Source organism: Bos javanicus, chromosome 1 (assembly GCF_032452875.1).
Source record: "Bos javanicus breed banteng chromosome 1, ARS-OSU_banteng_1.0, whole genome shotgun sequence".
NCBI classification, from domain to species: Eukaryota; Metazoa; Chordata; class Mammalia; order Artiodactyla; family Bovidae; genus Bos; species Bos javanicus.
This window is the reverse complement of record NC_083868.1, coordinates 87,225,488-87,802,203: the sequence shown is the minus strand read 5'-3', so window position 1 is coordinate 87,802,203 and position 576,716 is coordinate 87,225,488. Positions and strand designations below refer to the sequence as shown.

At 39.7% G+C, this 576,716-nt stretch overlaps 5 protein-coding genes, 1 long non-coding RNA gene, 1 other non-coding gene and 1 pseudogene across 22 annotated transcripts; 4 read left to right on the top strand and 4 right to left on the bottom strand.

Annotated features, from left to right (window-relative positions):
- LOC133252755 (large ribosomal subunit protein uL5-like) overlaps positions 1-5,886 on the bottom strand; it is a 20,055-nt pseudogene extending 14,169 nt beyond the window's left edge.
- Positions 5,887-11,397: 5,511 nt separating this feature from the next.
- ACTL6A (actin like 6A) lies at positions 11,398-42,832 on the top strand. Its single transcript, XM_061415285.1, has 14 exons — positions 11,398-11,602; positions 23,517-23,593; positions 23,757-23,931; positions 28,101-28,201; positions 28,819-28,916; positions 34,046-34,140; positions 34,415-34,521; positions 34,617-34,706; positions 36,126-36,187; positions 36,560-36,674; positions 36,823-36,903; positions 38,690-38,785; positions 41,038-41,124; positions 42,363-42,832. Exons 1-14 carry the CDS (start codon positions 11,578-11,580, stop codon positions 42,441-42,443), a joined length of 1,290 nt encoding a protein of 429 aa, XP_061271269.1. The 5' UTR covers positions 11,398-11,577; the 3' UTR covers positions 42,444-42,832.
- MRPL47 (mitochondrial ribosomal protein L47) lies at positions 42,362-60,378 on the bottom strand. 2 transcript variants are annotated; one of them, XM_061415296.1, is made up of 7 exons: positions 60,235-60,377; positions 57,405-57,556; positions 56,816-56,876; positions 53,607-53,703; positions 47,605-47,735; positions 45,392-45,487; positions 42,362-43,376 (listed from the first exon to the last, which is right to left on the bottom strand). In XM_061415296.1, exons 1-7 carry the CDS (start codon positions 60,330-60,332, stop codon positions 43,253-43,255), a joined length of 759 nt encoding a protein of 252 aa, XP_061271280.1. In that variant the 5' UTR covers positions 60,333-60,377; the 3' UTR covers positions 42,362-43,252. The 2 variants fall into 2 exon arrangements, with proteins under 2 accessions (XP_061271280.1, XP_061271290.1); XM_061415306.1 differs by lacking the exons at positions 56,816-56,876; positions 57,405-57,556 and having other exon boundaries at positions 60,235-60,378.
- Positions 60,379-60,437: 59 nt separating this feature from the next.
- On the top strand, positions 60,438-75,620 carry NDUFB5 (NADH:ubiquinone oxidoreductase subunit B5). The gene is made up of 6 exons (XM_061415316.1): positions 60,438-60,652; positions 67,861-67,949; positions 69,198-69,264; positions 70,028-70,089; positions 71,119-71,225; positions 74,953-75,620. Exons 1-6 carry the CDS (start codon positions 60,529-60,531, stop codon positions 75,071-75,073), a joined length of 570 nt encoding a protein of 189 aa, XP_061271300.1. The 5' UTR covers positions 60,438-60,528; the 3' UTR covers positions 75,074-75,620.
- Positions 75,621-96,877: 21,257 nt separating this feature from the next.
- Positions 96,878-228,336, top strand: USP13 (ubiquitin specific peptidase 13). Of its 2 annotated transcripts, none has more exons than XM_061415126.1 (21): positions 96,878-97,217; positions 121,278-121,403; positions 129,055-129,115; positions 138,373-138,494; positions 143,894-144,036; positions 147,355-147,539; positions 159,451-159,545; positions 160,623-160,810; positions 166,632-166,703; positions 167,058-167,151; positions 176,761-176,886; positions 178,541-178,694; positions 180,617-180,791; positions 186,408-186,496; positions 188,897-189,019; positions 190,376-190,402; positions 193,944-194,087; positions 196,434-196,600; positions 198,595-198,748; positions 221,858-221,942; positions 223,525-228,336. In XM_061415126.1, the coding sequence occupies exons 1-21, from the start codon at positions 97,050-97,052 to the stop codon at positions 223,616-223,618; spliced, it is 2,592 nt and encodes an 863-aa protein (XP_061271110.1). In that variant the 5' UTR covers positions 96,878-97,049; the 3' UTR covers positions 223,619-228,336. The 2 variants fall into 2 exon arrangements, with proteins under 2 accessions (XP_061271110.1, XP_061271118.1); XM_061415134.1 differs by lacking the exon at positions 96,878-97,217 and adding an exon at positions 105,392-105,995.
- On the bottom strand, positions 196,872-528,461 carry PEX5L (peroxisomal biogenesis factor 5 like). 14 transcript variants are annotated; one of them, XM_061415203.1, is made up of 15 exons: positions 454,670-455,733; positions 452,758-452,829; positions 381,249-381,353; positions 371,050-371,161; positions 359,840-360,034; positions 358,228-358,354; positions 357,168-357,264; positions 343,733-343,828; positions 263,786-263,902; positions 261,436-261,579; positions 258,116-258,186; positions 253,553-253,750; positions 253,021-253,186; positions 252,436-252,593; positions 196,872-197,071 (listed from the first exon to the last, which is right to left on the bottom strand). In XM_061415203.1, exons 1-15 carry the CDS (start codon positions 454,760-454,762, stop codon positions 197,020-197,022), a joined length of 1,803 nt encoding a protein of 600 aa, XP_061271187.1. In that variant the 5' UTR covers positions 454,763-455,733; the 3' UTR covers positions 196,872-197,019. The 14 variants fall into 14 exon arrangements, with proteins under 14 accessions (XP_061271187.1, XP_061271203.1, XP_061271250.1 ...); XM_061415219.1 differs by lacking the exon at positions 196,872-197,071 and adding an exon at positions 212,532-213,553; XM_061415255.1 differs by lacking the exon at positions 196,872-197,071 and adding an exon at positions 212,540-213,553 and having other exon boundaries at positions 358,228-358,351; positions 454,670-455,732.
- TRNAC-ACA (transfer RNA cysteine (anticodon ACA)) lies at positions 285,665-285,736 on the bottom strand. Its single transcript has one exon. It is a non-coding gene; the product is annotated as a tRNA-Cys (tRNA).
- On the top strand, positions 381,347-383,972 carry LOC133246673 (uncharacterized). Its single transcript, XR_009736105.1, has 2 exons — positions 381,347-381,458; positions 383,616-383,972. It is a non-coding gene; the product is annotated as an uncharacterized LOC133246673 (long non-coding RNA).
- Positions 528,462-576,716: the final 48,255 nt, after the last annotated feature.

Sequence of the window (576,716 nt, the reverse complement as noted above, 5' to 3'; positions counted from 1 at the left end):
GAGCCTGGGAAGATTAACCCAGCCATCAGTCAGAGCACAATCAGAGTGGCTGTGTCATGGGCAGCTGCTCTCCCCTTCCTGCTCTCGTTTTGAGCCATTTTCCTGGTATAAATGGAAAAAGAATGAGCAGGGCCATCCAAGTACATATTGGAGAATTCAACAGCAGGTTAGATTTGCTGAAAAACAAGCAAAACAACGACAAAAAACCCCCAGTTCCCAGTAGCTATCCACCTTTCTATGCATGATACTAAACACAAAAATTATAAAAGAAATGACTGACGTATTAATATCAATGCAAAAAAGTTTTAAATTTGTGTATATCAGTCAATATTCACAAGTGTGCAAAGACACAGACGTCCAAAATATCTGTAATACGAGATCAAACTATCATTTAATCTATATGAATATTTATAACAGCAGAACATTAGAAATGATTGAAATGTCAATCAATAGGCAATTGCTTAATGATGCACTATCCTTACAGTGAAATTTGAAGGCTTTTTTGTAAAATGTCAAGTAATAAATATTTTGGGGTTATGGGCTATAAAATCTCTTTTGCTACTACTCAATCTGCAGTTATAGCATGAAAATGTCCTTAGAAAATATGGAAACAAAAAAGCATGGAAAACAGTTCATAATGAGGTTAACACTCAACCCTTTTCTCCTGTCAGGACTAAGAAGACCTTCATTTAGCGTTAACCTAATGTGATGGTGAACGTTTTATTATCTCAGGCAGTCTATACGTATTAACCCAACCAAGGAACTTAGTCCATTCAGTTAAAAAATAATAGCATGGAGTGTTCCAATAAAACTTTATTTACAAGACTATGTGGGTGATCCACTGGTCATAGTTTACTGACCCTTATTTTAAACAATCATTTTTTCAGATCAGATCAGTCACTCAGTCGTGTCCGACTCTTTGCGACCCCATGAATCCCAGCACGCCAGGCCTCCCTGTCCATCACCAACTCCTGGAGTTCACTGATGCTGTGAAAGTGCTGCACTCAATATGCCAGCAAATTTGGAAAACTCAGCAGTGGCCACAGGACTGGAAAAGGTCAGTTTTCATTCTAGTCCCAAATAAAGGCAATGCCAAAGAATGCTCAAACTACCACACAATTGCACTCATCTCACACATTGGTAAAGTAATGCTCAAAATTCTCCAAGCCAGGCTTCAGCAATATGTGAACCGTGAACTTCCAGATGTTCAAGCTGGTTTTAGAAAAGGCAGAGGAACCAGAGATCAAATTGCCAACATCCACTGGATCATGGAAAAAGCAAGAGAGTTCCAGAAAAACATCTATTTCTGCTTTATTGACTATGCCAAAGCCTTTGACTGTGTGGATCACAATAAACTGTGGAAAATTCTGAACGAGATGGGAATACCAGACCACCTGACCTGCCTGTTTAGAAACCTGTGTGCCGGTCACGAAGCAACAGTTAGAACTGGACATGGAACAACAGACTGGTTCCAAATAGGAAAAGAAGTACGTCAAGGATGTGTATTGTCACCCTGCTTATTTAACTTATATGCAGAGTACATCTGGAGAAGGCAATGGCACCCCACCCCAGTACTCTTGCCTGGAAAATCTCATGGATGGAGGAGCCTGGTGTGCTGCAGTCCATGGGGTCGCTAAGAGTTGGACACGAGTGAGAGACATCACTTTCATTTTTCACTTTCATGTATTGGAGAAGGAAATGGCAACCCACTCCAGTGTTCTTGCCTGGCGAATCCCAGGGACGGGGGAGCCTGGTGGGCTGCCGTCTGTGGGGTCGCATAGAGTCGGACACAACTGAAGCGACTTAGCAGCAGCAGCAACAGCAGAGTACATCATGAGAAATGCTGGGCTGGAGGAAGCATAAGCTGGAATCAAGACTGAGGGGAGAAATATCAATAACCTCAGATATGCAGATGACACCACCCTTATGGCAGAAAATGAAGAAGAACTAAAGAGCCTCTTGATGAAAGTGAAAGAGGAGAGTGAAAAAGTTGGCATAAAGCTCAACATTCACAAACTAAGATCATGGCATCCAGTCCCATCACTTCATGGCAAATAGATGGGGAAACAGTGGAAACAGTGGATGACTTTATTTGGGCGGGGGCGGTGGGGAGAACTCCAAAATCACCGCAGATGGTGATTGCAGCCATGAGGTTAAAAGATGCTTACCCTTTGGAAGGAAAGTTATGATCAACCTAGATAGCATATTGAAAAGCAGAGACATTACTTTGTCAACAAAGGTCCATCTAGTCAAGGCGATGGTTTTTCCAGTGGTCATGTATGGATGTGAGATTTGGAGTATAAGAAAGCGAGCACCGAAGAATTGATGCTTTTGAACTGTGGTGTTGGAGAAAACTCTTGAGAGTCCCTTGGACTGCAAGGAGATCCAACCAGTCCATGCTAAAGGAGATCAGTTTTGCGTGTTCATCGGATGGACTGATGTTGAAGCTGAAACTCCAATATTTTGGCCATCTGATGCAAAGAGCTGAAAAGACCCAGGGTCATTGGAAAAGATCCTGATGTTGGGAAAGATTGAGGGCAGGAGGAGAAGGGGACGACAGAGGATGAGATGATCAGATGGCATCACCGATTCAATAGACATGAGTTTGGGTGAACTTCGGGAGTTGGTGATGGACAAGGCGGCCCAGTGTGCTGTGGTTCACAGGGTCACAGAGTCAGACACGACTGAGCCACTGAACTGAACTGAACTGACATTATCAGAATCTAACAGTTGGTAACCAAAGTGAGTAATCTTAGAGTAGTGTGGTGTAGTGTGATTCTATATAAACTATCAACAGAACGTATGAAAATAATTTCCCACAAAATAAAGGCTTTCCTGTAGTCAGTTTAGGGAGAGCTGGAAGATGGCAGTTGTTAGAATCTGCTTCAAATACTGATGTTTTCACAATTAGTTTCTTCTGTTTCTCATATGTTAAAAAAAAAACAAAACCAAACTTTGATATCCTTTTCTTGCCACCCAAAAAAGGACAAAAAAAAAAAAAAAAAACCCCTTTCTCTCCACTCTCCAAGAACATAAACCCTATAGCTTGTTCCTAGGCTAGAGATACAGAGCATACTGCAATTAAAATGTGAGTACCACCTATTAGGTATACCAAATGCTTTCTATTTTGTTTGTAACTGTCTTATTCATATGACAGAGTGAAGATAAAAGGCATCAAGTGGGAGGGTTGTACACCACCACAACCCCCCGCTGCCCGGCATCTTCTAAAGCTTTGGTGGAAGTCTAAGCCTTTTTGGTAAAGACTCTGCCTGCAACGCAGGAGACCCGGGTTCCATCGCTGGGTCAGGAAGATCCTCTGGAGAAGGGATGTCTATCCACTCCAGTATTCTTGCCTGGAGAATCCCATGGACAGAGGAGCCTAGCGGGTTACAATCCATGGGGTACAAAGAGTCATACACGACTGAGTGACTAAATGAGCATATGGGATCCATTCTCCAAGTAGCAATTGAAACGTGCTTGAAGCCATTTTCACCAAAACGTGGGGACAGTTATAGTCCCTGAGTGGAACCAGGGCTCATTTATCCCTGTATTCCCATTGCCTGGCCTAGAGTAGGTACTAAATAAATTAGCTGATCAAAGGTCACCTTGCTTTTGTCGTCCAGAGTGAATGAATTTTGTCTCATGAATGTATTCCTGAGTGTGGTACACAGTGAAACAGTAGATTTAATCCATAAAATCAGAAACTCTACCTAAACAGCTAATAAAGGAATGAAACTCCATCTTGACAGAAGTTTGATAAAGTTCTGTGTTGGTGAGGTTTGGATGAAAAAGTGTACTTTCAAACATGTTAATGAGGAAATGTAAACTGTACAACCTCTGTAATTTGGCAACGACCATTGAAATAAATGCATATGCCCTATGACTCAACAATTCTACTTCTGAGAATTTATCCTGCATAAAACCTTTCTCACATATGTACACAGAAGAGGATAGTCATCAAAGAATTCTTCACACTAGCAGGAGACAAGAAATAATGTAAATGTCCATGCATAGAGAACTGGTGAAATAAATTATGGTCTACACATGTAACAGAATTCTGTCTGATGTTGAAAGTGATTAAGATAGAATTATACAAACTAACATAGAATGATCTTCAAGATATTATGGTTGAGTGAAAGAAGTCAGGTGCAGAACAATGTGTTCAGTTTGCTGTTGCTTATGTAAATAAACAAAATATACTGGAAGAAGGGATACAAATACATGTTTTTATTTGAAAAGAAGATATATGGAAGGTTCCAAAGGAAACTGGTAACAGTGGTTCAGTCTGGCAGGAGAAATTGAAGAATTTCAAGGACTGGAGGAAGAGACTTGCTTTTCACTCTGGATTGTTTCAGTTTCTAGCCATGTGTAAAGACTATCCACTAAATTTTTAAAAATAAAAATGTTCAAAAGTAAACATCTTAGTTTCCAAGGAGAATGCTTTTTAAAACTCACTGGCATAATGTGAGTTACCATTTATATCAGAAAAATTGGAGAGGGGAGTGTGTACCTACATAATTACTTGTAGAAGCATAGAACATCGCTGAAGAGGAGGTTTGGCAGCTGGGGACTCAAGTAGGAGGCAGATGTTTCTTTTTGTAATTTTTCATTAAAAAAAAATATATATATATATAATAAAAATGAACACTTTTGTTGTTTTTAAAGTATACAGAAAATGCAGTGGAAATAGAAAGGAAAATGTATCTTAGGAAGTAGGAACAGCGTGCTTGGTAGTTTAAAATCCTGACTCTCTCAATCACTGTTGTTACTGTGTGCATACTCAGTCACGTCTGACTCTTTGTGACCCCATGGACTGTAGCCCGCCAGGCTCCTCTGTCCATGGGATTCTCCAGGCAGGAATACTGCAGTGAGTTGCCATTTCCCACTCCAGGGGATCATTCTGACCCAAGGATTGAACCTGCATCTCCTGCACTGGCATTTGGATTCTTTACCACGGCACCACCTGGTAAGCCCTGACTCTTTTAATAGCTGTGTCATATTGGGCAACTTGCTGAATCTCTAGGCCTATTATGTAAAACCTTCATGGGGATGTTGTGTAGATTACATGGAAAATATATATGTAAGAGCACATTTCCTATTAGGATCTATTAGCATCTATTAGGAGGTCAGTAATTTGTAGTCATTATTATCACATGGATGAAATTCTTCTGATTCCAAAATGGTTTCAATTGTTCTAGTGAAGCAATTGAAGAGCATAAAGCTTGGACTCTGTTCGGTTCCTTGGGCTGTGTAACAGTCCCATAACATGGTGTTGGCACTGACCTATATAAGTGGGAAGCCCAAGAGTTGCTGCAAAGCAACCCAAGGCAGCATAGTACATCTTTATGTCACCAGTTGATTAAATGCTGACATCGTTTACTTGTGATTACAAAAGATGTATCAAATGAACAAAGAGATTTTTTAAATGATAATGAAACAGTAAAGACTTGTAAAATCCAGAGAGGATCCAGCACTTCATCTGTTTTCCTTTTTTGTCTTTTCAGGGTCACATTGTTAATACTATAACAAACCTATTAGTATGTTATAAAGGTACTGCTGCTGCTGCTGCTGCTAAGTCGCTTCAGTCGTGTCCGACTCTGTGTGACCCCATAGACAGCAGCCCACCAGGCTCCCCTGTCCCTGGGATTCTCTAGGGAAGAAAACTGGAGTGGGTTGCCATTTCCTTCTCCAATGCATGAAAGTGAAAAGTGAAAGTGAAGTCGCTCAGTCGTGTCCGACTCCTAGCAACCCCATGGACTGCAGCCTACGAGGCTCCTCCATCAATGGGATTTTCCAGGCAAAAGTACTGGAGTGGGGTGCCATTGTCTTCTCCGTATAGAGGTACTAACCATGATCAAATATAATTTCATTTTCTGTCTTGGTCATATTGTTTGAAACGTTTAGCAGATCTCTTAACTATTCTAAAGGCAAATAGATGTACGAACCTGACTGATGATATGTCAGTTGGTAATAAAATTCCAGACTCCAGATATTTATTCATTCATCTCAGTAGTGCTTGCATGAATGTTTTATTTTGGGAATTTCCATAAAAAGAGGAGGGTACTTATGATGACTCTTTATACATACACATATCCACATAAAAATGTTTACACTGAAAGTTTGTTTTCATAATTGCTTATGTCATGTATTTTGCAGCACGAAATAATTCTAAAATGTATGTAAGTTTTTATGTTATTCTTAATAGATGATAATCCCTTGAACTTGTTTCCTAACTTGCATGGATAACAGTTACATTTCTTCTTTTCAGCTGTAAACTTGATAAAGGCTAAGGTAGAGGACAAGAGCAGTAACATTTTGTAATGACTTCTCTAATCTGAATTCTGACAGAGCTGGTGAAAAGGAGTTAGGATACAGCATTAGATTCTTTCTGGGGCAGCGTTACAATAATAGAGGACCAGCGACCCAATGAGGCAAAACCGAGGGTTGCACCAAGTACACAGGAGATTCTTGATGTTTGGAGATTACAAAGGATTCCGGAAAGGACACTTATATTTATAGATCTGGATTCAGAGTCAACCACTGAGGATCTACTGTGGGTAGATAAATTTACATACATGTTACTTCAGTATCTTTTATTTTTAGATTGACATACAAAACATGCTGGCTTAGGTGGGGAAATACCAAGTGTTTTTTGGTATATTATGCTCTTGAGAACTGACACACAGACAATAACCTTGAGTTGTTGTTTAATCTGAGTAGCTATCAGTAACAATAATGTAGGCTGAGCCAAGACTTTAGAGAAAATATATTAGGCTATCAAGGAGAAATATTAATTAAAAAAAAAACCCTCAGATGTTTTATATTTCATAAAGTAGATTCTGCTGGGTCAGTATTTTTCTTTTAATGTATATTTTACTATTTTTCCTAATTATGGAAAAATGCAAGAAAATAAGCTGCCATGGAGTAAGTCTTGCCTTAAAGGAAACACTGTCATGACTTCTGAGAATGCACAGCTCTCTTGGGATGCTGAACAGGTTTTCTTTCTCAGCAGTCCCTTCCTCCAATACATGAGGACCAATACATTCATTGTCCTATTACATCTTTTGCTGATTAAAATTTATGAAAGTCTTACGTGTGCCCTTTTATCTGCATTAACATGTGATTAGTCTTGACATACGGTGAAGGTGATGGCACCCTACTCCAGAACTCTTGCCTGGAAAATCCATGGATGGAGGAGCCTGGTAGGCTGCAGTCCATGGGGTTGCTATGAGTCGGACGTGATTGAGCGACTTCACTTTCACTTTTCACTTTCATGCATTGGAGAAGGAAATGGCAACCCACTCCAGTGTTCTTGCCTGGAGAATCCCAGGGACGGGGGATCCTGGTGGGCTGCCGTCTATGGGGTCGCACAGAGTCGGACACGACTGAATCGACTTAGCAGCAGCAACAGTCTTGACATATCAAATATATTCTTAAGTTCATTTCATTGGAAGTGTATTCATGTATTTTATAAAACAATGTGTCTCCACTGATACATTAAGAGAATAAGCTGACCTGAAATTACAAATGATCTGGTTCTTTTAAAATGAAGTATAATTGATTTACAATATTATATTAGCTTCAGATGTTCAACACAGTGATTCAAAAAATTTTCATAGATTACAGTCCATTTAAAGTTACCATAACATGTTGGCTGGTCCCTGCTTTTATCTGTTTTCCAATAACTTTCCAAATTAACAAATGAAGCAGAACCCTCACTTTAAGTAAAAACATCTAACTGTGACTTTTCAGTATTTTCTCAAGCAATCTCTTTGTGCTGTCAGATTGAAGAGTCCCCAGCACTCCAGTGTGTTATCTGTAGGAGGAGACAGAAACTGCATCTCAAGCCTCCCTGGAGGCTAGCCATGTGGTCCTTTGTAACCCTGAAGAACTCTTGTTTTCTGATGGACTCTCAACTAGTGGGACAAATATTTCAGTCTTTTTCAACCCAGATGGTATCTTAATTCCATGGGAAATGTTAGAGACAATATTGAGGTATCAGTATAATCTATTGATATTGCGCTATATGAATTACTCTTCATTTAAATGGTAAATTGATGAAAATGGATTATTGTGCACTATAAATACAGTGGAAACAGTGTCAGACTTTATCTTTTTGGGCTCCAAAATCACTGCAGATGGTGACTGCAGCCATGAAATCAAAAGAAGCTTACTCCTTGGAAGGAAAGTTATGACCAACCTAGATAGCATATTCAAAAGCAGAGACATTACTTTGCCAACAAAGGTCCATCTAGTCAAGGCTGTGGTTTTTCCTGTGGTCATGTATGGATGTGAGAGTTGGACTGTGAAGAAAGCTGAGTGCCGAAGAATTGATGCTTTTGAACTGTGGTGTTGGAGAAGACTCTTGAGAGTCCCTTGGACTGCAAGGAGATCCAACCAGTCCATCCTAAAGGAGACCAGTCCTGGGTGTTCATTGGAAGGACTGATGCTAAAGCTGAAACTCCAATACTTTGGCCACCTCATAAGAAGAGTTGACTCATTGGAAAAGACTCTGATGCTGGGAGGGATTGGGGGCAGGAGGAGAAGGGGACGACAGAGGATGAGATGACTGGATGGCATCACCGACTCGATGGAGGTGAGTCTGAGTGAACTCCGGGAGTTGGTGATGGACAGGGAGGCCTGGCGTGCTGTGATTCATGGGGTGGAAAAGAGTCGGACACGACCGACTGAACTGAACTGATAAACACATATAGTATCTCTTCAATATTTAACTACCAAAGGAATAGTTTTTATATTTTATTCATTTTCACAACTCATTAGCTTTATTAGTCTATGCTATGCTAAGTCACTTCAGTCGTGTCCGACTCTGTGTGACCCCATAGACGGTAGCCTACCAGGCTCCCCGGTCCCTGGGATTCTCCAGGTAAGAACACTGGAGTGGGTTGCCATTTCCTTCTCCAATGCATGAAAGTGAAAAGTGAAAGTGAAGTCGCCTAGTCGTGTCCGACTCTTAGTGACCCCATGGACTGCAGCCTACCAGGCTCCTCCGTCCATGGGATTTTTCAGGCAAGAGGTACTGGAGTGGGGTGCCATTTATTAGTCTAACACAATATAAAAACATAGAGTGGAAATAGGAAGTCCCCGGTGGCTTAGATGGTAGAGTCTGCCTGCAGTGCAGGAGACCTGAGTTCGATCCAAAATGAAATTATTTGGGGGGTTTTCTATGTATCCACAGTGAGAGCTGTAGTCACAGGGACCACAGTTAACACACAGTACCTGGTGCATGTGGTATGTGTGTTTCATGCACTGTCTCAGTAAACTCTTTCTGTAAGGGATCCCATAGTAAATATACCCTCCAGCTTAGTGTGCCACACAGCCTCTGTAGTAAAACTCAATCTGCCCTTACAGAGCAAAAGCAGCCATAAATGAATAAGCTCCACTGTGTTCCGGTAAAACTTGGTTTATCATCACAGAAAGGTGAATTTCATATAATTTTCGTATGTCACAAAATGTTTTTCTTAAAAATAATTTTTTTAAATGTTAATGGAATAATTGTTCTTAACTCACTGCACTGACCATACAAAAACAAAGCAGATTGCAGGAAAGTATAGTCATTATCTTGTAATAACTTATAATGGAAGAGTATGTAAAAAGGAATATATATTTATATGTGTATGTAACTGAACCACTTTGCTGTACACCTGAAACTGACACATTATAAACCACTATATTTCAATTAAAATTTTTTTAAAATTAACATTAAAACAAACAGAGACAAGGCAGGGTAATTTGGTCCTGGGACCATACTTTGCTGACTTATGCGTTATCTCATTGGGTAAACGATGTTTCTAAATGATTGGGATACCCTGGTGCTAGGAAAGATTGAAGGCAGGAGGAGAAGGGAAGGCCAGAGAATGAGATGGTTGGATGGCATCACCATCTAGTGATGGAGAAGGAAATGGCAACCCACTCCAGTGCTCTTGCCTGGAAAATCCCATGGACGGAGGAGTCTGGTAGGGTACAGTCCATGGGGTCGCAGAGAGTCGGACACAACTCAGCAACTTCATTTCACTTCACTGACTGGATGAACAAGAGTTTGAGCAAACTCTAGGAGATGCTGAGGGACAGGGAAGCCTAGTACGAGCAGTCCATGCAGTTACAAAGAGTCAAACACAACTTAGTGAGTGAACAACAACCGAGATTATACTAACTGAATAGTAAAGGGTTTTCTCACTAGCCTTGTTCCCTATCCTATAATCACTTTCTGCCACTCTGCTGGCACTGAGATTGATAGTTATTCAATTGTTCTTAAGGTTAAAAACTACCTATATGTCTAGACTCTAGACAAACTAATTTAAGGACGGCTATTAACCTCAAGGATTTACAACCCATCTGAAGAGTTTTAGTCAGTGACATGACCGTGATTTGGGAGTTTTTATAGACTCATTGGGAAAGACTCTGATGCTGGGAGGGATTGGGGGCAGGAGGAGAAGGGGACGACAGAGGATGAGATGGCTGGATGGCATCACTGACTCGATGGACGAGAGTCTGAGTGAACTCCGGGAGTTGGTGAGGGACAGGGAGGCCTGGCGTGCTGCGATTCATGGGGTCGCAAAGAGTCGGACACGACTGAGCGACTGATCTGATCTGATAGATCAAGCTGCCTGCCAAAAGGCAAAGGGACAAATTGTTGTAGTAATCCTGGGGGAGGGACAACGGTGATCTGACTGGGTTGGTAGACGCAGGGGACTAAGAACAGGCCGTTCTGAGATGTATTTAGGATTAGGTGCTCGCTCAGGTGAGGACTGATTACATTGCATTACACCTGCCTCACAGGATAAAAGGAATTGATGACACATTTTAAAGCGCTACTAAAGTTAACTGGGATACTGTATCATCTCCTTTTAATTATTAGTAACCACTTTTAAAATTTCAGGGTCTTATCGGTTTGTCTGGTTTACTGATGCCCTCTACCCCAAAGTGGAGCATAACATTCAAGTTTTTCAGTTAGTTGAAAATACTTTTTCTGGAAAAAAACAAAAAACCACCAACCCTCATTCACTACAAGCCCAAACCATGGGTACTCCTGGTGGAGACACTTTCTCAAATTCCAGACTTTTTTTTCAGAGGCTTATCTTGCTCTACCGGATTCCCACCTCTCCTCCGCGCCCCGCTACACCCTAAGCCAGCCCGACTCTTGCCTCCAGCCTTCCTTCTCTCCTTCCAGCTCCCTCCGCCCCTCTTTCCCTCCCACTAGAGACGCCCCGCCTCCCCGGTTCCGCAACCCAACTCCTTCCCTCCTTCCGTCGCTTTCCTCTCTCCCCGCCCCTATGGCTGCCTTCGATTGGCTAAACTGGCTGTGCCGCGACAAGGATGCGGCACAGCCTTATTTTTATTGGTTGAAGTGTAGCCGGGCCTCTTGTGATTGGCCGATAGAAGGAGACAGCAAGTGTGACTGCGCTCCGGGTGTGTGTGGCCGCCGCTTTGTTGCCTGAGGGGGGTGGTGGTGGAAGTTAAGGGAGACGGGGGCTAGCGCTTCTGCAGACCCGCAGTCGCAGCCGTTGCAGTCACTTCGCCAGGTGGCCTTTACGAGTAGAAGTCTCGTCGACAGCAACCATGAGCGGCGGGGTATACGGGGGAGGTGAGTGCGGTCGATCGGGAGAGCGCGCCTTTTTAGCTTGTGGGGTTTGTAACCGCCGCCCCCAGCCCTCCCCTTGCCGGCGGCCCTTCCGGTCTCCCCCTGGGGACCCCGGCCTCCCCGCCCTATCCCCGCCCCGCGCTCTGCCCGCCTCCGGAGCCCACCCGGCTCGGCGATCGCTACCGGCGCCTGGAGTCGCCGCCCCCTACGGCCCCTTCCAGCCTCGGGCCGCGGAGGAGCCGGCTTTTGGGGCTGCGCGCGGTCCCGGGCTGGCCGGGCAGCGGGCCCGGTGAGCCGCGGCTGGAGTGACTGGCCTCAGGGTCACCTCTCTCCCAGCCGGCTCTGTCGCGGTGTGCGCGTCCGTTTAAAGTTGGGAGGTCCCAGCAGTTCGTCGGCGTGGCTGGAGGGTTTCCGCGGCGTCTCGGAGGTGGCACAGCGAGCCGCGAGGAGTGGAACTGATTGGAGGAATCGTGGCCACTCAGGACAGAGCCTCCTTCTCCGTCCGCGCTCACGCAGCCTCACGCCTTTCAATAACTTCTCCCTATTTGTTGACTGTGGATGATCCGGTGTTATTTGTGGGCCACTCTGCTCCGGCATAATTTAGGAACATATGCAATTTAAGGTTGCTTAAAGATGGGTGGGATCCGGTGTAGTGAAAGATTATCACGGGCCTGGGTTGTAATATCAGCCTCACCACTTAGTAAGCTCATTGGCCTTCGATAAGTTTCTTAACTTTTGCCAACTTCAGGTTCGTCGTTTGTAGAATAATTCCTACCCATTGGGGTGGTTGTGAAGATTAAACGGGGGTAATGCTACACTTACTACTAAAAGTATGATCCAAGGAGCAGCAGCCGCAGCAGCACCTGCAAGCTCTTTAGAAATGTAAAATCTCAAGCCCCATTCTACTGCTGCTGCTGCTGCTAAGTCGCTTCAGTCGCGTCCGACTCTGTGCGACCCCATAGATGACAGCCCACCAGGCTCCCTCGTCCCTGGGATTCTCCAGGCAAGAACACTGGAGTGCAAGCCCCACTCTAAATCTACCGAATTTGGAGCCTCCGTTTTTTCGAGATGCCTAGATGAAGCATTGATGTATATGATTCATGTTTTGTGTTTGATGAATTAGAGAAGAAAGAAACCTAAAGTCCTGCTTTTGTTATTGTGTTTAGTAAGGATACTGTTTTCTGAACGGATGGAATATTATAGGTAGGAGATGAAAATAAACTTTCCAAAGTTTTTAGTAGTTTTGAAGTGAAGCTTGAGTTTCTGCTCAGGTGACACGCTGGCCCTCACCCTCTCCTTCTCCATATATGTTTTTGGTTTTGATTTCTGAAGTGTAAGAATCAGCTTTCCGTTTTTACTTTGGAGAAAGCCTAGTGGATCTTCATGATTTACTTTTTCCCCATCTGAAGATGTAATTCTGACAAAAAAGCTGAGTATACATGCTCATGGAGGCTGCAGACTCTGTTTTTTGTTTTGTTTTTGGCCTCACCATGCAGCCTGTGAGATCTTAGTCCCCAGATCAGGGACAGAACCAAGCCCCCTGCATGGGAACCACAGAGTCCTCATTACTGGACCACTAGGGAAGTCCCTGCTGATTGTTTTGACTCTCAGGTTCACTCATCCAAGGACCTAAAGGTTGTCCACTGAGTATTCCCTTACAAGGCATTGTTTAATGTGACTAAGGTAGAAATGGATACTAATAATTCCAACAGTTAACATTTATTGAGTGCTTCCTGTGTACCAGGAACTGTTCTTCATGACAGAGACTTATAATGCATTGTATTTAATACATGCATTGTCAGTTAATCCACAACAGACATGGGAGGTGGTTCTACTTTTCCCCATATTATTAAAGAAGAAAATAAGGCATAGAAAAGATTAACCAGCTTAGAGTTACATAGATTAGATCAGATCAGTCGCTCAGTCGTGTCCAACTCTTCGAGACCCCACGAATTGCAGCACGCCAGGCCTCCCTGTCCATCACCAACTCCCGGAGACCACTGAGATTCACGTCCATCGAGTCAGTGATGCCATCCAGCCATCTCATCCTCTGTCGTCCCCTTCTCCTCCTGCTCCCAATCCCTCCCAGCATCAGAGTCTTTTCCAATGAGTCAACTCTTCGCATGAGGTGGCCAAAGTACTGGAGTTTCAGCTTTAGCATCATTCCTTCCAAAGAAATCCCAGGACTGATCTCCTTCAGAATGGACTGGTTGGATCTCCTTGCAGTCCAAGGGACTCTCAAGAGTCTTCTCCAACACCACAGTTCAAAAGCATCAATTCTTTGGTGCTCAGCCTTCTTCACAGTCCAACTCTCACATCCATACATGACCACAGGAAAAACCACAGCCTTGACTAGATGAACCTTTGTTGGCAAAGTAATGTCTCTGCTTTTGAATATGCTATCTAGGTTGGTCATAACTTTCCTTCCAAGGAGTAAGCGTCTTTTAATTTCATGGCTGCAGTCACCATCTGTAGTGATTTTGAAGCCCAGAAAAATAAAGTCTGACAGTTTCCACTGTTTCCCATCTATTTCCCATGAAGTGGTGGGACCGGATGCCATGATCTTAGTTTTCTGAATGTTGAGCTTTAAGCCAACTTTTTCACTCTCCACTTTCACTTTCATCAAGAGGCTTTTTAGTTCCTCTTCACTTTCTGCCATAAGGGTGGTGTCATCTGCATATCTGAGGTTATTGATATTTCTCCTGGCAATCTTGATTTCAGCCTATGCTTCTTCCAGCCCAGCGTTTCTCATGATGTACTCTGCATAGAAGTTAAATAAGCAGGGTGACAATATACAGCCTTGACGAACTCCTTTTCCTGTTTGGAACCAGTCTGTTGTTCCATGTCCAGTTCTAACTGTTGCTTCCTGACCTGCATACACATTTCTCAAGAGGCAGATCAGGTGGTCTGGTATTCCCATCTCTTTCAGAATTTTCCACAGTTTATTGTGATCCACACAGTCAAAGGCTTTGTCATAGTCAATAAAGCAGAAATAGATGTTTTTCTGGAACTCTCTTGCTTTTTCCATGATCCATTGGATGTTGGCAATTTGATCTCTGGTTCCTCTGCCTTTTCTAAAACCAGCTTGAGCATCTGGAAGTTCATGGTTCACATATTGCTGAAGCCTGGCTTGGAGAATTTTGAGCATTACTTTACCAATGTGTGAGATGAGTGCAATTGTGTGGTAGTTTGAGCATTCTTTGGCATTGCCTTTCTCTGGAATTGGAATGAAAACTGACCTTTTCCAGTCCTGTGGCCACTGCTGAGTTTTCCAAATTTGCAGGCATATTGACTGCAGCACTTTCACAGCATCATCTTTAACTTTCTAGCAAGTGGGCAGCAGGAACTTCTGGGATAAAGAAAAGGCATTTCAGTAAAACCTTTTCTCATTAAAATAATTTTAAGTCATTTTTCAAGTATATAACCATAGCATATTCATGTATGATTTAGATATTCAGAATAAACGCCCCTTTGTTCATGTAGAGGAGTATATCTTAAAGCCTGTTTCACATATAAAGTATTTAAAACTGACAAAAATAAGTGTATGATTTTGTGTTTGAGCTACTACTGTATGACCAGTATTTATAGTGGGTCACATTTTCCAAAAGGTTTACTGTGAAAGGCAATGAAACCTCCCACCCACATTTTGTGTGTAATTAACTTAGTAAACTGTATTTTTAACTTAAACTTGCTTATAAAATGAATGTTTGTAGTTTAATTTTTAAAATTGGTAGCTCTCTTATTCCAGTGTTTATTTCTGATCAGATCTAACACTCAGCTTTAGATATAATGCACAGTTCATCCAGATTTTCATACTTGCCATAATTGGTTTCTGGGCCTACTCGTTGCTCCTGTGTCTGTCTTACATGGTACTCCTCTGCTTCAGTCTCCTTTCCTTGACAGAAATAAACAGGTATACTACAGGTCCATCTTTGATACTTCATTGCTTTATCACTCCACCGCCCCCCTCCCCATCTCTAATCTTAAAAATTTCTCAAAATCATCTTCCCTGTGAATTGGGGCACCCTTGTCCAAACAAACAAGTAAAACAACCTTCTCACCTCCTCGCAGTCATTAGCTTCCAGTATCGTGTTGGAATGTTTTTAAGACCAGGTTAGCAAATGGCCCTCATTGCTCCATGTTTTCTCAGAAATATCACTTCACCCCTAAACTTGGAAGCCATTTACTCAGGAGTAAAATGTGTGTGTGCTCAGTCGTGTCCATTTCTTTGTGACTCCATGGACTGTAGCCCACCAGGTTTCTCTGTCCATGGGATTTTTCCAGGCAAGAGTACTGGAATGGATTGCCATTTCCTTCTCTAGGGGATCTTCCCGACCCAAGGATCAAACCCAAGTCTTCTGCATTGGCAGGCAGATTCTTTACCACTGAACCGTGAAGGAAGCCTTAGTTTTTAACAGAACAATAGACCTATACAGGATTACAGAATAGACATAACTGATAGACTTAATAGAACTACAGGAAATAGACTTACTGGAAAATGAACATATGGAAAATTTCCAAGAATCAAGAGAGTCTTCCTCAAATTAAATTTCTACTATGTCCAGTTTACCACACTAATTCATGCTCAGTCATGTCCGACTCTTTTCGATCCCATGGAATGCAGCACACCAGGCTTCCCTATCCATCACCAACTTCCGGAGCTTGCTCAAACTCATGTCCATCGAGTCAGTGATGCCATCCGATCATCTCATCCTCTGTCGTCCCCTTCTCCTCCTTCCTTCGATCTTTCCCAGCATCAGGGTCTTTTCCAATGAGTCAGTTCTTCGAATCAGGTGGTCAAAGTATTGGAGTTTCAGCTTCAGCATCAGTCCTTCCAGTGAACATTCAGGACAGATTTCCTTTAGGATGGACTGGTTGGATCGCCTTTTAGTCCAATGGACTCTCAAAAGTCTTCTCCAACACCACAGTTCAAAAGCATCAGTTCTTTGGCGCTCAGCCTTCTTTATAGTTCAGCTCTTACATCCATGGAAGTGATGTGAAAAACCATACTTTGTTGGCAAAATAATGTCTCTGCTTTTTAATATGCTGTCTAGGTTGGTCATAACTTTTCTTCCAAGGAATAGGCATCTTTTAATTTCATGGCTACAGTCACTATCTGCAGTGATTTTGGAGCCAAAAAAAATGAAGTGTGTCACTGTTTCCACTGTTTCTCCATCTATTTGCCATGAAGTGATGGGACCAGATGCCATGATCTTAGTTTTCCGAATGTTGAGTTTTAAGCCAACTTTTTCACTCTCCTCTTTCACTTTCAAGAGTCTCTTTAGTTTTTCACTTTCTGCCATAAGGGTGGTGTCATCTGCGTATCTGAGGTTATTGATATTTCTGCCTGGAATCTTGATTCTAGCTTGTGCTTCATCCAGCCCAGCATTTCTCATGATGTACTCTGCATATTAGTTAAATAAGCAGGGTGATAATATACAGCCTTGATGTACTCCTTTCCCTAAAGACAGGTATAACTGACTTGTTAGATTTTTCTTTTCACAAAAATTTTTTGAGTGCTTGTTGTATGCAGAGTATAGCTTCTGTCTTCAAGAAGCTCGAAGTCTTATAGGTAAGTCAGTCAAATAAACAGACACTGTATTTCATGTAGTTTTAGTTGTACAACCACCCCACCCCGCATACATTTAAAGAGCTGAAGTTGGAATAATATTGGTGGCATGGCAGAGTTTAATTGGCAGCATGTTTTTTTTCTTAGTGGTACGTGAAAAGTCTTTTATTGATGATAAAGGATATTGACTAATTCAGTGGAGTATGTTCAGTAATGACAGTATATAGCAGGTACAAAGATAACACAGAGTAGAAAGTTCTTAATGTGGAGGAGTCAAGGGACCTTACAAGGGAGGTTATGAGGATGATGAAAGAGGAATAGAGAGGGACAGCATATGAGGAGTAAATGGTGTGTTTAGGAGACAACATAATCTTCAGTAATGCAGGTATATAAAGTGGGAGGAGAGACTGCTGCCAGATTATGCTAGGTCTTGTATATCACTTGGGTGGAATGATTTGAATTTTATCTTGCAGATGATGATAAAGCACTGCATGATTCTCCCCTTTCTTTTCATTGAAGGATTTATGTACCAAAATGTTCAGAGTTACAGTTTTGAAAGGAAAGGTGGATCCAGAAGGTAAAGATGGAAGCACAGTACCATAGGGAATTATGGTAATTCCCAGTTGCAATAAGAACTTGACTCAGGCAGTGGCAATGGCATTAAAGAAGAAGGGATTTGAAAAATGTTTAGCAGAAATCATTGGCAGAATTGGATGCTGCTGCTGCTATGTTGCTTTAGTTGTGTCCGACTCTGTGCGACCCCATAGACGGCAGCCCACCAGGCTCCCCTGTCCCTGGATTCTCAAGGCAAGAACACTGGAGTGGGTTGCCATTTCCTTCTCCAGTGCATGAAAGTGAAAAGTGAAAGGGAAGTTGCTCAGTCGTGTCCGACTCTTAGCAACCCCATGGACTACAGCCTACCAGGCTCCTCCATCCATGGGATTTTCCAGGCAAGAGTACTGGAGTGGGGTGCCATTGCCTTCTCCGGAATTGGATGAGGGATATGAAATAAGAAGGTGTTCAGGAAAGTTGTTGCCTCTGATGACTGGGACCACTAACTGTGATAAGCACTGCTGAGATTAGATTAGGCAGGGTGGGGGAAAGGAGACAATACTTCAGGTATGTTGAATTTGAGGGACCCAAGGGACATCAGGTGGAAGTAATGTACAGTAAGAAGTTTGAGATATGGATTAGGTGAAGGTGTGAGGGCTTGAGGGGTAAATTTGAGATTGGAAGCATCACTAGGTAGAAGTTGAGGCTGTAGGAGTGGAGCAGATTACAAAGGCCGAGTTAGAGGAGGGGCTCCTGATAGGGGGTCCTTGCCCTCCCTAAGGAGTCGATGGTTATAACTATCTATATTCATCTTTTTTTTTTTTTTAATAGTCTATCTGAGAACATTCTAAGAAGACATTCATAAGTGTCCTGAGCTGTGTGTATTAGTTTGCTGCCATAACAAAGAATGAGTGACTTAAACAACAAAAATTAATTTTTTCACAGTTTTTGCGGGTACAAGTCTGAGATCAGGTGTTGCCAGGGTTATTTTCCTTGTCGACCTCTCTCCTTGGCTTACAGTGGCCATTCCTGGTGTCTTCCCATGATCTTCCCTCTGTACATATATGTGTCCAGGTTTCTTCTTCTTGTGAGGATATTAGTCATACTGGATTAGAGTCTACCCTAATGATGTCATTTTAACTTGGTCATCTCTTTAAATACCTTATCTCCAAACATTCAGTTACTTGGGGTTAAGACTCCAAAATCACTGCAGATGTTGACTGCACCCACAGCATTAAAAGATGCTTGCTTCTTCGAAGAAAAGCTGTGACAAACCTAGATAGCATATTAAAAAACAGACATCACTTGGCTGACAAAGGTCCATATAGTCAAAGCTATGGTTTTTCCAGTAGTCATGTACGGATGTGAGTTGGATCTTTGATGAAGAAGACTGAGCGCCAAAGAATTGATGCTTTCATATTGTGGAGTTGAAGACTCTTGAGAGTCCCTTGGACAGCAAGGAGATCAAATCAGTCCATCCTAGAGGAAATCTATCCTGAATGTTCATTGGAAGGACTGATGCTGAAGCTGAAACTCCAATACTTTGACCACCTGATGTGAAGAGCTGACTCATTGGGAAAGAACTTGATGCTGGGAAAGGTTGAAGGCAGGAGGAGAAGGGGGTGACAGAGGATGAGATGATTGGATGGCATCACCGACTCGAAGGACATGAGTTTGAGCAAACCTGGGAGATAGTGAAGGACAGGGAAGCCTGGCATGCTGCAGCCCATATGACTGAACAACAGCAGGACTTAAGCATATGAATTTTAGGATGAAACAGTTCAGCCTCTCTCATTGTCCAAGGGTCTATGACACAGAAGAGGTTAAAAGCCCTGGTGCAAGGTAAAAGGTTGATCCTTGAGAGCAGGAGTAGAAAGTTTTGGTTAACCAAGCGATTAATTCATTTAGTTAGGATATTTCTTTACCCAAGAGTATTCTGGTTAATTAAAGTCTTAGAGTTTACCAATTCATGTTCACTGGAATACTGCTTTACCTACTTTATACTTAAGTTTACATGCTGTGGTGAAAATAATTCCAGTGTACTGCTTTTAAGGGGCTTTTCTTTAAGACAAAATAATTTGAATCAGAGATTATGTAGAGAAAAGTTGATTACTTTGGGAAATGTAACAAATGCAGAAGATTGCTTTCAAATTAGAAATAAACATAAGTGCCTCTTCATTTTATTTCAACAAAAATGAGGTTACTGTGCTGTAAAGAAACCATCTCTCAACTGTGATCATTGCAGTGTAATAATCTTTATTTTAAAACTTATTATTTTAGTTTTTGAATACTTAATATTAAAAATAAAATTTATGTAAGTTTGTATGTGATACTTCTGTATTCACTGCTGAGATTAAATAAATGTAATATTTTGTCATATTTGCCTCAGATATTTTATGAAATAAGATGTTGTTGGTATAGATTCCTCCTCTCTGCTTCCTTAGAGGTAACCAGTGAGCTGAAGTTGGGATGTAATATTCCCCAACCCTATACATATTTTTAAACTTTGATTAAGTGTGTATGAATCCATAATGAATTAAATAGTATTAAAATATGTGTGCATAGTAACTAGGTTTTTAAAGTAATTCTTTTGAGATTTATCCATGTTGATACATGCAGATCTGGACTATTCACTTTTAACTGCTGTCTAGCAATAGTAAATATTTCACTGTATGAATAAGCTGTAGTTTACTTCCCTGCTGAGAGACCGTTTAATCTACCTTTTCCTGCGGCAAGCAGTGTGATGATAATTATTACCCCAGTACACTTATTTGCTTATTAGGTACCAGGCATTGTCCTAAGTGCTTCCATACTCGAGCATCCACTGAGATAGGAACTGTTAGCACACATTTTACATATGAGGAAACTGAGGCAGAGAGGTTAGTAAATCACCTGAGGTCACATATATAGCTAGTGAGGGTTCCTGTACATGTCTGCTCGTGATAAACATGAGAGAGTTTCTCTAGAGAAGATAATAAGTGTAATTGCTATGTATGCACATTTTCAACTTTAGTAGATATGACTAAATTCCCCAGAGTGTTTGTATCAGTTTATAACTTTTGCTGGCAAATATGTAAGAGCTTCTTTTTTTCTACTTCTTTGACAATACTTGGTCTTACCAGACTTGACCTTGTCAATTTAATCGAGCTAAGCAATATTTATTTTTAATAATTCATTGAAAAATTGCTTCTTTCAAAAATCAATACCTAGAAAACCCAAGTGCTTTCTTTTAGGAAGTGTGCTGTTTTGAGTAAAGTATTGTTAAAGTCTGGCGCTTCTCTGGTGGCTTAGTGGTATAGAACCCACCTGCAGTGCAGGAGATTGGATCCCTGGGTGGGGAAGATTCCCTGGAGAAGGAAATGGCAACCTATTCCTGTATTCTGGCCTGGAGAATCCCATAGACAGAGGAGCCTGACGGGTTCCAATCCATAGGGTTGCAGAGAATCAAACATGACTGAAGTGACTGAGCACGCATGTATGCACACACATTTTTAAAGTATACTTAGAGGCTTTTCTCTGAATTTGAATATGAAAAAAAAGACAGCTTTCTCTCTCAGCATTAAGCTTTTATCTCCTACAAATCTGTGAAATGTGTAAACTTTGGTACCTTCATTTTAATGATTTTTACCTGGCCCACGTTATACCTTATAACATTATACCTTACCTCTGGTTCCTTATTTTTCTTGGGGTTTTGCTAAATTTCTTCCCAAATTCCATGAAATATAATGTTGTTTAATGTATGAAAAAAATGGTGTACCTCTGTGTACTGGATACCTCTCCTTGGCCCTTCCAGATCCACTTTACTCCTATGTCTGCCCGCTCTGTCCCTTAAAGGTTGACCCTGGTAGACTATCTGTGGAGTATTAACCTTTGGTTTGGCCCGTGGTACAGAGAGGCCTGGTGGGCTACAGTCCATGGTGTCGCACAGAGGCGGACATGACTGAGCAGCTAAGCACACACACGGCCACGGGGCTTCCTGCTTTGTGCCTCTTGTCCTGGTTTGATTATTTACAGCGGCTTCTATCACGTTTAGAAGTAGCTCTGTTTGGATGAGAAATGATATGATCACCCTAGCCAGTGGGGAGAGGTTGGCAGATGTGTTAGGCTGACTCCATCCTCAACTGAAGATCGCAGCTCCTGTCAGGTACCCTCCCAACACAGGTCTCTCTCCCGGTACTAGTAATAGTTCTTCCCTCGTGTTTCTTCAGTTCTAAGTGTGGTAACAGATTTCTGTTATCACTCGTCCTAGGATATCATACTGTCCTTTCTGGTTTTCCTGTATTGTTCTTGTATCTTTGTAAGTAGACCCTATAATAAGTAAACTCTCCTTTAGTTCAGTTCAGTTCAGTCGCTCAGTCGTGTCCAACTCTTTGTGACCCCATGAATTGCAGCACGCCAGGCCTCCCTGTCTATCACCAACTCCCGGAGTTCACTCAGACTCACCTCCATTGAGTCGGTGATGCCATCCAGCCATCTCATCCTCTGTCATCTCCTTTTCCTCCTGCCCCCAATTCCTCCCAGCATCAGAGTCTTTTCCAATGAGTCAACTCTTCGCATGAGGTGGCCAAAGTACTGGAGTTTCAGCTTTAGCATCATTCCTTCCAAAAAACACCCAGGGGTGATCTCCTTTAGAATAGACTGGTTGGATTTCCTTGCAGTCCAAGGGACTCTCAAGAGTCTTCTCCAACACCACAGTTCAAAAGAGTCGATTCTTCGGCACTCAGCTTTCTTCACAGTCCAACTCTCACATCCATACATGACCACTGGAAAAACCATAGCCTTGACTAGACGGGCCTTAGTTGGCAAAGTAATGTCTCTGCTTTTGAATATGCTATCTAGGTTGGTCATAACTTTCCTTCCAGGGAATAAGCGTCTTTTAATATCATGGCTGCAATTACCATCTGCAGTGATTTTGGAGCCCAGAAAATAAAGTCTGACACTGTTTCCACTGTTTCCCCATCTATTTCCCATGGAGTGATGGGACTGGATGCCATGATCTTCGTTTTCTGAATGTTGAGCTTTAAGCCAACTTTTTGACTCTCCACTTTCACTTTCATCAAGAGGCTTTTTAGTTCCTCTTCACTTTCTGCCATAAGGGTGGTGTCATCTGCATATCTGAGGTTATTGATATTTCTCCTGGCAATCTTGATTTCAGCCTATGCTTCTTCCAGCCCAGCGTTTCTCATGATGTACTCTGCATAGAAGTTAAATAAGCAGGGTGACAATATACAGTCTGGACATACTCCTTTTCCTATTTGGAACCAGTCTGTTGTTCCATGTTCAGTTCTAACTCTTGTTTCCTGACCTGCATATAGTTTTCTCAAGAGGCAGGTCAGGTGGTCTGGTATTCCCATCTCTTTCCAATTGTCCACAGTTTATTGTGATCCACACAGTCAAAGGCTTTGGCATAGTCAATAAAGCAGAAATAGATGTTTTTTTGGAACTCTCTTGCTTTTTCCATGATCCAGTGGATGTTGGCAATTTGATCTCTGGTTCTTCTGCCTTTTCTAAAACCAGCTTGAACATCTGGAAGTTCACAGTTCACGTATTGCTGAAGCCTGGCTTGGAGAAAAACTCTCCTTAAATTACCTAATTTTAGCATATCGGCTCTTTGCTGATTGAACTTCTACTAATATACTATATTTGACTTGCTATATTTTAATTAAATAAGTCTTTAAGGCTATTTAAAACTAGGTTCAAAGTAGTAGTAACATGAATATAAGCACATTAAGTACTCTTTAATTTTCATATGGTACTTGTAAGTTGTTAATGTTAGATATCTTTTCATCTTTTCAGATGAAGTTGGAGCCCTTGTTTTTGACATTGGATCCTATACTGTGAGAGCTGGTTATGCTGGTGAAGACTGTCCCAAGGTCAGTGTAATGTTAGAGTTAATCAGATATACAGGAGCCATTCATGCAGAGTTAAATTCACGCAGAAAGTCTGACTCAAATATGGTAAAAGACATTAGTTGGTGGGAATGACTCCTTGATAAGAGTATGTAAAACTCGCAAATCATGTTTTTGACTCTTCCAGGTGGATTTCCCTACGGCTATTGGTATGGTGGTAGAAAGAGATGATGGAAGCACACTGATGGAAATCGATGGTGATAAAGGCAAACAAGGCGGTCCCACCTATTACATAGATACTAATGCCCTGCGGGTTCCGAGGGAGAACACAGAGGCCATTTCACCACTGAAAAATGGGATGGGTACGATAGTTTTTCCTATGGATTTGATTATAAATGTACAGTATGTATAGTATATTTCAGATATAAAGCAGTGGCTGCTTATAAGTTGAATATCAGCTATCTTCTTGTTTTTATTCCATGAACTGATGTTCCAGCACTGAGAATACAAAGATGCGTAAAACATGTTTCTTTTTCTAAGAAACTTATAGGTATAGAAGGTAGATTTGTGTATATAACTGTGTTTGATAAGCAGTGGAGTTACAGAGGAGAGATATTTAACTCTATGGGGGTCGGAGATGGTTTTCACAAAGCGGGTAACTGTGCTGAATCTTGATCACGGAATAAGAATTAGTCTGCCTGACAAGTCTGGGTAAAGCAGAGCAACCAGCATGTATGAAGAGATGGTATTGTGGGAGAAACTTACATGTTTGGAAATGTCATCAGTTAAGTATGGCTATAACAGTAGGTGCATTAGGGCCGGTTGCAGGAAAGGCAGGCAGAGAGCAATCATAAAAGGGCTTGGAATGCCAGGAGTATATCAAGCAGGTAACTGAAATATTACCCTAAAGGAATTTTTAAACAGAGACGTGAAACGCTCATATATGCCAAATGGAAAGATTATTCTAACAGTAATACATAGGCGTGATTGGAGAGAGATACAGGAAGATCAGTTAGGGAGGTGAGTCCAAATGAGAAATGAAGAGGTTTTAAATTTTAACACTGATGGCAGAGATCCTGAGGTGGCTGTCTGAGATATCCAGGACAAATGGTGCTAAGAATTTAAACTTTCAAAAGTTTAAAAATAAGTTTCCTAGATTTTTGGAGTTACTGAATAAGGGGTACCATGCACTAGGGAAGGGGCAAGCTTTATGGTCTTAAAAAGCAAATGTCCACTGTCACTCTTCAGTTCAGTTCAGTCGCTCAGTCGTGTCCGACTCTTTGCGACCCCATGCATCGCAGCACGCCAGGCCTCCCTGTCCATCACCAACTCCTGGAGTTCACTCAGACTCAACGTCCATTGAGTCGGTGATGCCATCCAGCCATCTCATCCTCTGTCGTCCCCTTTTCCTCCTGCCCCCAATCCCTCCCAGCATCAGAGTCTTTTCCAATGAGTCAACTCTTCGCATGAGGTGGCCAAAGTACTGGAGTTTCAGCTTTAGCATCATTCCTTCCAAAGAACACCCAGGGCTGATCTCCTTCAGAATGGTCTGGCTGGATCTCCTTGCAGTCCAAGGGACTCTCAAGAGTCTTCTCCAACACCACAGTTCAAAAGCGTCAATTCTTCGGCACTCAGCCTTCTTCACAGTCCAACTCTCACATCCATACATGACTACTGGAAATAGGTCCAGTTATTTACTAAAAAGGATTCACAAGATTCAGCGTGTAATGGTACCCATAGCTAAGATTTATTATGCCAAAAGGATACATAGCAGAATTGGCAAAAGGAAGAAAAGGGCATGCAATGCCCAAAGGAAAGCAGCACAAGCTTCCAAGCGCTTACAGTGTAGTCATAAAGGATGTGCTTAAACCTTCCAGCAGCGAGGAACATGTGTATGTGGTCTATTATACGTGCTCAGTTATATCCAACTCTTTGTGACCCCATGGACTGTAGCCTCCCAGGCTTCTTTGTCCATTGGATTTCCCAGGCAAGAATACTGGAGTGGGTTACCATTTCTTTCTCCAGAGGCTCTTCGCGACCCAGGCATCAAACCTGTGTCTCCTGAGTCTCCTGCATTGGCAGATGGTTTCTTTATGACTGAGCCACCTGGGAAATCCATGGTCTACTAAGGGAGCACATTAAAGACTCAGCACTCTGCTTCACACTTACAGGATAGCTGTATTATAAAGACAGACAATAGCAAGTGTGATGAGGATATAGAGAAACTGAAACCTCCATATCTATTTCTGGGAGAGAACATAAAATAGTACAGCAGCTTTGAAAAATAGTTTGACAGTTTCTTAATAGATTAAATATAAATTCACCTTATAATCCAAACAGTTCACTCCTAGGTATCAGTACAAGAGAACTGAAACCTATGTCCACACAAATACTTAAATGCAAACGTTCGTAGCAGCATTATCCATATTAACTGAAAGGTGGATATAGTCCAAAGGCGCATTGTTGGATGAATGGGTGTACACAGTGTGCTGTATCCATAAAATGAAGTCTTAATACTATTTGACAATAAAAGAAACAAAATAACTGATACAAGTCAAAATATCAGTTGGGTTTTGATGAACCCCAAAAGCCTTATGCCAAATGGAGGAAATCAGATGCAAAATTCCACATAATGTGGAATCACTTACTCTAATATGGAATGACCAGGAAAAGCTAATTTATACAGACAGAAAGTAAAGTAGTAGTTGCTTGGGGCTGTGGATATTATGAGAAGTGACTGTTAAAGAGCATACAGTTTCTTTTTGAGGTGATGGAACTATTCTAAAATTATGTTGTAAAAAGAGTCACACAACTGTGTAGCTTTACAGAAGAAAATCTCTTCATTGGACACATAAAATTCATTATATCTCTGTAGAACTGCTAAAGAACTAGAAGGATATTTTTTGTTACAAATATTTTATTTCTTATATTATCCTGATACTTGGAATAAATACCTATCTTTTGGATTCAGAAAAAAAAGGACTCAGTACCCATGGTTTTTATTGGTGACCGGTCATGTAGGTACCTTGTGCCCAACATGTTCCAAAACCCCAGACTCCCAGTATAAACCACACTGTTTGTATAAATGGTTTAGGCACAGTAATCTACTCTTATTTGGGGAAAGTTTTATATCAGTGTAGGAAACTGTTTACCAGAGAAGTTCCCAGATGCCAGCCAAGGGTCAGCCTTGCAAGCAGGCCTTTCTCAGGTTTGCTAAGTTAACTCTTTCTGCATAGCAAGTGAGTTTATTAGTTCAAAGTGTTTGAGTATAGATGCTGGTTTAATAAGCAAGTGAGAATGATTTTAAGACATGGAATTGATTTTTTTTTCCACCCAGAGTTTGGGATGTGAAAACAGGATTGAGGGTGAGATTCCTTATGGAAACTTACTCTGTATTTAACCAGTAGAGGTGCCTATGAAGGGGAGTGAGATGAACAATTAGAGAAGTAGGAGAAAATTCAGGAGAACACCAAGAAAAGAAAAAATTCGAGAAGTAAAGAAGTCCTGTGAGTCTCATTGTTCTTAACTGTGGTATTGAGATTTATGCTAAGAAGGGGAAAGAGAAGGTAAAGCTATAGAGGAAGTGCCTTGACCAAAATGTCCCATTCTGGACTTACCCTGGTCTGCCTGCCAGTGCAGGGGACGCGGGTTCAATCCCTGGTCCAGGAAGAGTGCACATGCTGCAGGGCAGCTAAGCTCACGTGATGCAGCTACCGAAGCCCGTGCACCCTAGAGCCTGTGCTCTGCAACAGGAGAAGCCACCACCACAGTGAGAGGCCTGAGCGCTGCAACTAGAGAACAGCCCCTGCTCACCAAAAGTAGAGGAAGCCCATGGGTAGCAACGAAGACCTAACACAGCCCCCAAAACAAAACAGTGAATTAAAAAACTCACCCTGATAGGCCTATAAAAATATTAATATGATGTACAAATGATGCCATTTCTTTGTTGGTCTGTGGCAGAAAAAGTCTGTAAACTCTTAAATCAATGGTATCAGTAATTTAGAGAGGTTAGATGAGATTACAGATGCAAAGGATCCACTGGATTTACCTGTTAGAAGATCATTAGTGACTTATGCGAGCAGTTTCAGTGTAATGTTTTAATGGAAAGCAAATTGAAAACATATTCTTCTTTAAATTTTTTATGATGTTTTTAGAGTCTTTTTTCATACAGATTATAGCTGTTAGTTCCAAATCATGCAATTCTGTTTCCTCTTAGAATTTGAATTGTGTTTTGGGCTTTATAGTTAGTACTTAACCGAATACTATTTATTTGGTATTTTAGGTCTGTTAGATACCTTAATTTTATCTGGGTCAGGTCTAGGGGTTATGGTACTGTTGGGGCCGGAGGAGCCATATCTAGAAGACAAAGCTAATGTTTATATGAAGTACTGTTTTATGAGGTAGAGCTGTAAAATAAGTCAATTCTGTATATTAAACTATTAGTGCTAAACCATTAGAAACAGTCTCTCGGAAGATGCTATATTCATCTTCAACTAAGTATTGTTTTCAAGGTATTTATCTTATATTCTAGTTGAAGATTGGGATAGTTTCCAGGCTATTTTGGATCATACCTACAAAATGCATGTCAAATCAGAAGCCAGTCTGCATCCTGTTCTCATGTCAGAAGCACCGGTAAGACAAACTTTTTCAAGTTTTCTAGGTTGTTTTTTTACTCATTTTATTCTTTTTCTCTAAAGAAGTATAGAAATTCATATTTTGAAAATGAGGGAAAGGGGGATTCTTTTTTAAATACTCTTACAACCTTTATTATTTCAATAATAAAAATACTCAAAGAACAACAGTAAAGCACCCTCTGGGTTCTGGCGGTTATTTATCTATTTTTTTCCAGGAATTGAATATCTAATTTCCTTTGACTGCTTCCCATTTTGGTTCATGAATTGTCCCTTATCCCTCAAGGGCAGTGTATATCTGCTTTTATACTCAATCTTAGGAGTGACTAGATTCACTCTTAAGATTTAATACTTCATGTTTATAAGAATCCTGATTACTCTATATTTTGAAAAGTCTATAGTTTCTAGAATTCATAGCAGCAATTTTACTTTTCAAATAATAAACTTTATTAAGTTTATTACAAATACATAGAGATAAATGTTGTAAAGATATTATGAAGATTTTCCATGGTAATTTAATGTTTTACATTTTTGTTAATACAGTACTGAAATGAATTTTAAGATAAATATGCATTTTAAACAATAAGTAATTTGGATTTCTTTTTCCCTCCTCTCAAGTGGAATACCAGAGCAAAGAGAGAGAAACTGACAGAGCTAATGTTTGAACACTACAACATTCCTGCATTCTTCCTTTGCAAAACTGCCGTTTTGACAGCGTATCCTTGAAAGAGTAATACTCAGCTTCTCTTCATGAGTAACTGTGGTGTTGCGAAAGGTGATGTGCTCAGCAAGAAGACAGGAGTTAGTTCTTGCTTGTCAGAAGTTGAGGTTGTCCCCATTGCTTTTTAGATACCTGTCTTTCAGTATTTCTTACTGGAACTGATGTGCACGAAAGTGTGAGAGGGAGATGGGAAAGAAACACTCAAATTCTCCTTGTTAATTTAATGAAGTTTTTAAAAAATTGTGTTTTTAGAAGGGGAATGTGAAGAGAAGGCCTAGATGAGTTCAAAGAGTGTCATTTCCTTCCTCCTCTCCAATACCTGAGAAAAGTGGAAGTTGTCTGTAAATTCATTTAAGATTTAATCACCAAATATTTTTTATGAGCATATTAAGGGACAGACGAGGAAATATTATGTCCTGACCTCAAAGAATAATGTAATATTCTTGTTGAAAACTAAATAACAGATTTAAATAATATTTCAAAATAGCACGGGCAAAAGTCATAAAGAAGTACATGATTCATTTGAAATTTTAAAATAGCAATTATAGTTCAGTGGAGGAAGATTGAAGCCTTACAGACCTTGTAAAGAAAAGAGAATTTTGAGACTTCCCTGGCAGTCAGTGGTTAAAGACTTCGCACTTCCAGTGCAGGGGACATGAGTTCAATCCTTGACTGGGGAACTAACATCCTGCACGCCATGTGGCGTGCCCGCCCCCCCGCCCCCCCCAAAAAAAAAAGTGAGGGGATTTAGTTGCAAGGTGAAGGGGAAGGAGTCCTATATTTAGAGTTCAAGTAACAGTGCTTATAAACTGATCTTGAGTTAGGTACTTAAAATCAGCCTCACCTTTTACACATTTATCCTGTGTACCTCCCTGGATTGCCATAATAGTCAAGTGGATTTTACATGTGTGAGAATCACTGTGGTAGCTGTAATCTAACATTTGTCTGTCGTGCTGTGTCTTGGAGATGACTTTAGCAAAAGTGTGGAGGTGGAAAGGGTAAGCATTCCTCACAGTGAGTTTAGAGTTGAAGATTTATATTCAGCTTTAGTGAGAGTTGTAAAAATAGGTTTAGGTCAGACTGTGGAAGCCTTGCATGTTGTATTTTAAAAATGTGAACTTTAGACTTGAGAGAACCATTGCAGGTTTTGAGTAGAGGATGGAGAGCACTAGCAGACTCTCTGTGTGCATTATCTCATTTCATTTTCATAATAACCCTGTCAAGAGTCAGAGTCAAGATAAGCAAACTGGTCCCAGTCCACAGCTTGAAAATGGCAGTTATGAATTTGAACATAAGATCTGTTTGGCTGCTTCCTTACAAGGAGTATGTAAACGGAATTGGCATTATTTTTTAACTTTTTATTATAGAAAATTTCTTATGTAAAAGAAGGTAGAACATTATATTGAACTGCCATGTGCCCGTCACCCAGGTTCAGTCATTTTCAACACAGAGCTAAGTTGCATTAGCTATATAACCATATCCACTCCCCCTCCTTCCATGGTTTTGAAATAAATCCCAGACATTAAGCATGTCTCTCTAAAAGATTTCACCATGTCTTTTTTTTTTTTTTTAAAGATACAGCCACAATTTATTTAAAAACAAACAAAAAACATATTTGAATCGGTACCCAAACAACAAGGATCATACACTGTATTTGTTTGATGTGTCCCTTGGGTCACTGGTCTAGATTGTAACCACTGCCTCACCCCCTGCTTTTTTCCATCTTGTAATTATCTGGTAAAGGAAGTAGATTGTCCTGTAGAATTCATAACATTTCTGGCTTTTGTTGACTGGTGTTTTTTACTATGTTCTTCTAGCCCAGTGGTTCTCAAACTTTTATACCTAGAGCTTTTATTTATGTGGATCATATCGGGATATATTTGCCATATTAGTAATTAAGCTTAAAAATTATATTTGCTTATTTTAAGTAAATTAATAATAAGTCAGTTGCATGTTAATGTAAATAAAATATTTTAATGTCAAATAACTGTTTTCCAAAACCAAAGGTATTAATAAGAAGAGTGGCTTCGTTTTGCAATTTTTCAAATCTCTTTAACGTTGGACTTAATAGCAGAAGTTGGATTCTCATATCTAGCCTTTAGATTCAGTCTGCTGTGTATCATATATGACATAGCCTCTGGAAAACTCTCTTGTACATTCATGAGAGAATGACAGTGAAAAGGGCAAATAACATTTTAGTATTATTCTAAAGATTGTTTTGACTTCTCAAACATGGTCTTGGGATTCTTTTACACTTTAAAAAATTACTGGGGGACTTCCCTGGTGGTCCAGTGGTTGAGACTCTGCCTGCCAATGCAGGGGACATAGGTTTGATCTCTAGTCCAGACAGATCCTACATGGCACAGAGCAGTTAAGCCTGTGTGCCACAACTACTGAGCCCATGTGCTGCAGCTACTGAAACCCGTCTGCCCTAGAGCTCGTGGTCCGCAGCAAGAGAAGCCACTGCAGTGAGAAGCCTGCACAGCACCATGAAGAATAGCCCCCGCTCACCACAAGTAGAGAAAGCCTGAGCGCAGCAACAAAGACCCAGCTCAACGAAAAATAAATATATAAATAAAATTATTAGAAAAACAAGACACTGGAAAAGTGCAAGAAAAAATACTAAGGATACCACAGAGCTTTGGTTTTTATAGGTTATAGCTATCAATATTACTGTTTAAGAATTTAAAACTAAGACTTTTAACATTTTCTTATTGTTTAAAAAAAAAAAAAGGATAGATACATTAATGTCAACACAAGTAACAGTTTTATGAAAAAAATAACTTTTTTCAACTTTTGTTTTTCCAAAACAAAAACATTAGTGAAGAGATTAATGTTTGTTTTATCTGACTTAACTGATAGCTGGCTTCTCATCTGCCAGCCTCAGGCTCTGCCCTCCTGACACCTCAGTTTGAGAGGCAGGCTTTAGCTAGCTGTCTGCTGGCGGAGCTGCATACTTGTGGAAAATTCATTTAGTTACAAAGGTAGCAAAATCATTGGTGCCCCTCATTTTTCAAGAATGCATTATTCTCCTGTTCTCTCTGCATTTTATTGGTTCCCCTGAGGTCCTGCATTTCAATAGTTCAGTTGTCAATCAAACGTTCGGGTAGATTCTACACTCAGGTTTTGTGTTTTGCCCATTCTGTGGTTCTCTTGCTTCCAGAGTTTCTACCTTTAATGTCCAGCTTTTCTTCCAGCCCTGAACTCTCTGTGTAGACTTAGGTGGTAAGGCTGTAGTTCTTTACTGTTTTCTTGAGCTGTAGCCTGGAAGCTGGGAAGCACTTTCAGGAGAGGAGGCTGCAGACTTGCAGTTCTTACTCCTTCAAGTTGCAGTTTCATGAGGATTAGTTTTGGCTGAATTTTGACTACTTTTAAATACTTTGCAGTGTTTTGAAATGGTCACTGAAAATAATTTGTCCAGATTTTAGAACTGTCATCTATAGGAGGGCTTACATACTTTTAGTCTGGTGTTACTGTATCACTTTGTACTAATAGAGATAAAATTAGTGTTTATATATATAGTCCACCAGAGATCAATGAAGTAGCAGTAATAGCAAAGATACATTATTAACCTACCTTTCTGGCCACTTATTCTCAGAGCTCTTTTCTCTGTTCATTCCTGCCCATGCCTTGGTTTTCTGCTCCTAGTCTTTCATCTCTCTTGACATGTTCTTTCTGATTTAACTATTTCCTTGACTTCAGATACCACTTATACACTGACCAATTCCAAATCATATCTGTATCCCAGATCTTTCTTGTGAGCTCCAGGCCCATGTCCAGCTGCCTACTAGAACTTTTTCTATTAGTTATTTGTTTAACCACTTTAAACTCAATATATCCAAAATTGAATTCATCTTCTCTCCCGTCAAATTTATTCCTTCTCCTTTGTGTCTTATCTTACTCCCAGTTGTCTAGACCAGAAATCTTTCTCATTAATCCTTCAGATTAAGTAGTAATCAAGCCCTGTGTAATCCAGCCTCCCCTGACTCCAATCCAAACCCACAAATCCATTTATTTCTCTGTGCACTGCCATTATATTAAGTGTAGCCGTTCCTCTTGCCCATTATTCACACTGCAGCTCTAATCATCTTTGTTGATTGCCAACCTGCTGATTTAAGCCCTAATCATTTCCCACAGTCTTGCCTTTCTTATTCTTTCAGGCTCTGCTGAACTGGCTCTGCACTTCCCAGACCTCTTCCTGTGCTCTTGCCTCCTGGCCTTCCCACATGTTTCAACTCTTCACCATGCCCCCCTCCTCAGCTTTCACTTGGGTTTCCTAGGGATGGGTTATACTCCTTTATACTCTCCCAGGGCATCCTGAACTGTTCTTTGTATAGCTTTATTGGTCTCCTCTTCACTAAACAGGATATCCTTCAGGGCACAGACAGCTTTGTTTCACCCCTTTGTTCTTCTGTGCTTAAGGAATGCTAGTAAGAGACTGCTTCCCTTCTTTATTGAGCACCAGACTCATCACTAGGCACACGATAGATGCTCAGTAAATGTTGGATGACCCAATGAATGACTGCACTCCTAAATGTCGTTTGTGATGTTCATGTCATGTAGGCCTTCTGCAGCACAGAACTGTGGAAAATGGGATAAATTCTGTCTGCTGATATTCACTGGCTGTTGAATCTACCTGGAATAGCTCTTCGTATTGAGCTGGGAGAGATGATAACTGCCACTCAGCTGCCAAACTGCTGAAATGGTTCTTTAATCCTATGTGAGAATGGTTTCAGTTTTTAGCTCAGATGGCACAGCCTCCCACTGCTCTTACCAAGTTCCTGTAGATTTTGTTAAATGCTTCTCAATTTGTTGGAAGCCCTTTTGATCTGTGCCAGAGACTTTGAATACTTGTGCTAATTTTGACCAGCTTAACAGATGTCTGTCTCTGGGATAAAGGTTTCTCTGACTTTCTCATACCACCATTCTGAAAGTCCTGCCTTTGTCATTTTTTTTTTAAACCAGAGTTATTATTTGATATCAACTTTCATCCCTGTGTTTACTTTAACACATTTTTAAGCCATGATGCATGTTTTTAAAAAGCTATAATAAAAACCTTCCCTTTACAAATAAACATTATTTTAGGAACCTTGATACTTTCTTTTCCTTAATGCTTTAAACTAGATTTGCTAATGGTCGTTCTACTGGGCTTATTTTGGACAGTGGAGCCACTCACACCACTGCAATTCCTGTTCACGATGGCTATGTTCTTCAGCAAGGTAAGTTTTTAACCAGGGTTCACTGAGGACAGAGATCATGAAATAAAGCAATGACTTGGGCTATCAAAGTCGTTTCCAAGTCATGTTTTTTTTTTTTTTAAATCTGTAGTATATAGTGTATATTTAAAACTGATGCATGGCTTCATTCATGCTTGGAGGATACTTCCGTTAGTTCTACTTGAAAGAACTTAATTGTGTAAAAACACAGGAAATTCATCCCAAGGAGCTTGGATGGAATGCTTTCTTACTGAGTCCTGTGTAATCTGTTTCATAGGCATTGTGAAGTCCCCTCTTGCTGGAGACTTTATCACTATGCAGTGCAGGGAACTCTTCCAAGAAATGAATATAGAACTGATTCCTCCATATATGATTGCATCAAAAGTAAGTGATGATTGAATCTTATTTCTGGGGCTTACCTTCAACTCCGCACCCCCATGTTGTGAACTCTTAACCTAGCACTTGTTCTTGGCACTTAGGAAGCTGTTCGTGAAGGGTCTCCAGCAAACTGGAAAAGAAAAGAGAAGCTGCCCCAGGTTACCAGGTCTTGGCACAATTACATGTGTAACGTAAGTAATCCTGTTCTCGTCACAAAAGCATTATATAGGCTGTAAGTCTTTGGACAGACTATGAGCATTTTATATTTTCAAACTTATATTTTTAATGATATTTGCAAACAAAATTAATAGCTTTTGTCGGGGGCTTGGGGAAGGGTATGCTTTTCATGCTTGTCAGATATCAACAAACTACTCTGTATTCATTTGGACTACTGTGGTGAGACCTGAAAGGAGCTTTGGGGTAAAAACAAACTAGTGTGGCTCCGTTAACATTTTCTTTCTTAAACCTGAGTCAGCTATATAAAAAAATGTATTATTGTTTATAGCAAGGAGCCAATGAAAGGTTTTCTTTACTGAAAATCCATCTCTGACCATGAATGACTTACTAATGGGGGAGAGGTTAGTAAAACAACCTCTCACACCACAATATGCATTCTTTTTTTTTTAATATTTGTTTATGGCTGTGCTGGGTCTTTCTGCTGCACACAGTTGTGGCGAGCAGGGGCTCTCTTCACTGGATGTGTGGGCTTCTCACTGCAGTGGCCTGTCCTGTTGTGGAGCACGGGCTCTAGGGCGTGGTGACTTCAGTAGTCGTGACGTGAAGGTTCTAGAGCACAGGCTTGGTAGTTGCACGGGTTTAGCTGCTTTGATGCATGTGAGATCTTCCCAGATCAGGGATCGAACCTGCGTCTTCACATTAGCAGACAGAGTCTTTACCACTGAGCCACCAGGGAAGCCTAATATGGCAGTGATATAATATATTTGAATATTTGACAAGTTTTCTACACCCAAGGATAAAGATTTTTTGTGGGTGTTCGATACAAGGATAAATTGTGAAGATGATTAATAGCTGTACCTAGACCTTAGAAGATTTTTCCTTAGCAGCTCAGAGGTCCTATGTATTTCACTGCATGTTTTGTAACTGTTTTATACTATGTCAGTCATTAAAAGTACCATAAGATACAATGTATATGCATTTTATGTATGTATATTCAGTTAATGAAGTCTTGCTTTTAAGCTTATTTTAAAGGGAAAAACAGTAAATCAACTATATTCCAATAAAAAAATTTTTTAAGTAAAAAAAAGTTTTATTATGCAGAACTGTGATACAAGGGTTTCCACTTATTTTTATCTCATCATTTTTTTTTTCCATAACAGTTGTAATTTAAATGTTATATAATTTAGTTCATAATACAGGTGTTAAGAATTAAGTTTCTTGATGCTCAGAGTCCTTGGCTGGGTAGATTTATACGCTTGAAATGAGTTAGCCATCCAGGAACGTGGTCCAGTTTCATTAAGAAAAATGTTTTGGATGGGAAAGGGAAGAAAAAGAAGAAAAATGTTTTGAAAATAATGTTATGAAAGTATAGATTATAAAGACAGATCTCAATAATCTTGTTTCTTAACCTTTTTTTTTTTTTTAATTCATAGTGTGTTATCCAGGATTTTCAAGCCTCAGTACTTCAAGTATCAGATTCAACTTACGATGAACAGTATGTTTTTTTGTTCTTTTTGTACAAGACTTAAAACTTAAACTGTATACTTCACATATATATAAAACTGAATCAATTTGCTATACACCAGAAACGAACACAACATTGTAAATCAACTATGCTTCAATTTTTTAAAAAAACTGTGTATTTCGTAAATGAGGAGAGAAATTGATTTGTTTAGTTAAAAATTTGTAGAATATGCTTAACTGGTCTAAAGATAAAAGGTTAAATACTGAATAACATTTTGAAAGAAAATAAGGTTTTACCATTCTGCTTTCTTACAAGCTGATAATTCCTCAATATTGTTTATAATAGTTTGTAATTCTGAAGAGGATGTTTGTCTCTGTTTAATATTGTCTGATACACTTTCAGAGTAGCTGCACAGATGCCAACTGTTCATTATGAATTCCCCAATGGCTACAACTGTGATTTTGGAGCAGAACGGTTAAAGATTCCTGAAGGATTATTTGACCCTTCCAATGTAAAGGTATAAAAGTTTATTTCATAATCACCCTGGTTTTTTCCTTTAAAGATCTCTTGTAATTACAAAAGCTAAATAAGACTATAAACTTTTTTCTATGTGCTTTATGGTTTGAAGGTCTTCTGTGTGACTGCTGGTTTCTGTTTTGTTGTAGGGGTTATCAGGAAATACGATGCTGGGCGTCAGTCATGTTGTCACTACAAGTGTTGGAATGTGTGATATTGATATCAGACCAGTAAGTGCCACTCTTGTTTATGGCATAAGGGTATCTTTTAGGGCAAACCAGTGGCCCCGGTATTTATGGCCATCATTTTTTTAAAGTTGGCAACTTTGGCCACTGACTCTGAAGTCCATTTTATGAAAGAATATGTAAAAAAAATGAAGTTCTACTAGAAAAGGGAAAATGCAAAACTCAAAAGCTGTCGTGTCCAGTGTAGTTAGCTTTTGGCCACGTATGGCAGTTCAACTAAAATAAATAGAAATTTACATTTCAATTCTTCAGTTGCACGAACCACATTATAAATGTAGCTAGAACATTTTCATCAGCACGGAAAGTTCTTTTGGACTGTGCTGGTCTAGAGGTTTCCTAAAATGTGACAAAACCAAACTATATTAGTGGTTTTAGTGTATGTAGTACAGATTTACTTTTTAAGAAGGTGTGGTTTAAATTATGTAACTTTTACATGGAGTTTAGATATAAACTTCGTATTTTTTTTACTTTGCCAAGGTTTTTATTTTTTTTTTCATCAGTTTGTTTCTTGCCAAGTTTTAAGGACTGACTCCATATTCTGTACCTCTTCCCTGGTGGCTCAGATGGTAAAGAATCTGCCTACCAATGCAGGAGACCCAGGTTCAGTCCCTGAGTTGGGAAGATCCCCTGGAGGAGGAAATGGCAGCCCACTCCAGTATTCTTGCCTAGGAAATCCCATGGACACAGGAGCCTGATGGGCTATAGTCTATGGGGTCACAAAGAGTTGGACACAACTCTATATTCTGGACCACACTATTAGATAGACCATATCTTATTTAAACCCTAGATTTTAATTTGTAGCCAACGTGTTACCTCAGTTTTTTAGTTTCTTCATTTGCTTAGAGCTTAGTGCTAATAGCTAAGGTTATATAGACATTTGGAATACATTTTTTTAAACATGGACTAAATTTTTAAAATATGAGCTTAGCCACTAAAAAGGCAGGCTGATATTTAACTTTCTGATGCATACATGCAAATTAGAGGTAAAATATACTCCTTATTTGGGCTTCCCGGGTGATGCTGTGGTAAAGAACCTCACCTGCCAATGCAGGAGACATTCAGTCCCTGGGCCAGAAAGAGATCATAGCAACCCACTCCATTATTCTTCCCTGGAGAATCCCATGGACAGAGGAGCCTGGTGGGCTACTGTTTCTGGGATCGCAGAGTCAGACATGCCTGAAGCAACTTAGCACACATACTCCTTACTACTAGGAATTTGTTTTTGATGGAGGAAGCCTCAGCATATGGATTTTGAAAAAGGTCATCCCTGCAGAAGAGAAAGGTAGCAGTCATTTTGGCCAGGACTATTGTCAGAGTATGTATTGTCCACCATAATCTGTCCAATTTTAAATGCCATAGCTTCTAGATTAGAACTCTGAGATGATGTAATTAGGAAATAAACTTGTTAAATACTGGCTGCTATCTGCCAAAAAATTATGGTTGGCTTTTAGAATAGTTGCCTTAAATTAGTGGTTCTTAAACTTTAATACATGAATCATTTGGAGAGTTTTAAACAAACCAACACAAAACTTTTCCTAGACTCCATCCCCAGAAATTTGTATTTAATTGCCCCCAGCACTGGTGTTTTAAATGCTCCCTAAATGAGTCAGATGTGCAGCCAGGATTGAGAACCACTGGATGAAACTACTTGGTGTGATAGAAGTAAAAAATTTAAAAAGCGAAAACTGTAGTGGAACACATGGTTTTATCTGTAGTTGTGTTTAAAATGGTTGGAAACATTTGGAGCTCATTTATTTTTGTTTCATTCCAGGGTCTCTATGGCAGCGTGATAGTGGCAGGAGGAAACACACTAATACAGAGCTTTACCGACAGGTTGAACAGAGAACTCTCTCAGAAAACACCCCCAGTAAGTTGTGTGTGTTCTTCAGTGGTATTTTTCAGTCATATATATCCTCCTACTGGTGGAAAATCTATGTAGATACAGTTTGTTTTTCAGTAGATTGATGGTATTTGTGTGTGCCTGGTATAGTATTAATACTCCTTATTAATAAAGTTTTTCTAGATGACATCTATTAGTTACTCCCATTACTGCCCATTACTATTTGAATCTTAATTTATTCATTGATTCCATACTTAAGTGCCTACAGTCTGCTAGGCACTAGGGATAGAAAATATAGTCCCTTCCCACCAAGGGCTTAGTCAGCTAGGAGGACTAAACCTGCAAAAAAGTAAACCTGTAATGTGCTAAGTGGTTCAGTATGTCGTCCGCCAGGCACTTTGGAGTGTCAGGGGAAATCCTCCTGAAGAGCTGTTTCAATGAATGAGTTCAGTTGGTTGACAGTTTATGAAACATCTAGGTGAAATATGTGCAAAAATATGAAGGGAAGAGGGTATATTCTAACATTTTGAAGTAGTTGGCTTGTAGTCTGCATAGAAGTGGGGCATGCTATATGGCTGAAAAGATGAATGCAATGGTGTATTATGTCCTAGGGCTGCTGTAACAAAGTGCCACAAAGTAGATGGTTCAAAACAACAGACATTTATTACCTCTCCGTCTGGAAGCTAGAATTCTGAAATCAACATGTTATCAGGGCCGTGCTCTCTGAAACCTACAGAAGAGAATTTTTCCTTCCCTCTTTCCGTTATCTGATGATTTGCCAACAATCCTTGGCGTTTCTTGGGTTGCAGTTATAGCACTTTAGTGTCTATCTCCATCATCATATGGCATTCTCCCTTGTGGGTCTGTCCTCTTCTTGGAGACTATTTCTAAATTAGGTTACATTCACAGGAACTGGGGAGTATCAATATACCTCTTTGGAAGATACAGTTCAACCCAGAAAGATAGGTACCAGTCATATCACTTACATAGAAAATTTACAGGGTAAAATCTGGCAGAGGACTGAAGAGCTTTTATGTTTTATTAAAAACATCCCTTGGTACACTATGATAACTTTCAAAGGGATAGAAGAATCTGGTTTAGAGAGAAGGTAGTGTACATGGTACATTAGTAACAGAGGAATTTTTAGATTTTTAAACATCCATCAAGTAGTTTTTTGTAAGGTATCCTGCAATAAATACATTTTAAAAAATTTATTAGAGGTTATATAGGCCCTAACAGAATCTATAGAATCTGTGTATTTGAATGTTTTACATATGCCACAATCTTTATATTTAAGTATTGATACAGGCACAAGATTGACACCTCCTTACATTTTTGGAGATACAGACTGATCTGGAATATACCTTGATTATAGTACTTTAGATTTCATAGAAAGTCCCAGAATAATGAATATATAGACATGGGCTGTCCAAGGTCTGTTCAAGACCAGGTAGATGCTATCCTTGTCTTTCAGGAGGCAATTAAAATGTAATGAAATCCATTGTAATAGGATTTGAGCAGTTCCTCACCTATAAAACCCGTGTTCATCCCTTCTGTTCCCAGCACCCCTCCTTCCCATCCTACATACTCCACCCCTACTGCATGCACAGACTCAAACTGAATGTTCATATATAGAGTAACTGGTAAGTATCAACAATCTGGAGTTCTCTCCATACAGAAGTGAGATAGGGGTAGTGCTGAGCCATAAAACCATGTTTATGGAGATAGTGTTCAAGCGTAACAGAAACACTAATCTGAAAAGAAAAGTGTGAATAAACTTCCCTGAGTCTGACGTCTGCATTTTGATTTGGATGGGGGCAGGAAGGAATGTGAGGAGGGGGTGAACCAAGATAGTACAAAGGCCCAAAGAATAAGTTAGAAAGTTGAGGAGGACTGCAGAAAGGGCAGCTAGTTGGGGTAGTAATTATACTCGGTGTTGATAAAATGCAATAATATATGAAGCACTTAGCACACTACTTGATATATGATAAGTGTTCAAGTACATATTTGCTGTTTTAAGATGAAATTCTGAGTACTGTACTCTAGCATGCAGTTTTCTAAGGTTTATATAATTTACTAAATTACACAAGACAAAGTACTTTAAAATCCTATACAGTAGTTCAACTTATGCCTATTATTAACCTAGCTACTACAAAATAATCATGTATAATTAGTGCTTGAACCAGAGCCACTAATAAGTCATCAAAACTGAATTTCCTAAATTGAGGCCCTTGTTCTATTTGATCACACTAATACTTATTCTTCCTTTTCTGTTTTAGAGTATGCGGTTGAAACTGATTGCAAATAATACGACAGTGGAACGGAGGTTTAGTTCATGGATCGGTGGCTCCATTCTAGCTTCTTTGGTTAGTTTATCTACTTTGCAAAATAGTTTAAGATTCTTATTTAACTTGAATGTATCACTTAAAATACTAAATTTAGTAAAAAGACTAAAATAATTGCTATGCATCATTTATCTTTGCATTTTAAATCTGTCACATTTGTAGAGGACCTGATGCTAGTCTTACCTATTCTGAAATGACAAAAATGCCTCATTGCCTTATTAGTGGGTATTGTCAGTCTGATTACAGTTTCCCTCTCCAAGGTAGGAATCTGTTAACTTATCCATGCCTCTTCTAACACTACTCACATTAGCACTGGTCAGGACTTATCTGCAGCCCACTTAAAATTAAATCATTCTTCTTAGATTCTGGTTGCTCCCTGGCCTATTGCTGAGGCAGAAGTCAGGAATTGGTGCCTGGGGCAGATGGTGAAGTCATGGTATTGAGGTTTACATGTTGCTTGGACTGGCTTCCTACCCTTGAAATCAGGAGGAAATTCTTGCACTTACCTGTATCCTAAATTTAGAAAATTTCCCCTTCACCTCAGAGCAGCCAAAGTAAATGAGTACTTACGCTAAATATTTTTAAAAGCTATTAACTATTAAATGTTTTTAACTGCCCATTTATCTATTTCTGGTCTATGTTTTATTTCTAGTCTCTTAGTTCAAAACTGAATACGTACGAATCCACTTGAATAGTCACAGGGAACGGATTTCTCCTGCTTACACGTCTGAATAGTAACGTAGTCCAGGATCCTTCCCCTTTGGTCATTTTCCTTTCACCTTCTATTTTGTATAGTGCATGTGTATTGTTGTTTGTGTACTTGCTAAACTTTATCCTAGTCTGAGTTCTAAATGTTACCGTTAATCAAATGCTAGAACATTGCATAAACACTATACCAGGATCAAGCCTTCCAACAATTTCTGTTGTTGCCGTTAACCAAGCCATCATAGCTAAACTCTTCCTTCATCTTCCTTTCCTGGCATTTTCTAAGTCCTCAAGACAGTATAGAAAGATTTAATATCCTATGTAAACTTAGGTAAGGCTAAATAGTGTCTTTGGGTATTCTAGAGGAGGGCAGAAATAAGAAGGGTGTAATCTGAGTACTATTTGGGGAGAGGTATAAGAGCTCTTAAAAGATTCAGAATTGTGAAAATGAAGATATTAAAGAAATATCTTTATTTATTTCCCAATATTTATTTGGGAAATATTTATTTCCCAATAGAAAAGTACATATATGTAATTTTTCTTTCCTTTCACAGGGCACCTTTCAGCAGATGTGGATTTCCAAACAAGAATATGAAGAAGGAGGGAAGCAGTGTGTAGAAAGGAAATGCCCTTGATAAGTTCCCAAACCTCTACCTTCTATGTCACCTTACGTTTCATAGCTTTAGTATACTCAGGAAAAGAACCACCATCTTTTGTAGAATGTTTATACATTTTTGCATATTTCAATTCCACTTAAATTTTTTAAGGCTTTAACTGGTTCTATAAATTAAAATAAGTTTGTGCTTTCCTTGAAATGCACTTATTCTTATTACAAGCATTTTATAATTTTGTATAAATGTCTATTTTCTCTAAATATTTTGCTTTCAGTAAAATGCTTTCCAACTGTTTAGTATATTACCAGTGGATTGGTAGAATTGCTTTTTATTGACTAGTAAAACTTATTGCCTATACTTTTTACATTAGGCTTTTAAAATTAAATAAAAATTACTAGCCATTCCAGAAATGTTTTTGGACTGTTGTGTTGTAACTTGCTACTTTAAATACTAAATGTGTTTATCATTGTACCCACTGTTTATTTAAACAGAATTCATAGCTCCTTCATATCTAGTAACAACAGTAGTTAAGGTTACCTGAATTCCAAAATTACCTTTTTGCCTATTTGTTACAGCAGTTGGTATCACTTTCCCACTCTAAGATGCAGGCAGTTAATTAAAAGTCTGCTTAGACACAAAATTTATAAAATGGAAATTTAATCTGAACTTTATATCTGATTTTGACCACTTCTAAAATTAGCATGCCATAATAACTCTTAAAACAATCGACAGTCCTTTGACTAAAAACACAAGTTATTTATAAACCACTTAGTATTTACTTTTGTATGTAATCCAAGAAAAACAAAATAGTAAATTATGGTTAAGATGTCTTAGGCAGCACTTGACTTCTGGGCTTCAGAAAGATGTGGAAACTTTTTCTGAAGAAACTTTTCTTTCTTTCGTGCTAAACTTATCTTCCTTGCTTTGATGCGGGCTTGCTTCTCAATTCTCAATCTAGGAAAATAAAAGCATAACAGCAATTTATACAAAATGATTTCCCTGTTACTTAGTACTGTCAACATGTCCAAATCAATTACTTAAAGACCTCAGTCATGCCAGTCTCTGTATTAGGTGTGCCATGTTTATTATTAAACTTGAATAACCACTGTAAACCTACACAAGTCAAAGATAAGCATGAGGTCTAGTGGTTAAGACTGTGCTTCCACTGCAGGTTCGATTTGGGGAACTAAGATCCCAAATGCCATTTGGTGCAGCCACAGAAATTGATTGCATCTATAACCCTGCACCAATTCTCTTTGGGAAAGTAAGAACAGATCTCGAGTCTGCAACAAACTGGGCTTTCTCCTTTATTTTAGAAATAATGTAATTTTATTGAATACATTAGATTTATGTCCTACCTCCTGAGACATTTAGAAATTTCCTAATTTCAAATAGCACCCAGTCCAGCATCATTTCCCCTACGCTGAGAGAATAAAACCATGCTAAGAGATGATGCTTAGTGCTTGTTGGACTTGCCACTGAGTTGGCCTCTACCTATCAGCATCCTGGGACATTAGGCCTTCATGCCTCAGCTAAAATGTTGACCTCTGGAGTCATTTTGAAATCATCAAAATTGCAAATAATAAATTCGTGGATGCCAGGCCTCTACTGTATTTAAACTGAAATATAACAATGCAGTTAAGGTATTGAATTTCAACTGCCATACAACAATGAAAATCAGCCACAACTATACCTATCCCTGCCCTCTTGAGACTCCTACGCAAGGTTTACTATTCTTGAGAATGTTCAATAATTCAATTTGATGAAGACAGATTGCACTAGGGCAGAAACTGAGAGTAGAAAGGACAAATTCTGGAGACACTCCTTCAGGAAGTTAAATCACTGAATATAGTGATTTCTAGGAACTAATGGAGGTAACAGAATTCCAGATAAGTGATTTAAAATCCTAAAGATTGATGCTGTTAAAGTGCTGCACTCAATATGTCAGCAAATTTGGAAAACTCAGCAGTGGCCACAGGATTGGAAAAGGTCAGTTTTCATTCTGATCTTGAAGAAGGGCAATACCAGAGAATGTTCAAACTACCGTATAATTGTGCTCATCTCACATGCAAGGTTATGCTTTTAAAGGTCCTTTTGTTTTTTAATTATGGAAACAAGCTTTGAGAGGAAAAAATTAGTCTTTAAAAGAATTAATGCTGAAAGGTGGCTGCATTATCTAAGGCAGTTGTTAAAAGCTGTGGTTCTTGTGCTGCTAGGATTTTCCCCTTAAATTCCCAGCTGCTTTTCTGCCTTGAATTCTGATCTGTAGCACCTTTAGCCAGTAACCGGGCAATTTTCCCCACCTTGTTTCTGCAGCCACAGCCCTGGATGTTAAGTGGCACCCTGACCCCAGAAAGCAGACACTGGCAATTATTTTCCTGTTCAATTGCAATTCTGGGGATTAAAGCTCTTCTCAGGCTTCTGTCTGTTTTTGGATGTGGATCCAGTGTTTCAAACAGCTGTTTCTAAAAATCTTGTTGTTATAGTTCTCAGCTTGTAACCATTTCACTCATCACCCAGGTAACCACTGCAACAGAAGTCCTATTTCTCCCTCTTCAATAACAAACCTGCTATGCAAAGTATCTAGAAATCACCATTTTGCAGGATAACATGAATTCAGATATACTACAATCGGCTCCTTTCCTCACCCAAGCACCCTCTCATTTCATCATTCCCGCAATAACATGAGCTCACATTCTATGCAGCTGAAGTGTATGGAACTTTAACATTACAAAAAGATTTAAACAACTACTTATATATATTGATGAAGAGCAAGATAGTAAAACTTCTGAAAGGATATACATTAAAATGCTAGCAGCTATTTCTGGATGGTGAAATTATGTAAGACTTTTTTTTTTTAACCTATTTTTCTAGTTTTTCCACAATAAACATGTATTAGTCATATAAAAGCTTAACACACACTGTCTGATGTGAAGACATGTTTTAGTGCTAAGGGTACTTGTGCTCACCTGACAAAACGTTCCACGTAGGGCATTGCAAAGAATCGTTTTCTATTATATCTTTTATTTAGGTACCAAGGTATAGGCCACTGCTTGAACTTGTGCCTGCCACGACAACAAAAAGGTATCACTCTACAGAAAACATGCAACAGATTTTCACTTTTTACAGATTTAGCCTTCTTTGGACTAGATATGTTTTCAATAAATTGTAATTGGCTTTTTAAAGCTTTTAAAATTTTTATACAGTTCACATTATGAAATAGTCTAAACTAAGAGGTATCAGACACTCATGAAGCCACTATAAAACATTAATATTTTGCAATGTTTGCTTCAGATCACTTTTAAAAATACATATATAAAAGTTTAAAAACACAACTTAAGTTCTCTACTTTTACAATAGCTTCCAGTCATAAACTGGAGTGTATCATTACCAGATGTATTTTGTAATTTTCCTACATACATATATGTATGTACTAACTTTATATATGTACACATATACGTGTATATACACATACAATTTGAAACACTGATACTCACATGTATATATTTTATGTTTTTAAAATGTAATAAATTTCACCAAGTGATTTAAGTATCTACCTATGTATGCCTCAACATAACAAAACCTAAAAAATAATGCTAAGTGGGAAAAAAGGAAATTGTGAATTCATACTATTAACATTGGAAAATATTTCAATTAAAAAAGTAACAGAAGGATTAATTTCAGGGCATTTAACCAAACTTTTGGAATTGTAATGTTTGATTTTAATAAGCTACATTGGTTAATAAGATGATGTAACTGCTTTGTTTACTACTCTAACTCCAGAAAAGTTAAAAAGCAAGAATTTTTAAACTTTAACAAGATTAGCACTCTTACACATTCTAAAATTGACACTTTCTCTCCTCTATCCTCACCCTTTCTATCTAACCTCAGCTTGGATTAATCTCAATAAATGTTTGTAGAAAAGAAATCAAAGTTCTTAGGCAAATGTTTTGGCAATTCCTCTTTTCTGCACTGAATCACACAGTTACAGACTACACAGCCATTCACCTAAATTTGGCTCCAAGCTACCCCATTACCACAAACTCCATTAAAAGAATTACATGGAATTAAAAGAATCTACCAGGACTTTCCAATGCAGGGCACACGGGCTTGATCCCTGGTCCAGGAGGATTCCTCGTGCTGCAGAACTAAGCCTGTGCACCACAACTACTGAGCCCCCACTCAAGAGCCTGCGAGCTTCAACTGCTGAGCCCCCGTGCTGCAACTACGGGAGCCCCGGTGCCTAGAGCCTGTGCCCTGCAACAAGAGAAGCCGCCACAAGAAGCCCAGACGCTGCAACGAAGAGTAGCCCCCACTCGTTGCAACTAGAGAAAGTCCATGTGAAGCAACAGAAGACCCAGCTCAGCCAAAAATAAAATTAATTGAAAACAAAATAATCTACCAAATGCATAAGCACTATTATGCAGTGTAATTTCAAGAGTACAGAGGTGGTCTCCAACCACCCAAAATTCCTTCCTCATCTTGACTGATGTTTAAATTTCTAATGATGCTTCCTTTCGGCAGTTCAACCCAAATGCAAATAAGCCCCTGGAAGACAGAATACACTGGGTCTTCTCAATTTCTCATAGCTCAGTGTGAATGTTTATTACCACATTCTTTCCCAAAGTCTGACAGGACTTTGGAAATGGACCCAGGAGACAAGATGTCACAGAAGTGGAAAGATGTAATGAAAATAAATTGTTTCAACATTTGGACTAGGGCCTATCCTAAGGGCAATGGGGCAAACTTGAGACTGGTCCACAGGGTCTTATTCCTCAAGAACTTCTTCAAATAGTTTCAGGTTCTCAATGGGTGAAGAGGATAGGTGTGTCCTACAATGAGCTTCATGGGATTTATAACCCTCTGAAATTACACGTGCATATATCAAGTTTTCTGGGGAAAGGATTTATAATTTTCATCAGATTCTCAAAAGGTCATATGATTCACTTAAGATTAAGAACCACTCCTATGAAGAACCTATAAATAACTGAACCATGGGAATGGGATGCCAAGGGATACCAGACAAAGCTACCTTCATTCATATCCTGAAGTTCCAAAGGGATCTGGGGACCTCTGTTTATATTAGCTACATCTCTATAATGTATCTAGATATTCTTAGAAGATACTGGACAGAGAATAAGGCATGGGGCTTCACTCTCATCTCAGAAGAGCTACTATGTACCAGATGATTCTTCCAAAGATGTCTCTTCTCCAAGCACCGGGTCTAGGCTTTTCTTGACCAGTCTGAAGAAGTCTGAGGGCATCTTCCCTTTCCTGGACAACTTTATCTAATGCATCCATGGAGTCTACTACCTGAGAAAAGAATACAGAAATACAGTTTCAACAATCATCCATGACAGCATTCCAAAGAAAGAGAACACATAAGGACTATGCTACAGAAAATCTATGATGAATCTTTTTGTCAAAGAACCATTCTGTCAAATATTTTCTAAAAATATTTTTGGCTTAGGTATGCATATACATAGGTGTCTGTAGTATCACTTTCTGTAACTTTTTTTAAAGTTTAATTAAAAATTATTGAGCTCAAATTTCCATATGTTATTTTTTTTGAATAGGATACACTTGCATAGATTCCTTTTGGAGACCCAATTTGACTCATCATTTCAAAACTCAATGAGCTATTACAAAATGATAACAATTAGTGACTTTTCAAATAGTAAAACCTATGTTCTGGCCTTAATTAGTCAGTGTGTCCCAAACACTCAGACACAGATATTTTGACCTGCTTAACTCAAAGCCACACTGAACAGCTGAAGCCACATGCTACTTCCTTTCAACCATATGAAAATTCATGAGAAATAAGACGGGTAAGAACAACAAATCCTATTTTGAGGACAAACTTAGAGGAGTGAAGGGATCACAGTGATCAGAGCCTAATACAAAGTCTCTGACTCTCAGGAACTCAGTAAACCTGGCTGCTGACTGACTACATTAAAGAGTCTGCCCAAGGTCAGAGCTAAGGCTCCTAACTGAAATCTAATGTTAGCTCACACAGACAGAAAATAAATGGTTACTAAGAACACAGAGCTAACATCCAGTTATTCATGTTACTGCTAACAGATAAGAAAGAAAATCAGAAGTATCAATGAGATACACCTCCTTCAAAAAAGTCACTCTCAAAGAGCTTTCTTTTCTAGTTTATAACTTTCCCAGAGGCAAGAGTGTCCTTGTATAGTTCCCAAAGTTTCAGCTTATATCTTAAATTGAGCATAATTCTTTTAAAATTTTTCTTGATAAATTTTCATTAGTAGTATGTCACAAAAGTGCTGAGAAAATTGCATAAATAATAACTTTCAGTTTATCTGGAGAAAACTTTTATATTTTAAATTCTAATTAAGAAAATACTGTACATATGATCTACTGGGCTGAAGTTCACCTCTAAAATATATCTTTGAAAGCAAGGAGAGGGAATCATCTACTATTGAAGTTTAATAAAAGTCTTAGAACAGCACCATTCTAGCAAGAGTTTTTTCATCAAACAAACAATGAGCTATTTATAAACAGCCAATCCACTTAAAAGAGTCTCTGAAGCACAACTTTCCTTAAAAGCAGAGTTGGCAAACATACCTAAAAATAAAATCACATTACTTTACAAATGTTTTGCAGCAATGAAAAACATTCAAAGGAAGCAGGGTTCCTCTGTAAAATGGCTGATTCCAGGGCTGAGGCAGAAAAAGTACAAGATGAATCCAGCATATCCTGCTATTCCTCATCAAAGACTGATGAGAACACCGAGGCCAGCCATAATAACCCACAATGGCCAAATCTGGAATGACAAAACTAAAGGATTTTAACTCATTGAATCAGGTTGGAATCCATGAATCAAGAAAAAAAAGAGAAAGGAAGATAGAAGAAATGGAGAAAAGGAAAAGCCCTTCCTTACAGAAGAAAGCTAACTAATAAGTAGAATGAACAATGAAATTAGACAATCACCATTTAGCAAACATCACAGTAATAACTGATTGAGGCATGAATCATCATGCCTCAATGGATGGATGCTAAAACCAATGAGTTACAAGTTTGGGGATTTACATGTTCTCAAAATAAAGAAAAGTTAGTAACTATACAGTGAAGAAACCTAACACCACAATAACCAACCTACTAATGCTAAGAACTTCAATAACAGAATGTATCAACACTGCATGCCTCCTCACCTGATGCACTGAGAAGAATACAGCATCACATCTATGACATTCCTGCCAATCATGATTATTATCATGAGAAATATCATACAAGCCCAAATTGGCCCATTCTCTTCAACAATGTCAATGTCACGAAACACAAAGAAAGACTGAGTCATCAGATTAAAGGAAAGTCAAGAGACAAAACTGAAAACACATCAGTCAGGATTTTCTTTGCTATAAAGCATATATTAGGATAACATGAAATTTCAATAAGATCTTTTTTGGGGGGCAGGGCAATATACATTTAAATACCTACAGGTAAAGGGATATCACATATAGAACTTATTCTTAAACAGTTGAGGAAAACTGTATTTTTGTAGAGAGGAGGCAGAGAAGGATAAAGCAAACGTGGTTAAGTATCCACACAGGGAATCTGGCTGAAGGAGGCCTTTTTGTATTGTTCTCATAATTTTTCTGTCAGTCTCATATTTTATTAAAATAAAAAAATCCAAATATGATGCAACTCAATTTTTATAAAGGCAGATTAAACTTCCCCATAATTAGGGTAAATAACAGATTTTATTCCACCCCTTCTTTGACCCTCTGCAGGGATACCCAGATCCTAACAGTGGTGAGCAGTGTGGGGAAAGAAACCTGAAGCAGTTGAGGTTAGGAAGCAAGACTGAAGCAATTACAAAAAGCTGGGTTCCAATCTCACTGCCTTACTATGGTATGGAAAAAACATCAATAAAGAGCTGACCTTGAAAGCGCTCTATGGATAAACAAACAAATCTAACTAAATAAAACAAAACCTCTAAATGGAAGAAATAATTGCAGATCTGCATTTACTGATGTGGGAAAATTTCTAAAATATATTAGTAGAAAATGTAAGTCTCAGAAGAGTATATACAATATAAATAAATGTATGTAAATAAAAATAATCAGGCACATTTCTATTTGCAGAGAAAAATTCTGATGGATATATAGGAAATACACAGGATTGATTACCTCAATGGAAATAAAGGAATGGAAATAACGACACCAAGTGATTTCTTGTTAATGATGAAGAAAACCTAACTAAAGTAACAGTGACCTTTTCACAGTAATGGGAAAGTACTCAAACTGCTGAATACAGGAGGGGAAACGATGGTGGAGGAGGAGGAAGAGGAGCTCATCTCCCCCCACACACACAATGTGGAACAATTCTCAAAGAAAACTAACTGGAAACTACAGATCTCCTGTACCACCAAAGCTGCATGGAAGATCTCCACGTAACCAGAGAGAAGGCCTCAGGTCCAGTATCTGTGCCCCTGGGAGGGATCTATAAGGAAGAGCAGGTCCACATGGGCAGACCCTCAACGTGGAGAGGGAGTGGATCAACCTACAATTTGGGCACTCCCATGCCAGTCAAGGGTCCTACATGAGGAGTCAAGCCCTCTAGCCTGCTGGGTAATCTGCAAAGACAGAATAATGGAAAACACCCAATCACAACAGCAGACAGACAAATGAAAAAAATGAAAGCAACATATGAGGTCTATGGGATGATCACAAAGTGTTCCAACTTGTGCATAACAGGGATTCTGAATCCTAACAGATTGGGATTCTGAAAACAGAGAGGGAGAAGGGAATCAAAAAATATTATTTGAAGAAATTACCAATGAAATTCCTAAACTCAAAGAAGGAAACAGATATCAAGGTACAGGAAGCACACAGAGAGGGTCCTAAACAAGATGAACCCAAACACACCCAAACTAAGATATACCATAATTAAAATGACAAAACTTAAAAGAATTTTAAAGGCAGCAAGAGAAAAGTCAGTTACTCAAAAATTCATGGAGCTCCCCTAACACCAGAAGGGAGTGCCACAATATACTCAAGCCCTGAAAGGTGAAAATCCTGCAACCCAGGTATTCCACCCTGCAAGATTATGATTTAGAATAGAAAGAGAAGGAATTTCTCAGAAGAGTAGCAAAAACTAAAATAACTCATACACCATATAAAAAATACACTGTATAAAAAAAAATGAACTCAAAATGGTTTAAAGGCCTAAATAAAAGACAAGCCATCATAGAACCCCTAGAAGAGATCACAGGCAAAATGTTCTCAGACATAAATTGTAGCAGTATATTCTTAGGTCAGTCTCCCAAGGCAAAGGAAATAAAAGCAAAACTAAACAAATGGAACATAATCAAATGTAAACGCTTTTACCCATCAACAAAATGAAAAGACAACATATGGAACCAGAGAAAATATTTGTAAATGATGGGACTGACAAGAGGTTAATATCCAAAATACAAAAGAGCTATACAAAAGAGCTCACACAACTCAATATTGAAAAAACAAACAACCCAATCAAAATATGGGGCAGAAAACCTAAATAGACATTTCTCCAAAGACAAACAGATGACCAACAGTCAACATGAAAAGATGATCAACATCCCTAATGACTAAAGAGAAGCAAATCTAAACCACAGTGAGGTATCACTTCAAGTTGGCCAGAATGGCTACCATCAAAATGTCTGCAAATAATAAGTGCTGGAGAGGGTGTAGAGAAAAGGGAACCCTTCAAAACTCTTGGTGGGAATGTAAACTGGTGCAGCCACTACGGAAAATACTTTTCCTTAAAAAAAACTAAAAACAGCACTACCGTATGACCCAGCAATCCCACTCCTGGGCATATTTCCGGAAAAAAGAACTGTAATTTGAAAAGATACATGCACCCCAATGTTCACAGCGGCACTATTTGCAACAGCCAGGACATGGCAGCAACTGGAGTGCCCACCAACAGACAACTGGCCTAGGAAGATGCGATATACATGTATACACACACAACGACACAATGGAGTTATTACTCAGACACAATGAAGGAAGAAATACTGTCATTTACAGCAACACAGGTGAACCTAGGAAATATACTTAGTGAAGTTAGAAAAAGACAATTATGGTATCCCTTACCTGTGGAATCTAAAAAATAATACAAATGACTCTCTAATATGAAACAGAAACACTCACAGACACAGAAAACAAGCTTATGGTTACCAAAGAGGAGAGGGCGTGGGGAGAAAAGTAAATAAGGAATATGGAATTAACAGACAAAAACTACTATACATAAAATAGATAAGCAACAAGGATTTACTGTCTTGCACAGGAAATCATGTTCAATTTCTATAATAACCTATAATGGGAAGCAATCTGGAAAAAAAAAAAAAGAAAAATATATATATAAAACTGAATCACTATGGTGTACACCTGAAACAATTTTATAAATTAACTATACTTTAATTAAAAACTTAATTAAAATGGTTAAGATGGGGCTCCCCTGGTGGTTTAGTGGTTCAGAGTCTGCCCCGCAACAATGCAATGGACACAGGTCTGACTCCTGGTCGGGGAAGATCCCACATGCTGCAGAGCAGCTAAGCCCATGCGCCACAGCTACTGAATCCCACGTGCCCAAGAGCCCGTGCTCCGCAACAAGAGAAGCTGCAGCAAAGAGAAGCCCACGTACTGCAACTAGAGAAAGTCCCTGCATAGCAACAAAGACCCAGAGCAGGCAAAAGTAAGTATTTTTTTTAATGGTTAAGATGATAACACTTCTGTTATAGGTTTTTTTATACCAATTATTAAAAAAGCATTAAACAAATTTGACCTAGTGGGTGCAGAAGTAGTTAAACCAGAATTAGAAATCTAAGATGGTGCAGGTACTTCAGAAAACAGCTGGACTGTTTCCTAAAATGTTAAACACTGATTTAGCACACAACACAGCAATTGACTCCTAGGGATCTACCTAAGATAGGTCCATGCACATTTGGGGGTTATAGGTAGAAATGGGAATGACTGAAGATGGGTCTGAGATTTCCTTTTGGGAGGATGGAAATGTTCTAAATTAGATAGTAGTAATAGTTGCTTAAGAATGTAGATCTCCTAAAAATCAAGCAGAAATTGAAAGAAACCTACTTGCCAAGAATTGTAGGAACCATACGCTCACACGTTTTAGCTTTTACCCCACACTCAGCAGTCTCCAGACTCCCACAAATCTCACCTTTTCTAAGCGCTCCGGGCTTGGCATTGGCAGACTCTGCCGCTTAGCTTCCTGCTCTAGAGTTAGGAGCATGTTTCTTTCTTTCAGGAGAACATACCTATATCAAAAACAGAACTAGTAATGCTATTCTGTAGTTATATTAATAAAATTGTGGATTTTGACATCAAAATTAATAATCTGTACTCAAAAGTCCTTTAGAATAATCCTTTAAACAGAGCTATATCTAGTCTCACTCATTTGTTCACTAAATTTTCCAAGTGCCACATACTGTATTAAGGAAGTACCAGAAGAGTTACAAACAAGCATACAATATAGTCCACACATTCCAAGCGGAAAGAGCAGATGGAAGGCAACTAACACCTGTTCAATTCCTATTTTAAGCATATTATATACATTTATTTCCGGAAAAGGCAATGGCACCCCACTCCAGTACTCTTGCTTGGAAAATCCCATGGAGGGAGGAGCCTGTTAGGCTGCAGTCCATGGGGTCGCTAAGAGTCGGACACGACTGAGCGATTTCACTTTCACTTTTCACTTTCACACATTGGAGAAGGAAATGTCAACCCACTCCAGTGTTCTTGCCTGGAGAATCCCAGGGACGGGGGAGCCTGGTGGGCACCGTCTATGGGGTCGCACAGAGTCGGACACAACTGAAGTGACTTAGTATAGCATACATTTATTTCACTGAATTCTCACAATAATTCTGAGGTTGGAATCATTTCCACTTTCTAAATGAAGAAACTAAAGCTAAGACAAGTAAGGTATTTGGCGGGCATGTAGCTAATTCAGCTAAATCAAATCATGAACTCCTTGTGTATAAATCCATTCTATTTTTAGCCCATATGCCCCCTCCACAACTGTAATGTGCTGTGGCGTATTAAGTGGTATAGACAACAAGTACCAGAGAATTAAGTGGGAGAGATGAGACATTCCTTCTGGCCAAGATGGTCAGGGAAAGCATCAAAGAGATGGGATAAGTTAGGCTGGAAAGAAAACCAAAGCAAACACAAATACTGAGATCAAAACATGAAGTGGCAAAGCTTGAATGGGAGTGAGTTTTGTGAATAAATTATGTTTGACTGAGAAGTAGAGCTGGAAGAAAGGAAATAAACATGGGGGGGCAGAGAACACGACACAAAGGAACTGGGCTACTTTTTGGTGTGGAAGAAGACAATTTGGAGGGGAAAAGTGGCAGAAGATAAATGATTTGGTTTTAGCCAGGATGAATTGAAACTGCCTTAACTATCCCTTTACCAATAAGCGGCAGTAAACAGGCTGTAAGACAACAGTTTTTTTATAATGAATCTGTGCTGTTTCATGTAACATATCTGACACCAAATGAGGGTTTGTCCTTCTTATATTGTCTTTTCTAACACAACTTTTCCAACTCCTCTGATACTAACTACCTGAAGTTAGTGCCAGATTCCACAAACGTAACGATTCAGTCCCACAAGAAAGACTGCCCCACTTTAGATGCCAATAATGATTTCTAGGCCTTACATGTATCTGACAGACCTGCTCTAAGTTAGGGGTTCCAAAAACCCTCTCCTTGGGTTTGATAATTTGATAGAACAGCTCACAGAACTGAGGAAAGCACTTTACTCTCTGGTTTATTATAAAGGATACAACTCAGAAACAGCCAGGGGGAAGAGACGCACAGGACAAGAAACAGACATGGGGTGCAAAGCTACCCTGCCTTCTCAGGGCACAACACCCTCCCAGAACTTCCATGTATTTACCAGCTTAGAAGGTCTCCAAACCTAGTTGTTTAGGGTCTTTTAATCATGCAGGCATGACTGATTAAATCACTGGCCACTGGTGACTGAACTCAATCTCTAGACCCTCCCCCCTCCCAACTCCCCCCAGAGGTGGGCATGGTTGTGAGGCTGAATTCTTCACCCTCTAATCATGCCTTGGTCTTTCCTGAAGCTGTGCAACAACGCCCTCCCTGCCCACTTCACCTCTGAGAGTTGTTTAATTGGAACAAAAGACACTTACATCACTCAGGCAATTACAAGGAATTAAGGAGCTATGTGTTAAGCCATCAGAGACAAAAGACAAAGTATATTATTTCTTATTGTATCACAAGAACAAGCTTGTAGTATTAGTGATCTTATAAGCATTTTACAGGTCTTTAATCTGCCATGAAAAATAAACCACCCTTTAAATCAAGGGATAAAACTGTAACTGCCTTCTACAGTGCCTGGACAAATAGCAGCGCTGAGTGAAGGGGGCTTGGTGAAAGAACAAGGTGGGTAAGAAGTGGTAGGCACCGCTCCATTTAGACCAGCCAAGTGTCCCCATGTTGGTGACCTACATGTAGGAATGTAGGTTCAGTGCTGCAACACCACAGGTCTGATTTTACAAGAGCCAGAAGTCCTTATTTTTGTGTTAAACTTCCCAATTTTTAAAACACAGTACAGTCCAAACAAATATATCTTTGCGCTAAATATAGTCAATAAATGCAGAGGGTGGGGGTGGGGTCAAAAGGTACAAATTTCCAGTTATAAAAGGAAAAAGTCATGGGGGTGTAAGGTACAGCATGGTGACTATAGTTAGTAATACTATATTGCATAACTGAAAGTACCTCAGAGAATGGATCCTGAAAATCCTCACCACAAAGAAAAAAAATTGCTGTATTAACTGGACTTATTGTGATCATTTTGCAATATATACCAATACTGAAGCATTACACTGCACATCCAAAACTAATATAATGTTATGTCATCATACCTCAATTTATACTCAATATATGTATATATACAAATCAACTGTCTTAAATCCTCTCAACTCTTAATTCATCAGGAGAACCTGCCAGCAAAACCTACCTACATTTCTAGTTAAGGGCATCCTCCTACACACTTTCTCAAAGCAATTAAGCTAAAGCTTCCAGGCCATGCAAAATAATTAAAAGGAAGAAGACGACATGTGGCCAATTCATCCCCATTCTGTCTCATTAGTTCCCTGGAATTGGTAGTATGACTGGTAGCAGTTACAGTAAAACTTCTGAACTCCCAACTCACTCTGACACGTCTCTCATAATGTAACTTAACCTCTGGAGTACTTATAAAAATTTCAATGATCTTATATATCACCAATGGTACTATAAATCATTTCACTTAATTTCTTACATCAGATCAAGTTTATATCTCATTATTATACTATAACTGCCTCAAACTCTTAGACGTTAATGCACTCAGTATACTTACCAAAGTTTATGTAAATCTTCATTACTTTTGTTCCTTAACTGCTGACAGGTCCACGAAGCTCCTATTAAAGTGATAAACTCATAACGTGAAATAATTTTCTAGTTACGTGTCCTTTGACAAATTACTTAATCTCTCTAAACCTGTTTCCTTATCTATAAAATACATAATAGTTTTCGATACTATAGTACAATATATAATTAGGACTTAATTGTGATTAAATTAGATATCAGTAATGTGACTGGCAATAGCATTCAAAACATGTCAGTATTAGTATAAAATATATTTCAGTCTAATCTCAAAATACTATTCTTATAAATTAATATTCAATTATCTCTAAAAGAGTGAAATCTAGAACAAACCCCAAACCTCACTTCAGTTAATATTTCAACCTGCTTCTCTTCTAAACCTTTTGTCAACCTGCCAACGAATAGTTTACTATTATACTGTCCTCCTATTTTTCTCTAACAGACATTCCCAAAGGAACTGAAAAAAGAAAATAACATAAGTAATTCCCAAACTGGATAAATAATCCAAATATGATAGAAGGTTTAATAAATATATTTAATACTGGTCAACCCAAATATCTCACCAGATTTCACCTTTTCTTCCCCCCAATTCTTTGGGTCATCAAAAAATTCTTCCAGTCCTCTCCTAGACAATGTGGTCTGAAGTAATCTACACTGGTGAAAAGATGTGACATTTGGTGTATTCTTAGTCAACAGACTCAGAGAAAACCTGCAACTGAACATATATGAACAAGTGATTAAAGTTTCATGACATCTGGATTTTATAGGCAATAAATGGAATCATTTCCTCATTTACAATGTCAAAAAACCAACTTAGGGTTTCTGCACAAGAAACAATAAACTCATAAAATGCTTTAAAAATTATTTTTAATATCCCCAGTATAGATGCTGCTATCCTGTAATTTAGAACATAATTTCAGAGATAATATATTGACTAATTATATTTTACGGTAACATTTTTAGCTCCTTCATATGCTGCTGGTGGGCATATAAGTAGATAAAAGTATTCTGAAGTTCAATTTTGCAACACATCTGAGGCCCAGTGATTCTTCCTTTAAGCCAGTAATTTCACTGGATTTAAAAATTTCAACTGAAGAAAATGATCACATATGGGAATTGATAAATCAAAATGTCTATTGTGGTGATCATTTTGAAATGTATGAAAATATTAAATCATTTGTTGTACACCTGAAACTAATATATGTCAACTACACTTTTAAAAAGTCTAGTAAAGCATTATATATAACAAAAAACTGACAATAATGTAAATGTGCAACTTGGAAATGGTTAAAATAATTATTGTGCATCTGCATGATAATTTATTATGTAGAAAAATCTAAAAGTCATACTTATAAACAATATTTAATGACCTGGAGAAATAATTTAAAATACAATAATGAAATGTATCACAAACGCTGTATTCCTACCAAAAAAAAAAAAAATCTAACCTGAATCTAATCATGAACAAACAAGCAGACAAATCCAAATGAATGAATATTCTAAAAAGGTTGACCTTCTTAAAGAGATATTAATAACATCAAAGAGAAAAAAAGAAACTGTTTTGGATTAAAGTAGACTAAAAAGATATGACAATTAACATGATAAATGACCACTGATTGGATTATGAATAAAAAAAGTAAGAAAGAAAAAATATTCCCAGTGTGATCATTGTAGTATTGTGGTTAAGACATTTCTTGTTTTCAGGAAATTCATGCTGAAATGTCTCGATGCTTGCAATTCTGACACGCCTCAAATATTTCAGAAGAATAAAAGCACGGATATAAAAAGTATAAAAAATGTGACAAAATACTGGGGAGTGATTAATATAAGTGAAGAGTATATGGTTATTCTTTGTACTACTTTTACAACTTTTCTTTTGGTTGGAAATTGAAAAAAAAAAGTTGATGAAACAAGGGTAGAATATAAAAATGCATGTAAATATGATCCTGACTTTATTTAAAAATTACATGTATGTGTATATTCTGAAAGTGAAAAAGAAGAAAACCTGTTTATCTCTGGATGGTAAAACAATAGTTGATATTTACTTTCTTTTCAAAACACTTTACCTTATTTTCCAAGTGAAAGTGAAGTCACTCAGTCGTGTCCGACTCTTTGCGACCCTATGGACTGTAGCCTATCAGGCTCCTCCGTGCATGGGATTTTCCAGGCAAGAGTGCTGGAGTGGATTGCCATTTCCTTCTCCAGGGGATCTTCCTGACCCAGGAATCGAACCCGTGTCTCCTGCATTGCAGGCAGACGCTTGACCATCTGAGCCACCAGAACATGAATGTGAAGTCGCTCAGTCGTGTCCGACTCTTTGCGACCCCAGGGACTGTAGCCTACCAGGCTCCTCCGTCCATGGGATTTTCCAGGCAATAGTACTGGAGTGGATTGCCATTTCCTTCTCCAAGGGATCTTCCCAGCCCAGGGATCGAACTAGGTCTCCCCTGTCGTAAACAGACGCTTTACCGTCTGAGCCACCAGGGAAGCCCTTATTTTCCAAAGTGTCTGTAAATGAACGTATAACTTAATAGTAATGATAAAAATCTAAACTTATTTTTAAGGAAAAAGGGTGATGAGATGGAAGAGACAATTGGTTCAAGTCTGCTACTTTTCAAGTTACAACCCCTGAATCTCTGCAAATAAAAAAAAACAAACAAACTCAAACCACTGCTTATCTCTGAGGTTAATGTAAGGTATTACATTATAGCTGAGGGATGCCCAATAACTGTGCTGGATTCAAGAGCACACACATTACTTCCTTTTGGGAAAAAAACCCCAATAATTTGTAAAATTCAACTCATTAAAAACAAAAGCTAATAACAGGGAGGTAATCGTACAGCTTAACGTCAAACATGATCTGTCTGTCCAGAAGACAAGCCGTCTTTCTAGAAATAACCACCGTGTGTAGTATATTCTTTTCTCACACCTGCAAGGCGACTTTCAGTTCACTCGGCTTTCATTTATCCACTCAAAATTTACTGAACACCTCTTTTTGACAGGCTCTGGGAGTACACATCCCGTTCCCCCCTTTTAATCTATTAGAAACCTGACACAGCGCTCAGTTCCACAGCCAAAAGCTCTTAAGTGAATTTTTTTGAAAACTCAGTCAAGCAGGATGCTTCCGTACCTCCACATTTAATTAAACAAATACTGGGTTTCTACAGACCCTGAGAACTGCCTGGTCCACAGTAAGTGGCAACAAAATGTTTGAGGAAGACACGGACATGTCGCAGGTGAGAGACTTCTCCAAGGTCACTGACTCCTCACGATGGTGGGCTCGCGTCCAGCCATCAAAGCCGCCTTCCCAGCCCAAAGCGTTTTCAGCATGTCAACAACCAAACAAGATCCAAAGTTGGGGAAGTGGACAGACCTACTCCTCAAATAACTTACCCTGTGCTAGCAAGGGCCTGAGAACTAATTAACGACGTAGAAGCCTTCAGAGCGGCTGAGACTCTTCTGCAGAAAACAGCCAAACTGGAAGCAGCCATCTTTTCGCATCAGCAAGCACACCGCATTTCCGCCAAAACGGTGTCACTTCCGGAGTCTCACGCCGACCGGAAGGCGAGAACGGGAGTTGACTTTGCCCTCAGTCAACATGGCTCCTTTCCGGCTTCGCCCTCTTGGGAAGATTGGCTCTCTCGGTCTCCGTTACTCTCCCCCGGTGTTCTCTTGCCCGTAGTAGCCATGGCGGCCATGAGTCTTTTGCATCGGGCTTCGGTTTCTGCAGTGGCCGCTCTGTCCGGCCGCCGTCTTGGCACTCGACTTGGATTCGGAGGCTTCCTCACCCGTGACTTTCCGAAGACTGTCGGTGAGTACTAACTCTGGGAGAAAGCGAGATTAGGGAACGCGGGAGGAGAGTTGGAGGGCTCTTCCCGGGTGACCTTGGTGGAATCCGGAGGGAGCCGGGAATAAATTGAGGACTTGGGGTTTGTGAGAAGGAGCATGAGGAAACTGAGGGCTTTCCTGAAGTAATCAGGTCGATCGTATTTAAGTAATTAGAATTTTTGAGACGCTTTGTCATTCACCTATCCTGTTGCTAATTTGTGGATGAAGCTGAGATTAGAAAGAGGTTAGAAAGCAAAGAACTAAGATCTCTGTTTCTCAGGCACACGATTCTTTGTATTTTGCACCTGCGCTAGATTTTACTCTCACAAGGTGGGAAGTCATGTTGCTGAGGATCCTGCCGATGCTAATTCTAATATATGGTCAGGTGGAGAGCTCGGGGCTAATTCCTTCTCTAGGCACAGTGATCCGTCTTCATGATACTTTCAGGTGTCCACGAAAATGTTTTCATTTACATTTCTTTTAAAATCAGAAGGTAAAGGACTGTAATGTTAATGCGTATGTGATGGTAAATCTAGCCTGAATTGTATTCGTTGTATATCAATGCAGTCACAAAATAATTATTCTTAATGTTTGGTTAGAGAGGAAGGGACCTATATGAAGATCGTAGGTCTTTTCCTAGGTCCTAGGAAAGTCAGGGCAGTCGTGGAAGGGTTATTTGGAGCCTCTTGGAGACTGTGGATTGAACTCAAGGGGAATGAATAATCATAATATTAATAGCAAAGCATCAAATGCTTTGCATTAATTCTGTTTGATTCCCTCTTGGTTTCTGCAAAGTGAATACAATGTTATCCCCATTTTACAGATGAGGAAACTGTAACTCAATTATTACAAAGATAATTCACTACTGTATTAAACTGAATAATAATAATGACAGCTAACACTTATTGAGCATGTATTATGTGCTGGACATCGTATAGATATTAATGATATTCATTTAATCCTCTTGATCGAAAATGTGCTGTGAGCTATTTGTCCTATACAATAGATGTAGATACAGAAGAAGTGAAATTTAAAGGCAGAAAGGTTCCTCTCCAACTTAAAAATATCTTTTTCTGTTTACTGCTCTTCTCCCAATTTAATTTGAGTTATGCCATTTCACACGAAGAGGCATTATACATAGGGACTTAATGGAAAAATGATGGAAAGGACCAATGGTATTCAACGAATTTCCAGCAGGAATTTGAACCTGCTACAAAGCCACATGTGCTCACATTCCTTGATAAAAGACCTTTGTAAGTCTTTTCTGATTACACATATCCTCTTCACATACCCCCTGCCGCCCCATAGTGTTTGATCATGCCTATCTGGATATTCAGTTCAGTTCAGTCGCTCAGTCGCCTCTGACTCTTTGCGACCCCATGAATCGCAACACACCAGGCCTCCCTGTCCATCACCAACTCCCGGAGTTCACTCAAACTCACGTCCATCGAGTCAGTGATGCCATCCAGCCATCTCATCCTCTGTCGTCCCCTTCTCCTCCTGCCCCTAGTCCCTCCCAGCATCAGAGTCTTTTCCAGTGAGTCAACTGTTCGCATGAGGTGGCCAAAGTATTGGAGTTTCAGCTTCAGCATCAGTCCTTCTGAAGAACACCCAGGACTGATCTCCTTTAGGATGGACTGGTTGGATCTCCTTGCAGTCCATGGACTCTCAAGAATCTTCTCCAACACCACAGTTCAAAAGCATCAATTCTTCGGCACTCAGCTTTCTTCACAGTCCAACTTTCATATCCGTACATGACCACTGGAAAAACCATAGCCTTGACTAGACAGACCTTTGTTGGCAAAGTAATGTCTCTGCTTTTGAATATGCTATCTAGGTTGCTCATAACTTTCCTTCCAAGGAGTAAGCATCTTTTAATTTTATGGCTGCAATCACCATCTGCAGTGATTTTGGAGCCCCCAAAATAAAGTCTGCCACTGTTTCCACTGTTTCCCCATCTATTTCCCTAAACAGAGGTAAAATTTCACTTCTAGATTCTGTTTATACACTACTCCCCGTTCTTGAAGTTCTGGAAGGATCCTTGCAGGTAATCTACACCCTTTCCACTGAGAGCAGCAAAGGATATAATAGCTGTAGCGAGTGTTACTGTGTTTTAGCTGTGTACCTGCTTTCAAAAGTATTTTGCGTGTGAAGCCTAATCTGTCACTGTGGAGTAAAAGTTCATAATCTGCTTTATATAGTTTATGCCTGCCTCTGGGCTTCCAAGGTGGCACAGTAGTAAATAATCTGCCTGCCAGTACAGGAGATGCAAGAGATGTGGGTTTGATCCCTGGGTCAGGAAGATCCCCTGGAGAAGGAAATAGCAACCCACTTCAGTGTTCCTGCCTGGGAAATCCCATGAACAGAGAAGCCTGGCGGGCTGCAGTCCATGGGGTCACAAAGAGTTAATACGACTAAGCAATTGAGTGCATGCAGGCACACCTGCACACATTCTCTGCCTCTCTGAGAACGTAAGATCCAGCAGAGTAGACAGCCTTTGCTGCTTTTGTTTCCTCTGGAGCTGGACTGCCTAGGTTTCAATTCTGGCTCCAGAATTCAATAATTCTGTGAATTTGGGTCATCACATCTGGGAAGTTAAGTAAAAGGTACTTAATTACTCAGAACCTACAGTTCTTCATCTTCAAAAATAGAGGATTTTTTTTAAGAGGATTTTTACTACAAATGTGCTTATATTCTGTTGACTTGACAGGGAAATAAAACCAGTCTCATTCTCACTGACAAGTATTTATAACCCTGAGATGTGCTTCCGCATAATTTTGCATCTTTTTAGAAATGTTATTTTGAAGTAAACATCTCTTACCATAAGAACTGTTTTAAAAAAAAGAGTGATAATTTTAACTTACCTCAAAGGTAGTGGTAAAGAGTGAGTGGGGAGGGTCTGCAGCCCCGAGCATTACCTTCTTCAAGGCCCCGTGGCCGCAACTTTCTTAAACATTTAGTGCTGCCATGTTATCATCACCCTCAGCACAGATTAAATATTCTATTTAACTAAATTATTAAATTTCTAGAAATGAGCTTAAGTCCTCTCCTCAGCTGCAGAGAGCTTTTTGTGTTGAAGACTGATGTCGGTATATTATGACTTGAAAACCTGAGAAGAGTATTAAAATGATTTTATAAACAAAGCAGTGTGGACTTAGTTCAGACATGGATGATGGAGCATGTTAATAGGTTCTAGGGACAGTTTTAAGAGGTGTAATTGTCAGAAAGATAAAGGATGTGTTTTCTGATACATCTGAAAATGGGGCTCTTGGAATTGGTAGGTGTTGAGAGAGAAGGCTGCAAAAAGGGAAGTCAGGACCACATTAGGGCAGCTGGTAAATACAAAAGGGCTTCCCAGATGGTGCTAGTGTTAAAAATAAAAAACCCGCCTGCTGATACAGGAGATGTAAGAGACGCTGGTTCGATCACTGGTTAGGAAGATCCTTGAAGGAGGTTGGAAGATCCCTGAAGGAGGGCACAGCAACCCACTCCAGTATTCTTGCCTGGAGAATCCCATGGACAGAGGAGCCTGGCAGGCTACAGTCCATGGGGTTGCAAAGATTCAGATATGAATGACTGAAGCGACTTAGCACATACACGCTGAATAAAAAGCCAAAGTATCTTAACAAGTTGGTAGGCAGCCGAGAATATTTAGCAGAAGAGCAGCATCAGTAGTATGTTTTAGGAAGATGCATCTGAATATTTGGTGGACTTATCAAGCGTGTTGATTACTTAATCCAGTGAGGTGAAATGGGCATGGAGAGAAATGTAAAGTTTGAATTTTAGAGTCAAGAGGCCTTGACAACTGATGGATGAGGTGTAGGAAGACAAATGAGATTTTTAGTTTGGGTAATTGAGTTGGTGGTACAATTAACTGGGAATAGTCAGAGAATGAGGGAAAGAAAATTAGTTTTGGGGGTTGTCTTAGAGACACACACAAAAATCTTACATTGAACTATTTGATCCTCACAGGTATCACAGTTGTCCACAACATAACTTTCCTGAAGTTATTTACATTAAAAAAAAAAGGTTATTGAAACCTTACTTCCACGTAATTAATGAATACCTAATTGAGAAATTCCAGGCTTTAGAGAGTGGTAGGAAATGCCTGTTTTTGTGGCAGAAGGATCTGAGTTCCAGAAGTCCTGCCAGCCAGCTGGTTGTAAGCAGTGTTCACGCTAATGATTTTAGACTGTAAGCAGATGGTCCTACTGTTAATACAACAACAAATCATGAAAAGAGTTTAGTACTATAAGGTATCTTTTAGAACAGTTAATAGTATAACAGTTATCTGGTACATTTAATGACATGAATATTTGTTGTTCAACAGTAGAGTAATTATATGTGATGAAAGCAAGAAGTTTACATTACTGTTTAATATTGCTAGAATGCAGCCAGTCCAAGCTTTCTTCCATAATTTTTTTTTCTGTTATAGTTTCTGTATTTGTTAATACTTGGATTCATAAACAGTTGTCCCTAAAACCCCACACAGAGTTTAATCCTTGTATGTATGTTTGTGTGTATATGTTTCTGTCTGAAAGGGAAAGTTGAGACTATACTGTCTCTTCTGAATTTACTTTCAGGGCCCAAAAAAAGGATTCCCTCCCAACTTTTTATTTACTTAAGAAACGTAAATTCAACGATAGGGAGCTCCTGCCACTTGCGGACACTAAAGAGCACTGGAGATACAGTACTGAATAATTCAGCTTAGCGCTTATTGTTCTAAAGGAAATAACCAAATGACATTAAGGAGAATAAGTAGGCGACCAGCTTTGGATAGGGTAGTCAGAGAAGACTTCTTTAAAGAGGTGACATTTGATCTTATCTCTGAAGGATGGGATGAGGAGGTGGCCATTCAAAGAGCCTAAGGAAAAGCTTTCAGGCAAAGGAGAAAGTAAGGGCAAAAACGTGAAGGCAGGAAGGAGTTCTTAATGATGGAAGGAAATCATTCAGATTGACCAGTAGGAAAGATATGTCTTTTTATTCTAAGAGGAGCCATCTGTCAGATTCTTTGAGAGAAAAGATCTTAGAAATCTTCTAGGCCAACCCCCTGTAGTATGCATTGTTATATTCCATTATTGACACTCAAATAACTTCAGAGTGGGGGTTGGAGAGGCAGTTCAGTTTTATTTTCAACTGCTAAAATTGTCAGAAACTTCTTTCTTGTATTAAGCTAAAAATACTCTTTCACACATTGATCCTAGTTCTTCCTTTCAGTTCAGCACAGCCCTTGTCAGTTGACAACCCTCAGCTATTTAAAGACACTTGTCTGGTCTCCACCCTGACTTCTTTTTTGTAGACCAGTAAGCTTCCATGTTTTCAGCAGGTCAGTTTCCAGCGTGTTTGCCGTCCTAGTTGCCTAACTTGGGGCATGCTCCAGACTGTCCCTCTAAAACAGTGTACTCGAGGATGGACATGCTTCAGCAGGTCTAGTTAAGAGGTGGGTTGAGGGCTCCTTCTGTTTTGACCCTGTATTTCTGGTACATCAGATTAAGATTGGATTACCTTTGAGTTTTTTTGATAACCACATGACACCAGTGACTTTTCTTTTCCTTTCTTTCTTTTTGCTCGCACCACAGGGCTTGCCAGATCTCAGTTCCCGGACCAGGGACTGAACCTGGGCCACAGCAGTGAAAGCCCAGAATCCTCACCACTGGGCCATCAGAGAACTTCCACCAATGACTTTTCTTAAGTTTGTGAGCAACTAAATTTCTGGATGGTTCAGGCAGGACTTCCCACTTACTATACTTAATCCTTTTAGATTCAGCCTTTTGTAAATGCGGTAGGAGGGATTTGGGGAGGATCCTATTTCGTCATTGGTGTGGTAGCCACTCTTACAGCAGTAGCTCTGTAATGTCAGGAATACCATCTCCACCTCATCTAGGCCATTCATAGAAATCGTGAGAGAACCCTTTGGCAGGTTACTGCATGAGTAATCGGTAGCTTTTGGGTATGATCAGCCAGTTACCCGTTACCAGTTTTATCTAACTTGCTACTTCTCTCGGTTTGTAATGTACCTTCCTTGTACTCCCCTAAGACCCCACCAACCTGTCTAAAGAGGAACTTTAATTGGGGCCTGTTCTTTTCTGATACTATATTCCTTTCTTTCCTTTGTTGTCCTTATACATTTGTAATTTTGTTATCTACTTTTTCTCTCCCAGCAGGATCTATATACCTTTTATGCTATATACCTAGCAAAGACCTGTACATAGTGGGCACTTAAATATTTATTGAATTAGTGAGTGGTTTGTACTATTATCCAGCCCATTTTTTTAATCTCCTCCACAGAAATTTCTGTTGTATCTTTCGAATGATTTATCGAACTACATACTTACCTTGTCAAATTCTCTTGTTATTTTAGAGGCCTTAGTAGTGTGATTTATACTTAGTAAATTCACGCTAGCTTCTAATTCTCTTGTGAATTAACCTTCTAAGTTCATTGCAAGCTGCTGCAGGTAATAGCAAATTTTAAAAGACAGTTCTTGTTTTCAAGGTACTTAGATTTCACTGGGGCAATTAAAGCAGGTTTGCACACCAGTAGAGTATACAGCAGTTCAAAGGTAGGAGAGCTCTCGTCTTAGCTGGGAAGCATTTGGTTTTTTGGAGGATAAGATGTCATCTGGGTCTAAACAGTAGATTTCAGGAGGAGGGGAGGTCGTCCCTGACATTTAAGTTTGAGCAGTGGGTACAATCTTTCCGACATCTATTATGACTGAAATTCCTTTAATAATTCAAATTCCTGCTGGATTGAATAATTATCTTTCCATTTGTTTTGCATCAAGTCCCTAATGTATATTGCCTCATCATATCAGACAATTTAAATTCTTTTGCAGCATTAGCAAATATTTATTGCAGAGATAAGTAAAGAGTTCTGAGATCCACCAAGAGTCTCTGATCTTCCTACCTGCTACTGGAACAAATTCTAATAATCATTTAGATATTTTTTCAATAAATGTCTTGAATCTTGATGAATAAAAATGACAATGTTGAATAAAAATGAGGAGAGTTAAAGTTTAGAACAGTACATCTTAAACACACACATATATATTTTGGCAGAGAAGGGATGCTTTATGATGATTCATATTAAACATTTATGCATGTACATTTTCTTATAATCTGATTTTTATCTCCAAATATAACAATATATTCCATATAAGCCTTGTATATAACAGGACAACTTAATATTTTTAGCTCCTGTGCGACACAGTGGAGACCATGGGAAAAGACTGTTTATTATCAAGCCTTCCGGATTCTATGACAAACGTTTTTTGAAATTACTGGTGAGTTAAAACTTTTGTTGAACTAAACTCTACGTATAAACAGGAATTTTTTTTTTTCTATTTAGTAAACATCTTTCTTTTACAAAAGATTCTGTTTTGTAAATGCATATTCCTTTTCTCAAAAAATATCAAGGTTTTGTAGTAAGGTCTGGTTTGTTATTGAATTTATTTTTAAATTAGTGAGACTCCTTTTTTCAAGAAAAATTCAGACATATTGGAGGTATAAATTGAGCTATTTCTTTCTTCTCAAGATTATGGGGTTTTGAAATAATCAGCTGTGTTCTCTGCCCCCCTCCCAGTCTATAAATTTTAAAACTGAAAGTGGATTCATTTGGTAATAATTATTTGTATTACTAAAATATTCTTTAAATTAGCAAAGAACTCATTGAAGGACTTCTTTAAATATATAACTCCATTATTTTGAGATGATTTTTTAATTCTTTGTTGTTTAGGAACATTGATCTCAGAGAGTGAAGCAGGGTATTAACCATATATTTGTATCTCAATAGTCTGTAAGGAAAAGTAAAGACTTAGAAGGTGGAAGATTGTCCGGACTCTGCCACTGTTCCTAAAGCTATGACCCACTGGCTGCCCCTTAGACCTTCCCCTGCCTCCTATTGTACGTAATGCCCTTCTTATTGCCGGTGGTTGACCTCCCCCTTTTTTTGTGATGACCAACTCAAACTCTAGAAATCATCTTCATCTTCTTATATTTTTATTCTTAATATAAAAATTTCTGGGACTTCCCTGGTGGTCCAGTGGTTAAGAATCCATCTTGCAATGTAGGGAATGAGCATTCCATCCCTAGTCTGGGAACTAAGATCTCTCATGTGAAGCAGAGTAGCTAAACCTGCAAGCCACAACTAGAGAGTCCATGCGCTGCAACAAGGTCCTGTATGACTCAAGAAGATCCAGTATGCCACTGCTAAGACTGGACAGACACAGCTAAATAAATAAATGTCCCTTAATACATTGCTTTAACTAGAAACTGAAAAATCACTTAAATATATATTGCATTATACTTGTGAAATCTGACTTTTTTCTTTAATTTTTGATGCTAAATGTAGGCATCTAAAAACTAGAGCAAAAGGAAATTATAGAAATATATCGCTTTATATCACATCTCCAATTTGGCAAGTTTATTTTATAAGAAATATAAGGAAATCATGTAATGAGGGTAGTTTGAGTGTGAGGAAAGATAGGAAACGGTTATGTGAAAACTTTTTTTTTCTTTTTTAATCTTAACAGAGATTCTACATTTTATTGACTGGGATTCCAGTAGCAATTGGCATAACTTTGATAAATGTATTCATTGGTGAGTATCTTCCCCACCAACTAGACTAGTAAGTTTTTAAGACCTGTGTACATTAATATAAAAAAGAAATTATGGATATTAGAAGGGAAAGTTCTTTAAATAAAAACTTAAGCATGAGAATTCATTTCAACCAAATGTTAATCTGCAGTAATGTACGGTGGTTCTTTTTCTAACTGTTTTCCCCAAAAAACCTTTAAGGTCACTGACTTTATAGACCACATTAAAGACCTGACTTCTTCCTCCTTCTCAAACCAGCTTTGTTAAGTCTGAATGAGGAAAACAGAAATACAGGTGGAAAACAAGCTGAGGGATAGAACAAATTTTTTTATCCATCCTGGAATATAGAAAGTTATAATCTTCTTAAAAGATGGATTTGTGAATGACAGTAAATACTAGGTTTTCCTGGGAAATTCTGCTCGAAGTACTTCTAAAACTTCAATCCTTGAATATTTTGCTTAGGAGGTTTAGGGAAACTCAGAGGAATAATTTGTTTTTTATTATATCTTGTTACACTAAATAAAAACAAAATGAGAACTCTTGTATAATACCTATATGCAAAGCCTTACACATAGAAGACATCTAAAAAAATATATAGTGAATGATTTTCCACCAGATTGAAGTGAATTTAAAATATTAGACATCTTCATTGCTACAAACCAAAAGGTTCTTTAAAACCACAAGAGATAGGTTTCTTATTTAAATGGTGAAAAATTAACATAAACTCCTGTTACTAAAGTTGAACATCAGTGTTTTCTCTTACTAGGTGAAGCTGAGTTAGCAGAAATTCCAGAAGGCTATGTCCCAGAACACTGGGAATATTTCAAGGTTGGTATAGGTCACTAAAAGTTATTTGCAGGGTTAGGTGCCTTGTCAGTGTACTGGTTAATAGCTTAATTTAGCAATTGTGATACAGTTTTAAATTCAGTTTTTTATATCAAATAAATGATGCATTTTGTATTCACTTTTTGTAAGCAATTTCTTTGGGTAATTATCTGCATTGTTATATTACCTTAAGCTTCATGATTTTTTAAAGACCGACTCTGTACTATGTTATTAACCTAGCATAGTAACAAAATTTATCCTATGTTCTACACCATAGGAAAAATTGTCCTGATACTAATGCTGGCTATGATTTGTTGAATACTCACTGTGTAGCAGGCATTTTGATAGTGTTTTACAAATATTATCTCATTCCATGTAAATAGTACTATTATTTTTCCCACTTTAAAGCTGAGGAAGCTGAATCTTAAAAGGAAGTAGGTGACCTGTTTCAGGGATAGGGTCAGTATTGGAACCTAGAGGGTCTTGACTCCAGCACCTGCACTATGAATTAATCATTTTACCATACTGTCATTGCTACTAAAGTCCCAGATTAATTCTGTTACTTGTCTTTATAAGTGTTGTAGTAAGATGGCCTTGATTACAGTGTGTGTTTCCATGTTTTGTTATCTGAATGAATTACATTTTAGAAAAGAAATATTTCATTATTAAATCTTAAGGTAAAGCCATACAATTAGCTTATCTTTGCTCACTGGTAAAAACAGCTCCATTTTGGGATCACCAAACCCCAGCTTTCACGCTGAAATCTGCCGCTTAAGATACTCAGAGCATAGTGTAATAAGAACGAGCACAAGTTTTGGAGTCAGACTGGCCTGAGTCCAGACACTGCAACCTAGTAACTGTACAGTCTTATAGAATTTGCTCACCTGTAAATGAAGACAAATACAGGAGCTACAGAACGGATTACATAAAAGTATTACTGATTAACCTGAGATGGTCCTTTTAGGAAAACAGTACACTGGAAAAGTGATGTACTTTTTAGACACTAATCTTAAAACAAATTTTCTCTTGTAGCATCCTATATCAAGATGGATTGCCCGAACTTTCTTTGATGGTCCTGAAAAGAATTATGAAAGAACAATGGCTATCCTTCAAATTGAAGCTGAAAAGGCTGAATTACGGTAAAAGAAGGGTGGGGGGTGGAGTGCAGGGAAGAAAATCCTTTCCTACAGTTGCAAACCACAGGAAGAAATTTAATAAAACGATTTCTTCAACACTGTAAGATGCTCTGTGTAAAAGGGTGAATATGGTGAGAGGATCTTTGCCATCTTTAAAGATGATGCATTGGAGACTAGGAGACTATTCGGGATAATATCTGTCACATTATTACAAGGAATTCAGGAAATGTCCTGACTCTTTAAGTGCAAAGCAGCCCTCTCCTTCCCCTTCTCCCTGCAATTCCCTTTTCTTCTGCACCCAATCTGATCCTTTAAGGTGACCACTATTTAATAATGATTTCTTGTATACATTCCTAGGAAAAAGTTTTTACATTAAAAATATATATTGTATATATCATTTACAAATTGTATTAACACAAATGGAATCCTGTTACCAACACTGTTCTGTGCGTTTTTTCATTTCATGTAAATACATAGTCACCCCTTGATATCTGTGAGAGATTGGTTCCAGCACCTCCAGCAGATATCAAAAATCTGAGGATGCTCCAGTCTCTGTATAAAATGGTGTAGAACAGTCAGCCCTCTGAGGATAGGGAGGGCCTACTGTATCTTGATGATCTCCTGTAATAGCATATACTCCATTCTTTCTAATAGTTGCACTGCATGGATGTGCCTTAATTTTTTTAACCAGTAGGGGACCTCTTGTTGGTTTTTAGGCTCTTTTCAAGTTTTTTGATATTGTACATTGTGCTGTGCTGAATATCCTTACGTATGTATTTTGCTTATTTATTCAGTATATCTGGAATATAAATTCCTAGCAGTGGCTCTGTTAACCACATGTTATGCTTTACATTTTTAAAAAATGTATTTGTTTATTTTTGGCTGTGCTGGGTCTTCTTTGCTGTACAGGCTTTTCTCTGGTTGGTGACAAGCAGGGCCACTCCCCAGTTGTGGTGCATGGGCTTCTCATTGTGGTAGCCTCTCTTGTAAAGCATGGGCTCTAGGGGGCGCGGGCTCCAGTGGTTGGGGCCTGCGGGCTCCAGAGCAGTGGTCCAGAAGTTGTGGTACACAGGCCTCGTTGCTCCAAGGCATGTGGGATCTTCCCAGACCAGGGATCGAACCTTTATCTCCTGCATTGGCAGGCAGATTCTCTACCACTGAGCCACCGGGGAAGCCCATGCTTTACATTTCAGATAGCTCTTGTCAGATTCCTCTTTAAAAAGTTGTACCAGTTGTCTTTTCTGTCATCAATACATAGTAGTTAATTCTGTTTCTCCATACCTTTTCCAGTAAAGGAATTTATCAAACCTAAATATTTTTGCTCATAAGATCGTTGAAAATGTTATCTCATCATTTCAATTCTGTATTTTTTGGCAGAGTTGAGCATTTTTTCATCATCTATTGCTTATTTGTATTTCTTTTTTATAAATTGCCCATTTTTCTACTAACTTGTGCATTGATTAAAATAACCCCTTTTGTTTTTGTTGCAGATTTGTTTTCTCTGGCTTGTCATTTGTCTTCTGACAGTATAGAATTTTTTTGCAACATAGTGTTTTTATGTTTCAGATAAAAAAAGTGCAGTAATACCTAATATATTTTGAACACTTACTAGATACTGACACTTTAATTACTTTATATAAATTACTTGTTTAATTATTGTTAGGTTTGTCAGTCTTTTTCTTTAGCTTCCAGAATTTTATGTCATGTATATGTCTTTGTGAGTAATAAAATAAGTAAATATACAAGTGCCAAATTATTTTTTTAATGTTTGCTCATATTTCCTTTGGCTACTTTTAAATATGATCTTATTTGAGATTTATTTTGCTATTTGGAGTGAGGTTTACATACAATCAGATGTACCCATTAAGTTCAGTGAGTTTTGACAAAAATAAACTGAAATCACCACAATCAGGTCATTTTGATCACCTAGTGAGTCCCTTTCTTGTCCCTTCAGTCAACCCCCTTCCTCAACTCTTGACCCCAGGCTACACTGATTTACTTCCCATTCGTTCTGTTTTAACTTTGTAGTTTACAAAAATTGCTATGGTATTGAAGAATATTTAAATGATTAAATGAACATATGATTAGCTTGTTTTCTGGATGTAAAATTACATGTATATGTAGTTACCATATAGAACTGTTATTAAGTATTTAAGAGTGTGTTCAGCATTATGCCTCATATTTGGTTAACTTTGGACATTTTTGAACTTCAGACATATACCTTTGGTAAAACACAAGATTCTAAAATTTCTTAGACATATGGAGATTGTGAATAATTTCAAAACAAAGTAAAAATAAAAGCAGGACTCTGACTTTTACCCCTAAAATAAAAATGCCAGTGTGAGCATGGAATGGGGAGTATCTACAGTTTTTTAAAAAATACATGTTTAGGTGTATAGCAAACTGAATCGTAAATGAAAGGCATAAAATAGGAAGGGACTGTCTTCCATAGGGAGATAACTGTTAGTTTCAACCGTCCACAATTTTTAATACTCTCTTCATGTGTATATATACACAGTCACAAATGCTTTTTTCTATTTTTTAATGAAATGGGAAGATGGTACACATATTCATTTTATACCTTGCTTTTTTAACTAACAGTATATCTGGCCCCTCCTTTCCATGTTACTATTTACGTAGATTTCCCTCATTCTTTTTAACAGGTGCATAGGCTGTCCATTATATGGGTGAACCATAATTTGTTTAACCAGTCTCTGTGATGAATATTTTAATTACTTTCATTTTGAATAATTACATTCTAAAGAGTAAAAAAGAAAAAGATTGTATTTAATCGCCCCAAAAGAGAAATATATTTTCTTAATAAATATAAATATATTATCTTATACTACCGCAAAGATATATTATCTGTCATAGATTGGGTTGGTAAGCTGGTTAAGGTTAATAAAGTTAATAAATAACTATGATAAATTTCCAGTGATGTAAAAAGTTAGTATCTATGTAGTCTATAAAAATGGAAAGTAAAAGGCCTGATGGGAAAGGGATTATTCCAGGAATGTGTGGTAGTTTACACAAAGGCTTGGCTGTGAAAAAATGAACCTATCTTTCTAGAGCAGAGATTATTCAGTTTGTAAAGAAGGCGGAGGACGGATAAGTAGATCTTAGAGTTGGAGAATGTTTTTCTTTATCCTGGTTTTCCTTTTCTTTACCAGTATTGATGGTCTGTCCAGTGTTGACCAGGCTCAGTGTGATGTTGGTGGCTAGTGAATGAGACACCGTCCCTGCTCTCGAAAGGTCTTCTGTCCTAGTAGTGATGGGCAGCCAGTGTAGACGGCATGTGCGCTCCTCAGGAAGGCCTGTTCCTCTTTTAATTCCTAGCATTTGGCACAACAGATAGTCATAATAGTAGACATTCTGTAAATGACTCTCCTAACATTTAAAAGGCAAGAAGACAGGAAATGCATTACCGTTGTTCAAGTGAAAGTGATTTGCCCAGACAAAGAACAGGGACAGGAGGAGAGAATTCATTATCATTTCAAGTGATGCTTGAGGGATTAAAAATAATATTCATTGGCTAACTACATAAGCAAGATAATAAAAGCCAAAATAAGTCCCAAATTTTGCTTATAGGTGTGTATCAATGGATCTGTGGAGGGACATTATATTTTACACAAAAGCAAGACTCTCAAGTGGTTGTTCTTTACAGAGATAATTCATTACATTTATAATTGGAAATGCTGTAATCACAACATCACTATTCTATTTCTTACAGATTAAAGGAGCTGGAAGTACGAAGATTAATGAGAGCAAGAGGTGATGGCCCCTGGTTTCACTATCCAACCATCGATAAGGAACTTATTGATCGTTCTCCAAAAGCAACCCCTGACAACTAATCTTTTGTTTCTCTAAGTACAAAGTATATTGTCTTTAGGTGAAAATAAATTACTAAATATATTCTGTATTTTTTCTGTGTGATAAATGAAAGATCATTTTCAATGCTCTGTTTCTCAATATTGGTTCAGATTAAGGCGGTTTTGTGTGCGATTTCATTTTTTTCCTCAGCTTTACTGAGGTGTGACTGATGAAGTTGTAAGATGTTTAAAGCGTATATCATGATGACTTGATATATATTGTGAAAGGCAGATTCAGGTTTCTGGTTTGGGGCTTTCAGTTTCCTCTTTTAAGAAGGTTTGAATATGATAAAAAAAAATTCAGAGAAATCGGAATTTGTGAACTTATAAAGGTGTATTGTTTTACTTGTCTGATAAATGGAAGTTAGAGAAACCTATGTTGAATATCAGGAAATATGCAATTTACATACATGTGAGTGTTGTAGATACCTAGATTACTCAAGGGCAACTCAGAATTTTAAGTTATACAAATGTTGAATCAACTATATAAAACATTAACACCTTAATAAACAATTTTTCAGTGAACACATCTCAAAGTTTAATGTTTTCATGGTTTTTAGCCATAAATTGTTCTTTTTAAATGTATACACATGTTCATTTCTTTTTAAGATGCAATATACAATATTCCTTAGGGTCTTTTTTTGTAAACACTGGAGGGGTTCCACAAGGTAAAATAATCACTGCAAAAATTGTGAAATGAGTAAAAGCTAAAATAATGCCTGTCATTTATTAAGCATTTACTGTCTGCTGAGCACTGTGCTGAATAACTGAATTTACTCACTTTATTTTCAAAATGACCTTAGGAGGTACTATTATTTTCTGCATTTTACAGATGAGAAATTGAAGCTCAGAGACTTTAGACACATACTTAATGCTTCAACTTCCAAAATGAACTTTTAGCTTCAAAAATTCATTTTCAGTGAATAGCTTTTGAATACCCTTGTGCCCTAAGGGCCGTTTACAATCCAGCCATCATCCTTTGGTGTGGTTGCATTTTCTTATTACCCCAGAAGAGGGCTGCCTCACCCAGCTACTTGCAGATTTTGATCTGAGGATTCCTGAAGCAATCGAATTACCACCTCATAGTTCTGCCAGAGTATTTGGGAGAAGGATGTCCTATCCCTGTGCCCCTGCTTGCAGGAACCATTCAGTTTTGTAGGAGAAGGGGAAGGAGCATGGAAGCAGATAAGTCTTGTCAGAGGACATTGTTCATGATGCTACACCTATGTACCTTTATGTTCAGTATTTTTAGACTTCACATGTTATTTTTCAACACTAATAACTTTTATTTTCTCCTTTCTATTATTATATACAAAAACTTCTAGAAGATATAGAAAGTGTTACAAGAAATACTGATAATCCCACCATCCATAAAGAAATCTGAGAAATTTTCTTGAATCTTTTTTTTTTTTAGCATAGCTGGGGTCATATACAGATATAATGGAGAGATTTTTTAAAAGCAGTTTGAAAGTGTTCTTGGAGGAAAGCATTAATAAAACTTTTTTTTATTATCTCCAGTGGGTCACGAAGATACCCACTGGAGATAAAGTGGTCATCACAGTAGACATTTTCCTCCAAAGAGTTTACTCTTCAGCACCGGCAATAGGCATTAAATAGGAAATTACATGCATTGGGGAGAAAGGGCACTATAGCAACCTGTGGCATCCTGAGCTAGTCTTCGGAGACAAGGGATGGTTGGAAGCTCTTTCCATAGCATCTGGAACATAGTAGACAGGGACAAAGATCTACTTAGTGAATGATTCATAGCTTTAACATGAATCTTAAATTACGTTTTTTCTTTTCCTGTGTTTCTATAGGGCCCATTGTGGTGGTATATAAAGACATGGGCTTGAACTAAACAGACTTAAGACTAAATCCTGAGCTTGCCAAACACTGACAATAATCATGACTACTTATCTATTTGCTATCTGCTGCACCAGCCAGACACCAGAAGCTTTATATTTAATCTTCCGTCTATCTCATACTGCAAAAATTCCTTCACTGCTCTAAGCCCTATCTCTAAAATGTGAATTCTTCATCCTACAATACTGTTGTGAGGATCACTGGATGATGCATGCAAAGCACCTAAGTTACAGTTCAGTTGCTCAGTTATGTCCAACTTTACAACCTGATGGACTGCAGCACACCAGCCCTCCCTGTCCATCACCAGCTCCCGGAGTTTACTCAAACTCATGTCCATTGAGTCGGTGATGCCATACCCTGCTTATTTAACTTAAATGCAGAGTACATCATGAGAAATACTAGACTGGATAAAGCACAAGCTGGAATCAAGATTGCCGAGAGAATTATCAATAAACTCAGATATGCGGATGATACCACCCTTATGGCAGAAAGTGAAGAAGAACTAAAGAACCTCTTGATGAAAGTGAAAGAGGAGAGTGAAAAAGTTGGCTAAACTCAACATTCAGAAAACTAAGATCATGGCATCTGGTCCCGTCACTTCATGACAAATAGATGGGGAAACAGTGTCAGACTTTTATTTTTTTTGGCTCCAAAATCACTGCAGATGATGACTTCAGCCATAAAATTAAAAGATGCTTGCTTCTTGGAAGAAAAGTTATGACCAACCTAGACAGCATATTAAAAAGCAGAGACATTACTTTGCCAACATAGGTCTGTCTAGTCAAAGCTATGGTTTTTCCAGTAGTCATGTATGGATGTGAGAGTTGGCCCATAAAGAAAGCTGAGTGCCAAAGAACTGATGCTTTTGAACTGTGGTGTTGGAGAAGACTCTTGAAAGTCCCTTGGACTGCAAGGAGATCAGCCAGTCCATCCTAAAGGAAATTAGTCCTGAATATTCATTGTAAGGACTGATGCTGAAGCTGAAACTCCAATACTTTGGCCACCTGGTGTGAAGAACTGACTCATTTGAAAAGACCCTGATGCTGGGAAATATTGAAGGTGGAAGGAGAAGGGGACAACAGCCTACTACACACCTTTTCAAACTTAAGTAATAGGTGATAAAGACCTTGGTCAACAAAAGATTGAGATGTTGCATTCCTTTTTCAAGAAAATTGCTGAATAACACACACTATCTCGGCTTCAGGCCTGTTGACTTTAAAGAGTAATGGGATTACAGTTAGACTACAGCCAATGAGCAATGTTTTTAAAATTATTTCCAGGTTACAGAAAAGTCAAATGTATAAAATTCTACAATGTAAATTCACCACTGTTTTTATTAGAAACAAATACTCTCTGCTGGAGGTCACAAGGAGTTAGCAGTATAGCAATAAATTCCCTGGGCTCAATCTCTTCTTTCGTAATTATTTCCAAATTGCAGTCCTCACTTTCATCTGTCTCTGTTTTTACTTTCACATATAATATATACTTAGTACCTTCTTTAATTTGACCTTTTCAAACTTACATTTTAAAAAAATGTTATATTATGACTATGAATAGAAAATAAGTCCTTTGTCATAATTAAATGGCAATCACAGGTATAACTATGGATTATATTCTACCTAGATTTTGTTGCCTAAGGCCTGGCTCTCTGTTAAGAGGGACAATTTTAAAAGGTTAGTGGTGTCAAAAACATTAGTACCAAATGGAAACTTTCCTTTATAAAATCAAATGGAGAATTAAAAAGGCAATAATTTGGTCATGATGGGATGAATTATTAATATATTCTCCAGGTACATGCCCAGATTTTGGACATTTCTTGTATATTGCATTAAGATAGGAGTGCCATTGACATCGGAGAAGGCAATGGCACCCCACTCCAGTACTCTTGCCTGGAAAATCCCATGGGCGGAGGAGCCTGATGGGCTGCAGTCCATGGGGTCGCTAAGAGTCGGACACGACTGAGCGACTTCACTTTCACTTTTCACTTTTCACTTTCATGCATTGGAGAAGGAAATGGCAACCCACTCCAGTGTTCTTGCCTGGAGAATTCCAGGGACGAGGGAACCTGTTGGGCTGCCGTCTATGGGGTCGCACAGAGTCGGACACGACTGAAGCGACTTAGCAGCAGCAGCAGCCATTGACATTGGAAATTATCCTCTAATTATCGATTATAATTAACCTTAATCACATTTTTATTTTTCAAATCACTCATCATGACATTTTTATTTATTTTTAAAAATGTATTTATTTTAATTGGAGGCTAATTACTTTACAGTATTTTAGTGGTTTTTGCCATACATTGACATGAATCAGCCTTGGGTTTACATGTGTTCCCCATCCTGAACCCCCCCTCCCACTTCCCTCCCCATCCCACCCCTTGGTCATCCCAATGCACCAGCCCTGAGCACCCTGTCTCATGCATTGAACCTGGACTGGCGATCTGTTTCACATGTGATAATATACATGTTTCAATGCTATTCTCTCAGATCATCCCACCCTGGCCTTCTCCCACAGAGTCCAAAAGACTGTTCTACGCATCTGTGTCTCTTTTGCTATCTCGCATATAGGGTTATTGTTACCATCTTTCTAAATTCCATATATATGTGTTAGTATAGTGTATTCACGGAGAAGGCAATGGCACCCCACTCCAGTACACTTGCCTGGAAAATCCCATGGACGGAGGAGCCTGGTAGGCTGCAGTCCATGGGGTCGCTAAGAGTCGGACACGACTGAGCAACTTCACTTTCACTTTTCACTTTCATGCATTGGAGAAGGAAATGTCAACCCACTCCAGTGTTCTTGCCTGGAGCATCCCAGGGACGGTGGAGCCTGATGGGCTGCGGTCTATGGGGTCGCACAGAGTCAGACACGACTGAAGCGACTTAGCAGCAGCAGCAGCATACTGCATTCATGTTTTTTTCTGACTTACTTCACTTTGTATAATAGGCTCCAGTTTCACCCACCTCATTAGAACTTATTCAAGTGTTTTTTTTAATGGCTGAGTAATATTCCATTGTGTACATGTACCACAGCTTTTTTATCCATTCGTCTGCTGATGGACATCTAGGTTGCTTCCATGTCCTGGCTATTATAAACAGTGCTGCGATGAACATTGGGGTACACGTGTCTCCTTCAATTCTGGTTTCCTTGGTATGTTCATCATGACATTCAAGGAGTGTGGTGGGCTACAGTCCATGGGGTTGCAAGAGTCAGACACGACTCAAGCAACTTAGCATGCCCTACATCTAATTAGGTTCAAATATTTGTGTGTTTATATATATATATATATATATATATACACACACACACACACACATACAAATGGGTTGAACTGTGCTCCCCACAAAAAAAAATCATATGCTGAAATCCTAACTTCCAGCCTCTCAAAATATGACTATATTTGGAAATAGGGTCTTTAAAGAAGTTAAAATGAAGTCATTTGGTTGGCCCTAATCCTATATGACTGGTCTTTTAAGAGGAGGTTAGAAGAAAGATATTTACAAAGGGATGATCATGTGAAGACACAGGGGAAAGATGGCCATCTAAAGCCAAGGAAAGAAGCCTCAGAAGAAACCAACCTGCTGACACCTCTATCTTGGGCTGGCCTCCACAGCTGTAAGAAAATAAATGTTAGTTGTTTTAGTCACCCAGTCTATGTACATCTATCTTCGTTCTCCTCCTCCTTTTCCTTTGTCTTTTACCTTCTCTGATTAGTTTCATAGGACAAATTTTTCTTGAGAAATAGGTACTTAATCTGTTCTTGCAAACTGCTTATATTTATTGGGGGTGTCACAGTGACAGTGGAAATAATACAACACAATTCAGGTGAATGACGCTGTATTTATCTGTCAGAAGTTTCATTAGAATATCATGACTTCTTTGTATACCTTGGAACTTTCTCTGTGGTCTTTTGTCATGTCATCATTTCAAGAGAATTTAGGAGATATCTGAGATTTTTAAATTATTATAGTTGATTTATAATGTGTTATTTTCTTCTGTACAGCAAAGTAATTCAAAGGTATTCATTCCTTTTTATATTTGTTTCCATTAATGTTTATCCCAGGATATTGAATATAATTCGCTGTGCTGTACAGTAGGACCTTGTTGTTTATCCATCCTGTATATATATGGGGTTTGTTAACCCCAGACTCCCAATCCATCCTTCTCCCACTCTCACCCCTCCTTGGCAAGTCTTCTCCGTGGCTGTGAGTCTTTCTGTCTCATAAGTTCGTTTGTGTCATATTTTAGATTCCACATCGGAGACGGTATCTGAGTTTTTTAAAAAATCGAATAAGAAAGAGGCAATGAGAATGAGAAGAAAGTGAGGGAAAAGTACAATTCTTATATGACTTTTTTCTTCATACACAAAGTTTTGGTGTGTGTGTGTGTGTTTTTTTTAATCTTCCTAACATTTTACCAATTTAGAGACCAAAGTATGGAACAGTTAATTAATTATCTCAGGTGGTGTAACTAGGAAGTAGAGCTGGATAGCTGTAGCTCAGAGTAACACTGGGGACTTCCCTGGTGGTCCTGACTAAGACTCCACACTCCCCATTCCCTTTTAGTTGCTTCATGAGAACTCTTCAATCCCTGACTGGGGAACCAGATCTCACATGCCACAACCAAGAATTCACATGCCATAACTGAAAGATCCTGCATTCCATCACTAAGCCCTGGCGAAGCCAAATAATAGGTAAATAAATATGCTTTAAAAAGTAACATTGGCCTTTTATCTCCCCACTTAGTGTTCTGTCGATTTTTACTTTACAAGTTCCCTCACAAAACATGATTTCCACTGCTTCTCCCTGGCTGGGTCACTTCTTGCTGCTCTTTCTGCAGCAGCCACGCTCCTTGCAGCCTGTGCTACACTGGATCACCAGACTTACCTTCCTCAAAGATCACTTTCATGTGAGTCACTTTCCTGTTCAACAGCCTTCAGTGACTCTCCACTGCCTGTGAGGAGGAAGACCAAAGTCCTTGTCCCAGTCCAGACTGCCTTCCATGTCACATTCTTTTCAGTAGTAAACTTTCTGAACTCTCAATTCTTGCAAAACCAGTCTATCCTTTAATTTTATTTTGTGCATCCCCCCCGTAGGTGAGTTTTTATCATGTAGTCAGTGACTAATCACGTGTATATTGTGGAATATTGCATCTGAAGTGGGCAAAGGGAAAATGTGTGAACTTACACATTTACCAAGTATATTCTGGGCATCTAGAGAGTCAGGCATGAGATGTTGGGAGGTAGGAGTTAAGAAGTGAAGTGAAAGCGTTACTCGTTCAGTTGTGTCTGATTCTTTGTGACCCCATGGACAGAGGAGCCTGGGGGGCTATCGTCCATATAGCCAGACCATATGGCTAGACTGTAGCCTGCTAGGCTCCTCTGTCCATGGAGTTCTCCAGCAAGAATACTAGAGTGGGTGGCCATTCCCTTCTCCAGGGGGTCTTCCTGACCCAGGAATCAAACCTGGGTCTCCTGCATTTCAGTCAGATTCTTTACCATCTGAGCCACCACAGGAACAGAAACAGAAAACAACAGGTGGTTTTTGGAAGAAAACCATTAGTTCCTCATTAGAAGAGAAGCAGAAAGGTAATTCAGGGTGCATCAGTTTCCTCTGACTGCTGTAACAAATTACCACAAACTTGGTATTAAAATGGCAGAAATTTATCCTTTCAAGGTTCTGGAAGCCAAGTCTGAAATCAGTATCACTGAGTGGAAATCATGGTGATAGCAGGTCTCTTCTCCCTCTGGAGGCTCCAGAGGAAATCCCATCCTTGCTTCTTCCATCTGCTGGTGGCTGCCAGCTTTCCTTGGCTTGTGGTCACTTCAGTCCAATCTCTGCCTATGTGGTCAATTGCTGTTTCCTCTTCTGTGTGTCAAATCTCATTCTGCCTCTCTCTCTCTTTTTAAAAAGATTTATTTATTATTTTTTGTTGTTGTTGTTTATGTTCTTTCTTCATTGATGTGTGTGGGCTTTCTCTAGTTGCAACGAGCGGGGGCTACTCTTTGCTGTGGTGCATGGGCTCCTCATTATGGCAGCTTCTCTTGTTGGGGAGCATGGGCTCTAGGCCCGAGAGCTTCAACAGTTGCTGCACTTGAGCTCTAAAGTTGCAGCTTGAGAGCTCTAGAGCACTGGCTCAGTAGTTGTGCATGGGCTTAGTTGATTCAAGGCATGTGGGATCTTTCTGAACCAGGGTTTGAGCCCATGTTCTCTGCATTGGCATGCGGATTCTTGACCAGGGAAGCCCCTGCCTCTCTTTTATAAGGACATTTGTGATTACATTTGTGGTTCACCCAGATAATCTAGATAATCTTCCTATCTTAAGATCCCGAATTTAAATCACACAAGCCACACACAGACCTTTTTTTTTTCCAGATAATATTCACAGGAATTAGGATGTGAATATGTTTGAGGGATCATTATTCAAACTACTATACATATCTGAAATAATAAAAGTAGAAGATTTTCACATGTTAAAAATAGAGTACTTAGTCCTAAGTAATAAGAATTTTTAAAAATTAATCTGTATTTTAAAATTCTCTAATGTAGTTGTATCATTTAGAAATTGTATTCAACTACTTGTAACAAAGCATTTCCCACTGTCTCTTTCAAAAATGGTAACTTAAACAGATACAAATTTAATTTTCCTTTATGAAGACCATTCAGTGGTAGGCAGCCCAGGGCTGACTAGTATGCAGCTTTAAGAAACCATCAGAGACCCAGTATATTCCCGTGTTCATGCTCTGACTCCACCTTCAGGGTCACTTAATGGTCCAAGATGGCTGCTGGAGCGCCAGGCATTACATCCAGATCAGAATGGCATCAGAAAGGTATAACACTTTCTCCTTACATCTTAATGTGTAAACTATACTAGATGCACTCAGATGCAAAGTTGGAAAATATAGTTTTCTACCTGGGCATACTATCCAATTTCTTTTTCATTAAAAAAATTTTTTTTTTATTGTCATATAGTTGATTTACAATGTTGTGTTAGTTTCAGGTGTACAGTAAAGTGAATCAGATATATATATATATACACACACATATATATATATACTCTGTTTTAATTTAATTAAATTACTATTATTTTTTTTGGCCCTGTGGTACAGCTTATGGGATCGTACTTAGTTCCCTGACCAGAGATCAAACTCAGGCCCTTAGCAGTGGAAGCATGAAACCCTAACCATTGGACAACCAGGGAACTCCCAATCCACTTTTTTAGCTTCATTTTTTCATATAAATCAGAGTATTGAGTACAGTTCCCTATGCTATGCAGTCAGTCCCCCAATTTCTTTTTCTAAGAGAGAAGGAGGGACAGATATTGAAAATAAAAAACATTTTTTTGAGCAACTTCTATATATAAAAGCTCAGCTTAGAGCAGAAGTGTGTTATGATGGTCTCTGCCCTCAAGTGACTTGAAGTCTAATCAGGGAGACAGAGTGGATAAGTAAAAGATTTTTTAAAAATACACTTAGTATCTAGTGAGTGATATAGGCAGTAAGCGTATGCTGTAGACTTTCTGAAAAATGTGAAGCAAATTGGCTTTAGAAACACCAGATGAATGAGGGAGAATATTCCAACTGGAGTTCATCATGAGCAAAAGTATAAAAGCGTGACTGGTCCTGAAGTGATTGGTAAACACTTCGAGAACCATTTGGTTAGCTACATGTATGGAGGAAAGCAGGGTCCCACAGTAACATACAGTCCCTCCCAGAGAGAGGAAGGAAGGGGTCCAGTTTTATGTAGAGTGAAAGAAATAATAAGAATAGTTAGCCTGTTCCAGGAACTCTATTAAAAGCTTTACAAACATTTCACATTCTTGTAACAATTCTGCAAGGTCAGAACAGTATTTATTTATTGAATTTTGGTCTGCTCAGCATTCCTTACCCCACTCCAGTACTCTTGCCTGGAAAATCCCATGGACAGAGGAGCCTGGAACGCTGCAGTCCATGGGGTCGCTGAGGGTCGGACACAACTAAACAACTTCACTTTCACTTTTCGCTTTCATGCATTGGAGAAGGAAATGGCAACCCACTCCAGTATTCTTGCCTGGAGAATCCCAGGGACGGGGGAGCCTGGTGGGCTGCCGTCTGTGGGGTAGCACAGAGTCGAACACGACTGAAGTGACTTAGCAGCAGCAGCAGCAGCAGCATTCGTTATTTCCAGTTATAGGCATGGACACATTCAGAGGCTCAAACAAGCAGACTTTCTCCTAGAAATCTGGATCGTGACTAGTGACACATGTGGATGGACTGAAATTATTGGTTCATTAAGTGGAGGCACCGTTTGGAAAGGTGCACAAGTGGCCGCTACTGTGACTTTGGAGCTTTGTCTTCTGATAGTTTAGCCTATTCTTCGGTACCAGGAGTCAACCAATACTTTTCCAAAACACCTCTTCTGATTGCTTTATTTTGGTCAGAGCTAGTTTCTTTTGCTTACAATAGAAGAACTCCAGCGTTTTCACTCAGAGAATGTTTTAAAAGCAACAGATGCTGGGGCATACGAGGTGGGTATTTGGAATTGCTTTTCAATTCAAAATTGGGTAGCAGGCAGTTAGATGTCCATTCAGCTTTCAAGATAGAAATGAGCAGGCTGTAGTACTCAGTGGTGAAATAGTTCAATTAGGTGAGTAATTGTGTTGTGTGGGACTATGTGCCCAGAGCCATAAAGTTCTGGGAAAGGTGACTGGGGTTCTATTTTAAAAGACATCAGATAATCTGATGGACTAAGAATGGACATGCTCAAAACTTTAAAGTCTTCAAGGAACAGGATGAATCTCAAAATATTTAAGTAATCAAGATAAAAATAATTGCTTCCTGCTTGCAGCTGTAGAGTAAGAGTCCTGAACATTAAATTCTACCACTGAAAATTCTGTCTTTTTTACTTTAATATCCAAGTAATGGCACATGTGAGGAAAGAGTAGGATTCCTGTAACTGAAATAGAGAAATCTAGGAGTATATAGGGGACTGCTGCTGCTGCTGCTGCTAAGTCACTTCAGTCGTGTCCAACTGTGCAACCCTGTAGACGGCAACCAACCAGGGTCTGCCATCCCTGGGGTTCTCCAGGCAAGAACACTGGAGTGGGTTGCCATTGCCTTCTCCAATATAGGGGACTAGGAATCCTGAATTCTGAAACCCTTCTAACTTCTCCCCACACTCTCTCTTTTTTCCCTTCCTTCTAAGAGAGCCATATTCCCTTTCAGGAGTAACTCAGCATTTTTCTCAGTGTCTGATCCTTTAGTGTTTTCTACTGATAACCATTTTCCCTGATAACTCAACATGGTCTCCAAGAGTAAACTGCAGAATCAGAGTGGAAAAGTTCAGCAATTAAACTTCAAGTTGTCACAGGGATCGATCAGCAAATTCTACCCAATCGGGCAAATGTCTGTGGGGATGTATTTTAAGGATCTCAGACCAAAGACGGCAAAACACAAATTTGGATCAGGCCAAACTGATCGATACGGATTTACTCAGCAGACGTTCCTTATGAAATGTGTTAGTGTGTGGCATTGTCCTAAAGTAAACTTTGATTGTTCAGCCCAAACCTACGCTGAATGTTTGCTCAGACTAAATGATGACAGAGGGCTAGAAATTCCTTGGCACAGTGTAGAGTAAGGGACTCAGGAGATAGAAATGCTGAATTTGATCTGTCAGGTGTGTCTCCAATAGGGCCCATAATCTTTCAAAGGCAATTTACTAATCATTCCAATAGGCTCTAATACTGCTTACAGCAGTTACCCATGAAGTGGGCTTTTTGATTCCTGTGGGGCTGGAGGAGTCTGGGGTGGATACCCCAGGTGGTAGTTATTCACTACCAGGAGTAAAGCTGGCACAGTTTTGATATGAGGCAGAGTTCAAATGTGATCAAAAGATATTAGGAAATGAAAATTAGAGGTACCAAGGAAGATTTCATGCAAAGATGGGCACAATAAAGGACAGAAATGGTATAGACCTAACAGAAGCAGAAGATATTAAGAAGAGGTGGCAAGAATACACAGAAGAACTATACAGAAAAGATCTTCATGATCCAGATAACCACAATGGTGTGATCACTCACCTAGAGCCAGACATCCTGGAATGCAAAGTCAAGAGGGCCTTAGGAAACGTCACTATGAACAAAGCTAGTGGAGGTAATGGAATTCCAGTTGAGCTATTTCAAATCCTAAAAGATGAACTGTTAAAGTGCTATACTCTAAATGCCAGCAAATTTGGAAAACCCAGCAGTGGCCACAGGACTGGAAAAGGTTAGTTTTCATTCAAACTACAGCACAATTGCACTCATTTCACATGCTAGTAAAGTAATGCTCAATATTCTCCAAGGCATGCTTCAACAGTACGTGAACTGTGAACTTCTAGATGTTCAAGCTGGATTTAGAAAAGGCAGAGGAGCCAGAGATCAAATCGCCAACATCCATGGGATCATTGAAAAAGCAAGAATTCCAGAAAAGCATCTACTTCTGCTTTATTGACTATGCCAAAGCCTTTGACTGTGTGGATCACAACAAACTGTGGAAAATTCTTAAGGAGATGGGTATATCACACCACCTGACCTGCTTCCTGAGAAATCTGTATGCAGGTCAAGAAGCAACAGTTAGAAATCGACGTGGTTCCAAATCGGTAAAGGAGTACGTCAAGGCTGTATATTGTCACCCTGCTTATTTAACTTACATGCAGAGTACATCATGCTAAATGCCAGGCTGGATTAAGCACATGCTGGAATCAAGATTGCAGGGAGAAATATCAATCATTTCAGATATGCAGATGACACCACACTTACAGCAGAAAGCGAAGAACTAAAGAGCCTCTTGATGAAAGTGAAAGAGGAGAGTTAAAAAGTTGGCTTAAAACTCAGCATTCAGAAAACTAAGATCATGGCATCTGGTCCCATCAGTTCATGGCAAACAGGTGGGGAACAATGGGAACAGTGACAGATTTTATTTTTGGGGTTCCAAAATCACTGCAGATGGTGACTGCAGCCATGAAATTAAAAGACGCTCCTTGGAAGGAAAGCTATGATCAACCTAGACAGCATATTAAAAAGCAGAGACATCACTTTGCCAACAAAGGTCCATTTAGTCAAGGCTATGGTTTTTCCAGTAGTCAGGTATGGATGTGAGAGTAGGACTATAAAGAAAGCTGAGTGCCGAAGAACTGATGCTTTTGAACTGTGGTGTTGGAGAAGACTCTTGAGAGTTTCTTGGACTGCAAGGAGGTCCAGCCAGTCCATCCTAAAGGAAATCAGTCCTGAATATTCATTGGAAGGACTGATGCTGAAGCTGAAGCTCCAATACTTTGGCTACCTGATGTGAAGAACTGACTCATTGGAAAAGACCCTGATGCTGGGAGATTGAAGGCAGGAGGAGAAGGGGCTGACAGAGGATGAGATGGTTGGATGGCATCACTGACCTGATAGACATGTGTTTGAGTAAGCTCTGGGAGTTGGTGATGGACAGGGAGGCCTGGAGTGCTGCAATCCATGGGGTCTCAAAGAGTCAGACACGACTGAGTGACTGATCTGAACTGAAATCCATAGACAACTCTGCATTTTACCACGGGGTTCCCAGGAGTGTAAGCACTAGATCTTCCACTAAGATATCATACGCACTGTCCCAAATGGCACGTTTAGCAAGCAGAGACTTCGATCAAGCCACCTGGCTAGATAGTCAGGAGGAGTTAACTGACACCCACAGAGCTCCTTGATTGGAGTGGAGGCTGGGTCCCTTAGGAAAGATGCTATAGTATTCTCAAATATGGACATTCTGAATCTACCTCCTGGGCTTCCCTGTAGCAGCTTCCCTAGTAGCAGTGCCCTGTGAGATGAGAGATATCCAGACTCTTTAAAGACCATTGCAAATTGGCTCTGATTGAAACTATAACTTCTGAAATGCCGCTCCCATCTGCCAGAGTGAAGGCTTACGGGGAGCAGATGGAATATGGACTTCTGACTTAGTTCTACTCAAGGTACCCCAAGCGGGACTCCAAGCTCATTCTGTGGCTGGAACTCCAGTTCCTGAGAGCATTAGTGGAACACATGACCTTAGCAAATTGTAGAATCTCCACACTGGCTCCCTGAACTGTGGAGTAAGAATTACCATTGGAGGAAGTTTAGCAGCAAGGGATTCGGTTGCTAGCTGCTCAAAATTCAATAAAGAGGCAAGTTGGTGGAAAGCTAAGTTTGCTCTATTTTGGATGCTGGCACCCCTGGGGTTGGGGGTGGATGGGAAGGTGAAGGTTGACTCCCCCACTGACAATCAGGGGGCTAGAATTTTTATAGACTAAGGGAGGGGGGGCTACGTGTAGAAACAGCACAGTCATCTCTGACAGTCATTTTAATTGATCATGTGGTGGCCTAATCAGCATCATCTTGACCTTTTTAAGTACAGCTAATCTTCTGTTCCAGGGTTGTTCTTTTCTCATTTCCTTGAGGCCAATTCTCAGAATTGCAGTAGCTTAAATCATGGCTTCCCTGATAACTCAGTTGGTAAAGAATCTGCCTGCAATGCAGGAGACCCTGGTTCAATTCCTGGATTGGAAAGATCCCCTGGAGAAGGGATAGGCTGCCCACTCCAGTATTGTTGGGCTTCCCTGGTGGCTCAGCTGGTAAAGAATCTGCCTGCAATGTGGGAGACCTGGGTTAGATCTCTGGGTGGGGAAGATCCCCTGGAGAAGGGAAAGGCTACCTACTCCAGTATTCTGGCCTGGAGAATTCCATGGACTGTATAGAGTTGGACATGACTGAATGACTTTCACTTTTCAAATCATAGCTTACAGTTTGGTCATCAAGTAGTTAACTTCTTCCACCTGGTGGGGGTTTCAGTCTGTATAGCAGAGCTCACAGCCTAGGGTTCAGAATATTCTCTATGGTACTTGTGGAGGAACTGGAGATCCTTGACTTTGCTTAGTGACTACATTATTATTATTTGGTTTCCTTTCACAGTTTCCCTTTGTTTCTACATTTTCTCACTTCTCTGATGAAACTTATTCTTTGGCTAAAGTTTTTCCACAGACAAAAGGCAGGAGGAGGACTTGGTGGGGGGCGGGGGCGGGGAGCAAGGACTATAGTGTCTTGCTCTGTTTCAGAAGGACCAAGAAGATGCCACTCGTGTTTCCGTTCCCTAAAAAAATTATAAATGTGAATTAAAGCTACACTTTGAGTGGAGCTGCAGAAATTTATGCCAATAGCAAAGATCAGGAAGACATGGACTTGGTGATTTCTGTCACCCTCCCCATCATTTCCTGTCATTTTTCTAGAATGAAGACTGAGAGTGGACTGTGGTAAAGTGAACAAGGTGGTGATTTCCATTTGGCTGAGGTTCCACGGATGATCTCCGTATGAAACAAATAAATACGTCTCATGGCATTCAGTTTGCAGCTACTGATGTGGTTGAAAGCATTTTCTCCATTCAGATAAACAGGTTTGCCATCACTCGAAGGATAAGTAGCACAGCATAACTCTCTTGCTTAGGGTTGTGACAATTCTGGTTCTGAATCATAACACATGGCCTGTAGGGATCTTGATCAGGGGTGGGCAAATGTTTTCTGGAAAGGGCCAGATGGTAAACACTTTTGGCATCAGTCCATGTGGTTTTGGTTGCATCCACTCCACTTTCCTGTTAGAGTGCCAAAGTGGCCACAGACAATATGTAAGTGGATGAGTATGGCTGGTTTCCAGTAGAACTTTATTTACAAAAGCAAACTGCAGGCTGGCTTTGGTCCATGTGCTTCAGTTTGCCAACTCCTGATCTTGACCATCAACATCTATAGGACATCGTGCTGGTCCTACAGTGATGACAGTGTGTAGACAGGACCCGGAGAGAGAAAGTGCCCCATGACAGAGGGTGAGGGGGAGATCCTGAGAAATACAGGGGTTTGCCATCCCACTGAAATCCAGAGGGAGGCCTAATAATAAAGAAAGGTGAAGGTCAAGTTCTTTGTCTCAGGCTCCCTCCCACTAAGAATGTGGCACTAGGTTTGCTACATGTCTTTGATTTCGGGGCCAATTTGTACCATGTTTAGGTAACTTCCTTTGTCCCTTATTAGGAAATCTGAAGAGCAGCCTGTGGCTCTATGGTTAACTTTTTTTTTTTTTTGGCCATTATTGCATGTTATGTAGGAAATCTTAGTTCCCTGACCAGGGATTGGACCTGTGCCCCTGCAGTGAAAGTGCAGAGTCTTAACCACTGGGCCACTGGGGAAAGTCCTGGTTTATATATATATATATATATTTTTTTTTTTTTAAACTCTGTTCACACCAGGTTTGTCTACACCTGAGTGGAGGCTACATCTTTCAGTGTGTGCCTGGAAATGGTGGTGGGCATGAGTAGGGATGGTGTCAGATTGGCCAGAAAGGCACCTTGCCTATCCCTGTGAGTAACTTATGAGTCAGTCTCCTGGAAGGACTGTGGTATTACACATCATGAAACCCTGAAAGATGAATAGAGATCTCAGATTTCCTCTTGACCAGAATAACAGTTTACCTTATCTTGATGTTAAGAGCTTGTCAAGGAGCTTGCTCATTCCAAACTGAACCTCCATTCTATTTAGGCAGATTGTCTATAAACTTAACGCCAGAAACTTGCTGAGTTTTATATGGAAGGTAAAGGGGATAAGAAAGTAAGAAAGAAGGCAGGTGGAAGAGAAAACTGACATAATCAATGGTAATGTAAAAAGTTAACCTCTTATTTAATGTGAAAAAAAAAACCTCTTATTTACAAAAGGAAATGGAGACTTAATTGAAAACATTTAAATAACATGGAAGAGGACAAAGAAAAAAGAAACAAAAATAATTTTTTCCGCCAGAGATAAACACCACTATCAGACAGCTTATTCCAACCTAATATTTTTTATGCTATGACTATGTATATATGTGTGTATACGTATTTAGACATAATGACAGTGTATATGCTCATTGACAGTCTCTTCTTGTTGTTTGCATTACAGGGATCATTTTTCCATGTCAATGAATATTCTTAAACCATATGAATTTTGATTGTTATATAGAATTGCTTCAAGCAGAAAATGCCTTACATTTCTTAACCAGTGACCTATTGTTCTATATTAATAACCAGCACTTCTCGCAGGGGCTCTCCACAGGACAGAAAATTTTATGGATGTCTCCACAACAAGCTGTTACCATATATGGCTTTAACAGATCACTGCACATAATTAGAGGGCATCTGAGGTCAAGAGCTTTTCCATTAATTGACATAATTAAGACATCTTTTTCTCTGTAGATTTACCCAATTCCCCTTTTTGGCATTAGTCACAGTAACTAATATTCATGTCATGTTTTAATGTAACCTCTGTCAGTTCTGGGAACATTTATGCAGCAATGAATTTTACCTAAAAGGAACAAAGCTGACTGCAAAACATATCTATTACAATGTCACAGATGTGAGTCATACATTCGGTAGGTACTTATTGAGTGTCTAAAATAAGCAGACAACTCCATTCTGGGTGGGCAATATTCCGTAAACACTGAGCTTCCACGATGTGCAAGGATGCTAAGAGATATAACTTCTCTTAAAAGATTTTTCTCTTGGGGACTGTCATTTTTAAAAGATTGATCCCTGAGGGTTGGAGCATTCAGAAAAAGTTTCATGGAAAAAGTCTTGAAAGGATTGAAAAGATAGAAATGAGAGGAGAGAGCTTTCAACCGAGGCTAGGAGACAAGTACATTTATCCTTGGGGGACAGTAAATTGTGTTCACCAGAAGTGTAGGAGTGGGAGTAAAGTCTGAAAAGAAGGAGTGCTAGTTGGGAGAGGTCCCTGAGTGCTAGGCCAGGGGAGTCTGGGCTCCACCGAACATCATGGGAGGAGGCCTGTGAGCTGTAGAGTGACTTGATGGTCTGACCACCTTAATGTGACAAAGTCAGTTCATCTTTAGTCCTCTGAAATCTCTTTGGTAAGACTTTAAATTTATGTTGGAAGTTAAAATTGTGTACCCATAACCACTTTATTCCTGCTCTTTGATCAAGATCCACATGTGGAAACTGACCCAATAGTGAAACAGTCTAGTTATAAATTCGCATGTAGAATTTGCAAAATTGGGTTTAAAAATTCCAGTAACAGAACTAGAATTTTTCCTACAATGCACAATTAAGACATTATCTCAGCTTTTTTGCCTTGATAAATTTTTTTTTCTGTTTTCTTTTTTAAATTATTTTTTATTTTATTTTATTTTTAAACTTTACATAATTGTATTAGTTTTGCCAAATATCAAAATGAATCCACCACAGGTATACATGTGTTCCCCATCCTGAACCCTCCTCCCTCCTCCCTCCCCATACCATCCCTCTGGGTTGTCCCAGTGCCTTGATAAATTTTTATAAAACAAATGTAGCATCATTGTAGACATTTTAACAATAGAAACAAAATCTTATAACCAAATCCTAAATGTAACTAATTTTACATGTCTTTCCAGTTTTGTCAAAAATGCATAATTATTTTTAATTAAAATCTTACAATAATATTGTATAATTATTGTAAATAGATTAAGCTTACTACAAATGTATTAAAACAGTCATTTTTACAAAAATCATTTTTAAGATTTATATAAATATTTTTGAATAGATATACCCAATTTAATCATTTGTCCATAGTTAGATGGTGTCATTTTCCCTTGTTTTGATTCAAACTTTCCATCCAGTGTGCCATTGACATTTTGATATACAGAGATGGCATTCAGGTTTGATAAGATCTCTTTGATCCTTGGGAGTACATGGGTGGGGCTTGGGGTCACTGGGGCCAGACTAGTAGCCCCAGGCTTCATGAATTGAAGTAATTGACCAATTACTTTAGTGGGCTGTACAAATATTATCATTTTCAAAGTGTTTTATTGCACGAAAAAATTTGGGATATATTTTTATAGTGGTGCAGTAATTGTCCTCAACCTATATTAATATTACTGGTTACTGAACTTAGATTGTTTTCACAATTGAGTTTTAATTACTTTTTAGAGCAATACTTCCACATGATAAAAATCGTTAATGGTACAGAAAGGTAAAGAGTAGTAGTAAGTGCCTCTTTAAACCTAGGCAATGTGTTTCTCTCCACAGAGCCCAGTTGTCATGAATTTCTTTTGTATTCTTCCAGAGGCTTCCAAAGGCCAAACAAGCACCTATCTATCTACAATGTTGCATAAGTTTACTAATATAATACTGACATCTAAATCTATAGCTATCTAGGGGCAACATTAAAAATATTTAGCACAGTTATCAACACTTAGAAGGAAGGCCCACGGTATATAGGATGTGCAGTAGGCATTCCGGCACATCCTTAGCCTTGAACGCATGGTCTTGCTTTTACACATTAATTCTCACTCGGCTCTTTTAATCTAGTAATATGATTTGGAGATTATTCCACATCAGCACATACAGGGTGCTTTATTCTTTCAGCGGTATTGTGTTTTAACCACTTCCTATAGATGGATTTTTAGGCTCTTCTTAAGTTTTTTGTTACTATAGCAATGCTCCAACAAATATCCTTATATAGTGTAAACTTATCTGTAGCATAAATGTCTAGATGAAGAATTGCTGGGGAAAATTGTATAGGCATATAAAATCATACTTAGTATTAAATTTCCCTTCAAAGAGATTGAACGTTTTCAGTCTATCGACAAAGTATATGAGGGCCTATTTCCCAAACCTGGGCCAACTCAGCATATCTGTATTAATGTGAAGGGTGAAAAATGGTGTCTTGATTTAATTTGCATTCAACTTAAAAATACTTAAAATATTTTGAAGGTTCCTGAATCAAGTTTTTCTCTGTAATTAGACAAGTAAGCTTCATCCTTGAACCTAAAACAGGCACAGATACTACAGAAAGTGATAAGTGGGTGAGGACAATAAAAAGCAAAAACTCCTTGAGAGTATCCTCCCAAGCAGGAGGGTAGCAATAGTGTTTACTTTTTTGCTTTTGTCTCCTCTTCTCCATTTCCATTAGATTGAGTTAGAAAGTTGTGAGTTACATAGATGTGTTGTGTGTTAGAGCCTTGCTTGAGGTATGGAAATTTAGAAGTGCAGAAAGAGCTCATCCGTCTATTCCAGGTAACGCATGTCAAATTCCAGGTACCATCATTTCTCCGTAGCAGAGCCAGCACATCTGCAGAATCAGAGAGAATGACAGAAATAATGGAAGAAAAAAGAAAAAGGAATTAAGTACCATTTGACCTGGGAAAGGCTTATAGAAATCAGCATGTTTCTTTTTTTTTTTAATTGAAGTATGGTTGATTTACTATGTTGTGCCGATTTCTGTCATATAGCAAAGTGACTCAGTTATACACATACATACATTCATTTTTTAAAAAAGATATTCTTTTCCATTATGGTTAATCACAGGAGATTGGCTATAGTTCCTGTGCTATACATTAGGACCTTGTTGTTCATCCATTCTAAATGCAATAGTTTGCATCTACCAACCCCAAATTCCCGGTCTTTTCTCTCTCCCCTGCCCTTGGCAACCGCAAGTCTGTTCTCTATATCTGTGAGTCTGTTTCTATTTTGTAGATAGGTTCATTTGTGCCGTATTTTAGATTCCACACGTAAGTGATATTATATGGTATTTGTCTTTCTCTTTCTGACTTACTTCACTTAGTTTGATCATCTGTAGTTGTATCTAAGTTGCTGCAAATGGCATTATTTTGTTCTTTTTCATGGCTGAGTAGTATTTCAATGTATATATGCACTACATCTTCTTTATCCATTCATCTGTTGACAGGTGCTTGGGTTGTTTCCATGTTTTGGCTATTGTGAATAGCGCTGCTATGAACATAGGGGTGCATGCACCTTTTTGAATTATAGTTTAATCTGAGTATCTGCCCACGGGTGGGATTGCTGGATCATATGGTAATTTCTATTTTTAGTTTTCTGAGGAACCTCCATACTGTTTTCTACAGTGGGTGTGCCAACTTATAGTCCCACCAACAGTGTAGGAGAGGTCCCTTTTCTCCACACTCTCTCCAGCATTCGTGCTTGTAGACTTTTTAATGATGGTCATTCTGACGTTCTGTAAAGTGGTACCTCATTGTAGTTTTGATTTGCATAAAAGTCAGTGTATTGAGTCACTTTTTCTGTTTCATTAACTGGTAGGTGTCACTGGTATCCTGCCCCTTAGATGTAGTTAGGGAAGCTCAGTGGAACTGAACTCATGTTCTGAGTTTCTTTTTGTTTTTTAAGGAAAATAAGGGTATGCTGTGACACATGCTCTGTTTTTGCAGATTATTATATCACTTCCCACCCCAACCTATTCCCATTTATTATTTAAGGAACTGGACATGCAAAGGCAGGGAAGAAGTATGTATGCAGTAAGATCCCAAATCAGTCAACTGAAATGGTTCATGCAGAGAAGACTTTGCAAAGATAGAGAAAAATATATCCTCCCTCAAATAATCTTGATACTCTCCCCCATTCGGAAGAAAAGTCAGTATTACTGGAAAAATATACATTTATCCTTACTCAATCTTACTCTATTCTCTTTCAAAGAGCTTTAGATCTTAAAAACGTGAGGAACAAGTCTTAGATTAACATCGAAGTGCCAAAACCAAATTTAGATTTGGGCCCCACTTTAGGTTCTAGAGTCCCACCCCTATCCAATCAGGGTACGTTCCCACTGTTATCCTGATTGTTTAAAAGCTAGCGGTTTAAAAAATCTCAAATCCTGCCCTTTGTTGGCTGCTTCGGAGTTGCCCCTTAGCAGACTAGCGATTTATGATAGAAAACACGGCGCTGGTGCTCCATCGCAGCCGGCTCCGGAGCCTGCGCCCCCAGGACTCGCCCTCCGCCCCGGCCGCCAAGCCCGGCCAGGGCCCCAGGCCCCTCTCCAGTGCCCCCTCCCCGCGCGCTGCGGCGGGTGCTCCCGAGCGCCCCGCCTGACGCTGCAGCTGGGCCGGCGATTCGCCATTGGATTAAAAATAGCAGCGTCCCCTTCACCAGCCAGCCAGCCCGCCAGCCCAGGCCCGGGGTGCCCGCTCCCGCCCCGCGGCCGGCTCTCCCCGCCCGTCCCGGCTCGGCTCCAGTCGCCCGCGCAGCCCGCCGCCGCCGCCGCCGCCGAGGTGGGCAGACCCAGCGCTCAGCTCGGCTGGAGTGCGCGCCGCGGCCATGCAGCGCCGGGGCGCCCTGTTCGGCGTGCCGGGCGGTAGCGGCAGCAGGAAGATGGCTGCAGGAGACATCGGCGAGCTGCTAGTGCCCCACATGCCCACGATCCGCGTGCCCAGGTCCGGGGACAGGGTCTACAAGAACGAGTGCGCCTTCTCCTACGACTCCCCGGTAAGTGAGACTCGGCGGCAGGACGGCGCCTCGGGGGAGGTTGCGGTGCCCGCGGCCTTCGGCGGCCGCGAGTCGCCGAACTCGGCCGCACGTGAAGCGCGGGGGGGAAGAAGATGCGCGGTGGCAGCCGGGGACCCGCTCCTCCCGGCGCCGGAGTTGGCTCAGGGGCACAGCAGTTCGGCAAACACTTAAGGAGTGCCTACTGGGTGCCCGGCGGCGCTGGATTCCCCAGGGCTGCTGCAGCCGAAGCCCGGGACGGCCGGGGTCATTTGCTCCTCCAGCCTTCTTAGGCTGCCAGGACCCCAATTCCTAGCAGCGGTTCCAGAGCCCCGCCACCGTTTGAAAGATAGATCTAGTGGAAGAGTTCCCTAATCTTAACTGTGCATTGCTGATGGTTTGCGTCCTCTTTGGGGCGAGCACGGAGGGCGGGTGGGCGGATGAGGTTGATTCACTCCGGATGCACGCAGCCCTTCTCTTTCTGGGACCGTTTGCTTTGCCCAGGGATTCCCACTCCTGGACAGTTCTGCTTTTCTCTCTGAGCTTTTCTCTCTCCACTTTAAATTACCCCCTACTCCTTTTCTTTCCGTCCGAACATCGGAAGAAACCGTCGGGTGCTTCCACTGGGGCAGCAGAAATAGAGGGTCTGTTGGATTGTTACGGTTTCCTGAATCCTTTCTCTTTCCCTCCTAAACGAGTCACTTTGACTGAAATGCACCAGTATAAATTATTAGAAGTTCAATCGCTAGTCGTGACCTCAGAGACTGGCGGGGAAAGTCGAGACGCACCACCGCCTCCCACCCGGCGCTGTTGGTGTGTTTTACACCAGGTTGTATGTGTATGTGTGAGAAGGAAAAAGGAGGGTGAATTGTCCTTTTTGGGAGTCAAAATGGGCTTCAAAGTGACTCAGCTGTCTGGCGTTTATCATGTCTTTTTGAGGACCAGGTTATTTTTATCCATCCACTTTAGAGCTCATGTGTCACTCGGCAGATCTCAATGCAAAAGGGAGGTTTCTGGATTGGAGGCACCGAGGCAGGTTTCACAACAATAGTCTAACACAGTTTATTCATATTATGTTTTGTTGGATGAAAAAAAAAAGCCAGATAAATGGCACATGTTCCAAAGTATCCTTATTATCTTGTGAGTTGCTTTCAGCTGATTTCCAAGGCCTTTTGTTTTGTACACAGTGGAGTTGCAGAATTTGTATCCTTTCTGTGATATTTTTCTTTTATGCTAATAATAGATCGTTTGGGAGATAAAAGTCTCATTTATTTGCTCATTACTTTTTTTTTCTTTTAAAAAGGTGTGTAGTGTGAAGTGAAATGGTTATATTTATTACATAGCGGCTTGTGATCACAACTTAATGTGTCTTTCAGCAGTGTCATTGTATCCACAAAGTATCTGAAAACGTCATGTTCAGATTTTGTGTCTAGTGTTGAGCAGGTTTCCACTAATAGCTTCTAAAGGTGGAGAGGGATGACCCTAATTAACTTAAGCAATCGAGGATTGTGAATGCCATGGGGAAAATAGCCCAAGTCTTTTAGGATAATACAACATGTAAAGTGGGTAAAACTGCTTTCTCTTCGTTTAAACTGAGTTACTCTTCAGATTCTTCTTACAAACTTTGTTATTGAAAGTCTTTACTGTGTTTTATAGTGTATGGTAGGAGTGAAGAAAAAAAGCTGATTATTTTACTCACTTTCACAAATAGTTATTGGAAGCTTAGTGTGTGCCAAACACTATTCTAGAAGTATCTTGTCCAGTATAAACTGATTTCATTCATACCACAGTAGTTCCTTGGGGAAGACTGGGCTTATTTACAAGGCTGATGAATCAGTATATTTCTTTATCTATGTTTCAAGGGAGAAAGAGAAAGAAGATTTTATAACAAGTTATATTAAAGTACAGTGCATGATAATTCGAGATCTTTCCCTATGGTACTTATTTAACACTTCATCATGAATCTCATAAGGGTTCTAGAGTACCTACTATGTGCCAGCTGTTACATTCATGGCTATAAGAACCATACAGAGAAAAATTCATTGGTGCCAAATAGCAGAGACGAATCCACCAGTGCAGTAGGACTGTGGTAGAGAAATGACCAAAATCATCTGAGTGGAAACAATAGCCATCCTTGCATTGGATACTTTTGAAAATGGTCATAAATAAGGATGGTTAGAAATAAATAGAGCAACATTCTAGGCCACGTAAATTATATGTGTAAACACAAAGTGTGAATATTTTCTTTTTATTTGCTAGTAATGTATTTGGAAGAAAAAGACTGATTTGATAAGCAGTGAGGTCAGAACCAAGTAGAATAGAAGATGGGGGCCTTGAATGCCAAGAACAGGATCTTGAATTTCATGTGGTCAGTTATGGAAAGCTCCTGTGAGTAATATGATTTAAAGGGGTGTTAGAGGAAGACTGAATTAATAATTTTTATTTTGCGTCTCCCATGTCTAAGGTGTGCTGTGACCACTTTTGCTATTCTTCTCCTTCGTGGGTGTGAAGTGGGACAGCGTAACAACTCATTTCAGTGTCTGTCTCCTTCCTTTCTTTCCACCTGCTAGGGATTTGCACAGAGCAGATGCCCAGTAACAGTTATTTTGGAATGAGTGAGAATTTGTCTTTTCACCTACCAGTTTGGTCCCCTGTCTCACCATGACCAGTAAGGTTCATCTCTCCAGGACTTGGTTCATCTTGCAGGATCTGTAATGGGACCTTCCTGGAAAGGGGGGCTTTGTGTTCCCAGCTGCTGGCCCAGCATCTGGTATATGTACCAGGAACTCAGTGAATGTCTAGGAAACATACAAATTATCTGTGGTTATGGATTATGAAAATGGTAAGGATACACCACATGGGAAACACTGGGAAAGAAATCTTGTAGGATTCTCATGTAGAAAGTGGGACTTTGTTGTTGGGGACAGATGTGAAATTAAGAGCTGGACTGGCAGGGTTTGAATTCCAGCTCTGTTACCCAGCTTTGTAACTTCTGTGTGTCCCAGTTTCTCCAGTCTGCAAAATGAAGACCATAATAGATTCTACCTCATGGGGCTTGTGGATTAAATAAATATGTGTGTCTGGCCAATTAGTAATTGCTATAGGAAGAAATGGGGCTTCCCTGGTGGTTCAGATGGTAAAGAATCTGCCTGCAATGCAGGGGATCTGGGTTTAATCCCTGGGTCAGGAAGATCCCCTGGCGAAGGGAATGGCAACCCACTTCAATATTCTTGCCTGGAGAATTCCATGGACAGAGGAGCCTAGTGGGCTACATACAGTCTGCTGCTGCTAAGTTGCTTCAGTCGTGCCCGACTCTGTGCGACCCCATAGACGGCAGCCCACTAGGCTCCCCCGTCCCTGGGATTCTCCAGGCAAGAACACTGGAGTGGGTTGCCATGCCCTTCTCCAATGCATGAAAATGAAAAGTGAAAGTGAAGACGCTCAGTCGTATCCAACCCTCAGCAACCCCATGGACTGCAGCCTTCCTACATCCATGGGATTGTCCAGGCAAGAGTACCGGAGTCAGGTGCCATTCATACAGTTTATAGGGTTGCAAAGAATCAGACATGACTAAAAGCTACTAACACTTTCAGTTTCATAGGAAGAAAAGAAAGAAATAAGAAGTTTTAAGCCCAAGTGTTTGGTTGTCAAGGGTTATGTAGAAAGTTTGACATAGTTAAGTGGGGGAAATCGGTTCATACTTCTGCTCGCAACCTTCATGAACTGCCATGCAAAATCTACTCTCTCCTCCTTAGTTATTGAGCCCCACCTTCATTTGAATATACCTTGTCCCATCTCTCCCCCCTTTCTGTGTTGCCAGCTCTGAGGAGTCCAGACTCTGGGTCTTCAACCTGTGGAGACTTTTTTTCCTTTTCCGGGACCACCTTCCTCTCTTGGTAATCTTTCAAAGCTCTTTCTCAGCCCTTTCCTTCTGCTTTAGACTTCATCCTTTCCTCTGAAGCCTACATTACTTAGGGTCTGTGTTGTACAACACGGCAGTTAGAGCCTGTCTTATATGGTTTGCCATCATTTTATTTCTTGTTACCCACTTAACTGGTAGTTTTAAAGCATCTGCTGCTGCTGCTTCGAAGTCGCTTCAGTCGTGTCCAACTCTGTGCGACCCCATAGACGGCAGCCCACCAGGCTCCCCGTCCCTGGGATTCTCCAGGCAAGAATACTCGAGTGGGTTGCCATTCCCTTCTCCAATGCATGAAAGTGAAAAGTGAAAGTGAAGTCGCTCAGTCGTGTCTGACTCTTAGCGACCCCATGGACTGTAGCCTACCAGGCTCCTCTGTCCATGGGATTTTCCAGGCAAGAGTATTGGAGTGGGGTGCCATTGCCTTCTCCGTTTAAAGCATCTACCAGGTACAAAGCCTTGTACCCAGGAGGTAGGAGAGGAGCAGGGCCACAGGGCTGGCTGCTAATTATGCTCCCGCCCCACCTGTGTGAGTGTGGGGAGCTGGGCTTATGTCCTGTCTCAGCTGGGGTCAATTGAAGACTGAGACAAGGGCTTTGGCCCAGGCCTTTTATTTTGGAAAGGTATCCCAGGGAACAGAAGAGGAAGAACGTCCAAAGGAATAGGGACAAAGGGAAGGAAGGAACCAACGCCAAACGAAGGTGAGTTACTGGGGCAGTGCTCCCCACCAGGACTCTGGCAAACTATCAGTGCCCCTCAGCACTGCCCCGGGACCCAGAAAAGAAAGTGTTTATCCACTGGCTCCTGTGGCCGGTCGGTCAAGGGTGCCCCAGGGCTGAAACACTTGGACTCTTCCAGGCTTGTGTTTGTGCCTGGGAGGCTAAGTGGGCTCCCTGCGGGCTTGCTGAGACCAGCAGCCTCTGAGAATCGAGAGATCCCAGTGCAGCAATGAGGTTGTCAGGCCACTTGCTACGGTGAGCAGGGGCACACACCCAAAAAATGGCTGTGAGACCAGCATAAGCCATGTCCCCCTCACCTCTTCTTCCCTTCCAATGTCAGCACTATTTTGTAAAAAGGAGCTCTTCCCCCATTCTCCTAAGCTCTGAGATCTCTTAGTGATGTTGAGAGTGATGTTGGTTCTCTGCCTTCCTTGGGAGTCTTTGCAAATCTCTGGGAGCCTCAGTTTGGTAGTTGCTGGTGTACATATCCATCAGGAAAGGCTTTGAGATCATCTCTTTGTAGGAAAATTTCATATTAGGGGCTCAGTAAATTCTTCTGTGATTTACAGTAAGAAATGTATATTTGATTTTTGTTCCTATTCCTGGCACAGAGCTCCTAAAACTCTTGGAATTTCCGAAATGATAAGAGCCATGAAGGTGTCTTTCATTATTCTTAACAATCTCCTTTCAGCCACACCTGAGTTTATATTAGAGGCTTTTGGAAAGCCCCTGATTGCCAGGGAAACCAACCTAGTGATTAGAAGGTTGGAACTTTCAGCCCCTCCTCATCTCCTGGGTTGTTGTTCAGTCACTCAGGTATGTCCAACTTTTTGCAACCCTGTGGACCGTAGTCTGCCAGGCTCCTCTGTCCGTGGGATTTTCCAGGCAGGAATACTGGAGTGGATAGCTGTTTCCATCTCCAGGGGATCTTCCCCACGCAGGGATTGAACTTGTGTCTCCTGCACTGGCAGGTGGATTCTTTATATTGAGCCACCTGGGAAGCTCTTACCTCCTGGGAGGGGAGAGGAACTGGAGATTGACGTAATCAACAGTGGCCAGTGGTTTAGTCATTCTCACCTGTCTGATGAAGTCAGCAGCAACAAAAATCCCTGAACTCTGGGGTTGGAGGGTGCTGAGGGTCACAGAACTCCACACTCTTTTCCCCCTGCCCTGCCCATCATTTCTTCTGGTTGCTCATTGATATTCTTTAACATCCTTTGTAATAAGCTGATAATCCTGTAAGTAAATTGTTTTCCTGAGTTCTGTGGGCCGCTCTAGCAAATTAATTGAAGCTGCGAAGGGCTTCCTGGGATGCTATTTATAGTCGGTTCTTCAGAAGCGCAGGTGATAACCCAGCCTTCCCACTGGTGTTTAAGGTAGGGGGCCGGGGAAGCAGCCTTGTGGGGCTGAGTCTTTAATGTGCGGACTGTGATGGTAACACCAGGTAAATAGTGTCAGTGTGTGTTAGTCACTCAGTCGTGTCTGACTTTCTGCGACCTCATGGACTGCAGCCCGTCAGGCTCCTTAATTGAGTTAAATTGTGGGGTACTTGGTGCCTATGGAGAGGTGGAGAATTGCTTCCTGTGGGAGAAATACCCTCTCCCCATGCCCCCCACACACATTTGGTGGCCAGAAGGGAAGTATTCTGTAAGTAGAGGAGAAACTATACTTCTGTCTTTCCTTCCTTCTCCCAATATGTGGGTTTGCCTGGTACTACCTCAGACATTGCTAATAATAATAATGACAGCTTAATATTTGTACAGAGCAGTGGTTCTCAATGTGTGCTTCCTGGACGGGCAGCGCCAGCAAGTCCTGGGAACCTGTAGACATGCCAATTCTTGGGTCCCTTTGCAGACCACTGAAACAGACACTTGGGATTGGGGGTCTAGCAAGCCTGATTTGAATAGTCTTTCCATGTGATTCTGAGGCATGCCAAAGTTTGAGAGTTAGTGACAGGGCGTTTACTAGGTGCCTGGGAGCATTCTAGATATGTGTTTATTCATATGTTAACTCATGCAATCCTCAAAACAACCTTATGCTGTATGTTATTATCATTTTGCAGATGAGAAAACTGAAGCACAAAAGTCACACAAAATATTAAGTGGTAGACCTGAGTTTTGAATCCAGGTTATCTGGCTCTAGAATTTCTTTTTGTTCTTTATTTGTACCACTTTAACCATGTTAATTGTACAATTCAGTGCCGTAAGTACATTCACATTGCCATGCAACCATTATCACCATCCATTTCCAGAACTTCTTTATCATCCCAAACTGAGACTCCGTACCCATGAAGCAATAACTTTCCATCCCCCACTACCTCCAGTCTCTGGTAACCACTGTTCTATTTCCTGTCTTTGTGAATTTGCACATTCTAGGTACCACATGTAACTGGGATCACAGAGTATTTGTCCTTTTGTGTCTGGTTTATTTCACTTTGTGTGTTTTCAAGGTTCATCCATGTTGCAATATGTGTCAGAATTTCCTTCCTTAGAGGGAATGATATTCTGTGTTTCTTACAGACCACATTTTGTGTATCCATTCATCTGTGGATGGACATCTGGGTGGTTTCTACCTTTTGAGGATCATGAATAAAGCTGCTGTGATCAGTGACATACAAGTATCTGTCTGAATCCCTGTAGAAACAGTGCTTTTTACTCTCATGTGCTGTATGCTGCCTTCTGGGCATTACGACTTGCCATTATGGGGCTTAGTTGTTTCCCAGGGGGAAAAATAATTTAGGACCTATGTGGAAAGATCCTCCTTTGAATGGATAAACAGATAAAAGATAGTAAAGCAAAATTTAGAAATTTACACATTTTTTTTTCCTCTTTGAAGGTGTAAATTTTAAATATAATTGGTTTCACATATCGAAAGTTCCCTTCTGGGCTTTCCTGGTGACTCAGTGGTAAAGAATCTGCCTTCTGATGTAGGATACACAGGATTGGTCCCTGGTCGAGGAACATGGCACATGCTGCGGAACAGCTAAGCCTGTGTGCCACAACTATTCAGCCAGTACTCTAGAGCCTGTGCTCCGCAACAAGAGAAGCGACGGGAGGGAGAAATCCACACGCTGCAACTAGAGAGTAGCCCTCACTTGCTGCAACTAGAGAAAAGCCTGCACGAAGACCCTGCACAGCCAAAAATAAATAAAATTATTTGAACAAACAAAAAAGTTCCCTTCCAAAAGCAACTAACTAAAAAGTTGTTTTACAGTAAGAATTCTCAAGCTTTTTGGACCCTTTATTCTTAAACATTTTTGAGGACTTCAAAGAGCTTTTGTGTGGTTTCTATCTATTGATATTTACTATGTTAGAAATTAAGACAGAAAAACTTAAAACAACTTCCATTCTATTAGCTGTTAGAGTGATGATATTATCAGATGACATATAGACTCTGAGAAATGCTCGTGAGAGAATGTGAGTGAAAAAAGACAAGTAAGTTCATTATGAAAATAGTTTTGACCTCCCAGGTTGCTTGAAGGGTCTTGCGGCATCACAGGGTCTCCAGACCATACTTTGAAAACCAAAGTTCTAGAGTTTAGGCAGGAAAAGTACAGCTGGTTACCCCAGTGACTTATCCTGCCTGCACTGTGGTTTTTGTAGATTCACTTTTTCACATTTGTGGTGATCACATAACTTGTTAATCTTAGCTCAACCATAATGTCATATTCTACAGATTCATTCTTTTTAAAGCAAATTTAAACTTACAGAATTTGACTCTTTGAAAACTGCAACTATTAATATTTGGACCTGGAGATTATTGGTTCTTTCAGAGAAGAGAATTCTTCCTTCTGTTGCCTGTAAGTTTTATTGTAGGGTCCTCTGGCTGGGCTATTTCTTTGGGGAACCTTGTGTTGTTGTATCCTGATTTTTTTTCCTTTGACCACTGGTTAGGAGACTTTTGTTATCACTTGTCTGGAAACTGAAGATCTATCTACCAGGACTCAAGGAGCTGAGCAGAAGAGGATGAGGGCGATCTCAGCATCTGGATATTGAATACCAGCTATTTCATATACTGTCTCCTGTTTCTCAACCCTATCCTTATTTTGATCCCCATCCTTGATGGCAGGATTCTGATTTTGGTTCTGCCAGAGAGATTTGGAAGGTGAAGGAGAAGAAGCTACTGTTGCTGTTGCACATGGCAGATGTGAGTGTGGGACTCATGGGGACATCAGTAATGGGGAGAGCTGGGATCATTGGTGCAGTTTCTTGTGATGTTTGTGTGTTCTGATTTCCTGAACTAGAGTGGTGGTTTCTCTGACCTTGGCTCTTACAACTCTTCCCTTGATTTTGTCCCTCTATTTCCCTGTGTTAAATCTCTTCCTGCCTGAAATACCTAGAATAGTTGGTATTTTCTAACCAATTCTGGACTGATACACGTACATGACACATACATTTCTAAGTTTCTGTGTATTGTGGCACCCCTTTGTCCTACAGACCTGCATTCTGTTTTTACCTGCTTTAGAGAATAAACCAGTAGTTCGCTAGCGCGGGAGGACACAACTGAATGACTGCAACAACAGTGTGGGGAGGGACTTCTTGGAATGGAGAAGAAATCTTGGGCCCTGAGTGTTACCTACACAGATTTTCAACTTTTCCTCTTCATTTTAACTCCTTTTCACCCCAATTTCAGAGTAAGCTGGAATTGTTCAGTCGCTAAATTGTGTCCAACTCTTTGTGATCCCATGGACCGTAGCACACCAAGCTCCTCTGTCCTTCACTATCTCCTGGAGTTTGCTCTAATTCATGTCCATTGAGTTGGTGATGTCATCTAACCAGCTCATCCTCTGTCACCCGCTTCTTCTCCTGCCTTCAATCTTTCCCAACATTAGGGTCTTTTTCAGTGAGTCAGCTCTTCACATCAGGTGGCCAAAGTATTAAAGCATTAGCATCAGTCCTTTCAATGAATATTCAGGGTTGATTTCCTTTAGGATTGACTGGTTTGATCTCCTTGCTATTCAAAGGACTCTCAAGAGTCTTCACCAGCACCACCGTTTGAAAAGCATCAATTCTTCAGCTCTCAGCCTTCTGTATGGTCCAACGCTCATATCCATGCATGATTACTGGAAAAACCATAGCTTTAACTATATGGACCTTTGTTAGCAAAGTAATGTTTCTGCTTTTTCATATGTGTCTAGGTTTCCGAGGAGCAAGTATCTTTTAATTTCATGGCTGCAGTCACCATCTGCTGTGATTTTGGAGCCCCAAAAATAAAATCTGTCACTGTTTCTACTTTTTCACCTTCTATTTACCATGAAATAATGGGACCTGGTGTCATCATCTTAGTTTTTTGAATATGCATTTCAAGCCAGCTTTTTTACTCTCCTCTTTCACCCTCATCAAGAGACTCTTTAGTTCCTTTTCACTTTCTGCCAGTAGAGTGGTATCATCTGCGTATCTGAGGTTCTTAGTATTTCTCCTGGCAATCTTGATTCCAGCTTGTGATTCATCCAGTCCAGCATTTTGCGTGATGTACTCTGCATGTAAGTTAAACAGGGTGACAATGTACAGCCTTATATTCCTTTGCCAATTTTGAACCAGTTAGTTGTTCCATGTCCAGTCCTAGTTATCTAGAGTCTTTTGGAAATTCTGGGGTGTAAATCAGATTGGATCTTGTCTTCTCTCTTGTAAGCCTAGGGTTCAGCTTTGTCAGCTCATCTTAGTCTTTAGTGCTTATCCACCTGCAGTCCAGTTTCCAGATTTTGTGGTTTATGTTTTAAAACATCACTTAAATGTTCTTTTATTTGGGTTTCAGAAAGGAGTGAAATTGACATGTGTGTGTGATCAGCCCTTTGTACCCTAGAATCCTACTTTTCTCATCTAATCATCAAGAAGTCACTTGCCATCCTGTTTTGTTAGTGGTTAATTACCTTTAAAGTTGTATCAGTTTTAGAGCTTTGAAATGTAAGAGATGATGCTGATCCTGCAGGAAACCTTTTGGGAAAGTTTGTGTTCTCAGCTCATGTTGAACCTGGTTACCTGTGCAACTCTGAATTCTCATTTCACTTCTGCTTTCTTCTTCCTGTGGATGGAGCTCGGTTCAAGTGTTGCGGTTCATTTAGTGCCCCAGGCTGGTGGATGTACCTGGTCATTCACTCTGCTCCCTCTCCCTCTCTGTCTGTTTAAACAGTTGTGTGAAATACTCAACAACATAAAATTTACCATCTTAACCATTTTAAGTGTACACTTCAGTGGTATAAAGTAGATTCCCACTGTTGTGCAGCCATCACCACTACCCATCTCTGGAATGCTTTTCATCTTATAGAACTGAAACTTTGTCTCAATTAAACAGTAATTCCGCATTCCTCCTTCTTCCCAGCCCCCGGCAAACACCATCCTATTTCCTGTCTCTATGAGTTTGACTGTTCTAGGTATCTTACATAAGTGGAATTTATACTTTTGTGACTGGCTTATTTCACTTACCTTGTTTTCAAGGTTCATGCATGTTGTAGCTTGTGTCAAAATTTCCTTCCCTTTTAAAGCTGAATAATATTCCATTGTATGTATATAGACCAGTTCAGTTCAGTCACTCAGTTGTGTTTGACTCTTTGCGACCCCATGAATCGTAGCACGCCAGGCCTCCCTGTCAATCACCAACTCCTGGAGTTCACCCAAACTCATGTCCATTGAGTCGGTGATGCCATCCAGCCATCTCATCCTCTATCATCCCCTTCTCCTCCTGCCTCAATCCCTCCCAGCATCAGGGTCTTTTCCAGTGAGTCAGCTCTTCACATGACGTAGCCAAAGTACTGGAGTTTCAGCTTCAACATCAGTCCTTCCAATGAACACCCAGAACTGATCTCCTTTAGGATGGACTGGTTGGATCTCCTTGCAGTCCATGGGACTCTCCAGAGTCTTCTCCAACACCACAGTTCAAAAGCATCAGTTCTTCGGTGCTCAGCTTTCTTTACAGTCCAACTCTCACATCCATACATGACTACTGGAAAAACCATAGTTTTGATTAGATGGACCTTTGTTGACAAAGTAATGTCTGTGCTTCTTAATATGCTGTCTATGTTGGTCATAACTTTCCTTCCAAGGAGTAAGCATCTTTTAATTTCATGTATATAGACCACATTTTGTTTATCCATTCAACTGTCAACAGACACTTCGGTGGCTTCCTCCTTTTGGCTATTTGGATAATGTTGCTGTGAATATAGTGTATTTCTTTCTCTTTTATGTCACTTCCCATTAGTGATGGGGTTCCAGCTTGGCCTCCTCTCTCCTACACTGCCACGGCTCAGGTTCTCGTTACCTCTTGCCTAGACTCCTGCAGAAACCTCTTAACTAACTTCCTTACGCCCCTTCCATCTGTCACATTGCATTCCCAGTTGTTTCTCTAAAACATGGGTCTTGTCACATCATTTCCCTGCCTAGGAATTTTCAATAGCACTAATCTAAAAATAGTAAACAAGTCAGTTTATCACATTGATCTAACTTTCCTTGCTAGTGTTGTCTCTTTGCACCTGCCTACTGCCTGCATTCCCTTTGGCCTTAAGGACTTTTTCTTCAGATGGTCCATGGTTTCATTCCTCTGAATGTTGGCCTGTATTCTTCCCTTAGCTTGGAATGCCTTCTCCCAACCCTTCACCCCCTGCACCCCCCTGATCCCTAAAACCCAGCTCAGGTATTTTCCTGGGGTGTTCTCCACACCCCCACCCCCAAGCTGGGCTAGAGATTTATTGTCCATCTCTATCATGGTTGAGGTACTGATTGTTGAAGATACAGAGTAACTGAGATCTTAGAGAATTAAAGGGAAAAGAGTAGAGGACTGAGGGAATTGACTGGTTGTCCAGTGGTTAAAACTTCGTGTTTTCACTGCCTGGGTTCAATCCCTGGTCAGTGAACTAAGATCCTGTAAGCCAAGCGACACAGCCAAAACAAAAAACAGTAGAGGGCAGAAAGCTGTGCTGTTTTGTGAACCTGTACTAGTAGATCTGTATCTTTTCTGTTTTTATATTTTTTAAAAATCATAAGCATACATTTTAGAATAAAACATGTTCTTAAAAATAACCAATGCTGTATTTTTATTTTCTCATATTGTCTGGAAAGTTATAAGCTGGAAAAGTGAGGGAAAGGTGTTGTAGCTACTTGCTGAGTGTTTTGTGTATTGTGATTCTGGATGCCCCAGGGTCTTGGTAAAAGTAGCCACACATGGTGATCTTGGGGAGATGACACGAGAGCTGGTCTCTGTGAACATCACCCAGGCCTCTGTGCTGCTGCTCCTGTTCAGTGTTACGGGTGATCAGCCCAGGACGACCCTTGTCCCCATGTGCAGAGCAGATGTGAACAAGAGCACCTATTTTTGGAGCTGGAACAGCAGGACAAGGCAGTAATGACAAGAATTTGATGAATCTGAACATGTTTCCAAACTAGAGATGTTGCTTAAGGTACACAAGAATATGTGTTTCCTGTGGTAAGATTAAAAATAAGATTTTGTTTTGTGTCAGTTAGCAAGGACTCATACTTATTTAGAGCCTCCAGTACTGCTCTCAGTGCTATAGTGGAGGTGTGAATATTAGGAGAGAAACAGAGGACCGCAGGAAAAGAGGGTATGATCGGGATCTTTCTATCATAGTGGAGTGTCTATAATGAGTCAAGTACCATATGAGGTACTTCTATACACACCACCTCATTTAATTACAATAGTAACTGACTTATAAATGACAGTTACTGTTGTCCCGTTTTACAAAAGAGGAAGCTGAGAGTCAGGGAGGTTCAGTAGACTTGTATGTGACAGAGACGGGATGTCAGCCCTGATGTGTCTTAAGGTTAGACCCTGAAGCACTGTTAGGATATTCAGGTTGTGAACAGTGTGGTCCTGAATGGAGATCTCAGGCACAGGAGGAGTAGGTAAAGACTGGAAGAGTTATTGGCCTGGACAGTCAGGTGGGACCTGAAGAGGGGGCATTTTGGAGCAGGGGAGACAAGGTGTGGAAGTGGAACCAAGCTCGGGTGTGTATGTGAGAGGCTTCACTGGCTAATGGGAGAGAGGATTATTGGGGAGACTGGAAGGCAAGGCTGACATCTCTGTGGGTGATGAAGGAGATTGTCTTGGTAAGATTAGACTAGACTAGCAGGCCAGTTAAGAGCAAGGGAAGAGCATGAGGCCATGTGACTGTGAGAAGACTTTGAATAGTAATTCCCAGGAGTTTCTTGTAATATCAGAGGGGGTTGCCTCCATGAGGGTGTTGGCAGTGGGAATAGAGATACTGGGGTGGTAGGACTAACTTGGTAGAGATTTCGATGGAGGCTGTGGTTCAACTTGGTGACAGAATATGCAGTGGGAGAAGGCATGGGAGGAGTTAAAGATGACTTCACGGCTGGTACCCTGGAAGATGGACTGAATCAAGGACATAGATGAGGGAGGTGAGGCAGTCAGATGCAGTGGGCAAGTACTGCGTGCCCTCGGGGAAAGCTGCAGACTGGCATGGTGCTCAGAGGTCAGTGTTCAGACTGCAGGGTCTGGCAGCCTCTAGTTTAGAGACTCAGGATTTGTGAGTAGCCCTTCCTTTCTAAGAGCCCCAGGGTCCCACTGCTTTGCTCCTGGGGTCTTTGCCCCCAGGGTTATTGAGGGGGCAGCAACTAGCACAGGCCTCTTGGCTTCCTGCTGATTGGCTTAAGTTCCAGAAAAACTCAGACAGGAGCCTGGGGCAGCATTTCCAGCTGGGGGTTTTGGAAGCAGCCTCAGTCCATGTGGGCTGTCTTTCCAGACCCCCAGCCAACAGAGTGTGACCGCTAATAGATCAGTTTAGTAGCTGAAGTTGTTGTTTAGTTGCTCAGTCGTGTTTGATTTCTTTGTGAAAATCAAACTGCTTGCCTGTCCTTTACTGTCTCCTAGAGTTTGCTTAAACTTGCGTCCATTGGGTCGATGATGCCATCCAACCATCTCATCTTCTGTCACCCCTTCTCTTCTTGCCCTAAGTCTTTCCCAGCATCAGGGTCTTTTCCAATGAGTTGGCTGTTTACATTAGATGGCCAAAGTATTACCGCTTCAGCATCAGTCCTTCCAATGAATATTCAGGACTGATTTCCTTGAGGATTGACTGGTTTGATCTCCTTGCAGTCCAAGGAAGTTAATATGGAGGCCGCCAAACCCTGCAGATGCTTTACTAGCATCTTGGACTACCCCCACCCCCAACAGTGGGTCTTCCCACTGCTGTTGTCAGGGAGCCGTCAGCCTGGACCGGTCAACTCCAAGAACTTAGCTGTCCTTTTCACGTTTGGGGAGGTGAGCTGGCAGGGCCTGCTCCAGCTTCTCCCGTCCCCTGCAGGATAGCCTAGGAGAGCACCCAGCCCAGGCTACTTACTCACTTGAGCGGAATGGCTCTCCTTTGTCTGCCCTTTCTGCTTTCTTGGAATGAAACAGCCTTGAAAAAAAAGAAGTATCTGCTCTTTTCTCCAAGCACCTCGCCCGCCCCCTGACAGCGTGTGCTTACCGACAGCCGCCCACCTAGCTCCTGCCACCAGAATGACATCTGCTTCTCAGTTGCACCTGGAAGCATGTGGGGACCAGACTGGCCTGGGTCCCAATCCCATCCCACGCCCCGCCGCCACCCCATACTTCTTACTACTTAATAGCAGCAGGACTTCATCGAGTGCCTTGATTTGGCTACCTTTCTCTGAGCTTTGATTTTTACCTCCCTTACAAGGTTGTACTCATGGCTGCCCGTGGAATGTTCCTTATTGCTAGCCCTATCTTTAGTGAGATGTGGTGGAGTCCCTCCGAGAAGACAGTGAAATGGGATCTAGAGGGTCTTGAGGTTACCACAGAGGGACATCCTGTACTTAGTAATTCTTCGTGAGGCTTGCTCTATAGCGAAAGCCTTGGGCATGAGTGCTTGATTGCTGGCCTCCTTGAGGGGAGCTCTGTTCAGGGCTGTTGTGTGTGTGTTAGTCGCTTAGTCGTGTCCGACTCTTTGTGACCCCATGGATGTAGCCTGGCTGTCCATGGGATTCTCCAGGTAAGAATACTGGAGTGGGTTGCCATTTTCTTCTCCAGGGGATCTTCCCAACCCAGAGATTGAACTTGGGTCTCCAGTACTGTGGGTAGATTCTTTACTGTCTGCGCCATCAGGGCTGTTATTCATACTCAAATTTAGCTCTTATTGATGGGCTTTTATGACTTAGCCTGGAAGCCTAATCTCTGTGTGTAATGTAGTTATTCAGGGGAAATGCATCCCGAAGAAAGCCATCTATTCTTAAAAATAATAAGACCCCTGACTTTAAGAGGCTTTTTACCTTTGACAAAGCAGTTTCACGTTTTTTTAAAAAGGTGTATGCTGGGAATTACTTAGATGGATTATAGCTTCAGTTCAGTGCTGCTGAAGATGTTCACCTCGTCTTCATCCTCTCACAGTTTTTATTTTGCCCGTTTGTCCTGTGAGCATCATAGTAACTACTGCTCCTCTTGTTCTGCCCAAACCCTTCCTAGCTGTTCAGGTGACAGCATCCTCATTGCTCCAAATACCCAGAGCAAGGATTTTGTTTTATGCTTAGGGGAAAAGTTAATAAATGATGCCTCTGTGGAACAGTAAATTTACAGCGTGTCAAAGCCTGGCTGCTTGGACTGTGCTTCTAGTGTCGGACCAGGCTGTGCGGCTCTAAGGTGTAGGAGTTCTCTGCAGAGAGAATGTCAAAGTTGGAGCAAACTAGAAGAAATCATGACTGCATAACATTTCTATTTTTTCTTAACACTTCATGGCCACAAGCAGGATTTATCAATGTTTAGCAGAGAGGCCGACAGTCTCTTGGGATTATATGCATTTTTTTTTTTTTTTAGCTGATATTGTTTTTCAGTTATTCAGTCGCATCCAACTCTGCGATCCCATGAAATACAGCATGCCTGGTGTCTGACAGATAGCTGATATGGACAGATTTATTTCTGTGGATTGCTGTGGAAACCGGGGTTTTGGATTTTGCAAATGTATTCTGGGAGTGTTGTTCTACTGGTGAACGGTTTGAGTCTTTCTTGCTATTCAGGCTATATATATTTTTTGATGGTACTTTTTCTCTATTTCCCCTTTCTGTGGATCGCATGCTTGCTGCACTAGATCTGGAACTTTGTTTTACTTTCTTATTGCACATTTGCTTTCCATCTGCATGCACATAATTTTTGTATTTTAAAACTGTTGTCTGTCTCTTTTGCTCTAGGAGCCAGATTGTACTGGGCAATCTGTGCTCTGGTCATTGGAATATTCATATATACCATTCAGGTATGGAAGGACTTGAGAGGCTAAATTAATAGACAGGTGGTTGCTCGATGAAAGAGTTGAGCAGAGAGAAGATGGGAAGTCTTATGAAGTAATGAGTCAAAATGTTTAGGGGTTGACCTCTAACTGCCCTTTCTCACACACTTCTACAGTTCTGTCTTCTGAGCTCTGAGCTGTATCCTAAAGTTATATCCTGAATCTGCCTCAGTTTCCCCATCTCTGCCCTCAGCCCCTTTCCCATCTTCCTCCTCTGCCTCCCTCAGGCTCAGCCATCGTCTTACCTTGTTTAGACAGGGCTGTCTAAAAGAACTTTCTGGGATGATGGAATTGTTCCATGTCGGCACTGCCCAGTGTGGTAACCCCTAGCCCCATGTGACTCCTGAGTACTTGAAATGTGGCCAGTGTGACCAAGAAACTGTTTTTTTTTTTTTTTTGTCACCTACTTTAATTTAGATTGAAGTACTCGCACGTGGCTAGTGGCCACTGAATCGGACAGCGGGAGTCTAGGCTTTACAGTAGCCTGGGAACCATGTATTCTCTGGGTCCTCTCTCCATAATTTTCTCTGCGGTAGCCAGAATGATCTTTAAAAAAGTAGATGAGATTATGGTGCTTTTCATCTGGGAACCCCCCAGTGCATCTACAGGCCTGTCTTCTCTCTCCCCCTCCTCCCTGAGTTTCTTTCTGTCCCTTTGACGACACAGCCAAGCTTTCCCTGGAGTTGTGGCCTGTGTACACACTTTCTCATCTAGAGTGTGTGCTCTTTTTTCGTTTTGCTTGTCTGATCCCTCATTCTGAGATCTTGCCCTTCTAGGAAGCCCTCCCTCCCTGCCACCCCCAGCATGTTTCTGTCACCCCCACCATGCTGTATCAAGACCCCAAGTCTCTTGTTTCCAATCTCAGGCTCCTCTGTCACTTTTATCTCTCTCAGAAATTATCTTTTATGCCTCTTTGTTATTTTCTCTCTCCTTGCTAGGATGCAGATGTTATCAGGACACCAAGCTTGCTTGTCTCTCTCTGCTGAATAAACTCTTCCTGTCCCACATCCTCCCACCCCCCTTCTCTTGCACCCCCAGAGAAGACATCACAACCATATGATCTCTCACAGCTTCTTTTCCAGATTCTGCACAGACCATCCCCTTCTGTAAACTTGGATGCCATCCAACTGGGGTACAGTGTCCTTGATTAGTTTCATTTTTTCTCAGTTGTCATCACTTTCTTGTCTGCCTCCCTAATCACCTCTCTTACTTGTGGCATATTCCCACATTTCCTTAGCTACTTGTTCCGAGATAATCTCCTAGTTATTTCGAACCATGCTTTTGCTTGGAGTAGCGAGAATAGCCAGCCCCTTCAGGTGAAGGGTGAAGTTGTGAAAGCCTAAGGAAAACTTGGTTTAAGAAAAGGAAACATTGGAACGACTGCCTGTTCTATTCTATTGTTTGATTCTAAATACATTCAGTTAAGAAAAATATTCCTGTTTTTATTATTAAAAAGTGAATCCATGTTCCTGAAGAAAAATTAGAAAATGCCAGAAGACTGTGAAGAAAAAAAAAAAAATCCCATCTCATCTCCCAATGCTGATATGATATCCTGTGTCATGGAGTGTGAATGTGTTTGTATATTGCATAGCACATCATACACACTCTTTTGTTGTTTGCTTTCTTCACTCAAAAATACCATGTACAGCTTTTCCTATTAGTAAATACTCATCTTAAGTCAGTTTTATTTTTATTTCATTTTTAAAACACATCTCTTTTATTTTTGGCCATGTCAGGGTCTTGTTGCGGCGCTCAGGCCCTCTAGTTGGGGCACATGGGTTTAGTTCCCCTGCGGCGTGTGGGCTTGAACCCACGTGCCCTTCATTGGAAGGTGTTTTCTCAACCACTGGACCACCAGGGAAGTCCCCCCAAGTCAGTTTTAAATGGCTGAAGAGTGTTACACTTCATGGATGCACCATAAATCACTAAGCAAATCTTTTCCTGAGCATGCGGGTTATTTCTTTTCTCTATTAATAGTTAATTTAGTTCATCTCTCTTTTTTTAAAAATAACATTCTAGAAAGTACCGCATTCTTGTTCTTTTTGTCTCCCTTCGCGTGAGTGTGAGTCACAGCCCTCCCCGGTGCTGGTACGTAATTTGTCCTGGACCTGGATTTGTTGTGACTCTGTCTACCTACATCATGTTTCTCTTTGGGGCAATGACCGCTTGTTTTCCACACTGTTCTGATGTTATACAAACAAGGGTTACGTGGGACTCTGTTTCCAGAGTATGTGGCCCACACAGGCTCCCTCTCCCTTCCTGACTTCCAGCGGAGGCTGGTCTCCAAGTACACACCGTTGTAAACAAAGTTCTCCGAACACCTAGTGATTGACAATGTGGTGTATTTTTATTTAAAAGGATTGTTCACTTGCTCCTCTGAAACATCTTGTAACCTTGACCTTTATATTCCCCCAGTGTTTTAATATTCTTTTAAATGGCAGGCGGGGTAAAACAAGGTGACTTTGATGTTACTTCTGAATAGTAGGCTGGGTCATCTAATGCAAAGTCATAAGTGAATGGCTCTGTATCTTTTGTATCTGTATTGAAATGTATTGAAGATGGGGCACAGACATCGCTTGGGTTTCTAATGTGGCTTCTCTCTCTTAGGGTTTGATCGTGGGGTGGGAAAAGTTGTCAGAGGGAATTCTTAGGGAGCCTTGGAGAAGCCCTGAGTGATATTTCTTGACTTCCCTGCAATTTCAGGTTTCTAAATCCAGTCTAGCCTCTTGGCCAAATTTCTGTTCAGTGCATGTAAATGGTAATTAGAATCTGCTTTAGCCAAGAAAATGCAGAGCAGCACACACTGGCCATTTTGGGCTGGCTGGCCTCTGGAAGGGATGGGGGTGTGCACTGCTACCTTGAAGAACCCTGCGAGGCCAGCTTGGTTATGGAGGCAGGGGAGCTGGGACACAGCGGGTCTGCTGTCCATGCTGCAAAGAGGGTGACTTTAGCCAAACAAACCTGAAAAGTGAGTGTCCATGCTGGTGCCTTGGGCTGTTCTTCTGTGCTCAGCTATCGGTTTTCTTTTGATGATTCTCATTCTTTATGGACAAAGGAGCCTTGCGGGCTACAGTCCATAGAGTCGAAAGAGTTAGACACTACTGAGCGGCTGAGCATGCTCTCACATTATTTAGTTATGCTGAAAGACTTGAAGAGGAGCCTGAGCTGCAATGCATTTCAAATATAGGTCAGAAGGGCACCGAGGGCTGGTTTGAGAGAGAGAGAGACTAAGCTATGTAACTGAATGACAAATAACCACACAAAACTTCCCATTCCCTCTGGAAATGTTTCTTCAGTCCTGCCCTGTGCTACTCAGGTACTGTTTTGCAATTCAGTAATGAGTGTCATACCATTTTCCTTCCCTCAAGGAGCAAATGCACGAGTGATTGAGCTTCTGAATGTGGTGGCCCCAAGTGAAGGAAGTGAGGATTCTCCCTGCTACAGATTTCAGTGAAGAAGATGCTAACAATTGTGAAAAGAAAGTGGATTTGGAATTAAGGACCACTGGCATGGGGTCGAGCAGAGGAATGTGAAAATCGGTCATGGGCAGTAGCTGGCAGGGTGGACTGCTGGATGGGTGTGGGACTGTGACTTGTGGGATCTTAGTGTCCCGACCAGGGATTTTGAACCTGTGCCCTCGACGGTGCAAGTGCAGAGGCCTAACCACTAGACTGCCAGGGAATTCCTGGTTTTGACGTGGGGTGCTCTGCAGGCTTGAGGCCTTGCCTGGTGTTCCTGGAGGTCCTTGAAGAGATGCTTTCCTGATAGTGAGACACTCAGCACTGGGCAGTTCACCTCACTCTAGACCAATGCTACTTGAAGTGTGGTCAGCTGACTGGTGCCATGAGATAAGCACGAACATTGAGAGTAAGCATTTGGAAATTTCTATAGCAGCTTGCCGTTGTGGCCACTTCCAAGTGCACCAGCAGTGGATTAGTTTGTCTGAACAGGATATAGACCCATTTGAGTTTTGTGGTGCTGAAACATTTTGGTTCATGCCTGGCTGAAGCTGAGAACTAGCCAGTGGGACCACTGGAACCTCTTAACCTTTCCTCAATGAATAGAAGCGCAACAAAACAAAATAGCCTGGCCCTTCATGACAGTAGTATGAGAAACACCTCTCTATACCAAGCACAGAAGTAATGGGAGGTAAGGATGAGGACTCCCAAGTCAAGAACTTAAATACAAAACCTTTGATCTGTTCCAGTTTCATTTCAGGTTTTTGTCAGTCTACAACCTCCCTTCCCCTCTTCCTTTTCTTCCTTGTCATCAGCATGTGTTCCATGAATATTATTTTCCTATGTACATTACATGCAATTCTACACGTTTTCTGTACACATTACACATGATTCATATATTTGTCATTTTAAAACATGTTATAGTATCTGTTGTGTTCATATGTCTCAGGTTCTTAATTCCTCTATTTGGGGGCCATTTTCCGATCCTAAATAGTTCATCTGTGAATATTTTTGTACAAATTAGTTATTTTTCCTCTCGGGTTCCTGAAGTCACAGCAAAGGAGAGGTACTATGTCAAATCAGTTTATTGCTCCCTAGGAGGGTGGAACTGATTTATATTGTGGGGGGAGATATACAGGTTTTCTTTGTGGCTTGAGGCTGTGGGATTTTAATACCATTTGTCAGTTTAGTAGGCATATAATTGCCTTGGGATTGTTTTAACATACTTCCTTTAGGAGGTAGTGGAGGTATGATTTGAATTTAATATTTTCTTACAGTTAAAACTACATGACCTTAAACAAATGACAGCAAGTTCTTACCAAGCTAAACCTGAATGTTGACATCTTGTAATTTTATCACATTTTACAGTTTGGCTATAAGCTTTTCTTCATTATACTTTACATCTTTCCCCATTCTGTTATCGTTGGTTTCCTGTTTCATTATATTTTGCAATGCACAACTTGTTCATTAGTGTTTACATTGTTACACTCAACTATTTCTTCTCTTCTGATACTGTGTATTTTCTTGGCCAGAAATTATTTTCTTCTTCATAAGTAGGATGAATATGCTAGTCTGCTCTTTTCTAGTTTTTTAGATGCTTGTGTCTTGGATCTATCTGGACCTCATTATAGTATTTGGTGTAAGATGTGGATCTAAGCTAATTGACTAAGAGTGTTCAAACCCTCAACCTCTTCCTCTCATTGACCATCCTCCCCGTCACTACGATAACTGCCCCCAAAGGACTATATAGCACTTGTCTTCATGTGGCCAGGAGTGCAGCCAAGAAATCAAGCAGGACCTTCTTGTATAAACAGACAGTAAGGAGACAAGAGATAAGAAAGTGTAGATCACTAGATGGGTTAAACTAAGGTGTTTGTTCTATATGAGTAGCTTTTAAAGTGTTTTCTGTTAGTGTGTCTTAACTTTTAGAACTACTGGCAGATTCCCGGGGCAGTGCTTCCAGCTCAGAGTCTCTAGTGAGGGCCATAGGCTGTTTCAGAGGCCAGCGTATATGTGGGATGGAAGATGTCTTTGGGTATTTAGAATAGAATCCTTCCTTACGTGGGGTTGTCTATGAGTGCCAAAGCATTTTTCTCTTTAATTATGGACTTTGTGACAGTATCAAGTGACTCCAGAGATTTAATATTGGATGTTTGGTATATTAAATTTTTATCAAATTCCTTAATAAGTAAAAAATTCTTGGCAATGAAGTTGTAAAGGCTTTATGATTATATTGGAGGTTACATAATCTTGCATTATATAGCTATTCTATATTTTTCTTAAGAAAAATGCTGTACTTGAACATTTTTCTTCTCCTGCTTGCTAATTTCTTGGTTCTCCCACTAGCTACCTAATACATTTTATGACAAATTAATATTTGTTATCCCCAGCCTGTGTGGCTATTAGACTGACCTTTTTCTTCCTTCTGCTTTTTCCCCAAGTAGAAAATAATTGTGATAATAGGAGATACATGTAGCACATAGAACTTTTAACTTGTAATAAATAATTATTAAATTATTAAATACATTATAAATGAATTATGTAAATCAATCTTTACATAATGACTTATAGCACAGTGGGTGTTTCTTCCCGTTTGAACTGCACGAAGCCCTGTGAGGTGGGAATTATTGCTAGAGATATGTTTATTGAGGAAAATACTGACTCTCAGAGACTATCTTACAAACTCTGTTGAGGTCATAGAGCTATTTAGTGGCAGTTCAGGATCTCTGGTTTCAAATCTAATATTTCCCCGATTATGTCTTCTGGTTTGAAAACTTTCTGATATCTTTGAAGCATCCTGTCCTGCTAAAAGGATATAAAACTTTATCTTCCTGGAGACTTGCACTGACCAGTGAGGGAGAACGATGATGAACTATTGAATTGATGGTCTTTGTAAAGAGAACAGACTTGTGGTTGCTAAGTGTGGGGGCTGGGGGAGGGAAGGATTGGGAGTTTGGGATTAGCAGATGCAAACTATTGTATATAGGATGAATAGACAATAGGTCCAGGGCTGGCACAGGGAACTATAATCAAGATTTTGTGATAAATTGTAATGGAAAAGAATAAGACAAAATATGTATAACTGAATCACTTTGCTGTACAGCAGAAATTAACTCAACATTGTAAATCAATTATACTTCAACAAAGGTGGCGCTGGTGGTAAAGAAGCTGACTGCCAGTGCAGGAGATAAAACAGACATGGGTTCGATCCCTGGGGTTGGGAAGATTGCCTGGAGGAGGAGACACGGCAACCCACTCTAATATTCTTGTCTGGAAAATTCCAGGGACAGAGGAGCCTGGCAGGCTACAGTCCATAGGATTGCAAAGAGTTGGACACAACTGAGCGACTAAGCACATATTTCAGTAAAATTAAAAAAAGCATTATTATATGGAATGACGGTCATGGGATCAGCTGCCAGGTTTCTTCTATTCCTGATCACCCCTTACCCCAGTTTGGAGAGTCAGGCAGGCATGTTTATTCCCCAGAGCCCCTGAGGTTCTACCTGACTGTGAGACTGCTGTCAGAGAGCACCGGGGACCCAGGCTTGAGGCAGGAGCTGTGTTAAGTGGCTGTGAGCCCTTGAGGTCACTGCAGGTGACTGTGATCGCTGGGTGACCTTTTGCCAGACTTTGTCTTCATCGTTTGTCATTGTTTGCCTTCCTTCCCCTTCTCTGTTTCTGTGTCTAGACTGCTGGACTAACGTTGTAACCTGTCTCTTCTAGAATTCTGAAGGCGGACTCTATGTCTGCATGAATACATTTTTGGCCTTTGGAAGGGAACACGTGGAAAGACACTTTCGAAAAACTGGACAGAGTGTCTACATGCATCTGAAGAGACACGTGCGCGAGGTGAGATACGCGTTTTGGGAGAACGGGGCTTGTGACGTTGTCGTAGTGGGGTTCATCACAAGGAGGTTTTACTGTGCCCATGTGACTCCTCCTTCTCTGGGATGACGGGAAATAGAGGTAGCAGTGTTAGCAGGCATTCATAGCCTTCCCAAACCTTAGCTTAACCAGTCTTATATTTTTCTTCTTGTAATGTTCTGTTCAAAGTTGTTAAAGACATGAGTTGGCCGATAGAAAAAAAAGTCAAAAAGTACAGCAAAGTACAGAAAATAATTCCAGAAACACTCATGGATACAAAAATCAGAAATAAAAGAAATTTGGATATTTTTGCTTCAATTTTTTTTTCTTAGGGAAAGAGCTTTTTTTTCCCCTACCAGTGCAAGTCTCTTTCGGTTCCCTCCCTCCACAGAAGTAAACACGGTTGTGAACTTGCTGTTTCTCGTTCCCATGCATGTCATTATATTTTATTTAAGTATGGGCATTCATGAACAATATGCAGTATGACTTTATATGTTTTAAAGATGTAGATAAATAGTATACTGTTACCTCTAATTCTGCCTAGAGTTTTTCCCTTCAGTGAAATCTCATGCATCTGGGTATACTTCATTCATTTCAGTAGTTGTTTGGTGTTCCATTTTATGAGTACCTTCTCATTTACTACTCTGTTCTCCCATTTGAAGACATTTAGATTGCTTCCATTTTTTTGTTTGTTTGTCTCTACAGACATTGTACAAATGAGCATTTTTACACGTTTCTCCTGGGGGAACATGTGCAAGATTCTTTCAGAAATAGATCTACACGTGGCAGTGTTGGCTCATGCATGTTGTTATCTTCATTTTTACTGGACATTGCTAAATCCATCCTTAGTGGTTGTACCAATGCACATTCCAGTTTGCTCTGATTATGCGTGTCTGTTTCCCCAAACCCTCACCAGTGCTTGGTCAGAATTTTGATGTTTGCTAATGGAATGGTTGTAAAGTGGCATTTAAATATTTAGCATTTTCTCCTGTGAGGGTAGAAATGTCTTTTCATTCCTTTTGTTGGCCATTCTCCTTTTCTTCTCCATGACTTGCCTATTTATATTTTCAGCCTATTTCTCTATGGATTTATCTTTTTCTTAAAAGTTTGATTAGTTCTTTTTACTTCCTGGATACCAAAATTTTGTCTGTTATAGACACACTTTTCTGATGTTCTGTGGCTTATCTTTTTACTTTATGAATTATTTTGTAGAACAGAAGGTTTTATTTTTTTAATTAGTTGTTTTTTTTTTTTTTGCTGCATAACTCAGCATGTGGGATCTTAGTTCCCTGACCAGAGATCAAACCCTTGCCCCCCTGCATTGGAAGCACAGAGTCTTAACCACTCCAGGAAAGTCCTATAGAACTGGTTTTGAATTTTGATGTAGTTAGGTTTATTAAACTTTTCTCTTATGAGTTGTGCTTTTTCTATCTTGCTTAAGAAATTGTTCCCCCCCCCCCAAAAAAGAAATTGTTTCCCAACTCAAGGTCATAAAGATATTTCTTCTAATATTTTTAAAAAGAAGTGTGTGTGTGTGTGTGTGTGTGTGAGAGAGAGAGAGAGAGAGAGAGGGTGAAAGACACAGAGAGAGAGAGATTGTGAATGTTTTAATGTTCTAACATTTTAGATCTTTAAATCATCTATAATCTATTTTTATATTTGTGTCAAGTGTGGGAATCTGCTTTTTTCCTTATATTAATGACCAATTGTCCCACTATTACTGGAGAAGTACAGCCTTTTTCAATGACTTATAGTGCCATTTTAAAAAATATTTAAACTTGCTACTCACACTTGTGTCAGCTTGGAGATGCTCAGTTCTGTATGTTGCTCTTATTTGTGTCCCTGTGTTGATGCCTCAAGTCTTGATATCCAGGAGTATGAGCACTTTTTCCATGTTCATTTTTTTCCCGAAATTTCCTGGATTTGAATGTTTATTTTTCCATATGGATTTTGGAATCAGTTAAAAAATACTGTTGAGATTTTGATCACGGCCACATTGATTTATAGATTGATCTATAGTATATATCATTGTCTAAGGGATTTGGTGATGGTCAGGGAGGCCTGGCGTGGTGCAATTCATGGGGTCGCAAAGAGTCGGACACGACTGAGCGACTGAACTGAACTGAAGCTCCATGAGGGCAGGGAGTCTGGTCTGTTTTGTTCACCTCTGGGTCCTCAGCATGTAACAGTACCCAGCACATAGTAGGTACTTCATAAATACTGACCGAATGACTATTCAACATGGCATACCTCTCTATTGATTCAGGTCTCTTTTATGTCCTTCAGTAATGTTTTATAATTTTCAATAAAGAAACTTTAATTTTATTAGACTGTTTAAAAAAACATTTGTTTATTTTTGGCTCTACTGGGTCTTTGTCGCTGCGAGGGCTTTTCTCTAGTTTCAGAGTGGGGGCTGCTGTCTAGTTTCTGTGTGTGTGCTTCAGCAGTTGCTGCATGTGGGCTCAGTAGTTGTAGCTCCCGGGTTCTAGAGTACAGGCTTAGTAGTTATGGCTCTTAATTGCCACCTGCCACGGACTTAATTGCCCTGAGGCCTGTGGGATTTTCCCAGATCAAGGATCTAACTGGTGTCCCCTGCATTGCAAGGCGGATTCTTTAACCATTGGACTGCCAGGGAAGCCCTTATTAGATTTTTTTTTAAGGTATCTATCCTATAATTTCTATGGGCTTCCCTGGTGCCTCATTGGTAAAGAATCTGCCTGCCAATGCAGCAGATGTGGGTTTGATCCCTGGGTCAGAAAGATCCCCTGGAGAAGGAAATGGCAACCCACTCTAGTATTCTTGCCTTGGGAAATCCCATGAACAGAGGAGCCTCGTAGGCTATAGTCCATGAGGTTGCAAAGAGTCAGACATGGCCTAGTGACTAAACAACAACAACATAATTTTTGTAACTGTTATTACTGTTGTCTTTTACCTTTTAATGTATTTAAATTGGTTATCCATGTTGTTTGGAGATGTTATTAATTTTCAAATATTAATTTTATGTTTGGCAATACTGTTCAATCTTCATCTTAGTCCTAATGGTTTATAAATTATCTTTGATCTTCCATAATCAATGCTGATTTGAAGTTCATTTCATCTCTCACCCTAGCCTACCTAATATGTTCTCTGTTTAAGTTTTGGACAAAGGAGAGATCCCCCAGTTGGACAGTGGGGAGAAGAGGAAGAAAAAAGACCAGGAGGTCAGACAGATCGTAAACTGAATGGTTAGCTTTAAAGTATTCTAACACTGGCCTGATACTATATGATTTCCATTCACTACTCCTGTTAGGCGGGGCATAGCGATTCTGATGAAGTTTGTGTTGTATCACCTGTCTTAACATAAAGTAATGAAGTTTTAGGAGACTGAAAAAAAAAAAAAAAAAAAAAAGGAAGAAGCTGAGGCCCAGAGACTTGAAATAACTTGCTCCAGGTCACAAAGCTAGTGGCAGAATTATAGAATGCAATTACTTCTGCCTCTGAAATTTTAAGTTTAATGTTTCACTCTCTGACCACAGTTCTCTCTCATTTTAGCTCTTTCACTCATTTATTCCTGTTTTAATCTGTTTAGCTTGCTTCTCAGCATCTGTGACTTTAAACATTCTCTTATCACCACTACCCTCAACTGACCCTCATCCTGGTGTCTTGCCTCCTTACGGTCCTCCAGAACCCCGCCTCCCCCACTGCACCCCCGGTCTGTCCATCGGTGTCATCCTCCGCTTCCGTGGATGTACTGCCCACGTGCACTGCCTTGCGGGTGGGGACCATGTCAGATTCCTGGCCTTTCCCCTTCTGCTGGGCCCTCTCACTGCCCAGAACACCTAGCATGTTCCTTCTGTGCCAGTGGATGCTTACTGCAAGACTTTACCCGTGCCTCCCTCTTCATTCTCCAAAAATGATCAGACCTGCGCTTTCCAGAGGAAACAGGGACCCTGGACAGAAACCTTGAGCTCCTGCCTCACCTCCTGGGAGCTCATTTGCAGTGGTTCTCCTTTTGTTTCCTCCCATCTCAGCAGAAAGCTGTGCCCTCTCAGTCCTCGTGGTCCCGTTTCCTCCTACTTCAGAACCTCCATTCACTCCACTCCCTCTTACATTTCCAGCATCTCCCTCTTCTTTTTTCTCACACCTTAAAAAGGAGCATGCCTCAGAACTCTAAGTTGAGTCCTGCTTCAGTCATCCCATCCTTCAATTGAAGCTTTAAAACTTCTACGCTCACCGTCTCGATACAGCCCGCTTTAAGTTCAACACTGCTGTTCAGTTAACCTTCCTGTGAAGCAGCTAAAACTGCCGAGGTTGTCAGTGACCTCTCAGTTGCCAGAGCTGGTAGATATGTTTTAGCCTTGAGTTTTTTAGTCTTTAAACTTGTTTTTCTTTTGGAACTTCTCCTCCTCTGCTTTCTTTGGCACCATTCTCTGCTGGGTTTTCTCCCCTGTCGGACTGCCCTTTCTCACTTTGACTAGCATTGTTTCGTTTCTTTGTTCCTACATCCTAGGAAATACTGGCACTTGCTCATCCTCATCAGGGCCATCCACAGCCTTGTTTGGCCACTATGTCTGAGCTGATGACTTCTCAATCAGTGTCCCTCCAGAGCTGAAGGTCTGACCATCTGACTTTGACCTGGCCTCCTCTACTCAAATGCCTCATAGGTACTTCAAGCTTGTTGCACTCAGACTGAATGAATTATCTGCTTTCTCACCGTGTTCTTTGTCTTGAATTCTAGAGGCTTAGACATCCTTTGATTCTGCTCTCATTCCATGGCAGGCTGGTTATCAAGTCCAGTTATTCGGGCATTCCAAACAGCCCCAAATTCCTTCCTGTCCTCTTCATCCCTGCTGTTCTTGTCCGAGTTCTTGTTATGCCTTAAAAGGGCTAATGCTGTAGCTTCCTGACTTGCCTTCCTTCCTTCCAATGTGCTGTCTTCAGTGCCCTGCCCACCCCCGCCCCACCCCCCTGAGTCTGCATGCTGCACTCAGAGTGACCTTTTCACCCGGTGTGCATCTGTGGCACACTGAAGCTTAAATCTTGAATGTCTTTCTCTTTGTTGTAGGATGAAGTCCAGACTCTTCTGTATATGATTATAAGGCATTCCATGATCTGACCCCTGTGACCTTTCCAACCTTCCCTTTTACTGCATCAGCTCCATTGCCCTAGATATAGCAAACCCCTTCTCTTTCCTGGAACACACCATGATTTCAGGCCTTATGCATGCTGTTTTCTGTTTTGGGGGATGCCCTCCTTTCATCCCTATTCCTTTTATATCTGTTGTACTCCCTGTGGTCAGCATATCCGTATATCTATCCATCATCCCCCCACTCATTCATGTTTCATCCATCCATCCAACCAACCAACCAACCAATCAACTAGCATAATTGCTCTATAGCTGCTATCCACCAGGCCCACTGCTCTTCTTAACTCACCAGCCCTGCCCACCCCTTGTATCCCCAGAAGAACCATCATTTCTTCCTTATGATGTCATCCTTACTTCTCTTAACACTGGAATCCGTTGTGCTGTTTGTTTGCTTTCGTGCTCCCCTCTGCTGCTGGTGAGCTCCTCAAGGGATGGACCGTGTCTTCACTCACTTTGCAGCCTGAATTCCAACACAGAGCCTGACAGTCACGTCTGTGGCTGAGGAATTCCAGTTTCTCAAGCCAAATCACCTAGTGGTGACTGATGCAGGCACAGAGGTAATGGTCTTTGGAAGGAAGGTCTTTTTTTTTTTTTTCCTGAATGGAATCAGACCTAATCTGAGTCTGAGGTGTGACTCTCACATTTGGGGAAAGCCTCACAGTCCAGGAGGTCTCCCTGAAACTCCTCCTTTCTCCCCACACTTTCATGCAGGAGTGGAGGGGACAGTGAGATTGGAACAAGCAGAAGGATGCTGTAAACGTCTGTAGAGAGATTACAAGTGACCTCCAGGACTGTTCAGTGTGGATGGTTAAATATACCTTTGGTGAAGGTTTTATCTCGTCCTTTTTTGAGGCAGGTTGGTGGAGGGAAGGGGAGCAGAGACTCTGAGACCTTGGAGGAGATAGATTCTAAGAGCCATAACATGAATGTAGCATTAGTATTTGGATAGACAAGTTTTTGAGCTAAAGTGAAGTGAAAAAGTCGCTCAGTCGTGTCCAACTCTTTTCGACCCCATACACTATATAGTCCATGGAATTCTCCAGGCCAGAATACTGGCGTGGGTAGCCTTTCACTTCTCCGGGGGATCTTCCCGACCCAGGAATTGAACCTGGATCTCCTGCATTGCAGGCGGATTCTTTACCAGCTGAGCTATCAGGGAAGCCTGGTAGTTGCCTTTTTTTTTTTCTGAATGGAATCAGACCTAATCTGAGTCTGAGGTGTGACTCTCACATTTGGGGAGAGCCTCACAGTCCAGCAGGTCTCCCTGCAGCTCCTCTCCTCCTTTCTTCCCACGCTCTTTTGAGCTAAAGAGTCCAATAATTTTACTTTCCTGTGGGAACTATAAACTTATAGTAGAAGCTATAAAAATTTATTGGGAGAATCACAAAGATGAGTCCACTTTCAATGCCAAATAATGAAATATGGGAAAGAAGAGTTAAGACTGATAGGCTGCTGCTGCCGCTCAGTCGCATCCAACTCTGTGAGACCCCAGGGACTGTGGCCCGCCAGGCTCCTCTGTCTGTGGAATTCTCCAGGCAAGAATACTGGAGTGGGTTGCCATTTCCTTCTCCAGGAGATCTTCCAACCCACGGATTGAACTCGCGTCTCCTGCATTGGCAGATGGATTCTTTACCACTGAGCCACCTGGGAAGCCTCTAATAGTGATAAGAGGGTGAACTAAAGAAGCAGCAGAGCCTTGGTGCTGCCTTAACAGGTGGCTGCTTGAAAGGATGCTGGGGTTTGATCCACACAACTGCTAAGTGTTTGAAATGTGCTCTTTGAGTAACGAGAAGAACATGCATGTGGAAATATAGTTTTGGTCATTTGAGGCAAACATTTTAATAGCCTCTTTGAGAGTCGAACATTTTGTGCGAGTATCAAAAGGGTAATGAATGACTTCTTTTGCAAAACCACTTGAGAGCAGTTTCACCGCTGCAGGGGACTTCTGCCAGAGATAGAAAATACACGGAGCTTAGGGGTAAACGGTCACCAGTGGGAGCTCCAAAAGTGTTTCGGGAGGTTAGACTGGGGCTTCTTATGACCAGAATATCAGCAGCTCTTTATTGGTATTTATGAACTCTTTCCAACAGCAGTTGTTGTGAGCACTGAAGACCAAGCACAGGGCTTAGTGAATAGCAGGGGAACAATAGCCTCCCTCCTGGAGCCACCGTCCCCCCAGGGCTCCTCTGGCCTCGGGCATGGACTCCAGCCTTTTGGAAACACTTGCCCACTTGAAGTGTCCCCTTCACCCTGACCCCTGGCTTCACTTCCCTTCCCAGAGGTACTTTCTTGATAATTTGGTGAAAGCATAATCAGGTGGACCATTACCTTTGCCTTCCCCCTCCCTTCATGGACATGGGTCAAGTTCTTGTTTATCCTGGCATCTCTAGTCCAGATTGAATATTTCCTCTTGGCCTTTTTATGAAAACTAAGAACCTCTGAGGTGCTACCCCAACTCCCAATCATCTGTCCCAGAGGCTGCATTTTAACAATCTCTTGTTTTCTTTTCAGAAGGTAAGAGGCGCATCTGGTGGCGCTTTACCCAAAAGGAGGAATTCCAAGATGTTTTTAGGTAATGTAAATAGTTGTTAACAGTTTTCTGTGTGTGGGGGTGGGTGGGTGGGTGGGTGACTGCACATGTTTGATTTGGAGGAACTGGCTGTTTACTGCTCTACAGTTTAAAGATGAGAGGAGCCAATTTCACTCGAGATGGTCTGTCTCCACTTTGTGTTTACCTGTGGTGAAGGATGCTTCCAACATACTTGCAGGGTTAGTGTTTTGAAGCAATTAGGCTGATAGTGCCTGGAGAGAAATTGTGCTTCTGCTTCTGGTCTCCTTTTTCACTGCCTTTAAGGAAGAGACAGGTTTTTTTTTTTTTTTTCTTTTCTTTTTTTTAATATTAGCCAAACTACAGACTTTATTTGTATTTCACTATTTTTTTCTACTAATATTGTTTTTATTGTTGCTCTAGTATCCCATGTTGCATTTGGTTGTCATGTTTCCCTAATCCTGTCTAATCTGTGATAGTTCTGTAGACTGTTAAAATCTTTTAATAATTGTGACACTTTTGAAGAGTACTGGCCAGTTATTTTGTGGACTGTACCTCAATTTGGATTTATCATGTGACTTCATGGTAAGCCTGAGGTCATGCATTTTTGGCCAGAATTCCTCAGAAGTGATGGGGCCCTCTTCAGGGCCTGCCATCAGGGAGCACAGGAAGCTGAACAGGTGATGTTTAACCTTGCTCACTTGTTAAGGTGGTGTCTGCTGGGTTTTTCCACTGTGAGGTTAAGGTATAGTTAATAAATATTTTGAAAGTGATACTTGGAGATGATACTAATATGTTTCTCCTCAAGTTTTTGTTCACTAATTTTATCATCCATTAGTGGATCTTGCCTGCAACAATGTGGTGTTTATCTAATAGTGATTTTCTGTCTCCCTCATTCAGAAGAGCCAGTTTTGCTCATACAAGTGAGGACTGGCTTCTACTCATGTAATCATGATCATATTTCATATTAAACTTCCTGTATGGTTTTCCCAGAAAAACAAATGGTTTGATAATTTTTGACCAGGCAAGTTTATATCTGGAAATGCCTAGGATTATTGTTTGGAAGGAATTTCAAAATTGTTTGCATGTTGTAATTTTATTTTGGTTAAAAAAATTATATATGCATACAGGTGTATGTGCATCTCTATGTGTGTACATAATGCATGTATATATGTATATACTTACATATATGTGTGTATATGTATGTATGTATATATATGTGTGTACATACATACTCATATACATATATAACTGAGAGCCTAGTAGTGTCTGGCAAAATGTGCTCCAAATTGTTAATAGTAACTCCTTCCTGATGGTGAAATTGAGGTGACATTAGTTTTCATCTTTTTGCTTATTTGTGTTTAAATTCTTTTTCTATAACAAAAAGACACATTGATTATTTGAAAAGTAAAGCCATTGAATGTCTTGGAGCTGAGTTTCCTTCATGGTTGGCTTCTCTGTTACTCTGCACTGGGTCCGCTCTTGCTGTCTTCTCTCCGTATTTTCAGCCCATGGTTTTCTTTATGAGGCTTATCTGCAGTTGGTCTTTCCACACTGGCCAATCTTTCCCACTGCTCCGCATGGCTTTGGACCACAACCCAGGTTAACCAACTAGCCTCGGAGAAGCTTAGAATAAGTCTGAAAGCTGAAATGATTGAATGCGTTTTGACGTTTTGGTTATAAGCCTTCGGCTCCCTTGCACTACTGGTGATAATGAACTTCTTCTGAATGAAATGACATCAGCATGGCATTCTTAAACATCCTGATCTGCTGTTGTTTTTCATTATTTTCTTTGGTTGAGTAAAGGAGTTAGCTGACCTCTTGTCCTTTAACCTTTGTGTTTTTTTACTCAAAAGACCTTGCAGTTTGATTTTTCTAATTATCATATTGGTGGTAGAGGATATTGTCAAGTAACTTTTAACAAAAGAATCCAAAGGTAAGCATTGAGGTTTTGTGCTTCTTACTATGTGAACCCTTCCATTGCTTCCTGGGAGCACTAGCCCACCCTTTCATTTCAGTGGGACTTTTTCTATGGGCTGCTCTCTGTGTTCTCTCAACATTTCATGTCTTAGAAAGCCAGAAACTCACAATCCAGCAAAAATGTTCTATTTGGATTGTACCAGTTTTTTAAAAACTTAAATTTGAATGTCATTGGCACGCTGGGACTTGCCCTAGGCCCCAGTTCTTTCTATGATTTTATACTCAGACACTTCACTAACTTATATTAGTAGGAATTGTTTCACAAACCCTGATTTAAAGCCTCAACTGGTGCTTCATAGCTCCCAGTAGCAACCACTATACTCTTGCCACACTGATCATAGCTCTGTTTTAAAGGTGGTGTGGCCGGTAAATTAATTTCAGTGAAGGACTGTATTAGACTTGTGCTGTGCTGTGTTCCCGTCATGTCCGACTCTTTGCAACCCCATGGACTGTAGTCCTCCAAGCTCCTCCGTTCATGAGTTTCTCAGGCAAGAATACTGGAGTGGGTTACCACTTCTTCCTCCAAGGGATCTTCCTGACTTAGGGGTCAAACCCACGTCTCCTGTGTCTCCTGCATTGACAGGTGGATTCTTTACCACTGAGCCACCTGGGTAGCACTGTATTAGACTTACCTCTGGTTTATTTAACAGGAATTATAAAATATTGGTGAATTTAAATGAGGTAGATGTTAATTTCTTTTATTTCATGTAGAGGATGTTGGGAAGCAGCAAATCCAGGCTGATGTGATGCCCTCATATTCATCAGATTCTAGGTTCTTCCCATATTTCTGTTTCACCCTCCATCCTGGTCTGTGATTTCTAACCTCATGGTCACTTCATGGTACAAAATAGCTGCTAGAATTCCAGCCATCACATCCCCATTCTGGAAAGCAGGGAAGAAAAAGGGGAAGGGACAAAAGAATCTAATCTCCCAGTTTATTCATTTTCCTTTTGTCAGCGTTCTCACAGATCCCCATGCCACACTATACTTCTCTGGTCAGGAATTGATCACATGCCTATGCTGTGTGCTGCATAGGAGGCTGGAAAGCAAAGTCTGTTAACTGGCTTCACTGAGTAAAGTCTGTTACTAAGGAAGAAGGGGAGAGTAAGGATTTCCCTGGTGGTTCAGTGGCTAAGACTGCATGGTTCCAATGCAGGGGGCTGGGATTTGATACCTGGTTAGCGAACTAGATCTTACATCCCACACCTGAGAGTTCGCATGCTGCAGCTAAAGATCCTGCATGCCACAACTAAGACCTGGCATAGCCAAAGAAATAAATAAAGACGAAAAAAGGAGGAGGAGAGAATGAATACTGGGACGCAGCATGTAGCCCCTGCCACAATTTCCTTCCCTAAAAAGGGACATTGGGCATTTCTTCAAGAAAAGGAAATGAGCTCAGAACTCTTTTGCAGCCTCTTTGTTTCTTTGACTAGAAAGTACCTTTTCACTGCTATTGAAATGCAGTTATGATGACCCATCACGAAACACAGGCAGATGACTAATGCTTTCTCCTGGATAGAGGCTTTTTATCCCGTTTCACTTAATGACTTTATGACTAATTCCTTTCCAGTTGGCTCAATACTAACATTGAAACCACTGAATCATTCAGTTGTGACCTTCATATTGATTTTAAAAGGGAAACTGAGGCCATTAGCTAGTGCTGTATGCTTATCCAAGTCTCCTGAGCCCCATTCTGCCCCTACATTCAAGTTAACTCTTTCTCCTGATTACCTCGATAGTCATCTAAATGAAATCCTAGTTAAGGATCCATCCCTCAGTTTTCACTTTTACGGGTAACTCTTTTTAGAATCAACAGTGACAGTTATTGGTGATTTTTGAATCAGAGAAATTTTGTGCTTCTCCTAGGAGAGAAACTTAAAATTAGAATTTTAAAAATATCCTTTGAAATATGTAGCACATGGACAAAGCTTAAAATTGAAAAGTTTTAAGAGCCTCTGTAACAAAAAGTAAGTTTTTCTCCCTTCCCTATGTCCCAGCCACTTAGTTACCCTGAGACAAATAGTAGTTTCTGTTTGTACATCCTTATGTATGTTGATTATTCCTCCAGTAATAGTTTAGACCTATGCCATGCTTTTAGATTTTATTTGTGTAGGTGGTGGGGAGCCATTAATACTTTGGTTCCCAAACTGTGTCCTGAGGCACTCTAGGTTGCCACAACAAACTCACAGGTAAATCACAGGATATTTTAACTCTTTAAGGGAACACAATGATGGTTGAACATTGCATGATTGAATAGCTTGGTGCAGTCTCACTATTAGAGTATCGCAAAGAAAGGCAAGGCCAAAGAATGCTCAAACTACCGCACAATTGCACTCATCTCACATGCTAGTAAAGTAATGCTCAAAACTCTTCAAGCCAGGCTTCAGCAATATGTGAACCATGAACTTCCAGATGTTCAAGCTGGTTTTAGAAAAGGCAGAGGAACCAGAGATTAAATTGCCAACATCCACTGGATCATGGAAAAAGCAAGAGAGTTCCAGAAAAACATGTATTTCTGCTTTATTGACTATGCCAAAGCCTTCGACTATGTGGAGCACAATAAACTGTGGAAAATTCTGAAGGAGATGGGAGTAGCAGACCACCTGACCTGCCTCTTGAGAAACCTGTATGCAGGTCAGGAAGCAACAGTCAGAACTGGACATGGAACAACAGACTGGTTCCAAATAGGAAAAGGAGTATGTCGAGGCTGTATATTGTCACCCTGCTTATTTAACTTGATGCAGAGTACATCATGAGAAACGCTGGGCTGGAAGCACAAACTGGAATCAAGATTGCTGGGAGAAACATCAATAACCTCAGATATGCAGAGGCCATCACCCTTATGGCAGAAAGTGAGGAAGAATTAAAGAGCCTCTTGATGAAAGTGAAAGAGGAGAGTGAAAAAGTTGGCTTAAAGCTCAACATTCAGAAAACGAAGATCATGGCATCCGGTCCCATCACTTCATGGGAAATAGATGGGGAAACAGTGGAGACAGTGGCTGACTTTATTTTTTTGGGCTCCGAAATCACTGCATATGATGACTGGAGCAATAAAATTAAAAAATACTTACTCCTTGGAAGGAAAGTTATGACCAACCTAGACAGCATATTAAAAATCAAAGACATTACTTTGCCAACAAAGGTCCATCTAGTCAAGGCTATGGTTTTTCCAGTGGTCGTGTATGGATGTGAGAGTTGGACTGTGAAGAAAGCTGAGCGCCGAAGAATTGATGCTTTTGTACTGTGGTGTTGGAGAAGACTCTTGAGAGTCCCTTGGACTGCAAGGAGATCCAACCAGTCCTAAAGGAGATCAGTCCTGGGTGTTCATTGGAAGGATTGATGTTGAAGCTGAAACTCCAGTACTTTGGCCACCTCATGCGAAGAGTTGACTCATTGGAAAAGACCCTGATGCTGGGGGGGATTGGGCGCAGGAGGAGAAGGGGATGACAGAGGATGAGATGGCTGGATGGCATCACGGACTCGATGGACATGAGTTTGAGTGAACTCTGGGAGTTGGTGATGGACAGGGAGGCCTGGCGTGCTCGATTCATGGGGTCGCAAAGAGTCGGACACGACTGAGCGACTGAACTGAACTGACTGAAACCTCGGGGGAGCTTACATTCCACCCTTTTTGCCTTTAACCTTGACATTCATGCTTGATGAGGAATAGGAATGGCACCCCACTCCAGTACTCTTGTCTGGAAAATCCCATGGACAGAGGAGCCTGGTGGGCTGCAGTCCATGGGGTTGCGAAGAGTCGGACACGACTGAGCGACTTCACTTTGACTTTTCACTTTCATGCATTGGAGAATGAAATGGCAACCCACTCCAGTGTTCTTGCCTGGAGAATCCCAGGGATGGGGGAGCCTCGTGGGCTGCTGTCTATGGGATGCACAGAGTCAGACATGACTGAAGCAACTTAGTAGCAGGTGGAAAACAGAGCAGCTGCAGAAAGTTCCTGGAATAGACCTGCTCAGGAAACTTATCTGCGCACATAATGACCAGAAGTTTCAAGGAAACTCCATTTTGTCCATTCTTTCTGAGTAGGTCATAGAGCAGGGTCTGGGCTCAAGGAGCTGCCCCCATACCATCATGGGAGGGTTCGCAGTTGGTCAGATTTCCCAGCACTGATGCAGAAGGCTGCTCACTTCTAGCACACAGATTAACAAATTAATGTTAGTTAATTTGTTACAGTCTGGCTGAGAGAACCCTGAGCCTGGCTTCAGAGCTCTGGCTTGATTTAGAGATCCTTTCCTCTGCTGTGCCGCTTCGTAGTGACGTCTTGGAATGGCTGTGGTCCCAGCTACTTCTCAGGGATCTGAGCAGATCACTGAGGTAGAGTTCAAGAAGGGGTATTATAAAATAAAATTTGTTTTTTAACTTAGAGAAGGAGCCCATCCAGGAATTACCAGTTCATTGTCCCAGTAACTGTTTGGAAGAGGTTGGGGGTCCTTTTTCTGCTGTTCCCTAGCCCTTAGTTACCCTGTAGGTTCCTTAACTAGATATTTTGGGCTGGTGACACTCTAATTAGAAAAATTTAGAAATTGTAGACATATTTAGAATCAAAGGGTCATGTATATTCAGGGGAAACTTTAACTTTGCCAGTTAGATTCAGAGTGTAGGTTACCTCTGCTGAATGTGGGCTTCCCTGGTGGCTCGGATGGTAAAGAATCCGCCTGCAATGCAGGAGACCAGAGTTTGATCACTGGGTCAGGAAGATCCCCTGGAGAAGGGACTGGCAAGCCACTCCAGTACAAAGCTCTGCTTTTTTGCATGACAGCAGTCTTGCTTTTTTAACAGACATCAGTTACCAATGTAAAAAAGCCCCAAACTGAAGCAGCACTTTGGATGTGCTAGCTTTGCTTTTGTCTTTAACATGCTGGTGCTGTTAACTTCCTAAAGTCTCCTTTCCAGACGTTTGTGGAGTGTGTGGTGTGTGCTGGGCATTGTGCCGGGACTAGTGATTTGAAGGTGGATAAGACTCACTCCCTGCGCTTAGAGCTTCCCGTCTAGAAGCATCTGAAGTTTATATCTTCTCCACATTTGGATCACGTAGATGATCCCCGTGATATCCTGGTCCTCCTGAAACTGACCACAGCACTGCTTTGGAGCTGTCCGCCAAAGGGAAGGGAGGGCGCTTGTGCTTCTGTTAGTTGTTAATAGTGTGGAGAAGAGAGGACAGTGATGGTGAGGGTGATGTGGGAGTGATGGCAGCTATTCTGTGGAGCCCCTCGCCCCTACCAGATCCCAACCAGGTCCTTAAACCTTATCTTCTTTGATTCTCTCAACAGTGGTACTGGGTAGCTAATATTGTCTGTCGTCTCTTCGTGAGGAAGATGAACTTGGAAAGAACTTTCCCAGGCTTATGTAGCTAGTCAATGTCAGGGTGGGATTTTTTTTTTTTTTTTGACTTAGTTTATCATTGTTTTTGGCCAGGTAAGATTTAAATTAGCATTATGAATTGTGTATGTTTTCTCTGGAAAAAAAATTTAGATTATGTGTTATATGAGCTGAATCTATACACAAAACCAAAAGATTTATACTTTGGTTATTCAAAATTATTATGCACAATATGATAAAGAAGAATTTAAGAATAAAGTTCGTCCCCTTGTTCTTTTCTTTTTTTTGGCCTCACTGGCCAGGGATCGAACCTGCGCCCTCGGTAGTCAAAGTGTGGAGTCCTAACTCACTGAACTGCCATAGAATTCCCCATATTCATTGTTTTCATTTGTTCAGATTTCCTTCCAATTTTTGTCTATGAATATAACTAGTATAAAGTTGTCTTTTCAGTGAAGATGAACTTTATAATTTTAGCATTAACATGGCATAAAAATTTTCATGTTTCTACACAGTCTAAAAAATATCATTTAAGTAATATTCTAGTGGGTTAAACACCATTCTCATTGAACATTTAGGTTCTAATTTTTAAAAATTAGATACTGGGAAATTCTTATTTTTATAACATAGGATGTCTATCTTTGAATATTTTCTTTAAATAAAAGCCCTAGTTACTTCTTAACCTCTCAGACTCTTCTTTGACATTGTTTTTTGTGAAAACCACCTGTTATGGCTACCTAACAATGTTATTTGTTTATTTTGGCATTTCCGATCCTTATTATTTAGAACCTTTTATTAAAATGTATACACTGTGCTCCAGCTGTTTCTCACTTTCCACTTAAAACTGCTCTCCCTTGGGAAATTTAAGAGCAGATTTGTACATAAAAAGGTTCCAGGTTGAGGCTTTTGAGGCATACAACAAGGTAGTAACAGAATCTAGATCCCTTGGTTCTCAGCTGGCTGCTTCATCTAGTAAAATAACTTTCTCCTGTTTACAGAGCCCGTATTTGCGTACCTGTTTGTGTGTGTGTGAGTGGAAGATGGCTTGAGAGCTCTTAGTCACCATAGTTCCAAATGTCTAAATATCCAAACACGATCTGGGTTTCTGCCATCCATGTGAATGCAAGGCTGAAATGTCCATGTAAATATTGTGACAGGACATTTCCTTGAGCCTTTGCCTAACCTTTCCCAGAGACTAGCCAAGCAAAGAGGTGATGACTTGATAGATACCAGGCCAGACTTCCTTACTGAAAATCCTCCATGACCTGAGGGCAACAGGACTGCTTAGATTATAGGGTCCCCCCTCTGGCTCAGTATCTTAATAACTCTTAGTGGGGAGGGGGAGGGTAGGAAAGAGGGACAGAGGGAGGGAAATAGAGATTTTATTTTAAAATAGGTCACCAGTAAATGGTAAGAATTATTATGTGCCAGGTCTCTTGTTTATAATTTATTTATTCTCCATATAAACTGTGTGAGATAAGTTTTATTATCTCCATTCTACAAATGAGGAAACTAAGGCTTAGGGAATTTGTGACTTGACCAAAGAAACATTAATTTTGGAGCCAGAGTTGAAGGTGGGCTTATCTGCTCTCAAATCCATGTACTTTCTTCTGTTGTGTTGGAGAAATATTCCGTCCTATTCTTGTGAAGTCAGGAGCCAAGTACCCGACAAGTCATAATGACCAACCTCTTCCTTTCAACATCTGTAAGAACTGAACATCTAGTGCAAATGAATGCTTTAGGTATAAAGCTTTATGATGTGACTCAGTCTTCTTTGTCCATCTGTTGCTAGTAGATAAGCGTGTACAACTTAGGGAGGATGGAAAGGCCTCCTGGTCCTGGCTTGGGGCAGGTGAACGGCTGGATTGTCAGCCCTGTGAGCTTCTGGCTTTCCCAGTGAGTGCTGCCTTGGTGTGCTATGTTCTTTCTTCACTTCTTGTTCTTTGTTTTTGTTTTCTCCTCAGATCTAGATACTGATGACGATTTAAATAGCGACGATTATGAATATGAAGATGAAGCCAAACTTGTTATATTCCCAGACCACTATGAAATAGCCCTACCAAATATTGAGGAGTTACCAGCCCTGGTCAGTGAGTGTGCACGGCTGCTAGCTAGATGCGCGTGACTCTCTGTGTCAGGTGTGTGTGTGCGTGTGTCAGGTGTGTGTGCTGGGCGGTGGGGAAGGCAGGGTGAGTGAGAGAGGAAGAGGAGACTGAGCAGAAACAGGAGCAGATTGCTCCTCGTCTGCAAGAGGGCCCTGCAGGGTCCCTTGCAGTAACACTGGGCCACGTGCCCTCTGCTGCTGCTGGCTGGCCTCCTCCACGTGGGCTGGCTTCTCGTCACCCGTGAATCACAGTCTTGTGCTTAGATTTTCAAACTGTGTCCCTGAGATGTGCAGGAGAGGGATTGCCTCCCCTTTAGAGGGACGCCTACAATTTTTCTCTCTTCTACATGTTGGCTTTCCATGTATAATTTTGTTTGGGAAACATAAAAGAGTTCCACTGAGAAACAATAGCAACACGAGTTTGAAAATAACCAAGTATTTAGAAATCACAGGTGTGCAGGAGCTTTGTGGGAGTGTATTCTTTTAGGACAGCGCCTGCTTTCTAGGGTTTAGAATTGAGATTTAGTGGTGAGTGTTTGCCCCTTCCTTTCTTTTTTGTGAAGCACCTTTCATCTTCCTGGACAACTTAAAGCCGAGGGCGGGGTGGTGGTGGTGGTATGAGGAAGCCAGTTTCTGTTTTACTTTGCTTCCTGAATTCTGTGGGGCCCAGACTATTTTCCTACTCTCCCCTCATTTCCTGTATTGTCTCCACTGCCTCATCCTTTTTTGTGTTCTTTTCTCTTTCTTTTCCTCTTTTCTACTCTGTTGCATCCTGACTTCTCAGAGTCTGGCCACAGATAGCAGAGTTAGACATTCCAGCTCATTTTTTCCCTCCTCAAGGTTTGCTAAAACCAAAGCTAAATCTCTAGGTCCCCGATTCTTCCAAATGTTGTATGACTGTCTATAGCCTCCTCCCTGCTCACATGCCCCTGCCAAGTGGGCACATTTGTGCTCGGGGTTCCCATGGCATTAGGGGTGAGGTTTCCACCATTCAGCCAGTTTTGCCTCTGATCTACTTTATACCTAAACATAAAACCACAGAATTGAAAAATTTGTGTATTTAGCTGTTATAGCTCTTTCCTCTAATTATTTGATCTAGCATATCCTTTTTATTACAATAGTACCAAGTGCATGGCTTTTAGCAATGTATACAGAATTAAATTACCTCTACTTTCTGCAGTTCCCTGTATCTACTCATGGGGCATTTACCAAGGGCAAAATATATGGTGGACAAAATGGTCTTACCATTATCTGATATTATATACTAAAGCTTGTACCTGTATAAAACGAGGAGTTCTCACTGCTCTTGTTTAATATAACACTTGAGTCTGTTATCAAAAAAGAAGCAGCACATTGATGTCCTTGATTCATGACATTGAATGAATGTCATGAGGGATGATTTTTCTCTCACTCACTTATGAAAAAAAAGTCTTCATGTGAGAAAAGTTAAGAGAGCCTTTAAGTACTTTTAATTATTCTCTATATGCAGAACATAATTCCAAGTGTGAATGCTTTTATAGAGAGGTGAAGTGTCACAGAAATCTGAGTCTAGCAATATATATTGTAATTTCTAATAGAGTCTTTTAGAATTAAGAAGTGCTTTAGGAATTAAAAAGAGAGGGAGAGAATTGTTTGGAAGGTGAGGTAGGGAGATAGAAGGGGAAGCCTGGATTTATCTGATGGTAACTGGTTTTATCTATATAACAGATGCTCGTTACTATAATTTCTTTTCATGCTTTTGCTTCATTTTTGGTATTTGATAATTCTCTTTTTAAGTTTTTAAATACCCCAAATTATTGAACTTCAAGTTACCCAATCAGGGCTTCTGTCATCTCTTGCATTTCTCAGCACAAAAAAATTCAGTTTCAGATAGGTACTCTGTAGATTCTACCATAAAGCTGAACTACCTCTCAGTGATTCAGGGACCACAGAGAATGGCGTCTGGGACTCAGTAGGGATCTTAGCGCCTGAGATCTAATGCCTCATTTTATACGCAGGAGCTCAAGCAGTGGTGCGCTTGTAGTTGGTTAGCAACCAGCTCCCTGCGCTGTAGTGGTTGCCGATTTCAGTAGTGTAAATACTCCCAGCGTGGCTGATTTCAGGCTAACATGTCACCAATGCAGTGTTGGGAAGAGATGTGCAGTAGGACACCATCACCTATGGGTTCCACCGCTTACATAACGTGGATATAAGGGACTTCCAATGCATATAGATTAGATATTAAGGTAGAGTAACACAGCTAGGGAGTGAAGAGTTTTAAACATTTTTTGCCTTTAAAAAGTATATTTATTGGTGAGCCTATAGAATTTAATTTTTAATAACAGCTGTGCTTAACAATCTTCTTTGAGAATTTCTTAAAATTTAGCAATCAATTCTGTGAGCCAGTTTGAGCCAATTCCAGAACACCCGTGAACTTGAGATAATTCATAGTATAATATAGGATAATGGATCCTGACTTTCAATTGTGATCCATAAAAAGGGTCTCTAAGTGATTTTAGATGGTATTCTGAAAACACTAGGTCAATGTTTTATAGTGTCCCAGACGATTAAGGAAATTTTGTCAGGTGTCACCAGGAAGGAATCTCAAAGAAAAGAGAGACTATTACATCTGAATTGTTGTGCATTACAAATTAGAACACTTAAAGATCTAATGGGATGCAGAAGATTCAGAAGAGGACAGGGAAGGGATCAAGGTAGTCAGTGAAATAGCAGGGAGATTATAACAGGCCAGAGTAAAAAGATGAGGATTTGTAGCCAGGAGTGCTAAGGCAGCATGGCCCAAACACATCGCATCAGGAAGGAGCTCATGGTGAACTCAACCTTGTTTTCTAGGGACATTACTGGAAGGGAGTGGAAGATGATTTTTGATAATTGAAAGGAAGTACTAATTATATAACACTGCTTGTGGGAGATAAATGGGAATATTTTTGGAAAACATTGAAGGAGGGGCAAGATAGGGAAAGGGGATTAAGAGGTATACACTACTAGGTATAAAATAAATAAGATAGAAGGATATAACGTACAGCACAGGGAATATAACCAGTTATTTTATAATAATTTTAAATAGAGTATATGTTACAAAATATCAATTACTATGTTGTATACCTGAAACTAATATAACATTGTAAATCAATTATGACAAAAAATTCTATCAAATAAACTGTCCCCCCCCAAAAAAAAATCAAGAGGTTTAAATATATTTATGAATGCCCAATTGCCTGATCTGTAATGGAGTGTAAGCTTTTTTTTTTTTTTTTTTTGTAATAGAATGTAAGCTTTTTGAGGGCAGGAGCCTTTTCCTTCTCTTGACCGTGCATAGCCCAGTGGTGTCAATTAGCAGTGTTCAGTATATCCTCAGAGAGTTTTAAAAGCTGGAGAAGGATGGGCTGTAATGTTCACAGCAGATCACTGCCTGCTGGGCAGCGAAGAGGGAGCAAGAATGGGAGAAAAAAGACCTTAAGGTGGCTGTTGTGTGGCTGGAATGACGGTTGGGACTAAGATGGGTGTGACCGAAATTAAGAAGAGGTAGATTGCAAATAGATTTTGGATGAAGGGCTGATAGGAATTGCTCATGGCCTGGGTGGGTGTGGGATGGCACCTGAGGCCTCTATTATCTCTTTTTTTTCCTTGTAGTTGTTTATTTTATATTTTTATTGGAGTATAGTTACTTTATAATATGTTAGTTTCTGCTGTACAGTGAAGTGAATCAGTTGTGTGTGTGTGTGTGTGTGTGTGTATCTATCTCCACTCTTTAGATTTATTTCCCATTTGGTGGTGATGGTGGTTTAATCACTAAGTTGGGTCCAACTCTTTGTGACCCCATAGACTGTAGCCTACCAGGTTCCTCTGTCCGTAGGATTTCCCAGGCAAGAATACTGAAGTGGGTGGCCATTCCCTTCTCCAGGGCATCTTCCTGACCCAGGGATCAAACCCTGGTATCCTACACTGCAGGCGGATTCTTAACCAAGTGAGCCAGCAGGGAACCATACAGTATGTCTCTTAATCTGTTCTGGGGTCAGTTGGTGGTGCTACCCAGAGGAAAACATTCTTTATGAAGTTCAGCTAATTGTGCAGGATAGTGATGTAGAATATACATTTTTGTTAAAAATATTTAAAAACAATCAATGGCTTTTATTATATTCAGAATTGGGCATCCATCATGACTATCTCATTTTAGAATATTTTTATTACCCCACAGCCATCACCTACCCCTCTGCCTCTTATCCCCCTAGCCTCTGGCTGTCACTAATCTGCTTTCTGTCTTTATGGATTTGCCTATTTTGTCCATTCCATATAAAAGGAATCATGGTTCTTTGTGGCTGGCTTCTTTTAACTTAGCATACATTTTCAAGGTCCATCTAGGTTGTAGCATGTATTGGTACTTCATTCCTTTTTATTGCTGATAACAGTTCTCATATCAAAATACAAAATTTTATCCATTTATCATTAATGGACATTTGGGTTGCTTCTACTTTTGGATGTTATAAATAATGCTTCTGTGAACATTTGTTGATAAGTTTTTGTGTAGACCTATATTTTTATTTATTAATACCTTGGGTGTATACCTCGGGATGCAATTGCAGGGTCATACGGTAGTTCTGTTTAAACATTTGAGGACCTGCCAAATTATTTTCCAAAGTGGCTGTACCATTTTACATTCTCATCAGAACATGTTTTTCAAGAGAGCTAGAAATATCTTACAGCATTAAGCAAATAGTGAATAGTTGTGAGAGGCCTGTGTCCAGGATCAGTGGGGTTTGGGAGAAAGGAGAGAATCTGCCCTCCCTGGTGGTTAGTTGGTGCCAAGCTGGACATCACAGATTTGCTCCTAATGGCTGGTCTGGCACAGAACATCTAGGCATGTCCCCATCCAAGGTCACATTTGCACCAGATTAGGAAATGGAGCCATGCTGCTTGCATTCCATTCAGTGCCCTTGACCACATGTCATTGTATGATGAGTGAAGGATATTGGATATCTTGGTGTAAATTTGTTAGGAGTAAAACATACCATTTGGGTAAATCCTAGGTATTCCTGTTGCTAATTTCACCCTTGTAAATTGTTCACCTTATACTTTTCACTCCACTTGCTAAGAGACAGAAATTGTTAAATCTGACTTTTATGCTTGGATTTACAAACTGGATTTAGTTCTTTGGTATCTTGTGTCATTGTTAATACTGCAAATTCCAGGCCAGGACAAAACCTAGCTAGACCCAGGGGGAAAGTGCTAGAGTCAGGAAACTAGCATCTTGCTCTTATGGTAACTAAGCTGTTTGAATTTTCTTGACTTAAGTTGTATTTATTAATAAACTTTAAGATTCATTTTACAAAAGTTGCTGTTCTCAAACTGTTTTATGTATTATATCTGCATTTATCTTATAGGTAACCATTGCTTGTGATGCAGTTCTCAGCTCAAAATCTCCATACAGAAAGCAGGACCCAGATACATGGGAGAATGAATTGCCAGTGTCGAAATATGCCAATAACCTTACCCAGTTGGACAATGGAGTCAGAATTCCTCCAAGGTGAGAGTCAGCAAAATGGAACTTTACCCGCCTAAAACTGGCCAAAGGATTATTTATTTTTCTACCTCTCCACTGAATTAGCAATTATATATGTTATTATCAGTTGCCTTTTATAAAAATAAGCTCAAAAATTCTCTCTGGAATTATCTATATCTTTGTAGTAGACGCTGACCGTGGCCAGTCCCCACCCCGGAGCCCAGCCCATCCCCACCCTAAGGCATATGATTGCAGACACCTGCAGCTCTTTCTTAGGGGCTTTCTCTATCTGCCAGAGCCAGGTTGGCTGGTGCATGGGACAGTCAGAAACGCTGCGGAGTCATGCTCCCTCCTGTCCTGAAACGGCCCCCAACCAGGGGCTGTGGAGTGGAAGGATGAATACCTAGACCCCCACCCTCAAGTAGGATAACCATCTCCTTGAGTTCCGCAGCTGGTTTGAGCCCCACTGGCCCAGGGGGTCATCTGCTTGTTGACAGTCTCCAGCCTGGCTGCCTACCCTTTCAGTCTGTCTTCCCTCAACTCCCTTAGAGTGCTTCCTGGGATCACCTCCCTGACAAGCCATTTGCATTCAGATCTTTGTCTACCTCTAGGGGGACCCAGCTACAAAGACTTACAACAGTCTTTGGTTATCACCTTTTGGCTGGAATGCTCTTTAGGCTTCATTGGCACCTCCTGTAATCAGAGGCAGGTGTCTTTCCAGAGGCAGGAGCTAGAGGGAAAGAGCAGGTGGATTCAGAATGTGTCCTATCTGTGTGGACCCTGGCTGTGCTGCCCTCTGCTCTGTGTGGTCTTAGGGAAGGCTCTGTACCCTCTGTTGTTCTCTTTGTTAGTGGGGATGGTAATAATGCTGAAGAGTGTTTATTAGAATTGCATGGTAAGACTTCTGAAAAGCCCTTGCCCCATACCTGGCATTTAACCTTCATTTAAGTTGTTAATGCAAAGAAAGAGGAAAACAATAGAAAGGGAAAGACTACAGATCTCTTCAAGAGATTTGGAGAGATCCAGGGAACATTTCATGCAAGGATGGACACGATAAAGGACAGAAACAGTAAGGACCTAACAGAAGCAGAAGAGATTAAGAAGAGATGGCAAGAATACACAGAAGAAGTATACAAAAAAGGTCTTAATGACTCGAATCATCACAATGATGTGGTCACTCACCTGGAGCCAGACATCCTGGAGTATGAAGTCAAGTGGGCCTTAGGAAGCATTACTAGGAATGAAACCTAGTGGAGGTGACAGAATTTCAGCTCAGCTATTTCAGATCCTAAGAGATGATGCTGTTAAAGTGCTGCACTCAATATGTCAGCAAATTTGGAAAACTCAGCAATGGCCACAGGACTGGAAAAAGTCAGTTTTCATTCCAATCCCAAAGAAGGGCAATGCCAAAGTACATTCAAACTACTGTACAATTGTGCTCATCTCACATGCTAGCAAGGTTATCCTCAAAAATCCTTCAAGCTAGGCTTCAGTAGTACGTGAACCAAGGACTTCCAGATGTACAAGCTGGGTTTTGAAGAGACAGAGTAACCAGAGATCAAATTGCCAACATCTGTTGGATCATAGAAAAAAGAAAGAGAATTCCAGAAAAACATCTGCTTCATTGACTTTGCGAAAGCCTTTGACCTTGTGGATCACAACGAACTGTGGAAAATTCTTAAAGAGTTTTTATCTAGGAATAGAGTTCCTATCTAGGAATACCAGACCACCTTACCTGTCTCCTGAGAAATCTGTATGCAGGTCACAAAGCAACAGTTAGAACTGGACATGGAACAATTGACTGGTTCCAAATCGGGAAAGGAGTACATCAAGGAGTATATTGTCATCCTACTTATTTAACTTGTACGCAGAGTACATCGTGCAAAATGCCAGACTGGATGAAGCACAAGCTGGAATCAAGATTGCCGGGAGAAATATCAATAACCTCGGATATGCAGATGACACCACCCTTATGGCAGAAAGTGAAGAGGAACTTAGCCTCTTGAAGAGGGTGAAAGAGGAGGGTGAAAAAGCTGGCTTGAAACAACATTAGACAAACTAAGATCATAGCATCCGGTCCCATTCAGTTCAGTTCAGTTCAGTAGCTCAGTCGTGTCTGACTCTTTGCGACCCCATGAATCGCAGCACGCCAGGCCTCCCTGTCCGTCACCAACTCCCGGAGTTCACTCAGACTCACGTCCATTGAGTCAATGATGCCACCTAGCCATCTCATCCTCTGTCGTCCCCTTCTCCTCCTGCCCCCAATCCGTCCCAGCATCAGAGTCTTTTCCAATGAGCCAACTCTTTGCCATTACTTCATGACAAATAAAAGGGGAAAAAGTGGAAACAGTGACATTTTCTTTTCTTGGGCTCCAAGATCTGTGGATGGTGACTGCAGTCATGGAATTAAAAGACACTTGATCCTTGGAAGAAAAGTTATGACAAGCCTACACAGCATATTAAAAAGTAAAGACATCATTTTGCCAACAAATGTCCATATAGTCAAAGCTATAATTGTGTACAGATGTGAGACTTGGGATCATAAAGAAGGCTGAGTGCCAAAGAATTGATGCTTTCGACCTGTGGTGCTGGAGAAGATTCTTCAGTTCTTTGGACTGCAAGAAGACCAATGCTCCTCAAGGAAATTAACCCTGAGTATTCATTGGAAGGACTGATGCTGAAGCTCCAATCTTTGGCCACCTAATGCAAAGAGCTGACTCATTGGAAAAGACCCTGATGCTGGGATTGAAGGCAAAAGGAGAACGGGCACAGAGGATGAGATGGTTAGATAACATCACCAACTCAATGAACATGAACTTGAGCAAACTCTGGGAGATAGTGGTGGACAAAGGAGCCTGGCCTGCTACACCCATGAGGTCACAAAGTGTTGGACACGACCTAGAGACTGAATAATAACAACAACAATGAAGTGGATTCCTTTCTACTTAGATTGTCAGTGTAGTAGAGTTTTGTTTAAACTAGTAGTGAAGCATTACTACTAGTGGTTGATGCTTTAGAACCTCAGCTGTTTATACACATGGGATCTTTCATAATTTACACTCACTCAGGCTTTACTGTCTCTCATCTAAGGAATTTTAAGGAAATGGCCTCTTTTCCTACCCTCAGGTTCTGTGTCAGTTTTCTAAGGTAGAAGAGCTCTCTTGGAGGACCTGGCCCCGTGTGAGTGCTCCTTCTGCTCTGGAATGGGTCTCTGCTATTCCACTGACCATCTCCTGCGACCCTGCTCCCCCCCAACCTGAGACACCCCTTTTTCTTAGATGTTGGTTTTCTCATCATGCCTTGTGCTGTGGCTGTGCTAACTGTCCTCTGATGACTTCACAGTGGTTGGAAGTGTGCCAGGTGCGACCTCCGGGAGAACCTCTGGTTGAACCTGACCGATGGCTCCGTGCTGTGTGGGAAGTGGTTCTTTGACAGCTCTGGGGGCAACGGGCATGCGTTGGAGCATTACAGAGACACAGGCTACCCTCTCGCTGTGAAACTGGGGACCATCACTCCGGATGGGGCCGGTGAGTGTGCCTTTACCAACTCAGGCACCTGCAGTGGCTCCCTCTTGGTTTAACCAGTGCCTTCATCTCTGGGATTGGAGGCCATAAGCTCGGGACTAAGACAGCCCAGGCGTGAATCCTGATTCTACCTCTTATTAGCTGTGAGATCTTGGGTCAGCCTCCGGTTCCTCATCTTGAGGATAATCATGGTATTTCCCTCATAGATTTGTCAAGGTGCATAATCATTTAGCCTGGTGCCCACAGTAGAGTCTTGGTAAAAGTTTTTTGCTTTTGTATCTTTCTGTATGTTCCTTGGCTAATGGCTCAGCGGGAAAGAATCCACCTGCCAGTGCAGGAGACGCAGGTTCGATTGCTGGGTCAGGAAGATCCCCTGGAGAAGGAAATGGCAACCCACTCCAGTATTCTTGCCTGGGAAATCCCACAGACAGAGGAGTCTGGTGGGCTCCACTCTACAGGGTCACAAAAGAGTTGGACACGACTGAGCGACCAAAAAACAAAGAGGACAGAAGGAGGAATCAGGACTTGTGAAGTAAATGTGCATAATCAAACTCACCATTAGAATAGTAGGGGTTTGAAAGCCTAGAGTCCATTAGGGGGATTAGTGTCATTATGGAGTAGATGGTTGTTCAAGATACGGGGTGTTCAGACCCCTTGACATCAGTGGGCAGTGATTTCGTCCAGTGCAGCAGAGGGTTAGAACTGGTTCCTACTGATCCTTTGTGTGTTCTCACACTGCGTTAGCTTTTAGCCATGTTTGTACAGTTAATTCCTTCCACCATTGGGTGAGGGAACAGAGAACTTATATCAGGACTGATAATGAGAAAATTAAATACAGAGCTGTGGTCATAAGAACCCATCATCTCAGGTCACTGACAGCATTTATGAAGCACCGACCTGGACCCATACTCAGGTCAGTCTTCTCCATCTGTCCAGGTGTTAAGTCTCTTTCTTCTCTGCTTTAAGGTAAGATGATTTTTTTTAGGACAAATATAGACATTTGTCTTTTCTTCTCTGTTATCTTTCTCTGACTGAATTTTGTTTGTTGATGTTGTTTTTAGTTGTGTCTCTTTGCCACCCCATGAACTGTAGTCTGCCAGTTGGATTTGGGGTGACATGGCTCTGTTGAATGGTATACGTGGTAATCATCACAGTCCTTGTAGGGGCTCCAGAGAGAAGGGATCATAACATAGGTATTCTATTGGGTACAACTGTAAGGGGAGGATAATTCAGATGTTTCTACTTTTAGTGCTATTTTAAAGATGCAGGACCTTTTTGAAAAATTGAAGTATAGTTGATCTACAGTGTTCGTTTCGGGTATACAGCAAAGTGATTCGTTTTTTTTCAGATTCTTTTCTATTGTAGGTTATTATAATACATTGAATATAGTTTCCTGCGCTATACAGTGGTCCTTATTGCTGATCTATTTTATATATAGTAGATTGTATCTGTTAATCCCAAACTTGTATCTGTTAACCAAAGCAAACTTTGGTAACCATAAATTTGTTTTCTGTGTCTGTGAGTCTGTTTCTGTTTGGAAATAAGTTCGTTTGTATCATCTTTTTAGATCCCATACACAATGATGGGTGATATTTCTCTTTCTCTTTCTGGCCTACTTTACTTGGTATGGTAATCTAGGTCCATCCATGTCGCTGCAGATGGCAGTATTTCATTCTGTTTATGGTGAAGTTATATTATGTAGTGCTTTGAGATTAGTTATTAGAAGTCCAGCTCTCAGAACATCCTATTCAAGACTAAAATTATTTATGTATGGGACTTTGTTCTAAAATTTCAGTTGAGCTCTGTCTTATTCATCTTTGAGTTCCATACAAAAATCTTATACTAGGCATGGATACTTTGGTTAAATGAACCAACTAGTCTATAAGTATTTAAATAATTGTATTCTATTTAAATATATGCTAATAATAAAGGCAACAAAGGTCCGTCTAGTCAAGGCTATGGTTTCTCCTGTGGTCATGTATGGATGTGAGAGTTGGACTCTGAAGGAGGCTGAGTGCCGAAGAATTGATGCTTTTGAACTGTGGTGTTGGAGAAGACTCTTGAGAGTCCCTTGGACTGCAAGGAGATCCAACCAGTCCATTCTGAAGGAGATCAGCCCTGGGATTTCTTTGGAAGGAATGATGCTAAAGCTGAAACTCCAGTACTTTGGCCACCTCATGCGAAGAGTTGACTCATTGGAAAAGACTCTGATGCTGGGAGGGGTTGGGGGCGGGAGAAGAAGGGGACAACAGAGGATGAGATGGCTGTATGGCATCACTGACTCGATGGACATCTGAGTGAATCTGAGTGAACTCCGGGAGTTGGTGATGGACAGGGAGACCTGGCGTGCTGCTATTCATGGGGTAGCAGAGTCGGACATGACTGAGCGACTGAACTGAACTGAATAAAGGCAAGGATTAATTCTGTTCTCTAAGAATCTTTTCCAGGAGCTTTTTTTTTTTTTTTTTTAAGCATGAAACTTATTTTCAAACTGTGATTTAGAGTTCATCTAAAGTTTCTTTCCTTTAACCTCAGACAGGAAAGTTTTATATTAGCCGTTTGATAATATGGGAAGCAGATATTCAGTGTAACATATTTAGAAAGCAGAGAAAAATTTAGAGAAATAAAAAAACATGGAGTTTTAAAAATAAAAATCGGGAGTAATACCACTCCCTGGACAAACTGCTCTGCTTCTAATAATTTGAGTGTATCCTTTCAGTCTTTTTTCTTTTTTAAAGCCTTGATCAGTTCTCATACAAATACACATACATAGCCTGCATTTTTACAAAAATTGAATCACACTGTGTAAAGTTTTATTCCCTATTTTCTCTATTTAACATTATATTTTCTATGTCATTAAACATTCTTCAGTATCCCCTGTTAGTTCCACAAATCATTTCACTATTCCCCTGTTCCGTTTAGTTCAGTAGCTCAGTTGTGTCTGGCTGTTTGCGACCCCATGGACTGCAGCACACCAGGCTTCCCTGTCCGTTACCAAGCTTGCTCAAATTCATGTCCATTGAGTTAGTGATGTCATCCAACCATCTCATCCTCTGTCATCCCCTTCTCCTTCTGCCTTCAATCTTGCCCAGCATCAGGGTCTTTTCCAATGAGTCATCAGATGGCCAAAGTATTGGAGTTTCAGCTTCAGCATCAGTCCTTCCAATGAATGTTCAGGACTGATTTCCTTTAGATTGACTGGTTTGATTTCCTTGCAGTCCAAGGGACTCTCAAGAGTCTTCTCCAACACCACAGTTCAAAAGCATCAATTATTCTTGTTTCCCTGTAAGATGTTACCGTTTTGCTTTTCTGATGAGCATCTTTGTATATATGCAAGTCTTTGGGTGTTTGTCTAATGATTTTTTCTTTTAAGGACACGTTCCTGTGAACAAAGGGTTGAACCTTTAAATTTAATTTTCAGTTGCCGAGTTTCTCTTTTAAATAACTGTAGTAATTCATACGCCCTCCTGAAATGTATGAGAATACCTATTCCAACAAATCTTTGACAACTTTTCATATTCAGAATATTTAAAAACCTTGGCTAATCTGTTATCTTGTTTTAACTTGCTTTATAGTGAGGCTGAACTTTTTCATAGTATTCTTGGCTATTTGTAGTTCTTTTTCTGAGTTTCTTAGGGTGATTTTCTAGTAGGTGTGGGTGTTTTCCTTACTGGCTTTTAAAAACTTCTTAACCATTAAGAATATTAACCCATTATCTGCCATTATTAAGTTTTTGTTTTTCTTGTAGGGGAGGGTGAACTTTCAAGATTTTCCTTATCACGTAATTGAGAGTATTTGAATAAATGCTACTTTTCAACCATAGAAAACATAAAACATTGGCAAAAACAATGTGAAACATTCAGCTATGATGAAGGTTCTTGAATTCACTTAGCTGAGAAAATGTTCAGTTTTTGAAAATAGATCAGGATTTGATTCCTGTTTATCTTATGCAGAGTTGGTTTTAATGCAAATAATTATTTTCAGTCTAATTATCATATTAGTTTATTTGTTGTTGCTGCTGCTGTTGTTCAGTCGCCAAGTCGTGTCTGACTATTTGCAACCGTGTGGATTGTAGCACGCCAGGCTTCCCTGTCCTCCACTATCTCCTGAAGTTTGCCCAAGATATTAGTTTATGAGATGTATTAATTCTATTTTTGTACTTTTTAAATCTGTTTAATAGATTGCTAGGTGTAGCTTAATATTTATTTAAAAGCCAAATAAATTAACAAAAATGTGAAGTTTCTTTAAATGTCTGAGAATGGGCTTTGTGGATATTGAGACCCAGGAGGGCAGGGTTCCTTCTGTCCGGGGCAGGGTGGCTGCCTCCTTATGAAGGTACTTCTGTTGAGAGCCCATCTTCCATACTTGGTAGGCTCACTGAGGAGCTAATTCAACTCACAAGAGCCAGAATCTTAAAGTCAGGGAGTTTATTTTTTAGTTTCTAATGAGAACCACAACTGCTTGTAAGTGGGATGTTTATGTCAACTCGACCAGTACATTCCTTCCCTGTGGGAAGCTGAATTATATTTAGACTATTGCTTAGTGAACATGGAATCCAAGCAGGTTGTGAACTCAGATACTTAATGGTGGTATGATCCAATCATCCTGGTTTCCTTCTCCCCAACAAGGATATACCTGTTCAGTGAGAAACTCCTACTCATCTTGACATCTCAGTCTAGAATTAGTTCTTCCAGGAAGCTGTGATCCCCCAGTCATGGCCATTGTGGTGGCTGGGTAATAAAAGTGGGCCCCCTATCAAATTCCACTCTGGTTCCATGGGTACAGCAGGAAACAAAATAAGAAACAGATCACTGTACAAACAAATGAAGAGCTCTCCTCTGTGGGAGGAGACATTCTTTGGCAGATTGAGGTTGAGGTTGGTGGGAAGGGAATTAAAAAGGTTGGAGGCAGGCAAAGGTGTTTTTTTCTTTCATCATGGAAATTAGTTTACCTAAGAAGAAGCCTCACAGCCTTGGTGATTGCAGAAGGGTCTTCTGAGATGGCCATGGTGAAACAAATCAGTGTCATTTTGGCGGGGAGGGCTCTGAAGAGCCCTGGTACTATAGTCCTTTCTGTCTCAGTGCAGAGAAGAATTCAGTGACAGTAAAGTGGTAGATAAGAAGCGGGTGGGCAAGAACTGCTGTGTCCCGAGAACTTAGTGGGCTGCAGTTTTGTAATCAAAGGAAAAGTAGGGAGGGAGAGAAGACCTTTATCTGTCTTGAATAGATATCATGTTTTCATCATCAGTTCCTCCCCCAGGTAGGGCCAGGAAGCTTACTTGTCCCTGTATGGTCAGGCCAGGATTGTCATATAGAATTTTGGAAAAATGTTTTCAAGTTTTAGTACAATGAGGGTTTTTCATTTTGAAAAGTTACCTTTCCATAAACAATTATTTTTGTGTGTGTGCACAGAACTTGTTCTAGGGATCATTAATTTACTGAGTTCATTGGGTAGGATTTTGGGACTCAGGCCACCGTTGTTTTATTGTTTTGGGGCATGTCCCTTGCTTCTGTTGCATGGGTTTTTTGGTAAGCAAGCCTGATTGGTTTTGTGGTTAAGCAAACCTGCTTTCTTGAGTAATCATTAACATATGGGGGTCTCCCATATTTTTTACTTACAATCTTCCGGTGGGACTAACTATTTCATCATCACTTTTGTCCCATCATTCTGTTCCTATCAGTGGCAGCTGTGAAATCACCTATCCCCCTGACTCTGCCCAGCTCAGCAGCATCTCAAGGTGGCTTTTCTTACTTGGTCATCTTCAACCCTGACCTGGGCATCAGTCCAAGGATTTGGAATCAAGGATTGACTACTTCATTTTAGTTTTGACCTGGCTTGTACCCCTCTGTGTTCTTCTTTGCTGCTACACTGTGGCACTTTTCATAAGACAGCAGACCCTGAGCAACAGAATTGTTGTTCACTATCGTATCTCTAGCATCCAGCAAAGTCCCTCACACATAGTGGGTGTCAGTAAGTATTTGTGGAGTAAACAGATGGAGGAAGACAGACACACCAATACAATTTGTTCCTCTGATTTACCCTTTTTTCTTTTTCTTCGTGTCTCTTTTACTGACATCTCTTTCCTCTTACTTGCTTTCATTTCCTGACTACAGTCTAGATTCTGTTTGGTCTGGGACTTATGCTGTCTAAGGTGATAGTACACACCTTTGACCTCATTCATTTTGTGTTTGGCTTTCTAGATCAATTGCTGGAGCATTCTCTTGCTTCTCCTCTTTTCCTGTCTGTGGAAGGTACTCTGTGGGCGCAAATATAAACTCATGGTGAAGAGAGACAGTTTGGGTGAACAGATCACACTTACTCGGGAGAGAACCTTTCCTCTGTGGCTTATGACTTGGTGTTTGACCAACAGTTCTGTTTTTTCTCTCCATTTGAGCTGTGAGAACAGAGCAGTGAAGCCAGCTTCTATGGTTTCATTAGTCTTTCTAAAACACCAGAGCTTCTTGAAGTATATCTTTACCTCTCTCTCCTTCTTTCCTGTGTGGGGATCTGCAGGCAAGATCTGGACTTCTGCCACTTTCTGGGGCTAAGAAAGAGAGCTGAAAGTCACATGAGTAAACCACAGCCAAGAAGACATCTGTGGAGGTCCGTTATACCAAACCAGCATTCTCACAAGACTATTTGAAACAGTAACATTTCAACTTATGAGGGCAGGAGCCTCGCTTATCTTATTTCTTATTGTATCCTCACTATCCTTACATATTTGGTATTCAGTATTTATTTGTTGACTACAGTGAATGAATGAATGAGTCAGTGAATCCATATGAATGAACAAGGGTGACCAGTGGTACACTACTTCTAATAGCATACCATCCGATAGAAATATTTGTAATATTTGTAATCTTTGGCAATTAGTTGCAAAACATTTTTTCAATCAAAATATAATAAATTTGGAAAAATATTAATAGAAAAACAAAAAACAAAGAAACCTCATTAGAGATAAGAAATTATTACCACTTTTATATATAATTCCTTACAGATTCTCAGTCTTGGTCTCAGTCTTAGCCTCCATGTTTATAAGTTTTCCTTCATTACTTTTGAAACTTAATACACATACTATTTTATTTATTTTTTTAAAAAATTTTATCGAGGTATAGTTGGTTTACAATGTTGTGTTAATTTCTGCTGTTTAGAAGAATTTTTGATTCAGTTGTACATATATGTATACACTTATTCTTTTCCATTATGGTTTATCACTGGTTATTGATTATAGTTTCCTCAGTGCACATACTATTTTCTAATGTGCTCATCACATCAATTCATGCTGGAAATTTTTTTTCCCCTTTAAATATTACCTTTATTTATGAATTCATAAAGGGATTTATGAATATCCATTTATTCATTCATTGACTTATATGGGTCAAGGCTGGGTTGCAGATTGAAGTAAAAGTTACATATAGTAAGTGGAACCTTTTAATATTTTAGGTAATGAATTTTTAAAATATATAGCTCCCTAATCATTACCTTCACTATAAAGAGAGTGAACATTTCCATATCCTCACAAAATTCCTTTGTGATCTTTCTTAGTAAAACTTTTTATTCCTAGGCAGCCAGAGATCTTCTTTCTGTCATTTTAATTCAGTAAATCTTTTCTTAAATCTTTTCGCTTCTATGGATCTCTCTACACTCTCCATGGCTTCATTTGTCATTTAACTTGAAACAATGACTAGTTTACTTCTAAAGTAAGTGTAGTTACTTATGAAACTCTGCTTAGGCTATTCCTAGGAGGATCTTGCCTGGAGAATCCCAGGGACGGGGGAGTCTGGTGGGCTCCTGTCTGTGGGGTCACACAGAGTCGGACATGACTGAAGCGACTTAGCAGGAGGATCTTTCTGTGAACTTTCTGTTTCTTAGCTTCTGGTTTTTAAGTCAAGGTTGGAGTTAGGGAGATTAATACTTGTCAGGCTGTGCTTATTTGCTGCAGTAGTTTCTGAGTTAAGACTTGAGTTTGCTAAGCTGAAGATGGAGATAAAGTAAATTTCCTAATGAAAAATGTGTAAGGATTTTCAGTCCCCAAGTCTTCTTCAAACATTTTTTTCTCTGACTACGTGTCACTTATAAATTCTTCATGATTGCCAAGTTTAAGGATCACAGTTCAATTTTAGATTTCTTGTGTGTTACTCACTAAACTGTTTTTGTCATTGGGGTAAGTAACTGTTGTGTCTGACTAAATCATGTCATATTTTGGGGGCAGTTAATGACCAGAGATAGGAAATGTTAATTTCTCACACAGGCAGGAGGCTAATAGCTTAAGAACCATAGAATTTTATGTGATTTTCACTTATTTCAAAATCCTAGACCAGTGCCAATGGCACATTTCTATCAATCTTGTAATTTTCTCTTCAGGCTCTGATAAGTAGAAGCTTAAAGTCTTTAAGTCTTCAAAACTATCTCACAGTTGTTCAGTAGCTCAGTCGTGTCTGACTCTTTGTGACCCCATGGACTACAGCACGCCAGGCTTCCCTGTTCTTCATCATCTTCCAGAGCTTGCTCAAACTCATGTCCATTGAGTTGGTGATGCCGTCCAACCATCTTGTCATCTGTCATCTCTTTTTCCTTCTGCCTTCAGTCTTTTCCAGCATCAGGGTCTTTTCTAATGAGTCAGCTCTTTGCATCAGGTGGCCAAAGTATTGGAACTTTAGCATCAGTCCTTTCAGTGAATATTCAGGATTGGTTTCCTTTAGGATTGACTGGTTGGATCTCCTTACAAGTCCAAGGGACTCTCAAGAGTCTTCTCCAAGACCACAGTTCAAAAGAATTAATATTCTTTGATGCTCAGCTTTCTTTATGGTCCAACTCTCACATCCATACATGATTACTGGAAAAACCATAACTTTGACTATAGGAACCTTTGTTGGCCAAGTAATATCTCTGCTTTTTAATATGCTGTCTAGGTTTGCCATAGCTTTTCTTCCAAGGAGCAAGTGTTGTTTAATTTCATGGCTGCAGTCACCATCTGCAGTGATTTTGAAGCTCAAGAAAATAAAGTCTGTCACTGTTTCCATTGTTTCCCCATGTTTGCCATGAAATGATGGGACCAGATGCCATGATCTTCATTTTTTGAATGTTGAGTTTTAAGCCAGCTTTTTCACTCTTCTCTTTCACTTTCATCAAGTCTCTTTAGTCTCTTTGCTTTCTGCCATAAGGGTGGTATCATCTGCATATCTGAGGTTATTATTTCTCCCAGCAATCTTGATTCCAGTTTGTGCTTCATCCAGCCCAGCATTTCGCCTGATGTATTCTGCAAATAAGCAGGGTGACAATATACAGCCTTGAGGTACTCCTTTCCCAATTTGGAACCAGTCTGTTGTTCCATGTCCAGTTCTGTTGCTTCTTGACCTGCGTACAGGTTTCTCAGGAGGCAGGTAAAGTGAAAGTGAAAGCTGCTCAGTCGTGTCCGACTCTTTGCGACCCCATGCACTGTACAGTCTATGGAATTCTCCAGGCCAGAATACTGGAGTGGGTATCCTTTCCCTTCTCCAGGGGATCTTCCCAACCCAGGGATCGAACCCAGGTCTCCCACATTGCAGGCGGATTCTTTACCAACTGAGCTATCAGGGAAGCCCTAGGAGGTAGGTCAGGTGATCTGGTATTCCCATCTCTTAAAGAATTTTCCAGTTTGTTGTGATACACACTGTCAAAGGCTTTGGCGTAGTCAATGAAGCAGAAGTAGATGTTTTTCTGGAACTCTTTTGCTTTATCTATGACCCAACGGGTATTGGAAATTTAATCTCTGGTTCCTCTGCCTTATCTAAATCCAGCTTGAACATCTGGAAATTCTCAGTTCATCTACTGTTGAAGCCTTGCTTGGAGAATTTTGAACATTACTTTGCTCTCATGTGAGATGAGTACAGTTGTGCAGTAGTTTGAACATTCTTTGTTAAATTAGAAATTCTCACTAGTTTAAATAATGACCAAATTTAAAGTGCATGGGAAGTGTCGTTTCTACCTTCGAGGTAATATTTGAGTGGTACTTGACTGTCAGGTGTTGTAGGTTGAAGATATAGTTGATGTAGTTGTTTCAAGTTCAAGTTCAAGGAATTTTATTGTTTTTTTAAAATATTTAAACATTTGGGAAATTTTTTTCTTAATTGGCCTTGGGATTTTATCTTTTGTGTTTACTTTTGAGTGCACTGAATTATAATTCTAAATAATTATATTTAGAAAAGAATATAGATGAAGGCTTCTATCCATAAGTTGAAATAGACGCCTAGGGAAGAGGGATAGAAGAGAAAGCTATACAATGTTTAATCTGTTAATAATAGAAAGACTTGACTTTTTTTGGGTGGCAATGGGTTTGGGTCAGAGGGTCCTCGTAGTTCCTATATATCACTTTTTTTTTTCTCCTCCTGGTATTGTTCCAGAGAGCAGGAAACTCCTTGAACAATCTTATCTTTTGTTGCTGTCAAGAATAATATCTTTATATCTATTTTCACATTTTGTTTTTCCAATTTTAGAGTGAAGAAATTGTGGGGTTTTTTGTTTTTATTTTGTTTTTGTTTTTTGGCTGAACCATGTGGGATCCTAGTTCCCCAACCAGGTATTGAACCTGTGCCCCCTGCATTGGAGGTGCAGAGTCTTAACCACCGGACCATTACCAAAGTCCCAAAATTTTGGTTTGTTTTTTGTCTCTCCCTTCCTGTTAAGGGCCTCGGATGGTGCCTCACTGAGTCTTGGTCTCCTAAGAAATCTGAGTAGAAAGGATGGGGCCAGGAGTCAGACTACCTGGGTTTGGGCCACAGGTGGGGTTTGAGACAAAGGATTTAACTTTTCTAAGTCTCGTTTCCTCATGTGCAAAATGGGCCTGAAAACGTTTCCCTCTTCCCTGTTGCACTGCCATGTGAGGACAGGTAAGGCGGTGGTTTGGGTAGCTTTTGAAAGCGCTACACAGTCCTTCTCAAACTTTACTGTGTGCATGGGGATCTCATTAAAATGCAGGTTCTTGTTCAGTATGTCTGGGTGGAGCCCGAGATTCTGCGTTTCTAATGAGCTTTCAGGCATTGCTGTTGCTTTGAAATCATACCCTACCCTTGGGGAAGCTGGGTTCAGTCTGAAGCCTTATGTGGTCAGGTGGGAGATGAGGGTCCTGAGGAGAGAGACGGCCCCCTTCAGCACACAGCTTCCCAACACCAGAGCCCCGGGAGTGGGTTACAGACCAGGCTGTCAACATGCTGATTTCTCAGATCCTGGGCTGGGTGCAGCCTCCTGAGTTACCCCGCTGTACCAGACGCATCATCGTCTTCCATGTGCTGCAGGGTGGGCACATTTGGGGTGCACTGCAGTCTTCAGAGACCCCTCACCAGCTCTCTGAGGTGTGGACACTGGGGAGGAGGGGACAAGGGGGCAGATGGAGGTGGTAGGTCGTGTGGTGGTAGCTCTGAGACTACGAGGTTTCCATGGGCAGAATTTCGTTTTGTCCTGGACCTCACACCACAGTGCAGCCATTCAGACAGCCCGAGGTCCTGTTTCTCTGTTCTTCACTGGTTCCCCCTGAGGGTGGCAGGCAGTGTCACCGTCTCCTCCTTCCCACTTTCCTCCTCCTGAACTTATAAACATGCCACTGGGATTAGAACAGTTAGTGTTAGGCATTTGCATTTGTCTAGTTTTAAATTATTTTAGCTTTAGACACGGTCTTCTTTTTCTTGTTTCAGAAATCCTTTATAAAATTACTTTCTGAAATGTCAAAAGGATTGATATATAGATATATTTACAAAAATACCCATTGGTTACGCTTATTGTTTATCATCTGTCTTCCCCCCAGTTGAAACTCACGAGTTTTTTGTGTGTTCATTGATGTGTCCCAAGCCCAGTGCATAGGAGGAGGTTGGTGGGTGCATGTTGAATATTGAATAACTTGATTGCAGGTCTCAGTGCTTATTTTCTTTTCACCTTCTAGATGTTTATTCTTTCCAAGAAGAGGAAGCTGTTTTGGACCCTCATTTGGCCAAGCACTTAGCACATTTTGGAATTGACATGCTTCATATGCATGGGGTGAGAAGGATCTCCTTTTGTCTCTATTCCCACCTTACAGGGAAACTGTTTGCTTTATTTATATAATTCCTATCACATGCATCTTCATTTTATAGGTTTTAGGTTTTAATGTTTGCATTTACTTCTCAAACTTAATTAGCATTTTCTTTTGGTTATCAGTGTACTTAGAGTTTTAAAGTTTTATAATGAACATGGCACCTCATCAAGTACCATTTTGTTTTAGTTGGAGTTTACTTGCAAAATTTTTGTCTCCTTTGATGGAGAGCTGCATGAATCATTTTTTGTTCACTAAAGGCCGAAGGTATGGGGAGATGACCTTTAAAATGATTTGTGACCAACATCCCTTTAATTAATTTCAGGAAGGGAAGGAGAGCTTGTTGGGGGTGTGTGGAAAGAGTAAACCAGTAGATTATTTATTGTTGATGGAAACCCTGTGCCTCATTTTATATTGTGTTTTCAGGCTGGTGTTGTGGCTGTGTAATATTTGACCCTATGAGGAGCCAGTTAAATGTGCATGTTTTGCTTTAGCCCAGGCCATCTCCCTTTCCTCACATTCTCTGTCTAATTCCTCTGTCTCACTCATGTCACTTTTTAATTTATTTTCTCTGCTCTTCTTTAAACCTCCCTCCTACGTTGAGCTTCTCCCGAGCCCCGTGGTTTTACTCCACTTTCCTCTCCAATTGTCTTGCTTTTTGTCTGCTGTGTTGTGTTGTATCTGCCTTTTTTTTTTATTGATTCCTGTTTGTCTTCTTCCTCCTCCTATCCCCTTTCCCCTTGGTCTTTGTCTCTTTTATTGTTAAATCTTTTAAATGTGGTCATTTATTAAATTATGGAAAGCTATACCTAACATAAAGCTTACTATTTCAACAATTTTTAAGCATACAGTTTTGTGGCACAAAGTCCATTTGCCTTGTGCAACCATCACTATCTCAGTCGCTTTTAATGAGGTTCTTTATTTCTCTGTTTAATTGAGGGGAAAGGCAGAAACCTCTGTTGCTGTTAGAAATAATTTGTGGGATGTGATCTTGGAATGACAGTCATCGTCAAAGTTGTATTTCTTCACTGATCTTGCCCCAGACAGAGAATGGGCTCCAGGACAACGACATCAAGCCGCGGGTCAGCGAGTGGGAGGTGATCCAGGAGACGGGGACAAAGCTGAAGCCCATGTACGGCCCAGGGTACACAGGGCTCAAGAACCTGGGCAATAGCTGCTATCTCAGCTCTGTGATGCAGGCCATCTTCAGCATCCCAGAATTCCAGAGAGCGTAAGTGTCCCGTGCAGACCTGGGCATATAGACTGCCCCACGTCTCCTCTGTGCCTGCTCAGGCAGTGTGTACCAGGGAAGCCCTTCCTCACCAATGGCAGGACATTTCACGTTTGTGCTGTGACTTCCCATATGAAGGCGGGTGAGAACCCTTGAGGTGTTACAGGGATCACATGAGATAAGGAGAGGTTTGTAAACTGAAAAAACTCCTACAGGGATTTGTCACATTAATAATGGCTTCTGTTTTTAACCTGGAGAAGGAAATGGCAATTCTCTCCAGTCCTCTTGCCTGGAAAATCCCATGGATGGAGGATCCTGGTAGGCTACAGTCCATGGGATTGCAAAGAGTTGGGCATGACTGAGCCACTTCACTTTCACTTCACTTTCTGCTTTTAAACCTGCCACCTCTATGCCGAAAATACTGTAATCATTAATCTTCACAGCAAACCTGCCTCATCTCTCCCTCTACATGCAGTAGGAGAGGTTCGCCGATTTCTTTGGGCAATGGTGAGTGAGTGGAGTTTCTTAGAGAATTTAGGTTTTTTGCTGCTCAAACTGTGGTTTGTAGATGGTGCTGGTCCTTGGACTGCTGAATATGGACTTGTAATGGGATAGGTATGGCAACTGAGAGTGGGCATTGAGAAATTATAGTAATTTGACTTTGCCATTTTTTATAAGTGGCATTTCATTTTTCAAATACAGCTGACCCTTGAACAACTTGAGTCTGAACTGCACAGGTCCACTTATATGTGGATTTTTTTTCAGTAAATACGTATTACAGTACTGTTGGGTTGACCAAAATGTTCATTCGTGTTTTTCTAAACCATCTTATAGAAAAACCCTAATGAACTTTTTGCCAACCCAATACATGATCGGCTGTTGGTTGAAACCATGGTTGTGAAGGAACTGTGAATTCTAAGGATGGACTGTAAAGTTATGCATGGAATTCCAATTGTGCGAAAGGTTGTTGTCTCTAACTCTCGTTGTTCGGGGTTGAAGTCTTAATTTATTTTTATTGTATTTTTAAGGACTTCATCTATATGATTTGAAATCAACAAACAAGCTGGCCCTTCACCATAGGTAACTGGGAGGCACTGCTTGAGGGCAGCTCCTAACTATGCCTGTACAGGCTGCCTGCTTCCTCCCTTGGCCAGGGAGGGAAGGGCTGTGTCTCTGGGTGTTGTCTTCCTTAAACTGTGCTTAGCACAGGGAGCCACAGAGACCAGCAGCTGTAGGTCATGGGCAGCTGCTGTCTAAGTTTAGGAAATAATATGTAGTGTTTCCCAGAGCAGGTAGGTTTCGACCTTGGTTCAAGTATGGAAGAGGACACACATGTGCTAAGGCAAACTGATGGACAGACAGCACACTAGGAACAGCACAGGGCAATTTTGTACCCACATGGAATTGAATGCTAATGATTTTAATAGTGGTTGTGTGTTTAGTTGAGTTCAACTCTGTGACCCCATGGACTGTAGCCCACCAGGTTCCTCTATCCATGGAGTTCTCCAGGCAAGAATACTGCAATGGGTTGCCATTCCCTCACCCAGGGGATCTTCCTGACCCAGGGATTGAACCCGTATCTTCTGTGTCTCTGGCATTGCAAGTGGATTTTTTTACCATTGAGCCATCAGGGAAGAAGCCCTTAATGGTGATTATTAAAAGTATATCAAATATTCTTTTCCTTCCTCTCTTGATACTTAAAATCTTACCTCTTCTTACTGTTTCTGGCTTTGGAAATTTATGGTCAGCTGTCCATGTCAGGTTTTCATTTTTTCATCCAGCCAATAAAGAGTGGGTTCTGCTCTGCTCAGCAGGGCGCTGGGTGTGGGGGGTTCAGTGGTAAATAAGACCTGGTGCCCAGCCCCACTTGGGGAAACAGACCTTAAATAAATGTAGACCGTCCCTGATTTAAGATTCTTCAACTTAAACTTGACGATGATGTAAAAGTGCTGTGTATTCAGTAGAAACTGTACTTTGAATTTTGCATTTTGCTTTTGGCTAGTTTTCCTGGGCTAGTGACAGATGGTACATACTCTTGTGATGTTGGGCAGGCAGCAGCCATAGCTGCTGTACCTGGTCAGGTACAAGACCCTGAGGGTAAACAACCATCACAACCATTTTGTACCCAGATAGCCTTTCTGTTCTGCACTTTCAGTACAGTATTCAGTAAGCTACAGCAGATAATCAACACTTTATTATCAAGTAGCCTTCAAGTAATTAGATGATTTAGCCAACTGTAGCTAATGTAAGTGTTCTGAGCATGTTTAAGGTAGGCTAGATTAAGCTTCAGTGTTTGGTAGGTTAGGCATTATGAATGCATTTTTTTTTATATTTTAAAATAAAATTTTTATTTTATTTTTAAAAATATGAATGAATGTCCATAATACCCTAAAATTTGAAAATTATTGGAAAAGTTTTATTGGAGTACAGTTGATTTGCAATGTTGTATTGGTTTCATGTGTATAGCCAAGTGAATCAGTTATACATATACATATATCCACTTTTTTTTTTTTAGATTCTTGTTCCATATAGGCCATTACAGAGCACTGAGTAGAGTTCCTTGTAAGTGCATTTTCAGTTTATATCATCAATTTATGATGGGTTTATTGGAATGTAACTCTGTCCTTTATTGAGGAGTATCTCTAATTGTAAGAACAACTGCATGATTTTAAATATGCTACACTCCATGAAGAAAAAGGAAAGGAGGTGGTAAGGGAGGATTTCTTTGAAGAAACAACACACAAAGGGATACTCACTTTGACTGCTGTGCAGGAGGAGTGGAGACAGGGTTTTGGAGAAAAGGAGGAGCCAGTTTGAAGCTCTGAGATGGGAAAGCCTTTTCAAACGTATGCATTGTGCATCATATGATTTTTATAAATTCTTACCCATGTCTCATACTTGTATTATCATTTGATTTGGGAATAATGTAGCTTCATCTTATCTGTCTTATGCGCCAAGATTTTTTTTTTAACTATTGAAGAAAAGTTCTTATGGTAGGTGTTGTATAATTATTATTTCTTTTAAACTCGAATGAAAGAAACTTGTATTCTTTTGTCACAAAGCACAACATTTTTTAGTGCTTTACTGTCTATCGTTTTTGAAAACATTTTCTACACATCAAAGTTTGATAAATAATCTTCTGAATTTTTCTTCAATGAAAAGAACATACCTCAAGTCTGTATTTTGGATTTAAGAGTTGAATCTCTTACCTAGTCTTATTTCAAGTGTTTTAGAATTTTGTAGTATCTTATATCTTATATTTTATTTCCTAAACATTTGTTGTATATATTAGAAAATGAGCAACTTACTATTCTTACTTGTCTTTTGGTTCTTTAACAAATATCACTGGGTTGAAAGGCTCGCTCGTCAAACTCCCTTTTTCCCAGCAGGACTAACTCAGTGGAGTGGTCTCTCCATTTTGTAAGTAGAAAGAGTGACTCACAGAGAGATTAAATGACTTACACACAACCGCAGTATAATTTGGGAACATCAGCTGGACTCCTTGATACCCTGTGTGCCACCTGAACCTAGTTTACATTTCAAAGTAATTCTGATGAACAAATCTAAATAAACTGGTGTACAAATTGAATGACCACAAGGGTGGATTTTTAGATAGCACACATGTTTTTTGTTTTGAAAACCACTAGATTACAAATTGAAGATATAAGTACTTTAAAAATTATCCAACATTACTGCTGTCTTTTAATTTTGTTGTAATAGAAGATATTCCTAGTTGATGAGAAAAAGAATATAAATTTGTAGCAAAATGGACTTTTCAGAAATCAAAGATTTATCCCTTTAAACGTTATTCTTCTCCATCAGCCTTGACAGAAAGCCTAAACTTTTCACTAACGTTTATCTTACCAGTTTTTTTTTTTTTTTTGGTCTTGTTAGGTTTTGAGGTATGATAAAGACCAGATTTTAAGATAGCTAATATTGATAATGTATATCAAGTTGTATATTAAGAATTCTCTCTTACACTGAATATAGTTTGGTTCCAAAGTTTGGTTTATGTATTATTGGTTTTTGGTTCTTTGAACATTTCTAGACGGAAGTATTGTCCTAGTGATGTAACCAGAAGCCATTTGAATGGGACTTTTCCAGAGATGTGGTGCTCTGTTAATTTTCATGTTGATATATAACCTGGGACACAAATTCTGAGTTTGTTGCCAGCAGTTGCCTGGAAGTTTCTAGTAGCTGAAGGATCTAATTAGAGATTATTACCAACTACAGTGTATTATGGTTCTCTGCCAAGGCTTTACTGCAATAATGCCTATTCTCTTGGGTTATTTAGTACTCAGTTATGGAAATTGGTTATGTGATTATGATATGAATATATTCATTCAACAAATATTTATTGAGTGCCTTTTACATGTTAGATGTGGTTCTAGTGGTAGAGATGTAGTAATTTAGATAAAGTCTCTGCCTTCATGGAGATTATATTCTAGTATGTAATCTCTAGAAGGATAATAAACAAGAACATAAATTATATACTTGCAAATAGTGATACATGCCAGGAAGAAAGTTAGCCAGGGTCAGGTGTAGGGAACTCGAAAGGGTAGGGAGATGGGGAGGTGGCTTTTAATCAGACCTGCAAAAGAACAATGATCTTTAGAGAGAGTGTTCCAGGAAAGAGACGACAGGATGGCATGACTCTGAAGCAGGAGCGAGCTTGGTATGCCCTGGGCAGCAAAAAGGGGAAGTGGCTGGGGTGTTGTGGTGTGGGAGAAAGGGGTGGGAATGAGGTCAGAGAAGTAGGCAGGGCAGATGCAGGAAGGGGCAGGAAAAGAAATCTGTTTCTGGATTCTTCTTTCTAAAACTTCCAAGCTCAGAGAACCTAAGCTTCAAGAGGGGAAGGTAAAGACCACAAAGCAGGGAGTATGAGATAGGAAATGAACTTAAGAAGTGAAAGGAATGATTGTGGGTTGAGATGAGAGATGGATGGTTACAGTTAGATTGCTATGTCACATAAACTGGTCAGAAAGAGGGCTTGCGGATGGGGCAGGTACAGCCAGCAGCATGGTTCTGGGCACGGCTTGGGAGCCAAGCTGCCTGGGTCCACTCTGGGCTTCATCACTCCCTCCTGGGTGGTTTTGGAAGCTACCTAATGAATTTGCATCTTGATTTCTCATCTCTCAAAGTGGGTGATGACAATGATCCCTTCCTCATACGGTTGTAAATGAAGACTTAGTCAGGCAGTATAGGAAACTCTCCAGACATGGTAGTTGTTACTGCTGTCATTATTAATTTTGACATGACCAGAACAATTCCTTACCTTACCTTTCGGTTTTGAGAAGGTAGTTGCGATGGCCTAACCCAGTGCTGCTCGACTCTGGCTGCATGTTGGACTCACTGGGAAACTTGTAAAAGATTCCAAATCTGAGAGGATTTTAACTCATGCCTGGGGTTAAGGCCTATTGATAGAAGCATAAACATTTTCAACTTCAGTGTGTGTGTGTGTGTGTGTGTGTGCTCAGTTGTGTCTGACTCTTGCGACCCCACGGACTGTAGCCCACCAAGCTCCTCTGTCCATGGGATTTCCCAGGCAAGAATACTGGAATGGGTTGCCATTTTCCTCCTCCAGGGGATCTTCCCAACCCAGGGCTTGAACCTGGATTCTTTTACCACTGAGTTACCTGGGAAAGCTGCATAGGGAGGCCCATAAATGTGTCTGCAGAGGTGGGAGCTCAGGGAAAAATTCTGATTTAGTTTTGACAGAAAGGCAAGAAGGTCTTGGCTAGGATGATGGCTGATTTTGGTTCTGTTCGTCTCTCAGTTCCTATGTTTTGACTGTTGCTTCTCGTTGCTTCTCATTTTCTAGGTATGTAGGAAATCTTCCAAGAATATTTGACTACTCTCCTTTAGATCCAACACAAGATTTCAACACACAGATGTAAGTGACCTGCTGTAGTTTTTAAGAAAAGTTTATCTGAAATAGTGCTCAGAGTGGTTATCTCTGGGTTGCAGAATTAAAGACGATTCTTTTCTTTACTGTCTGTATTGTTTAAAAGTATTCCAAAATAAGCATGTGTTGCTTTTGTAAAAAGGAAGAAATTAGTAAAATGATAAAGTACTGAGAATTTGAAAATGGAATCAGTATCAAGCAGAATCAAGTAAGTTATTTGTGAGTAATTGAGATACAGTGTTTCACTAAAAGCAGCTGTAGTTACTGAAATTTGTAGATAATTTTGGCATCTCTGAGGGGAAGCAACAATGACCTTTTTGTCTCTTTCTCCCTCCTGTCCAGGACTAAGTTAGGACATGGCCTTCTCTCAGGCCAGTATTCAAAACCTCCCGTGAAGTCTGAGCTCATTGAACAGGTGATGAAGGAGGAACACAAGGTATGTGTCTGGGTGTCTGCCATGTTGACTCAGAGGAAAGAAGGACCTCCCTAGTGACAACGTGGACTACCTATGATTTGGTGAATGGTGGCTGTAAATTTCTTGAGCTGTCAACATAGCTTTTTCATTTTAGGGTCTAGGGTGTCTATCTGCTCTTAAAAGTTGTGATAAGGAATGGCCACAAGGTTGTGGTTTCTAGTGACATTTGCTTCATGGATTATATGTGATTGTCATCATTACTGGTCTTTAGAAATAATATTCTTCATAACATAGAGCTGGAATGGAAGGAATAAATGTATAAAAATATAAACATTTTCCCCCTCGTTATCCCTGTCTTGGTGCTTCTAGTATTTGTCTTCTCCTAAGCCGCAGCTTTGTTTCCTAGGGTTTCTCAGAAGGTTGTTTGTTAAAACACAACACACATATTCCTATCCCCCACCCCCACCTCCTAGCAGAGGATTCTGAATTTCTGGGGAGGGCTGGGCAGTCCTCATTTTTGGTAGGCTGCTGGGGGTTTGAAAGCATACTTTGGTAAAAAAGAAACTCGGTTGGCCATTCAGTCACTATTAATTGACTGACTGAAAGGTGTGCTTCATCTCCTAATTATCAGACTCACATTTCCCTATGTCTGCGGGTTGGGCTACTGACCCCTCTCTGGGCTGCTCTGTTAATGCAACTCCGAGGGTATCACTTGCAGCCTGGCCTTTTGGAGTGATGCAGTGGCTTTGGAATTGTGCAGGGCACAGCTTACACAGCTGTATTTGGGGGTCTAGGTTCTCACAACTGCAGATGTCCTGAGTGGAATGCAGGCCCCGCTTCCCCATCCCTCTTGCTCTGCCTCCAGGCTACCTTGTCTTGACTTAGTGGCAAGTTCTTTCAGTTCTGTTTTTCATGTGTGTGATCTCTGTGCTCCCATCTTAACATCAATCAGCCTTGACTAATGCCTGCAGACTGAGAGCAAGAAGTGAAAGTGAATAGTTCTTTTTCAGAATGAAGCCAATTAGTTGCGGAAGTAGAGCAAACAGGAGAAGAGATATTAGGCAGGGAAAATATAGAGGCAGTGTTTGGGGGTGGGGAGAGGGAATTAGGTTGTGAGGAGGGTGGAGAGGGATGTACGCATTCTGGGGCTCAGGCCAAGAGATCAGAGTATTGTGGGCAGGAAGTCCTCTGTTGCATTGTTACCCAGCCTTGTAGCAAGGAGTCCCTTATCTACCAGGGACTGGAAGAGCCTTCCTTGATTGGAATGGAGTTGGAGTGGTTTGGGTGCAGGGCTGGGCTTTCAGGTTATCCGGGCTTCTTCTACCTCTGAGCTCCTGTGTAACTTTGAAGAGGTGATGGTGAAAACACTTGGTCCAAAGTTTTGTGTTATTTATTTATGCGATGCTGGGTCTTTGCTGCTCTTTGAGGGCTTTCTCTAGTTATATCAAGCGGGAGCTACTTTTCAGTGCATGGGCTTCTCATTGCGGTGGCTTCTCTTGTTGCGGAGCGTGGGCTCCAGGTATGCGGGCGTCAGTAATTGCGCCTTCCGGGCTCTAGAGCATGAGTTCAGTAGTAGTGGCGGATGGGTTTAGTTGCCCTGAAGCATGTGGGATCTTCCTTGACCAGGGATCAAACCCATGTCCCCTGCATTGGCAGGTGAATTCTTAACTATTGAGTCCTCAGGAAAGTCCCCAAAATGTTTTGATCACATTTATCCTGGGTTTTCATCCAGGCTGTCACTTCTTGGGGCAGAGTCTATCTTTCGTGGTGGAGGAGATGGAGACTTGGTTGGGCCTCGGGGGCCTGGCTTCCTCTCCTGACTCTGCAAAGATCTGGAGACGGGGTGGCAGTGGGGGGAAAATCCTGTAACCTTTCAATCTCAGCTGTCAAATGGCATTGGTCTTGCTGGTGGTTGTGAATATTTCAAGTGTGAAGGGGCCCCTCTCTAATGTAAATAAAATCTGTGTACGTTACAGGACTGTTGTGTTTTTGGAATCTCCTCATTTGAGAAAATGTAAAATGAAAACTGACCAATTTAGCAATGTTTGGAAGGAAAATTTACTTTTGTTAACATCACAATATCCTTTTGTGATACTAGAAAAAAGTAAATAGTTCTTATATAAGGCATATTCTTTATTTAGACTGTGAACAGCTGGAGACCCTCGTCTCCTCCTCACCTTGGATTAGTGTGGGAGTTATGTGATCTTCAGGGATCTGAGGCTTGCAGGCAGGAAGCCCTGCCCTGTCTGGCTCAGGGTGTGCAACCTGGCAGCCCTTGGGCCACGTCTGTTCTGCAGGTGTGTTTTGCTGGGCCCTCCCACAGAATCTGAATTTCCAGTTTCTCTTAAACATTCAGAACCTCTGGCAGTCCTTGGCCCCTGACAACAGTTGGCTGGAGCTGAGTAGCAGCCCTCCCATCACATAGGACACGCAGTCCCCAGCTGGCTCCAGTCCCCTTGTGGTTTGTGACCTGATTGGTACGCTGGGTATTTGGGTGTGACCCTTGGTCTAGATGATTTATAAAGTTCTTCCCCTCACTACCATCTGCACCCCTGAGGTGCCAGGATCAATTAGAGTCCCTTTGACATTCAGAATAAGCTTGAATTGACCTCATGATTTTCTTTGTGGCCCCAGAGGTGTCAGTTTCAAGCTATTACTTGAACAGACAAGTAATTCATTGTAAGATCTCCACTGCTCTTGACAGTGGAGGGAATTACTTTCTGAGGCATCAAGATTTTCACTGGCAACTGGTTTCAGAGCAACCAATTTGGGAGAACCTTTCTTTTTTAAGGTCTCAGGAGCCCTGTGGTCAGGTGGTCTCGTCCCTGGTCTCCGCTGTTTGTCTCTTGTCTTGTAGAGGAGCCTGAAACGCTCTGAGAGAGGAAGGAAGATGTGCTGAAACAGAGGATAGGTTACGAGAGGAATGTGTGCCACACAGAGAGCCGTGTGGCAGGAATGCCTTTCAGGGCCTCCACTACCAGTGATACCAATGACTGGCACAGGCCCTTCCTGTGTATTCCCTGATGCAGAAATGGATGCACAGAATCCTTGCCTACAGTTACAAGTCAGGGAGTGGAGAGCTGGGGTTCATACCAGGGAGTCCGGCCCTGAGTCTGTGCAGTATTGATGGAGTCTCTATGCTGTCTTGCTTCCCTGACAGCTGTTCTAGTACTCATTTCAGGCTCCCAGGGCCTCTGTGTGTGGAGCTGCAGATGGGTGATAAAGGGGCTGGGTGGATTTTGCAGAGTTACCAGGTAGCCCAGTAACTTGGACTATTCACACCTTGGGTCATTTCTAAAATATATACTTCATTGCTCTGCTACAGACCAAGGTGAAATCGAGTTTTTATAGATGCATGCTTAATATGCATTTCATCTACAAAAAAGATTTTCAGTGTTTTGTGGGGGCACTGCCATTTCTATATAAATTTGTTGATTTTTAAAATTAAATTGCATCTATGGTAGATAAAACCTGCTCACTATGAAAATACAGTTTTTCTTCTCCAAAAAATGTATTCCAGATCTTTATGCATTCTAAGACAGTGCTTTCACACATTTTAACACAGATTACTCTATAATTTATTTTTCCTTCTGAAGATAGCACATTATTAACAATTCTGTATTCCAAACAGTTTCTTAAGTGACAGTTATTTTGATTTCCCATTCTAATTAATCCTTGACACAAAATTCCTGGCCTCAGTTTTTGATCAACATGAGATAACCAAGGTTCTGCTTCCAGGTGATGTATTTATAGCTGCAAACAAAAGAACTTTATTTTCACTAACCTCCATTTTCCTACTTTGGGCAAATGTAACATTTCTAACTCACCTTTTAAATTATGAAAAATACCTTGGGGGAATAACCTCTGTTCCTTTAGCTTAGGAGATTTGGGGTTTGGACATGAGTTAGGAATTACTTGTCCAAGGTTTATGATTTAAGGTTAAAAATTTAAATCAAAAGATGATATACTCCTGTGTACTGGGGACAGGCTGAGATGCATATATATATATATATTTTCATCCTGGTGATCTTACAGTGTAAGTATCTCTACAAGCATTGCTCTAATAAGTTGATACAAAGCCTTAGTCTTTCTCCTTGTTAGTTAAAGCATTCAGCCGAGACGAATATGAGTGGACAGTGACTGCCTTCTTGGTGCACTGTTAAACAGAAAGCTCTGTGTAAGCATTTGGGAAAGATTCTGAACACTGTAGTCCTCTCTCTAATTTTAGCTGATCTGTTTTCAAATTGCTGATGGAGAAAGTAAGTACAGTATCCTATAAATATGACAGGTTCCTTAGGTGGTTGCTATTTTGGAGATGGTCTGGGGCTCTCTCTTGTAAAGTTGTCAGGACAAGCCATTGCTTCTGGTGTCCAAGGGTCAGCTTACAGAAAGCACATGAGCTTCCTAAAAGTCTCATTCTTGGTCAGTGTTGGTCTCTCTTGTTTGGTGATGGGCCCATATGGGACACTCAGGTGATGGCACTGGCTCAGTGCCCACTAGGAAACATGGTATTTCTTTGATTCCTTTTATTTGTTTTGGCTGTACCATACAGCTTGTAGAATCTTAGTTTCCTGACCAGGGATTGAACCCAGGCCAAAGCAGTGAAAGCACTGAGTCTTCACCACTGGACCACCAGGGGATTCCCTCTGGTTCTTTTTTTAAAATTAAAAAAAATAGAAAACAACATTTATTTTTAATTGAAGGATAACTGCTTTACATTGTTGATTTCTGCCAAATGTCAACACCTGGGGTTCTTATTTAGGCTTTTTGGTTTCTTTTAAGTGACCGCTTTATTCTGGAATCTGATCTTTTAAAAAAATTATTTAAATTTGCAAATAATACACAGACATAGAGAGCAGAGTATAATGAATCTCCATGTACCATCTCCAATTTGGTTTCATCAATCTCCCCTCAACTCAATTTCACCCCTCCTTCCTCATTCCCTTCCTCTTCTTTCCCTGCAGAAAATGAACACAAAATCTAAACACTATCCTTTTCACCTGTAAATATTCAATATGCACCTGTAACTAGAATACTTTTTTTTTTTTAAAAAGCAATATGTTGAAAGTTAATTAAGGTGTTAGAAACACACTAGCAAAATGTATCATCCAGTACCCAGCCAATATCCATATTTTCTCCTGCACTGTCAAAGCGCTATCAACCCTGAATATTCATTAGAAGGACTGGTGCTGAAGCTGAAGCTCCAGTACCTGATGTGATGGGCTGACTCATTGGTAAAGACTCTGATGCTAGGAAAGATTGAAGGCAGGAGGAGAAAGGGACAACAGAGGACGAGATGGTTGGATGGCATGAGTATGAGCAAGCTCCAGGAGGTGGTGAAGGACAGGGAAGCCTGGTGTGCTGTAGTCCATCGGGTCACAGAGTTGGACACGCCTGAGCGACTGAACGACATCAAAGACAGCTTCTTAGAGTTCTCCTCTTTTTGCAAGACTGACTGATCTGTTGAAGGAGCTGAATCATTTGCCCCAGGATTGCTTCCTTAAGGTGTTGTTCAGTTTGTGTTTCTTATAAGCTGGAAGTTAGATGTGGAAGCTTAATTAGATTCAGGCTCAACATTTTTATAGCCTGACTTTCTATTATATGGACATAATGTGAACATAGTAATAGTTGATCATGGGAATTAGTGAATTTCCGCCCTCAGAAATCAGAGGTAGAACAGGTGAGGACCATGGGTGAGGACAGAGGGGCTAGCTGTGGTTAGGCATTAAGTGTAGAGTGGCTGAGTTTGAGATAAATCAGACCAGCTGTGAAAGCTGGGAGCTGGTCTGCAGTGGGGCAGAGACAGCATGTCTCCAGTTAGGAAGCTTTTTAATGACTTCTCAATGATTATCACTTCTCAAGCTATAACTTGTCTGCTGCACCAGGGATTAGGCCAGGTCAGTTGAGGACAAACAAAGAACTGAAATGGGCACCGAGATGGAAGAGGCATGGAGGGAAGTGAATGAGGCTGGGCCAGAGCCCGATCGTGGGGCTGAGCCTCTGGTTTTCACCGTGGTCTCTGTTGGAACTTCTCCCAGCTGTACGACCATACGGTGGCATAGAGCAGCAGCCAACTCTTCAGTTTACTTTCAGCAAGTTGGTAAACTTTCCCAAGCAGCTGCTTTGATGGGGACTGGCAGCCAAGCACAGCTTGTAAGAGGTAACAGCAGCAAGCAGTGAGTGTGTGCGTACGTGAATGCCTAAACCCAAATTCACAACGTGAACAGGCGTATTCCAGGTGGTGCCTCTGCACTGCCCAGATGGAGACGTCGTTGTTGGCCTGGCCTGAGAGGTTGACCTCAGAGGTCGATTTGAAGAGGGCTTACTCAGAATCCGGACACACTGTTTTCTCAGCAGTGGGTAAGAGAGACTTTGGATATCAGAGGTGAGAACTAGGCACATGTAGTTCTTGCAAGAGACAGTGTTAGGACATGAGAAAGATGGATGGATAAAGAGAGAGAGCGAGACAGATCTACTTTCCTAGTTGTGTGATCCTGGGTCAGTTACTTTACTCCTCTTGAACTCAATTTCCTCATCTGTCAAATGTAGAAAATTATAATAGTCACCTCATGAGGTTGAGTAATTTAAGTAAAGATGCACATATAAGATGTGCCTGCTGCCTAGTAAATGTTCATCCTGGTACCTAGAATAGTGTCTGAAATTTTGTAACACTTGGTAAATTCCTATTGAATGAACGACTAAATGTTGGTATGCAAATATAAGGCATTATTTGCATGCATGTGTTGGCTGATACTATATAGATATATGTCAGCATTATGAGTGAAGAAAGTTACAACTTTTATATGCCTTTCAGGAGGTGTATGTGTGGGTAGTTAAATGGATCATCAGGTATAATTTGGTCTTCGCTGATGCTGAAGGCACATTTGCAGCCTTCTGTGTGTATGTAGGCTGATCATTTATATACAGGTTCCGAGTCCTCAGATGCTCAAATGCTGCCTCTTTGGGGAATTCTTCTCCCAGAGCTGCCAACACTGTTTTAGGTTGTCTGCAGTGTTCCCTAATATTTGTTATAGATATGTGTTGAATCTCACCTTCACCCCACCTGTTGTCTGTCACCTCGTAGTGAGGAATCCCCAACATGTTCTACATGAAGTAGGTGGCCAGTAAATACTAGATGCCCAGATCAGATGTATTTTGAGCAAGACAGAATTCTCCTGGGTTTTATTAGAAACATCGCTTAGAACATGTGTGCCTTGAAGAGACTTCATATGTGGAGCTGCCTCGTGGCTGCCGGGAGAGAGAGCTCTTGGAGTTTTCCCATCGCTTTTTGCATCTGACTGTGTGGTTGTGCACCCCTGCCGTGGCCTGTGGACCCTAGGCCTGGACCCTGGTGTCCAGGAGATCTCACAGAGGTGTGAGACAAGGCCTTCGCCTGCCAAGTGCTGCAGTCAGGCTGAGGAGACAGGCTAGAGTGGGCTGAATGTTAAAGCAAAAGGCATGATGTTGAGTTCAGTGCCCAGTGATGGCCCAGATAGCAAGTTCTCTGTATTTCTGAGGAGGGGATGGTGGCCTGGAGGCTGCGCATGTAGAGGTTTTGAGACGTGGGTGCACCTTTGCATGGAGCGCAGGGATTACTTCTTCTGCTTGATTGGCAAGGTGAGGTTTGTCTCACTGAGACCTAATGTGTGCTGCAGCTGCGACTCCAGTTTTGCTGCCAGGAGTGTGGAATTGGGATCAGAACCCAGTTCTGGCTCTTTGCTGGCTGCATGGTCACCTGGTCATAAGACCATTTCAGTTGACAGACTTGGTGGCACTTCTCTGCAGCCTCAGTTTCCCTGGCTGTAAAATGGGGATAATGGTAGCACCTGCTTTGTAGGGTTTTGCTACTTTGTAGGGTTTTACACAAGGGGATGTGCTGCACCATTATTAGAAGCTGAACTTGGAGAGGACTCAGGAAACAGCTTTATCCTTAAAGATGATGTGGATCTTCCAGTCTGCCTCTTTAGAGTATCTCAGGCAGAGTGCCCGGGTTTCCCAGCAGATTGTTGTTCACTCAGTCGTGTCTGACTCTTTGCCACCCCATGGACTACAGCACACCAGGCTTCCCTGTCCTTCACCATCTCCCAGAGTTTGCTCAAACTCATGTCCATTGAGTTGGTGGTGCCATCCAACCATCTCGTCCTCTGTCGTCCCCTTCTCCTCCTGTCTTTGTTCCTTCCAGTGAATATTCAGGGTTGATTTCCTTTAGAATTGACTGGTTTGATCTCCTTGCAGTCCAAGAGGCTCTCAAGAGTCTTCTCCAATACCACAGTTCAAGAGCAAATTACTGGCATTAAAAAGCCCTGCTGCTGCTGCTGCTGCTAAGTCGCTTCAGTCGTGTCCAACTCTGTGCAACCCCATAGACGGCAGCCCACCAGGTTCCCCCGTCCTGGGATTCTCCAGGCAAGAACACTGGAGTGGGTTGCCATTTCCTTTTCCAATGCATGAAAGTAAAAAGTGAAAGTGAAGTCGCTTAGTCGTGTCCAACTCTTAGCGACCCCATGGACTGCAGCCCACCAGGTTCCTCTGTCCATGGGATTTTCCAGGCAAGAGTACTGGAGTGGGGTGCCATTGCCTTCTCCGATTAAAAAGCCCATTTCACATTAAATCTTGTTTAAGGCTTCTCCCACTACCAATTTCAGGTGCCTGGGAAACCAGCAGTGTAGAAAGGTCAGTGTTGGCTTGCTCTAGTGTTTTTCCATTCTTGCTCCAGCTCTTTCCCTCCTCAGGCTGCTCCAGGTTCAAGGGTTGGGGAGATTGGAGTTGAGGCAGAGCCTTTCCCTGAGCAGAGTGTGTTTGCTCCCTCTTGGCTGCGTGAGTCTGTGATCATGGTTGGCCTTTTGTGGGCGCACATTAGTGGTTCTTTCAGAGATGTGCTTGTCCTTTCAGTGACCCCCACGAGGACCTTTTACCTGATGCCCTGACCCAGTGACCTCTGTGAGCCCTACCCCAGCTCCTCAGCGGGCCGCCCTCCCATTGTCTTAGGCAGCGTCCTCTCTGGAGGAGCCCAGTTGCCTTCTGAGCAGTCCTTTAGCCCCCCGGGGAAGCTTACACATCCAAAGGTCACAGCCAAAGTTGTCCCAGCTCTTCCCATCCTGGCAGCTGCAGGCAACCTCCTTCGGCTTCTCTAGGTGAGGGTGGGCTCCCAGGAACACCCTGTGGTCCAGAAGCAGCCCTGGGCTGGCCCCTGAGCAGTACTTTGCCTGGGGCTAGGAGCCATTTCCTCTCCTTTCTCTCACATTCCCTCCTGGTGGTGGGGAAGCGATGCTGCTGGGCTCACCTCTCCTCTAACTTCTGGCAGAGGACTCCCTCCCATGCCCCAGTGCATCCCTAGTCTGTTCTGAAATGGGTTGTCGCAGACCAGTTTGGTCACTATGGAGCAAGTCCTATGCGGACAGAAATCAGGGTGTTTATCGTGCCTTTTAGTTTTCAGTCAACAGAAGAGCCCCATCCCATTCCCATGTCAGTTTCACAGCACAGTGCCTGGTACGCAATCAACGTCCAGTGTGTCCTGGCCACTGTCACTGTTTAGCTAACGTGGGCTTCAGTATTCTTATCTGAAATCCTGGCTACTGATAGTCTCTGCTCTGCTTCCCACTTGTGAGTTTTGGTTTTATTTTTATATTTTAGCCTCAACAGAATGGGATCTCTCCACGCATGTTTAAGGCCTTTGTGAGCAAGAGCCACCCGGAATTCTCCTCCAATAGACAGCAGGATGCCCAGGAGTTTTTCCTGCACCTGGTGAATCTAGTAGAGGTAAGTCAGCCTTTAGAACTGCTGGAAAGTGTTGTCAGAAGCGTGTCCAGCCCTCGCGTGCAGTCCCGCCTGTGCGGCCAGAACGCTGCCACCCCCAGCCTCTCCCTGTCTGGTTCCTTTTAGAGTTGGCGTCTCTGGGGCTTCCTCTGTTCGGCCCGCTTGTTGTAATTGCTCCTCAAGCCTGGCTTTCTTGGCCTTCATGGATCTCCCTGTTCTCCTCCTAATTTGAATGTGTTCTAGGAGTGCTTATCCATTTTGTCGTTTCCTGTTTTTGTTTTTGTCTCTGTGACAAGCTCTTGGAGAGGCCAGTGTGGTATTTGGTATCCTCCTGTCCTCTGTCCTCCGAGATGCTCGCTCTGGGCTCAGAGCAGAATCCAATCACTTTAAATGCTGTGGTTCTTAAAGGCCACTGAGAATTTATGACTAAAGGCTTTTTTTCTCCCCTCTTAAAAAAATTAACTACTTTTTTCCTGATGACTAGTGTGTTCTTTGTGGAAACAGAGGCACAGAAGAGAAAATCAAAACCACCCCCATACTGCCTGCTCCCCCAAACAAGCAGTGCTAACATTCTGGTGTCTGACTCCCTACCTCCACCCCAGTTATTTTCCAGGTGCAGTTTATTCTCTGCTTGCTGGTTTGTGAGCAGTGTTTTCCTCTTAACCTGCTGTGAACATTTTGCCATGTCATTATGTACTCAAATATAGCCTACTTTCTTTTTTATTTGTGTATAATTTACATTAGTACATTTATAGAATCATATCATACATGGCTTAATTTTTTAATATAAACAAATTTTAAAATATATTTTTTAAATAAAAATTTGCTTAAATTAAAAAACTTTACATTTTTTAAAATTTACTTTTTAATTATTTTTAAGCTTTTTATTTTATAGTGAGGTATAGCCAGTTAACAGTGTTGTGATAGTTTCAGGTAAACAGCAAAGGGACTCAGCCATCCATATATGTGTATCCATTCTCCCCAAACTCCCCTCCTATCCTGTCTACCATATAACATTGAGAAGAGTTCCATGTGCTGTATAATAGGTCCTTGTTGGTTACCCATTTTAAGTATAGCAGTGTGTACATGTCCATCTCAAACAACCTGACTATACGTGGCTTAATTTTTCCGGTGCAGCCTTTGATTTTTTTTCCCTCCTTTCTCTTTACTTGGCCTTTCATATCTCCTTTCTTCTAATTCTGTCTAGGTAAGTCCCTCTGCCATGACTTTTGATGGCTGCATACTATTTATTTACATGATGAACTATAATTTATTTAACCAATCTCCCATTTTTGGACTTTAGGTAACTACCAGTCTTTTGCTTTAAAGTACTCTGAACTGGTATGCCCAGAGGGAATGTTTAGTAACATCAGATCTTTTCACCAGATTTATATTTGATTCTGTACTCATTTTTATACATGGGTGGCTCTGACAGTAAAGAATCTGCCTACAATACAGGAGACCCAGATTCGATCCCTGGGTCAGGAAGATCCCCTGGAGAAGGGAATGGCAGCCCATTCCAGTATTCTTCCCATGGACAGAGGAGCCTGGCAGAATACAGTCCATCACAAAGAGTCGGACATGACTAAAACGACATAGCATGCGTGTCCCATGAAAGTAATATAAGCTTACCGACTTGATATAATCTCATTTTCAGAGGAACCGCATTGGCTCAGAAAACCCAAGTGATGTTTTTCGGTTTTTGGTGGAAGAGCGGATTCAGTGCTGTCAGACCCGAAAAGTCCGCTACACGGAGAGGGTGGACTACCTGATGCAGTTACCTGTGGCCATGGAGGCGGCAACCAACAAAGGTAGTGTTCCAGAGCGGGAGGTGAACAGAGCGCTTCTTCACACGTGAAGACCCTCGAGTAAGAGCTGGTGCAGCTTAGTTACTGCAGAGCTGTGTCTGGAGTAGGCCTGGAAGGGGTCTGCTCTGCATGTCTCTTCTCATCTATACTTCAGTCCCCATGTAGCTTTCTTTGAGATTTTCATGGAGCCGGTTATGGAGGAAACCTACTTCAGTGCCTATAAGTTTCAACAACAGGTTGGTTTAGAGTCAGTTTAATTTGGAGGAAATTATTTGTAATTTAACATTATCACTTACAAGTTGTGCTGTAAAGTCTGAGGGAAGTGGTCAGAACTACCTTTTTTGATGTGAGCCATCAAAGAATCCATCTTTGGCATCTGAACAAAGTGCCTGTTGTGGGTGATAAAGTGTGGCCGGGCCCTTTGTCAGGCTCCCCTTAGAAAGGTCTCTGGACCTTGGAAGCAGGAAGAAGGCAGATACCCAGGTGGAGGGGGTGATGCTCAGGGGAAATTTCCTTCAATAAGTCTGATCTGCTTCTTCAGACAAAATAGATGAATGATATTTCTTAGAACTAACATCTTAGAAGCAAAAAAAGGAGAAATATCTGCTCAATTGCTTATCTCCTGTGAACTGGTCATTTTTGTAAAGTTCAAACACTCCTTGGGTGGCTTTTTTATACTCTTTTTGCAGGGGTGGTGGGTAGTCACTTTATTGTGTTAATTGGAAAATGATTTTAAGATGAAAAAATTTCCATTTTCTATAAACTTCTACAGCTTTTCACTAGTTTTTAAATTCTTATTCATTACACAAAGTAGAAATGGGGTGGGGATCTGTGGTTTGTTTCCTTTTTAGCATGAGGCCTAATTGCTTTCTCTTGCCTACCTTGGTGGGTGCTGGCTAACATATTCTACTCAGTTCTGTGATCCTCTCTAAACTCACTGTTTATAATTTATGAGTGGTAGCTATTTGTTGTTGTTGTTGTTGTTCAGAAAGGAGATTTGTAATTTAGTGTCAGGAAATTGATAGCTGGAAACACGTAATGCTAGCATCCTAGACAGAAGTCCATCCTAAACCGCTGGTGGACTGGGAAATGAACTGTAAGAGCATATCCAGATGTGTTTAAGAAACCACAAAGATACATCAGTGGCATCTAAAAACTGATAAATCAGAAGTGATTTTTTGTAACACAGAAGGAATTCCTGGAAAGGTCCATTTGAAATACATAGAATTTTGACTTATAGGTGGTTTCCAAGAGTAGATCCGCTGACTCCTGGGAAGCTCACAGGGTACTCACTTTTTTCCCCTGGGTGTTCAGTCATTTGAGCAGGGATAGTGTAGAAAGCCTTCTGGGTTGGCTGCTCTGCTTTCTGCAGTGTCAGGTCACCCCACATGAAGTTGTCTGGGTGGTGCTGGGTAGGATTGCAGGTCTGGTGCCTTGGGTAACTGTGTTCCTTATAGTTCATCCTGCTCTTTGGCCTGCACTCTCTGTGACCTCGCATCATGGTCAAGGGCCAGGAAGAGGTGAGACCTCGGATTTCTCTGCATGAAATTCTCTGGTGTGGAGACTTTGTGATTAGAGGGTGGTTTGGGGTCAAACCAGTCTTGACCTCTGGATAAATGGAAGCCCAGGTTCATGCATCACTTACAGCACATGTGTAGTCTGAACCTCTCATCTGGACCGTAATTCACAGTTCCCTCCTGTCAGCCTCAAAGAGGAACAGGCAAAAAATGAACGGCTTGATGCAGCCTGGCATTGCCACTCTAAACACGCTTTCAGCAGGCTCCTCTGGCTCTGTGGAGGGCAGCAAGTAAGCAGTCCTACCCCCAGCCCAGAAGGCTTCAGGGAAGGCTGTTCATTGTTCAAGGGGCTCTTTCCTTTCAAGAAAATAAATGACTGCAAAGTCATTTGTTTGCTCTTCTACCCAGATGAACTGATCGCCTATGAACTAACGAGAAGGGAAGCAGAATCAAACAGAAGACCCCTTCCCGAGTTGGTTCGTGCCAAGATACCATTCAGTGCCTGCCTGCAGGCCTTTTCTGAACCAGAAAATGTTGATGATTTCTGGAGCAGCGCCCTGCAAGCAAAGTCTGCGGGTGTGAAGTAAGTGTGTATGTGTGTGTGCCTGTGGGTGGCAGTAGGATGAGAAGGGGGCCTTGAGAGGTAGGGGGCAGTCGGGAAGGGCGAGGGGTGCCACTCTACAGGTCTGTGCATGCTTGCTCACATGTGGCCAGATGGGATTATGATTTACACAACCCTAGTTCTCACAGACCTTGCTTGTATGAGGCCTGTCCAGTGAAACAGGCTTGTTGTGATCTGTATCATGTACAAGGGAGAGAATGCCTTTTTTTCTTTTTTTTACTGAGCAGGTATAGCCAAGAACTCTTATGCCCCATGGCAAGATGATATTAATGAAGAAATTTGAAAACTACTTATGACAGTCTTCAGTATTTAAACTCCACTGTGATAGATTCTGATTCCACAATTAAGATTTGACTTAGAACTTGGTGACTCTGTTCCTGCCTGGAGACTAGGGGTCTCAGGGCATCTCAAAGGGGACCTCAGGGCTCCTGGGCTTTGTTCCAACGAGCTGCTCAGACATGGTCAGGAGATGTTCTGTTTCTATATTGTGATCCTTCTTGTCAGGTCCATACATTTTTTTTTTCTCCACTTGACGCCTTAGTTGATTTTATACAGTCAAGTCCTTGCCTGTGTGCTTCATGCAGTTGGAGAAAGAACTTACAATGGCAGAAAAAGAGGGGAGGTCTAAAAGCCTCTGGAACTCATTATTTTTAGATATTCTTCAGCCTTTTTTTTCTGGGCTCAGCCTGAGCTCTAGATGACATGAAAGGCAGGGAAGGATGGATGAGCTACTGCTGACTGACTTTTTTTTTTATCGCAACTACGAGTAGCAGTCAAACCTGAATCGCTTATTCTCTGAAACAGTCATCCCTCAGGATTCCTCTGTTTCAGATGATTGACTTCATGTGTTAAGAACGGGAAAACAAAAAGAATGTTTCAAAAGCTTTAAAGAAAAAGCCACATTTCTTAACAATAATTTCTTTTAAAAAGTTTCTTCATATCCAGAGAGGAATTACAATAGTTCAGTTATCAGTTATCCATTGTGGAGTAAATTTTCATCCGAGGATTGCTCAGTTTTGGGAAGTGTGTATGTGTATGTATGTATGTGCATGTGTGTGTATGGCCTTGCAGATAAGAGTTGGTGAGCTGGCATGTTAAATGTTTGTCATTCACTCCATTACAACTTGGGCACATCTTTGAGCAGTTAGAAAGCTACACGTTTTATTAGTGGTGAAAGCAGTTTTTTTTCTCTCAACTTCATTGAAGTATAATTCACATAACGTTGCGTGAGTTTAAGATGTACTGTGTGATTTTTTTTTAACTTTTTTTCTTTTTTTCTTATTGACAGTAAGCTGAAGATTCCACAAACATTTATCCTTTTCTCTTTGCACTTTAATTCTGACTCTGTATGGGAGGTGGAAGTGATCAGAAGCCTGGCGGCCTAGAAAGTCCCCAGCATCAGGTGTGAGTTGCAGAAAGGTCTTCACTGGCTGGTCTGCCTGGTCCCCCTTTTCTGCTCTTCAGAGTCTTACAAGTACAGGGTGTGACCTACTCTAGGCCTGTGGGGAGGCATCTTCTCATCAGTAGGAAAAGGAGCATCTTTGAAGTGGAGCTGGGAAGCGTTAGCCTTCCACAGAGACAATCTCTTACCCTTGGGCTGGTGGTCAGGAGATCTGGATTCTTCTCCTGTGTTCACTTCCCGACTTGTGCTCTAACCTGGGGCAAAATCAGCAACCAGTTCCTTCTGAGTGGAGGAATGATGGTTGCTTACCCACAGAATATTTAGTTGTAGGCAGAGGGGTTTCTACCTTCTCTAACCCTTAACAGTAGCTATTGAACATGTTTCTTCGTTTTCTCTTTTACATGCACACATGTGTATGTATGTTTACATATGTCTTTGGTTTAACACATATGAAAGTTATTATTGGATGTATCACAATTGTTGGTAATTGAAAACTGGTCTTGTGGGAAAGGAAAAAGCAGTGTTCTAGGGTGATAAAGCAACTACCATTATGGCACATTTATCAATATTATTCCATGTTATATGCTAAATGCATCCCATCAAATATTGCTTAATCACCTTAGTACTGCTGTGACACAGACACTTTAGTCTCCCCATTTTACAGATGAGGAAATAAAAGAAGTGTTAATAATGGCCACTAAGTGACAGACTTGGAATTCATTCATTTGAAGTTTAAACTCTTAATCCTTGTGTTGTATACTGCCCCACATTCCTTTCCTGCTTGCTTATGCTTGTATCTTTATAATCCTTATAGTGTTGTTTATTCTTTATTATACCTTATGTTTCAAATAATAGTTCTGGGGGAACTAGTTCAGTGAATTCCTAAAATATATTTTTTTCTTTCTGTTATTTCCAGCAATATAGACATGATCTCTTTATTATGTTACTTTGGGGCCTTAAATTTTTCTTGTGTTAGACCCAGAGCCCAAAAGGCCAGGAAGAGACAAAAGATGTCCTCTTGGTAGATCTTGGGTCAGTATGGACCAGACATAAAGCTCCTTCCCTTTTTGGTCCTGAACAGACAGTGACTGGGAAGAATATGTGTTTGGAAATTTTATTCACGCAGCAAATATTATTGCTCACCTAGTGTATCAGAGTCGGACACGACTGAAGCGACTTAGCAGCAGCAGCAGTGTATCTTGGGCAATGAACTGAACGAGATGAAGTCCTCCCCTCAAGGAGCTCACAGATTAAAGGTTGATAGGGACAGATTTCGTTTTAACCTTATCATTCATGAACAGAAAGGAATGGTATGGGGTTCAGAGCATGGGCTTTAGGTGGACTGGCAGCATTTGAATCCTCAGTGTAGAACTTACTGGTATGTGACCTTGGCCAAGTGACCTCACCTCCATAAACTTCAGTTTCCTTATATGTAAACTGGGGATAGTAATAGAACTTTATAGGGTTGAGGTGAGGATCAAGCATAAAATGCTTTGCATAGTGCCTGGTGGAGTAAATATACACTGTAACTGTTATTACATTACTTTTATCTTTTTTTACCTTGGATTATACAGTTTGTGTTGATTAATTATGTTTTTAATTATGATTTGGTTAATTATGTGGTTGATTAACTATGTTTTCAATGTATTTAATGGAAATGATAGAATTTTTTTAGTCACCAGGTTTTCAATAGTGTTAATAAATTCAGGGAGACAGACAGTTTATATATCAATATATTTTTCTTAATAAGGTTTTCATAATGTTTTTGCCTGAATTTGTAACCAGTGAACAATCGATGCGTATTAAATAAGGTAATGAGTTGTTGATAGATAATGCTATACTGTTGTCAGTCACTGTTCTAAGCTCTTTAGTCTAACTCAGTTCCGGTAGCAGTTCTTTGGGATGAATTTACTCAGTGTCTGTCTAGACCTTTTTGAATAATTTATATTTCAGTGGACTTTATTAAGTATATAACTTTTCAAGAAAAATTTTAATTCCAGGAATTAATTTTAGGAATAGAAGAGTAACTGGTGCATAATTTATAACCTTACTAGATTTAACAACAAACTTGATGTCCCAAACCTGCAATTAATGAATGCCAAGTGTTAGTATTGAGGTTGACTTGAACATATTTATATTAAGCAGTTACTGAATGTGTGATTCAAGTTGAGACCCTATATACAAAAGTTAATAAGGAATGTTTAACCAACAGGAAAAATACAATGTGGGCATCATCTAACCTGCTTTCTGGTACTCTTAAGTTGGTAGCTACCCACCACAAAGTGATGCATTAAATTATCAGCCTTGAGTTCCCTCTACTGCCTCCCACTCCGTGGTACATTACCAGCTGATTCCTCACCCAGATACTGATCACAGAGCAACTTCAGGAATCTTTGGGATCCTGAACCACAGTCTGGAAATCATTGATGACTTTTGGTTGACTTCATTGTTATATATTTTCCAGATTTTAAATTTATGTGGTTAGAGGATGGGGTCAGAGAGGTGACACTTTTATAGTCGTTGAAAATATCAGATGGCGTTTCTTGGTTTTTGGTGAAATTGAGGACTTGGATATATTTAAGAATGATATTAATACTGCTTCTCAGAAGTTAGGAAAACCTAATTAGAGATAATGTATAATTTCTGGAGAGTGAGCTAGGCTAATAGATCAGCTCCTTGGGATAGTTAAGCTCTTGTTTTTTGAGAAACTCCTTCATTGCCTGTACCCTTCTACCTTCCTTGTGATGGGGAATTTGAGATCCAGAGTGGTTAAGTGACCTGCTTGGGGCAAAATACAGGTCAGTGACAAACCAGCTTAGTGTCCTTGGTTCTGTGGATTCTAGCTCTTGCATGACAAGATCATCATGCTAACTCCTTGGCTGCACACAGCACATTCTGGTGTGCCAGGTGGTTTCATGGCACTGCATGACCATCGCACAGCCCTGGCAGGCAGATGTTCCTAATAAACCCATTTTGTAAATAGGAAGCCTCAAAGAGGGTTAGATTTGGAGTGAATTAAGTAGCATCCAGGTCTTCTGACACTTTTTGGACAGTTCTCTGCCCCTGAACTGTGGCTTTTCTTCTACACTAGGGGGCAGCGGTGCATTTGTATTTGATTTCTGAGTTCTCGGAAGATGCATTCCACATAGATTTGAAAAGTGGTTTGTAGGAAACATGTCCTAGAATCTTTTATTTTAAAAGATCTGTTTAAAAGATCTATCGTATCTGTTTAAATCTAAGTTTTTTTCTATATACCTTACTGTACTCAGATTGACATTTGAGTAGAAATGGTTTTTATAAACAAGATAATAAATGTGGAGAGAATGAGCTGAAACCAGGGCATGTATTTGATGTATTAGTTGAATAGTTTGGCATAAAACCATCAAAGGCAAGTCCAGGCAATTCAGCATTCATGAAAGTTTGAAAGGGAACTTAGACATTAACCATATATATTAATTTTTAAAATTGAAGGCCCAGATTTAGATATTTTAGATACCTCATAGTACACACACACACACACACTCACACACACACTCACACACACACTCACCCACCCACATCCCCCCCTTTAAGATCCATCTGGCCATAGATTTTAGGTGCGGTAGTATTTTAATGAGGCCCTGGCATTTCCAGTAGTCAGCCTCAACCAAAGTTCCGATATAACCTCCTGATGCCAACTCTGTGCTACAAGATAGAGACTTGTGGTCAGAGCAGATTGGGGGTGTGTCAGGATTGCTCAGGGAGCTTTTTCAAACTTCATATATAAACACAATGCGAAGTGCCCCTATGCATCTGCAAATATGTGTGACACTACCAAGGGTTTTAGAAAAACACAAACGTTGATAGTTGAAAACCACTTTTCAGAAATACAAAATGCCATAGCAAAGTAAAAGTAGTAATTTTGCAGGGTGTCCAAAATCATCTTTGGGGACAACCTTGTCCTGTGTTAAACACTGTCCTCTCGTGGAAAGGCCAGGATGAGTGGTGAGGTGGTATGTGTGTGTGTCCACTCCTGTGTGTGTGTGTCTGCTCACGTGTGCGTGTGTGTCCTTCCTCTTCACTGCAGGCCCTGGGACTGCTTGGGGGTGCCTCAGACACAGCTTATGATGCTTCATGAACTGTATCCTTAATTCTTGTTGCCTGTTTCATTGATCTAATCCCCTTGTGTTTCCCAGAACATCTCGCTTTGCCTCATTCCCTGAATACTTGGTAGTGCAGATAAAGAAGTTCACTTTTGGTCTTGACTGGGTTCCCAAAAAATTTGGTAGGTATCTTTTGCATGCTTTTGCTTAAAACGTCAAATTAGCTGTTTAAAAAACATGGCATGTGAAAGAGCCCATGAGGTTGGCTGCCAGAAATGGTCTCATTTCATTCTTTTCCCATGATTCCCACCTTTCTCTTTTGAAAGACATGATAAGCACTGGTGGTAGTAAAAAAAAAAATAAACAAACACAAATTGCCACTTGCTTGCCACCTCTCTAATAATGGGTTCTGAAATGGCCAGAATCTAAGAGTGAAAACAGGAGCCTCACAATTTCAAATCATGCCTCCCAAACTGTAATGTGATCTTGGTAAAATGCAGGTGCTGATTCAGCAGGTCTGGGGTGGGGCCAGGGCTCTATATTCTAACATGTGCCCAGGTGATGCTGATGCTGCTAGTGCTGCTGGTCCAAAAGCCATGCTTGGAGGTGCTAGTAACTGAAGATGTATCTTTCCTTAGCATCTTTCCTCGACCTCTAAAGCAGGCGGGTATGGCTAATGACATTTGTTTAAATCATATGAATTTTATTAATAATAACATGAGTACAGTCAGTTGTATTAAAAAGAAAAGGGGATGTGACTTTGGCTGAATTGGGCTTCTTTCTAATCTTAAAGGCCCTTGACAACTGTTAGAGTTTATCCTTCCAGACAATGAGTAAGAACATTTTCTCTACCATCTCAATCAGATATGAATGTGTTCCTAGGCTGTCCTCGGGGCCGTGGAAGTCCATACAGTTTTAACCTCTGATTTCTCAAGCAAGGACCTCAGACTGCTTGCCAGTCTTTTAGTGTCTATGTTTTTGAGCACTTAAAAAACAAGAGTCAGTCCTAGGTTGGTTAATTAAGAACTCATCTGCTCCTCTGAAGGGGATAAGTCAAAAGAATGTAAAATCTGCGGGAGTGATTTCCCAGAAACCTCTGGCACCAGCAGTTAGCATAGCACTGATCTCCACGTGGCTTTATGCAGCCCGTGAACCCGCAGCTCATTCCTCTTTTCCTGGTGCAATAATTTTGTGGGCAGGGAGGAGGGCCGAGGGCAGGTTGCTCATCACTCAGCCTCTCCTCCTTGGACCCAAGATGCAGCCCAGAGAGAAAACTGACTTCTGAAGGCTTTGAACTGCTTTGGAAACAGTTTTATTTTCTTTGTCCTTGGAATTTTGGTAAAGGATGCCAAATTCAGATCAGATTTCATAGTCTTGCTGAGTTTAAAGCAGCCCCAAAGCTTTCTGTAATGAACCTGAAATTTTCTGTTGAGGAACAGTTGTTTTGATTTTGTTGGTCAGACATTGTGTTTGATTTTGCTATTTGCTGAGATTTAAATTTTTTTTTTAAACTAAGCCTTTTTTTTGGGTGGTGGTTTTAAAGCAGGACTTAAACACCTAACATTGTAGCTGGTTTTGGGGATGGTGTTTTCAGATTCTGTTTGCTAGCCTGAGAGACACATTCTGCACCAACATTTGAACCCATTTTCCATTATTACCATATCTGACTGTGTGCAGTACGAATTCGCAACAGGCTGTTAGACTCATACATACATTTTGTATTTGAATAAGTCAACATAATGACAACTGAGCTGAGAAGTTAAAAAAAGTAGGCCTCAAGATGAATACACTTGAAGTTCAATTAATTTCTTTAAAGCTTCAGTTTTTATTACCTTCGGTAGAATAATCACAGTACCCATGGGGATCAGAGAAAAGGCATAAACTATGGGTTGCCAACACAAATGCCTAATGAGGACAGCGTGATAATGTAAGTGACAGAAGTAGGCTGGTATGAGAAACACACAGCTATAGCTGTCTTGTCCTTTCTTGAGTATTCCCATTTTGGATGAAGACGTGGATCAGGAAAACATTTCCCTATCATAAGAATCAGAATAGCACACATGTGATGCTCAGGATCATGGGGGCAGGAGGGAGTGGTGAGGTCTGTGGTAGACAGACATGGAGGACACATTACCTTGGAGTGAAAGCTGAGAATCGGCCCCAGGCAAATGTTATCACATGAGCCTCTGTTACAGCTTTTTGTTTTTGTTTTTTCAAAATGAATTGGAAGTCTGGAGTTTTGAATTGAAATTTCTGAATTAAAAATTGGAATTTGTTGCCAACATTTTAAAAACATCCAACAGAAAGTGTCTACAGATGTTGTATGGGCTCCCGGTTTTCGACCTCTGGCTTCCCTCATTTCTTGTTGTTCAGTGTGAAATCCTGCATCTGTGTTTCCCCCGGTTCTACATTAAACTCTAATCAGTCTTAGTCAGTTTTCTGGTCCCGTGACTTACTCCCAGGAACTATAACACATCCCCTGTCTCTGCCTAGACATGTGTGCATAGTTAGTGGTGCTAGATTGAGGAGGTGATTGTGGTTATTTGGAGAGACCAGTGAGTATAATCTCTCTCATTTTGCAGATGTTTCTATTGATATGCCAGACCTACTTGATATCAACCATCTCCGAGCCAGGGGGTTGCAGCCAGGAGAGGAGGAACTTCCAGACATCAGCCCCCCCATAGTGATTCCTGATGACTCTAAAGGTACCGTCTTCTGCCAGGAGGACCTTCTCGATGCCTTCCCGCTCCTTTGCTGGAATAGTCCCTTTTCCTCCCCCACTCTGTTGTCCCGTGGTGCTTTCCTGTGTTGTAACCCACCATAGACATACAGAATTGAAGCCTAGCTGCAAACCTTGAGCTTAAAATATTAATAGTCACAGGAAGAGGCACAGCCCCAACATGAGTGAACCAAATGGACCCATGGAAATCACAAGCAGCAGAGGGCAGCAGATCTCCAGGAAGGTTTTGGGTTCCCTTGCCTCTGGCTTTGCCTCCCTCCTCCCTTCTCTGATAAGCCTATGGGGAAGAGGAGTGTGTTTTCAGTGGACTCTCAGTCTAGGGGAGCTGTGTCCTTCTTGGAGTATCTTTGGAGAACCAAAAAGGGAAATTGAACAGTGTGTGTTGGTTTTAAAAATCTTGCCCACGTCTCACCTCCCCAGCTTCATTACTGCTTCATAGCAAGAGAACAGTTTGAGCTTCTCTTACTCTCTGTGAACCTTGAAGTGGTCCTTGTGAAGAGTACTTTTTAAGAGAAAAGTACATGTGAAAAATCATTGCCTTTGTGAGTCCAAGAACAGCATGGAGAGATCTTGGCTTTATTATTAGTTCAGTTATTCTGGTGAAATCAGTTTCCTTCTGGCTTTATTAGCCCACGTGTTTGCTGTTTGCCTTCCTAATGAGTTAATTAGGTACATTAGCTAATAGTGCCAGAGTGCTTAGGGCACCTGCCCCACAGGGTGTCTGTGAGCTGAGCAGTGACCATTATTGGTGACCCTGTTGGGGTATAAAGTGAATCCAGGAGGAGCAAGAGAGGAGTCAAGATTGGCATCTGTGTTACATTATTCTCTAACGCTAAGTCCAATGCTAAATTGCAGAGGGTGGAGAGCAGGGAAGGGGTCTGTAGGTGGGGTGGTCCAGGCTATGTGGTATAGGTGGTTCATTAAAGGAATTCCAAAAAGATCAGTCCTCAGAGTGTCAGAGAACTGCAAGATGGTTTATTACCATCGCTCCTGCTTTTTCTGACGTTCATAACAGAGTTCTTGGATTGTAATTATATGGAGTTCTCAGAAGTACAGGGAAGGAAATTATTTAGTTCTTTAAGATGATCAGCAGAGCATCATGTTTTATCTGCTCTAAATGCCTGAAACTGGGTATTCTCCCTCCTTCCTGGAATGACTTTATGTCAGGTTGGCTGGTCTGCGTGGAGGACCAGGGGACTGACAACAGTGTGGGGTGTTAATGGGTGGGGGTGAGGGAGTGCTCCGGGTTAACTCTTTTTCTTTCTCTAGAACTCTTTGCCATGGTTGGGTCTCACTTCCTGCCCTCTCCTTTGATTTCCAGATCGCCTGATGACCCAATTGATAGACCGTATGTATCTTTTATGTTTTTTCTCAGTGTCCTACCATTGTTACTGGTCTAAGCGCATTTAGCTGTGGGGGTTCAGTAAAGTGCGTGTTCTGTACATGTGTATGTGCAGCTTTTCCTGGGTGGGAACAAACCTTGGTCTGCAAGTTGAGATCACAACAAATCTAAACCAGTAATGTGGTGAATAGATGGCCCTGTGTTTTAGGAGAGAGAACTTCAGCGTGAGAGCCAGCCAGCCCTGAGTCGGAATCTTGGCTTTGCCATTTGTGGCTGTGTGACCTAGAATCATGGACTTCTCTGAGCCTCAGTTTCCTCATATGTGAATGGGGGATACTGATGCCATTTCTTCCCTCCCTGGCCACATGAGTAGGTCTCTTGCTGCACTGATAGCACAGGGACCTGTCACTTTGTTCACTCCTTCAGGACACATAATGAAGATACACGGTTGACAGGACATGGTAGTATTAATTAATACTCTTAAGAGTGTCAGTGTCATTGGATTGTTTGTTAATTTTCTAGTCATTTAGTTCCTTAATCCCGGAGAAGGCAATGACACCCCACTCCACTACTCTTGCCTGGAAAATCCCACGGACATGACTGAGCGACTTCACTTTCACTTTTCACTTTCATGCACTGGAGAAGGAAATGGCAACCCACTCCAGTGTTCTTGTCTGGAGAATCCCAGGGACGGCGGAGCCCGGTAGGCTGCCGTCTATGGGGTCGCACAGAGTCGGACACGACTGAAGTGACTTAGCAGCAGCAGCAGCAGTTCCTTAATCCTGGGTGAGTTGATACTTTTGATTTTCAAAAGATCATGAAAAAAAGCAAACTATTTTATAGTCAATATTTAGATATTAATTAGGAGGAAGAAGGAGTATGTAATAACATAAAATACTCTGAATTTTGTTGTCTACAAAGCCTTGCTGGAGACATTATTGTTAATTTAGAAGTTCAGGTGTTTTACTTTGCCAAAAAAACACTTTATGTGATTGATCACGTGACTTAGACCTCCATGCTTGCCTTCTTGGGTCAATTTTGATTTGCTGGTTGCTGGAAGAGGCTGTTAGGGGCAGCGAGGGTCATGGGCAAACCATTGCCTCTGCAAATAATCTGATTGTAATGATAACCGTATTTTTGAATGGTTACTGTGAGTCATTGTTGAGTTTATGACTCCATAAATTCTTTTAACCGTGTATAAATGTACTATTATAATAATACAAAGGCCAGCTTCTTATTTGATTGTCACAGTAAGATGGGCAGAGCAGGTGACCTTTATACAGAGGATAAAAGTGATACCCAGGAAAGTTCAGAGACCTGAGAGCTGGGACCAGAGCCAGGGCTAGGCGTCAGGCATGCTGTCCTGTCACTTGACCTTGTCTGGAGTGTGAGGAGTTTGCCGGCTGTCCCAGCCCTGCAAAGAGCCAGTCTCCAGGATCTCGCCCCAGGGGAGGTGAAGGGTGGCTGGAGCTGTATCAGAGGAGTCTGACTGACTGTGAGAAGTTCAGCTCACAGTCAGCAGTTTTCCATTTTCCTCCTGATCTAAGCCTGCTGTATTCACCAGGAGAAAACAACATTATCTGGGATTAATTTACATTTATTTCTCACACATTTAAAAGGAGTAACTTTGATTATATTCTTACTATAAATGAAAAGATGTATAGAAATTACATATTAGTGATGAGTCATCTCTGGTTTCATCACCCATCTATAACCAGTATTAACATTTGGCATCTGTCCTTCTGCTATTCTTTACCTATGCCTGGTTCTACTCTATTTTCCCCAAAATGGAATTAGACATTTTCAATTTAATATGCTGTAACATGCATGCATACACTTATTAAGCTGCATTACTTAACTGCATTCTAGAGAACAGAGTCTTTCACAAGGTGTTGAAAAGTATTCTCTGAAAGAATTTCATAGTTTCTGCCCAGAGGAATCCTTTTTTTAATTACTAAAATTTTAAAATGTTTAAAAAATTTTATTTGAAGTATCATTGATTTACAATGTCATATGAGTTCAGGTATATAGCACAGTGATTCAGTTATACATATGTATGTCTATTTTTTTATATCGAGTATAGTTCCCTTTCCTATACAGTAGGTCCTTGTTGGTTATCTATTGTGTATACTGTAGTATGAACATGTCAATCCAAACCTACTGCAGGAGTCTTTATTACAGGACTTTAGAATTTTCACTACCTTAATACACACTGTGAATTTCTGGGGAGAACAGAGAACGTAGGTTTAAAAAACTTATTTGACCACAGGAGCCCTTTGTCTTGTGGTTCGTTAATTTTGTGGTTCATCTCTCTTAGAACACTAGGATTCTCTAGAACACAATTGAGGAATCACTGTTGTCCTATATCACTGTTTTCTTAAAATTTTATCTTGATAGCATGTTCCGTGTATCCTCATTGTGAGACAGAACTTTGGTAAATACATTTTCAGGATAATTTTTGTAGAACAGATATTTCTGTTCCTCAGTTCTACTGATTGCTGCCTCTGGCAGAGTTTTCAGTAGATTATAGACCTCAGGGCATGGAAAACAAAAGGGGGATATTTTGTGCTCCAGTTCCCTCTCAGCCTTTGATGTAATTTGAGAGCCTCGTGTGGGTGGTATGTGCATACACACATGGACATACGTACACACCCATGTACAAGTATGTGTATGAATGAATATACATACAAACCTATAGACATGTGTATGTATAGGTGTGTGTTTACACATCTCTCTACCCATGGTTTAGTCATGAAGTCGTGTCCGACTCTTGCGACCCCATGGCCTATAGGCCACCAGGCTCCTCTGTCCATAGGATTTTCCAGGCAGGAATACTGGAGTGGGTTGCCATTTCCTTCTCTAGGGCATCTTCCTGACCCAGGGATTGAACACAGGTCTCCTGCATCGCAGGCAGATTCTTTCCCGTCTATGCCTCCAGGGAAGCCCTCTCTACCCATATCTTTATATTATTGTGAAAAGAAAAGAAAACCTGTGTCTAAGCCAAAGTTAGGTTTGTAAAGCAATCTTTTTAAATATCTTAAGTGTATACAGTTAAAAATTTTCCTTCTATCTTAATGTTGGGCTCTCCATTTCTGAGAGTGATTGCATCCTTTGATTGCTGATATATCTAAAGACCTGCTATAACTTCCCGTGAGGTTTAAGGAATAAGCTTTTTGGCCTGTAGAGAATGCTTTCTCTTCCAATTTCAGTCCTAAGAGAGGCTGCTGTAGTGGTCTTGAGAGTGATGTAAAAGACTGAAATGGTTCTGGGAATACACTAGATCTCCCCATAGGAAATTAGGGAGTTGTTTTTCAGTGCTTGGATTGTTCAGGTAATTACCATGGTTCCTATTAAGATCAAAGATAAAAACTCAGCTCAAATAGCTTAATATTGGATGGCTTAAAACAAAACACAGTTAAACCACCATCTAAACATTAAACAAAATAGCACCTTCTTTGGGTAGCATGTGGATAAGGGGTGAAGGGAAGCTAAGACAAGAAGAAATAGGGTTGACTTTTTACACCAGACTATCCTGTGTGCTCTGTAGCATCAGATATTGATGAGTCTTCGGTGATGCAGCTGGCTGAGATGGGCTTCCCTCTAGAAGCATGTCGGAAGGCTGTGTATTTTACTGGAAATATGGGAGCTGAGGTGGCCTTCAACTGGATCGTTGTTCACATGGAAGAGCCAGGTAGGTGGTCAGAAAATGGGATGGCTTTGGAGTCTGACATGATTGGGTCTCAGTGATGTTAAGCCTCGGTCCTTCTGTGTCTTCAGGGTGTGTCCCAGAAAATGATTTATCAGCTCATAATCTGCTGCGTGGAGTGGATGGGAGAGGACGGTTATTTTGCCTGTGTAGCAAAGTCACACTCTTTTCTTTCCTCTTTTAAATAATAGCTTTGTTGAGAGAGAATTCACCCTTTTAAAATGTATAATTCAGTAGCAAAAAAAAAAAAAAATTGGAAAGATGTGCGATATACTTCTAGCTAAGAAATGATGAGAACTTGAGATAAAAGAATGTGCATGAAGAAATAGAGGCTGTTTAGTTAGCATTAACTTTTATCCACATACCATATAATTCCCTCATTTGAAGTATACATTTCAGTTGTATAAATCTTAATTATGTTGAATTGGTTCATAGTGCTTTTCAGGTCTACTATATCCTTCTACTTTTCTGTCTATTCATTCTATTAATTTTTGAGTTTGATATTGAAACTCCAACTAAAAATCTTAATTTATCTACTTAAAAAAATAATTGTAATATATAGTGGAACTATATGTATCTTTGTTCTGTATTTTCCAAGTCTCCTGTAAATGTGTTATACTTTCAGAATTTAAAAAATAAAGAGGAAGAAGACTTTCCCCAGATAAAAAGTGTATATTACAGTGGTTTTTAGTAAATTCACAGAGTTTTGCAACCGTCCAAAAAGAAATTCTGTAGATAATAGAAGTCACTTTCCATTTTCCCTGTTCTTCCCAGCCCCTGGCAATCACTAGTCTAAGTTCTTTCTGGCTCTGTGGATTTGTCTGTTCTGGATATTTCATATGAATGGACTCATGCAATGTTTGTTTCTGGTTTCTATCACTTAGCATCATGCTTTCAAGGTTCATTTATGTGTGGCATATATTGGTACTTTATTTCTTTTTATGGTTGAATAATAGTCTGTTGTATGGGCATACTATGTTTTATTTATCCTTTCATCAGTGGATGGATATTTGGGTTTCCACTTTTGGGCTATTATGAATAATGCCGCTATAAACATTTTGTGCAAAGTTTTTTTAGAAATATATTTTAAAAATTCATTTTATTTTTGTGTTGTATGTTTGGCTTCACTTTTCTTTGTTGCTGGGTGTGGGCTTTCTCAAGGTGCAGCGAGCGAGGGCTGCCCTTCATTGTGGTTCACGGGCTTCTCATTGCGGTGGCGTCTCTTTGTGGCTTCATCATGGCACACAGGCTCAAGTGCAGGGAGCTCCAGCAGCTGCAGCACATGGGCTCAGTAGCTGTGGTGCAAGGGCTTAGTTGCTATGAAGCATGTGGGATCACCCCCTACCAGGGATTGAACCCGTGTCCTCTGCATTGACAGGCAGATTCTCAGCCACCAGACGATCAGGGAAGTCCCCATGTACAGATATTTATATGGACATGTTTTCATTTCTTGTGAGTGGAATTTCTCTGTCATATAGTAATTCCATGTGTAACTCTCTTAGAAGCTACCGAATTGTTTTTTAACAGTGACTGTATAACATCCCCGCTAGCAATGTATAAGGGCTCCAGTTTTTCTACGTCCTCACCAACCCTTGTTAAATCTCATTGTGGTTTTGATTTGCATTTCCCTAATGGCTAATGATGAATGCCTTTTCATATGCATATTGACCAATGAGGTATCTTTGGAGAAATATCTATTCATATGCTTTGCCTGTTTTTAATGAGGTTAGTTGTCTTTGTACTTTTGGGTTTGAAGAGCTCTGGATACAGTTACCTTATGGGATATATGGTTTACAAATATGTTCTTCTGTTGTATGGGTTATCTTTTCACTCTTGATAGTTTCCTTTTGTCTCTTTTTTTTCTTTTGTCACTTTGTGCTTTCGGTGTTGTATCTAGAAAACCATTGCCTAACCCAAGGTTACAAAGATTTTCTTATATGCTTTCTTGTAAGAGTTTTGTAGTTTTAGCTTTTACATTTAGGCCAGTGATCCATCTGGAGTGAATTTTTGCATATGATGTGAGGTAGGGATCCAAATTTATTCTTTTGCATGTGAATATGTAGTTGTCCGAGCACCATTTGTTGAAAAGACTGTCCTTTCCCCACTGAATGGTCTCAGTACCCTTGTTGAAAATCAGTTGACCGTTGATATGTAGGGTTATATCTGAACTCTGAATTCTTTTAGGCTATTGATCTATATGTTTGTTCTTATGCCAGTTTTAGACTGTCTTGATTATTGTAACTTTAGGTATTTTTTTTTTGTTAGCTCTAAAGGGTTGTTTATTTCAAGACCTGAAAAAGGAAAGGGCCTGAGTGTGATTCTTTTCTCCAGATTTTGCTGAACCGCTGACCATGCCTGGTTATGGAGGAGCAGCTTCTGCTGGGGCCTCTGTTTTTGGTGCTACTGGATTGGATAACCAACCTCCGGAAGAAACTGTAGCTATCATTACCTCCATGGGATTCCATCGAAATCAGGCTATTCAGGCCCTGCGAGCAACGGTAAGCACGAGAGACCATGTGAACCCCTGCCTCTTCTGTTTTGTCAGTGGCAACTGAAACTTTCCAGTGTCCTCTGATCATTTTGAATCATGTCTGTCTCTCACCCACTATACCCCAGAAAGGTTTATTTGCATGTAGTATATATAAAGCTAAAATAAATGATTGAGGGAAACATACAGAGATTTTAAGAGTAAGGATATTTTTAAAAAGCGAGGGAGATAATACAATGGAGGTAAGATAATCCAACTGAAACACACTCTGTGTCCTCTTAATGTTTATTAGCATGAGGTCAGAGACTTTATTTGGAGCTTGCTTGTGGCCTTAGAGGAAGGAGGGATGCTTGAGATCCTGTGTTCAATAAGGTAGCTCTTCAGGAGAAATTGTGCTTTTCTGATACCAAGATCTTGGAGCGTTCTCTCTCAAAAGTCCCCATGGAGAAGTTTCTTTGGAATTCTCTGCTTCTGTTTCTCTCTGTGGAGAGAGAAGTTTTATCAGGTATTCGTGAAGTCCTGATATTATCAGGAAAGATGGAACCAGGAAATTGGATAGATGCCTTCCTCTTGCAGTGTAGACATCAGGAGATCAGCCCTGGGATTTCTTTGGAAGGAATGATGCTAAAGCTGAAACTCCAGTACTTTGGCCACCTCATGTGAAGAGTTGACTTATTGGAAAAGACTGGTGCTGGGAGGGATTAGGGGCAGGAGGAGAAGGGGATGACAGAGGATGAGATGGCTGGATGGCATCACTGACTCGATGGACATGAGTCGGAGTGAACTCCGGGAGTTGGTGATGGACAGGGAGGCCTGGCGTGCTGTGATTCATGGGGTCGCAAAGAGTTGGACATAACTGAGCGACTGAACTGAACTTTTTTTTTTTTCACACCATAATCCATTTTTGAGGGCTTCCCTGGTGGCTAAGTGGTAAAGCCTGCCAATTCAGGAGACCTGGGTTCGATCTCTGGGTTGGTAAGTTCCCCTAGAGGAGGAAATGGCAACCCACTCCAGTACTCTTGGCTGGGAAAATCCATGGACAGAGGAGCCTGGTGGGCTACAGTCCAAGGGATCAAGATTGCAAGCGTTGGACATGACTTAGTGACTAACCCACCAGAACCAATCCATTTTTGAGTGGATATCTGCTCCCGAGTTCTTGCCATCCTGACTGGGTTCTGATGGGGCCCCTTGCTGAGGTCACAGAGGCTCTCGGCTGGCTCCGGACAGTTTGGCTGGAACAATCTGTTTCCCTTTAAAATGCTTGAAATGTTCAACTGGAGTTTGTTATACTCAGCATGCTTGTTTATGCCCCAATTATTTTACTTGCTTGACTGTTTAATTGAAGATTTTGTCTACATCTAAACAAATTGTTTAACTCATCAAGTAATGTCACAAAGGGGATTGACGGAAATGCTTTTATGGTCCATTGATTTGAATTACATGGAGTTCAGTTTAAAACAATGTTACTTAACTAACCAGTGTTGTCTTCGTTAATCATGGCATCAATCTTGTCTCTGCTGCAGTTCAATCACTCTGCTGACATTTAGGAGAAGAGGCTCTGACCTGGTACCCATGTTAGCTTCCCTCCACCCTGCATGGTTATCTGCACAAAATGCAGTTGGTGGAGAAGGTAGCATTGTAGTTAGTGTGGCTTTGGAAAGAGCCACAGTAAGACAGATGCCATTCTCTTTGGCCTTCAGCCTTTCATCATTATCAGCATCAGCTCACAGAAATGCTGAGCTAGGACTGATATAGCTTTGGAATGCTGACCTGCTGCTCTGAACTGTTTTCCAGCGAATCCAATTACAGACCTCAGTTGAGAGACTTGCAGAATGTCCATGGAAAGTGCATTTCATAGACAGGGTCAGAGCCTCTTACTCAGAGCCACTTAGGACTAATGAATTTAGGCCTACTGCCCTGTCTGCTTGACATCCTGGTTCAAACGGTCAGGATATAATGAGGCCCCGGGACAGCATACATTGTAAAAATATTTTGTTTTATCAGAATAGTAACCTGGAAAGAGCACTGGATTGGATCTTTAGCCACCCTGAGTTTGAGGAGGACAGTGACTTTGTGATCGAGATGGAGAATAACGCCAATGCGAACATCGTTTCTGAGGCCAAACCTGAAGGACCTAGAGTCAAGGATGGATCTGGAAGTAAGTTCTTGCCTCAGGGATTGCTCAAGGGGTTGTGGAACATTCTCTTCACGCCCTTCCCTCCCACTCCTGTATGTTGACATCTTTAAAGTGAAAGTGAAGTTGCTCAGTCGTGTCTCTTTGCGACCCTATGGATTGTAGCCTACCAGGCTCCTCCGTCCATGGGATTTTCCAGGCAAGAGTACTGGAGTGGGTTGCCATTTCCTTCTCCAGGGGATCTTCCCAACCCAGGGATCGAACCTGGGTATCTGCATTGTAGGCAGACGTGTTTACCGTCTGAGCCACTAGGGAAGTCTGCCATCATTCAAATCTTAGCACAGATCCCAGCTTCTCATAAATGGTGCTGCTGCTGCTGCTAAGTCACTTCAGTCGTGTCCGACTCTGTGCGACCCCATAGATGGCAGCCCACCAGGCTCCCCCGTTCCTGGGATTTTCCAGGCAAGAGTACTGGAGTGGGTTGCCATTTCCTTCTCCAATGCAGGAAAGTGAAAGTGAAGTCACTCAGTCATGTCCGACTCTTAGGGACCCCATGGACTACAGCCCACCAGGCTCCTCCGTCCATGGGGTTTTCCAAGCAAAAGAGTACTGGAGTGGGGTGCCATTGCCTTCTCCACATAAATGGTGCACTTGGCCACTTCTCTTGGGCCAGGGTGACCTGGGGGAGTCTTGGCAGACTCAGGGATGCCACCTGATGTGTGCGCCTCACTTTAGCACCAGCTCTGACTTGCTGTATGCTTTGAGGTGAAATTCCATTGTAGGCCATGAACACTTTTGTCCCAAAGAGAGCTGTTATTTTCGTGGTAACATTTTTGAAGAGTTGAAAAGCAGTCTTATACCCTTGACCGTATCGTTGCTCATACCTCCTCCTGATCATTTTCTGAAGGGCTGTCACGTCAGGAAGAACTTCTGTAGGTGCATCTGGTGCCCTCCATCAGCAAACACTTACATGTGTCACCCTGTGCTGAGCACGACTCTAAGCACTTTACCTAGACACTCATTTAATCCTCACCACACCCATTTTACAGGTAAGAAAACAGAGGCATAGAAAGATTGGGTAACCTTGCCCAAGATCACATAGTTCTTCAGAGGTAGAGTCAAGATTCAAAGTCAGAATCCATGTTCCTGCCTACTCTGTACCCTGTCTCTCGGGCTCTCCTTCCCTACAGGATCGGAGCCTGGCAGCCAGCACCCCCTGCCGTCAGGTCCCAGCCAGCTCGTGTCTCGGTGTTGTTTCCTCTGCACTCCGCAGACCTACAGCTCATGGGCCTGGTATGGTAGCCACACCACTCAGTGGTCCTCGTCCCTCTTCTCCTTACCCCCAGGCCTTCATTCAGACTAATCCTTAGATGCAAACTGCCTCTTCTTTCCCATCACGGCTTGCTAAAATCCTCATCATTATTCAGAACTTGGCCACAGGTTCCATTTCTCTGGGCCATTTCCCCAGCTTCTTATCGTAATCAGTCGCTCCTTACCTCACATGCTGCTGACAATTCTACCAACATTAACAGTCCTTCTCATGTCATGTTTAGTCCTCACAGGACCCCTGTGAGGCGGGCACCGGGATTATGTCCATGCTGCAGATGAGGAAACTGAGGCAGAGAGGGCAAAGTAACTTGCCAAGCTCGCTGTGCTGATGAGAAGTAGAACCGGAACCCCTCCCCCTCAGGCAGCCTGCCTGCAGAGCCTGTGCCTGTAGCTCCTGTAACGGGGTGTTTGCTTTTCTTATTAGAGGTATCAGGTTCATCTTGAGATAAAATTAGTTGTGTAAATACCTGTGTCTCCCAGCTGACAGGGAGCTGGTGGAGGACAGAGGCCGTTTCACTTTTATTGAGCTTGTGGTGTCCGGTGCATAGAAAGTACCAACAAAATAATAATTGTATCTAATTAAATTCACCGTAACAGCATTTGTTCCTATAATGGTATGACATGTAGCTTCATGGTCTTACCAGACCTAACACCTGTGCATTGATAAGGCTCTAGAGACAGAGAGGGGGAGGGAAATTCCTTCTTCTTTTATATAAAACAGGTATTTCTTCACTGAAACTGTGTTAATCCGACTAGATAAAAAAAAGGATGAGCTGTAGTTGTCCCAACTTCCAACCTGTCTAAAGGGGCTTGTGTTACTTTTTGGAAATCACTGCCTGGCCTAAAATATTAAAAGCTGTTATGGACAAGTTACTCAATAATTCACGAGCAGGATTTATTATGTGTTCCGTGTCCATTGGTTCACTGCTTCCGTGATTTTCTGTAATGGACTTTTCTTTAGGATGGTGAGTTCTTGCAGAAGGAATAAACCACAAGATGGGGCCCTTGTAATGCTGCCAAGGTATTTGGCTGCAGAGGGAGGGAGAGTCTGATATTAGGGTTTCCAGTCTTCTGATGGAGCTTGGATGGACCAACCACTCTCTCAGAGATGGTCATTAATGATACAGAACAGCCACATCTCTCCTCGGGCTTACTGAACTCAGAGTGACCTGCACATATTCCTGGTTTTTGAGTCGCATCCTTGAATAGGATTTCATGAAGTTTTTAAACACCCTTGAATTTAAAGGTGCTCTGGGCCAAACTCTGTGGCTCTCACTCCTCATCACTTCCAAACTTAGCAATTATGGTTGAGTGTGGGGAAGGAGACAGTGATGCGCTATGAAAAAGCACACGGAGGATATGCAGAATCTAAGGGCAGTAGGAAGAGAAAAGTTTAGTTATAAAAGATGCATAAACCACCCAAACTCATCAAATGCATTCTGCGTGGGATTTTGTAGAAGAACAGATGCTCTTCAAGTAGCCTTTCCAGCACTGTGTCTGGCCCATGGGAGGGGATGAGCAAATGAATGACTGAATGAGGAAGTGCATGCCACGTGGTGGGGGTCACAGGGGTTGTCTGCTGCCTCCACTGAGCGCCGCCTGGAGGAACCAGCAGTGGACTGCTGCATTCTGTGGCCGAAACCACAGGAAAGGGGAAGAGTGACATCTTTTTGCTGCATTAGCATCTGAACACATGTTGGTCACTTTTCTTGTTTTCCTTTTCCAAAAATTAACATTTATGTTATTTTTTCTTCCAATGAAAAGGATGTATAATAACTTTAGCCACTTGAGAAAATTCAGAGCTATGAAAAGAGGAAAATGATAATTATAGTCCTACTAGCCAGTCATAACCCAGTCACTGTTAAATATTTTGTGTATCTTTTAGATCTTTCTTGGCAAAAAAATAAAAATGAATATAAAAATATATATTTATAGAAACATAGCATTCTATTCTATACATGATATCTTTAAAATACTGAAAGATAGTTAATTTACAATATATTAGTTGCAGGTGTACAGCATAGTGATTCAGTATTTTTATAGCTGATATTCCATTTATAGTTATTACAAAATAATGACTATATTTCACTGTGGTGTACATTATAGCCACTATTCATGCTATTTTATAGCCTGCTCATTCCCTAGCTGTGGGTATACATTATGTAAATCCAGGTCATTGAACATATATTAATATTCAGTTGTACCATAATATATATACCTAATTCTAGGCCAGCTAGCTATTTAAATAAAAAACAATTTCAGAAAGAGTTTTAAATAACAGGGTTATTTGCACATTCAGAAGGTGTTGGCAGTGATTTTTAAATAACACATTATTCTTAAAGGGTGAATTCCGTTCACAGAAGTATAACAAATGCTTCTTTCAGTCTCTATCCAGGTAACAAAGATTTGTTCAACATTTAAGTTTCTTTCATTTCTTCCCTCCTCCACTCCACTCCCTTCTTTTTTTTTTTGTTAAAAATAATGCCGTAATGAATATTCTTGAACTCTCCCTTCTTTTTTTTTAAAGTTACTTTAAAAAATTTTTTTATTTCTTTGCTGCACCGGGTCTTAGTTGCAGCACTCTGACTCTTTAGCAGTAGCATGCCGACTCTTCTTAATTGTGAGTTTCCTGACCAGGGATTGAACCCGGGCCCCCTGATTTGGAGGCTTGGAATCTTAGTCATTAGACCACCAGGGTAGGCCCTCCTTTATTATTTCTTTAGGGTGAGTTTCTGGAAGTGAAGTTTTGGAGTCAAATGTGTGTTTTGAGATGTGAATACAGGTGATTGCTTCACTCCCCTCAAACACAGCCATGAGCTCCTTTCCCCATCCTTCCCAGCAGTGCTGTCAGCCCAGGACTCTTCATATTTTTCATATCCTTATTGCCTAGTTGTTTTTCTTCTTGTGTTAATTGCTTCCTCACTTCCTTTGCCCATTGCCCATTTTTACTGAAGTGTTTAGATATTTTTTTTTATTGATTTGTTTGACAGTTTCAAGTATTGTAAATTATACCTTGTAGCTTTATAGTATTGAGTTTTTCTGGCAGAAACATGTTTTCCTTTGCTTCATCTCCCCTTTCTCCTGCCCCTGAAGCTATATGGTTTTCCGTATAGTCATACGTGTTTCTGGTTTAGTGACTTCTCAGAATTACATATTCTGTGGTGGTGTTCACTCACTCAGTCGTGTCTGACTCTTTGCGACCCTATGGACTTGCAGCATGCCAGCCTTCCCAGTCCTTCACCATCTCCCCAAACTTGCTCAGACTTATGTCCATTGAGTTGGTGGTGCCATCCAACCATCTTATCTTCTGTCGCCCTTCTCCTCCTGCCATCAGTCTTTCCCAGCATCAGGGTCTTTTCCAATGAGTTGGCTCTTTACATCAGGTAGCCAAAGTATTGGAGCTTAAGCTTTAGCAGTAGTCCTTCCAGTGAACATTCAGGGTTGATTGCCTTTAGGATGGACTGGTTGGATCTCCTTGCAGTCCAAGGGACTTTTAAGAGTCTCCTCCAGTACCACAATTCAAAAGCATCAATTCTTTGGCGTTCAGCTTTTCTTATGGTCCAACTCTCACATCCATACATGACTACTGGAAAAACCATAGCCTTGACTAGACGGACCTTTGTTGGCAAGTGATGTCTCTGCTTTTTAATATGATGTCTGGGTTTGTCATAGCTTTTCTTCCAAGGAGCAATTGCCTTTTAATATCATGGCTGCAGTCACCATCCACTGTGATTTTGGAGCCCAAGAAAATAAAGTCAGTCACTGTTTCCATTTTTTCACCATCTGTTTGCTGTAAAGTGATGGACCAGATGCCATGATCTTTGTTTCTGAATGTTGAGTTTTAAGCCAGCTTTTTCACTCTCCTCTTTCACTTTCACCAAGAAGCTCTTTAGTTCATCTTTGCTTTCTGTCATAAGGGTGGTGTCATCTGCTTATCTGAGGTGATATGAAGAAATCAAGATTTCTCCCAGCAGTCTTGATTCCAGCTTGAGATTTATCCAGCCCAGCATTTCTCATGATGTACTCTGCGTATGAGTTAAATAAGCAGAGTGACAATATACAGCCTTGATGTACTCCTTTCCCAATTCTGAACCAGTCGTTGTTCCATGTCTGGTTCTAACTGTTGCTTCTTGACCTGCATATAGGTTTCTCAGGAGGCAGGTAAGGTGGTCTGGTATTCCTATCTCTTTAAGAATTTTCCACAGTTTGTTGTGATCCACACAGTCAAAGGCTTTAGTGTAGTCCATGAAGCAGAAATAGATGTTTTTCTGAAATTTGCTTTCTTTTTTTTATGGTCCAACGATGTTGGCAATTTGATCTCTGGTACCTCAGCCTTTTCTAAATCCAGCTTCTACAGATGGAAGTTCTTGGTTCACGTACTATTGAGCTTAACTTGAAGGATTTTGAGCATTACCTTGCTAGCATGTAAAATGAGTGCAGTTGTGTGGTAGTTTGAACATTCTTTGGCATTGCCCTTCTTTGGGATTGGAATGAGAACTGACCTTTTCCAGTCCTGTGGCCACTGCTGAGTTTTCCAAATTTGCTGGCATATTGAGTGCAGCACTTTCACAGCATCATCTTTTAGTACTTGAAATAGCTCAACTGGAATTCCATCACCTCCACTAGCTTTGTAGTAATGCTCCCTAAGGCTCGCTTGACTTCACACTCCAGGATGTCTGGCTCTACATGAGTGATCACACCATCATGGTTATTCAGGTCATTAGAACCTTTTTTGTACAGTTCTTCTGTGTATTCTTGCCATCTCTTCTTAATATCTTCTGCTTCTGTTAGGTCCATACTGTATCTACCCTTTTTTGTGCCCATCTTTGCATGAAATGCTCCCTTGATATCTCCAGTTTTCTTGAAAAGATCTGTAATCTTTTCCATTTTGTTTTCCTCTGTCTCTTTGCATTGTTCACTGAGGAAGGCTTTTTATCTCTCCTTGCTATTCTTTGAAACTCTGCATTCAGATAGGTATATCTTTCCTTTTCTCCTTTGCCTTTTGCTTCTCTTCTTTTCTCAGCTATTTGTAAGTCCTCCTCAGACAACCATTTTGCCTTTCTGCGTTTCTTTTTCTTGGGGATGGTTTTAATCACTGCATCCTATACCAATGTTACGAACCTCCATCATAGTTCTTTAGGCACTCTTATCAGATCTAATCCCTTGAATCTATTTGTCACTTCCACTGTATAATCATAAAGGATTTGATTTAGGTCATACCTGAATGGCCTATTGTTTTCCCTATTTCTTTAATTTAAGTCTGAATTTTGCAATAAGGAGTTCATGATCTGAGCCACAGTCAGCTCCTGGTCTTGTTTTTGCTGACTGTATAGAGCTTCTCCATCTTCCTGCAAAGAATATAATCAATCTGATTTTGATATTGACCATCTGATGATGTCCGTGTGTAGACTTGTCTCTTGTGTTGTTGGCAGAGGGTGTTTGTTTATGACCCTTGCGTTCTCTTGGCAAAACTCAGTTAGCCTTTGCCCTGCTTCATTTTGTACTCCAAGGCCAAACTTGCCTATTACTCCAGGTATCTCTTGATTTCCTACTTTTCATTCCAATCCCCTATGATGAAAAGGACAACTTTTTTTGGTGTTAGTTCTAGAAGGTCTTGTAGGTCATCATAGAACTATTCACTTTCAGCTTCTTTGGCATTAGTTGTTGGGGCATAGACTTGGATTACTGTGATATTGAATGGTTTGCCTTGGAAATGAACAGAGATCATTTTGTCATTTTTGAGGTTGCACCCAAGTACCACATTTCAGACTCTTCTGTTGACTATGAGGACTACTGCATTTCTTCTAAGGGATTCTTGCCCACAGCAGTAGATATAATGGCCATCTGAATTAAATTTGCCCATTTTGTGTTCTATGTTTGGCTTCACTTTTCTTTGTTGCTGGGTGTGGGCTTTCTCAAGGTGCAGCGAGCGAGGGCTGCCCTTCATTGTGGTTCACGGGCTTCTCATTGCGGTGGCGTCTCTTTGTGGCTTCATCATGGCACACAGGCTCAAGTGCAGGGAGCTCCAGCAGCTGCAGCACATGGGCTCAGTAGCTGTGGTGCAAGGGCTTAGTTGCTATGAAGCATGTGGGATCACCCCCTACCAGGGATTGAACCCGTGTCCATCTGAATTAAATTTGCCCATTTCCATTCATTTTAGTTCACCAATTCCTAAAATGTTGATGTTCACTCTTGCCATCTTCTGTTTGACCACTTCCAGTTTACCTTGATTGATTGATCTAACATTCCAGGTTCCTATGCAATATTGTTCTTTACAGCATCAGATTTTACTTTCACCATGAGATACATTCACAGCTGGGCATTGTTTCTGCTTTGGCCCATCCTCTTCATTTCTTCTGGAGCTATTTCTCTGCTCTTCTCCAGCAGCATATTGGACATCTACTGACCTAGGGGGTTCATTCTTTAGTGTCGTATCTTTTTGCCTTTTCATACTGTTCATGGGACACTCAAGCCAAGAATGATGAAGTGGTTTGTCATTCCCTTCACCAGGGGACCACATTTTGTCAGAACTCTCCACCATGACCCATCTGTCTTGGGTGGTTTCCTCCATTGCATGGCTCATAGTTTCATTAAGATGCACAAAGCTGTGATCAATTTGGTTAGTTTTCTGTGATTGTGGTTTTGTCTCTGTCTGCCCTCTGATGGATGAGGATAAGAGGCTTGTGCAAGCTTCCTGATGAAGGAGGGACTGCCTGGCTGTAGGGGAAACTGGGTCTTGCTTTGATGGGAAAGGCCATGCTTAGTAAATCTTTATTCCAATTTTGTGTTGATATATTTTCTAAACTGTTTCTCCTGAATTTTGAAAAGTTCCTGATCTTGCAGTTGGCCTTTCTGCAGGGATTTGATTAGAATTATATTGAATTCATAGGTTCCACTCAGAAAAATATGTATTCTTTATAGGTGAGTTGTTTACATTCTCAAGACATTGCTTTTAAATTTTATTTTGGTTGGTGAATTGGCTTGAACATTTGAGTTGAGGATAATGAGGAAATTTTAAAGGTTTAGGTAATTTCTATTGAGGAGCAAAATGGAGAGCCCAAACAGACAGATCAAATAAAACCAACAACAGTTTTCAGGGTTCTTTTGTAAGTAGTAGGATTGCTAAGCCAAACTTGTTTAAACAAAACGGTATGTGTTGTATCATAAAAGCTAGCAGGTCCCAGGAAGACTTGACTTTGGGCATGCCCTTGACTCCAGAACTCAAACCTTTTGTCTGGGTGTATCGTCTGCCTCTGTTTCCTTAGGGTTGGTTCCAGTCTTAAACAGGCACTCCCTCATGGCCACAGGATGGCTGCCAATGCCTCTTACTATTGAATCTTTCCAGGTTAAAATTCAGCAGAAAGAGTCTTGTCCCAGAGTTCTCTGCAGAGGTTCTGAGAGTATGAGGGTCTGTCTTCAGGTGGTGCTAGTGGTAAAGCACCTGCCGGCCAATGAAGGGGACACAAGAGATGCGCGTTTGATCCCTGGGGTGGGAAGGTCCCCTGGAGGAGGGCATGGCAACCCACTCTCTTTGCCTGGAGAATCCCATGGACAGAGGAGCCTTGCAGTTCGACTCCTTTGTGACCCCATGGACTTTAGTCCACCAGGCTCCTCTGTCCATGGGGTTTCCCAGGCAAGAATACTGGAGTAGGTTACCATTTCCTTCTCCAGAGGGTCTTCCCAATCCAGGGATCAAACTCGTGTCTCCTGCATTGGCAGGAGAATTCTTTCCTGCTGAGTCACAAGGGAAGACCTAAGAGTAGGTTACTCTTACTTTAAGGAGTAGCCTGGCTACTGGGCTGTCGCTATAGCCTGTTAACTCTGAAAAGAATGACATGGGAGGGGTTTGAACTGGAGAAACAGTGACTGGGATTAAAGAAGCACTTGCATCAAAATCTTCCTTTAGGGAATATGTTAATTAAAAATGTCTGTTGTTATCTTTTTGAATGAGGAAGCAATATCATTGCATGATGTTATCTAATTTGATTAAAAGGGTTCGTGCTTTCAACACTTGGTGAAATAGTAGCTGTGCTTTACTGAATGTCTACTAAATGCCAGGCATTTCCTTTACTGATTTTTCCTGGCTCCTCACAGTGAGAAAGTGGTAGCTAACAAGATACCTACTTGCTGGTGGTAGGACCACCTTGTAATTCAGGTCTGGCTGATTTTGAAGGCTGCACTTTGTCCTTTGCCCTCTCTTGAGTCATCCTATTTCCAGTTTTCTAAATTGGAACACAGGCAGGAGCCTATTTTTCAAAAGACTATTTATGGTCATCTCTTACCTGTCTTAAGAGCTGTACTTAACTTTCTGTTGAGTTTTTAAAATTCTTAAGAAGTGGGAAATCAAGTCATCAGTCTGACCTATCTGGGCTCCTGCCATTTGCAAAATCATTTCTGTTTCTGTGTTGCACTTAATGAGTGCTTAGTTGTTGTTTTTTTTTTTTTTAGAAGAACTCACTGATTGCCAATGTAATTAAAATGTGATTAGGCTGTGATTACTCAGAACCTGCTCCGGCTCCTTCAGCCACATCGCTCTAATGGCGCAGACATCTTCTCCTGCAGCTGAGAATTTTCCAGCAAGGAGAGCAGAGAGACATTTCATTTACATAATGGTGGGGCTCCCAACATTCAGAACTCCCCAAGGAATGCAGTCAGAATAGGAGCTGTAGAGCAGGGCACAGCAGCTGGGAGGCTAAGCCCCGGTGGGCTCCTCAAAAGCCGCACACACTGAATACATCTGGGTTCTCTTTCTCATCCTTAGTCAGCACCTGTGCTTTTCAGTGGTACTGTGGAAGTTTAAACTAATTTACACTGAAGTATAGACGGCCAGGAACTATTGAGTTTGGAGGAAAGTCTTTGCTACTTGTTGTTTTAGGCAGTATGACAATGAGAAGTCCAGGTGGATTGGTGATTTTGAGCTGGCTGGAGTTGGTGAGGCAATTTGTAGACCTTTTAAGATTCTGTCCATCTTATCAGTTACTTTAAGCTGTTATTGATTTACTCAAATCCTCCTTTCTCTCTTTTTGGGAATTGAATAGTTTTCTAAAAGCTCCAGATCCACTCCTTGCCCCTCAGCACACACTGTGGGTCTTTTCTCAGAGCAGAAATGAGGGAAACCAAGCAGTTGAAGGTAGGGAGGTTGCAGATGTAGGATGCTTGTGAGTCAGATGCTGGTAAGTTGGGAATGACATTTTCCCTTCTGTTGTTACGGATGGGTAATGACACACATTATTCAAGTTAGGGAGATTCAGTTGGAAAATTCAGTCTCGGTTTCTCATCCAAAGGCTGCAGAGCACCCGGGGTCTTGGTATTTGCTCCAGGGAGGTTTTGGTGTTTCTGTATCCTGGGGAGCTGTCTGTGTGCTGTCAGTCGTGTCCCATTCTTTGCGACCCTGTGGACTGTAGCCCACCAGGCTCCTCTGTCCTTGGGATTTCCAGGCAAGAATATTGGAGTGGGTTGCCATTTCCTTCTCCAGGGAATCTTCCCAACCCAGGGATTGAACTCATGTCTCTTGCATTGACAGATAAGTTGTTTATTGTCTGAGCCACCATGGAAGCCCTGTGTTCTGAGCACTTTGTAAACAGACTAAATAATGTGTCCTGCCCTCACAATCTCATGCTTTTTAAGTAGATATACATGCTTAAATGATTTATAAAATGTAAATTAATTGCACTCCTGAATCTAGCATTGCTTTTGGTCATTATGTGTTGTTGAACTATAGTTTTCAAAAAAGTAAAATGACTGTCAGGTACATGAAAACTGAACCTATAGACAGATTTTCTTTGATTAGGGAACCAGTTAGTTGTTATTACTGATTCAAAAGCATCTGAAAAGATGCTTTTAGAATATTTAAAGATAATTTGATGGCTGAGTTAGATGTATAATTAGTGTCTATGAGGCTCATAACTCCTGGAAGTTACAGGTGTTGGCAGAAGAAAAATCTCAGAACCTGAAAGTTGCAAGTTTTATTCAGGGAACCTACTGAGGACAGTATCATCTGAGGAATTCTCTGAAGACTTAAAGAAGGAGCCAAGGTATATATTAATAGGAGTATTTGCTGGAAGAAAAACATGTAGTTGAACATCAAAAGCTTACTGCTAATCACAAAGAAAACATGATCGTAGTACTTTTCCATGTTGGGGAAGATGCAAGATTCTTAGCTCATTGAAATCATTCCTTAGATATGAGTCTTAACTGTCTATCTAAGGTCGGTATCCAGAGTACAGAAAGGTTCGTTTTTTCTCCCTCCTGAATTCCCTGAGGCTGCACTGTGGTCAGTGGTGGCAGCTGAAGGCTTGATCTTTGTAGAGCCAGAATGGCAGGAAGCATTCCCCATCTACAGCGCCCCCTCCTGGTCACAGATTTGATCTAGGGTTGGGAGGCATTTCATGACAAATTTGTCCCACTGTACTAGGAATTCTCATGCTTAGGTCAGATGGGGATTTCATTGATAGGCCATTCAACAAGTTTTTTTTTTTTGAATTAAGCCCTGTTGATAACCTAAAATTCTATGGGTTGTCTGTTGTACTAGTTTACCATCTAGGAAATTCTTTCCCTTGTTGCTTCTTCCTATGTCTTGTTGTTCAGTCACTCAGTTGTGTCCGACTCTTTGCGACCCCGTGCACTACAGCTCACCAAGCTTCCCTGTCCTTCACTATCTCCTGGAGTTTCTTCAAACTTATGCCCATTGAGTTGGTGATGCCATCCAACCATCTTATTCTGTGTTGCCCCCTCTCCTCCTGCCTTCAATCTTTCCCACCATCAGGGTCTTTTCATCAGGTGGCCAAAGTATTGGAGCTTCAACATCAGCCTTTGCAATGAATACTCAGGATTGATTTCTTTTAAGATGGACTGGTTTGATCTCCTTGTTTTTCAAGGGGCTCTCAAGAGTCTTGTCCAGCACCACAATTTGAGAGCATCAATTCTTTGGCGCTCAGCCTTCTTTATGGTTCAACTCTCACATCCATACATGACTACTGGAAAACCATAGCTTTGACTCTACAGACCTTTGTTGGTAAAGTGATGTCTAGGTTTGTCATGGCTTTTCTTCCAAGGAGCAAGCCTCTTTTAATGTCGTGGCTCCAGGGCTTCCCTGATGGCTCAGCAGTAAATAATCTGCCTGTGATGCAGGAATTCCAGGAGATAAAGGTTCAGTCCCTAGGTTGGGAAGATCCCCTGGAGGAGGACATGGCAACCCACTCCATTATTCTTGCCTGGTGAATCCCATGGACAGAGGAGCCAGGCTGGCTACAGTCTATAAAGTTGCAGAGAGTCAGATGAACTGAAGTGACTTAGCACACATGCAGTCACTGTCTACAGTGATTTTGGAGCCTGAGAAAATACAGTCTGTCAGTTTCCATTTTTTTCCCCATCTTTTTGCCATGAAGTGATGGACCAGATGCCATGATCTTAGTTTTTGGATGTTGAGTTTTAAGTCAACCTTTGCAGTCACCTCTTTCACTTTCATCAAGAGGCTTTTTAGTTCATCTTTGCTTTCTGCCATAAGGGTAGTGTCATCTGCATATCTGAGGTTATTGATATTTCTCCCTGCAATCTTGATTCCAGCTTCATCCAGCCTGGCATTTCACATGATGTACTCTGCATATCAGTTACATAAGCAGGGTAACAATATATAGCTTTGACATACTCCTTTCCCAGTTTGGAACCAGTCTGTTGTTCCATGTCCAGTTCTAACTGTTGCTTCTTGACCTGCATACAGGTTTCTCAGGAGGCAGGTAAGGTGGTCTGGTATCCCAGCTCTTTAAGAATTCCACAAAGTCAAAGGCTTTAGTGTAGTCAATGAAGCAGAAGTGTATGTTTTTCTGGAATTCCCTAGTTCTTCTTATGGTCCAACAGATGTTGGCATTTTGATCTCTGGTTCGTCTGCCTTTTCTAAGTCCAATTTCTACATCTGGAAGTTCTCAGTTCACGTACTGCTGAAGCCTAACTTGAACGATTTTGAGGATTACCTTGCTAACATGTCAAATGAAAACAATTGGGTGGTAGTTTGAACGTTCTTTGGCATTACCCTTCTTTGGGTTTGGAATGAAATTTTGACCTTTTCCAGTCCTGTGGCCACTGCTGTGTTTTCCAAATTTACTGACATATTGAGTGTAGCATTTTAACAGCAGCATCTTTTAGGATTTGAAATAGCTCATGTGGAATTCCATCACTTCCACTAGCTTTGTTTATAGTAATGCTTCCTCAGGCCTAGTGTCTTCACATTCCAGGATGTCTGGCTGGCTCTAGGTGAGTGACCATACCATTGTGGTTATCTGGGTCATTAAGACCTTTTTTTATACAGTTCTTCTGTGTATTCTCGCCAGCTCTTCTTAATGTCTTCTGCTTCTGTTCGGTTCATACCATTTCTGTCCTTTATTGTGCCCTTCTTTGCATGAAACGTTCTCTTGCTATGTCTAATTTTCTTGAAGAGATCTCTAGTCTTTCCCATTCTATTGTTTTCCCTTATTTCTTTGCATTGATCACTGAGGAAGGCTTTCTGCATTTCTTCTTCTTGGGGGTGATTTTGCTCATTGCCTCCTGTACAATGTTATAAACCTCTGTCTATAGTTCTTCAGGCACTTTGTCTATCAGATCTAATCCCACGAATCTATTTGTCCCATGTCTAGAGCTGTACTATTATGGTTATTCTACATAGGGTTATATATGTAATCAGTTACCTCAAGTTGTTTAGCCACCATTAATTTTGTCAGAGGCCTGTTTTACACATCAGATAATGCAAGAGACAACAGTCTTATGAAATAGAATATCAGTAATATTTTTATTGTTCAGTCACTAAATTGTGTTTGACTCTTTGTGACCTCATGGACTATAGCATGCCACTATCTCCTGGGGCTTGCTCAGATTCATGTCCATTGAGTTGGCAATGCTGTCTAACCATCTCATCCTCTCCCACCCTCTTCTCCTTTTGCCTTAAATCTTTCCCAGCATCAGGGTCTTTTCTAATGAATTGGTTCTTCACATCAGGTGGCCAAAATATTGGAGCTTCAGCATCAGTCCTTCCAGTGAATATTCAGAGTTGATATCCTTTAGGATTGATTGGTTTGATCTCCTTGCTGTTCCAGGGACTCTCAAGAGTCTTCTCCAGTACCACGGTTTGAAAGCTTCAATTCTTCAATGCTCAGCCTTCTTTATGATCCAGCTCTCACATCTGTACATGATTCTTGGCAAAATCACCAGTAACATATCAGTAATACAGCTGGTGACTTTAGTAAGGTCATAGTACAGTAGACAGAGATACAAAACAGTTTGAAACAACAAGGAGAGAACAAATGAAAATGATGATTAGTATAACTAGTGGCAGTCTGGATTACAATAAGCCATCAAGTCCAGGGTGAAGCCAGGTGGAGAAGCCAGATTCCAGAGGGATCAGGTAGAGAGGAAAAGATACATGTTTCATCTTCATTTTAGAAGGTATGCTTTATCAGCGTGTTGTAGGTCTCAGTTGTAGGTCTCTATTAGCATAAGAGGAAAGTTTTTCTGGAAAACAAAAATTAAAAGCCATGAATACTTTGGACAAAAAGTCATAAAAGTATAAATTGTATTTATCACTTCACTTGGTTCCATGTAATTAATTCCTGTTGATCTAGATGAAACCATCAGATTCTCCATTAGTTTTCAAATTTCTTACCCAGTTCAATGGTACTATCTGAAAGTCATCAGCAACTTATATTGGTCAAAAAGTCCTTTCTGTGGATCTTCTTGAAGTAATCCATTTCATAAAAGTATCAGAGTAAAACAACGACAAAAGAATCAAAATGGCATGGCTGAAGATACCACTACAATGCAGTTGACAAGAAACTTGGTTATTTCTGGGACATGACACATTTTAAGATAATAACTAGAATTAGACTGGTAGCATTATACCAGCACACACCAGATTTTTAGGAATTCCATATAATTTTGGAATATCTGTATTAATGAACTTCAGTTCAGTTGCTCAGTTGTGTCCAACTCTTTGTGACCCCATGAATCGCAGCACGCCAGGCCTCCCTGTCCAACTCCCAGAGTTCACCCAAACTCATGTGCATCGAGTCGGTGATGCCATCCAGCCATCTCATCCTCTGTTGTCCCCTTCTCCTCCTGCCCCCAATCCCTCCCAGCATCAGAGTCTTTTCCAATGAGTCAACTCTTCACATGAGGTGGCCAAAGTATTGGAGTTTCAGCCTCAGCATCAGTCCTTCCAATGAACTCCCAGGACTGATCTCCTTTAGGATGGACTGGTTGGATCTCCTTGCAGTCCAAGGGACTCTCAAGAGTCTTCTCCAGCACCACAGTTCAAAAGCATCAATTCTTCGGCGCTCAGCTTTCTTCACAGTCCAACTCTTACATCCATACATGACCACTGGAAAACCATACCCTTGACTAGATGGACCTTTGTTGGCAAAGTAATATCTCTGCTTTTTAATATGCTACCTAGGTTGGTCATAACTTTCCTTCCAAGGAGTAAGTGTCTTTTAATTTCATGGCTGCAGTCACCATCTGCAGTGATTTTGGAGCCCCCCAAAATAAAGTCTGACACTGTTTCCATTGTTTCCCCATCTATTTCCCATGAAGTGATGGGGCCAGATGCCATGATCTTCGTTTTCTGAATGTTGAGCTTTAAGCCAACTTTTTCACTCTCCACTTTCACTTTCATCAAGAGGCTTTTGAGTTCCTCTTCACTTTCTGCCATAAGGGTGGTGTCATCTGCACATCTGAGGTTATTGATATTTCTCCCGGCAATCTTGATTCCAGCTTGTGCTTCTTCCAGTCCAGCGTTTCTCATGATGTACTCTGCATATAAGTTAAATAAGCAGGGTGACAATATATAGCCTCGACTACTCCTTTTCCTATTTGGAACCAGTCTGTTGTTCCATGTCCAGTTCTAACTGTCGCTTCCTGACCTGTATATAGGTTTTTCAAGAGGCAGGTCAGGTGGTCTGGTATTCCCATCTCTCAGAATTTTCCACAGTTTATTGTGATCCACACAGTCAAAGGCTTTGGCATAGTCAATAAAGCAGAAATAGATGTTTTTCTGGAACTCTCTTGCTTTTTCCATGATCCAGCAGATGTTGGTAATTTGATCTCTGGTTCCTCTGCCTTTTCTAAAACCAACTTGAACATCTGGAAGTTCACGGTTCACGTATTGCTGAAGCCTGGCTTGGAGAATTTTGAGCATTACTTTACTAGCGTGTGAGATGAGTGCAATTATGTGGTAGTTTGAGCATTCTTTGGCATTGCCTTTCTTTGGGATTGGAATGAAAACTGACCTTTTCAAGTCCTGTGGCCACTGCTGAATTTTCCAAATTTGCTGACATATTGAGTGCAGTGCTTTCACAGCATCGTCTTTCAGGATTTGAAATAGCTCAACTGGAATTCCATCACCTCCACTAGCTTTGTTCGTAGTGATGCTTTCTAAGGCCCACTTGACTTCACATTCCAGGATGTCTGGCTCTAGGTGAGTGATCACACAATCTTACCCACATAATATAACCTAAGGTTTATCATCACTTATTTGACAATATCTTCCTAGGTAATTTAACATACCAATTGAACCTAATTACTTTGGGTTGTTTCAGGGGCCCTTGGAATCATCTCAAAGTTACCTAGAGGTCAAAAGAACTTTGTCAAAGAAATCAAAAGGTTTTAAAACACTTGGTCAGATAGGATCATAGGTTAGTGTGAAGCAATACTTATTTATTGAACCAAAGTGACAATAAAAGATTTGAAAGGCAAATACAGAAAGTTACAACAGATTACTTAAAAGGTAAGGAAACTTTACAGTCTGCTATCAAAAGCAGATCAGTGTCCCAAGAATACTTTGGAGAGGGTGTCTGCAGTGGCTGATGGCTTAATCCTTACAGAACTGGAATCACATCAGCATAGGCAGACCTCATTTTAATGTGATTCTCTTTTATGTGTTCGACAGATATTGTGGTTTTTTCAAAGTGAAGGCTTGTGGCTGTGGCACATCAAACAAGTCTGTTGAAGCCATTTTTTCCAACAGCATTTGCTCACTTAGTATTTCTGTGTCACATTTTGGTAATTCTCACAATATTTCAGAGCCCCTGTGTCGGTAATATTCCCTGGAGAAGGGAAGGGCTGTGCACTCCAGTATTATGGCCAGGACACAGACTATGAGATATAGACACAGACTCCTCTGTCCTCATAGACAGAGGAGCCTGGCAGGCTACGGTCCATGGAGTCACAGAGAATCAGACGCAATTGAATGACGTTCACTTTCACCAGCAAAAAGATTACAACTTGCTGAAGGCTCAGATGATGGTTAGCATTTTTAATCCATAAAGTATTTTTAAATTAAGATATGCACATTTCTTTTTTAGACATATGCTATTGCATACTGAATAGGCTATAGTATAATGTAAAACATAGTTTTTATTTATATGCACTGGGAAACCAAAAAAATTCATGGGACTTGCTTTATTTCAATAATTGCTTTATTGTGATAGCCTGGAACCAAACCCACAATCTCTCTGAGGCATGCTTGTATATGTTCCACCAGAGAGAACTTTTTGGTATCTTTGCCAGACAAAAATCTACAAGTTAACAAGTAACTTCACTAAGTGTGGAATCTTTAATCAGTAGTAAGTGGTGAGAGGAAGTAAGTTCATTACCCTAGACTAGGGGTCTGCACGTTTTTTCTCTGAAGGTCCAGATAGTAAATGTTTTAGGCCTCATGGGCCTTACATTTGTCATCTCATATTTTTGTCCCCCCTCTTTTCTCCTTTCTCCCTGGCAGCACAGGAACAGGCTGTGGGCTGGATTCGGCCTATGTGGCATCATAGTATGCTGGTCCCTACCCTAGACAATCCTTGGGTGGCCATTTCTCCATATGGTACCGTCAGGGGAGTGTGTGATTTCCTCAGTTCTGTTTCGTTGCAACAAAAATCTGAAGCAATGGACAGACCAGTGTTACGGCTCTGTGTAGTTTCCTTGGATGGACCAGCATTACAGCTCTGTATTACAGCTCAGTTTTATTTAGAAAGTAAAGGAAAACACATCCTCAAGGTGTGAGGGCTAGCCAACCCAAAAGACGTGAAGAGAAGAGAAGCTCCTCCCACCCAATTTTGACTCTTTTTACATGTTTTTTCTCTTCCCCCTGGGCCTGCCCCATGTAAATTGGGCTAGCCAGGAGGGCTGTTTATCTGAGGTTGTCACTCCAATCCTCCTCAGACCTTCCTTTGTTCTATTTTTGCTGGCTTTTCCCTTCTTTGTCTTTTAGCCACTGCCATTCTGGACTCCTTTTTCCTATTCTAACTACCTAACAATACAAAAGAGCATTCTGCCTACCTCTTTTACTTTCCAAGTTTGCATTTAATTTTCCTGACAGTGCTTTCTTTTTCAAAGAGTAAAATCAAGTACAATCCCCATTACTCTGGGTGGGGGTGGTAAAATTTAGATATTAAAAATCCTTCTTATTAGAAAGGCTGGCGACATGTTCCTAAATTCAGAAAAGGACAGGTTTGTTGGAAGAGGGAAGTGGGGACCAAGGATGCTAGTTTCAGACACTTTAATTCTGACTCGTTAGAGGGACTCCACTGGCCAGAGGTTGAACATGGTAGTTTAGGTAGTTCTCTCCAGTTCTTCTCGACAGTGTAAAAGTGTCCCTGTTGAAAGTCAACAACAACAAAAAATGTCTTATGTATTTATTTGGCTGGGCTGGGTCTTAGTTGAGGCATGCAGAATCTAGTACCCTGACCAGGAACTGAACTGGGCCTGCTGCATTGGGAGCACAGTGTCCCAGCCACTGGACCACCAGGGAAGTCTTGAAAGTCAACATTTTAAAAATGATTTACTTTGCTTTAAAATGCCTTTTCTAGCTACATAAGAAGGGATCTCTATATTTTCTGAGAGTGTGATGAAGCTGTTTTTTGGAGGGAGATCTCTGGCAACCGGGAGAAGAATCAGCAGTGGCTTCACTGTCTGGTTTATTCACCTTGACGTTCTGTTTGGAAACAGATATAAATTGAGATTTCTTACCTGTTGAATTATTTCATATTTATTGAGACTCTCTCTTTTGCTATTGGTTCCTAGCAGGAGGCCTTGAATAATGCATGGAGTGATTGCTTCTATTGATAAACACAGTTAATTTTAATTATAGGACTAAGATTTGTGCTAATCTTTTTTCTGTGTTTTTATGATTTTGAGTATACATGTGAATTAATTGCTTTTAACTAAAGAGGGGAAAATGTCTTTTGGGGGCTTAAAGACATGTTTGGCTGTATTGGAGTGTGTGGGTTTGTTCTGTCTGTTTTGTTAACCTGCTGGGTTGTTGGTATCTGAGCAACATTTCACTGAAATCACCCTGGTTTATTGGAAAGTGCTCATTAAATATTTGGTTCAATTATTTTAAGGTGTTGTTTTGGGGCTTCCCTGGTGGCTCAGATGGTAAAGAATCCACCTGCAATGTGGAAGACCTGGGTTTGATCCCTGGGTTGTGAAGATCCCCTGGAGAAGGGAACAGCTACCCACTCCAGTATTCTTACCTGGAGAATTCCATGGACAGGGAATCCTGGCAGGCTGTAGTCCTGCACTGCACTGAGTGACTCTCACACTTTGGGGGGGTCAGTTCCTTGTGAGGGATCATGTTCTTTCTTTATTTCATGAAGATTCTAAGAGGGTAACCACCTAGTGCGAGATCAGCCCCAAATCTCTCAAACTGAAGATTTAGAATTTGATATAAAATTATTCCAAAAGAGCTTTAAAAACCAACCAGGGTCAAGGAACATGAAAAAGTTTCAGCTCATACTCACTCTTGTTTACTAGGTGGTGTGGGTTCTTAAGGAATCCTGGGGATGGCAGACAAGGTCTCTGCATCACTAAGTACCAGGCAAAATGATTCTCATTCACAACTGTTCTTGTCTGTTTTCTGTTTCATACCTGTGGATATTTTGCTTTTGGTTTTTTTGTTTGTTGGAGGGGAGGAGTTGTCAGTTAATGTGATAGATAACAACAGAAACTTAGTTGATGATGGGAAAGGCAATCCTCTCTGATTCATTCCTTTTTAAATATCACTGATTTATACCCCAATTTATACTTTTATAGGTGGTTTATGAAAAGATATAAAAACAAATCAGGACATGGGGTGGAGCAAGACATGCCTACCACATGCTATGTACTGTTTTCTGTGCCTGGAATATTCCAGTAAACAAAACAGACATGTGAAATAAATATTTGGTAATTTTATAATAATAATAATGAAAAAAAACCCACCAACAAAACAAACTTATTGTCCTTATGGAGGACATAGCCTGGGGTAAAAGGAGATAGTGAACAAATACACACATAAATATGTGATACGGTGTTATTTTGAGCTCCACGGACAACAGTAAAGAAAGGTTGGGATGAGAGTGGGGTGGAAGGAGGGGAGGAGTCGCTATTTATAAGGAAGGCCTCTCTGAGATGACATTTGATCTGAGACCTCTATGAACTGAGGAGTGGATCATGTGGCATCTGAAAGAAGAGTTCCAGGTTGAGGGAACAGTAGGTGTGGGGCTTGAAGGCCTCTCTGTCAGTGAGAGGAGTAGCTGGTGCATGTTTGAGTAGTAGCCAGGAGGCTGGAGGAGCTGGAGTGGAGTGAGCAGGAGAGTGGGAGGAGGTTGGGGGCTGTCATGGGCCAGTGTAAGAGCGAGCTTTGATGCCGTACTGAGAATGGTCGCTAGGGGGTAAGGGAGGAAGCAGGGAGCCCTGGTAGGAGTGGAATGTATTGTACTAATTCAGACAGGAGATGCTGGTAACTTGGATTGGGGATTACTAGTGGAGGTGGTAAGTAGTAGTCGATTCTGTGTATATTTTGAAGGAAATGGTGGGAGGAGAGAATGCTTAACAAACTGGCAATGAAAGGGAACTTTCTCAACCTGATAAAGGGCATCTACCCACATCCCTGGTGGCTCAGCTGGTAAAGAATCTGCCTACAATGAGGGAGACCTGGGTTTGATCCCTGACTTGGGACGATCCCTTGGAGAAGGGAAAGGCCACCCACTTCAGTATTTCTGTTTAACATCGTGCAAGAGGTTCTAGCCATGGCAGTTAAGCAAGAAAAAGAAATAGGCAAGAAAGAAGTACAACTATTTCTGTTTACAAATGACTTGGTCTTGTATACAGAAGGGCTTCCCAGGTGGTGCTAGTGGTAAAGAACCTGCCTGCCAATGCAGGAGACCTAAGAGGCTCAGTTTCGATCCTTGGGTCTGGAAGATCCCCTGGAGGAGGGCATGGCAACCCACTCCAGTACTCTTGCCTGCAGAATCCCATGGACAGGGGAGCCTGACCGGCTGTAGTCCATAGGGTTGCAAAGAGTCAGAAACGACTGAAGCGACTTAGCACGCATGTATATAGAAAATTCTAAGGAATTTACTTTAAAAACTAGTAGAACTAGTAAATGGCTTCAGGAAGATTACAGGAAATAAATCTTCAGCAAGATTGCAAGAAACAGGCCAATATACAAAATTCAATTGTAGTTCTATACATCAGTGGTAAACATTCCAGAAATGAAAAAGAACATAATTCCAGTTAATGCCATGAGACACTTGGAGAGGGAGGGTGGTGGTGGGAACAGAGTTGAAAAGGGAGGGAGGGAGAGAATGTGCGGGGTAGGTGTGAAGATAGAAGGAAGAAAGGTCTGAGGTCACAGCCCCAGGTCATCAGTGTTTAAAAGTCTGGAAGAAGAGAAGTCAGGCATCTGGACAACCAAAAGAAAGTCATTTCCTGGGGAAAATGTTTGCGGAGAGGAGGTGTGCAATGTGTACGGTACTGACTGAGGATTCCTAGCTGAATGCATGGATTAGTCCTGGTAAACAGCAAGGGGGAGAAGGGATGAAAGAGGGAGCAGCAAGGAAAGGGTCTGTCCAGAACCAACACCCTTGCAAAATACAGCAAAAATTGAGTACCCAAAAAAATGAATAGGCAAGCCCATTTTTTCCCTTATTAGATTCAACAGACATGAATAGTGCTCTCAAACTATTATAAACACTCGCTCAGCTTCTGTACCTATCCCATCGTAGTCTATAGCGGTTTGAGGAGATGGACGAGTACCAGTCTGTACACCCACTCTGTGTTGTGAAGGTGTTGTGTAGACCTCAGATTGGCCCGGGAGCATGAGCTGAAATTCGTTCACCGTGGATTTGGTACAGCATTTGTGCTAGATGGCAGGAGGTATTTGTTAGAGAATAAATGTCCATCTCAGGCTCCAAGAGACTATATATCTCCTTGTTCAGAAAGCGTGAAGCCTGAATTTTGGTCCCATTTGGTTTATCATCATGAGCAAGTCAGAAATCACAGGATGTATATTCTGAGCATTATCCCTGTCTATAAATGATAACAGCTATCTGCTTTCTTCCTCTGAATCCTGACATTTCTGTGGTATTTTAGTCTGAATTGCTCATTTAAGCCTCATAGAGCCTTGTAAAGTGGGTGGATTTTGCATTTCTGTGAAGAAAGGAGTTCAGCTTCTCCACCCTCATGCTGCGTGGAGGTGATGGAGCCAGGACCACCCTTTTAGACCCACGTGCTTGCCACCAGACTGGGCTGTGGGGTTTTTAATCCCTTTTCAGATAGGCGCTTACTGTCAGCTCTCCTATGTCCTGTTTGGTTATGGTTTGCAGGTTGAAGTTACTGTCACGTTGCGGGTGTGTGTATGTGTTCTCAGCCTAGCAACTAAATACATTTTGTTTTTAAGTCTGAACAGTTGCTGGATTCCATTCTCCTTGGCATTAAATTCTGAACAGAAGTGCTATTTATTTCTAGAAATGCTGCCTAGTAACTGAGTTGTTTCCTCTTCCGTAGTGTATGAATTATTTGCGTTCATCAGTCACATGGGAACGTCTACAATGAGTGGCCACTACGTTTGTCACATTAAAAAGGAAGGAAGGTGAGTCTTTTTAAGAAGGTAAAATGATAGCTGTTTTATTGAGCACCTGCTACGTGCCAGGCACTCGGCTAGGTGTCTCGTGTGTCATGGCATTTGGTTCTCACAGTGGTCTTGTAGGGATAGACTCTCAAAGCCATTTTATACATCAAGACCCTGAAGCTCAGAGAGGCTGAACAGCTTGGCCTTTGCAGCCGTGTCAGAGCTGGTGCTGAGAGCCACTGTTCACCATCATAGCAGGAGGACATCCCAGAGTCAAGAGGCTTCCCGCAGAAGAATGCGAGTCTGTATCTGGAACCTCTGCAGGATCGCCAGATTTAGCCAACAAAATGAAGCAAAGCCAGAAAACCAGGATGCCCTACTACGTTTGAATTTCAGATGATGAATAACTTTTTAGGATAAATATGTCTCAACTATTACATGGGACATCCAATTATATTAAAAAAGTACTTGTCGCTTATATGATACTCAGATTTGACTGGGTACCCTGTGTTCTGCCTGGCAGCTCTAACACCTAGTGTTCGCCCTGTTGTAGCCTTGGCTTCAAGAATTGTGAGGGGTGTGGTGAGCTGGGAATGAGACAGTTGTGGGGTGTCAGGCTGCTGCTTTCTTCAGAGTCTTCTTCCTGGGCTGGATCCCTCAAGGCCCCCCTGGTTTCCCTTCCTTGAACTCCCACTGAGTGGCCTGTCCTGTGGGTCAGCTCTGCTTGAGGCAGCACTTGGCCACATGGACACTGAAGAACCACATAACCTTGGCCTCTCCTGGTAGAACCCTGACCTCTTGCTGCAGGAGTGACTGGTCTCCAGCCAGAAATCCACTGTGGTCCTTTTCCGTCTGTCATTTAAGTCTTGGCTTCTCAACTTGATTTGTAAAATAGTTGAGCATAGGAACTTAATTTATAGTGAATTCATTTTATTACCAAGCATGACAGCTCTTTTAAAAATATGTCTTAAGAAAAATAGCTTAATTAGAATAGAAAAATCCGTGAATTTCATCATAAGGAATTTGTAAGATACAAAATCATATGAAGAACATGTTGTCTGGAAGCAGAGAGAGAACCATAGTCTCTATTTTGATACATTTCTGTTTTACTATTTTCAATGGGAAGAGGGTATGTGTTTGTCTGTATACACGCATATGTATGTATTTACAACTTTTCTAAAAGCTTGAAGTTCATACACAGTAAGTACAATTTTGTAATCTGCTTTTCTCCACTTCATATTATATTATTTTCTCACTCTACCAAATATCATTTGAAGACATTTTAATGGTTGTATAATTGTTCACTGCATGTCTATTTATGACTGAAACAGCCACATATGTCTTTGACTCCATTTCTGAGGCCGTCTAGGGACGTCTGCAGATGGCAATGCTTGGAGGCTCCTTTAGGAGCTCCTTCTTGATTGAATTGAGAATAAAGAGCAGTGTAGCTTTCTGCCAACGTTCTGTTTCCTTTGATGCAATAGACTTGAGTTTGGTTTATCTTAAAACATCTTGATTATTTTAAGTATGGTGCAGTAACTTTCTTCTGCGGTTTCCTAGAACTGACTGAAATCCATCACTCGCTTCTGTGTTTTGTTTTCAGATGGGTGATCTACAATGACCACAAAGTTTGTGCCTCAGAAAGGCCCCCTAAAGACCTGGGCTACATGTACTTTTACCGCAGGATACCAAGCTAAACCTCAGATGTACACATTGGCAAGAAGAAGCCGTACGCCTTTTTAATTTGCCAAAAAAAAAAAAAAAAGGAGGTTGGGACAGCCAGACATGAGGGAATACGTGGGGTATTTATAGTTTATTTAAAGAACATCATTTGACTCCTTCTAAAGTAGAACTGGGAGGAAATTTCTATTAGTGATAATACACTACTGTAGATAGTTTTTCTTTTTATAAATGTTTAAGAAGAAGATGATTTTTAAAAAGCATTCATATCCCTGGCGGGGGAATCCCCACTAGCACACTGAAAACGGGAAGTGCCGCCAGACCCCGTGTTTTGCTTTGGGGTCAGTGGTAGTGGTCCCCAGAGAAACCAGTAGGGCCAGTTGTGTAGCCTCACCCACCATAAACCAAAAGCCCACTTTGGTTTCATATCGAAAATCAGTAACTGGGCTGAGCTCTATTTGTGACATAATTTTTTTCATGACACACCTTCTGATCTCTCTGTGTATAGTCAATTAGAACATCAGCAATGGAAGATATTTTTAATTTAATCATATCAAAATGCATAATACAATTGTATGAATGTGTGTGAGAGTGAGACTGAGAGTGTGAGACCTTTATAGTCAACTAGAAAAGCTGTGACGGGTTGGTTTCTCATGGTTAAAATAGTTGAAAAAGCAAGTAAATATTTTAAAGAAACTATATCTCAGGAACAGTTAAAAAAAAATTAGTTCCCCACTTAGGTTTTCCAGCATTAGAAGGGCCGTTGCAGTGCTGTCTAGAATTCACTTGGACTTGTGACATTTGGTGATATGAACGCAGATGCCCCCAGCAGCAGTGTTTTCTCTGCCAAAAGTAGATGAATTCTGTTTCTCAGCAGCCCTTCCCGCTAAGGCATAGGCACGTGTGTTGTTAGTTAAAATAGCTGATCTCTTCTTACCATAACACATGACAACTCCCTGGAATCATGATAAGTGTCCCAAATATGTCCGTAATTTCCTCATCCCCCAGCTCGTCACTTGCCTCCATGTCTGTGTTTTCTGGGGCAGAATTTCATCTCTGCCCTTGGCTAATCACCTCCTGACTTGCCTCCACTGCTTCTCTGCCATGACCAATAGTGTGATCATCAGCAGTTTAAAGGTTTCAGATGCAAAGAAAGTTTCTGTGATGCTATGAAAGACCATCATTTCCATTTTGGCATTTCAGTATTTTAGTTGCAACCTGGGATTTGATCAGAGTTTCAGATGTGATGAAAAAGTCTCTAATTTTTGAACAGCAGTCTCTAATTTTTCTACTGCTCTATACCGAATGCTAGGGTCTCTGGACTTTCTATTTCAGATTGTGCAGTCAAATAAAAAAGGACTTATTGCTGCCTGCTTAACATGCTTTTGGTTGGTTAGAAAGGATCTTTCTGGAAACTGTAGGAAAATAAAGTAGAAGCAACGGGGTGAAATTAAGCACAGAATTTCACAATTCTGTAAATCCAGAAACTGAATTATGAGATGTGTGTTATGAACAGTCAGGATTCTGGTTATGATTGAGGGGCCTTCTCATGGGAGATCTGTTAGGCTTGTGAGTGAAGGATGTGGAGCCTGAGGCCTGGGGACTTGGGTGCTGCCCATGGCTGGGAAAGTCCCCTCATCCCCCCCACATCTCACTTTCCTTCTCTTGACAGTGGTGTGATGAGTCTGCTCTTCCTTTCCGGGTGCACTTTGAGAATGTGGTGAGATCTGATACGCTGACCCTCTGGAGAGCAGCAGGCAGTGTGGGGCCAGTGTGGCTAGTAGAGTGTGCTTCTCTTCTCTCCTGATGTTTCTTCAGTTTGGGAACAAATGAGATTGGCAGAGGGAGGGAGCTCACGGTGCAGTAACTCTCTACTAAACTGCCCACTGGGGTCACCTTTTCACATTGTCTCAGACATTCTAAAGTAGCCCCACTCGGTGACACAAGTCCCTGGCTCTCCTGGAAACCCCCACACTAATCAGCTTTACAAAATCCAGTCTCCTTAGAGCTGAGGATCACAGAATAATGAACACACGTGAAAATGACTTCTTTTGACTGCAGTTACAAAGTGAAGGCCCTTCCTGGAGGGTGGGAGGGTGACTGGGGCTTTGGATTGAAATGTGGACAAAAATAGCATGTGTATTCTGAACAAATTAAAAACTTTTATAATAAAACTTTGCAGAATGAATGGTTTCAAGCCAGTATATATGGTTTTAGGCTACATATTATTTAATTCATGAAGTAGAAAAAGAAATTCAGCCCTTTTGATACCTAAACACATCATAAGAAAGTAGAATATGACTGCCTTTTTTTTCTGCCTCACACAACAAAGGGCTATTTATACAAGGCAAAGTTTTGTATATGTGTTCTTCTTTATTTCAGATTGTGAGTTGGGGAAAACTGGAGCAAATATCAGTCTTCTTTCATGCTTATAAATGTATTAATATGTATATCTTAATATGTTCAAGGCAGGCTTCCCTGGAATCAGTGTGGAATATACTGCTTAATTTTATACATGTATGTAGGTGAGATGATTTATGACCGAAAACTGGAATAATGTATTTTGTCAACTGGTCATCAACCTGTTAGGAATCTTTTGTCTTAGGCGGTGGTGTAATTGTGAAATTCTCACTCTGTGTGTGTGTGTGTGTGTGTGTACGTGAAAGAGAGCACTTTCTTCCTGTAAATATCTTTTGATACCCATCTGTGTAAAATCCTGATGAATGTGTCTTGAAACGTACAGCATATCAAGGTTCTTGTTTTGTTAGTTGATCTAAATGCCCACATAATTCATTAGAAATCCAGTTTAATTCATATTGGGATTCTTTTTTCGAGGGGAGAAAAAGTATGCAAACAGAACTATTAGGAAGAGTCCCATATGAATGCCATTTTATGTCAACGTTGCTTTAATATTTTGAATTGACTGGCTGTTTTCTCCCACCTACAAGAGAATGTGTCTGCCATTCCCCTGTGCTCACTGTGGGTTGTAGGGAGTAGCCTGTTCCTCCCAACATCATCGGTTCCTTTCACCTGAACTGGATGGAGCCTTACCTGCAATCTATAGTGAGAGCACCTGGATTTGTAGCCTGACTCTGCTTCTAAGTGACATGGGGCCGAGTTGCTTTATCTCCCCGGGCCTTTTTCCTTAAAATGAGTGGGTTAGACCAGATAAGCTCAGGAGTCCCTTTCTGCCCTAACATTCAATTCTATTTTCCTACAGTTGCTACTATGGTCACACATGTGAGATGTGAGGGCACATAGAGGTTAGATGTTATGTTTCTAATAGCTCACACATCCCACTTTTGAACTTGTCTTGTTTTTAGTGTCCCCACCCCAACTTCTAGTCCCAGTTTCTTGGGTAATTACTTTCTTTTTTTTTTTCCCTCTCCACTTCCCAGTCAGTATTTTGTTACCTTTATCTTTTTCCTCAAAGATGAAAAATCTGCTTTACAGCACATCTTGCCCTGAAAAACATCAGAACTACCTTCAGCTAAACTCTGTAACCTTTATGGAATATTATCTTATTCTAATTCAGTTATAGCTGTGATCCTCAAGTAAGTTTTTCTACCACAGAAATGATGTCTTCTTTTCATCCGGTAGGCATCACGGTTGCTACATCACATCATCCATGTGGGGAGATGGCTGGTGTGGGAAGCAGGATGGGGGGACAGGGCTAGATAAATTGTGATTCTATGCTTTACCTAAGGTCGAAAATTCTATGTTACAGAACAAGCTTCTGTACCCTTAAGTTGGTGTATAAGATCGCCCAGGCAGTGCCACAGAGATTCCCTACTCAGTAGATCATCCTGGAAGAGTTTGTGTTATGATTCTGTAGACCCATGTGATTCAACACAGTCATCCATGGCCACATGTGGCTTATGACTGGAAATGTGGTGCTGTAGACAGAAAATGCACACCAGATTTGGAAGGCTTAATACCAGAAAGAATGCAAAATATTGCATCAATATTTTATACTGTGTGCTAAATGACAGTATTTTAGACATATCAAGACATTGATAAAGTTTCACTTCCTTTTAATCTTTTTTTAATGTGGCTACCAAAAGAGATTGAAATTAGACACGTGTTGCACTTCTGTTGGACAGCGCTCCTCTGGGTCAGGTGGTGCGGGGGAGGTAGTGGAGATCACGTGGGCATGGAAGGTAATTCTGCAAAGCATCCATAGAGAAGCAGCACAAACATTTTCATTGGAGTCGGGAGCACTGTGAGCTACAGAATGCCTTCTAGAAAGCAGAGTTTTCTACCTAAGCACCAATATATGTATATAGAAGACCCCAAATGAAAACCAGAAACACGTGAGCCCAAACCCTGTTCCTTCAGTTTTGCCTAAAAGCTGCTGAATTTGGGTTTCTTTTTAAAGCATCTTCCAGGTGCCAAGGATATTAGCCACATGAGGGTGTTGGGCAGGTTTGTTTCACTTTGGGCAACATTCTCTTGTGGTTTCCCCTCCCACTGTTTTCATCTGTCCAGGGCCGGGCATGTTGAAATAAATGTGCACATCTGGCCGCTCCGCCTGGCCTCCGCGGAGGCTGAGCCTGTGGCCTGCACCCATCTGCTCGGTTGGTTCCTGAAGAGTCGGTGTTTATTTTGCACTAGTCACAGTTGTTGTTTGAAATATCTCAAATGTTTTGGGAGACTATTTGCCTGTGATGGAAAGAGAGATGGATGATTTATTGCTTCACTTCTTTTAAAATTAAAAGCTATTCTCACAATCTGAGGTTCCTTTGTGGCTCTTTTTTCTTTCATAAAACTGCCAGGTGAACTGATCTTGCCTTTTGCAGGTTTTTATCCATGACTCGAACAGGTAACTAATTTTATTTCTTTTTAGGGTTTCTTTGTGTGGGCACTGGGGCTGCTGGGTCCCCATCAATAGTGGAACATTGGTGATGGCAATATGTTACCTCTGTTAAGGAGGGAGGGGCAGGGTGGTGGGAGTCTGTGGTCTCTTCTCTATTGAGTGCCAAGCTGAATACTGGAATCAGTTAAGACCTTTCTGTGGTTCCCTGCTTCTCAGTTTTCTAATGGCTTCCTTAATGTAGGTATAAGCAGAATCCGCACTAGTTGAATCAAGAGACTTCAGCATTTTTATGACACTATTTCTAGGCTATATGAGTTTCCTATTGCTGCTGTGACAAATTACCACAAGTTTAGTGGCTTAAGACAATACATTAGGTCAGAGGTCTGGAAGTGGGTCTCACAGGGCTAAAATCAAGGTGTTAGCAGGAGGGGAGCTGGAGGGGAAAATCCATTCCCCACTTCTTCCAGTTTGGGAATGCTATTGGCATTCCGTGGTTCATTCCTTGGTTCTCCTGACAGCACTGGCATCACCCCAGCACCCGCTTCCATTGTCGTATCTCCTGCCTCTTTCTTACAGAGACCCTTGTAATTACATGCATTTACCCAGATAGTCCAGGATAATCTTCCCATTTCAGGGTCCTTAATCACAGCTGCAATGTTCCTGTTGCCATGTAAGGTGATTAGGATGTGGACACCTCTCAGGGGCCTTATTTTGCTTGCCATCTAGGGCATGTTAATTGCTACTTAAAATATGTTCATTTAATACCTAAATTAAAAAAAAAACCTATTTATCTCTAAAATCCAAGTAAAAAGACTGACATCAGTTTCATATCATCTGTTTTGGTGAGGAACTAAGAGGAGAAGGAAATGATGGGGATAGTGAGAGGTTGCTTACTGCTTAGAGAATTGTAGTTTTAGGACAGTTGTTTGCAAGCCAGCTGCTGCTGGTTGGCATAGCCCATCTTGTCCAGTAGCAGAGTTTACCAGTGTGTGTATGTGCTGTTTGAACTCTTCAGCTTTTCAGATGTCGTCAGTGACAAACTTCAGTCATAGTGGAGAAATTTAACAGGAAAATGGTGAGTAATTCTCATCCCTATGTAACCAATTATTTAAAAAATCTACTAGGAAGAGTCTTTCAGTGAGGTAGGAAGTGAGGGTGGAGTAATGGCAAGAGTAGAAGCATATAGACAAGTTCAAATCCTATTTCCAACACAGACTAGCTCTGTGACTTTGGTAAGTACTTAATATCCTGAGACTCGGTCTTCTCATCTGTTTAGTGGGCATAGGACTTATGATGAGTTGTGTAAAGTATCTGATGGTTTGGTGGACACAGGGTATTTTTACTGTGGTATTTTATGTCATCATTTTAACCCATGTAGCATTTTGACTCTGTGGAAGTTTTGACCAATTGTTTTAATCTAAAAATTAAAAAAAAATTACAACACTGACTTTTTCCCCAAGTGATTTTCTAAAGATGATTCCATTAAGATGATTCCAATTTATTATGTTAATCTGTATAGCATGGTTTGTCATTCAGAAACTACTAACCATCTACTATGTGCTGGACATTTTCCTGGACATGTTGTTCAGTCGCTCAGTTGTGTCCAACTCTGCGATCCCATGGACAGGATATGTCTTGTCTTGGACATATCAGTAAACAAAGTAGATATGGCTCTCTGCCCTTGCTAAGTTACCTTTCTACCAAAGAGAGATACTAAATGTAAGAAATAAGTAAATGGTATGTTAAAACTTACTGAGTCTCTCAGGAAAAAATGTAGAGCAGGAATGGACATGCACGTTGAGGTACTAAATCTGGGAAGTACCTGGCCAGGGAAGGTGTCATTTGGAGGTGAGACTTGAAAGAAGACTTGAAGGAGGTGAAGGCGTCATTCATCCAAATAGATGTCTGGGGCAAGGATACACTTGGCAGAGGAACCAGGCTGGAGTAGTAGCCCCAGGGTTGGAACGTATCTGATATGTTGGAGAAGCAGCAAGGGAACCAATGTGGTTAGAAGGGAAGGAGGAGAGTGGGGGCCAGATTGCCTTAGCCAAAGAGGCATTGGAAGGGCTTGGCTCTAGAGTAAAATGGGGAGCCCTGAACTGCTCTGCCCACATTTTCAGGGAGATTGTTCTTTGTTTAGCTGAGATGACAGGAAGACAAGGACAGAAATAGGGGCTACTGTGGTGACCAAGGGGAGATACTGATGCTCAAAGGGATGGGTGGTATCAGTGGGGGTAGTGTGGATGGGCAATTCTAGATACATTTGAATGTAAGGCCAATAGGATTTCCTGATGGAGGGGATGTGGGGTGTGAGGGAATGAGTAGCTAAAGCTGCCCCCAAAGTTTTTTTCTGAGCAACCGAAGAATGTAGTTGCAGTCAGCTAATGTGGTGAGGGGGTGTGGTGAGGTTACAGCTGGTGGTGGGGAAAGATGGTCAGGAGCCTGGTTGGGAACATGTTGAGGTTGAAGTGCCTATTAGAGCTCCATGGCTGATGTTGATTAGGAAGCTGAACATACTATACAACTCTGGACTTTGGATAGAAGTCTGGACTGTAGATATAAAATTGGGAGTGGTTGGTACCTAGATGGGTGGGATTCTCAATGGAGGGAGACTGGAAATAACATAGAGGTTGAGGGGCTGAGCCCTTGAACGTAAGTCAGGGAGAAGACGAGCCAGCAAAGGAGCCTAGGGACGAGTGGCCGCTGTCGTGCACGGAAACCAAGAGCACAGTGCCTGGAAATGGAAGCCAAGTGAGGAAAGCATCCTGAGGAAGTGAGAGTGACCAAATAACTGTGGTAGGCTGAGTAAGATGAGTTCACTGTGAGACTGATCAACTTGGAGTCATGTGTAGTCTCCATGGGAGCAGTTTGGGAGAGGAATTGCAAAACATGAATACAGACAATTCTTTGGAGGAGTTTTGGTACAAAAGAAAGAAAGTGGGGTGGTGACTGCTAAGGGAATTGAGTGGGATTGAGAGAACTTTTTCCTTTTAACTATGAGAAATAAGATGGTCAAATAAAGAATATGAAGGGTGTAGGAGGGAGAGGGCAGAAGTGCTGATCCTCTGTTCTTGAACAGCCAAGAGGAGATAGAATCTGGTGCCAGAGTTGGAGCTGACTTTAGGCAGACTTGTGCGTGGACAGGAGGAAGGCAGATGCCGTGGTGAGGAGACCAGGACACAATGCCGTGAGTCTGGGAGTTCTTTCCTGCATTTATTTTCTGAGGGGAAGAGGAAGCAAGATAGCCATCTTAGGACGGGGTGTGAGGGAGACAGGATTAATTTAAGAAAGTTAACCAGTTGAACTCTTCCCAGAGTTTTACATTTTCCTTTCTAGTTTAGTGAACTTACTTTGTTAACAGTTCTGTAAATTTTAAAAGAACAATCTTGAGTCATCAATTTTCCCGTTATAACTTGCTATTGAGGGCTTCCCTGGTGCTCTGATAGTAAAGAATCTGCCCGCATTGCAGAAGACCTGAGTTTGATCCCTGGGTCGGAAAGATTCTTCTGGAGAAGGTCATGGCAATCCACTCCAGTATTTTTGCCTGGAAAATCCCATGGACAGAGCAGCCTGGTGGGCTATAGTCCATGGGGTTGCAAAGAGTCAGTCACGATTAAGTGACTAACACCTATGGACTGGATACAATTAGCAGTAGAGCAAAAGCTTAGGACCTGAGTGCTCACTGAGGTTAAAATGACAGAGTAGAAACCTCTGCCTGAGGACTCCTGTACCAGGTAGGCTTCAGGAAATGTTAGCTAGCTTCCTGTTTCCCTTCCAGAGAACTGGGGCTGAGAAGGCTGCCCTTCTGGACTCCACCCTCCTGAGCTCAGTGAGCAAACTTGAGCAGAGTGCCTACTGAGAATCAGTAGTTTACTTCCACAGGGCAAAATACCCAAATTAACTATTGATGCCTGAAGTTCTGATTCCTTAAGCTGATCACCAGCAGGTGGTAAGGAAAAAATATATCAGTCCTTTGTGAACCCTGAAGTGCCGCATAGGTAAGGTATTACCTTAAGGAGCCCTGTAAAGAAATGTGAAGAACCATTCAGACCCTGGGCTGCTTTTGTACACACACATGGAGTGAAGCAGCTATGAGAGGAAATTAATATTCACATTTAAAAAGTTGGGGAGGGGGTCAGAGACATAGAAAGGGTTTGAGTTATGCCAGAGGTAGGAGAGGAGCCACAGTTCACCACTAGGTAGATGGGACTTTACTGCCTGGAGAATAACAGTGAAGCAGGAATGAAAAGATGTACAGCTTAATTTTACAGAGGAGAAAAGACAATCCCACCAAGGGTAAGTGCGGCCTCCGATTGGAAGATAGAGGGCACTGGGGAGGGAATCCCCAACTCTACCGGGCTGGCTTCTTGCTGTTTAAATCTCAGCCCCAAACATCAGGTAAGAGAAACCTTTCCTGACCTGCCCAGATAAAGGAGCCCAGTCACTCTCATTTCTTACTAACCTTGTTGTTCTAGCACTTGGCATACTACATAAGCAATGTGGGAAAATACTAAGATGAAGTCTTAATATCCAACAGAGTTGTGCTATGATATATAATAGTTCACTAAATATATAGAACTTACCTTGTTCTTTTAGCACTTTGCAGCATTCTCATCTATTAAAAGTACTTGTGGATGTCCAAGCTCTTCAAAGGTTTGATTTGAGTTACTTACCACTGTCCTGCTCTAGAACAGGACCTGTACTTAGTAGGTGCTCAAAGTGAAAGTGAAGTCACTCAGTCGTGTCCGACTCTTTGCAACCCCGTGGACTGTAGCCCACCAGGCTCCTCTCTCCATGGGATTCTCCAGGCAAGAATACTGGAGTGGGTTGCTATTTCCTTCTCCAGGGGATCTTCCCGACCCAGGGATCGAACCCAGGTCTCCCGCATTGCAGGCAGATGCTTTAACCTCTGAGCCACCAGGGAAGAACAAAGATTTGACCAAAAAAGAAAAAGACCCCAAAACAAATATATTTTAATACTTTTATTAAAAAAAAAAAAAAAAACAGAAAAATCCACCAAAACCCAGTTTCAGGTTAATATTTTAGACTTTAAGAAAGGAGGAGGATTTTAAAGTTTTGTTTTTTATCTAAAAATGCATTCCTGATTTCCAGATAACTCATGCAAAATCATAGTGACATTGAATAAAAAGACCTTTTAACCAGGAGTACAAATTGGATTGTTTGATTTGAAGCAATTCTGATCCCTGTATCCCATTTTGAAAGATATTTGAAAAGACCTTGAAGCCACAGACAAAGTTTATTTGAAAACATAGTTTAAAATTGCACAAATATAAATACAATTTAATAATGTGAAAAAGGGGAAGGCATGCTTCCAGTAAGTACAAAAATACTACCTTAATCTTGGTACTTTGCAAATTATAAGCCAACAGAGTAAATTAAACACATCAATCAATATGATAAGAGATTTTTATGGTAGTAATTTTATTTCAAAGAGCAATGCAGGGAAATACTAAGATGAAGTCTTAATACCCAGCAGAGTTGTGCTATGATATGTAATATTTCATTAAATATACAGATACATTGTCATGTAGTATGCCAATAAATTTAACGCCCCCACCCCTACTGCCATTAATTTACTATAGGTCACTTAATTTGGGTTGGTTTTAATTTAAAAGCTCAATGTAAACATTTAAGGTTAATTTTTTTCTGTCATCTATTGAGGTTAAAAATGAAATCCCAAGATTTTAAACATAATTGAGCATGATAAGGAAGCATCACAGAAGAATTTGTCTCAGTATTTTAGATTAGATATGCAATATTCATAGATATACAAAATATATAGAAACATCTTTTCTAAATAGTTAATAAATGCTTGTTATAGTTTGTAAAAAGTTTCAGGTTTATTTTCAACAAATGTAAACAAAGTTGGGAAATGAAAATTGAAGAGGGTTTGGGTTAGATGATGTGGGGGGAATTGAAAATAGTAAAATTTAGGTTTGCTCTTTCTTTTATCTACTGGTAACATGTTCAATCATGAACATCTTTCTCATGTAGCACAGTTCCTTTGTGGTATTTTTATATATCTCAGTGAAAAGGCCAAACTACCCCAGTGAATGTGTATATTCCTTCCATTTCCTTCTCTAAGAAAGAAAACCCCACATTTTATGGTAAGTAAACTGCCTCATTCTTTATTTTCCATCTTATTATTTTGAGTGCAGGTTTCTGAAAGCGTTCCAATAAGCCTGTCAGGTTTTGCTGTGACGCTCTACAACAAGAGTTCTGTGTTGGAGAGCAGTCCTAAGAAAACAGTTCTGAGACTGGGGGACTTATTTCCAGAGTGTGCTATTTTGGTATTTCTGCAGAGGGTGCAGGTAGTGGAAACTTTATTCAAGGCAAAGTACCACATGCGAGGAGAGTTTGTGAAGTCACACACTTTAGTTTTCTGGGTTTTTTCCCTCCTCTTAACTGTTTAATGCTTCCACACAGTGGTCTTGGAGCTCACCTGCACGTGTGTGGGGATGTATGGGGATATGAAGTGGTGACCAAGCTGGCACTAACGTAGGATACCGCTATTGTCTGACTGAGCTTTGCCCCCTCCACTTCTGGTCTCTTTGTCCTTAATTTTCCTTAAAGCAGGCGTCACAGAAAGTCAGTGAGAAGACTTTAGAGTTGGTTCTGAGTGACTATGAAGTCACCTCATCAACCTTGAATGTCAGTGTGTTTACACAGATTGACCATGTCCAGTTTCTTAAGGGATGTGGCCCCAAGTAGCTCACCTACCATACGAACAGGGCTGTGGTGAGGACAGTGGTGTGATAGATGCCCCACTCACTATGTGTGACCTTTGTGGAAATTAAGACCCTGTGTCCACTTTGCCTTATGACGGTTTTCACACGCCTGACATTACCCTGACCTCCCCACCTTATTAAGAATGTCAGCATTTCTAACTTAGAAAAAACTTGAAATGCACTCTTAACTCAGAACTGTGCTGAGGCAATCAATATGCTTTTTGTTTAGTAGCATTCAGACATGTGGATTTTGTTTTGGGTCTATTGTACCTCAACTGCTTTTTAAAAACTGTTTGGATGTCTAAATATCTGGTTTCCTTACAGCATTAGTTTGGCGCTGGCTGCAACACTGCACTGCATAAACCAGCTGTGTGAATCTCTAAAGTTTGGTGTAATAGCATGAGAACCACCTCAAGGATAGGATACTAAAGGTAGAAAAACTCGTGGAACACAAAGTTCATGAAAATGCTCCCTTGTTCAGAAGCAAGGAAAGATAAGCTAACCTATGAGACTTAATCATGCACAGGGTAAATTTACATTCAGTAAAGTTATCTTGCATGCTTTGGTTAATATTCGAGTAGGCAGACTTTGCAAGTACTAATGCATGCGTTATCTTGGTACCTGAGGTTATATGTTTTACTTTTTAAAAACTGCCTTTTTACAAACCTTATGCCAGAGTTCAGATAGCTACAAACACTCTTAAAAAATATATAGATCTATCTACTTCTTAGTTCAAACAGTTTATTTTCAACCAGTTCTATAAATACTGAAATAAGGAAATTGTGCAGTAAAATCTGGCGAGGGAATACATTTGAAATTACTTTTACAAAGTTGAAACCATGCATGTGCATGTATAATAATTCCTAAAACAGGAGGCCTCAAGAAGATGGCACACAAACGAAGCCTTCAAAACACCCTGTTACTAGAATGCTTCTAGAAGCATTTCGAGCAATAAAAACCACCACCATAGCAACAACGTACAGTCCAGTTTTGTGCAACTGATTCAGGGACAAATGAGGGACACAAAATGATCATTTTGCTTTTTCTGTTTCTGAGGCACTCACAAAGTTTATGGTACAGAGTTTGGGAGCTCCTGTTAATAAGTAGGACTAACTACAGTTGTATTCAAGTCTTGCTTGTATAGCACAAATATACTAGAAAGACTTATATTAATGACTAGACATAGACCTAAGATTTAACATAGTAGTTCCCATAAAAGAGAATTAAGCAGTTCTCTTTAATAACAGAGACAGAACTATTATGTTAAAGAAAGAGGAAAGCAGCATAAAATTGAAAGTGAGTGGGTCCTGGACATTCCAACCCAGTTAACTGTCACAAATTTGCCGTTCTAGTTGGAACACAGATTGGCTGAGAAAGCACACCTCAGTTTTCTACTAAATATTTCCTGGTGGATAAGATCTGCCTTTTTTTCAAGGAGTCATGGGGATTGAGTGGGAGAAAGCAAAAGGAATGATGGCTCAATGTGATAAGCCTCTTATCTCTCCTTTTCTCTACTCCTCCTCTGCCTCACTGGGAAGGTACAGGAGCACATGGAAATGGCTCAGCAGACACAGTTATAACATTTTGAAATTCAGCAGTGATCACTGGCCATCTCTGCATTTTCATCCTATTTACTAGTGAAACTGGTTCTTGAAAGTCACATTTATGAAATGGAGTGGTCATTCTAGTAAAATATTACCATTCTAAGAGATCTTAGGCTATTTATTACTCAGCAACCCCCCAAAAATGTACTCAAAGCCTTCCTAGAGTACCTCAGAAGGTAACCCAAAACACCTATCTTTTCAAATGGAAAGAGAAATTTGAGTGACAATTTTAGTCATGAAGATAAGATGCAAAAATCAGTTCTGCCTTAAATGTGTCAACAGTTAAAAAATAGGTGTATACAATAAACACTGATCTGAAATGTTGCTACTTAAAATTTTTGGTGCTCTGATTTCTATAAACTTTCACTTGCTTTCCAGCAACTGTTTTTACTTAATTTTGTTAAAAAAGTATCATCATATAAACAAACTTATTTATAAAACAGACTCACATATTTTGAAAATAAGTTTATGGTTACCAAAGAGGGAAACATGTCAGGAGGGACAAATTAGGAGTTTATAATTAAAACACACAATGTAAAATAACCAACAAGGACCTACTGGATTGTACAGGGAACTCTACTCAATATTTTGTAATGTTATATGGGAAAAGAATCTGGAAAAGAATGAGTGTGTGTATTATATATATTGTGAAATTGGTATATATATGTGTATACATATATATGTGTGTGTATATATAACCCTATATATAGGATTGTGTGTGTATATATATATATATACACACACACATATATATATATATATATATATAGGCAACCCACTCCAGTATTCTTGTCAGGGAAATCCCACAGACAGAGGAGCCTGGCAGGCTACATCTCATGGGGTCACAAAGAGTCGGACATGACTTAGCAAATGAACAACAATATATATATAACTGAATCACTATGCTGTACACTTGAAACTAACTCAGCATTGTAAATCAACTATATACTCCAATAAAATGTTTAAGATGTATCACTAAAGGAAGATATTCTATGCTCTTGGATTAGAAGAATCAATATTGTTAAAATGGCCATACTACCCAAAGCAATCTACAAATTTAATGTGATTAATCAAATTTAATTAAATTTGATTTAAATTAAATCCCTATCAAATTACCCATGACATTATTCATAGAACTAGAACAAATAATCCTAAGATTTATATGGAGCCATAAAAGACTCAGAGTTGCCAAAGCATACTCAGGAAAAAGAACAAAGCCAGGAGGCATAACCCTCCCAGACTTCAGATGATACTACAAAGCTAGAGTAATCAAAACATCATGGTACTAGAACAAAAACAGACATAGGGATCAATGGAACAGAACAGAGAGCCCAGAAATAAACCCACACACCTACAGTTAATTAATCTTCAACAAAGGAGGCAAGAATGTAAAACAGAAAAAAGACTCCAACAAGTATTGTTGGGAAAGCTGGGCTGCTGCATGTAAAAATCAATGAAATCAGAACACATCCTCTCACCATGCACAAATAAACTCAAAATGGCTTAAATATAAGTAAGACATAACATAAAACTCCTAGAAGAGAACATAGGTAAAACATTCTCTAACATAAATTATAGCAATACTTTATGTCATTCTCCCATGGCAGTAGAAATAAAAGCAAAAATTAACAGATGGGTTCTAATCAAACTTATAAGCTTTTGCATAGCAAAGGAAACCACAAACAAACAGAAAAAACCTACAGGCTGAGAGAAAATATTTGCAAGTGATGTGACCAACATGGGTTTAATTTCCAAGATATAGAAACAGCTCATACAACTCAACAATTAAAAAACAACCCAGATGGAAAGTGAGCAGAAAATCTAAATAGATGTTTCTTCAAAGATGACACCCAAATGACCAATAGGCACATGAAAAGATGCTCAACATTGCTAATCATTAGATAAATTCAAAACTATAATGAATACAACTTCACACAGGTTAGAATGGCCATCATTTAAGAAATCTACAAATAACAAATGCTGGAGAAGGTGTGGAGAAAAGGGAGGCCTACTACACTGTTGGTGGGAATGTAAGTTGGTATAGTAACTATGGATAATGGTACGGAGGTTTCTCAAAACACTAAAAATAGTTACCATATGATCCAGCAATCCAGTACTCCTGGGCATATATCTGGAAAAAACTATAATTCAAAAAGATACATGCACCCCTATGTTCATAGCAGCACCATTCACAATAGCCAAGACATGGAAACAACTTAAACATCCATCAACAGAGGAATGAATAAAGAAGACGTGGTGCGCGCGCACACATACACACACATATATATATGGAATATTACTTAGCCACGAAAAGAATGAAATTGGGTCATTTGTGAAGACCTAGATGGACTTAAGAGAGTGAAGTAAGAAAGAGAAAAACAAGTATCATATATTAATGTATATATGTGGGATCTGAAAAAATTGGTATAGACAATCTTATTTACAAAGCAGAAACAGAGGCAGAGACACAGATGCAGAGAACAAGTGTATGGATACCAAAGGGGAAAGTGGGGGTGGGATGAATTGGAAGATTGGAATTGACATATATGCAACGATTATACTATGTATAAAATAGATAACTAATGAGAACCTGCTGTATAGCTCAGGAACTCTACTAAATGCTCTGTGGTGACCTAAGTAGGAAGGAAATTGAAAAAAGAGGGGATATATGTGTATATATATAGCTGATTCACCTTGCTGTACAGTAGAAACTAACAACATTGCAAAGCAACTATACTCCAATAAAAATTTTTTTAAAAGATGTGCATATATATAGTGGAATACTATGCAACAATAAAAAAATGAAATAATGCCATTTGCAGCAACACACATGGATATAGAGATGAAGTGAAATAAGTAAAAATGAGAAATAAATCTATTATATGTGGAATCTAAAATATGATACAAGGTGGGGGGATGGAATAGTTAGAGAGTTTGGGACTGATGTACACACTGCTGTATTTACCATGGATAACCAATAGGGGCCCACTGTATAGCACAGGGAACTCTTCTCAATATTATGTAACAACCTAAATGGGAAAAGAGTTTGAAAAAGAATAGATACATGTGTATATTTAACTGAATCACCCTTGTATACACCTGAAACTGTAACACTGGTAATCAACTATACTCCAATATACAATGAATAGTTTTATAAAAAGTTGAAAGAAAATATGACACAAATGAACATATCTACATACCAGAAACAGACCTACATAGGGAGATCAGATTTGTGGTTGCCAAGGGGTAAGAGGGGTCGGAGAAGGCAATGGCAACCCACTCCAGTACTCTTGCCTGGAAAATCCCATGGACAGAGCCTGGTAGGCTACAGTCCATGGGGTCACTAAGAGTCGGACACAACTGAGTGACTTCACTTTCACTTTTCACTTTCATGCTTTGGAGAAGGAAATGGCAACCCACTCCAGTGTTCTTGCCTGGAGAATCCCAGGGATGGGGGAGCCTGGTGGGCTGCCGTCGATGGGGTCGCACAGAGTTGGACACGACTGAAGTGACTTAGCAGCAGCAGCAAGAGGGGTGGGGGAGGGATGAATTAGGTTAGCAGATGCAAAATATTATATATAGAATGCATAAACAACAAGGTCCTACTGTATAGCATAGGGAAATATATTTAATAACCTGTGGTAAACCATAATGGCAAAGAATACAAAAAGAACTTATATACATGTATAACAATCACTTTGCTGTATAGCAGAAACTAACAACATTGCAAATCAACTATGTCAATTAAAAATATTGAAAAACTTTGTGTCCTCTAACACAACTCTTTGAAGTTACTTTGTATTCCAAAAACAAAATAAAACTTGGGCTGCAAAATCTGCCACCACATAGGAAAAATCAAAAATCAAAATATCCCACGTTTACCCTGTTTTCAGGCTTTGTTACCAATTTCATGCAGGTAGCGCCAGCAAGGCTAAGAAAACAGCCTATCTTTATTGCAAGTTCAGTTGACTATTGAAAGTATAGAATGACTTCATAAATAGAACACCTGTAAAGTTTGTCCTAATGGTATATGATGGATGCAAGTCAGCTGACCAGTGATGCACAGGGATTGAGAGGATAAGCATGCACAGAATGGATGCTACTCCATCAGGGATACTCAAGCAGGCATCTGTCACGGACTGGAGTTTGGCGCCAAGAGTCCATTCCAGGCCGAGTTTCTAAGATTCTAAAACTCTACAGAATACCAGGTATTCTTTAGAAAGTATTACTGAGCTCTGTTTTGCTTCTCAGACTGCAGGGAAGGAGGCCAACCCTGGGTTGGGACTCCTGCCCAACAGTGAATGCCCTAGTGCCTCTGTCTCTTGCTGGCCAGATGGAGGCATCACCTAGCCCAGGTAGGCTTTGACATGAAGATAAAAGTCTGGCACCACCACAGGCCCACAACTCTTTGTCTTTATAAACTAGGCTAGGTTATGATATGTGGAAGCCTCAAGTGCTTATGGTTTCGTGTGTCCTTGGGATCCCTTCCTACCCTGGAGACTTCTGACATAACAGAAGAGAGCATTTCTACCTGTACCTCAAGAGTTTGATGTCTTAGCATGTGGGTACATTTCCTCTCTCATCTTCCAGCAGAAGCTAACTCCCTAGTCAATTAAATTCTTGAACCAAATGCTGGTTGTTGTTTTTTTTTTTTTTTGTGGTAACTATAATCATGAATGTATCTGATCTGATCTGATTAGTAACCAAAGAACATGAGGAAAAAAGATGGGCTTGGATTGCTTTGGGGAAGATTCTAGAAGAAGGACAGAGACACAGTGAAGACGAAAAGGGCCACTTAACCAGGACAAATTACTCAAATTGGACATCAGTGAATTTATATTTTGGTTAGCATTTTGCAAACAATTTTTCTAAATCTTTAAAAAATGACGTCTTTCCAAATAATCACCAAAGCCCTAACAGGCACAAAACACTCCGAAGAACTGAGTGGACTATAGCCAATTACATAAAACACTACTGCCAGCAGAAAATTCCTGATGCTTGATACATGTTCAAAGTGAAAGCCACGCATGCATCTTTCATATTAAACCACTGACGTTCAGCTCAAAGACACTGATCTACTATTATTTAGAATGCAAAAGGGTGAGCAGGGCAGATTATTATGGAACTAAGAATACACATAATTTTAAGGGAAGGATGTATTTATCACTCAAGAAATACTATTTAAAATATTAACAGTTTAAAAGGAACATTAACTGTGAATGGCAGTTAGAAAGCAAGGAAAATATGACATTTAAGCAAGTTAATGTTAACTCAATAGAAATCACATCATCATCAAACTTTCTGTAGAGAATTTGTGAATGCTATCTTATCTTTTGCTTACGTTCATACAGAGTCCCAGAAAAGCATGTGAATAAGATCTGTGTTTGACATATTTACACCTATGTCTTATCTGCTTTAAGAAAAAACACTCCTTCAAAACCCTATGCTATGAAAAACTATTTTCAGGAATTTTTATTTGGTCCGTTAATCTAACAAGGCTGAGTTCTCAAATCTTTCACCCCCAAGTTAAAAATTGGAGCAACAAAACAAAACTCCAGCAAGGCATAAATAAGATAGTAAAGTGCATATATACAATCCCAGAAAAGTTTTGATTGGGAAGAGCAAAAATTTCTAGTGCAAAAACTGCTTTTGCCGGCAAAGCTCCCTCTCTGAAATCAAAGGGCTACAGTAAAACTTAAAATTGGAACGTGTTTAAGCAATGCCTCTTTTCAGTCAAGAGTTAATATGTGTGCATGCACCTTGGCCCAGACTATATTCAACCTGGTAAAAGGGGGGAATTTCAGAGGACAGTTCAGAAACAGAATTTCCTGACCCAAGGCACTGCTTTCTCCAGGTGCCCATAAGCAAGTTCCTTAGATGTGTCATCAGCTGCAAGTGGACACTTGGAAAAACCCCAAGGAACATACGTGCACTGTGCTCATGGCTTGTGAAGCGTATTCAAACACGGTCACTTTATCTTGGTTTTGTCTTGTGTCTCTCTGTTCTTTCGAGCCCAAACTTGACTCTATGCAACGTTTTGTGCTTTTTGTATTTGAACAGAGACTGGGCATTGTCTGTGGGAATTCCCTTGGGTTATATCACCATGGCCTTTTGAACATCCGTTTTTATCCTTTTTTTTGGAATTCATAATAAAATAGTTTTGCATTTCTCAGTACAGTTACACAGGTGAAGGGTTTTTCCCCCCTTTTCCTTCAAGGATCCAAGTTGAAAGCTCTTAGGAGGACATCCAGGTCACCGAGATTAGCCGCCTGGAAGAGTTCCGGCTGGTCCATGAGAGAAAGGGCAATTCTAAGGGCAGCCCAGATATTCCCAGAGATTGCCGGATGAGGGACCTGCTGCTGATTCCTGCTCTTTCTTTGCAAACTGAGGGCAGTGAGAAAATTGCTGACCGCTTCTCTAAGAGGATAAAAAAACAGACATTTAAAAATTCAACAGATTTCAGAGTTAGCCAACTTAGAAGTAAGATAAAAATGAATTATCATCTTGGTCTAACATCCAAAACCACCTCTTTGGTGTTTTGGATCATGAGGTGAACAGCTTTCTGATTCTCTCACTATTCCTTTGTGAAGTCATTGTTAAACATAGTGAATCAGAAAGAAGGAAAGTAAACTTTGTTTTAGGTATGTCACGTGAGACAGTTAGAACCATTGCTAACTCATTAATGCATTTGATTTTCCCCTTGCTCCAGGAATGGCCTGATGACTTAATACCTTTGCAGATATGATCTGTATAAACAGAGGAGGCATCTGACCTTACTCTGAAACACGTAGTTTAGCTCTTCTCATTAGTTTAACTTTTCTCAAAATTGGAGGCAGCCAGGGTTCAGTTGAGTTTGAGTTTCAAAGCAGCTGGTTATTTAGCCTTAGGCAAATTTCTTCTCTAAGTCTTAGTGTCCCCAGCTGAATAAAAGTCATTTAAGAACCTTGTTGTGAGGTGTAGCTGAACCATTTATGTGAAAGCTCTATCATTAAGTTAGGTCAACAGCTCTCCATGTGTGCTCTGGGGAACTCAGGATCAGTGAGGTCAAAATTATTTTTATAATACTACTGAGATGTCATTTTACAGCTTCATTCTCATTTCCTCATGAATATACAATGGAGTTTTCCAGTGACTTTTATGATGTGTGATATCCCAATAGACTGAACGCAGAAGCAGAGGTAAGAATGTCTTCTATAAGCAAGATATTAAAGAAATTTGCAAGAGCCACTCTTTTCAGTAAACAGCTTGTCTGGGGGAAATTTTTTTGGTAAAATATATAATTTATATAAACATGTAATTGGTTTATTATTTTTAAATGAATCTCTTCAACTTTTCTCAATTTCTAATATGGTAAATAATGATAGGTATAACCCACATAAACAAAAGCCCCTTCAGATTCTCAATAATTGTTAAAAGTGTAAAGGGGTCCCAAGAACAAAAAGTCTGTGACCCGCTTAGTCAGATGCTGTCCAAAGGCCTAGCTCCTGTGGCCCATGACCCTGTTTCTGTTGCTTGGGTGCCCGCTATACTTCCTGGAACTGCCCTCTTCGGTTTGCCAAGAATGACGCCTCTTTAACTTGTTTCTTCTTTACTCTTCTTAAAAGCTTTTCACACTTTTGATCTCATTTAGTCCTACAAGGTAGTCACTGGTAAGCATCCTAAGAAACCATAAGGAAAGCATGGCTGGATTTCTGATTCCAGCGCACATGATTCAGGCATTTGGCATCGACACTGCTTGGCTCAGACGGTAAAGAATCCACCTGCAATATGGGAGATCTGGGTTCAATTCCTGGGTTGGGAAGATCCCCTGGAGGAGGGCATGGCTACTCACTCCAGTATTTTTGTCTGGAGAATCCCCTTGGACAGAGGAGCCTGGGGGGCTATGGTCCAGGGGGTCGCAAAAAGTCAGACACAACTGAGCGACTAAATGCACACATGTTGTTAGATCTGTCCAGAAGTAAAGGGCACTGGATGTAGCAATTTGGATAATGGAAGGGAGTGGGTGTTTTCTCATCACCCCTCTTCTGGATTTCTTGTGATCAAGCAAGAGAGGAGGATTTATAACAGAGGCACAAGGAACGTTTACTTTGGAGGCACTTTCTGGCTTCCTCGGCACAGCTCAAATGATGATGACTCCATTTACTCTCATAATCCTAGGCCTGTAAGGACTCTGGGGGAGAAAGATGCTAGAATGCCCTCCTGCACAGGCTGCTCCCGCCCCAGTGTGTAGCAGTGGTCTCTGAGGGCCATGGAGGGTAACAGCCTAGAAGAGTCTAGCCTTAGCCTGTTGGCCTCATCAAGCAACTCTAGGTTTTTCTCATGAAGACAGTCTAAGCTTGTCCCCCAGCTTAAGGACTCAGAGGCCTTTGGGGAACTCAGAAGATTGTACATGTACAAGTATGAATGGTTCCAAATGTTACACACACATATGTATGTATAAGTTAAAATTGTTTTAAATGTTATGATTAAGAAAAAGCACATTCATTTAAAAGCATTCTTCACTTTATAGTAGGTTTCCCTCATTACTAAGAATAAAAACATTGCTATCAAAGGGGATGAGATTTATGTTTTTAATTAAAATGGGGTCCTCACTTTCAAATGGCTCCTTCCCAGGTGGCTCAGTGGTAAAGAATCTGCCTGCAGGACAGGAGATGCGGGTTTGATCCCTGGGTCAGGAAGATCCCTTTGAGAAGGAAATGGCAACCCGCTCTAGTATTCTTGCCTGGAGAATCCCATGGACAGAGGGGCCTGGCAGGCTAAGGTCCAGGGGGTCGCAAAGAGTTGGACACAACTTAGTGACTGAACAATCCAGCCCTCACTTTTGAAAAGGTTAAGATTTTTTAGTCTAAGTTCTACTTTGAATCTCCTACTGACAAAACGTGAGCATTTTAAGCTCTGCCTCAGTTTCATACCAACAATTTCCTCTTGTTATTTCAACTGTATACAGTATGAGGAGAGTGCTTGCCTTTCAGTCTTTATAGAACATCTGAGATGGGAAACAGCACAGGGTACAGGGCCATACACAGACACCTGCGTCCTTGAGGGAGATGTTAGTTTCAAGACCAGGGATATGGACAAATTGGCACCAGCTCTTGGCTTTTTTCTGGGCCACATCTCTATTGAGGGTTGTTACTTCCTAAGGAGACCTAATTATAATGCAAGCGAAACTTGTTTTTAGAATGCATTTAAGCTTACGGTCTTTTTTCTCAGGAAAATGCAAGATGTTTATTATTTCACAAGATTTCCCATATACTAAAAAGACCCACAAAGTATAGTCAAAACACTTTGCTGTTTGAAAGAATGCTCAAACTACCGCACAATTGCACTCATCTCACACGCTAGTAAAGTAATGCTCAAAATTCTCCAAGCCAGGCTTCAGCAATACATGAACCATGAACTTCCTGATGTTCAAGCTGGTTTTAGAAAAGGCAGAGGAACCAGAGATCAAATTGCCAACATCCGCTGGATCACTGAAAAAGCAAGAGAGTTCCAGAAAAACATCTATGTCTGCTTTATTGACTATGCCAAAGCCTTTGACTGTGTGCATCACTATAAACTGTGGAAAATTCTGAAAGAGATGGGAATACCAGACCACCTGACCTGCCTCTTGAGAAACCTATATGCAGGTCAGGAAGCAAAAGTTAGAACTGGACATGGAACAACAGACTGGTTCCAAATAGGAAAAGGAGTACGTCAAGGCTGTATATTGTCACCCTGCTTATTTACCTTATATGCAGAGGACATCATGAGAAATGCTGGGCTGGAGGAAGCACAAGCTGGAATCAAGATTGCCAGGAGAAATATCAATAACCTCAGATATGCAGATGACACCACCTTTATGGCAGAAAGTGAAGAACTAAAGAACCTCTTCATGAAAGTGAAAGAGGAGAGTGAAAAAGTTGACTTAAAGCTCAACATTCAGAAAATGAAGATCATGGCATCTGGTCCCATCACTTCATGGCAAATAGATGGGGAAAGAGTGGAGACAGTGGCTGACTTTATTTTTTTGGGCTCCAAAATCACTGCTGATTGCAGCCATGAAATTAAAAGACACTTACTCCTTGGAAGGAAAGTTATAACCAACCTAGACAGCATATTAAAAAGCAGAGACATTACTTTGTCAACAAAGGTCCATCTAATCAAGCTGTGGTTTTTCCAGTGGTCATGTATGGATGTGAGAGTTGGACTATAAAGAAAGCTGAGTGCCGAAGAATTAATGCTTTTGAACTGTGGTGTTGGAGAAGACTCTTGAGAGCCCCTTGGACTGCAAGGAGATCCAACCAGTCCATCCTAAAGGAGATCAGTCCTGGGTGTTCATTGGAAGGACTGATGTTGAAGCTGAAACTCCAATACTTTGGCCACCTGATACAAAGAGCTGACTCATTTGAAAAGACCCCGATGCTGGGAAAGATTGAGGGCAGGAGGAGAAGGGGACAACAGAGGATGAGATGGTTGGATGGCATCACCGACTCAATGGACGTGGGTTGGGTGGACTCCAGGAGTTGGTGAGGGACAGGGAGGCCTGGCATACTGCAATTCATGGGGTCGCAGAGTTGGACATGACTGAGTGACTGAACTGAACTGAACTGATGCTGAAGCTGAAGCTCCAATACTTTGGCTACCTGATGTGAAAAAGTGATTCATTGGAAAAGACCCTGGTGCTGGGAAAGATTGAAGGTGGGATGAGAAGGGGATGACAGAGGATGAGATGGTTGGATGGAATCACTGACTCGATGGACATAAGTTTGAGTAAGCTCTGGGGGATAGTGAAGGACAGGGAAGCCTGGCGTGCTGCAGTCCATGGGGTCGCAAAGAGTCAGACACAACTGAGCGCTAGAACTGAACTGAACCAATCAAAATGGACCAATTTAGCAAACAAGAATACAGGATGCACAATTAAATCTGAATTTCAGATAATAATTTTCATTATTAAGTATGTAACATGCAATATTTGGGAAATGCTTCTCTAAAAACATACTCATGTTTATCTGAGATTCAAATTTAGCTGGGCATTCTACATTTTATCTGGAAACCCTAAAACTGACCTGTTCTTTACAGGAGACTTTATGCTTGAGATTAAAAATTCACACCTCAGCAAAGTTTGTCCATTTCTACCTCTTATGGATTTTCATGGCCTCCTGCAAATAGCTGCCCTATTGTGAATGCCAAGAGAGTATTTATATACTTTATATATATTTTTCTACAGTAAGAAGTTACAATTAAAACTCATCTGGAAGCTTTGCAAAATATTCATGTAAAGGAGGCTCTTCTAAAGCTTAGCATGTACATCAATGAAGTTAGAACATTTCCTCACACCACAGATAAAAATAATCTCAAAGTGGTTTAAGGACTTAAATATAATACATGACACCATAAAACTCCTAGAAGAGAACATAGGCAAATCATCCTCTGAAACAAATTGTACCAGTGTTTTCTTAGGTCAGTCTCCCAACACAAAAGAAATAAAAGTGAAAATAAGCAAATAGGACCTAATCAAACTTCCAAGGTTTTGCACAGCAAAGGAACCATCAACAATACGAAAATATAACTTATGGACTGGGAGAAATGTTTGTAAATGATACAGCCAACAAGGGATTAACTCCTAAATATACAAACAGCTTATACAGCTCAATATAAAAAACCCAAAAAACCCAATCAAAATATGGGCAGAAAACCTAAAGAGATATTTCTCCAGAGAAGACATACAGGTGGCCAACAGTCACATGGAAAGATGCTCAACACTGCTAATCATTAGAGAAATACAAATCAAAACTATAGTCACACTGATCAGAGTGGCTATCAAAAAGTCCACAAATAACACATTCTGGAGAGGGTGTGAAGAAGAGAGAATCCTCCTACACTATTGGTGGGAATGTAAACTGGTCCACTATGGAAAACAGCATGAAGGTTCCTTAGAAAATGGAAAATAAGGTCACCATGTGATGCAGCAATCCCACTCTGGCAATATATCTGGAAAAGATGAAAACTAATTTGGAAAGACACACCCCCCCAATATTCACCGCAGCACTATTTATAATAGCCAAGACATGGCAACAACCTAAATGTCCATTGGCAGATGAATGATAAAGGAGATATGGTGTATGCTGCTGCTGCTGCTAAGTCATTTCAGTCGTGTCCGACTCTGTGCGACCCCATAGATGGCAGCCCACCAGGCTCCCCCGTCCCTGGGATTCTCCAGGCAAGAACACTGGAGGGGGTTGCCATTTCCTTCTCCAATGCAGGAAAGTGAAAAGTGAAAGTGAAGTCACTCAGTCGTGTCCGACTCTTAGCGACCCCATGGATTGCAGCCCAACAGGCTCCTCCGTCCATGGGATTTTCCAAGTAAGATTACTGGAGTGGGGTGCCCTTGCCTTCTCCGAAAAAAACACAGAAGAACTGTACAAAAAAGATCTTTACGACCCAGATAATCACGATGGTGTGATCACTGACCTAGAGCCAGACATCCTGGAATGTGAAGTCAAGTGGGCCTTAGAAAGCATCACTACGAACAAAGCTAGTGGAGGTGATGGAATTCCAGTTGAGCTATTCCAAATCCTGAAAGATGATGCTGTGAAAGTGCTGCACTCAATATGCCAGCAAATTTGGAAAACTCAGCAGTGGCCACAGGACTGGAAAAGGTCCGTTTTCATTCCAATCCCAAAGAAAGGCAATGCCAAAGAATGCTCAAACTACCACACAATTGCACTCATCTCACACGCTAGTAAAGTAATGCTCAAAATTCTCCAAGCCAGGCTTCAGCAATATGTGAACTGTGAACTTCCTGATGTTCAAGCTGGTTTTAGAAAAGGCAGAGGAACCAGAGATCAAATTGCCAACATCCGCTGGATCATGGAAAAAGCAAGAGAGTTCCAGAAAAGCATATATTCCTGCTTTATTGACTATGCCAAAGCCTTTGACTGTGTGGATCACAATCAACTATGGAAAATTCTGAAAGAGATGGGAATACCAGACCACCTGATCTGCTTCTTGAGAAATTTGTATGCAAATCAGGAAGCAACAGTTAGAACTGGACATGGAACAACAGACTGGTTCCAAATAGGAAAAGGAGTTCATCAAGGCTGTATACTGTCACCCTGTTTATTTAACTTATATGCAGAGTACATCATGAGAAATGCTGGACTGGAAGAAACACAAGCTGGAATCAAGATTGCCAGGAGAAATATCAATAACCTCAGATATGCAGATGACACCACCCTTATGGCAGAAAGTGAAGAGGAACTCAAAAGTCTCTTGATGAAAGTGAAAGAGGAGAGTGAAAAAGTTGGCTTAAAGCTCAACATTCAGAAAACAAAGATCATGGCATCCGGTCCCATCACTTCATGGGAAATAGATGGGGAAACAGTGTCAGACTTTATTTTTGGGGCTCCAAAATCACTGCAGATGGTGACTGCAGCCATGAAGTTAAAAGACGCTTACTCCTTGGAAGGAAAGTTATGACCAACCTAGATAGCATATTCAAAAGCAGAGACATTACTTTGCCAACAAAGGTTCGTCTAGTCAAGGCTATGGTTTTCCTGTGGTCATGTATGGATGTGAGAGTTGGACTGTGAAGAAAGCTGAGCGCCGAAGAATTGATGGTTTTGAACTGTGGTGTTGGAGAAGACTCTTGAGAGTCCTTTGGACTGCAAGGAGATCCAAGCAGTCCATTCTGAAGGAGATCAGCCCTGGGATTTCTTTGGAAGGAATGATGCTAAAGCTGAAACTCCAGTACTTTGGCCACCTCATGCGAAGAGTTGACTCATTGGAAAAGACTCTGATGCTGGGAGGGATTGGGGGCAAGAGGAGAAGGGGATGACAGAGGACGAGATGGCTGGATGGCATCACTGACGCGATGGACGTGAGTCTCAGTGAACTCTAGGAGTTGGTGATGGACAAGGAGGCCTGGTGTGCTGCAATTCATGGGGTAGCAAAGAGTCGGACACGACTGAGCAACTGATCTGATCTGATCTGATGTATATATATATCTGAATTACTTTGCCGTACTAGAAACTAACACAACATTGTACATCAACTATGCTTCGATTTTTTTTGAAAAATTCTTCCTTCAGTGAATTCAATATGTCTATGTTTACATTGCATTTATTTACATGTCTTCTTGTTCCAGAAGAAGGACCTAAAGCGTTATAAAATCTATATACACAACCAACCTAGTAAGTGAATAAAGGGAGTAAAAATAAGAAATGAGGTTAGGGAAATCGGAGTCAGGAACGAAGCTAATAGATGGAACATGCATCATCAGGATGATGGGCAGGGAGGTGGCACCATCTGACTCTGGCCCTTTGTGCGGCTGATGTAAAGAGAGCCTTTGCTGTGACACACTTCACAATGTCCAGAGAATAAAACAGACTGGGTGCTCAGGAATCACTCAGCTATTCTTGGTTTTGACCTGAGTAAGATCCTCTTAGAGGACAGAGTGCAATCTAGTGACTAATGTTCTTTCTAAGATCCTCTGAGTATAAATGCAGCAACTCGTTTCTAAAGTTTCAGTATTTGCCAGTGGCAAAATGCTCTAATGCGGTTCAGAGATGGCAATTCTTCAGATGTCAAAAGAGTACAACCCAGTTATGTGGCTCTCTCATGACTTATCTAAATGGTAATAATAATGATGATGATGGCAATGATAATGCTCAGACTAATGATGCCCACTAGGTATTGCACATCAGTTCTGTGCTAGGCAATCACATTTAACCTGCACAATAATCCTGCAAGATAGATATTACCTCTTTTATTTTTTTATCCAAATGAAGAAATTGGTACTCAAAGTTATGTGCCCAGAGTTATGAAACCAGTAAATGGCAGAGCTCTGATGTGAACCCAAGTTTGTCTGATTCTAAAAGCCTAGCTCTGAGAATGAGAAAGGGTTTACATTTTTTGTGTAGCTTAACACTAACATTAATTTCTCTTTTTTCCCCTCACTTAAGAAAAGTAATACCTGTTGATTTAGAAAATAGAAAATAATAGGAAAAGAAAGAAGAAAAACCACCCAAACTTTTATTACTCAAAAGAAATAAAGGTAATTTATGCTCCGTGTTGATGGGGGAACAGAGAGGATATACACCTGAAAGATAATAAGGAGTCACGAGAGAAGGAGCAAGACATTCCAAACTTTAAACCCACCCTTTGAAGTTTTCCTTTCTTTTAAAACTAACTTTACTTGTAAATTAGGTTTGGAAAATCTGGATTCTTGGTTGTGTTTTGCCAAAAACTGGCCCTGAGACCTTGTTGAGTCATTCCTCTGTATTCCTTCGTTCCTAGCCATGGTTATTTTCTTCCTTACCTGGGAAATGAAGGGTTCCTTTTTTTCCTTACCTGTGAAATGAAGGGTTGGACTGCACGTTTCTCAAGAGTTGCTCTTGGGGGTGTTAAAAACCTAGATGACTTGTCCTAACTCCAAATTGATCAATCTCTGGGAGAGGAGCCCAAGAATGTACATTTCACAAGATGCCCAAATAATTGCTGTTCTCTAATGACTAAGAAACATGGAGGCAGACAGTTCCTGTCTCAAGAGCCCTCAGAATCTGAAGATCTGAAACTCACCCTTAATGGGAGGAGATTACTTCACAAAAGGAGGTATTTTTACTGAGAAACAACCTTTCAGATTAGTCAACCTCAGCCCTTAGCGTTAGCCTGCTGCCATACTTCACCTGTAGGCGCCCAGGTTGATGCAGCTTATCCCCAGGTTGTATCTGGACCGGATGAAGCCTGGCTGAATCTCCAGTGCTCGTGTGTAGGCCTCCACAGCCTCCTCGCTGCGGTCTCCATTTGCCAAGGTTGCCCCAAGACGGTTCCATAATGAATAGTCCTGATGAAAACATTTGAGCTCTCTTACACGACTGAAGTGACTTAGCAGCAGCAGCAGCAGCAACAATTTGTACAAGCCACAGTGACACAGTATTCCAGTAGTCCTGGTTGAAGGATGATAGCTAAAAATGTATCAGTGCTAATGGGCAAGGACCATGACTGGTGAATTACTCAAAAATCTTTATGGACAACACTCTGAAATGACTTTCATTCATTAAGGAGCAGCTACCATTTGATGCTATCAGGCAATTTGTGTTTCTATTTTACGCCTCTTAAGTATTAACATCCACGGTAGCATATCATTAGTACTGATCACTTTAAACCACTGGATTCAGGGAAATAAAGTGTAGCAGAAATGCACAAAATGTAACCTGTGAAAACTTACTTTTAACAGAGTAAAATCTTCTGGTTTCTTGCTATGCACTTACCTCTGGTCGAACAGTTAAGGCAGCATTAAACGCGTCTATTGCTCTATTAAATTCTCCACTCAGGTGGAACAGCACCCCCAAGCCTGTCTGCAGATCTGGGTCAATCACATCTCCATTTTGGTGGGCAGCTTCCAGGTATAATTCCTTCACTCCTTCCAGAACAGAGCTACAAGGAAAACAAATCAGATTTGTTGGCCAAATAGTCTGAACACAAATGATTTACTTTTCCCCATACCTAATTCTAAGGCTTTATAAAACCTGGCACATTGGTATTTATTGTAAGTTATTTATATGCCCGAAGCACTTGGCTTTGAAATATGGTATTCAGATAAACATCTAGGAGTGTCCACAAGTAGATCTAATGTCCAAAGTTTGGTTCTGGTCTCTGATCAACTTTTTCAGTCAGTGCTGCTTTTCAGCAAAATGCTATCCTACACACCATCCTGAAATGTGTGGTTGGGGACCTGAGGCTTGTTAGTTGCCCCGAAGCTGACTGACTGTGTACACGGATGTAATTTAACAAGAAGGATACCTATCAACTGGAGACTTAGACATCCTCCGGGTGAGTCCTGGAGATCCCTTCTTGCTCTTCACAAGGTATTTGTACTTTGGATTCTGCTTAATCCAGTTCTTTAAAGCTTCGCAAGCATCTTGCTGATGGCCGGTGTTAGTGTAACTCACAGCCAGAGCCATTAGAGCTTTCAAGTTGTTGGGCTGTAATTCTAAGCACCTGAAAGAAGAAAATAAAAGCCAATTTCAGAATTTTCTGGAGCCAGAGTTTGAACAGTTCTTTAGAAAAACTGAGGTCTTTATTGATTAAATGGTGCAAAGCACTGCTAAATTTCTAAGTGTCTGGAATATAACCATATTTATCTACATGAAAATTGGGACCTCTGCCCATTTTTAAGAGTTATAACTCCAGTCTTATGAGTGCTAGATTTGGTGATTTTAATGAGATGGTTTAAAAACTAAAAAAATGTGGCTAATCCCTCACATAATTTGGTAGTAATTTATCTAATGGGAAGTAGGGAATATCATTATTTTAATGCTGCTCTTAGCAACTAAACAACCGCTATCAATATATTAAATGTATCTTATCCAAAAAGCAAACTGACTTGAACTAAATTTGGATGTTAAGATGTAAAAGATTGTACAGTGCTTTGTAAAGGAGAAGGAAATTCCCAGGCTTTCCAGACTATTAATGTGGGTTTAGGAGGCAGAGGCTCCCCCTCTTGCTAACCCACTAGCCTCTGGCAAGGGCTTTTCAAACTTTGATGTGCATGAGAATCATCTGGGGATCTGGTAAAATGCAAATTCTGATACAGTAGGCCTTGGGGGCAGCCTGAGGCTGTGCAGGTCCAACAGGCTCCCAGGTGATGACAATGCGGGTAATCTGTGGATAAGACTTTCATTAGCAAGCCCTCAGTTCAGTTCAGTTCAGCTGCTCAGTTGTGTCCCAGTCTTTGCAACTCCATGGACTGCAGCATGCCAAGCCTCCCTGTCCATCACCAACTCCCAGAGTTTACTCAAACTCATGTCCATTGAGTTGGTGATGCCATCCAACCCTCTCATCCTCTGTCATCCCCTTCTCCCACTTCAGTCTTTCCCAGCACCAGGGTCTTTTTCAATGAGTCAGTTCTTTGCATCAGGTGGCCAAAGTATTGGAGTTTCAGCTTCAGCATCAGTCCTTCCAATGAATATTTGGGACTGATTTCCTTTAGGATGGACTGGTTGGATCTCCTTGCAGTCCAAGGGACTCTCAAGAGTCTTCTCCAACACCACCATTCAAAAGCATCAATTCTTTGGCGCTCAGCTTTCTTTATAGTACAACTCTCACAACCATATGTGACTACTTGAAAAACCATAGCTTTGACTAGATGGACCTTGTTGGCAAAGTAATGTCTCTGCTGTTGGTCATAACTTTTCTTCCAAGCAGCAAGCATCTTTTAATTTCATGGCTGCAATCACCATCTGCAGTGATTTTGGAGCCCTCCAAAAATAAAGTCTGACACTGTTTCCACTGTTTCTCCTATCTATTTGCCATGAAGTAATGGGACCAGATGCCATGATCTTAGTTTTCTGAATGTTGAGTTTTAAGCCAACTTTTTCACTCTCCTTTTTCACTTTCATTAAGAGGCTCTTTAGTTCTTCTTTGCTTTCTGCCATAAGGGTGATGTCATCTGCATATCTGAGGTTATTGATATCTCTCCTGGCAATCTTGATTCCAGCTTGTGCTTCATCCAGTCTAGCGTTTCTCATGATGTACTCTGCATATAAGTTAAATAAGCAGGGTGACAATATACAGCCTTGACATACTCCTTTCCCCATTTGGAACCAGTCTGTTGTCCATGTCCAGTTCTAACTGTTGCTTCCTGACCTGCATATAGATTTCTCAAGAGGCAGGTCAGGTGGTCTGGTATTCCGATCTCTTCAAGAATTTTCCACAATTTGTTGTGATCCACACCGTCAAAAGTTTTGGCATAGTCAATAAAGCAGAAGTAGATATTTTTCTGGAACTCTCTTGTTTTTTTGATGATCCAACAGATGTTGGCAATTTGATCTCTGGTTCCTCTGCCTTTTCTAAAACCAGCTTGAACATCTGGAAGTTTGAACATTCTTTAGCATTGCTTTTCTTTGGGATTGGAATGAAAACTGACCTTTTCCAGTCCTGTGGCCACTGCTGAGTTTTCCAAATTTGCTGGCATATTGAGTGCAGCACTTTCACAGAGCCTCATCTTTTAGGATTTGAAATAGGTCAACTGGAATTCCATCACTTCCACTAGCTTTGTTCATAGTGATGCTTCCTAAGGCCCACTTGACTTTGCATGAAACCAAGGGCCACCCAAGATAGATGGGTCATGGTGGAGAGTTCTGACAAAATGTGGTCCACTGGAGAAGGGAATAGCAAACCACTTCAGTATTCTTGCCTTGAGAATCCCATGAATAGCATGAAAAGGCAAAAAGATAGGACACTGAAAGATGAACTCCCCAGGTTGGTAGGTGCCCAGTATGCTACTGGAGATCAGTGGAGAAATAACTCCAGAAATAATGAGGGGATAGAGTAAAAGCAGAAAAAACACCCAATTGTAGATGTGACTGGTGATGGAAATAAAGTCCGATGCTGTAAAGAGCAATATTGCATAGGAACCTGGACTGTTAGGTCTATGAATCAAGGCAGATTGGAAGTGGTCAAATGGGAGATGGCAGGAGTGAACATTAACATTTTAGGAATCAGCGAACTAAAATGGACTGGAATGGGTGAATTTAACTCATATGACCATTATATCTACTACTGTGGGCAAGAATCCCTTAGAGGAAATGGAGTAGTCCTCATAGTCAACAAAAGAGTCCAAATCTCAAAAACGACAGAATGATCTCTGTTTACAAAGCAAAACATTTAGTATCACAGTCATGCAAGTCTATGCCCCGACCAATAATGCTGAAGAAGCTCAAATTGAACGGTTCTATGAACACCTCCAAGACTTTCTAGAACTAACACCCCAAAAAGATGTCCTTTTCATTATAGAGGACTGGAATGCAAAAGTAGGAAGCCAAGAAATACCTGGAGTAATGGGAAAATTTGGCTTTAGAGTACAGAATAAAGCAGGGCAAAGGCTAACAGAGTTTTGTGAAGAGAATGTACTGGTCATAGCAAACACTCTCTTCCAACAACACAAGAGAAGACTCTATACCTGGACATAACCAAATGGTCAATACTGAAATCTGATTGATCATATTCTTTGCAGCCAAAGATGGAGAAGCTCTATACAGTCAGCAAAAACAAGTCTGGGAACTGACTGTGGCTCAGATCATGAACTCCTTATTCTCAAATTCAGACTTAAATTGAAGAAAGTAGGGAAAACTATTCAGATAAGACCTAAATCAAATCCCTTATGATTATACAGTAGAAGTGCCAAATAGATTCAAGGGATTAGATCTGATAGACAGAGTGCCTGAAGAACTGACTGAGGCTCATGAAATTGTACAGGAGTCAGGGATCAAGAACATCCCTAAGAAAAAGAAATGCAAAAAGGCAAAATGGTTGTTTGAGTAGGCCTTACCAACAGCTATGAAAAGAAGAGAAGTGAAAGGCAAAGGAGAAAAGGAAAGATATACCAATTTTAATGCAGAGTTCCAAAGAACAGGAAGGAGAGATTAAAAAAAGCCTTCCTCAGTGATTAATCCAAAGAAATAGAGGAAAACAATAGAATGGGAAAGACTAGCGATCCCTTCAAGAAAATGAGAGATACCAAGGGAATGTTTCATGCAAAGATGGGTACAATAAAGGACAGAAATGGTATGAACCTAACAGAAACAGAAGATATGGCAAGAATACACAGAAGAACTATACAAAAAAGATCTTAGTGACCCATATAACCATGAGGCTCTGATCACTCACCTAGAGCCAGAAATCTCGGAGTGTGACATCAAGTGGGCCGCAGGAAGCATCACTGCAAACAAAGCTAGTGGAGGTGACGGAATCCCAGTTGAGCAAGTCCTCACAGTACCTATATCAGTTGTTTAGGAACTGATAATGTATAACAAGTGTGTGTGTGTGTGTGTGCGTATTTACTTATTTATAAAGAGTAGGGAAAGTGAAAGTCTATTGGGAGGGGCTGTTTTTCCATGGTTTAAATAGGGGCGCTAATCAAGTATCGTGTGATGCTATCCCCCACCCAGTGAAGCCTAGAATTTTAGTCAGGGGGTCAGGATGGTGAAACTATCTCAGCAGATTCTTCGTAGACACTTGGAGTTAACATTATGCTGACATTATTCTGAGTATGTTCTTCCTGAAGAAAACTTTCAGATGCTGCAGAAGGCTAGAAAACTAAAAAGAACTATTGATTCAGTGAATCTATTTTATGACTGCTTTTGACATAGACTCTTGTGCCAACGAAGGTCAATTTGTACATGGTAAAACATTGTGATTTAGGAACATTTTTTCTTCATCCATTGTTTTCCAGAGCTAAATGTAAATAATATCTGGTGGAATTCTGTATAGTGTACTTAAGGGTCAAAAGACAAATCTGAAACAGCAAGAAGTCCTTTAACAAGTGTCCACCTGGCCCGTAATTTTGTGCCTAGTTTTATCTACCTCTGGAGGGCGACAATAGCTGCTTGTTCATTTTCATTCTCTGCCTGGGTTATCCCGAGGAACTGCCATGCCTACAAAAAAATAAAAAAACAATGACTGATGTCAACGTTGCAAGAGGAAGCAGAGTCAATCATGTACTTTAGCTGGTTTGTTTACATGTGACAATTCCCTCTCTGCGGAGCACCCTGACTTGGATGTGGGTCTTGTAAAGGTAGAAACATTATAACATCACCTGCATTTCTTCATTCAAATTCTTTTGTGGCATCCAGGTCAAGAGTCGGTGTCATTAGTTACAAACTCTAAGTATTTATCCTCTCCTGTGGCCCATGGAAACCTCTTGAGTCTGTCTCTGAGGTTTCATGATATTAGGTATCTTAGAACCAAAAGATAAATTAATAAAAGTATGCATTTATCAAGAAAAGAGGTAGAAAAATAATTTAGAAATATAAGTAGTTGAAAGTTTACAATAAAGAATCTCAAGATGTACACAATAGAAGTAGTTTGCATAAATGAAAGTCAAGCAGTTACTATAAGAGGTAACAGGAAATTTAGGAACTAGGGGAAAAAACCTCTCCCTGGTCACACGTGTTCACCACAATACAATAGTTAAAAAGCATAAAACACATATAAAATGCAATACAATATACATATAATTTTATAGCTTACATTTACACTTTGTATTACATTGTTAATTCTTTTATGTTTTTATAAAATCCCCTTCAAAATCTATAATTTTGAATTTCCTTTGTTAAATGGATATCCCATTATTCCCACAACTAATCCCCTTACTGCTCTCTGTTGTTTCTAGTCCTTTGCTAAAGTCAATAATGTAAAGAATATCTTCAAATAGATAATGTTTTTCACATCTGGAATGAAAGTTTTTAATATAAAAGATTTCCGCTTATATACTTTTAAGAAGAGTAATTCTCACACCATTACAAGCACAATGTACATCAACAAAACCTCTCATTACACACACTGTCCTCAGATTTGCCTGGGGTGTATCAGTTGTAGGGATTTAAAAAGGTTTGCATAACCCACCCCCACCTTTGAAAATCAATGCTATGAACATTTTAAAACAAAACTCTATCAAAACATATAGTGTCGTCTTGTGTGCATGCTGTCCAGTAAGTCGCTTCAGTCGTGTCTGACTCTTTGTGACCCTATGGACTGTAGCCCGCCAGGCTGCTCTGTCCATGGGATTTCCCAGGCAAGAGTATTGGAGTGGGTTACCACACCCTCTTCTGGGATCTTCCTGACCCAGGATGAACCTGGGTCTCACATCTCCTGAATCAGCAGACAGGTTCTTTACCAGTAGCGCTACCTGGGAAGCCCAGTGTCATCTTAAAGTGCTGAGAAAATTGTATCAGTTTTTTCCCTCATGGGTTATTATTACACATATGATACAAATTCATAAAAAAGTACTGAGTATTTCTCTCCCAGAATACTGGGGACTCTCTTACATCTTTAAATATATTCAGAGCAGCTTCTATTTTGATTTTCACCTTTCATACATCTTAGGATGCTTCTTAAGATTGATGAAACAATATTTTTCTGGGGGCATCTTCCTAGCCTTTGGGTGCAGTAGCATTTTCACCATTCACAGACCATCAGTTATCTTAGCCTTGGGGTCTCCATTGATTCAGAAGTCCTGGTCCTTATCTAGGATCCATTAGTTACCAAGTGTGCTGGTAACCATTAATTACCCAGGGCTGCTGTGACAAATGACATATTATGTATGAAAACACACAGCATTTAGAAATGTATGAGGGCATTATTTTGTTGAAGGGGTTGTAGTTTCTTATTAATGCAATGACTTTCTTTTCTAAATTGATTGATCTAAAAATTCCAATATTTTGATTCAGAATTTCAACTCTCAATTCAGTCTCATTTCACTGTAAACATTTTGAGTAACAAGATACTAGGGGCTTTAACTAGTAATTTATTTATTTGTTCTTTCTGTACAAACTCAGTACAACCAATAATAATGATGAGGACTAAATACTGACATGTCAGGCACTAAACTAAGCACTTTAATTTCTATGAACTTACTTAATCCTCACAGTACCCAATGAGATAGTTATAATTGTGATGTCCATTTCACATGTGAGGGAACCGAACCTTAGAGGGTTTAAGCAGCTTGTCCCAGACCACAGGGCTTGCTGTGCTGTGCTGGTGGTATAGTGGTGAGATAGCTGCCTTCCAGATCACATGACTCATGGCTAATAAGTGATAGAGCAGGAATTTGAACCACATGGTTAGGTAGCAGATCCCAGAGGCTTAACCACTATTCTCTACTGCCTTCTCAGCACTGTATACAAATTTCTGCAGTTCCTCTGGGAATATCCCCATATAAGATATTTTCTGAAAATTATAAACTAAGAAGGAAGCCTTTATACCTGCCAGTATCTTATTACAGGCCTTGGCAAGTGGGAGACTTAGTGAACCAAGATAAAGCTGCAGAAGCCTCTTCGGTGGTTTCCCAGTCTCCATGTCCAACAACCTTTCATGTCTCATAGAAAGGGGCTTGTCTCACATGCAAATCTGATCATGTCCCTCTCCCACAGTGGTTCCCCATGGCTTTCAACATGAAGTTCAACTCCTGGCTACTTCTTTGTGCCTCCTCTCTTGCCCCTGTCTCCTCCTCTCTTACCATGGATCCAGTGTTTCCTGTCTCTCTGCCACCCATGAACCATTCCCTCTACACAACAGCTGGACCTCCTTACAGTTTTTAATTCTCTCTCCTTCAAAACTCAGCTTTGGATTCACTTGAAGGGCAAGGCTGGGTCATAACCCTTGCTTTCTGCTCTCCTAGCATCCTGCGCATACTCTGACACCACATTTATTACACTGCACTGATTGATTTACTTGTCTTGCAGATAGATCACAAATCTGTCCTTTCAACTGGTCCATTTTTTCCCCAGCTGTTCAATCCGTTAGCCCATGCCTGGCACAATTCTTGGGACATAATACATGCTGAATAAATGCTAAGTGAGTAAATCAAGGGTGGGATATGGTATGGCTCTAGACCCAGATGAAACCATGCTCTGCCCCATGAAAACTACTGCTGAGCCTCCAGGTTGGCAGTTTTGGTTTTTCATTTCTTGTCCCCACCTTTTATTTTTGGGCACTGTCGACACTGCAGAGATGGTTAGATGGTTTTTGTAACTTACAAACGAGTATCAGACTTAGCGAGGTTAACTCCTTTGGGAAACTTTACTTGATGGAAATGCCACCTAGTAGAGCTCTCTGTTACCCTCTGTCCCTTGTTGGCACATGAAGACCCTTTGTGAGCCTGGCAGGATGAAGGGAAATGATACCTCTGCATCTCCAGGGTCCTGAAGAATTGCTGCCTCCATGAACAGGATGGTGACTGGCAGGTCCCCTTCCTTCAGCCTTTTTAAGCCCTCTTCAAATGCTCCAGGCCAGTCTTTGAAAGGGTTTTCAGTATGAAAGTAATAACCCTATAACACAGAGAGGGGCCAACACAGATCCATTGATTTAACTCTTCATTGTTACATTCAATCAGTTCTTTCTGAATTTGAATTTAAGTAATTTTATTTATTTAATTAATTTCAATGAAGTTTAAATTGCTATTTTTTCCCTTATTGTGACTGTAGTACATTTTCATGGTATAAATGTTAGATATTATTTTGTTACTGAATGATATAAAAAGAAACAAAAAGATACCTGTAATGTTGCAACCTAAATATGATCACTGTTAATATTTTGGAGTTTGTTTTCCTTCTGATAATTCTTTTGTTCTTTTTGTTTCAGTCATTTACCCACAAGATTTTAAAAATATTGACTTTTAGGACAAACTTTTGCGGAATGCTGCCATGCACTCTCTTGAAATGTTAATACCACATACTGTACATCTGTTTATATACAGTGGCCCTTTGGAGGGCTATGAACTATTGTAACATCTAGGATATTTTTTCACCTTCTACTTACCAAACCAGTTTTTATCCCATTGTGGGGCTGTATCTCTCCGTTGAGAGATGTTTAAAAGTTATAGATTTTCTTTTGTTGCAAAAATTTAAATAATACAGATTATACAAATAATCTTCTAGTATTTTCTATGAGTATATAAGTTAAACAAGTCCATGCTATAAAAGCAAGGTTGTAGCTTAAGACCCATTTAATTTTAGTTATTAAAATTATTTATGTTATGCTAAAAATTAATCAATCCTCTTTTGATGGTCACCCAGGTTAGTTTCAATTTTTATTGTTGTTATCAAAAATAAAGCTATGGTGAAAGTCTTATGCCCAAATCTTTGACTGATAATATGATTATTATCTTTGGATAGACTTCTAGAAGGATTTATTATGCTAAAGGCCACGAACTATTTTGAGTCCTTGATACATGAGGCAGAATTGATTTTGAGAAAGTATGCCATGATAAACTCTCATCAGAAGTATCAGAGATATTATTTGTTGCAACCTTAGTAGCAGAGGCTATCATAAAAACCAATTTGATAGATAGAAACAAGCTAGTCTGTTGATGATGCTACTAAGGTTTTTAAATACATCAAATGGAGACCTTCATTCTTCCCAGGTGTTTAGAAAGACAAAACTCTCTGTCAGAATCCATAGGGTATGACCAGCTTATATAGTGGTGTTGGGGTGTGGGACCCTGGGGGGGGAGCTCAGGTGCATGGGTTATAGCCCAGAGACTGATGTTGTACATCGGTGTTCTCTCTTCTCACTTACTTTCAATTTCTTTATGGAAAATTAATGATTTTAATGAGATGGTTGATCTGATTTTATGAGACTGCTTTGCCTACTGTGGTACAGAGAATAGGAAGGAGTAAGACATCTTAATGATTATGTAGATTGTTAATCCCCTAAAATCAGAGACTATTCATCTCAGTCCCCAGTATCTAGGGCTGAGTAAACAGTAAAATTTGTTGGATGGAACCAAATATCATGGAAGTTATTCAGAATTGAATAAAACTGAAAATTCCTCTACCACAAAGAACCATAACATTAACATCTCTCTATATATTTCCCCTGTGTAAGAAAATTCTATCTTTCCATCTCTTTCTGTCTTTCAAGTCACTTAAACTGATTTCTCAGTGTTTTCTTTTTTTCCAGGCATTTAAAAAAGCATAAATCCTAGAGCAACTGGGGCTTCACGGGGGAATTTAGCTGGCTGTGGACTGTACTCACACATATTCTGGGGCTCGAGGAATCCCCCTGGTACTTGACCCAGCTGTGTGAAGTGTGTCTTTTCCACTGAATTCTTTGCTAGCAGCATAAAGACTACCCGTGAAATAAAGCCTGAAGCCCCCCTTTTCAACCTCCCACCCATTAATATCACTTTTGTCAGCTTATCGACATGGTTTGAGCATTGTGGGATTAGCCCAGCTCTTGTTCTAACGAACCCTCAATGTTAGTTCAGTGACTGGCCAAGCTCTGGTTGGCTGCCAAACTGTCTTAACACTGATAAAAAATAAGGGTGTTCCATTCCACATTTGCTGCCTTCACACATTGCATGATTACACTGTTTCCACCTACCAGAATTTCTTCCAGGTCAGATTGATACTAAACAGTCTATTTAATTTTTGGATTTTTTCCCCCACAAAATAGTTATCAACTAATTTATAAAAATGTGATCCAAAGAGGATGAGAAAACTGGTCAACATTTGAAAAATGAGAAATGGTTACCTTCTCACTGGCTGAGATTGTAACCTGGTTCTGGGCTTCCTGGTTCTCTGATATCCAGTTCCTCCGGGCCATTTCTTCCCATTCTGCTTGCATCTTATCCCAAAACTCTGTATCTGACTAGAAGACAGGAGAAATGAAGATAGATGGATTTAAGAACACGCTATATCATTTGGTTTATTTCCAAGAGACAGTTTTTCGCACAGATAAAAATGACTTCTGGGGAGGAATAAAGTGTTCAAATTGGCCACATCCAATGACACTCATGGTTGAAGAGCTTCTGGAAGGCACTCAGCACTCAAGGTGTCAAAGAGTAGTAGCTGTGATTTTTCTCTGGGAGAAACATAGTTACCACCTGAAGAACCAGGATCATATAAAACCAAATTCAGCTAAAACTCCATTATTTGAATAGTTTCAAGTGTGGGTACCTGGCACACATTTTGGGAAGGGCAGCCTCTCCTAGAGTTGCTGCTAGGCAATGAGATTGGAATGCAGAAGTAGGAAGTCAAGAGATACCTGGAGGAACAGGCAAGTTTGGCCTTGGAGAACAAAATGAAGCCAGGCAAAGGTTAACAGAGTTTTGCCAAGAGAATGTGCTAGTCATAGGAAATTCTCTTCCAAGAACAAAAGAGACAACTCTCATGACCATCACTAGATGGTCAGTACTGAAATCAGACTGATTATATTCTTTGCAGCCAAAGATGGAGAAGCTCTATACAGTCAGCAAAAACAAGCCACCTGACTGTGGCTCAGGTGATGAGCTCCTTATTATAAAATTCAGACTTAAGCTGAAGAAAGTAGGGAAAACCACGAGGCCCATTCAGGTATGACCTAATTAAATCCCTTATGATTCTACAGTGGAAGTGACAAATAGATTCAAGAGATTAGATCTGATACAGTGCCTGAAGAACTATGGACAGAGGTTTGTCACACTATACGGTAGGCGATGAGCAAAACCATCCTCAAGAAAAAGAAATGCAAGAAGGCAAAATGGTTGTGTGAAGAAGTTTTACAAATACCTGAGAAAAGAAGAGAAGTGAAACGCAAAGGAGAAAGGGAAAAATATACCCAACTGGTTGCAGAGTTCCAGAGAATAGCAAGGAGAGATAAGAAAGCCTTTCTAAGTGAACAATGCAAACAAGTAGAGGAAAACAATAGAATGGGAAAGATTAGAGATCTCTTCAAGAAGATTAGACATACTAAGGGAACATTTCATGGAAAGATGGGCACAATAAAGGATAGAAAAAGTAAGGACCTAACAGAAGCAGACGATATTAGGAAGAACTGGCAAGAATACACAGAACAATACAAAAAAGGTCTTAATGACCCGGACAATCATGACGGTGTGGCTATTCACCTAGAGCCAGATATCCTGAAGTGTGAAGTCAAGTGGGCCTTAGGAAGCATCACTACAAACAAAGCTAGTGGAGGTGATGGAATTTCAGCTCAGCTATTTCAAATTCAAAACTTAAAAGATGATGCTGTTAAAGTGCTGCACTCAATATGCCAGCTAATTTGGAAAACTCAGCAGTGTCCACAGGACTGGAAAAGGTCAGCTTTCATTCCAATCCCAAAGAAGGACAATGCCAAAGAATGTTCAAACTACCCTACAATTTTGCTCATTTCACATGCTAGCTTAAAAGTCCTTCAAGCTAGTTTAAAAATCCTTCAAGCTAGGCTTCAGCAGTGGATGAACCAAGAATTTCAGATGTACAAGCTGAGTTTTGAAGACGCAGAAGAGCCAGAGATCAAATTGCCAACACCTGTTGGATCGTAGGAAAAAGCAAGAGAATTCCAGAAAAACATCAAATTCTGCTTCACTGACTATACTAAACCCTTAGTGTGGATCACAACAAACTGGAAAATTAAAGAGATGGGACTACCAGATCACCTTACCTACCTCCTGAGAAACCCATAAGCAGGTCAAGAAGCAACAATTAGAACTGGACATGGAATACCGGACTGGTTCAAAATTGGGAAAGGAGTAAGTCAAAGCTGTATATTGTCAGTCTGCTTATTTAAATTCTATGCAGAGTGCATCATGAGAAATGCCAGTCTGGATGAACCACAAGCTGGAATCAAGACTAGTAGGAGAAATATCAATAACCTCAGATATGCAGATGATACCACATTAGTGGCAGAAAGTAAAGAAGAACTAAAGAACCTCTTGATGAAGGTGAAAGAGGAGGGTGAAAAAGCTGGCTTAAAACTCAACATTCAAAAAACGAAGATCATGGCATCAAGTCCCATCACTTCATGGCAAATAAATGGGGAAACAATGGAAACAGTGACAGACTTTATTTTCTTGAGCTCCAAAATCACTGCAGATGGTGACTGCAGCCATGAAATTAAAAGATGCTTGCTCCTTGGAAGAAAAGCGATGACAAACCTAGACACTGTATTAAAAAACAGAGACATCACTCTGCTGACAAAGGTCCGTATAGTTGAAGCTATGGTTTTTCCAGAAGTCACGTATGGATGTGAGAGTTGGACCATAAACAAGGCTGAGTGCCGAAGAATGAATGCTTTTGAACTGTGCTGTTGGAGAAGACTCTAGAGAGTCCCTTGGACTGCAAGGAGATCAAACCAGTCAATCTTAAAGAGAATCAACCCTGAATATTCCTTGGAAAAACTATTGCTGAAGCTCTAATACTTTGGCCAGCCTATTCGGTCAGCCAACTCATTGGAAAAGACCCTGATGCTGGGAAAGACCGAGGGCAAGAGAAGAGGGCAACAGAGGATGAGATGGTTTTATGGCATCATCGACTCAATGGGCATGAGTTTGAGCAAACTCCAGGAGATAGTGAAGGACAGGCAAGCCTGGCATTCTGTAGTCCATGAGTCACAAGTCAGACGGGACTGAGTCACTGAACAATAACAATGAAGAATTAGAGTAGCTCCTTTAGGACTGGCTGGGCAGTGGCTTGGGAAGCAGCCGGCCATAGGCACAGAAAGCAACACTGGTTTATCCTACTCTGTGCCAAGCTCTGTGCTAGGAGAAAACTCAGCCTAGAGGGTTATGGTCAGAAAGCTAGGATTACACAGGTTCTGAACCACAGTCTGGTTTCTAGGCCTGTACTCATCACATTATGGCAAAGGTGTCCTCCTGGTGCTAAAGAATGAAGGAGACTAGCTTTGGGTGTAAACTCGACTGAATCTTCAAGGCCTTCTACAGCAGGATGATTTTTCAAAAAATAACACTGTGTTTTCCTCTTTATAACTTTCCTTTATGTGTTCCCAAGGGGAAACCAGGCCATTTGCTCTCCCTTACTTCAGGGGACTGAAGCAGACATTTTCTGCAAGATCTGTCCCTGGTTGGCTTCTATTTTACTAAGCCTGAAGAGAGTACTTGAGGTGTTCTGGAGGGAGGAAAAGGGGACAAGTATCTTAAAGACCTTAAGAGAGGAGGGGAGATTTCCAGGGACAGGAAAAGAGAAGGAAGGTGGTGGGTTCTGAGATAAGTGGGAAATGATGCTTAGCTTTTAAGCATTTCCCTGACAAACTGGCCTGACCTCCAAGAGAATGAGACAGGGTGTGCTAGGAACTCAGATCCCCACATGACAGAGAAAGAAATACAAACTGGACTTGGATCAACCCTTTGGGGCTTGATTGGCTGTTAGCAGTTAGCATGATAGACAGGAAGGTGGAGACTCTGTCCTTGTTTTTTGGCACCACATAAGCATTCCATGTTTGGTGACTGAGACTAAGTGACCTGATTGGAAACCACTATTTTCCTTAAAGAAAACAGTGAAATGGGTACTGCTTGAACATCAGAGTTTGGAACTGAGGTCCAATTTCTCTGCAAATCTCAGTTTCTATGATTCTAAACCTGTGACTTGCTGACATCCCATCAAAGGTTGCTCTTCATCTTTTAATCCTCCCAGTCTCACCCTCTACTCCACCCTCATTCCTGGGTAGTGGTTGTTCAGGGGTGAGACCTCGTCTTCAAAGTTGCTCTAAATGATAATTCAAAGCGTATTTCTTCTGAATATAAACATGCAGGGAAAAAGGGCCAGCCCAGTGTGATTAATCCCAGGCTACTAAGTAAACAGCATTTCTTCTTTACTATGTCCAGAATACTCATTTCTACCACAGATATGGGTTCTGTCCCAACAGTAGAGGCTTTCCCCTCAACAAAGGCTCAGGACAGCAGGCATCTTGGTAATGCATATCTGATATGCTAGAAGTCCACGGAATGGCCACCAGTTATTCAGGTTAAGGTTAGGAATAAAATTCAAAATGGCTCTTTCAATGAGCCTTTCTGGTAGAACACCAAATTGTGCAAACAGAATGATCTCAGTTATATAACAGCTAGATAAAAGACTAGAAGGAAATATCCTGCCATGTTAAAAGTAATCTGTCTTTCATACAGATGGCCAATAAACACATGAAAAATGCGCACCATCACCCATTATTAGAGAAATGCAAATCAAAATTACAATGAGGTATCACCTCACATTGGTCAAAATGACCATCAGCAAAAAAAATATCTACAAACAATAATACATGCTGGAGACGGTATGGAGAAAAGGGAACCCTCTTGCACAGTTGATGCGAATGTAGATTGGTACAGCCACTATGGAGAACAGTATGGAGATTCCTTAAAAAACTAGGAATAAAACTACCAATGCATGCATGCTAAGTCACTTCAGTCATGTCCAGTTCTGTGTGACCTTATGGACTGTAGCCCGCCAGGCTCTTCTGTCCATGGGATTCTCCAGGCAAGAATACTGGAGTGGGTTGCCATGCCCTTCTCCAGGGGATCTTCCTGACCCAGGGATCAAACCTGGTCTCCTGCATTGCAGGCAGATTCTTTACCATCTGAGCCACCAGGGAAGCCCCCCAAAATACCAAATGACCCAGCAGTTCCATTACTGGGCATATACCATGAGAAAATCACAATTCAAAATGACATATGTATCCCAATGTTCACTGCAGCACTATTTACAATAGCCAGGAAATGGAAGCAACCTAGATGTCTATCAACAGATGAATGGATAAAGAAGTTGTGATATTTTATACACACACACACACACACAATGGAATATTACTCAGCCATAAAAAGGAACAAATTTGAGTCAGTTCTAGTGAGGTGGATGAACCTAGAGCCTGTTACACAGAGTGAAGTCAGGAAAACACATTTTGTATATTAATGCATATATACAGAATTTAGAAAAATGGTACTGAGGGACCTATCTGCGGGGCAGGAATAGAGATGCAGACATCGAGAACAGACTGGTAAACACAACAGGGGAAGGAGATGGTGGGACAAACTGAGAGAATAGCACTGAAACATATACATTACCACATGTGAAATAGATGGCTAGTGGGAAGTTGCTGTATAACACAGGAAGCTCAAGCTGGTGCTCTATGACAACCCAGAGGGGTAGGATGGAGCAGGAAGTAGGGGGGAGGTGACATATGTATACTTATGACTGATTCACTCTGTTGTATGGCAGAAACCAACACAACATCGTAAAGTGATTATTCTCCAATTAAAAATTAAAAAAAAAAAAAGAGTAAACTGTTTTTGAGTGAAGGGCTGATGGGTGATGTTTTCCCTGCTTCTTTATGCTCTTTTGTACTTCCTGAATTTTCTATGAGTATGCATTACTTTTATAATTTAAGAAAGGTTAAAAAATGATAAAAATTATCTTTCCTTTTTAAAATACCATGAAACCTGCACTGAAGGTTTCATTTTCAACTGAAGTGACTCATTTTCTTGAATAGGCTTTTAAAGATGCAGGTTCAGCTTGTCTGAATAGAAACAAACAGAAATCTATCAAGTGAATTTTATAATGTTTACTGACTCTCCCGAGCCCCCTGATGGGTGGTGTGAAGTGCCAATGACTTCAAGTATTTTTTAAGGCAGTTAAGTTCCCCTAGTGAGACTCCTTGGCATCTAAAGCTATTAAAAGTCTTTTGAATGAAAGAATGAGGAAGATTTTGTAAGGTGTACTTCTAAATTACAAAAGTCACCTTCCCTGCAGTTTCAAATTAGAGCAGTAGATGCATAAAATTGCTGTGGAAAGAGAACCTCAGTTGAGGTGGGGCTGTCAGGCCCTAATTTAATGAGGTACACCAGGACTGACTGTTACCACTTAGAATAAGTTCTGCTGACTAATTAAAGTGCACCGCACAGTTTCATTTAATTACAGAAGACTACTTTTAGCACAATCAATTTTCATCCAGTCTCAGAATCCAGACTTCATTCTGGTAACTGCAATTAACACTGCCTCTTTTTTTCATTCCTAATCAATTTCAGAGAAACCTCAAACACGTTTGAATTTTAAATATTTTAGACATGACTGAGGGGATTTTATGTATTGATGATTTTGTCAGCTGTTCTGGGATGCTGGTAGATTACTTTTTATACGCTACAGGTAATAAATTATATGCTCACACCAGAAACGAGCTATTGTTTGCAATCCATTTTCATTTTAAAAATAGTTTTCTGATAATAACAATGGTATTTTACTACAAACTTGGGGTATGCAGTATGGTGGTTAAGAACGGAAGCTGTCTCATCATGTTGATTTAGAAACAAATTCTGGCTCTATAGCTGACCTTCTACAGTTCAGTTCAGTTCAGTCGCTCAGTCATGTCCGACTCTTTGTGATCCCATGAATCACAGCACGCCAGGCCTCCTTGTCCATCACCAACTCCCGGAGTTCACTCAGTCTCATGTCCATCGAGTCAGTGATGCCATGCAGCCATCTCATCCTCTGTCATCCCCTTCTCCTCCTGTCCCCAATCCCTCCCAGCATCAGAGTCTTTTCCAATGAGTCAACTCTTTGCATGAGGTGGCCAAAGTACTGGAGTTTCAGCTTTAGCATCATTCCTTCCAAAGGAATCCCAGGGCTGATCTCCTTCAGAAGGGACTGGTTGGATCTCCTTGCAGTCCAAGGGACTCTCAAGAGTCTTCTCCAACACCACAGTCCTACAAGTCCCGTAATATCTCCAGGTCTCATTTTCCTTATCCTTAAAATGAATATAGACTAGTGGTCTTGGTTAGTCACTATAAGGACCAAATGAGAAAGTGTATCTGTGGCATAAAGCACATGGTAAATGTTCAGTAAAAGTAGGTGTGCTTACAAGTGCTTTTGTACCTTTGAGAAAAATATAAAGAATGAAACAAAAATCCCCCACAACCTCAAAGTTCAAATGCACTTCTGTGAGTATGCTGGTGTTTAGTTTCTGTATATACATATTTTCTCTTAGATGCTTTTCCTCTCTATTCAAGTCTTTCTTTTCTACCCAATTATTCAAAAATAAGAGCAAGGTTAAGAAGACTATTGCAAAAATGGACTGTGACATAGCAATTAAAATAGTACTTATGAAGAATTTATTACAACATGGGATAGGCCTTGAGTTATAATGTTCCTTGTTATGTAGTATGGTCACAATGATAGAAAACAGCAAGTAATGTGTGAGGGAAAAAAAAATAAGGCTAGAGAAATGTACCTACAGTTCATGGGTTGGAATTATGAGGAATTTGCCCCAAAACCTTTCCTTGCGCTTTTTAGCATTTACCATATCTTCTATTGCTAGCATGTGTTATTTTAGTGAAAAAGTAAGATTTTCTTAAAACAGCTTCCATCCAACCTAGGTGTCCATCGAGAGATGAGTGGATAAAGAAGTTGTGGTACATATATACAATGGGATATTACTCAGCCATAAAAAGGAATGAATTTGAGTAGGTTGAACAGAGACAGATGAACCTAGAGCCTGTTATACAGAGTGAAGCAAGTCAGAAAAAAACATATATCATATATTAACGCATATATATGGAATCTTGAAAAATGGTACTGACGAACCTATTTGCAGGGCAGGACTAGAGACAAAAACATACAGAATGGACTGGTGGACACAGCAAGGGGAAGAGGAGGGTGGGACGAACTGGGAGATTAGCATTGAAATACATACATCACCATGTGTAAAATAGATAGTGGGAACTTGTATAACACAGGGAGCTCACCCTGATGCTCTAGATGGAGAGGGGTTGGATGAGGGTGTGAAAGGGAGGCTCAAGAGGGAGAGGATATATGTATACTTAAGGCTGATTCACATTGTTGTATGGCAGAAACCAACACAGCATTGTAAAGCAATTATCCTCCAGTTAAAAAAATTTGTATAAAAATTAACTCAACTCAATAGCAAAAACCAAACAATCAATTAAAAAATAGGCAGAGAATCTGAACAGATATTTTTTTCAGAGAATACATACAGATGGCTAATGTGGAAAGGTGCTCAGCATCACTTATTCAGTGACATTAAAAATCAAAAACACACTTGTCGGAATGGCTATTATCAAAAGGCAAGAAATAACAAGTGCTGGTGAGGATGTGGGGAAGAGGAAACTATTGGAAATGTAAATTGATGCATCCACTATAAAATTGTATGAAATTTCTTTAAGAAAATTAAAAATAGAACCATTCTGTGCTGTGCTTAGTCAAGTCCAACTCTTTGCGACCCCATGGACTGTAGCCTCCCAGGCTCCTCTGTCCATGGGGATTCTCCAGGCAAGAATACTGAAGTGGGTTGCCATGGCCTCCTCCAGGGGATCTTCCTGACTCAGGAATCGAACCAGGGTCTTCTGCATTGCAGGTAGATTCTTTACCAGATGAGCTACCAGGGAAGCCCAGAACTATTCTATAATTCAGAAATTTCACATCTGGGTATTTATCTAAACGAAATGAAAACACTAACTTGAAAAGATATGTGTACCCCTATGTTCAATGCAGCACTATTCAGATGAATGAATAAAGATGTTCTGGTATAAACAAACAAACAAACCCCCAAACTTCCATCTTTTCAGTTTCGATTCCTCTGTGATGTTTTCCCCCAAAACCTTACACTAGAGCAATCTCTTACCTCACTGAATTCCAATAAGAATATTCTGGATCAGTAGTTTGGAAAAAGAGAGCTGTGTGCTAGAAGCTGCCATTATCCTTGTGAACTTGAGAAGTCATTTACACTTATCTGTACTTTATCTTTTGTCATTTGTAAAGTGAGAAGACTGGGTTCATTCTAAAATAACTCAGGTTTCTTTGTCTGTACAGACTGACTCAGAAGAATAAGTGGGGGAGGGAGATCTTAGTCCAGAATCATTATTATTATTATTTTTTGGAAGGGGGCTTCTAGTCTGTTCACTGACCTCCAAAAATTGTACTTTAAAATATTTCTCTAAAAATATACTTGATATTTTCTTTTCACTTTTTTATTGTAAAACTAGCAAACAAAAAATCCTAAGAACCATGATAAACTTAAATAGTAATTAAAATATAAAGAATAAGGAAATAAGCAATTTAACTTAGAACCAGGGAATTTTAAGGGATAGCAGCATATTATCAGCTCCCATTCACCAGTCTATTTTGGTCATTTTCGAGTTGAAATAGAGTAACTTTCCACTTTGCAGTCAAACATAATTGTTGATTAGAAAGATCCTGGGGTTGTGTCATGAAGGAATTGATTGAGGTGAGATTATGGGTCAATTCTGCCTGTTAGGAGTCTGACTCTTTTTGCCTCTTTAGAAATTGATTAACTGTCACTGGATCAAAACTTAAAAGAACCATCAATCAAACATCTCATTCTGCATATACAAAAGAAAAGAAAGTATCCCTTGTAAGGAAGAGAAAGAAAATCACTATGCAAGTTTGGATAAAGTATTTGCCACGATAAATTTTCATTGAAGTGAAATTGTGTACAGATGAGCTAGGGACCTCATTGTCCTGGATCTCATAGCCCAGGCTGGCGAAGAGTTGCTGAAATGTCCCCACTCACATCACTTGTTGACTTACAGGTAATATTAGTTGAAGATTCCGTATGGCTGCCCAAAGAACATATTCAGCCTGAGGCTGCAATTAAAGAGTGCAGCACAGGTGAATTCTAGCAAACATTTAGAGAAGAACAAATGCCTATCCTTCTGAAACTCTTCAAAAAAATTGCAGAGGAAGGAACACTTCCAAACTCACTTTATGAGGCCACCAACACCCTGATACCAAAACCAAATAAAGGTATCACAGAAAAAGAAAATTATAGGCCAATATCACTTATGAAAATAGATGCAAAAATCCTCAACAAAATTCCAGCAAACAGAATTCAACATCACACTAAAAAGATCGCACACTATGATCAAGTCAAGTTTATTCCAGGGATGCAAGGATTCTTCAATACATACAAATCAATCAATGTGATACACCATATTAGCAAATTGAAAGATAAAACCATCTGATAATCTCAATAGATGCAAAGAAAGCTTTTGATAAAATTCAGCACCCATTTATGGTAAAAACTCTTAAAAAAATGGGCACAGAAGGAACCTACCTTAACATAATAAAGGCCATAGACAACAAACCCACAGCAAACAATATTCTCAAAGGTGAGAAACTGAAAGCATTCCCTCTAAGATCAGGAACAAGTCAAGGTGCCCACTCTTGCCACTATCATTCAACATAGCTTTGGAAGTCCTAGTTATGGAAATCAGAGAACAAAAAGAAAGAAAAGAAATCCAGATTGGAAAGGAAGAAGTAAAACTCTATTTGCAGGTAACATGATACTGTACACAGAAAACCCTAAGGACACCATCAGAAAACTACAAGAACTAATCAGGGAATTTAGTAAAGTCACAGGATACAAAATCAGTACACAGAAATCACTTGCATTCCTATATACTAACAATGAAAAATCAGAAAGAGAAATTAAGGAATCAGTCCCATTTACCATTGCAACAAAAAGAATAAAATGCCTATGAATAAATCTACCTAAGGAGACAAAAGAGCTGTATACAGAAACTACAAGACACTGATGAAAGAAATCAAAGATGACATAAACAAATGGAGAGATGTCCATGCTCCTGGGTTGGAAGAATTAACATTGTGAAAATGACTATACTATCAAATGCAATCTACAGTTTCAATGCAATCCTTATCAAGTTACCGATGGCATTTTTCACAGAACTAGAACAAAAAATTTCACAATTTTGGAAACACAAAAGACCTTGAATAGCCAACGCAATCTTGATAAAGAATGGAGCTGGAGGAATCAACTTACCTGATTTTGGACTATACTACAAAGCTACAGTCATCAAGACAGTATGATACTGGCCAAAAGCAGAAATATAGACCAGTGGAACAAAATAGAAAGCCCAGAGATAAACCCATGATTCTATGGGCAAGTTATCTTTGAAAAAGGAGGCAAGAATATACAATGGGAAAAAGACAGTCTTTTCAATAAATGGCCCTGGGAGAACTGGAAAACTACGTGTAAAAGAATGAAATTAGAACACTTCCTAATACCATACACAAAGATAAACTCAAAATGGCTTAAAGACCTAAATGTAAGATCGGAAACATAAAACTCTCAGAAGAAAATGTAGGCAGAACACAGTATGACATAAATCATAACAAGATCCTCTATGACCCACCTCCTAGAATAATGGAAATAAAAATAAACAAGTGGGACCTACTTAAACTTAAAAGCTTTAGCACAGCAAAGGAAACTATAAACAAGGTGAAAAGACAGCCCTCAGAATGGGACAAAATAATAGCAAATAAAACCACTGCTGCTGCTGCTGCTGCTGTCACTTCAATCGTGTCCGACTCTGTGCGACCCTAGACATGGCAGCCCACCAGGCTCCCCCGTCACTGGGATTCTCCAGGCAAGAACACTGGAGTGGGTTGCCATTTCCTTCTCCAATGCATGAAAGTGAAAGTGAAGTCGCTCAGTTGTGTCCGACCCTCAGCGACCCCATGGACTGCAGCCGACCAGGCTCCTCCGTCCATGGGATTTTCCAGGCAACAGTACTGGAGTGGGGTGCCATTGCCTTCTCCGATAAAACCACTGGCAAAGGATTAATTTCCAAAATATATAAGCAACTCATACAACTCAATACCAGAAAAACAAACAACTCAATCAAAAAGTGGGAAAAAAATCTTTGGGGAAAGATTGAGGGCAGGAGGAGAAGGGGTGAGAGGATGAGATGGTTGGATGGCATCACCGACCCGATGGACATGGGTCATGTGGACTCTGGGAGTTGGTTATGGACAGGGAGGCCTGGCGTGCTGCAGTTCACGGGGTCGCAAAGTTTCAGACACGACTGAGCAACTGAACTGAACAATCCAGCAGTACCACTTCTAGGCATATACCCTGCAGAAACCAAAACTGAAAAAGACACATGTATCCCAATGTGCAACACTGTTTACAATAGCTAGGACATAGAAGCATCCTAGATGTCCACTGACGGATGAATGGATAAAGAAGCTGTGGTACATTTATATAATGGAATTCTACTCAGCCATAAGAAGGAATGCATTTGAGTCAGTTCTAATGAAGTGGATGAACCCAGAGCCTATTATACAGAGTAAAATTAATCAGAAAGAGAAATATTGTATATTAATGCATATATATGGAATCTAGAAAGATAGTACTGATGAAGCTATTTGCAGGGCAGCAATGGAGATGCAGACTTAGAGAACAGACTTATGGATAAGGGCAGGAGGAGGAAGGAGAGGGTGAGATGGAGAAAGTACCATGGAAGCATATATACTACCATGTGTAAGTGAAGTAGCTCAGTCGTGTCCGACTCTTTGCGACCCCGTGGACTGTAGCCTACCAGGCTCTTCCCTCCATGGGATTCTCCAGGCAAGAGTACTGGAGTGGGTTGCCATTTACAGATAGCAAATGGTAATCTGCTGTATGACTTAGAGAACACAAACTTGGGCTTTGTAACAACCTAGAAAGGGTGGGAAAGGTGGGAGGTGGGAGGTAGGTTCAAGAGGGAGGGGACATATGTACATCTATAGCGAATTCATGTTGATGTATGGCAGAAATCAAACCAATATTGTAAAGCAATTATCCTTCAATTACAAATAATTAAAAAAGAGGTGCAGCACCCTGATCAAACATAGAATTTTTAAAAAATAAATTAAAAAAAATTTCAAATACAGTTGAATTACAATATTGTGTTAATTTCAGGTGCACAGCAAAATGATTCAGTACTACATACACACATACCTATTTTTTCAGATCCTTTTCTCTTGTAAGTTATTACAAACTATTGAGTAGAGTTGCCTGTGCTATACAGTAGGTCCTTGTTGATTATTTTACATACAGTAGTGTGTACATGTTAATCCCAAATTCCCAATTTATCCCTCCTGCTCTTTTCCCCCTTTGGTAACTATCAGTTTGTTTTCTATGTCTGAGTCTGTTTCTGTTTTATATATAAGATCATTTTCATAATTTTTTAGATTCCACATATAAGTGATATCATGTGATATATGTCTTTTTCTGATGTACTTCACTTAGTATGATAATCTCAGGTCCAAGAGATAGGATAGAATTTTGTCTGGTCAAAGTTAGTTTGAGCTCTGGGTACAGCCTTTGGTGTCCCACATAGTGTGAGGGTCCTTGACAAAGTGGAGTCTCTTCAAGCAAGAGTGTTTGAGTGGGAGTGAGCCTGTTTACGAAGCAATTCACCTGTTTAAAGCAAGGCTCAGGGGATGCTGAGCACAGAATCTTGTTTTTGCAGATAGCAGAATTAGGGTGAATGAATGGCAGTTCCAAGGGGAAAGATTTTTATCAAACACAACATGAAGTTGCTTGAAAATGTGCTGCTGCTTCTTCAGAGGGATGGGTTCCCCAGCATTAGAAATTTTCAGACACAATGACCAATGTGAGCGGTGCTCTACACATGATTCACAGGTCAGTTTGACCTAATGAACCCTATGGTCTCTTACAAATCCTGTGGTCTCTTGCAAGTCTTTGCTTGCAGTGTTATTAATGAATTGACTTCTGGAGTCAAACAGGAAGGTTCAAAATTAATAAAATCTCTATGAGATAAGAAACGGATCTGCCATGTATGCACCTTTCTCAAGCTAAACAGGATAGGGAAGGAAAACAGACACACTTTGGCATCAGGTAGAGGCAGGCAACCTATCTCACCTCTTTAACTCAGTTTCCTGGTCTATAAAATGTAAACGGTCTCTTAAATTGTGTGGATTAAGTGAAGCAATGTATGTAAAGTGCTTAGAATTTGTAACATATAAATACTATGGAATTGGCAATTAATGTTATTTTACACTTGTAAATGAAAACAAGTATTTCCCAGGGTAGAGAGGATGCTATCCCACAAATTGTAAAGTGTGTGGTTCAGAAGTGCTGGAAAACAAAAATGTTTGTACTAGCATTCAACAGAGATTTTCCAGTTGCCTCTGGGTTAGACATGCTTCCCTGTATAATGGAGTCGACCATCACTGCCAGTGTTGGCAGACACCTGGGCAGACAGCCTGAGGCTCTCACCAAGCTACATGCCAGCCTGTTAGCTGCAGAAACATGGGGATGAAAAATTGAAGAAGAACAGATATAGGAGGCTGGAAATAATGGAATAAAAGGCTTGAACAGGGTGTCAGAAGCAACCAAGAGCCATTTCTAACAGAAACTAAAGAGTTTCCTGTTCTTTGGTTTCTATTCTTTTTCACCTGGCAAGTGGCAAAGAGGAATGGAGCATTAAACACAATGAACAAAGCCTGTTGTCCAAATGGGCAAGGGTCATTTCTGAAAGGGCTTTTAGCTTATTCATTTGTAAATGAACGTCCTTGCAGAACCAGAATTTCACATGATTATATCTGTGTTTGTAGCTCCAGTGGTATTTGCATTCATAACAAAGAACTGCTCTTAAGGTGCCCTGAAATGAGATTTGGAGAGTAAGCCCAGGGTTTGTTGCTGCTTTGGGAGTAAGGTTTTGTGAGCCCAGTTTTTCAGAGGCTCCTGGCTGCTCTTTGGGCCACTAACAGCAGGCAACCACAGGGCTGCTCTACCGCAGGCTTTGGGAGATGCAGAGGGGCATGGGGTTTGAGTCTTGTTTCATGTTCCATGTGACAAGTCATGTGATACAGGAAGGGGCAGGTGGATAGTACAGTGCAAGCCCTGACTGTTAGCTTTTCTTCCTGTAAAGCAAGTGCCTGCCTTAAGCTTTGACTGTCAAGGTATCACTTCAAAGAGGCACCCACTTCAAGGATGGCACCCTCTTTAACGTTGGCTATCTCAAATAAACACATTGCTGGCTACAAGACTAGATAAAGAGCCAAGCTGTCCATGTCCACCCCTCCTCTCATACCTCCCAGAATCCTTTGTTTTAGAGTTCTTGGTTGATTTTGACAACTGACCATTTGGGAGGATTGTTTTTCCTCTCTTCCTGAGCTTTAAATCCCACTCTTACATTTTAAATTCGCCAATAAAGAGGGAGCCCTCAAAACCTTAGGCCCCTACTCTCAGCCCCAATAAAAGGAGAACCCCAGGCCCATGCTTGTGTACTTTCTACTGGTGACTCAGCTGTGTACCCCAGGAGAGACATGTAATTTCTAGAACCTGTAAGTAATAAACCTTTATTTTTCTTGAAAAGTTTCCTGACGGTTATTGTTGAGAACATCTTGTAACCACAGTAAGAACTACAAGGGCCAGTCCAATGACAACACTGGTAATTTGATAGGCTGAAGCAGGCACAGAACAACAGTGAATTGCAAGCAATGAGACTCAGTTCCAAAGGGATTTCTTCTCCTTTAGCCATGTCTACAAGTGGGGAAAGTTACTGGGAAATTCCCTCCTAGCTTTATAAAGTAAGGTGTGAGAAATATTCACTAAACCCAAACTATATGTTTGTGCTTGCATCATAGTGATACTAAACAAAATACCTAGATGTGGATGTTATTCTCAAGCTCACTGTCCAATGATAAAATAAAAATAGCGGTAACTAATTCAAGAGAAGGTGAACAAATGCTGTAAAAAGAAACAAATTACTTGCTCAAAATCACATTATTATTGGTAAATAAAAGATCCAGAATTCGAAGTACTTTATTCTTTCTTTTTAGGGCAGACTGCATCTTCTAAAAATGGCTCCAGTGGTATATCTGGTCCCTCCCACACTCCATTAAGTGGTGGAGTCTGTTGCTCTGTCTTTGAACACTTGCCTTGACAAACAGAATGCAATGGAAGTGAACTGGTGTGACTTTCAAGGCTAGACCCTAATAGGCCATACAGCTTCTGCCTGTCTCCCTCTCTTTGCAGCCTCTCACCCTTGGAATCTAGCTGCCACGTTGGAAGCCCAGGCCTAAAAGGCCACCTATAGGTATCTTAGCCATCTACCACACTAAGATCTTGGGTGGCTAATAGTATAAGCCTTCTGACATGTGAGTGGGAATGCTTTCAGATGATTCCAACCCCTTGCCATTGCCACCAGCCTTCAAAACATGTAGTGGAACAAAGATGAGCCATCCTCTCTGAGTCCTATCCAAATACAGATTTTTGAGTAATATTAATATTGTTGTTTTAAGTCACATCTGAATTATATTAAATTCACCCATTCCAGTCCATTTTAGTTCAGTGATTCCTAAAATGTCGATTTTCACTCTTACCATCTCCTGTTTGACCACTTCCAAATTACCTTGATTCATGGACCTAACAATCCAGGTTCCTATTCAGTATTCTTTACAGCATCGGACTTTACTCTCACCACCAGACACATCCACAACTGGGTGTTGTTTTCACTTTTTCTCAGCCTCTGCATTACTTCTGGAGCTGTTTCTCTGCTCTTCTCTATTAGTATGTTGGGCACCTACTGACCTGGGGAGTTTACCTTTCAGTGTCCTATCTCTTTGCCTTTTCATACTGTTCATGGGGTTCTCAAGGCAAGAATGCTGAAGTGGTTTTCCATCTATTACTGTGGGCAAGAATTCCCTAGAAGAAATGGAGTAGCCCTCATAGTCAACAAAAGAGTATGAAATGTAGTACTTGGGTGCAGATGGTGACTGCAGCCATGAAATTAAAAGACACTTGCTCCTTGGAAGAAAAGTTATGACCAACCTAGACAGCATATTAAAAAGCAGAGCCATTATTTTGCCAACAAAGGTCCATCTAGTGAAAGCTATGGTTTTTTCCAGTAGTCCTGTATGGATGTGAGTTGGACTATAAAGAAATCTGAGTGCTGAAGAATTGATGCTTTTGAACTGTGGTGTTGGAAAAGACTCTTGAGAGTCCCTTGGACTGCAAGGAGATCCAACCAGTCCATCCTGAAGGAAATTAGTCCTGAATATTCATTGGAAGGACTGATGCTGAAGCTGAAACTCCAACACTATGGCCACATGATTCGAATAACTGACTCATTGGAAAAGACCCTGATGCTGGGAAAGACTGAAGGTGGGAAGAGAAGGACATGACAGAGGACGAGATGATTGGATGGCATCACTGACTCAATGGACATGAGTTTGAGTAAACTCCGGGAGTCGGCAATGGACAGGGAGGCCTGGCGTGCTGCAGTCCATGGGGCTGCAAAGAGTCAGACACAACTGAGCAACTGAACTGAACTGACTGACTGACTTGGGTGCAGTCTCAAAAATGACAGAATGATCTGTGTTTGTTTCCAAGGCAAACCATACAATATCACAGTAATTCAAGTCTATGCCCCAATCACTAATGCCAAAGAAGCTGAAGTTGAACAGTTTTATGAAGACCTACAAGACCTTCTAGAACTAACACCCAAAAAAAGATGTCCTTTTCATTATAGGGAACTGGAATGCAAAAGTAGAAAGTCAAGAAACACCTGAAGTAACAGGCAAATTTGGCCTTGGAGTACAAAATGAAGCAGGGCGAAGGCTAACAGAGTTTTGCCACGGGAATGCACTGGTCAAAGAAAACATCCTCTTCCAACAACACGAAACGACTCTACACATGGACATCATCAGATCGTCAATACCAAAATCAGATTGATTATATTCTTTGCAGCTGAAGATGGAGAAGCTCTATACAGTCAGCAAAAAGAACAGGAGCTGACTGTGGCTCAGATTATGAACTCCTTATTGCCAAATTTAGACTTAAATTGAAGAAAGTAGGGAAAACCAGTAGGCCATTAGGTATGACCTAAATCAAATCCCTTATGATTATACAGTGGAAGTGATAAATAGAGTCAAGGGATTAGATCTGATAGAGTGCCTGAAGAACTATTGTCAGAAGTTTGTAACATTGCACAGTAGGAGGTTATCAAAAACATCTCCAACAAAAAGAAACGCAAGAAGGCAAAATGGTTGTCTGAGGAGGCCTTACATAGCTGGGAAAAAAAGAGAAATGAAAGGCAAAGGAGAAAAGGAAAAATATACTCAATAGAATGCAGAGTTATAAGGAATAGCAGAGAGAGATAAGAAAGACTTCTTAAGTGAACAATGCAAAGAAATAGAAGAAAACAATAGCATGGGAAAGACTAGATCTCTTCAAGAGAACTAGATACCAAGGGAACATTTCATGCAAAGATGGGCACAATAAAGGGCAGAAACGGTATGGACTAACAGAAGCAGAAGATATTAAGAAGAGGTGGCAAGAACACAGAAGAACTATAGAAAAAAGATCTTAATGACCCAGATAATCACGATGGTATGATCACTCACCTAGAGCCAGACATCTTGGAGTGTGAAGTCAAGTGGGCCTTAGGAAGCATCACTACGAACAAAGCTAGTAGAGGTGATGGAAGTCCAGCTGAGCTACTTCAAACCCTAAAAGATGATGCTGTGAAAGAGCTCCACTCAGTATGCCAGCAAATTTGAAAAACTCAGCAGTGGCCACAGGACCGGAAGAGGTCAGTTTGCATCCCAATCCCAAAGAAAGGCAATGCTAAAGAATGCTCAAATTACCCCACAACTGCACTCATCTCACACAGTAGCAAAGTAATGCTCAAAATTCTCCAAGCCAGGCTTCAACAGTTCGTGAGCCAAGAACTTCCAGATGTTCAAGCTGGATTTAGAAAAGGCAGAGGAACCAGAGATCAAATTGCAAGTATCTGTTGGATCACAGAAAAAGCAAGATAATTCCAGAAAAACATCTACTTTTGCTTCATTTACTATGCAAAAGCCTTAACTTGTGGATCACAACAAACTGTGGAAAATTCTTAAAGAGATGGTAATACCAGATCACCTTACCTGCCACCTGAGAAACTGGTTTGCAGGTCAAGAAGCAATAGTTAGAACTGGACATGGAACAGTGCACTGGTTCAAAATTGGGAAAGGAGTACATCAAGGGTGTATATTGTCACTGTTTATTTAACTTGTATGCAGAATACATAATGAGAAATGCCAGGCTGGATGAAGCACAAGCTGGAATCAAGATTGCCAGGATAATTATTAATAACCTCAGATAGGCAGATGACACCACCCTTGTAGCAGAAAGTGAATAGGAACTAAAGAGCTTCTTGATGAAGGTGAAAGAGGAGAGTGAAAAAGCTGGCTTAAAACTCAACATTCAAAAAAATGAAAATCATGGCATCTGGTCCCATCACTTCATGGCAAATAGATGGGGAAACAATGGAAACAGTGAAAGACATTATTTTCTTGAGCTCCAAAATCACTTTCATGTGACTGCAGCCATGAAATTAAAAGATAATTGCTCCTTGGAAGAAACGCTGTGACAAACCTAGATAGCATATTAAAAAGCAGAGACATTACTTTGCTGACAAAGGTCAGTCTAGTCAAAGCTATGGTTTTTCCAGTAGTCACGTATGGATGTGAGAGTTGGACCATAAAGAAGGCTGAGCACCGAAGTGTTGATGCTTTTGGACTGTGGTGTTGGAGAAGACTCTTGAGAGTCCCTTGGACTGCAAGGAGATCAAACCAGTCAATCCTAAAGGGAATCATTGTATTTTTATTGGAAGGTGTATTTGTACATGCTTTTCTGGAATTCTCTTGCTTTTTCTATAATACAACGGATACTGATAATTTGATTTTCACTGGAAGGACAATGAATATTCTTTGGAAGGACTGATGCTGAAGCTGAAGCTCCAATACTTTTGCTCCTATGTGAAGAGCTGACTCATTAGAAATGACTCTGATACTGGAAAAGACTGAAGGCGGGAGCAGAAGGGGATGACAGAGGAAGGGATGGTTGGAGGGCATCACAGACTCAATGGACATGAGTTTGAGCAAGCTCCAGGAAATGGTGAAGGACAGGGCAGCCTGGCATGTTGCAGTCCATGGGGTTGCAAAGATTCAGACATGACTGAGCAACTGAATAACAAAAGTCACAGTGCGGGAGAAATGTATCACACAGCCAGAGTAACTGGATACTTTAGGTCAGAGGACTGGAGCAGGAAGGAGGACTTGGTGTAGACAAGGGACCTTAGGACTGTGCTTCCCTGAAGGGTTGTGCAGGCTAATGTGTGGTAGCATTGTCTCAAAAAGTGTTTTAGGATTAAAGAGTTCTGTGGTAAAATGAGCTTGAGAAACTTTAGATTAAACCAGAGGTTGCAAATGGGTCGCCTATAGGCCAGGCCTAGCCAAGAGTCATATTTACTCCCCCCTCATCCTAGATGTGAAATTTCACATCAAAACTTGGATTTCAGGAAAGTGGTCCAGATAGCAGAATAGAAAGACCCTGAGCTCACCTCCTCCCCCAAGCATATAAAAATTGCAATTATCTGCAGGACAACTATTGATGAAATAGAACCTACTAGGAAAGATTTACAACTAAAGACATAAAGAAGGACTACAACAAGATAGGTAGGAGGGGTATACTCTCGATATAGTCAAATCCCATATGCCCCAGGTGGGTGAACCACAAACTGCAGAAAAATTATTTTGCAGCGGTTTTCCCTCAGGGATGAGAGTTTGAGCCCCATGTCAGGCCTCCAGCCTGGGAGTCCAGCACCAGGAAGACAAGCCCCCAAAGCATGAGGCTATGAAGCCAGTGGGGCTTAACTGCAGGAGCCCCACAGGACTGGAGGAAAAAGAGACGTCACTCTTGAAGGGCTCACACAAAATCTCATGTGCACCAGGACCTAGGACACAATGGCTGAAAACTTCCCTAACTTGGGAAAGGAAACAGCCTTCTCAGTCCAGGAAACTCAGAGTCCCACTGAGGATAAACCCAGAGAGAACACACCAAGACACACTGTAATCAAAATTACAATCATTAAAGATAAGGGAAGAATATTAAATGCAGCAAGAGAAAAGCTACAAATAACACACAAGGAAAGTCCCATCAGGCTACCAGCTGATTTTTCAGCAGAAACTCTGCAGGCCAGAAAGGAGTGGCATGATATATTTAAAGAGATGAAAGGGCAATACCTACAACCAAGAATAGTCTACCCAGCAAGGCTCTCATTCAGATTTTACAGAAAAATCAAAAGCTTTATAGACAAGCAAAAGCTAAATGAATTCAGCGCCACCAAACCAGTTTTACAACAAACGTTAAAAGAACTTCTCTACATGAAAAAGAAAAAGTCTCAACTAGAAACAAGGAAACTATGAAATGAAAAATTTCACTGGTAAAAGGCAAGCACACAATAAAAGAAAGAAAATCACCCACACATAAAGCTAGCAGGGAGGTTAAAAGACAAAAGTATTAAAATCATCTATATCCAGAATAAGCAGTTAAGGGATACACAAAACCATTAGATGCAAAATCAGTATTAGAAACAGTAACCATGAGGGGAGGAGAATACAAATGCTGCTACTGCTAAGTCGCTTCAGTCATGTCCGACTCTGTGCGACCCCAAAGATGGCAGCCCACCAGGCTCCCCCATCCCTGGGATTCTCCAGGCAAGAACACTGGAGTGGGTTGCCATTTCCTTCTCCAATGCATGAAAGTGAAAGGTGAAAGTGAAGTCACTCAGTCGTGTCCGACTCCTCCCGACCCCATGGACTGCAGCCTACCAGGCTCCTCCGCCCATGGGATTTTCCAGGCAAGAGTACTGGAGTGGGGTGCCATTGCCTTCTCCGAAAGTGAACTTGCTCAGTCATGTCCAACTCTTAGCGACTCCATGGACTGTAGTCTACCAGGCTCCTCTCTCCATGGGATTCTCCAGGCAAGAGTACTGGAGTGGGTTGCCATTTCCTTCTCCAGGGGATCTTCCCAACCCAGGGATCGAACCTGGGTCTCCTGCATTGTAGGCAGACGCTTTAACCTCTGAGCCAACAGGGAAGCCCTGGGAATACAAATGCAGGTTTTAAAAATGCATTTGAAATTAAGAGATCAGCAACAATACGGTCGTGTGTGTGTGTGTGTGTGTGTTTGTGTATACGACTGCTCAAACACCTCATGGTAACTGAAAACAAAAAACCATAATAGACATACACACAAAAGAGGAAAAGGAATCCAAATGTAACACTAAGGATAGGCATCAAAGAAAACAAAAGAGGAAAGATCTGTAAAATAATCCAAAATAATTTTTAAAATGGCAATAAGAACATAAATATCAATAATTATCTTAAAAGTAAACTGACTAATGCTCCAACCAAAAGACAGAATGGCTGAATACACAAACAAGTTATATATACATATAAATAAAAAATATATATGTGTGTATATATATACATATATTGCTCACAAGAGACTCACTTGAGATCTGGAGACAGACTGAAAGTGAGAGCGTGGAAAAAGGTATTCCATGCAAATGGAAATCAAAAGAAAGCCACAGTAGCAACATTTATATCAGACAAATAGACTTTAAAATAAAGACGGCTATAAGAGTCAAAGAAGGACATTACATAATAATCAAGGGATCAATCCAAGATATAACAATTGTAAACATATATGCATCCAACACAGGCGCACTTCCATATATATGGCAAATAGTAACAGATATGGAAGGAGAAATTGACAGTAACACAATAATAGTAGGAGACTTTAACACCCCCTTTACATCAATGGACAAATCATTCAGCGAGAAAATCAATAGGGAAACACAGGTCTTAATGATACATTAGATCAAATACACTTAACTGATATTTATAGAGCATTCCATTCAAAAACAGCAGAATACACATTCTTTTCAAGTGCACATGGAACATTCTCCAGGATAGATCATATGCCAAGCCACAAAACAAGCCATAGTAAATTTCAGAAAACTGAAATCATATCAAGGCTCTTTTCCAATCACAACACTATGAGACTAGAAAAAAATGGCAAAAAACACAAATACATGGAAGCTAAACAATGAATTACTAAGCAACCAATGTATCCCTGAAGAAATAAAGGAGAAAATAAAAAATACTAGAGACTAATGAAAACAAAAACCTATGTGACACAGTAAAAGCAGTTCCAAGATGGAAGTTTATAGCAATATAAGCTTACCTCAGGAAATAAGAAAAATAATCTACTATTATATAAAGGAGGGCTTCCCTTATAGCTCCAATGGGAAGAATCTGCCTGCAATGCAGGAGACCCCAGGTTCAATTCCTGCACTGGGAAGATCTTCTGGTGAAAGGATAGGCTACCCACTCCAGTATTATTGGGCTTCTCTTGTGGCTCAGCTGGTAAAGAATCCACCTGCAATGCAGGATACTTGGGTTCAATCCCTAGGTTGGGAATCCCTGGAGAAGGGAAAGGCTACCCGCTCCAATATTCTGGCCTAGAGAATTCCAGGGGCTGAATAGAGATTCCATGGACAAATGAAAACAAAAATGTATGTGACACAGTAAAAGCAGTTCCAAGATGGAAGTCTATAGCAATACAAGCTTACTTCAGGAAATAATAAAAATCTCAAATAATCTACTATTATACCTAAAGGAACTGGAGAAGGAACTGGCAACCCACTCCAGTATGCTTGCCTGGAAAATCCCATGGACAGAGGACCTTGGTGGGTTACTGTCTGATAGTGAGGTTGCAAAAGAGTTTAACATGACTTAGTGACTGAACAACCACCACACCTAAAGGAACTAGAGAAAAGAAGAACAATTAAAATACAAAGTTAGGAGAAGGAAAGAAATCACAAAGATCAGAGCAGAAATAGATGAAATAGAGACTAACAACAGAAAAAAGTCAATGAAACTAAAAGTTAGTTCTTTTTTTTCCCTTGTGCCTTAAAAAAACAACTTTTTATTTCATAATTGGAGTACAGCTGATTAACAATGTTGTGATAGTTGTGGGTGAACATAATAGCTAGTTCTTCAAAAAGAAAAGTAAACTTGACCATCCTTTAGTGAAATTCATCAAGAAAAAAGAGACGCCAAATCAATAAAATCAGAAATGAAAAAGGAGAAGTTACAACTGATGTCACAGAAATATTCAGTTGGCCAAAAAGTTAGTTCAAGTTTTCTGTAACATCAGATGGAAAAATCTCAATGAACTTTTTCATCAGCCCAATAATAAGCATCATAATAGATTACTTAGGGCAGCTAAGCCAATAAAATGGATAACCCAGAAGAAACAAATTTTCAGAAAAGCACAATCTCTCAAGACTGAACCAGGAAAAAATAGAAAATATGACCAGACCAACTCCAAATACTGAAATTGAATCAGTAATTAAGAAACTCCCAACAAAAAAAATCCAGGACCAGATGGTTTCACAGGTGAATTTTACCAAACATTTAGAGAAGACTTAACACTGAAATTTCTGGAACTATTCCCAAAAATTGCAGAAAAAGGAACACTTCTAAACTCATTCTATGGGGCCACCATCACCCTGACAAAGCTATCACAACCAAAGATATCACAAAAAAAGAAAATTACAGGCTAATGTCACTGATGAATATAGATGCAAAAATCCTCAACAAAAGACTAGCAAACTGACTCTGAAGAATACATTAAAAGTATCATTCACCATTATCAAGTGGGATTTATCCCAACGATGCAAGAATTTTTCAATATCTACAAATTGATAAATATGATACACATTAACAAACTGAAGAATAAAAACCATATGATCATCTCAATAGATGCAGAAAAAGTTTTTGATGAAGTTCAACATCCATTCATGATAAACTCTCCAGAAGGTAGGCATAGAGGGAACATGCCTCAAGAAAATAAAGACCATATATGGCAAATTCACAGCTAACAACATGTTCTACAGTGAAAAGCTGAAATCATTTCTTCTAAGATCAGGAATAGGGTTTCCCAGGTGGTTCAGATGTAAAGAATCTGCCTGCAACACAGGAGATGTGGGTTTGAACCCTTGGTTGGGAAAATGCCCCAGAGAAGAGAATGGCAACCCACTACAGTATTCTTGCCTGGAAATCCCATGGACTGTGAAGCTTGGTGGTCTACAGTCCACGGGGTCACAACGAGTCAGACACAACTTAGCAACTGAGCACACATGCCCACATGCAAGATCAGGAATTATTCAACATAGTTTTGGAAGGCCTAGTCATAGCAACCAGAGAAGAAAATGAAATAAGAGAAATTCAAACTGCAAAAGAAGTCAATCTGTCACTGTTTGCAGATGACATGATACTATACAGGCTGCTGCTACTTAGTCGCTTCAGTGGAGTCCAACTCTGTGCGACCCTATGGACTGTAGCCTGCCAGGCTCCTCTGTCCAAGGAATTCTCCAGACAAGAGTACTGGAGTAGGTTGCCATGCCCTCCTTGATACTATACAAAGACAATCCTAAAGACACCACCAGAAAACTATGAGATCTTATCAATGAATTCGATAAAGTTGTAGGTACAAAATTAACATACAAAAATCTGTTGCATTTCTATACATTAATGATGAACTATCAGAAAGAGGAATTAAGGAAACAATCCCATTTACCATTGCATCAGAAAGATTAAAATACCTAGGAATAAAAGTACCTAAAGAGGCAATAGACTTGTACTCAGAAAACTAGAAGATGTTGATGAAGGAAATTGAAGACAACACACAGATGGAAAGATATACCATGTACTTGGATTGGAAAAATTGGTATTGTTAAAATACTCAACACAATCCATAGATTCAATGCAATCTTTATCAAATTACCAATGGCATTTTTTACAGAATTAGAACAAATAAATTTAAAATTTGTATGGAAAAATGAAAGATCCCAAATAGCCAAAGCAATCTTGAGAAAGAACAGAGCTGGAGAAATAACACTCCTTGACTTCAGACTATACTACAAAGCTACAGTAAACAAAACTGTCTGCTACTAGCACAAAAACAGACACATGGAACTAGGATAGAGAGCCCAGAAATAAACCCACACATTTATGGTCAATTAATCTGTGAGGAAGACGTCAAGAATGTACAGTGGAGAGAATACAGTGTGTAGTGCTGGGAAAACTGGACAGCCACATGTAAAAGAATGAAATTAGGACATTTTCTAACCCCACACAAAAATAAGGCCCAAATGGACTAAGACCAAAACTTAAGACCAGATACCATAAAACTCCTAGAAGAAAACATAGGCAGAACACTCATTGACATAAATCACAGCAGTAGTTTTTTTTAGATCCATCTTCTAAAGTAACAGAACAAAAAGCAAAAAACCAAATGGGACCTAATCAACTTATAAGCTTTTGCATTACAAAGGAAACCATACACAAAATGAAAAGACAACCTACAGACAAGGAGAAAATATTTGTGAACAATGCAACTGACAAGGACTTAATCTTCACAATATACAAACAGCTTATACATCTTAATATATAAACAAACAATCCAATCAAAAAATGGGCAGATGCCCTAAATAGACATTTATGCAAAGAAGACATCCAGATGATCAACATGCACATGAAAAAAAATGCTCAACACCACTAATTACTAGAGATATGTGAAAAAAAGCAACCAAAAAAAAATCTGTAATATTACCTCATATTGGTCAGAAAGGCCATCATCAGAAAGTCTATAAATAATAAATGCTGGAGAGGGTGTGGAGAAACGGGAACCCTCCTACACACTTGGTGGGAATTAAATTGGTGCAGTCATTAAGGAGAAAAGTATGGTGGTTTCTTAAAAAACTACAAAAATAGAGTTACCATATGATCTAGTAATCTCATTCCTGAGTATATATACAGAAAAGACAAAATTCTAATTAGAAAAGATACATGCACCTCAATGTTCATAGTAGCACTATTTACAATAGCCAAGACATGAAAGAAACCTAAATGTTCATCAACAGAGGAATAGAAGAAAAAGATGTGGTATATTTTCTCTCTCTCTCTCTCACACACACACACACACACACACACACACACACACAATGGAATACTGCTGCTGCTGCTGCTAAGTCGCTTCAGTTGTGTCTGACTCTGTGTGACCCCATAGATGGCAGCCCACCAGGCTCCGCCATCCCTGGGATTTTCCAGGCAAGAGTACTGGAGTTGGTGGCCATAGCCTTCTCTGAAATGGAATACTAATTACCCATAAAAAAGAATGAAATATTGCCATTTGCAGTAACCCGAAAGGACCTAGAGATTATTATACTAAGTGAAGTAAATCAGAGAAAAACAAATATCATGTGATATTACTTATATGTGGAATATAAAAAAAAGATACAAATGAACTTACTTACCAAACAGATAATGTACTCAGAGACACAGAAAACTAACTTATGGTTTCTAAAGGGGAAAGAGGGGCAGGGATAAATTAGGAATTTGGGATTAATAGATACATACTGCTACTGCTAAGTCGCCTCAGTTGTGTCCGACTTTGTGTGACCCCATAGACGGCAGCCGACTAGGCTCCCCCATCCCTGGGATTCTCCAGGCAAGAACACTGGAGTGGGTTGCCATGTCCTTCTCCAATGCATGAAAATGAAAAGTGAAAGTGAAGTCGCTCAGTCGTGTCCAACTCTTTGTGACCCCATGGACTGCAGCCCACCAGGCTCCTCCATCCATGGGATTTTCCAGGCAAGAGTACTGGAGTAGGGGTACCATTGCCTTCTCTGCTTCACATGCTAATGATCATTTAAACTCTCTAAGAGGGAAATAGATGGGGAAACAGTGGAAACAGTGTCAGACTATTTTTCTGGGCTCCAAAATCACTGCAGATGGTGACTGCAGCCATGAAATTAAAAGACGCTTACTCCTTGGAAGGAAAGTTATGACCAACCTAGATAGCATATTCAAAGCAGAGACATTACTTTGCCAATAAAGGTTCGTCTAGTCAAGGCTATGGTTTTTCCAGTGGTCATGTATGGATGTGAGAGTTGGACTGTAAAGAAGGCTGAGTGCCGAAGAATTGATGCTTTTGAACCGTGGTGTTGGAGAAGACTCTTGAGAGCCCCTTGGACTGCAAGGAGATCCAACCAGTCCATTCTGAAGGAGATCAGCCCTGGGATTTCTTTGGAAGGAATGATGCTAAAGCTGAAACTCCAGGACTTTGGCCACCTCATGCGAAGAGTTGACTCATTGGAAAAGACTCTGATGCTGGGAGGGACTGGGGGCAGGAGGAGAAGGGGATGACAGAGGATGAGATGGCTGCATGGCATCACTGACTCGATGGACGTGAGTCTGAGTGAACTCTGGGAGTTGGTGATGGACAGGGAGGCCTGGTGTGCTGCGATTCATGGGGTCGCAAAGAGTCGGACACGACTGAGTGACTGATCTGATCTGATCTGATCTGAAGAGGGTTATTACAAGCAGTGAGCCCTAAACATAATTACCTTGAAACTCTGCATGTGTGTGTGGTGTTAGGGTTTTCCAGAACATAGTTGGGAAAATGCTGATACAGAGACCCAGAGCATGAGCATCTGAAACAGTGCTCATTGGTGGGATTAATTTGGTGTATCCTAAGAAGCTATCAGGGAAAGGAATTTACCACATATTGTTTTTATGTGATTGTTTCCAGTGGAGACTCATCTCCAATTAGCCAGCAGGTTCTCTGATTCTCACATATGCTGTGTGAAATCAGAATTACTCAAGATTTTGTTGCTGCAGTTCCAGAAAGGGAAATGAAACCCAAAATGTGGAGGGAAGAATTAAAATAATTTCTATATGTTTTTGAGGAGACAGCTTATTTGATGCATTTATCACTTCAATACTAACTAGTTATTTAAAATGTCATTTGAAACTATGCATAATTATGTATACAGATTGGACAAAGACTGGAAGAAACATGAAAAAATGGAAATAGTTAATTTATTAGTACAGTGGGATGTCTGGGTAGTTCCTGACTTTCCTCCCCCAATCTTTTGGTTTTCCTTATTGTTGTTGCCTTTAACCACAATAAGAGAAAATCTTTGTTAAAGGAATAATTTTCTGGTGACCAACAATTTTTAAATTCTGTGGTTGACTCAGGGTCTGTAAGACATGCAAACATTCTCTAGGTTTGGAATAGCAATTAAAAGCAGGAGTTTTGGAGTTAGATGTGGTCAGAATCCCAATTGTACCACTGAATTGTGGTGTGACCTTGAGTACCTCACTGAATCTCTCTTTGTTTCAGTTATCCACATTGAAATGGGAATAACACTTGCTGGATAGGATTGCTGTGAGCCCTGCGTGACATGATGAATGTAAAACACTGCGTTCAGAACATAGAGCTCATGCCAGGCTGCACTTCAAACTACAACTAGAGCAACCTTAGGATGGCTGGACACGCAAACTGTTCCTTCCCTCCAATCCTTCCTTGGCTGCAGGGCAAGGCCACCAGTGGGGCTGGTTTAGGAGCAGTTTCCTTAATAACAATTTTTCCTGGTGGTAAAGAATTTAATTAGCTATACTTAATATACTGCCTTTAATGGTGAAAATCACCATCTCTCCCATCCTGTCAGGATATTTAAGGGAAAAATAAAAAACAGTCTTTTTTTTTTTTTTGCTTTACCTTGTTTTTTTTTTTTTTTTTAATGGTTTATTTGGCTGCACTGGGTCTTAGGTGCAGCATGTAGGATCTTTTTTTCTAGTTGTGGCATGCAAACTGTTTAATTGTGACACGTGGGATCTAGTTCCCTAACCAGGGATCAAACCCAGGACCCCTGCATTGGGAGCACAAAGTCTTAGCCACTGGACTACCAGGGAAGTCCTAAATTGTTTGCTTTTATCCCCTGGGATGTTTGTTTTTCCTGGTAAGGCTACTCCTTTATTCTCTCCCCATGTGAATCCCACCCGTGCTGGCTCAGGCAAGCTTCAGGCAGGAGACTCTGGCCACACTAACAGCATGTTCACTGCTGCACACAGAAACGCACTCTGACTTGCCACAGTCTTAACGTTATTTTTAAAGCAAAGTATTGTTATTCTCCCTCCTCCTCATGGGAGGATAATTCGCCTTTGGGACAGGAATCCTGCCTTTTGACTCAAGATGGGAAAGGCGACTCTCTGCTCTGATTGCTCAGCTCCTGCGAGAATGGTTAATCCATGATTGCCTTTTCAGGCCGGACACATGGACACACACTAGAGGTGACAACTACCTCCTGGCTCTTCCAGGTCTCCAAAGAGTGGGCCTGGGCAGGACAGTGGGATTTAGAAGGGTCCCAGAGACAGGCACACATGGGGAAAAAGTTATTCCCTTTTCACTTTTCTCTCAAAACTTCTGATCAACTTAAGGTTAAAAGAGTCTATCATTTTGACAGGAAAAGGCAGATTAAAAATTCACTCATAACTGTACTGATCGTATTGTACTGATATTTTGCTTTTCTCATTTTTCCTTTTGATTACCGTCATTGTTACAATGCTTGACAGAGTCTAGATCCAGTTTGTTATCTTATGAGGATAATGGGAAGGACAATGGCAGAAGCTGCTTTCTTTGAAATTAACTGGCAAAGCAAAGATTTTGAAGAAGGAGCTCCCCTGCCCTAGATCATGGTGGTGCTGTTATGTGGTGAGGGGACTGTGCTCATGCCCCTGAACTAAGATCCAGCTGTTTACAGCTACTGTGGACTGGGCAGTTTGCCATAAGCACTGGTGCCTTAAAAAAAATTCCAGATGGTCAAAATTACCACACATTCTCCTTGTATACTGATTTATTGGCCTGTGAGGATAAATTTGGATAGAACTGGAGAAATATTTTCTCTGCCAAGGATACTAGGCATTGGATCTAACTTTGTGGCAGCAGCAGCCTCATTCCAAGTGTCAAAGCACAGAAGAGAAACCAGTAAAATGCCACGCCAGAGACTCTATAGGCCGAGGAGAAAGTCTGCCACTGGAGCACTCCTTCCTACAGAACCAACAGAGGAGGTTATGGATGGAGTGACATTCCTTGATGGGCAGCTTTTAGACTGTCTGGCAAGACTTGTTGGACTTTAACAAATGATAATGCTTGCATTGTTCTCAGGAGCTATTACCTAATTAGGAACACATTTTGAAAGGTTAGGCACAATATTTTAAAAAGGAAATAGCATTTTAATACAAGATAGAATTGCTTTTCTAATATCTTTATATAAAATGGATTATTTTTCATAGAGAACCCCTTCCATTGAGGTAATTCACAAGATTTGAGGAGTGGCATCTTCTCAGAGTAATTTATTATATCAGTTCAGTTCAGTTGCTCAGTCGTGTACGACTCTTTGCGACCCCATGAACCACAGTACTCCAGGCCTCCCTGTCCATCACCAACTCCTGGAGTCCACCCAAACCCATGTCCGTTGAGTCGGTGATGCCATCCAGCCATCTCATCCTCTGTTGTCCCCTTCTCCTCAATGTTTCCCAGCATCAGGGTCTTTTCAAATGAGTCAGCTCTTTGCATCAGGTGGCCAAAGTATTGGAGTTTCGGCTTCAACACCAGTCCTTCCAATGAACACCCAGGACTGATCTCCTTTAGGATGGACTGGTTTATTATATACTTACACATTTACTTCACTCAGTCAGCAAAACTTGTGACAAGCCTACCCTGAGACAGGCAGTGTTCTAGTCAATAGGGTACAGTGGTGGACAAGGGACATGTGAATCCTGCCACTGTGAGTAGTCTGGTGGGGCTCAGATAAATGCAACACAGTGCTGAAGATGAGGGAGGGAAGGTGTTCTAGGAATAAAGAGGTTGGGAAATAGATGGGTAAACAGTGGAAACAGTGTCAGACTTTATTTTTTGGGCTCCAGAATCATTGCACCTGGTGACTGCAGCCATGAAATTAAAAGACGCTTACTCCTTGGAAGGAAAGTTATGACCAACCTAGATAGCATATTCAAAAGCAGAGACATTACTTTGCCAACAAAGGTCTGTCTAGTCAAGGCTATGGTTTTTCCAGTGGTCATGTATGGATGTGAGAGTTGGACTGTGAAGAAAGCTGAGCGCCGAAGAATTGATGCTTTTGAACTGTGGTGCTGGAGAAGACTCTTGAGAGTCCCTTGGATTGCAAGGAGATCCAACCAGTCCATTCTAGAGGAGATCAGTCCTGGGTGTTCTTTGGAAGGACTGATGCTAAAGCTGAAACTCCAGTACTTTGGCCACCTCATGTGAAGAGTTGACTCATTGGAAAAGACTCTGATGCTGGGAGGGATTGGGGGCAGGAGGAGAAGGGGATGACAGAGGATGAGATGGCTGGATGGTATCACTGACTCGATGGATGTGAGTCTGAGTGAACTCCGGGAGTTGATGATGGACAGGGAGGCCTGGCGTGCTGCGATTCATGGGGTCGCAAAGAGTCAGACACGACTGAGCAACTGAACTGAACTGAACTGAACCCAACCTAGACTTGAGAGATCTTCCTGGAAGCCATGAAAGCCAGTTGAGACCCTAAGAGTGAACAGAAGTTAGCCAGGTAATGAGGTGAGGAGAGAACATTTCTGATGGGAGAAATAGCACGTGCAAAGGCTAGGAAGATTACTAGATTACTAGAAGATGGCCTCTTCTAGGAACTGACAACGTACTATGGTGCTGTGTAGACATCAAGGTGGACGACAGAGTTGAAGATGTAAAGTCAAGAATGGCCCCCATCATAAAGGACCTTATTAAGATAGGTCCATGAGTTTGAACTTTATTCTGTAAGTGGGAAGTCATTAATCAGATCTGTGTTTTAGAAAGATTATTTGGCTGGAACGATGAGGATGGAATAATGGGAGCATTCCATTCTCCACTCTGGAGCCAAGGAGACCAGTCACAAGGCTACGATAGATGTCTATATAAGAAAATGATGGTGATGACAGTATGTTGGCAGTAGAGGTAGAGAAAAGGATATATTTGAGAGATATTTAGTAGAATCAACAAAACTAGGTTTTTGATTAGATGTTGGAGGAGAGATAGATGTGTATAAGTGAGAGAGAGAGAGAGAGGCAGAGAGAGACAGAATGAGACAGAAAGATATGAGGTTTTTCGCTTGAGGGATTCTATTCCTTAGAGAGCAGAAAATGTGAACTGGGGTTACAGTGAAGAGCTCGGATCTGCTGTGCAGTTTAAGGTGTCTTTGGTATGATGGAGCACAGAAGCTGAGTAGGATGTGGGCTATATGGATTTGGTCTTAGGAGGACAGTCAGAGGCAGAAATGTGGATTTTGGAGTCAGCACTTGAGTGGTGAGTGATGAGTGGTGACTGGAATCACAGGAAGGGATTCCAGTGAGAGGTGTCAGGAGAGAACAGGCTGCCTGGGGCTGCACTCAGAACATCAGCAGCAAGGAATAGGCAGAGGATGAAGAACTCACTTGAGAGGGAGAGAAAATCTGGGTTTAGAAAATCCAAAAGAAGAGAACCCTTAAAAAGGAAGTGTTTAACAATGTCAAATGTTGCAGAGAGGTTAAATTAGGCCGAAGAACATCTATGAGCATGGACAGTAATGGAGATGTGATGTTGTCCAGAGCAACATCCATGGAATACGGATGGAAGCCAAATGGCCATGGATTGAGAGCGAGTGAGAATAAACACACACACACACACACACATTCATATGCTGTAATGGTAAATACATCTTCTTCAGAGTGTTTGTGGAGTTACTGAAACCATGAAGTAGCTGAAAAATTTCCGTTTTCACTTAACTGGTTGTTTTCCCTCACTGTAATACAGTTACACCTATTCCCCGCCGCCCCCCTGCCACTCACTTATTTACTTGTTTATCTTTTCTCATCTTTAACTGTTAAGCCAAATACCTTAGTTGAATCATAGCCAAGGCCTAAGGATGGGAGTGGGATAGGGAAAAGAACAGCCATATTTTCTTTTCCTGTTTATTGTTTCACAGGATCTGAGCATTACAACAGGAAGGAAGAGGCCTTAGGAACATTCCCTTAGGGGATAAAATGGGGGTGGAGAGGGGGGAAGAGATGCACATTAGGAGGTTACTACAGTGGTTTGACTTGAGACCAGGCTGACTGCAATGGGAACAGGGAAGAAAAGACTGAATCAGAGATGTTCTATGTGAAGAAATAAGAGAGTTTAGTGACAAAACTATATTACTTCTTACTAAAAGCCACAGATTGTCACCTTGAATATGTATAATTTTTAGAGAGCTTTCAAGTGCATTAACTTATTTGACCTTCATGAGTGACTTCTACAAGGTTACCAGCTAGTTAATAATGGACCCAGGGCCAGACCCTGTCTCCTAATTCCTTCTCACACCTTTTTCATTAATACAACCTTGTTTCCCGCATCCTGCTCCGCAGTGCTGACCTATCCTCAGCGTAAAGGATCCATCAAGGCTGTTGCTTGGCAAATATTATCTTGGTTGGATGAAAGAGCACAACAGAGCCCATCTGCTTGTCTCTTGTCACTTAATTTTCTGAGACAAACCAAGCTCATTCTGTTTAGAAATACAAGGTCATTGATACCGCACTCGACTGCTTTTCTATCAGAAATGAAGAAAACTGCAATGGGATGTTAAAGTGAGACTTTTTCAGTCTAAGTTTTGGCTCTGGTTCCAGGAAAAGGAATGAAATAAAAGGTGCTCACGTGCAAAGAGAATGGTTATGTATAAATATACAATATATATCTCCCAGTATTCAGCCTGTAATCCTTATAAATGGGCTAACGTTGAAAGGGCTGGGGATAGCATTTCCACAAAGTGAATGGTCAAGGATGTGTGTTTCTCACGACCAGGTCTGAGCCACCAAAGGGCAAGCCAATCTGAGCTATTTTGAATTCCACCCAAGAGGCTTTCCTAGAAGGTTGAGGATTGGTGACCTTTTTATTGGAACTGCAGTTGGCTACTCTTAGCAGGAACTTCAGGCCTAAAGGTGCTCCCAGCTTGGGAAGGCAAGGAGCTCTGAACTGTGACTATGGAAGGAGGTGTGTAATTATTACAGCAGAAAAGATGTCTCAGCTTGAGAACAAAAATGTCTGGAGGACTTTTTGTCATCTTAGAGAGTGGAGAAACCTATGGGACTCTTCCAGGTTGAATTGTGTTCCCCTAAAAGACAGGGTGAAGTCCTAACATCTGGTGTCTATGAATGTGATCTTACTTGAAAATGGGTCTTCACAGATGTAATCAAGTTCAGATGAGCTTCTTAGGGTGGGCCTTTAATCCGATATCACTGGTGTCCCTATAAGAAGAAGGGAATTTGGACACAGAACAAGGACAGCCATGTGATATTGGAGGAGAGATTGAAGTTATGCAGCCATAAGCCAAGGAACATCTGGGGCTACCAGTAAATGGAAGAGGCAAGGAAGGATCCACCCTAGAGGCTCCAGTAGTGGTGGTTGGGGGGTTGTTGCCCTGCCAGCAACTTGACTTCAGAATTGTAGCTTCGGGGGCTGTCAGACAATAAAGTTATTTTGTTTTAAGCATGCCAGTGGTGCTTTGTTTCAAAAGCTGTAGGACTCTAATACAAGGGCCCAACCTATGATTTGTCAAAGGCTAGCTCACAAATGAGGTTTGAATGGGCAGTAGAAAATACATTTTTTTTTACTCTCACCGTATCAAGATCTGCCACTAATTTAAATGCAAGCTAAGAGACCTAGTGCCTAATACATGTTCAACAAATACCATTTGTGAATGAATGGGTTACCTAACTCATTGAGATGTACGATTTCTTACATCCTATTTCATTTAATTACTCAAATGGGCTTATGTGCATTATTTCCATTTTTATAAATGAGGAAGCTGATGTCACAGAGATTAAATAATTTGCCCAAGGAAAATGGCTCAGACTGCAGAACTGAGATTTGAATAGTGGTCTTCCTGCCTCTAGTCTGTATTTTTCTACTTAATCATTAGGGTAATCCAGAAATAACAGGTGAGATGTCCAACGTCCTGTGTCCTCTTATAATTCGTGTTCAAAGAATGATGACTCTTTTTAAAATGATTTTTTTTAAAGTTTTATTATGGAAACTTAAAACATGGACAACAGGTAATTAAATATGACCTGTTAAATAACTATCACAATTTTCATGAAAACCTTATATAAATCACATAGATAAAACATCAGTATGTATTTATGTGATTAATATATGTAATGTTATGTTTTTATATCTGTATAGAACTATGTAAGCAGGGAGAGAGGTTTCTCTAGATTAACACTCTGAGATGCAGTTCCAAAACTCCTAAAAGCTAACCCCCTTCCTGCCAGCCCATCCCAAGGGCATGAAGATGGGCTACCAGCGAGAGGCCAGCTCCTCTGTCATAGGAACAGGATGCTGTGCCCTTCTAATCTGTCACTCGCTGGGAACACAACACTGTGAGGGACACCTTTGAGCATCCATTGAAGAGCTCCCAGGAGCAAAATCACTGTGGCCACAAAGGCACCATGTAGGCCACGGGCAGACTGACTTCACAGCTGCTGCTGAGGATGCCCAGTGGTAGCAAATTACTATTTCTCATTTTGAAATGATTTCTTAGACTCCAGGTGCAATAATATATTTTCTTGGCAGGTCCTTAAAAAGACTAACTGAAAAGTCCATCTATTGGAAACCAGGCAGAGAATAGATTGGGTAGCTTGAACAAATTGAACATTATTAGAGCTAGTGGAGGTGATGGAATTCCAGTTGACCTATTTCAAATCCTAAAAGTGCTGCACTCAATATGCCAGCAAATTTGGAAAATTCAGCAGTGGCCACAGGACTGGAAAAGGTCAGTTTTCATTCCAATCCCAAAGAAGGGCAAAGCCAAAGAATGTTCAAACTGCCATATAATTGCACTCATCTCACACGCTAGTAAAGTAATGCTCAAAATTCTCCAAGCCAGGCTTCAACAGTACATGAACTGTGAACTTCTAGATGTTCAGCTGTATTCAGAAAAGGCAGAGGAACTAGAGATCAAATTGCCAACATCTGTTGGATCATTGAAAAAGCAAGAGAGTTCCAGAAAAATATCTACTTCTGTTTTATTGACTATGCCAAAGCCCTTGACTGTGTGGACCATAACAAACTCTGGAAAATTCTTCAAGAGATGGGAATATCAGACCACCTGACCGGCCTCTTGAGAAATCTGTATGCAGGTCAGAAAGCAACAGTTAGAACTGGTCATGGAACAACAGACTGGTTCCAAACAGGGAAAGGAGTATGTCAAGTCTGTATATTGTCACCCTGTTTATTTAATTTCTATGCAGAGTACATCATGAGAAACACTGGGCTGGATGAAGCACAAGCTGGAATCAAGATTACTGGGAGAAATATCTATAACCTCAGATATGCAGATGACACCACCCTTATGGAAGAAAGCAAAGAACTAAAGAGGCTCTTGATGAAAGTGAAAGAGGAGAGTGAGAAAGTTGGCTTAAAACTCAACATTTGGAAAAGTAAGATCATGGCATCTAGTCCCAACACTTCATGACAAATGAATGGGGAAACAGTGGAAACAGTGAGAGAGTTTATTTTTTTTTTTGGCTCCAAAATCACTGCAGATGGTGACTGCAGCCATGAAATTAAAAAGACACTTGCCCCTTGGAAGAAAAGTTATGACCAACCTAGACAGCATATTAAAAAGCAGAGACATTACTTTACCAACAAAGGTCCAACTAGTCAAAGGTATGGTTTTTCCAGTAGTCATGTATGGATGTGAAATTTGGACTACAAAGAAAGCTGAGAGCCGAAGAATTGATGCTTTTGAACTCTGTGGTGTTGGAGAAGACTCTTGAGAGTCCCTTGGATTGCAAGGAGATCCAACCAGTCCATCCTAAAGGAAATAAGTCCTGAATATTCATTGGAAGGACTGATGCTGAAGACGAAACTCCAATACTTTGGCCACTTGATGCGAAGAACTGACACATTTGAAAAGACCTTGATCTTGGGAAAGATTGAAGTAAGGAGGAGAAGGGGACAACAGAGGATGAGATGTTTGGATGGCATCACCAATTCAATGGACATGAGTTTGAGTAAACTCCGGAGTTGGTGATGGACAGGGAGGCCTGGCATGCTGCAGTCCATGTGGTCACAAAGAGTCAGACACAACTGAGTGACTGAACTGAACTGAAACCCCAGATTATAGATCTGTACTTAGTTCTTAAATTACAAAGCAGAAAAAGACAGTTCTTGACCTCAAGGAACTCAGTCACTTGGAAGTTGTTGTTTTGGGTGTTGAAACGTATTCTGGACCAGTAGTCAGAAGATGTGGACTCTTGTCCTGGTGCCACCACTCTTCAGGGTTGTGCGTATGTGAGTGCTAAGTTGCTTCAGTTGTGTCCAACTCTGTGTGACGCTATGGACTGTAGCCCGCCAGGCTCCTCTGTCCATGTGATTCTCCAGGCAAGAATACTGGAGGGAGTTGCCATGCCCTCCTCCAGGGGATCTTCCCAACCCAGGGATCTAACCCATGTCTCTTTCATCTCCTGCATTGGGAGGCAGGTTCTTTACCACTAGAGCCACCTGGGAAGCCCTTAGGGGTGTGATGTCAACCAAATCAAATGACCTTTTTTTCATTTCCAAATTTGGGGGAAATTTTTATGTAAACTGAAGTTATATCAGAATTAGGTGACATTATTATTATTTTATAAAAACACTTTTATGTTTTTATAAAACTACATCTACTTTTAAATGTCCAAAGAGGTGGATGCTGCTAACCAGCTGAGCACAAACAACCCTGCTTAAATTCTGTAAGGACGAAACTGTATTAGGGGCTTTTCATTTTTTCTTGGAGATGGAGCTTGTAATTTTTAAAAAGGATATTCAGAATCTGAAGAACATTGCTGACTCAAGAGAAATGCAAAGGTCAATTGTTGCATCTAAGCTGTGCTGTCATGACATTTGAATAATTAAAAGGTTGTTTTCAGAGATAATTGTAGTCCCACATTTTAGCTAAGTGTTTAATGACAATAAACTATAAACATGCTCTGTTTTCATACGGGGAAGTCCCCAGAGCCTATTTACTGTCCAGATGGTAAGAAATATAATGATTAAATGTATTTAAATTCAGTTGCTCAGTTGTGTCTGATTCTTTGGGACCCCATGGACTGCAATATGCCCGGCCTCCACAGCCATCACCAACTTCTGGAGCTTGTTTAAGCTCATGTCCATCAAATTGGTGATGCCATCCAACCACCTCATCCTCTGTCATCCCCTTCTCCTCCTGACTTCAATCTTTCCCAGCATCAGGTCTTTTCCAATGAGTCAGTTCTTTGCATCAGGTGGCCAAAGTATTGGAGTTTCAGCTTCAGCATCTGTCCTTCCAATGACTATTCAGGACTGATTTCCTTTAGATTGACTGGTTTGATCTCCTTGCAATCCAAGGGACTTTCAAGAGTCTTCTCCAACACCACAGAGTTCAAAAGCATCAATTCTTTAGTGCTCAGCCTTCTTTATGGTCTAACTCTCACATCCATACATGACTACTGGAAAAACCATAGTTTTGACTAGACGGACCTTTGTTGGTAATGTCTCTGCTTTTTAATATGCTGTCTAGGTTGGTCATAGATTCTCTTTCAAGGAGCAAGTGTCTTTTAATTTCACAGCTGCAGTCACTATCTGCAGTGATTTCAGAGCCCAAGAAAATAAAGTCTGTCACTGTTTTTATTGTTTCCCCATGTGTTTGCCATGAAGTGATGGGACCAGATTCCATAGGAATCATTGAAATCTTTCAAACAGGAGAAGGCAATGGCAACCCACTCTAGTACTCTTGCCTGGAAAATCCCATGGACGGAGGAACCTGGTAGGCTGCAGTTCACGGGGTCACGAAGAGTTGGACACAACTGAGCGACTTCACTTTCACTCTTCACTTTCATGCATTGAAGAAGGAAATGGCAACCCACTCCAGTGTTCTTGCCTGGAGAATCCCAGGGATGGAGGAGCCTGGTGGGCTGCCGTCTATGGGGTCGCACAGAGTCGGACATGACTGACGCGACTTAGTAGTAGTAGTAGTAGACTTTACTGGGTGCTAATAGTGTATTTTCCCTGGAGAAGGAAATGGAAATCCACTCCAGTACTATTGCCTGGAAAATCCCATGGACAGATGAGCCTGGTACACTACAGTCTATGGGGTTGCAAAGAGTTGGACATGACTGAGCGACTTCACTTTTAAAGACTTCCTAAAACACATTCAAAGTAGGAGTGGGCAAGGACTTTTATTTCATTTAGGTCTTTATTTAGGGGTTTATTTTTAAAATCAAACAACTTAAAAAATTAAACATTATGTAATACTCTTACCTGGTAAGCAAATTAGAAAAAAATAGATGCACAAAAGAAAAAAATAGCCCTATTAATTTTACTACCTAGATATAATAACTGTGAGTACTTGGTATATCTCATTTGGGCTTTTCCCTGTTATTTATGTGTAAAACCATTGCTCACGAGCTCTCAGTCTTAAGGCCAGTTACTTCCTTCTCTGAACTCCAGTTTTCTCATCTATAAAAATGAATTAAGTATATACCTTGTACGGTAGTTTTAACAAGTAAATATCATAATACTTATAAAATATTTAGCAGAATAGTGGCACATAATAATGCTCAATTAGTTCAGTTCAGTTCAGTCACTCAGTCATGTCCGACTCTTTGCAACCCCATGAATCGCAGCATGCCAGGCCTCCCTGCCCATCACCAACTCCTGGAGTTCACCCAGACCCACGTCCATCGAGTCAGTAATGCCATCCAGCCATCTCATCCTCTGTCGTCCCCTTCTCCTCCTGCCCGCAATCCCTCCCAGCATCAGAGTCTTTTCCAATGAGTCAACTCTTCACATGAGGTGGCCAAAGTACTGGAGTTTCAGCTTCAGCATCATTCCTTCCAAAGAAATCCCAGGGCTGATCTCCTTCAGAATGGACTGGTTGGATCTCCTTGCAGTCCAAGGGACTCTCAAGAATCTTCTCCAAGACCACAGTTCAAAAGCATCAATTCTTTGGCGCTCAGCCTTCTTCACAGTCCAACTCTCACATCCATACATGACCACAGGAAAAACCATAGCCTTGACTAGACTAACCTTTGTTGGCAAAGTAATATCTCTGCTTTTGAATATGCTATCTAGGTTGGTCATAACTTTCCTTTCAAGGAGTAAGCGTCTTTTAATTTCATGGCTGCAATCACCATCTGCAGTGATTTTGGAGCCCCCCAAAATAAAGTCTGACACTGTTTCCACTGTTTCCCCATCTATTTCCCATGAAGTGATGGGACCAGATGCCATGATCTTCGTTTTCTGAATGTTGAGCTTTAAGCCAACTTTTTCACTCTCCACTTTCACTTTCATCAAGAGGCTTTTTAGTTCCTCTTCACTTTCTGCCATAAGGGTGGTGTCATCTGCATATCTGAGGTTATTGATATTTTTCCCGGCAATCTTGATTCCAGCTTGTGCTTCTTCCAGCCCAGCATTTCTCATGATGTACTCTGCATATACGTTAAAGAAGCAGGGTGACAATATATAGCCTTGACGTACTCCTTTTCCTATTTGGAACCAGTCTGTTGTTCCATGTCCACTTCTAACTGTTGCTTCCTGACCTGCATACAAATTTCTCAAGAGGCAGATCAGGTGGTCTGGTATTCCCATCTCTTTCAGAATTTTCCACATTTGATTGTGATCCACACAGTCAAAGGCTTTGGCATAGTCAATAAAGCAGAAATACATGTTTTTCTGGAACTCTCTTGCTTTTTCCATGATCCAGCGGATGTTGGCTATTTGATCTCTGGTTCCTCTGCCTTTTCCAAAACCAGCTTGAACATCAGGAAATTCACGGTTCACGTATTGCTGAAGCCTGGCTTGGAGAATTTTGAGCATTACTTTACTAGCGTGTGAGATGAGTGCAATTGTGCGGTAGTTTGAGTATTCTTTTGCATTGCCTTTCTTTGGGATTGGAATGAAAACTGACCTTTTCCAGTCCTGTGGCCACTGCTGAGTTTTCCAAGTTTGCTGGCATATTGAGTGCAGCACTTTCACAGCATCATCTTTCAGGATTTGGAATAGCTCAACTGGAATTCCATCACCTCCACTAGCTTTGTTCATAGTGATGCTTCCTAAGGCCCACTTGACTTCACATTCCAGGATGTCTGGCTCTAGGTCAGTGATCACACCATCGTGATTATCTGGGTCATGAAGATCTTTTTTGTACAGTTCTTCTGTGTATTCTTGCCATCTCTTCTTAATATCTTCTGCTTTGTTAGCTATTTTAATTATTATTAACTTGTGAAAATGGAACCTTACTGTACATATGGCTGTTTAATCTTTCATTATGGACATATATGCATGTCAATAAATATACAACTATTACTCACTTTAATGACTCAGTAGTATCCCATATAGATTTTTCACCTTCTCCTATTGTTGCTATTGTTAAAATTTGTATCAAATAGCCTTGGTCAAGCATCCTTATGCAAAAATGATTATTTCTCTAGGATTATAAAAAAGTTGCTGGGTCAAAAGGCACGAACACTTGGAAGCTTTTGGTGTACTTTGAAACTGCCTTTCTGAAATACCGCACAAGTCTGATTCTTCTACTAGTACTGAGTGTTATCATTAAAAAAAAAAATCTTTCCCACAGTGGCCAATAATGATGCTGAACATTTTCCCCCCACATACATATTCTTGATTGCCAGAAAATTTGTAAAACTGTCTCTCTCTGGTGGGAAGATACTTAATGGTCATAAGACAATTCTGGTTGCGTATTTCATAAATCAGTACTGGTAAATTATAATCTACTACTAATTATATCTCTACATTTTTCACCTTTTGTTGACTTTTTTCTTTACTATCTTCAGATATGCCTCCCCTTTTACTTTAATAGTATTTATTTGAGCCTTTTTTCTTTTTTCTTAAAATTTTTTATTTTTATTTATTTTTAAAATTTTAATTGGAGGCTAATTACTTTACAATATTGTGATGAGTTTTGCCATACATTCACATGTATCAGCCAGGGTTGTACTTATGTTCCCCATCCAGACCCTCCCTTCCACCTCCCTCCCCGTCCCATCTCTCAGGGTCATCAGTGCACCAGCCCTGAACACCCTGCCTCATGCATCAAACCTGGACTGGTGATCTATTTCACATATGATAATATACATGTTTCAATGCTATTCTCTCAAGTCATCCCACCCTTGCCTTCTCGCACGGAGTCCAATAGTCTGTTCTTTACATCTGTGTCTCTTTTGCTGTCTCACATATAGGGTCATCATTACCATCTTTCTAAATTCCATATATATGCATTAATATACTATATTGGTGTTTTTCTGAGCCTTTTTTCTTAACATTATCAGAAGTTTGTCAATTTTATCTTAAAAACTCAAGATTTTTAGAATTAACTGTGACAGCCCACGTGCTGTTAAATAGCAGCCCACTCCAGTGTTCTTGCCTGGAGAATCCCAGGGATGGGAGAGCCCGGTGGGCTGCCGTCTATGGGGTCACACAGAGTCAGACATGACTGAAGTGACTTAGCAGCTTAGCAGTGACAGCCCATGTGCTGTTAAAGCACTGCACTCAATATGCCAACAAATTTGGAAAACTCAGCAGTGGCCACAGAACTGGAAAAGGTCAGTTTTCATTCCAATCCCAAAGAAGGGCAATGCCAAAGAATGTTCAAATTACCACACAATTGCACTCATTTCACATGCTAGCAAGTTAATGCTCAAAATCCTTCAAGCTAGGTTTCAACAGTACATGAAGTGAGAACTTCCAGACATACAAGTTGGATTTAGAAAAAGCAGAGGAACCAGAGATCAAATTACCAACATCTTCTGGATCATAGGAAAACCAAGGAATTCCAGAAAAACCATCTACTTCTGTTACACTGACTACACTAAAGCCTTTGACTGTGCAGATCACAACAAACTATGGAAAATTCTTCAAGAGACAGGAATACCAGACCACCTTACCTGCCTCCTGAGAAACATGAATGCAGGTCAAGAAGCAACAGTTAGAACCAGACATGGAATAACAGACTGGTTCAAAATTCGGAAAGGAGTACAAGGCTGTATGTGGTCACTCTGCTTGTTTAAGTTATGTGCAGAGTATATCATGCAAAATGTGGGGCTGGATGAATCACAAGTTGGAATGAAGATTGCCAGGAGAAATACCAACCACCTCAGATATGCAGATGATACCACTCTAATGGCAGAAAGCAAAGAGGAACTAAAGAACCTCTGGATGAAGGTAAAAGAGGAGAGTTAAAAAGCTGGCTTAAAACTCAGCTTTCACAAAAATGAAGATCATGGCATCTAGTTCCATCACTTCATAGCAAGTTGAAGGGGAAAAAGTGGAAGCAGTGACAGACTTTCTTTTCTTGGGCTTCAAAATCACTGTGGGCTGTGACTGCAGCCATGAAATTAAAAGATGCTTGCTGCTTGGAAGAAAAGCTATGACCAACCTAGACAGCATATTAAAAAGCAGAGACATTACTTTACCAACAAAGTTTGTCTAGTCAAAGCTATGGTTTTTCCAGTAGTCATGTATGGATGTGAGAGTTGGACCATAAAGATGGCTGAGTGCTGAAGAATTGATGCTTTTGAATTGTGGTATTGGAGAAGACTCTTGAGAGTCCCTTGGACAGCAAGGAGATCAAACCAGTCAATCCTAAAGGAAATTACCCTGAATACTCATTGGAAGGACTGATGCTGAAGCTCCAATCCTTTGGCCACCTGATGCAAAGAGCCAACTTACTGGAAAAGACCTTGATGCTGGGAAAGATTGAGGACAGGAGGAGAAGGGGGCGACAGAGAATGAGATGATTGGATGGCATCATCGACTCAATGGACATGAACCTGAGCAAACTTCTGGAGATAGTGAAGGACAAGGAAGCCTGGTGTGCTGCAGTCCAAGGGGTCATAAAGAGTCGGACACAACTTAGTGACTGAACAACAACAAGTAAAATTTAGTACAGGCTTGGCGAATAACAGATGTTTAATACTGTTATAGTATGGAGGATAAAAACAAGTCAAGGTATCTCAAAAGAAGTGACGTGAAAAATAATTTAGCCAATGTACTGATTCATTTAACTAAGAAGAAAATACTATACACACACACACTCACACACATATATTTCAAGTCTTATCTCCCACAACCCCCTCATCAGTGTTCCAACGTAGCTTGCTTTTAAGGCCTGCTTTTTAAAAAGCCTGATCAATGGCAAGCTTTTAGGGAGTAAAAAGTTTTCAACACAGGCTATTAAAAGTGTTGGTTGGTATGCAGACCAAAGTCCCTAAATCAGCTAATTTAAATCTGATAATCTTGTTGAAAGATGAGGCTTTCTCCTCTGAGAAGAGAAATTCCACTCTCTCAGGTAGAAAAGTGGGGATTCATTCTGACTGGTGACATATTATGGTGTAATGATACTGGTTTTCCTTTCCCTTTGGCCCTGAGATAAGGAAAAATAAAGATTTGATTTCTAAATAAGACTCAGAAAAAACTGCAGTTTCAAGAAGATTGCTCAAATTTGTTTGCAAAATCAGAAACACATTAAAAAGCAGTGGACATAAACTAATGGTTTTTGAGTAAAGACTTAATTGTTCCTAGACCTTCGTACCGTTCTTTTATTGAATATACTAAAGTCCAGCATCGTGTTTTTTTTTTTTTTTTTCCTACATAAAAAATAAATATAAATGTGACACACCTCTCAACCTAGTTTTTACAAAATAATAAACGTTGCTACTTGGTCATTATTTTTCCCAAAGAAAATAATGGAGAAATGTTCAAACAAGTGTTAGACTATCAAATCATGCTATTGTGCTAATAGCACTATCGTGCCAACGTCTTATATTGAAGAGCATAAATAGAATTCTTTGGGTACATTCAACAGAAGGTTGAATTACACTTTTAAATGTCATATAAAATCATGTAAATTCCACACTTTTCCTTTATTTGTACTGAGCACAGTTTGTGACTACATATCTGCATGCCATTCTGGGGATGGAGACACAAGAGTAAAGATGACAAAGTCCCCATTCTCATGGAGCTTCTAGTCTAGAAGAAAGATACAGTAACAAAAAATACATAGATAAATGAATAATGTAAGATCACATGGTTATTAGTACCTTGAGAAATAATTATACAGGACAATTATGAATGACTTCTTTTAAAAGACTTATTGTAGTGATCAAGGAAGATCTCTTAAAGGGAGTGACACATGAGCCGAGACCTAAACAAACCCAGGTAAGACCATTCCAGGCAGAGAATATGGAGGTGGGCATGAGCTTGGAGGGATGAAGGGAGAGAAAAGCCAGTGTGGCTAAAATGTCCTATGGGATGGGGAGGAGGGACAAGACAGGATGACAGTAGGAGTCAGATCATGTCCTATGGACTATAAATAAGGACTCTGGATCTCGTTTTATTTGTGATGGGAAATGACTGGCAGACTTCAACTGCCATTATTGGCAGGGAAGTAATAGGATCTGATGTACCCTTTGAGCAGGTAAGTTCTATGTCCCTGGAGAACAGTAAGTTCTCACTATGCTAGAAGGACATGCACCCATCTCCTCCTGTAAGAACACCAAAATCTCAACTGGCTGCTGAACAACTATCTACCGGAGAATGTTGGATGCCATCAAAGTAAGGTACCCCATGTCCAGGGGTGAAGAGGAAGCTCAAACAAGATGGTATGAGGGGCACAATCACATTTAGAATCAAACCTCATACCTTCCAGAGGTGCTCAGAGGGAGCAAACAAAACCTTGTGTGCACCAGGACCCAGGGAAAGGAGCAGTGACCTCCACACAACACTGAGCCACCTGCTTTGAGTGTCTGAGTGTCTCCTGTGGAGGCACGGGTCAGCAGTGATCTGCTGCAGGGTCAGGGGCACTGACTACAACAGTCCTGGGACCACTGAATGCTGGCAAAAGTCCTTTTGAAAGAGGTCACCATTACCACAATTACCCCTACCATAATTTGGCCTCAGGCCAAACTACAGGGAGGTAACATAGCCTGACCCATCAGCAGAAAATTGTATTAAAGATTTACTGAGAATGGCCCCACCTACCAGAGCAAGACCCAGTTCTCCTCACAGCTAGTCCCGCCCATCAGGAAGCTTCCACAAGCCTCTCACCCTCACCCATCAGAGGGCAGACAGAACAAAAGCCACAATCACAGAAAACTAACCAAACTCATCACACGGATCATAACTTTGTGTATCTTAATGAAACTATGAGCCATGCCGTGTAGCGCCACCCAAGATGGATGGGTCATGGTGGAGAGTTCTGACAAAATGTGGTTCACTGGAGAAGGGAATGGAAAACCAATTCAGCATGCTTGCCTTGAGAACCCCATGAACAGTATAAAAAGGCAAAAGGATAGGACACTGAAAGATGAACTCTCCAGGTTGGTAGGTGCCCAATATGCTATTGGAAGAGAGTGGAGAAACAGCTCCAAAAGGAATGAAGAAGCAGAGCCAAAGCAAAACACCACCCAGTTGTGGATGCGTCTGGTGGTGGAAGTAAAGTGTGATGCTGTAAAGAACAACACTGCATAGGAACCTGAAATGTTAGGTCCATGAATCAAGGCAAACTGTAAGTGGTGAAACAGGAGATGGCAAGAGTGAACATCGACATTTTCAGAATCAGTGAACTAAAATGGACCAGAATGGGTGAATTTAATTCAGATGACAATTATACCTACTACTGTGGGTAAGAATCCCTTAAAAGAAATGCAGTAGCCTTCATAGGCAACAAATGAGTCCGAAATGCAATACTTGGGTGCAATCTCAAAAATGACAGAATGACCTCTGTTCATTTCCAAGGCAAACCATTCAATAGCAGAGTAACCCAAGTCTATGCCCCAACCACTAATGCCAAAGAAGCTGAAGTTGAATGGTTCTATGAATACCTACAAGATTTAGAACATTAAAAAAAAAAAAAAAAAGATCTCCTTTTCATCACAGGGGACTAGAATGCAGAAGTAGGAAGTCAAGAGATACCTGGAGTAACAGGCAAATTTGGTCTTGGTATACAAAATGAAGCAGGGCAAAGGCTAACAGTTTTACCAAGAGAATGCACTGGTCATAGCAAATACCCTCTTCCAACAACACAAGAGAAGACTCTACACATGGACCTCACCAGATGGTGAATACTGAAATAAGATTGATTATATTCTTTGCAGCCAAAGACAGAGAAGCTCTATACAGTCAGCAAAAACAAGACCTGGAGCTGACTGTGACTCAGATAATGAACTCCTTATTGCCAAATTCAGACTTAAATTGAAGAAAGTAGGGAAAACCACTAGGCCATTCAGGTATGACCTAAATCAAATCCTGTATGGTTATACAGTAGAAGTGACAAATAAATTCAAGGGATTAGATCTGATAGAGTGCTTGAAGAACTACGGATGGAGGTTCGTAACATTGTAAAGGAGGTAGTGAGCAAAACCATCCCCAAGAAAAAGAAATGCAAAAAGGCAAAGTTGTTGTCTGAGGAAGGCTTACAAATAGCTGAGAAAAGAAGGGAAGCCAAAGACAAAGGAGAAAAGGAAAGATATACCCATCTGAATGCAGAGTTCCAAAGAATAGCAAGGAGCGATGAGAAGGCCTTTTTAGTGAACAATGCAAAGAAATAGAGGAAAACAATAGAATGGGAAAGATTAGAGATCTCTTCAAGAAAATTAGAGAAACCAAGGGAATATATCATGCAAAGATGGGTACAATAATGGACAGAACAGTATGGACCTAACAGAAGCAGAAGATATTAAGAAGAGGTGGCAAGAATACACAGAAGAACTATACAAAAAAGATCTTAATGACCCAGATAACCATGATGATGTGATCACTCACCTAGAGTCAGAAATCTTGGAGTGCGAAGTCAAGTGGGCCTTAGGAAGCACCACTATGAACAAAGCTGGTGGAGGTGATGGAATTCCAGCTGAGCTATTTCAAATCCTAAAAGATGATGCTGTTAAAGTGTTCCACTCAGTATGCCGGCAAATTTGGAAAACTCAGTAGTGGTCACAGGACAAGAAAATGTCAGTTTTCATTCCAATCCCAAAGATAGGCAGTGCCAAAGAATGTTCAAGTGAAAGTTGCTCAGTCATGTCCGACTTTTGCGACCCCTTGGACTATACAGTCCATGGAATTCCCCAGTCCAGAATACTGGAGTGGGTAGCTGTTCCCTTCTCCAAAGAATGTTCAAACTACTGCACAATTGCACTCATTCATACTGTAGAAAAGTAATGCTCAAAATTCTCCAAGTGAGGCTTCAATAGTACATGAACCAAGAACTTCCAGATGTTCAAGCTGGATTTAGAAAGACAGAGGAACCAGAGATCAAACTGCCAACATCTGTTGGATGATAGAAAAGGCAAGAGAATTCCAGAGAAACCGTCTATCTGCTTCACTGACCACGCTAAAGCCTTTGACTGTGTGTATCACAACCAACTATGGAAAATTCTTAAATAGATGGGAGACACTTATCGTGTCTCCTGAGAAACCTGTATTCAGGTCAAGAAGCAACAGTTAGAACCAGACATGGAACAATAGACTAGTTCCAAATTGGGAAAGGAGTATGTCAAGGCTGTATATTTTCACCCTGTTTATTTAACTTATATGCAGAATGTCCTTGCCTGGAGAATCCCAGGGATGGCGGAGTGTGGTGGGCTGCCGTCTGTGGGGTCGCAGAGTCGGACATGACTGAAGTGACTTAGCAGCAGCAGCAGCAGCAGCACCAGCAGAGTACATCATGCAAAATTCCAGGTTGGATGAATCATAAGACGGAATCAAGATTTCCAGGAGAAGTATCAATAACCTCAGATATGCAGGTGACACCACCTTTATGGCAGAAAGCAGAGAGGAACTGAAGAGCCTCCTGATGAAGGTGGAAGTGATAGTGAAAACGCTGGCTTAAAACTCAACATTCAGAAAACTAAGATCATGGCACCCGGTCCCATCACTTCATCACAAATAGATGGGGAAACAACAGCAACAATGACAGATTTTATATTCTTAGGCTCCAAAATCACTGCAGATGGTAACTGCTGCCATGAAATTAAAAGACACTTGCTCCTTGGAAGAAAAGCTATGACAAACCTAGATAGCATATTGAAAAGCAGAGACATACTTTGCTGACAAAGGTCCGTATAGTCAAAGCTATGGTTTTTCCACTAGTCATTATGGATGTGACAGTTGGACCATAAAGAAAGCTGATGCTTTTGAGCTGTAGTGTTGGAGTAGACTCTTGAGAGTCCCTTGGACTGCAAGATCACACCAGTCATTCCTAAAGGAAATCAAACCTGAATATTCATTAGAATGACTGATGCTGAAGCTCCAATACTTTGGCCACCTGATGCGACAAGCTGACTCATTAGAAAAGACTGATGCTGGGAAAGCTAGAAGGCTGGAAGAGAAGGGGACTACAGAGGACCAGATGATTGAGTGGCATGAGTCTGAATAAGCTCCAGGAAGTAGTAAAAGACAGGAAGCCTCACGTGCTGCACTCCACGCCGTCACAAAGAGTTGGACACGACTGAGTGACTGAACAACATCAAGGCGAGTAAAGACTGGAAGCTGGGAGACAAAGTAGGAGGTTGTGGCAGTGGTTTGGGCCAAGGCTGCTGCTTGAGTGGAGGAAGTTGTAGATGGGGGAGATAATTGATGTGGTTGGATTCCTTTTGCTTGGTCATTATTCCAACAGGTTTTCCTACTGGATTGGCTGTGAGGCTGTAGGAAAGGAAGGGCATCTTCCAGGATTTTGGTTTGAGCAGATTGAAGTGTTATTACTTTAGTGGAGTAGGTACTGGTTTGGAATGGGAGATTAAGAGTTTGTTTTTTGACATGTTATGCATATAATGGATACTAGCACCCAAATGGCAGTATCAATAGACAACTGGATATATGATTTGGGATCTTTGGGGAGAGGTCAAGGTTGAAAAATGAGATTGAAGAGTTATCAGGATATAGGTGGTATTTACATGCATGGGACTGAAAGAGGTGGCTAAGGAGAAAATGTAGATGGAGAAGAGAAAGAGCGAGGGCTGTGTCCTGGGTCTCCATAATACAGACATGAGTGGAGGAGCCAGCAAAGGAGACTGGGGAGGAATGGCCTGTGAGGGAGGAGAAAACCAGTATCTAGCGCAAAGCACTGCTCAGCACATAAAACTCATTCCACACAAATCTGCTGAAGGAAAGCATGAATGATCAGGTTTCTGTCTCCTCATCTCATCTACTGCTCCTTCAGGCCCACCCTGCATCCTAACCACACCCAGTGATGCCGGCAAGTGCTCAGTGCACAGACGTTCATCTAGGCCTCTGTGCATCTGCATGTTTCCATCCCCCTGCTTTGAATGCCTTTTCCTTCTATTTCCTTTTAAAACTGATGCCTGTTCATCACACTGATGAGTATGATGCCTGTTCTTAGGAAACCTTCTCTGTCCCTGTATTAGGATTCTTAATTATCTTCTACCAGATTCTGAGCAAGTTGAACACAAGGATGGTGGTGGGGTTTAGTTGTTAACTTGGGTCCAACTCTTAAGATCCAGTGGACTGTAGCTCACCAGGCTCCACTGTCCATGGGATTTCCCAGGCAGGAATAATGGGATTTCCCAGGCAGGAATAATAGTGGGTTGCCATTTCCTTCTCCAGGGGATCTTCCCGACCCAGGAATCAAGCCCTGGTCTCTGGTATTGCAGGTGGATTCTTTACCTCTGAGCCATCAGGGAAGCCCCTGAAGGCAGGGATAGTTAGTCCTCATTTCGGTATCTCTAGTGCCTAATGTGGGAGAAGGCAATGGCATCCCACTCCAGTACTCTTGCCTGGAAAATCCCATGGACAGAGGAGCCTGGTGCGCTGCAGTCCATGGGGTCGCTAGGAGTTGGACACGACTGAGCAACTGTACTTTCACTTTTCACTTTCATGCATTGGAGAAGGAAATGGCAACCCACTCCAGTGTTCTCGCCTGGAGAATCCCAGGGATGGGGGAGCCTGGTGGGCTGCCATCTATGGGGTCGCACAGAGTCGGACACAACTGACACGACTTAGCAGCAGCAGCACAGCAGTGCCTAATGTAGAGTCTGAAAATAATAGTCACTTAGCAAGTGTAATTTTTTTAAAAACAAATAAATGAAGGCACCATTCAATTTGTGAGGATCAATTCAGCTTCCTAGATGATCTTCATGTTCTCCCTTCCTTATGTATTACTCCCAAAGTCTACGAGCAGGCTTCTGGTTAGTTTACCAAACCCGCAGAACAAGGTGACAGCATGTTTAGAGCTCTCTATCTGTGCTTATTTTACTGAAACAGAAGATTCCTTTTGTTCTGTGCACATCTCATCCATTTTTTCAAACAAGAGAAACCTCCTTAGACAAGGCTTTAGAAACACCATGTCACCACAGAAACAACTTAGATATTGACAGGGTAGAAGAGAGAAAAAGCATACAGTATGACTCAAGTCATATCATAAAGGTTCCTTAGGCAGCCAGCATCATCCAGTGGATTCATGTAAAATGCTGTTACTTTGAAACTATTTTAAAAATCCTATACAAGATCATGAAGAAGCCCAATGAACTGGAATAACTACTGGATCACAAGACTGCTCAATCAATCTCATCTTTAACAATGAGACAGTATTACACATGTACTATCCATTCCCCAAAGCGGCTACATTCTCGCCTGCTGCTGCCAAAACACAGGTGTGACACAGCTGTGATGTGGAACCAAGCTGTTCTACGCAGTTCAGATTTCTTCAGGACCCTGCACCCAGAAATCTGTGACCAGGACAGGCAACTGTTTCTATTTTCATTTACAAACGAATGGTGCGTAACGAGACGTAAGAAAGGATCACACAGAATGGTCATAAATATTCAGAGAACAAAGTTAGCCTTGGACCTAGTATTCTGAGCTAAAATAGGAGCCTATTTCAGAAAAATTTTAAAAGAGGGCTCTTGTTCATGTCATTAATCCTTTCTGAATCTTGGTACCATTTACAGAGCATCAGACTATATTTTCTTTTTGGTACGGGAAAGAATTATTTTGTAAACAGCACAGTATTTTCAGTCATTTTCGTTGAACCTGGAGTATTTGTCCAGAACATGTCTTGTGCCATAGCCCTTGTAATTCGTTTTGCTGAGTCTGTTAACTTCAATAAGTATACTAACAGAAAAAGGAAAAACCCTGAAAAGTGACAGAGAAAGTCTGGGAAAAAGCCTCAGAGAAACAAAACATAAGAGGAATAGTCAACCAATAATTAAAAATATATCAACAAAGTATAAAGTATAAATTATATAATTCAGTGGCCAATTAAGATGATGAAGAAGGACAGAGAAATGGGAAAAAGACAAATACAAATTCAATAGGTAAACAGAAAGATGACTGTGTGAGTGTGTGCTCAGTTGCTTCAGTCGTGTCTGACTCTTTGTGACCCCGTGGACTGTAGCCCGCCAGGCTTCTCTGTCCATGGGATTCTCCAGGCAAGAATACTGGAGTGGGTCGCCGTACCCTCCTCCATGGGGTCTCCTGGACCTAGGGATTGAACCCATGTCTCCTTCATTGGCAGGTGGGTTCTTTACCTCTGAGCCACCAGGGAAGCCTCAGAAAGATGACTGCTTATTTACTAAAAATATACTTCAATCCCAGTGATATCCCCTATCTGGAATTATTATTCCCAGGTTTAAAAAAAAAAGTTGAAAATATACTGTCCTTAGTAACTACCCAGGAGCACAGATCTAGGAATTATTTTGGCAGAAATCAGAAAGTATCCTCTGGTATATTTCTCCCTCACTATGAGAACCTTGACAAGGAACTTGTTTGGTAAGGATCTGGTCATTACAAAACTAAGTTATGGGTGAAAAATAGCTGAAGCCAATGATGTAAGTTCATGCAAAGAATTCAGCAACAAACCCAATCGGAATTAGATGCTCTCTTTTCCCATAAAGGCTGAAACTGCCGCAGGAAGAATTTAGATTAGACATAAGGAGACATATTCTGATTGAAACGATTGCAATATCATTGAAATGGGTCACCTAGGAAAGTTTTGGAATATTATTTCCTAGCAACTGCTAAAAATAGAACTGATGCTCGGGGATGGCTCTAGGCAAATGTGAGGAATCGTAGACTCAAGAACATCATAGCAGAAGGCAGCCTTAGAAATCATCAAATCCAGAGGATCCCAAATTTGTCTTCATGCTGAATCGCCTGGGAATCTTTATCAAAATTCCCAAACCCAGGCCGCAGCCGGGGCCACTGCACTCACAGTACCCAGGAGCAGGACAGGCATTAGGATTTTGAAAAGCTTCTTAGGTATTCCCAGTGGGCAGCCTAATTAGGGTGCTGCTGCTGCTAAATCGCTTCAGTCGTGTCTGACTCTGTGCGACCCCATAGACGGCAGCCCACCAGGCTACCCCGTCCCTGGGATTCTCCAGGCAAGAACACCGGAGTGGGTTGCCATTTCCTTCTCCAATGCATGAAAGTGAAAAGTGAAAGTGAAGTCACTCAGTCATGTCCGACTCTTCCCGACTCCATGGACTGCAGCCTACCAGGCTCTCTGTCCATGGGATTTTCCAGGCAAGAGTACTGGAGTGGGTTACCACTAACCCTAACCCTAATTAGGGTACCGTGGGTGATCTCAGGTTACAGATAAAGAGAGGGAAAACTTTTCCAAGGTTACCAGGGTAGCAAGTGGCCCAGAAGAAAGACAGCCCAAGTCTCCTGACCCTGATCTGGCACACAGATTTAAAACACAGAAAGTGTCTTCAAAAAGAAAGAAAAACAAGATGGGAGGGAGATTCAGAAGGGAGGGGATATATGTATACCTATGGCTGATTCAAAAAAAAAAAAAGAAAGAAAAAGAAAAACAATTTATTTTACATATATGGAATCAATACATTACCACTATAGATGATTTAAAAGAACCATTGAAACTGCCAGTGAAAATTAATAATTCTCAATCTCACTATCCAGAGATAAGTTATTAATCATTGTTGATAATTTTGAATGTTATTCTACTTTTTTCTCAGAGTTTGTATGTACTTTTAAAGTTTTGTAAAGGTCAGGATCATCCCTATGAACATGGCAGTGGGCTTTCTAGAAATCCAGGGAGCTAATGAAACTAAGCCATGACCGTGGGGCAACCCAAGATGGGCGGGTCATGGTGGAGAGATCTTATAGAATGTGGTCGACTGGAGAAGGGAATGGCAAACCACTTCAGTATTCTTGCCTTGAGAACCCATGAATAGTATGAAAAAGCAAAATGATAGGATACTGAAAGAGAAACTCCCCAAGTCAGTAGGTGTCCAATATGCTACTGGAGATCAGTGGAGAAATAATTCCAGAAAGAATGAAGGGATGGAGCCAAAGCAAAAACAATACCCAGCTGTGGATGTGACTGGTGATAGAAGCTAGGTCTGATGCTGTAAAGAGCACTATTGCATAGGAACCTGGAATGTCGGGTCCATGAATCAAGGCAAACTGGAAGTGGTAAACACGAGATGGCAAGAGTGAATATCAACATTCTAGGAATCAGTGAACTGAAATGGACTGGAATGGGTGAATTTAACTCAGATGACCATTATATCTACTACTGTGGGCAGGAATCCCTCAGAAGAAATGGAGTAGCCATCATGGTCAACAAAAGAGTCCGAAATGCAGGACTTGGATGCAATCTCAAAAACGACAGAATGATCTCTGTTCGTTTCCAAGGCAAACCATTCAATATAACAGTAATCCAAGTCTATGCCCCAACCAGTAATGCTGAAGAAGCTGAAGTTGAACAGTTCTATGAAGATCTACAAGACCTTGAAGAACTAACACCCAAAAAAGATGTTCTTTTCATTATAGGGGACTGGAATGCAAAAGTACGAAGTCAAGAAACACCTGGAGTAACAGATAAATTTGGCCTTGGAATACGGAATGAAGCAGGGCAAAGGCTAATAGAGTTTTGCCAAGAAAATGCACTGGTCATAACAAACACCCTCTTCCAACAACACAAGAGAAGACTCTATACATGGACATCACCAGATGGTCAACACCAAAATCAGATTGATTATATTCTTTGCAGCCAAAGATGGAGAAGCTCTATACAGTCAGCAAAAACAAGACCAGGAGCTGACTGTGGCTCAGACCATGAACTCCTTATTGCCAAATTCAGACTTAAATTGAATAAAGTAGGGAAAATCACTAGACCATTCAGGTATGACCTAAATCAAATCCCTTATGATTATACAGTGGAAGTGAGAAATAGATTTAAGGGCCTAGATCTGATAGATAGAGTGCCTGATGAACTATGGAATGAGGTTCATGACACTGTACATGAGACAGGGATCAAGACCATCACCATGGAAAAGAAATGCAAAAAAGCAAAATGGCTGTCTTAGAAGGCCTTACAAATAGCTGTGAAAAGAAGAGAAGCGAAAAGCAAAGGAGAAAAGGAAAGATATTCCCATCTGAATGCAGAGTTCCAAAGAATAGCAAGAAGAGATAAGAAAGCCTTCTTCAGCAATCAATGCAAAGAAATAGAGGAAAACAACATAATGGGAAAGACTAGAGATCTCTTCAAGAAAATCAGAGATACCAAAGGAACATTTCATGCAAAGATGGGCTCGATAAAGGACAGAAATGGTATGGACCTAACAGAAGCAGAAGATATTAAGAAGAAATGGCAAGAATACACAGAAGAACTGTACAAAAAAAGATCTTCACGACCCAGATAATCACGATGGTGTGATCACTGACCTAGAGCCAGACATCCTGGAATGTGAAGTCAAGTGGGCCTTAGAAAGCATCACTACGAACAAAGCTAGTGGAGGTGATGGAATTCCAGTTGACCTATTCCAAATCCTGAAAGATGATGGTGTGAAAGTGCTGAACTCAATATGCCAGCAAATTTGGAAAACTAAAGGTCAGTTTTCATTCCAATCCCAAAGAAAGGCAATACCAAAGAATGCTCAAACTACTGCACAACTGCACTCATCTCACACGCTAGGAAAGTAATGCTCAAAATTCTCAAAGCCAGGCTTCAGCAATATGTGAACCGTGAACTTCCTGACGTTCAAGTGGTTTTAGAAAAGGCAGAGGAACCACAGATCAAATTGCCAACATCTGCTGGATCATAGAAAAAGCAAGAGAGTTCCAGAAAAACATGTATTTCTGCTTTATTGACTATGCCAAAGCCTTTGACTGTGTGGATCACAATAAACTGTGGAAAATTCTGAAAGAGATGGGAATACCAGACCACCTGACCTGCCTCTTGAGAAATTTGTATGCAGGTCAGGAAGCAACAGTTAGAACTGGACATGGAACAACAGACTGGTTCCAAATAGGAAAAGGAGTACGTCAAGGCTGTATATTGTCACCCTGCTTATTTAACTGATATGCAGAGTACATCATGAGAAACGCTGGACTGGAAGAAACAGATGCTGGAATCAAGATTGCTGGGAGAAGTATCAAGAACCTCAGATATGCAGATGACACCACCCTTATGGCAGAAAGTAAAGAGGAACTCAAAAGCCTCTTGATGAAAGTGAAAGTGGAGAGTGGAAAAAGTTGGCTTAAAGCTCAACATTCAGAAAACGAAGATCATGGCATCCGGTCCCATCACTTCATGGGTAATAGATGGGGAAACAGTGGAAACAGTGTCAGACTTCATCTTTTTGGGCTCCAAAATCACTGCAGATGGTGACTGCAGCCATGAAATTAAAAGACGCTTACTCCTTGGAAGGAAAGTTATGACCAATCTAGATAGCATATTCAAAAGCAGAGATATTACTTTGCCAACAAAGGTTCGTCTAGTCAAGGCTATGGTTTTTCCTGTGGTCATGTATGGATGTGAGAGTTGGACTGTGAAGAAGGCTGAGCGCTGAAGAATTGATGCTTTTGAACTGTGGTGTTGGAGAAGACTGTTGAGAGTCCCTTGGACTGCAAGGAGATCCAAGCAGTCCATTCTGAAGGAGATCAGCCCTGGGATTTCTTTGGAAGGAATGATGCTAAAGCTGAAACTCCAGTACTTTGGCCACCTCATGCGAAGAGATGACTCATTGGAATAGACTCTGATGCTGGGAGGGATTGGGGGCAGGAGGAGAAGGGGACGACAGAGGATGAGATGGCTGGATGGCATCACTGACTCGATGGACGTGAGTCTGAGTGAACTCCGGGAGTTGGTGATGGACAGGGAGGCCTGGCGTGCTGTGATTCATGGGGTCGCAAAGAGTCGGACAGGACTGAGCGACTGATCTGATCTGAAAGGTACCGATGGTGTTGGGTGATGCTCTAGCATATGGCTGCCATTTTCTCCCCATCCTTGATGGACACGTAGCATGAGGTCTTATCTTCTTGTCATCTGCATTTAGCTAGAGAACCAAATGGATTCAGGATGGACTCTAAGTTCTTCTTGAGTAAAGACACAAAGTCCAAGTGTAAAAGTCCTGCCCTGTGGGCTTAGTGTCACCAACAACCAGACAGAGAAGCGCCTCTGCTTCCACTCATGTGGCCTCTTCATTTCCATTATGCTTGAGATCCCTGCCTTGTAAGTTAAGATCTCACCTAAATTTATGGTGGTCTGTATTTGTGTGTAAGTATGTATGTCTGTTCTCACCCATCCCAGGCAACCAGAATGAAGCAAAGCTATTATTCTGAATGGAGTAAATCTTTATCATTGATCCAAATAATCACTGTGATTTGGTAAAATCATAAAATCATAAAATCAAACTTCCACTACTGAAAGAAAATTCCAATTTCAAAGTCCCTATTTTATTATTGCTAACCGGCCAGTTAAAGCTTAAACCTAATTTTATGAGGTGACTTAAATCTGACGCTCAAAATTCAATGTCTCTTCAGCACAGGTAGAAAATCAACACTTTAGTATCAAAAGCCACCTTATTTTGAAAAGGAAGATTCTCTTTAGAATACCAAATGAGTCATAAGAAATGATTTAGAAAAGGAAGTGGGAAACTTGAAATGTAGCTTTCTTAAGTGTGTTCTTTACATCAATGGCGTCAGTAAACACTGCTTCCATCACAGAAACACATCTGAGTTTAATCAGGGGATTAGTTTTTCTTAGTCTGTGAAAGTGAAATATCTTTTTATATTTAGCATTAAGGGTAGAGTGATCTATCCACTTCCCTTCTGTAGTCATATCAGGTAGTTAATCTCGTATATACCTGTATTTTTACTCCAGAACTGTGCAGAACACAGAAATAGAATATTTGATTGCTTATCTCTTTTCTATGACTACCCAAGCTGTTTCATAGAGGAAGCACATGGTATTAATAACTGAAATATTCTGATTTTTGGATCTGACTTGAGGTTATTTTTAATCTTTGTATGTAAGGTAATTAGGATGGGACATCTCTAAACCTGTTTTTCCTCAGATTTCACCATGTAATTCAGTTTTTCACAGGAAATCAAATTTACCTCTAATTATTTGCATGTGGCTCCATGTATGATATCAATAATGTCTAGCTATGTTTTAATGCCTCTCTGCCTTTCACTTTCTCTCCATTGCCCTCTCACTTGCCCTCTTGTTCCATTAAATATAGTTGTCTGTGTCAGGGGTTGATATGTATTTCAGATACCAAGGATTTTAATATAAATTAAAACCAACTTATTAAATAAAGAAATCTGATTTGAGAAAAGAAAATATATCTCTTAGCTAAATTCCAAGTTTGAGTAATTTTTAATATTGTTTACTATTTGAATTCAGAAGTTCCTCCTTTTATCAACAGCTCCAAGGTAATGTATAAAAGTGGGTTCTAGTTCTGCCTGCTAGTAATTAGCAGTGTTTATTGAGGGACTTATCTCTGGATTTCAGCCCCTCCTCTGTGTGATGGGGTGGGCCCTAAGAATCCCTGGCATGAAGCACAAAGTCTAAATGGCCCGTGACGTCTCTCACAGTTTAGTTCCAGAGGAAACTGGAGATCTCTGGGAACTTCATTAAGATCTGTGATGGTTAATTTTATGTGTCAACTGGACTGGGTCAGAGACTACCCAGACATTTGGTTAAACATTTCTGTGTGCCTGTTTCTATGTGAGATTAGCATCTGAACTGGTAGACTGAGTAAAGCAGTGGCCCTCTCCAATGTAGGTGGCCATCAACTAATCCATTGACGGCCTGAACAGAACAAAAAAGCAGAGCAATGGAAAATTCTTTCTACTTGTTTGCATGAGCTGGGACATTGGTCTCCTATATTCAAACTGGGACTTATACCTTCGGCTCTCCCAGACCTCATGCCTTTGGATTTGAACTACATCACCAGCTTTTCTGGGTCCCCAGCTTTCAGATGGCAGGTTGTGGGACTTCTCAGCCTTCATAACTGTGTAAGCCAATTTCTTACAGTAAATCTCAGTTTCTGTCTGCCTCTGTCTTTATCTCTACATCTATACGTCCTACTCGTTTCTCTAGAGAACACTGACTAAAACATGATCTAAAAGGCTGATGATCAATCATCTAGGAGGAGGAGGAAGGGCTGGTAACTCTCATGGAAAAGAGCCACGTTCCTAACCCACAGGAATTATTTATGTATGGAACATTCACTATATACCATCAGCATGCTGCTGCTGCTAAGTCGCTTCAGTCGTGTCTGACTCTGTGTGACCCCATAGATGGCAGCCCACCAGGCTCCCCCATCCCTGGGATTCTCACCAGCATATGGTATATTATATCCTTTAGTCAAAGGAAATTTAAGATGCTGCTTTGCCCATAGGTTGTTTACTGATTTTTTTTCCCCTCTTCAAATAAGCTTTATTTTTCCTGATGAAAAGGACTTGCTGTGGGAAAACTGGGTCTTGCTCTGGTGTGCAGGGCCACACTCAGTAAATCTTTAATTTTCTGCTGATAGGTGGGGCTATGCTCCCTCCCCGTAAGTTGTTTGGCCTGAGAGGGCATGGTCTTGGAGTCTGCAGGCTCTATGGTAGGGCTAAAGGTGACCTCCAAAAGGGCCTATGCCGTTGAATGCCTCCCAGGACTGCTGCTGCCAATGCCCCTGTCCCCAGAGCAGGGCCTATCAACCCATGCCTCCACAGGAGACCCTCAGACTGAGCCAGACCTGTCTGTGGGTGTCTATTTTGGGTCTTTGCTCTTTTCCCCTGGGTCCTGGTGTGCATATGGTTTTGTTTCTGTCCTCCAAGAGTCTTTGTTTCCCCCAGTCCTATGCAAGTTTTGCAATCAAATCCCACTGAACTTCAAAGTCAAAAAAGATGTCCTTTTCATCACAAGGGATTGGAATGCAAAAGTAGATAGTCAAGACAAACCTGGACTAACAGGCAAGTTTGCCTTGGAGTAAGGAATGAAACCAGGCAAAGGCTAACTGAATTCTGCCAAGATAATGCACTGGTCCTAGCAAACACCCTCTTCCAACAACACAAGAGAAGACTCTACACATGGACATCACCAGATGGTCAATACTGGAATCAGATTTGATTACTTTTCTCTTGTAGCCAAAGATGGAGAAGCTGGCTACAGTCAGCAAAAACAAAACCTGGAGCTGACTGTGGCTCAGATCATGAGCTCCTAATTGCAAAATTGAAGAAAGTAGGGAAAACTACCAGGCTATTCAGGTATGACCTAAATAATACCAAACTTATGATCATACAGTGGGAGTGACAGATTCAAGGGATTAGATCTGACAGAGTGCCTGAAGAACTATGAATGGAGGCTTGTAACACTGTATAGGAGGTGGTGAGCAAAACCATTCCCACGAAAAAGAAATGCAAGAAGGCAAAGTGGTTGTCTGAGGAGACCTTACAAATAGCTGAGAAAACAAGACAAGCGAAGGGCAACAGAGAAAGACAAAGATATACCCTATTGAAGGCAGAGTTCCAAAGAACAGCAAGGAGAGATAAGAAAGCCTTTCTAAGTGATCAATGCAAAGAAACAGAGGAAAACAATAGAATGGGAAGACTAGAGATCTCTTCAAGAAAATTAGAGATACCAAGGGCACATTTCATGCAAAGATAGGCACAATCAAGGACAGAAATGGTAAGGACCTAACAGAAGCAGAGGAGATTAGAAGAGCTGGCAAGACCACAGAGAAGAACTGTACAAAAACGGTCTTAATGACTCAGATAACCATGATAGTATGGTAGCTCCCTAGAGCCAAACATCCTCAAGTGTGAAGTCAAGAGGGTCTTAGGAAGCATTTGTACAAACAAAGCTAGTGGAGGTGATGGAATTCCAGCCGAGCTATTTCAAATCCTAAAAGATGGTGCTATTAAAGTGCTATGTTCAATATGCCAGCAAATTTGGAAAACTCATCAGTGGCCACAGGACTGGACAAAGTCAGTTTTCATTCCAATCCCAAATAAGGGCAATGCCAAAGTATGTTAAAACTACCACACACTGTGCTCATTACACATGCTAGCAAGATAATGCTCAAAATCTTTCAAGCTAGGCTTCAACACTACATGAATTGAGAATTTCCAGGTGTACAAGGTGAATTTAGAAAAGGCAGAGGAACCAGAGATCAAATCGCCAACATCTGCTGGATCATAGGAAAACCAAGGAATTCCAGAAAAACATCTACTTCTGCTTCACTGATTATGCTAAAGCCTTTTACTGTATGGATCACAACAAACTGGAAAATTTTGAGAGATGAGAATACCAGACCACCTTACCTGCCTCCTGAGAAACCTGTATGTAGGACAAGAAACAACAGTTAGAACTTGACATGGAACAATGCACTAGTTCAAAATTGGGAAAGAAGTCAAGGCTCTATATAGTCACCCTGCTTATTTAACTTCTATGCAGAGTACATAATGCAAAAAAAAAAAAAAAAAAATGCCATGCTGGATGAATCACAAGCTGGAATCAAGAATGCCAAGAGAAATATCAACAATCTCAGACGTGCAGATAATATTACTCTAATGGCAGAAAGTGAAGAGGAACTAAACAGCCTCTTGGCGAAGATAAAAGAGGAGAGTAAAAAAGCTTGTTTAAAACTCAACATTCAAAAAAGTAAGATCATGGCATCCAGTCCCATCACTTCATGGCAAATAGATGGGGAAAAAGTGGAAACAGTGACAGATTTTATTTTCTTGGGCTCCAAAATCACTGCAGAAAGTGACTGTGGCCATGAAATTAAAAGACACTTGCTCTTTGGAAGAAAACCTATGACAAAACTAGACAGCATATTAAAAAGCAGGGAATGGCATTGAAACATGTAAATTATCATATGTGAAATGAATCGCCAGTCCAGGTTCAAAGCATGATACAGGGTGCTCAGGGCTGGTGCACTGGGATGACCCAGAGGGATGGGATGGGGAGGGAGATAGGCGCAGGGTTCCGGATGGGGAACACATATACACCCATGGCGGATTCATGTCAATGTATGACAAAACCAATACAACATTGTAAAGTAAATAAATAAATAAATAAATAAAACTGAAAAAAAAAAAAAAAAGCAGAGACATCACTTCGCCAACAAAGGTCTGTATAGTCAAAGTTATGGTTTTTCCAGTAGTCATGTACAGATGTGAGAGTTGGAAAATAAAGAAGGCTGAGAACCGAAGAATTGATGCTTTCAAACTGTGGTGCTGGAGAAGGCTTTTGAGAGTCCCTTGCACAGCAAGGAGATCAAACCAGTAAATCCTAAAGGAAATTACCCTGAATACTCATTGGAAGGACTGATGTTGAAGCTGAAGCTCCAATACTTTGACATGAGATACAAAGAACCAACACATTGGAAAAGACCCTGATGCTGGGAACAACTGAGGGCAGGAGGAGAAGGGGGCAAAAGATGATGAGATGGTAGGATGGCATTATGAACTCAATGGACATGAGTTTGAGCAAACTGTAGGAGATAGTGAAGGACAGGAAAGCCTGGCATGAAGCAGTCCATGGGGTTGAAAAGAGTCGGAAATGAGTGAGTAACTAAACAACAATAGCATCCATAGACAAGGAAATATTACTTAGCAAAAAAAGGAATAACCTATTGATATTCCAAATAACAGTAAATAATCTCAAAATAATTATGCTTACTGACAGAAGGTGGAAAAAATACTCATACTGTATTACATTGATATAATATTCCAGGAAATGCAAACTAATGTATTATGAAATAAAACAAATCAATAGTTGCATGTGGATTAGGAAGGGACAAGAGGAAGAGATCATTAAAGGGTAGGAGAAAACTTTTGCGGGTGATATGTTCATTACCTTAATTGTTGTTACAGTATTATAGGTGCATACATGTCAAAATTCATCATGTACAATTTAAGTGTCATTTAGTTGCTAAGTTGCGACTGATTCTTTGTGACTCCATGGACTGTAGTCCACCAGGCTCCTCTGCCCATGGGATTTCCCAGGCAAGAATGGGAGTTTACTGATTCTTTACTGAACTCTGTAGAGTTGTATATTTGATGTTCTACTTACTAAACCAATGAGCAATATAAGTGTTTATTATAAAATGAGATATCTCTCATCATTCAGTATTTTGTTTTTATTTTATAAAAAGCCTTCTGAAACTAAAATGGGTAGACATCGTTACTGATCTGAATGCAGCATTAAACACTAGAATTATTTTAACCCCTGACTTCACTATTTCACAAAATAAAGTATTTAACCTGCATATCTCATTTGTTCCTTTAAAATAAATCATAATACTATTCAACCTACATGGAGTCCTATAGAATAATGATGATTGGTTTATATGGCACTGCATTGCTAATCAAGAGATGGGATTTTGAAGACATAGAAAACAAGTTTATGGTAATCAAAGGGGAAAGGGAGTGGGGGGTGGGATAAATTAGGAGTTTGGGATTAGCAGACACAGAGTCAGTTCAGTTCAGTCGCTCAGTCGTGTCTGACTCTTTGCAACCCTTCGCATGAGGTAGCCAAAGTACTGGAGTTTCAGCCTCAGCGTCAGTCCTTCCAATGAACACCCAGGATTGATCTCCCTTAGGATGGACTGACTGGATCTCCTTGCAGTCCAAGGGACTCCAGAGTCTTCTCCAACACCACAGTTCAAAAGCATCAATTCTTTGGTGCTCAGCTTTCTTCACCATCCAACTCTCACATCCATACATGACCACAGGAAAAACCATAGCCTTGACTAGACAGACCTTTGTTGGCAAAGTAATGTCTCTGCTTTTGAATATGCTATCTAGGTTGGTCATAACTTTCCTTCCAAGGAGTAAGCGTCTTTTACTTTCATGGCTGCAGTCACCATCTGCAGTGATTTTGGAGCCCCCCAAAATAAAGTCTGACACTGTTTCCACTGTTTCCCCATCTATTTCCCAAGAAGTGATGGGACCAGATGCCATGATCTTCGTTTTCTGAATGTTGAGCTTTAAGCCAACTTTTTCACTCTCCTCTTTCACTTTCATTAAGAGGCTTTTTAGTTCCTCTCACTTTCTGCCATAAGGCTGGTGTCATCTGCATATCTGAGGTTATTGATATTTCTCCCAGCAATCTTGATTCCAGCTTGTGTTTCTTCCAGTCCAGCGTTTCTCATGATGTACTCTGCATATCAGTTAAATAAGCAGGATGACAATATACAGCCTTGATGTACTCCTTTTCCTATTTGGAAGCAGTCTGTTGTTCCATGTCCAGTTCTAATTGTTGCTTCCTGACCTGCATACAGATTTCTCAAGAAGCAAGTCAGATGGTCTGGTATTCCCATCTCTTTCAGAATTTTCCATGGTTTATTGTGATCCACACAGTTAAAGGCTTTGGCATAGTCAATAAAGCAGAAGTATTTTTCTGGAACTCTCTTGCTTTTTTGATGATCCAGCAGATGTTGGCTATTTGATCTCTGGTTCCTCTGCCTTTTCTAAAACCAGCTTGAACATCTGGAAGTTCATGGTTCACGTATTGCTGAAGCCTGGCTTGGAGAATTTTGAGCATTACTTTACTAGCGTGTGAGATGAGTGCAAATGTGCGGTAGTTTGAGCATTCTTTGGCATTGCCTTTCTTTGGGATTGGAATGAAAACGGACCTTTTCCAGTCCTGTGGCCACTGCTGAGTTTTCCAAATTTGCTGGCATATTGAGCACAGCACTTTCATAGCATCATCTTTCAGGATTTGAAATAGGTCAACTGGAATTTCATCACCTCCACTAGCTTTGTTCATAGTGATGCTTTCTAAGGCCCACTTGACTTCACATTCCAGGGTGTCTGGCTCTAGGTGAGTGATCACACCATCATGATTATCTGGGTCGTGAAGATCTTTTTTGTACAGTTCTTCTGTGTGTTCTTGCCACTTCTTCTTAATATCTTCTGCTTCTGTTAGGTCCATACCATTTCTGTCCTTTAATGAGCCCATCTTTGCATGAAATGCTCCCTTGGTATCTCTAATTTTCTTGAAGAGATCGCTAATTTCCCCCATTCCATTGTTTTTCTCTATTTCTTTGCATTGATCACTGAGAAAAGCTTTTTTTTTTTTTTTTAATCTCTCCTTGCTATTCTTTGGAACTCTGCATTCAGATGGGAATACCTTTCCTTTTCTCCTTTGCTTTTTGCTTCCCTTCTTTTCACAGCTATTTGTAAGGCCTCCTCAGACAGCCATTTTTCTTTTTTGCATTTCTTTTCCATGGGGATGTTCTTAATCCCTGTCTTCTGTACAATGTCACGAACCTCTGTCCATAGTTCTTTAGGCACTCTGTCTATCAGATGTAGTCCCTTAAAATCTATTTCTCATTTCCACTGTATAATCGTAAGGGATTTGATTTAGGTCATACCTGAATGGTTTAGTGGTTTTCCCACTTTCTTCAATTTGAGTCTGAATTTGGCAATAAGGAGTTCATGATCTGAACCACAGTCAGCTCCCGGTCTTGTTTTTGCTGACTGTATAGAGCTTCTCCATCTTTGGCTACAAGGAATATAATCAATCTGATTTCAGTGTTGACCATCTGGTGATGTCCATGTGTAGAGTCTTTTCTTGTGTTTTTGGAAGAGGGTGTTTGCTAGGATCAGTTTGTTCTCTTGGCAAAACTCTATTAGCCTTTGCCCTGCTTTATTCTGAACTTCAAGGCCAAATTTGCCTGTTACTCCAGGTGTTTCCTGACTACCTACTTTTGCATTCCAGTTCCCCATACTATCTCTAAAATAAAGGTCCTACTGTACAGTACAGGGAACTATAGTCAATATCCTATAATAAACCATAATGGAAAAGAACATACATATATGTGTGTTTATAACTGAATCACTTTGTTGTACACCACAAACTAACAGAACGTTGTAAATGAAAGATGAAAGTGAAAGTGTTAGATGCTCAATCGTGTCCAACTCTTTGCAATGCCATGGGCAGTAGCCAGCCAGGCTCCTCTGTCCGTGGGATTGTCCAGGCAAGAATACTGTAGTGGGTTGCTATTTCCTTCTCCAGAAAAACTTCCTGACTCAGGGATTGAACCCAGGACTCTGCATTGTAGGCAGACTCTGTATTGAGTCACCTATACTTCAATGAAGAAGATGAGGTTTTGTAGGTTCCAGATAAATAGAATTATATTATTGCTCCTTGCCAACATCCGCTGGATAATGGAAAAAGCATGAGAGTTCCATAAAAACATCTATTTCTGCTTTATTGACTATGCCAAAGCCTTTGACTGTGTGGATCACAATACACTGTGGAAAACTCTGAAAGAGATGGGAATACCAGACCACCTGATCTGCCTCTTGAGAAATTTGTATGCAGGTCAGGAAGCAACAGTTAGAAGTGGACATGGAACAACAGACTGGTTCCAAATAGGAAAAGGAGTATGTCAAGGCTGTATATTGTCACCCTGTTTATTTAACTTATATGCAGAGTACATCATGAGAAATGCTGGACTGGAAGAAACACAAGCTGGAATCAAGATTGCTGGGAGAAATATCAATAACCTCAGATATGCAGATGATACCACCCTTATGGCAGAAAGTGAAGAGGAACTAAAAAGCCTCTTGATGAAGGTGAAAGTGGAGAGTGAAAAAGTTGGCTTAAAGCTCAACATTCAGAAAATGAAGATCATGGCATCCGGTCCCATCACTTCATGGGAAATAGATGGGGAAACAGTGGAAACAGTGTCAGACTTTATTTTTTTGGGCTCCAAAATCACTGCAGATGGTGACTGCAGCCATGAAATTAAAAGACGCTTACCCCTTGGAAGGAAAGTTATGACCAACCTAGATAGTATATTCAAAAGCAGAGATATTACTTTGCCAACAAAGGTCTGTCTAGTCAAGGCTATGGTTTTTCCTGTGGTCATGTATGGATGTGAGAGTTGGACTGTGAAGAAGGCTGAGGACTGAAGAATTGATGCTTTTGAACTGTGGTGTTGGAGAAGACTCTGGAGTCCCTTGGACTGCAAGGAGATCCAACCAGTCCCTTCTGAAGGAGATCAGCCCTGGGATTTCTTTGGAAGGAATGATGCTAAAGCTGAAACTCCAGTACTTTGGCCACCTCATGTGAAGAGTTGACTCACTGGAATAGACTCTGATGCTGGGAGGGATTGGCGGCAGGAGAAGAAGAGGACGACAGAGGATGAGATGGCTGGATGGCATCACTGACTCGATGGACGTGAGTCTGAGTGAACTCCGGGAGTTGGTGATGGACAGGGAGGCCTGGCGTGCTGCGATTCATGGGGTTGCAAAGAGTCGGACATGACTGAGCGTCTGATCTGATCTGATCTGATCTTAAAAGTAAAAAGATATCCAACAAAAGAGAGAGAGAGAGATTGAGAGAGAGGTTTTTGAATATTCCTACAAGTATCAGAGCTGGAGCGTATCTGTAGCAGAGACTTCTCTAGCTGTTAGTCAAAATATACTTTCCTTTCTTCTGTAATTGCCCAATGAATTCACAACACATCTAATCTTTACATGACCTATCTACAGTTGACATGGGAAGCATGCTAGCTAACATGGTATGCTAAGCTTTTAGGGTATCTGTATCTTAAGCAGTTAACCTCAAGATTTCTCCAGTATCGCCCAAAGAATGTTTCCACATATTTTCAGAAGATTTTCTCTTTTTTGGATATTGAATCTAAGTCAGAATGATTTAAGTAGTGTTTAATCCATTAATCTCTTCCACCTACTTCAAAGAGGTGACACTGTCATAGAAAGCAAGAGTAAATATGAGGGGGTGGGACAGACAGATAATCGTCTTGGTAGGAGGGCATTTAAGTCAGCAGTTTCTTTCATAATACTATATTAACAAAAGGAGTTCAAGAATGGCCTCCAATTCCCTTCAAGCATTTAAGATTTCTAAGGTGCCTATCAAGCATTACATTGTTTTAAGCATGACATTTCCAAGTCAAAATTAACAGAGATAAAGTCAGTCACACCTCCAGATGAAGGAATTACTAGTTAGCATTAAACTCTTTCACTAACCATGTCCTTAAATAGTAATTACTAATATGCCTGTGTTTTTCATATACATTAGTGCTGCTGAGGGAAAATTAGCCTCAAGTCTGATGAGGAGTTATCTTGAGAGCTATGTTCTTAGCTTAGTTAGTACAGCATCAGACTTCTTATCTGAGGGTCCAGGATTCAAGTCCTTGTTCAGGTGTTTACTTTGGGCTTCCCAGGCGGTACTAGTTGTAAAGAATCCACCTAGCAGAAGATTTTAAGAGACTGGGTTCGATCCCTGTGTCGGGAAGATCCCCTGGAGGATGGCGTGGCACTCCAGTATTTTTACCTGGAGAATCCCATGGACAGAGAAGCCTGGAGGGCTATAGTCCACGGGGTCACAAAGAGTTGGACATGACTGAAGCAACTGAGCATGCATGCACTGGAAAGAAGATATCTTAAGCACTGTATCCTTTGAGAGAGGACATAGAAATGGGAAGTTAGGAGACAGCTTTCGATGAGGTTTGTCAGGGTACAAAGTTCATCTTGTTAGTAGGTTAGTGATATTTATTAAACACACATTAAAGAAGAGATACTGTGATTAAATAAATGCATTAGAGTTGCCAATCTGTTCATTTATTTAGCCAGCAAAAGTTTGTGGGGCCTTGTTCTGTATCAGAATCTCTGAAAGGTGCTAGGAATACAGAGATGAAATACAGTCCCACCTGTAAGAGGTCAACATCTAGTGTGGAGCTGGTCATGTAAAACCATAATAACTATACCAATGGGATAATCATATTTGATCATCTCCCGAGCTGCAAATACCTCCAATTCTTCCAGAGCTTTAAGGGCAGAGCTGTCTTACTCAATTTTCAATTCCTAGCACCTAGTCCAGTGCCTGGCCCATAGAAAGAGCTTAAAACATGTCCTGATGACATGACAAGGGTGTCCACTCTCACCACTATTATTCAACATAGTTTTGGAAGTCCTAGCTATAGCAGTCAGAGAAGAAACTTAAATAAAAGGAATCCAGATTGGAAAAGAAGAAGTAAAGCTCTCATTGCTTGCAGATGACGTGATACTATACATTGAAAACCCTAAAGATACTATCAGAAAATTACGAGAGCTAATCAGGGAATTTAGCAAAGTTGTAGGATACAAAATCAACACACAGAAATCACTTGCATTCCTATATACTAAACATGAAACATCCGAAAGAGAAATTAAGGAATCAATCCCATTCACCACTGCAACAAAAAGAATAAAATATCTAGGAATAAGCCTACCTAAGGAGACAAAAGGGCTATATACAGAAAATTATAAGACACTGATGATTGAATTCAAAAATGACATAAACAGATGGAGAGATATTCCATGTTCTTGGGTATAAGAATCAATATTGTAAAAGTGACTATACTACCAAATGCAATCTACAGATTCAATGTGACCCCTACCAAATTACTAATGGCACTTTTCACAGAACTAGAACAAAAAATTTCACAATTTATATGGAAACACAAAAGACCCTGAATAGCCAAAGAAGTCTTAAGAAAGAAGAATGGAGCTGGAGAAATCAACCTTCCTGACTTCAGATTATACTACAAAGCTACAGTCATCAAGACAGTTCAGTACTGGCATAAAAATAGAACTACAGACCAATGGAACAAGACAGAAAGCCCAGAAATAAACCCATGCACCTATGGGTACCTTGTCTTTGACAAAGGAGTTAAGAGTATACAATGGGGCAAAGACAACCTCTTCAATAAGTGGTGCTGGGAAAACTGTACAGCTACATGTAGAAGAATGAAATTAGAACACTTCCTAACACCATATACAAAGACAAACTCAAAATGGACTAAAGACCTAAATGTAAGACCAGAAACTATAAAACTCTTAGAGGAAAACATAGGCAGAACACTCGATGACATAAATCAAAGCAAGATCCTAGAATAATGGAAATAAAAACAAAAGTAAACAAGTGGGACCTGATTAAACTTAAAATCTTTCGCACAGCAAAGGAAACTATAAGCAAGGTGAAAAGACAATGCTCAGAATGGGAGAAAATAATAGCAAATGAAACGATTAATTTCCAAAATATACAAACAGCTCATACAACTCAATACCAGAAAAACAAACAACTCAATCAAAAAGTGGGGAAAAGACCTAAACAGATGTGTCTCCAAAGAAGACATACAGATAGCTAACAAACACATGTAAAGATGCTCAATATCACTCATTATTAGAGAAATGAAAATCAAAACTACAAGATATCACCTCATACCGGTCAGAATGGCCATCATCAAAAAGTCTACAAACAATAAATGCTGGAGGGACTGTGGATAAAAGGGAACCCTCTTGCACTGTTGGTGGGAATGTAAACTGATACAGCCACTATGGAAGACAGTATGGAGATTCCTTAAAATAACTAGGAATAAAAACACCATATGACCCAGCAATCCACTCCTAGGCATATACCCTGAAGAAAGCAAAATTGAAAAAGACACATGTATCCCACTGTTCACTGCAGCACTATTTACAACAGCTGGAACATGGAAGCAACCTAGATATCCATCGACAGATGAATGGATAAAGAAATTGTGGTACATATACACAATGGAATATTACTCAGCCACAAAAAGAATGCATTTGAGTCAGTTCTAATGAGGTGGATGAACCAAGAGCCTATTATACAGAGTGAAGTAAGTCAGAAAGAGAAAGATAAATATTGTATACTAATGCATATGTACAGAATCTAGAAAGATTGTACTGGAGAATTTATTTGCAGGGCAGCAGTGGAGAAAAAGACAGAACAGATTTATGGACATGGGGAGAGGGGAGGAGAGGGTAAGATGTATGAAGAGAGTAACATGGAAACTTACATTACCATATGTAAAATAGATTGCCAATGAAATTTTCTGTATGCCTCAGGGAACTCAAACAGGGGCTCCGTATTAACCTAGAGGGGTGGGATGGGGAGGGAGATGGGAGGGAGGTTCAAGAGGGAGGGGACACATGCATACCTATGGCTGATTCATGCTGAGATTTGACAGAAAAGAACAAAATTCTGTAAAGCAATAATCCTTCAATTAAAAAATAAATTAAAAAAACAAAACAAAACATGTCCTGATGAATTTGTTGCTACATCTGGTTTACTTTGAAGGCTGAGGCACCTAGAGAGACTAACTAGGTAAACACAGCTCCAGAGGCTGGCTGGCTTGTTTCCTCTCTGCTGACAGTGGTAAGAGACATTTCTGACGTGTGGTTGCAGGTGTGCTGACTGCCCACGTGACCTCCTCTCTCTGCAGAGGCTGCATAGTACTCTCTAGGGATCTCCTTCCTGGGAGGCAGCTTCAGGCCTCACTGAGCCCCTGGGCTCCTTCCCCGCTTCTCACTTCTGCATCTCCTGTACATCTTTCTTAGGGACTTGTAGCTAACAGCATGTTTAGGCTGCTGGCTAGGAAGAAAATCCAAGAGGAAGCATGGAGGAAACTCCTTGAGGGAACAGGCATTTTTTAAAATAGCCCAAATTAGGAATATTTGGTTCTTTGACCTAAAATTACAATACTTTGAGCCGAGATGAATTTGCAGTGACTTTTCAATAAAATGTAGGATATGGAGGCAAAAAACTCCACATAAGGCCTCACTGAATTTAACCATTCAACCTGAGCTTGAGCAATGTCAGTCTTCACACACAAACAGGTTCCCCATTTAAGATATGCATAAATGTGTACGTGGTGATAATTGTCTTTAGTAGAAGAACTGGAATTTTAGGGCACTTTGGGTCAACATTAGTTGAATTGCATGCTGTTAGGTATTACATAGTCTATGTATAGCCTAGATAATATCATGCAGAATATAAAACAGGTCCAATGTTACACCATGGCAAAAGTGGTTGCTGTTACCTGTATTGTAATGGCATTGTAACATCATGACTGTCTCACTGACTGACACTGAGACCAAGACAGCCACAGAAGACACTTCAGGGCAGTCCCTGGGAGAGATCTGTACCCCAGAAACAGAATTGATCGTTTACATCAGCTATGAAAATGCAAATACTCAATTACATTAGAAAGTGATAGGGCACTTTTGAAGTGTTTCTCACGTTATGTGATTAACATTTAGCCATCCATCCATTCATTCAACAAGTATTTATTAAATACTGAAAAACATAAAAATATATTGCTTTATTTTATGTAACTTGTGGTATAAAAATTTGAGAATAACCTAGAAATAGTGCCCAGAATTCTAGATTGTGTGACACAATTCATTAAAAAAACCTTTACTGGGGATCCCTTATACGCCAGAATCAGGTGAAGGACTGGGCAAATAAGTGAACAAGATATGCATGTCCCAATATACAAAGAAAATGTTTGCATGTTTGCTGTATATATTTGTATATTATGCATGTCCTAATTTACAAACAAAATATTTATATGCTTATTGCATATTTTTGTTGTATTACATGTTGCTCTTCTGCTCTTTTCCCGACATCTTGATGGTAATTTATCTCCCATATTTTAATAACTTTACTGCTTCACATGTTCATTCCACATGACAGTTGTCTACACCTTCCTTTTGCTTTATTTTAGAATTTTTGAAGGAGTCAGAGAACATCTGTCTTACTGGAAGTCACAGAAATTTTGAGTCATAGATTGAATAAAATGTAACAGCTTCCTGTTTAACCTCTATTACTTTTAAAACATACTGAATTCTAAGGGATTTATGGAGTAAGTTTAAAGTACACGGACTCAACACTCATTTATTTCTCACTTAACACTTTAAGCTAGCTTCCTGCTTTTTTGCATCAAGAGGTGTACAATAACCCCAGGTAAAAACTCAGAAAACAATTTCATTTCTGGTGTGCCAAGCTGTGCCTGAAGGATGCTTAATACCACAATCTTAAATCCCAGTGCTTGTTGTGGTAAGGGAGAGTGTTGGTATTAGGGCTTTTTTGAGCTCTAACTGCATTATTTTCTCTAGCATAATGGATTTCCCGTAGGTGCTGAGATTTTACTTGGCTTTTTCTCTGTACATATTCTTTGTACTTTCTTCATCTCAAATTTGTCTTTTAAAAATATTCTGTAATGATCAGCAGAGTATATAATGATCTTCCATGCAGTAAATATTTCTGAAGGATCGACAGAGAGGAGTTACTAGAAACCATGCCACTTAGGAAAAGAAAATGGACTAGGTGCTTCTCATTTTATGTTATTGTCACAGTACACGTCCTGTGTCACTTAGGTGTTTTGGGGAAAAGGAATAAATGTGCATTTTATAGTTCAGGCTGTAACATTTCAAAGTATACTTTGAAATTGCTTCTTTTGAGCTGATAAATTAGATTATGATCAGTGTTTTATTACTTCCTCTCTGACTGTTCTTTACTTTGGTAAAATTTATTTTGATTGGGATAACCAAAGAAAAGATATTCATGGGCTAATGTTAGATGAATCAACAATGGTTCCAACAAAAATATTTGCCTTCCACATCTGTATATCTCCCAGTTATAAGTGCATTGTGTCAAAAGCAGTAGACATGAAAATGATGGTTCCATTTAATTAAAATAAAACTGAGATTTGAAGTGGAGAATAATAAAAATAAATAAATAAATAAATACTAAAGTCCATCTAATTAAGGCTATGGCTTTTCCAGTGGTCATGTATGGATGTGAGAGTTGGACTGTGAAGAAAGCTGAGCACCAAAGAATTGATGCTCTTGAACTGTGGTGTTGGAGAAGACTCTGGAAAGTCCCTTGGACTGCAAGGAAGTCCAACCAGTCCATCCTAAAGGAAATCAGTCCTAGGTGTTCATTGGAAGGACTGATGCTGAAGCTGAAACTCCAGTACTTTGGCCACCTCATGCGAAGAGTTGACTCATTGGAAAAGACTCTGATGCTGGGAGGGATTGGGGGCAGGAGGAGAAGGGGACGACAGAGGATGAGATGGCTGGATGGCATCACTGACTCGATGGACATGAGTTTGGGTAAACTTCGGGAGTTGGTGATGGACAGGGAGGCCTGGCGTGCTGCGGTTCATGGGGTCACAAAGAGTCAGACATGACTGAGCGACTCAACTGAACTGAGGTACCCCAGAGGAGGAAATGGCAACCCACTCCAGTATTCCTGCCTGAAAAATTCCATGGGCAGAGCAACCTGGGAGGCTACAGTCCAAGGGGATGCAAAGAGTCAGATATGACTGAGCAACTGAGCATGGATGCAGGTACCACTGTTTTAGCTCTTGAGGTGCAGTGTTACATAAGAGACAAGATCCCTTTTCTCATTGAGGTTACATTTTAAAGTGGACAGAGAACAGACAGACAGATAAATTAAAATAAATAAGGGAAGATAAAGTGATAAATGTAAGAGTGAAAAACAAAATTTGAGCTGTTGTGCAGCAACTGGTGGTCAGCTTCAGCTTTTCTGAGGCGTTGACACTTGAGTTAGAATCTGAATGACAAAAAGGAATCTGCCACACCAGGATATGGGGGAAGAATGTTCCCTGCAGAGGAAAGAGTGGAGACCGCAGGCAATGCGGCTGCTGTGCAAGATGAGCACAGTGGTACCCCTGGAGCTCGTGAAGGGCTGAGATGCAGAAGAAGCTGGAAAGGGGATCAGGTGCCAGGCCTGAGGCAGGATGATGACAAAAAAAAAAAAAAAAAAAATGAGGGTTTAAGAACGGAATAGAATGTGAAACAGAAGGAATATTGGAACCAGATAATATAGAAATGGAGACTGCAAACACTGACTTGAGCCATGATTTTTCTTGCCCCAGGCACGGTTTTCATCTGGGTCTCGCTGTTGTTTAGAACAATCTCTAATAAAGCTGATCTGCGGTGCCATTCTTTATCAGTCCTGAAATGAAGAATGTGGCACTTTTTGTTCTCTTTAAGAATCTGAGATTCTACTATAGTGCCCATTGGAATTTACCACTTTTTCCCTGATTACCAACATAGTACACATTTATGACAGAACATTTGGAAAATACAGATAAGCTAATGGAAGAAATTAAATCACTCCCAAGTGATTTAGCCACCCAAGGATAACTACTGTTAACAATTGGACACAGACTCTCTTGATTATACAGTGCAGTGATTCAGAATATAGGCTCTGGAGTCTGGGAGGAAATCATGACTTTATAACTTGCTAAATGAGAGTTCTTCATTTTCAGTCTATCTTAATTGCTTATAAAATGCCATGCAAATGTCTGCAATATCTTTAAGCCTCAGTTTTCTCATCTGCAGGATGAGAACAGTAACATTACCTTCCTCATAGGCCTGCTGGGAGGATTAAACGAGAATCCATGCAAAGCTCCTGAGGCAGTGGCTGGCACAGAGTATGTATTCCAAACACTCAGCCGTATCCGACTCTTTGTGACCCCATGAACTATACAGTCCATGGAATTCTCCAGGCCAGAATACTGGATTGGGTAACCGTTCCCTTCTCCAGGGGATCTTCCCAACCCAGGGACCGAACGCAGGTCTCCTGCATTGCAGGCAGATTCTTTACCAGCTGAGCCACCAGGGAAGTCATTCCAAACATATGAAGAATTAAGCTATTATAATTTTATGAACCTGGGATCATACTGTAAAGTTGTCAGTATATAAATGAGTATTCCAATTATCACTAGACATTTTACATGATCTTAATTATTTTTCTATGTTGTAGTTTTTAATGGTTATATAGCATTTTACTGTAGAGATAGTAATTTAGTTAATTCTGCTGTGGTACACTTGGGCTATTCCCAATTTTCACCACGTAAAATTCTACAGATAAAATATTGCCAACTTTCATGACTGTTTCCCTAAGACAAATTCTAAGAAGTGGCTGAGTCAAGTGGCATGTATATTTCCAAGACTCTGTGACACATTTTATTATGTCTTCTGCTAAGGATTTTGATTAAACCCTCGATAAGAATAATGTCGGGAAGTAAGTCGTTCACATATGTGTGCAGTTTTGTAGGTCTGATTTACCATCAGCTTGGTGAAATACAACCCCCACTCCCATGCCTCATGTCTTTTTCCCCACACCTGTTCACACCTTCTGGTCAGCACCATCCTCTCTCATTCCTTAAGGAAGCTTCTCGGTTTCAGGTTTCCAGCTGAGCAAATATGCTTACAGTTTTCTGATTTGCTAGGAATTCTGCACTTAGTCACTTCACCTGAAGCTATAAATGGATAGCACTTTTACTACATTAGAAATCCAAGCCCCTCATCTTACAATGAAGAAACTAAAGTGGAAGGGAGCAAATGCCTTATTTAGGTCGGTGATCTGTTCCATGCCACTGCTGGATGGTAACTCAGAGCTAGCTCATTCCCTTATCTCTAGTACCTAGTTCAGCAGCCAACATGTATAGACAGCCATTAATGTTTGAGGATAACTACTTGAAGTAATTTACAGCCTTTTAGGATTTTGCAGCTGGAAAGGACTGTAGAGGTGTGGAAAAATGAGACTCACATGGATTAATGAGGTATATTATTGTTGTTCAGTCGCTCAGTTGTACCCAACTCTTTGCAACCCTCTGGACTGCAGCCCTCCAGGCTCCTCTGTCTATGGGATTTTTAAGGCAAGAACACTGGATTGGGTTGCCATTTTCTTCTCCAAATGAGATATGATGTTTAGTTATTAGTGGCAAGTTGAAATAACAACTCTGGTCTCTCAATTCCCAGGACATACAAGGAAAAACCAGGAGAAAATCAGGCTTCCTTGGTTGAGATGGGCATCATGCAGAGAAGGGATTCACCTAAGTTTGCCTTGCTCCAGAGAGAGCAAAGCCAGGGGTAAGAAAACAGGTAGTTGCTGGTAGATCAATTTCAGCCTAATTCAGGGAAGACTTTTTAATAGGATTGTCCAGAACTGAAATAGGTTTTCTTGAAAAGAAGTGAGTTGTTCCTAACTGGAAATGTTCAAATAGAAACAGGGTATGTTTGAATAAATAATTTGCCAAGTATGTTTAAAAAGAAAACCTGTTTTGTGTGACTGGTTGGAATAGATGACTTCTAAGATCTCCACCAAAACTAAGATTAAGTGATTTTATGAATAGATAGACAGATGGACAATTTTTTTTTCTTGTTGATATGTTACTTTGTACTTATGTCTTCTTAGTGTGAACGCATTGTCTCCTCCTTACAAATAGGAATAGATAAATTCTAAAGTCTTTTCTTCCCCAAGATTCTATGGTTCCAAATAATCTTTTTAGTGCTAATTCAGTGTATTATACACAGTAGGAGTTCAAAAGAAACTTAAATTCTCTTTTAGTCAGAAAATTCTGCATTTAAGATAAATTGAGCTACAGCCTCCATGCAGTTGAACAATTTGAACTCAGCTGGTCTCAATCAAATCTATCAGTTGATCACATTCAAGAGCACTAAATATGCATTAACTTTTTTTTTTTAATAAAAAGGTTAAATCTAAAAGAAGAAATTTGGGTGGACTGTATTGTGATGAGATTAAAGTGTTCTCTTACTAGGTTTCTGATTGATGATATGAAATTTGACTGGAATTATTTCCTAGAATATAGAGAACTTTTTAATATTAAATTGCTAGTATGATTTAATTGCACTTCAAGTATGAAATCACTGAAAGACTGCCCATTGTATAATACTTTCATCCAAATTCTAGTGGTAAGACTGACACATAAATGAACCATATTACAGGAATACTTTCAATTTGCAAGATTTCTCATCAGTAATAGAAATGGAGGTCCTGACAAGTTCATACTTGGATTGGGTGAAAAGATCCACTCTCAAATAGTCATCAAGCAAAGCTTTCGTGAGAATCATAGATGGGGCCTGTGATGCACTCTTTGCAAATCTAACCAGGAAGGAAATGGATAAAAAACAGCCAAGGATGTCTTTTTTGGCTTCCCTTTTCCTTTCCTTTCTTCCCCCACCCCCTCTCTTATTAGAAGGTTAAACAAGGAAAAGTAATGTTCAAAGTAAGTGGTTTTTTTTTTTTTTTATGGTTTTTCCTTTTTTTTTTCCTTTTTTTTTCTTATTTTCCTTTATTTTTTTTAATTAATTTTATTTTATTTTTAAACTTTACATAATTGTATTAGTTTTGCCAAATATCAAAATGAATCCACCACAGGTATACATGTGTTCCCCATCCTGAACCCTCCTCCCTCCTCCCTCCCCATACCATCCCTCTGGGTCGTCCCAGTGCACCAGCCCCAAGCATCCAGTATCGTGCATTGAACCTGGACTGGCATCTCGTTTCATACATGATATTTTACATGTTTCAATGCCATTCTCCCAAATCTTCCCTTAATTTATTAACATTGTCATTGTTTTAAACACTCAACAGTAAAAAAAAAAAAAAATTATGGCTCAAGTCAAGATGGGCTATCATTGATTAGAATTTCTCAGCACTGCCTTTTTCCCCCACCCAGTGAGGAAAATGTATATTTCAGGGATAACAAGACCTTCTATGTTTCAGACATTGTCCTATATGTCAGAGAAAAAACAATCAGGCATGAAGCTTGACCTCATAGAAGCATAGCAAATGCATAGCATAGGTTCATCACGGGAGCCTGATGAGACTTGGAGTTCTTCCTGACCCAAAACTCCAGACAGTCATTGCTTATCTACCACAGAATTATAAGAGTTGACAACTATTAGTCACCCCATGTAGGAAGTCAAAAGTTCTCTGGTAACCAGGTCTCATTCTAACAATTATAGTCATGGTTTGTTTATGTCTATAAAGACCCATTTCAACCTAGAGAGCTGGAAGGGAGCTCAAAAGGGAGGGAAGAGATGTATACTTAAGATTCTTAAGACGTATACGTTGCTGACTCACGTTTTTGTACGTCAGAAACCAACACAGCACTGTAAAGCAATTATCCTCCAATTTTTTAAAAAAGACCCACTTCATATGTATCTTGTTTGATTTTCTGAATTCCATTCTCAGAAACATGAAACAGAAAAAATAAACCGAAAAGTTACCTCCACAGCTGCTTTTGCTCTTTCAAATTCTTCTTCTAAGGAATGGTTTCTGGAAAGCAAGGCGCTCCCCCAGCGCTGCTCTTTGGTCAGTCGAGCCTGAAATAAACCAAACATAATTTTGGAATCACGTAATATAAAATACAAACATTTTTCCTTTTCTCATCGTACCCTAGACTTTAAGAAGTACCTGTGACTGACGTCACTTTTGGAGTACTTTGCAAACAGAACGCTTCTTAAACGGGGACGGTGCCAAAGCGCGCGCCCCGCTCACACGCAAGCATCCTCTAACAGAGAGTCTCAGCCAAGGTCATATTAAAACATCAACACCCAGGCCCTACCTCCCAAAGATCTTACATCTCATTGGTCTAGGTTCAAGGCGTTGATAGGTCAGGAAGTCTCCCCATGCAGTTAGGCTGGAGAATCTCCGTTATAGAATACACCTGGAAGCTGATGTTTGCACTTTCAGCTTGTTAGGAGGATCAGCCTCAGGTGAAGCTGCGAAGGCTGCAGCCACGAAGGTAGCTGCTAGGCCTTTCTCCTTACACTTGAGCTGGGCTTCATGCTGAATTCTCTTTCCTTTGCCTTCCCTCTCTTGGCACACATCTGTCTCATGCCACATTTCCTCAGGTCACTGCTCTCTGCTAAATAGTCACTTGGATAGAATCATGTCTGGTAATGCCAACTGCTTTGTCACAATTAACAGGAAATGTGATACACAACTTAGCTAAATGCAAATATTTCCAGAAGATCCCCCACAGAGTTTGCTAGAATTTAAAAAATATCTATTTTAAATTTCACAAACAATGATTACATTCTTTTTGAAAAAAATTAATCATGGTAAGTCAGAGGCATAATTCTAGACCTTTCCCCCTTGAATTTGCATGTATATTTATGCACCCATGGATAGAATATCACAGTGTTTCAAAAAGCTTTTGGAAACGTAAATGGTGCTATTCTGTGGCTTGTTTTTTTCCTATTCAGCAATGTACCTTGGAGAGTCTCCACATGTTGCACTCCTAGATCTATCTCATTTTTTTCCCAAGGATTTCCTAATAAGCATTCACTGTATGTTGATTAGAACTCTCTCCATGAGCATTGAATGTTTCTGATTTTTCTCCATGTGATTGCTTGTTTTCTTATCTATCTTCTTCTCTGATCCTCTTGCTCTGCTGTGGGGTCCACAGCGGGAGGACTTTGGTAACTCTTGTACTGCCCCACTGTAAGCCCAGGGTCTGACAAGTGATACATGCCCCAAGGATGCCTGTGTATGTATTGCGGGAGGAGGCCCAGCACTGCTAAGGCAGCTAGGCCTTGGGGAGCAGGGGGAGAGAGGCTCGGAGTCAAGTCCTCCACCCACTTTCACTGCAGGGCAGGGGTGGCTCCTTGGCCATGTGGGAGATTACTGGCCTGCAAGGATGCTCAATCCCTGCTTCTAGGGGAATTACTTGAAAAGACCTGGGCCCCACCCCAGACCAATGAAGTGATCTTTGAAGGTGGGGCCCAGGAATTAAATGGTTGAAAAGCTCTGTGGTGATTTTTAAAAGTAGCCACATTCGAAAACCAAAACTATGGCAAAACTTTGCTGTCCACCCAGCACTTACCATCTCTTCTGTTCAGTTGCTTTTCATTCTTTCTCCACCATTAGGTCCTCAAGAGGAACCCCCCTCTTTGATGATTACACAGTATTCAATCTGTGGGTTGGGAAGATCCCTTGGAAGAAGACATGGCAACCCACTCCAGTATTCTTGCCTGGGAAATCTCATGGACAGAAGAGCCTGGCGGGCTACAGACCATGGGGTCATAAAGAATCGGACACAACTTAGAGACTGAACAACACCAGTACCAGGGCTTACTACATGCCCGATGCTGCTTCAAGTCCTTTACCTACTGGAACTCATGTTGTCTTTTCAACAACCCGAGGTAAGTACTAGCATTGACTTCATGTCCCTGAAGCACAGACAGCTCACTTGACTTGTCCCTGGTCTCACAGCTAGCTAAGTGGTAGGACCATTGCTTCTGGGCCATGCTCAAAAACACTGCCTCTCACAGGAGGCTGTGCTCAACTGGCCATTTTAGGAAGATGCAAAATATAGAAAAGCTGTCCCTTGGAGACGGGGACATTTATACAAGGTTGAGAGAGCTAGCCAAGAAGCTGTCTAGAATACCGTGGGCTGAAAATAATAATAATAAAGTAATTACTAGGAATGTTTCTGAGCATAAACAAGTCTTAGACTGCCTTCTGCTTTAATGGATGTGAAAGGTTAATTTATTGAACACTAATTTATGTTTTCTCCTCCTTGATGTATTTATTCCCTGCTGTATCCCTGGCCCCTCCTTCTAAGAGTAGGTGCTCCACAAATAATCAGTAAATATTTGTTGAAAATATACTGTCAGGGAATACATGAGTGACCAAATTGAAGGTATTTCTCTTCCCTACTCCCAGAAGGTAGCTGTGTGTTCTCAGTCAAGGTCTCATGGCCAATCTGGAGGCTAAGGAGAGTTTATAGGAGATTGAAAGGGACTTGATTTTTGTGCTGTACCTGGACTGGCAGATGTCTGTGCTAGTAAACCCTGGCTGCAGGATGTCCTAGTGGGGTTCCTGGTAAAGAGTGATGCCTGTGAATAGCTCAGGGTTGAAGCCTCTGGAGCAGTGCCTGTGGTCAGAAAAGGGAGGGTGATGAAGGCAGGTCAGGACAGTGATGCTACTGCCTTGGCATTAGTGCCTTGCTCACTGGTGGGCACCAGTGGCCTCTGAAACAAGCATCCTCCCTTATTCTCTGGGCCCTGTGAAAGCTACTGTATTTTTCTAATCCAGAAAATCGAGTCAGGGAGGGGAAGCCTGACACAGGTTCCAGAGATTAGGATATGAACATATCTTTTAGGGGGGCCACCGTTCAGCCCACTGCCACCCTCATCTGACACTCTTGGGTGATAATATATTTGCTTAACAAATATAAAGGTGCAGATGATTACCTTTTAGAACTGATAACCTATTAGGATCTTACAGCCTGGTAGAGAAGTTAATGCCAAAGGAGATATGACTTTATTGTCTTATAGACAGTTAATCAACCTTGTATCTAACTTGGTAAATTTTTTATTTTGATATTTCTTTCCCAACTGGCTACATAAATCTCTGTTCCTTATTCCTTTGGTTTTAGAACCAACTCTTTTATTTTCCTGCAGGTTCGTTCATGAAACAAATATTCATTGAGATAAAGTTAAAGAAAATGGACACAACATGGTAAGAAATAAACTCTGTGCATTTATATAATAATGAAAGATATTAGGAGAAGAAAGAGGAAGCACCAACATTTTTGTCCCCAAGACACCTCCTTTAATTAGAGGCACTTTTCACCAGTGAAATATGATCTGTCTTTCCTGTGAAGCCTGACCGAACAGGACTCCATTACTGTCACTGGCTTCCGTTCATCAATGTTTCATGACCCAAGTGGATTATGAATCACAGGATGCAAAAGGCACCATACATCAGGAAGAAGAAAATCTCTCAGGATTCTAGACTTACAGTTTATGTTCTCTTAACTGCCTAAAACAGTAAATGTAAATGCAATCTCACCATGCAAATGAAATTTTGTTTTGATAGTACAGTTACTATTTAGGTAAATGCTATTTCCCACATTGTTAGGAAAGCCTTATGTTATTACTAATTTGAATGTTTGCTACCTCACGTTTTAAAGCCATCTATTTTTCCTAAGGAAGCATAAAATAAATGCTATAAAATATAAGGAGATACTGAATGTAAACAGAGGCAGTTTGCAAGCTGAGGGTAGTATACATCTAAAGGTTCTAAAACTTTTTAGCAATGCAGCAGTGTGCCCAGACATGCTGATTTAGGACTGAGAATGGAAAACAGACTAAACACAGTCAAGAACAGCCTTCTTTTTGAACAATATATATATATATATATTTTACATCTAATTTCATTACGGGCAAAACTGTAATATGGAAAAACATAAATAATGCTAGTAAACTGCAGATATTTGTTAATATTTAACTAGAGGAATGATAAACAAGACAGTCACATCTGTAAGTCTGACTTGCAGCTATTTTGGTAGCACAATGGCTATAATAGCAGTTCTTAAGCTTTAGTGTGCATTAGGATCACCCACAGGTCACCTTCCGTTTGCAGGGCTCCGCCCCTTGGGTTTCTGAGTCAGTAGGTGTGGGGTGGGGCTATAGAATTGTCATTTCTAACAAGTTCCCAAGTGATACTGACACTGCTGGTTTAGGGACCACACTGTGAGAACTTCTGATCTAGGAACTGACATTATGTGTATGTGGGTGGAACTCCGGAATTCACAAATATATTCTGACGTATTTCTTTCCTTCTTTGCATGGTTTTGAAAAAGGCTCTACAATTAACAGTTACCTCCTGGAAGTGCTTTGGCTTTAAAAACAGCATTTTAATTCATTTAAGCTAATTGGATTTTAGGGTATTACAGTCTCCAAAGAAGGAAAGCATTTAATTCCCCCAGCTGTCGATTGCACTGAATGATCAGCACTAGGTGAAGGGAGAGAAAAAAGAATTAAATAACTCTGAAAATAATATTATGCTTTATTCTCTTTATTCAAAATTATGACTGTGATCAAAACAGTCATATGATCAAAACAGTCAAATATGATTTGCAAATGACTGTATTTGTGGCTGTGGTTGTCCTAGCATAATTTTCTTGGCTAACATCTAAAGCCATCATTCATAGCTCCTCATACAATTGATAGATATCGTCCACCAAAACACATTTTAAAAAGGCTCAGTATCTTTCTGAAGGAATTGGAGGAGAAAAGGGATTTGCTTAACTGTAGAGAAGAAAAATATAACTAGCAGAGATTATATAACAGTCATTGAAAACAGTTTCTCTAAAGTCAGTTTCAGTTCAGTTCAGTTCAGTCGCTCAGTCGTGTCCGACTCTTTGCGACCCCATGAATCGCAGCACGCCAGGCCTCCCTGTCCATCACCAACTCCCGGAGTTCACTCAGACTCACCTCCATCAAGTCGGTGATGCCATCCAGCCATCTCATCCTCTGTCGTCCCCTTCTCCTCCTGCCCCCAGTCCCTCCCAGCATCAGAGGCTTTTCCAATGAGTCAACCCTTTGCATGAGGTGACCAAAGTACTGGAGTTTCAGCTTTAGCATCATTCCTTCCAACGAACACTCGGGACTGATCTCCTTTCGGATGGACTGGTTGGATCTCCTTGTAGTCCAAGGGACTCTTCAGAGTCTTTTCCAACACCACAGTTCAAAAGCATCAATTCTTCAGCGCTCAGCTTTCTTCACAGTTCAACTCTCACATCCATACATGACTACTGGAAAAACCATAGCCTTGACTAGACAGACCTTTGTTGGCAAAGTAATGTCTCTGCTTTTTGCCTGCGGAGAAATCCTGGTTTACCATTTACTATTAATGCTGACCTTGGACAAATTACTTAACCTTTATAATCTTCAGTTTTTTGGGAGGGTGGGGCATGCCACTTGGTTTGTGAGATCTTGTTGTTGTTCAGTTGCTAAGTCCTGTCTGACTCCTTGCGACCCCATGGACTGCAGCATACCAGGCTTCCCTGTCCTTCACTATCTCCCAGAGTTTGAGCAAACTCATGTCCATTGAATCAATAATGTCATCTTACTGTCTCATCCTCTGTTGCCCCCTCCTCCTCCTGCCTTCAATCTTTCCCAGCATCAGGGTCTTTTCCAATGAATTGGCTTTTATGCATCAGGTGGCCAAAATATTGGAGCTTCAGCTTCAGCATCAGTCAGTTCAGTCACTCAGTTGTGTCCAGCTCTTTGTGACCCCATGGACTGCAGCATGCCAGGCTTCCCTGTCCATCATCAACTCCCTGAGCTTGCTCAAACTCATGTCCATCGAGTCAGTGATGCCATCCAACCATCTCATCCTCTGTCATCTTCTCCTCCCGCCTTCAATCTTTCCCAGCATCAAGGTCTTTTCCAAAGAGTCACTTCTTTGATTCAGGTGGCCAAAGTATTGGAGCTTCAGCTTCAGCATCAGTCCTCCCAATGAATATTTAGGACTGATTTCCTTTAGGACTGACTGGTTTGATCTCCTTGCAGTCCAAGGGACTCTCAAGAGTCTTCTCCAACACCACAGTTCAAAAGCATCAATTCACACAAAATTCAACACAAAGCTTTCTTTATGGTCCAAGCTCAAATCTATACATGACTACTGGAAAAGTCATAGCCTTGATTATATGGATCTTTGTTGGTAAAGTTATGTCTCTGCTTTTTAATATGCTGTCTAGGCTCATCATAGACACTTGATGAGGAGCAAGACACTTCCAAGGAGCAAGTGTCTTTTGATTTCATGGTGGCAGTCACCATTTGCAGTGATTTTGAAATCCAAGAAAATAGTCTGTCACTGTTTCCATTGTTTCCCCATCTATATGCCATGAAGTAATGGGACTGGATGCCATGTTCTTTGATATTTGAATGTTGAGTTTTAAGCCAGCTTTTTCACTCTTATCTTTCACCTTCATCAAGAGACTCTTTAGTTCCTCTTTGCTTTCTGCCATAAGGATGGTGTCATCTGCATATCTGAGGTTATTGATATTTCTCCTGGCAATCTTGATTCCAGATTGTGCTTCATCCAACCTGGCATTTCTCATGATGTACTCTTCATACAGGTTAAATAAGCAGGGTGAAAATATATAGCCTTGACATACTCCTTTCCCAATTTGTAACCAGTCCGTTGTTCTATGTCTGGTTCTAACTGTTGCTTCTTGGCCTTCATATAGACTTCTCGGGAGGCAGGTAAGGTGGTTTGGTATTCCTATCTCTTTAAGAATTTTCCAAAGTTTATTGTGATCCACAAGTCAAAGGCTTTGGTCAATGAAGCAGATGTTTTTCTGGAATTCTCTTGCTTTTTCTATGATCCAGCAGGTGTTGGCAATTTGATCTCTGGTTCCTCTGCCCTTTCTAAATCCAGCTTGAACTTCTGGAAGTTCTTGGTTCATGTACTGTTGAAGCCTAACTTGAAGCATTTTGAGCATTACCTTGCCTGAAGAATCCCAGGGATGGGGGAGCCTGGTGGGCTGCCGTCTATGCGGTCGCACAGAGTCGGACACGACTGAAGTGACTTAGCATAGCATAGCATTGCTAGCATGTGAGATGAGTGCAACTGTGTGGTAGTTTGAACATTCTTTGGCATTGCCTTTCATTGGAATGAAAACTGACCTTTTCCAGTCCTGTGGCCACTGCTGAGTTTTCCAAAGTTGCTGGCATATTGAGTGGAATACTTTCACAGCATCATCTTTTAGGCTTTGAAATAGCTCAGCTGGAATTCCATCACCTCCACTAGGTTTGTTTGTAGTGATGCTTCCTAAGGCCCACTTGACTTTGCACTCCACGATGTCTGGCTCTAGGTGAGTGATCACATCATCACAGTTATCTGGGTCATTAAGGTCTTTTTTGTATAGTTCTTCTGTATATTCTTGCTACATCTTCTTAATATCTTCTGCTTTTGTTAGGTCCATACGGTTTCTGTCCTTTAGTGTGCCCATCTTTGTGTGAAATGTTCCCTTGGTATCTCTAATTTTCTTGAAGAGATCTCTTGTCTTTCCCATTCTATTGTTTTCCTCTATTTCTTTGCATTGTTCACTTAGAAAGGCTTTCTTATCGTTCTTGCTATTCTTTGGAACTGTGCATTCAGATGGATATCTTTCCTTTTCTCCTTTGCATTTTGCTTCTCTTCTTTTCTCAGTTATTTGTAAGGCTTCCTCAGACAACCATTTTGCCTTCTTGCATTTGTTTTTTTGGGGATGGTTTTGCTCACTGCCTCATGTACAATGTCATGAACCTCCGTCCATAGTTCTTCAGGCACTCTATCAGATCTAATCTCTTGAATCTATTTGTCACTCCCACTGTATAATCGTAAGGGATTTGACTTAGGTCATACCTGAATGGCTTAGTGGTTTTCCCTACTTACTTCAATATAAGTCTGAATTTGGCAATAAAGAGTTCATGATCTGAGCCACAGTCAGCTCCAGGTCTTGTTTTTGCTGACAGTATAGAGCTTTTCCATCTTTGGCTGCAAAGAATATAATCAATCTGATTTCAGTATTGATCATCTGGTGAGGTCCATGTATAGAGTCTTCTCTTGTGTTGTTGGAAGAGGGTGTTTGCTATGACCTGTGCATTCTCTTGGAGAAGGCAATGGCACCCCACTCAAGTACTCTTGCCTGGAAAATCCCATGGACAGAGGAGCCTGATAGGCTGCAGTCCATGGGGTCTCTAAGAGTCGGACACAACTGAGTGACTTCACTTTCACTTTTCACTTTCATGCATTGGAGAAGGAAATGGCAACCCACTCCAGTGTTCTTGCCTAGAGAATCCCAGGGGCAGGGGAGCCTGGTGGGCTGCCGTCTATGGCATCGCACAGAGTCAGACATGACTGAAGCAACTTAGCAGCTTAGCAGCAGTGCATTCTCTTGGCAAAACTTGGTTAGCCTTTGCTCTGCTTCATTCTGTACTCCAAGGCCAAATGTGCCTGTTACTCCAGGTATCTCTTGACTTCCTACTTTTGCGTTCCAGTCCCCTGTGATGAGAAGGACATCTTTCTTTGGTGTTAGTTCTAGAAGGTCTTGTAGGTCATCATAGAACCGTTCAGCTTCTTCAGCATTAGTGGTTGGGGCACAGACTTGGATTACTGTGATATTGAATGGTTTGCCTTGGAAACAAACTGAGATAATCAGCATCAATCCTTCCAATGAATATTCAGGGTTCATTTCCTTTAGGATTGACTGATTTGATCTCATTGCTGTTCAAGGGACTCTCAAGAGTCTTCTCCAGCACCACAGTTTGAAAGCATCAATTCTTTGGCGCTCAGCCTTCTTTATGTTCCAACTTTTACATCTGTACATGACTATTGGAAAAACCATAGCTTTGAATATACAGACCTTTGCTGGCGAAGTGTTATCATTTTTCTGCTTAGGGCTTATCAGGTGAGACTTTGGAAATTCGATTAAAAAAAAAAACCTGTGTTTAGAACTCTTTTGTTTAATCTGGACTCATGATAGAACAGATCATCTAAACACTTTCTTCATTAAGATGGCTATGATATTTTTTCTAAATCAGCCAGCAGACATTTATCATTGAAAGTACAGAAAAAAGGTGTACCTTTTGTGTCAAGAGCAGATTCCCAGAGCTTTGTGCAAAGGTGGGTAGCCCATGGTTCCCGTCTGCCTCCAACCATGCAATTCTATGTTATGGACTATCAAGGCAAATCAGGACTGATTTTTAAAGAAGATGAACAGTCTATTAGCAAACACAACTAAAAATTATTTTTTGAAACTAGCTTCAAATGCTAAAGGAATAAAAATTTATCCTTTCATTTTTCCCATCTTTAACCATTAGCCTCTGTTTTCAAATTTTTAAAAATGAAAAACATTTTGTTTCTCCTTTTTGTTAGCATTCCTTATTTTTCCACTATATAAAAAGTATTTGTTGAGTACCTAGTATGTGTGGATTATCTACTATGAAAATGATCTTCAGCTTTCTTTCTTTTTGCCCTCCTGCTGACCTTGTCTTTCTGCCTTCTTGGTTTTGTTACTTCTTTCCATCTTCCCTTGCTTTCTTCCTCACTGGTAGCTCACTGTGTGTTACCAGGAGGGTAAGAGGGATGATGATGTGGCTCCTGTGCTGTCTTCCAAAAAGCAAAACTATATTTATATTTATAGTGTATTATCTAATTGTTTCTACTAGATAGAAAGTTCTTCATACTTCTTCAAATCTGTCTCATCTTTCAAACTTTCCCACTGCCTCACTTATGGCGTTATGGATGGCAGACATTGTCTTCTTCATTAAAGCCATTAGCATTTCTAAGAGCAAGAGGTTGAGAATGAATTTGGGAGGGGAGGCACAAAAATGTGCATGGCCTCAGATCAGATGACAATCCTAATTCATCTTCAGAGTTTCTGGAAGAAAGTGATATTTTTTAAAACCACTTAACCCTATAAACCAAGTAATAATCAGGGCTTGCATTGAGAAGGGAAATCGATGGTCTGTGAGTTCGCTCAGGTAGAGAAGTCTGATGTGGCTGATAAGAGGTGACGTGTGATGAAGAACAAGGGCTTTAGAAGCTGATGGGTTTGATTTGAGTGCTGGCTCCTCTCCATCTTAGCTGTGTCACCTTGGGAAAACTACTTCTGTTCTCTGAGATGCATTGCTCATTAATGGAGAAAATGTTAATTCTAAAGATTATTGTAAACATTTAAAATAGTATATTAGGACTATCTTATATTACTATTAGTATGCCTTTCCTTTTTCACTACTCCTTCAAAAATTTAGAAAACATATCTGCACTTTTAAAGTTTAAATTGTTCTGGTTTGGGACACTGCCAACTTGATGGAATTATGACAATGTGGAAGGAAGCATTTGCTCTGCCAAAATCAGCAGAATCAGAGTGATTCTGTTCACTCTGATTCAAATACCAAGTCAGGATTATGACTCAATATTTGAGAGCCTGGCTGCCTCACCTTCTCGTGTAGTCCAGCTTAGGTTAAGAAGAGCCTATCTTGGAGCTGTCCTTCCAGTGTCCATACTTGAAAAAGAAATTTGTAAAGCATCACTCTTTGGTGGAAGTTGGTTCTTTTTTTTTTTTTTGCCTTACCACTATCTCAACTCCTTCATGGAAAAAGCTAATTTTATATCATTAAAAAGCTAATTTTATATCATTGAAGAATTTCTTCAATTCTTCAAAAATTTAAAATTTTTTCAGATATCATAATTTCTTTAAATGGTTAGCTGCAGGGAATACAAATTACACAGTTTGCACAATATCAAGAAACTTTATTCTTCAATATACAGAGATTATAGAATTTATTGTAATCTCCTGTCACTCTGATTAGTGTATTCAAAGCATTATTTGAAAGAGACTAGTCTATGCTTTTCTTTCTCCATATTTTGAAAAGAAAATGGAATAACATAAGAATTCTTCTCATTGTTAGCTTTCATTCTCTTTTGATTTTGAAATATGATTTTTAAGCAAGGCTTTTAAATAGCTCCTCACCTGTTGAACTAAGATTATTTATGTTGGCTTGAGAGAAAATACATTTCCTTGATTTTCCTGTGAACCATCTGAGTGTTAGTGCAGCATTAACAAAATTTTGATGAGCTGAAATTTTTTACTTGAATAGTTTGCAAGTCAGTTTTAAGTCAAATTTTCATACTGCTTCATCATCTTATTTAAGTAAAGAGATCATATATTTAAGAGCAGTATGCTTCTAAGAGTAAAAACACCTTTCTCTTTTTTTATTATAGGTAGATAAGTCAGTCTATTTTCTTGCTGTTCCATTTGAGTGACTTAATATTTTAAATGATTAAATCCCAAATTCATGAAATTTTCCTAATTTAACCATAGGCTGGAATTACAACTAGGAGGTTATAAATTTGCTTAGTTAAGGCAAATCTTGTTAAGTAAACATGCAGCATTAAAAAAAATAATTTAAAGGACAAACGCTTTACAAACAATTGGTAACCTTCTAAAAGGATTCACTCTGATTTATCCAGACAGAACTATCTCAGGGCAATTAACATTATGTTTTGGAGAACAATGTTGGGACTCTCATACGAAATTTCCAAAGCATATTGTGTTTGCGTAAAGGCACACCAGTGGGTAAGTGGACAATGTGGTGGGATGAAATCAGACAACCAGCAGGGGAGTAGCAGTCACTGGAATAATAAGACGAGTGCATTGTGGGTCTCCATGGCAACCGAGGACCCCAGCTGATCCTCCGGCCCTCCAACCCGTGGAATAGCCCACCTATGCCAGGTCTCCCCCTGCTGCAGAAATAAGTGTTCTCTTGCCACATTAAACTGTTCCAAGGATTCCAGTTTATGAAACAGCACCAATTACTTTACCTGAATCTAAATCTCTAATGCACTTATCAAGAAATGTTTCTCTAATAAATGTTATCAATTTGCTTTTTTGAAAGTTACATTTAAATGAACAAAGATAAGAACATGGTACCTTTACAATTCATTAAGCTTCCCAGGGTTATTGGTTCTGAAAGTTAGCTGACTTGTTTTCCTGCCAAGTTCCGGGAACAGTAATGCCCACCTCTCTCTTGTAGGGTTGCTGTTAATGACTTACAACTGTTTCCGGATGCCTTGCATTTTCTATCTGTGTCCTCCTTCTCTTGGCTACTAACTGGCTGTGAGTGCACTGACAATTTTCTTAGTCTCAGTGTGCCTTAGTTTCCCCCTTTATAAAATGGGGGTAATAAATACACTTACATCATCGAGTCATTTGTTAGGATCAAAAGAGCTAATTAATATATATTAGAAGGCCTTCTCATAGCACTCAATAATATTTGCTATTATCATGGTTATCCCTTTACTCACTTCAGACAAAGTATCTACTCTCTTAGTTTCAGTATCTTATCTAATAAACTCAGGAGAATTTCTTTTGCTCATTTCATCCTACTTATTTCCACGGAGATTATAGATGTGTGAATGTGGATACATTTCTTAAGAGATCTTTGTGGTTTTAGATCAAGGCTGTATACCCTTGTAAAGTGTTTGAGCAAACGAAAAGATTGAGATTGACTTGGGTTTTCTTGGCACAGCCTTAACCATAGGAGGTAACTAGTCATAGCCAAGTCAGTTACACTGAAGTCGAGGGTCAAATAGTGGACAGACAGGTCTGGTTTACTTATACGAGGGATTAGTTGGGAGCCCCAGTGAAAGGATTTTGACTCTACTAAGACTGTTTAGAGACAAAGTAAGGCTAAAAATAATTCACAGGATTATTTGAGTATTAGGTGTAACATCGGGTTGGCTAAAACATTCGTTTCAGTTTTCCTGTAGGATGTTATAGAAAAACCAGAACAAACTTTTTGGCCAATCCAATATGTGAAAAGCACATAGTAGAGTCCCTAATACTTAGTAGGTACTCACAAATGGTAGCTCTTTGTATTATCATGATTGTTCATACTACACTTAGTAAATTCTTAGCATCACATTTATTTTAATGTGATGGTCAGAATCCTGATATGTAAATATTTTGTCCCACAGGGCATAGATGTGAATGAATGTTCAAAATGTACTTTCCTCTTCTTTGCATCTGTTACATAAACAATGCTAATACTGGAGTAGAACAGATTTTGTATTGAAAAATAATGGAACAGTAAATGGTAGAACAAGGAAAAAGTGCTAAGTAGTAAGTTCACTGACACATTTTCCAGCCAAATCTATCTATCTATCTTTCTACCTACCTACCTACCCACCTACCTATTTATCAATCATCTGTTATTTTAAGCATTGAGATAGCTACTGAGTAAGAAAGCAAATGAAATACAAAATACAGAAAAAAAAAAACTTCAAATTTTTTGGTTAAAATTTAAATAAAATATTTATGACATAAATGATCTACTAGAAAAGATAGGTGCATTGAGGAACTGGATTTGTTACCTGTGTTGGAGGCACTAATTCCAGCTCCGAAGCTGACTCAGAGTTCAAGGCGCTTTTCCCACCGCTCAGTTCTGGCTGAGATCTGTGTTCTGAAGACCTATTCGGGGCGCATGAAGGAAGTTAATGTACATCGAGAAGCAAATTCAGCTAGAAAGTCAGCCGAAAAACCTGGCTAATTTGGATCACCAAGAACCTTGGTAACAAAGCTCTCATCAGACTTTTACTTGGATGTTTCCATTATAATGACCACTTTTGGAAAATCAGTGGCTGCAATGTGCTAGGTGTTATTGTCTGTGATTGATTTAGACTTCAGTGATGTGCAAAAGGCAAATAAATGCAATACCATTTTTGTTGCAGAAAGTTCTGCCTCATCAAAAAAGTATTGGCTTTTTGGGGGGAGGGAGCTTCTCACAAAGTGTATTAGTAAGATTGGATCTTTATATAGAATTTGAAATGTCATATAAGTGGAGATGTGTGAAGGGCAACAGACTGAAATATGTTGCCCTTCAGGAAGTTTTAAAGACATGGTAAGATTTAGGCAGCCAGTTTTTGTCATGGGCATCCATAGATTATTATTAGTTCATTTTCTGACAGTGATGATTCATAAAGTCAGAACAGGCTACCTGTATAACTAGAAACACTTAATTTAACTATAACTCATTTAATGGGATCTTCCTGACTCAGGGATACAACCTGGGTCTCCTGCATTGGCAGGCAGATTCTTTACCATCTGAACCACCAGGGAAGCCCCCATTTAATATACACATATATGAAATATACCTGTGTACCTATTTTGAAAGATCAGTTACACATTCAGAAAATTATTAACAAATATTGAAAAATATTGAGTATTGAATTATGAAGCTGCCAAAATCCTTATTGGCTGAATTTTTGACAACTCAGATGAAATAATTTAATTTTAGAAGTCACAATAATTAACATTGATAAACAGGGGCTTATAAATGGCACCAAGAATCTGGACTGACTTAGCTCATTGGCTATTTCAATACAGGTGTACATGACACATAAATGGTTATTTTCTGATATTAAAATATCTCACCATAAAAGTTCTTTTGATCCAGTTCTGGATGAGCTTGATTTTCTCTCTGCCATGGGATGCCCCTTGCTATTTCGATCTCCATGAAACTTAACATCATCCCATTTTTCCAGTTGTGTTTGAATGTCTGCTAAAGAGACAGGAAGGTGGTGAGGGGAACAGGGGGAGAAAACGAGGTGGAGAGAGAACAGAGATTGGTTAAGACTGAGAAGTCTTATACAAGTGAACTTTACCCTTCAACCCAGCCCTCCCCTAAAACTTAAGGGCCTGGCAAACAGGAACTCCCATTATCCAACCCCGATGACTCTGAGACTTATTTCTCACTACTCTACCACTCTTGAGTACTGTGACAATATTTGTATTTGCTTGAAAAAGCATCTTGGTCTATTTGTGCTTCTGCGCATCAGGAAAGCCCTGCCCTTTCCTCCTTACTCTCTCTGATCCATATTTTTCATCTGACAAATTCTTCCTCATCCTTCAAGACTGCTATCACAGTGCTTCCTATAACATACGTTCTATAAACCCCTGGCTGGGTGAGGGGCTTTATGAAGGTGCTAGTATGCAGTAACTAACCCAGGCTTTTCTTTATTGCAGCACATAGTACATACATACTTTATTGTAATCATTTAATCATTTTTCTATCTCTCCACTAGACTGTAAATTTACTAAGGAGCAGAAAGCTTATATTATTTATCTTTGTATTCCCAGCACATAGTATAGAACACAACAGGTATCCAGAAAAATGTTTATTGAACAAATGGATAAATTAATTCATAAGCATCTAATAGGTGTATAACACAGTGCTAAGTGATTTTATATATCTCCTTTAACCTTCATGACTTTATGGATAAGTTACTAATATGCTCATTTTATGGATATTTACTCACCATGTTTCCCTTGACTTTCTGAAATTCTTGCCACCTTTCTTTCTCTTAAGAAAAAGAGCTTAATTGACTGGTTCCATGAGTCAAGGTTAAGACCTCCTTTCTCAGGAAAATGTGCAGTGGAGAGAAGTATGGACTTTGAAGTTAATTAGAGCTTGGCTCAAATTCCAGCTCTTCTTCATACTAACTGGGATCTTGGGCAAATTCTTTAAATTTGAAAACCTGGTTCCTCACTCATTTCAAAGAGTTGTGATGAGTTAATGGGATAATGTATGTAAATGAGGTAGCACAGTCCTGGACATTGTAAGTCACCAATAAATGGTAGCTAACATTATTGTATTGCAATATTTCCATGTATGCTGCATGTTACTGTTCCATCTGGCTATTCCTAGACCTTGGGTTAGAGTTTTCTCTTTCTAGACTCTCTTCCTCTCTAGACTGAATGGTCCTCGAGAGCAAGATTTGTATCTTATTTTCATTGTAACTCCAGTGCCTAGTATGGTGTCTGCCATCTGTCAAAAACTCGATACACATGGGTTGTATAAGTAAACGTATAAATCCACACCAGTTGCACAAAGTTGAACTCCCCAACTGCTGTTTAATCTAAGCACAAAGTGCGTCCTGCCCAGTTTTCTACATAGACATCAACTTTTCTACTGCTTTGTCCACAGTTTTCACGTCATCTGTAGAATGGCTTTGTATCAAGGCAGCAAACACAGCTATTGCCTTACTTAAGTCTAAGGATGCTGTCTCCGAGCCTCGGAGAGCCTGGCCTCTCTGCTCAGCATCTGCACTGATGAGGTCAGACCCATCAGCCTTTTTCTTGAGGGATGAGGTTTTTGATGAGGCCTCCAACTTCTTGGCTTTGCTTTGGGTTTGAGAGACAGGTTCACTCAAGTCAAGGAGATCTAAGCCTGTAGTCAGTACTGTAAGAGAGAGAAGACATTAAGATAAGCTCACTCACTGCTCTGAAATTCTTTTTTAAAAATAAGCTTCAGTTCGGTGCAGAAGGATTTTGCGTTTGCACTATAGGTTAGAAGCACCGAATTAAGTTAGCTCACCATTGATTTATCAAGACGGTTTGCATTTAGACTGGGAAGCTTGCTGCATGTTCTCCTTTATTTGGCATGGTAGAAATTTGCAGAATAAGACTTAGACCAGTCACACCAGTGATGAAGGTTTGAATGGAATTAAAATGATAAAATTGAATCTGAGTTCAGGTACTATTTACTTGATTGCTTTGCTTTGTTTATAAAGAGGTATATTTTAGAGTGAAGTTTTTTCCCAGCATAGAGTCAATGTATTATATTCTGAGAGGTGCTTGCAGAACAGTGATGAGGAAGATTTGGTAAAGTTTCTAAATGTCTTCATATTTTAATTTCAAACTACTAAAGTATCTAGGGTATAAATGAATGTTGCTAATCATCTTTTATTTAATTAAGCAGTTTAATCAGAAAACGGCCTGATGTTTGGGCTCACACTAGAGAGGTATTTCATAATCCATAGTTGATGAATAGGTACACATGGTAATGCCTTTGCTGCTTAATATGCAAATTTAAATTTCAATGTAACAAACCATAAAATGGTTACACTTTTACTTCCCAGCAGGTTGATTACATTGTGTTAAATACTCTAATGAAGGCAGAAATAATAATTTGTTCAAATGCAAACTAGGCAAATGAGAATTAAAAAGGCAAGCTATGTAACTTTTCATTCTTTCTCTTCAAGTGCAAGTAACTGCTGTTTGACTAGCTCATTGTGAGAAATGGAAAATTCCTATTAGAAAAGGTTCCTCCAGCTCTACTTCTCTTTTAGCCCCAGCATCCCAGAGACTGGCTTCTGAACCGGCCTGATGGCTTCCTGACCTAGGATCTCTTTACTGGCTAGCTTAGAAAAGCCACCAAAGTGACAGGGACACTCCTTATGCTAACTCTTTCCAGCACTGTCTATAACAACCTCTGCACAGCTCCTTCTCCTCTTTGATCTCTTGGATTTTTCTCTTGGTAAGAAATGGATCTTTGTTGACATCTCAATACTCTTCCATCTATTTCCCCCTTGCATTCAATGCAGGGTCAGGGATTAATTTAGTTCACAACCAGGATTTCTTTAGTACTGAAGTGTTCTCATGAGCTAGCCATCATATGGGATCCTTAGGATAGGATGTAAAACTTTTTATAATCTTGCTTTCTGATTTCAAGTATAAATCACAATGGTTGGGTGTTAATGGTAAAGTGGAAAGACCTGACTCTGCCACTGCCTAGCTATGTGACTTGGAGTAAGTTTATTGACATCTCTGAGTTTCAATGTCCTCACTTAAAAAATGCAGAATTAAGTCTCTGCATCAGATATGATATGACAATTAAATTATCTAATTTATAAATCAAATGTGTAAAGTACCCAACATACTGCAGGTATTCAATAAATATTATTTCCATTCTTTGGTGGCCAATTTGTGATGCTTTTCTTTCCTTTTCCTTTATCTCCTGTTTCCCCCACTCCCCACTGACAGAAACAGGAAAACACCCCTGGGAATAAAATGGCAGATGAGACAGGCTATTGGCTCTGCAGAAGATGCTATGAAGTAAATTTATCATAAAATGGCCTGAAAGTGTCATCTCATGTGAGCTTATCTTGTCCCAGTCTTCCTGAGATAGGAGTCCCTTTCCAGAGTAAGATGCTCTGAGCCATGCAGGAGTGTTCTGGCTGGCTCGGTGTCTAAAAGTTAAGCACGGCAAGCAGCCAGCATAGGCTCGGATGCCACACATTTCATATCTTTTGAATGTTTAAATAGAAAATTCTAGGCCACTGTTAATGTTGGCGGGGATTCTAGGCCCACTGTGATTTCCTTATAACAGAAGGAAGGAAGTGAATAACAGTCTCTGAAATGCCATATATGCCTTTTTACTAATTGCACAAACAAGAATTAGTCACTTTCTCCTACACTTCTTTTAGAAGAAAATTACATAGGACTTGTCTGCTTGTAGATAGGAAGTACAGTTGTTACAGAATAATAACTGATGAGTATTAATTTAACTCTATATCTGTTCTCACCATTCAGAATAAATGAATTACTCAAAGACTGAATTGTGAATTCAAACTTGGCTCAGTAACGTTCTTTTCCCCTCCAAGCTGTCCTCAGCACTTCCTGTGTTTGTTCTGAGGTCTCTGTTTCTTTGTTCTTTTCCCAGCAAATGTGAAACAACTGCTCGGCACACACAAAAGGCTTTATTTGTTCCTCAGTTGATGAAGGGGGTGCCTTGGAAGTTGAATGGCAAGCTTGAAGCAGAGAGAGTCCCTGAGGAACACAGTTTCAAAACCACAGAAGGATGTGTGCAGCCTTCCACTTTCTGAAGAAAGACAAATCTCATGTTAGCGTGGGAGTATGTGAGTATGTGTGTGTATGTGTGTGGTGTGCACTTTAGTTAAGACAAAAATAAAGGGCGTCAGATGTCACTGTTCCATATGGGCTTCATAGATAGCGCACCTTGGTATGGAAGGGGGTGTCTGCTCTACTAATTTTCTCAATCTGATTTTGAATATTCTCTTAGGCACATGAAGGTTTGTGTTCCAGAATTTGTGTTTAAATTAAAATAATCACCTGATATATTGTGGAAGTGAAATTGTGTGTGTGTGTGTGTGTGAGAGAGAGAGAGAGAGACAAGAGGGAGAGAGAGAGTGAGAGATAGGGGGAGAGTGAGTGAACAATAGTGGGAGAGAGAAAGAGAGTGAGAGAGGGAGAGAGTGAGAGATGGGGAGAGAGAGTGATGGAGAGAGACAGTGAGAAATAGGGAGAGAGAGAGTGAGAGATGGAGAGAGAGGTGGGGAGAGAGAGAGAGAGGGAGAGAGTGAGAGACAGGCAGAGAGAGTGAGAGATAGAAGGGGAGAGAGAGAGACAGGAGGAGAGAGAGACAGGAGGAGAGAGAGAGAGGGAGAGAGAGAGGGAGAGAGATGGAGACTAAGAGATGGTGGTGGTGGAGGGTGGAGAGAGAAGGAAACAGTGACTTGAAGGTGCTATGCTGTTGGCTTCAGAGATGGAATATGGGGCCACAGGCCAAGGAATATGAGGTACCATCTAGAAGCTGGAAAAGGCAAGGGAGTGAATTCTCCTTTAGAGGCTCCAGAAAGAATAGAACTATCCTGATACCTTGATTTTAGGATAGCTGATTTCCAGAATTCAGATCAGATCAGTCGCTCAGTCGTGTCCGACTCTTTGCGACCCCATGAATCGCAACACACCAGGCCTCCCTGTCCATCACCAACTCCCAGAGTTCACTCAGACTCACGTCCATCGAGTCAGTGATGCCATCCAGCCATCTCATCCTCTGTCGTCCCCTTCTCCTCTTGCCCCCAATCCCTCCCAGCATCAGAGTCTTTTCCAATGAGTCAACTCTTCACATGAGGTAGCCAAAGTACTGGAGTTTCAGCTTTAGCATCATTCCTTCCAAAGAAATCCCAGGGCTGATCTCCTTCCGAATGGACTGGTTGGATCTCCTTGTAGTCCAAGGGACTCTCAAGAGTTTTCTCCAACACCACAGTTCAAAAGCATCAATTCTTTGGCGCTCAGCCTTCTTCACAGTCCAACTCTCACATCCATACATGACCACTGGAAAAACCATAGCCTTGACTAGACGAACGTTTGTTGGCAAAGTAATATCTCTGCTTTTGAATATGCTATCTAGGTTGGTCATAACTTTCCTTCCAAGGAGTAAGCGTCTTTTACTTTCATGGCTGCAGTCACCATCTGCAGTGATTTTGGAGCCCAGAAAAATAAAGTCTGACACTGTTTCCACTGTTTCCCCATCTATTTCCCATGAAGTGATGGGACTGGATGCCATGATCTTCGTTTTCTGAATGTTGAGCTTTAAGCCAACTTTTTCACTCTCCACTTTGACTTTCATTAAGAGGCTTTTGAGTTCCTCTTTACTTTCTGCCATAAGGGTGGTGTCATCTGCATATCTGAGGTTATTGATATTTCTCCCAGCAATCTTGATTCCAGCTTGTGTTTCTTCCAGTCCAACATTTCTTATGATGTACTCTGCATATAAGTTAAATAAACAGGTGACAATATTCAGCCTTGACATACTCCTTTTCCTATTTGGAACCAGTCTTTTGTTCCATGTCCAGTTCTAACTGTTGCTTCCTGACCTGCATACAAATTTCTCAAGAGGCAGATCAGGTGGTCTGGTAGTCCCATCTCTTTCAGAATTTTCCATAGTTTATTGTGATCCACACAGTCAAAGGCTTTGGCATAGTCAATAAAGCAGAAATACATATTTTTCTGGAACTCTCTTGCTTTTTCCATGATCCAGCAGATGTTGGCAATTTGATCTCTGGTTCCTCTGCCTTTTCTAAAATCAGCTTGAACGTCAGGAAGTTCACGGTTCACATATTGCTGAAGCCTGGCTTGGAGAATTTTGAGCATTACTTTGCTAGCGTGTGAGATGAGTGCAATTGTGCAGTAGTTTGAGTATTCTTTGGCATTGACTGTCTTTGGGATTGGAATGAAAACTGACCTTTTCCAGTCCTGTGGCCACTGCTGAGTTTTCCAAATTTGCTGGCATATTGAGTTCAGCACTTTCACAGCATCATCTTTCAGGATTTGGAATAGCTCAACTGGAATTCCATCACCTCCACTAGCTTTGTTCGTAGTGATGCTTTCTAAGGCCCACTTGACTTCACATTCCAGGATGTCTGGCTCTAGGTGAGTGATCACACCATCGTGATTATCTGGGTCATGAAGATCTTTTTTGTACAGTTCTTCTGTGTATTCTTGCCATCTCTTCCAGAATTACAGGATAATAAGTTTGTGTTGTTTTAAGCCACTGAATTTGTAGCAGTTTGTTACAGCAATAATAGGAAACTAATACAAGCTGGTAGATCAGTGGTCCATACAGGATTCAAACACAGTTCCATCATCCCCAAGCCCATGCTCTTCACCACTCTCTAGACTTTATGTGAACTTGGAGGCAATGTGCTGACTCCACTGATGTGGCTTTGATTGGTTTTTGTTTAGCTACCAATTATTTGCCAGTTTGGGTAGTCTGAGGGCATAAATAGTTGGCAATCTCAAAAACTTTTTTGTTGGATAACTTAATTCCATTGGGTGGAATTTCCTAAAGTTAGAAGACGTAATATATTATACAAGTTTTGTTTCCATCTATTTCAAGGACACTTGATTGAAAATCACAACCTATTGAACTGGAAGGCTCCTACAGGGCACTGAAGATGTTTATGAATACAAGATTACTTGGGCCCTGGGAGGTGAGGCTGCTTAGAACAGTTTGGGCAAAATAGCACCTATTATGAAGCACTGATTTGATACTTTAATGGGAAGTCCAAGGGTATTAACACCGCTACTGTATAATGAGCCTAGATTTTTAGTGACTTTCTCTAAAGGAATAAACCTACAGGGAGTGGTCAGAGAGGACCGACTGTGGAAAGCCTTGATTGGGGCAGTCACAGAATGTGTCACAAGGAGCTGAAGGGTTTTCTGTTCTGATCTGTAAGTTACTTTGGCATTTTAGAAAACATGGGGTTACTTAATATAATGCTGACAAAGCAAACTCCTTTAGGAAGGATTTTGCTAGTGATGTCAAATAGATAAACTGGACTTAAATAATCAACCAACTCTTGCCTTTTAATTGGAATACATAATTAAAGCTACTTCCCAAATTTCTAAGTTCTGTAAAGAGGCATGCCACTGGGTTCATGGCTATTCGGGCTTTATATATGTGTATTTGGGAGACTTCCCAGTCCAGTGGTTAAGACTTTGTGCTCCTAATGCAAGGGGTGTGGGGGGCTAGACCCTGCATGCTGCAACTAAGACCCAGTGCAGCCAAATTAAATAAATAGTTTAAAGAAATGTTTTTTGAAAAATTACACTAATTTTGCTATTAAGATATTTAATTAGGTGGCTGTGATGGCATTGTGAACTTTGTTAAGGATATTTTTCCTGCATATGTAGTGATCTACTCTTTGATATACAGGTCCCTTACCAAGGAGTAATATTAGTTTTTAAGCTATGATATCTCTTCTGTAGTAATATTTCTTCTATAGTAACTGTCCATATAATAGCTCAAGATTATAGATAATTTTTTCTGGTTATGTAGATTGATAAATGCAAACAAAGGACCCCTGTTCTTCTTGCTCTTTAGAAAAGAGCTTTTCCTGTACTTTGACATATATCTAATTTTGGGGGAGATTATAGGATAAGAATTTATTTGCAAGTTTTATAGTAATTACTTAGAATATAATTATCATCTTAAAAATATCTGTTTTCCAGTCACTTTCAGAGCATTTGATATATGCATTGGTGTATAATATATATTTATTTGCCATTTAAAAATCAAGAATATTAGTAGTCATGGCCTACCTACAATTTACCAGCTGAGCCACAAGGGAAGCCCCCAGGTTGGCTTAAAACTCAACATTCAGAAAACTAAGATCATAGCATCTGGTCCCATAACTTCATGGCAAATAGATGGGGAAACAATGGAAATAGGGAGAGACTTTATTTTCTTGGACTCCAAAATCACTGCAGATGGTGACTGCTGCTGTGAAATTAAAAGACGCTTGCTCCTTGGTAGAAAAGCTATGACCAACCTAGACAGCATATTAAAAAGCAGAGGCATTACTTTACCAACAAAGGTCCATCTAGTCAAGGCTGTGGGTTTTCCAGTAGTCATGTATGGATGTGAGAGTTGGACTATAAAGAAAGCTGAGCACCAAAGAATTGATGCTTTTGAACTGTGGTGTTGGAGAAGAATCTTAAGAGTCCCTTGGACAGAAAGGAGATCCAACCAGTCAATCCTACAGGAAATTAGTCCTGAATATTCATTGGAAGGACTGATGCTGAAGTTGAAACTCCAATACTTTGGCCACCTGATGCGAAGAACTGACTCATTTGAAAAGACCCTGATGCTGGGAAAGATTGAAGTTGGGAGGAGAAGGGGATGACAGAGGATGAGATGGTTGGATGGTATCACCGATGCGATGGACATGAGTTTGGGTAAGCTCCGGGAGTTGGTGATGGACAGGGAAGCCTGGTGTGCTGCTGTCCATGGGGTTGCAGAGAGTCAGACATGACTGAGCGACTGAACTGAACAGAACCTACCATTTAAGGAACAGTTTGAGAGGGCCAAGGACTTAACTGTCTAACTAGATTACAAATGAGTTGAGTAAAAGACAATTTAGGAAGTTAATGGCACCCAAATGGAATGGAAAACGTCCTTATTTGATCAACTTGAAGTTATCATCATTGGATGACAGAAGTTAATCCTAATATAGAAACAATCAGAAAGTAAAAACAAAAATGAAATACACAGGAACAAAATTATTATCTATAACTTTCATAAGGTAGAAGATGGATATGTTCTTTTAGAGTCAGAGAGAAAAAAAAAAAACCTGTCATTTGACCTTTGGAAGAGGTAATTCATATATTGTTTATTCTGTGTTATTTTATACAAGAACTATATTCCTTATATATTTAAGGAGTGTCAAGATGGTGGCACACTGGATTTATTTTTCACTGGAAGAAAATGCCAAGTATAAAACCTACCTCTCATCTTAATACAGTTCTTCTTAATATGGTTCTTCAAATTTCTCTTTGATTGACTTAGTACAACTTGCAGCAGGTTTCCCCCATATTTTACTACAAGATTGTCTACTATCCATTCATTAAATGTAAATACATACATAATGTTTGGAATGTGATAGACAATGTTCACTGTCCGTCCTGATTTTGCAATGTAATTTCATACTATTCTATAAAATGATGATGTTCCATTTAAAATGACTATTTATTAAAAATGTGGACAGAAAATGATAATTGTACCTTTTGGCCAGAAACTTTAGCTATAAAATTATCGTACCACATTAGTATTCTTTCCAAGGTGTTTGTATGCTAAAACTTTTCCTTTTTAAAAAAATGTATAATAATGTGAATTGTGTTGCATATTAAGATATAAACTGCAGGTTTGTAATAATTTAAAAAAGAACTATGATCCTTAGGGACTGACAAAAATATAGGGTTTCTGCCTTGAAATATATTTTTAAGATTAAAAAACATACTCTCAAGGAAAGTCTTCCTTAAGGATGAAAATCTGTGTGACCCAGACGCACTGAGTGCTAAGGCTAAGAAATGAAAAACCTACAGTCTCAACATACATTTCCGAACCTCTTACTTTGGAGGGTCTTATGGATCAAATCGGAGAAGGCAATGGCACCCCACTCCAGTACTCTTGCCTGGAAAATCCCATGGATGGAGGAGCCTGGTAGGCTGCAGTCCATGGGGTCGCTAGGAGTTGGATATGACTGAGCGACTTCACTTTCACTTTTCACTTGCATGCATTGGAGAAGGAAATGGCAACCCACTCCAGTGTTCTTGCCTGGAGAATCCCAAGGACAGGGGAGCCTGGTGGGCTGCCGTCTATGGGGTCGCACAGAGTCAGATACAACTGAAGCGACTTAGCAGCAGCAGCAGCATGGATCAAATTTTGTCCCCCCAAAACTCATATGTTGAAGTTTTCACCCCTGGTACCTCAGAATGTAACTTTATTTGGAAATAGGGTCATTGGAGGTGTAATTAGTTGAGTCAGATTGGAGGAGGGTGGGTCCCTAATAAAGAGAGGGCTTTCCTGATAGCTCAGCTGGTAAAGAATCTGCCTGCAATGCAGGAGACCCTGGTTCGATTCCTGGGTCGGGAAGATCTGCTGGAGAAGGGATAGGCTACCCACTCCAGTGTTCTTGCCTGGAGAATTCCATGGACTGTAAAGTCCATGGGGTAGCAAAGAGTTGGACATGACTGAGCGACTTTCACTAATAAAGAGAGGAAATTTGGACACAGAGACTGCATGCATACTGGGGGACATGCACATACATCATGTGAAGGTTAGAGTTATGCTGCCACAAACTGAAGAGCTACCAGAAGCCAGGAGAGAGGCCTAGAGCAGATCCTTCCCAAGCACCTTCAGAGGGAGCATGGTCCTGATGACACTTCCTCTAGAATTGTGAGACAACAAATCTCTGTTTAATCCACTCATTTTGTGGTATTTTGTCATTGGGGTCCTAAGAAACTGGTACAGAAGGTAATACTAAAGGTACTGGGATCGCAAGAAGTTACACATGCTTTTGATTTTTTCCCTCCAGTATCTCACGGGTCTCTCTGTTATATGTCAGAAAAATCAAGGTGAAAGGCAGCTTTTGAGTTGGAAATTATGTTGCTCTCTCTGGTGAGTCCTTCCTTTGGGACTTAGTTCTTTCATCATGGGGAGATGCAGAGGGTACTGGAATCAAGATCTGAGAATTATGCTTTGTAGCTTTTTCCTAGAACAGCGGGAATTTCTCCATGTATCGATTCTCATGGACTTTCTTGCAATTAGAGACACAGGCTCCTCTGTATTTTTCTGGGGGTTAGCTCAGTTTTGGGGCGGTGAACGCCAGTTTCATAGAAAAGAAGGATTAAGCTGATCTGACAGGATCTGAACTTGTCCTGCCTAAAATGTACCAGGCATAATTTTATTTGCTTGACTACTCAAAGTGATAGTTGAATTTAGAAAATGATTGCTTTGCTGTGATATAGAGAAAGTTACTGCATCTGTAAAGGGAGGTGTTGGTGTTCTGTTTTCACCTGATACCTCACAGTGATGGTAACATCTGTTAGAGCTTACATGGTGTTAGCACTTACATAGATTGCTTCATTTAATCTTCCCAAGTAACCTATGAGATATAGATCTTACTATTATTAGACAGCCGAGGAAACAGACTTAGTTATGCAACTTGCCCAAGGACAGGAGCTGCTAAGTGGCAGAGCTCGGGGGGAAATCACAAAGTTTAACTCCAGAGACTGTAGGCTACACTCCCACATCAAGTTCCGCTGTCTTGTTTTAGTTACTCTTATTGTAATTTTTAGCATTTCTTAAAAACCACAATTTCCTTCATCTGTGATTTTCCTCACTTACTTAAAAGTATAATAAAACTATGCCAGGAAGCAGCCAGCTGAGGACATGACGGGGAAATGAAACTTTAAACAAGACAGTCTGTAATTATGCTCTCCTTTCCCCTTTAAATTCTCTCCTGTAATCCAACATAACCTTTCTTCTTTGATTCTGTACATCATTCTTTCATCCTTATTTGAACAACATGCCTTTGAATGTGAATGATGATTGAATGAAATCAATGCAGAAAGGTTGCCACTGAACCAGAAGGTGAAAAGCAGTTTTTGAGTCAAATTTGTTGTGGCCTCAAAGTAAGCAGAACTTAGGTGACTTAGTTTTCGCATCTGTGAGAACTGTTAAGTGCAGAGGATGCTAGAGAGGGTGTGATTGATACACTGGTATCCTGTATTCACTCATTGGATGACTACTTATTAGTCCCTATACAGATAGTTTAGTTTGAATACATTTAATTCCAGAACAATGTTCAAATAAATTCTTGTAAGAAGGTAATTCTTGGTTACTTCTTACAAGTAACCCATTTATATGACAACAAATGAAATTCTCTCAATAATATACCAGGTCTCTAGGACATTTTAATTGTCATTTCAATCCACTTGAAAGGGATGTCTATATTTTTATTTTATTAGACTTTCTCATATATAATATTTCCATCCAGAACTTGAAAAAACCTTACTCTGAAAGAAACACTTTTGTTTTAAAGATTTCCTATATGATGTGACTTGAGATGCCATGATGTAAATATGAAAATTGGCACTGAAAAATGATTCATTGCTAACAGTGGTACTCTAATGTTCAGCAAAAGTGGTTGGATAATATCCATTGGCGTTTCTTAAATAAACAAAAGTGATGAACTGGTTTATGTTGAAATAAAGTTTCATTTGGTTGCAAACATTATTCTCCACTTAAAATGCATTGTGGAAAGAAATGTGCATTTTTCTACTGTGAAAATTAACTACTTGAGGATAAGTTAAAAGTGAAAGAATTACCGGCTGTGTTGGACGTTACTGGCCTTGCTATTGCCTCCGATTTGGTTTCACAGAGAAAGTCATCGATGGAGGGGCTCAGGAGGGGTCTGCTTTCTTGCTGTTCATTCACCAGCTGAGAACAAATGAACACAGATGTCAAAGGGCTTTGTCAAAGTCCAGAATCAGATGAATTAAAATGCAGCCTTGCAACAAAATAGGAATAGCAAGCCTACCAAAAAATCAATCAATAAATAATGGGTAGGGGCAAGAAAGGAAAAAAAATAAAGTCAAGGAATGGGGAATAAGCCTTTTAGCACTCTCATATTTTTGATGCAGCAAACTTTAATTTTTAAAGCTCAAGCTTTTTTTCTCCTCCTAGAATGGTTTCAGAATTATTCTCTAATTTCACTATGTAGAATATGAAACTATGGAATCATAGTTCCTGAGGGCCAACCTCACTTTTCACTTGGCCAAAAAGCTCTCACTGAGACCTGGAACAATGGATTCAGACCTTGAGGTGACACATTCTGGTTAGGACTGGTCCGTCAGTTCGTAAGAGCACACACACACGTGTATGGAATAAATGCTCTTTTTCTCCCTCTCTTAAAAAGCTCAAATCACCTAAAGATACACAACCTCCCTTACATTTCCTTGGAAATCTTTTATGCAAATATTTTGAGAAAGTAGAAAATATTGCTATGTTAACTTGACATATATATCAAATATATATATATATTTGTGAAAATCTGCATGTAAAGTAGATTTCTGTCAATTCAAATCAATTGGCTTATTCTCTAATTTAAGAAATCTTTCAGTTTGGTATTTATTAGGTCTCATTATCAGTGGCAGCCAACTATTTACTTTCAATTATTCTGCACTTCTTTGAATCCAAACATTCTTAAGTTCTGTTTCTATGGTTAAGGGAAAAATTACACCTAAGATACACAAGTGGTTAGGCCCTAAATGAACTGTCCTAGTTTTCTGGGAGTTTCTATCTTGGCCTTTCTTAAAATGGGCATAGTCATCTAGTTTTCTACTTGTTATAAGAAAAAGATGTGCCAAAAAATCTCTAGATTTTTGAAATGCTTATTTGCAAGGCTGTATTTTAGGAGACACATAAAGTAACAAATGAACTGTTTTTAAGTATTGCCAAATCAAAATATGTTCTATGACTCACTTTCACTTCATTATTTCTCTGGCAGTGTTAGTGGTATTATAGCTTAGAGCTTATGGACAATGACAAGAGACTTAGATAATGGTAAATATGGGAAGAAAAATGCAATTCTATCATTGGAGAAGGAGGAATATGGAAACATTTAGTGATTATTTGGGGATGAAAATCAAGAGGCACCTTTAGTAATTTTACACATTCATGCTATTAGCCTAGATAAATCTCAGATCTTCACTACAGTCTAAATTTTGACAGAGTGTTGGCAATTTAATTTTCATACATATTAATTTGTACATTTTATCCAGGGCTAAGAATTAATGCTCATTTTCTTTTGGTGTTAAAGTTACAGAGATAGAAAAAATTTTAATTATTATAAGTTTTAATATTACTGTGTATGTGATGGGTTAGTCACTAAGTCATGTCCAACTCTTTTGCAACCCCATGGACTGTAGCCTGTCAGGCTCCCCTGTCCATGGAATTCTCCAGGGAAGAATACTAGAGTGGCTTGCCATTTCCTCCTCCAGGGGATGTGTATAAAGACTTAACAGATTTCTGTCAATTATCTGAGGTCTGTGTTGGTAGTAACCTTTCTGGGGAATGCTCCTTTAATCCATGAATGAAACTCCTGAGCTTCTTTGCATTTTGTCTTCTGAATTTGAACATTCTTAGATGTCACCCATCCTATTTAAATGGTTTTTTTTTTTTTTTTTTAATGTTGAGGGACTATGGGTCTTCCATGTTTCTGGGATAAAATATATTCAGTTCAGTTCAGTCGCTCAGTCGTGTCCGACTCTTTGCGACCCCATGAATCGCAGCACGCCAGGACTCCCTGTCTTTTTGTAAATGCCATGGTTTATGCCAGCTCTTCTGAAAGTATGATTAGTTTTCCAGGATCTGTTTTTCATTTATAAGTGGTTCATGTAAAAGCTGTGTTAACACAGTTTCTTAAAGAACCATATATTAAGGTATGTTTCTTGGTAGAACTTGCCCTTTTAACTCTATGTACTTAGTGTCATGAACCCATCTAGTAGGACATCACCATAGTGATGTGGTTCTGATGTTGCAACAATGCCTGCCTCTGGGCTGTGCCATTCTCATGGCTGTCGAGTGACAGCTGGATTCTGCTGTGCTATACACATCATGGAAGATGAAGGTCACCATCAAATATGACCCTGTGCTATACTCGTAGAATTACTTGTAACAGGCTTACATTTATTATGTTGTGCATTCTGATCACTAGGTCTTATTGACCTAGGTCAAAGTGAAAACATGCAAAAACTCAATAGAACTTTGACCTTAAAATATGTATAAATATGTATTGTGATGTCATAACTCTGTCAGCCATTATTTCTCTGAAGAAGTCTGATTTTGTTGATAGATAACTAAGAAAATTTATTCTCTTAGTCATGGTTTTGAGAAATATCAATTATTATGTAAAGATATATAGGTTTACATTTGCACAAAACCATCCTTATACTTTTTTTTTTTTACTTTGGATACAATTAAATTCCTTTGTAAATAAAAGGACTATTTCCAAATCACAGTTTTGTGAGTAGACGTGTGGAATTTAGACCTAGGTTATCTATAGTTTCAGAAGACTAGGGTATTAGATTTCTGTAGATACTTTTAATTATAAACACTGAAAAATTACAGTCTAAATTTGATAAAAGTATTCTAGAAAGTAAGACCTTTCCACATAAATATCTAAATGGAAAAATAAAGGAAAGGAAAATTAATTGAAAGACCTGTATTTTTAGGCATCTGCTTTATCAGAAGTAATAGTATTTTATTTATTTACTGAATCTCTCTTCTTGTTCAAACTTCACGCTTATTGTCTAGAAAAAGAACTTCTAGCACTCAGATTTTTTTAGCATAGGAAGAACACCAAAGAGAAGGTTGTTCGGAGAGACCCTAGACAGCTCAAGACTAAAGTGTGGCTTTTCCTTGTAAGGTGTTTTTCATACCTACTGCCTTATTTGTGACCATTTCACCCCTGCATTGGAGTTGTTACATCTGTCCCATTCTCATAATTGAGCTCTTCCCGTGACTTCCTTCCATAGATACATATCAAAGAGGAAACTTCACATGACTTTCTGAGTCTGCTTTTCAAGCTAGAGAACAGTTTAGCTGTCAGGAAATGCTGAGCTTAGAGTAGAGGATTGAGGCAGGGCTCAGGGGTGAAGAAGATGAAGGGCCCAATTTCAGATCTCATGGAAAGGTAATTTGGGAGCTGAAAGTTTTTTGGTTCTGATTGAGATATGGAAGATGAAACAGGAGATATCATGAAAAACACCTTTTCTTATAAGTTCTGAGGTCAGAGGCTATGTCTCTCATATTTATATCCTTCCCAACTTTGAATAGAATGTCTTTATATAAAAGGGGCTCAATCAATGGCTACCAAATAAAAATCTCTCTTAAAAAGTCCTATTCTGAACTGTATCTTCAGTTGGATGAATTTTAAAATCATTATTTTATCCATATTTAGCCCCATTTTATTTTTATTTGTATAGATAAGAATGACTTTTCACATACCCCTCTCCTGATTTTCAAAAAAATGTATGGCTTTCCTGTGGTGACTTGAGAGTAAGCTAACCTTTTAGGTCCTAGAGGAATATTGTAAATGAATTGAACCCCCCAAATAGTTCCCCTAAGCTTTGCTTCCAAATAGTATACCATTTATTCTGTCTCTATTCATTGGTAGGATATAGGTTATTGACTTTCTCTTAGAATTACTTCCTTGTGTTTGAAAATACTTTATGAACTTACCTCATTTCATCCTTTTGGCACAGAGTATATTGATGTATAAAATAATAAAAGGTGAGTCAAAAGGGTTCAAGTTTTCTTTTTTAAATACTGAGTTGGAGTAATTCAATTTGGGTTCAATCAGATCAAAACTGAGTTAAAATTACTCACTTCATTAGTCGCTAAAGACCTTTGTCTCAAATTTACATTTAAAATTTTCCTTTATTATCCTTCTTTGTCCTCTTTTCAGTATTTAGATTACTTCAAAGGCCTTTCTAATGGTGATAGAATCTTATTTCTCTTTAAGAACCCCAGTCTATTGACACATTGTCTGGTAACCTTTTTCAGTATTAAGCAGTGAGTGCATTTTTACAGCATCTCCATGTTCCCACACTTTACATAGTTTTATAACCTTGGTTCTATCTGTTTTCCTCCCTCTATACTATAGTCTCTTCAAAGTTAGAGACCTTATCCAATTAATTTTTTTGTCTCATTTAGAAATTTAATAAATGTTGGCTGATTTTATACAGCCCAACTGAATGGCGACTTGTGCAAAAGAACGATCGCATAGGCTTTCTCAATTTTGTACTGGGCTTGATCAACTCAGAGAGAGGCCAGTGGTCCTCAGAAATGTTTACTAAATTCCTGGCAAATTTTAAGCCACAAATCTGAGTCCATTTTTCTCCACTGTCACATCACTAAAATGCATGGAAACCTAGAAGTAGATAAAGGAACATTTCCAAATGCGAGGCTTCTACCAGTAAGTCTAAAATGCAGAGTGAATTCTTAATGAGAAAAACTGAAATAAAGGCATGGACCTGCCTCATTGCATCTTTGGAAGCAGGACATGGACCAATGCAAATGTGAAGCTGGTGACACTTCAAGAAATAACACCACTACCTCACTCAGGATTTTAAGTCAAGAGATATAAATTTGGAGATTTTGAGGGAAAACTCTTACATGATCAATGGATATGGAAACAAAAGGAAAAAAGACAGGTGAGAACTTGCCTGTAGGAGCTTGTTGTCACTTAGTATTCAAAAGCCTATTGAACTTTTACACCTTCCTTGTAATCATAGGTTGTAAATGACATTCAGTCAAATGCCTTCAACTTACTTATGACTCAGTCAGACCAGCTGATGTGACTAATAGTAGCCACTCAGGACCAAACTGGTTCTTATTTTATATCAATACTGTGTTCAGTGTTGAGCAAAATGCAAACAATATTACCCAGCTTTAATGAATTATTGTCTGTTTTAAAACTTTGTCTAAAAATGCATTTGCCTTAGTTCAACTTGAATTTCCTTAATATAAATGTTAAAAATTAAATTATTAAATTAAAATTAAATTATTATCTGCTCTAAGGAGTATTTTGTTTTTAAATGCTGCCTGCTACTTAAGCTCCATTGCATTAAACATAGCTTATTTTGTGACTTAGGTCTAAGTTTATTTATCTTTAAATAATATATTGCTTAGGTGTTTCATTAAAAAATATAGAGCTAAAGTTTGTGATAGCTTATGTTACTAAGAACTAACTCCAAATTCAAATACATTTTAGGTGACAAAACAAGATCTGTAAAGGATTCATTTTTTATAATTTTACACTTTAGATTGATAATCTTAATCTCTTGTTTTAAAGTAAAATATTGTTTTTTTAAAACATTTTAGTACTTAAAGAATAATTTTAAGTTAAAACATTGAAGCTAATAAAGAACAGTTAACAAATATCTCATATTTATAATGTTGATTAAAAATTTGTAAAAATATACCAGTCTTTTTAACCTTATTTAAATAATAGAAAAAATTAAGATTGTTTTGTTTTTATATAAATAATAACACAAATATGTTTTCAATAGACACATCTTTATACATTTTGAAAATTCCTTTATTATTTGTACTCTCTTGATTAAAAGTATATGTCATTTGTTAAGTAGATTTTGTTCATAATTTTGTAATTAAATTGTGTATGGCTTTAATTAGTCCTATCCAAGATTAGAAATGTGTGCAAAGCCCATCAAAATAGTCTCCATATTAAAACTAAATTGACTCAATCCATTGAAAAGACAAAACAACTAAATCATTACTATGTACCCTGTAAGTATTCAGCCTTTGAAGGCTTTGTGACAGTAACTCTGCCACCTGATGGAATTGATTTATGAGCTAATAGTACTAATGGCCCTGCCCCATCTCTTGTTCTATAATGGGTCCCAGTGGAATCTGCCTGTAAAGGATAGTCATGTGATAATTTTCAACTCTTTGACTTGCTCTAAATGCCAACCAAATATTTTCCTGCCAGGATAGTTGCTGCTGCTGCTGCTGCTAAGTCGCTTCAGTCGTGTCCGACTCTGTGCGACCCCATAGACAGAAGCCCACCAGGCTCCCCCGCCGCTGGGATTCTCCAGGCAAGAACACTGGAGTGGGTTGCCATTTCCTTCTGCAATGCATGAAAGTGAAAAGTGAAAAGGAAGTCGCTCAGTCGTGTCCTACTCTTAGCGACCCCATGGACTGCAGCCTACCAGGCTCCTCCATCCATGGGATTTTCCAGGCAAGAGTACTGGAGTGGGGTGCCATTGCCTTCTCCGGCCAGGATAGTTAGAGCCTTGTAAAATGTGAATCTATTCATGGGGAAATGAACAATTACTGTTTATAACTTGGGTAATACTACTATCAAAGCAGGACAGAGAATATAATTAAAGAAACTGTTTCAAGTTAGTGATAGAAAATCCAAACAAGGCTGTATTTAGCAATCTTGCATTTTTCCAATTAAGGACATTATTCTATCTTTATTAGACACAAAATTAAATCAATATTGAAGTGGGGACAGATAGGAAAACAAAGGCTGAGTTAAAAAAAAAATTCCCTTGACCCAAAGAGGTCTGTAACACATAGTTTTGAGACACAGCAGAAGATGAATTGGCTGTACCTTGCTAACAAAAGTATTCAATACCAGGGCAGGTAGTTAAAATGAAAATTTTGAAGGTTCCTAATGAGAGAAAAGTATTCCCTAAAGCCATTTCATTCTCATAAAGAAGAATAAAAATTTTTCTATGATATACTCAATCTTCTGGTACATAGTTTTCCCATCTAGACTGAAACTGGATTTATTTATTCTATTCAATGGAAATATAATGAGAGCCTGGTAATTTAAAATTTTCTAGTAGCCAATTTAAAAACAGTAAAAACAAACAGGTGAAATAATTTTAATAACATTTTATTTACTCCTGTATATCCAAAATATTATCATGTCAACATGTAATCAATGTAAAAATTATTCATGTGATGTGCTTAGTTGCTCAGTCATCTCTGACTCTTTGCAACCCCATGGACTATAGCCTGCCAGGCACCTCTGTCCATGGGTTGCCATGCCTTCCTCCAGGGGATCTTCCCAACCCAGGGATTGAACCCAGGTCTCCTGTATTGCAAGTGGATTCTTTACCATCTGAGCCATCAGGGAAGCCTTAATATGACAGTTTACATTATTTTTCTTTGGACTAAATCCTCAAAATCTGGTGTGTATTTTATACTTACAGCATATTTCAATTCAGGTTATCCACAACCATGTGTGGGCTAGTGGCTACTGTATTGAATAGCACAAGTCTTTATTTCCTGAACTTTATTTCCTTCAAGAATTGATGGTTCACATATTTTTTTCCTTCAAACCTCTCATCAATACACATTTGTTTCCATATTGTTTGATTTAAAGTTTTAGTCTAGGACAGAAGGAACTTAAGCTTCTATGAAGAGCTTGACATATTGTTTGCCAAGAATTACTAATAAAATGAAACAAAAAGAGCAATTCTCAGGGGTCAGACAGTTTCTGAGTTCAGGTCACCTGGCCAACTCTTCTGTTTTGTTCAATTTGTTCAGTGTACTATAGATGACTTGACTGGAATATGCTTGGCTAAATCTCTCTAAAAGTAATCCTAAGAATCACATAATACAAAAATGCTTCAATATAAACTACACTTACCAATCTGTGGAATGAACAATTACTAAACTAGTTAGGCACTCAGTGTTTCAAAGACTCATTCTGTATTTGATCAATTATGATTGTCCTGAAGACATTATTGAGACAGCAGCACTTAGCTCCTGACATTTCTGAAATCTGTGAATGAGCACCAGTGATGAAGATGAGTCAGTGTGTCCCGCAGTATGCAGCACTATGTCATAGGAGTTCTACAGGAGACACGGGACAGACATGTGTCAAGACACTAACACATTCACACAAGATAACGAGTAAGAATGTGGTATGGTACACAGATTGGATGCTGTGGTTGCCATGAGAAGTACTCACTTTTTCAGATCATTCTGCTGCTTTTTGGCTTGTGCATGCCACTGGTGCATAGCAGGGAAGAAGCCACTTGTGTGTGGTGGAAAAAGTATATCAACTAATAAAACCGCATTTGACTGGGAAATAATTGTATCACAGCTATCACAGGATTAATTTCACAAAATTATCAACACAATAGGTGCATTACATTTTATGAATCAGAACTCTTCATTTGCTGATTCATAAATTAGCCAGTATGCAACAAGAATATGATGCATCAAAGAAAGCATTAGATCATCTTCATGCAGTAAAATTGTAACTATTACTTCAAAAACAGTTAATGCAACATTAGACAGGGATTAAAGAAGGAACTTGGTACACACAAATATTCTGAATATGAGAAAATGGTAATAATCGCAGTTTCTTTTCTGATTAAAAAAAAATCCAAATTCTTATTTTGCATTAAATTTAGTTTAGGTTATTAAGGTAATTTTGGACATTTGAAAAGGATTATTGGGCACTAGAGCCTGTGCTAAATTCTGATGTCCTGAAATGATTTGTTGCAGCACAATTACGCCAACTGCAAATTTGGATAGGTCTTATCTACTGGTGAATATGGTTCTACCATCAGCCAAGAATTCCAAGTAGTTCTCACCTCCCATAGCATTTACCTGAGGAACTGTGGACTGTATATTTTGGACATGGATTCTACAAAGGGCAGGAAATCAATGTAAAACTGTACATGTTTTACCATGTAAACTAACTAAAGAATGGAGGCCTTGATAAATATCAAGCAAATATCTTTCCAATGATTACTTGTGTCATTGGCAAGAAGCATCTCTTCTTTTGGATAAAACAAAACAAAAACTAAAAAAAAAAAAACTCACAACATAAGATTATCCCAAAGTCCTGGGAATCGTCAATAACTTTTATTATTCCATTTTGATGTAATATGTTATAATTTTCATTACTTACAACATAGTGTTTAGAATAAAATAAAACCACACATGTTGGCAGCAGCTGGGGATGTGATCTGATGCTCTTCTAAAAATAAGTTGCCATAATTTAGCTTTTGATATAAATGCCTTTCATGAGGAATTTAAATGGACATTTTTCTAAATTGAGATATGTTCATATAATTGGAACTGAATCACTGCACTTACTATTGCATTATGGAAAAAAAAAGAAATGTTTAATATAACAATCTAATCTAAATTATAAGATAAATGCAAGTAAAAATATTTTGCATTTAAGAATTTAAAACTGATAGTTCCACAGAGTGGTGATGAGTATATTATACATATGTATGTGGATTTTACAGGGTGTTTCAAAAGTCCCTGAGGACATACAGGATTCACTCTTGGCATGTCTTTGCATACAAATGTAAACCTTTTTCTATACTTGTTATAATAAATGCTGAAAATGGCCCTCATGTGCTTTTAATAGAGATGATATTTTTGTTGCCAAGGTCACCAAATAGAAGAGGGATCACAAATGCCATTTTCTGCATGGGGACTCAGGGACTTCTGGCTCATTCCTGTAAATTACTCATCCACATAAATATGTATAGACATATATGTAGTATGCATAGTCACAACATAAATATATTTAACATTTAAGAAAATTTAGATATTCTACTGGTAAACTGACATATGTATGCAATAAAGTTGTATTTATCCACAGGAATTTTTTTTTGGTTGTTGTTGTTCAAATGTACCATTATCTTAATTGTACTTTCCCAAAGTTGTTAACAAGACTCCTTTATAAAGAAGCAACATGTTTTACTTGCACATACATTTTCTTTTCTTAACTAAAGTTGAGTAATGAAAATTAATATCCACGAATATGTAACTAAATGATGGAATTTTCATTTAAGTAATTTTGGTTTTCGTTTTATACTGTATAATTGTTTCATTGAAACTATGTTTTTTAAAAATTGGATCGAGTTAATGTTTTTTTTTTTTCTAGTTAAAAATCACAATATCTGATATATTAACATATGTCAGCTTCCTACAGGAACCCTAAGGGTCTGCCCACCTGTGATGTCATAGTAAGGAGGGGCTTTTCTTCAGCAGACTCCTCCCTCGGTATCTCCTTCATCACCATGGCAACAGCCTTATCTGCCGCCCTAGAGCCTTTTCCCTATAACAGTGAAATCAACAATGACTTGTGTCAGGAGAAATCTTTAACTTATTATTTATCACAAGATATTCTAATGTTTAAGAGCAATCCAACATAAATGAAGAGGTAGGCTGCTGCAAGTGAATCTTGAGGCTTTTGGCTGAGGAGAAAACACATGAAATCTGAAAAAAGATTATCTGTGAACTTTTTAGTTAACTACTTTTTCACCTTTACAGCTGACATATTATATTTAATTTTAACATAGTATTTTATATGTATAATATATTTTAAGGCAATTTACATGACGACAATTTTTTTAGCATTGATTTTAAAACACTATGGATTGCCTGTTATGTTCATTTAAAATTATTCCTGTATAATCTCTAAGTGTTTTAAATGACAGTAAAGAGTCTAGGATAGGGATTAGGATCAGGGTCTCACTCCCACAGAGGAATTTTGCTGGGTGGTCTCTGGTGTCTGTCACTTTTGATTGGATTGGGCACAAAAAATAAATGTGTCATAAAACCTCTAAAAATTGTTCAGCAGCCTAAAGTCACAGAAATTCACCCAGCTTGTTTATTTTGGGGAGGTACTATGGAAAAAAATGCAACTCTCAATGTTCTTGAGATAAAAAAATGTTAATAGAATTTTAGAAATGTCTTTTAATTGGAGAATCTCATAAATTCACATGTAAATAAAGGATGATTAATAATAGAGGCACTGATATACTGATATGTACAATTTTTTGTCTCACACAAACATAATTATGGACTGTAAGGGGTATGCTGGCTTTCTATGGTTTTAGTTTATTATGTTTTTGAGGGTACATAAGGCATAATAGAAAAAAACAAACAGAAAACAAAATATCACCTTCCCAACCCAATTAGCAACATCTCATACTATGTAAAAATTAAATCATCTTTAAGCACTTTAAAAACAAAAACTTCCACTGTCCTTGGTCTGTGGGCAGAGCCTCCCTGGAGAAAACAACCTTATACTAGGTACAATGTGACTATCTGTGTTGCAAATTTATGTAAAATACAGATGCAGCATACAGAGATACCATAGGCCAGGAAACAAAAATGGACATATGAGGGTCCGTTGTCTGAAAGGAAGTTAAGAGCTAGGGTCAATATTAACTCCAAAGATTAATAAATCTTGATAGTCTCTATGCAACTAAAAAGGATAGACTTACATTATTATCTTTGGTTTGCACAGGGCTTTAAGTATTTAGAAGGTAGGTTGACTCTAGGAAGCAGAATATCCATTTTTTCAAGCGTTGCCTTTCTAAAATGTAATGAGCGGCAGTTTTTATTTATGAGAACCAAGAAAAACTTTGTCTAGTTACTACATTTAAAACTGTGTGAATCTCTTTACTATGCTGAAAGCTTGTTTCTTTGGTTTGTTAACTTAAGAACTAGCATTATTGAACAATAATGTGTTATTTCTACAATATAATATCAACTATTAGAGATTTTATTGAGCAGATATAACAGCAGTAATTTTCTTAAGTGTTCTGAAAAGTTTATATGGCTACAATGCTTAGATTAATTGAATTCTGGAAGAATAAAGGGAAACAGTGGTTAACTGTATAACAAATCGGGGTACGTAACGATCCCAGGTGTTTCCTTTAGTAAAGCACTGTCAACTTCCTAATATACATACAGTTCTGAATTCTGGAAAATGATCCATGGCACTGCTAAGCTATTTGACATGTTTTCAACATGTAAAAATTACTTGGATAAAACATTATATACAATAAGATCAGTATGTCTTTATAAGCTACACTCATTTACAAACTTTATATAGTTTAACATATTTTTGCAGCGTATTTTTTCAAAAGAGCAAAATCATTTGTGAAGAATTTTTTCCATGCTCCAAGAAGTGTAATAATATAGCAATAAACAAAGTGGCATGCTTATATTAAATTCCTAATATATTTTAAAAACATATCTAATGTTACAAGTTATAATTGAAAAAATAATAATTCAGATTCTTTCCTTGGGCTAAGAAATAAAATCAATTGATAAGCATCTCAAAAAATTTCAGGTCGGTATTTCAATATACTATTTATTTGAAATGCTACCAATCCGTAAACAATGTATAGGTATTTTTCACATGTGCAACTATAATAGCTAGAATTAGCAACGGACATGCCATTTCACTAAAACAAAACCAAACCAAAACAAAAATTAGTCCTTTCATGCTGAACTCTAGAACAAAGCAGTGGTCAGCTAGAAAGGATATATAATAAACACATGCGGTGCTTTTTATTTCTTGCAGAAAAACCCACCAAAGCCAGGGTCAGGTCACTTTTTTGAAGACAGTGCCACTTTTTCTTCAAGGTTACACCTACTACCTGAAAAAAGTCATGACACCCAGGTTAGTGCCTGCTAGCAACTTTGTTTCCTTTACAGCCTCTTGGCTTTTGAGTTATTACCCGATGAACTTCACTGTTTCAGAAGTGTGGTACAGCTCCAGAACAGAGTGGGAAGGTTGGCCACGTGACATGTCCACAGTTCAGACAGAGCGTCTAAAACCACTGCCAAGTCATGTGAACGCACTTACATGTCAAAGCAAGATCCCCCCAGGTCATATTGCCACTTAAAAATTAAAATCAAGATTTTATCTTAAAATCAAGCTGTGTTATTTCTGACTTGTCCATTTATCTTGTGGGATAATGCTTCTAGAATTCAGAATCTGGTAGGTAACTGAGTTGGCAATTCATGAAACTATACAACTTGGCTTATCAGCAGCTCTGTAGGACTAACAGTAATACAACTGCACACGTTTTACTTTTCTTTTTTAAATTCAGTGACTTAAAACATTGTAAGAAAGAAATACACATAGTTATTCATACTTCAAGTTCAATTTTTTAAATATAACTACACCAAAAGATCAATATTAATCTATTATTTGAAACAACATGAGGACAGCAAAAAGGAAATATATACTGACTATACACTCAAGCATATAAATGGGTTTAGATTACATTAAGCCAGTATGCTTGTACATCATTCTAGCCACAACAGAAAGGAACAGTGAAACTTTGTAAGTTGATTATCACATCATGACACCCTCCAGAAATTATATCAGCCCATTTCTTTTCAAATAATACTTCAAAATCACCTTTTTCCACTTGCTCATTTAATCTCTTGAGATATTTTTGACTGGAAAACAGTATCAGCATAAAGGGAAATGTCTTTCATTTTGCATGATTTGCTAGAGAAAATTCTTTGATTTTTTAAAGTTTCTTTATCATTTTGTTTGTTCACAAATGAAATATATAAAATAGTAGCTTTTCTAAGAAATAATAATTCTTGAGAATAATCTTTTAATTTCTATTAGAACACCAGGCATAAATGAATGAAACACAGGGAGTACAGTAATGACACTAACGTTTATTATGAAAATTCAATTTTGTCCCACTTCTATTTTTTTAATATAGAATGTAAGAAACAGAGTAGATGGGATTCTCCAGGCAAGAATACTGGAGTTGGGTGCCATTCCCTTCTCCATGGGAACTTCTGACCCAGAGATGGAACCCAGGTCTCCTGCATTGCAGGAGGATTCTGTTACTATCTGAGGCACCAGGGAAGCCCTAGAAAACACCGGAAGTCACAGAATCTTAGGCTGGGTATCAGGCTGTGAAGGTATCAGGTATCCTCAGATGAGGTGCTGGCTCCAGGTCTGTCTTGCAGAGAAGGGATCTAACCTCTTTGGAGAAGCTACTGTGTGCTGAGCATGCTGCTGGGTGTTTTGCATGTTTTTATTGATTTGATCTCATGAGAACTCTGTGGGCTAGATGATATTATTGTCTTTGCTAGACAGTTGTGGGCTTTGAGGCTCAGAGACAGTACAGTGTGATTTAGCCAAGGCCTCAGAGCTAATCCAGGATGGGAACCCAGACCCACCTCCCAGCCTGTGTGCTTCCTCGTCTACCACTCTGCTCTCTCTCCATCTGGCTTTGTGAGGTGGAAATGGTCAGTAAGAATTAGCCACTCACAACTTCACTCATGAGCACATTTCTAAAAAAATGTGTTTGTTTCAACTATTTCACAGAAAACCAACCTAAGCATCTCACGTATACACACATCTTTCTGTTCTGTAGATCTTAATAGAGATTTATAAGTTTTAGCATCTCTCTAATTCTTTTTAAATGCTAACTCAATGCCACTAAATACCATGTTTACTAGAATTATCCTGAGATCTATTTTGGACACATGAAATAAAGTAATTTCAGAGTGACTCAGTACATCATCAGCAATTTTGTAGTTGCTGCTACTATGGAATTTGTAACTTAAACATCATTTTTATCATTGTTTTAAGGATAAACTACAATCAGGTTTACAAGTATGAATGCATTGAATATATTTTCCTCATACATAACATATATATAAGCAAATACCTGCCATTTGGGTCATTTTAGCACAACTGTTTGAAATGAACTGATATTCAGTATTGCATATGTTGAAAAATTATATATCTCATAAGCTCCAGACCCTGGACTTACATGCACAAACTGGTCACAAAAAGGCTAATTTCTGATGGCTATTCTTGTTGCTTATATGCAGAGCCAGGATAACCTTTTTTACTTGAGAAGGTAAATGTCATGGAAAGTGTCATGCTCTCTTCAAACTTCTCTTTCAACACAGGAAAATGTCAGAGCAATATTCCTTGAATGGTGGCGATCTCTGCCTACCACATTATGTCCTTTCCTAGTTGTGTGTTCCTGTGGATTTCCTCCAACATAGAGTAGGGCTTTAAACCATTCTATTACAGTAACATTTAACTCATTCCCTTCTTCCCCCATCAACAAAATTTTTTGTAAATTTTAAAATTTACAAGTAGAACTAAATCTGAACATACTGGTCAATCGTTGTTTCTAAACATCCTGAAGGAAGCACAGATCTGGATGTAAATAATTGGGAAGCACGGACAGAATTCTCTCTTTTCTTAATTAGTGACTCATATGTGGAATTCACAAATCATAATGAATTCACCACTGGTTCAATGATTTGTTTATAGCTGGAAATAATTTGATTATTGATTCTTTATTAAGGGTAGTCAAGTTGCAGTAAAGAAATTGATGCCTTTAGTTAAAATAATGTCACATGGCATTTAAAAGAAGGACATTTAGTTGATTCTCCATATCTTTCTTACTATCTTTTTTGTTTTCACTGTAGCATTGTTTTTTTCCAGATGACTCTCCAAACCATCACCTTTTCCATGAAGTCTTCTGGTGTGAATGAGGACTGATTCTAATTACATTCTATGATATAACTCCCATGGGGCTCCCCTGGTGGCTCAGTTGCTAAAGACTCTGCCTGCCAGGCAGGAGACCCCGGTTCAATCCCTGGGTTGGGAAGATCCCTTGGAGAGGGAATGGCAAACCACTCCAGCATTCTTGCTTGGTAAATCAAGAAGTTACCAATACCATGCACAGAGGAGCCTGATGGACTACAGTTCATGGGGTTGCAAGAGTCAGACACAACTTAGCAACTAAACCACTACCATATAACTCCTATATCTTCAGTTTGTGTTATTTGGTACTTTTTGCTGTATGTGGTATATGTGTATGTGGTGATGGGAGAGCCATGGACAACAATCTCTTTAATTCTAAACCTCCACACATGAAAGTCCCTGGGATTTTAAGCTCTCTGCATGCACACTCATTGTCCTTGGCCTGAATGATTGCTGTAGGGGGATCTTCATGACTTCTATAGGTCCTCAAACTTTTGCTTTAATGGGACCTTTTTTCCATAAAAAATGTAGAAGGTTGTATTTTATGACTAAGCTGTATCAAGAAAAACATAATCCAGACCAGATTTGTTATTAATATTACAAATTCCTTATTATAATAGTCATCTGAGGGATTCTGATTTTTAAGACTGATACAATGAAAGCATTTTCATGGGTCCTGAGGAGTATCTTGGGCCTTCTGAATTGTGTTCACTGTGCCTAGTATGCCAGTTGACCCTGGGTTACTGTCTTCTCAACAGCCAGGGTGCTATCCCTGGAGCTGCTCTCTCTCCCACCTCTGGGTGGCCCATTTTGGCAGTGACTGCTTCCACCACTCCCTCAGCACTTCCATCACAGCTGTTCCTGCCCTAACAGGTCCCCTAACCACCACTCTTGCTCTTACTATTCTTATTAGCAGTCAAAGAATCTCCCCTAAAAGCAGTCAAAAATCATAATGGGTGCCCAATCAGTAGCTCTCATCTTGTAGTTCTTAAAACACACTCAGAAAACTTGGAACATTTAGTCCTGAAGCAGAACACACTGGCGTGTAAAACTGATGGTGACTCTTAAACTGTTGTCTCTCCCCAGAAAATTAGGCCTCAGCACTTTAGTCTCTCCCACCTCAGAGTGTCTTCTTGACCATCCAAGAGTACTTTTGAGGAAGCGAGTCAGTATCTCTTTTTTAAAAAAACAAATCAGCCTTCAGTGACCAGAGTCACCAATTGATTCCAAAACACTCCTTATCATTTTTTCTAATTACACTTAGAAAAGGGACCTGGGTCTCTTGAGGAACAGAATTGCCCCATACCCAAAATTTCTGAGTTGTACATGCAGATTAAGCTTCTCCTGGGCACCTTGCTATATAATCCTTCATTGAGAAAAAAGGTTCTGTGACTGTTTTATCAATGGAACTACCTTGTGTGAGCAAAGGTTGTGCTTGTTTCTTTTGAACTACTTGCATTATTTGGTATAGTGATAAGACTCAAGTTTACTCAGTATTTAAGTAACTATTAAAAACCTTTTCAAATTATTTAAGGTATTGAAATCACATAATATGGCCAAATTTGACAGAAGGTGATTTTGAATTACATAAAAAGTCTGAATTAGACATTTAAAGAAATTAAATAGTTTCAAGTATCTAAATAAAAATTCATTAAAATTAATAAAGTGTTGCCAAGTAAAGATGCTTAAAATTGGCTCTGAAGGACAGATAAGACTTCCTTCTAATTAATAAGATCCATTTGCTCACAATTTACCATTTGTTTGTTCTCTGGAGAAGATTAAACATTCCCCATCTCACTCCCACCTTACCCCCAGGCTTATTTACTCTGCTTAGCAAGCTTTCTTGACAAAAGGTCAAAGTCACAACACTTAGTTCCCCTATCATCTATAACAGTTCTCAATTAGTGAAGTTTTATTATTAGGCTTACTCTGATTAATGTCGCTCTAAATTATTTGGAACCTATTTCACCTTAATATTGAGCGTATTTTTAAGCAAAATGACTGAAAACATAAAATCCTAAAGATTATTTTGTTATTTTTTTTCTTTTCAAATACAAGCACTCCAGACTTTTATCTGATGTGCACAAATGGATGGATGTCCAACACTTAAGAGAAAGTAAGGTGTTATGAGAATCATACATCACCAGCATGGATAATTGCTTAAACTCTGTTGAATCAGTGATGTTTTAGGGCATAGGGGGAGGTGAGAAAAGGTCTATTCCTGGAAGGGGTTAGGGAAGAGGTATTCAGGTCTGGTTTCTAAGTGTTTGTAGTTAGCCAAGGTGATGTCCTATACAAGATAGTAGAATGTGGAAGACTAGGGGGAAGGAAACTCGGCAGGAACCATGTACAAAACACTGATTTATCATTTCTGTCTTTCCCATTTATTCCTGATTGGAAAGTTTTCCAAAGGAAATATAATGAATAAGAATCCCTGTAGGTAAATATGTGGTTAAGACCATGAAACAGTTCCCTTGAAGTGATTACCCATGAAACTCTTTTTCTTTTCAGTGATTAGATGCATCCCCCAACTTCTTGGGCTTTCCCGGTGGCTCAACGGTAAAGAATATGCCTGCAGTGAAGGAGATAAAGGAGATGAGAGTTTGATCCCTGGGTCAGGAAGATCTCCTGGAAGAGGAAATGGCAACCCACTCCAGGATTCTTGCCAGGGAAATCCTATGGACAGAGGAGCCTGGCGAGCTATAGTTCATGGGGTCACAAAGAGCTGGACACAATTGAGCACATACACACATCCTAACTTCTTGCCCCTAGTAAGTAAAATCTATTTATTGTGGCTCAGACAGTAAAGAATCTGCCTGCAATGCAGAAGATGTGGGTTTAATCCCCGGGTTGGGAAGATCCCCTGGTGAAGAGAATGGCTACCCACTCAAGTATCCTTGCCTGGAGAATCGCATGGACAAAGGAGCCTGGCAGGCTACAGTCCATCAGGTTGCAAAGGGGTGGACAGGACTGAGTGACTAACACTTTCACTTCTTTTTTTTTTCCAAGTCAAAAGAAGGAGTTCCATTCCTCTACCAAATTGGAAGCCTTTAAATGTTGACTGTTGTTATCTTAGAGCATAGAAATTGAATCCCACCTCCTTTAAAAATAGATGTAATTACCATATGGTAAATGTATTATTACCAAAGTTTTGAATTTGAGAAAGCAAATTTATGCAGATGTCATGAGGTAGAATTGTACTTTGTCCATTTTATTTCTAGAGAAGGACTTGTAACTAGTGAACTTGAATTCCCCTTTATGAATATTTCAGGCAAATTCTATTACTAATTTATGAATAAGAGCTGTGGACTTGGAATCCGACTATTCAGTAGCCTTCTTTGTAGCTTTAATCATTTTCTGGCAGGTGCAAGTGTTTTACTAGTTTGTTCTCCAGTCACCAAATGCCCCAGTTTTGTTGATATAACTTAGGAAAACTAAATTACAGAAACTAGGTTAAATTCACAAGCTACTAGCCAAAAAGTTCTGAGCTAAGGGTACTCCATCTACCTAACTTACCTGAAACAGCTCTAAGAGACAAGCTGAGGCTTTCACCATTTCTGTTCTAATATTATGAATCAGACTGTAGTGTCTCTGCTTATCTTGATAGTCCTCTGGGGGTCATACGCAATATCTGAGTTGGCTCCTCCCTAATGCCTTCTGGTTCCTTAAAAGGATTAACAGTTTTTCTTATTCTCTGGAGAGGAGCTAGGGAAAGTATGAAGAGACCTTGGAGTGGGGAACCCCAGTCACTGAGTGGCCATGAGATTGACAGTGTATAGAGCCAGTTAAGCATCCATGGTCAATGGAAGGGAACAAAGGATGGCCATGTGGCATGTTGGCACCAATACTGGGACTGGAGTCAGAAGACAGAAGTTTCAAACCTCAGCTCTGCCTTTTATAAATTATTCTCTCTAAGGCTTCATTTTACCTTCTGAAAATAGGATAGAAATCCTACCTAGCTACTTCATAAATTTGTGAGAATTAAATGAGAGTATGTATGAAAGCACTTCCACAATGCCTGGCAATGGTAGGTACTCGATAAATATTAGTCATGTATAGATATGAGAGTTGGACTATAAAGAAAGCTGAGCACCAAATAATTGATGCTTTTGAACTGTGGTGTTGGAGAAGACTCTTGAGAGTCCCTTGGACTGCAAGGAGATTCAACCAGTCAATCCGAAAGGAAATCAGTCCTGAATATTCACTGGAAGAACTGATGCTGAAGCTGAAACTCCAATACTTCGGCTACCTGATGGGAAGAACTGACTCATTTGAAAAGACCCTGATGCTGGGAAAGATTGAAGTTGGGAGGAGAAGGGGATGACAGAGGATGAGATGGCTGGATGGCATCACCGATGCGATGGACATGAGTTTGAGTAAGCTCCGGGAGTTGGTGATGGACAGGGAAGCCTGGTGTGCTGCAGCCCATGGGGTCGTAAAGAGTTGGACATGACTGAGTGACTGAACTGGACTGAACTGTGACTGCTGAGTTCATGGACTCTGTGGTCTAAGTGTCCTTATGAAGTAGGTAGCAAAAGATACAACATTGTGTTTGTGAGATTCATCCATGGAGTAAGTAGCAATAGTTATTACATTCCCTCCTCTGTATAGTGTTTCATTATCTGAATATACCGCAATTTACATATTCAACTGTTGATGGACATTTGGGTTGTTTGTAGTTTTTGGTTATTAGAGACAACACTGGAATGAACTTGAGTTCAGACGCTATAAGGAACAAAAGAAGGGCAGTAGGTATGAAAGTAGTAAAGGTATTTCAGTAACAGCAACAGAGGCAGAGAATAATCACAGCATGGATAAGAGACCAGGCTTGGGACAACCCACATCAAAAAGGACTAATAAGGCACAGAAATCAAGGATCCAATGCAAGACTGGGATGCTGAATCTAGCCACCAGGGATAATGAGAAACCAGTTTTTAAAGGGTTGAGATTATAATTGTTATGGTCTGAATTATGTCCCTCCAAAATTCATACACTGAAGGCCTAACCCCCTAGAAGCTCTGAATGTTACAGTATTTGGAGTCAAGATCTTTATTAAAGTGGTAATTAAGTTAAAATGGAGTATTGATGTTAGGGTAGGTCCTAATCCAATATGATTGGTATTCTTATAAGAAGAAATTAGGACACAGAAGGAAGGTTATATGGAGACACCGGGAAAAGACAGTCATCTATAAGCCAAGAAAACTGCAGAAGAAACCAATCCTTCTCTCACCTTAATCTCAGAATTCTAGTCTTCAGAACTGTGAGCAAATAACTTTCTGTTGTTTAAGCCACCCAGCCTGTGGCACTTTGTTATGGATTCCTAGTAAACTATTACAATAATGAAACAACTCCCTGTCATTACAAAGTAATCTTACTTTTGTATCTGAGTAAACTGTTTAAAAATATCCAAAGACAATTCAATTACAAGTTTATTTTATTTTAAGCTTCTCAGTTAATTTCTTCTGTGATTCCTAATCTGATCAAAAGGACTTCTTAGATATGGGAAACTAGAAATGCTCAACCCAGGTGGCCAAAATTGCCACTTTAGTGATATCCCATCTGGGACTATGACCTAAGTAATTGTCAGGAAGTATTGCCTACAAGAAATTCAAATGAAGACTATGCCTCAAGTGGAGTGGTCAGCCAGTGCCAACAGGTGTTATGTGTTCATTCCCAAACTTGAATTGAGCTTCTAGCCTCATGACCTCAGATTATACATTTAGAACTTCTTGAAAAGAATTTTCTTGTGAAAAACAAATTTCTTTTGATTTTGAAATCTGAATGCTTCCAAATTTTTAAATTAATTCCCAATTAAAAGTTTATTAAATTATATAACTTTTAGAGACTTCAATTAGATAATACATACATCAGCTAAATATCAACATATAATGTTGCTGCTGCTGCTGCTGCTAAGTTGCTTCAGTCGTGTCCGACTCCGTGCAACCCCATAGCCAGCAGCCCACCAGGCTCCCCAGTCCCTGGGATTCTCCAGGCAACAACACTGGAGTGGGTTGCCATTTCCCTCTCCAATGCACGAAAGTGAAAAGTCAAAGTGAAGTCGCTCAGTCGTGTCCGACTCTTAGCGACCTCATGGACCGCAGCCTACCAGGCTCCTCCATCCATGGGATTTTCCAGGCAAGAGTACTGGAGTGGGGTGCCATTGCCTTCTCCCAATATATAGTGGTTATGTACATAAACAGAATAATTGAAAAAATAAAATAATTGGAAAATAATATGTATCACAGGTAGTTTTTTCAAAGGTTCTTGCTAATATCTCTGCAGCTTACTGTGGGGGTAGAGCTTACAGCTTGTACAGAATGAAGATGTCACCTGGGTTGATGTCCACAGGGGACTTTAAATGAATCAGGATCCCTGGAGTGCCTGAAAGTCTTTCTAATCATCTAATCTGTAACTCACACTTCTGTTGTTATACAGATGATGTACTAGTTCAGTTTGCTGAGATGTCAGACTTTCTGGCTAAATCACAGTTTGATTAATTTCGAATGTAGGACACATAATTATATCAATAGATAAATGAAACTTGCTCTTGAAGCTTCCACTTAAGTGCTTATTAAAAAAACAACCTCTCCCCCACTGCATGCTTTGAAACCATGAAGGTGAAAGCCTGGATTAGGAGGACAACCAGGTAGGCCATTCTGGCTGGTCAATGTTCTAGAGGTTTTGAAGTCAGTATTTACCTTGTGCCTAATCTCATAGCCCATTCTCTATATTACGTATTTCTTTCTTTTGAGTTTCTCCTTCAACTGACAAACTGGAACAGGAAAGAAATAGTCATCAAGTTTCAATTTTTTCGCGGGTATAATTCCACCAAGTTGTCAAGGGATACCCTAACCCAGCAGTGTGCAGCAACATGGCTTTATACATATGTGGTTACTGAGGTTAGTTAGGTGTGGTCTGTGTTGACAAAGCATGGGATATGAAGTTGGAAACCCAGGGTTTGAGATATAGAAACAACATTTTGCATTTTTGTGTAACCTAAGGCTGAGAGCTTAGTTTTCTCAATTGAAGAGTAAAATTAGTATTAATAACTGCCTCACTGACTTTACAGGGTTTTTGTGATGATCAAATAGATAACATGTAAAAGCGAGTATTCAATATGCACTAATAATTTTATAAATCAGTGAAATCCCATTAGCTAAGTAAATTATTTTCTACATGTACCTGGGAGTCTATAGTATCTTCAAGAGCTATTTATTATTTTAAAAGAATAATTTGATAAGGCTACACTGTAATGAAATGAAAAAGTTAATGAACTTCCCCTAACAATAGGAAAACAAGGCAAGTCTGGATCTGGCCCATTAAAGTAGCCATTGCAAAATTCCAAGGTACCATTAGATTGCTGATGAATTCATAGACTGTGCTGTGTGCTCAAAGGCTGACAAGTGTAGGGCCATATTATGAAACCTATTCAACCAAAGTTATGTAATCACAATAAAAAAGATGACCTTCAACTTTCAAAGTCTAAGAAAGGATTCAACATAGAGGACCTTAAAACTGTCAAAACATTTCTATAAGTTCCAAAAATATGTATTTCTACTAACGAGCTCTCTGGTTTGTCTAATGAATTATAAATAGGCGCCACCTTCATATCTTGCTCCTAATTCTGAAGGACTGGAACAGTTCGGTGGGCCATTGAGTTCATGGAGGTGTTTAGTCATTTCTACGCTCTATTTTAGGCAGATTGCCTATATTGCCTCTACTGGAAATATATCTATAATCTGTGTCTCAAGTCACTATAAGCAGAAGAATGATTTGATAACATTAATTTTAAGTTGCCTATGAAGTTTTTCTCAATCTGTTACAGATGAATTCTCTGCTATCCTGTACATTTTCTTTCTCCTGAATCTCAGATACATTATCAAAAGAGATTAAATTAACATTTAAAAGAGATTTGGCCTAATCTCATTTCAACCTTCTAAATAATGCATTATGGTTTACCAGGTTCAAAGAGAAAAGCAACTACATGATACTGATATTTCATTAGATAGACTGAAATTGATTCTAATTCTAGATAGATGTTATGTGTATAGAAGAAGTTAATTTCTCTAAGAACCTAGCTATTACCACATCAACATATGCCAGAGCTTATTAAGCTTTTAAAAGGTTCCCAGAAAATATAAAAGGTCTTAGGTTCTCCACTTAAGCTATTCCTCTAAATACTAAATTGAAGAAAGCTCAAAATGGTTTAAATCTATCAAAATTTATTTGCCTGAAAATTCACCATTAGTCTTCTCTCCCCCACAGATTAACAATATCACACTATTTCCTTTTAGTCACTTACAATCTGTTCAGTTATAATAAAACCAAAACCCAATTAACCAGTATCCTCAATTAATTTTTCAAGAAAATGTCATGATTAGAAGAAAAAATTAATTTACAAACAAATAATCTCATTTGAAGGATACTAAAGATTCCAGGTGCCCCATACTCAGTATACATTCAGCCCATCTCTGACAATTACATCTGGGTGCCACTCAGTAAGGAGAGATACACTGAGAAATAGCCCTGAGGACTGTAATATCCCAATTCATCAAAGAAAGAATTAGGTATAGAGTTATTGTATTTAGTAACATGAAAAGAAGCATTAATACATTTTAGAAAGGTCTGACACTCAAAAGCTTTTATTCCCCTTTTAGTCAATATTGATGTGATGAAAAATTTCAACACTCAAATAGTTCTGAGTGTTTTTGTTAATTTAAACCTTGTATTATTTCACCAGACTCAAAAAATCACAAAGACTTCTTTTTAATTTCTTATACTTAAATACTGTTTTTCCTCAAATGTCACCACCAAAGTTTAGTTATTTTAAAGCCTTACTTCCTATTTTTTCCCTTGGTCCATCACAGATCACAGTTGCTTCTAGGTGTGAAACATTTATGTATGTCATAAATACATGCGCTGTTGTATTTAAATATATATAAATATGTTATATATATATGTATCATGGCTAATTTATTCACCTGAATAAAAATGTTAGATTCATTTTCTAGTTTTATTTCCATCTATAATAGATGTTTGTAAAAAGTTTATTGCAAATGTCTTTTAAGAGATTTTAAATTTCAATAAAAATTTAGCATACTGGATTGTAAAACTTCCTATATTAAAGTCATCAAAATGTAGAAATTCTAGAAATATTTTTTTCTGCTTGACCTTTCAAACAACTTAAAAAGTTTCTTTCAGTAGGCTTAGAGTTATGTTGACCTTTTCTTTGAAAAGTGAAAATAAAGTGGTTTGCATGCTCATTTTCTTAAAGAAGATTTAATTGGAAATAGAAATGCATTTCTTGACTCTGGATATTTTAATATCATAGGGTTTCAGTTACAACAATAATACAAACTATGTCACAGTAAACAAAGAAAGTGACTGGCAGGTTTTGAAAGAATTTAACTTGTATTTCTCTATTATGGATTACTGTCTATTTAGATCTATTTTACTTGGTACTATAAAATTTTACTCATTTATTTTTCACTTTAAATTCTGTGAAGATATATAGTTTTATTTAAAAATCATATCATACCATATGAATATTTTTATATTTTCCCCTTCTCTAAAATGAACAATGAAATCAGGTACTCCATATGCTGGGGTCTTTTATGAATATGGTTTCTCTCTGGTATTTGTGACTGCAGAGTCAAGCGCAATAGCTGACAAAAATATATGGACTGGATCTTTCCTTTGATTAAGTTGTTTTCAGAAAGTTGATGCCTTAAGTGCAAACACAATTCTTATAATGTCAATTTTCCTACAGGGAATCAAATTTCAACAGAGGACAGTCCAGACTCTAAGAGCTGCACAGCATTCAGGAATGTTCTTTAGAGGAGGAGCTCTTTGTGCCTGTTTCCCTGGTTAAGTCTGCAGGATTCTCCTCCATCTCTTCCTCTCCTGCAGCTTCTCTCTCATCATCTATTCTGCACCACTCACCACGCCAGTGAAGGCTGTATGGATTCAAGTTTCTTTCTGCGTCTCTGCAGAGACTGATTTCTTCACTTGGAAGTCCCATCTCCTCATCTCTACATGTTGAATTCAATGCCTTCTTCCAGATCCTGCTTAATCACAATTTTTTCTTAGTTGAGGTCTAGACTGTGATCTCCCTGAAGTTGGACACAGAGTCTTATACTCTTGTTTTGTGTTGCCATAAGCGCAGTGTCTTGTGGGCACAGGCGTGCTAAATGAAGGCTCTTTGAGTGAACAAATGAAGGAAGGCATGGGTAGATGGATAGATGATACATAGTCCTATCTGTCTAAGACTTGTTGAGGTTTTCTCCTAAACCTGGGTTACAGAAGTATGACAGCACCTCCTTCCTATAGTCCTCCTCCCTTGAGCAGAAATTAGAAATCTAGGCTCCTGGCTAAAAATTTAATGGAGTCCTTACCCATGATAATTTAAAGCCCTTTGATCCCACTGTAGTAGCCAAGGGAAAGGCTATTATGAGTTTATGACTCATCCACAGGCTCTTTTCATATTTTCTGCAAAACCCGTTATGGAGGTGGTGGAAATCACATTAACTTTGGATTAAAACATAGTAGGAATTTGAAATAGGGAGAAAGGATAGAAGATTATCTTAAAAGAAAAAAACCCTCTGCATAACTAAAAAGATTAATTTGGTGGCAATTTAGTCCTCTCTTATACCTCTTTCCTGTTCAAGTTACATCCCTAAACCTCCAGTAATGTCTGCTATAGACACAGGTACCTTCTGTAAGATGCAACATTTTTGCTTGTAATTGTGGAATAGAGCCATGTTCCACATGTGGCACAGTTGGTAAAGAATCTGCCTGTCAATGCAGGAGACACAAGATTCTTTGACCCATGGGTCGGGAAGATCCCCTGGAGGAAGGCATGGCAACCCACTCCAGTATTCTTCCCTGGAAAATTCCATGGACAGAGGGGCCTGGTGGGCTACAGTCCATGGGGTTGCAAAGAGCTGGACATGACTGAGAGTACCCATGCATGAGGAACAGAGCCATGTTCCACATTCATACTGATAAGGTGTGGAAGAAGGAGAGAAAAAAGAGAAATGACTTGTATGTTTTGCTTTGTACCACATATAAAGAGCCCAGAATAGTGTGTGACACAGAATAGGTTGAATGAACTATTGAAAATCCATAAGCACCAATGTTAAAGCAGAAGTAAGATCTCAGAGCCAGAACACTTGTTGTTTAATTGCTAAGTTGTGTCTGACTCTTTTGCTATCATATGGACTGTAGCCCACCAGGCTGCTCTGTCCATGGGATTTCCCAGGCAAGAATACTGGAGTGAGATGCCATTTCACCCTCCAGGGGATCTTCCCAACCCAGGGATCGAACTTGTGTCTCCTGCGTTGCAGGCAGATTCTTTATCAACTGAGCCACCAGGGAAGCTGCTAGAACACTTAGTGTTCCCTAAATTTGCAGAAACCTTTTGAAGTGGTGCTGGGATGGAGAGGCATTGAATATCATAGCACAGGAGTGCTTTTAGTTAACCTTATTTTGATCCTAAGATTCAGGGAGACCCACTGACATAGAGGTTATATATTATATATAATAAAAGAGGAGAAACTAACTTTAATCAAAGATGCCTGAAGGAAGGACCAGTACATTCTTGTTCAGTGATATTGAAACCAACACAAATTAACTCAGTGGTGAGAGAGATGCAGAAAATCACCCAATTTTTGATGATTATTAGAAAAAGTTGAAAATTTCAGTGATGTTTTATGTGGAAATATAGTGATTATGTGTTCTGCCTGGAGGAAGGTAGAAAGCATTTTCTGACTTCCTGAGTTAAACAATTTCCTGAGCAATATGAGGAGAGTCACCCCTCAAGAAGATGGCTGTGAGCATTACATGTGCTCTTCACTTTGATACCTCTAAGAATAAAACAATTCTTTACTTAATGTTTAACAATGAAAAGAGCAATTTCTAATTCTTGGGTAACTACTCAGAACTGTAAACTTATCTGAAGAGTGTCGACAAAGAAGAGATGAACCTCAAAAGCATCTAGTTTATTAAAATAGCTATCCAAATGGTATTAAGCGTGTTGTTATTTCCAGCTGAATTCTCATAAACATCTCTTTGAAGCATAATTATATCCTCATTTTAGAAGAGAGGTACTTGAAACCCAGAAAGAATAACTTGCCCAAAGACAGGTACCTAGTAATACTACTAGTAGTAATAACAGTCACTTACTGGGCATCTAAAATGTACCAGGTACTGTGCTGAAAACCCTACATATATTTCAACAGTGCCTAGGTCACAACGATCCTTTGAGGTGTATACTTTTATTTTAACCATTTTACAGATGAAGAAACGGAGACAAAGAGAGTTAAGCAGAAAGAGCTATTAAGTCTCAGACTGGGATGGGAGCCCAGAGTCTTTCCTCAGGCTCTGTGTTTTTAACTGCTATGTTTTATTGTCTCTCATTTAGAAGTCAAGTTTGTTTAATGCTGAAACTACACTCTTAGCCATGCCCTCTACTACTGCTAGGTTCTATTTAGTGATACTTCAGAATTTCCACTGCAGTTTATTTCTTCCTTAAGAAATAAGGAAGAATAAGTTTCTATTGCCTGTGAATAAATTTCTATTGTTAAACAGGTCACATGGGTGGTGGGAAAGGTAAGCACCAGGATTTGGACACAGGCACATTTGACTCTCAAACCCATGTTCGCTCTTCTATTCCACGCTGGATAACTTGACAGAAAAAGCCCTGAACACACCATGGCACAGAAACTTCTATAGTGTCACTGAAATGATTCCTTTCTGCCTCTCTCTGGACCAAGAGGCAGAAAGCCTAGACTTAAATCTCAGCACTCCCACATCTGAGGGTGTCACTTTGGGTAAAGTTGCCTTTCCGAGCTTCTCCGCTCTCATCTGTTAGAATGTGAATACCTACTTTACAGGGCTGTGTGAAAGAACACAGCCAAGGGAGTGAAAGGTGTGGGTGTTTGACAGACATTAGTTTCCTTTTCTTTCTTTCTTGCTCTTTTGTCTCTTTCTCAGGCAAGACAAGAGATATCACCGTTTTTAAGTGATATGGGCATTATGCTAAAGTTGGTATATATTCGTGTGTACTTCATGAGACATCCACAGGCTGTTGAGAAGAAAAGGGGTCCTCTGAAATGAAAATATCTGAAAATTTTTTTCAGTCTTCAAGTCCGACTGAATTCTCTAAGATACCCCATATTTCAGGCCAGCTCAAACCCAGCTGTGGGTTTGGAAGCACATCCCACAGATAGGAGGACTTGGTCAAGAACCATCTCAGTCTCTGCTTTTGTGGCCTCACGTCTGTATATCCTGTCTTTTCTGTATTTGTCATTTGTGTATACTACAATTATCAGCACAAAGGGGAAGGCAAGGTCAGGGAGGTAACAAGACACTCTGCCAAGTTCTTTATGTTAGAGATCAAATAGAATCTTAAAACACCCAGAAAAGTAGGTCCTAATACTTCCTATAGTGATGCTGAAGGTGGAAGTGGCAAGGTGGGATTCAATCACGGTTGGTTTAACTCTGAAGCTGAAGATCTTCTACTACAGGAAGCTGCCTCCCTCTAGGTACTTGATAAACAGGAATTAAATGGAAATAGGTTTTAGGCTCATGAAAACCATTAGGCTCATGAAAACCTTTCCCAGCCAGGGCTACTCCTTGTTAAGGGATAGGTCTATATCGGTGAATGTTATGGGGAGACTTCACAGGCACCCTTGAGTCAACACTTAATGGAACTCAGGCTCTATGTGCTTGCATGTAGAAGTTGCAGGGTCAGCATCTAGGAGAATGCTTATTTCCATTTGAGTAATTTGTGTGCAAACAGGATGGGATGCCATTGGGTGAGGAGTTCATGGTGGGGACATAAGTACATTATATTTCCGTGTATTGGATGACAAGCTTAGCAAGGGCACTCAACTCTCTTTGAAATGAAAAAAGGAAAAAAAAGCAAACAGCAAATAACTTCCTTAATATGGTTAGATCTAACTTCCTTAGAATATTTAAATGTTAGAATTGTCTTTCTTAGCTCTAGAGCAAGACTTGATAAGATGTCCATCAGCAAAAAGAATAAGGAACAGCCCTTGTAGGTTCCTGCTCCCATATTTGTTTTCTGGAACCAAATACTCTAAAGAGGAAAGAGGGAGCCCCAAGCTTCTGATCTGGGAAGAATCTATCGTGTTTACCATCTCTCTGCTTCTAATTTGAACTAGCTCTCTCTCCTTCCAATGGCTCTTCTTTCTTCATCCTTTTCTTTAGAAGGAAACTCACTTATGCTTCCCCTTTCCCTTTTCAACTTCCTTTTGACTTAGGCTGGAGGCTTGATAAAATGAAATTTGTGTTTAAACATCCATGCCCTTATCTTTAACAGAGAACCTGAAACATCCATTTTTTGGAAGCAAAGTTTATGTCAGAAGCATTTAGGGAAAAGAGGCATTAATGGAGAACCTGTTATGTGACAGGTATACATTACATGTTTGATATAATTTAATCCTCACAAAAATCTTTCAAAATGAAGGTATTATTCTGCCCAAGTTTAATAGGAAGGAGATAGAGCTAACAGGATTACATAATTTGCCCAAGATCACTAGGAGGATATGTGTCTATTTTTCAGAATCCCTTAATAAACTTTTTGTGTCTTCACAAACAAATTCCAGGAGTATGAGGTCGCTGTCACCTCAGAGGGTTCTTCACACTTCACAGATGCTCACAAATTTTGGAATAAGCTTATTTGCACCTTGCGATAGAAATGAATGTAAGTTGGCTTTCAAAATTAATAAAAAAGAGAAAGAAAACACATAATAAACACATGTGTATAGACCCAAAGCAGCATAATACAGAGTCAAAAGTAAGTCTGGTACAAAATGAATACCATGAGTTTCATTTTCCTAAGATACCTATTACTAATATAACTGGGAACACTGAGTCCTAATCAGTTACATAATTTCTAGTTTCTTTAAGGCAGGAAACATACCAATTGCTCTGGACATGTACAGCTTTTCTAAAATGCAATCTCTTCCCTCCTAGGGAATTCCACCCTACCAAAGGATACTAGACAATATGCCCTCTACCTGTGTGATGTCCTAAAAATATCTTTAAGGGAGACACGATAGTGAACGCATTCTATTAGGCTGTTTCTCACTGAGCTTTTCCACACTGGCCAGTACCATCACACTAGGGCATAAGCCAATGGACACCATCCTGTCAGTCGTTACAGAACTAGCAGACTGAAGGCTTTTACTTAGGATCTCAGTCTGTAGAAGGGGCACTCATCTCTCTGATGCTGGCAACTCAATATTGAACTAAATTACAAATGTATTCTGGTCAATTGTATTCGCTGAGCATCCATCTAAAGTTTTTCCTATCTATGCCCTCAAGCTTTATGACTCTTCTTCCAGTAGTCTGAAACCCACGAAGTATCATCACAAGCACAATGGGAGTGAGAAGAGACATATGTGATCTGAGAATCTGAGAGGGATGACTCAGGCAGCATCCCCTCCCTGGTGCACAAGGGTAGGGACGGCTACTGTGTCATCTGGAGCACAGCAATGAGCACAGTCACTGGTCCTTCCTGATATAGCCTGCAACCATCTGGGCCTCCAACATCCATTCACATTCAGGCACATCCCCTACTACTCCAACTCCTACATCTTTTGGCAGGAAATACCCACACAGCTGGATGGGACTCATAGGATGTTTTTATTTTTCGCCTCATTAAGCTGTAGCTTTCCTCAAGCGATGTGTGTTTTCTTTATATTTTAGCCCAGAAATTGTTTAACCGGAAGAAGGCATCTCAGAGAAAAGCTTCAGGAAAAGGCTTTGCAATGGGCAATAAAAGCACGTTGCCTCTGATTTATGGCATGTTCACACTGTTCTTTTTTCTCCATTCCTTGCAATATACAGGTATTTACTGTATTTTCTGTAAGAAAAGTTCTCTCTGGAGCTGGCGAGGCAGCTTTTGTAACTGCTGGGCTGTGATTTGTTGCCTGCAAGATTATGGAGTAGAGAGCAGTAAGTCAGCCAGTCAGCAAACATTGCCAGGCACTGTACCAGGCTGAGGAGTTGATGATAAACAACTCCTTACAATTAAGATGTAGATGCTTACAATTTAGAATCAATGAGAGATAGTACTCAAACATTTTCAAGTGTGATGAATACCATCAATAAGAAGCACAGGATGCTATAAGAAGAGACCATGGCAGGATGTAAGACAAATATCTTTTCCTTCATTTAGATGTCCCCAGGATAACATCTTCTCTTGCTTGTCCAGTGCTACCTTTAGAATTTGACAGCTTGCCTGGTTTGACTTCTCATATCATATCTCTGAAGGATACGATATTCACTGGAACTATTATAAGTTGGTGATCAGAATGCCATTCACTAATTTAAAAACCTTCATTCATGTAGGAAGATCAACCCTGCCCTTGATGAAAAGAAATTTCATATTCATTTCATAGGAGAATTTAATTAGAAACTTTAATATATTGGTTATTTGCTTTAAATTGTCTGTGAATCAGTCTGTTTAAAGGCTTTGAGTGAATCCTTGATTATTCCAATAAAGGGAAAATTGGCATAAATATTTATCTGCTGAGAGTGGGTTCATGTTCCTCCATAGAACATTGGGAACACTACCATTGGTAGGAGAGCAGCAGACAGTAGTGGTTCTCAAATGTAGCATCTGTGTTACCCAGGAACTTGTTAGAAATACAAATTCTTGGACCCTACTCTCACCCTACTGAATTAGAAACTAACTCGGTAGAGTCATCAAACTGTTTTAACAAGTCCTCCAGTTGTTCTGGTGTGTGCAAAGTTTGAAAACCAGGGGCACAGTGGTTAAGATCACAGGTTTGGGATCAGACAAATCTGGATTCAACTTCTAGTTCTACCACTTAGTGGCTGTAAGACTATAGATAACAGCCTCTTCAAGTCTCTATTTCCCTATCTGTGCAATGGGCACGGTAATAACAGTGTCTCTAACTTGTAATTTTGATATAAGAATGAAAAGAAGCAATGCTTGTAAAGTAGGTAAGCACAGTATGTATTTTAAAAGTGTTGGCTGTTATTTTAAATTAAGTTTTAGGTTTTTTAACCTATGTGACTGGACTAATGGGGTTACTGAACTTGTTTACGTGGAGGACAAGTTGGGGCTATATTTATTGCTAGTCACGTGACATCCTGTTCAAGTAAACAGTGAATATCTAAACTATCATCAGTGTTATCAAAGTATTTCAAAGACATAGAAATTAATGTATATAATCAAGAGATATCCTTTGGCCCCACACCGGGAGCACCGGATACAGAAGCTTCTCTCCTGCTAGGAGGTTTTCACAGGCTTCAGTTTTATCTGGGGTAGGTCTGACCTGGACCCCATCAGAATGGCTTCTGCCTGGGGTCCTGAGATGAAGCCTTCCCTGTTGCCTTGGCAGCTCAGCTGATACCTGTCTCTTTAGAACACTTTCTCCAAACCTCTCCTAAGGCACGGATCATTTCTGATGTGTATTTTATGTATCATAGTTAATTATGAGCAGGCTAAATGTTACCTTCTTGAGATGGATCCTAAATCTGAATCATTTTCATACTGTTTTCTGCATCTACCATCATACTTAGCCCCTGGGAAGGGATCATGTCTTTGGTATGAAAAGATGAGTGAATAAATGTTTTCAAACCTAAGTGCAAAAGGTGAAAGAACATACTTCAAATTCTTACCACAGTAGACACAGTAGCGCTCACCGTAAGAAAAGAGACAAGGTGTCTTACCTTCCCCTAAAGTGAAATCTAATATTACTTTAGAAAGAAATGGAATCAAGTAGATTTTGTCTCCTAGACCCAGGTGGCAAATGTATATCCTATTCTTATTAAGTACTTGTGATTTCAGGCCAATGATTCAATCTCTGAGGACCATGCAAAGGGGTTGGTATGTATTTTCCACACCAAGAGGTCAGTTGGTATGCAAAGAGGTTGGTATGCATCCCCACCTGCAAAGAGGATGGTATATATTTCCTTGCCACCTTATACTTTTAATATACTAAGAGGATCAATAAAAAATTAGATTAATCTTTGTATATTTAGGATATAGTGCACTGCACATAGGAGATGCCCAATCAATATTTATTGAATAAATGAATGAGAGAAAAGAGGTAGTAAAGCACTGAACTTTGGCAGAGTAAGAAGAAAGCAATCAAGCAAATATAATAAGATGACTTATTTATCACTTTCATCTTAGAAACCAGACATTCTGGCTCTTTCTTAACTCAAGCTGGAAGACTGCAGAATCTGAGAAGGTAGGGTTGGAAAGTGCAGCAGAGGGAAGAGTTCACGATAGAAATTCATCTTCCCCTTTCCTGGGGGGATGCTCAAAGGCCAAAGGAAGTGACTTGCTTAAAAAAGGTTTCACTGGCAGCAGTGTGCTTTCAATAATAATACTGGTCATTCTTTGATTCTGCATAGTGTTATGTTTCTTTTCTTAATTTAATATTTTGAACAGGTGTTACATGGTTCAAAAATTTAAAAAATTAAAGAAGATATCTAATGGAAAATCTTCCTCACACCCTTATCCCCATCTCCCTGATTCATCCTGTATCCATAAGTAACACCATGATTAGTTTCTTATTTATCCTCCCAAAGTTTCTTTCTGCTTATATAAGCAAACTCAGATACTATACATATTTTTATTTTTTCCCATTCTTTTAATGATAAAAGGTAACATTCTATACCAATTATTCTATACCTTGCTTTCCCCACTTAATACATCTTAAAAGTTCTTCTATATCAGTACATAAAGAATTTCTTCATTTTTATTATACCTGTATAATATTCAGTTGCAAGGGTATACTTAATTTATTTATATAGTATCTTATTAGTAGGGCTTCCCAGGTGGCTCAGTGGTAAACAATTCATTGCCAATGTGGGAGATGCAGGAGATGTGGGTTTGATCCCTGGGTTTGGAAGATTCCCTGGAGGAGGAAATGACAACTCACTCTAGTATTCCTGCCTGGAGAAGCTCAAGGACAGAGGAGCCTGGCAGGCTATATTTTCCATTGGGTCACCAAGACTCGGACATGACTGAAGTAACTGAGCATGAGATCTTACTAGTAACAATTTTCTATTTTTTGCCATTATAATCATTGCTATAATAAATAACCTTGAACATAGTGCTACTTATTTTCAAGGAAAAAGATTAACTCATTATCCCTAAATGTAAGAAACATCTTGACTTTACTAGTAAATCTGTACCAATATTCTGTGTTAACATTTCAATGACTAATTCTATTATTCTAACTCTGGCAACTCTCTCTTACATAATAAGTAAAATATTATGGCATAAAATACACGCACAGATAAAGTCATTAAAGAAAATGTCCGCATGATGAGGTTTCTGATGAATTCTGTTGAAAATGTTTTCTCTCTGTGGTCTACACTGTGTGTCATTTGCCCCTCACACACCTTATCTCTTGATTTCAAACCAACGCCCACACTCCGAATGCTCCTACGAAGTCTTCTAACATCCCTGTTTCCCACACTAGTATTCATTCGTTCAGCCACTCGGGTCAAAGATCTTGCAATTACCCTGAGTCCTCTCTTTCTCTCACCTCCAACATCCAGTCTATCAGCAAATTTTGTCAACTCTACCTTTAAAATCAGTCTCGAACCTGACTGCTGCTCACCACCAGCACCACTGCTGCCACCCTCCTCTCGTCTTTAGCATGGACTGCTGACCTAGCACATTCGATGTCCTCTTCCACCTGTCACCAATCCCCTCACCCCCTCAATACTCTCCTCAACAATCACAGTGGTCTTTTGGAAAGACAAATCGGATCATGTCACTGGCCTCTGCCCCAGCCAACCACAGTTGGCCACTCGTTATCTTTCCAGCCTTGAAATCCTCTTCGGTTCTTTCACTGTGCACTCCTGTCACACTTCCTGGCTCTGGAGCAGAGCTAGACTTGTCCCCAGCCCAACACTTTGCAGTTGCTCTCCCCTTTGCTTGCCACTGGATCCTTGTGGCTTCTTTTCATGTTCAGGTCTGAATTCAAGCGTCACCTCCTTAAAGTGGCCCTCTGATCACATTATCACCAATAGTACCTCTATCACTCTCTATCCCTTTATCTTGTGCTTATTCTCTTCACAGGACTTATCACTGATCATGGGTAATTTTTCTGTGTTTGCTGATGTCTGCTGATGTCTCTACCACTAAGTTGAGACCCAACAGACTCTAGGCTTCCTCATTTCCTGCTACATCCATAGCACTTAGAGTGGTCTCTGGCATACGGTAGGTACTCAGTGAATATCTGTGGATTGAATAGATGAGTGAATAGATGCACCAAAATATTGTTGGTGCAAATTTTCCAGATAGTTTCAGAAATAACATAGAATTGAAAGCCAGGCTTCAACTCATAGAAATGCTATCATCTAAAACAGCTTTCATTATGTCTGTATAACGTCCCATTTTAGAATGTGTCATACAAAGGGGGTGGTGTGGAAGCTGACAGATCTGAAATAGTTTTAAATATATATATATATATATACATATATAATATATATAGTGTCTTTGGAGACTTTGGGCAAATTGCTTAAACTTTCTGTAGCTCATTTTTCTCATTTGTAAAATAAGGATTTGAATGATACAAACTCAGGTTATATTTTCATTATCTATAAATCGAACAAGTATTTATTGAACATCTACTGTGCTGGTCATTTGGGATCCTTGGTGAACAAGACTGATGACAGCATGCTGTTCATGGAGTTTACAGCTTAGTGAAGGAGCTGCATTTTTCTAAACGGTGGTGAGTGTGATGAGTAGAGGAGAGCGGTACAATGAGAGCCCAGAGCAGAGGCCCTGACCAAGTCTAGGAGGTCATGATAGACAGAGACATGTAACTTGAGATCCATTAGATGGTTCCAGTAAATCAGGCACAGAGAGGCTGGAGGCTTCCGGACAGAGGGGACAACCCTGCAGGACAAGGAAGGTGGCACGTTCTGAGAAGGGGGAACAGGTTGATGCGGCTGCAGAGTGACAGGGAGAGGTAGGCAGGGGTTACCCTGTGCCACTCAAAGTGTAGTGTGCAGATCTGTGGACTGTCTGTTACCATACTGTGATGAGACAGGTATAGACACTGAAAGTATGAAAGTTTAGACATTTTTATAGCAATTTCACAAAGTAATTTTATGTTGTTTAACCTAATAGCAAAAAACTTGGGCTTACATTTTGCATGGCCTTTTGTTTTCCCTTCATTTATCTCAGTAATTAATCTTTACTGTATTTATAAGAGAATAAATCCACAACAGATTGGACATGAAAAAGCAAAAGAAGCCCTTTAGGAAAGAGACTGCAGCTGTGGGCTGGATCCTGTGAGCCAAGTTTGGTTTTCATCTTTAGAGAAATAAGCATCAATGCAGCAAATGCTCATGTAGCTGGCATTCCAATGAACAGTGTGAATGGGAGGTAAAAAGTTTCAGCCAACAATTTCCTTTACCACAATAAGAGCTGAGTAAAACCAAGCTACATACAGTTTCAGGAAACTGCTAGTAGATTATGAGCCTTTGGAAGGGATATATTGTTTCCTGGAAGTTCAGAGCCTACTTAATTATGGGGAGAAGTTCAGTAATATTGCTGAACTAAACGACAGCTATAATTCAGAACAGTCACTTTCAAAGTTTTCAGCCTGTGGTCCAACTGGGAGCACCTGTGCCCCTCCGGGTTAGAGCCCTGTCTTGTCTAAGGCTCCTGATTCCAGGAGAAAGAAAGGTCACCTGCAGCTGGGGAATGAGACATGGTTCACGGGAACACACACACACACTTCCCACCCGACCTTCAGAAACAGGGTGCAAAGCAGCTTTTAAAAACAAACAAGAGCTGAGTCGGGAAGGGGTGGCATTTAAACACTTGTGTCTGTGAATTATAATCTCGACTTTCCAACTGATACTGGCTTGAATTTTAAGCACTTCCTTCATTTCCCACAAGTAACCATCAGTTACCACCAGCAGCACATAGTTCCTTCTGTGTCAGATCTAAAGCTCAGTGATTCTTATAAAAAGCCAGCAGTCCCTTCTGATGTTACAGGGAAGAATTGAGGGCAAAGGACTGGAGTTGGCTTACACTCATACGGTTTTTTCACACAGAGAACAAAACCACCAGAGCATAAACCCCACTTTTTGTTGAAGGTAATTAAATGCAAACACACCTCAGCAAAATCTCTAAGATCCAAGCTTGAAGCCCTTTTATTCTATTACTCTTCACTACATCCTCTTAGCCTGATGACTGAAACCTGGAAACAGTTGTCCCTGCCATTAGTGAGGGTTATTGAGAGTCCAGCTGTAATTCCATCCTTCTTTTCTGACTCTAAGTTATATCCCAAAGGGAAATATGTCATGCTTGTAGGGCTCACATGATAATGCCTTATCCCATCAAGTTTTAATGGTTTTATAATAGAGAAAAGCAGTGGCAAGGATTATTTGAAATAAGGTATAATCCTAAGTGACATGTTTAGAAATCCTGATTTTTTTTTTTTTTTTTTAATAGCTCTGACCTCCCCAATACATTTAAAATCAGCTTGCTTCCCTGGCAGACAGCAGGGGGCAGCAGATCAGAGTCGGCTCTCTCTCAGTGAGAGCAGTTTCAAAGATGGAAAATTTACTGCAGAAAAATCCTCAAAGTGCTTAAATCTAACAAATATGGGAAACCTAAGAGCTGATTCCTCATTAAAGAAAATTGTTTTTTAAAAAGAGCTAAATTAAACATAGAGAGTTTTGCATTTATTTTCAGCTCATATTCTAGTTCATATTAGGTTGAACCTCGTGAAATTGCCATTGTTTTTGTGCATAAGCAAAGCTATTAAATATTGGCAGTTTCCAAGGAACAGAACTTATATATAGAAGGTCTCTTCACGTAGACCTGAAGAAGAGCACATGTTCACAGGCGCAATAGACCTTGTTTCAGAGAGATGGTGATGAGTCCCTATGGACAGTGAGGCCATGTCCTGTCTAAGTGCTACCTCTGCCTCTCCCCTGCTCCCCACAACTGGGATCATGGGTATCCCCCAGACCCCCGTCCGTGGCGTTTGTTCTTAAACCAGACACTTGTTCAGCTTCGGTCACACTGCCGTCTCTCACCCTGTGGATATTCACCTTGCTGTCCCAGTCACTCTCACTGCTCACAGATCAGGACTCGGCTCCAGCTAAAACCACAGACTCCACGGCGCTCCCCTTCATTTCAGACCTCTCATTGGGAAAATAAAGTTTCTGGTTCTGAGTTGCTGAGCCTCGAATGAGTTCTTCTTCATTTGTTCTGTAGGTGGTTCTCAAAGTGTGGCCCATGGCCTGGACCGGAAACATGAGCATCACCTGAGAACTTGTTTACAAAGCAGATTCTTGGCTTAAACCTACTGAATCAAACATTCTGGGGGTAGGGTCCAAGAATTTGAGCTTTAACAAGCCCTGGGAGTGATATGAACATGTGCTAACGTTGAGAACTACTGCAGTGAGTGAGTGATAGTTGCTCAGTTGTGTCTGATTCCCTGCCACCCCATGGACTGCAGCCTACCAGGCTCCTCTGAGAACTATTGGACTAGCTCACAAAACCCAGTTTCTCCTCTAGTCTTTGTTTTTTGTTACCAATGGGCTTTACAATCTTTTTTTTCCTAGACAGTTTATAATTTCCTTTTCAGTAGCTTAAAAGTTCAAGCCTGAATCCCAGGCTTGTAGCTGGATTCCTGTTATCCATGAAATGACTTCTCAGCTGCCAAATGCCACTCTCCTGGGATGCTGATATCCTCTACTCTGAGTTCCAAAATGTTATCTTCTGCCCGTTGGTTGGAACCCAAGAAGCTGGCCGTTAGTTCAACTGCAACTGGGTTTGTGGTGAACGTGAACTTAGTGCTTTGCCCGCCTACACGAGTCTCCTCTGGATGGGCTTTAACACCAGTTCTGTTTTGCCTTGGTGGGCAGATATGGTTCTGCATCTGGTCCTTCTTGAACTTAGGATCAAACTCCCATCTTTGGTTTTAACTATGGTAAATACTTTCTAGGTTGTTTATATTTGAACAATTAAGAGGAAATGTTAGGACCCATTATTCAAAGAGGATGTCTATCTTAGTTCTAAAAGAGGTTCCAATTTTTCCTTTTTTTCCCCCTAACAAATTGCTCAGAACTTTCATCATTTTCATCTGTATTGTGAAATGGGGGAAAGAGAAATGTTGTCTCATACAAATGAGAGTTTTGAAAAAGAAATCATATTATTTAAGCACAACCTCCAATTTTCTTTCAGACAACATTTGCTTGCTTATTTGTTCATTTTCCCGCTGGACACTGGGCTCCTTGGAAGGAAATTTTGTCTAGTTGATTCTTATATTTCTAGCACTAGCCTGTAAGATGGCAGATGCTCAATGAATGTTTGAGAAATGATTGAATGGAAAAACACATACACATTCACATGCACTCTCAAATGCAAGAATAAAAGACCCATTTCTCCAAATTGTCTAGATTATTACATGTTATTGAAACAAAAACGGACTGTTTGCATTTGACCAAGATCTAAGCTCAATATCTATCATTATGCTCAAGATGGGGGGTGGGGGCTAGAGTTGACTTAGTGCTAGGACTGGATATCTGTCAATAAAGGGGCCAGCAAAGCTACTGTCTTTAGAACGTATATCATCATCACATCTTAGGCTGTCAAGACCTCAAGAAGCTCCTTTCATTTTTTTGGAGGAGGAAAGTGAAGCCTGTAGGGGTGATGTCAATTTTATAAGGTCACCAAGTTGGGTGGTGGCAAAACCTAGAACAGAACCCTGACTTCCTGACTGTTAATTCTTTTCCCAGTCTGCTTTAGAGATCATGTCTGGCATATATTTATAATGATAGAATCACATTGAAAAGGATGATTTTTTCCCCAAATACTTTTTTTCAAGATTATAAATATCTTTAAAAATGACAAGATGCCTGAAGCCGTATGCTCTGGTATATTTAAATTATTCTTATCTGTTTCTTTCAAGAGAAGCTCTCTGTGTTTTTCTCCTAACGAGGCTCAAAGAGTGTCGTTTCCAAGCTTATAAATTAAAAGTTCCTTGGATACAGCATGGTCCAATTAACTCAAATGCTAACCAGAGGGGTCCTGAGATATTCAGTTAATTTTACATGTACCCTGAACTCAATTTTCTTTAGCTTCACTTGTAATGAAAGAAACAGAAATAAGAATGAGATGTCGATTTCTGTCTATCAGATAGGCAAAGATTAAAACAAGTGACACTCTGGAGCATAGGAAAATAAGATTCATGTTCTGAATATGGGAGGGGAACTGATATAGTCTTTTTATTTATTTATTTTTTAAAATTTATTTTTAATTGGAGAATAATTGCTTTACAATATTGTGGTGGTTTCTGCCATACATCACCATGAATCAGCCATAGGTATACATATGTCCCCTTCCTCTTGAACCTCCCTCCCACCTCCCACCTCATCCCACTCCTCTAGGTTGTCACAGAGCACTAGATTTGAACTCCTTGAATCATACAGCAAATTCCCACTGGCTATCTTATTTTACATATGGTAATGTATATGTTTGAATGAATTGTTACTTGCTCAGTCGTCTCCAACTCTTTGCTACTCCATGGACTATAATCCACCAGACTCCTCTGTCCATGGAATTCTCCAGGAAAGAATACTGGAGTGGGTTGCCATTTCCTTCTCCAGGGAATCTTTCTGACCCAGGAATCGAACCCAGGTCTCCCACATTTCAGGCAGACTCTTTATCATCTGCGCCACGAGGGTAGCCACTTTCCTATCAACAGCTTTGCTTCCAGTTATTTATAAAAATGATACCATAAAAGTGCAAATATGTCCACGTACAAAGATGTTTTCCCCAAAATTATTATTATTATTTTGGCCACACTGTGAAGCCTGTGGGATCTTAGTTCCCCTACCAGGAATTGAACCCTGGCCCCTGGCAGTGGAAGCTTGGAGTCCTAACCACTGGACTGCCAGTGAATACCTTCCCAGTAATTTAGAAGTATGAAAACCTAGAAGCATTCTAAAGTCTATGAATTGGGGATTAGTTATATACATTATGATATAAGGTAATCCATAAAACAAAATTCTACATAGTTATTAAAAATATAAATAATATTGGTATACGTGTATGCTCAGTTGTTTCAGTCATGCGTGACTCTTTGAGACCCCATGGACTGTAACCCACCAGGCTCCTCTGTCCACTGGATTTTCCAGGCAAGTACTAGAGCAGGTTGCCATTTCCTCCTCCAGGGGTCTTCCTGACCCATGGATTGAACCTGCGTCTCCTGTGGCTCCTGCATTGCAGGCGGATTCTTCACCACTGAGCCACCAGGAAGCCCAAATTATATTTACCAAGATCTAAACATCTCCAGGATACAGGAAGGAGAGGAAAAAAAATACAGTTGAACATCTCAAATATAATATGATCATATTTATGTAAAATCGTGTGTGGGTGATTATAGGAAGACGTGTGTAAGAATAACCCCTAAAATGTTAAAAGCAATTATCTTAAGATGGTGAATTTGAGTTGCTTTCCCCCTACCTCTTTATGTTTGCATGAATTTTATACATGAGCAGGTATAAGCTTTATAATTAGAAAGAAAAAAATATCTACTTTCATATTTTAAACAAAATGAAGCTGAATATGTTTAGATATTGCCAAATTATGCTTTATGATATTTTGAGAAATGAACACGAGGCAAATACATTTGAGACATTTCAAAAGCCACAAGTGATTGGGTTTCAAATATAATTTGATTTGAATCTTATTTCAAATTGGAAAAATAAAAGTTAACTAAAGCTCTAGTTATGTCGTTAACTTTTTTATAAAGACACTTTTGATGGAATAATTCATGACCCCAGACTTTTATCCACATACATTTCATATTGTTTCCAGCAGTGATCGCTATTCTTGACCACCTGTGTTCTTCCTGATCCTGTCCCCAGTGACTCTGGTTACTAGGAACCCCGTGGCCAGTCAGGGAGATGACAAGGGCCACCCGCTGCACAACTGCTATGTGCACATGTGCCCTCCAAGCAGGAGCTGTCGCCCACCCCACCAGATGACGTGCTACGGCTGGCACTTCAGGGAGCATGTCCTGGATTAAGTGACTGGAGGCACTGGAGCAATGCGTGATTCCCTATTTTGAGAAAACTAATTTGAACACCAGTGAAATACCTATTATCAAAAAGCAAGCATTTCAAATGAATTTTTAACTGAAATTGGAAAATAGCCTGAAATTTAGAACTAGAACTGTTGATAAAATAGGCATAGAATTTAACAGTTCTAATTATGTTGAGTCCTTACTTTTCCGATTTTAAGTTACAGCAAGTGGGCCTGTGTGTTTGGTGTCAAGTGAGAGTGGCAGGTACGTTGAACACATTATTGAAAGAATGCGGTTCCACTTTACATTAAACTTTTTTTGAGCACCCAAGTCCCTGAAGAGTTCCATCCCCAGAGATTCTGATGCAGCAGGTCTGCAATGAGACCCTGAATTTGCATTTCTAATAAGCTTCCAGGTGGTGTTGATGGACAACCTTGAGTAGTTTTGCTTTCGGTTGCATTCCATTCCTTATACTTTCTGACACTTGAGATTTTGAAATGTGGCCCATTCTGACACGCCGGATGGAAGAAGAGTACTTCTCTATCTGAGAAGGTTGTTACAGTACTCAGAAGGGCCCCATGGGATACCAAAGAAGAAGGGACTATCCTCCCAGACCAGCTAGGAATATCTGCCAAGTCCAGCCTGGCAATTGAAGAGCATAGCAGATGCCCTGGCCAGCTTGCTTTCACAACCAGTCTGCACCGACCCTCTCCAGACTGGGTTGGTTGGCATACAATTTGTGCATATGAATAGCTGCTACTTGGAAATTGTCCTCTATGTATTTGCATAGAGTAAAATTTGCATTTACATATAGTACATTTCTGTGCAAGCGGATATGGTAGGATCTATGTATATACATAGCAGGAAGATTGGAAAGGATGTGTATACTGAACCAGGAATTAAGCTAAATGTCTGTTGGGTAAACTTGACTATATAAGGAAAAGGAAGGCCAGTGAGAATTAGCACTTATGAACCTCCATTATCTATCACGAACTGTTAAGAATCTTCACACAATGTCTCCATTACTCCTTAGGATAAGTGACATCATAAGATGGGCTTTAATGTTCCTTATTCAGGGAATGAGGTCTCTGAGTCTCAGAGATGAAACAACTTGCCTAGAAAAATGAAGTTACTAAATGGCAGATCAGGAATTCAGTTACATCTGACTTCAAAGTCTATACTTTCTCCAATCCATTCTCATTGACAAAACATGAATCAAATAAAAATTTGATGAGAAAATATAATTATGAATTTAATATCAATTTGTATTCCATAGGCCATTTATTAACATGGTTGTGTGGATTTTGCTGCGTATACAAAAGAGCTCAACACTAATACTCTAATTGTTTGGAAACTACCATCTCTAAAATATTGATTGTCTTATGTAGTAGCATTTGATTGAATTAATGTACTTTTTCAAAACATTATTTTTTCTTGCTGGTGCAATCTATTATATTAAAGAATCATTGTGTTTGCACGCCTCTTCATTATAAATGGTCAGATGTCAATTTTAAAGCATTTTGGATAGCAGCGGACCAGATTTTGGCAGAAGTAATCTGGCCAGGAATCAAACCCAGAAGAAAAACCACGCTTATGAAAATTCCTGTATGATTGTGTTGTTAGTGAGAATTATTATTTGAAAAGGTTGTGTATGTGGAAACAGAGGAACTGAAGGAGCTATTGAGGTAAGACTTATTAACATTAGCTCTAACTTACAATATGAAGTATATACCATTGTAGCCACAAAAATATTCTTGGGAGGAATTTATAACATAGGAAAATGATAATGTAATGTTATGTGAAAAAAGAGAACTAAGTGTATATGCAGGTGGTTTCAATTAAAGAAAACCATATATGCAGAGGAAAAAAAAGATGTGGAGGCCTACAACAAGATACTATTATTTTGGGGATATGCTTATGGGTTATTTTTGCTTTCTTTAAAACTAAGTGTAATTTCTTGTTATTTCTGGGTGGGGCATAGATTAATGGGAAGAAGTGCACCTTTTATTTTTTAAGTTAACTTACTGATTCTTTCCTTATTCAAGCTTAAAGTAAACAGAAGAAATTATTTTGAAAACTATCATGGTAGCCTATTTTCGTGTGTGTGTGTGTGTGAGATCATGGTAGCCTATCTTCATGTGTGTGTATGTGTGTGTGTATGTGTGTGTGCACACGAGGGAGAGGGAGAAAGAGAAAAGAAATGAAGAGATGGGAATAGAGTAATGAGGATGGTTGGTTTGGGCTGAACAGTTTCTGGCTGTTCATATTTTTCTTCTGGAACCTGGTTCACACACTAGCAAAACACTTCAACATCTTTCAGGATTAAGATGCCAATACATTTCAGATGGTGTTCATCTACATTTGAGCAAGCGGAGAGGAAGGACGGGAAGAAGTTTTTGTCTGTGTAACAGACAACCTACCTCTTCATTTCTTGAAGTCTGAAGTGAGTTAATAAACTTCTTAGAACACTTGCCATTTAGGAAATGTTAGTTGTTATTGAATCAAAAGGAGCTACTTTTAGTTTCTAAATTACGTTTTAGATTGAATGATTTCCCCCTTTTTGTCTTGCCTAGGTAACCTAACTTTGTTCAATTAACTTTCAGGAAAACCTTCAATTTGCAAAAGAAGCTTGACTCTCAAGGAATTAGGTCTTTGCTAAGAGGGCTGGATGCAGTTCTGTGTAGGTGCCCTTGACAGGAGAAGGGACAGGGTGTCCTGCGCCTCCCTGAGAAAGAGTCTAGTCACCAAGGTGAAGGATTAGGATGATGACGGATTAATACGGTTCCTGACCTTCCGGCCTCTCTCTTCTGTACTATCTTTGAGATTGCCTTGAAAGTCTTAATCCTTGCTCCATGGCCATAAGCACTATCTTCAGCGCTGAGAAGTGTACAGGGATTCTGAAAATAAAAGCAAGGAAAATACACTGGACAGCCTGCATGATGGTGTTTCCCTAGTTACTTAGTTATGTTTCAGATGTATAAAACTATGCCCGTACTGAGCGAGGTTGATGCATCACTGTGCTAAAATGGCGTGGATGGGATCTTGCAGTCATCTAAGCAGTCAACACATATTTACCATATCCCTAAGTATACAAAGTGCTAAAAAATATGAACAAATGTATAAAAGCAGATACTATCCTGAGGAGCTTCAAGCAATCTTGTGTGATGGTGTTTACAACAGTAAAAAGTTGTAACAGTAAACTACCAAATATTATGTTGCAACAGCAAAAAGTTCATATTGTTTTATATTGAGAGAATTACTAATAAAATCCAATTAAAGTGTGGAGTCTAGTTAATGGTAATATACCAAAGAACCAATACTGGTTCATTAGTTGTGGCAAATGTACCATATTAATGTAAGATGCTAACAACAGGGGAAATTGAATGCCGGGTATGTGGGGCCTCTTATGTTTAACCTTTGTACTTGTCTGTAAATCCAGACATAGAGAACAAAGGTATGGCTACCAAGGCAGGAAGAATTGGGATTGACACATTACACTATGATACTATCTATAAAATAGGTACTATGTATAAAAGAGGTAACTACCAAGAACATACTGTACAGCACAGGGAACTCTACTTAATGCACTGTGGTGACCTAAACGGGAAGGAAATCCAAAAGGGAAGGGATATATGTATATGTATGGCTGATTTGCTGCACAGTAGAAATGAACACAACATTGTAAAGCAACTATATTCCAACAAAAATCAGTTAAAAAATAAAACTATTATAAAAGAAAAAGTTTGTTTTCAAAAATCAAATAGCATTTGTTAAGCATTGCAAATGGCTTTGCCTGCCTACAAATATACTTTTGATCTCTCAACCCTGGCTTCCTATCATGTAACTATCATATGACAATGCTGCTGCTGCTGCTGCTAAGTCGCTTCAGTCGTGTCCAACTCTGTGTGACCCCAGAGACAGCAGCCCACCAGGCTCCCCCATCCCTGGGATTCTCCAGGCAAGAACACTGGAGTGGGTTGCCATTTCCTTCTGCTGCTGCTGCTAAGTCACTTCAGTCGTGTCCGACTCTGTGCGACCCCATAGACAGCAGCCCACCAGGCTCCCCCATCCCTGGGATTCTCCAGGCAAGAACAGTGGAGTGGGTTGCTATTTCCTTCTCCAGTGCATGAAAGTGAAAAGTGAAAGTGAAGTCGCTCAGTCGTGTCCAACTCCCAGCGACCTCATGGACGGCAGCCTACCAGGCTCCTCCGTCCATGGGATTTTCCAGGCAAAAGTACTGGAGTGGGGGTGCCATTGCCTTCTCCGATCACATGACAATACATCACCTTAATTTTATTCTCTCCAGGAGAGTCCAATATGTTCGCCAGTTCCAGCTGTAAGTCCCAAGTACACAGACTCTAGTCCTTGGGTTGCCCCTTCAGTGGACATAAGACATATATAACCAGCTATGGTGGAAACTGGGTCAGTTCTTTGACTTGGGAGAAACAGGGTATCCTCAGCAGGTTTGAATACCTGGTTCCAAGGATTTGGTAATTCTGAAATCTTAGTTCAAGGGTGTTGGTGTCATTTCTCATGGGTGTCTAACGTTCCTCAAGTTTGGTGCATTGGAACAGGAAAGAGGCAGGAAGGTGAGGCTCCTCTTGAGTCAAATGATAATGCTGTCTCCTCTTGAAGCTTCATCTGAAAAGCAGGGTCAGCTCTAGCATTGCTTGCTTCCTCTTGACTCTATCCAAGCAGAGTGCCAGCACCAGCACCTCTATTACCTCCACCTCCACCACCTCCTCCATCTCCACCTATAATGCCTCCACTGCTTCTATTACTCCCTCAACCTCCCATCACCTCTGCCACCATCTGCACCACCATGACTGCTCCCACTACCTCCTACACCCCGACCAACTCCAACATCACTTTCACCACCACCGTTTCCATTGCTATCACCACCACCTCATAATTATGGCATTGGAAGGTTTACTAAACATCACGATGACTGACTCTGAAGAGGTAAATATCTTTCAGATGAACTCAGCAGAGGTGAATATAGAAAACGGGGATGAAACCTCTCAAGCAAAGGTCCAGAGATGAAATTGCTCATGACATCCAGACCAGAAATCCCTCTTTCCACCTATTTAAGTGTAGGCTAGCTGAAACCCTCTTTCCCATTAGGTTCAAGACTACAGATGATACATGCATCACGCTCATCCTGAATGTGGACAGATGAGACATTAGAAGGTATTTAATCTGTTAATCCCTCAAAACTGTGCATCTGAACAAATGGTTTTAAAATCCAGTTACTTTGGAGATTCAACAAGAGCTGTCTGGTGTAATTAGATCAGCATGATAAATTCAAACCTCTAAACCATCATTTAACACTTTGGTAAGTAAGGGAAATAGTGTGTTTAATAAAACTGTCTGCATCCACTGGGATTGGTATTATAAGGTTCATTAACGTAACCACACAAAATAAGAGCTGATGGGAAAAATAGTACAGAGCAACACAATGGAAAGGTGAAAACTCTAAGTGGGGAAAAGGAGCTTTCAAAGTAGACATGCTTCAAGGAGAGTATGCAGGTGTACGGGCAGGGGAAACTCAAATTCTCTTCTTAAAGTATTTCAAATTCATAGTAGTCATTGTTCCATTTCAGAAGCTGAATTTCAGAGGCGGGCATTGTATCTTCTAAACGCTCTGGGAGCTTCTGAATGTTATGAGACCAGCACTGGCTTAAGTCTTTAGATCCCAGTCTTAAATCTCCTCTGTAGTTCAGCATATAGTCACCTACTGCATTAGAAGCTAAGTCTGATGTATCAATTGTCAGAAGTGTTTTATCCACAGGGATCATAAAACATGAGCCCTAAACGGATGGATGGGCCTAGTGAACGGCTCGTGAACTGGGGAAAAGACTGCTTTGCGCTCCTGGAACTCAGCTGCGGACTTGATGCCATTTCAATTACTCTGGAAAATTCACTGCACCTAAGATTTATACCTCAGGTTCTTTGTCCTGAAAATTAACTTTCCCACATGGCCTTCTTTTTATGAGGGTAGAGGTTCTAGGACAATAATTTTTGATTGAGTAGGCATCCTTTGAAATAAAAATACTTAAACTCAGGAGTGATCAGTCTTAAAAAACAGACTTAATACATACCTCTCACTAGAAAGTGTCAGTAAAGACTTTTTGAAATTCTTATTCTGGTGGTTCTCAAAGTATGGTCCCTAGACCAAAATCATCCTCATCACCCAAGCACTTGTTCTTGTTCAGTCGCTAAGTTGTGTCTGACTCTTTGCATCCCCATGGACTGCAGCATGCCAGGCTTCTCTGTCCTTCACTATCTCCCAGAGTTTACTCAAACTCATGTCCATTGAGTTGGTGATACCATCCAACCACCTCATCATCTGTTGCCCACTTTTCCTCCTGCCCTCAATCTTTCCCAGCATCAGGGTCTTTTCCAGTGAGTTGGTGCTTGTTAGAAATGTAAGTACTTGTTAGAAATGTAAGGTCTCTAATTAATCAGAAACTCTAGGATTGGTGCTTGTGTTGATGGTCATTTTTGAAACCTTAAACTAAAGTAAGATATTCTAGAGGGTTTGGAAGAGACTGAATAAAGTATTTACATCTTAGGGACTTATAGCTTTAAAAGAAATCTGAAGAAAGCAGAGGATGGATCTGAGTTTTGAATGTATGTGGCTGTCTGTGTTAAGCAGAGATACATAGGCTTTTAGGCCTGGAGGAGACCTTATGACATACAGCCCAGGGAGGCCCCTCTTTAACACAAATGCAGAAAGGTTCAAATGAGCAATTCCTAAACTTCTTTCATTACCCAGAGCGGAGCACCCGAACTAACATGTTCATGTCCGTAAGGAGGTTACAGTTGGGCCAGAAGCTGCCCTTGGACTCCACAGAGTGACTGACCAGGCAGGTCTGGGGTTTTAGGTAAGGCTTGTGACTGGGCACATCTCCTTGGTGGAGAGTGGCCTGAAAAGAGCAAGGTCTGATGGTGCACAGGTGAAAAAAGTTGGGAAGCACTTACCGAGAGAAAGAATGAATTCATGTTATTGAATATCATCTTACTGTCCTATAAAATGAGGATGGATAAAAAAATAAAATGAGACTGGTATGAACACAGCCAAAGAGTTCTCCAGCAGCATATCCCAGGAATGCCTGGCACTGGGAATTCTCAGCATTTCACAAAGTGCAGAATTTTAATTTTATTCACCAGAATTCCAGGGAGGGGGAAGAAGCATGTGCTGATCCTTGCTGGGTACCATTCAGAGCTGGGGACTTGGGCATGCTTCCCAGGAACTATACACAGAGGGGACAGTCAAGTCCAAGAAGCCTGAACTCTGGGTGCAGGTGAGCAGAGATGGATGAGAACAAAGTATGGAGGAGGGGGGAGGAAAAAGAGAGAAAGAGAGGAGGAGATGGATTAGCAGTTTCTTTGAACAGGAAAGTTTAATGAGTGGGAAAGAGATATACTAGTGAGAGGTTTTCTGTGTGAGGTGTGAAACCCTGCCCCGCCCTCCCCCTCCCCCCTACCGCCCTCCCCCTCCCCTCTCCCCCGCCCCCCGCCCCAATCACCACTATTGGGAAACTTCCTTAATTATCTGCAGTATTCTTCAAAGCTGTTTCTTTAAAATGCCACAGTTCATAGATTGGGCTATATGTGGCTCCAGTTATATTCAGGTAAGATAAACTCTATACAGGATTCATATCCCTCTAAAGGAACAGCAAACCTATGCTCCATTTTTTGTTCTGCCTGTATTTTTAGAGCAAGATAAAACTCCTTAAAAACAACATGGATTCAATCCTCAGAGACTTAATTTAGAGAAATTTCCCCCTCATTTATTGAAGATTAAAGAAACTAATACATTTGTACAGTAATATGAGCTCATTATTTTAGTCCAAATAATGATCTTCTAGCACCCAAAGGAAAAAAATGACCTACCACTGCAGTGTTTAGAGTTTTCAAGATGTAAAAGACAGAAGGGAAAGAGAATTAACAATCTTCTCCCTTCTCTCTTCCCCTAAATCATTTAACGAGCGCTTACTATGTGCCAGACACTATGGAGGCAAGAAAGATGAATAAGATAGAATCAATGGTCCTCTACATTCAGAAAGATTGAAGTATAATAGTAGTGACAGACAGTGGATAAAACAGTGTGAAAAGTGGTGTATGATAGAAATATGCCAAGAGCGGGACACAACCGAGAAGTATCATTTGTTACTTATCACAGGCCAAGTGCTATTGTAAACATTAAAGATGTACTGACTTATTTTATTGTGATAAAGAATATATAACATGAAACTTGCCATTTTACTCATTTTTAGGTGGATGATTCAGTGGCATTAAGTACATTCACACTGCTGTACAGCCATTACCACTATCCATCTCCACAACATTTTCATCTCAAGCAGAAACTCTGTACCCAGTAGGAACCAACTCCACATTCTCTGCTCCCCCAGCACCTGGCAACAACCACCATTCTTTCTGTCTCTGTGAATTTGACTACTCTAGATTCTTCATATATATGGAACATTTGTCCTTTTGTGTCTGGCTTATTTCACTAAGTATAATGCTATCAGATCAGATCAGATCAGTCTCTCAGTCATGTCCGACTCTTTGCGACCCCATGAATCGCAGCATGCCAGGCCTCCCTGTCCATCACCAACTCCCGGAGTTCACTGAGACTCATGTCCATCGAGTCAGTGATGCCATCCAGCCATCTCATCCTCTGCCGTCCCCTTCTCCTCCTGCCCCCAATCCCTCCCAGCATCAGAGTCTTTTCCAATGAGTCAGATCTTTGCATGAGGTGGCCAAAGTACTGGAGTTTCAGCTTTAGCATCATTCCTTCCAAAGAAACCCCAGGGCTGATCTCCTTCAGAATGCTATGGTAAGTATTTAAACAGGCAGTCTTCATGTGATTCTCATAACTCTGTCAGGTTGGTAGCATTTCTCCCATATTACAGATGAAGTAACTGATGATCAGAGAGTTAGGGGTTCAAAAATCACAGATAATGAACAGCACAGCTGGAATTTGAACCCTGGTCTGCGTGGTGCTAAAGCCTTTGCCACAATACTGATTCACCTGGTAGGGAAGAGAGGGGAGTCAGGGTAGTTACAAAAATTCAACCAACCAACCCAAACCTTTCTGATATAGTTCATACTAGCTATAGGATTAGGACAGCTATCTCTTTGAAAGGAAAAGTGAAAGTGTTTGTCTCCCAGTTGTGTCCAACTCTTTGAGACCCCATGGACTGTAGTCCGCCAGGCTCCTCTGTCCATGGAATTCTTTAGGCAAGAACATTGGACTGGGTTGTCATTTCCTCCTCCAGGGAATCTTCCTGACCCAGGGATTGAACCCAAGTCTCCTGCATTGCAGGCAGATTCTTTACCGTCTGAGCCACAGGGAACAAGATTTGAAATCAGTTATCTCAAAAGGAAGGTTGATGGGAGGGAGAGCATCTAGATCTAAGGTTCACTCTGCTTTTCACAACTGTGAGAAAAAGTTGTGGTAAGTACACATATCACTCTATGGAGTCCTCCCAGAAAGTGGCTGCTGAGCTGAAAGGAATTGTGACAGCTTTTTCTGTGCTGCTCCAAACAAGCAAGGGCCACATTTCCCCTCTGAGGGCTCCTTTCAGAGGCTGATACTTAGAATGCTTTGATTGTTTTAGAGTCCTTTGCACCGGGAACCTGAGGGGGGCCACTCCCAATGCAGCATGCCTCTCAGGGCTGTTTGGGAGAGGGTTGTGTCTGTAGTGGCCAGAGCAATGACAGCACTCTGGGGTTGAGGTAATTGTCGGCTCACCTGGAGCCTCTGACCACTGCCTCTGTGCCCATGCCCAAGGCCCCCAGCTCTCCAGGGATGAGATCTCCTCCCTTTTGAATCTCCTGGTCCTCCTGTGTCTCATGTTGCACCCAGCCTCTTCCTTCCTGCCCAGGCCCAGGAGACGAATGGATTCTCCCTTACTGTTGCCTTCTCTGTGAATGTGTTACTCACTCAGTCATGTCTGACTCTTTGCGACCCCATGGACTGTAGCCCACCAGGCTCTTCTGTCCATGGAGCTCTCCAGGCAAGAATACTGGAGTGGGTTGCCATGCCCTTCTCCATGGGATTTTCCTGACCCAGGGACTGAACTTAGGTCTTCTGCATTGGCAGGCAGATTCTTTACCATCTGAGCCACCAGAGAGGGTTACCCTTGCTTTTTATAATTCGTTGTTAAATACCTCAGATGATTTGCAAAACAGGCCCTTTGGTGGGGGTGTTGGTGGTGGGGGAGTGAACACAATGAAGATGACAGGAGGCGGGGACAAGGCTCACCTTTCAACTCAGCCTCCCAGATTCCTAGATTCACACCCTGGTCTGGCCGCTTGAGGCAGGCTGTCTCTTATGATGGAAACGAGAACAACCAAAGGGCATGGTTTCAGGTTGACCTTTTCTTTCTCTCCATGTAATTCATCTTAATTACAGCAGATATAGAGTACAATATTTGGCATCAGGAGACCTGGGTTCTGATTCTGACTCTATTAGTTACAAGCTGGGTACCCTTGAGCAATGCACTAATGTCTCTGAACTTCAGTCTACTTTTCAATCAAATGGGGATAATATCATAATAATACTGACATTCAAGGTTATTGTATGATAATCGAATGGTTTAACATCTACCCTAGCACTTTTAAAAATTAAACACTACACAAGAATTGATTTTTTTTTTTAATATATATATACTGTATTTACTTTTAGGACCCTATTTATGCTACATGAAGGTTAGCACTGGGATCAAAGCAAAAATATGTATTAAGTTCACTCCATTTAATCAACACTTGTAGTGCATGACCACCCACTGTATGTCCAGTGGTTGCCTTGATCATGGAAAACAAATCATCTCATCTTTTAGTGCAGAGATTGCCAAGCCAATACATATTCCTTGCATAAATGAGTGAATTTTTCATTTGTTGCACAATGAATCACATCTACTTCCTCATTTCCTAAAATGAAATCATCTAATGAATTGGATGAATGAAGATGAAAACTGGCTTTTAATTCATTTATTCAAAGTATTTAAGTGTATAACAATTAGCTTGCAGTAAATTATTGTGAGAACAGAAGCTCATGTTCAATTAGTCAAATTTTTTGCTGTAGGGTTTAGATATGGAAAACTCAGTTTCTGCCCACTGAAAGCTAATTTTCTGGGAAGCTGAAGGCATTCTGAATTCTGGGAGCAAGATTTCTTTTACCACGTGAAGAATTACAAAAAGACAGATGAGGCAGTGCATGCAAAGCATGTGACATCTGTGGCCTACTGCTGTCATTATATGAGACAGAAAAACAAGGCTTGAATTCTTAGATGCTTAAGTCAGACAAAGGTCTCTTGAAGGACTCAGTCACAATTTTCAACACAATGCTTAATTCTACCAATTCTGCTCCATCTCCTTTTTCTTTTCTACATCCACAATTCAAATGTCTTAGGAAAAGTAGAAGGAAACAGGACCAGAGATGGCTTCCTGGTAAAACTGGGTAGCTCAAATATTTAGAGCAACAGATGCTTAATTTTAATGAGACCCTTAACAAACTTTCCAGATGAATATGTCCTCCCAAAGTAACTATAATGATCAAAAGAGTTTATAAACTGATGGCCATTCAAATTACAGTTAGGATCATTTATGAATGCACAGACTACTTCTCCACATAAAAACAGATCACAGCATTAATATCTTTCATCAGGAGTTATTTCAAACTTTATAGAGTAGAGAGAATATGCCAGAAATTTTAGAAATATGAGTCCACATCAGGTCCTGCCGGAAGAGCAACTATTAACTCAGATAATAGCAGATTGTTGCCTACAGAGATGCATAAAAGATAAGATGTTTTGTCTGCACCCAGCCTCTTAAGAAGAAATTTTTATTAAACAAAATCAAAACACTATTGTCTCTACTAGAAGAGCTCAAGCTTGAACTTGAGTTATCTGGTCTTGAATACTCAAGGCAGTTTTCTTAAATTTTCAACCTTAGGGTTCATCATTTGTGAAAATGGGGATAAAATTGCTCATCTTACAGTGCTGGTGTGTGGATTAAATGAAATGCCTGGAAAAATCTAGCATGGCCTGGCATGTATCAGGAGCTTAATAAATAAAAGTTTCCCTTTTTCTTCCCTTAGCCTCCCCCAAACTACCGCACAATTGCACTCATCTCACATGCTAGTAAAGTAATGCTCAAAATTCTCCAAGCCAGGCTTCAACAATAGTGAATCGTGAACTTCCAGATGTTCAAGCTGGATTTAGAAAAGGCAGAGGAACCAGAGATCAAATTGCCAACATCTGTTGGATCATTGAAAAAGCAAGAGAATACCAGAAAAACTTCTTTATTATGTCAAAGCCTTTGACTGTGTAGATCTTAATTTATGCCCATTTTAAGGCACATTTAGCCATTTTTCTATTATTATTCGAGGAAGGAGCACAAACACCTGTGACACACCCATAACAATCTGCAAGCCCCTTTTCTACACACAGAAACAGGAATTCACTCTAATGACAGGAAAGGCAAGATCACAGAACTGCTAAGTGGCAGAATCAGGACTTAAACTCAGATCTCTTCATCTCTCTTTGTCTTCTTCCTAATGCAAGACTGCCTCTCAATATGTTTATTTCTTGGTATTTTGCCACAGTGCTGACCTTAAAGTCATATTTGAAGTGAGAAAAGCTGTGCAGAACTTGCACTTAGAATATCTTCTATCTTACTGTCTGCTCCAGAAACAATAGTGACACATTTAAGACAATTTGCAACTGGTTCTCTTGTGATTCCACTGGATGGAACCAACTGCACTTAATCCCATTTCATGGCCCCAGAAGCCAGGGAGGGGCTGGTGGATGGGAGTTCTTAGGTGGCTCTTTCGTGATATGGTCTGGACAGTGTTCAATGGGCTAGAGCTTAAGTACTAGGGCACCAGGGCTGGGGCAGATTTGATGAATGATGACTCAGGATTCCAAGCTGGTGTCCCCACTGAAGGAGGATACTTGGCATAGTCATTAAGAGCATAGACTTTTAATTTCAGTTAAAGTCTTCTCTCTGCCATTTACTATCTTGTGCCCTTGAATAGCTTTCTCAGTTTGAGTCTCGATATCTTCACCTTTTAATTGGGGTTAATGGCAATTACCTCTCAAGGTTATTTATAAGGTTAAAGAACTAATGTGTGTAAATCTCTTTACGTGGTGCCAGGCTAGCTAAGCCTGCAGCCTCTGCCAGGATCCAGCATCTTGGCAGCTTGCTCGGTGCTTAGCACAGTGCATGGAACACACGAGAGGCCCAGTAGATGTTTAACAGGATTGTACCTTCCGTCACTGGGAAGGAACATTTCCTTAGGGTTGCTGGGGCATTAGTACTGTGGTCTGCTGGTGCTGTACTTGCTGCTGCTTCAAGGAAGCCAGTTCTTCTGCTGGGCAGCTCTGATGGGAAGGTATCTGAAACATACCAGATCAGAATCTGTCTCCTTTCACTGCCACTCATTTGTCTCAGTGATCCCACCTGAGGTCACACAGTACATTCTTGGCCTCTTCTATGTGGTTGGAGAGTGAAATTCTATGACTATGGAATTTTTCAAAACTTAAAAGCCAGTAGCCTGCAAGCCAAATTCAGGGTATACTTAGATGTGTCTTATTAGCCTGCAATGTTGAAAAACTGTGTATTTGAATGTTCTCATTGGGGCACTCCTGTTTCAGCTTGCCACAGTCCATACCTCTCCCTACGGCATACGCTCAGCTTCACTCTTTCATATGGTCTCCCCCTGACCTCCAGCCTTTGATTATGTGACCTGTGGTGAGCACAAAGAGGAAGTATTTTGTTTTTTGTTTTTTGTTTTTTTTTCAGTGTTACAGCTCCATTTTATTTAGAAGATAGCAGGAGAGTGAGAGAGAGAGAAAAGAGAGCATGCACGCGGGAGAGAGAGTCCGTGAGAAAGTGAAGATAGCAGGAGAGTGAGAGAGAGAGAGAGAAAGAAAAGAGCACATGCACGCGGGAGAGAGAGCCCCAAGGAAGTATTTCGAAATCAGAGATGATCTAAACTTGAATCTATGCTCTTGCTGCATAGCATTAAGTGGACTAGCCTCCACGAATCACAGTTTCCCCAGTGGTTATTTGGGCTGCTCCAACCTGCCTTCCAAGACTGGTGTGAAGATTAAATGAAATAGCTCCTAGGACAGTGCTACGCACAGGCAGGGACTTAGGAAATATGAACACACAACAGCTCATCTGCACCGAAATTCCTTGTTTACAGGTCCAACTTGGAGACTGAAGAAAGAAAAAATATCAGAGATGAAAAAGTTGGGTGAGGAACTACATTAGGAATAGAAGTGAGGACAAGAACAAGAAGCAAGTAAGAAGATAATAAAACAACCAATTTCCAAAGCACACATGGATTCTGAAAAACTCCAAGTAGAGTCAGTAACAGGGTTTCATGGCTTCTGGAAGGGCAAAAGCTCAGGGTGAGGTGAGCAAGAGCTGAGCCCAGCTCTAGACTAATTGAATCAGAATCCCTGTAGGTGGGACCCAAGCATCGGTTTTGTAAAATGTCCTCAGGCTGTCCCAGTGTGCAGCTATGACTGGGAACCCAGGAGCCAGAGGCTCTCCCACCTACACAGTACATGGTGCCAGCAGGCCTTCAATAAGTGGAGGCAGATTCTGCCAGTCAGGCTTTCCTGGACACCAAATGTGTGAAACCGACCTGGGATATACATGAAGTTTTGCACTGACAAAAAGAGAAGGATCAGTGAGCAACATCTTCCATGGATTCTGTGAGCCAGGGGCAGTAGCAGTCGCTGACTATGTGGGGCTTCTCAGCATATGAGACAAGAGCCCCTTCCTTCAGTAATTTTCCACTGGGTGGAGGCTCTCATAAACTAATGATCAGGGCAGACCTGGCAAATCCCTTCCTGAGGCATGGAGAAAGTGTTCTCATGAGACAAACTGGTGATGTCCTTCTCAGTTCTACACATTAGGTATATCTACCTACTAGAAATAGGATTGAAGTTCCTAAGCATGAAAAAAAGCTGTAAAAAAGTTTAAAGTCTTAAACTTATAATAGCTATTATTATAGTTGCCATTAATTGATCAGCCACAACGTGCCAAGGATACATTATTTCTAATTCTCATGCCAACTGCATGCGGCATGTATAACTATCTTCATTTTTCAATTGAAGAAAAGTTTTTGGGAAGTTAAGAAACTTGTCCATAATCGCAGCTGGAAAGTGGCTGAGTTAGGATTAAAACCCAGATTTGTTTGAAAGGCTTATTCTGTTCAGCAGCTTGATTCTCCAAAACAAAGCAAAAACAATATAAGGAGAGTGCGGGTGTAAAGATCAGCATTCTTTTCATTTGTCTGCAGACTCCAAATTTTTTTTACGATAAGTATACTTTACCTCTTATAATCAAAAGTTGTTTTGAAAGAAGGGAAAAAATGAATGGTAAGTATAGGGATCAGATCTATTATATAGAACATTGTTATTAATCAGATAATTTTCCTTAATTAAAAGCATTAACATCCAGGAATAAACAAAAATGTATTCAATTTTCCATAATTACAAATACATTTCCTGGATTTATATTTCAGAGCAAGGGACCTGGATTCAGCTCCCATTTTCATAATGGTCTTTGCATCTGAGACACAGACACCTTCTAAATTTATTAAACCATCCAACTTTACAAAAGAAGTGGCAGATAGAATCCAAATGCAATCCTTATTTAGCAAACTGTCTTCCTTCCTGTAGGATTTTAGCTTCTGTTTGGTCTTTATCTAAAGCAACTGCCAAACCAGTTGGGTTTCCCTCCTCTCTTGTCTGACTGTGGTCAGCAAGGTGAGAAATTACGAGGAGGAAAATGAGATTTTGGAAATGGGTGCTGACAAAGTTGTCATCTCACCAGAGAAGATGAATGAGGACACGATCAAGAACGCAGCACAGGAGAAATACAATTAGGTGTGTAGAGCCAGGGAGAGAACTGGAGCTCAGCGCCTTTTCCTCCCTGTAGGAGTTACCAATTCAATCCTGAAAAATTATAAATGATGCTATCACTTGAAAACTGGGTACGCATAGGCTCCATTTTTTTACTCTTCCCTGGTCTCCCATCCCCATCAGCCACTGAAAACACAAAGTACTAGATAAACAAAAGGAGTGCCCACCTCAGCCCTTCTCTCTCTGGAAGCACAGGAGGCTTTTATTAATCTGAAGCCACTGAAGCTATTTCATGCTCATTGTTAAAACGCACTTTTAACACAATTATATAAACTTGGCAACTAAGAAGTTTTTAAGAAACATTTTTACCGATGCTGATTTTCAATACAAGCAGTCAGTATATCTCTATTCCATGGGAAGACACTTTAATAATATTTAATTAAAGTCCACACAACAGTAAGCAGATGACTAGCTTTCCTGGTTCTAATTCCATTGTGTCTCTTACTTAAAGGAAACACATGATTTTATTTGTAGCTGGTGTTTGGGACGGCATTATTTCTAGTCTGATTAGTTGTACAGACCTTTCTCATTATTTTTTTACTTTTAGTCAAGTAAAAGTAAAACATTTTTACTTTTTGTTTTTAAAAACTGATTTTGTGGCAATTGATGAATTGCAAAATACAGAAAAAGAACAGAAAAGTAGTTAAAAAACCTAGCATTCAGAGATAATAACTTAATAATTTAGAATGCTTCCTTAGAGTCTTTTTTTTTTTTTGCTAAGTTTGTAACACAGTTGGAGCTTTCCAAATTTTCATCTTGTGTTTGTGTTTTGCTTAATATGTTGCAAGTGTTTCTTTTTTTTCCTGTTAGTAAAACCTCTATTAGCATGATTTCAAGTTGTGCATAGTATTCTATATTATGAAAGTGAAAGTTAGTGAAAGTTAAGTTGCTCAGTCGTGTCCGACTCTTTGTGACCCCATGGACTGTAGCCCACCAGGCTCCTCTGTCCATGGGATTCTCCAGGCAATAGTACTGGAGTGGGTTGCCACTGCCTTCTCCAGGGGATCTTCCCGACCCAGGTATTGAACCCAGGTCTCCTGCATTAGAGGCAGACGCTTTAACCTGAGCCACCAGGGAAGTCCATTCTATATTATGAAAGGGCAGCCAATTGCTATCTTTTAAATTGAGAGCCCCTGCAGTCTAACACATATGACAGCACTGCACACAAAGTTGGCTATGTTAACGTTGGACTGCCGTTGATAGCACGGAATATTGTGTTTTGTTCCCAAGTACAAACAAAGGACCTGAGCAGGGGAGGTGGCCTTCTTGCCCCACTCCCACATGCTACCTTCCTCATACGAGGTGAAACCAACGGAGTTCTCAAATGGAGGAGGAATTAACAGCTTCATTCCACCAGCAAGGTGGCACCTTGAGTAGTATGGTCATGGACTAGGAACCAGGAGGGACAAGCATTTATTAAAAATATACTGTGAGCAGGAGAGGGTGAGGTGCTGGGAACACCAAGATGAATAAGATGTAGTTTCCTCCTTATAAGGACTGCAGTGCTGACCCTGTAGGTACAACTGAGTTTCAACATCAGTTGCTCTGGGAACCTGTCACCTCACCGAACCACTTGCCAGCCTCTTTCCCTGAACCATCAGCCTTCGCTGAGGGTCTGCTGTAAATGGACAGATTCCTTGACATTTTTAAAAAATTAACTTATTTTAAATTGAAGGATAATTGCCTACAGTGTTGTATTGGTTTCTGCCATACATCAACATGAATCAGCCACTGGTGCACGTCGTGCGGGACTGTGGCCAAAGCATAGAGCACTGCCTGGAGTCCCACTGCCCCCTGGTCTTTCTCTGTTAGCAGCACTTGCCCAGTGCTGCCCAGTTCTTTATGCTCAGGTCAGCTTTTGCTCCCTTCCTGCGGCCCTATGGTGGTGGGGTCTCAGCATGCCTCACCATCAACCTTGCTCAGCAATTAGGGCAGCCTTATAAAAATGGCCCTCTTTTCTGTCTTTTCACATCTTGTTCTCATAGCATTTACTATGAGAGGCTCCTGAGGGCCTGTTTATATACACCATACACCGTACCCCAGTAAGCTCTCTGGGGGCTAAGGCAAGAATATAGACTGCACAGCTATTCAGGCACTTAGAATCTGGTTGAAAATGCACACTAAAATGTGAAAGAAACAAAGGTAAGATCATGATAACATGCCCTTCACTGACACGGAATGTCCTGAGGGGACAAAGTGAATGAAGTATTTGCACAGGGGAGCTTAAAGAACTGATGAAGTGAGTGATGAATGAGGAAAGGCTGAGATGAAGTTGGTGGGATTCTGAAATAGGGAAACACGACAAAGGGCTTGAACCAAAACGTGTGCTGCCTAATGGCCAAGGGCATAACTGCAATGAAATTGTTAATTCCACAAGATCCAAGTCCTGTTGACCTCTTCTTATTTCAGAATATACACAAGTAAGTCTGTTCCTTTTTGTATTGCTAAATGCTGGAGACAGCACTGCAGATACTTTGCATATTCCCTAAAAACAGTTCTTCCTGTTTCCCCACCCACAACTTAAATAATATTGGGCTCTGTGATTCTGTAAGACAAAATTGTTAACAAAAATTTGCAAAATGTGTGATACATGCTATTTTCCTTTGTCAATGACTTCAGAGGTGAAATCTGTTTTTGACAATTTTAGAATGACAATTATGGCTGAGATGGCTAGTTTTCTACCTCAGTATCTTTCTTCCTTAGTAACTGCTTCTTTGGTGGACATAGTACCATGCAGACTAAATGATTTTGTGTTTCCTGGGAGTTGCCCCTTTGTAGTAGCCACTGTGATCGTATGACTAAGTACTGGGCAATGAAATATAAATTAAAGAACTCTATGGAACTTCTGGGAAGGCTTCTTAAAAGGAGGCGTGGACAAGAGAAAAGAAAAAAGGGGGTAAAAAAGGAGGGGTAGATAGTCGCTGCCCTTCTCTCCCCTGGTAGGCTGCAGCCCATGGAGTCGCTGGGAGTCGGACACGACTGAGCGACTTCACTTTCACTTTTCACTTTCATGCACTGGAGAAGGAAATAGCAACCCACTCCAGTGTTCTTGCCTGGAGAATCCCAGGGACGGGGAGCCTGGTGGGCTGCAGTCTATGGGGTCGCAGAGAGTCAGACACGACTGAAGCGACTTAGCAGCAGCAGCAGCAGTCCTCAATGAGGTCTGCATTTTTAAATAAAATTCTCAATCTACTGAACATTAAAAGATTTCATTTCGTTTCATTTTGTGAAGCAAGGCTGTATCATTTCTATGTGTCTTTATGCTGGCTTCCACAGCACTATGAGGAATGTCTTTAAGTGACTGATTCTCAGTGATGGAGAGACTGTGAGCTCTGTGGGCCTCACCAGGGCTTGGCATGTAAATGGTGGAATGATGCTCAGAAATTCACTCCACTGCAAGTGAAGCAGTGGACAGCCTCTCTGAGGAAGTGACTCAAAGACTAACACGCAGTAAATCATGAAGGAAATGGAAGAACTGGACAAAGAGACATGGTCAACCAACGAGAACACAGTGAGAAAGCAAATATTTGGCAACTAATGAAGCTAGAAGGGGACAAGGGACTCAAAATATCCCCAAAGGTGAAATATGGTACATAGGTAACCCCCTTTATCTACTTTCAGTTCAGTTCAGTTGCTCAGTTATGTCCACCTCTTTGCGACCCCATGGACTGCAGCACGCCAGACTTCCCTGTCCATCACCAATTCCCAAAGCCTGTCCATCGAGTTGGTGATGCCATCCAACCATTTCATCTCTGTTGTCCCCTTCTCCTCCTGCCTTCAATCTTTCTCAGCATCATTATGTACTTTAGTCTTCTGGAAAAATTACAAAATGTTTAAGCTCTTGTTTTTCCCAACATTGTTAATTCCATTAATCCCAGAAAGGATGTGAGGGGTAATCTCATCCAGCTACTGGGAAACTTCACAGCATCTTAAGTTCCAAAGGGATTTCTTTTCTTTCTTTTGCACCTGCTTTGGATAACTACCTAAATTGCAGTTACACAAGAACAAGCTCAGGAATTAACTTTTAGTGAGAAAAAATATCTGCCATGAATATAGGAACTCCCGTGCTCAGCATGGGAGAAAAACCCAGGGAAATAAGCCATTTTTTCTAGTGTAGTTTATCTTCAGGCCAATTGCGAGTAAAATATAGGCACGGTCATGTAAAACTAGGAAATAGGACACTACATCATTCAGTTTTGTTTCTTGTGTTTCAAGAGAACCCTCTGCCTGCTCACTTCCATTATTTAGCACTTGGCTTCTTTCAAGGAATCTCCAAGAAGGGACTGACCAGCATGGACTATGTTTTGAGCCTGACCCAGTCCCACCTTTTTCTTTGCTGTCTGTGAATTTAAAAAAAAAAAAAGTTTTTTTTAAAGGCTTTTATTTATTGGAACTCCCACGGGTGCTAGGCAATATACAGTAACTAACAATTATTCCTTTAAATTAAACAAAATGCAGTGTAGCTTAATTTTCTTGAAGAACATGGGCTTTGGAGGGAGACTATTTCAATTTCATTTTTACAGTTTTACTAGTTACGTGCTTCTTTTCATGTTTCCCAAACCTTCTCAGCCTTGGAGTTTTTTCCCCCGATTCTTAAAAATTGGCATAATAATAATATCTCTCAGATTGTTGTCTGGCACATAGAAGGTGCTCAACCATGTTAATTCCCTTTATTCCCATCCCTCCCCTACTCCTGACATAACCAAACTAAATTGGACAGTTGGAATATAGTTTGATCCACCCAGCTCTAACACTCTCAACCTCAGTGCTCATGCATGTGTTTAAAATGACCTTTGCACAAGCTGACTTAACTAAATTTCTCTGCAACCTGTCCCCAAACATGGCTTTAAACCTTTCAAGTTTTCCATATTATTTTCTTCTTTGTGATAGGCCAGAAGTCCTGAGGAAGCTGACCATAGGACTCCCTTGTGATGTCAGAAACAGATTTCTAAATAAGGAAGAATAATAAAAACTCATTGGTGATTACTACTCTTTCACACTAGTATATCCTGAAATAACTGTTCCAAAGAGCACTTATTGACAGAGGGCCTGGTTTCCTTCAAAGATATACAGAGAGTTTCTAAATGCCAACTTATTTCAGGAGAGGAAGTTCTCTTCTTTGGTGCTTTGCTGAAGCTAATTTGGGTTTTCTGTGTTTTGAGAGAGATGATGTGACTTTTCTGCTAAAGACTCATCATGAACCCTGCGTGCTTTTCATTTTTATCTTAAAGCAAGCTCAGGTGTTAACAAAATTCATCTAGCAGGACTTTTTCTAGTTTTGGGGGGCAGATATATTGTTTTTACTTAAAATAGGCAATTTCTTGACTACTAAATAAGCTTTAGAAACCTCAGCATAAGTTTTGCTTTTCCAGGAAAAAATTTTCTGATTAAAAATAATAGAATCAGTAGTATTAGCAACACTGTTATTTCTCTAGCTCTATTTATAACGTCCTCTTTTCAAAACAGTTGAAAAATATAAATATGAAAACTTATCTACTTTTTCTCTCACTATGATTAGAGAGAAAGTTATCAAAAGAATCATTTGAAAAGAAATACAATGTAATTATATCACTTGTAAATTAATAAAATTAAGCTACACTTTGCCTTCTTCCCTAAGTTTTACTGATCTAAAAATGATAGTTCTGTATGTGTTCATTTTTCTACAGGGGATCTCATTTTTAAATTGCTCCTTAATACAGGACATTGATTCATAACCTCAGGGCCTTAGTAAGTGGCTTCCTTGAAGATGATACTATTTTGGATTTATTCACAAGAAGTAATCCCCTTGAGTGACTCAGATAATTTTTTTTTTTTTAGTTTTCTTAAGAAATTCTTCAGGAATTCTTGTGAGATAGAAGTAGGGAAAATATTATCACTTTGCTGATAGGGATGTCAAGGCTTAGAGATTTGTTCAAGGTCAAAGAGAAAGTCATTGGTAAAGCCAGAAACTTGAATCCTGACATCCTCACTTGTATTTTAGTTCTGCTAAAATAACTTCCTGTATTCCTTGGATCTGCATTAATGTAAGAGTTTTGCATTTTGGGACCCAGGCAACATTTTTAAAATCTAGACTACTTACAAAAGACTATATATTCTAAAACGCATTCACAATTATTTCTTTTTATCATTGCCTTTCAACATGAAAAAGTCATAGGACTTAAGTCTATTATTCCATTCATATAAGTTGCTTAAACTTCAATATAGGTCTCTAAGTCTGTGTATTTTATTTTTTTCTTTTGGCAAGAGAATATCCCAGTGGGTCCATACATCTGTGTCCTCAATGCATATGGCACCAGAGTAAATTATATCCCAGGTTATTTGTGGTTCTAACAATATTTAGTCAATTTCCTTTCTCAGCAAACTTAAGAATTCATGCAAACCAGATTTATGCAAATCATGTTTGTGATTCAGCTGTGGTCAGCCTCAGGAAGCAGAATCCTGTGTAACTGCCATGTAGGATGTGATTTAAAGTTGAAGATTTACAAGAGCAGTGCAATGTGTGTGGTGGCACACACACGGGCCACTTAAATATACAGTGATATTTAAAGATGCAGAGGGGTATGAAAAGATGACAATGTGCAAATTCCCACAAATATGCATAATTCATGGTCAATTAGTATATGTCTAATCATAGCAAAGTACACGATTTTCTTGCAATCCCTTCCTTTCCTTTTTAAATTGATAACTGGCATCTTGAAAGAAGAAGGGAAAGATGTGGGTGGTCACCACAGGAGCCAGGGAAAGTTGTTCGGTATGTATATCTATGGCTGATTCACGTTGATGTATGGCAGAAACCAACACAATATTGTAAAGCAATCATCCTCCAATTAAAAATAAATAAAATAAAAAACATACTGTCCCCCCAAATGCCTAAGGATCCCCTTGATTCAGCATAAAGCAACCATTAAAATGACATCTATAAAAAATAAATGATGATGTGGAAAAAATGAGTCTGGCATAATACATAAAGAGGGAGATACAAAATGGAATGCACACTAACTGCAGCTATGTAAAAAATTGAAATTATGCTTGTGACTATGCAAAAATGAGAGAGTATGTAAAAATAGAGAGTTCTTGGGAACATGGGTGATACTTTTGATCTGGTCAAAGTTTCTCAGAAGGGTTCTATATACTCAGTATAAGCAGAGTAACCAGTGAAAGAAAAGAGACCCCAAGGATGAAGGTCAGAGCACCAACAGGTAAGGCTTTTGGAGGAAGGTGGGGTGCTGCTATTGGGATGGTGTGGGAGTTACCAGAGCTTGGAGGGGCAGAGTTGTGGCAATGAAAGTCTGAAGGGGTGGCAGATCACTTCTCAGACCACTTTTCTAGACAGGTAAGCAGGGAAACTATAGATCTGCCAACACCTGGGATAAACTAGCTCTACTCGGTAGTTCAGCCTGAGAAGAAAGGTCGGCTGCTGTGGGGCAGCTGGTAGAGTGACATTTCCAGAGCACAGTTATGGAAGCTATTCAACAAATGCTGAAATGATGGGCTCTCCTGTTTTGATCCAGGCATGGATATTTTCAAATGTGGTGAGCACAGAGGCAATTCTAGGTGCAAAGTAAGGATTTAACTTATCATGAGAAGCACCTCAGATGTGAGGACTGGAGCCCATGTAGCAACCCTAATGTAGGACCTGCCTTTTACTGGTTATCTAGGAAGGCTGCCTGGTTACCTGATCCTACCATTCAGTACAGGGCAGGGTCCCAATGGCCTCAGAGGTGAGCAGTTATCCAAGGACTGGGCAACTGCCCTTTTTCATAGATTTGCTTTTGGGCTTGTGTGTTTATGACTCTTTTACACACACACACATACACACACACACATATATACACATGAATAATGTCTTTTGAAGGAAGAATATTTCTTTTTCAATTTATCCATCTTAATTGATTTATGCTTTTTTAAAATCCTATACATGTCTCCCTTATAAACAGAAAAGGTTTCTCAGATTTTACCCTATTATATTCCAACACAGTCAAGATTATGTTAATAACAGGTGTCCTTGATAAGTCAGGGAAGCATGAGCAAAGGACAGCTTCTTAACTGAACTCCTTGGACCCTGGGCAGTCATGCACAGCCACACAGACTGTGCACACAGCACATCTCCTTGGGGTTGTGCAAAGCTGTCGCCTAGCAAAACATTTCCTATGCCTTACTGTACATTGGGAAATGGGGATAATGGCAACTACATCATGGATTTGTTGGGAGGACTAAATGAGTTGCCAGGAAAAATATCAACAATTTCAGATATGCAGATGATGCCACTCTATTGGCAGAAACTGAAGAGAGTCTCAAGATGAGGGTGAAAGAGGAGAGTGAAAAAGCTGGCTTGAAACTGGACATCAAAAAAACTAAAATCATGGTATTTGGTCCCATCAGTTCATGGCAAATAGAAGGGGAAAATGTGGAAACATTGTCAGATTTTATTTTCTTGGGCTTCAAAATCACTGTGGATGGTGATTGCAGCAATGGAATTAAAAGATGCTTGCTCCATGGAAGAAAAGCTAAGACAAACCTAGACAGCAGATTAAAAAGCAGAGACATTACTGACAAAGGTCCATCTAGTCAAGGCTATGGTTTTTTCAGTAGTCATGTAAGGATGTGACAATTGGACCATAAAGAAGGCTGAGCACTGAAGAATTGATGCTTTCAAACTCTGGTGGTGGAGAAGACTCTTGAGAGTCCCTTGGACAGCAAGGAGATCAAGCCAGTCAACCCTAAAGGAAATCAACCCTGAATATCCATTGGAAGGACTGATGGTGAAGCTGAAGCTCCAATATTTTGGACACCTGATGCAAATGACCTACTCACTGGAAAAGATCCTGACACCGGGAAAGATTGAAGGCAAAAGGAGAAGGGAGTGGCAGATGATCAGATGGTTGGAAAACATCACCAACTCAATGGACATAAGTTTGAGTAGACTCCAGGAAATAGTGAAAGACTGGGAAGCCTGGCGTGCTGCAGTCCATGGGGACGCAAAGAGTTGGACCCAACTTGGTGACTGAACAACAATACACATGAATATATATACACATATATAGTGTTTAGAACAGGGTATAGTACATGCATAGTAAATGCTTTGTAACTATTGCTTTAATAAAAGATTTTTAAGATTAGAAAAGCTTAAGGCAAAGATTACATTAATAAGTTTTACTTCTTGGTCTCCATCAGCTATACTTGCTTTATGAAACAACATGGGCCACAGGATTGATTACTGAGTAGGTTCACTTTAATGAATGAAGCCAGGAGGGAATATCTGCAAGGTTAGAAACAATTAAATAAAGGACTGAAGATCCCTAATTTGTCTTAACTCCTTTTCTTTTGTAGTGCTAGGAAATAAAAGTTTAATGTCTTTACCAAAATAGTAATTGATCCTTTCTTAACACCAAAAACTTGAATAGTCTAAAAAACTGCACCTCAAAGCGTTATGTGAATAGGAATCCCTGAAAGGCTTGTGAAAACCGATTCCTGGTCCCCACCCACCCTTAGAGACTTTGATTCAGTCTGGAACTTGGAGTATGAATTTCTAACATACTGTAGGTGATGCTGATGCTGCTGGTCCATGAATTTCTCTTTGAGTCACTGAGCTCTTCTGCAAACCCATGTCTTGTCCTGGGAATACAGGGAATACTGCTGCTGCTGCTGCTAAGTCGCTTCAGTCGTGTCCGACTCTGTGCGACCCCATAGACTGCAGCCCACCAGGCTCCCCCGTCCCTGGGACTCTCCAGGCAAGAACACTGGAGTGGGTTGCCATTTCCTTCTCCAATGCATGAAAGTGAAAAGTGAAAGTGAAGTCACTCAATCGTGTCTGACTCCCAGTGACCCCATGGACTGCAGCCTACCAGGCTCCTCTGTCCATGGGATTTTCCAGGCAAGAGTACTGGAGTGGGGTGCCATTGCCTTCTCCAACAGGGAACACTAGGAAGACTCTAACTTTTTCAGGACCTTGGCTAGGGTAATAATACACATCTCAGAGGCCCGAGGGTCCTAAATGCTTGCTTAGGTCCTCAGTTCTAAATCTCCTGTAGCACTGGTACCATAACTACCTATTGACTGAAGCTCTACAGTGTATTATGGTTTCTTAGAGGTTGTGCTTGTGTTTATTAATTTCTGTGTCCCAGCACCAGGCAAACACCTAGCAAGAAATAGGCTGTTAAATTTTTGTAAGATAAGTAGATGAAGTAGGAGGCTAGATCATTTCCATTGAAATACTATTTTTTTTTCAAAAGCAGCATTCCCTGTATCTTTGGAAGTTATTTTGTTACCATATAATTAAAAAGAAGACAATTTAATTTTGCTCACAGTTTATCTTAGAACTAGTTCTTAAACATATGATTCTTTGCATAGTGGTCTCCCGTAAATACTGAATGTTAAATGTTGCCAGCATTCCCTGAGCTGGTTCTCCTGGGTTCTCCACTGCTCTCCCTCCTGTATCCCATGAGAGGGAACAGGGCAGGATCAAGCTCCAATTTTCTTTAGAACAACAAAAGTTATACATGTGCTGAATGTAACTAAGCCTTCTCCCCTACAACCAAGCCCCAGAAGATACATAGCAAAACTGTTTCCATATCACATGTCTATCAAGAATATTTTCTCAGATTTTTCTGTTTTCCCATTTGCTTCTTCTTCTTCTTTGGTATAGGCTTTATTTTCACTTTTGTTTTCTTTTTTCCCCTTCTCACTCTCCCCTACAACTATGGGGTTTAGGATGTCTGTCTGCAGAGCCAAAAGGGGCTTGTTCCTTCTCTTTCTCCTCTCCTAGCATCTGGATTCTCAAAGGGGAGAGTCTATAGCAGGACTATGAGGAGGCCTCCTTCCCTCCATCTATACCCTTCTACTCCTAGGGGATGTATCAGAAGATTTGGTGATGTATATCACATATGTGTACACATGCACAGGACAAAGGCAAAAAGGGAGGAAGAGTGTTACACACCTGTGGTGCTTCAAGTTGTTCAGTATGAATGGGACATGGAGTTGTGGTGGCATTGGGTGAGGATAACAGGGTAGTCAGGGCCTGGACCACCCATGGCCTGCGAGCCCAACTGAGGCGTCTGCACCCTATGTGGGACACAGCAAGAGACATCACTTCTCTCCACATCTTGAGTATCTATCATCTGTAAGCCAAGCAGTGTTGTGGTCCATGCATGTCTTGTATGGCTACTGTGGTTCATAAAACCACAAAAGGATTTAAAATCCTTTGGATGAAAGGGTAAGACTGCTCATTCACTTAATGAAAGACATATTGTGTCATTTTTTTCTTTAATGCAAAGTTTCCAAGGTTCTGTATCTTTAGCTTAAAAGTTTAAGAATAACAAAGCCTGTTTGTGAGCTTCAATTTGTTTTATTCTGCACTAAACAAGTTGATTAAAAAAATCCATCAACTGATGCATTATCACTAATTTCTTTTTCAAAAACTACTTCCATAGTTCACAGAAATTAATGTGTCAATTTTGGGGACACATTTAAAGATAGAAGCTGAGAGTGTAGGGAAGTGGTATTTGGACAATTTTTGACTGGAAGAAAACTACTTGCCTCTGTTTAGTGTTTTTCTACAAGAATTCATTAATTATTCACGAATTACACAAATGAGATAATTTTGTTAGGAAAAAGTAATGAATGAATTTTTTTTCTATTCAGAACATCCGGCACAAAGCCAGGATGGTACATTCTCTCACCATTTCTTTAATAAGTCACTTACTCATATGTTTAAAGAATGAGATCATTTGACAAAAAAAAAAAAATACTATGATGAGGAATAAATAACAATTGTGCTGAATGATCATTTGTGTGTGTATGTGTTTTTCCTAGATCATGAGATAGGAAGGAAGTGGTACTCACTGATTGAGGGTAGACCACGTGAAAAATTAATGACTAAAAATGGAAATGACAGAATTATAGAGTTGTTTTGAAGAAAGAGAAGGAAGCAATGGAGCATTAAAAAGAAAGGCAGGTTTGCAAGAGCTGTGTTTCTGTCAAAGCTTATATATGCGGTACCAGAATAAGAGACACATTCCAGAGGCGGGGATCAGAGCATGGGGCTGAACAGAAAGGAGAAGACACGTATTGCAAAGTCTGGATGGGAGAGAAATAAATGCATAACCACAGAAATGACAAGGTCAGTGTAATGGCAGAGAACAGGCATGTAGGTCTGAAGTCAGAAGAGAAGGAAGGGAAGTCCACTCTCTAAATTCTCTCTCCTGTTTAAGTATCAAAAGAAGAAAAAAATTTTTTTTTGTATGGCCTATCTCTTCCATGGCCATTTTTATTTAATCAGATTTTGAATTTGTAACATAAATAGTTTCAGTATAAATATTTCCACCCACAGATGTTTTTCAGAGCACTGATAATAGACACCGATGGAGTCAGTAATCAGTGAGGTCACATGCAAGGTTCATTAGACAAAGTGCTGGGAGCTCACTTTAGAATGGATGGACTAGGAAGCTATATGTTGGACTGCAGGGCAGCTTCACATTCCCCACAACCAACTCAAAGGGTGATGATAAGCTGATCCAAGTGAAAACCAGAGAGACGAGCTGTGGAAAAACCCTCTGCTTCAATGGGGAGGAAATGCTTTGCTAATCTTCCTAGGGGGATCTTAGGAAATTCAGATTCCTTTAAAAATCTTTAATATTTGAACCCTGATATACAATGGAATGGTATGCCCTGGTGGCTCATATGGTAAAAGAGTCTGCCTGCAATGTGGGAGACCTGAGTTCGATCCCTGGGCCAGGAAGATCCTTTGGAGAAGAAAATGGCAACCCACTCCAGTATTCTTGCCTGAAAAATCTCCTGGACGGAGGAGCTTGGTGGGCTACAATCCATAGGGTTGCAAAGAGTTGAACACGACTGAGCGACTTCACTCCACTTCCATACACAGTGGGAAGCTGTCACAAAGTTTGTGATAATCTCTTTATGAAGTAGGAAGCATCTCATATAAATATCCTTTCGTAAAAGTGTCAAATTTAATAGAGTTAGCTGTGCATTTGAAATACATGCTCTTCTCAAGTGATTTTTCTAGACTGACTGGTATGCTTAGCTTACCAGCATGAGGGAATTTAGAAGAAAGGATAAAAAGTAGTTTAATTTAGGAAAGGCAGTTACAGGGGTGGATGAGTAAAGCCAGGACATGAAGCTGTAGACCTGAATTCTAATATTTCTTGTGATAAAAAATAATCTAAGTGATAGAGTCAAGCTACTTCCCTATTCCAAGACTCAAGTTACTTTGGATGAAGAACCAATATAGTTAAACTTCATAGCAGCAGCACACTTCATCACTCAAAGTTTCTCTGCACACCTAAGGGCCGACTTACTTACTCTAACGGACTGCACCACAGGCATAAACCCCCTCCTCTGTTTAAAGTGGCTGGGAATGGGTTCCATGGAGCACAATTTAAAAATCACTGCATTAGATTCTCTTCTGAAATTCCTTCCAGCTCTAAAGTCTACAGTTTTCAGACTGACTGGATAAACTAACTTAAAACAACCAAAAACAAAACAAAACAAAACCAGTAAAAGCACAGCAAACATTCCACAGTGAAAGGCTGAATGGTTTCCTTTCAAGCTGTGTTCCAAATGGCTGAGTTTCAGCACTACTGTCCTGGCCTGTTATTTTCATATATCACATCATTTTTATACTCAGCAAGTCAGCTCATGTCATTTCAATTTTACATATATTTTTCTCCATGACTAAAGATGCTGCCAGCACTTTCCCCCATTAGATTACAAAACGGGCTATTTGAAAATTACTTACATCTGTTTACTTTTCCAACTTGAAAGTTGAGTTTTTTCTATGCTGCATGTAATGAACATAGGCTGTAAAAGAATACCCTAAAATAAAAATACATGGTGGCATTTAAGATGTTTGTTGAACTTGAAGTGGTTACTCATGGTCTCTCTTAGTGATTACAGGTTTTCATCGGACCCTGTGGTTTGCATTACTGTTTGCAAAGCTGGGGAAGACGGACTGGTGGAAGAAGGCTGGGTGCTTTTCCTCTACAAGGTGGGTACCTTGCTAACTCTCTGAGATGCTAAGTTGGTAAGAACAGGAGGTGGTAAAAGTCCCGAATAGGAAATATCAGCAATGCTTTCTGCTTACAAATCTCTGACCTACTCATTTATCAAGTGAGGATATTTTACATTTTAGGTTAACTAGTTCTTTTTTGAGGTACTCGAACCTCGGGAGAAGGAAGGCCATCTAACAATATATCTTAAGGTCCATCGTTTTAATCCGATCAACAACTGGGTTAGGTTAGTTTCAAGGGAGAGGCTTGAAAGCAGGAGGTATAAAGAAGGAGAGAAATGGGGGGAGAGCAGAGGCCCACCAAGGTACAGGGACATCTCTCTCCTTTGTTCTTAGAGTCTCACAAGTGTATGTCACAGACTGGAACCCCAGGGCTGTATACAGACCCACACTGTTTTGACTACACATGGTTATAAAATTTAAAAACTGATTTAAAAATTTTTAAAAAGTAGATTTATTGTTTTTCTTGAAAAATGAGTACATGTGGTGACCCTGAGCCCATTTTCAATAAGATGGCAATTAGCTGGGGCTGGTAGGTGCTGCCCCTTCTAGAGGGGCCAGCGGGCGATCTCAGACACTGTCTTTCTCACTTCTTGTTTTTCTTACACATAGTCTATTCTCATCTCTGAACTTGGTTGATCGAAGGAGGCATTTGTATCTTTGACCTCAGAACAGACTTTATTGTTTAGTAGTATTATAATGTAGTCCCAAAGAAACCCAAGGGGATTCTTTTTTTTTTTTTTACATTTTATTTTATTTTTAAACTTTACAATATTGTGTTAGTTTTGACAAATATCGAAATGAATCCACCACAGGTATACCCGCGTTCCCCATCCTGAACCCTCCTCCCTCCTCCCTCCCCTACCCTCCCTCTGGGTCGTCCCAGTGCACCAGCCCCAAGCATCCAGTACCGTGCATCGAACCTGGACTGGCTATACCTACTCAATCCAAGGCTTTTACCATCAACTCCCACCACTCACCCACTCCAGTATCTGACATTTATAAAGTACTTATTTCATGCCACAGACTCTGCTAAGCATTTATTTACAGCAACTTATTTATCTTAACAACTGCTTTATGAAGTAGATAGAATTTTCTTCATTTTATAGCAGAGCAGCCTGAGGCTCAGAGAGGCTGGTTAATTCTTCCCGATATAGCTACTACATGGCTGTAGTCTGTTTTCATTCAGATTCCTGACTGTGAAAGCCTCGCTCTTAACCACTGTATAACAACTGCTATATTCACAATGGCAAACATGTGCAGTGGCAGAGGAGCCAGCAGACCTGAAAGGCACCAGACCAGAGTACCCAACAGTGCCCCACAGAAGGCACACAGACCGCTTACCAGTAACAAAGAGATGTAACGACCAACTCAACATTCAGGAGGCCTGAGCTGCTGGTGGAACGAACACGAGACGAAACAGCCGTGGGCCTGGATTCTAAGCTCTGCTCTGACTGAAGGAGGCTGCATTGGACACAAGGCTGCTCAGAGAGGCACCCCCATTTGAACCCCATAACAGTCATCTGAGCCAGATGGTATTATTCCATTTTACAGATGAAGAAACAGAAACTCTGAGAACTTCAGCTGCTCACTCCCAGGCCTTCTGCTTAGTAAGTGACAAAGCTGAGAGTGGAAACTGGGACGATGGCCACCTCCTTCATTTCAGGTCTCTCCTGTCTGCCTCTGTGTCACTCTAAAGAATCACCCTCTACATTTTCTGGCCTTCTACCTTCAGACCTCAGTAACATGTCAGAAGACTCTGAAATTAAGATATTAGGTCTGTCCTTTTAGTTTTTCCTGGAGTCAGAGGTGATGCCTAGGGGAATCAGTACACTAGTCTGAAAAGTATGAAGTCAACACCCCACCCCACCAAATCCCTCAGCATTGTAAGTTTGCAAGGAAAAGTTAAGTTACTTTGCATTACCGTGATTTCTACCCCACGCCCCCTTCTCAATTACCTAACTCAGGTTACATAATTGAGCTATTTTCATATTACTTGACACAAATAGGTAATGTTTTCATATTATTACTTGATACAAGTAGGTAATGTTTAGGAATAAAAGATGAGCGAAAATGCCTTTATCGCAGTTGCTTTTCTGTTTAACCTTTCACAAACGTTTCCCTTTGCCTTGTATAACACTTACTGATGATAAATAGCTTTGCTGACAGATGGCATTGATTGGACTACAGTAGTGAATTTTTGTTTACTCTAATGCTGATTTCATATAGACAGCAAATTTGAAAAGCTTTGGTCTCTCTCATCAGACATAAATATGGCTTATTTTCATTGAACCGATTCTCATCTATCAATCTCTCTGGGGAAAATGCTAATGAGCCTATGTCTATTGTGAGCATAACGGGGGCAACCACAACTGCATAATGTGCTTGGTCCTTCAGAATCTCACAGCATCCTGTTTCAGAATCACCGGGCTGCCCAGCTTGTTTCTGTCTTGCAAGTCTAGAGGGGGTTTCTGTTCTTGGAGTTCCAAGAAGGTACCCAGGAAGAGTGTTATACATGATGTCAAGAGACAAGGTCTCAAGCTTTATAAGTCTTATCAGAGGTAAATGGGATCTGAATTATATTTAAATTAAGTCACCACATTGATATGGCAAGAAAAGCACTGGCCAGATGGTGCAGAGTACAACAAGGCAGTGACACATATCACCCCCATTCCTTTTACTATTTATGAGCCCAGAATCAGGTCAGCTGCTTAGATGGCGGAATGACCACATTAACTTAGTACAAGAAGGAAGCTCGATATCCTTTCCTGTTTCTCTGTTTCTCATTCTTCCATTTTTCTTTCACATTGGCCTATATTTTCCTCTTTAGGATTCATTCCCACAACGACCACTAGGATAAAATTACAATCCTACTTAAATGCATTTCTGCTACTGGAAACACAGGGGGTGTCTATACTTTGCTTCTTCTTTTTCTTAAAGGAAAATTCATAGAAGTTCTAGTTTCCATGGCTTTCTGTTTGGGCTTCTTCTACAAATTTAAAAGGAGACTCTCACAAGGGTGTCAACTACAAATTGGCACCTGCCAAGAGCATTTGCCAGTGACTGAACAACAACAAGGGCGTTTGCCATCTGCCTCTGTGGAGATTGAACCCTGTGCTGCTGCAGCTGCACCTTCAATAACTCCTGAGCGTAGAGAGTGAGGCACTTTGCACTCTAGGGAAATTGGTGGAACGGGTCTTTAGATAGTTAGATATTTTCAGGAACTGATTTCATGATCCTAATCCTTGCATCTCTTCGTATCTAGAAAATCACTAAATTCCTTTATGGTGACATCAGCTCCTCATGATTAGCAGAAAACCTTTTGTAAAGTAAGCTTTTGATTGCATTGAACTCCTCCTTCACCAAAATCTGATATATTGACCTTCTCCCACTACCTCTTTGGAACAGAGAGCTATCTGAGGTGCTATCTCCTGGACTGCAGTCCTAATTTTGACCCAAATAAAACTTAACTCGCAACTCTCATGTTGTGCATCTTTTTAGTGGATGAAGGTTTGGGGCTAAGAAAGGTAAGTGTTGTCTCTCTCCATGGTGCTTCTCATGTCTGGTCAAGGCCCTCCTGGGGGAGGCTGTCTAAGGATGGGAAAGGTGAGTGGATGGTAACAACCACCTTTCAGCTCTGCTGCTGCTGCTGCTAAGTCGCTTCAGTCATGTCCGACCCTGTGCGACCCGGTAAACGGCAGCCCACCAGCTCCCTCATCCCTGGGATTCTCCAGGCAAGAACACTGGAGTGGGTTGCCATTTCCTTCTCCAATGCATGAAAGTTAAAAGTGAAAGTGAAGTCGTTCAGTCTCGTCCTATCCTCAGCGACCCCATGGACTGCAGCCCACCAGGCTCCTCCGTCCATGGGATTTTCCAGGCAAGAGTAGTGGAGTGGGGTGCCATTGCCTTCTCCTCCTTTCAGCTCTAATTATGTATATATTTGCTTGGAAGGGCATTTCTCTCCTAATAAAGCTACAGGGGCCAAGAGGGAAGTAAACTGCTAAGGAATGTTTATAGAAAAGATTATTCCTGTGAGGGTTCAATAAATACTGGCCAATTATGGTACTTCCTAGTAGGTGGTTATTTTATATAATTACAGCACTGAAGCAAATCAACCTCTTAATGCCCACCTATGGGATGACCAATAATGGGCGACCATAGGGAGCTATGTAGGATGACAGACGGTGTATTGGATTGCACATCAAGAGGGAAGGCTGCTTCCAGTGCTCTCTGTACCTAACCAGGGACTCAGAGCAACTAGATTCAGCTCTCCAGATCTCGATGTTCCTGTTTGCTAAATTGGGGTTTTGGGGTGGTGTTATGGACTGAATGTTTGTGTCCCCTCCAGATTCATATATTGAAGCCCTAACCTTTAATGTATTTGTATTTGGGGACAGGCCCACAAGGAGATGACAATGGTTAAATGGTGCCTTAAGAATGGGGCCCTAATAAGAGGATGAGACACCAGAGCTTGCTCCCTCTCTCTGCCAGGTGATGATGTGAGGATACAGCAGGGAAGACTCTTTCTATAAGCCAGAAAGACAACCTTCGCCAGAAACCAAACATATCAGCATGTTTATCTTGGACTTTCTAACCCCTAGAGCAGTGAGAAAGAAATATGTGTTGTGTAAGCCACCTGGTCTCTGATATTTTGTATGGCTGGCCAAGCAGGTGATGATGACCAGCTAATTAAAATGACATACTTGAGAGTCCCTTGGACTGCAAGGAGATCCAACCAGTCCATCCTAGAGGAGATCAGTCCTGGGTGTTCATTGGAGGGACTGATGCTGAAGCTGAAACTCCAATACTATGGCCACCTGATGCAGAGAGCTGACTCATTTGGGAAGACCCTGATGCTAGGAAAGACTGATGGCAGGAGGAGAAGGGGATGACAGAGGATGAGATGGTTGAATGGCATCACCGACACAATGGACATGGGTTTGGGTGGACTCCAGGAGTTGGTGATGGACAGGGAGGCCTGATGTACTGCGGTTCATGGGGTCGCAAAGAGTCGGACGCGACTGAATGAACTGAACTGAACTGAACAGGTTTATAGTTTACAAAGTACTTTTACAAACTCATTTTCTTAGAGAAACTCTAAGAGGTGGGAAGAGCAGAGTATTATTTTACAAATATGGAAATACCTCAAATCACAAGGCTACTAAGTGGAATTCAGTCAGATGCAAACCTGAATCTTTGAGCACTTTTAGTTGTAAATGGCTGTGGTTTTCTTGTTTTTATCATCATTACATTGGATATCTATGAATTCTAGTTTTTAGGTTTCCAGGTAACTCCCAGGTGAAGAATGTCAGATTTATCACAAGTGATACATATGTTTTTTCTCTTCAGAACTATAAGAGTTGTTTCCTTTGACCAGATATTCTCAAAATAAGGTCTAGGATCACCAGTGAGAACTGAGGATTTAGAAAAGCAAGTTGTTGGGCCCTACTTGGACCTGACCTACAGAATCAGAAATTCTAGGGGCTGGGTGGGACTGAGCAATTCCTGAGAAGCCCTCAAGGGGATTCTGAGGCTGCTAAATTTGAGAACGGTGGTTCTGATCGTGTACACCTTTGTTACAGGTTGACATTTGACATTTCCCTGCCTTATTGCACTGAAGGATATGCAGCTGCAACTCTGAGTCCTACAATCATCTATGGCATACTGTTAAAACTATTTTGAAATGCTTGAACCTACAAGTGTATCCTCTTTACAATGACAATATTCTATAATTTTGTGTTAGCCTTCATTACTTCCTGTATGTTTGCTTGGAATTTGGAAACATTTTAGAAAAAAAAGTTATCTTGGTCAGCATATCACAAACCTTGAATTAAACTGGCTCTATTCTAATTAAAATAGTACTTTAATTTACTATTTATTCAAAGTGGCTAATGTTTTTAATCACTTACTCATGGCACTTGACAATCTACTCCTCCACACTGACCCCTGACATCTCAGTAACTTCAAAGGAAATTCACCTGTACATGAGATCTATTCCTAAACAAGAGGCATCCCCATCCAATAAGGAGAGAATATTTTAATAAATAATAAAAATAACCAAAATACATATATAAAATTTCTTTTAACATTTATCCTAGAAAGCCAAATATAGAACTAATTCTATTAATTATATGTAAATGTACATATGTATATTATATATGTTATATAATTATACATATAATGAAATAGTTTTATATCAAATGTCTGGCTTTTAGAGGTATAAAGATTTTTATCCAATGCTTCCTTTGATTACTTTCCTAGGCTTGGAGTTTGAAAACTGGGGATTTCTGGAAAAGAATATGGACTTCAATGCCAATGTGATCCATTTACATTTAAATGACTATAGAACTGTGTGGGTGTGTAATTACATATTATGTGGCACCTCTTATTACTTTAGGATATCAACACTAACCTAAGAATTCTCTGGAACATTTTCCTACGTATCTCAAATAAATCTTGCCACTAAAATTTCACAAAGAGAAAAGCACAATATTACCTTTTAAGAATAAATCTTACACATTTCCAAAATTACTTTTTCTTATAGAGAAATAACAAAGAAATCACCTTTTACCCCCTTGAATGTGGGCAGCCAGAGTGAATAAAATCCTCATACTCTATGCTGCTTGTTATTAATGTGCTTACATAAGCAAAACTGTGGGCTTTCAGTGGAAGTATAAGACTTACAAATCACATGACTTATAAAATAGCATATAGCTTACACAGCGTTTGTAGAGCGACAGCTTCTGAATGACAGTTTTAATGAGCTTACTGGACTTCCAACCATCACAACACTCCAACTATTTTATTTATCTTCTTTAGATTTTCTTTTGGCACCATTTACTGAGATAATTTTGTAACTATATGAAGACTGACTAACAAATTTCTACCATGTTTCTGAAAAGACACAGGAAGACTAAATTGAACATAAAGATTCCTCCTCCCCTGCTGAAATATGTATAATAACTATGAGATGAAGCAATATTAAAAAAAACTATTCCACACACATCCACTCACAAACACACATGCACTTTTAATATTGATCTCTTAAATTCAGGATGAATTTTTAATAGTGTTATAAAGACTAATCAGAGTGTTTTCCCAAATATTTTACTTTGAGGTTGTCAATGCTGTCATTGTTTCTACCTAGGATTTACTCATTACATCAACACCAAATAAACTGTCCCCAAAAGGAGGGACTACTTTTTACTGCCAACAGCAAACACCAAAGCCAACTCATATTCATAATTACTCATCTTTTAAAACAAGTTTTGACATGAATGACTCAGCAAAGCTGGGTTACTGCCAACTGGTGCCAGCTTGTCCAGTGGCACCAGAGGAAATATGAGAACTAGAGTCAACAGTGACGGAGAAACCGAATCCTCCCTCTTTTGATCCAGGTAAGAAAAGTGTTATTTTCTGAAGAAGCAGGAGAGTAGGCTCTATTTTTTAAAAGACTCTTTAACAGTTAACAAAATGTGTTTAGGCACAACAATATAAATTTGTGAAAAACAACAATTCTCTTTTCTGAATCCCTGAATTCACTTAAAAATAAGCTTTAGGAAAAAATGAAGAAAAGAAAGAAAAGCAGCTCTGGCAAGTAGAACAATACTAAAGAACTGTAAAAAGAATGGGAATTTAACTTCTTCATGATTAAGAGAGAAATAAAATAAAACTTTTCATTTTAATAGAGATATGTATAGGTATATGAATTCTCATACTCAATTGCATTTTACCTTTTTTACATTTGCCAGGGAGGTTCAGTCCTTCCATCAGAATACCAGTCTATAGGGCAGGATATATGGGAAATAGAGATCACACACCCAAAGAAATTAATCTGACATAATTAAAATGATGGCTAATAGTCCAGCAGAGCACTCAGCCTCCGGTCCCACTTATTAACTGAACTGACAGTTCGGCACTAAGCAGAAGCACAGGGCCGAATCCAACATTCTTCCCCCCTGGTTTACTCAGGAGCAGCAGAGTGAAGACAAGGCAAGAAAAACCTGACTGTAGTTTGAGTGAACCCTCTAGTATGGACATAATCTCCACCTCCTGGGGAGAAGCTTTGACCAGTTTTCCCTGGAATACTACTTCAGTAATCACAATTACTCCAGGCCGAACAGGCCAGTCTGTAAGTCAATTGTTTCTGGTGGCTCTCTTCTGATGGTCATTTTCCCTTTTATTCAGAAACAGACACAATGGCCCCTTTAATGCAATCACCATGATGCAAAACAAATGGCATGATTAGGAAATTGTCCAAATTCAACTTGGCGTTCTGTAACTTGCTGACTGCCTTCATTCTAATAGCTTCATCTATTCAGATCTCTGAATTATTTCTCTATCCCTACCTGAACTTATGTCAAAATCATCAGAATCACAGCCACTTACACATGAAATAGATGTGCAGTTCTCTTGTCTCCTTGATAATTAACAAAGACGTTAAGGGCCAATGCCAATTCCGTGACACGAGCTGGATACCTTCCATTACCTGGTATGCCACTGTTTATGGTCTATTAAACAGTTTTCATTTCACCTTATGGGCCTATATAAAATACAAGCTAGATGTTTCTCAAATTACAAGCAGTTTTAACGACTATTAACTAGCTTCTTTTTTGGTTTGTTTTGAAATTTGAACTCTCTAAATTTACTGCAGACAATCTGTGAAAGTAAACTGGGCAATATGTTTTAAACTTCTCAGTTTTTGAAAGTCTTTTATCCCCCTCCTCCTAAATTATAATTGTTTTACACTATAGTAGCATTTCTCATTTTCAAAATAAGATACATTCTGGTTCTTGTTTAAATATTTTTTCCAAACCAAATTATCATTGTTGTACTGATTCATTTTTTCAAGTAGGGTTTTCAATTTCCAAACACTCTCTTATTTTGCTCTGTTTTATTTTTCTTCATTCTTACAAACAGGACATACATGTTGACATCATGCAGAAGTCAGTGCATCAGAGGCCTTAGACAGAGAGGCCTAGCTGCTCTCAAAATCTGTCTTATGCAGGGTTCAGTTAGTCAGGCTAATAAAGCTGCCAGGGCAGAGCTGAAAGGTCAAAGGGCTCACAGTTGTCAAAAATCTACAACGCAACAGTAGAAAATGTATGTAAGCATTCACTTACCTGCTTTTGATCAACAATTATTTCCAGGTCTTCGTCACTGCTTAGTTTTCCATATCCTTTTTCTTTACTTTTCTTGTGAAAGAATAATTTTAAATGATCATTTAGTTTCTTTCCGTTAATAATGTTAATTCCTACTTAATACTTTTTAAAGATAAAAGTCTTTACTTAACCTTGTTCACTAGTCACAATACATCATTCTTTATGCCAACCTCTCATGGACAGTAGCAAATATTTTTATTAAATTGTTGGCTTCTGCTTAGCCTCTCCCATCCAAATTATACCTTTAATCCTTTTCTGAATATTGTTATGCTTCTTTTTCAATTCTATAGTTTCAGAAAATATTCTTTAATAATTCAAGATAAATAATACATTCCTTAGAGTCCTAGGGCATTTTTCTTAAACAGTGAAGCTGCATTTAGTGATCATATTATGCTTAAGACTTCAGGTACTAAATGTTTGCTTTTAATTCTTCATATATTTTTAAGAATAAGCAAGTATAACACCACTCAGTTAATGAATCTTCAGATTTTCTATGTGCTGTGCCATGTTTAGTTGCTTAGTTGCTTAGCTGTATCTGACTCTGCAACACCATGCACTGTAGCACTAGGCTCCTCTGTCCATGGGGATTCTCCAGGCAAGAAAATACTGGAGTGGTTTGCCATGCCCTCCTCCTGAGGATCTTCCCAACCCAGGGATGGAACCCAGGTCTTCTGCATTGGAGGCAGATTCTTTACAATCTAAGACACCAGGGAAGCCCAAGAATACTGGAGTGGGTAGCCTATCCCTTCACCAGGGGATCTTCCCAACCCAGGAATCGAACCAGGGTCTCCTGCAATGCAGGCTGATTCTTTACCAGGTGAGCTACCAGGGAAGCCTCAGATTTTCTGTATTTGCCTATAAATCTGATGAAAACTAATATTGGAAGAGACAACTCAGAAATAATTTTTAAAAGGTAAATAAGAAAATTTTCAAAATTAGATAGCTTAAAAAGTTGGAAGAGTACAGACCATTAAAAAAAATATTCTTTATTGGCATTTTTTCCTCCATCTGTCTTTCCCCATAGCAAAAGTTATAAAGTTAGAAAACAACACAGACCATGCCAACAATTTTACTGTTGTGTTACAGGAGAAAGATAATATGTCTGAGTCTTATTTTCCCCCCTTTCTCCCAGTGCAAGGGTTAAAGGAAATACCAGGAATGACAGTTACTTCTTCATAATTTCAGAAATTATTAGTACCTTGCAGAGGACCAGTAACAAAAAGAAAAGAAAATTCACTACCTAATTAGCTGTAATCCAAGATTGCTATCTTAAAAAAAACAAAAACAAAATCCTGCTCAGTATTAACTATATCAACTAGAATTAAGGGAATTATAAATATTTCTTATGTTTCCATCCACTGTGCCACATTAGGATCCTCGTCTTATCGGGAAGAATTACATCCTTCAGCAAACATGACAAAAGTCTTCTTTACATTATGGGACATGATTCTTGTCTGTTTTTTCTCCTATAACATTTCAACAGCAGATTTCCACACTTCCCCACTCCCTCACCCCTCCAACAAACATACCTCCTATTGTTGTGTTTTGTTCCCCTGATAGAGATTTCCTGAATATTCAAGTACTAGGATGCATAAATAAAATCTGAATTCTCATTCATATATTAATGAGTTTAGCCACTTAGAACAGAACAGATGGCCACAGTATTTCTATTATTATTCTTGTCCTCATTTGAGGTTCCATTTCAAGACTGATGGAAAACAAAAAGAACAAGGTTGGTTTCAATCAAACTGACTTCCTATCACTTTGCTTTCGTATCCTTTTAGTCCACTGGTCACCATAAGATATTGTCCAGAGACCCTCTAATGCAAATCATTTAGAAATGCCTTTACTGAATATTGATCTATATACGTACCAAGTAGCTCATTTGCATGACCCGATTTCTGGACAGAAGGACATTAAGTAGAGATGGAATATGTGCCTTTGCATCCATTTCACTGTCAGACATCCCAGAATTCTTTGCACCAGCCGCAGTGGCTTCATTGCCAGAGCTTGCTGACCAGAGAACCACAGATCTTGCCCAGCAATAGTATATGTAATGCGCCACACTAACCGAAGTATCCCCGGATCATTGTTTTGACTTTGTAAACATTGTGAAATCGTTGAAACTAAAATTTCTTCTTTTTCTAGCTAATGTTTATCCAAGTACTGCCATGTTCCCTGACTGCTGTTCTAGTTTAATGCTCAAAAAACCCCTCCATCTATTATTAATTATACAAATTTTTGTATTTCATCTCATGCATATGGACTACTCAGCTTCTCTGTCAAAAAAGTTTTCAATGCCCCACCCTAGACTCTCTTGTGATTAGTAAATCACTATTAATATATATATATATATATAACAATGTTGGCATTCACAGAACATAATTCAAGATTGCCCTTCCTGCCAGTACAGATTCTACTTCTCCAGTTTAATCACAACTCCTTATCTGGTTTAGTACTAAATTTCCCCAGAAAGAGGCTAGATCAGGGAAGGAGATTATATTCCCAACTACTGTAAACAGAAGTTGGCATTTTCCAAGAGTGGGAGGAGGCATCTGGGTTTGTACTTAAGCTCCTAGTCTCCAAACAGCAGACAACTGTACACAGAAGCTTTCCAGTTTTACTCTAGAGTTAAGCAATATTTTCTAGCTCACCCCATAACCCCATGGGGATTAAGCCTTTTCTAAGCCATCATGGCTATTCGCTCACTTACTGCTTATTCCTAGTGCGAGTATAATCCTCTTTCAAGCTCTCAGCTTCCCACTTGGACTGCTGAGATCAGCCAGCCCAGCCAGGGATCTTCTGCTCTCCTCCCTCCTCCCAGCCGGGAATCCCTGTCTTCTATCTATGCACTTGGTCAAGCACAAGAAAGCAACTCCATAGCTCCTGCGTGGCCCTTCACACTGGTCAGAGGACTGACCTAGAAGGAGAAAGAAAGCTAACCTCCCCACTGGCCTAGCATGAGGAGGCGGGGCTTCTGGGGGAGGAGAAGCCAGAAGGGAATCATTTCCTGTGCTCCTCCCACCTCCCTGCAGCCACTGCAGCTGAGGATTGCCCCTGAGGCAGTGAGGTTAGGCCCCTGTCCACCTCAGCCTGAGAGCATGCTACCTGCTGAGAGCAGATTTTGTGCACTGCCCCTCTACATGCAGCTGAGGAGGGAGCATCAGTGTAGTGAAGTTAACATGGTGAGGACCTCGAGGTGGGAGAAGTGAGGAAAGAGAAAAATTGCTGAAAACGTCTCCCACTCTGTGAGAAGCTTTCAGCTCAGGATAAGTGTCCAATTCTGACACTCCAAATACAGTATCTCCTCTCCTCCCCACACCGTTATGAACCCTTTCTGAATAACTGGAAGGAGAACTATCTAGTTATATTTTTAGTACTGATGATTTTTTTTTTAATATCACTGGATCAGAGTTGCTGTTTTCTTAGGAACATTGAGCCTGATCATCTTTCCTCTCTGTAAATGTTCCATCTCTCTTTAACCCTATCTACCTCCACAAAAATGAAACAGAAAGGTGGGTATATTCACTTGAACTAAATAAACCATAAAACTTGGAAAATGTATAGGAAAATCATACATGGCCATGGATACAGAATGTCTATTATAGAAGAAAATTTTGCAAGTAAGTAACAAAGCAATAATAAAGTCTAATGGGATAGAGACCTGGAAAACGAAGCAATGTTCTTTTTAAAAGAAGACTTATAAGAGTTTATGAAAAAGCGAGAGTTTTAACTGAAAACTTCCAGTTGTGTATGGGTTGAATTAAAAGAATTTATCATATTCACTAGGAATGGAATATACAAGGGAAATTTTGAAAGGGAAAGGAATATATGATTTAATTAATTGTGCCAACTAGCTTCAGTTATAATTTTTGCCTAACTATAGATATGAAAACAAGTGTAAAGGTTTACATATAAATATTTCAAAAAATTTTATTACTGTTTCTTATTCAGTACTATTCAATGTGATAAACAGTAGACCTGATATTTACTAAAGCAAATGTTAATGAAAAATATATAATATACACAAAAGAAACAAAGACCATCCTACTCTTTTCTTCGTGGTTGTCAGTATTCAATTCCTATCTTATTTTTCCTATCTTCAATCCCTTCTTCTCTACCACCTTCCTTCCTGCAGCCTACAAAATTGCTCACTTTTTTCCTGTCCTAAAAGATGACTTCCTTCTGCTTTTCCCCTAAAGGCATTCATTCAATCTCTCTTATCTCTTTATCATCAAACTTGAAAGAGTGGTCTGTGCTCACTAGCCATCAGTTCAGTTCAGTCGCTCAGTAGTGTCCGACTCTGTGATCCTATGGACTGCAGCACACCAGGCCTCCCTGTCCATCACCAACTCCCGGAGTTTACTCAAACTCATGTCCATTGAGTCAGTGATGCCACCTTCCTTTCTCTTCACTTCTAAGCCAATCACAATCAGGGTGCAATTTACTGTAATTGCATTCTTGACAGTCACCAATGGACTCTTAATTATTAAATTCTATAGCAGTCCTTTTTTAGAGTTAATTGTATGAGGTGGTTTAGTCACTAAGCAGTGTCCAACTCTTGCAGCCCCATAGACTGTAGCCTGCCAGGATCCTCTGTCCATGGGATTCTCCAGGCAAGAATACTGGAGGGGGTTGCTGTTTCCTTCTCGAGGGGATCTTCCCAATCCAGGAATTGAACCCGGGTATCCTGCATTGAAGGCAGATTCTTTACCAACTGAACTACAAGGGAAATCCTATAATTGCATTAATTAGTCCCAAATGCAATATATGATTGACTATAGATGTCAAAATAAATGCAAATATTACTTCTTTCAGTGATCAGGTCTGTATCATGATCATGTATTTTCAGAAATATCTTTGCTGTTATTTACATTATTATAGCTATTAAATGGTATTGCCAGCAGCTGAAAAGAGGATCAATGAGAGAGGGGAGGATTGGGAAAGGAGATGCTGTGCTAAGAAGATACTTGCTGAGTTTGTAATGCCTTTGGAAAGTTCATCCAAGTGGAAAGATCCAGTTGTCCAGTTGGATATATGGGTCTATATTTTTAGAAGAGAGATAAGGACAAGACATATGGATTGATGGAGATAATTAAAGTTGTCAGAGAGGTCGAGCTCATTAAAAAGGAAAATGTGGAGACGGAAGAGATGAGGACTAAGGCTGGCATCCTGGAGAATCGTTACATTTAAAGAATGGGCCAAAGACAAGAACCCAATGAAGGGAAGTGGAACAGGAGTGGGCATAGGTGTAGGAGGAGAAACTCAATGCAGTCAAAGGACATAGAGTTGTAGATGGTGTCAAATGCTGATGGAAGGTTAAAGAAGGAGGCAAACTGCATACTTTCACTGTATTTGGCATTTTGGAAGTCATCAAGGCTGTTAGGAAAAGAAGAATTAGTGATGATGGAACCAAGATTAAAGTAAATTAATGAATACATTGGTGGTAATGGTGAGAGGGGAGTTATTTTCTCTTAGCAAGCTCGAATGAAAAGGGAAAGAGGGACACATTTGTTAAGGTGGTAGATCTTATGTCCTTAAGTTATAGCTTTAAAGAGAGAAAGAGAGAGAAATAGAGAGAGCAAGAATGCTAGTGCAAAGACAAAAAATACAGGGCAAGAATACTGGGAAAGTTACAGTTTTCCCTCCTTCCCTTGTGTAAAGCTATTGAGTATGTTCATAGTTCAAGAAACAGCAGTAATGAGAATGAAAATGTAGATTCCAGAGGGTGAAGGGGAATAACTCATGAAGCATGAAAGGAAGAACAAAGTGCTTTTGGAGAGGAAAAAAAGTGCCTGTTTCTTTTAAAATTATAATTATGTGATATATATTTACAGAAGAAAAATCTAGACATATATTTCAAATATTAAGAGTCTTGCTCTCTGGGTGACAGAATTACACATGATCTGTGTTTTCTCTTTATACTTGGGAGTTCTTCTTGAAATAAGAATGATTTTCTTTTATAACAATAATAAAAAAGAAAACAAAAAATGTGATTACTTGAGAGATCCATAAAATTGCCATAGAAAAGACTCATTTAAAGTCTACATTGCAGGTTCGATGCACGATACTGGATGCTTGGGGCTGGTGTACTGGGACGACCCAGAGGGATGGTATGGGGGAGGGAGGAGGGAGGAGGGTTCAGGATGGGGAACACATGTATACCTGTGGCGGATTCATTTTGATATACGGCAAAACCAATACAATATTGTAAAGTTAAAAAATAAAATTAAATTAAAAAATAATAAAATAAAATAAAATAAAATAAAAAAAAGAAAAACACTTCCCAAAGGGGAGGCTGGGGATCCAGGCACCATTGGCTTGCATGGTTTTCTCTGACTGTCCCTGGGCTTAAGTGGTAAAATGCTGTCCATCCCTGTCATGAAATCTTACCTACTTATCTGATAAAATATTGCAATAAAAAACCACACCAAATAAATAAATAAATAAATAAATAAATAAAGTCTACATTGCAGAAAAGCGACCAGGTTGGGGCTTTACCTTTCCTTTACTACATTTCTGGAAGAATAAATGCTAGTTTTTTAAAATGTAGAGATTCATGCTACAGTTATTACTTCTGTCCCTTGTGGCAAGTGTGGTGGGATGGATGGTGAAGTGGATTGTTTTGTTTATTGCATTTAATACGCCCCTTTCCTTTTCACTTCACCTTATGACAGTTTTTTTGGATATCATTTTGGCCCCATGTCTTTTCGTTTAAAAAAAAAAGATCCACAGTGTTAGCACACCTACCAACACTGCTGCTGTGGATACAAAGAAATAACGAATGGAAAAAACAGAGAATGAGGGAGAAGGAACTTCGCCCCAAAGACTTGGACTAAAAGCTTGAGAGTTTCTCCATTTAGGACATAAGCTGAGACAGACCTTTTAAATAGAAAGTCACCACCTTACCAATTAAAAAGACAATTTGTAGATCTTTTATTTTTCTTTCATATGGAGGAAATAAACCTTCTGAAGAGAAAATGTCATCATTACAGAGAATCATTTACAGAAGGGCTTACACTTGGCATTTTTCAAAAACTATTTTTTTCTTAAAAAAAAAAAAAGACATTCACAGTTGTGTTCTTCCCCCACCAACTGTGATGTTATGGCAAAAAAAGAGCCACAGGGTGCAATTTTTTAGTTTTGGGCCAGGCGTGAGCAAACATAACATATGGTAATCAAACTCAGTTCTAAAGGTATATTGCTGAGTGAAAAAAGAAATGTAAGCACAACAAATATGTTGATGCATTTTAAACCATGTTTTAAACCATAAGCATATGGCCAGATATTTAGTAATTTTTTGATTTTAGGCTAAGTCTATTTGGGAAAATAGGTACTCCAGTTACTTACTGCTGCTGCTGCTCAGTTGCTTCAGTTGTGTCCGACTCGGTGCAACCCCATAGATGGCAGCCCACCAGGCTCCCCTGTCCCTGGGATTCTCAAGGCAAGAACACTGGAGTGGGTTGCTATTTCCTTCTCCAATGCATGAAAGTGAAAAGTGAAAGTGAAGTCGCTCAGTCATGTCCGACTCTTAGCGACCCCATGGACTGTAGCCCACCAGGCTCCTCCGTCCATGGGATTTTCCAGGCAAGAGTACTGGAGTGGGGTGCCACTGCCTTCTCCGCCAGTTACTTACTAGCTGAACAATAAAATGGCAGTGATACACAATATAATTTTCACCGTTGGCTTTGAGGTCCCTCCTTAATGCTGCCTTTTCTATCTTTAGAGTGGCTTTTGGTCTATAAAAGAATAACCTGAAGAGTGTTAAAGCTTCTTAAAATTATTTTTATATTTTCCAAGTTTTTCAAAGATGAGAATTCAACCCTAGGTTGTAAGAGAATTCAACAGAAATATTCATTAAGATCACTCAATCATATGTCATTGTACAATGCCATTTTCTCCAAAACACAAGTTCAGTATTAGACATACACCTTCTTACATATCTTTTCCAATATTTTATCAAATTTTATTAAAAAATCAAACATACAGCAAAGTCAAAAGAATTTTATGGTGAGCATCTATATACTTACTAGCTAGATTTCACCACTACATTTTATTATACTTGTTTTTGGATATCTGTTCATCTGTCTGCTGATTTTAAGGCTAAGTCTAATTGGGAAAGTATAGTACATGTAGTACATATAATCACATTTTTACAGATTCTTTCCTCCAAGGTTTATTTAATTTTAAACCTCAGAAAAGCAAAATCATTGGTTTAGTAAGCTTCCAAAATAAGAACACTAAAAGTTTAGGATTTGTTACCCTACAGCAAATCATTACTTTCATTTGAAAAGCAAATCAGTGAACTACATTTCTAGCATTATGTGCTAGTGACAGGACATATCACTAGGATTAGGGAAGAGGATTTCTGATCAAAGTGCTGGGATTTTTACAGTTCTCAGTCAAAAGCAAGTGATCAAACAACTCAATATTTTGAAACAAATCCAGGGTGTGATAGGCAGTTCCAGTTGATATTAATCATCATGTCCTCAATTTCATACCCTTTGATCATACCCTGCAAATATCTTTACTTTACTCTGGACTGTGTGTTAAGTATTTACCTCTGGTACATCCAACAAAAGTAGGAAGACTCAGGCAGGGCTAGGACGGCTAATGATTTCTCAGAGGAGTTACATATGCTCCTGGGAACAGTCCAGTACTAGGGTGGTTTAATGAGAATAAGTAGGCATAAACAAAAACTAAACTTGAAAATTTCAGTCATGTCGGATTCAGCAGTGTTCCACATTACTTTGAGGACAATAAAGACACTCCTCTTAACCCTCCCTCCCTTCCAAAACCAAAGAAAATCACATTCAAAAAGAGAAACCAAAAAAACGAAAAATGATGTCCGTCTTAATGGAAAATTTTGAGTCCAGTTCTTTCATCTGAAAGGCTCTTGTCTCTATAAAAATCATTTCCATATTTTCTCTAGACTAGGCTCTTGAAGCTGTAAATGCAGTGGTATAGCATGCAATGACAGAGCCATAAAACTCGTTTCCTGCCTGCTAAAGACAATAATAATACATACATATATTTCAGTCTACTAGATTTCTCAGCATTATGTGGCACTGGTGCTGTTTCCAAGGCAAGATCAAACTAAAACCACTCCCATTTGGCAATTTTATCTGTCATCACTCAAACAGCAGGGAGTGCTTGTTGATGTAAGACAGGTAAGGGGCCTGAGAGAACCAACATCATCATTTTGGATCCTCAAATGGAAATAAATACTTCTATCACATAAAAAGTCTCATCCCCCCCCCAAAAAAAACTAATAAAAGGGTAACTTATGTACTCCATACTTGAGAAAAATAAGAAATAATCTAAAACCAAAACTATTCACCTATGCCCTGCTTCTGATCCCTATTGACATGACTTCATATTGCTATAGGCATTGGCCCTACCAGATGGGGGTCTAGGCGTGTGTTACTCCCATCTCAAACACAGGTGTGCTTGTCACTGGCCTCTCCAGTGGCTCCTTTGCCTTTTCACGGGCAGTTGGAGCACCTGGCACCACACACCTGCTGCTGACTCCTTTACAACTGGGCTGGACATGATGATTTTATGTCCTTGTGAAAGAAAACAGCAATCATTGTACTTTAATAAAAAGGAAAGAAAAGCTAGCTGCTTCTGTAAGCACTCTGTTTGCCAAGTAAATATAATAATGTCTCTATTTTCATACCATCTCTAAACTCACACATTGCTTTGATGCTTTGACAGTGCTCAAGAAAAATTTGTTTCTGACAAGAGTCAACCTGAAATCTGTGCCTCAGTCACCAGATCTGTGCAGAAGGCTGTTTACCATTAAGCTGCATTTATGTGACTCATTGATAACCAGTTTTTTTATTATGGCTAAAATAACATGAGGTTTGTTGTTTTTTTTTTTTCCTTTCATCTGGATCTACACATAGTCATGACATCTTAGAATAACTCTTCCCTATTCTTGAGAGTGACATTGCCTGGCGGTACAGCCCATTACTTTCATCTCTGGGCTCTCCTCTGTGGCCTTGATAACCTCAGGAATTCTAACCCGACACCATAGTTCTTGTTATTTATCCATCAGTGTCCTGATGGCTTCTTTCATTCATCTCATTTCCGCAATGGCTTATGAATTCATTGATGACAACATTTTAGGTAAGACATGGAAATCCCTAAATGGTGGGCAGGTCTGGGTGTCTTTGTCATGGAGCTTCCAGGCAACTACTTATTGAGGGAGCTCTCCTAAGCCACAGGATGTACAGGGGCAAGAAACATCTGGGCAACAGACAGCTCATTTATTCACTGGACATGTGACATTGGATACAAGATTAAAACAGCAGAGTTCAGAGGATATGTAGCCAATCAAACACACTATTTTTTGATGAACATCAATTAATACCTTGCTTCATAACGAGGGCAAAATAAAGTGGCTTATAACGAAAGGCAAAGTTTAAATAGCTTTATTTATATAAAGTATTGTCACCAATCACCTGAGAGCAAATATCCTGTGATTCCTGGGCTCAAGTAAAAAGGAGTTTGATGGCTGGAAACTATAGATTTGAGTCATGAGGCATTTTTTTTTTTTTAATTTGAGAAAATACAAGGTAGAGTGTATGACAATGTTAGGTGTTCAAGTACTTGATGAGTTTGTTCAGACAAAATTGTATTCATTTAGGACAAGGGTTGCTTCATGTTAATGCAAGATCACCCTTTTATCACTAGGGGTGGTAGATTCAGTTAATACATGACAGTAATCACAGAAATAGTAATATGTAGTGGATCACTCCTGACATTTTCAGCAAACACAACATCCATTGCTGGAAAAAATAAGCACAAATGTATATGAATACATGTGGCATTTCTGGTATTTTGCTGATTTTTACAGGAAATTCCTTATGACTTAATTGACTGATAAGCAATAATCTTCAAAAAATGAACAGCTAAAAAACCTCCCTTGTTTGATGATGAGTAAGGGATAAGAAGGAGCTTCTCAAATATGGTAATTTTATTTTCCCTTGGCGTAAGAATGCAGTGTTTTCATTTTATTCTTGTACTACTTTAAACATTTCATATATGTTATACTTTACAGTAAAAATATATTACTAAAATTTTATTTTAAATATATTCTATAGATTCAATATATCTATATTTTTTTCCATAAAAGAGACTTGGGTATCATATAAATCTAAGGTAATAATGGAACCGATTTTGCCATATTTTTAGTCTGCCAAATATACTGTAAGCTGCTTGAGGTCAGGGCTGTGTTACTCATCCTCTTAAGTATTTTTGATCATTTAGTATTGTTGTTGTTCAGTCGCCCAGTCATGTCCAACTCTTTGCAACCCCATGGATGGCAACACACCAGGCTTCCCTGTCTTTCACTATCTCCCAGAGTTTGTTCAAACTCATGTCCATTGAGTTTATGATACCATCCAACCACCTCATCCTCTGTTGCCCCCTTCTTCTCCTGCCCTCAATCTTTCCCAGCATCAGGGTCTTTTCCAATGAGTTGGCTCCTTGCATTCTGAAGGAGATCAGCCCTGGGATTTCTTTGGAAGGAATGATGCTAAAGCTGAAACTCCAGTACTTTGGCCACATCATGCGAAGAGTTGACTCATTGGAAAAGACTCTGATGCTGGGAGGGATTGGGGGCAGGAGGAGAAGGGGATGACAGAGGATGAGATGGCTGGATGGCATTGCTGACTCGATGGACGTGAGTCTGAGTGAACTCCGGGAGTTGGTGATGGACAGGGAGGCCTGGCGTGCTGCGATTCATGGGGTCGCAAAGAGTCGGACATGACTGAGCGACTGATCTGATCTGATCTGATTCATCTAGTATGAATGTGCTGAAATCTGGGGCTCTAGAGCCCACAAGGGAGGTGTGGTACCCTGCTCAGAAAGCTTGATACCTACTGGAAAAGGGAAGTAACTAAACTTCCCTTTAATTACAAACAAGTGAAGAACCTGTGACAGAGGAATCTGGAGATATGAAGGAGACCATGGGACTTTGCTTTGTGTCAAGGTCACAGGAGGCCTGGAGGAGATACTGGGATCTGAATGATGAGGGCAAGTCATCCAGGTGGAGGACAGGGTCTCTCTGCATGTGGGCTTGGGGAGCTGGCCTGCAAAGAGTGATAAACAGAGAAGACCAAAGATAGGAGGTAGCAGGGTCTCCTAGTATCAGAAATGAGGATGGTATTGGATTTTGGGAGGATGAACTCAGATGAGGCTTCAGAGGCAGGTGGAGTCTTGAAAATCCTGTCATTATGTTAAGGGCAATGTGGAGCCATGGAGGGCTTGAAGCAGGAGAGTAAGCACGTTATAAAATCTGTGGTTTAGGAAGGCTGCTCTGGCTTAAGTGTGGGAAAGAAGAATGGAGGGAAGGAGAGCAGGTAGGTGCCACTAAAGTGGTCAGGGTGTGCCGGCCATGGAGCCTGTTATAATTGGTGTATGGTCAGTTGAGAACTGACACACACCAATTCTATTATGACATGCTTATTAATTCATCACTTTGTGTATCATAAGATTATTTTTTCAATACTGGCTACTATAAGTGATAAAAGCATCTGTATTTTCTCTAGTCAGGAATTAAATTAGCAGTGACTAGATCTATAAAAAATACATGCTAGGCACTCACTTATTTTGGTAACACGTAAAATTATTTTAGGAAAAATACAATGTTTCATTTTTTTTCATATTTTTGAGAGAGATAGCCAGAGAGAGAGAATATTTGAATAATATAGAAAAACATTTTGCATTTAATAAAGGATATTTTTGCACTCTGTAAAGTCTAAAGCAACATCTAAACTTTTCTTGTTTCTTGCTATTTGACAAAACAAAGGGAGTCTGTTTTTTAAAAATACAATGTGCAATTGTTCAGTACTGCAGAACATCTGAAAAGATTTATTGTGATTTTTTTGGACATCAATAACAAGAATTCTTTATCCAAACCTAAGAGTTGAACTGATCAGGGAGTATAAAATATTAAAAAGAAATGTATTTACTCATTGCTTTCATTGCATTTCACTTGTTTTTAACTTGTCCAAGGAAAAAACTTTATAATGGGGGAAAGCTAGAGTAAGGCAGAATCAACCACAATATTTATCTTCTTGCTCAAAGTTTCTTTGGGGATTTTTGCTACTTAATTAGATACTCTTTTGTTATTAATATTTTAAAATAATTTGTTACATTAAAACTATTGAAGGATATTCAGCTACATATAGGCAAGCTTCAGAGCTACAGAACAGCGTTCTTTCTACAAGACCACAACATCCCAGTGAGTACACATAACTACTGATGGGCTTCTTCCCTCAGTTCTCACGTTGGCATTTTTCCTTTCTATCATTTTTAGGAATGAAACTCCAAGTCTAGATGCTTGTATTACAGAGGTCATCACAAAATTATGAAGATAATAAGAAAGACTTCTTGAACAATACAGAGCAGATAAATTTCAGTGATGAAGAGTACGAAGTTCATATCAACTTGAGAGCACTGGAAGGAAGCACTGAAGACTCGTTTTGCAATCTCTGATTAATACCCCAAGTGAATACTAGTAATATATTGATAACATAGTGCTAAGAGACGGAAAACTGACTGTAGCTCAATTAATTTAAATCCATCTTTGGAAGTAGATGTAGACTTTAATAAAGAGACTTTTAAAAAACTCTGCACTGCACTCAAAAAAAAAAAAAAAAAAAAAAACCCCAAACCAAAAAAACTCTGCACTCTTGCAAAATTGTTCTGGGTAGGCGAGTGTGGGGGTTTTAAAGAGAGATGAAGCGAGGCTCCTGTAAGGAACAGCTAAATTGTCACGGACAAATGTGCCCCAAATGGAAAAAGCTTTTTAAAATTATAAAAGCAGAAGTTTCTCCTTATAGGAAACACTAAAACTTTTTTTTAAAAGTGCAGAAGTATGCCTGTCACATTGTTGATACTTAGTAAACATTTAATGAAATCCTTATGCTTTATAGCAAGAGGAAAAGATTAATAACTCCCATTACTCCTAACTCCTCTTACTTTCTCTTATTGGTGTCAAATCCCCAAATATTTGTACACAGATACACATATATGTATCTGTGTATAAATATATCATACATATACACTTTTATGATACAAATGTGGTTGTATAAATATTAAACTACACTTTATACTCAACAACACATTGTGAATATCTTTTCATGTTAACACACATTCATATCTACCTTACATGTCGAAATCCACCTTACACTAAGAGTTTTGTTAAGACAGTTTAAGAAACCCAGAAAATCATCAGACTGAAGAATGCCTTTAACACTTAAGAGACAACGTTAACTTTTGAATGTTGTCCGCAGAACCCTTGTGGTTTCTGAGATTCTTTCAGGTGATCTGTGAAGTTAAAACTATTTCTCATAAAAGTACTAAAACATTATTTACCTTTTTTGCTGTGTTGACATTTGAATTGATTGTGCAAGGGCAACAGTGGGTAAAGCTGTTGGCACCTTAGTAAGAAGCAGGGCAAAGACTAATAGATTTTTGCCAAGAGAATGCACTGGTCATAGCAAACACCCTCTTCCAACAACACAAGAGAAGACTCTACACATGGACATCACCAGATGGTCAACACTGAAATCAGATTGATTATATTCTTTGCAGCCAAAGATGGAGAAGCTCTATACAGTCAGCAAAAACAAGACCAGGAGCTGACTGTGGCTCAGATCATGAACTCATTGCCAAATTCAGACTGAAATTGAGAAAGTGGAGAAAACCACTAGACCACTCAGATGTGACCTAAATCATATCCCTTATGACTATACAGTGGAAGTGAGAAATAGATTTAAAGGACTAGATCTGATAGACAGAGTGCCTGATGAACTATGGACGGAGGTTCATGACATTGTACAGGAGACAGGAATCAAGACCATCCACAAGAAAAAGAAATGCAAAAAAGCAAAATGGCTGTCTGAGAAGGCCTTACAAATAGCTGTGAAAAGAAGAGAAGCGAAAAGCAAAGGAGAAAAGGAAAGATATACCCATTTGAATGCAGAGTTCCAAAGAATAGCAAGGAGAGATAAGAAAGCCTTCCTCAGCGATCAATGCAAAGAAATTGAGGGAAAAAATAGAATGGTAAAGATTGGAGATCTCTTCAAGAAAACTAGAGATACCAAGGGAACATTTCAAGCAAAGATGGGTTCAATAAAGGACAGAAATGCTTTGGACCTAACAGAAGCAGAAGATATTAAGAAGAGGTGGCAAGAATACACAGAAGAACTGTACAAAAAAGATCTTCATGACCCAGATAATCATGATGGTGTGATCACTCACCTAGAGCCAGACATCCTGGAATGTGAAGTCAAGTGGGCCTTAGGAAGCATCACTATGAACAAAGCCAGTGGAGGTGATAGAATTCCAGTTGAGCTATTTCAAATCCTGAAAGATGATGCTATGAAAGTGCTGTGCTCAATATGCCAGCAAATTTGGAAAACTCAGCAGTGGCCACAGGACTGGAAAAGGTCAGTTTTCATTCTAATCCCAAAGAAAGGCAATGCCAAAGAATGCTCAAACTACTTCACAATTGCACTCATCTCACACGCTAGTAAAGTAATGCTCAAAATTCTCCAAGCCAGGCTTCAGCAATATGTGAACCATGAAATTCCAGATGTTCAATCTGGATTTAGAAAAGGCAGAGGAACCAGAGATCAAATTGCCAACATCTGCTGGATTATCGATAAAGCAAGAGAGTTCCAGGAAAACATCTATTTCTGCTTGATTGACTATGCCAAAGCCTTTGACTGTGTGGATCACAATAAACTGTGGAAAATTCTGAAAGAGATGGGAATACCAGACCATCTGACCTATCTCTTGAGAAACCTGTATGCAGGTTAGGAAGCAACAGTTAGAATTGGACATGGAACAGCAGACTGGTTCCAAACAGGAAAAGGAATATGTCAAGGCTGTATATCACCACCCTGCTTATTTAACTTATATGCAGAGTACATCATGAGAAACACTGGGCTGGATGAAGCACAAGCTGGAATCAAGATTGCTGGGAGAAATATCAATAACCTCAAATATGCAGACGATACCACCCTTATGGTAGACAGTGAAGAACTAAAGAACCTCTTGATGAAAGTGATAGAGGAGAGTGAGAAAGTTGGCTTAAAGCTCAACATTCAGAAAACTAAGATCATGGCATCTGGTACCATCACTTCATGGCAAATATATGGGGAAACAGTGGAAACTGACTTTATTTTTCTGGGCTCAAAAATCACTGCAGATGGTGATTGCAGCCATGAAATTAAAAGAGGCTTACTCCTTGGAAGAAAAGTTATGACCAACCTAGACAGCATATTAAAAAGCAGAGACATTACTTTGCCAACAAAGGTCCGTCTAGTCAAGGCTATGGTTTTTCCAGTAGTCATGTATGGATGTGAGAGTTGGACTATAAAGAAAGCTGAGAGCTGAAGAACTGATGCTTTTGAAGAGTGGAGTTGGAGAAGACTCTTGAGAGTCTCTTGGACTGCAAGGAGATCCAACCAGTCCATTCTAAAAGAGATCAGCCCTGGGTGTTCATTGGAAGGACTGATGTTGAAGCTGAAACTCCAATACTTTGGCCACCTGATGCAAAGAGCTGACTCATTTGAAAAGACCCTGATACTGGGAAAGATTGAGGGCAGGAGGAGGAGGGGACGACAGAGGATGAGATGGTTGGATGGCATCACCGACTCAATGGACATGGATTTGGGTGGACTCCAGGAGTTGGTGATGGACAGGGAGGCCTAGCATTCTGCAGTTCATGGGGTCGCAAAGAGTCGGATATGACTGAGCAACTGAACTGAACTGAAGAATCAAGGTGGTAGCACCAAATTGACTTGTTGGGAACTGAACATGACCACTTTAAAGTACATGAAATGCATTTTACTTGAAAAAAAAATGACAGACAAGCTATGATTACTGAAATTTGGGAATCTTGCATTTTCCCCCCAAATATATGAGGAGAGTCTTTCAAAGAGAGCAACCAATTTTTGTTGCCAAAATTCAAGGTTTTAATGAAAGGTAGAATTTAATGAAAGGTAGAATTTCCAATACAATTGGAAACTTGTATCTGCCACTGTGAGCTTGATAAGTTCTAAATAAATAGCTAGATGTTCCTGACGTGCTCAGTGATATTAATAAAGTATTTTTTTGATATTATATAATGAAGTATGGCAACATTTGGAAGATAAAAACAACTCAGTAAAGTAACATTTTCCAAATGACAGATGCATGGCATGTTATCAAAACTGCAAGAGTTAAAGACCCACTCAAGGTGTAGGAAAAATCATGGATTTTAATATAAAAAGTACACACAGCTTATTGATCTCACTTAAAAATACCACATTGTTACTAAACTTTAAGAAGTAACATGCCAAGTTTTGATACTGTAGCATCAAAGACTATCCATAATTATGTAAAATGACTATCAAAACACTTCTTCCTTTCCCAGCTGTATAGTTGTGTGAAGACAAATTTATCTTTGTATATTTCAACCTCCCTCAGTTGCAACAGTTCGAATGCAGAAGCAGATATGAGAATTCAATTTTCCTCCATTAATTCTTATATTAATGAAATTTGTAAAAATATAAAACAATGCCATGCCTCTCACCAAAATTTCTATTTTTTGGAAATAGAGTTTTAATAATGTTATTGGTGTTGAGTGTTTTATTCCTATTTTCCAATGAATTTAATAAGTATATAGCTAAAATTTTTCATAGTCTTCTTTGTTAATACAGTAAAAGTCAATAGATATAATCCATATAAACAAAAGGTCTTTAGAGTCTTTAATATTTTTTAAAAGTACAGAGGGACATTGAGATGAAAGTCTAGAAACCACTTTTATAATATGTAAAAGAAACAATGTAAACTTATTCTGTGGTGGTAGAACAACCTGCCCTTGGAAAATTAGGTATTTTCCCCTTCTCTTTAATGATAAACTAAGTCAATTTATCACTTTTAGACTCTGGTAGAAAATTCCATAATAGACTGTGTAAAAATAATCCAAAAAGTCTTAAGATAAATTGCATTGTATGTTACTATATATCTGAATTATATCTAATGATTATTGCTTTAGAGTTTACAAATACTTCTACATGGGTTATATCATACTTTATCCAGGTAATTTCATGAAGGTAGGTATTACTCTCCCTATTTATATTAAAAGCTGAGGAAATGAATTCTAAGAGAGAAAAAGCTCTTTGTCTAGAAAGTGTTAGAACACAGAATCAGATTCAGGTCTACTGACCTTTTGTTTTTTGCTTTTTTTCATCTTTGGCTGAAAAAAATCTTTTTGGTTATCATCAGCATAGGCTAGCATTTCAGCTCTTGTATAGTAGAAATAAGGGCTGGGTATTGCCATATCTTTTGAATTTGAGCAAGGATCCTGACATCTTATCAGCCCATTTCCTCTACCTATATATAAGGATTGTGGGAAATAATAAATGCTGAATTATGTGGAATAGTGCTTAGTATACATTACATCTTGTTTATTATTATTTTTTCTACTTAGCATAACAGTGTAACCGTGCACAAGGCCAGAGTAGCTTCTGTTTTACACAGCTCTTAGATCAAATATGAAATGGCTTAGTCAATTTGACAGAAATAGATGAACATATGAAAAAGCTTCAGAATAAATGCAAGCCTGAACAGCAACAACAGAAATGCAGTCTCTTCCAGGCTGGAAGCCAGAGGTCGTTCTATATATACTGGTGACCTACACCTCAACTCTGTGTTCAGATTTAGAGGTGACTAGATGGCTCAATACATCACTCCTCTGCTTGCCAGGCCTGGTCCAAACCAGCTTTGAGTGACTGCTGAACATTACCACTTTGAGGGCTTCTCCCCTGACCCCACCTCAGGCTGCTGGAGCCATAGAAAAAGCTTGAGAGTCCAGGTAAGGCTTCCTAACCCTTTAAATCCTATATTCTTTTTTTTTTCCTTGTTTTGATTCTCTTGGCTTCACACCTGGAGCCTCTATCCAAGATAAGAGTGCCTTTAGGATGAGTCAGCCTTCCAAGAGGCTCCTACAGAGCCTTTCAACTATATGATGGTCAGAGGTAGTGCTGGTTAGATTTGGCTGGATGTGGAAGTAGATGAGCCAGATCCTGGCAGTTCAGGGAGGTAAGAATTTCTGGAGGAAGTAGTTCGTCAGCAGAGGATTGTTAATGGTATTAATTCAGCTGCCTTTGCACATTGATCCCAACATGGACATACACATATTTATACATAGTAAGATAATAAAGATAATAACAGCTATTACTCATAAGAACAATCTCATATATATATTCTTTCCTGTATAGATATAGAAACAATAATGAGAATGACCCACTAAAATTTTTAATTTGTTATAGTAAATGTACCTTCGGTAGGATGGTTTGCTAGGCACAAGAATGAAGACTTTACATATGTTATCTCATTTAATTCTCTCAGTATTACACCATGAGTTTGTATTTTTCTTAGTTTTCAAATGAGGAAATGGAATGTCCTAAAATTTTAAGATTTTTCTTCATGGTCATGTCCAAGGTCACACAACCACTAAGTAAGTAGTGGGGCAGAATTAGAACCTAATATTTTTCTGGCCAGTCCAAAAGGTCGGATTCTTTTCAGCTCAGCCCCTTGCCTCCAGCATATTTCCGTTTGATTGAAAGTTGGGATGACATAATGCAAAGATGCATGTGAGGTTAAATAGAAAAGGAAAAAAAAAAAATCAAGAAGAGTCAACAGCCCTTTAGTGGTTCTTCAGACAAACATCCAGCTCAAAGCTATATAGTGGAGAGGTAAGAGGTCAGCCTCTCTGGTCAGACTGCTTGGTTTAAAGCCAGCTGTACTGCAGACAAACATGACTTTGAGCAAGTTATTTAATTTCTCTATGCCTAAGTTTTCTCATCAGAGAATAATAACAGAACCTATCTCTTTGAGTTGTTGTGGGAAAAAATTTAACAATTCATGTAAAGTGCTTACAACAGTGCTTGATGCATATAATACTCAAATATATAAGTGCTATTATTAGCTGATATCCTTCCTTCTTTCCCTCCCTTCTTTCTTCTCTTCCATTTCCTCCTCTCTCCCTCCTCTTCTTCCCTTCCTTTTTCTCCCTTTCTTCCTTTTCTGAGTTAATGGTGTGTAGCCATTAAGTAGTCTTTCTAGCAAGATGCCAAGACTCACCAAAGGTGGTTCAGAACCTCAATCTTGAAGTTAAAAATTTTTCTGGGGACTGGGATTTAAAAATAGAACCTGGTGAGAAGCAATTCTTGCTGTGTCAACTTTTAGAAGGCTGTACTGAGAAAACCCAGCAGAGCTTTATTTTAAGAAGACCCTGAATGGCTTAGCTGCAGTTCATGGATACATCAGAACGTTCCCTTGCCGGTTCACTTTCCTGTGAACCTAAAACCAAGCAACAGTAAGAGTTCTGGGCTGACCAAACCTCCCCTTTGCAAAAAGCCAGAGAACTCAGGTGCTGCTGTCAAGTAACTGGAGCAGAGCCCCAGCAGTGAGCCTTCACCGCTGATCCTTTTGAAGTTCACCTCTTTGTTAAATCTACTTTTAACAAAAACTGGATTTTTTTTTTACAGTATGTTTCAGGGATGATGCAAAGTATTAAAGATACAGGGAAAAAAAATCTGACTACAGATGGTGGATTTGGAAAGTAGGCAGAGAAGGACTTTGGTGTGTTTCAACATCTGAGTCCTAGCCTTCTTTTTATCACTTTTTTCTGAGATGGTTGGCTATCTCAACTCTTTTGAGCTCAGCTTTTCCATTTTCAAAATAAGGGTTTATACTAGATGATGTTTAATGTTGTTGTTTCTATTATTTATTTGAAACTATTAGGAAGATAGTTAATTAGTAATTTTATGGTGGTTAGGAAAGAGGACCATTGTTAATTGAGGAAAGAAGCTAAGCCAAATAGCATGTAACATTAATTCAAATGCTGAGGAGGAATTAGGGTCTTCCACAAGCTGCTATGTATACTTCATTCATATCTGTCAAACTCAGTATTTCTTAATATAAGAAAAGGCTACAACAAACTTAAGTCTCCATTCTGATGCAACAAGGAGAAGTTGTTGAAATTGGATATAAAAATATGCTTCTCAAGAAGGAATATGTTGGTGTTCAATCATCTTTAAGTGTATGCATAAACATCTGTTCAGGAAAACTAATCAGGCAATAAGGGATACAATTCATTGAAGGGAGTGAAAACTGGCAACACGAATGAGGCTAGGAGCCAAATCACAGGTAATAAACTTGAAAATAGACATCAGCAAACCAAATAGAATTGCTACAGTTTGGCAAGTTACTGTTTATATATAAATAAATTTGAATGTATATTCTTTGTGTTAGTTTGGAAGATTTTTCAATGAAAAAGCAATAAAATGCCATTTCAACATAAAACTCTAAACAACAAATTTACATATTACACCCTAAAAAACAGAGGTTGGAATAGGAATGCTTTTTTGGCACTGATTTGGGAATTGACTGAATTCACTAGCATTTTTTTTTGCTCAGGCATTTGAGGAAGCCAGTGGTAGGGTAAGACTGAGGGCATGGAATCAGTCAGTCAGTACAGTCCCTCAGTCATGACTCTTTGGGACCCCTTGGACTGCAGCACTCCAGGCTTCCCTGTCCATCACCAACTCCTGGAGCTTGCTCAAACTCATGTGCATTGAGTCGGTGATGCCATCTAACCATGTCATCCTCTGTCATCCCCTTCTCCCACCTTCAATCTTTCCCAGCATCAGGGTCTTTTCCAATGAGTCAGGTCTTCGAATCAAGTGGCCGAAGTATTGGAGCTTCAGCTTCAGCATCAGTCCTTCCAATGAATATTCAGGACTGATTTCCTTTAGGATGGACTGGTTGGATCTCCTTGCAGTCCAAGGGGCTCTCAAGAGTCTTCTCCAACACCATAGTTCAAAAGCATCGATTCTTCAGTGCTCAGCTTTCTTTATAGTCCAACTGTCATGTCCATACATGACTACTGGAAAAACCATTGCTTTGACTAGGTGGATCTTTGTTGAAACAGTAATGTCTCTGCTTTTTAATATGATGTCTACGTTGGTTATAGCTTTTCTTCCAAGGAGTAAGGGTTTTTCAATTCCATGTCTGCAGCCACCATCTGCAGTGATTTTGGAGCCCCCCAAAATAAAGTCTCTCACTGTTTTCACTGTTTCCCCATCTATTTGCCATGATGTGATGGGATGATCAGATGCCATGATCTTAGTTTTCTGAATGTTGAGTTTTAAGCCAACTTTTTCACTCTCCTCTTTCACTTTCATCAACAGGCTCTTTAGTTCATCTTCACTTTCTGTCATAAGGGTGGTGTCATCTGCATATCTGAGGTTATTGATATTTCTCCTGGCAATCTTGATTCCAGCTTGTGCTTCATCCAGCCCATCATTTCGCATGATGTACTCTGCATAGAAGTTAAATAATCAGGGTGACAATATACAGCCCTGATGTACTTCTTTCTCAGTTTGGAACCAGTCTGTTGTTTCATGTCCGTTTCTAACTGTTACTTCTTGACCTGCATACAGGTTTCTCAGGAGGCAGGTCAGGTGGTCTGGTATTCCCATCTCTTGAAGAATTTTCCACAGTTTGTTGTGATCCACACTATCAAAGGCTTTGGTGTAGTCCATAAAGCAGAAGTAGGTGTTTTTCTGGAATTCTCTTTCTTTTTTGATGATCCAACGGATGTTGGCAATTTGATCTCTGGTTTCTCTGCTTTTCGTAAATCTAGCTTGAACATCTGGAATTTATGGTTCATGTACTGTTGAAGCCTGGCTTGGAGAATTTTGAGCATTACTTTGCTACCATGTGAGGTGAGTGTAATTAGGCTGCAGTTTTAACATTCTTTGGCATTGCCTTTCTTTGGGATTGGAATGAAAACTGATGTTTTCCAGTCCTGTGGCCACTGCTGAGTTTTCCAAATTTGCTGGCATACTGGGTGCAGCACTTTCACAGCATCATCTTTTAGAATTTAAAATAACTCAATTGGAATTCCATCATCTCCACTAGCTTTGTTTGTAGTGATGCTTCCTAAGGCCCACTTGACTTCACATTCCAGGATGTCTGGCTCTAGGTGAGTGATCACACCATTGTGGTTATCTGGGTCATGAAGATCCTTTGTGTATAGCTCTTCTGTGTATTCTTGCCACTTCTTCTTAATATCTTCTGCTTCTGTTAGGTCCATACCATTTCTTTCCTTTATTGAACCCATCTCTGCATCAAATGTTCCCTTGGTATCTTGAATTTTCTTGAAGAGATCTCTAGTAATTCCCATTCTATTGTTTTCCTCTATTTCTTTGCACTGGTCACCGAGAAACACTTTTTTCTCTCTTTGCTATTTTTTGGAACTCTGCATTCAAATGGGTATATCTTTCCTTTTCTCCTTTGCTTTTTGCTTCTCTTCTTTTCTCAGCTATTTGTAAGGCCTCCTCAGACAACAATTTTGCCTTTTTTTCATTTCTTTTTCTTGGGGATGGTCTTGATCACTGCCTCCTGTACAATGTCATGAATCTCTGCCCATAGTTCTTCAGGCATTCTGTCTATCAGATCTAATCCCTTAAATCTATTTTTCACTTCTGCTGTATAATTGTAAGGGATTTGATTTAGGTCTTAAATGAATGGCCTAGTGGTTTTCCCTATTTTATTCAATTTAAGTCTGAATTTGGCAATAAGGAGTTCATGATCTGAGCCACAGTCAGCTCTGGGTCTTGTTTTTGCTGACTGTATACAGCTTCTCCGTCTTTGGCTGCAAAGAATATAATCAATCTGATTTTGATATTGACCATCTGGTGATGTTCATGTGTAGAGTCTTCTCTTGTGTTGTTGGAAGAGGGTGTTTGCTATGACCAGTGCGTTCTCTTGGAAAAACTTGTTCGGCTTTGCTCTGCTTCATTTTGTACTCCAAGGCCAAAACTGCCTGTTAATCCAGGTATCACTTGACTTCCTACTTTTGCATTTCAGTCCCCTTAATGTAAAGGACATCTTTTTTGGGTGTTAGTTCTTGAAGGTCTTTAGGTCTTCATAGAACTGTTCACTTCAGCTTCTTCAGCGCTACTGGTTGGGGCATAGACTTGGATTACTGTGATACTGAATGGTTTGCCTTGGAAACGAACAGAGATCATTCTGTTGTTTTTTGAGATTGCACCCAAGTACTACATTTTGGACTCTTTTGTTGACTATGAGGGTTACTCCATTTCTTCTAAGGGATTCTTGCCTACAGTATTAGATATAATGGTTATCTGAGTTATTCACCCATTCCAGTCCATTTTAGTTGACTGATTCCTAAAATGTCGATGTCCAGTCTTGCCATCTCCTGTCTGACCACTTCCAATTTACCTTGATTCATGGACCTGACATTCCAGATTCCTATGCAATGTTGTTCTTTACAGCATCAGACTTTACTTCCATCACCAGTCACATCCACAATGGGGTATTGTTTTCCCTTTGGCTCCATCTCTTCATTCTTTCTGGAGTTATTTCTCCACTCTTCTCTAGTAGCATATTCAGCACCTACCAATCTGGGGAGTTCATCTTTCAGTGTCTTATCTTTTTGTCTTATCATACTGTTCATGGGGTTCTTAAGGCAAGAATACTCAAGTGGTTTGCCATTCCCATGTCTTGTGGACCATGTGTTGTCAGAACTCTCCACCATGACCCATCCGTCTTGGGTGGCCCTTACACAGCGTGGCTCACAGTTTCATTGAGTTAGACAAGGCTGTGGTCCATGTTATCAGTTTGATTAGTGTTCTGTGATTGTGTTTTTCATTCTGTCTGCCCTCTGATGGATAAGGATAAGAGGCTCTTGGAGGGCACAAACAAAACCTTGTGTGCACCAGGATCCAGGAGAAAGGAGCAGTGACTCCACAACAGACTGACCCAGACTTGCCTGTGAGTGTCCAGGAGTCTCTGGTGGAGGTGTGGGTTGGTGGTGCCCTGTTGTAGGGTCAGGGGCACTGATTGTGGTTGTGCCTGCATGGGACCTTATGAAGGAGGTCACCATTGTCTCATTACCTCCACCATAGTTTGGCCTCAGGTCAAACAACAGAGAGGGAACACAGCTCTGCACATCAAAGGAAAATTGGATTAAAGATTTACTGAGCATGGCCCCGCCCATCAGAACAAGACCCTGTTTCCCCCACAGTCAGTCTCTCCCATCGGGAAGCTTCCATAGCCTCTTATCATTATGCATCAGAGGCCATGGAATAGAACTAAGTTGCCTGGCTCTATCCATGACAGGTAGCCAGGGACCATGGCTGCACCTGCTTTATTTGCCCAACCAGGACCAACTGTAGTTTCTGATCAGAGCAAGCACTCCATGTATATTAAAAGTTAACTAATAGGTGAGAATTGGCCTTTTTCTCATCCCAGCTTAAATAAGACTGCTGTACCCATGAAGCCAACTGAATTAATCTAAATCAGTTCACCCTTCCAGTTCTCTGTTATTATTTCCACCATTTTGCTAAAAGTTAAAAAAAGAAAGCATTCAAATTTGTTAAATTGAGTAGAACAGTTGAACTAATTCATATGCTAATATTAATATTAAAGATGAAATGAAAGAATCACACAGAATGGTTAAGTTATTTGCTCAAAATCAAAACAAATTAAAAGTAGATAAGAACATATCCCATACATAACATTTTCCTTTGGCTTCCTAAATTTGACTAAGAGATGCATGTCCCTTCCTATCTTCCCTACCTGTAATTGTTTCCAACTATTTTTCAAGTTCCTAATCACAGCTCCTCATCACAGCACAACACTCAGGAGACACAGAAATGAATTAAGCCAGTACCTTGTCCTCCAGAATCTCAGTAGATAAAATGATTTCCCCAAATTTCCCATTCTATTGTATCAAGAGATTTTTTTAATAGTCATTACAGAATTTTTTCTGGTGGTCATGATCTTTGAAAATACAATGAAATCAATTTAAAATTATAATTAATCACATATGTTGTGCTTAGAATTATAGCAATATGTAAAGTTTAAATAAACTTCAATTTTCTGTAATATTCAGACCTGTATACTTCATGTAATATAAAATATTACAAATATTTTACATATGAATAGCACATTAGTGTTTACAAATTTCTTTTACTCATCTGTTTAACACTTATTGAACATACGGTTATTTTGTTCTCATGATAACCCTGTGAGATAATAATAGCAACACACTGAACATTTATGATAGGCCAGGCATAGTCTAGGGCTTCCCAGGTGGCTCAGTAGTAAAGAATCTGCCTGCAGTGTGGGAGATCAGGGTTCGATCCCTGGGTCAGGAAGATCCCCTGGAGAAGGAAATGGCAATGCACTCCAGTATTCCTGCCTGAGACATCCTATGGACAGAGGAGCTTGGTGGGCTATAGTTCATGGGGTCGCAAAAGAGGCAGACACAACTTAGCGACTAAAGAACACAGGCATATTCTAACCATTTTACACATACTTCGCCTAGTTCTCACTATAACCATATGAGAACTTTGTCCCTTTCATACACAGATGAGGTAACTGAGGAAAAGAGAGCTTAAGTAGCTTTCTCAAGGAAGACAGGGTTTGTTCTATACAGATGTCCAGGATACACTCTTAGAGATTTTGATACAATTGGTCTGGAATGGGTTTGGGCATCAGTATTATTTTTAAAAGGTAATCACTTAGAAACACTCCTCAGGTGATCCCAATGTGCAGTTAAAGGTTGAAAATGACATGAGTGAGTCAGTGTCCCCATGTAAACAGGTTTTACAATCAGAACAATTGCATTTCTGACTAATGTAAGAAATGATTAGATTTAGGGCAATCTAGATCAGTCTATAAGCCCCATGAAATCCAAGAGTCTATTGTATTAAAGAATTGGCTAAATTATAGAAGGCAGATTTATTAATGTCTGCAGCAGGGAAGTGAAACACTGGGAAAAAGGAGAACGTGGCCCCTGGTAGCACGAGTCCTTAGACTCAGCTGCTCCCTGTATAACAGCAACCCAATAAAGTACAAACTGATGCACTGAACGGAGAAGAGAAGGCAATGGCACCCCACTCCAGTACTCTTGCCTGGAGAATTCCATGGGCAGAAGAGCCTGGTAGGCTGCAGTCCATGGGGTCGCTATGAGTCAGACACGACTGAGTGACTTCACTTTCACTTTTCATCATGCATTGGAGAAGGAAATGGCAACCCACTCCAGTGTTCTTGCCTGGAGAATCCCAGGGACGGTGGAGCCTGGTGGGCTGCCGTCTATGGGGTTGCACAGAGTCGGACACGACTGAAGCAACTTAGCAGCAGATGCACTGAAATTCTTTTTGATACAAACTTCTAACTCTGGGGCTGAGCAGTTGGAGGGTTCCCTAATCTGTTGCACTGTAGGATATGGTTAAGTGTAACCAACACTGCAGGCCTGGGTAGGGTAAAGCCAATCATGTGAGAAGATTAGAATGTTGGAACAAAGTCACAAGGCCAAGGTAACTGTATTCACTACAGACACATGCTGCTGTGTAATAGCTGGGTCCTCAAAGCAGCTGGCGGTTTCTTATCATTGCCACAAAGACTGACCCCTGTGCCTGGGGCCCAACCAGAGCTGTTTTCTAAGATGTTTAAGGCCTCAAAATCCTTACTTTCACTTCACTCATCTCTAGGTCTTTGCCTTGTGGTTCTTCCTTCTTGCCTATTTTTCAGGAGAAAACATTTCCTTATAGGATGAAGCTCTTCACTCTGGTTCAGGTCTCATTTCCCTTACATAAATTTTGCTACTTTGTTTCACCAATTATTTTTTCTCCTGTACCTTCCATCTCTCACTCTCCCTCAATTCTTTCTCTGTGTGTAAGCGGGCACAGCTCTTCTGCTGCCTGAATCATTTCTAAGATCATGCTGTGTGTGTATTTGTGTGTAAATCGCTCAGTCATGTTGACTCTTTGTGACCCTATGGACTGTAACCTGCCAGGGTCCTCTGTCCATGGAATTCTCCAGGCAAGAATACTGGGGTGAGTAGCCATACCCTTCTCCAGGGGATCTTTTCAATCCAGGGATTAAACCGAGGTCTCCTGCATTGCAGGCAGATTCTTTACCGTCTGAGTCACCAGGGAAGCCCAAGATCACGCCATTCTCCCTCTTTCTCTCTCTTTCCCTTCTCTCTAAAATACACGGTATTTCTGTTTGTTTGTTTGTTTTAAAATTCAAAACATGTAACAAAATATATTTCTTTAGTCATTTGCTTGATAGAGCAAATCAAATCTAGACTATTCTGTCTGCTAGATATTCAATTACCACTGTGCTTACTTATGAAAGTAGTATATTAGACGTTTGTTTTTGTTCTTAAAAAATAGAAGGAGATATGAATGATGTCACCTGAGTCTTATTTGTGTGCATGGATTTGTGAGGAATATGAGTGAATCCCACAGATAGTGCCCTCAGAGAACAATTAGTCTAGTGATTAAAATGAAGACAGAGTAGACTTATACACAGCAGATATGTTCTGAAGTGACACTTGATGTAATCTGTTCTGCCCAGCCTTATGTAAGTGTCCTGATTATTAGACTGTTAAACTTTTATTCAAGCCATGTACAAATGGGAAAATGTAGAAACAAACTTATTTAATTTTCATAGCTGAAAGGAATCTAAAGAACATTTAGTCCAGCCTCTGTTCCCCCGACATTATAGATGGGAAAAAATGAGGGTCAAGAAAGGCTGTTGTTGTTCAGTTGCTCAGCCATATCTGACTCTTTGCAACCCCATGGACTGCAGCACACCAGGCTTCCCTGTCCCTCACCATCTCCCAGAGCTTGCTCAAACTCATGTCCATCGAGTTGGTGATGCCATTCAACCATCTTGTCCTCCGTTGCCCCCTTCTCCTCCTGCCTTCAATCTTTCCCAGCATCAGGGTCTTTTCTAATGAGTTGGCTCTTTGCATCAGGTGGCCAAAGTATTGGAGCTTCAGCTGCAGCGTCAGTCCTTCCAATGAATATTCAAGACTGATTTCCTTTAGAATTGACTGGTTTGATCTCCTTGAAGTCCAAGGGACCCTCAAGAGCCTTCTCTGACACCACATTTCAAAAGTATCAACTCTTCAGCACTAAACCTTCGTTATGGTTCAATTCTCACACACATAGATGTGACTACTGGAAAAACCATAGCTTTGACTAGATGGACCTTTGTTGGCAAAATAAGGTCTCTGCTTTTTAATATGCTGTCTAGGTTTGTCATAGTTTTTCTTCTAAGGAACAAGCGTCTTTTAATTTCATGGCTGCAGTCACCATCTGCAGTGATTTTGGAGCCCCCCCCAAATAAAGTCAGATACTGTTTCTCTTGTTATCCTCATCTATTTGACATGAAGTGATGGGAGAGGATGCCATGATCTTTGTTTTTTGAATGTTGAATTTTAAGCCAGCTTTTTCATTCTCCTCTTTCACTTTCATCAAGAAGCTTTTTAGTTCCTCTTTGCTTTCTACCATAAGGGTGGTGTCATATGCATATCTGAGGTTATTGATTTTTCTCCTGGTAATCTTGATTTTGGCTTGTGCTTCATTCATCCCCATTTTTCACAGGATATACTCTGCATATAAGTTAAATAAGCAGGGTGACAATATACAGCCTTGACATACTCCTTTCCCAGTTTTGAACCAGTCCATGTCCAGTTCTAACTGTTACTTCTTGACCTGCATACAGGTTTCTCAGGAGACTTGTAAGGTGGTCTGGCATTCCTCTCTCTTTAAGAATCTTCCACACTTTGTTGTGATCCACACAGTCAATGGCTTTAGCATAGTTAATGAAGCAGAAGTAGATGTTTTTCTGGACTAAAAGTCAACCACTGTGTGTTTATCAAATAGTGATTTTACACCAGATCTGGAGTAGGTAAACCAGGAGATGCAATGGAAGCTTAACAAATGGTCATTTAGTCTCTATGGTCTTGCATTTTCCATATGTCATACTGTTGGAATCATACAACATGTAGCCTTTAAAGACTGGCTTTTTTCACTTAGTAATATGCATCTAAAGTTCCTCCATGTCTTTTTACAGTTTGATAGCTCATTCCTCTTTCACACTTAATAACATTCTACTGTCTGGATGTACTAACATTTATCCATTTACTTACCGAAGGACATCTTGGCTGCTTTCAGGTTTTAGGGATTATGAAGAAAGCTGCTCTAAAATCCATGTGAAGGTTTTTGTGTGAATATAAGCTTTCAACTCCTTTGGGTGAATAATACCAAGGAGTATGGTTTCTGGATCATATGGTAGGAACATGTTTAGTTTTGTAAGAAATCACCAAACTATCTTTCAAAGCGGCTGTATGGTTTTGCATTCTCAACAGCACTGTATGAGAGTTACTGTTCCACATCCTTACCAGCATTTGGTGTTATCAGAGTTTCAGACTTTGACCATTCTAATAGGTGTGTAGTGGTATCTTATTATTTTATTTGCATTTCCCTGGTGACATACGATGTAGAACATCTTTTCATATGCTTATTTTCCATTTGTATATCTCTTTGGTGAGGTGTCTCTTACGGTTTTTGGCCCATTTCTAAAAAAGTTCAAATTGTCTTATTATTGAGTTTTTTTTTTTCTTTTAAATTTTATTTTATTTTTAAACTTTACATAATTGTATTAGTTTTGCCAAATATCAAAATGAATCCACCACAGGCATACATGTGTTCCCCATCCTGAACCCTCCTCCCTCCTCCCTCCCCATACCATCCCTCTGGGTTGTCCCAGTGCACCAGCCCCAAGCATCCAGTATCGCGCATCGAACCTGGACTGGCAACTCGTTTCTTACATGATATTCTACATGTTTCAATGTCACTATCCCAAATCTTCCCACCCTCTCCCTCTCCCACAGAGTCCATAAGACTGTTCTATACATCAGTGTCTCTTTTGCTATCTTGTACACCAGGTTATTGTTACCATCTTTCTAAATTCCATATATATGCGTTAGTATACTGTATTGGTGTTTTTCCTTCTGGCTTACTTCACTCTGTATAATAGGCTCCAGTTTCATCCACCTCATTAGAACTGATTCAAATGTATTCTTTTTAATGGCTGAGTAATACTCCATTGTGTATATGTACCATAGCTTTCTTATCCATTCATCTGCTGATGGACATCTAGGTTGCTTCCACGTCCTGGCTATTATAAACAGTGCTGCGATGAACATTGGGGTACACATGTCTCTTTCCCTTCTGGTTTCCTCAGTGTGTATGCCCAGCAGTGGGATTGCTGGATCATAAGGCAGTTCTATTTCCAGTTTTTTAAGGAATCTCCACACTGTTCTCCATAGTGGCTGTACTAGTTTGCATTCCCACCAACAGTGTAAGAGGGTTCCCTTTTCTCCACACCCTCTCCAGCATTTATTATTTGTAGACTTTTGGATCGCAGCCATTCTGACTGGTGTGAAATGGTACCTCATAGTGGTTTTGATTTGCATTTCTCTGATAATGAGTAATGTTGAGCATCTTTTCATGTGTTTGTTAGCCATCTGTATGTCTTCTTTGGAGAAATGTCTATTTAGTTCTTTGGCCCATTTTTTGATTGGGTCATTTATTTTTCTGGAGTTGAGCTGTAGGAGTTGCTTGTATATTATTGAGTTTTAAGAATTCTTTGCATATTTTGGATGATAGTCTTATCAGATGTATCTTTTGTATTTTTTCCCAGTCCTCTGGCTTTTGCTAATTCTCTTGACATTGTCTTTTGTAGAGCAGTTTTTAATTTTAATGAAATCCTGCTGATCAATTTTTTCTTATTTTACCTGTTTTTTTCCCCCACTGGGTTTTTGATAGACATAAAAATGACAAAGGGATCAAAATATGTATATAATTTTATAACTTGTTTTTCTGATTTAATATATTATGAGCTTCTTTCTTATAAATATGTATACTCTCACATCATTTTCAATGGCTATGCAGTTTTACATAGTTCATCACTAGTAATGGACATTTTAAGTTTTTACTGAATTTTGTTGTTGTCATTGCTTATAAATAAGGCTTCAAACCATGTCCTTGTAGCTAAAACTATGCACACACCCTTTGGAAGGGGGTTGATAAATAAATGTTAGCTGCATTTATTTTTTCATTGTGTTCTCAAGCAATGATCTGTGGATTTGATTTGAAAACACTGTTTTAATAATTTTAAGTTAAATATTTTAAACATATATGGAACTTGACATAAATGCTTTTATGGGATGATATGTGTTGTTTTTATAGTCTAGTCTTTATTTTGTCTATTTTTTTTCTTACCTACTACCAATATATTCATGCCAATATATCTTTCCTACCTACCAATATATTCATACCACCAACTATCCAATTCATGCATAATTAACAATTGAATATATATGTTCTCTATTTTAGCCATAGTCAAATACACATATTTGTAGATAAATACATTTAATCATATACATATATAGATTAGCTGGGACTATCACTATCTTACATTTTACAAATAATATGATACGACACTTCTCTGTGTCTTGTTTTTCTCTCTCATAATTATGCTTCATGAACAATCACCAAAATTAATCTTCATAGCTCTAGTTCATCCTTTTTAAGGTTTGCACGTTGTTCTAGATATGGATGTACTATGATTTTTCAACTATTTTTTAAAATGAGCATTCGCTTGGTGATTTCCTTTTTCCCCCTCTGTGCTGAATAATGCTGCAACTAGCATCTTTGTGCATATTTCCTTAGGTTCTGATTGTTATAGTTCTATGGGATAGATTTCTAGCAATAGGATTACAGAATAAAAAAGAATACATACTTTTAATTTTAAAATTGTTTAAAAAATTTACAACTTATATAGTTACACATTTCCTCTATCCTTGGCAGCAACAGGTATTAATTGCTTTAAATTTTTTTTGGTTTGATAAGTATAAAGTGATGTCTTTCCTTTCATTTCCCTATAAGTTAATTTGAACATATTTTCATATTTGTTGACCATTTGGAGTTTTTCCCCTAGGAAGTACCTCTTGTATCCTTTCCCCAGTTTTATATTGGGTGGCTGGTCAATTTATTGGCAATTTGTGAGAACTTTTTGCATAGTATGGCTATTGACCCTTTGTCAGCTGTGTGGCAAGTATTTTTCAAACCTGCATTTTCATATCAATGTAACCCTTTTGAGGGTGCATGCTATTAATTTTCCTATCAAGAAATATATTTACTTCAGACCTTCACAGACTTAGAAAATGAACTTATAGTTTCCAGGGGGAAGAGAGAGCTAGGGATTTTGGGAAGGTCATGTACACTCTGCTATATTTAAAATGGATAACCAACAAAGACCTACTGTATACCACATAAAACTCTGCTCAGTATTGTGTGCCAGCCTGGATGAAATAGGGGTTTAGGGGAGAATGAATACATATATATTCATGGCTGAACCCCTTTGCTGTTTACTTGAAACTACCACAACATTGTTAATCAGTTATACCCCAAGACAAATGTTTTTGGTGATAAAACAATAAAAAAAGAAATGTATTTACTTCAGTTTTGAGTGCAACTAGAACATTGAGCTGCCCTAGAATCGTAGACAGACCACCTAATGTATAGCATTTTACAAGAAAGGACTGAGATAATGGCAAACATAATAAATTCTCTTTCAGAACAATTTGATAAGTACTGTTAACAACTGCTAAATCAGGAAATAATTGCAATCACAATGCAGAATGTCCCATAAAGATCTAAATTATCTTATATTTTCATAGCATATTAGATCTTGAGGGGATATTACCTTTAGACAAATCATTCATTTCACAGGCTAGGAAAGTATGATAGATGAGACCAAAGAGTTTCTGTTTTCAAACAGAGAAAAGAGTGATATAAATCTAATCCTTTCTGGGTTATTAGTGGAGATGTAAACTGACACAATTCAGGTGAGGATTTAGAGCCTGGCCTCAAATACCCTATTGAGACTTTTCTAAATAAAGCCAGAAGTCTTAGCAGCTCCATAAACAAGTTGATTCAGAAAACTTGGCCTCCAAAGGGAGCTTAGCGTACTCTATTCTGTCATGCGAAACACAGAAAACATCTGTGTCTTAATCCTTTATTAGAACAATCTGTATTATGCCCCATGCTTATGTGCTACTGAATAAGGAGCATATTAGGTTTTAAGAGACTGTCTAATTTCCATGGCCTCAGACTCTGCACTAAAAACAAAACAAAAAACCTACTCTAACCTGCCATATGTTTTAAAACCAAACTGTGGAGAGCCAAAATACTATAATTATTTGATCAAATTTATATTATTGGTATTTTATTCTTTCAAATAAAGTGCCCAAACCTATGTAAACCAAAAAGTTGTATGTACAGGCCTTTGTTATGATAAAGATTTAATAAAAATAAACATTTTCATATCTAAAAGCTCCAGAGGCATTGGATCTTTTATCCAAGTTCAATTGTACAGTGCAGCTGTTTGGAAGAAATTTTATACATTTTATATGAAAATGTCATAAGTTTAACCTAAAAAATTTCCAGGAAGGACAAAAGGCAAATACATAACAACTACATCTTACTTATGCTCCCTGATAGACTACTTTTGGCTCTTTTGGGTTACTAAAATGATAATATTAAAAAAGTAATTAAATTTATTAAAATCTATAGAAATCTGTTCTGACATAAAGTGAGTTTACACAATAATGATTTGAATTTAAAAATGAGGCATGTAAGATAATGCTCCAGCAAGTGCTACTGACCACTGATTTTATCCCAGTCACTGTCTCCCTTGACTATTTATACAGAGAATCTTATATTTTCTCTTCCACAAGAGATCTGACAATTTTAGTTATAAAGAGAGAGTGCTATTTGGAAGTGCCTTTCCAATTTGGAAGTAGTATTATCTGAATAGTAAGAGTTTAGAAAGGTCATCCTATAAATTTATTTTTTGCTCTTGAACCGCTTAAAAATACCTTGGCTGGAAAATTAAATCCTGAGAACCTAACCAGTCTTAGATCATAGAGACATCTGTTTAGAGACTTCTGTTGCTAGGTGTATAAATGGTCAAATTTAGTGAAAGCATTTCAGATATTTTCACAGGTTTATATTCATGATAGGCAAGCCAAATTCATTTTTAGTTATTGATTAAAATACTGTTTTTACCATTTGGTGAAATTTGGAAATAGAAATGAAGACAAATTGCATATAAAGGTTTTTAGTTAAGTTAAAGGAAACCACATATAGTTCATAAAATATTAAAATAATGTCCAGAAATACTGGGTATATTAATATGAATGAAAATGATACCAGTTCTACACTAGGACCCAAATACATACCAAACAAAATGAAATGGAAACCTGGTTCTGAGCTATTTTAACCTGCTGTTTTATTTATTTTTTTTTTGCAGAGATTATCTTGCTGCATCAAAACTACCTGAATTTTTGTTATTATAAAAATGGCATCCCTGGGCTCCTCCCAAGATACTGAAATCAAATCACTGAATGGGGCTCTGGGAGCTGTCCTTTCAAAAGCACTGCAGGTGGATTCTCATGCATTCAAGCATAAATATCATCAACTTTGACAAAGCAGACTATCTTGCTGACTTCATCAACTCTTTGATCTGAATCACTCTATAAGGACTTGAATAAAATAAATGCAAAATACAGACAAGAATTACCTAAAACTTAGGGATTTCAGATAAATCAGACTAGTTAAAATTTTGCTTGGCATTTTTGTAAATGTAAGATATAAATCAATTTTAAGAAATCTGCTAAAGACTTGAATAAATGTTTTTAAAATAAAATTTTAGTTCATGAACATTTTTTTCTTATTGTGCTAATGTTTTAGCATAAAACAGTAACTTTTTCCACAGTATATATAGAAGGAGAGTGTAATCTTTCTGATTGGAAGAGAAATAATGTGTTAAAAATAGGCATTGAGAATGGTGAAATTATAATGAATTACTCTGTATTAAATTGCTATTTCTTAGAACAGAAAGATAAAATTGAAAATCACTGTTATTTTGAGTCAAAACAAATCAAACAAATTAAGAAGTCTTAAGACAAATGAATTTTGAATCTCAAGACAAGTGAAATGAATTGGTGAGTTCTAATTTACTCCTAGCACAAGCATGTTTTCCTTTCTCACCTGTTCAAAACTGAAATTCTTACAAATGTGATATGTCATTATTAGACATGAAATATCTAGGCATAAGGGCATCTATCTTACCATGTTTATCTTTAAGAAGCCTCTTGCTATTGTTATTAATTCAGACTTTTTCAACACAGCTTCAATCAAATGAGAAAAGATTACCCAGTTTTCCCTTGAAATGATACTCATTGATGAATTCATTGCTCTCAGGTTGTTCTGTGCTTCAACCTTGAGTAATTAACAAAACCTCTCTGCTTTAATTGCTAATCTTTCCCTTAATGGCAGTCAATGACATTTTTAATTAATTACTTCAGCAACCTCATTTCCATTCATATCAAGGTCTTACATTCTACTCACTGCTTCCTTATTTATTAATTGTTTTTGTTACTAGTGTACCTAAACTTAATCCCTGAAGTAGTGAAAAAACATACAAGGTCAAAAGCATGTCCTAAACCTGTGGAGATAAACATACCTAATTTTTTTTTTTTTTTAAGTATCAAAGTTAGAGGAAGATGGTGCAAGGACCACTGGGAAAATTACAGAAAGTGGAAATTAACTCTCAAATCACATTTACCAATAGCTAGACTCTTTGGGGGCCATTCTCTGGCTTTTTTATTCAATTCAACAGCTGATTTTTAGAATGGAATGTTGGGATTAATCTGTTTGCTTACTTCAGATTAATCATATAATCGCCAAAGAGTGACTTCATTTCATTGTGTATAAACAGTGTTGATGGGTAAGTGATAATTTTACTCATTGCTATTTCCATTTGGTTAAGGAAATTTCCAGTTTTTAGTTTACTCTTCCCATTCATCAGAACTTAATCTTTGCATATTATTCTTTCTCTTCTACATCTTGGTCATAAGTATTGAGATAGTCTGCAGATAGTATTTCCTTATGGATTCACTTACTAAAAAATAAGGAACAGCTACAACGTGTAGGTGTGGGCGGTTGCATACAGATCATATTCCTTAACTTTTGTTATAGTTTTTGATTTTGGGTTCTATCTTGTTATATGCCCTCATAAAGCCAAACAGATTAATACTTCTTCACAATTTTGGTTTTATGTCTACCTTTTACCATTTGCTTATCATTTAGTTACTTATGTTTATCTTTACTCAAAAAAGGATTTTAAATAGTTTCACAAAATTAAGCAAACAAGCAAACAATATTTTAAAAAACAGAAAGAGAGGAAAACCAGTTAAAAGAACTGAGTGAGTAGATTGTAGGAATCCATCATGTTATTTAGATGAAATTCTCACTAGACTTAGATCTCTGAAAATGTGGGAAAATAAATTGAATTTTATGATCTTTACTGCTCTTTTAAAGCTAAGGAGATCACATCTTTGCTCAAACTCTTCTGATAGTTATTTTTTTTATCATATTTAGAGTAAAACTCCAAAGTCCTTATGGTTTAGACTTGCATTGTTCAATACAGTAAGTTCATTACATATATCTGTGATGAACTACTGTACTGAACAATACAAGTTAAACTAAAATTCAGTTTCTCAGTTACAGAAGCCAAATGTGCTCAATATGCCACATGTGGTCATTGCCACAGTGTTTTGGGCACTGTGGCTACTGTTTTGGGCATATAATATATTGACATTTTCATCATGGCAGCAAGTTTAGTTGAGCAGAGCTCATCTAGAAGTCTCTGCCTGATCTGGCCTTTGCTTGCCTTGGTGACTTTACTCTTTACTTTTTTCTACCTGCTCACTCAGTTCTAGCAACAAATGGCCCCTTGCTGGTCAGACATTCCAAACTGGTCCTGCCTCAGGGCCCTCCCACCTGCTATTCCATCCATCTAAAACACTGTTCCTCCAGATAGTCACATCTCACTTTAGGTCTCTGCTCAAGGCACCTCCTTGGAGAGGGCTAATCTAAATATCATCCAAATTATTCTTTACGCTCTTATCCTGCCTTATTTTTCTTTTCAGCATTTGTCACTCCATTATATCGTTTGGTCTTTTTTCCCCATCACTCTCTCATTGGAATCTAATTTCCATGAGATCAAGGTCTTTGTTTGGTTTACTTCCACATGCCTGACCTACCGCAGGTGCTCGGTAAATGCTTGTTTACTCCAGTGCTTCTCCACAGAGGGTGACTTTTGTCCCCAGGTGATATTTAGCAATGTCGAGAGAGAGTTTTGACTGTCAGAACTGGGAGGATGCTACTGGCATCTAGTGGGTGGATGGGAGGGATGCTGCTGCACATCCTACAATGCACAGGGATGCTTGCACAACACAGAATTACTGGGCCTACAATGTTAATGGTGCTGGTGCTGAGAAAATTGTGTTGATTCTATTAATTATCCACTGAGAATATATAACAATTACTCTGATGGGGCAAGACTGAATCACAGGTGTGGTTTACAAATGACTCAGCAACTAAATATTTTCTCCTAGTTCATTTACATTTAAGGCAAATGAAATTATGTCTAATATTGATATTCTTCAGCTAACTTCTTTCTCATCTTTACACTTTTTCATCTGTATGCAATCTTATACTTTCATTTATATAAAAATGCCATTTCACTTAACTTCAATAATACCCTATTTTTTGTCTTTGCCATATCCCATTGTCCTTTTCTGTGTATATTTTGTGACATTAACTATTACTAATTTTGTATAATTCACTGAAGTATTTTAAAAAACTTCTTTAACATGACTCCTTTTAAATCTTCCATATAAGCTGGGTTAAATAATAACAGAAAATTGGCAAGGAGTAGTGGACAATAGGGGGCTTCCCAGGTGGCACAAGTGGTAAAGAACCTGCCTGCCAATGCAGGAGACTTAAGAGATGAAGCTTTGATTTCTGGGTCAGAAGGTCCCCTGGAGGAGGGCATGGCAACCCACTCCAGTATTCTTGCCTGGAGAATACCATGGACAGAGGAGTCTGGCAGGCGACAGTCCATAGGGTTGCAAAGAGCTGGACACGGCAGAAGTGACTTAGTGCACACACACACAAGTGGACAACAGGACACTAGTGTCTAGTAGCTGGTCAATAGGACACCTGTCTTCAACACAGGCTCTTCCACTGATCAGCTTCTGCGTACTTGAGCGAGATAAGTCATTTAAATAAAGTGTAAAAGTGACGCACTCACACAGGACTGGACACGGTAAAAGACTGCATCCATCCACATCTTCCCTTCTGTCCAGTCAATACTCTGTGAACTAGATGAAACTAAAAACTTCTTTGGTGATCGCCACCTAAAACAGGGTTATGTCAGTGACAGTGTACTATTGAAATCTAGATCATGATGCTTCTAAAAACTCTCTGGAAAATGAAACTTCAAAAGTAAAGTTGAATTAGAAGTTTCATCGTATCTTTTTTTTTTTAGTTTCAGCTCATTGATTTCTTTTTTTTTAAAATATAAATTTATTTAATTGGAGGCTAATTACTTTACAATATTGTATTGGTTTTGCCATACATCTACATGAATCCGCCACAGGTGTACACGTGTTCCCCTTCCGGAACCCCCCTCCCCCTTCCCTCCCCATACCATCCCTCTGGGTCATCCCAGTGCACCAGCCCCAAGCATCCTGTATCCTGCATTGAACCTGGACTGGCAATTCGTTTCACATATGATATTTTACATGTTTCAATGCCATTCTCCCAAATCATCCCACCCTTACCCTCTCCCACAGAGTCCAAAAGATTGTTCTATACATCTGTGTCTCTTTTGCTGTCTCGCATACAGGGTTATCGTTACCATCTTTCTAAATTCCATATATATGCATTAGTACACTGTATTAGTGTTTTTCTTTCTGGCTTGCTTCACTCTGTATAATAGGCTCCAGTTTCATCCATCTCATTAGAACGGATTCAAATGTATTCTTTTTAATGGTTGAGTATTATTCCATTGTGTATATGTACCACAACTTTCTTATCTGTTTGTCTGCTGATGGACATCTAGGTTGCTTCCATGTCCTGGCTATTATAAACAGTGCTGTGATGAACATTGGGGTACACATGTCTCTTTCAATTCTGGTTTCCTCGGTGTGTATGCCCAGCGGTGGGATTGCTGGGTCGTATGGCAGTTCTATTTCCAGTTTTTGAAGGAATCTCCACACTGTTCTCCATAGTGGCTGTACTAGTTTGCATTCCCACTAACAGTGTAAGAGGGTTCCCTTTTCTCCACACCCTCTCCAGCATTTGTTGCTTGTAGACTTCTGGATCACAGCCATTCTGACTGGTGTGAAATGGTACCTCATTGTGGTTTTGATTTGCATTTCTCTGATAATGAGTGATGTTGAGCATCTTTTCATGTGTTTGTTAGCCATCTGTATGTCTTCTTTGGAGAAATGTCTATTTAGTTCTTTGGCCCATTTTTTGATTGGGTCGTTTATTTTTCTGGAATTGAGCTGCAGGAGTTGCTTGTAGGTTGAGATTAATTCTTTGTCAGTTGCTTCATTTGCTATTATTTTCTCCATTCTGAAGGCTGTCTTTTCACCTTGCTTACAGTTTCCTTTGTTGTGCAGAAGCTTTTAAGTTTAATTAGGTCCCATTTGTTTATTTTTACTCTTATTTCCAATCTTCTGGGAGGTGGGTCATAGAGGATCCTGCTGTGATTTATGTTGGAGAGTGTTTTGCCTAATGTTCTCCTCTAGGAGTTTTATAGTTTCCGGTCTTACATTTAGATCTTTAATCCATTTTGAGTTTATATTTGTGTATGGTGTTAGAAAGTGTTCTAGTATCATTCTTTTACAAGTGGTTGACCAGTTTTCCCAGCACCACTTGTTAAAGAGATTGTCTTTTCTCCATTGTATATTCTTGCCTCCTTTGTCAAAGATAAGGTGTCCATATGTGCATGGATTTATCTCTGGGCTTTCTATTTTGTTCCATTGATCTATATTTCTGTCTTTGTGCCTGTACCATGCTGTCTTGATGACTGTGGCTTTGTAGTAGAGCCTGAAATCAGGCAGGTTGATTCCTCGAGTTCCATTCTTCTTTCTCAAGATTGCTTTGGCTATTTGAGGTTTTTTGTATTTCCATACAAATTGTGAAATTATTTGTTCATTGTATATTTCTCTTGTGGAGAGAAAAGCTTTATTTATTTATTTATTAATATAAATGTATTTATTTTAATTGGAGGCTAATTACTTTACAATATTGTATTGGTTTTGCCATACATTGACATGAATCCGCCGGTGATTTAGCTCTTCAGAGCAGATGACTTCATTATCTTAAAATATGTCAAATTATACTAATTATCAAAAAAAGGGCAATGTAAGGTATATTGTAAGAAAATGGTAGCATCTATCCTGAAAAGATGACTGGGGAAATGCATGTGACTTATGGTTACTAAGATTCAGAAGTTGCCAAACATTTTGATAATGTTGATAATGTGATCTTTTCCTTCCCATTTTTTACCATTATAGAGAGTTACAAAGAGCATTATTTAGTAGGCCTGTATGATACTTTGCTTAAGTGATTTTAAAGGAAATAAAATACTTGATTTTGAATGCAAATAAGACGCAGTTTGGTAATGCAGTCTTTTACTTTTTACGACTGAACTGTAAGTTTCAAATTTTGAGTGATCCCTTACTCACTCTTTCATCTCTTTCTTCCTCTCCCTTCTCTTTTTACCCTTTTCAAATAAATGACAACAGACCACATTTGAAGGGCTGTTGTTTAAATTCCAGAAGACTGAAAAGAGTAAGAGTTTCTCAAAGGCAAAAAGCAACCAGGCACTGAATTTTAGAAGACAAGAATGATGATGAGCACAGCTTATTTGCACTGCCTGTTTGAAAAGAAACCATAAAATTCAATATCTAACTTGGCAGCTGGAATCCTCATAGAAAGAAAACAATCTTGCCCCCTTAATTTTATTTTCTCCTCCCATCATCTCATGGCAATTTGCTTAGTGGAAGAGAATCATGGAGCCTAAAATAACTTAATCCTTAAATGGCTTTATATCCATCACCTTCATGGTAATCCCATTTGCCCCAGGTTTGGTACACAGTCCCTCACACAGTAGTGATACAATCTGTAATTAGACTTAAAAACTACTCTGAGACGAGCAAGGAAGAAAAGGATTCCCAATATATTTGTAAATGTTATGATAATTGACAGGTACTTTGTCTTATTGATATTTTAATGCTAACGTCTATCAATCAAGATGCATTTACAGTTACTGGAACACTAGCATAAAGCAATGTACAATCTTTTTATGAGAAAGAGGCAAATAATTTCCCTGTCTCATCATCTCTATCACAATGAACTCATAATAGAGACTTTATTATATAGACATAAATAAGTAAAAGGAAAGCAACAACCCCAAACTGGTAGGTTTTCTTTTGGACGCACTGCAATTTAAGCCTAATATCTTCTTTAGAAGAATTATCTGATTACAGTACTCACCAAGAAGAATGATGTTTAAAATGTTGACCCTGGTTCAGGTAGTACAAAAAAAGATTGAATTATGTTTATGTTTAACATACTTGGTGAGATGAGGACATAAAATAAAGACAAAAGTTTTTAACATGGAGTAAATAAAAAAATTAATGATCTTCATTTTATGGAATACATATTATTCAAAAGAATGGTAAATTCCAGCATATGGAATATATAGTATACATGGGAAAATAAATTAGCTACGGCAGTCTTTTTAAAATGATTTTTAGTAAAGATTTCCTGACTTTATATGATAAGCTATTCTTTTGAATGCAGAGTTAATTTTAAAATATATTTCTCTGAATCACAATTAAAAATGAAGTATTTATTCCATGGATCTAAAAAGAATAGACTTCCATTCACAATTACATTACTAAGAGAATTTCTTTTTTTAATTATTCAGCAATCTTCAGAAAGAAATTGCGAATAGTTCTCAATTGAGCTTTCAGTATTTTTCACAGCAGTACTTTTTTCCAGATTGTTTTAATTTTAGGAAGAATGATCAGCTTTGTTCCCCTGAGTAAATCTGTATTTATTTTTATATAATTTAACATGTAAGAATGACTTTATACAAATATTAAACTATAAATGCTTGGTTATTAACAAAAAAAATGCACAACCATGTATTGTCCATGATATATTTAGTCATATTCAAGTCATGTTCAAGTATTAAATGCACCATGTATGAGTGTAAGTCTCTGTATCTGTGCATGCATGTGTGCGCTTAAGATTCTCAATACTTTAATTTTTTTCATCTTCAGATTAGGTCTTAGTAACTCAAGATGATGGCAAAGAACATTTTTTTGGATAAAATAATACTCAGCTTACCTTTAACAATACATAAGTTTATAAGTTCTACTATGTTTAAAATTTTTACTTTTATTATAAAATTCCTAAATTCACATCTTAATGTTTAATTTTATCATTTTAATATTGTTTTCCATAATTTTTAGATCACTTGCTAAAACTATTAGTCTTGATTCTACTTGGTATCTTTAACCGTGGCTTGGAACTCTGAAGCATTCCCTCAGAACTTTACTTCTGGAGAGAGCTAAGTTCAATATGTGACATGCTTAGTAGAATGCCTATTATATAGTAAGCATCCTGTAAAGGTTGATTGTTTGATATCCCCTCATTCTTCTCTTTGGAATTGCCCCACTCTCTCCTCACCAGCCTTCTGGCCTCCACTTTCACACTCTTCCCCAAATCCATTCTCCATTGCTGCAGTGCTGTATCCCTTGCTTACCCTCCATAGCTCCCCATTGCCCTCAGCACCAAGTCCATAATCTTCATCATGGCTCACAAAGCCTCATACCAAGTGGACCCTGCCCATTTGTCCTCTCTTATCCCTCATATTCAACTTGTGAGCCATGGCCACATTTTCATTGCTTTCTTTCTCCAGCCTCGGGGTGAGGGGGCATACTTTCCCCCTTCCCTCACTAACTCCAGCACATTGCTTAGGTCTCAGTGAGGATATTCTTCTAAAAAGCCCCTTCTGATCTTACATTCCCACTCAGGTAGGGTACAGGGCCCTTCCCTGTGCTTTAGCATGTATCTGCCTTCTCTAGGAGGCTCTGAAGCCCACAGCTGCCTCTGGCTTCTCAGTTCCTAGCACTTGTAAGGGACATGACAGATAATTGGAATGAAATGTAATTATGATTTCACAGTATCCTGAGGATATTCACCTCACTTACAGAAAGAAGACCCCAGGAAAAGTGACTTAAAATTAATAATTATCATATTGTGGATGATTTTGTATTTCCATCTTTCTTTATAGACCCAATTTTCTGCAATGATTATGTATGACTTTTATTATTAGAAAAAAAATCTTAATTTTTAATTGCCTTAAGTTTTGTTGAACTTCTCCAGTACTCTTGCCTGGAAAATCCCATGGACAGAGGAGCCTGGTGGGCTGCAGTCCATGGGATCGCTGAGAGTTGGACATGACTGAGCGACTTCACTTTCACTTTTCACTTTCATGCATTGGAGAAGGAAATGGCAACGCACTCCAGTGTTCTTGCCTGGAGAATCCCAGGGACGGGGGAGCCTGGTGGGCTGCCATCTATGGGGTCGCACAGAGTCGGACACGACTGAAGCGACTTAGCAGCAGCAGCAGCAGTGAGTCTGTTTACCATATTCCATTGGGAACTGCAGAACTGCCAGTATAGACTGATGACATTGAAAAATCTTAGCATCATTGGATGGGAAATATGATAACACATCCAAGTTTATGTCCTTGAAGAGTCTGAGAGCAGAATGAAAATTAATGAAATGCATTTTATGTTTTCTGTGGCATGTCAGCAGGTCTCTCTAAGGAAATTAACAGTTGAGGAAGGAATCATCCTTCTGATTCTGTGCTTCAATTAAGGGACAATGTATGTGACTTTAGGGCTGAGATTAGGCAAAGAAAGGAGACTCAAAATCTCCAAATTACAAGCATGCAGAGCTATTACTTTAATTAAAATTTAAAAAACAAATTAACAGATTATAGTTTCCAGAAAGCATGCTGGAAATTTAAATCTGGGAACTTATTTAAAAAAAAAATAAAAAATAAACTATAGAAAGTAATCTGGCTTAATAGAAGCTAAACTCTTAAGTCATACAAGGATAGTCTTAAAAATACAAATAAAAATGTGCTCCATCTTAAATGACCTTACTGAAAAAATAAGACAAATCTTTCTATTAAATCCTTTTTTCTTTTGGGAGAGGAAACAAACCAATCATCCTGAAATCTGAATTGGGATTATTATGGTGATTTTGATCTTGCAATTGCAGTTATTTCACCAAGGCTCTTATTTCATCCTTGTACTGTACTTACTACAATGTGCTCGCTACATGTAAACATCAGTGTATTCTTTCTATTATTTTAAAACCATTTTACAGCATCAACATTGAGTACAAATGTGAATAAGGTATAATATATTCCTTTCAAGTAAGGGATCTGGGAGGTGAACACAAATAACAATAACCCACTTGTAAAAGTGCCATGAGAAAGGAAAGGATGAAGTGCTATGGGGATTCTGGGTGGAAAAGTCTCTGTCTTCTTTCTTAGCAGAGCCCTGGAGAAATGCTTTGCTGAAAGAAGAGTTGGCTCTGTAACCCCCTTGAGGACAGGACCATACCTCATTCATCTTTGTATTCTTTGCTGCTAACACTCCAATAAATGCTTGTTTAATAATATTGTACACAAGTGGGTGGACTCTGGAGCCAGATTTTCTGGGCTCAAATCCCATCTTTGCTGAGTTAGAGAATGAGCTGCTGGAAGTTAATTGTAATATACAGAAAATGTGTTTCTCCAAAATAAGATTTTGTTTTTGTCTTTGTTTTTAAATTATGAGGTAATGTTATATATGGTCTGTTCTCAGTAAGAAGAATAAGCTCCATTCATGGTAGGCATCCATACTTATACAGTGAGTTGTTCTTTAAAGAGATAATTATCCTATATTACTAAAAATCCAAACAAAGCAACAACCCTGATGTCTTACTGTATTGAACTATAATTTTAGAGTTGGAGGGATCCTTTGACCATTCTGTACATTAATTTCCTCTCTATTCAGGTGAGCAAACCAACTTGTAGAGAGGATTCTAGTTAGAAGAAAGAAGGCAATGATAAGAAAGATTTGAAACAAACTGTTGGGACTTTTGTCTTGACACATAGACACAAGTAGTGTATAATATAAATAAAAATGTAGAATGAATAAGCAACACATGAAATTATAGAAAAATATAATGGAGGTATTAGAGTTTAAGTTTACAGAGCCAGAAGAATAATGGCTAACAGTGGTTTAGATAACAAAAAGGCATGAGTAAATTGAGGAAAAAATATTATTTTCCATAAAATGCAAGAAGCAAAGACAATAATACCACCACCATGACTACCATGTCCTTAATTCTATCTTTCATTTTATTCTAGTATTTCTTTTATTTTTATTTTTTTTTTAATTTTTTTAAAATTTTATTTTATTTTTAAACTTTACATAATTGTATTAGTTTTGCCAAACATCAAAATGAATCTGCCACAGGTATACATGTGTTCCCCATCCTGAACCCTCCTCCCTCCTCCCTCCCCATACCATCCCTCTGGGTTGTCCCAGTGCATCATTAAACAAGGGCAACCCCAATGTTTAAAGAATCTGCCTGCCAATGCAGGAGATGCATGTTTGATCTCTGGGTCCGGAAGATCCTCTGGAGAGGGAAATGGCAACCCATCCAAAATTCTTGCCTTTGGAAATCTCATGGACAAAGGAGCCTGGGCTACAGTCCGTGGGGTCACCAAAGAGTCGGACATGACTTAGTGACTAAACAACAACAATCTCAATCTCTTCCTTAGGAAAATGTGAAAGGTCATACCACTGAGAGGAATGACTTTGACTGACAGTTAAATCATAGCATTCACAGTTTGACACTGTTATTTCTAATGTTCATAGTTTCATTGAGTTAGACAAGGCGGTGGTCCAAGTGATCAGATTGGTTAGTTTTCACAGCCTTGTCTAACTCAATGAAACTACGAACCATGCCGTGTAGGGCCACCCAAGACAGACGGGTCATGGTGGAGAGTTCTGACAAAACGTGGTCCACTAGAGAAGAGAATGGCAAACCACTTCAGTATTCTTGCCTTGAGAACCCCATGAACAGTATGAAAAGGCAAAAAGATAGGACACTGAAAGATGAACTCCCCAGGTCAGTAGGTGGCCAATATGCTACTGGAGATCAGTGGAGAAATAACTCCAGAAAGAATGAAGAGACAGAGTCAAAGCAAAAACAACAACCTGTTGTGGATGTGACTGGTGATAGAAGCAAGGTCCGATGCTGTAAAGAGCAGTATTGCATTAGGAACCTGGAATGTTAGGTCCATGAATCAAGGCAAATTGGAAGTGGTCAGACAGGAGATAGCAAGAGTGAACATCAACATTCTAGGAATCAGCGAACTAAAATGGGCTGGAATGGGTGAATTTAACTCAGATGACCATTATACCTACTACTGTGGGCAAGAATCCCTTAGAAGAAATGGAGTAGCCCTTATAGTCAACAAAAGAGTCCAAATAGCAGTACTTGGGTGCAATCTCAAAAACGACAGAATGATCTCTGTTCATTTCCAAGGCAAACCGTTCAATATCACAGTAATCCAAGTCTATGCTCTGACCAGTAGTGCTGAAGAAGCTCAAGTTGAACAGTTTTATGAAGACCTACAAGATCTTTTAGAATTAACACCCCAAAAAGATGTGCTTTTCATTAAGGGGAATGGAATGCAAAAGTAGGAAGTCAAGAAATGCCTGAAGTAACAGGCAAATTTGGCCTTGGAGTACAGAATGAACGAGGGCAAAGGCCAATAGAGTTTTGCAAAGAGAACACACTGATCATAGCAAACACCTTCTCCCAACAACACAAGAGGAGACTCTACACATGAACATCACCAGATGGTCAATACTGAAATCAGATTGATTATATTTTTTGCAGCCAAAGATAGAGAAGCTCTATATAGTCAGCAAAATAAGATCAGGAGCTGACTGTGTCTCAGATCATGAACTTCTTATTGCCAAATTCAGACTTAAATTGAAGAAATGGGGAAAATCACTAGACCATTCAGGTATGACCTAAATCAAACCCCTTGCAATTATACAGTGGTAGTGAGAAATTGATTCAAAGGATTAGTGAGAAATAGATTCAAGGCACTCTGATAGAGACAGTGCCTGAAGAACTATGGACAGAGGTTCATGACATTGTACAGGAGACAGTGATCAAGACCATCCCCAAGAAAAACAAATGCAAAAAGGCAAAATGGTTGTCTGAGGAGGCCTTACAAATAGCTGTGAAAAGAGAAGTGAAAGGCAAAAGAGAAAGGAAAGATACACCTATTTGAATGCAGAGTTCCAAAGAATAGCAAGGAGAGATAAGAAAGCCTTCCTCTGAGATCAATGGAAAGAAATAGAAGAAAACAATAGAATAGGAAACACTAGAGATCTCTTCAAGAAATGAGAGATACCAAGGGAACGTTTCATGCAAAGATGGGCACAATAAAGGACAGAAATGGTATGGACCTAACAGAAGCAGAAGATATTAAGAAGAGGTGGCAAGAATACACAGAAGAACTGTACAAAAAAGATCTTCACAACCCAGATAATCACGATGGTATGATCACTCACCTAGAGGCAGACATCCTGGAATGCAAAGTCAAGTGGGCCTTAAGAAGTATCACTATGAATAAAGCTAATGGAGGTGATGCAATTCCAGTTGAGCTATTTCAAATCCTGGAAGATGATGCTGTGAATGTGCTGCACTCCATATGCCAGCCAATTTGGAAAACCCAGCAGTGGCCACAGGACTGGAAAACATCAGTTTTCATTTCAATCCCAAGGGAAGGCAATGTCAAGAATGTTCAAACTGCAGCACAATTTCACTCATCTCACACAGTAGCAAAGTAATGCTCAAAATTCTCAAAGTTAGGCTTCAACAGTACATGAACTGTGAATTTCCAAATGTTCAAGCTGGATTAGAAAAGGCACAGGAACCAGAGAGCAAACTGCCAACATCTGTTGGATCATCGAAAAAGCAAGAGAGATCCAGAAAAACATCTATTTCTGCTTTATTGACTATGCCGAAGCCTTTGACTGTGTGGATCACAACAAACTGTGGAAAATTCTTCAAGAGATGGGAATACCAGACCACCTGACCTGCCTCTTGAGAGATCTGTATGCAGTTCAGAAAGCAACAGTTAGAACTAGAGATGGAACAACAGGCTGGTTCCAAATAGAGAAAAGAGTACTTTAAGGCTGTATATTGTCACCCTGCTCATTTAACTTATATGCAGAGTACATCATGAGAAACGCTGGGCTGGATGAAGCACAAGCTGGAATCAAGATTGCTGGGAGAAATATCAGTAACCTCAGATATGCAGATGATGCCACCTTTATGGAAAAAAGAGAAGAACTAAAGAGCCTTTTGATGAAAGTGAAAGAGGAGAATGAAAATTTGGCTTAAAACTCAACATTCAGAAAACTAAGATCATGGCATCTGGTCCCATCACTTCATGGAAAATAGATGGGGAAACAGTGGAAACAGTATCAGACTTTATTTTTTGGGGCTCCAAAATCACTGCAAATGGTGATTGCAGCCATGAAATTAAAAGATGCTTGCTCCTTGGAAGAAAAGTTATGACCAACCTAGACAGCGTATTAAAAAGCAGAGACATTTCTTTGCCAACAAAGGTCAGTGTAGTCAAAGCTATGGTTTTCCAGTAGTCATGTATGGATGTGAGAGTTGTCCTATAAAGAAAGCTGAGTGCTGAAGAATTGATGCTTTTGATCTGTGACGTTGGAAAAGACTCTTGAGAGTCCCTTGGACTGCAAGGAGATCCAACCAGTCCATCCTAAAGGAAATCAGTCCTGGATATTCATTAGAAGAACTGATGCTGAAGCTGAAACTCCAATCCTTTGGCCACCTGATATAAAGAGCTGACTCATTTGAAAAGACCCTGATGCTGGGAAAAGTTGAAGATGGAAGGAGAAGGGGATGACAGAGGATGAGATGGTTGGATGGCATCACCAACTCAATGGACATGAGTTTGAGTAAACTCTGGGAGTTTGTGATGGACACAGAGGCCTGGTGTGCTGCAGTCCATGGGGCTACAAAGAGTCAGACATGACTGAGTGACTGAACTGAATTGAACTAAACAGTTTTTACAAATATAAGTAATTTTGCACTTACCATCTGGGTTGTTTTTTTTTGTCAATCGATATCTAAACCAATGGGACTCCTGAAGAATAAAGCACCTCTGATTCATGAAGAAAATTACTTAAGATCTTATTACTAAAATTTTTACTGTAGAATGAGTAATATTTATCAACATGTATATTTATATAAATATATGTTTATATATGAAGCTATTTTTCCACAATGAAATTTTATACTGGGTTAACTTCTATAAAAGATTTTCTCTAATGGGTAAATTACTGTGTTGTGATAAAAGGAAAAAAATTCTGTTTATACATTTGAGACTAAGATTTTGTATTGAGGGAATTGGGAGAATATTCTACCACTAGATTTTTGACTTATGAATAGCTTTAAGTGGCAGTTTCTATTGAAATTCAACATTTACTTATCCCCAGGCAGAAATATCTTTAATAATTTTCTCTCTGCTGTTTTGGGAAAGGGACATTTTTCCCTACATAACATCTAGGGTATGAAATAACACCAAAAAAATAAAAAAGGAAAAAGAATATGTGGATTATTCTTAGTAATATGGATTACTAATTCAGGCCCCAGGATACCGTCACAGACTTCTCTTCCCTTACACATTTCTCAAATGTGTTTTAAACCTGTGGTTAGTAAAAAGCTACCGTTTTCAACCAAGAAAAAAGTTTTAAACTATTATATTTGATTGGGAACTGTTTTTTGATACTTACTATAAAACAGTGTAAATATGGTCTACTAATTTACTCTCAAACTGAGTGTACTGCTTTTGTAAGTCATGTGCAACTAAGCCATATTTTTAAATGCTTATTTTCCATGTACTTCACATTTAATTATACTGCCTTGTGAAAATTCTTGAACTATTTTTTTTATTTAAGTTGGATTTTGCTATGTAAGGTTTCTTGTGTCTTTTTACATAAATTAAAACTCTCTAAGGAGAGGGAGTATCATAGAGCTTTGTTTCTATAAAAAGAGGTGGTCAAAAATATTTGATAATGAATGAATGAGCATTTACTTCTATCAGCATGACTTAGGTACACACCTTCAGAAATGTTTAGTTTAAGAGAAAAGAATCAGGTTTCAAAATAAAGAAAAAGTAAGATGAAAAATGAAGACTTGGGGTGGGTGGATATCAGATTTGCTGAAGAGATCTATTTCTTATCCTGCTATGTTTCTCAGATTTTATTTTAGCACCCACAGCTTGAAAATCAGATAAGATTTCCTAGGAATGTGGCCAGGAAATAAATTGGATTTCAGCCATTTACATTTATTATGGTTGTACAATGCGTCAGGCACTGTATGGAACATATACATTCCACAAGAATGTCCTTTTCCTCCAAAGGCTGTGTTCTGATTTCACACCTACATACCATATACTTAATCTGAATAAAAACAAAACATATGTTCTAACTGCTGTTGTGAGTGGTTTTATACTTGCCGTTTTCCCATCATTTAGTAGGTCTGTGTTAACCTTATTATTAAATGGGCTGGAGTTGTTTTGGCCTGTGTGTAGTTCATGCAAGCATATTCTAAAGGAAATAACACTAATCGTAGGATTGGGAAGCTAGTCTTGGATTTGCCACTAATCAGCTGTAACTAACAATGACCAGAAATGCCAAGGAACTAACAATCTGTGCCTCTGTTAGTGACATGACTTGTCCTTCTGACTTGACAACAATATCATGAACATACACTATGACATAAATCAGAACATGATTTTCTTTTTTTAGTAAAAAGTTTCAGTTAAAGACAATGCAAACATTTGTGACTGTGCAGCTCTTTCCAAACTTGTCTTTTGTTTGGTATGTTTTTAGGAGGAGAAGGAGAAGATCTTCAGTTGGCCTGGAGACTTTGTTCTCTGGGATAGGAGAGCATTGCCGCTCTGAACAGCAGCAGTCACCTCACAGAAGGCTTGAGGCACAGCATTTAGACCATTGGCAGCAAGCTTGTCCTCCACGCCTGCCTGCCTGTCCTGGCTGGTGACATCTAGCTGCTCTGCTTCTCAAAGGGCTCCCCCTGCCTCTGGAAGACTCTTGGAAATTGTTGCAGATTCAGTCCGTTCAAGTTGTCTGGGATTTCTCTTGTGATTCAGGACAGCAGAGCTGTTTCTGGGTTGCCCTTTTAAAAAGGAATTTGGAGCCACAGAGATCAGTGTAACTAACACATATTATGGTCAGGAATGAATGGTCAATAAGAAGAAAGCATTTCTTTGAGCTCTGTGTATTTGGTGTCTATTTTAATTGTATGTATAAAGGGGTGGGAAGTGAGAAGGAAGAAGCAACAAATAATTTTTCCCCTACTAACTGGGGTAGCATCTTGTAAGCTGTGGAGAGGGCCTGAGAATGGATCGAATAGGCCATTTAAAGCCACATGGAGTTGGGAATAAAGTTAAGAATTTGAACTCTCAGTCTCCTGATTTTAGTTTCTTTATGTGGATTGTAATTCAGTTGTACAATTATGCTAACTTAAAGGATGTATGAATAAATGCATATTCATCCCATTGGATCAACTTTTTTGGTTCTCTAATAAATCAACATTATTAAAAAAAACTTCCACTCCTCCAGATATTAAACTTGCTAGCTTCCTATAAAAGAGAATCCTTAGCGCTTAGATCAGTAGTTTCTGATCTCTACTTTTGATTAACAAGGTCTCCTCGTTCTAAATTTTCAGAATGATCAGCATAGTTTTAAGGTCTAGTTTCCCATTTTTATTTATCATACGTGTCCCTATAGTTCCCTCTACCAAAGGCAGTTTATATAGTCTCTGCAGCTGTATCAGATGAGCAGCACACCAATATCTGTATTTCTTTGGGGCTCACTGAAGAAATGAAATAGATAAAAGGAAATAGAAATATGTCTCACTTCAATTAACTGAATCCATCAATTGGTTTGAGGTATAATTTGCATTATGATAATCTTATTGTAGACTTTTTTAAAAGGCGGAGTGCTTGTCTCTGTTTTAATGAGATACTGTTTTAACTGGATACTGGCAGCAACCCCTTTTAACTCTCAATAATATAAAGATATTTCTTAAGCAGAGAATCCAGTGTTAAAATTTGGCAACAAACCTGTGTTGTTGTCAAAAGTCAGAAATCACAAAATCAAGCTGTCTTATTACATACTTTAGCTTTCTACTTTGAGATGCTCAGAGAGGTTCAATAACTTGTCCAAGGTCACACAGGTAGATTAATACCTCACTCAAAAATTTTTCCTAGGTCTTTGAAACCATAAGGAAAATATGAAGATCATCTACGTAGTCAAATAATGCTGTGACATTAATTTCACTCATGATAGTATAATTCATGGGGATAAAAACATATTATTATTTCATGTATTAAGCACATTATACAATTAACTGACAAAAGAAAAATTCAAATCCACATGACCAAATGCTACAACCAAGTAGAAAAAAACAGACTAAATATAATACTAGTCTAATGTTATGGTAAATTTGGATCAATAGATTTTTCCTCCCCAAACCCAATTTCATTTATTGAAATTGTTTTTTATTGTATTAAATAATATATCAAAATGCTAATTTACTAAATTTTAGTTTAGAGTTATAAAATAATAGTTCAAGGAAAGATTAAGATTCTATTAATCTTTCTGTAGATGAGAAAATTGGGAGTCACAGAGATTAAAAGGTGCTCCCCATATCACTCACTAGTCAGGGCAGAAAGAGGCCTGAGATCCAATTCTTGGCCTACTGACTCATATTATTTCTTTGGTTCCTCACACCTTCCCCGTCCCATTTTGTTATTAATCAGACAGGAATGTGAATGTATCACTCAGGATTAATTGGTTTTTAAAGGGACTATTCTATTTTCAGAATTTAATTTAATTCTATCTTCAAAGAGCCCAGATAAGATTCTCAATCTATAGTGGTCTATAGGCATCTCCAGAAGTTTAACTCAAGCCAACTGGATTAATTCAAGCTAATTAAAAGATGAATTATGATTCATTTAATCCAACATGTACTGTTCACCCACCATGAGCAGATTCTGTGCTAAGTGTGTTAAAAAGATGAACAAGATACAGTCAAGAGAACTCACTAGAAAGCAGTGTGAGAGGATGTGAGACAGAGTCTGCACAGGTGCAGGTAGGTGCTAGGAGAGCAAAGAGGAAGGCATCTACCTCAGCCCTGGAGACTCAGGGAGAGTCCTTGTAGGAAATAACCTTTAACTTCTTTAACTGAATATTGAAGGGTGAGCAAGGATTAACCAAGTAGATGAAACAGTAGGTGTTCTGTTAAAGAGAACATCATTAGAAAAGGCCAGAGGTATGGAAGCATGCGTGAAGTTTGAGGAAATACCAAAGTTGGGCAAAACAAGACAAGGGTGCTTATGGGCAGATTGTAGATGAGAAGACCAGATAAGAAGACCTCACAGGTCACATCTTCTTTTGGAGCTTAGCGTTTTCCACATATCAGTGTACACGAAATTCACCTGCAGAGTGTTAAAATGCAGATTCTCAGATCTCATCTTCATGGAGCATGATTCAGTGGCTGTAGTAGTTTCCAGTTATCTGTATTTTTAACAAATATTCTAGATAAGTGCATTCTTCTTGGAAAAATGCTGTTATAGATGACGGTATACCTTTAAAGGCGTTTAAATGTAACAAACATTCTAGATAACTTTTCTAGAGAAGACTGCACTTGGAAAAATGCTGTTACAGATGATGGTGTACCTTGAAAGGAGTTTAAATATAAAGGTGATATCATGAAATTAATGCTGTAGCAAAGAGGGTGGTGAGATATATGTGACCCTGGCAGCAAAGGGACTAGTTGAGGAGTCAGAGTGACTCTTCAGATAAAGACAATAGAGTTCTCTAAGATGGTGACTATGTGGACAGAGAGACAAGGCAGATACAAGAGCATTAGGGAGTAAGTGCTGGAGCATTTAGATTTAATTTGGGGAGTGAGAGAGAAAGAAGACCGGATGAGGGAGAAAGAGGAGAGGATGGTTCCCAGGTTTCCAACACAGGTAATTGAGGAGGTGGTGGCATTATTAAATGATCCAGGAAATCAAAAGAGGCAGGCTTTATTGGAGGTTATTGGTGGTGATAATGAATCCAGTTTGGAACATGTTGACTTTGAGTTGGATTAGGTAGAGTTGGTCAGGTAGTGGTTCTGATATTTAGTTGGAAAGAAATAATTGGTTTGTAGATACACATTTAGGCTAAGCACAAATGCCAGATTAACTATGTTTTCAGCTTAGTTACTTTAATACTTCTTTACCTGAAAACAGACTATTTAAACATTTATTAAAGATGACAGAATTATGTGCAGAACAAGCCATAGGTAAAATAATAATTTTCGAGAAGCTAGGTACAGAATGTACTGTGTTGTGCTTAGTCACTCAATCACGTCTGACTCTTAGCGACCCCATGGACTGTAGCCTGCCAGGATCTTCTGTCCATGGGGATTCTCCAGGCAAGAATACTGGAGTGGGTTGCTATGCCCTCCTCCAGGGGATCTTCCCAATCCATGGATCAAACCCAGATCTCCCTTATTGCAGGAGGATTCTTTACTGTCTGAGCCACAAGGGAAGCCCAAGAATACTGGAATGGGTAGCCTATCCCTTATCCAGAGGAACTTCCTGACCCAAGAATTGAACTGGGGTCTCCTGCATTGCAGGCAGATTCTTTACCAGCTGAGGTACCGGGAAAGCCCAGGAACAGAATATTTTTACTTTAATTTTTAACTAGGTGATTAGTTAGATTAGTGCTTCCTTGATATAACACAGAACATTTACATTTTTTTCTTATTGATTCTGAAACCAGGACATGATCACATGAATGTGCTAGAAGTCAATCCCTGAAAAAATTAATTTTGACAAAATCAGCTAAAAAGAAAACATAATTTTTATTTTGGTACTTTAAATTTTATATTATGTTAGTTGATCAATACTATTACATTATGATTTTTACAATGTTATTTCTTGACCTTCCACTCCTAAAGCAATGGAAAGTTTAAAATTAATTTAAAGAAATCAGGGAATGGTGGTTCCATTTTAAGTAGATATTTTAACTTCAGTTAGATTAGTACAACCTATACGTAATTCTAATAATCTTGATCCTGCCAGTGAGGAGTTCTCTTTCAAAAAAAGCTTGTATTTTCTCTTTCCTTGCAAAAAATGAATCTCTAGGAGCAGAAGAAATTAAGAGAGCTCCCCCAAATAAGTAGTGATGTGTTTAACAGAGGTTAAAGTCTTAAAGTAAGAATTTTTATAAGAGCAAAGTACAAAATAAAACATAAAAGTAAAATATTTAGGTGAGTTACAAATTTTAAGGGTGGGAGGACATTGAGATTTAATTTGTACATTTGACCCAAGATTTTGCTTCTACTCATACAGCACAGAGTGACTCTACATTGGATTTTTATGCTTGAGTTAATCCCATTGCCTTACTATTTTCCTGGCTTCCTGGGTATTTCTGATTCTAGGGAGGCTTTCTGCACAAAAAGATTGATGTCTCACAGCTGTTTGTACTCCACTAGGAGAGTACACCCATCATAGACAAAGGTAGTCTCAAGGGACTAAGTTCATATATACAGATGTTGAGTTCAGAGAATTGACAGAGCTGTATGGATTTAGTATCTGTCTTGCATAAACGTCAGGAAGAATGCATTAGAGATTTCTACCCTCTAAGGCCATGCAATGCTCCAGAAAACTTGTGAAATCCTTTTGTTCCCTGTTAGTTGAGTCATTCTGCAATAGTTGAGTTACTGATGTGGAGACATGGCCTGAATTTACTATGTGGGCTCAAGAAAGAGAGTAAAAATGTGAAGACTCAGATTCTGGTCTTCAGTCTCCAAGCGATTTGATGTAGAAGCTTGGGTGAGACAGTCAAAGCCTGTGAGCTGCATTCTCCTTATCAGCATGACAAAGATAAACTAACCATCCTTTGCCAACCTCACTGAAGCATTTTAGAGATTAACTTTTATGAGGCACTCACAAAAAGTGACTATTGTAGTAGAAATAATCAGTATTCTATCACAGCTGACAATTCTGCCATATTGGGGGTGGCTTTGTCAAAAAATATCTCTTGTTATTTTCAGAATGGGGAGGAGAAGTAGAGCAGGATCCTCCCAAGAAGCACTCCTTTAAAGAATTATGAGAGGTTGATCTTTGGTTTCATAGGAAATAACAAGTATCTTGATGTTAGGAAAGCTTTTGAATTTATTTCCCATGATATGGTTATTAGTAAACTGGAAAAATCTGCCCCTATCAAACCCTTAGAGATGCACTGGATCATTAATTAAGAGCCTGAAAATAATAGAATCCTAGAGCTGGAAGGAAAGCCAGAAATAGTCTAAGCCAACCATTTTGCAGAAAGACTAGCAAACTCACATCCAATCTGTGTTTGATTATCTTTGGTAAAATTGAATTCATTTCTCTACTTTTCGTTATGCACCCCCCCACCCTGCCCCCACACACATACATTTGGTTGCACATATTGATTGTCCAAGAATACCTGAATCAGGGAGCACAAGTCAGGTCTGAAACTCAACCCTCTAACTCCACTTGCCAAATCATGTGCCTGGGTGTGGGATTGTGTCCTCCAGGGAAAAGGAGAGTGTTTATGTATTCAGCCCACTCAGAGGTTCTCTTTTATAATTTGCCCAGAGATGGTACACGTCATTGTCATAGTTATTTCCTCTCTCCTATTAGAGAGAACTTTGACATGTGATTTTTGAATCTGTGTCTCTGAATCAGAAGGAATATTCCTTCAAAACTCAGGCTCCCATATCAGACTAACTATGGAAGACATAATAAGATATCTGTATGCAGACAGGCTCACAAAATAGATATGTCTCTTGGATGATCATTGTGAGTGTGGCTCCATCCTTGGATTCCTGGAAAATGGGTCTCTGTGTGTGTGTGTATGTGTATCTGGAAAGGTCAGGGCTAGAGGCGTAAGCAAAACTTATAACTGGGTATAAACAAGACGTCCTTGTAGAACAGTTTTAATGATGATGTTCTGTTGTCTCAGCAGTCTCAGGGATGTATGTGTTAGCACTGTTACCAAAATCACTGTTGACAACTAGCTGAAGTGGTAAGGAGCTGCCTAGAACACTAGAGGCATGGATTCTAATTCCAAGTGACCTTGGCTAGTTAGAGATATAGATAGAAACCATTAGGAGAATCTATTATGTTTCTAAATCTGCAGCCCCAAACTGTCCTCAGGCTTTAAAAATTTGAACCCATTAAACTGCATAGACTACTTTGACAGCGAAGTGTTGCTTAATTACAGTGGCAATCTAATTATAAGGTTTATAAGGTTTCCCTGTAATTGATTCTCTTTCAACTGTGTGGAAACTTCACTTGATATGCGTTCCTCCCTGAAACTCATGGGAATAAACCAGTTTCTGGGGCCACTGTGTCTTAGAATCAGAAAGACCATGCCAATTGCACTTTGGAGTCCTTATTCAGGATAGTAAAGGACTCTTCTGAATATTTCAATTATTCATTGTTTCATTCTTTCATTCATTCATTCACCAATTCATTCTTTCATTCATTCAATAAAAACTACATTAATATATATGTACCTAGCACTACTAGTCTCCAGGGATATAAAAATGTACTGCATATATAGTCACTGCTACAGATGGGTTTACAAACAGTTGGGGAGACAAAAATAAATAATTAAAGCTAAATGTTAATTATGGTATTAGTGATGGATATAAGATGCTAAGTAAGCATTAAGAAAGACATTCCTAATTCTTCACTGTGTGTGGGGGAAGTGGGAGGGTGGTGGTGGTGCAGGCACAGGGCAGCACTCACAAGGAGATAACATTTGGGTGGAATATAAAGGATGAGGAAATATTCAGTGTACAGAAGGCGAGAGTTCTGTTATGTGGAAATGAAAAAAAAAAAATCCAGAACTGTGAGAGAAGAAGAAAATCAAGCATCTGTCACCATTGTAAACAACCAAATATAATAGGCACTGCTGTGGCTAAACTCCTTCTTCCACATATAATATATAAGAAACACTTTTCTATTTCTGTAAAACATAAAAGCTATCCTACCAAATGACCAAAGGTATTTTTCACAGAACTAGAACTTCCCTGGCTTCAGACTATACTAAAAAGCTATAGTATACTCAAGTACTGGTTTGTCTCCTGAGAAGCCTGTGTGTGGGTCTAAGCAACAGTTAGAACTGGACATGGAACAACAAACTGGTTCAAAATTGAGAAAGGGGTATGTCAAGACTGTATACTGTTACCCTGTTTATTTAACTTATATGCAGAGTACATCATGTGAAATGCTGGGCTGAATGAATCATAAGCTGGAAACAAGATTGCCAGGGGAAATACCAACAATCTCAGATAGGCAAATGATACCACTTCAATGACAGAAAGCAAAGAGAAACTAAAGAGACTTTTGATGAGGGTGAAAGAGGAGAGTGAAAAAGATGGCTTAAAACTCTCCATTCAAAAAATTAAGATCATGGCATCTCGTCCCATCACTTCACGGCAAATAAAAGGGGAAAAGTGGAAGCAATGACTGATTTTATTTTATTGGACCCTAAAATCACAGTGGAAGTGACTGCAGCCATGAAATTAAAAGATGCTTGCACCTTGGAAGGAAAGCTATGACAAACCTAGACAGCATATTAAAAAACAGAGACATCACTTTGCTGACAAAGGTCCATATAGTCAAAGCCATGGTTTTTCCAGTAGTCATGTATGGATGTGAGAGTTGGACCATAAAGAAAGCTGAGCACCGAGGAATTGATGCTTTTGAACTGTGGTGTTGGAGAAGACTCTTGAGAGTGCCTTGGACTGCAAGGAGATTAAACCAGTCATCCTAAAGGAAATGAGTCCTGAATATTCATTGGAAGGACTGATGCTAAAGCTCCAATACTTTGGCCACCTGATGTGAAAAGCTGACTCATTGGAAAAGACCCTGATGCTGGAAAAGATTGAAGGCAGGAGCAGAAGGGACCGACACAGGATGAGATGGTTGGATGGCATCACTGACTCAAAGGACATGAGTTTGAGCAAACTCCAGGAGATGGTGAAGGACAGGGAAACCTGGTGTGCTGCAGTCCATGGGGTTGCAAAGAGTTGGACACGACTTAGCAACTAAACAATAGCAACATGGTACTGGCACAAAAACAGAAACATAGATCAATGAAACAGGATAGAAAGCCCAGAAAACAACCCATGCGCTTATGGTCAGTTAATCCATGATACTGTGGAGAACACTCTGGACATTTCTTAAAAAACTAGAAAATGGTTACCATATGATCCAACAATCCCACACCTGGGCATATAGTCAGGAAAGATGAAAACTCTATTTTGAAAAGATATATGCACTCCAATGTTCATAGCAGCACTATTTACAATAGCCAAGACATGGCAGCAACCTAAATGTCCATTGATAAATGAATGGATAAAGAAGTGTGGTGTATACAGACAATAGAATATTACTCAGCATAAAAAGAATGAAATAATGCCATTTATAGAAACATGGATGGACCTAGAGATTAGCATACTAAGTGAGGTAAGTCAGACAAATATATGGTATCACTTATATGTGGAATCTAAAATATGACGCAAATGAACCTATCTATGAAGCAGAAACAGAATCACATACATAGAAAATAGACTGGTGGTTGCCAAGGGAGAGGAGGTTGGAGGAGGAGTGAAATGGCAGGTTGGGGTTAGCAGATGTAAGCTTTTATATATAGGATAAATAAACCATAAGGTCCTACTGTATAGCACAGAGAACTATATTTAATATCCTATGATAAACTATCATGGAAAAGAATATTAAAAAAGAATGTAGACATAAGTATAACTGAATAACTTTATTGTATGGCAGAAATTAATACACAGTAAATCAACTATACTTCAATAAAATATACTGGTTAAAAATGGATACAAATGAACTTATTTAAAAAACAAACTTGCAGACATAGAAAATAAACTTTATGGTTACCAAAGTGGAAACTGGGGGGTTAAATTAGGAGTTTGGGATTAATGGATATATACTACTATATATAAAATACACAAACAACAAGGACCTACAGTATAGCCCAGGGAACTATATGCAATATCTTATAATAATCTATAATGAAAAAGAATCTAAAAAGAATAAAATATGTATAATATATCACCACTTTGCTGCATACCTGAAACTAAAACAATGTTGTAAATCAACTGCATTTCAATTTAAAAAAAATAAGAGTAAATCCTTAAAAAATCATCACAACATATGGGTACATTTATTATATTCTTGCCACAGACGGGGAAAGTGAAGTTTAGTGAGGATAAGTCGTAAGAGCAAGATCTCACAGATAATATATGGTAAAGCAGGATTTGAAAGTGATGTCTGACCTTGAGCCCAAGCTCTTTGGCAGTCTGTTTCTGTAGTCTCTTCAAATGTAAGGAATCATGAAGCAATGTCTGATGCATGCCATCAAAGCCTTTCAGCATCCTTTCCCCACCCCTCTCATTTTTGGGGAAGGCAATTAATTACAGAAATCTAAGCCATGAAGATCTAGATCTCAGTTTCCTCAAAGGTGAAATGACAAAGTTGTGCTATGTGAACTCTAAAGACCTTTATATCTCCAAGATTCTGTTTTAATTTAATCTTGCCCCAAGCTTTATTTTAAGAAGTGTTTTAAGAACACTTTGTTTTTGTGTTATATAAATCTTCCAAAAGACTTACATACTAGATTGCATATCAGTATTAATCACTCAAATGCGTAGGGCATCTAGATTATAATCATTATTTGGATGACTATGAAACAATAATGTGTCCAGTTTTTCACATTAAATTCCTACATATGAAGAAAAAGTGTTCTTATAACTAAAGTACAGGATATGTATTTTAATTCCCTGATCAATTACCAAATTCTTCACAGAGCTCTTTCTAATTTCTCAAAAAAATAGAAGTGAGCAGTAGATAGACCCTGATGAGGGGTCATTCTGCTCTTCGTTGCTGCACGGTTTAATAAACCAATATATTCTAGCTTTATTGTATTCTCCTTTGCTGTATTCTCCTACATGTAATGGCTGCTGCTGCTGCTGCTAAGTTGCTTCAGTCGTGTTCGACTCTGTGCAACCCCATAGATGGCAGCCCACCAGGTTCCCCTCTTCCTGGGATTCTCCAGGCAAGAATAATGGAGTGGGTTGCCATTTCCTTCTCCAATGCATGCATGCATTGAGTCACATCTGACTCTGTGACACCCTTTGGACAGCAGCCCACTAGGCTCCTCTGTTCATGGGATTCTCTAGGCAAGAATATTGGAGTGGGTTGCCATTTCCTTCTCCCATGTAAAGGTAGATAGTGCCAAATAAGCACAGGGCTTAAAGAGAATTATTTTTTTATCTCTTATTCTTAAAGGACAACTAAACTCTAGTTAAGATAGAGAGGTGTCTATTTTACTTTTAAACAACATCTATAACATGTTATACTGAACAGTGGCTTTTTAATTTTTTAACTTTCTCAAATGTACATTCTATATTTGGGAAACTGTAAACTTTTGGAATCTTGGTGGTAAGCAGACATGCACTTTCCCAGAATACCTTGCAGACAGCATACGGAAGTGTAATCTCAGATCTACCAACCAGCATCACCTGAGCCCACTATAAATGGAGACCCGGGGGCACACAGTCATGGGAGAACATTCATCCTGGCAGTGGGTGGCAGCAGCTGAAGCTCCAGCATGGGGTTTTCATGGTCCTTCCATCCAGAGTCTAGTTCCAGGAGTGTTTTTCAAAAATATTAAAAAAACCTTTTTACTTTGAAATAATCACAAGCCTACAGAAAAATTGTAAGTATTCTTGTAATACTTATGTATTTTGTAATACCATTGTAAGTTCAATGGACTCTCATAATACCCTTTTCCCAGACTTACCAGTTTCTAACATTATGCTATATTTGTGCTTTTTCTCTCTCTTTATATAGGCAATTATATTTAATATCATGCATATTATTATTTTCATTATTCCAAATCACTTGAGAGTAGGCTACCTGCATTATGCCCCTATAACCCTTCATATTGCAGCATGTATTTCATATGAACAAAGATATTCTCCTGCCACAGTTATCATATATCAATCAATATATATGACACTAACACCAATCTAACCTCCAGACCATATTCAAGTTTCAATTGTGCCAACACTGTGCTTTATGACAATTTTGTTTCCCACACCAAGATCCAGTCCACGATCACATATTGCATTTCTCAGGTCTCCTTTTAATTTGTAAACATCTCAGTTTTTCTTTGTTACTCATGACACTGACATTTAAATAAAAAACATAATCTGCTACTTTTTATAGAATATCCCTCATTTTGGGTTTATCTGAGATTTTTTCATGATTAGATGCAAGTTTTGCATCCTCACAGGAGTGATGTGTCCTTCTCAGGGCATTGCATCCAGAGATGGACATTCAATTGATCACCTTATTGGTGATGTTGACTTTGGCTACTTAGGGTGCAGTTTCTCCATGGGAAAGGCACTATTTTTTGTTTTGTAATTTACTTGGGTGACATTTTGAGGTCATGTAAATCCTGTTTATACTCAAATTCCCCTTCATCAGATTTAGCATCCAATGATCATTTATTCTCTCTTGAATCAATTTTTACTATGATTGCAAAAGTGGTGATTTTTCTATATCATTCTTTCTATGCTTATCAATTGTTCAAATATACTTCTAATAAATTGCCTTTATGCTTAAATGAGCCAGAGTTGTTTTCTGTCACTTAACAGCTAAGAACGCCTGATGGATTTACTTGTATATTTAGGCAACTAGTTCTAAGAACCTATCAAACAAGTTCATTCAAATGGTCAATCTAATCAGTCCAAGGAGAGACATTGAGGAACACCTTTAGGAAACAAAAATGATACAGCTTTTCACAATACTTCATTCTACTTTTAAAACAGATTTACAGACTGTACTTATTTTTATATTGTCAGCCAAACAAATGACTACTCAAATTGAATATATCTGATAAATATATATTCAATCTGAGTAGGTTCCTTAAGAAGCTAAAAATAGAACTACCATATGATCCAGAAAGCCCACTCCTGGGCATATACCTGGAGGAAAACATGGCTTGAAAAGATACATGCACCCCAGTGTTCATGGCAGTGCTGTTTACAACAGCCAGAACATGGCAGCAACCTAAATGTCCACTGACAGAGGAATGGATAAAAAGAAGATGTGGTACATATGTACAATGAAATATTACTCGGCCATTAAAAGTAATGAAATAATGCCATCTGTAGCCATATGAATGGACCTAGAGATTATCATACTAAGTGAAGTAAATTAGAGAAAGACAAATATGTGATATCACTTATACGTGGACTCTAAAAAATGATACAAATGAACTTATTTATGAATCAGGCTCACAGACTTAGAGAATGAATTTGTGGTTACCAGCAGGCAAGAATGGGGAGAAGGGACTCTGGGATTGACATGTGCATATTGCTATATTTAAAATAGAGAGCTAATAAGGGCCTACTGTATAGCACAGGGAATGCTGCTCAATATTCTATAATAACCTAAATGGGGAAAAGAATTTGAAAAAGAATAGATACAACTGAGTCACTTTGCTATATACCTTGTTAATCAACTAATAAAATGTTTTTAATCAACTATGTTAATACAACATTGTTAATTGTTAATCAGCTATGCTCCAATATAAAATAAGAATTTTTTAAAAATAAAAAAGATAAAAAATTAAATAGTTACACTAAAAAGCAGGAAGAAATATTTTTTTGTGACTAAATGCCAAACATTGAACATTTGAAAACATCTAGCAGTTTATTATAATGCTTACTTTTTCCTTAGATTTTTTATTGTAATTCAAAATAATAATAGTGTAATGGGAATAGCACACTAGTGGAAGGCAGCTTTCATTCCAGTACTAGTTCTGCTAAGGTATATGGGACTTTTTGAGCAAGTCTCTTATTTTCTTCGACCTCAGTCTCCTCATCTGTGAAATGAGATGATTGAACAAAACAATTTCAAGAGTTCTTCAAACTTAGGATTCTGGGACCTCAAAACTGAACATTATTGCAATTTTTGAAGACATAAGGAACTATTAGCCTAGAATATTCTAATGAGCATATTTGGATCCAAGATTATTCTGGTATAAAGACTAACACCTGTAAAGCATCAGAACAATTTAGAGGGCAATTTAGTCTAAAGATGCTATAGCAGCTGTCTGAATAGATGTCTTTCCCAAGAGATAAATAATGTCACAGTGCATGGCACTGGTCAGATCACATCTTGAGCTGTGTGTCTTGTTCAGAGGGCCATACTTTCATGGAACCATTAAAACATCAGAAATGTCATTATGAGAAATGATTGAGTGAACTGGGCTGTTTATCTTGGAGCAGAAAAGATTTATTAGGATGAAGACATAATAGTTCTTTAAATATTTAAAATTTTGTTTTATTCAGTTTGAACATAATAGGTTTGCTGAGCTTTCTCCAGATGGAAAAAGTATAACCAGTTGGGTAGAGGTTATGACAGGAATATAAGAAAGAAATTTTATTCAACCACAGCTGTGGTAGCTGCTGTTGCCAGCTCCTCTGTCAGGTACCTCATCATTGTGCCTCTGTGATGTCAGAAAACTATCTAAGAATCAAGCTTTTTGCTAAGGTCTCAGTGCAATAGATCAGGTCCTGTTCTTTATGTAGATGTTTTCAGATCACTGTATCCTAAATGTTAGTGTATGTAAAAATCACGGGTATATTGGAGAATTCAGTTTTGGATTCACTAGGTCTGAAGAAGGACCTGAGATTTTACATTTTTCAACCAGCTCCCAGATCTTTCATGTACACATAATCAATCACCTGTCCAATCAGATGATCAGCGTGTCCAATCAGATGTTCAATCAGATGTCTAATCCAGCATGATCAGAAGATACCACTTCGTATGTTACAGTTTTACCCGTGTGAAAGGAGGTGAAAACATATTTTGCAGCTCCAGCAGCTTCATCTTAAGAGGTTTAAATGTTTTCCTGTTTCTCATCTTGACAAGGTTCTGTGTTTTCAGACTTTTCACTAGTTTTGACCACTTCGCCTCATGGCACTGGCATGCCTCTGTCTGATGCTCACCTGTATACTTTCAAGAAACCAGGGAATGTTTCCCCCAGAACACACTGGGTTTTGTTTATTTTAGGTCATTACTTCAGTTGACTACAACCATTTCGGGTGGGCCACACAGACACGCATACCCAAACACACATGCCATTTCACGGTGCTTTTCAGTACTTTCATCCACAGGCATAATGGTCTTAGGTCAGAGGCCTGCGTATGTACAAGGACACTGTGCTCTGCTTCCATTCGGCCCCCCTTTACTCTTGGCCTCTTCCGTCTCCAAGCAGGCAGCTCACTACAGTGAGAACGGGGTACTGTATCCAGGGTCTTCTCACAGTCATTGCCTTGAGGAAACTTTATCTCACCCTGCTAGGGTACCAGTTTTAGCCCTCAAGGGTGTATGGACTATTCCCTTCTTACATAAAATCCATTCTAATATTTATATAAAGTCATCATGATCTCCTCGAGTCTTTACTTTCCAAGCCAAATATCCCCAGTTCCTTCTATGATTATTCATCTGAAATGGTTCTGAATTCCTCTACCATACCAGTGGCTTTAAAAACTGCATAGTTTTTAAGAGGCTCAGTGGAAGTGGGAATTCTGTGGCTCCCTAGGTAGATTTCTGGCATCACAACAGCACCAATCAGCTGTTAGAATCTCCATGATTTATAGATGACCATATGGCATTCTGTTTGGAAAAAAAGTTTTTGCTACACCAACTCCCACTTACAGGGTTTGTCTGGCTTTCCAGGGGGATTCCTATGTATGAGCAGGGACTTTGGGGACTTGTATATGCAACTGCAATGCAAACTCTCCTGCGTGGCTCAGGTTCACCCCATTTCAAAGCTGCTGGCAGAGTTCTGTGGGTTTCTCTTTAATGAAATGGTGGCTAAGCAAACTTTACCTATCTATATGAGCTCATTATTTTTCACCTGTACAATTTTTAATGGTCATTGTCTAAAAATAATAAAGATGATCAATCTAGTGAAATCTCACATGGAGAGTGATAATGGTCATTTACCTAATGGAATTTTAACAGGAAAAGTAGTATATCAGTACTAATACAGATCAGTCAAAAATGATGGCATGGCATCCAAAGCACAAGCCACAAAATGAAAAATAAACAAGTGGGACTACATCAGACTAGAAAAGCCTCTGCACACACAGCAAAAGAGACCATCAACAGAGCAAAAAGAAAATCTATGTAACTAGAAAAAAAATATTTGCAAACTATACGTGATAAAGGGTTAATATTCAAAATATATAAAGAACTTATGCAACTCAATAGCAAAAAAACCCAAATAGCCCAATTAAAAAATGGGGAAAGGACCTGAGTAGACATTTCTCCAGAAAAGGTATAGGAATGCCTACAGGTATATGAAAATATGCTCAACAACACTAGGTAGTAGGGAAAAGCAAATTAAAACCATAATGAGCTATCATCTCATACTTGTTAGAATGGTCATCATCCCAAAACAAGAAATAACAAATGCTAATGTGAATGTGGAGAAAAGGGAGCTGTTGTACACTGTTGGGGGATTGAAAAGCAGTATAATAACTATGGAAAACAATATGGAGGACCTTTAAAATGTAAAAGTAGAACTACCATAGGAGAAGGCAATGGCAACCCACTCCAGTACTGTCACCTGGAAAATCGCATGGACGGAGGAGCCTGGTAGGCTGCAGTCCATGGGGTTGCTAAGAGTAGGATACGACTGAGCATCTTCACTTTCACTTTTAACTTTCATGCATTGGAGAAGGAAATGGCAACCCACCCCAGTGTTCTTGCCTGGAGAATCCCAGGGATGGGAGAGCCTGGTGGACTGCCATCTATGGGGTCGCACAGAGTCAGACATGACTGAAGTGACTTAGCAGCAGCAGCAGCAGCAGAAGTACCATATGACCCAGCAATTCCATTTTTGGGAATACATCCAAAGGAAACAAAATCACTAACTCAAAAAATATCAGCATCCTCACGTTCAAAGGAACACTATTTACAACTGCTGAGACATGAAAATAACTGAAGTGTCTATTGGTAGATAAATGGTTAAAGAAGTTGTGGTACACACACACACACACACACATATAAAATGGATTATTAGTCATAAAAATGAGGAAATTGTATCATTTGCAACAACATGGATGGACTCTGGAGGCATTATGCTAAGTTAAATAAGTCACTCAGAGAAAGAAAAACACTATGATCTCACTTATATGTAGAAACTAAGAACAAACAAATAAACTCAGACTTGTGGTTACCAGAGGCAGAGAGGAGGGGAGAGGGAACTGGAAGAAGGTAGTCAAAAGGCACAAACTTGCAGTTATAACATAAATACTAGGGATGTAATGCACAACATGAGGATTATAGCTAACATTGCTGTATGACATAGAGGAAAGTTGTTAGAGTGAATCTTAAGAACTCTCATCACAAGAAAGAAATTTTTTCCTTTTCCCTTCTTTCTTTTTACTGTATCTACACAAGAAAATGGACGGTAACTGAACCTATTGTGTCACAATATAAGTAAATCAAACCATCATATTGTATGCTTTAAACTTACATAGTGTTGTACATCAATTATTTCTCAATAAAATTAGGAAAAAAACAGACAATATACAAACAAATGGTTTTTAAACACTGGGAAAAAAAGCCTCACAGGATCGGATCCTTGAGAGAAGGAAAACAAAGTGAGTCCTGTAATTGCCCTAGCGTACTGCCAGCAAAGAGTTTTCCAGACATAACGTAGGAAGCAAGAACCCCCCAAAACTCTTATACTCGCAATAAGCTGAGGAGACAGAGTGGAGGGTTAAGGAGGCCCAGGTGTTAGAATACACAGGGCAGAGTAGTAGGGAGAAGTCTGAACAGAGGGAGAGTGCTGGAGAAATGCAGGGGCTTCCTCCCCTAGTTTTCCACTGAGTTCTGACCATGTATGTGAGGAAATGACCCTTACACCATCAGAAAGGAGCAGGCAGAGAAATTCTTAGAGCTCACATGGGGTTATAAAGAGTCCACATTCCCAAAGCCAAGTCAAGAAATCTTTGGATGAGTAGGACGTCAGATAAAGTACTCAAAAGGACAGTACCACAGGAAACAGGACAATCAGCCCTAGACCAAAATACTTTGGTAGCTTCTGGTATCATGTAAGAACTCTTAAAAGCAAACCTTGAAATGATCAAACTGTTCCCGAGTATATTAACTGTGTCCAAACATAAAACTTAAAAAGGAAAAAAAAAAGGAAAAAAAATCCAGCACCCAACAATGTAAAACTCACAATGTCTGGCATCCAATCAAAATGTACCAGGCATACAAAGAAGCAGAAAAACACAGCTCATAATGAAGATAAAAATCAATCAATAAAAACAGTCCATGAAATGACACAGATAATAGAAAGAGTAAACAAGGAAATTAAAATAGCTACTGGTAAATGTTTTTTTACATGTTCACTGCCTACCTGCAAAGTCATAAATATATTCTCTTATTTTAACCTACTTGAGATGGACTTTTGTGTACATGCAAAATAGAAGTCAAGATTTACTTTTTTTAAAAAAAATATAGATATCCAATTAGCCAAGAATCATTAATTGACAAAGAACATTTTCCTCTTATAATGCAGGTATCTCCTATGTCACAAATAACATATTTATACATGAAAAATGACATTATAAGACAATACTGACAGTGTGCTGTGTTAGACCTTGGGCTCTGCACAATTAGTAATGGTCGTGATAACCAACCAATAGGGTATTAGCTATCTCCCTGTTCATATTCTGTATAACATAATAATATATAAGATATAAAGATATTTCTTAAGAGGCTGGGGAAAAAGTCTTCTGTTTGGTATTCCTAGGGATGGCATAGGTGAGAAGGGGTGAGAAGTGGGTGAGTGAGGTGGAGATGAAGGAAGGGGTCTCTGAAAGAGATGTAACCCCCAATTCATAGCATCTGCTCTCTGATCCATCGGTTACAGGCTAAAGATGACTTTTCCCTTCCACGAAATCTGAATCATAAAAAGGTTTCATTTTTCAGAAAACTTAGCTATTCTATGTTCTTTACTGGTGGATTTGAAACGACATCATGTTTAGATGTCTCCAAACACCCAGATTGGACTTAGGTAGCATAAGGAGACATTAGGCTGGAGTGTACCTTCACTAAGTGCAGCAAAGGCATACCAGTTATTCCATCAAAATATCAAGAAGTGAATTCTAGAATATAAAGTCTTTACACAGCTCTAGCTTATGCCTGTGTTGGAAACATGAGATCTCAATGAAAAGTGTAAAAAAGCAGCCTGCCAGATGTTTTGACTACATGGCACATCACATCTCAGTGTTTCTGAGGTTGGCAGTGGGAATACTAGAGACTCGGGCTTTTAAAATTAACAAGTTCTGTTTTAACCTTTTTCTTATTCTTTGCTTTAAAAATGTTTTTAGAGTCAAAACATTTGTATGCTGGAATTTTTTCCTTCAAACACATGTTTTTAGGAAGAATGTTTATAAACTATAAACAAAATCTAGGAAGAACATATTGTGTTTCTTACAGTAAATCTATAAAGGAAACTGTTGGCCAGTATAGCTGGGGAATGAGAGTTTCAGGTTAATCAAATATTCAGCAATATTATGCCATAAGTATTATCATTTTCCTAAATGTTAGGAGCATAATATTACTCTCATAACAAGCATGATTTGCTTATAAATATACTGGAAGCATTTGGGAATCTTGCTGGAGCTTGTGTCATAATTTTGAGCATCAGTTTCACCGTACATGAATTTTCTTCAATAGAATTCTAGTTAATTTTGGACAATAAATTTATGTCTGAAGTAAATTCACTCAAGGAGTATTAATACTGATTATTTGAGGGGGAACGGCAGGTATTATTTGAGCTGAGGGGAGAGAAAAGGTGAGGGCAGCAGCTTGTTGTTCAGTCACTAAGTCGAGTCTGACTCTTTGCAACCCCACGGACTTCAGCACACCAGCTTTCCCTGTCCTTCACTATCTCACAGAGTTTGCTCAAATTCATGTCCATCCATGACCAAATTAACACAATCAACCTCAGCCTTAAGCCAGCATTACCTCATTCTCCTCACAAATTCTGTCCCTCCCCCCAAAAAATACCTCCTGATTTTCACAGATTTCCCTCTAAAAATGTAAATATCCCTGTAGGGTTTGTGCATGTGTGGTATATTGGCATTAATTATGTTTTTGTCAGCAAAGGGTTGATAAAGAAATGACACAGGATAGAAAATGGTGGCATCAGGAGGGAAAAAATGGATCTTTTAAAAGACTGGAAATATCCATGACAAATATTACCTACTTCACAGTTTTGCTTTAGGTATCACTAATGAAAAACTGCTGTTATAGATGCTGAGAATTCTATGACCTTTTGTTGGACTGGCTTCTTATGTTAGTTGTTTCTAGTGAGTCAAATGAGTCTCCAGTGGCCAGACCTAATGTATTAACATAAGTTGTTATCCAAACTTCATGAGAAAATTTTTAAAAAGCTTAAGTAAACTTAAGACAAACACAAAACCCTTTTGGGGGAAGATAAATAAATAGCTACTCTTTGAGCTGTTAATAATCTTGTAATTTTTGTCATTTAAATTTCCTTTAGTTAATGTCCTGTGAAGCCAGAGGGTATGGAATTTTTCCTTGGCAGGTTTTAATAAGTCAAAAAAGCTTGTTTTCAATGTCTATCATAGAGATCAGTTACAATTATGAACAGAATTTTTGTCTTCTGAAAAAACTGTTTTTTCTTTTCCAATTTATTCAGAAAAAAATTCATGTGTAATAAATACACTCAGTTTTAGTTGAAATAACTTTTGTAACAAAAATTCTACTGGGGATCCTTTATTAAAAATTTAAAAATTAGTTCAAAATTGAAATTATATTGCTTTGTATTTATACCATTTCAGAAAAAGGTTTGGTTAAGGGAACATTCAGAGACATGTAATTATTTTGCTCTAATTGGCAGTGTTAACTCATATGCACATACACAAATAAGCATCGCACTGCAGAGCACACAGAGGTATTGGAGGGTTTAAGATCACAGGTCATCTATTAGGAATTGAGAGTTGGTCAGAACTGATGTTAAAGTGTATTTAAACACCATTGATTCCCTTGGTCAAAAGGGAAAAACAAGGAAATCTAAAACAGTTGCTAAAGAAACAACCTTTGCTTAAGTTGCTGGGGTGATGAATTCCCCTTGGAAATAATTGGTGAGGCACCTGGAAAAATGGCACAACTCTTGGGCCTGCTCCTAAGAAATATACCTGTGGCATTCACTTTGAAACCAAGAAATCTATACCACTATGCTGTGCTATCTATCTGTAATAGTTGTCATTTGTCAACTTTTATCTTCTAATGAACTACCAGAGTAAATCAAATTTGTGTTTTTAAAAGTTTGTGGCTTCTAAAATGAATGCAGTTTCTATGGTAAACTGGATGAATTAGACATATGTATCAAAATTAATAGATTTTATTTACAAAGTTGCAAAAACAAAGATACCACAGGAGTTTTAGACAATTTTTGAAAACTTCATGTGAATACCTCCCCTACTTCAGGCTGTTTATTTAAAAAGCATTTTATTTGAAAATCTTTTGGATTTGGAAAAGACAAGTACAGTTAATGATTGCAAATATTTTCTGTTGCATTCCCATTTTAAGGTATCAGCCAAGTAACACCAGTGTTCAAATAAACTCCAAAGTTGGCAAAAAATGTTAGTAAATCTGCTCATCCCTGGTCCACTTTACCAAATATGTATTCTGATTTTAAATTACCAATATTTTGGAATGTTTGGGCTATGCTTCTTCTCCCTTGTGATTAGAGTCAGGTATGCACAGGAAGATGATGCTGTTTCTGATAAGGAAAGATTCTTTATTTAATCTAAAGGTATCAACACAATGGGGATTTTGTACATAGGCTAAATACTATTTTCTGGGAAAGAGACTGGGGTTTTAAAATGTCAGCAAATAACTATATTACAAATCAGGTTGTAATAAGTGTTTTAGTTTGGGGAGGGAGTATTCCCAACCAGAAGATCATATCATTTAATAGCTACTAAACTAGTAAAGCCTCAGAAGTTAGTATCAATGGTCCATAGCAAATAGGAAAAAAGTATTGTGCTCTGAAATTTTGGCAAGCATATTGATTACAGTCTTTATTTAGTAATGTTTCCAAGTTAAGCTTGGCAGCAAAGATTTGGGAGTTTTACTGCAAGCCATCATATTTGTTGTTACAGCAGTGCACAAGCAAAAAACATTAAGGCAAAAACATATACAGAGTCTTACATTCTGTCTATTCTCTCAAAGTGAAATGAAACCATCAGACATTATTCTGGGCAACTCAAGTTTCAGTAATGCCTTTCCTTTAAATATCCAGAAAATTGAGTTTAAATTATTTTGGGGGTACCTGAGTTTATCAGATTGTTGCTTGCATTATTCATTCACAAAAACATATTTTCAAACAAAAATAATGTGGAAAGTTTCATTAAATTGCCCAAGTAGTCAATTATGAATTTTGTGTGAATGAGCAATTTTCTGAGGACTGACTCCATTTATTAAAATCTTCCTATTTTTATTCCTGTGGAGAAACTGTTTGGGGATAATAAATAGATCATACATAAAATTAAAAGTACCATTCTTGGGAGTGAAGATGAAGCATAAAACTATGGTAAAAACTCTTTGTTAATTTTTTAGCTGTCATTGTTTGAATGGTTGTTACTTAACTTCTCAATTAGTGTAGCTTTAATAAGAAACATGCAGATCGTATTTATTGTATGTATTTAGAAATACACTTCAGGTACTAATTATTGTCCAACAATTGTGATACAATTCTATTAATAATTTTCAAAACAAGATGATGTCAGTAGTATGGGAAATGCTTTTAGAATTCTGATAGTGCTGATTCAGAATTCTTATAAAACTTTGGAATATGATACAATACCATTTTATATAAAACTAAATTATAATCCAAAAGAATTTCTCCACAGGCTTAGAAATTAAATATTGGGTAATACTAAGTCATAAATTCAATAACTGTCAATTTATCTGTTTTTCAATTGTCCTAAAGATACAGAAGTAACATCCTTGTAACATTCATGCACATTACACACTAGAGTGAAATTATCACATATGATAAAACTGTAGTTGATCATCTTTGTAATGGAAAGGAAGCCCAAACATCAAGTCCATGACTAAAACATTTAGGAACAGTAAAAAATAAAATAAAATCTCAGTTTATACTCTAGGAAGCTGAGTTGGTATTTCATTTTTTTCCACCCAAAGCATGCACCTGCCTTTATAGGGAAGAACCAACTATGTGAATGAAAACTGGAGTCAAGGTTAAAGTAATCTTGCCCAAGAGAGTGGAGAACATCAGAGAGAAGCAGTGGCTCAGCTCAGATGAGCTTTAATAGCCAGAGACAGCACCTCCTCTGAAAAACATTAGAGCCTCTTGGACATATGTTTGAAATTCATCCTAAGTCATCCTGTGACTATAGGGATAGGTGACAATGTCCCATCATCTAAGTGGGAAAAATACAGCACAAACCATTTTTAAAATGATCACTTTAAAAAATAATACGAAAGTGGCAAAGTGTTCCAAACGTCAAGAACCTTCGCAGATGATAAAAGAAAAGCTTTGTCTTTTCTATGATTGTTTGCCCTTCAGTTGACATACATGCTGAGTTGCATCAATAGGGATACAACGGAAACACGGTCATCTCCAGGTTTCCTCCTTTTGGATTCCTTGATCTTGTTTAAAGAAACAGGCTCAGGGAATACACATAAAACAAACTTCCCAATCGAAGTTCTGAGGTCTTTCCTCCCCTTCTCCCACCCTCAGAAACCCGTCTAGTTTTACCTACAGCACTGGACTGAAATGTCATGGTCATGTTGCACCACTTCACTTGTTGAATTGTATGGAGGCAGTACTTGACCACAGTAACTTGGTGAACCGCCTTGCTCTTATATTAGTCCCCAAGATTCCTATCCAATTCGATGGAAATGTCTTACCTGCATGTGTCCCTGGTACATTCTGCTTCGGCTTCTTCAGGACTCCCTGAGGTTGCCGGATGCTTCTCCTCGTGTTCACTTGCACGGCAACAGAGAAGGTGGGTTCTCAGAGGGTGCCCCTAAGCCTGGCGGAAGGCTCCAGGTAGCCCGGCCGCCAGCGGCCCCTTGAAGCTCTGCGGGCTGCGGGGAACTGTTCTCCGCTCGGGGTGCTGAAAGGGGACACTGGAGAGCGCGCGGATGAAGCGAGGAGCCCAGGCGGCCACGCTCTCCCTCAGGCACGGTCCTGCTTGCCGGGCGTCTTTAAAACTCACTCTTTCTGCGAACACTTTCTCGTTTCCTGCCTGGCTGCCTCATGTCTCTCTCACTCTCTTCACAGCGAACCCCTTCCTCCTCCCAGCCCTGACGTGAGCGCCCACACCAGCCGCCGCAGCTGCCGAGCTGGGCGCGCGCCGCCCTCCCGGCCGCGTCCCTGCCGAGAGCCCGCGGGGCCGGGCACGCGCGTACGCGTCCCCGGCTGGCCCTGGGCTCGGCCGAAGGAGGCGCGCGCCCCCCTGCGCGCGTGCTCGGGAATGCGCACACGTGGAGGCCAAGTGCCCGGGTGGTGGTGGTCAGGTGGGGCAACGGCTTCTAGGGGAGGTTCCAGAGGAGCTGGAGGCTAGTTGTAAGAAAAAGTAGGAGGAATATGCATTGTCTGTTCAGGAGCCATCAATACCTAGTAAGCCCATCATCCTAGAGATTGAATAAACCGAGCGTGGGGTTTCCGAAGAGTTTATTTCTATTCTGATTCAGCTCTCACAAGTTACCTCCGTGTCACTTCGTGCCTCTCCCCCCCACTCAACCCACCCCCAATTCACCCCACCTCCAATTCATTGCTGTCTACCCTAAAACAGCAAACGCCAGTCTCCAAGGGCCTTCCATGATTTGTTTTTCTCCCTAGCACTTAATATCACATAACATCCTGTATATTTTATACATTTATTTTATTTATTGTCTATCTCAGTGTATACAGTGTTATTTCCGTGAGATCAGGGATATTTGGGGGAAGGTGTGTACCTATTTTTGCGTGGGTGTATCACAAGCACAGTACCTCCTGGCACATAGTACGCACCCTATAAATATTTGCTGAGTGAATGGGTGTTTAATATATAGGTAGAGTGCATTTCAATATGTTTTAAGTTTAAGAGACTGGATAGTCTGATGCAAGGTTTACATTATAAATATATATACACAAAACAACGGGCTGGTGTATGTGTGTATACTGTGATTTCCTACTTTTGTTGGTAAAAAGATCTCCAATTGCACAACATCCCCCAAATTATATATGGCATGATATAATCCTCCAAATCTTGCATATAGCATAATATACTTTTCATAAAGTTAAAAAAAAAACTCCTTAGGAATATATTTGTATGTAACTATATGAAAAGAAAAACAATAAAACAATTAATATCATATTTAAAATGGTGACACTGGGTGAGGGGAGGTAGGGGAAAGGGATTGGGAGGTATTGTACATGAAGGCGAATTGTCATATCTCAGCTATTATGTTGGGTGGTGATTCACAGACATGTATTACTCTATAAAAATCACTATGTAACTAAATAAAACCATGCATGAACTAGTGAGGACAGAGTGAAATGAACCACAAAAACAATTAATCCAATTCAGTGCACCTGAGGCCCTAGAACAATCAACCAACCGAACACAAAATGACTAAGACTTGCAGGCAGGAGACTTGGATTCCTATTAGATACCCCCAGTGGTTAACCTTGAACAATTTCCTTTACCCTCTATAAACTTCAGCTTTTTAATGTCTAAACGCTGCATGAAAACTCATGGTTTTATTTTGAAAATTGATACATGTTCATAAGCACTGTAAACTGTAAAGTACCATCCAATTCTTGTTTTATTGTCCTTTATAGGACAGAGCACTGAAACAGGAGTCAGTAGGTAGAAGTGCTACTTCTATGACACTACCTAACTTCTCTCTCAGGCAAGAAATTCTCTATTTCCTCACTTTTGAAGTAAGGCAAGTATCTGCCTAGCCTACTGCACAGGGCTGCTGAGAACTAATGTATGCAAAGGGAGTTGTCAATTTTAAACCATCATATATGAGTATGCAAACTGGTTTTTTCTAGTTCAGAAAATGGGGCTTCCCAGGTGGCTCAGTGGTAAAGAATCCACTTGCTAATGTTGGAGGTGCAAGAGACATGGGTTTGATCCCTGGGTCAGGAAGATCCCCTGGAGTAGGAAATGGCAACCCACTCCAGTATTCTTGCCTGGAGAATTTCAGAGAAGCCTGGCCGGCTACAGTCCATGGGGTCACAAAGAGTGGGACACCACCGAGCAAACTGAGCACACACAGTCCAGAAAATATGAGTGATGATTTCCTGAGACCTTGAGCTCTACAAACTTAAATGGGGGAAATTATTATTCTTTTAGTATGAATTTTATTTTTAATTAAAGGATAATTGCTTTACAGTATTGTGTTGGTTTCTACCAAACATCAACATAAATCAGCCATAGGTTTACCCATGTCCTTTCCCACTTGAACATCACTCCCACTTCCCTTCCTATCCCACCCCTCTAGGTTATTACCAAGCCCTGGTTTAAGTTACCTGAGTCATACAGCAAATTCCCTTTGGCTATCTATTTTACATATGGTAATGTATGTTTCCATGTTACTCTTGGGAAAACTATTTATTATAAAATGTTTGCATGTTAGTATAGAAATCTTGGGGAAATTGTAGAATTTGATTTGAAAGCACTACAAATCTGTGAAGTAACACTGGAGCTAAAGTTTTCCAATCCATTATATGCTTATTTTCATCTAATGGCAAAGTCAAAGAGCCATCAACCATAAAAACATTTGAACCTCTATGGCAAGTACCTAGAGTTGAAGACAAAAGTCAATATATCCTCTTTTTAAAACTTCAGCAACTCATTTAGCTACTCCCTACATTCACAGAATCTCAGAAATACATGCATCTGTGAAGGCATGCCTCTCTTTATTCATTCATTTTTATTGAAGACTTAGTATGTGGGAACGCTGTGCCAAGTGCTGAAATACACTGATGAGACAGACATGGTTTCTATCTCCATGGAACTCATAGTCCAGCTTCCTGACAGGAGTACATTTTACCATCCCAGAAAGAAAAATCTGTCTAGACTTTTCTTAAAACAATAGTTCTACAGAGACCCCATAATTTCTCCATTTCTCCTAAGAGTTCATATCTTCTAGTTAAATAGTCCACCTTGTCATGGATTTTGATTATTTCTATGGCACAAATATTTCCTTCAAAGGCTATAAATATAAACATCGTGAGCAAAGGTACTTGGTTGACTACTGATTCAAGTATCAGCGTCTTGAGATATTCTTGATTCACAGAACCATCTAGTAATTGATATATCTCATTTGGCTAGGCCAAAAATGTTGATCCAGATCTAGTGTATTAGCTCAAGTATTATGATATTTTGGCACAAAAAGAAGCTTTTCATGTAAATGTAGACATACCAGTAGAAAATTGATAAGATAAAGCAGGTGTGAATTTTTTGACACACATAAAAAGTTGAATCATAATATATTTGTGGAAATATTTTTTGCAAATCAAGTTGTCTTTAAAAGATCTTGAAAGGAGAAAACATGCATAATTTTATCCTGAGAGTGAAAGTGAAAGTGAAGTTGCTTAGTCGTGTCCTACTCTTTGTGACCCCATGGACTGTAGCCCGCCAGGCTCCTCTGTTCATGGAATTCTCCAGGCAAGAACACTGGATTGGGTTGCCATTTCCTTCTCCAAACTTTATCCTATGACTGCAGTAATGGTGAGAAATGTATCTCTTTGTGATCTCTGGTCCCCCCAGGGAATCATTAAGGTAAACTGGCAGAAGGCAAACAAACAAACAAACCAGAGATGCAACTGTTTAGAAAAGGTGTGGGTTTTTTTTTTGTTTTTTTTTTTAGGAAAAAAGGCAAGTGCAACAGCTGTGTGTCTGCTTCTCTAACAAAGGAAATATCTGAATACAAATGGAGGAAAGTGAAAGTGAAGTTGCTCAGTTGTGTCTGACTTTTTGTGACCCCATAGACTGTAGTCTATCCGGCTCCTCTGTCCATGGGATTTTCCAGGCAAGAATACTGCAGTGGGGTGCCATTTCCTTCTCCAGGAGATCTTCCTGACCCAGGGATTGAACCCGGGTCTCCCGCATTGTAAGCAGACACTTTACCGTCTGAGCCACCAGGGAAGTCCAAAAAAAATGGAAATCTCTGCCAAACATCTATATGCTTTGACTTTTCACAGGACTTCCTAGTTTTCATATTAATAACTGGAATCATGGACAAACAACTTTGAAGATGAATTTGTGATATGTGTCAAACTCAATTATATCTATGATATGAAGCAAAAGAAGAATGTCTCTGTAAACACTGTGAAAGGGACAGTTACTAATGAATCTTTTCTAACCTGCATGCATACAGGTATATATTTCATTGGTGGTAATGCTGTCACCAGCAGCAGTTTAACTTATAAGTGGCTGGGCCATGATTGCCCAGCTAAACCCAGTATAATTCATGTTATGAAGGCACACTTTGTTTCTGAGGAAAATAAAGATGATCTGTGTTTCATTCCCATCGCACGGTTGTTTTACAACCTACCATCAGCATGACTTAATACCAAACCCAAGGTCCAGAAAATATTTCTCATTTTAAATTCAAAGACCCTTGTTACTCAAAGTGTGGTCTGTTGACCAGCAACATCAGATTCTCCTGGGAGCTTGATAGAAATGCAGACTCTTGGGTCCCATCCCTGACCAACTGAATCAGAATCTGCATGTTAACAAGATCTCCAAGTGCTTTGTATGCACCATCACATCTGGGCAGTACTGTGGCCTAGACGGTTGTAAATATGTACAAAGCTAACTCTTGCCTTTTGCAATGACAGCACATGAGCAACATCAGTGCCAAGAGAAAAGCACCACACATATCATTCTCTGTTTATAAGATAATCTCACTGCATTCTGAGTGGCCAAAGGACTTGGCATAAAATCATAGCACGCACAGCTTTCTTATAGCAAGAAATGTGCTAATATCGCTTGGAATTTTAAGCACTATAATAAAATTAAAGAGTTGAGTGGTAGTAAAATATATTTTGTATTGATCAAATTAAGTTTTGTTTATTAGTAAGTGAATCCTATGGCATATTAAGTGGATATTGAAAATTCAGCATTTATTAAATCTTTTAGAAAGCTGAGTAATAATGGTGTAGTCAGTAGGCTTGTGGACTTAAGAAAATTAAAGATAATAGTCTTTTGGTGATTCAACCATTCTTTTATAATCTGTGCAATTCAAGCCCTGCTGCTCAAAGATGGTGTAGGAGAGAACAAAAGTCAAAATAACCAGAGACCTAAATTAAAATGACTAATTAGTTTTTATTGTTCAATCAGAGGCAGGAATGTTTTGTTAAAGTTTGCCCTTTTTGTCTCTTTGACACATTGAATGGGATTAGCTGGGGTTCAGGGCATTAAATCTGGAAAGAATTTAAACAGTCCACACGGCAGACCCCAAGGTGGTGGGGGAATTATGACTGAAGCAAAGTATATAGACTTTGATGACTAGGAGAGGGCAGCTATGTTCTTCCAAATGAACACACGAGGTGGATGCTTCAGGGCTGGGCCACTTATTAAACCACTTTGAGAAATCACACTAAAATAATTTGCACCTTACACTTTTCTTTTTCCCTTTATGACAATGTTCTTTCAGCAAACCAATATTGCTTTGAATATTAAATGTATTTTCTGGAGTTTCTTAGTCTTGGTGAGGCAACATTTGCAACAAAAATATCTCTTGCTTTTGACTCCTCCTTTCATCATCATCCAAGCACAGACTCCCTAAACCTCTTAGCAATTTCAAAACTAGTTTTATCACCTTCATTCATCCCCAATCCAAACTATCATCTATACTGCAGCCAGATTAACTTCACAAAGGCCAGCCTTCATCATATTACTGCCCAGTTCAAATGCCATGTTCTAGTCTCTCAGTTGTGTCTGATGCTTTGTGACGCTTTGGACCGTAGAACACCAGACTCCTCTGTCCATGGGATTTTTCAGACAAGAATACAAGAGTGGGTCGCCATTTCCTCCTCCATGGGATCTTCCCAACTTGAGAATCAAACCCATATCTCCTGTGTCCCATGCATTGCAGGCAGACTCTTTACCCACTGAGCCATAGGGGAAGCCCAAATGCTATACTGGCTTCCTACTGCAAACTAACATTCAAAAACTTTAAGCTTTTTATTCACAGTCACAGAATACAGTCTGCCACACAGAGCCATATCTTCTGTGGTAGGAAGAACGGTCTTTTCACTTTGAGGAAACATCTATTCCCCACTCTGGCCCATTTGTATGGTGGGAAATATTTTACTATTTGGCTTTTGAGGTGAAACATACGATCCAGGCTGAACCAACCAGTACATTCAATCTCCAGTGGTCACACATATGACTCAAGCCAACTAACCAGGGTAAATGGACTCTGCTCTAGGACTATGTGGCAGCAGACTGATTCTTCATTAGACTGAATGTTCTAATGATGTAAGCTGAGAGCTGCCAGTATCCAGCACTTCCAACTGGAGGAGGAAGAGTCTAGGCAAGCTCCTGGGGACAATATTTGAGCCTTTAAATAAACCACACATAAAGCTAGCTTTACGTGTGGTTTATTTAAAGGCTCAAATATTGTACTAGCTATGTACTTTTAGTTATTTTAGTTAGGACATTCCCTTTTCTAGTTGAGTTGTATTTTCTGTCACTTGCAACCAAAAGAATACTTAATACAATGTTCTTCTACAAACTGGCCCCTGTGTCTTTTTTCAATTCTGTACATTCCCTAACTTTTGTCATTATTTTTATATCATTCCCCAAAGATAGTACAAGTTATACTTCTGCTCTTTCCATTGTTTGGAATGTATTCACTCTCCCTACTCCTTTGGAATGAATGTTTATTCATTTAAGGAAAGATACACCCATCTGAATGCAGAGTTCCAAAGAACACCAGGGAGAAATAAGAAAGTTTTCCTCAGTGATCACTGCAAAGAAATAAAGGAAAACAATACAATGGGAAAGACTAGAGATCTCTTCAAGAAAATTAGAGATACCAAGGCAACATTTCAAGCAAAGATGGGCACAATAAAAAACAGAAATGGTATGGACCTAACAGAAGCAGAAGTGATTAAGAAGAGGTGGGAAGGATACACAGAAGAACTATACAAAAAAGATCTTAGTGACCCAGACAACCATGATGATGTGATCACTCACCTGGAGCCAGACATCCTGAAGTCTGAAGTCAGGTGGGTCTCAGGAAGCATCACTACCAACAAAGCTAGTGGAGGTGGTGGAATTCCAGCTGAGTTATTTCAAGTTCTAAAAGATGATGCCATTAAAGTGCTACACTCAGTATGTCAGGAAATTTGGAAAACTTAGCAGGATCACAGGACTGGAAAAGGTCAGTTTTCATTCCAATCCCAAAGAAAGGCAATGCCAAGAATGTTCAAACTACAGCACAATTGCACTCATCTCACTAGCCAGCAAAGGAATGCTCAAAATTCTCCAAGTGAGGCTAAAATAATACATAAACTGAGAACTTCCAGATGTTCAAGCTGGATTTAGAAAAGGCAGAGGAACCAGAGATCAAATTGCCAGCATCAGCTGGATTATAGAAAAAGCAAGAGGGTTCCAGAAAAACATCTACTTCTGCTTCATTGACTGCCAAAGCCTTTGACTGTGTGGATCACAACAAACTGAGGAAAATTCTTAAAGAGATGGGAATACTAGACCACTTTACCTGCCTCCTGAAAATCTGTATGCAGGTCAAGAAACAGCAGTTAGAACTGGACATGGAATAATGGACAGGTTCCAAATTGGGAAGGGAGTACGTCAAGGCTGTATATTGTCACCTGTTTATTTAACTTATATGCAGAGTACATCATGGAAAATACTGGGCTGGATGAAGCACAAGCTGGAATCAAGATTTCCAGGAGAAATATCAATAACCTCAGGTATGCAGATGACACCACCCTTATGGCAGAAAGTGAAGAAGAACTAAAGAGGCTTGTGATGAAAGTAAAAGAGGAGACTGAAAAAGTTGGCTTAAAATTATACATTCAAAAAACTAAATCGTGGCATCTGGTTCCATCACTTTACGGAAAATAGATGGGGAAACAATGGAAACAGAGACAGACTTTATTTTCTTGGGCTCCAAAACCACTGCAGATGGTGACTGCAGCCATGAAACTAAATGGCACTTGCTCCTTGGAAGAAAAGTTATGACCAACCTAAACAGCGAATTAGAAACAGAGACATTACATGGCAACAAAGGTCCGTCTAGTCAAAGCTATGGTTTTTCCAGTAGTCATGTATGGATATGAGAGTTGGACCATCAACAAAGCTGAGTACCAAAGAACTGATGCTTTTGAATTGTGGTTTGGAGAAGACTCTTGAGAGTCCCTTGGACAGCAAGGAGATCCAACCAGTCCATCCTAAAGGAAAGCAATCCTGAATATTCATTGGAAGGACTGATGTTGAAGCTGAAACTCCAATACTTTGGCCACCTGATGCAAAGAATTGACTCATTGGAAAAGACCCTGATGCTGGGAAAGATTGAAGGCGGGAGGAGAAGGGCATGACAGAGGATGAGATGGCTGGATGGTATCACCGACTTGATGGACATAGATTTGCACAAGCTCGGGGAGTTGGTGATGGACAGGGAAGCCTGGCATGCTGCAGTTCATAGGGTGGCAAAGAGTCGGACATGAGTGAGTGACTGAACTGAACTGAAGTTTGGTCTCAAGTTCTATTACCTTCATGAAGTCTTTATGGACTCTCTAGTCTAACACATCCCTTCGCTAGGAACTCCTTATGTTAGAAAATCTTCTTAATCATGAAGTTTTTCTTTTGTTTAATTATTTCCATGCTTTTTAAAACTCCTTATTAGATGTAGGCATATGGAGACAAGAATCTTGTTTTAATTCTTTGTTTTGGTTAAATAACTTACAACATCTTGAATGGAAAATTCTCAATAATAATTCAAGAACATTAATTATTTTGCATGTATTTGGAACATTATAAAAGCCTTGAAATAAAATAATCTAAAAATAATTTACTCACATTTCTGATATAGTTCTTTTAAATAAAATATTACTGAAAATGCTGATATTATGTATAATCATACAGTGCTAAGGTTGGAAAAAAGCCTGTAGCTCTTGTGGTCTGACTACCTCCTTTTTCAAATGGAGACTGGAAGGACCAATGAAGTCAAACAATTATTCTTGACAAGTTTTGACAGATGTGAAACAATTTTATTTATAATTGAATAAAGGAATTTGGGAATATTATTAATTCAAAAGTATACTGGTGGTTATAGAGTTCAGTTTATGTCACAACAATGCTGATATTTGAACTTTTTTTTTTGATGAATTAGTACTCTAAGGGAAAAAATGCAATGGATGAATTGTTAGACTTAGGGAAAACTGCAAATCCTCATAAAAGATTTGCACAGGCATTTTATGAATGTGATAGAATCAAAGATTTACTTCATATCAATGAAAATGATCTTGGTTTTGCTACACACAAGAGGAGATTTGATTTTTTAAAGCATTCTTGTTAAAGGGAGAGAGAAGCAATATTATATCAATTATAGAGGTGATATAATCTACAAAGAATTTAGAATTATTTCTCAAGGTAAATCCATGGTCTCTAATCCTGGTTCAGATAATTCTCTTTTCTTTGTTGTTTTTGTTGTTATTTAGTCACTTAGTCATATCCAGGTGTTTTGTGACTCTATGCACTGTAGCCCACCAGTCTCCTCTGTCCACAGGAATTCCTAGGCAAGAACTGGAGTTGGTTGCCATCTCCTTCTCCAGGGGATCTTCCACACCAAGGGCTCGAACTTGCATCTCCTGCATTGCAGGTGAATTCTTTACGCCTGAGCCACCTGTAAGCCCTTCTCTTTTCTTAGGTTATCCTATTCCCACTTACCTACTGCTAAAATAGTTATATGTGGGAAAATGAAAATTTAAAGCTTTTTTTAAAGAAGAAATAAGATATTGATGTGGTATACAATGCCTGTGGGTAAATGCTTATAAAATTATAACTTTTTAGAAGTGAAATAATCTTGATATTTATTAAAGCTTAGGCGATTTTGTGGATCAGTGGTAGAGACAAATTTTTAATTCTGCAAAGAATGAATCACTAGATTCATTAGAATCTTGTATAAAAAATTAGAGATACCAAAGGAACATTTCAAGCAAAGATGGGCACAATAAAAAGCAGAAATGGTATGGACCTAACAGAAGCAGAAGTGATTAAGAAGAGGTGGGAAGAATACACAGAAGAACGATACAAAAAAGATTTTAGTGATCCAGACAACCATGATGATGTGATCACCACCTGGAGCCAGACATCCTGAAGTCTGAAGTCAGGTGGGTCTCAGGAAGCATCACTACCAACAAAGCTAGTGGAGGTGGTGGAATTCCAGCTGAGTTATTTCAAGTTCTAAAAGATGATGCCATTAAAGTGCTACACTCAATATGTCAGGAAATTTGGAAAACTTAGCAGGATCACAGGACTGGAAAAGGTCAGTTTTCATTCCAATCCCAAAGAAAGGCAATGCCAAGTATGTTCAAACTACAGCACAATTGCACTCATCTCACTCGCCAGCAAAGTAATGCTCAAAATTCTCCAAGTGAGGCTAAAACAATACGTAAACTGAGAACTTCCAGATGTTCAAGCTGGATTTAGAAAAGGCAGAGGAACCAGAGATCAAATTGCCAGCATCAGCTGGATTATAGAAAAAGCAAGAGAACTCCAGAAAAAAAATCTACTTCTGCTTCATTGACTATGCTAAAGTTTTTGACTGTGTGGATCACAACAAACTGAGGAAAATTCTGAAAGAGATGGGAATACCAGACCACCTGACCTGCCTCCTGAGAAGCCTGTGTGCAGGTCAAGAAGCAAGAGTTAGAACCATACATGGAAAAATGGACTGGTTCCAAATTGGGAAAGGAGTATGACAAGGCTGTATATTGTCACCCTGCTTATTTAACTTATATGCAGAGTATATCATGGGAAATGGAAATGGGAAATGGAAATGGGAAATGGATGAAGCCCAAGCTGGAATCAACATTGCCAGGAGAGATATCAATAACCTCAGATATGTAGATAACACTACCCTTATGGCAGAAAGCTATGAGGAGTTTCTTGATGAAAGTGAAAGGGGACAGTGAAAAGGCTGGCTTAAAACTCAATATTCAAAAAATGAAGATCATGGCATCTGGTCCCATTACTTCATGGCAAATAGATGGTGAAACAATGGAAACAGAGACAGACTTTATTTTCTTGGGCTCCAAAATCACTGCAGATGATGACTGCAGCCATGAAACTAAAAGACACTTGCTCCTTGGGAGAAAAGCTATGATCAACCTAGACAGCATATTAAAAAGCAGAGATATTACTTTGCCGACAAAGGTCAATCTAGTCAAAGCTATGGTTTTTCCAGTAGTCATGTATGGATGTGAGAGTTGGACCATAAAGAAGGCAGAGCACCAAAGAATTGATGTTTTTGAATTGTGTTGTTGGAGAAGACTCTTGAGAGTCCCCTGGACAGCAAGGAGATCCAACCAGTCAACGGTAAAGGAAATCAGTCCTGAATATTCATTGGAAGGACTGATGCTGAAGCTGAAACCCCAATACTTTGGCCACCTAATGCTAAAAACTGACTCATTAGAAAAGACTCTGATGCTGGGAAAGATTGAAGGCGGGAGGAGAAGGGGATGACAGAGGATGAGATGGGTGGATGTCATCATCAACTCAATGGACATGAGTTTGAGTAAGCTCTGGGAGATGGTGAAGGACAGGGAAGCCTGGTGTGCTGCAGTCCATGGGGTTGCAAAGAGTCAGACATGACTGAGCTATTGAACAACAACACTTGTAATACACATCCATAGTGCCTGAGTTTATACTCCTAATATTTCTTTTTTGGACTAACTTATGAGTCTCCTAAATTTCACCCTCCCTTTTCTCTTTATTCTAATAATTTCTCTATATGAAAGAGAGAGTCAACATTCAAAAATAAATGTAAACTAACTAAAATATCCTTCAACTTTTTACATTAACTAGAAGATGAAATCCACATTATTTTCAAGACAAGTAAAGTTCTTTGCTATTTTTTCCTTTCAAGCTTCTTTTCTCACAAGATACTAATACAATCCAGGATTATCCAGCTGCTGGCTGTCCCTGGAATATGCTGCACTGGATTGCACCTCCATGTCTTCACCCATGCTGTTCCCTTCGTTTGCGTCTCTTTCTCTCTCTCTCTCTTTTTCTCCTTCACGTGCTGGGGAAGCCACACATTTGTTTCAGGCCATTGCTCAAGTGTCAGCCTCACTGTGAAGTTTTCCGTTACTCCTGCATGCCTTGATTTGTGCATCTGCCTCCTCACTAGATTGTGAGGTCCTCACAGCAGACATTGTGCTTACAAATCACCGTGTCCTCAGGCCTGAGCACAGTGCCTGGCACACCATGAGTGCTTATTCAACATTTGTTGAATGAATAAATTTCCCTCTTTCCATTAATAATGTGCCTTGAGTTCTCTGAAGTGATGCATCAGTTTTTAGTGAGTAAATATGCAAAAGTAAATGTCAATGCTAATGAGGGAAAAGAAATTGTGTGTTTTATCTATTAGTCAAAATAAGGAATTGGGCATTTGAAACAAATCGAATCTTGTTAAGCTGCTAATGAAGAGTTATTTTTAGACATATGTAGTATTAACTAAATTAAGATCCACAGAAGGGTAGAGCTGAAAAATATGCTGAAAACTGCCTGGATTATGTAATTAATTTTACAGTGAAGAATCTGTGGCCTAGACAAGTTAAGGGACTAACTTGATCAAGGCCTCAGTCCTGGCTAACCTCTATGCCCAGCTCAAAAGCACTGTAATCCCAGGGCTTGAGCTCTTCAAGGAAAGAAGTATAAAAACTACCTGACCAGCCGGTTGAACAGTCCTGAAAACCAGAATATATAAGTCAGGGGAGGTCAGTGTTGAAGATCAGTGTTGAAGCTGTGCTTCTTCCACTCAACGTGAAAAAGAAAAGCTTTTGAGGTGAAGTAGGGTAGGTAGGAAATGTGATAGATTCTCTGCTGGAATGAGCTGATAAGGTGCATTTATACCTGCAAGTACTCCTAAGGGGATTGATTCAGTTTGGTAAATGCGAATACAACCCAAGCTTTGGAACTTCTCAGGCTCTGAGAAGAAAAAATATTCACAACATAAAAGACTGACAATGGGCAATTATACTTAATATACAAAACTTTTATGGATATAGTTTTTAAAGTAAATAATCCAATAGGCACATTAGCAAAGCCTCAATTAAAAAATTCATAAAATAAAGAAGTATAAATGATCAGTAAATATAAATGATAAATAAGAAGTTAGCAAAAGTAGCAATGAAAGAAATGGTTATTTGAACCATTGCATCATTGCACTTAGGCTGGCAGCTTTTTAAAAGAAAATGTTCAGTATTCAGAGACATTTTAAATGAATATTTTCTTACACTACAGGGGGGTACTGTCATTAGTACAACTTTTCCAGAGGATAGTTTCACAATATGGATCAAGAGCTTCAAAATGCTTATGCCTGGTGACTTAGTATTTTCACTTTCAAGAATTTAAAAATCATCACAAATTTACATGAAGATTTATATATGGAGCACTGCTTGTTATAATGAATAGTTAAAATAATGGCCAACAATAAGAAAATGATGATTTATTAATTTAGATATGATGGAACACTATACATCTTTAAAAATAATGATTTGGAATCTAAAGCATGAAAAGGTGTGAGTAAAATATTAATGAAAAAAGTGGTCTCTGTCTTATATTAACATAGTGTGTGTGCACACACACATTATATATGCTGCTGCTGCTGCTAAGTCACTTCAGTCGTGTTCGGCTCTGTGCGACCCCAGAGACGGCAGCCCACCAGGCTCCCCTGTCCCTGGGATTCTCCAGGCAGGAACACTGGAGTGGGTTGCCATTTCCTTCTCCAATGCATGAAAGTGAAAAGTGAAAGTGAAGTTGCTCAGTCGTGTCTGACTCTTAGCGACCACATAAACTGCAGCCCACCAGGCTCCTCTGCCCGTGGGATTTTCCAGGCAAGAGTACAGGAATAGGGTGCTATTGCCTTCTCTCACATTATATATATATATATAAATATATTTATATAAATTAAATTTATATAAATTATATATATAAAATTATATATATAAAAAATATATATAAATTTATATATATATAATAAATTTATATAAATTAAATTAAATTTATATAAATATAAAATTATATATATATTATATATATATATATATTTATAAAAAATTCCTTGTTACAGTGAGCAACACTTACTGTAGGAACATTCATTGTAATCACTTGTAAAAAAAAATTACCCTGAATTGACTAACTAAATTCATTATCACTATCACTAAATTCATACTATCCAAATTCATTATCTAAATTAAAAACAAAACTCTAAAGGATTTGCAATAGTGTTTAGGGAAGACTTTTCAGTTGCCCCTGAGGCTTGGCAAGAAGGTGTACAGATTGCTGCAGGCTCACTGCACCTGTTACCTAAAGAAGTGTTGTAAACAAGCCATGCATTATCACTACTATCTTCCCCACCCCCTCTCTGTCTGATGGTCTAGACATTCAACACTACCAGAGATCACTTCTGTGAGGCACCTAAGGGTTCTACCAGTCCAGGTCCAACTGCGCTCTTATTTTTATCTAACTCATTAGTTAATCATTTATGTTATAATACATATTTCCTATAGTATAGAAGGAAGACAAAATTTGTATTTGCTAATGTACAAGTCTCTATGTGTACTGCATAGAAACATACCTATTAATGAGTTCATTAAGAGTCTGGTAATTACGTGATTGGTGTTTTATATGTTTTATCAGTTCAGTTCAGTCGCTCAGCAATTCTTGGTGAATTGTTACATTCATGTATGAGTATTTTAATGACTTTTGAGGAAATTATCTGGAAGATTTTGATGGGCTGAGAACTTTTTGTATCTAGAGTACTGAACTATGACTACTGTTAATTGAATATCCAACATTTTTTGAGAAGCAGATTACATTCAGATAATGAAGGTAATGAGAGATTTTTGAGAGTAGTTTTGATTTTTTAAACTGGAATTAAATGCACCTGAAATATTGGTAGTATCTTCGCTGTGATACTGTGAGTTTATGTTGTTTTACACTATATTTCCATGTTTTCTGAATTTTGTAAAATAAGGTTTTGCCATTAAGCTTTTCCAGTAAAGAAAAAGAAAAATAAAGGAGGATGTCTCAAGACTTTACTTCAGTAACATCAGTGAAGCTGAATCACATTTGCATAAGGGGTGTGGGAAGAATGTGTTTTTGCATAAAGTTATCGTGGTTAAAAACCCAACTTTATGACATGGGTTCTGAGAAAAGAGTTTATGATTAATTACTTCACCAGATTCTCTTTTTTTTCTTTTGCATCTTAAGAATTCATGTCACTTTGTGTCTCTTGAGTGGTATTGTGAGCCAGCAACTAGAATCACAAATTCTAGGCATCTAATATTAGTACAAATTGCATTTATATTATTCGTAAATAAGGAACAAGAATATTTATAAATATTGTTAAAACTGTGTTTCTGTAACTTAGTTTCTGTAACTCAGCTGTCCTCAGTTTCTCCAGTCTTGGGTAAGAGCAATGGAGGTTCTTTGTAGCACTTGATTCTCAGGAATTTCTGTTTATTCTTACTTCCTCTTTTTAAGACTTCCCAGGGCATACTCATAGGTCTCCTGTTCACCTGGATTGCTTCTTTGGGTTTCTTGCTTTCTCATAACTATTCTCCCAGCAAATCACACAACTTGGTCCCATGTGCGAATATAGGACCCAACTGAAATTCCCCAAACTTGTAAGACCAGACTGTGATTTTAAATAAAATTTTATAGAAAGCTTGAAGTTAAACAGAACAGAGTTTATAATGTAGAAAATACAACTTGGGGGTAGATACTGCTATTTCTAACTGGTCATTCTCCCATTTTCCTTGGCTACTGCCATATTAGAGTGGCTCTTCTTTCTCATTTAGGATTGATTTTGAGCAAGTACTCTCAGTTCTTAAGTACCTGGACTCAAGAACTTGGACATTTCTGCATTCCAGAAGTGATTCTCAGTGAAGAGGGCCTTTTATTTATTATGCAGAGTAATGTTACTCCTCAGTGTCCATTTGAAATCAGGACCTTGCTCTTTCAGTTGCCTTCCAAAGGCCCTTTATTTTTCAAATAAGAGAGTTCTGAGTGTAAAAGGTGAAGCCAAGCCCCTCTCATGAATACCAGAAAGAAGTACAGAAATTTTGAAATTGAAGGATATCTCAAAAAGTTTCAAAGCTCTTAGCATCAATTCTTTGGTCTTAGCTCAACTCAAAGAATTTTATCTCTCTCTCCATTATCTGATTGCCCCCCCCTCCCCCTCTTTGCCAATCGTCTGCTATTCTCTCAAAAGTCTTTGCAAACAAAAAAGTTTTCCAAGTATTTGCATTAGTATGTCAAGGCAACCCTAATACTGTTGGTTGGGAGTATGTGTGAGGGTGTTTTCCAGAACAGACTTTAGCAGTCACGCTTTCTTTTATCCCTGTTACCTTTCCAATGAGCCAGGGATGGGAAATTAAAATGACTCTACTGAAGTCATTATTATCAATTTAAGATATGCAAGATGTCATTGAATTCCAGGTCAGATGCACACCAGACATTTGCAGCTTTTGTAAATCACTGAATCTTATTAGGCTTTAGTTTCATCACCTGTAAAATGAGAATAACAATACCTATTATTAAGATATGTTCCAAAGATTGTAAATAAATTCCGTAGAGCACTGGGCATGCTGTCTTACACATCATAGGTAACTAATAAATTTTGACTACTGTGAGTATAATTATAAAGTTTACATCCACTCCTTTACTCCTAGTTCCCTTTGTCAATCACCTGTCAAAAACCTAATTCTGATTAAATCCAATCATCTGCTATTTTAATACCAGCTACAAATTGCTGGTCTCATCTTAAAATTCAGGACCTAAAATCACATGTAGGTCTTTGGGTTGCCCAGCAACCTTTCCACATTTTCTTAGTCTATCTACTGTTTCATGTTTCTGATCCTCAATGCCTCTTTCCTTCAACTCTCAGTTGACTACTTCAGTTTCTCATGTCATTGGGTAAATAGGAAAAACCTAGAAGATAATTTCCACACTCTCCTACCACCTCATCTATTAATTTACCTGCATCTGTGCCTGAATGCTTTACCTTCCTTCTGTTTCAAAAGACAAAAGCTCTGCTCCTGGGGCCAACTCTTTCCCTTGTGAACGGGATCCCATTCTCTCTTCTGTCCTCAAGAACTTCATGCTTGTGATTTTCCATTTCTCTCTTACATATAAACTGTCCCCACTTTACTGCTTATTTCCATTAGCCTAAAACATGGATATCTCCCACTTAAAGCCACATATTCCTGACTCCTCTTTCCCTCCCAGCTATCAATCTTTTCTCTGTTCCTTGATAGATAAACTCTTTAACAGATTTGACTATTCTAGATGTTTTTGCTTCTCCTTTTCTAATTTCTTAGGAATGTAATCCCTTTGGCCTTTTGACTATCCTGCATCACCAAAACTGCTTTGTTCAGGTCAATAATGACCTAGTTGTCAATTCTCAGTCACCATCTAATTTGACCTGCTAGCAGCATCTGATACTTCCTAGGACACCACTTTCTTTTGGTTTCCTTTGACCTCACTGCTGCTTCTTCCTCTCCATGGCTGGTTCCTTCTCAGGCGTGCATTAGGGCTCAGTCCTTGGGCCCAGTCTTCATCTCAATTCATTCTTTGGGTGATCTCATTCAGTCCCAGAACTTCTTTGTATGTACAATTCAACACTTTTGTCTCAAGCCCCATTCTTGCCCCTGAACTCCAGACTCAGATTTCCAACTGCTTATTTGATATTTCCACTTAAATGACTAATAAACATTTCAAACTTAATAGTCCCCCAAATAAAAGTCCTATTTCCCACTTCCCTCTAAATCTGTTCTTTGCATAGTTTTCCCATTTTTCTAGTTGCTGGCTTCAGGCACATTAGCTTCCCTACTCTTCCTCTACCACCCCAAGGATACTCCAACTTTGGAAATCTGTAAATAGAAGGTTCTTCCTCCAGTTATCTATAGTGCTCATCTTCTCACTTCCTTCAAGCCTTTACTCAAAAGTCATTATCAAATATGCCTCTCATCATTCTATTTGAAATAGTTTATTTGACTGTCATCCCAGTTTCTAGTTCAGAGCGCCTAAAACCACTGGATTTCCAGTGAGGAAAGTGACGCGGGTGCCTTTTATTATGTTAATGAGGTGACTTTTGATTGTACCTCAGTATGGGGGCTGGTTACCAGAAGAGTCAACCAGGTGATCAGAGAATTAGAACTTTGAGTCTTCCCTCACCTTCAGCTTCTGGGGAGAGGGGAGGGACTGATGTTTCTGTTCAGGTGACAATTGCCAATGACTTAATCAATCATGCCTACATAATGAAACCTCCATAAAAATATTAAAGGACAAAGTTCAAAGAGCTTCTGGGTTGGTGAACCAGTAGAGATTCAGGAGGAGTGGCCTTGAGGGCAGGGAAGCTCTGCGCCCCTTCTCCATACCTTGCCCTATACATCTTTTCCATCTGGCCATTCCTGAGTCATACCTTTTTATAATAAACCAGTGTTCTATTAGGTTGGTGCCAAAGGAATTGCGGTTTTGCACTTTTGAAATTTGCCATTTGATATTGGAATACATTCTTAAACAAATGTGGTTATGTTATGCATCATTTTAATGTGCATTTCTCACTTTATGTTTTTTTTGCTAGTAACTTATTACTTGCTGTTATTTTATATTTATTTTAGACTATAGAAATAGTGTTAGACAAAAAGCAGATTTGAGCAACTTTTTTGAGTTCAAATGGGTCATAAATCAATGGAGACAACTCACAACATCAACAACACATTTGGCCCAGGAACTGCTAACGAACATACAGTGTAGTGATGGTTCAAGCAGTTTTGTATAAGAGATAGAGCCTTGAAGATGAGGAACATAGTGGCTGCCTATTTGAAATTGACAATGACCAACCGAGAGGATCATTAAAATTTATCCTCTTACAACTACACAAGTTACTGCAGAACTCAATGTTGACCATTCTATAGTCATTCAGCATTTGAAGCAAATTGGAAAGGTGAAAAAGCTTGATAAGTGGGTGCCTCATGAGCTGACTGAAAAGAAAAAAAAAAAAAAGGTCGTTTTGAAGTGTTGTCTTCTACAACAAACCGTTTCTTGATCAGACTGTGATGTGTGACAAAAAGTGGATTTTACATGACAATTAGTGATGACCAGTTCAGTGGTTGGACCAAGAGGAAGCTCCAAAGCACTTCCCAAAGCCAAACTTGCACCAAAAAAGGTCTTGGTCACCTTTTTATTTGGTGGTCTGCTGCCCATCTGATTTACTACAGCTTTCTGAATCCTGGCAAAATCATTATATCTGAGATGTATGCTCAGCAAATTGATGAGATACACCAAAAACTGCAACACCTGCAGCTGGCCTCAGTCAACAGAAAGGGTCCAATTCTTCCTCTTGACAATGCCTGAACTCACATCGCACAGATAAAACGCTTCAAAAGTTGAACGAATTGGGCTATGAAGTTTTGCCACATCCACCATACTTACCTGACCTCTTGACAATTGACTACCAGTTCTTCAAACATCTCAACAACTTTTTGCAGGGAAAATGCTTCCACAACCACCAGGAGGCAGAAAAAGCTTTCCAAGAGTTCATCAAATCCTATTTGGTTTTGATGGTTTCTTATCAGGATTTTTATGCTACAGGAATAAATAAACTTATTTCTCATTGGCAAAAATGTGTTGGTTATAATGGTTCTTATTTTGATTAATAAAGATGTATTTGAGTCCAGTTAAAATGATTTAAAATTCATAGTCCAAAACCACAATTACTTTTGTACCAACCTAATAGTAAGTAAAATGCTTCACTGAGTTCTATGAGCCGCACAAGCAAATTAATTGAACCCAAGGAAGGTGGCCCTGGAATCTATAGCTGGTCAGTCAGAAGCTCAGGTGGAACCTGGTTTTGCGATTGGCATTTGAAGTGAAGGACAGTCTTGTGAGACTGAGTCCTTAACCTTTTGAATTTGATGCTTACTTCAGGTAGATAGTGTCAAAATTGAGTTACATGGTAGGATACCCAGCTGGTGTTTGAGAATTGCTGGTATGTGGGGGAAGCCCTACATTCCCCCCCAAACACATTAAAATTGGTGTTTAAAATCCTTAGTCCCATTAACTGAAATACTGGTTCTACGAAAGAAAGACTGACTGATTATTGCTATATCCATGTAAATACATACACATATATAAACACACAAATACATACATGCATATACACACATGTTATATATAATGTACACACATACATGACTGTATATTTGCATTTCATGCCTGTGTTACAACTCTGATGAACAGACTACAGTCCTAAGGACCTTCAACTATGTTTGAACATTTACATAGGGCAGTATTCAGAGTCTGGATTCCTTCTCTGTGAAGTACTTTCTCTACCTCTTGTTCTGCTTGCTTTGAAGCGTGTTTGTCTCATTTTCTCACTCAATTTTAACTTCTGCTGATACAAACCTATATTTTTGCCTCATACCCTATCTAACCACAACAAATGACTTTAACTGTTATGCTTGACTCACTTTAAATAGCCACGTCTAGCCTGACCAGTGATTTGCCCTGACAGATCAATTTCCTTACTCTGTTTTTCACCCGCTGCGTGGTGGCAGAGCCATGTACCATAACTTCCTGCCTGCTGCTAAGTCACTTCAGTCGTGTCCAACTCTGTGTGACCCCATAGACGGCAGCCCACCAGGCTCCCCCGTCCCTGGGATTCTCCAGGCAAGAACACTGGAGTGGGTTGCCATTTCCTTCTCCAATGCATGAAAGTGAAAAGTGAAAGGGAAGTCGCTTAGTCGTGTTCAACTCTCAGCAACCCCGTGGACTGCAGCCTACCAGGCTCCTCTGCCCATGGGATTTTCCAGGCAAGAGTACTAGAGTGGGGTGCCATTGCCTTCTCCAACTTCCTTCCTAGTGCTTCACTATTATACTGTACTCTAAGTGCCTTCTGGATGGAAAGAAAAAAGAAAGTAACTCAAATACATCCCATCAAGTAGCTGCAAGGGCACTTGGACAGCTTTCAATGAAGACACGGGGATACACACTTTTCAAACAGTAAAATGTCTTATATGGCACCAGATTTGAAGAAAGGTACTCAGCCACTATTAGAGTTTTAAACAAGTCTTTGAATCCCATGGTTTCTTATCTACTGACTCTTTGGTTTCTGGAGAAGTCATCATTTCTCAATAGTCATTAAATGACAGAAACAGTTTTCTCTTCCCATGAAGCAGCTACTGGGAGCACAAAAATCTACCTAACAACGTTTATAGGTTCTTAGTGGGAGTGAGCAATGTTATAATCTTCTATAAAGTAACCTAGAAAAATGTGTTACATTACAAAATGTGTAAATTTGTTGGCCCAAAATTTCACTGCAAGAAATTTACCATAGGAGTATACTCATTAAAGTTTATCATGATAAACATTCAAGGCTGTTCATTGCAACACTCTGAAATAGAAAACTTTTGGAAACCATCTAAAGCCAGCAGGGTCTTGTTTAAAGTGGACTTTGGGAAATGAATTTTTATGTAATCACTACAAAAGACAAGATGATTTTTATTATGTGTTTAAGTGGAGAAATGGTTAGGACATATTAATGATTTTAAAAACATACTATAGAACACTATATAAAATATGAACACATTAATTCAAAATATGTTTGTGCATAGAAATCAGGCTATGTTAAAACTTAACAGTGTATACTGCTGGGGATTGGAAATACAGGAGGGGTGTGTGTGCGTATGTGTGTTGCAGGGCTGGGGAGGAGAGTGTGTGGAGATGAAGGGGAACTCTCTTGGGCCACTTTCTTTACTACTTGATATTTAGAGAGAAAATTATAAAATTGTTTTATAATAAAAACTATTGAGTATTTTAATTTTGAAAAAAATTTTCTGAGAGCATTTGAAATTTCTAGTACAATAACATCTCCTGGGATTATTGTTGTTACTATGCCAATCTTGGGAGAAGGAAATGGCAACCAATTCCAGTATTCTTACCTAGAGAATCCCGTGGACAGAGGAGCCTGATGGGCTGCTGTCTGTAGGGTCGCACAGAGTCGGACACAACTGAAGAGACTTAGCATGCATGCATTGGAGAAGGAAATGGCAACCCACTCCAGTATTCTTGCCTGGAGAATCCCAGGGACAGATGAGCCTGGTGGGCTGCCGTTTATTGGGTCTCAGAGAGTCAGACACGACTGAAGCTACTTAGCAGCAGTAGCAGCAGCAGCATGCCAATCTTCTGTCACTTTATGTCTCCAGCACCAAGTCACTTTTGGGGTGATGGACCCATTATTTCCTTACCCCTTCACTACAGTGAAACTAGTATTTACCCTCAGCAATGCCTTCATGTAATTGAGTTTTCATAAAATATTTAATAGTGTTAGACATTTTAAATCCCCTCTCTCTTATCTATCTACCTACATACCCATCTAAATTTATGTACTGCAAAGTAGCCCCAGCGTTTTTAATATAGAAATGCAGCTATTGGATTTGTTGATGAAACATCTACCACTGGGGTCTCTTGACAGTGACTAAAAGCATGAGCCATGTTCTCAGGCTCCATGGCTGCAGCAGTGTTCTCTGAGGGTCTAAATACTGCTTATTTTTTCCTCATGCACCCAAAAGCTACCTTATCACTGTGAAGTGTTCTTCAGATACAGATAGAACAAGCCTAGTAATAACATCTCAGAAGCTTGGTGGCAAATACTTCTTGCTGCAAAATAAAACACAAATTATATCTGGTGATGTGCTTTTCTTTTGTAAAAAGTATAAAAGGCCAGAGAAACTGGTGGTTCCTATGCTTCTTAATTTTGCTAAGCAAGTTCCTTGGATTGGAAAGAGATTGCCTCCTTTCATGCTGAGGGAAGCAGAAATGGAAATTATTCCCCTTGTCGCTTAGCTCAAAAACTTGGGAATTTATTGGCAGTTCAGCAAGAATAGCTAAAGAAAAGGAGAAAAGGCTAAGCAATCTGTATTTGGGCAAGTTTTTCTTTTGCAGATACAATCACGTGAAATCAGGTGTCCTTTGAGGCCATTAAAAAGGACTCGTGGAAAAGGAAAAAGCTATTCAGAATTAACCTCTTAAAGAAATGTGAGAAACAGTTGTTTTCTTTTGGGGACTCCTTCCCCAGTTTGCAATCCCTGCTTTTCCTCATCCAGAAAACCATCCAGGCTGTCTGTTCATTCATCCCTTGCCCACCCTGATGCTGCAAAACAAAGTTTTCCTGACCCGTGTTCCATTCTCATGGGGCCCAGAAGTTAGGCAGGTATGTAATGGAACAAAAACCCTGGTTAGTCTTCTGATGCGTTGGCTTTTAGAGTTTCTTTATAACAGATTGAAAGTGAAAGTGAAAGTTGCTCAGTCATGTCTGACTCCTTGCAACCCCATGGACTATACAGTCCATGGAATTCTCCAGGCCAGAATACTGGAGTGGGTAGCCTTTCCCTTTTCCAGGGAATCTTCCCAGCCCAAGGATTGAACCCAGATGAGTCTGAGTGAACTCCGGGAGTTGGTGATGGACAGGGAGGCCTGGCGTGCTGCGATTCATGGGGTCGCAAAGAGTCGGACACAACTGAGCGACTGATCTGATCTGATCTTCTGCATTGCAAGCAGATTCTTTACCAGCTGAGCCACAAGGGAAGCCCATAATGTAAGAATTTATGAGGATCAAATGGCATATAATGAGCATAAGAGCTTTATGGCTTGTCAAACATTATATAAAGTTGCTATGATCACTTTCTGTCCCTAATACTCAAAACTCTGTGAGCTTATGGCAGGTCACCTCACCTCCCTGAGCTTTGGTTTCCTTTGCTATAGATAGGATGAAGACAGCGAGTTCCTCCCCAGCATTAAAGTCCTGTGGGTTATCAAAGTCCGTAGATGTTACATGGCATTTTAACACAGTTCTTTCTAAAGCACCTCTTCAGTGCAAGGAAGTGATTAATAGCCTCAAGGTGATAACGGAAGAACTATTTTGGGCAAGAAGAGCAATGAGAATACCTTTGGTGGTTTCCTTGGTGCTTCTGTTGAACTGAGCTGGGATGGTGTGCCCAGCATTCTAGGAGGAACGGTAAGGTAGGGAATCAGTCTTGGGTACACATGCCTTAGGCTAACAACTTGATATGGGAAGTTTCAAAGATTTTCTTTTGTTAATGAACAAAGTACAATATCATTAGAATTTTTTAATGCTTTTTTTCCCCTTTTATGAACTAGCTACTTTTCAAAATTTATAATAGTATTCTTTCTCCCTAAAACATTGAGAGTCTTTCCAATCTTGAGAGCTATCATTAATAGAAATTAGGTTCATGGGTCACTTGCTGAAAAAAACCAAGCCAATTATACTGGTCCAAAGACCTAAGGCAGAATTTGGTATCCTAGAAATAAGTTCAGCTTGAAATAAGTGTCTTATCTATCAGTTGCTTTTAACATTCAAGGTTCTTTTGTTTTCCCAAGGAGTACCTGTGAGGATCTAATTGTCTGATTTATGTATGCCGTGTATACCTTTCCCCTGGCTTATGGGATTGTCTGCAGCAGGGATTAGAGGTAGAGGATATAGTTAAGGGAGATTTTGATAGGACTGGCACTCTAGACCCTAATAGGCCATTAATGTTATCTCTACTTATGCATACATTATCTCACTCCATCGTCCCATGAACCCGCTAAAGAGACAGAGTGGAAGATGGCCACCATTTTTTAGACTCTCTTCCTAGTGAGAGACTGGATCTGTGTTCCCTGTTCATGAATCTGGGTTTGTCCTGAAACTATGTAACCAGGAGAATATGGAGGAGGCATTATTGAGTCTATTCCTGGGTCCAAGCCTTAAGAGACCAACGATTTCAACTTTTGTCTCATAGAACAAACTCTCCAAGAGCCCTGAGCTGCCTTGTTAGAAGACTAATTTCTTTAAGACTGTCCTACTGGAGAGACCACATGTAGGTACCTTGGGCCACAGTCCCACTGAGCCTGGCCTTCCACAGAATCCTGCAAAGGCACAGATACGAGAGTGAGAGCATCTTGGACCTTCAGAACAGTCCATACTTAAGCTGAATGAAGTGACCTCAATCGATGCTGGAAGAAGCAGATACATTACCTGCTCAATTTTCTGATCCAAGAATCATAAGCTAAAACAAAATGGCTGGAATCATAAGCTAAAACAAAATGGCTGTCATTTTAAGCCACTAATTTGTAGGATAACTTGTTACACAGCCATAGTTAGACAACTAGAACAGATTATAATAATCCCATTTTATAGATGATCTCTGAAAAGAGGTCCAGAATGCTGTTGTGACCATTATTAATTTTCTAACCTATCTGATCTCTTTTGCCTTAAACTGATAGAAATCTTTTTTGGACAAAAGTGAAACATTTATAAATTCAATAAAATACTCATCATTGCCACACTCAACTGATGGCCCTGTTTTAGAGTTGCCAAATAACATGCAGTATTTGAGTATCTAAAATGTATTCATTGTGTATCAATGAAATTCAAATTGGGCATCCTACATTTTTGTTTCCTAGATCTGGGAACATTATCCCCATGTGAACTGTTTCCTATCTACTGACTTTGCTACTCATTTGATTCAGGGGGATCTCAATAGACAGCTGTAGTCCAAATCTATCTGGGTAGGAAATGGTAAACAGGTAACCAGAGTTCAAAAAGTTTTATGTGAAGCCTGAGGGAATGTCTTTACCAAACATCAGCTCCACACAGAACTCCAGCCAAAAAAAAAAAAGTTGATTTATTTCCTGCTTCCACTTTCCAGCCTCCCTGCCTATCTCTTTTTCCAATCCTGGCATCCATTCCCACGAGGCCCTGCTCAAACTAGCTCTTATTGTCTAATCATCTGTATATTAAATATGTATTCAGAATCCACCATGTGTCAGGCACAGTCAGCAGTGGCTACTGAGGACTGAGTCTATAAAAGAAGGCCTCAGGGCAGAAGAGGAAAGAATTACCACACACTCAGAAGGAACACAATGCATTTCATATTTCAGCGTGTGCCAGCAGGTCCTGTGAGAAGGGCTTATAAAGAAGGTTCTGTTTGAGTTGAGAGCTGACAGAGAAGTAGGAGTTGTCAAAGTTCCCGGTGAAGGGGTCTGGTGTGTGAACATTTCGGTAAGGAGCATCAGGTGAAATCTCCTGGACTATCCGGTGTGGCTACAGTGGGGAGGAGGTAATACAAGGCTGGAAAGGAAGTTACACTTTGAGAATCTTCATGGTTAGCTAAGGTAACAGGATATTTTTTCAAATGGACACTGTCAGAAATGAAGATTTTTAAGTCAACAAGTTATATAACAAGATTCAATTTTTAGAATATTTCTAGGAGCAGTGTGGAGGACTGCCCAGAGTAGGAAGACAAAATGGTGGATTGTTCTGCTAATTCTGGGGTGACAATGAGATGTTAAACTGGTTAGGGGCATTGGAACTAGAGAGGAGGGGCAGAACTCAAAAGAGAATTCTACAAGAGAATGATGAGTGCCATGACAACTTGCTACAAGTAGTTTTATAGATGGTCTTTGATTATTAGAAGTCATCAATATACACATAAATACATTTTTAGTGGAAAATTCCAGGATCTATGACAATGGCTGTTTAAATATCTTCAAAACAAATTAGGGAGATGATTCTCTATTTTGTCCTGTCTTAAGAATTTTCTGGTTGCAACCTTTATGAAAAATACTTCTGAAAGTAAATTCCAAACAAATTTATTTTACTAGTCCTAAATTAGGTTTAGAAAGTCAAAGCAAAATGGATAGTTGGAATAATATCCAGATAATTTGGACAAATTTCCTGCTGAGCTAAGTTCATACCTTTCCATTTATTAGCTGTATGATGATGGCCAGTGCTCTTAGACTTTATATTTTGTGCCCTCAGCTGTAAAATGAGGAAAACAATGCTTGCCAGCCTACCTCACAAAATTATCATAGAGATCAATTATGAAAACTATTATATAATATGCAACCATTGCTATTAACATCTTACACTAGTAATGTAATAATAATATGAACATTTGCTGAGTGCTTACAATGTATTAGACTCTGCTAAGGGAGTTAATTGTAATTCTCTTATTAATTTTTACAATGACTCATGAGACAGATACAGTTATGATCCCCACTTTACAGATGAGGTAACTGAGTCAGAGAGATATTAAATTGAATGCCCAACATCACATAGGTAGTATGTGATGGAACTGGAATTCTAATGCAGGTTGTCTTGGTCTCCCATCCATCCTCATTCTGACTACACAGTACCGCACCCTTGCATCCTTCTGTGTAGCTCTTTATAATTTACACACTGATCACACACACGTTTTTATGTAAAGAATTACTGAGTGAATCTTGTTGAGTACCTACTATATCTCAAAAATTGTGTTTGGCACTCATTTAGTCCTCACACCTGTGAAGTAATTATTATGAATCCCTGATTACCTGGTGAGGAAATTGAGGTTAAAATTTAAACAATTTCCCCAAGATCACATAGATAAGCCTCAGGACTGGATGGAGTAAGGTGTCAATAATCTAACTAATGGTAACTACTGGAGCTTGGATTTAAAGTCAGGTCTCCTAATTTCACATGAGTTTTCATTGCTTAATGGTGCCTTACATGCTCATACGTGCATATTCCTCCACGTGCACTTTCAAATGGGAATCCGTGCCATGAAGGAACCTGTGACTTGCCAACTGGAATCCACTGCTTTCCCCATCAGGGCCTGCTGTTTGTAGCCATCACTTCTCCCTATGTACCTTCTGATTAGAGGTGTGATGACAGAGAACAGCTTGGCCTGAAGAATGTTATAGAAGAATTTCCTGATCTGTGTTCATGATGCCCCCTGCTTTTTATGATAGCAGGCCAGGTGCTGTCTAAAGCCCAGTGTCTTTCAGTTAACTCTATGATAAACTACTGTTGTAACGTTGTAGCAGAGATACTCAGACTGTATCATGAATAAGAATCATCCAGGGAACTTAATAGAAATCTAAGTTTATCAACTTAGTCCCCAGAGATTTTGGTTTTGAGGCTCTAGGTGTGGCATTTTCCAGTAAACATTCCAGGTGCTTCTGATGCAGGAAATTCTTGAATGATATTTTGAGAAACACTGGGATGTACACTTTTCTGTTCTCTATTACCATGACAATCCATGTTCTACTGCATTAGTTTTTGGAAGGGTTGGAATAAGCAAGATTGTAAATGTGATCTTTGCCATGAATTGAGAAACGTTTGTATTTGGGATTTTGGTCTGGTAATCTTACCTTTATTATTATTATTTTTTTACTGTGAGTTCTGAATTACTTGACATATAGCACTAGCTCTGGAAATGTCCCTGAATGCTTCCAACATCTCAGCACGAAATAGCTGAGATGTGTATTCAGTAGATGAATTGAACCAAAACTACATAGAAGTCTACAAATAAAGAGGAGAAAAGGAAAAGCTAGCAGTGCTTACTATCTGCAAAATGAAAGTTATTACTGAATGTAAGGAAGTGCAGTGTTAGTGTAACTGTAGAAACCACATAAACAAAGGGGAAAGGAATACAAGCCATGAGGGTTTGAAACGTGCTCAATTAAGACTTGTCCTCCTTAAGCAGGTTCTCAGTATAGCTCAAATTAATGTTTTAATGTTCACATTTTAAAGCCTAACCACTGACAGACAATAAGCCATTAATCCCTTACCAATTAAATGAAATGTTTATCATTTAACCTACTTTGAAAAGTTCACTGAATATGGTTTATACTTAATGAATAATCACTCTTTTCCTTCCACATCTTCTCTTGAAAGACCTCCCCAACCCTACCTTTTATGTTATTCTACCATACAGATAGTTGCTGTACCTGGTTACTGAGTCAGCTGTGGCTAACTAGAGTGAATAAATTAAATCCCAACATGCTGGGATATTACTGAGAATCTGATGCTAATAACTGCCCTGAAAAAACGAGTTCACTAAATCAGTTCTATGAGGGAGTTTGTAAGATTTCTACTTATTGGGTGAATATTGGGCCTTCCCTGGTGGCTCAGAGGTTAAAGCGTCTGCCTCCAATGCGGGAGACCTGGGTTCGATCCCTGGGTTGGGAAGATCCCCTGGAGAAGGAAATGGTAACCCACTCCAGTATTCTTGCTTGGAGAATCCCATGGACAAAGGAGCCTGGTGGGCTACAGTCCACAGGGTCGCAAAGAGTAGGACACGACTGAGCAACTTCACTTCACTTCACTTCACTTCATTTACAAATTGAAACTAGCCTCTAGCTAATAGCAATATTCTTATTTAAAAAATAGACTTTTTCATATATATGTTCCAATGGGGAAAATTTATGATCAACTCTAAATTTCTCTTCATGGAAATTCATCTTCATGGTATCTATACAGAGCCTGAGATTTTGAATACTGCAATGACAGAACATCACAGGTTAGACTTTACTTGTGGATGGTCATTGTGCTTTTGATTTTGAGCAAATATATTGATTGAGAGCCTCGTATTTACAAGATGTGTACATGCTAAGTCACTTCAGTCGTGTCCAACTCTTTGTGACCCCATGGACTGCAGACTGCCAGGCTCCTTTGTCCATGGGGTTTTCCAGGCAAGAATACTGGAGTGGGTTGCCATTTCCTTCTCCAGGGGAACCTCTTGACCCAGGGTCTGAACCTGCATCTCCTGTGTTTCCTACATTGGCAGGTGATTCTTTATCACCAGGCCACCTGGGAAACCCATTGGAGAACCATTTAATTATTTTTAATGAGAAAAGTCAGAATGATATTCTAAAAGTAATATTTCTGAAGAATATTTGTGAACATGGAAAATTCTCTTGATGCAATTTTAGGTGTTCACATAATTATATATGCAATATAATCTTAATTTTAAATATCATATGTACATATTCTGACATACAGAAAAAAACATTGGAAAGAAAGAAATACATCAAAATGCCAATGATAGGATTTCAACTTCATTAGTCACTAGGAAAATATAAATTAAAACCATAATATGACAACATTTTATCCACCAAAATTGCTGAAATGAAAAAGAAAGAAAACACCAAGTTATGGTGAAGATGTGGAGCAACTAGAAGTCTCATGCTCTGCTAGTAGGAGCGTAAATTGGTACAACCACTTTGAAAAATCATTTGGTGGTAAAAACTTAACTGAACATATATATTCTGTACATATCCTATGACTCAGCAAATCTACTCAACTAAATATGTAACATAAGTGCAGATATATGTTTACCACAAAACATACAGAAATGTTCATATTGGAAATATTTGTAATTGCTCCAAACTGGTGGTATATTCACAGCTATGAGAATGAATGAGCTATAGCTACACAAATTGATATGTATAAATTTTACAAATCTGTTTTCTTAACGTTGAGAGAAAGATGTTCTATAGATGAAAAGCACACAAAGCTCACTTATGGTAATAGACATCAGGATAAGGGTATTTATCTTCGGTGGAGGGTTGTGACAAAAAGGGAGCATGAAATGGGCAGGATTCTGAGATACTTGTAATATTATATTTCTTGATTTGGGAGTTGGAAGTTGATTACACAGATGTATTTGTGAAAACTTACTTATCTAAAAACAAATGCCTTTTGAAATTTTCTTAAGACTTTTTATGAAACAATTTAAAATCTCCAAAAAAGAAAGGAAAATTAATGGCTTTTATTCTCAATAGTGGGATATGGGAAAATTTTAGATTATCATTTATACCTTCCACTACTTTTGACATTTTTTATATATGAATACATAGTACTCATAATTAGAAAAAAAATGTATTCAAAGGAATCTTTTCCTATGTGGTTTCTTGAGAGGTGTTAATTATTATGATAATATCTTAAATTCCATGAAAAAAATTTCAAATTAAAAATAAATCTTTTATATCTACTCTCCTACAGTCCTACCAGGTGCTCAGGGCAACCTGTATTATTTGCTACTTTAATTAGAATCTCTGGGTCTGATTCAGGAACTGAATATTTTTCAACATTCCCAGGTTATTCTTATTCACAATTGATTTTGAGAAATAGATAGTTCATACTGTTGCAAAGAGTGGTGTCTTACAAAAGAAGAGCAATGTGGGGAGAAATTTATTCTCCCTGCTGCTCAAAGTCATTTCCTTGGCCAAAGAAGTCATTATGTAAAAACTTAAAAATATTTTTACTTCTGCATTGCATAAGCAAATTATGAGGTGTTAGAGGAAACCATGCTCTAACAAAGGGCTGCTCTATTCTTATCTAGTGAGACTTCATAATAATACTGAAAATGGTAAATGGTGATGCAAGTCATTTGTCCAAACTTGCCCCATTTGTGATTTATGTGAAGTTATGTTAAGGTAATCCCTGTTACTGCATTGACCTTAAAGAGTATTCATATAAAACATTTGTTTTAATTGGGATTCTCATTAAAGACACTATTGAACAATATTTATTGAGTATTCATCATATACTAGATATTGAGAAATAGAGCAAATGTCAAATAACATGGCTATTTCCCTTTACTGAACTCCACTGCGTGGAAGATAGTATGGTTTGTGATGGCAGAGAAAGTCAGAGGCAAGAATGTCTAACCATAGGTTTTTGTGGAAAGGAAAATGTAATTAGGTTGATATTTTTCATCTTAAATAGTTCATAATTATAAAGCTTAGCAAAATTTGTATTACTCTCACATCATAGTTTCCAGAACAATCCATAGTACATAATTGTGAAATCACTTTCAAATGAGAATCTTTACTGTTTTCTTTTAATCAATGCCACCTGCCTTCCTATTAATAACCATAGCTGTTTATACTATAATTTTTTCCACTTTGTGCTTATGTAAAAAGGCTTTCATTTCAGAGATAGGTGAAAACACTTTGAAAGGGTTTTTAAGAGTATCAAAGTATCAAAACACTTTGAAAGGGTTTTTAAGAGTATCTTCATAAGGTACTTTCTGAACTTAAACTATGTTATAGCAAACTGTTCCCCAGACAATATTAATCATAACTATCTTGAATCTATTTTTGAATAAAATACGGTTCTGCTTCAAAATCCAAACAGAAATCACAAAAAAGATAAGCATTTCATCTGATTCCAATTATGAAATCTTTTCTTCTAGGTCCTGCTTGAAGAATCTTGAATGTGTTCAGTTAAGGTTTCTCAATTATTTTTATGGGTGTTGATTGTGATGTCACAGATACCAAAACTGAAGAAAGTAGCTAGGTAGGCAGAGATTAAAATATATTTTCTGTAGGTAGGCAACTTCACCTACAGAGAAGTCATCTTTTTACTATGTGTGCATAAATAAATACAGCATGGAGTAACCCTAGAAAATAAAGAATTTCACTGTCTTATTTGATAGCTGCAAGAAATGAACCCTAGAGATGATAGAGGCCATATATTTATGTATCTATCAAGTAGAGATAGCCATTTAGCAGCAGTTGTTTCTGTTAAAAAAGATGAAAAAGAAAAAAGGTTCTAGCAGAGTACATCATGAGAAACTCTGGGCTGGAGGAAGCACAAGCTGAAATCAAGATTGCTGGGAGAAATATCAATAACCTCAGGTATGCAGATGACACCACCCTTATGGCAGAAAGTGAAAACGAGCTAAAGAGCCTCTTGATGAAAGTGAAAGAAGAGAGTGAAAAAGTTGGCTTAAAGCTCAACATTCAGAAAACTAAGATCATGGCATCAGGTCCCATCACTTCATGGCAAATAGATGGGGAAACAGTGGAAACAGTGGCTGACTTTATTTTTCTGGGCTCCAAAATCACTGCAGATGGTGATTGCAGCCATGAAATTAAAAGACTCTTGCTCCTTGGAAGGAAAGTTATGACCAACCTAGACAGCATATTAAAAAGCAGAGACATTACTTTGTCAACAAAGGTCCGTCTAGTCAAGGCTATGTTTTTTCCAGTAGTCATGTATGGATGTGAGATTTGGACTATAAAGAAAGCTGAGCACCGAGGAATTGATGCTTTTGAACTGTGGTGTTGGAGAAGACTCTTGAGAGTGCCTTGGACTGCAAGGAGATACAACCAGTCCATCCTAAAGGAGATCAGTCCTGGGTGTTCATTGGAAGGACTGATGTTGAAGCTGAAACTGCAATACTTTGGCCACCTGATGCAGAGAGCTGACTCATTTGAAAAGATCCTGATGCTGGGAAAGATTGAGGGCAGGAGGAGAAGGGGACGACAGAGGATGAGATGGATGGATGGCATCACCGACTCAATGGACATGGGTTTGGGTGGCCTCTGGGAGTTGGTGATGGACAGGGAGGCCTGGAGTGCTGCAGTTCATGGGGTTGCAAAGAGTCGGACACGACTTGAGTGACTGAACGGAACTGAATTGAATCCTAGTCTGTTGCTTTTATAACCCCACAGAAGAGCTTCAACTTTGTCAAACACATTGTCCTATGATAATACAAGAAACAATAACATTTATTTTAATATTTATCATTTTTATCTGTAAAACCTTCTGATAAGAATCTAAGAAGTAAATATGGCTTCCTTAGATGTAAGTTATGTTTTACCTAAACTGAACTTCTAGCAGCCCTCCTCAGTGTCTTTGATCATGCTTTATACTATCTCCGTTTTTCATCTGGATACCTACTAGTTCTCACTTTTTATTATAAACCATTAAGTTAAAGCCTACTTTATTGTTACATTATGGGACAGAGTATAGAGTCAGGGCATGTTTGCATAATATATGCCTTTGCCTAATACTTACAGAGATGAATAACAAAGACATCAAGAACAAAAATGGAGATAAAACTTTATCTTTAGGAATCCAAGGGGCCTGACCACAAAGTCTTATTACAAGTTCACCAGATGTAATACATTTGGGTGAAGACAAATGAGGACACTAAGGTTTGAATCAGTGAGTGAGTCAGTTCCAGTGATGAAAGAGAGCCATGGGAGGAAAAGAAAGAAATGGCCCATTTGAGACTCATTCTTTCTCCACAGAACTAGAGAGAAGCAGGTCTAATGGAAAAATCACATTACACTACAATTTTAACCCCTAGACGGATTTTAAACAGGAATATTTTGCATGGTTGGAGGGCCTAAAGAGAGCTTATAAATAATTCTTGGTGGTGGTAGGCTTGCAGCTACTTGGTGAAATCTATAAAAGACTAGTTGGGAGATTAACCTGGGGAGCAAGTAAATACTAGATGCATGCACGCTCAATTGTGTCTGACTCTTTGTGATCCCATGAACTGTAGCTCACCAGGCTCCTCTGTTCATGAGATTATCCCAGCAAGAATACTGGAGTGGGTTGCCATTTCCTCCTCCAGGGGATCTTCCTGACCCAGGGATGAAACCTGCATCTCCTTCATTTGTAGGCGGATTCTTTACCACTGAACCACCAGGGAAGCCCCTAAATACTAGGTAGTCTTTCCCTAAAAATAATGGAAAGCTCCCAGAGAAAACTACTTTAAATTTCATAGAAATAGGCAAATACAACCCACCTGGATTGGCTACCAGTTTCTCTAGTTTACTCGTCCTGCAGCCCCTAATAACTGAATTACTAGTTAAAAGCTATTGGCTTATTCACTAGGCTTTCAGTTCAAAGTCTAAGGGAATAAATAAGCCATAGTCAGGTAAACTAGGACTAGAATCTTATGGAAGTTCAATTGACAGAACAAGCAGCACATCTATCAAGGGGTAAAATATCAGTATGGCCTCAGACTTACTAGCTTCATTAGAAGTAAAAAATTATGGAATAACAGTGAAAAGTTTTGAGGAAAATGAATATTGTTAATCTTCAAGGAAGGAGTTCAAAGCTTCTCTTCATTACTTCTTCCACTTCAGGAAAGAGAATTGATCCCAGTTAGATCCTGCAGCAACACGTAGCCTAGGCTTGCTAACAGGGAGAGTTCTTGTGTATGAAAATTAAGAGATCATTGCAAGTGGATATGCTTCTCTCTTCTATGTTTCTCCTTCATAATGCTGCAGCGTTAAGGACCAAGAATCTTGACTCAACATTATGGAAGGCAAATAATTCTAGCTCAGCATTCAGAATTAAGGAAAACTCATTATTTGTATTTCTTGTTAACACTGCACCTGGTGCTGGTATATGTATATTTTATCAACCTGGAGAGAAGAAGTAGGGCCTACATTAGCCTGATTTTTTAAAAACTATTTAAGCCTAATTTATTTATAGCCTAGGAATAGTTCACATGATAAGAACAAGATAATCAGAAAGAAGAGGTAAACTGAGTTTAGAATTCTCATCAGCAGCAAATTATCATTAGACAAAGAAAGAATGTCTTCAAAGAGCTGAGGGAAATTAAGCTAGAATTCCACACTCAATTAAAAGAATCATTCCAGAGTAAGTGCTAAATAAATCATTGTTTTCAAACACAGAGCCTTCTCGAAAGTCTATGACTCAGAGTCTTACATAAAAACATACTAAAATTGAACCTAAAGAGAAGCAGTAGGACCTACAATGAATTCAGAAATTGATAATACATATTAGAATAAGCAATTACATAGGATCTTAGCTCCCTAGCGAGGGATAGAATCCGCACTCTGTGTATTGGAAGTCGAGGTCTTAACCAGTGGACTGCTAGGGAAGTCCCTATGTGGGCATTTTAAAAGAATCTATTTAATAAAACCAAGAAACATTGGTAAATGAGGATAAAATTTACTAAGGACTTACTTGAGAGGATAAGAAAACTGAATAATTTTATAGTTTGCTATAGGAATTTATATATAAATATATATAAAACACAGTCAAAAACCAAATGAAGGAAGTAGTATTAATATCAAACAAAAGTGATTTATAGGCAGTAAAAATGAAAAATTATTAATGTCATAAATATATCACAAATTTAAAATCAAGAAAAAATGAGACCCACAATGAGAAAACAAATCAATAGACCAACTGAACAATGGTCATAGAAAGTAATTAATAGAAGAAAACAAATGACCAAGAAACATGAAAATATAGCTAATTGCATTAATAATCAGGTAAGTGAAAATAATAAACTATGAAATATATTTTGACTTTGGATTGAAAGTGAAAGTCTTTTAGTCTTGTCTGACTCTGCGACCCTGTGGATGGTGTCCTGTCCATGGAATTCTCCATGCCAGAATACTGAGTGGGTAGCCATTCCCTGCTCCAGGGGATCTTCCCAACCCAGGGATTAAACCCAGGTCTCCCAAACTGCAGGCAGATTCTTTTTTTTTTCCCAATATAAATTTATTTATTTTAATTGGAGGCTAATTACTTTACAGTGTTGTATTGGTTTTGCCATACATTGACATGAATCTGCCACCAGTGTACATGTGTTCCCCATCCTGAACCCCCCTCCCACCTCCCTCCCCATCCCATCCCTCTGGGTCATTCCGGTTCACCAGCCCCGAGCATCCTGTATCATGCATCGAACCTGGACTGGCGATTTGTTTCACATATGATATTTTACATGTTTCAATGTCATTCTCCCAAATCATCCCACCCTCTCCCTCTCCCACAGAGTCCAAAAGACTGTTCTATACATCTGTGTCTCTTTTGTTGTCTCACATACAGGGTTATCGTTACCATCTTTCTAAATTCCATATATATGTGTTATTTTACTGTATATGGTGTTTTTCTTTCTGCTTACTTCACTTTGTATAATAGGCTCCAGTTTCATCTACCTCATTAGAACTGATTCAAATGTATTCTTTTCAATGGCTGAGTAATACTCCATTGTGTATATGTACCACAGCTTTCTTATCCATTTATATGCTGATGGATATATTTTGACTTTGGAAGCAACCTAGATTGCTTCCATGCTTCCATGGAAGCTTCCATGGAAGCATGGTTGCTTCCATGTCCTGGCTATTATAAAGAGTGCTGCGATGAACACTGGGGTACACGTGTCTCTTTCAGTTCTGGTTTCCTCAGTGTGTATGCCCAGCAGTGGGATTGTTGGGTCATATGGCAGTTCTATTTCCAGTTTTTTAAGGAATCTCCACACTGTTCTCCATAGTGGCTGTACTAGTTTGCATTCCCACCAACAGTGTTCCCTTTTCTCCACACCCTCTCCAGCATTTATTACTTGTAGACTTTTGGATAGCAGCCATTCTGACTTGCATGAAATCATACCTCATTGTGGTTTTGATTTGCATTTCTCTGATAATGAGTGATGTTGAACATCTTTTCATGTATTTGTTAGCCATCTGTATGTCTTCTTTGGAGAAATGTCTGTTTAGTTCTTTGGCCCATTTTTTGGATTGGGTCATTTATTTTCCTGGAATTGAGCTGCAGGAGTTGCTTGTATATTTTTGAGATTAATTCTTTGTCCACTGCTTCATTTGCTATTATTTTCTCCCATTCTGAAGGCTGTCTTTTCACCGTGCTTACAGTTTCATTTGTTGTGCAGAAGCTCTTAATTTTAATTAGGTCCCATTTGTTTATTTTTGCTTTTATTTCCAATCTTCTGGGAGGTGGGTCATAGAGGATCCTGCTGTGACTTATGTCGGAGAGCGTTTTGCCTAATGTTCTCTAGGAGTTTAATAGTTTCTGGTCTTATGTTTAGATCTCTAATCCATTTTGAGTTTATTTTTGTGTATGGTGTTAGAAAGTGTTCTAGTTTCATTCTTTTACAAGTGGTTGACCAGTTTTCCCAGCACCACTTGTTAAAGAGATTGTCTTTTCTCCATTGTATATTCTTGCCTCCTTTGTCAAAGATAAGGTATCCATAGGTGTGTGGATTTATCTCTGGGCTTTCTATTCAGTCCCATTGATCTATATTTCTGTCTTTGTGCCAGTACCGTGCTGTCTTGATGACTGTGGCTTTGTAGGAGAGCCTGAAGTCAGGCAGGTTGATTCCTCCAGTTCCATTCTTCTTTCTCAAGATTGCTTTGGCTATTCAAGGTTTTTTGTATTTCCATACAAATTGTGAAATTATTTGTTGTAGCTCTGTGAAAAATTCCATTGGTAGCTTGATAAGGATTGCATTGAATCTATAAATTGCTTTGGGTAGTATACTCATTTTCACTATATTGATTCTTCTGATCCATGAATATGGTATATTTCTCCATCTATTTGTGTCCTTTTTGATTTCTTTCCCCAGTGTTTTATAGTTTTCTATATATAGGTCTTTAGTTTCTTTAGGTAGATATATTCCTAAGTATATTATTCTTTTCATTGCAATGATGAATGGAATTGTTTCCTTACTTTCTGTTTTCTCATTATTAGTGTATAGGAATGCAAGGGATTTCTGTGTGTTGATTTTATATCCTGAAACTTTACTACATTCATTGATTAGCTCTAGTTATTTTCTGGTGGAGTCTTTAGGGTTTTCTATGTAGAGGATCATGTCATCTGCAGGCAGATTCTCTACTGTCTGAACCATTTTGGATTAGTACAGATTAAAATACTATGGATAAAATCCATTATTAGTGAACATGTAGGAAATAATCACTCCCATGTTTTACTGGTGGAAGTTAGTTACTTAGGTAGTTCTTTTTGTAAGTAATCTGGTATTTATTAATATAAAAAATTGTACATTGAACAAATTATTTGATCCAGGGTATAACAACACTTCTAGAAGTTTAATCTAAGGAGATAATTAAAAATATATTCTTCACATTGTTTATGATACCACTTTGAGAATGCAAAGCAATAATTTTAAAGTAGACAAGGCAGGACAGAAACAGGGATACTCTTTGGCATCCTTTGCTGTTTTTTTTTTTTTAATCTGAGAGATTTTTAAAACCACTTTAGCCACTGCACTATAGAACATAGAAACAAACTTTTCCTTTTAAATTGAGAACATAATTTTATTGTCATAAATTAGGAGTGACCTCAATAAACAGGCAACCAGACATACTACCTAATAATCATCAGAAGGATGGACCTGAAATCAGTTGCCCTAGCCAAAGCCATCCTTCTTGGCAGACATTCTCCATTACATCAACATATTAAGATACCTGAGGTTAATTTATTTTGAAGGATTCCATTAGATAGCTATGGTTTTAACACCTTCCCTGAAAGTGCCTAGGCTATATAGTCACTGGGCCTTTTTCTATGGTAGAGTCACAAAAGCGGATGTCTGCAAATGCTGGAGAGGTAAAGTAATTTAGTAGAGTAGTTTGGGTGAGAAATGTAGTCAGCTGGGGAGCACAGGCTTCTTTGAGGATAATCTCAATTTTTAGCGGATAGGCAATTTGGTGGATGTTTTCAATGGTTTCACTCAATGAGTAGGTTCAATATTTGCAGGGATCCTATGGCAGTGGACAGTGAAAGCTATTAAACTGGGACATTCCATTTAATTTTTTATATCACCAGGTCTCTTGCTCATTTCTATGAAAGCAGTTATATTTTCAGAAATACTGTATCAGGTTTTGCAGAAATGGCTTGCAATCCTCTAGGACCTCTCTCTCAGTTATTTCCCCACAAAACTAGTACTGTATTTTATGTACCTAGGCTACCATATAGGATTTTACTGACTAGCCCAGAATAGTACTTTCCCCCACAGGATCTGTTCGAGTCTGTGAGGTGCGTTCCATCATCTTTTTCAAGAATCAATATTATTCAGGGTAAGTAATCTCCATTTCCTGTCATCACCTTTTCAGTAATCGAAGGGCATTTTGACTGAATTGGTGGAGAAAGATAAAACAGAATATACTGTAGTTCAAAGGTGCTGATTTGTGGGACAGATGAGAGCTGTATAAGAATTGAAATAGTCCCAGAAGATATTCCAAACAACAGCAACAAAGGTGTCTCTTTGGACTTGAATGAAATCAACTTTTCTAACCTCAAAGTTGCTTCTGTCTTCATGTTTCATATCCCAGTGAGTAGGATTAACACCTATCCAGTTTTTCAAGCCAGGACACAAGCATGTCCTTGATTTCTATTCCTTCCCAACTACTTCTAACAGCTCCCACCTTGTCCTGTCAATTTTATCTCAAGTGACTCTAATTCATCTACTGCCTTGATACTAGTATTTTAAAAGGCCCCTAATTATTCTCCTTTGATCCATTCTTGTCCCCTGTAATTTGCTTCCTACACTGAAGCCAAAGTGATCTTTTCAAGATGCAAATCTGATTACCTTGCTTGACCACTTAAATCTTTTCAGTTGTCTTCAGGTAAAGGTTTCATGGCTTAATATGGAAGTATTAAGGCTTATAAAGCTCATTAGGATGATGTCTACCTACCTTTCAATTTCATATTTTGCCACTACTCTTTGGACCATTCTGAACTATATTCAGTTTTTCCAATGATGCCGTTCTCTTTCCCTAACCTTTAGTTCTTTGAACAAATTCTTCCCTCTGGAATCCTCTTCCACCTGCTCTTTACCTGGCTAATTTATGAAAACATTTCAGGTCTTATTGGGGTATCAGTTTGTGTAGTGTGACTTCTCAAATCTCTAATCCTAGTTCTGATGCCCCTTCTGTTGTATTAACTCCATAGTACTTATACAAAACCGTACAGGTGGCGCTAGTGGTAAAGAACCCGCCTGCCAATGCAGGAGACATGAGACATGGGTTCCCTGGGTCAGGAAGATCCCCTGGAGAAGGGCATGGCAACCCACTCCAGTATTCTTGCCTGGAGAATCCCATGGACAGAGGACCCTGGTGAGCTACAGTCTATAGTGTTGCAAAGAGTTGGACAAGATGAAGCGACTTAACATGGACACACAGGCAAAATTCCAGTGCATTAGATGATAAATTCCTGAAGACTGATTTATTTGTTTAGATATTTAATACAAGGATAGGTAAATAATATGCCTAAATATTCACTAAATGCTAAACAGTCACTAACTGATGAACTAAGATAGATCTTGGCTAGATATATTTACTATGAGTCTAGACTAGCTAGGACCAGACTATGCCAAACTGAGGCTGTTATTGGCTAATATTAATATAAACAACCTTTTACATGTATTAAGAGATTAGAATGCTTTCAGCAGTTAGCACTGCTAAATATATATTTGAACAAATACCAAATAAGCATTAACAGCAAAGTTCCTTTCAGTAAACAGATGCCATTCATATTGTTATGAACACTTACCAAGTGCCAGCAATGTGTGAACCTCTAGGCAGAATGTTGTGTTAGACGAAGTTTCTGCTTGGGAACTAAACTTGACAGACAGACAGTGTGCAAATATAGTACAGGCCTAGGTTATACTCAACAGAAGGAGGAGTGATAAGACTCTTCAATCTGAATGTAAGCTTTTTTCCCAATAGGATATGACATTTAATATTTTAGAGAAGAAAGTTTAGAAATCTGTCTCACTTAGAATTTGAGGGTTACCACCCTGGGCTATTGATGCAGACAGGTTTAAGTCCAAAACTGACTCTTCCATTTACCACTTAGAAGAGGTCCTTAGTGGTACTGAACCTCAGTTTTAAGTATTTATATAAGATACTGCTAAGTCACTTCAGTCGTGTCTGACTCTGCGCAACCCCATAGACGGCAGCCCACCAGGCTCTGCTGTCCCTGGGATTCTCCGGGCAAGAACACTGGAGTGGGTTGCCATTTCCTTCTCCAGTGCATGAAAGTGAAAAGTAAAAGTGAAGTCGCTCAGTCATGTCTGACTCTTCGTGACCCCAAGGTCTGAAGCCTACCAGGCTCCTCCGTCCATGGGATTTTCCAGGCAAGAGTACTGGAGTGGGTTGCCACTGCCTTCTCCTATTTATAAGATAACAACAATAATAATATCTACCTCTGTGATGACTACTTTTCTTTGTCAACTTGACTGGGTTAAGGGATGTTCAGATAGTTGGTCATTATGTCTGGTTAGGTATGTGGGAGTGTTTCTGGATGAATTAGCATTTGAATCAGTAGACTGAGTAAAGCAGATTGCCTTCTCCAATGTGAGTGAGCATTACCTGATCCACTGAGGGCCTGAAGAGAACAAAAAGGAGGAGGAAGGGCTAATGTGCTCTTTTTTCTTGATTTGAGATACTCATATTCTCCTTCTTTTGGACATTGAAATTTCTGGTTCTTGGGCATTTGAGCTCCAGGACTTACATCAGCAATTCCTCTGGCCTTGGCTGGATTATACCACCAGCTTTCCTGGTTCTCCAGCTTGAAGATGGCATACTGCAGAACTTCTCAGCCCCCATAATCATGTGAGCAAATTCTCATTAAAGATCTCCTCTCACATATCCATATTGGATATGTTGGTTCCATTTCTCTGGAGAACCCTGACAAATAGTCTCATAGATTTATTATTGTGAAGATTAACTGATATTGATTATTTAAAATTCTTGGTATAGTACCTGGTACATAGAAAGTACTCTCAGTAAATGTTAGATACTAAAATTCTTTAGTCTAACATTATTATTTCACTGATGTTGAAACCAAGGCACCAAAGATGTTAAATGAAATCACCTATGGGTTCACAGCTAGTTAGTAAAAGGCACCCAAAACTACAATTAAGATCTTCTGATTCCCCATCATCTCCCTTATACCTGGTGCCCTTTACTTGATTGGTTGAATACAGTACATGAATACAAATTGAGGAAGCATCATAACCCATGGTGTGCCATGGTCAATATTCTTATAGAATATAAATATTGTTTAATTTATTGTCACTTGGCCCAACTTCTATGTTCATTATGATTATAATAAGGAGAAAATAACATGGAAAATTATATGAGCAAAGAAAATGCCATAATTGGAAGAAAAAAAATGTTAAGTTTAGAAAGAATGTTAGTTATGTAGACTTGTTATTTTGTGCTATAAATGTAGTACCAAAATGGTAATTATGTATTTGATTAAATGTAGTGAAAGTATATCTTTGATATCAAAGGAGGCAATTTGAGGGTCAAAAGGGACATTGTCCATTAATTTTATCAGCTAGTAGAGATTCATGAAAATTTGAATACTTAATCTTTTGATTTTCTAAGGCTTTTCTACTTTAAAGTATGTTTTGAAAATGTAAATACCATATATTAATAGCAATTGGGATTGGGATCTAAAAACATTTTTCTTTCTTTTTAAATTGAAGTTTAGCTGTATACAATTAAAAATGTTTCTAGCAAATGGGACACATGATAGATGGATGAGTTTGTGTAAGGAGTTGTCAATAGGATAAAGATGATTAGCAAAGCATACTTTGAAAATGATAGTTCTTGATTCTGCCAACATTCATTTATTTGTTCATTTCCCCCACAATTTATGGAACTGATAAGGACAGATACTACACTTGATCTTTAGCCCAAAGCTCAAGAGGTGATAAATTTTCTTTTTTTTTTTTTTAAGAGGTGATAAATTTTCATGACCAACTATGATTAAGATACTCATTAAATTTATTTTCCTGAGATAAACAACTATAAAACTATAAAAATGAATAAGGTTAATGTTTTCAACATTCGCTGGATCATTGAAAAAGCAAGAGAGTTCCAGAAAAACATCTATTTCTGCTATATTGACTATGCCAAAGCCTTTGACTGTGTGGATCACAATAAACTGTGGACAATTCTGAAAGAGATGGGAACACCAGACCACCTGACCTGCCTCTTGAGAAACCTGTATGCAGGTCAGGAAGCAACAGTTAGAACTGGACATGGAACAACAGACTGGTTCCAAATAGGAAAAGGAGTACATCAAGGCTGTATATTGTCACCCTGCTTCTTTAACTTATATGCAGAAGTACATCATAAGAAACGCTGGGCTGGAAGAAGCACAAGTTGGAATCAAGATTGCCAGGAGAAATATCAATAGCAGATGACACCACCCTTATGACAGAAAGCGAAGAAGAACTGAAGAGCCTCTTGATGAAGGTGAAAGAGGAGAGTGAAAAAGTTGGCTTAAAGCTCAACATTCAGAAAACTAAGATCATGGCATCTGGTCCCATCACTTCATGGCAAATAGATGGGGAAACAGTGAAAAGAGTGTCAGACTTTATTTTTCTGGGCTCCAAAATCACTGCAGATGGTGATATCAGCCATGAAATGAAAAGACCCTTAACCCTTGGAAGGAAAGTTATGACCAACCTAGACAGCATATTAAAAAGCAGATACATTATTTTGTCAACAGAGGTCTGTCTAGTCAAGGCTATGGTTTTTCCAGTGGTCATGATGCATATGAGAGTTGGACTGTGAAGAAAGCTGAGCACCGAAGAATTGATGCTTTTGAACTGTGGTGTTGGAGAAGATTCTTGAGAGTCCCTTGGACTGCAACAAGATCCAACCAGTCCATCCTAGTCAAAATCAGTCCTGGGTGTTCATTGGAAGGACTGATGTTGAAGCTGAAACTCCAATATTTTGGCCACCTGATGCAAAGAGCTGGCTCATTTGAAAAGACCCTGATGCTGGGAAAGATTGAAGGCAGGAGGAGAAGGGGATGACAGAGGATGAGATGGTTGGATGGCTTCACCGACTCAATGGATATGAGTTTGGGTAAATTCCAGGAGTTGGTGATGGACAGGGAGGCCTGGCATGTTGTGGTTCATGGGGTCGCAAAGAGTCAGACATGACTGAGTGACTGAACTGAACTGAACTGAATGTTTTCAAAACTGGTAAACAGGCAGTTTACCAGTGACCCTGGGAGACCATGACCCTTGGGAGAAGGGAAAACATATGTAATGAGCTTCCTGTTTACCCCAGATTTCTGTCCTGAGGCATTTTCCTGACTGTGGTACGGGTAGAAACCAGAAGTGTGTCTCTAATGAGGCAGAGATCAGACTTAAGGGCTGCAGAAATGGCTGGAATTTGTGTAGCAGAGATTGGAAACAAGAGAGGCGAGTGTATGAGGAGTACCCAGATGTCAGCAGGTGGATTTTGGTCATGTCTTTGAATAAGCAGATCTTGTACTGGGTGAAAACCCTCAAGGGCCAGCAACTTGTGCAAAGAATTAAGAAATGAACTGTTGAAAAAAGGTCACAGAGTGCTGGGAGGTAGAGCTCTCACCCTATCCAGAGTGAAGAGAACTTACTATCTACCTTACGAATCCAGTGAGAAGTAGAGTAAGGCATTCTTTAACAGAATTGAACAGAAAGCAAGAATTTAACAGAAAGAATCCCATACCCTAAAGTGAGTGCCATGCACTAGGACCAGGCATAAAACTCATATGATTCATTCTAACAAAGTATAAATCAATAGAAATTGATTCCAAACTAAAGCTATGAAAGAAAAAATGATTTTTAATAAATGTACAGAGACCTAATAACTTGTGAAACAATATCAAGTAACATGTCAAGTTACTTATAACACATATGTGATCAGAGAGTCAGTTGGAGAGGAGATGGAGAACTGAGCAAAAACATATTTTAAGAAATAAAAGCCTAAATTTTCCTAAACTTGTCAAGAACATCAACCTAAGCATCTAGGAAGTTCAGTGAATCCCAAGTAAGGTTAATACAAGGAAAGCCACACTAGTCACATAGCTTTCAGCTTTGCTGAAAATCAAAGATAAATTAACTAATAAAAAGAATTGTCCAGCGTCTTCTAAAACTTTAGTTGATTTTGACTATTAAAAATGTATATACATATATGCTATGCTAAGTCACTTCAGTCGTGTCCGACTCTGTGCGACCCCTTGGTGTCGCACAGCAGCCCACCAGGCTCCCCCTCCCTGGGATTCTCCAAGCAAGAACACTGAAGTGGGTTGCCATTTCCTTCTCCAGTGCATGAAAGTGAAAAGTGAAAGTGAAGTCGCTCAGTCGCCTCTGACTCCCAGCGACCCCATGGACTGCAGCCCATCAGGATCCTCCATCCATGGGATTTTTCAGGCAAGCGTACTGGAGTGGGGTGCCATTGCCTTCTCCAACAAATATATATATATAATTATGAAGAATCTGTATATATATATACAGATTCTTCATAATTTTTATTCAAACAACAACAGTTTTAGGAGCTGTTAAGGCAGCATGATTGAAGTTAGTTGCTATATCTCTTCTGATGGTTGAGTGTTTTTGTTTATTCCAGCCTTCAAAATAGTCTGTGTGCTACCACAAGAAAAAATAGCTATAAATATAGGTAGAGATACTGATGTAAATTGAGACATTAGGACAACCATCTAAATGAGAAGATGGGAAATCACAACAAAACCAGAGTCTGAAAACAGTACACATCTCTCAAATTTATACTTAAAACTGCTTTTTATATTCCATTATTTCAGGTTATAATGCAGAGCAACCTCTTGGACACTTGGAACAAGTCTGCTTTATCTAATCTTAAGATCCAATATTCTATCAGGATTATTTTCCATCATGTGAGGACTGCCCTGTTGCTCTTATTATCATGATTATCTGGAAACAAGACTAGATCAGTGCATGGAAACTCTCATTGGAAACCAAAGTTTCCATTTAATACTGGTTCTTGCCCTTTAAGGAGAAGGAAATGGCAACCCACTCCAGTATTCTTGCCTGGAGAATCCCAGGGACAGAGGAGTCTGGTGGGCTGCCGTCTATGGGCTCGCACAGAGTTGGGCCCGACCAAAGTGACTTAGCAGCAGCAGCAGCTTGCCCTTCAAAAACTTACATAACTCGTAGTGGAACATTTGGACTTGCATAATCTCTCAAAGTCCTGCAACAAAGTTTGAGCATTTCCTAAAAAAAAAAAAAAAACACTTACATTACCTTGTTTCTGTGCCTGAAACCACTGTCAATTTTAAATAAAAAATAAAACAATAAAAACTACAGTATTGGTGTATTGCAATGTTGGTGTAATTAAGACAGGTAGATCATATGAACAGCATAAATAGTCCAGGAAAAACCCACATGTATAAAATAATTAATTTTCATAAAAAGGAGCCAAAACAATTCAATGGTGAAAGGATGATGCTGAAATTGTATAAAATAGCTGTTCTCAACCACAGGCAATTTTGCCCTCCACCCCCAACATTCCACAGTGTCTGCAGACATTTTTTATGGTCACAGTGGAGTAGGGGCACTATTGGCATCTAGTGGGTAGAGACCAGGAATGCTGCCATATATTCTGCAATGAAGAGAACAGCCTCCTACACAAAGTATTTTCTGACCTCAAATGTCAGAGATATCCGGGAATAAAGGTATGAAAAGGAAAATAATCTTCCATTCCTATCTTGAACTACGTATAAAAATAATCTGAAAAGACTCATAGGCCTAAATGTGATGGCTATATTAAAAACCATATGGAATAACACATAGGAGACTATCTCATGACATTAATACAGGCAGATTTTTCAGGATAAAAAAAGCATTAATCATTTAAAAGAAAAATCTTTGACTTAGTTTTCATGAAAATTTAAAAATTCTCCCCATCCAAAGATATTAGTAAGAAGATGAAGGCACAGATTGTGAGAAAATATTTGCGACACATATGTATAACAAAGCATAAGCCCAGATAAAAGTCAATAATGATGATAACCCGATAAAAGTGCTCAAGAACTTAAAAAAAAACTTGACAAAAGAACATACTGAAAGGACAAGAAGCATATAAAAGGTGCTTAACATAATCATCATCAGGGAAATGCAAATTAAAACCACAATGAGATATCACTACACAACCACCTACACAGTTAAAATTAAAAACTGATAGTATCATGACAAAGATGTCATGTTCCATAACAAATGGAATAATTGACCTTACTGGTGGGAGTGTAAAATGGCATAATCACTTGAAGATATTATTCAGTGGTATAGCACTCATTAATAAGTAATGAACTTCTGATTGTACACAAAAATAGGGATATATCTTATATTGAGTCAAAGATTATAGAAAATTACATACTGTGTAATTCCAATTACATAGTTTAAGAAAGTTCAATGTGGATAGAAATAAGAACAGGGGTTTCGAATGTGAGAGTGGGTAATGACTTGAAGTAGGAGTGACGAAATTTCTGGATTTCTGGTGGCTCAGCTGGTAAAGAATCTGCCTGCCATGCAGGAGACCTGGCTTCGACCTCTGGGTTCGGAAAATCCCCTGGAGAAGGAAATCCAATGTAGCAATGGGTAATGCTTTGAAGGAGTGAAGAAATTTCTAGAGTCATGGAAGTGCTCTGTATCTTAGTTTTTGTTGTCCTTTACATTTCTCTTTGATTCTTTTCCTTGATTGTATTACCTCATTCCTTCAGTAACAAGTTATTAAAGTTTTATTTAACAAGAAAATTCTCTCTCCCCTTGCTTTTGATAAGCTCAAATGTATAACTCTGGATATATATAAAAGTGATGTAACATGTGGTGAAGATTGCAGTGAGGGTTGCCAGACAACCTTTGCAAATGCCACTACATTATGGTGGAGATACAGGAAGAAGATTCCTTCCACCTGATTCTCAACCACAAGTTCCTGATTCCTATTAAGATGTATCGAATCTAGGTTGGTCAATTATTAGAGTATCTATTCATCCTGAACTACGCAGGCTGTATGTGCATTAAAAAGGGCCAACGTTTTTGCAGAGTTTATGACATGCTGGGAGGAGAGAACCTCTTTCCTTCTGAGATCACATGCAATGCTGACATGAGCCTGGAGCTTGGTAGAGGCAGTCATTTGAGCCTGTGGTGAATAAAGCTAACACAGAGAAACATATTGCTGAGAGAATGAGAG

What these genes read in the sequence shown, in the direction of transcription:
- USP13 (XM_061415126.1), top strand. Translation starts at nt 97,050, where the DNA reads ATGCAGCGCCGGGGCGCCCTGTTCGGCGTGCCGGGCGGTAGCGGCAGC. An exon ending in CCTTCTCCTACGACTCCCCG is followed by an intron (nt 97,218 to 121,277) that starts GTAAGTGAGACT and finishes TGTCTCTTCTAG; the next exon opens with AATTCTGAAGGCGGACTCTA. An exon ending in TGAAGAGACACGTGCGCGAG is followed by an intron (nt 121,404 to 129,054) that starts GTGAGATACGCG and finishes TTTTCTTTTCAG; the next exon opens with AAGGTAAGAGGCGCATCTGG.
- ACTL6A (XM_061415285.1), top strand. Translation starts at nt 11,578, where the DNA reads ATGAGCGGCGGGGTATACGGGGGAG. An exon ending in CTGGTGAAGACTGTCCCAAG is followed by an intron (nt 23,594 to 23,756) that starts GTCAGTGTAATG and finishes TGACTCTTCCAG; the next exon opens with GTGGATTTCCCTACGGCTAT. An exon ending in ACCACTGAAAAATGGGATGG is followed by an intron (nt 23,932 to 28,100) that starts GTACGATAGTTT and finishes CTTATATTCTAG; the next exon opens with TTGAAGATTGGGATAGTTTC.
- NDUFB5 (XM_061415316.1), top strand. Translation starts at nt 60,529, where the DNA reads ATGGCGGCCATGAGTCTTTTGCATCGGGCTTCGGTTTCTGCAGTGGCC. An exon ending in TGACTTTCCGAAGACTGTCG is followed by an intron (nt 60,653 to 67,860) that starts GTGAGTACTAAC and finishes TAATATTTTTAG; the next exon opens with CTCCTGTGCGACACAGTGGA. An exon ending in TTTGATAAATGTATTCATTG is followed by an intron (nt 69,265 to 70,027) that starts GTGAGTATCTTC and finishes TTCTCTTACTAG; the next exon opens with GTGAAGCTGAGTTAGCAGAA.
- PEX5L (XM_061415146.1), bottom strand. Translation starts at nt 454,762, where the DNA reads ATGTCTGACAGTGAAATGGATGCAAAGGCACATATTCCATCTCTACTT. An exon ending in TAATTGTTGATCAAAAGCAG is followed by an intron (nt 381,354 to 452,757) that starts GTAAGTGAATGC and finishes TCACTGTTATAG; the next exon opens with GGAAAAGGCTCTAGGGCGGC. An exon ending in AGGACCCTGGAGATGCAGAG is followed by an intron (nt 258,187 to 261,435) that starts GTATCATTTCCC and finishes ATTTTTTTGTAG; the next exon opens with GCATGGCAGTTCCTCGGGAT.
- MRPL47 (XM_061415296.1), bottom strand. Translation starts at nt 60,332, where the DNA reads ATGGCTGCTTCCAGTTTGGCTGTTTTCTGCAGAAGAGTCTCAGCCGCT. An exon ending in CAGGCCCTTGCTAGCACAGG is followed by an intron (nt 57,557 to 60,234) that starts GTAAGTTATTTG and finishes ATATATGTTCAG; the next exon opens with TTGCAGGTTTTCTCTGAGTC. An exon ending in GCCCGGAGCGCTTAGAAAAG is followed by an intron (nt 47,736 to 53,606) that starts GTGAGATTTGTG and finishes TTCTTTTCTCAG; the next exon opens with GTAGTAGACTCCATGGATGC.